The sequence below is a fragment of the Podarcis filfolensis genome (assembly GCF_964270895.1).
Source record: "Podarcis filfolensis genome assembly, chromosome: 3".
NCBI classification, from domain to species: Eukaryota; Metazoa; Chordata; class Lepidosauria; order Squamata; family Lacertidae; genus Podarcis; species Podarcis filfolensis.
Window position 1 is genome coordinate 100,523,465 of NC_139606.1, and position 571,706 is coordinate 101,095,170.

General features: G+C 42.7%; 6 protein-coding genes and 3 long non-coding RNA genes across 16 annotated transcripts; 4 read left to right on the plus strand and 5 right to left on the minus strand.

The window, feature by feature from the left end:
* The first annotated feature begins 3,044 nt into the window (after window positions 1–3,044).
* LOC310758236 lies at window positions 3,045–4,737 on the plus strand. The gene is made up of 3 exons (XR_014545658.1): window positions 3,045–3,188; window positions 3,372–3,503; window positions 4,596–4,737. It is a non-coding gene; the product is annotated as an uncharacterized lncRNA (long non-coding RNA).
* Window positions 4,738–70,240: 65,503 nt separating this feature from the next.
* ZFP36L2 (ZFP36 ring finger protein like 2) lies at window positions 70,241–77,405 on the minus strand. The gene is made up of 2 exons (XM_083605276.1): window positions 74,794–77,405; window positions 70,241–73,914 (listed from the first exon to the last, which is right to left on the minus strand). The coding sequence occupies exons 1-2, from the start codon at window positions 75,196–75,198 to the stop codon at window positions 72,373–72,375; spliced, it is 1,947 nt and encodes a 648-aa protein (XP_083461402.1). The 5' UTR covers window positions 75,199–77,405; the 3' UTR covers window positions 70,241–72,372.
* Window positions 77,406–80,453: 3,048 nt separating this feature from the next.
* THADA (THADA armadillo repeat containing) lies at window positions 80,454–226,702 on the minus strand. 6 transcript variants are annotated; one of them, XM_083604751.1, is made up of 39 exons: window positions 226,463–226,642; window positions 223,504–223,751; window positions 223,318–223,417; window positions 221,339–221,433; window positions 219,758–219,888; window positions 218,093–218,241; window positions 217,954–217,986; window positions 215,833–215,881; window positions 213,924–214,114; window positions 212,765–212,859; window positions 210,508–210,728; window positions 208,168–208,859; window positions 207,296–207,447; window positions 207,043–207,198; window positions 206,724–206,846; window positions 205,794–205,917; window positions 203,669–203,820; window positions 202,815–203,028; window positions 201,498–201,633; window positions 200,159–200,295; window positions 199,743–199,889; window positions 197,235–197,392; window positions 195,467–195,576; window positions 187,996–188,128; window positions 186,741–186,854; window positions 185,141–185,263; window positions 182,983–183,074; window positions 163,967–164,056; window positions 161,639–161,770; window positions 143,260–143,428; window positions 125,436–125,551; window positions 120,953–121,038; window positions 109,725–110,140; window positions 109,335–109,456; window positions 107,138–107,210; window positions 106,415–106,559; window positions 105,413–105,544; window positions 84,218–84,372; window positions 80,454–81,631 (listed from the first exon to the last, which is right to left on the minus strand). In XM_083604751.1, exons 3-39 carry the CDS (start codon window positions 223,391–223,393, stop codon window positions 81,257–81,259), a joined length of 5,814 nt encoding a protein of 1,937 aa, XP_083460877.1. In that variant the 5' UTR covers window positions 223,394–223,417; window positions 223,504–223,751; window positions 226,463–226,642; the 3' UTR covers window positions 80,454–81,256. The 6 variants fall into 6 exon arrangements, 5 of the variants coding, with proteins under 5 accessions (XP_083460877.1, XP_083460874.1, XP_083460875.1 ...); XM_083604748.1 differs by lacking the exon at window positions 223,504–223,751 and having other exon boundaries at window positions 226,463–226,702; XM_083604749.1 differs by lacking the exon at window positions 223,504–223,751 and having other exon boundaries at window positions 223,318–223,414.
* A 4,004-nt stretch (window positions 226,703–230,706) lies between these two features.
* Window positions 230,707–232,359, minus strand: LOC310758879. Its single transcript, XR_014546043.1, has 2 exons — window positions 232,243–232,359; window positions 230,707–230,805 (listed from the first exon to the last, which is right to left on the minus strand). It is a non-coding gene; the product is annotated as an uncharacterized lncRNA (long non-coding RNA).
* A 485-nt stretch (window positions 232,360–232,844) lies between these two features.
* On the plus strand, window positions 232,845–295,076 carry PLEKHH2 (pleckstrin homology, MyTH4 and FERM domain containing H2). 3 transcript variants are annotated; one of them, XR_014545799.1, is made up of 30 exons: window positions 232,845–233,213; window positions 238,714–238,843; window positions 251,483–251,545; window positions 254,991–255,140; window positions 255,931–256,014; window positions 257,026–257,107; window positions 260,012–260,194; window positions 262,238–263,211; window positions 264,932–265,007; window positions 265,487–265,581; window positions 266,227–266,371; window positions 266,742–266,878; window positions 268,764–268,874; window positions 271,540–271,626; window positions 273,019–273,177; window positions 274,353–274,433; window positions 274,794–274,973; window positions 275,567–275,675; window positions 279,328–279,440; window positions 280,758–280,937; window positions 281,274–281,371; window positions 282,045–282,222; window positions 282,528–282,683; window positions 283,368–283,465; window positions 284,704–284,845; window positions 285,903–286,048; window positions 286,644–286,773; window positions 288,105–290,076; window positions 290,306–291,020; window positions 291,916–295,076. XR_014545799.1 is itself a non-coding variant. In XM_083604829.1 (30 exons), exons 2-30 carry the CDS (start codon window positions 238,721–238,723, stop codon window positions 292,099–292,101), a joined length of 4,491 nt encoding a protein of 1,496 aa, XP_083460955.1. In that variant the 5' UTR covers window positions 232,845–233,213; window positions 238,714–238,720; the 3' UTR covers window positions 292,102–295,076. The 3 variants fall into 3 exon arrangements, 2 of the variants coding, with proteins under 2 accessions (XP_083460955.1, XP_083460956.1); XM_083604829.1 differs by having other exon boundaries at window positions 288,105–288,191; window positions 290,883–291,020; XM_083604830.1 differs by having other exon boundaries at window positions 233,050–233,213; window positions 257,030–257,107; window positions 288,105–288,191; window positions 290,883–291,020.
* Window positions 295,077–295,725: 649 nt separating this feature from the next.
* LOC310758766 (ATP-binding cassette sub-family G member 8-like) lies at window positions 295,726–367,596 on the plus strand. Its single transcript, XM_083605699.1, has 24 exons — window positions 295,726–295,924; window positions 298,194–298,311; window positions 299,717–299,751; window positions 313,563–313,632; window positions 315,215–315,303; window positions 317,306–317,492; window positions 319,095–319,163; window positions 321,486–321,563; window positions 322,198–322,274; window positions 323,200–323,270; window positions 324,741–324,838; window positions 325,732–325,824; window positions 352,014–352,124; window positions 354,661–354,817; window positions 355,205–355,443; window positions 356,966–357,098; window positions 358,755–359,024; window positions 360,889–361,051; window positions 361,159–361,254; window positions 361,979–362,175; window positions 362,373–362,449; window positions 363,460–363,727; window positions 364,179–364,306; window positions 367,297–367,596. The coding sequence occupies exons 1-24, from the start codon at window positions 295,911–295,913 to the stop codon at window positions 367,435–367,437; spliced, it is 2,979 nt and encodes a 992-aa protein (XP_083461825.1). The 5' UTR covers window positions 295,726–295,910; the 3' UTR covers window positions 367,438–367,596.
* ABCG5 (ATP binding cassette subfamily G member 5) lies at window positions 330,244–348,513 on the minus strand. The gene is made up of 13 exons (XM_083605172.1): window positions 347,498–348,513; window positions 346,916–347,037; window positions 343,722–343,858; window positions 343,470–343,568; window positions 341,501–341,633; window positions 338,770–338,909; window positions 338,112–338,241; window positions 337,008–337,224; window positions 336,692–336,897; window positions 335,108–335,246; window positions 333,686–333,871; window positions 332,446–332,558; window positions 330,244–331,127 (listed from the first exon to the last, which is right to left on the minus strand). The coding sequence occupies exons 1-13, from the start codon at window positions 347,602–347,604 to the stop codon at window positions 330,931–330,933; spliced, it is 1,926 nt and encodes a 641-aa protein (XP_083461298.1). The 5' UTR covers window positions 347,605–348,513; the 3' UTR covers window positions 330,244–330,930.
* A 19,697-nt stretch (window positions 367,597–387,293) lies between the features above and the next one.
* On the minus strand, window positions 387,294–500,426 carry LRPPRC (leucine rich pentatricopeptide repeat containing). Its single transcript, XM_083604834.1, has 38 exons — window positions 499,751–500,426; window positions 488,033–488,235; window positions 483,732–483,854; window positions 482,741–482,862; window positions 482,582–482,640; window positions 481,371–481,457; window positions 480,309–480,435; window positions 478,364–478,508; window positions 477,391–477,548; window positions 476,287–476,392; window positions 476,082–476,189; window positions 466,908–467,026; window positions 465,693–465,786; window positions 461,891–461,960; window positions 455,927–455,954; window positions 453,783–453,840; window positions 452,515–452,621; window positions 452,226–452,303; window positions 451,843–451,896; window positions 450,962–451,075; window positions 448,947–449,077; window positions 446,325–446,410; window positions 444,590–444,797; window positions 433,332–433,456; window positions 432,658–432,764; window positions 422,424–422,492; window positions 419,547–419,637; window positions 414,697–414,839; window positions 414,437–414,563; window positions 411,381–411,507; window positions 407,164–407,252; window positions 402,795–402,999; window positions 400,511–400,650; window positions 399,814–399,929; window positions 395,731–395,805; window positions 393,054–393,138; window positions 388,795–388,937; window positions 387,294–387,717 (listed from the first exon to the last, which is right to left on the minus strand). The coding sequence occupies exons 1-38, from the start codon at window positions 499,885–499,887 to the stop codon at window positions 387,646–387,648; spliced, it is 4,236 nt and encodes a 1,411-aa protein (XP_083460960.1). The 5' UTR covers window positions 499,888–500,426; the 3' UTR covers window positions 387,294–387,645.
* A 49,996-nt stretch (window positions 500,427–550,422) lies between these two features.
* Window positions 550,423–553,938, plus strand: LOC310759259. The gene is made up of 3 exons (XR_014546290.1): window positions 550,423–550,472; window positions 551,018–551,777; window positions 553,876–553,938. It is a non-coding gene; the product is annotated as an uncharacterized lncRNA (long non-coding RNA).
* Window positions 553,939–571,706: the final 17,768 nt, after the last annotated feature.

A 571,706-nucleotide genomic window follows, 5' to 3' on the forward strand; every position in this document is an offset into this window, starting at 1 on the left:
TGAGTGAAAACTATCTACAGTATCCCCCTGCTGGCCCAGGGTGAGAACTTCAGTACATAACATGGAGGCTCAGTGCAGCACGGCGGAGGCGGGCAAGGGTGGCGAGCTGATGCCAGGAGGCGCCACATCCAGCCTCCACCTCTTCCCTGGCGCCTTCCAGAACTTGGCGCCCCTGCACCCCGTGCCACTAGCCTCTATGGGTAAGACGCCCCTGTGTAGGAACAGGGGTGAAGTTGCTGCTGTAGAGGTTTAGCTGCCTCATGGATATGTACGGTAATTTTATTTTGCTCAACTGCACCATTTCAGATATTGGTCGTCCCCTGGTGACAACCCTTTCCCGGAATCCCATGTGGCCTCTCCAGGCAGCAGCAGTGAATGGTCAGTGGCGGTTGGCGGCAAATGCAAGCCATCCGCCATTTTGAATTTCCCTTGGTGATCCAGTGTGGTGCTTTTCTGGTGCATTGAGGAAACAGGAGAAATGGGCAAGAGGCTGAATCAGGGCCAGGAAAGATGAGGCCACTGCCTCAGATGGCAGAAGCATCTCAAGTAGCACATCCCCGGCTGTCCTGCCCCGCCATCCACGCAAATTTTGGCCCAGATCACCATCTGCACCGATGGCGGTGGCACTTCTCACAGCAGGGCATGTGGCAAAGGCAGAGAAGGAGGTGGTAGGTAGTGGTGGGAGTGGCGGCAGTGGCAGGGCAGAGAGGCACTTCCCATTTGTTCTTCAGTGGCAAGAAAGGATTTGCCACCCCAAATACTCAGCAGGCCTCAGCAGTGTGGCTGACCTGCATTCAGACTTCAATTTAGGAAAAATATAGGAATTTGCCTTGAACCAAGTCAGATTGCTAGTCCATCTAACTCAGTATTGCTGACACTGGCTGGCAGTGGCTCTCCATGGTTTCAGAGGCTACGGTGTTTGGCAGCCCTATCTAGAGATACCAGGGATTGATCCTGCAATCTTTTGCATGCAAAGCAAATGCTGAACCACTGAGCTATCGCTGTTCCCCTTCAGTTTAGGAACTGCATGATTGAAATAATAATAATAATAATAATAATAATAATGGCAGCTGCCCCATATTTAAAGCAAAAAAATCATGTGCACACAGAACTAGGAAGATAGATCTAATGCTTAGTGGTAAGAATAGAATCCCATTTTAACATTCTCCATGAAGGCCTGCTAAATCCTGCTGAGCCTCCAGCTCTACTGAAGTCCTACATCAAGCCCTTGCTAAAGTCAACAAAGACTTGTTTGTTTCAGTTTTATTAGCTGCCTTTATTTCTGTGGTGTAACGTGGTTGGAGGAGAGAAGAAAAATATGTTGGAAATATAGTGCAGCTTGAAGTAGAAGCAACATGCATAAACATGTTTTTAATCAGTTATGCAAATAAGTCCAGAGAAGTTGCTAACCCTCAACAATTTTTGTACAGTCATACCTCGAGTTGTGAACGTGATCCGTGCGGGAGGCACGTTCGCAACCCTCAGCGTTCGCAACCCACAACGCCACGTCTGTGCACACGCATGACACGATTCGGCGCTTCTGCGCATGTGCCGAAACCCGGAAGTAACCCATTCCGGTACTTCCGGGTTTGGTGCGGTCCGTTACCCGAAAATGTGCAACCCGCAGCGTTCGCAATCCGAGGTATGACTGTATTTGTATTTTGCATTTTTTAGCCTTTAAAAAAAAATCCTGCCTGGTTGCCTACAGTAGTTCTTACTCGCCACAGGTGACCAAAGTGGGCGTGCACAAACTTAGCTTCTAAGTCATAGAATTGTAGAGTTGGGACCCTGAGGGTCATCTAGTTCAACTCCCTGCAATGCAGGAATCTCAGCTAAAGCATCAATGACAGATAGTCATCCAACCTCTGCTTGAAAACCTCCACTGAAGACCACCACCTCCTGCGGGAGACCGTTCCACTGTCAAACAGCACTTACTGTCAGAAAGTTCTTCCTGGTATTTAGTTCTGCCCGGATACTGAGGTCCAGTGCCAAGGGCCTTCTGGCAGTTCCCTCACTGTGAGAAGCCAAGTTACACCAGATGTCAAAGAGAACAAGAACTACCAGACTTTTAGAAGACATCTGAAGGCAGCCCTGTTTAGGGAAGCTTTTAATGTTTGACGGACTACTGTATTTTAATATTTTGTTGGAAGCCGCCCACAGTGGCTGGGGAAACCCAGCCAGATGGGCGGGGTATAAATAAATTATTATCATTATTATTATTATTATTATTATTATTATTATTATTATTATTATTATTATAGTTGGAATCTCCTTTCTTGTAAGTTGAAGCCATCAGTTTGCATTGTTGGATAGAGCAAATTGCAGTTGACCAACATAGTAGTACAGTAATAGGATGGGATAGAAATATTGAAAATAACTAAACAAATATTTTGAATGCCTTCTTTATTCATGTCAGTGAATTCACCTCCGTCCCATCTGCCAATTTTTGGAAAGAAATGGTGGTGAATCTTCCCAGAGCTTGTGGTCATCATGATCCATGACGCAAAACACATCCATATATTGTGCAGATATACACATAATCAAAGCGCATAGGGTATCGATTCCTTAAGAACAGCCCTATGCACTACACTGTGAAATGTAATCAGTCAAGTTACATATTTAATTCCTCTTATCCTCATTGCACGTCTTCCATTACCTTCTTCTTTGCATCTTACATTATTCTTTTGTTATTGTCATTGAAGTGTGCTGCTTGGTCATTTAAGGGCTTAAAGCAGGCACCCCCACACTGCTGTCCTCCAGCTGTTTTGGACTGACGTCATAGGCCCAAGATGGGGAAGGCTGATTTAAAATTGTTGCTGTTGTTGTTTAGTTGTGTCCGACTCTTCGTGACCCCATGGACCAGAGCACGCCAGGCACTTCTGTCTTCCACTGCCTCCCGCAATTTGGTCAAACTGATGTTAGTAGCTTCTAGAACACTGTCCAACCATCTCGTCCTCTTCTCCTTGTGCCCTCAGTGATTTAAACTAGCAGCAGCAAAAATGCTCCTAATGCACAAGCTACTGTTTTTTTTAATTCACAGATTACCACTTTCACAATAGATTGCAAGCCTGACCAACAGCATTCCTCAGGGTCGGCTCAAGACATTTTGGCACCTGAGGTGAACCACAAAATGGATTCCACCACCACCAGGGAAGAAGGAATGAGTGAAGATCTACATCAGGAAAAAGGTGGGAATAAAGATCAACATTGGGAACAAGGAGGGAGGGAGGAATCAAATCATCATTACTTGATAACTGAAGTGGGACTTTGGTAATATGGTGCCCTGAGTGAGGACAAAATTTGGTGCCCCCTCCCCAATATTTCTTATTTCCAGTCATTTCTTTTGGTTGTTTTTTAATGGATCTTCTCAGTAGGTACCATGATGATGATGGTGGTGGTGATGATGATGATGATGATGATTTTGCACCCTTCCAGCTCAGTGTCCAATATGGGGGAACCACCTGCACCACCCTAAATCCGGCGCTGGCATGAATCTGGCCTAGGTGAGGTACTCTTGCTTCCTGGCAGAGCACATCCTGAAGTTTCTACAGTCGTACCTTGGTTTTCAAACAGCTTAGTTCTTGAACGTTTTGGCTCCAGAACGCCGCAAACCCGGAAGTGAGTGTTCCGGTTTGTGAACTATTTTTGGAAGCTGAACATCCGACAGGGCTTCCGTGGCTTCTGATTGGCTGCCGGAGCTCCCTGCAGCCAATCAGAAGCCACACATTGGTTTCCGAACATTTTGGAAGTCAAGCAAATTTCTGGAACAGAGTCTGTTTGACTTCCAAGGTACGACTGTACTTTCAGTTACTTACAGTGAAATGGTATTATTAATAATACTTATCATCCCCTTCAGAATGCTATGTCATTGTTCACTTTTCTTCATCGGTAACTGCTCTGGTCTTCAGAAAAGCTGCAATTTGACAGAATCAAATTCACAAAGAAAGCACTGTGAGAAAAAACCCATCCAGAGCAAACCTACCATCAGTGCAGACCCTAAAACAGTCTGGCAACAAAAGCGGAATCCAACATGTAGGCCAAATTGATAGGCAGAAAACACTACCCAGGCCTCTTAACCACAAGCTGCTGATACCAGACTTGATGCCTGGAGTTTACAACGGTCAAGGGAGCCATGTGTTGCGCACCGACACAGTTGCTGCTCTTAATTCTTCTGGCACACAGTCCCCAAAGGACACATATAGCCTGTAACCAAGAAAGTGTTTAGTGTCTAGTTAGGGCTGAAAACTGATAGGCACACACAACGTTGGGTGCCAGCCATTTGCTTCTTGGGAACGAAGGAATGATAAATTTGGGAACTACTAAGAGGAAGATATCTGCTGCGGCTGTGTACACACCATACATTTAAGCATACAGGCACCTTAAAGAATCCTGGGAACTATAGTTCACACACCCCACAGAGCTGCATTTCCCAGCACCCTTAACAAACTACGGTTTACAGGATCCTTTGGGGAAGGGAGATGAGCTTCAGATTTTGGTGTGTACACAGCCTTCATGTCTCAAGTTTGTGCTGGTCGGAGGTATGAAAAGACAAGTCCTTATTTCCAACTCATGGATAATATTTCCCTCATTGACAGGACCTGTCCGTACTGTCGGCTGGCATGAAGTAAAGAGGTGACGCAGCAGGCTTGTTATTTTCCATGACATGAAGGAACAGAAGGGAGACCAGGACTCTGCTGGGTGAGGGGAAACATGGTGGCATGAGAAGAAATGTACAACAAAGCAGAACAAAAACGAACTTGAGTCTGTAGTTTTAAAATGCTTAGTTTAAAATGCCAGCCATTGAGATCTATTAGGTGGCTGGGCATGTGGGAAAGGGCCTCTTCAGCGGTGGCCCCTGTCCTTGTGGAATTCCCTCCTTGGGGTGGTCCATATGGCCAGTACTCTACTGTGGCATTCATTTTATTCTACAGCGGCTATGTTGTGGCTTATGGTTTTGACGTTTATTAACGGGGCTCAGTACAACAAGGTGACAGAAGCCTCTTGTTTAATCAAAATTTGGAGCTAAGCCCTCGTGCTTAGCTAGACTGATGACTGGGAGTGGCTGTAACACTGGTCCTGAAAGACCTACATTGGCTCCGAGTACGTTTCCGAGCACAATTCAAAGTGTTGGTGCTGATCTTTAAAGCCCGAAATGGCCTCAGCCAGTACACCTGAAGGAGCGTTTCCAACCCCATAGTTCAGCCTGGACACTGAGGTCCAGCTCCGAGGGCCTTCTGGCAGTTTCCTCACTGCGAGAAGTGAAGCTACAGGGAACCAGGCAGAGGACCTTCTCAGTAGTGGAGCCCGCCCTGTGGAACGCCCTCCCACCAGATGTCAAAGAGATAAACAACTATCTGACTTTTAGAAACATCTGAAAGCAGCCCTGTTCAGGGAAGTTTTTAATGTTTTATCTTTTATCGTGTTTTTAATGTTCTGTTGGGAGCCGCCGAGAGTAGCTAGGGAAACCCAGTCAGATGGGCAGGGTATAAATAATAAATTTAATATTATTATAAAATTATTGTTGTAATAATCTTCTCCTAGGAGTCTTCTCAGGTGGCATTTTGTTGTGGAATTGGTGCTGCTCCAGCCCTGAAGTTGTTTTGCAGTGTCCACACGATGTTATCACCATCCAAAGCTACCTTGCGGACTCCCGCCCCATCAAGTCTGGTATCCCGCCCTATCGATCGATCAAGTTGATCGATCACCACAGTTTCCATGCATTCAGTTATGTGGACCCAACCCTGATCGGCCCAAGCTTGTGGAACACCCTCCTGAGGAGATTAGACTGATATTAGACACGTATCTTCTTTGCTGAACTTTATGCACATGACTAAGGGCTCACCCATCCTTTGCTTGTCTCATGCCTTGAAAACACAGGACTGAGAGGTTTCCCACTTCAGCATGGGTCCCAATGGTTAAGAACAGTCTGGTTTAAGAACGATTTGGTTTACAAACTCCGCAAAACCAGAAATTGTGTCTTGGTTTGAGAACTTTACCTCGGTCTAAGAATGGAATCTGAATGGTGAAAGGGCACCAGCGGCAGGAGGCCTCATTAGGGAAAGGGCGCCTCGGTTTAAGAACGGTTTTAGTTTAAGAATGGACTTCCAGAACGGATTAAGTTCGTAAACCAAGGTACCACTGTATTGTTTTATTGCCTTGTGGATTGCTTTTATGCACATTGCTTGGAAATGCAAATGATTAAGCAGGATATAGAGACCTTAAATAAGCAAACAAACAAACAGGCACCACTCTCTTTATCTCGAGAGGCAAGCCTATGAAGGCCACGTTTCACCAGAATCCATGCAATATCCTATGCTTCCCAATCGTCGTATTTCTAAAGCAATTGGCATATAGTGAGTGGAGCAGTTTATAAGGTAATGATGGATGGCTGTTTCCTCATGTAAACAAATGGCCCTATCTTCATCTTTGCCTCCCAGTGAATCAATATTCTGTTGTTTCACTGCTGAAAACTTCTGTAGATCAGTCAATGGAAGAACCATAGTTGGAGTGAATGTTTCTGCTTCATTATATCCTAGTCTGTTTCAAGTCTGGCATCCTGTTTGTGTACTTGGTACTGCAATCTTGCTCTGAGCCCTGCGGGTGAGATAGACCAGCACTCTGATCAGGGCAACAATGCATGTCTAAAAAGGTAAAGGTTAAGGTACCCCTGACCATTAGGTCCAGTCGTGGCCGACTCTGGGGTTGCGGCGCTCATCTCGCTTTATTGGCCGAGGGAGCCGGCGTACAGCTTCCAGGTCATGTGGCCAGCATGACTAAACCGCTTCTGGCAAACCAGAGCAGCGCACGGAAACGCCGTTTACCTTCCCGCTGGAGCAGTACCTATTTATCTACTTGCACTTTGACGTGCTTTCGAACTGCTAGGTTGGCAGGAGCAGGGACCGAGCAACGGGAGCTCACCCCATCGCGGGGATTCGAACCGCCGACCTTCTGATCGGCAAGTCCTAGGCTCTGTGGTTTAACCCACAGCGCCACCCGCATCATTCAGCAGTAAACTCCATCCAGTTCAGTGGGGCTTACTCTGAGTTAAGCATGCAGGATGACTACCCAAGCACTGTAAATACAACCCTTGGGGATGTTTCTAATTTCATAAAATAGGGTTAATATGTAGGAACCAAAGATCAGGGGCACATGCAAGTCCTGCAAATTCTTGTTAATTCTGTTTCTCATCAGATGCGAAGCTAACAGATGAAAGGTTTTTTTAAAAAAATGTGTTTACAAACACTTGGTCAGATTTGATTAAACCACAGTGCCGAGACTAAACAAAAAGCAATCTGTAACGCAGACCCATGTCACGGAGATATCCTTGAAGCATTGCCTATTTGGAGTGGACAGCACATGAAGCTTACCATTCACTACCATTGATCACATTAGTTTAATGCCGTATAACAATGTGACCAAGTGTATGCAAAGAATGGCTATAGGGCTGGAGGGCGAGGTTGACTGGGATCCCCATGCGAAATAAGTCCAAGAGCCAAACTGATGTAGTGCATACTGGTTGGACCTGGGTTCAAATTCCTGTTCAGTCCTGGAGCTCATTGGATGACGTCCTTGGGCTACTCCTAACCTGCCTCACCAGATTGTTGTGAAGATAAACCCTGTTGCCACGAGCTTTAGGTGATAGACTGAGGAATACCTATGCCTTGTGAAATAGCTGCATGAAACACAGTCCGGACTAGAATTATGCATGTTCTGTGATACTGTGCATGTAGTTAAATGTTCTCTTTACTTGTGAACATGTAAATAAAATAAAGGCAATTTTAATTCAATAAGTTTTATACATAGGGGTTTCATTGCACTTCACTCTGTTTGATTGTGGCCATTGCATTTACCATTATTACCTATCTGAAAAGTAACTTCTCTTTAAGCTACAATATCATAATTGTTGGGGGAAATAAATAAAAGAAATGTTCACATTACACTATGCATGTGTTTTGGAAAATTTGGCAGAAAAAATGCCAAGGACCATGTGAATTCAAGGAATTGTAGTTTTGGAAGGTACCCAAACCTGAAATGGAATCAGTTCCTTTTTCGGAGGGGGTGAAATGGAACTGGAATGACTTCCTTTTTACAATGAACTTTCCAAGCACTGGGTCCACAAGATGGAGGAAGCCCACCGTTGATAGAGACATTCATTCCTTTCCAGAAGCAAATCTGCATTATTATTATTATTATTATTATTATTATTATTATTATTATTACTACTACTACTACTATACCCCTTTCCCCCCAGATGGGACTCAATGCAGCTTACAGATAAAAATAAGAACTGCCAAAAACATACCAAAAACAATAATTAAAAAGCAATTAAACATTGATAGAATTAAAACTGTAAACATCTATAAAATCTATTAAAACCATACCAGTAATTCCAATAGAAATAGCACACCACCAGCCCTTTCGATTGAAAGCAGTCAGTTCCCCAAAGCCTTTCGGAACACGAAAGTCTTCACCTGCTGGTGGAAGGGCAGCAAACAGCCAGTCTTGTTTCTCCAGGGAGGAAGTTCTAAAGTCTAAGAGAGCAATCACCGAAAGGTCTGCACAGATATGAAAGCAGCACCTTTCCTCATCTTGCCAAAGTGGATATGTGATTTAGCTCAGTGTTATGTACTGAGTTGAATAGGATTCAGAATGCAGCAGTCTCATTGGTCCTAGAACAATAGGATCCACAATGCAGCAGTCTGATTGGTCCGCAGGAGCCACCCAATCCAACTCCAGGTGGAATCCGCAACCTGATTGGCCTACAGGAGAATCCCAGAATTAGCCAATCACATGGGGCCCATTGTGTAAATAATGTATATAAAGCAGACATTCTGGGGGAACTTCCATTCCTCACTACTATGAGCTGAATAAAGAGCATGAAATCCACACTCAACTCCGAGTATATTTCACTCTGCTTCTCAAGGAGGGGATGCTATTTGTCAAAAATCTGTTTCTCTGGGGGGTCAACCCATGAAAGAGCTTCAACAATTCAGGAAACTGATCTTTCACATCCCTCTGTGAGCTTCCTTGGGCATTCTGGCTGTTTAGTTAGCTTGAGTGCTGGCTGGAAAAAATATACACGAGATTCCTTTTATGACATTTGTGGTTGCAAAAGAGTTGCACAGACGTTGGTACATATCAAAGCATTGTTTTATAGCAGCCATTCAGGATCTCACTTTATGTTTGTAGGGGGTGGGTTAGTTATTATTGTCTTGCGGTTAAGCTTATGTGGGTTTAGATTTGACTTGACTTTAGAATTTATGTGTACATATGGGAATGAAAAATGTCAATGTGTAGTGAAAACTGCCCTGTTTACTCATACCTTCCCAACAAGGCTAAGATGCAAACAACGTCATGATGAGCGAAGGGGTCTAAACAGTATTTGGATTTAAATTTCTATGGTTACTCACCTTGGGACCCTTCAAACAAGGTGCAAAAGAATTTCAGTTAATAATATAAAATGAGAACTAATTGGAAGTCCATGCCCTTTCATCTGGAAACCCTTTGTCTTAGAAGACTACATCATCTTTGCTGGTCATGGTTGCTACATGGAAAAGGAGATGCACTCAGTACTTGTTCAATGGCACTCATCTTTATGCAGGCCTGCACAATATTTTACCCGCCTAGCTGAATGCAGACCATCATCCATTGTATAGGATTGCACCCCAGAATGCTAAATCAAGAGGATGTCCGGACCGGTTTGTTGAGCTTTCATGCTGATTTGTTTGCAGGGAGATTATATGACATTGATATTTATTCTGATTTGTCTGTGGGGCAGTTAGATGATGCTGCATCAAGCCGGGTGTTATCCCACATTTTCTAGTCCATTTTCTCATCACTTTCCTTATTGCAAAAGGTCCAGTCTTCTGGGCTTGTGCTAAACTTCCCAGTCAATTATATTTGCATCTCCTGAAATTGCTGGTATGAGATTGAATCCCATGCCACAAAACAGTGACATTCTGAAAGTATCCCCAGACTCAGATGAACAGGTAAGGTAGTGCTGGAAGTTGACTAAATTCCACCGCAGGCAAAATCTAACCCCACCCCCCCGGCTTGCCTGGAAGGAAAAAAACAAAAGTATTTTTGTGGCAATGCGTTTATCGCTGATCTTTCCCCTTTTTCTTCTTCCACTTCCAAGTCTCCCACGTGCAAACACTCGCAGCTGTCTGAGGGAAGGTTTTAGTATGGCCTCATTATTGCAGGCTGGCTGCATCACACATAATACCTTTATGAGGTTTCCAACACACACACACACCCTTTTTATTGCTGCTACAAAGCTATAACCAGATGACGCAGCTTTTTGTCACCTAATGTGCTGTTAAACTACTCTTCAAAGCTTCCAAGCCGCACCAAACTCTCCAATATTGTCCTGGCTCCCGCCCAGACCACGATGACCGAGGCTCTTCCTTGAGAGTAAGGAAGAGATTTTTATTGAGGCAGAGAAGAGCTATAGGCTCAACAGCAGGTAATGTAGTGCAACAGCTGCTACAGTCAGGCTAAATGACAGGAAAGGTGAGTCTAACTGGATTGGGAGCAGCGGTCCAAGTTTAAGGAGTCCCTGATCAGGGCATGGAGTTCAGAACTGCATGGATAGTTCAATTGGTTAGAGGGTGGTGCTGATAATGCCAAGGTTGCAAGTTTGATCAACTGCATATTATTGCAGGAGTTGGACTGGATGATCCTCAGGGTCCCTTCCAACTCTACATTTCTATGTTTCTATGGAAGCAATGGAGTTGTCCCAATGAGTGGTCATGTCCACCCACCAAGCTTTTAAAGCTCATTCATGAGACTCTCATGCCTTGCAAGCCTTTCGCACATGCAGATACTCGCTACAATTGGGACAATGTGTCTGTTCCTGGGTGACCATGGCACCCTTCAGGCTCCTGTCCCTCCACCCTTAGCTGTTGGCTTATGACCCCTTTGGATCCTGTTGCAGCACTCCTTTCCCCTAGGAAGAAGAGGAGAAATGGGAGTACAGTTTTCCCAGCCTAGGCAGCCAAATCCTGGAAGAGGGACATGCCCCCATGCCAATGGCCAAGGGTGATTGGAGTTGTAGTTCAACATCCAGAGGCCCAAAGGTCCCCCAACCTGCCATGCTGGTTGTGGAGGAAAGGACTTTCCTTCCTGTATACTTGAAGGAGTGTCTCCACTCCCATTGTTCTGCCCAGACACTGAGGCCCAGCTCCAAGGGCCTTCTGGTGGAGAGCAGAGGGCCTTCTCAGTAGTGGCTCCCACCCTGTGGAACACCCTCCTCTCAGATGTCAAGGAAATAAACAACTATCTGACTTTTAGAAGACATCTGAAAGAAGCTTTTAATGTTTGATACTTTACTGTGTTTGATGTTTTAATTTGCTGGAAGCCGCCCAGAGTGGCTGGGGCAACCCAGTCAGATGGGCAGCATATAAATAAAAAATAATTATCATTCTCATTATTCCTCTGCGGCAAGCATGGAAATGAAGAGGGCTGATGGATGAGGGATGGAATAATCTGCTGCTGCCCCTCCAACAGCCTGCATAGTAGCTTGCACAGAATTATTCGATGGACTCGCCTGCACGAGACTCCTGGCCACTCACTGCTATCCTGCAAGTTCAGGGGTGTGGAACCATTTTCCAGGCTAAGCGACACATTCTCTTCTGCACAACCTTCCAGGGGTCACAAGCTAGCCTCTCCTTATATAAACCATCCCGGACTCTGTGTTCATCATCTGTTTTTATGTGCCCCCTCTACATGAGGTCAGGAGAGCAGGCCTTCTCTGCAGTGGCTCCCCATTTATGGAATGCTCTCCCCACGGAGGTTCGCCTGGCACCTTCATTATATATTTTTAGGCGCCAGGCGAAAACATTCCTCTTTTACAAGGCCTTTGGCTGATTAATATTCTACAGCATTTTGAATGTCTCTGCGGAAAGGGGAGGGGTGTTATTGTTTTGCCGTTTGATTTTAATGATTTACTTGTTTTTATCCTGTATTTTATTCTGTGAACTGCCCTGAGATCTTATAATGAAGGTAGATATATAAATCTTAAGAAAATAATAATAAATAAATAAGTGGGCAGAGCAGTCAATGCAGATTTTAACCTTTCTACAAAAAGGCTATGTTATGTACTGAGTTGAATAGGATCCAAAAGGCAGCAGTCTGATTGGTCCTAGAACAATAGTATTCAGAATGCAGCAATCTGATTGGTCCTAGTACAATAGGATTCAGAATGCAACAGTCTGATTGGTCCTAGAACAATAGAATTCAGAATGCAGCAGTCTGATTGGTCCTAGAACAATAGGGTCCATAATGCAGCAGTTTTATAGGTCCACAGGAGCCACCTAGTTGGAGCCAATCCAGTTCCAGGTGGAAGTGAATCCGCAAGCTGATTGGCCTACAGGTGAATCCCGGAATTAGCCAATCACGTGGGGCCCATTGTGTAAATAATGTATATAAAGCAGACATTCTGGGGGAACTTCTATTCCTCCTCACCACTATGAGCTGAAGAAAGAGCATGAAATCCACTCTCGACTCCAAATATATTTGAGGCTAGTTTCTTCATACTTAAGCACTCCCTCTCTGTCCTCCATCAGAGTTCGACCCATTCCAGTCAGGCAAAACATCCAAGGAGGCTGCAAAGCCAGGCCAGTAGAAGGGTTGGCTGGGGAGGCGGGTGGAGTGGCCTGCAGAGAGCCCTGGGGGCCAGATAAGAGAGGTCTAGAGGGCCACTTTCAGATCTTAGGCCTAAGGTTCCTCACCCTTCTATTAAAGACAAGCCTGCAACAATGGTCAGATGCGCAAGGTGGAATGGAAGGACCGGGTGTAGGATCTAGGTGGTGACAAGGGATCTCTTGACCTTGCCTAACTTTGCAAATGTGGCTGATTTCCACAGAGCCATTTGCTCACACTAATTCCAGTGTCGCACTGCCAGCGCCTTTTCGCCTTCATGTGCAAGTTTGTACACCCAGACGGGATACAGCAGCAAACTTTCGCTTTGATGTCCAGCCTGCCCAATATGTATTTAAATATTTAGCCAGGCAACAAACTGCCACATAAATGTTGATATTCACGTACATCCACCTCAGAAAAGCGCTTACTTTTGAAGGGGAATATTGCTAAAAAAAAACTCCCCTGCCTGTCAAAAGCTGTTTACTGCCGACTCTTAAGTATGAAGGGAAGCAGCCCAGTTGATAGTAAATTATATTATTTCTTCCTCCTCCTGTTATTTTTCCTCTGATGTCCTTGCTCTGTTTGGCTTTAACCCGTTGCAGAAGATGTTTACATAAAGCAGGAAAAAATAAATGGTCCAAATTAGACAAATATGAGGAGTAACGCCTGTCCGAGGCCAGGCCAGGAGGGAGGCTCAGGCTTCCAAATCAAAGCATATGGCGTCCAAACCTGCATCGTGAAGTTGCTGGAGTTGACTAAACCGCACAAAGTGTTCTGTACACACAGAGACGATTACAAATGACTGCACTGTGCTGGGCGAAGGATGGCTTAGCAGCTGGGTGTGTTTAATGCCTCTCATTTACACATGCCTGACACTGGGCCAAGGATTCCTATATGCACTAAGCTGTCGGTCCCTGGCAGGTCACGTGGCTGCCCGTGGACAGATGTTTACCTCAATTTATTTTTATTTTTTTTAAATAATTTTTATTAACTGGCCAATCACATCAAATTAAATCACATCACATAAATTCCAAATTCCAAAGCCAAATTTTTAAATTTTGTTGGGGGAACCCATACTTGAAGATCCAAAGGGGGATTCAGATCATCTTCTTATTATTGCGTTAATGTCCAAATCAGTCCCAATCAGTCCAAACAAAATTCATAATTCTATCCAGTCTTATCTTGGTGTTTCCACATCATATCTTGTTCATATAATTTCTATTTTTCCTTTACGATCTCTTCTGTTAGTCTCCTTAAGCCGATAAGCAAAATAATAATCCTGTGTGGATTTCCCGTTCCTCCACTAAGTCCAGATGGTTTCTATATATCTCCTTTGTAGATAACGCTCTTTCCATCATAAATTTGGCATTTGTCGCTCTTAAGTCCCACCGAGAAGTTGATCCACGATATGTAAACAACTCTATTTCTCTCTTTCTCCTCCCAGACCCAAGAGCTCCAACAATGCCTCCCAAAATGGCGACGGCATTTTTAACTGCGTCATTCCAAAACTCTTAGCTTTCCAGCTTCGTCTTGAAACATTGCTTTGGTTCGAAAGTTTATCTCCACACAGCCTTAAATCCACAGCTGAAGTCCTTAGTTTCTGACTCATTAGAGGAGGGGATTCTTGTTAAATCACATAAGAAAAAGGAAGGCAGGTTTTTCCCCCCCTCCCCCCTCAGTCATACCGTATCTTGATGTATCTTCTCATATTTTATTCTTGTCTTGTTATCAGACATCTCTTCTGTCAGCAGTCTTTACTCCCCTTTTTCCTTGAAGCATGTGCAATTTATCTCGTCCAAATTGTTTCTTTTGAAGATGCTTGCAACTAGCGGCGCGAATCAGGGACGGCGTCCAGGAGTGCCGGAATCCCACAGGAGGGCTTTGTGCCTAGTGCCCCCACCCCCACAAATTCGGGGGTGGTATAGGGCACAGCAGGCAAGGGCCATCCCCCCCACAATCCTGGGGGGGTTAAGGAGGCTAATTACCCCCATCATAGCCTCCAAATTACCTCGTGTGGGTCGGAGAGATGTTATTGTCAGCCATCTTCCGATGCGCCACCTAGTGCCAGCCGTTCCATGCTGCCTTCTCGGGCCGAAAGAATTGTTCTTCCACAGAATGCTTTGGGGTTTCAAATCGTCTCTTTGAGAACACCACAAAGCTCCCACTGTGGTATTCAGTGACATCATTCGCACACATCCATTCCTTTTTGGGTGTTTTTTTACTAGGCTTTCCAGGTGTTTCTCTACAGGGGTTTGGTTCAGACATTCAGACAAGTCTGCAGGCAAGGACTGTCTTGGTTTAATTGGATGTGGGGGACCGCATTAGGGGCTGGTGAGTCAGTTACAAATGCTGTCGGCATCGTAAGTAAGAAATACAGTACATATTGCTCTTTTCACAACATTTCCTCCTGTCCTGGTTTTAAATTATTTTTGCTGTTGTGCTCATAGAATGCTGGTTTTGGGTTGTTGTTGGGGTTTTTCCTGTTTGCTGTTGTGTAAAACTTGGTTTAGTGCTTTACTGTTTCCGGTTTGGAATGTGTTTGTGTATTTTCATGTCTCCGTAAACCACCCAGAGAACTTATGAGAGAGGGAAAGAACTTCTGTATCCACATTCTCCACACAATGCACGATTCCATCATGACTCCTCTGATTCGCCTTTTCTCTCAGCGGAAAAGCCCCCAATGTAGAAGAAACCTTTCTTCATAGGGAACTCACTGCATCCTTTTGATGCTTCTGCCTGCCCATCCTTCCACCAGCAGGTGGCAGTGTAGGGAATCAGCACCTGGACCCACTGGACTCCTGCCTTGTTGCAATTCCTGCATTGCAGGGGGTTGGACTAGATGACCCTAGGGATCCCTTCTAACGCTACAATTCCACAATTCTATCTAAACTGCAAACAAATACCATATAGAGTAGGGCTGCCATACATCTGGATTTTCCTGGACATTCCTGGGATTTCAAAGGCGGAATTGAATTTCCAAAAGGCGGCACTTTGTCCTGGATCTTAGGCAAGTCAATCGGAAAATCATATTTTTTTGGCATATTTGTAAAAAAAAAGAAGCAGCTCAACAATTTTCGGCATGTCCTGGTTTTTACTTCTTGAAATATGGCATCCCTCATTTAGTGTTGGTCTCTGGCATCATCATTCCCTCTATTTCTGATGCTTAGACATGCTGTTGCTTACATAGCCAAAAGAGCACCAGGCACACCCACCCGCCAGGGAAATATCAGCAGGCTCAGGGGAGCCGTAAGATGCAGAAGTAGGGCTGTAGTTCAGTGGTAGAGCATCTAGGTCCTACGTCAGGCACCCCCAAACTCGGCCCTCCAGATGTTTTGAGACTACAATTCCCATCATCCCTGACCACTGGTCCTGTTAGCTAGGGATGATGGGAGTTGTAGTCCCAAAACATCTGGAGGGCCGAGTTTGGGGGTGCCGGTCCTAGGTTCAATCCCTGGTATCTCCTAGGAGGGCTGGGAGAAACTCCTGCCTGAAAGCCTGGGCTGCTGCTGCCAGTCAGTGTAGACCATACTGAGGAAGATAGACCAATGTTCTGACTCAGTATATGGCAGCTTCCTATATTCTTAATTCTTTCTGATGAACCCGGAATACCGCATTCATCAGCAGTGTCTGGGCGGAAATCAGCCAAATGTCCGGGGGGAAAGCTCAACAACTTTGCCAAAAAAAAGCTCAACATCCTTTTTCTACAGATCTTCACTGTTTGAAATGTGGCAACCTTAGCATTCATTTGCACGCACGTTGTAGTCATGATGCTGAAATGGAAAGTTAATGCAAGCAGCTATGGCTTTAGATGCAAGTTCTCCTCGCATGCATGGGAGTTCTGCTGTAAAACATTCTTTAAGAGGTCTCTAAAGAAAAAATCACCAGGCTCTCTGTCAAATACCCATTTTAGTTTCTGTTTGAGCCCCAGGTTTTTAAATTCCCCTGTCTTTGTCAATGCATAGGTCGGAACAGCTGCCTGGATACTTGGAAAGTGAGCAAATTTTATGGATTAATATTTGCAGGGAGGGATATTTTAGTTTTATATATAAATATTGGCTTATACTGCAAACCGGAAGCTTTAAATATATTAGACGGGCCAATGATTTCAGGACTGAATAGGACCTCAGTAGCAAGCCATAGCTTTCTTTAGCACCTTTGTATGTCCAACCCCCCTCCCAAAATGGTATGCTTCACTCTCAATCATAGATTTCCCAGAGATGTGTCAGTTTGGATTTGTTTCAGCTATTTATTCCAATGCCCAGGTAAACTGGAGAGAAATACACATCGGCCATCTGAATTTCCCTCAATGCGCAGTGGAATTTGCTCAAATGGGTTCCAGACGCTGGGGGGTGGGACGTGCTTCTGATCCATGAATATCAACCTATTGAATGGTCTAACAATCAACCCCTCTTTATGGGGTATTGTTGTAACTCAGATGGGAAATTGTAGCTCTGTTAGAAGAATATGGGGTCTCCTAACAACGGGTGGCGCTGTGGGTAAAACCTCAGCGCCTAGGACTTGCCGATCGCATGGTCGGCGGTTCGAATCCCCGCGGCGGGGTGCGCTCCCGTCGTTCGGTCCCAGCGCCTGCCAACCTAGCAGTTCGAAAGCACCTCCGGGTGCAAGTAGATAAATAGGGACGTATACCAGCGGGAAGGTAAACGGCGTTCCGTGTGCTGCGCTGGCTCGCCATATGCAGCTTGTCACGCTGGCCACGTCACCCGTATGTCTCTGCGGTCAGCGCTGGCTCCTGGCCTATAGAGTGAGATGAGCGCACAACCCTACAGTCTGGCAAGACTGGCCCGAACGGGCAGGGGTACCTTTACCTAACAACTCTCACAATGGGACGCGGGTGGCGCTGTGAGTTAAACCACAGAGCCTAGGACTTGCCGATCAGAAGGTCGGTGGTTCGAATCCCTGCGACGGGGTGAGCTCCCGTTGCTCGGTCCCTGCTCCTGCCACCTAGCAGTTCAAAAGCACGTCAAAGTGCAAGTAGATAAATAGGTACCGCTCTGGCGGGAAGGTAAACAGTGTTTCCGTGCGCTGCTCTGGTTTGCCAGAAGCGGCTTAGTCATGCTGGCCACATGACCCGGAAGCTGTACGCCGGCCAGTAAAGCAAGATGAGCGCCACATCCCCAGAGTCGGTCACAACTGGACCTAATGGTCAGGGGTTCCTTTACCTTTACCTTTAACAACTCTCAACACCCTTAACAAACTACAGTTCCCAGGATTCTTTGAGGGAAGCCATGAATGTTGGTTTGATACTGCTTTGAAAGTATAGTGAAGATGGGACCTCAGTATCTTATGCCAGAAGAAGGCTTTGCTTTTCAAAAATCCAAACAGAACTGAAGCCATCTATCAGTTCATTCGGTAACAGGTAAATATTAAATGCCATTGCATGTCAGCTATTAAGTATAATAATATGGCATTGCAGGTTCTCTGAGAAATAAAGGAGAATACTACTCACTGTTTCATGTCCGCTATTAAATACCACTGAATGCCAGCTCAAATATAAGTAAACATTTAAAAGAATGTTGTGTGGCATCTTTCAGAACCCTGCCACATACCAGCTATCGACTATCAAATGGAAATATCAACTGTGTAACGAATGTTCAAGAAATATTTGAATTGTATCCATCAAAATCTATGGAGAGTACTTCAGAAAATTTATTTCCGCTTTAAAGCAAATGTTTATGGGACTATGGTGCAGGCAGTGATGAACACGTTCTCTGTGATCTCAGGTTATAAGGCAGACTCATTACCTCATTGTGAGCAAAACTTGGAAAAGCTTCATTTTGCTGATTGGGCTTAGACTCCAATTAACCTTGTCTGATTTTGCTGTTACATCGTCTTTGTACTGGGATTTCTCTGGCCTCATTGCTGAATTACTTCATCCTTTGGTGCCTGCTCCTTTCAACCTTGCCTTTAGCACCGAACGCTGCCTTCCTTATTTGTATGAATAACAGGCAGCAGACCCGATACTGATGAGATGAGAACGATAACATAGTGGAACCAGGGAAGCAAGAAGAGCCTTTTTTTCCTGTTGCTCCAGCTGCGTTTTGGATGTGCTTTATTCCTTTTTCATAAGCAACCGTCTTTCTTTTTCCTTCCTTCTCTGCTGAACCCCCCCCCCCCATTTCCCCTTTCAAGTCACCTCTAATTGAGAAAAACAAATGCCAACGTCTTTTGGTGCATTAGTGTGAACAAGCTCCTCCATTGGCTACCTCCCCTTTTCTCTTTGGTTTCATGGAAGACTAAAGATAAGCCCTTTTCTGCCTCAGGAAATAAAACTGCAGAGGATATTCGCACACACCCCAATTAATTTAATCAACCCACACCCACTGGAGGGGCCAAACGATCTGGAGGGAAACTGTAATATGATAAAAGCCTGTAGTTGTGCACAAATACACACACACACAGAGAGAGAGAGAGAGAGAGAGAGAGAGTGTGTGTCAGGCTGTGCTGCCCCAGCTAATTCTTGTGCTAACAGAGATTATCTCCGTGCTAAAAAGACAGCAGAAAAAATGGCATGAATAAGACCTAGGGATGGACGAATCTGCCAATTTCACATTCTCCCTGTTTCCAATTTTCCCATTCTTAAGAAAAAGTTGCCATGTTCAGTATCTCTTTGCAATTTTTTTCAGGCCTCACAAAAATTCACCAGCACTTCTCCCCCTATACATATTTTTGAAAGGCATCTCCTTGGATACATTTATTTATTTCATAAAATATTACTATTAAATTAATTACATCCCCTTCAGTAGCAGGTCCCAGAGCAGGTTAAAGGAAACTAAAAATTAAAAAACAGTTAAAAACAGAATTCTTGTTGGCATCCGTCCATCTCGAGAGACAATGGAATATACCTCCATTGCATTAGCGGCAGAAGGAGGCGTACAAGATGCTATCCAACCATCTTAGGGACTCCACTCTGGATTTGTGTAGAGTTTACTCCTTAGCCTTTTCTTCTCCTGAAGATATCTTGCAAGGCAGTGGAGATTTAGGATCAGAGTTTGCCTTCTCCTAGATGGGTCACCTTCCCAGGTGGACAAGCCCCATCTGCCTCTCAATTCCCTCCACAGCATGTGCAGAAACCATCTTCTTGACCATTGGACCCACTATAGGTCTCTTCCACTCAGTCTGCCAGAGCCTTTCTCTGCATCCAGTGTGTGTGTGTGTGTGTGTCCCTAACTCACCAAAGGTTTGAGACCCATCAGCTACCCTCACCTGGTTTAGCCGGCCAGTCAAAGCCGTTTCCTGGTGTGTGGCTGCTGTTGCATGCTGACAGCTCCTTTGAGTCACAGGTGAGAGTTGAGTGCAGGGTCGGGACCAAAGGTGGACAAACTACCTCCCAAAAAACACAATACAGTCACAGGAATAGGGTGGATCCTGAAAACACACATCTCAGGTGTCAAAAGACCAGGGTAAAGAGATGTGTCATAGAATCATCAAACTGTAGAGTTGGAATGGACCTTGAGGGTCATTTTGTCCAACCTGTACATTTATGCTAAGAGGGAATTCCACAACTTAGGGGCTGCCACAGAGAATGCCCTCTGCTGGGCCGCCACCCAACTTCTGACAGAGATGGAACTACCAAGATTAGGTACCTTTGCTGATCTTAACCCCCAGGAAGATCTTCAGGGAAGGAGATAATCTTTCAGATATTACAGTGCATTTTTACATGTTGTTTTCCCTAGGGTATGTGATTTCACACACACTTCCCTTTAATATAAGCATTTTTCTAACTTCCATGCAACGCTTCTGTTTCCATTACTTAAAACACTGCAATAAAACTGACACACAGAACCAAAGTATCTAAACACTTGCACTCCATCCCAGCTTTTTTTGAAAAGCATTGTCATCAAAAAGAAGAAGGGTTTTTTTGTGTGTATGGAGAGGGAGGCCATCAGGCCTTTCATGCAGGTTGATAAAAGAGCCTACCATTTTTTCTCATTTTCAGGGGCAAACAACCACCACCCACCAATGCAAAGTGAGACTTCCAGATGTTGGTCCAGTTCTGCTGGGAGCAAGAGGCTGTTTGAGAGCCCCTCTTTACATCTTAAGATCAAACATTTGGGAAGAAATTTGGCTGCCCCTAGGGACCCAATTACAACATGGGGGAGTTCGTTCCTCTTAGCAAATTGCCGTTCCCTTCTGTTCTACCTGAGAGCAACAGGGAGGTGCAAAGGAGATGCCAGTGATTTAACAACTGAGAGACGTGTGGTGTTTCGCATGGGTGAGTAAACTGTTACTTCATCTTATTGCTAACACTATATGTACCCTTTTGTGAGTGGCATCTATATAGCATCAGAAGGCAACAGCAATAACCATAAAGTGGGAGAGGTTTGCTTGCTTCTTTTTGAAATTCACCAGGATCTGAATTCACAGCTGTCCCAGTGAGCCAGAGCCAAACAGCATCCTCCCTGATGACACTTTTCTATTGCACGAGTCAAATATCTTACGTCCCATTCAATCATTCATTGGTTTATTCGTGTGCCACTTCCCCACAACATTTTGCAGCTCACAGCAATTGAAATGAACAACAGTAACAATTAGGAAAGTACATATTCGAAAGAATCTGAAGTTAGCACAATGCCAGTAAGGAAATACAAAAAAGTAAAATCAATTCGCACAACATGATATAGAACGAGATAGCTCAGTTGGTTAGAGCATGGTGCTGATAATGCCAAGGTTGCAGGTTCGATCCCCGTAAGGGACAGTTGCATATTCCTGCATTGCAGCGGGTTGGAGTAAACGATCCTCAGGGTTCAGTCCAACTATACAATTCTATGATTCTATGAAATGAACTAACCTAACTAATCTAACAGTTGAAAACTAAACAGGAGAGAGAATAATGTCTAAGGCTTCCTTAGCCAGCTAGCCAGCAGTACCCTAGAGCTGTGCACCTACCCCACCTTAAAAGCACACCTCTCCCAAGAATCCTGGGAACTGTAGTTTATTGCTCACAGAGCTACAGTTTCCAGCACCCTCAACATACTAAAGATCCCCTGCTTTTGGGGGGGGGTGTTTTAATTGCCTGGTTTGTATGCAGCCCACTCGCTAAGTAAGCTCTCCACCCGAAACCCCTCCCTGAAAGCTAGATGGGACAGTGGCCTCACTCTGGTAAGACTGCTTCCTATGTTACTTCCTATGTGTTATACCAGATCCATGCCACTATGAAATCCATGTATTAGCAGCAGCAGCAGCACCAAACATGTCATCATGATTGAGGATGCCCGTATCACCGTGTTCCAGAAGATGCACCTGTATATAGTTAAAGCTATGGTTTTCCCAATAGTGATGTATGGAAGTGAGAGCTGGACCATAAAGAAGGCTGATCGCCGAAGAATGGCGCTGAAGGAGACTCTTGAGAGTCCCATGGACTGCAAGAAGATCAAACCTACCCATTCTTAAGGAAATCAGCCCTGAGTGCTCACTGGAAGGACAGATTGTAAAGCTGAGGCTCCAATACTTTGGCCACCTCATGAGAAGAGAAGACTCCCTGGAAAAGACCCTGATGTTGAGAAAGATTGAGGGCACAAGGAGAAGGGGATGACAGAGGACAAGATGGTTGGACAGTGTTCTCGAAGCTACCAGCATGAGTTTGACCAAACTGCGGGAGGCAGTGGAAGACAGGAGTGCCTGGCGTGCTCTGGTCCATGGGGTCACGAAGAGTCGGAAACAACTAAACGACTAAACAACAACAACACATATTAATTTGGATCAGAGCTTCTTTCCGCCACCATTCAGGGGGTCCACCATAGTTCTCCTCCCACCCTGGCTCTAACCCAAAAGTGACTGAGCCCATCACGAGCTCTCACCCTTTCTACAATCCTCGCCGTCACAGCCAACCAGCATCGATACATCCAGACTGGGGCCATAAACAGAGACCCAGAAACCCTTGTGTTGAAGGTATCCCAGACACAAATTACTAAGGGCTTGAAAATTAATGCAATATTGCAAAGTATTGGAAGACACAAGATCTACCCACTCTGGAAGAATGGCAGATGAAGGTGATGGACTATATGGGATTGGCAGAAATGACTGGCAGAATCTGAGACCAGGGAGAAGAGTCGGTGGAAGAAGATTGGAAGAAATTTAAAGACTATCTACAGAAATATTGTAAAATTATTGAATGTTAGAATGATGTTGGATAGAAATTAAGTGGTTTCCAGCTGTAATGCTTTAAGAGAATATGAAAAAAGGGTTATAAATAGGTAAAAACATAATTAAAATGATGTTGGATTGGAAATAAGTGGTATTAGCAACAAAGTTAATAAGAATATGCAAAAATGAATTGATAATGGATGAAAATACAGAGTTATAAAATGTTAAGATATAGAGTTAAGATAAATGAAAGAGGGTAAGGATTTGCTGACTTGATCATTTAAATGGGAATACAAGAAGGGGAGGTGTGAGGAGGTCAAAGAAACAAGCAAATGAGTTTTAAGTTATGAAAAATGGAATTGTTTTTAATTTTTCTTATTTTTTTCTGTGTTTTTATATGTTGTATTTTTATTTTTATTTTTTCTTTTATTATGTGTTCTTGCATATTTGTTTTTGTAAAACTTCAATAAATATTTCTTTTAAAAAAAAAGAAAATTAATGCAAGAACCTGGAACCTGACCTGGTTTTAAGCACCCGAGTTAATGTGTGGTCAATAGTCTTTCTGCCATCAACAGGCCAGCTGCAGCATTTTGCATTGGCTGGGTGCATCTGCCTCAGATGATCCTTTAGAAACAACAACAGCCCCTTCTGTCTAGTCCCAGTTCTCTGCAATTATTTCCAGTTTCAAAATCCCTAGAAGAAACAGTTATCCCACTGGTCACCCCATTCTGATACCACGTGTTGTCTGTTGCACTTTCACCATGGCTTTCATGTTCCACACTTGTATGAGTAATGTAAGGCATTGTTTGTGTGGGTGCATATATCCTGGTGTGATTCTTGATGCAGGCCTGCAGCAGTGTTCCTCCTAGGTCAACAGAGCGGGGAGCCCAGGAGGGTACTTAGAAGGAAAGTGCACAGTGAATTCATTTCAGCATTTACAAATTGGCTTGAAAGAGTGTGGTCAGATGTCTGGTGAAGACTCAGCAGCAGACGGAACCAGGAAAACTGAGCTAGGACTGGTGTGTGTGTGTATGCTTCAGAAATGTGATGTTTGCAGTTTCCCAATACAGACAGACATCATCCATATCTTCTGGACTGGCATCTGCAGATCAATGCTTAGGCTGTACACAACATGCATTTAAAACAAATTTAAAGCACATAAGTTCCCCCCAAAGAATCATGGGAAGTATAGTTTGTCAAGAGTGCTGGGAATTGTAACTCAGTGAAAGGTAAACTAGAGCGACCATGATTCTCTGGGGAAATTTATGTGCTTTAAATGTATGATTATGTGCATGCCCTTTGTCCTGGATCTTAGGCAAAACTTTCGGGTTTTCCTTTAAAAAAAAAAAGCTCAACAGCTTAGATTCTGGGAGAGATTTTAGAAAAATCTTTCTTTTTTGGGTCTGACAAGGACAATGTCCTTTCGAGCAAAGGTTAAAACGGATGACCTTAACTTGTATACACTGGGTGGTTTTTTTCTGGGTCCCCCCCTTGCTTTCTTGTGCAAGTTTGTCCTAGGGCACATAATATTGCACAGAAAACGACTGCCTTATCCAAGCACAATGGTTCGGGAACACTGTCAAGGTTGGCAGCTCTAAAATTAGACCTGCCCGCTTTGTTTGGGTTGGCAGGCACGTGCGTGTGGCTCTCTCCCTCTCCTCTGGCAGTAAAGCAGAACAGGGCAATTGGCAAGGATTCCTTTCCCCTCGGTGCTGTTGCACCTGATTTCTGAGCACAGGAGCAGGGCAGCAAGCTCACAGTTTCTGTATTGGAAGGTTCAGGACCAATAAAAGATCTTTATGCACAGTTAAACGATGGAACTCACTGCCACAGGAGGAGGAGGCGATGGCCACCGATTTTAGCCTTTAAAAGAGGATTGGACAAAATCACGATGGATAAAGTTATCAATGGCTACCAGACACAGTCGGAGGCAGTGATGCTTCTATGTGCCAGCTGCTGGAAGGCACAGGAGGGGAAAGTGGTCTTGTGTTCGGGTCCTGCTTCCCCGCTTCCCACAGGCATCTGTTTGGCCAGTGTGAGAAGAGGAGGCTGGACTAGATGGGCCATTGGTTGGATCCAGCAGGGTCTTCTTATGTTCTCATGTGTGCTAGCTATTGGCACGTTCAGTGGCCTCTCTGGCATGGGCAGGCCCTGTTGGAAAATGCCCTGGGGTGCCCCTTTCTCAGCCCCCAAACTCTGAGCGTCCTCCAGTATGCGCAGCTCTGGAAAAGGCATTTCCCTTCTTCTCCAGTGCGCTTCAGCGACATATATCAAATGATATACGCACACTAATCTTCTAGCATAACACAGAAAGAAGTGTGAGACATCGTAGACCTAATCTACGTATTTATTTACACACTATGTACAGACAAACTGTTATGTACTGAAGTTCTCACCCTGGGCCAACAGGGGGATACTGTAGTTATGCAAATAAGGGATTGAAAGTGACGTTCAGTGATTGGATAGTTTTAGAAAGTTGTTACAATTATGTGTACTGGAGCTCTATATAAGCAGGCTGACTGAATCCTTCAGTTCAGTTCTGTTCTGGCCTCTGAATAAACAAGAGCTGTTTGAAGAATTGCTGTGCCGTCTGATATGTTCACCCACAACTTAACACAAACGAATCATGGCGTCCTCTCTCTCCAGCTCCGAGAGAAGAACAGGAACAAGTAAAAGCAAAAGTACAGTACAACAGTACATACAGCGGAAGAGATAAGACTGTCTTCCGTTCCCACACTCTTCCCAGACATGTGATTTACACCAATCTCATCTGCAGCATCGGAGGAGTGAAATACTAACAGGCCCACAGCTGCATCCCTGCATGTAGGAAATCAGGAGACATACATGAAGAATAAAGATACAGAAATGGCATTTTCCACAGACCTTTGAAACAGCACAACAACACAGGCAGACTATCCACACCACATGGGTGTCATGGGTTTTGTGGATCTGGCGGTAGCATTCATAGAGTAAATCATTCCTCCAGTGACCATCACAGCATTGCAACTTGGTTTAGGCTGTGTAGACACAACCTGCTCAAAATGTAGGTAGGCGGTTCTTTTCCCCTCAATTCATATCCAAGCTGTTTTGGGGGGAAACGCATCAAAACATAGTATTTCATTCTTCTCATTATTTTTTTACAACTGGTTTATTCATCGCCCATACCATAGTCTCAAGGCAATTTACAGGTGAAATAATTCAAAACAATTCAAAACAAAGGACTGACAAATACGTTTAGGACAAAACCAAAACCCTAATAGTAAAGACCATTTAGCCAGCTGGGAAGGTCTGTTGAAACAAAAAAAAAATGTCTTCAGCTGTTTCCGGAAAGTGCAGCTAGTGGGCGCCTGCCATAAGAATGCTACTCCACAGAACAAGGGCGGCCACACTAAAAGTCTGTTCTGAGTTAGAGCGCTTCTGAGATCTTTGGAACTTGCAGGGCAAATCCTCTCACAGACTGCAGTGGCCTACTGGGGATATAAGGCATCATGTGGTCTCTCCAGTAACATGGTCCTAACCTGTAGAAGGACTGTATAAAGTGGGGTTGCCATGTTTCAAGAGGTAAAAATCTGGACACAAGGAGCCACTCACACCCGTGCCACAGCCAGAGCCTGAACCAGAGTCACCCGCAAACTATCTATCTATCTATCTATCTATCTATCTATCTATCTATCATCTATCCATCTATCTCAAATCCAGGACATCTGCTTTAAAATGTAAAATTCCCCCCAGATGGGCATGTAGGATACCCAAAAGAGGACATGTCCGGGAATTTTCGGATGAATGGCAACCCTAGTATAGAGTATGTTAGTCCCAACACCTTGAACTTGGTTGGCCCAGTAACAAATTGGAAGCCAGCCCAAATCCCGCAACCAAGGTGTTACGTGCCGGAGGTTTTTTGCCCCCCACAAACAGCCTGGCCACTATGTTCTGCACCAGCTGCAACCTCCAGATCAACCCCAAGCATAGCTATGTGTTATTCTTAAATTAATAGTTTGCAGAATGCAGGATGTCCATATGCATACGATAAACTTTATTGACTATTGACAAGAGGAAGAGTCTCTGTTATAGAAAGCCACGGCTTCTGTGTTGCTGAATCGTGTGTTGCTGAATCCAGAAGCCCCTTCCTGTCTCATGCACTTAGGCACAACCCACTTAAAGTCGTAGTGTCTTCACTGTAGCCCTAAACAGGCTGCATTGCAGTTGTCAACATTGCATGGACAACTGTGGTCAAGCACTGGAAAATTCACGGCTGGATTACTGCATAAGAAACGACAGGGTGGATATGGATTGTGTCTGATGTGGTTTGTACACCGCTTCTAAAACCTGTGGTGGATGTGCACTAGACCAAGAATAAAGAGGATTGTGCAGAAAACCCATTTCTTAATAACTGAGAGCAATCCACAAAATTGCAAGAGCAAACAACAACCTGAAAAATAAACAGTGTGGAAGCCCCCTCAGTGACCAATACTAGTCAGTAACAGAGGGTGCTTCTAGACTATTTTCTGGTGGGATTCAGTTGCACAGTGGCAAATTCAGGCTGCACTTGACTAGCACAACAAACCCGCTTCCCCAAAAGATCAGATTTTTGCAAGAAGGAAAGTGATAGGGAAACACTTGCTTTGATGACGCAACATCATCTAACCTCCCTGCAAACCAATCAGAACTCATTAAAAAGCTGACACCATCTAGCCTCCTTGCAAAAGAAAACCCTGGATGAATGCTCAATAAACAGTTTGTCTGGAAGTGCCCTTGGACTCCAGGGAAAATAATGGAATAATTACCCAGAAAAAGCAGCATTCTTCCTTGCACGGGAATTTATGAAGCTAGTGAGGAATTTTAAAGAGCCTGCAGAGCTTATGGCTTACAAGGCTTGTGAAGAATTAGTCTGCATGAAATTTGATACCCAGGCACCTTCAAATGGCTTGCCATGCCGCAAATTAAGTTCATTTGTCCTGGGCTGCTGTGCAACACCATCTGTGCTACAGAAACCATTGATGCAGAGTTCCACCCACACATGGAGGCGGTGATTTCAATAGCAATTGCTGATCCATCATATGCAGCAGCCTTTGGCCATGCCTATGTTGGGCTTTAAAAAGGCCCAATGGTCACAGGATCTGATATGGGAACAATGGGGTTGCGAGAAGCGTTGGGTGTGGGCCTAAGCGCCGCCACTTTTTCGACAGCAGGGTTGATGCCATTGTCTCCCAGAGAGAGCGCTCTGTCAACCTTCTGTATGCCAAATAAATAAGCTTATCTTCCCTGTAGGCAGGTGAGCGACACGAGAAATAGGCAGAAACTGATCATATAAGCTGAGCAGAGGGAGAAAGAGAGAGACTTTGCCAAAACAGGCTTTCAACAGACGCTCTTTTCTTTTGTCAGGTCCGTGGCTCTGGGTGGGTACTGCTTCAAAGACAATGTACCAATAGCCCCACTCCTCACAGGAATCTGATACATGAGAGGCTGTACTATATAGCATCAGATTATTGTCCAATCTAATCCAGTATTGTCTACTACTCTAAGTGGTTGAGGGACATGGAGATGTCAGGAATAGAGCCTGGGATCTTCTGCATGCAAATGATGTGCTCTTCCATTGAGATATGGCCCCTTCCCTTGAAGTCGAGGCTTTCCAGAAAAACAACAAAAACCAGGTGCTATCTCTATCATGGTTGCCTAGACCCATCATCTGCAACATATTTAGGTTTCCAGCTTTTCCACAGTATGACTTCTAAGACTCTAATGGGGCCAAGACATCAAATGAATATCACTACATTTCCATTCTGGAAGTATACCCTCTCCACATGCCTTTCTCCCTCTGCAATGATGTGTTTGTGAAGCAAGGTCACTTAAAAAAGAAAAAAAGATTATTCAATGGTCCTTGAAAGAGCAGAGTAGTGCCAGAGAAGTATGCAGAGGAGAAGAGCCTTGCTGCCTTTTGACCGTTCTGTTTTTGAAACAAAAGCCACACCAAACACTCTGATACCGCTTGAAAAAGTCATGGCTTCCCCCAAAGAATTCTGGGAGCTGCGGTTTGTTAAGGGTGCTGAGAGATGTCAGAAGCCCCAGTTTCCCTTCACAGAGCCACAATTTTCAGAGTGGTTTAACAATCAAGCCTTCTTTCCTGGGAAACAGTAGCTCTGTGGGACGAAGAGGGGATCTCCTAGCAACCTTTGGAGACTCACTGATCTGATTAGCGTTTCTGTGTGTGTTTACATATTACAAAAGAGAAAGCCATTACACAATCATAAGATAACACTGCAAATAAACTATACCCCACTCCCGCCTCCCAAAGATAAAGAAGGTTCAGAGCCCACCTTGCAATTCAAGGTGCAACAATATATGACAATACAATTCATATGAAGCTAATAAGCTGTCAAAAGCATTATTTGAAACTTATAGGGTGTTGTCTTCCCCTTCTGTCACATTTTTACAAAATTTCTGACTGGCAAATACCGGGGGAAATAATGATTTCCCCATAGAACCCAGGATCTCCACACCGATTTATATTTTCTTGGGACCACCCTGTCACGCTCCTGTGCATTTGTATATTCAATAATGGGAAACCAAATGGCTGCAAGGTGGTCTCTTTTCCATTGCCCCTCATCACCTGTGACCACAGATTTGACTAGCCACCTTTTTGGTTGAGCTTGATCTGCCATGACTCGTTTACCCATGAAGCTGCCACTTGGTGTGCAGTTGTCAAGAGGCAGACATGCCTGCGCATGTGTGAACCACCTCCCTGTGTCATCTCAGCCTTTGCAGACGTGGGCTGGAGAACCTGTGGCCTACCAGATGCTGTTGGGACTCCAATTCCCATGAGCCCCATCCAGCATGACTAGCGGTCAACGGTTATGGAAGCAGTAGTCCACCAGCACCTGGAGAATAACATCTTCCCCACCCCTATCAAATCAAATCATCTGTTCAAGGAAACAAACGTTCTAAACCTCTGAAGCATATGGGATGTATATTCTTCTTTTAAGGAAATGCATTTAATGTTTCCTTTGGCCCTTTCCACAGGTATCTGACATCACAGGCAGACCACGCTGTACAACGAAGCAGATTGCTATTGTTATTTTAAACTGCTTTAGCCCAGAGCTTGGTATTGCTTGGGCTTCTATTTATGTATTTAATATATTCATTGTTGGTTTACTCTGGCTCATTTAAGTGAGGGGCCCGTGCAAAGCCACCAGAAAGCCCAGAGCTTATGTGTTGTGAATAGCAGCTCATGACTCTGCTATCTGCGCCTGTATGGTAGATTTAGAGCTTCATTCTTCAAATGAATCGTTTAGTTTCCCGAGGATAGATGAGTTTGGGAATAATCCATAGCTCCATTCCCACGTTTGGGAGCTGTTTGTGTGTTTTTCTGTGTTGCTGTTGCTGCTTTTAAAACCATAATCAAACACTACCCAAAACTTACTTTGGAGTTAACATATTTAGGACCTGCCCGGTGATGTGCAATTTTTGTTTTGTTTTGTATCTGCAAGACTTTAAGTGTACTTATAAGACATTAGATAACAGCCGTCTAGCAGGTTTGGCTTAGCAAGGTGAAACATGACAACTCTAGAAGAAGCACACTTGTGTTTTGGGGCAGGATCTTGGGGCACAGCCCAGCAGAATAAGCAGATGGGCCCCTAGGAAATCTGGCTCCCGTTTTGAAGTAAATGAAAGAATGCATATTGCCAGTCTGAGTCTGGCAGCCTGGAATGGTCTCAGAGACAGGAGTGGTCACTCTCAGTAGGAATGTCCTTACTCTAAACCTCTTGTCAACTAGCTGCATGTGTACATAAAAATAAGTAGATACATTTAGGATCCTTGGGGAAGGGAAGCCTACTGCCCTTCACAAAGCCTTTCCTCACACCACAGTTGCACTAACCCCTGATCATCGTGGTTGCTCTTTTCTGCAACATCTCCAGCTCTGCACCACCCTCTGGAGTTGTGGCAGTCTGAACTGTACACAGTAATCCAGGTGTGGTTACACCACAGGTTTGCATAAAAGTACTATGATAGTGGCAGTTCCCCGCTTCCACTGGACCTGTTTCCTAATGACCTCACAGGAATATAGGAACCTGCATTCTGTTGAGTAAGACTTGTGGTCCATGTAGACCAGCACTGTCAACATGGACTGGGCTTCAGGCAAGGAGTCCTATCTGGAGGTACGGGGGATTGAACCTGAGACCTTCTGCATGCAAGCCAGATGCTCTGCCACTGAGCTGCAACACTTCTTCATCTCTAACCCTTCAAAGCAGCATTATAAGAGAGAGGCAGTGGGCAGGATTCCTGATGTCGAGGTTACAGAACCAGACTCTCTGTGGTTGACTGAAACACTGGTTGTCCTAAACACATTTCATAAACACTGCTAGCTACGTTTCTGAGAGAGAAGACATCGCTCAGCCCTCGTATGAAGCAATGCGTGTGCCAACCTTCGTTTAATGATCTCTGCTAGCATCTCAATTAACTGAAAGCCTCCTAGAGGAGGAGAAAGTGTCAGGTGAAAGGATTTCAACCCACAGTAGACTTTAAACTATGCTGGCTTGAAAACATATTTTGCACCTGAAATGAAAAGTCAAAACGATACCCCTCCCCTTGCTGCGGACTGGAGTTCCTTTTTGTTTTTAATGGCACACACATGGAGAAATGGATCGGAGACAGGAAAAAGGTGTGGCGTCTCCTCTTGGAATCTGCTGCCCCCAAGCCCATCCTTCACATGGCTTCATAGTAAGGCAGGCCCTGACATAAATGAATGAGTGAATCTCTATTTCCCTGACTCCCTCACCTAGTTCAAAGCATCTGTTTGCGGCACAATCCTCCCGCACGTGTTTACTCAGAAGTAAGTCCCACTGCATTCAGTGGGGCTTACTCCCAGGTAAGCAAGTGCAGGATTACTGCCTAAGGTGTACTAAACAAAGCACAGGCCTTCTTCCGGTGCTTAGGGAAGAATTTCAGCCAGAAAATTCAAAAGGCAGCTTGAACTAATAGAACTCTAACTCTCTCTCTCTCTCTCTCTCTCTCTCTCTCTCTGTGTGTGTGTGTGTGTGTGTGTGTGTAATAAAAAGCAGAAGACACACACAAATCAGCCTTAGAGAATATTACATCAGCTTGTCTCTCGGCTTTATTTAAAGCAGATGCCATCACATACAGCTCTGCAGTTAATCACCGTTAGTGGAAAATATGACTATAGCTTCAGCAGAGGGCAAGTGCATTTTTAAACAAAACCCATCCTTTTCCAGGGGAAGGAGGCTTGATCGCCTGTGGGCTGGAAGTGGCAAGTCTGTATGAAGTCGGAATGCTTCAGTTTACAAGATGGTCCATTAAGCCAATATGTGGCAGAGCTATTTTTACACACCGGGCTCAACTGGGTGCTCTTGCCGACTCACCACAGTGCTTCAAGCTGGCAGGGAGAGTCAAGAGCAGCAGCAGTACGTGAAAAGTGGCTCTTTAATTAACAGCATGCCTTTCAAGATTAATTATGGATGGCCATCTGTCATGGACGTTTTGGCTGAGATTCCTGCATTGCAGGAGGTTGGGCTGGATGATCCTTGGAGTTTCTTCCATCTCTATATTTTATGTAGGGAATCTTAGGCCCAGAGGAGCCACACCCTCCAGCTTTCACTGTTTATATTACAGTGGTACCTTGTTAGCTGAATGGCTTGGCTCCCGAACAAATCAGCTCCCGAACGCCGCAAACCCAGAAGTGAGAGTTCCGGTTTGTGAATGTTATCGGAAGCCAAACGTTCACCATGGCTTCCGATTGAGTGCAGGAAGCTCCTGCAGCCAATTGGAAGCCGTGCCTTGGTTTCTGAATGGTTTCAGAAGTTGAATGGACTCCCAGAACGGATTAAGTTCAAGAACCAAGGTACCACTGTATATTATAGCAATCCTTCCTGCATTGTGACTTCCATACATAAAGTAGCATGTGTAAACGTCATGCAAATCTGTGTCCTCTCCTCTTCATTCCCTTTTTGGGTAAGCGATCATACTATTTGTAATGCTGATGGGGAAATGGAGCTTGAGGAGAAGGTATAGATCTCTGCCACAGTTCCTATAGCCACGAATGTAAGCTTTTCTTACATACAGGACAGGCAAGGTATGGCTGATTGCCGAAGTATTGATGCTTTTGAATTCTGGTGCTGGAGGAGACTCTTGAGAGTCCCATGGACTGCAAGAAGATCAAACCGATCCATTCTGAAGGGAATCAGCCCTGAGTGCTCACTGGATCTGAAGCTGAGGCTCCAATACTTTGGCCACCTCATAAGAAGAGAAGACTTCCTGGAAAAGACCCTGATGTTGGGAAAGATGGAGGGCACAAGGAGAAGGGGACGACAGAAGACGAGATGGTTGGACAGTGTTCTCAAAGCTACCAGCATGAGTTTGACCAAACTGCGGGAGGCAGTGGAAGACAGGGGTGCCTGGCGTGCTCTGGTCCATGGGGTCACAAAGAGTCGGACACGACTAAACAACAACAACAAAGGAAGGAAAGTGAACAGCTTCCCGATTGCTGTGTGGACTGTGGAGACTCTGACACAGAAACAGACACAGGGGGAAAACACGAGCCCCATTTCTTGAAGAGTCTGAGGAACGATCGACTCTAAATAGCATGACAAAAACTCCAGTGGCAATTAGGCCATGAATCAAAAGTGCTTGCTGTTTGGTAGGTCAAATGACTTCCACGCTTCTCAGCGCCACGTAAAACACAACAGTGTTCCGTCTGTGCGAGAGGGAGACCTCTGGCTAATTCTGCAGCAGCCCTCTTTCTCCCGTTGCTTCTCAGATTGTGTTTGGAGGGAAAATCCAAAGATATACAACAACAGCCTTTGTATGGCAGATAATTACCCCCCGGGTGCTTATCAAAGGTTGCAGTGTCTAGCGCTGAGCACAATGAATGAAGGAGGGTAGTTGTGTTTTGCTATTTCGCTTTTCCATTAAAAAATGAAAAGCTTATGTCTTGAGGCTTTGTATGTTTCAGATGTTGGATGCTGAAGAGGTCTTTTATGACATGGATAGGACTCCTCAGCCCCTGACCTCTGACCGCCTTCCTCCTATTGCTAATTTTCTTCAAGACCTTTGGGAAGGAACTGTGTTTCTGAGTCTGTTTTGCACAGCAAAATACATATTCATTCATGCTAAATACATATCCATTCATTAGAAAGGCGGTAGAGCTGGAGGAGGAGGAGGAAGTGACTCACTTTGAAATAAATATTTTACCTGCAGTATGGTTTCTTTCAAAATCAAATCATTACTCTTCTTCATTTGCATTGTGTTACATTGGAGACACGTATTTGAAAGGTTAAATCCCACCCTTTGAAAATGCTACTGTTCATAAGAGGTTTGCATCTCTACTGTTAAATCAGTGGGCTGGAAGTCACCCTGGATTCAACTTCTGCGAAGAAGAAGAAGAAGAAGAAGAGGAGGAGGAGGAGGAGGAGGAGGAGTAGGAGGAGGAGGAGTAGTAGTAGTAGTAGTTTGGATTTGATATCCCGCTTTATCACTACCCTAAGGAGTCTCAAAGCGGCTAACATTCTCCTTTCCCTTCCTCCCCCACAACAAACACTCTGTGAGGTGAGTGGGGCTGAGAGACTTCAGAGAAGTGTGACTAGCCCAAGGTCACCCAGCAGCTGCAGGTGGAGGAGCAGGGAAGCGAACCCGGTTCACCAGATTATGAGTCCACCGCTCTTAACCACTACACCACACTGTAGCGAAGAGGTGCTCAAAGATGTAGAGTCACATTTGCCATCATCTCATGTCATACTTGAAGACCATTAGATGTCCATTGCTGGAATCTTATGAAGTCCAAAAAGAATACCAAAGAAAACAGGGTTAGAATAAAAGAATTGTAGAGTTGGAAGGGCCCCTGAGGATTAGCTAGTCCAACCCCCTGCAGTACAGGAATATGCAGCTGTCCCATTTGGGGATCGAACCTGCAACCTTGGCATCATCAGCACCACACTCTTAACCAACTGAGTTATCCTGTGTGTAGACTTAGGAGCTCTATCTGGTTCATACAGAAATTTGGCCTGCATAGCCAGATAATGACTTGAAGCTAAATGTGTAGATTCAGTTCCTTGAAAAGTATTGGGCTTGAAATGATGTAGGTGATATAAAAGTTCTGTCTGTGGCTATGAGACACATTGATATTGGGTGGCTCTGTGGTTTAAACCACTGAGCCTCTTGGGCTTGCCAATCAGAAGGTTGGCAGTTCGAGTCCGCGCAACAGGGTGAGCTCCCGTTGCTCTGTCCAAGCTCTTGCCAACCTAGCAGTTCGAAAGCACGCCAGTGCAAGTAGATAAATAGGTATCGCTGTGGCGGGAAGGTAAACAACATTTTCGTGCGCTCTGGCATTCGTCACGGTGTCCCATTGCATCAGCAGCGGTTTAGTCATGCTGGCCACATGACCTAGAAAACTGTCTGTGGACAAACGCCGGCTTCCTCAGCCTGAAAGCGAGATGAGCGCTGCAACCCCATAGTAGCCTTGGACTGAACTGTCTAGGGGTCCTTTACCTTTTACCTACATGGGGGGTCAGATGTGGCACGTAGAAGCTTAAAAACAGTGTCTCCCCACACTTTTGTTGTTTAGACATTTAGTCGTGTCCGACTCTTCGTGACCCCATGGACCAGAGCACGCCAGGCACTCCTGTCTTCCACTGCCTCCCGCAGTTTGGTCAAACTCATGCTGGTAGCTTCGAATACACTATCCAACCATCTCGTCCTCTGTCGTCTCCTTCTCCTTGTGCCCTCCATCTTTCCCAACATCAGAGTCTTTTCCAGGGAGTCTTCTCTTCTCATGAGGTGGCCAAAGTATTGGACCCTCAGCTTCACGATCTGTCCTTCCAGTGAGCACTCAGGGCTGATTTCCTTAAGAATGGAGAGGTTTGATCTTCTTGCAGTCCATGGGACTCTCAAGAGTCTCCTCCAGCACCATAATTCAAACTCCCCACACTATCTCCATGTAAATTCTTCAGAATGTTAGTGTGAATTTCTCCTCAGAAACACATTTTTAATAATAATAATAATAATAATAATAATAATAATAATAATAATACCCTGCCCCCTGGGTGGCTTCCAACGGAATATAAAAAAACAGAATATAAAAAAACACAGTGAAACATCAAACAGTAAAAAGGTTTGAATAACGTACACATTTTTGCTAGCAATTTCTCATAATATAATACATTTTGTCTGTTCTTTTCACTGATTTTTAATGAACATTTCCCCCTAATATATGCATCTTTGTAAACATTCCTTGTTTGGAGAACTGCATTGCAAAATTCAGACGTGTACAATTTTGATGGAAGAACAAGCTGTGTTTCGGTTCTCATATGATTTTGGAAAGAGCGGATTTTATAGCCAGTGTGGTGTAGTGGTTAAGAGTGGTGGACTCCTAATCTGGGGAACTGGGTTTGTGTCTCCGCTCCTCCACCTGCAGCTGCTGGGTGACCTTGGGCCAGTCACACTTCTCTGAAGTCTCTCAGCCCCACTCACCCCACAGAGTGCTTGTTGTGGGGGAGGAAGAGAAAGGAGAATGTTAGCCGCTTTGAGACTCCTTCGGGAAGTGATAAAGCAGGATATCAAATCCAAACTCCTCTTCTTCTTCTTCTTCTTCTTCTTCTTCTTCTTCTTCTTCTTCTTCTTCTTCTTCTATAGATTCAACTTTACTGTCTTCTACACAGACTGACAGCAGCTCTCTAGCATTCCTGGAAGTCTTTTCCTGCCATGTCTGCAGGAAATCTGGACCCACTTCCCTCTGGTCCAAATCCAGTTTGAAGCTCTACCTGAAGGAAAAGTCTGAATTCTCCTGCAAGAAGAAATGACTAACAACAACCAAACATTCATTGCACTGTAAACTGATCCCCTGGAATAGTCCAAGGCCTTTTGCACAGTCATGATGCAACCCTGTGAGCTGACCGATGACTTGCATAGGCATCATATGACACATGCATATATTAGTCATCTGACATGTGTGTCATGTGGGCAGGCTCTGGAACTAGCCAGGGTGCTGCAGGGCTAGTACAGAAGCTGGGAACACTCTCTGGAAACACCCTTTAAACCTGAGAAAATGTTCTGGACCTGGCACTGCTAGAGTTAGGCTTTCCGTTACACTATACTGAAGATGTCCATGCTATGTAAGGGGACTCCCATTCTGAGGCCCTTTGTGGTGCATTATCTGAGTAAAGTGAGGTAATCCTTCAAGACTGACTCAGAGGACGCCTCCTGTTTATCACTATTTTGTGGGATTCAAGCAAGAACGTTGGGTTTGCACAGGTAAACTGAATTAAAGGGCTCCATCCCCCTAGTGCAGGAAATCCACTTTAAAAAAGAAGAATTGGACTTTTTTCCAGTTTGGAAAGCGATGGGGATCGTCTTGAATGACTAGCTGGAAGGTGCATAACACCCCACAAGCAAATCAGGGATGAATACAGGACGAATCCTCATTCTTTGCCATATAACCCTGCAAACAAATCAGGATGAGTGCTCAATGAAGACTGGATAGTGTTGTGAGTTTGCGTGGGCCTAGGTCTCTCTTAATTCCTGGATCCAGCAAGGGTTCAATTGTTGGACTAGCCAGGCCTAAGTAATGGCCTAAGTATGGGTCCTTAAGGTAACAAAGGAAGTGGCTCCGTGCCAGAAGAAAAATGGGGGGGCTCCCTTCCCTCAATTGGCTATCAGTTAGAAGGACAAAAGCCAGCGCTGCGTTGTGTGTGTGACCTAGGAGCAGGAGGAGGCAGGCAGAAGCCTGTGAAGGGGAGACATGCTTGATTTCTGTTTGAATCCAAGGCTGTGGGGCTATTGGAGAAACAAGACCTTAATGCTATGAGCCCCTCCATCATAGGCTCAGGTGATATATGTGTGTAAACAAACCATATCTCATAAAGACACCACAGTCTCCATTGTCCATCATTCTGAGGAAACCAAACTCTGAGTAAGTGCCTGTAATCTCTGGAATCTTGCAACACTCGGAGATTGGTGTGGCTTGCAAAAATATAATCTAACCTCTGCTCAATTAGTAGGATGCCTGGAAGGCCCCAAGTTAGCCTCCAACTACGGCTATATGTCTTTTAGGGTTGTCATTAGGTAAGTCATACTCAGAATCGACCCAATGAAATCAATGGCCTTAAGTTACTCCTGCTCATTACATTTCAGTGGGTCTACGCTGAGTAATGACTTAGCAACAATCCTCAGGGTTTGAAAAAACAACAACCCACAACCAGCAACGCTGGAGAGAAGTGCAAAAGTGCAGATGCAACCACTGTAAATAGACATAAATCAGGATATGGAAAGTTGTATTTCTCACAAGAGATGTATACATCTGGAGTTATATATTTAATGTAATCATACACTTGCATCATAAACATCATTGCCAGGGTGGTCCAGAAGATAATATGTTGAGCGTTGTACCTAGAAGACTCTGCTGTTTGAATCCCACCCCGTTGCTTTGCTTTTTGGGTGGCCGTCAAAGAGCAAAAATGGTGGTGTGCCTCAGATGATTATGAGGCTAAAGATGCCTCTGAGGTCTTAAAAAAGTGACAGCAATGGAGCAGCCAAACTGGAGTTCCCAAGCAATCTGGGCGCAGCTTGTGTCCAATATAGGAAAGTAAGAAAGAACACCATAGCACTCCCCCCCCCACCTAAATACTGCCAAAGCCTTCCAAAGGATTGTCACTTGCAACCGAGACACTAGATAGATCTTAACATTTCAGTCCTATACACAACCTACTTCCAAGTAAACATACATTGCAAATATTTCAGTGGAGCAGAAGACGAGGAGGATGTTGTTCCTGCTAGAGTGGCCTATTGGAACAGAAGGGCACCTTAAATCATTTTGTACAAGAGGGCATTTCAGCTAGTGTCATGGAATCCACAGTGATTAAGGAAGGGGTCAGGAGAGAGGAGCCAATGTGGCCTTATGCCTTTGCCACACCGGGACATTTGAGCTCTGGTTCAGTGTCCAGTTTCCACAGGGCCTACCGACTAGTTAGGCACACTGAGATCTTGGCCTCAGGTGGACCAGAAAAGGAGGCAGATTTATGCATCTGCTCTGCTGTTTAGCCCTCTAAGATCACGGTTGCTGTTTTGCCGTTCTGGGTCCCAAATCTTCTTGGAAGTGGCCAGTGGGCAGAACCACTTGTATCCGAGGGATGAAGTATGGAGCAGGTCCAAAGCTAAATAACCACGATAGCTGTGGAGAAGATGGTCTCATGGTTTGGGCAACACCTGGCAGGAACGTAATTTGGAAGGCCCAAGGGCAAAGCCTATCCTTTGTAGTCTTCTCTCTTTATTTGTAGACCCAGTGGTGAAACCGGTGGTTTCTGACATATCTGAGGACATAGCTGTCTATTCACCTAATGTGTGCGGCTTGCGGGGGGCGGGGGTCAGGGAAATAGGTAGAGGAAAAAATGACCTTGCCCCTTGCTTTATTTGAGGCAACTTTCCTCAAAGCTGGGAGCGAGAGGAAGTTGCCGTCACCGGGAAGTGTATGTTTCGGATTGGTTGGCAACTTTACTTCAGTGTGTGAATTTTAACCACACTTTATATATTTTACAACAGGAAATCAAGAGGGCCAACCATTAAAAAGCCATCAAAAAGCTTTGGAGAGATGTTGAAGATATATTCAGGGCTTTTTATTTTTCAGCCAGAACCTGCCAAAATTCAGTTAAGGCACCTCTCAGGTGTGCACCGTGAGCACAAGGGAGGTGTTCATGGTGAGTTTTGGCACCCCTTTTTCTTGAAAAACAGAACTGGATATACTACTATTTATAGGGTCCATTGGGACGCGGGTGGTGCTGTGGGTTAAACCACAGAGCCTAGGACTTGCTGATCTGAAGGTCGGCAGTTCGAATTCCCGCGATGGGGTGAGCTCCCGTTGCTCAGTCCCAGCTCCTGCCAACCTAGCAGTTTGAAAGCACGTCGAAGTGCAAGTAGATAAATAGGTACTGCTCCGGCGAGAAGGTAAACGGCATTTCCATGCGCTGCTCTGGTTCGCCAGAAGCAGCTTTGTCATGCTGGCCACATGACCTGGAAGCTGTCTGTGGACAAACACCGGCTCCCTCAGCCAATAAAGCGAGATGAGCGCCACAACCCCAGAGTTGGTCACCACTGGACCTAATGGTCAGGGGTCCCTTTACCTTTATAGTGTCCATTATATTGTTTTTCTGCACATATTTTAAATCTTCTTGTGTCACTACTGAAGGGGGCATATGGAATCCTACAGAAATCCCATATGGGTCCCAACACAGACCTATCTACAGAATTACTGTTTATAAGCAAAGGAATTGCACATTGATTGCCATTCCCTTGCCACTTACAACTTTCTGGATCGGGTCTAACTGCCTTATCCCTTATAAGATTTCTCATGAATATACCTCTGTTGTGGAAGCATTCACCGACCAGACCAGCGTAGTCTTGACACAGGGATCCTTTTTTTAATTGCCTTGGGATTTAGTAAACAAACAGCTGATTAGGAGTCAAGGAGTTAATGCCAAAACAACAGCTGCCTTTCAGAAAGGATTTACTAATATAGCAACTTGTAATCAACACAAGGTCGTCGCTAAAATTACCAGGCTGCTAAATAGCTTCCTCTTGGGGACAGACCCTTGTTAGTGCAGGAGAATTTTTTAATTGTGTTGATGAAGATAGACACTTGGACAATCTCAGCAGGAGTTGAGCTCCCTAAGGGAGGGTGGATAACCAACTTCTAGGCCTCCCTATATCCTCCAAGAGTAGCTGTTAAGTAAGTACCGTATTTTTCGCTCGATAACACGCACCTGACCATAACACGCACATAGTTTTTAGAGGAGGAAAACAAGAAAAAAAAATTCTGAATGAAACAGTGGATGTATCATTTTTGTGCTTCATGCTGCGGCCACAGACATGTGATTTGACGGTGAGTTTGGGGTAGCCCAATGCAAAGATCCTGAGGATCCATGTGGATCCATGCTTTGTAACCACGTTTTTGCACCATTGCAGCCCCAGGCAACAGTGGGTGCATGATTTTTTTGGTGCAGGCTGTAGCCATGGACATGCTGTGTGATCTGATGGTGAATTTGGGGTGACCCAATGCAAAGATCCTGAGGATCCATGTGGATCCGTGCTTTGTAACCACGTTTTTGCACCATTGCAGCCCCAGGCAACAGTGGGTGCGTGATTTTTTTGGTGCAGGCTGTAGCCATGGACATGCTATGTGATCTGATGGTGAATTTGGGGTGACCCAATGCAAAGATCCTGAGGATCCATGTGGATCCATGCTTTGTAACCACGTTTTTGTACCATTGCAGCCCCAGGCAACAGTGGGTGCGTGATTTTTTTGGTGCAGGCTGTAGCCATGGACATGCTATGTGATCTGATGGTGAATTTGGGGTGACCCAATGCAAAGATCCTGAGGATCCATGTGGATCCATGCTTTGTAACCACGTTTTTGTACCATTGCAGCCCCAGGCAACAGTGGGTGCGTGATTTTTTTGGTGCAGGCTGTAGCCATGGACATGCTATGTGATCTGATGGTGAATTTGGGGTGACCCAATGCAAAGATCCTGAGGATCCATGTGGATCCGTGCTTTGTAACCATGTTTTTGCACCATTGCAGCCCTGTTTTTGCATCAGATCATTGCTATGTGATCTGATGGTGAATTTGGGGTGACTCAATGCAAAGATCCTGAGGATCCATGTGGATCCGTGATTGGAACCACGTTTTAAGTAGGGAGGGAAGGAAAAACATAGAAGCGACAAGGAGAGGTGTGTGCAGAGAAGCAGCTGGCTAAGAATGCAGGAGAGGGGTTTTACCGGAGGGAGGAAAGGAAGGCAAAAGTCCCCCCCCCCACAAGCCAGCCAGCTCTCTCTCTCTCCCCCCCCCCCCCCCCAACCTGCATGTTGCCTTCGAGTCCCAGACGCACGGAGAGGACTTAGAAGGACGCTCGGCTTGCCTGGAGGGGAGGGGTTTTCTCTGCTCTTTGTTCCGTTTGAGCAAACACAGTAAGGAAACAGAAGCGGGTGGGCAGTAAAACCCTGAGGCAGAATGCAGGAAAGCAGCAACTTCCTCCTTTCCTCCCTTCTCCGGACGTTTTGATATTTGCCTGATTTTTGCCTTCACTCGCGCTTGTCAGCTCCAGGGACCACACATTCGCTCGATAACACGCACAGACATTTCCCCTTACTTTTTAGGAGAAAAAATCTGCGTGTAATAGAGGGAAAAATACGGTACAGGATCTCTTTTCTCATGATAATCACCATCATGATTTCAAGCATGTTCATTCGCCCAATCCAGACCCCCTATAGTGTGCTTCAATGTGCCACAACATTCCTGCCCATTCACTTCAATAGAGAATGCACATAAAGCAGGGAAATTATTGGGACAGCAGGCAGCATTGCAGCAAGATGCATATAAAGTTCACAATAAAGTAAAGGTAAAGGGACCACTGACCATTTGGTCCAGTCATGGCCGACTCTGGGGTTGCGGCGCACATCTCGCTTTATTGGCTGAGGGAGCCGGCGAACAGCTTCCGGGTCATGTGGCCAGCATGACTAAACTGCTTCTGGCAAACCAGAGCAGCGCACGGAAACGCCGTTTACCTTCCCGCCGGAGTGGTACCTATTTATCTACTTGCACTTTGATGTGCTTTCGAACTGCTAGGTTGGCAGGAGCAGGGACCGAGCAACGGGAACTCACCCCGTTGCGGGGATTCGAACCGCTGACCTTCTGATCAGCAAGTCCTAGGCTCTGTGGTTTAACCCACAGCGCCACCCGCGTCCCATAAAATTCACAATATGGTACCAATAATATAATTGTAAAGTTGGAAGGGACCCTGAGGATCATCTAGTCCAACCCCCTGCAAAGCAGGAACATGCAGCTGCCCCCATACATGGATCAAATCTGCAACATCGGTGTCATCAGCACTACACTCTAACCAACTGAGTTATATTGCTGCAACAGGCAGTGAAGCCACCAAATAAACCTTGCTTTCTGCGTTCTTCCAGAATCCTGACAAAATCTAGCCAATCTCTAGCATAAACAGAAGGCTAGACTTGTCCCTTGCTATTATTTGTGCTGCTGGTGGGTTGTGCACACTGTGATGTGATACCTGTCCAGAACTAAATGACCGCTCAGGAGATGTTTACCAGGATGTGCTAATTTTCATTTCCCTTTGAGTTCCCGAGAGCCAAAGGAGATGCTGGAGGGCAGAATTTACGGTGAAATTTTTCCATTAATGTCCTAAGCTATTTGCTTAGAGATGAGCAGACAGCAATGGACCCCTTCAACTCATCAGGCCAAATGTCTCAGCCTGATCTCACTGAGCAGCCCTCCGCAGATTGGACAAACAAGTTATTATTCTCCATCCCCCCTGTTCAGAATTTCATATCCTCGAAACTCGCACACATCTGGGGAAATGGAATTCACCAGTAAACAAGGCCCTGGGAAGCATATATTGCCACGGCTCTGCAAGGACACAGCTCTGAATGGATTCTTTGAGTTTCAACGTGTTTGGCGACTTAGCTTCAGTAGCACATGCTGATTTATGATAACCTGGTTTTAATAGGCAGAATGTCTCTTGCACGAAGCAACTTGAGTGTCCTCTTTATGCCGATTCCAATAAAATTAGGGAGGTAAAAACACACCAAGTTATCCTAACTGGAGGAATAGTACTGGGTTCACAGAGAGTTCTTGGTCTAATTTGAAACAACCCCAATCAAATGCTCCTTGAAGCAAGCAAAAAGGGTCTTTAAAAAAAAAACAACCTGATGAGTTTGCATAGTTAGTTCGACCATTCCCAGTCTGCAAACCACAGATGGCTAAGAAGGACTGGTGTGGTTATTGTGTTGGATTCTCACGGCTGCCCCTGTACATTTCAGTAGGGTTGGGAACAAAACTAAGGACATAAGAGCTTGCTGGATCAGGCTGACGGATCAGGCCGGACCAGCATCCTGTTCTCTTAGTGGCCACCAAGATGCCTTTGGGAAACCCACAAGCTGGTCTCAAGCACTCTCCCCATAGTCATCATGGCTAGTAGCTGCTGACATCCCTCTCCTCCATGAATCTGTCTCAATCTCTTTTAAAGCCTCCCAAGTTGGACGCGGGTGGCGTTGTGGGTTAAACCACAGAGCCTAGGACTTGTCGATCATGTCAGCGGTTCGAATCCCCACGACGGGGTGAGTTCCCGTTGCTCGGTCCCTTCTCCTGCCAACCTAGCAGTTAGAAAGCACGTCAAAGTGCAAGTAGATAAATAGGTACCGCTCCGGTGAGAAGGTAAACAGTGTTTCCGTGCACTGCTCTGGTTTGCCAGAAGCAGCTTAGTTATGCTGGCCACATGACCCGGAAGCTGTACACGGGCTCCCTCGGCCATTAAAGCGAGATGAGCACCGCAACCCCAGAGTCGGCCACGACTGGACCTTTACCTTTTTTGTTGTTTAGTCATTTAGTCGTGCGCGACTCTTCGTGACCCCATGGACCAGAGCACGCCAAGCACTCCTGAGTTCCACTGCCTCCCGCAATTTGGTCAAACTCATGCTGGTAGCTTCGAGAACACTGTCCAACCATCTCATCCTCTGTCGTCCCCTTCTCCTTGTGCCCTCAATCTTTCCCAACATCAGGATCTTTTCCAGGGAGTCCTCTCATGAGAAGAGGTGGCCAAAGTATTGGAGGCCCCCTTTACCTTTACCTTTAAGTTGGTGGCCATCACGGCCTCTTGTGGCAGAGAGTTCCAGGGTCTATCTACGCACCGCGTGAAAAAGTACTATCTTTGACCTGTCCTGAATCTTCAAACATTTAGCTCTACTGGATGTCCATGAGTTCTAGTATTATGAAAGAGGAAGAAAAAATCTGGTCACCTTCTCCGCACCAGAGGTACACAGTGCCTGTGTACGCACTCTGAATTACACGATGAAGATGATGCAAGGGGTGTTTTCACCTGACAGTTCCACAGTTTGCTATGTGCTGCTTGGAAGAAGTCCTTTCTCTCATCTGCCCTTGGTCTTCTTCCAACATTCAGCTTCACTGGGGGACCACAAGATTATGAGCAGAGAATGGGAGGAAAACTGAAATTAGTTACCAGAGGAGGACTTAGGGGAGCACAACTGGTTCACCACGCTGAAGTAGTGATCTTGGCCCCTCCCTGCCTCTCAGCCTAGCCTACCTCACAGGTTGTTGTGAGTATTAATTGATGGGGAGGAGGAGAATCATGGACACCACCTTTGAGCTCCTTGGAGAAAAAGGTGAGATATAATCTGAATGTAAAATATATATATAGCTAGGCAAGGCAGCAGAGGATGAGAAAGGTCTTTGTCTGAGATCCAGGAAAGACTTCCACTTATCGGCCAGCCCAGGTTTTTGAAGCATTATGACCATCTGCAAAACCTGTAAGTGCTGCGAGACATGCTTGCCTCCCGTATACCACCTTTGATACTCTCTTTAAAAACTCGTGCCTGTCTCCAGCCTGAGTGTATGCAGAGTTTCTGAAAGAGGCTACTAATGTTAGGAAGTTTAAGAAGTTCAGTATAGGCAGGCACTGTTTGGCTGTTTCCTCTGTTGCTTCTTCCCTGACCTGCAAAATCCCAGCTGTTTACCAGTCCTAATCCACTCCTTGGCACTAACTAAAAGTATCAGACCAGGTGAGTTCTGCCAGATCATGTGGCGGCTTTGAGATGTGCAGAAGCATCCACTTGGGACTTCACTCGAGACCACCAGCCGTGTCTCCCTGCTTCCCGGATCTGACCTGAAAGAAGCTTTTAAGCATGTGAGCTGAAAAAAAGGAATAAAATCGCCCCCGTCACTTTTCATAAAAGAGCAAAGAATTATTTATTCAGTTAAATAAATACATTCAAACACCTCAGCGTGGACAGTAACCTAGTGCATAATTCTTCGTAGGTCACATACACAAGTGGGACCCTATTTGGATGCAGCCTGGAGAGCCTTCCCAGCAAGAGAGCTCCACCAATGGGGGGCCACAACAAAGAAGGCCAGTGGTGGCTTCTACCTATTGGAACTAGTGGAGCAGGGTGTCAGGGAGCCAGCCAGCAATAAATCACACGGAGTATGTGAAGTTAACTCTTTATTAGCAAAAACAAGGCCTGCTCAGGGGAACCAGGCCTAACGAGCACAGCATCTCTTCTCAGTAGGTCTGAAGATCTCTGCCTTCCCACAGCTGCCTAAATCTCCTCCTTCCCAAGCAATCTCAGACTCCGTCAACATGCCTGCCTCTGCTCATCCCTCTTCATACCACTTCTGGTTCTGGGAAACCGGGGGGGGGAGGGAGCTTGTTGCAGCAAGAGGAGGAGACACCCTGGCTTCTTGACCAGCAGGACTCATCTCCGATCCTTCCTGTCCTGCTTCCACTTCTCCTTCTCCTTCTAGATTTCTCTGTGCCACAGACTCTTCCTGCTCACTAAGCCATGTTGCCTCTTCAGCTTCCAACACCTCCTCCTCCTCGCAGTCTTCTCGCTTTTCTCCCTCTAACCACGCATCGGTCGTTGTCCCAACACCAATGACCTGGCTCTGAGCCTTCTTCCCTTGTGGGTTCTCTGGCTGGTGTTTCTCACCATTCCTGTGTCCAGCCAGTTCATGACCCAGGGTGACCAACAGGAGCTGGAGCCAACTCATTCTAGATTTGTCCCCTTCCCTGTTGAGTTCTACCAAGGCAACACTGAGACTAAGGAGGAGGAAACTGAACAGCCAGTACCACCTGCCAAGACTGGTTGTAAGAAGGCAGGCAGGTGGGAGCTGGCTGGTCAGCCTGAGGTCAGTGGGGAAGTCCCACATTTGCCCGGAGGGATCAGTCATCACTGGATCTCTCCCTCAGACACCTCACCTCAGGTGGTAGAGGTATTCACAGGGGTGCCTCTGAAGTTAATCACAGTGGGTACGTAGGCATTACTTCATTATAATTTTAAATCTATTCCTCTTTAATGGATGCCTAGCCCTTTTTTAAGGGACGTGGGTGGCACTGTGGGTTAAACCACAGAGCCTAGGGCTTGCCGATCAGAAGGTCGGCGGTTCGAATCCCCACGACGGGGTGAGCTCCCGTTGCTTGGTCCCTGCTCCTGCCAACCTAGCAATTTGAAATCACGTCAAAGTGCAAGTAGAGAAACAGGTACTGCTCTGGTGGGAAGGTAAATGGTGTTTCCGTGCGCTGCTCTGGTTTGCCAGAAGCGCCTTAGTCATGCTGGACACATGACCCAGAAGCTCTACGCGGGCTCCCTCGGCCAGTAAAGCGAGATGAGCACCACAACCCCAGAGTCATTCGCGACTGGACCTAATGGTCAGGGGTCCCTTTACCTTTAGCCCTTAGTTAGGGGTGCAGATGGCATTGTGGTCTAAACCACTGAGCCTCTTGGGCTTGCTGATCAGAAGGTCGGCGGTTCGAATCCCCGCAACAGGGTGAGCTCCCGTTGCTCTGTCCCAGCTCCTGCCAACCTAGCAGTTTGAAAGCATGCCAGAAAGTGGAAGTAGATAAATAGGAACCACTCCGGCAGGAAGTAAACGGCGTTTCCGTGTGCTGCTCTGGATTCGGTGTTCCGTTGCGCCAGAAGCAGCTTAGCCATATTGGCCACATGACCCGGAAAAACTGTCTGCGGACAAATGCCAGCTCCCTTAGCCTGTAAAGCAAGATGAGCGCCGCAACCCCAGAGTCGTCCGCGACTGGACTTAACTGTCAGGGGTCCTTTACCTTTAGCCTTTTGTTGAGAGCCCATAGCCTTACAAGTCAAGCAAAAGCAAACATAATTAAAATTAAATAAATTCCAAGTTTTAACAAATCAATAGGAGATACCATATTAGTTCATTCAACTAAGTCCTTACTCAAAGCAGACCTGTTGGGAATTAATGAATAAAAATTAGTGTTGTGTGTTAATTTGATAGGTCTACTCTGAGTTGGACTGCCTATAAATGGATTGATTGCAGATGGAAACAAAAAAGGATTGAGAGCTAACTAGGGGTATGGGTCCTAGGGCCCTAAGAAGTGCAGGATTTCAAAGGCAAACAAATCTGAATTGCCCTCAGAAATAGAGAAGCCACAGCAGCTCTTTAAGAACCAATGAGATACGGGTGGAAGCTACACACAAATAAAAAAAGTTCTGAAAATGTTTTTTTTTTTAAATAAAAAAAAAGCAACTTTAAACATACATTGAATTTTCCATAAGGCTCACCAACGCCATCTAGGGTCACACTGTATATTGCACTTAAAACACACTTAAAACATTTTATTTGCAGCTGTATAACTGAGTCCATGATTCTCATATTTGGCCTCAGTTCGTATCCTAGCCCAAGTTATTCTGGCACCTGTGCGTAGCAACTCCCCCCTGACTGTACATTTAAAACAGTATTGTACCACTTAAAACAGTCATAGCTCTTCCCCCAAAGAATCATGGGAACTGTAATTTGCTAAGGATGCTGGGGTACCCCATTCCCTTCTCAGAGCTACAATTTTTAGAAGGATTGATGGTTAAAATTAAGACTTTTCTGCTTATGGTGGTAGGGCTTTGGCAAGACATGGTCTTCCTCTCTCTCCCAAGTCGATCTCCTCACTTCTGCTTGTCCAGGAATCTCTTGTACTAGGGTCTTCAATTGTGGTCTCCTGGCAGATGCCTAACCATGCTGAAATGTATTGCCAGCCCTTCTTCGATTGTATTTCTACTGACTTCAGCAAAAAGAAGCCATTGGAAGTGGGCAGATTTTGGGGATAAACTGCATTGACGTCTCCCAACCAAATGAAATCATTTGGTACACATTCAAGTTTGTTTACTGCTTGGGAACTTCTTCTGCAGTTAAAAGTGCTCAAAGATCTGACTCATCAGAGCGAAACAAGAAGTAAAGAATGAGGAAAAGACAAAGCAGGCTTTTATTATTATTATTTTTGAAAGTGGTATCAAGCAAACCGGTTTCCAGAATGTTACCATTGCTGGAGGCATTAACGAATTCAGCACCAATATCCTGTCTGAACCATATAGGGCTGTTCATATAAAACCTCATGGAGGCGGGAAACGACAATAGCCTTTCATCACTTAAGGCTCTTAACAGCAAATGCTGTTTTCGATTTTATTTTTAAAAATCTAGTCAAAATAATTTCCCCTCAGCTTTCTCAGCACAGTTGTAAATCCTGTGCAGCTGGTACCAATTTGGAAAGGGACAAAATTACTTTGTGAATAAGTTTGGCATTCAAAAATTCATTTGTTTCCTTTAAAAAAGCCATTATTATTATTATTATTATTATTATCCGAATTTGTTAGCTGCTATATATTGCCCAGGGCAGCTCAAAGCAACTTACAACCAAACAGCAGAAAGTCCAATTCAGGGACAAGGAACTTGTGGTGATTCACATGTTGCTGGACTCCAACTGCCACCACCAGACCCAGCCAGAATAGCAAACGGCTCAGTATACCCGAAGAAGCATCTCCACCTCCATTGTTCAGCCCAGACACTGAGGTCCAGCCAGTGGTGTAGCGTGGGTTGTCAGCACCCGGGGCAAGGCAAGTAATTTGCGCCCCCTAACCCGTGGATTTGCGCCCCCTAACCCGTGGATTTGCGCCCCCTAACCCATGGATTTGCCCTAACCCCAGATGTTGCGCCCGGTGCGGCCCGCCCCCCCTGCACCCCCCACGCTACGCCACTGGGTCCAGCGCCAAGGATCTTCTGGCGGTTCCCTCACTGCGAGAAGTGAGGTTACAGGGAACCAGGAAGAGGGCCTTCTCGGTAGTAGCGCCTGCCCTGTGGAACGCCCTCCCATCAGGTGTCAAGGAAATAAACAACTATCTGACTTTTAGATGACATTTGAAGGCAGCCCTGTTTAGGGAAGCTTTTAATGTTGGATGTTTTATCGTGTTTTTAATATTCTGTTGGGAGCTGCCCAGAGTGGCTGGGGAAACCCAACCAGTTTTTAATGTGGTGCAACAAGCTCTGGAAGGCTATGGGCATCCATACTCTAACTACTGTACCACACTCCTGTTTGAAGTTAAGGGCGTGCAAGGAAATATTTGGCCAGCTATTTTCAGATCAGCACAAGATACATACAGTGGTACCTCTGGTTACGAACTTAATTTGTTCCGGAGGTCTGTTCTTAAGCTGAAACTGTTCTTATCCTGAGGCGCGCTTCTGCTAATGGGGCCTCCCGGTGTGTGATTTTCGTTCGCATCCTGGGGCAAAGTTCGCAACCAGGAGCAGCTACTTCTAGGTTAGAGGAGCTCATAACCTGAAGCGTTTGTAACCAGAAGCATTCGTAAACAGAGGTACCACAGTACATCATCCTCACTGGCCTTCCCTGTGTTCCTGACGTTCTACTTCACAAATCACTTTTCAATATCCACATCCAGTCCTTTATAGGACAAGGGGTCTCCAAACTAAGGCCCGTGGGCCGGATAAGGCCTGAGGGACTCATTTATCCGGCCCGCGGCAACCCCCGCTGCCCGCTCTTACCGGCACTGCACTGCGCAGCTGCCCACTTCCGGGTTGGAGGAGCACCGGAAATAGCTTGTGCGCATGCACAAGTGTTATTTGAGCATGCACAAGCATTATTTCCAGTGCACATTCGGGTCGGAGGAGGCCCATGCACATGCGCACAAGCTCCTCTGACCCGGAAGTGCGCCGGAAATAGCGTGTGTGCACGCGTATGGGCACGCGCTCCCCCGCCCGCTGCACGATCGGTGCTGGAGACACCGGCCCGAGGCACGGTAAGTTTGCTGACCCCTGTGCTAGGCGCTGGGGTAGATTGCACCCTGCACCTTGCAGAGTCAGGCCCAGGCTGCCACCGGGCCCAGCACTGGCAGCAGCAATAAGCAGCTCTGGCTCTCCGAGCCCTACCCATTGCCACCCCACCACCGTGCTTACCTGAACTGGGGGTTATGGATTGCGGGCTCTGATGGTCAAAACGGGAGCCTCAGTGACCGCCCGCTTCCGCCGGAAACAAACCAGGACTGCTCCAGGAAAACTCAAGTGGCATAAAGGAGTGCTAGGCCCTGGTGGGCCACCCACTCCCTTACCCACTTGTGACTGGCCAAGTGGATAGCCAGCTAATCAAGATTCTTTTAAACAATATATATTATTCCTCCCCCCCTTCACTTCTCACTGCCCTCTGTGACCCCCAGGCCTCATGCTGTGGTCTCTCATTTACATATTTTTCACCTGGGGCCCGCTTGGAATATCTTGGGGTTCCCAATTGGGATCCCCATAAGGGGATCAAACTTGCAACCTTGGCATTTACAGCACTACGCTCTAACCAATTGAGCTATCTGGGCAGACATGCCATATATAAGAATATCCCATCTCATAAACATGCGTCTGTTTGATCTTCAGAAATCCTTCCCAAATCATATACCATAGGTTATATCCAGGGTTTTTTTAAAGAAAAGGTTTTAGTTTCTCTGTTTATGAGTTAGGCATCTTTCACGAGGTGCTGAGAAGAAATGTATTTTTGTTTGAATGCATTTTATTTACAGATAGGCCACGGACGTTGGGTGCAGGACCAGCTGCCAGGCTTCAGACAGGTTTGTTGCCATTGGAACGGAGAGAGCTGGCAATTCCCGTTTGCATCTGTTCGCTTCAGAAAGAGTCACAGCTACATCAAAAGGCATGTCCTGGTTATTTTTCATGATGTCTGCCTTGATCTAACACAGTCTGGGTTCCCAGACCACTTTGGGGGAGGTGGGAGGGAAAGGACGTGTTGGTACAAGGGAAGTGGGAAAGAAAATGGAGGCTAACCTAGTTTACCTTGGAACAATGCCACTCTCGAAACTGGGTGGTGTTTTTTCCCCCTTTTCTTTTTCCTTATGAAATACCTACCCCTTGCAGCGAATGTCAAGCCAGCCTTTCTGTTCCATAACCTTCATATTTCCTCACAAGGCACCGCTGTGGTTGTGATTTATTTCTGTTAAAAACCAGCTCTGCATGCTTCTTTCGGCCTGAAACAAAATGGATACAGAAGGTTTCCCATCCTCCCCCCTGTTGATAGAATGCTAGATGGATACGAATACTCAAATGAGGCTGTGAAGAAAGGCCAATAGGGGTGTGGAGGGGGTGTGGCCTAAGGAGAGTTTTGAGGGCCAGTGAAACAGGCTTGGAGGGCTGCCTTCGGGCTGAGGTTTTACACGCACACCCAGTATGCATGATTATTTAGTATTAATAAAGGTAAAGGGACCCCTGACCATTAAGTCCAGTCGTGGCCGACTCTGGCGTTGCGGTGCTCATCTCGCTTTATTGGCTGAGGGAGCAGGCGTACAGCTTCCGGGTCATGTGGCCAGCATGACTAAGCAGCACACGGAAGCGCTGTTTACCTTCCCGCCGGAGCAGTACCTATTTATCTACTTGCACTTTGACGTGCTTTCGAACTGCTAGGTTGGCAGGAGCTGGGACTGAGCAACGGGAGCTCACCTCGTCGCAGGGATTCGAACCGCCGACCTTCTGATCAGCATGTCCTAGGCTCAGTGGTTTAACCCACAGCGCCATCCGCATCCCTTTTTAGTATTAATAGTACTTGTTAATTTTTTATCCCTTCCTTTCGAAGGGGCTCAGAGTGGCAAACAAGATAGCAAAGCATTAACGGAACTGAGCTGTGTTTCCATGCATGGTTACCATGCAACCTTTCAGAGCTGTGGTTGGCTATGGCAAGAGGTAGGGAGGGGTGTCACCAAATTTTGACGTTGCCCAGGGCGCCACTGAAATTTGAGACCCCAAGGTCCGCCCCTGGCTATGGCTCCGCCAGATTGCACGCTTTGCCATGTGTAAATTGACGCTTAGAAAACTCTTAAAAGCTCGTCTGCAGCCTTAAATAGAGGAACCGCACTTCCACTGAAGGAGATTAGACAGTGCATAAAGGGTTTGCTCAAACGAGAGGTCTTCAGCTGGCAGCAAATCGCTTGGCTGGGTTGTAAGGAACCTTTCGCCTACATAGAGCTGTGTTGGCTCCGGAAGAATTCAGACTTAATGAATTCAACACCAAGGCAGCTCCCCAACGCACACACTTTGCTTGACAAAGCGTTTGCAAAGTTCTGGTGAACTCAAAAGCATGCCCACCATTTTGGTTTGTTCTTGATAATGGTACTGCCTTACTATAGCCAATCTCATGGTGTCCCCCAACAACACAGACATATTTTCCTCCTGGGGTTAAGCCTCTTACAGAACGCAGTAAGGAGCTGGGATAAGGCAGCTGTATAGAAATATATCCCTGCACAATTCCCATTTCCAGGGAACCTTATGATTTCAAGTAACTCCATTCTTCGCACAATGAGCCCATTGAGGGAAGATTGGAACTATTTGGGCAGAACTTCATCTCTAGTATTTCTTCCTTCTTCTCTGCAGTCTCCTGTAGTTAATCGAAATCAATGCCTATTATCTGAGCGGCTCAAATGGAATAATGAAAGAGCCACTGTCCCTACTCCCATCTATTCTGTTGCAAATGGTGCCTTCGCAGAATTCAAAAGCTGTGAGCAGAGTCGGTGAGCAAATCATGCAGTTGGCTCGTCTGTAAAGCCAGGGGACTGTGCAAATGCCAAGATTAACTAAAATAGAGCACACCATCTCAATGAACAAACCAGCAATGAGCGACTACATCAGAGAGGAGACTGGCATTTTCTTCTCCTAAAATAAAAGTGTGTGTGTGTGTGTGTGTGTGTGTGTGTGTGTGTGTGTGTGTTTTTACAGTAAATGTTCACAATCTGGTGAATGTTGACAATGATGTGTGAAGGCTGACAATCCCAGGCACATATCTGCATTTATCCAAAAATAAAATATTTATTTCCCCACTTGCCGGATTTAGTTTCACTAGTGGGTGATGATATTCACACATAGCTGACTGTCACAACATCCACCGCTGTGTTTCTAGTTTTTTGGACATTCACAAATTTCATTGGAGATTGTCAGTGTTCAGATGCGAATGCCATTAATTGCTGAAGTCATGTGTTTTGAGCACATGCTTAATTCCTCCCCATTGAAAGAAAAAATACATAGGTTTGGGTGCATCATTCCAAACCTTATTCATTTATAGGGCATATCCAGGTACAGACTAGAAGAGTATTGTGGGCTCAAGTCCTACCCTTTGAATCAGGCCATCCTTTTTTTGAACAACTGAATGGTGCATGAGGTTGTCTGTGCTGAAAGGCCAGCACATGAGCACTTCCTCACATTTAGGGTTCTGTGGGATTGGGACACCTGGATCTTCTACAGGTGAGGATTGTCAGGGCTGGTTCAGCTGCAGGTCAGCACAGAGACTCAGAGATGAATAGTGAAGTTAATTCTTTATTCAAGGAAACAGAATATACACGGAGAAACCTATGGCACAACTGGCCCCAGTAATGATGTTGACAGAACTGACGATCAGGGTCTCCTACTTTGTTCTAAGCCTCCTCCCTGTCTGGCTGTCTGGCTGGGGAGGGGCCCTCTGAGCTTTCTGCTCTAGCATGCAAAACCTTCCGAGTACTTGGAGACAAGAGGGCAGGTGTGCCAGTCCCGGGGGGGCTAACCAAGAGGCGAGGTCCGAGTCCAGTCCGAGGTCGATGGAGCAGTATGGTAGCTGTCCGTCAAAGCTGTAGCTGGGTCCAAGGCGGGGAGTCGGGTGGGGTCAGGAACTCTGGCAGAAGAGCAGAACAGGGTGCAGGCAGGAACAGGCTAGCAACAACGTTGCTCCCGCAACCTGCGGCTGGGGCTGGCTGGCTTTTGTCTGCCCTGAGGCATAGGGCGGCCCCAGTCCACAGGTGACTCGCCTCTCCTGGCCTGGAGGAGAGCACTCCTCCTGCGGGAACTTAGTTCCCTCCGCCTCTCTGCCCTGAGCCTTTGCAGCTCAGGAGAGGCTGGAGGGTTACCGGACCCAAAGGCAACCTCCTCTTCCCCTGATGGGGCTGAGAGTGGAGCATCTGCAGGCAATGGGTCCTCCATCACCTCAGGGGCCAGAGCAGACTCAGCTGGTGCCTGCACCTGAGGATCCAGCACAGGTGAGGACCCTTCAGGCTCAAGCCCCAGCTCAGCTGGTTCTGGAGGCGGGGAATCCTGTGCAGGCTGGGATTCCTCAGGTTCAACCTCTGAGTCCGACTCCCAGGCCATCACAGCAGGAGAGCTAAACACAGTAGGACCTGCCAGCTCCTGTGAATCTGTCACAGCTTCCGGCCCACCTCCTCCTCAGCTGCCTGTTCTGTGTCTGCAGTGTCTTCCGTCTTTCTCACTCAAGCCTGTTGCTTGTTCACCACCACCCCCTTCCTCCTCTGAACTGTCTTCATTGTCCCACCACCATTATAAGTTCCAGGCTCAGATTCACTACCCAGGGCTCCCTGTTAATCTGAATATATGCCAGCTCAGACTACTGGTCCATCTCAGTAATTTATACACTGATTGGCAGCAGCTCTCTACAGTTTCAGGCAGGGACCCTATCAGAGGTTGAACCTGAGACATTTTGCTCTGCCAGTGAGCTCTGGGGAAGGGTCCATAGGTGTGGAGAACATGATTTGCATATGAAAGGTCCCGGCTTCAAACCCAAGCATGCTGAAGTAGAGCTGGGAGAGACTGGGGCTGATGGGAGTTGCAGTGCAAAACATCTGGAGGGCACTAGCTTGGCGAAGAATGAACTAAGCTCCAGAGGCTGACGGAGTGGCTCAGTGAAGGTGAGCTAGATTGAGGTGGGGTGTGTGTGGCCTATTTCAAAGCACACATAGAAGAACCACTAAAATTAATGGCATATCTATTAAACTTAGGGACGTGGGTGGCGCTGTGGGTTAAACCACAGAGCCTAGGATTTGCCGATCAGAAGGTCGACAGTTCGAATCCCCGCAACGGGGTGAGCTTCCGTTGTTCGGTCCCAGCTCCTGCTAACCTAGCAGTTCAAAAGCACGTCAAAGTGCAAGTAGATAAATAGGTACCACTCTGGCGGGAAGGTAAACAGCGTTTCTGTGCACTGCTCTGGTTCGCCAGAAGCAGCTTAGTCATGCTGGCCACATGACCTGGAAACTGTACGCTGGCTCCCTCGGCCAATAAAGCGAGATGAGCGCCGCAACTCCAGAGTCGGCCACGACTGGACCTAATGGTCAGGGCTCCCTTTACCCTTTACCTTTATTAAACTTAGCCAAAGTGCACACAGGTTCAGCTGCCTTCTCTCTCTCTCTCTCTCTCTCTCTCTCTCTCTCTCTCTCTCTTTTTCAACCAACTGCCAAAATGGAGCATGAAGATCAAAGCAAATTCCTACAGTGAGCATGTCATTTCATAGATCTGGGAATTGCTCATCATAAAGAAATTGCCACAAAAGTTGTGTAAACATGAGTCTTCCATAGTTTTCCATTGTTTCATTTAAAAAAAGGACTTGATGAGAAAACCACAGTTTTAAGCCCAGCTCAGCTGACTGAGATAATAATAAAAAATACCATCCAGAATTGAAATCATACTAAGGAAAAGGATGCCCCATCCATTTGTTGCTATATATCATAGATGGGGAGTTTCCATCTAGCAGGCTGGATTTGACTAGCAAGGCCTCTCCACTGAGTCTTCTCAAAGCCCACCCACGTGCCATGGTGACATTCGCCATTGCGCCATCCATCTCTTTGTTTAGCCTACCCCCATGGAACTGCTGTAGAAGATAAAATGGGGAAGATAAGAACTATGTACGTCTAAACTCCTTGGAGGAAAAGTGGGATGCAATTGTTGTCAACAGGTAGCAGATAAGCCTCCTCAGGGAGACCATTGCGCAAAAGAAATGCCATGACCTTTGGAGCACAGTAGGTTCTACACAACCTCTGCACAACTGAGCTAAACGTAATGTGCTAATTTTGAGAGGACCAACCATTTATTTATTTATTTAATGCATTTATACCCCTCCAAGGAGCTCAAGGTGGCACATAGAGTTCTTCCCCTCCCCCCCCACAACAACCCCGTGAGCAGGTTAGGCTGAGAGGAGGTCACTAGCCCAAGGCAAGCTCCATGGCCGAGTGGGGATTTGAACCCTGGTCTCCCAGGTCCTAGCCCAACACCCTAGCCACTAGAACCACCCTGGCAAGACAGGGGAGAATGGGCTACATGAAATATAATAAAAATAACAGACCATTTGCTGCCCTCTAATGGTACCCCTGAAGCTACCACCTGATAGACGGGATGCAGAAGTGCAACTTGAGAGTGATGACACTGGTGTAAAACTGTGCAGGTGGAGCATCTGTTGCAGGCGTGGGGTTGTATTCAACTATTCACATCAGTGAACCTAAATTAGGAATGTCTACTAACTTCAGCGGATCTACCCTGGGCAGGACTCCCATTGGATGCAACAGGAGGGATATGGTCAGACCAAGGCTGGTTCAAGACATTTTGCTGCCTGAGGCAAAGGGCAAGATGGCATAGCCACTTCTCCATATTCAGAAGACAGTGGACTGGCTGGCATCCACCACCACATGCAAGACTAGCTAATGCAGGACACACCAAGCTCTGTCCTCCAACACCTTGCCACCGCTCCCTGACCCTCCTACTCCCTGCATCTGAAGAGACAACTGCTTCACTCTGTCTAATGGCATGGCTGGCCCTGGGTCAAGCCAGCGGGAAGAAAGCTCTTATTTATGAACATCTGATTCCATGTTCCAATGGCACCAGTTTCCCACAAAAGTGTGAGAAGACCAGACCAGTGGCTCATCCAGTCAAGCATCCTGGGCTGGATCTAGAGGCATCAAAAAAGCATTTCAGGAAAACGCAGCGTGAACTTTATTATGGGAAATCACGTTGGCGAAAGACGGGACTCCACAGCGCCATCTGGTGTCACCGTGTTATAACACATATAAAACACGTTTTCTTGATTAACGTACCTGTGTCCCTGGTCTCACAGCAGATGCTCCTGGAAAGCCTGCAAACAGCACCGTTGTGATCTTCAACAAATTGTATTCAGCCTCTGACAGAAGAAGAAAGACAGGCTTTGCAGTGGTTGGTTTAGCACAAAGCAGAGATATTCCTTAAGACGCTCTTGCAGAGTATTTCGTTGCTTTCTTTGCAGCTGCCAAGAGGACTTCCTCTGAAACAAGGAGAACTTTCAGGAGATTTTTCAGCATGAACTCAGGCCTAAAGAATGCCGGAACGAGGCAGCAGAAACTCTTTTCACAAGAGGAATTCCCCAAGGGCAGAAGATGAATCTAGGAGCCTGACTTGTCACCAAGGGCTGAGAGTCAAATCTCTGCCCTGTCCATTTGCATAAAGAGAAGGGGAAACTGAGCCGCTTATCTGTGTGGTTGCTGAATCATGCACTGGGGCTGCTTGGTCCACACTCCCTGGCCCAGCCCGAGGCATTCTGCAGCCCGAGGCAAAATGCCTCAGGAGTAGGGCACCTGCTTTTCATGCAGAAGGCACTGAGTTCAATCTCTGACATCGCCAGGTAGGGATGCTTGAAATCCCAAAGAGCTGATGCCAATCAGTGAAGAGAAGACTCAGCTAGATGGACCCATAATCTGATTCAATGTAAGAGAGCTTTCAATGTTCCCATTCCATGTGTAGAAGCCAGGAAGGCAGGCAGGTACCAACAGGACAGCAAAAGGCTAGTAGGCTTGCTAGCTTGCGGGCCACAAGGCAAGCCATGTAGCATGCAGAGCTGTCTCCAGCACCTTGCCACCAGTCCCTGCTGCTTCACTCTGCCCAATGGTAGGGCTGGCCCTGCGGGGTTCTCTCTGATGCCCTTGAAACGGGAGAAAATCTTCCCACCAACACAGTACAGCTTGGCCTTTGCAACAGGGATTCTTTCGGAGTACGATAAGTCTTTCCTTCTGCTGCTCCTCCACACTTCACCCCAGACCCTTAATTAGTAGATATAGAACCTACCTACTCTTGCGGATTAAGTCTCACTTTAACACTGGCTGGAACTGGTAGCTGACCAAGAACTTTGCGGGTTTTCCGTGGATGTTGGGGTCCAACAGGGCAGGTACACATGGAGGCGGTCTTTATGCCTGCTCCCTAGCTCTGAGATTCTCTTTCCTGGGAGCTCCTCCAAACCTGGTACATTTTCTCGATCAGACTGATGCAAAATGCTTTTACTCTGTGACCTGGGATAAGTACTGTTTCAGCAGTGTGTGTGTGTGTTTGTCTTTTTGTAAGCCGCTTTTTCTTCTGCAATCAAGCGGTGTATACATTTTATGAAATACCGGTAACTAAATTATGAAATCAATGTGCGTCTGTTTCAGGTGTGACACTACCTTGAAGCTGTCGCCGCAGGAAAAAAACTATGGTCTCCACAAATCAGGACACTGAGGTACTGTAGTATCTAGACGCATCCTTTGCCAGCCTGATGCTCTCCAGATGTTGTTGGACTACAACTCCCAGCAGTCCCGTGGCTGGGCCTGCTGGGAATTGTAGTCCAGCAACATCAGGAGGGCACCAGGTTGGCAAAGACTGAGCTAGAGTGCTTGGCTTTGACTAGGAGAGGCTAGGGGCTCACATTTTCATGTCCCCAGGCAGTCTTGAGCAAGTCACAGGTCTGGTTCGGTGATAAAAACGTATGGCCCCCTCGTAAATTGTTTCCACCTCTTTGGAAAGCAGGCGAGGGCTACAAAGGTAGCTTAATACATCCTGGAGCAGACATTTATCTCTCTCACACACAACTTTAGCACACTTTGTTAACTCTACGCAAATACATGGAATTGCTTGCAACATTGTCACGACTCCAAGCTTGTTGCAATCGCGCCCCAAGTAGATTAATACCAGGAACTAACCAGAAGAACAAGCGGGGCTGGGGAGCGGGGGGGGGGGGGAGAGATCATTTAAAAGCAGGAAACTCCGGCGGAGGAGCAGGCGAGGCAGTATCTTATGATTTATTCTCCGATCAAGCCATGAATTCTTCTCCTTATAAATATTTAAAAATATTTGGGTCAAACGCCACGGTTGGGACGGAGTGTAGCTGCTGACTAATCCTGAGTAGTTATACTGGCCTGTACGAGGTCAAAGCACTGTGCAAATATTTACCAATCGATGAGGTGCTCCAGTGTCATGTCTCAGCTGAAACCGTGGAATAAGAACCAGTGGTTTGAACGAGGGAACTGGAGGGGGTGGGGGTTGGATACACCAGCTCCTTGAAGTCTCTGCATGGAGAGCACTGGTTGAATTTGGCAATTGCATATATATCTATATAGCCCATAGGTTCACCCCTAAGGGAGGAACCGTTACCCTGAGTTTGCCAAACTTTACTGGCAGGGATGGAAGATCAGGGAGACTTTCTAGGTAGATCCTGTCTGGACAAGATTTCCCTGTATCCTCTGGGGCAGATGTCAAAGGTCTGAGGAGAGATCTGGGCGATCCAGTTTCTGCCACGGCCAATCTGATTCAGCAGTTGCGTTTCTTGGCTGCTCCTGTCCCTAAGGCCCTATGTGAGGGGCTTACTGACAATACGCATAGCCCCTCCTATCCCTAGGGCCTGGTGTGAAGGGTTTAGTCAAAACCAGCCGACAATCCCCTTCCCTCACACGTTTATAAATGTTGGGAAATAAAAAATAATTATGTGAGCCCTCAATTGCAGTAGTCCAGATGGAACCAGTTTGACTATCTCATTTGCTCTTCAAGACCACATTAGCGGGGGGCAGGAATGATGGGTGGTGGAGAATGGGAAATGTTCCAGTGCTTTATTTTTCTGCAGAAAATTTCCTGTTTCAGAAGTTTGTTATTAACAATGAACGGATTCCCACTGCAGATATTCTATTAGGCACTTTCAAAGTGTTTTTGCTTTGCTTACTGCAGTGGTTTCTCTGGGCCACACTTTCAGAACGATTATTTGTCCTTCCTTTCCCATGAAAGCCATTCCAAGGCAAAACCCAACTATTCTGTTATTTCTTTGGTCAAGGTCTAATGCTCTTTCGTTATCAATATTTGCAGGGTGGTTCGCCATATTAAGAAAAGCACAGTGGACTAGATGCGGACACATCTTCCCACTGGAGTCCGATCCCAAAGTGCATCTGGTGCCAGGAAAGGAGCTGAGGAAGAGTCACTTTTCTTCCATGTATTGCTGCCCATACAACCTCCCTTGCTGCTCCGGAGGGTCCCTCACCTCCAAGGAAGATTTTCAATGGCAAGAGGAGACTGCAGGAAACTGGTGACAATTGACTTCCTCCTGAAGGAACGTCTCCACCCCCATTGCTCAGCCCAGACACTGAGGTCCAGCTCTGAGGGCCTTCTGGCGGTTCCTTCACTGTGAGAAGTGAGGTTACAGGGAGAAGGCAAAAGGCCTTCTCGGTAGTGGCACCCACCCTGTGGAATGCCCTCCCACCAGATGTCAAGGAAATAAACAACTATCTGACTTTTAGATGACATCTGAAGGCAGCCCAACCAAAAGATACAATTAGTTCCTCCCCTGTTGTGTTTTAGGTGGGGTCTGATGAGCTTTCCCCCCCAATTTTCTTTCAAAATAGATGGCTTTTGTGGCTGAAATGTTGTTTTCACTGGCTGTGAGGATTTAAAACTTTAAGAGGGGTTAGAAGGCAAAGGGCCTTCTCGGTAGCAACGCCTGTCCTGTCGAACGCCCTCTCATCAGATGTCAAGGAAATAAACAACTATCTTACTTTTAGAAGACATCTGAAGGCAGCCCTGTTTGGGGAAGTTTTTAATGTTTGATGTTTTATCGTGTTTTTAATATTCTGTTGGGGGCCGCCCAGAGTAGCTGGGGAAACCCAACCAGATGGGCAGGGTATAAATAATAAATCATCATCATCATCATCATCATCATCATCATCATCATCTAATGGCTATTCTGCTCTTTCTTTTTTTATCTTTAATTGTAAATTTTGATTTTTTAAAAAATCATATTCTGTAAGCTGCCTTAGAAATATGTTCATATTTTGAAAGGTGGCGCTAAAAGTCTAATAAAATCAAGCAAGGAAGCAGAATGACATTTACCCTCAGGCGTTAAAATCAGAGACTTCCAGCTCACACACTTGAGTTTTAATGCACCCAGATCACAGTGCGCACAAGAAGTGGCGTGTCCGCTATTTGAAACAAACCTGTGCAGATGCATTTCTATACAGCATGAGAGGCTGTTAAGAAATCTCAGTTGTCAGTTCCCAAAACACTCAGCTTAATAACTCCAAGACTGGGGCTTGTGTAACATCACATGTGCTAAATGTTTCCCATGAGCGCAAGAATGTTACTGCTGACCATCTGCTGTCTTGCACAACCATTCCTGTTGTACGAGTGGGGGAGGAGGTGCACAAGTGCTCTGTCAAGCCCATGACACGACTGGAACAAGAGGTGAAGAGTCATCAGTCACATCCGCAAAACATTTTTCGAGCAGTCTTGTACCACTTTCACAATAATGGCTCCGCCCACCCCCCAAGAATCCTGGGTACGCAGACCAAGACCCTACCTGCCTGCGCACAATCTCGCCAGAGTGGTGCATGCTCTAGTTATCTCCCACTTGAACTACTGCAATGTGCTCCACGTGGGGCTACCTTTGAAGGTGATCTGGAAACTACAACTAATCCAGAATGCGGCAGCTAGACTAGTACCTGGAAGCGGCAGCCGAGACCACATAGGTCTTGAAAGACCTACAATGGCTCCCAGTACGTTTCCGAGCACAATTCAAAGTGTTTGTGCTGACCTTTAAAACCCTAAACGGCCCTCGGCCCAGTATACCTGAAGGAGCATCTTCACTCCCATCGTTCTGCCCAGACACTGAGGTCCTCCTCTGAGGGTCTTCTGCTGGTTCCCTCACTGTGAGAAGCGAAGTTACAGGGAACCAGACAGAGGGCCTTCTAGGTGGTGGCGCCCACCCTGTGAAATACCCCCAGATGTCAAGGAAATAAACAACTACAGTGGTACCTCTGGTTAAGTAATTAATTCGTTCTGGAGGTCCGTACTTAACCTGAAGCACCACTTTAGCTAATGGGGCCTCCTGCTGCCACTGTGTCGCTGCTGCATGATTTCTGTTCTCATCCTGAAGCAAAGTTCTTAACCCGAGGTAGTATTTCTGGGTTAGCGGAGTCTGTAACCTGAAGCGTATGTAACCTGAAGCGTATGTAACCCGAGGCACCACGGTATCTGACATTTAGAAGACATCTGAAAGCAGCCCTGTTTAGGGAAGTTTTTAAAGTTTGAAGTTTTATTCTGTTTTTAATATTCTGTTGGGAGCCGATCCAGAGTAGCTGGGGAAACCCAACCAGATGGGCGGGGTATAAATAATAAATTTATTATTATTATTATTATTATTACTGCCGCAGCTGCTACTACTTGGAATTGTTGCATTGTGAGGGGTTCCCCAATAACTCACAGCACCCTTAACAAACTAGTTTCCAAGATTATTTGTGGGGAAGCAATGACTGTTAAAGTGGCATAAGAATGCTTTTAATGGATGGTATGGATGTGATTTATCATCTCTTGAAAGTAAAAGCAGGGCTGACACCAGAGTTCAGACCCTCACCTTAAACCAGGTCAGCGCCTAGCCTTTTCTATGCTACCACACGCCTTCTCTGCTGCTGTTGCTACTTCGGCTGGGCAACTGAACATGCCTAATCTGGCTATAAATCAATGGAATAAGTTTAAGAGTTCTATAGGCTGGGAAATTACATTGACTATGTGGTTGGAAACTGAGCTTAGCTCCCATTCAAAAGTAGCACCACCTCCTGCCACTGAAGAACATTCAGGGTCCTCTCCACAGAAATCTTTAGTAAAAGGCAAAAGATTGATACGACCTGAAGAGAAACCAGAGTTTATGTGTTAGGAAAACAATGTTATTTATATACAGTATCTACATAATAATGTATGGAAGTGCAACTGATTGTATTTAGTGTATTTCTTCCTTGTTGTTGTTGTTTAGTCGTGTCCGACTCTTCGTGACCCCATGGACCAGAGCACACCAGGCACTTCTGTCTTCCACTGCCTCCCACAGTTTGGTCAAACTCATGCTGGTAGCTTCGAGAACACTGTCCAACCACCTCGTCCTCTGTCATCCCCTTCTCCTTATGCCCTCCGTCTTTCCCAACATCAGGGTCTTTTCCAGGGAGTCTTCTCTTCCCATGAGGTGGCCAAAGTATTGGAGCCTCAGCTTCAGGATCTGTCCTTCCAGTGAACACTCAGGGCTCATTTCCTTCAGAATGGATAGGTTTGATCTTCCTGCAGTCCATGGGACTCTCAAGAGTCTCCTCCAGCACCATACTGTATTTTTTTGCACTTATTTTCACTCTTTCTTTCATCACTTTATTTTCTACAACTGAATTCTTTTAATAAAATATGAAACTATTAAACGGTAGAAGGCTATACTTGGAAAGGTTGCAAATACCTTAGGAAGGTATCGCGTGCACATTAAAAACAAAATGCAAGGGCAGCATAAAAATGCTAGAGTATAATCATTAAGATAGCGATAGCTGGGTGACTTTGAAAGGTGATGTTTGCAATACTCTGTCCTTGAAAACAGCACAGGGTAGGGGGCTTCAGCTGATACTGAACTGGGTAGAAGATGCATTCCTTCCCCAAACTTGTGAACGTGATCTACAATAAGGTGCTGGCTAAGAGACACAGCTGCAAGGCGATAATTTCCTGGTTGTGATCATCCTTTTGCCATGACTCATTAGGGGGACTTAAGCAACACACTGTCAGTTATAGCCCTCCAGTTCACAACAGAAAAATAATAATTCAGACCCAAGTCACAGGGTTACTGTAAACATTACTGAAACAAAGCACAGCTATAATAAATCCAAGGTGTTAAGTCTTGCTACATCTTTTTACAAAAGATCCACAAAGCATATCACAGTCTCCAGGAGGGCTGCGCCATGGCTCCATGGCAGAGAATATGTTTTGCACGCGAAAGATTCCAGGCCCAATTCATGGCATCTTCTGGTGAAGGGGGGCAAAGTTTGGATGTAGCAATAAACATTTGAATCCCAAACTGTGCATCGAATCAAGCTGGCTGCATAAGTCAGCATCTTTCTGTAAACCGTAGTTAAGAGTAATGGCATTTCATCTGGTTTCAGGCATAATGCTAAACTGGCCTAGTTTAAGCAATGACAAACCTAGACAGCATCTTAAAAAGCAGAGACATCACCTTGCCGACAAAGGTCCGTATAGTTAAAGCTATGGTTTTCCCAGTAGTGATGTATGGAAGTGAGAGCTGGACCATAAAGAAGGCTGATCACCAAAGAATTGATGCTTTTGAATTATGGTGCTGGAGGAGACTCTTGAGAGTCCCATGGACTGCAAGAAGATCAAACCTATCCATTCTGAAGGAAATCAGCCCTGAGTGCTCACTGGAAGGACAGATCCTGAAGCTGAGGCTCCAATACTTTGGCCACCTCATGAGAAGAGAAGACTCCCTGGAAAAGACCCTGATGCTGGGAAAGATTGAGGGTTCAGTGAGAAGGGGACGACAGAGGACGAGATGGTTGGACAGTGTTCTCGAAGCTACCAGCATGAGTTTGACCAAACTGCGGGAGGCAGTGGAAGACAGGAGTGCCTGGTGTGCTCTGGTCCATGGGGTCATGAAGAGTCGGACACAACTAAACGACTAAACAACAACAATATATATATAAAAAAGTGAATGCGCTACACCAGAGGAGAGGGAAAACGTGTGCATGAACTCATGGCTCAGGGTAATTAACAAAGCAGTAAACCATAGTTTATCACTGCATCTGAATGCAGCCGGGTTCGCTAGCCAAGAAGAGCTGCTAGTCATGGCAGATAATCCCAGGCTAGATGGTCCAATAATCTTCTGCAATGTAAAGTAACCTCATGTGTTCTGCAGATGAGGCAATCCTGAGAGATGTTATCATGCTTTTGTGTTATAACATGGGGTTCTAGGGGGAAGTATTCTTCCTCATTACCCTCGGGATAAAACAGGCAGAGTTCTTTCTAAGTTTCAAATGCAAGGCTTTAATTTACAACTCGGAGCCACTACAATGCAACTCGACCATTTTAGGATTTGGGATGGTTTTCTCTTCGGTCCCCAAATTATATTAGAAGCTGAAGGCACCCAGTTATGTCTGAAGGCCAGACCACTGCTCAGGGTCCTGGGCAGTGGCTTCTTCAGTGGGGATTTTCTGGGCCCAGTTCTGCAACTCACAAATAGCTTAAGCAAGACCCAGCACAGCTGCTGCAAATTCCAGGTTTTCAGCACTTAAGATAGAACACACTAATGCAACAACTCCAGCTCAAAGCCTGGCCGACGAATTAAGATCCGCCAAAACAAAAGCAAGAGGCTTTCCGAGAAAGCAAGGGTTTGGCGGTGAATACAAATGGATTTATTATTGTTGTTATTTTAGTCTGAAAGGGGAAAAGCAGCCAGTTTGGTTGCAGCCCTTAGTTCCTTTCCATGCTTGCTTTAGAAAAGGAAGCTGACGGCGCTTTCCCAAGACTTGCAACCTTCAAACGGCCCTTAATTCATGCAAAGGAACTGGAGCACGGTTAAAAACAGCCGCTCCTCGGCTTTGCAGAATTGGGCAAAGAACAGCAGCAATCCCACGGAAAGAGCAAAGGCGGCCTTGCTCAAGAACTTCAGCTCCACGTGGGAAGAAACCCACTGCTTTCAAGGGTAGCGGTACACGTACTTTATTAGTCCTTTCCTCATAGCCCTGATGGGTTAGACCTGCCTACCCAAAACGCCAGGCCTGATGGGCATCTCCATTTAACTCTCCCTTGCTTCCCTAAGGCGGCAGCAGCAGCACGAAACCTGTACCATGCCCATCGCCTTGGATTGCTGGCTGCACAGGCTGGGGCTGACGGACAGCCATGGGCTCCCTTGACCCTGATATAAGGAAGCGTATTGCGCCGAATTAGACCACTGCTCCATAGCATCATATCCTGCTGTGTGTAAAGGAGGCGCTGTACCATAAAGCGATGCTCACCCAGATCTACCATGCATTTGCTTTATATTTTACAGGTACTCGCTTAGGAACTGCGCCCGGCTGGGCACATTTCGGACATTTCACTGCAGCAAAGCAACCACCTGAGACAAAAAAATGTGATTATTACTGACTAGTGAAGTGCTTGTCATCGCGACAGGTAAGGTATGGAGTCTCCATAGAAGCCAACTCCTACCTGTCCAGCCCCCCACCCCCATAATTTTATTCAAGTTGGTACCCCTGTTGGGGACCAGTAAGTACGCTGCCTTGAGATCAACTAATGGGCCTGACTCAGTATAAAGGCAGCATCCTATGTCCCCAAGTTCCTCCTTCCTTTAGGCTCCAAGCGGATCCCTTTGGGCAAACTTCTTGCCTCTTCTGCACAACACTTAATGCCCAGAATCTTTGAAACCTCCCCTACAGCTTATATCTTGGGCTGAGTTCCCACTTCCCAAAGATACAGAAAATCTTTATGATTCTTTCCCAGAAACACATACGACTGCAAGAGTGTTCTGCAGGCAGCTTTCAGCCTTAGGAATCCTTATACCAACAGCCGTGATAATCTCCCTTCACCGTGTTACATAGTGAAAATCCAGAACTGTAGGGCAGCAAGTTGTGGAAGGCTGAGCTGAAATGTTTTCCTTAAAGTGCATGGAACTATTCTTCATTATGGCCTGAGATCTAACTAGGGCAGATCCACATTCCACAGCACACATTTAAGGTGCATTCAATACATGACTTCTCCCAAAGAATCATGAGAACTGTAGTTTCTCCCCAGACCTATGGTTTCCAGTATTTTTAATAAACTAGTTCCCAGTATTCTTTGGAGACATGTGCATTAACTGTATGGTGCTGTTGGACTCGAATTCCAATGGTGCTTCAGAACTTACTCCAATGCAGCTCCCCTTACTGACAACCTAAGGCCGCTTTCCTTAACCTGCCACCCTCCAGATGTTCTGGACTACAACTTCCACCAGCCCCAGCCAGCATGGCCAGTGGAGCTGATGGGGGTTGCAGTCCCAAACATCTGGATGGTGCCAGGCCAGGGAAGACTGCAAAGGTACAAATGGCTGTACCTTAATGGAACTTCACGGCATAGACCACAATTTTGCCATAAGAATGCAGTGTTCCAAGCTTCCTACAAGATGCTAGATGCACTGCACATCACCATAAGGCAGCAGGAAGCTGATACACCTGGGCCTGTTTTACCTGCTTCTCCTAATTCCGATATATCTTAGCAACTCATGCAAGCGTTAGAATGGTTTCAAGAGCAAACAATTGGTTCTAAAATATCTTTGTGGCACAGGCTGCAATTTGACCACCAGTACTGATCTTTTTAGCGCACACCACAAAAATAGCTGAACGCTAGACCAAATGTGTGTAATACGAAACAGCTGCTTTTCTGGCTTCACATCCCAATCAGGAAACACCAAACTGTGCTGCTATGACTCACACCCAGTGCCTGTTAATGAATAAAGGGCTAGAAGATAGAATACAGGCTGCAGGGGGGAGAATAAAACCATCCCAGATAAGGTATTTAGGCAGTTACATTTTGTTTTTTAGGAGGAAAGCTTGATTTTCAATATCTAGTGCTGTATTTAAGTGACCAGGCTAAAATTCTCCCAAGTCCATGGTTTGAATTTGCCTCTGTTATGGACCATACAGCTAAGGCATTGTCGTGCTTCGGTCCATTTACATGATGGGTATAATTCTGGTTTCCCTTACAGGGTTTTTGTAATGACATAATCTACAGCAGGGGTGGCCAACTCCCAACAGACTGCGATCTACTCAGAGTTAAAAGCTGGCAGTGATCTACTGGGTTCAAGTCAAACTTGAGCTTTTTTTTAGGGAGGAAGGCCCGTTTTTTAGGGGTTCAGGTCATATTGGTGTGGGGTTTTTTTTAGGGAGTAAAGCCCTGATGAGCTTCTTTGGGGGGAGCCAGGGGTCTACCACAGGCGTCCAGTGATCTACCGGTAGACCACAATCTACCTGTTGGACATGCCTGATCTACAGTATGTGAAGCTCTTTTATCCATCTAAGGAGCTACACAAATAAATGAGCACTATTATAACACACGCTTGTTTCTAGGATAGAAGGAATGCAATTTATTACATTTACTACTGCAAAAGTCAAATCCAATAGATGGCAAACTTGCCCACAATCAAGGTGAATGCAGGCACAGGTATGCACATTCTGCATTCCCCAGCAGGCAGAAACAGAACAAGCATTGGGGAATTGTCAAGCACAGCAGGCCCCAATACAGAACTGCCTGCATTCCAAATTGGTGCTACAGGTCATGAAAGCCTGAAAGGCAGGGGTAGTCAACATGGTGCCCTCCAGATGTTATGGACTAGAAGTCCCATAAGCCATGACTATTGGTCATCTTGGCCAGAGCAACTGGGAGTTATAGTCCACAACATCTAGAGGGCACCCTAGAGATGCTACTTGCATGGGTATTGGTTCTATTACATACACATGCATGCAAATATTAGAACAGCACCATTGCAAACCAGAATGCCAGCTTCTAAACTTTGTAAAGTTACAAGTTCTGTTTCTTAGCTTTTCCAGGAAGGTGTCTATGCCTGTCACCAAGGCCTCCTATAAAAATGACTGTCTAATTACCCAACCACCAAATACTAATCTATAGAAACCACAACCACGAAACCAAAGGCCAGAGTCTCTCTCTGAAATAATGGGAACTGCCTTTGGTGGCATGCCTACAGACTAGCAATGAGCGAACATTAATTTCAGTACTTAAAAGTCAGTCCCGAGCTTTGTTAAACTACAGAACATGTGGGTAGCAGCACGGCATTCTAGCTAGCATTTATAGATGTCCTGGCAGCACAGCAAGGCCACATTAACCTTAAAGCAGGCAAAAAAACAAAACCTGATTAATCATAGGGAAATAAATTCATTTCAAAGTTTGTGGAACTTATTGATGGAGATGGGGTGAATAGGTTTACTAACAGGCCTCCATGTGTCCAATATCACAACAAAGAACTAATCAAGCTCTGAAAAAGTAAACATTCAATATAGCAAGCATTTGGGGCCAAATTCTCACAATGGCAGATGAGAATACCTGTTTTGTACCTTTAAAAATTGGGATTCCCAGAGTTCCCTGGTAGCCTGCTATCTTCCCCATATGCTAGTTTTCTGTGTGGAGGAAATATTTTGGTATGGATGATTAGCAATGGAAAACTGTTGAGTTTTGCTGGGATTGGTGAGTTGGGAGAGCCTGTGCTAGAATAAAGATGTGGTTTGTTTGTTTCCTTCCATTTGCAAGAACTAGACAAAAATCCTACTTAGGGAAACATGCAGTGCTTTGTTGTTTAAAAAGCATTGAACTTATCCAGCTAAACTTCTGTGTTGTTACAAGGAAACATATTTTGAACACGAATCAAGGATGAGCTGTGTATTATTCCCATTCATCATTTCCTCCTGCTCTCCAGGCAAAGTTGTATTCTATTGTTGACTTCCTTTATATTAATAAGCTGATCACTATTTTAAAAAAAAATATCAGCAGCTCTAAAGATCACCAAGGAAAGCAAACTTCTTCTCCTCCTCCTCCCCCCCCCCTTTCAAAAGTTGGATGTATACGGGACTGTGTGTGGTTTGAAATAGTACCTTGGAACCTTCTGGAACAAAAGTTTATTGGTTTTGGCAGCCTCCCAAGTATTTCTGCAGGAATGGAGCGATTCTGCAGTTCAAAACCAGGTTAATCTGTAGCTAAGACACCATACTGATAGGGCAGAACTAATAAAGAACCACCACCTTGCAGACATTGGCTTTTAATAGCTTGGGATTTTTTTTTCCTCAAGAGTTTTTATTGGGAGAACTACAAAACATTTACAGTACAAAGTTTACAGTCTCGCACTCCAAATTTGTAGTGAACTGACTCTCCAAAATATATTACAACTCAAGTTGACTTATCTTCTAGTTACATTCAAAGCATACTTCTTATGTTAAAGTAGTCCAAAGAGTACATAGTGCTGAATCTGTACCTATGTACGTTTTCTTTTCTTTTTTAATAAAAAAAAAGGTACTGCTCATTCATCCATTTTCACCCTCCCATGAAAGTTTTGTATAACTCCTGACTTTTTTTTCCAAACAAAAAGTTTCATGTTTTGGAACTGTAAAAGATATGATCCTGAACACATTTACAGGTTCAGGTCCCAAATGTGGCCTCCTTACTTACATGAGTGGTACAATTTCATGTAGTTAAAACCCCCAGCCCTACATTCAAATTCTCAAGCATTAAGAAAATACTCATTTGGTTGAGGAAGATTTAAGGCAAGCATGGACCCTTATGAAGGCACTGTGGGACGTAATACTGGGCTCCCCCTCCCCCCCTCTTTATTGCTACATACTTTTTAACTATCACAGTGTGATTGGTGAAGTTAGGCAACACGAATACTTTTTGGTTAATTTTAAAAGTTTGAATTAGGTTTTGCCACTTTAAATTCTGATTGCAAAGTAGGTTTAAACTTGGACGGGTTACAACCATTGTACATTCTAAAAAACAACACAACCCATTGAAATTTCTCAAAACTACTTCCACAGCATTGAGTCAGATTTCTATATAAAAAAAGGCCAATGCAATCTTTCAATTTACGTAAACAAGGAAAGAAATTAATGAAATAAATATTACATACAATCTCTTAAATTAAGAATTTTACTCATTTACAATAAAATAACCAAGTGAAGTTACAAAAAGGCATATATTACTGTGAAAAGAACACACTCCACATTTTGCCGATTAATAATGGCAATCATAATTTAAACATAATAAAAGAATATATATCTATTGCTTTTCATCATACCCGATAAATACAGTATGAACAAATTACCAATGTATACTTTTCACAAGATAATAAATAAGTTAAATAGTTTCATATTGAGTTGTGCAGTGACTTGCGCAATCAACTCAGCTAAAAAAAAATTTAAAAATCAGCAGTTATTCTCCAACAATTACAAACTAAATTCAGTTGAATGCTTCCAAATAAAGCAACAAAAAAATTGTTCTAAGCCAAACATCCACTAAGTGGTGGCAATGGAACCAATATTAAACTTTGGAATGGAAGTTTTAGCATGTTATAATATATATAAGATATATATAAAAAAACTAGAGTGTTATCAAGGCATATTCTTGGCAGGATGTTGGATTTTTCTTTTAAAAGCTTATACATTTAGTATATTTACTTTAAATTTGATTGAAAGGCAAAAAACCCCACACTCCTTACTTTAAATTCTTTTTTGTTGTTGTATAGCGATCTGGAGGGACCTGGAATGCAGAGTTCATGGGCCTCCAGAATGATTGTTGATTCCTGGGGGAGTAGGATTGGGCAGAACTGTTTGCTAATGCTTATTATTACCCTTTGTCTCCTCCCCTCCCCATAAAACACACTTGGAAGATGGAATGGCTGCTGCTGCTGGTGCACATTTATAAGCTAGTCTAAAAAGAGGAGGGGGGGAGGAGAAACCCTCTCCTTCCAGTCTCTTTAGATATATAAAAATAAGATTGTTCTCTTGATGACATCATTTGCCCTTTCACAAACTGGCATTTGTTCAGCTCTTGATAAGGGGGGGGGGCAGGGGGGAGGTTCTTTTTTTCTGTCTCCTCTCTGAATTTGCTCAGCAATCAAAAGGATTTCTCTTGCTTTAAAAGGAACACACAAAAAGAGTGTGGGGGAGAAAACAGAAAAGGGTCTGTGCGAGCTTGGCTAGTATCTGGAGGCTGCTGCAGTCTCTGCTCCTGGTGAGAAGGCAGGGAAATAACAGGGGGCATTGAAGAGGGGAAAGGGGGTAGCTTGCCCAACGAGGGGCCCTCCCTTCAAAAAATAAGAAGCAGGGGTCCCCAAAGATTGACAACCATAGGACACCTGCCCTCTGCGCCCCCAAAGTCCTGGCGCCTCCTTAGTCGTCGGAGATGGAGAGGCGGCTGAAGATGGGCAGGCGCCTGCCCGAGTCCAGGCTGGGCGACTCCGAGCCGCTGAGGCTGCCCGAGCTGAGGGAGCCGCTCAGGTAGCTCTCTCGGTCGGACAGGGAATCCGGAGGGCTCGGCGGGGCGTCGAAAACGGGCGACTCGGAGAGGCGGCGCAAAGGCTGGAAGGTGAAAGGAGGCGAGGCCGGAGGGCCGGGCGGCGGGCAGCAGTTCCCGCCTCCTCCTCCTCCCGCCCCGCCGCTGCCGCCTCCTCCTCCGCCCGGCTGCTGGTGGCAGCGGTAGAAGGTGGCGGCCGCGTTGGCGAAGCAGCCGGCCGGAGGGGGAGGCGGCGGCGGCGGCGCGTGGAGGGCGAGCGGCGCGATGAGGCTGCCCAGCTCCTGGCCCGCCGAGAAGGCGAAGGCGTTGTTTGCGCACGGCGGGGAGGCCACCAGCTCGTCGCAGTACGAGCCGCCCGAGGAGCGCGCAGGCGGCGGCGTGCGAGACCCGCCGGGGCTCTCCAGGAGCAAGGCTGCCGCCGCGGCCGCGGCCGCTTCCAAGCCGCCCGGCGCCCCTCCGTGGTGGTGCTGGTGGTGGTGCGCCGAGAAGCCGGAAAAGCTGAGGCTGTGGTGCAGTTTGGGCCTGTCCCCTCCTCCTCCGCCTCGAGGGTGGGGGATGCCGAAGCCGCCGCCCGCCAGCGGGTGGTCGCGGGCGGAGGGCGCGAAGGCGCGCAGGTCGCCGGTGCTTCCCGCGTGCGGCGGGTGCAGAGGGTGGTGGTGGCCGCCTCCGCCGCTGTGCGTCGGGGGCGGCGCGCTGGTCTGGTGGGGCGGCGGCTGGTGCTGCGGCGCCGCGGGGTTGGCGCCGCTGCCGTTGGCGGGCGCAGGGCGGCGCTCGTCGGCGTTGTGGATGAAGTGGCAGCGCGGCCCGTAGGGGCAGAAGCCGATGGTGTGGAAGGTGCGGCACAGCTCCGTCTTGTACTTGGGGTGGCGCGTCAGGCTGCGCAGCTCGTGGAAGCCGTGCGCGAACTGGCACTTCTCGCCGTACTTGCAGGCGCCGCTCTCCTCGAAGGGCCGGCACAGCTCCGTCTTGTAGCGCGTCGAGTTGATGGGAGCCCCGCCGCCCCCTCCGCCGTTGCCATTGCCATTGCCGCCGCCGCCCTTCCCCGCCGAAGAAGCCGCCACCACCACCACTTGCTGCTGCTGGAGCTGCTGCATGAGGTGTTGGCTGCGCTCGCCATTCTCGCTGAACGAGCGGTCTCGGAACTTGTTCTCCTTGTTCAGCAAGGCGGTGGTGGGGCTGCTGCTCCCTCCGCCGCCGCCTCCTCCTCCTCCGGTGCCAGGCTCCTTGAGGCCGCCGAAGGAAGAGGGCGAAGGCGACGGCGAGCCCGCCGGGAACTTGGCGTTGCCGTTAGCCAGAGCCTGCAGGTTGCTGGTCGAATGCCTCCGCAGGAAGCCCGGCGCGAAGTTGGAGCTGGGCGAAGTGCCCACGGGGCTCCCCACCGCCTTCTTGTCCAGCATGCTGCTCAGGGATTTCTCGGTCTGGGAGCCAGAAGGGAGGGTGGGGGAGAAGGGGAGAACGGGGCAGAGAAGGGAGGGAGAAAGAAAAGAAAAAGGGGAAAAAACGGTGCACCGTGACTGCCGAGAGCCTGGGCAAAGGACAGGGGCTTGCAAGTCTCCAGCACCCCTCTCTCTCTCTCTCTTTTCTGCACCAACCACAAGGGTCTTTCCTCAGCGGAATCGCCCAAGAGGAGCCCCCGCCAGCTCCAGTCGCGTATCCATGCGGTCTTGGTTGTCAAGGCTCCCTCCCCTCCCGCTCCAAGCAGCTATCTGCAATTTAAAACTTTTCGAGGGGTGCTCCGAAACCCCTCCCACCAATCCGGGGGGGCTGCACGAAAGAGTTCCGATTCAACACAGCCGGACCTTGCAGTAGCAAGCTTCAGCTTCCACACATCTGCCATGGCAGTTTTTATTTTAAAACACACCCACCCCACACGTACACTGGAATAATCACAAGGAAGACAAATGCAAACAACAACAACTGAGCACAACAACCGGCACTCCACTGCAAATATGCCCTTCTTCGCTGTCACCTCCCTCCATTACAAAGCGAAAGGCTACAAGAGATGCACGAGCAACAGGGAGCAGCAGGTTCCCTGGGAAGTTACTCAGAGCCGAAAAGTTTTAATCTTCCCCCTCGCAACTTGTTGCAGAACAAAGCCGTTCCTGCAGCTCGTTCCTCTGCATGCTTAGCAGGGAGTCTGTCCCACGGGGTTCAGCCAGACTCGCTCCCAAGTAACCGTGCACAGGATTGCAGCCTTGGACAGGGTCTTCCTGCAAACCAGTTTTGCGCCAAAACTTCTCTGAACTATTTCAGCTCCCTGGTAGAGAAGACAAGAGCGCGAGCTTCCCTGCCCTTACCTTGCACAAGAAGTCGATGTCGTAGAAGGCAGATAAGAGTGTTGTAGACATTTCTAGATCCTGTAATGGTCGGAAATGCAGGAAGGACCGAAAGATCCCACTTTCCTCGGAAGCTTTGGGTGAGCCACGACTGGATAGGAAAGGGCGGATTGCTTGAGAGCTGAAAAAGTCTATATAATCAATTTCCCAACCGAGATGGGGAAGCGGGTGCCCAGCCAAAGCGGCGGCCGCAGCTATCTCGAGTGCTGGAACTCCGCGACTGCCGTACACGCCCCATATATAAACGCCAGGACAGCGGGGAGGGACCCAACACTGACCCGGCCGGGGTCTCCCAGCAACAGCACCCAGAGGTTCCCCTCCCACCCAGCCTAGCCCGGCCTCTTTTGTCTCGGCGCTCCTTCTCATTGGGCGCCGCCAATTTTCTTTCAGCGGCCGGGAGAGGAGGGAGGTGGGGCAAGTTGGAGAAGTGATCCAGAAAGGAGGGGGCGAGGTCTCGGGAAGGGTCCTGTTCGCCAAAGAAAGTCTTAAGGCCGCGCAAAGCGATCGGTTCCCCCCAGTCCTTGCTGTGCTAGGCACGCGCTGGAGGCTCGCTGGCTCGCATAGAGAAGGTACTGTTCCCTCTCTATAAGCGCGGCCAATATACCCAGTCAAGGGTGCAGGTTTACTTTTCTCATCGGAACATGCACCAGGGAAGACATCCTATAAGGCTGGCTTATTTTGCACAATGCATTCTGTATACAAAAGGCTTGCTTAGTTATGGGCGGCGCAGTTTCCGCGAGGCTTGCAATAAACGCCATGTGCACAGGAAACTCCCATGAGGTTAACCGCCGGCAAAGCACGAATGCAGTTTGCTCGAGAATGCAGCGTGGCTCCTACACCTGCTGAGCCTCAGGTTTGTAGTATGAAGAGGAGGGGGTTTCCGCAAGGCTTGTGCGCCGAGACCGCAACCCCTGTGCACGTTGAACTCGGGCGCTTACTTTGAGTAAACACGCATAAGCTCGGGTTGCAGGGTGCTTGCATCACGTGGGTGAATTACGAAACAATCGCTACTTGACAAAAGGTCTTTGAGCAGCAATGCATGTTAGCTCGGTGTCTGCACCCAAAGTGCAATTTTCTGCTGCATCATGCAGCACGGGCGTAGAGACACGATTGCACTCCAGGTCTAGGCAGCGTTGACGTACACAGAGAGCCCCCCTGGCCATGCTCTCTCCAGATTGGGTTTCTCCCCCACCACTCCGCGCGGAGGATCGGCCGCCCTCTTTGCGCGAAGCCCGCCCAGCTCCTTGCACGGCTCGGAAGTTTTCAAGTAAACACACGCTGGCATTGGGCTTTCCTGCCAGTTTCACACCCCCGCCGAGCCGTTCGGGAAGCTCGCAGCGAAGCATCAAAGGGCCTGGGAGTGAAATGGGACGCCCCTACAACTCCTCCTCTTCCTCCCGCCCAATCAAGGGACCTTGTGCCACGCAACAGGTTTTGGGAACAAAGGCTGCCCGCCTGGCCGTGTAACTGGCTGGACGGCACCACCGCTGCCCGCTGGGGTGTGTGATGTTTGCAAGAGAAAGAAGAAAGGGCGCTTTAACTCCTCAGCTGCTGGGTTCCTTGTTGCTCAAGAGAAGCCCCAGCCCGTGCGACCGTCCCGCTGCCGACTAGTTCCCAGACTTGGCAGCCGCTCAAGGTCTTGTGATCCGATTGGCGCAGCCAGCGCCTCGTCCTTTGACACACAGCCTCAAACTCCCCGCTCGCCGCTGCGCCTGGCCAGGGGAGGGCCGGGCTGACGCAGCACAGCTGCGGGACCGCGCGCCGGCGCTCGCCTTGCCCAGCCCCACCCCTTGCCTCTGGACCCCCGCCAAAAAAGAGGGAGAGCTGCGCAGCCTACCCCTTCCACCTCCCCAAGTCCCTCCGCCGCGGCAATGAAGTCTCTCCACACTTTGGTCCCGGTTAATGAATTCAAGCCGGTGGCTTGGAGAGCTTGGAATGCGCGCGCCGATCGGTTCCGCGCGCGTTTGCTGGGGGAAGTACAGGGGGACGCGCAGCGCAGTCGGAAGGAAGCGCAACGGGGCGCGCTCTTCCCAGAGCAAGTGCGTCCGCCCCATCTGGAACTCGCTTTGCCTACCGAGCAGTGCGTAATTCGGCCCCTCTTTGGCGAAGGCCTACTCTCATCGCTCCCTTACTGTAGCAGCGGGGGAAAGCTCCCCCACTCGCAGACCAGCTCAGCATCTTACGCAAGAACGAGCGAGCCTGGCCTGTGCGCATTGACATGCGAGCTCGACCCAGTTCCCAGCGAAGGACAGGCAGGCTTATGGGCGGATGCAGGAAGGACTTGTTGCCGTCGGAGCTGCGCTTACTCGCGCCTAGGCGCACCACAATGCCTGCATCCACTGAGCGCCGGGCTGCATCCATGTGGGGAGCAAAGCGGAAAGTGTCAGGCGCCCCGACCTCCTCCCCCCACCCTTTTCTTGCCCTTGACTGGTTTACAAAGGCGAGGCCGCCGTTTGATCTTCCTTTCAAGCGGCTGCTTCGGAAGATGCGGCTGTGCGGCGAGGCTCTCCAAATCCAGGGGCGCGCTAGCCACCAAGCTGCGCCCACTGGCAGGCGAGTTGACGGCTCTGCCCGCCCGCCGCGTCCATTTGGTGCCCCGCTACCTCCTTACGAGAGGTGGCCGCTCCGCAAGCGCGTGCGTGTGTGCGCGCGCGCGCACCGCCCCAAGGCTACAGCCTTGGCTCCTCCTCCTCCCGTTAGTTCGGCTCATTCCCACCCGGAAGCGCCGCTCCTGCAAAGCGGGGGCGGCCGGGCGGGGGGCGTTTCCAGCAACTCTCGGAGCGGAATCGCCGCGCGCAAAGAAAAGCCTCCTCCACCCGCACAAATAAAGCGAGTGGAAGCTCGTTCTGGGGAGGCCCCGCAGCCCTCCCTCGGCTCTGCGCCGAGAAGGAAGTTTGGAAAACAAAAGCCCCCAGGCGAGGGCGCGCAAGCAGGCGCCCCAAGCGGTCGCTGGTCCTGCGCCACGGCAGAAAAAAGGAAAACAAACCCTCGCCCTCACCTTTCAGACTAATCTCTTTGGCAATTGCAACGCTTTGCGGCTACAGCCGAGGAACTGCATTGCCAATCCAGAAGTGGACGTGACAAGTTGACATGCGGGCCAGAAATAGTTCCTGAAGGAGGCGGCCACCCCCTAGCGCCTGCATCCCGTAAGAGGAACGCAGCCTTCGTTTATTGAGGAAGCGCGTCGAGGGAGGGAGTTGGGTTTAATCTTAGTTTCTCAACTTGCAAAAGAAAAGGCCGTTCCACGAACCCCAACGTCCCAGGATCTTCACAGCTGAACTATTGTTATCTGCCACCCCTTGGGTCTACTCAGAGTGACATAATGGCATCTCCCACTTGCGGGAAGGGGGGACGAAATAAGCGAACAGTTCTGACCTAAGCTCTGGCTTCAGAGTTGAGAATTCCCCTTCACTTAAATAAGTAAGTAAGAAATACTTGCAGCCAGGCAAAGATCAATCTATAATCAACAGTTAGCCAGGCCAATACTTAAGATAACTGACCCCGATTAAGTACTCAACGGACAGCTACTCTGGGATAGACTTTTGTTCTTTTACAGCTGCTGTTTAAGGTTTAAAGGTTTCTGATTGAAAAGTTACACAGTAACTCGTGGTGTGATGAAACGCATACAAGATCATGTACCATTATTTGCTATCTATAAACTAAAGGGATATTACACAGCTTAAAGCCATACAGCGATAAGGCTGTTTCTTTCTTGCAGCTCTTTTGTTTATTAATTAACCGCCTTTCAGGGGTTTCCTAATTCTACTTAAGCTGAAACCACTACGGCCCTTTCCCATTTTGTCAACATCTTCAACAATGCCAAATGTAGGCAAGGTCTGCCGAATATATGAAAGTTTAACGCTCACAGCCTACTATTAAAAGTTATGTGAGTACAAAGTTAAGTGACACTTAAAAAGAGGGAGGTGAAAAAGCAATTCTAAGCAACAGAATTGGTTCAACAATTAATACTTTATGGCTTTTCAAATGAAATGTATTCGCTCAAATAAAGTGGATCAACTTCAGAAGTATGATTAGAATGAATTTCCTTATATTTCTGCATGAATAAGTGGCCAAGTGAGATTTGCTTCACGTTTGATAAGGCAATGACTTCATTCCAACAAAACATGGTTAGGACAGGCTGCCAGATGGTGGTATTTGTACCCTGCCCATCTGATTGGGCTGCCCCAGCCACTCTGGGTGGCTTCCAGAATATACAAAAACAGAACAAAACTTTTCACATTAAAAACTTCCCTAAACAGGGCTGCCTTCAGATGCCTTCCAAAGATTGCACAGTTACTTATCTCATGGACATCTGATGGGAGGGCGTTCCACAGGGAGGGTGCCGCTGATCAGCCAGGTGCCCCCCCCAGGTTGCCCAGTCCCAGGCACGCAGGAGGGTGGAGCCAGCCGGCCACCTCAGCATCTCGCTGGCTCGGTTGCCCCCAAACTTGTGGCGAAGAGCTGCCCGCAGCAGAAGAGCCTGCTGCGGCACTCTGACCAATTGGTGGACTCTTCCCCAGACTCAACTCTCGGGCCCCAGACTCTTGGCCTGGCACCCCTGCTAATAATAATAATAATAATAATAATAATAATAATAATAATAATTTATTATTTGTACCCTGCCCATCTGATTGGGCTGCCCCAGCCACTCTGGGTGGCTTCCAGAATATACAAAAACAGAACAAAACTTTTCACATTAAAAACTTCCCTAAACAGGGCTGCCTTCAGATGCCTTCCAAAGATTGCACAGTTACTTATCTCATGGACATCTGATGGGAGGGCGTTCCACAGGGAGGGTGCCGCTGAACTGTAAACTAGTACCTGTATAGACAATATTGCTACTAATGAGCCAATATTGCTGTTTTCTACAACTGTTCAGGTTCCCCATCACCAAAAGGGATGTTTGTGAAATTTTACTGGGGCGCAGAAGAGGGAACACACAGAAAACTGCATTGTGCTGAGTCGCACCATTGCTCTCTCTAGCTCTGTAATGTCTACTCAGCCTGGCAGCAACAGGCCAGGATTTCTGACAAGGCTCCCACCCAGTTCTATGTGGACATTCATGGATTGAATCTGAGACCTTTTGCATGCAAAGCAGATACTCTACCACTGAGCTACGGTCCTTGCCCAATATATCCTGCTGGAGATACATTCCTCTTAGGGATGAGGACAGTGAGAGGGCTTTGTTTGCCCTCAGCAGCATGGGCATGTGGCAAGGTTACTGTAGTAAGCAAACAAACCTCTCAGCAGCTTGGTCTATTTTATGGTTCAGTAACAAAATACGTATTAGGGCGCCATCTGCTGGGGCATTTAGAACACGGTATGGAGAAAATAAAGATACCGGAAGGTGTTATAAAGAACTAATAATAATAATTTTTTAGGTGCAGGCTTTCCAGCCGAGTTTGTTTTATATGCATGATGTTAGTATTCAGACACTGCCAATCACTTTGCAAAGCATCAAATTGGTATCCTGTATGGATTGCAACATGGTGTATAAATTGTATTCTCATGCTAAAAAGGTTAAAATTGTCTTTTTCATCCTACACTTCCCAGCTATGCAGAGCATTGTGGGGCAGAGGCAATGCTTAACAGATGTGAAAAATAATTTCAGCGAGGCAATATAACCTGGTACAAAACATTTAATGTAAAAATAACGGTGAAGGACATTAAACTTAATGACCATTATTAAGAGGGTGCAGTCAACCTTGGTTGATCTCTCAAGGAAATTTCTGAGATGCAGGCCCTTCGGAAGAATGACTAATCTCTGTGGTTAGGTAGTACTGAACTGTTTCTTTCCTGGCCATTTGCTGACTGATTAGGAGTGTGGAGGCATGTTTCATGCTGGGTACCGTACTTTTCATGTACAGGTGGACAGCTTTTGAGCTGAAAGCACAAATGATAGTATTCCAGTACTGGATCGCTTAAGCTACAAGGGTAATCAAGTAGTTGCATATGTGGAAAAGCTTGTATTTGTGTCTATGTAGGGAAAGAATGCTTTTTGAAAAAGCGTTTTCTGTCATGGTTAAAAATGGAATTAAGTTTTGAATTCTTAAAGTCTAGTCCGGCACTGATGGAAGTCAGTTTTACTTCTTTTAGAACTCTGAGATTTGTCTGTGAGTGGATCCTGAAGCACAATGAGAAAAGGAATATGAACTGCAATGTCAGAGAACAAGAGCAACTCGTGGGGTAAAATCAGCAAATCGCATCAGCAGGTGGCCAGCATGCAGTGCATGGGAAGAAACAGTTTAGCGGCTTTGCTTCCTACAACAGCTGCAATAAAAACTCTGCTTATGAGAGCATTCAGAGAAGCATTTGTCAGCACAAAGTTGGATGGAGATTCAAGGGATTGAAGTACGGAGTATCTAGGCCTTATTCCTACAACACCGTTCACACTTATGACCTGTCTGTGCCTTCACAGTGTGGTTCACAAGTTGTAACTGGCAGTGAGCAAATCATACACATTCGTGTTTTCAAGTTTTCTGCATGTGTCATTTCCAGCTCCGAGCAAGCTTAGCATTTTAAGGCAAGTGGATATTCTTTCCTTCCGAATAGTTAATTGCGTGAGTTCCGAAGATCGGGAAAATTCAGGAGCTGAAGGCATTTCTCCAAGAAGCTGGGTCACGTGTTTGGCTTGATCAGATGCTAATGTTGCCAACTGGTGCAACTTTCCCTGATCACATGGATTGACATGAGTCACTGGTATGAGCAGGAAGAGGTGTTTACGCAGCTGACGCACCTTCGTTAATTTCTCAGCCCAGAAATTTGCTTCTCCTTTGTCAAACAGATAGTCATTTTCCACCTGCACATAAAACCAGCAATAATCAATGTATTGGCAATGGTATATAAACAACCCCTATGCAAAATTGTTCACATGCACCAGAAAAAAAATTGCTCAGTCTTAAGCAAGGCATCTATGCACGTTGACTTGGATGAAAGCCACTCTGTGGACACTGTATGGGTACCCTTTTTGATGTCAATATCACTTCTCCTGCAAAGTGCAGGAGGGAAACTTGTCTGACTGCCTTCCTTCTCCCCCATGGTGCAGTCAGTATTGCAGCTCTTGCTGCCACATGCATGCATAGTTCAATGGTCACACTGAACTATGAACTATGAACACACTGAACTATAATTTAACTCATTAAATTGAGTTAATGAACTATGAACTATGAACACACTGAACTATAATTTAACTCATTAAATTGCTCAGGTAAAAATGAAATGGAACTATATCTAGAATTATTGTGCATGAGATGAATTATTGTATTTATTTAAATAACGGAGATTAATTGAAACATTGAAACATTAAGATATGTCTGCTTGAGATATACAGTGGTACCTCGGTTTTAGAACAGCCCTGTTTACAAACAATTTGGTTTACGAACTCTGCAAAACCGGAAGCAGTGTCCCGGTTTGTGAACTTTACCCCAGTCTAAGAACGGAATCCGAACGGTGGAAGGGCACCGGCGGCGGGAGGCCTCATTAGGGAAAGCGCGCCTCGGTTTAAGAATGGCTTTGGTTTAAGAACTGACTTCCAGAACAGATTAAGTTCGTAAACTGAGGTACCACTGTACAGAGCCAGCTTGCTGTTCAGTGAAATCCTACCATAATTCACAGTTATACATGCCTAGCAGAATACTGTACAGGCAACTCTTCATTTGGAATTTGAGCAAGGAGGTTTGAAGGGAGTCTGGTAAGTGTTGCTGGTTTTTTAAAGGGTTTTCCAAGGATTTCCAGAGGGTGTTTGCATCTTTCTCCAACGGTGCTTCAAATATAAGCAATTTCACTGATTTGCATAGTGCCTCAGAACATAGCCCCTGCATAAATGGGGATTTGCCTGTATCGTATTGTAAAGAGATTTGAGTGGATTTTTTAAAAAATGAAAACTAAACGAGTCTGCAAAGAGCAGAAGAGCATCAAACAGATATGCTAACCTACAGCTTATGAAAAGTTTTATAGCATGTTCATGTATCAGGTGTTGTGCAGCTCTGTGCTATAATACCTGCACACAGTGAAGAGATCGTGCTGGCTGATTTACTAGAAGTGCGATGGGGATGCTTCAGTTTCAGTAACTTTCAACAGGCTCAAACGAAGGGATTTGATATGGTCTTCAAATTCATCCCCGAGTAACATTGCACGAAGGGCAAATTTTGTGTGGATGTTTACTGCACTGCACGTAAAAGGCTGTGGGGTGTAACATCACTGAAGCAGTCAAATACAAGATTTCCTGTTTGGCCAGAGTGGACAGAGTTGCTCCAGCCAGGAGGACTTCCTGTCACACCTGGTCTGGAGCATCCTCCCCGTGTGTGTGACCAAGTAGATGGGCGTGACCCTACAAAAGCTCTAGCCATGCAGCCGTCTTCCTCTTGACTCTCTTGATGCCTTGTCTCCATTTTGCCCTTTTGCTGTCTGCTGGCTCTCAGCCAGCAGCACATGGGCTCGTCCCTCACAGAGGCTGAACCCACACTTTTCTCTGAAACTGTAACTACAAGATAAAGCCTGCCTTCAGGACCATCCTGCGAACTGAATGTAAGTAAACCTCATCATTACTTTTAAAAGAAGACTGTTGTGTCATTATTGTTTTTAAGAGGGAACTAGAGGGGATTTACCAGGAACAATACAATCTGGACAAGCCAGACTGGATTGCTTAATTCAAATGATTCTCTTGAATCTATCAACTAGTTTCCTGCAATGTACAGTGGTACCTCAGGTTACATACGCTTCAAGTTACAGACTCCGCTAACCCAGAAATAGTGCTTCAGGTTAAGAACTTTGCTTCAGGATGAGAACAGAAATTGTGCTCTGGCGACGCAGCGGCAGCGGGAGGCCCCATTAGCTAAAGTGGTACTTCAGGTATAGAACAGTTTCAGGTTAAGAACGGACCTCCGGAATGAATTAAGTACTTAACCCGAGTTACCACTGTACAAGGGAATGTGCTCTGCTACTAGCTCACTAGCGTGAGTGAGGAAGGATAATCTTTAATCAATATATCCTCTCCTACTGTCCTCACCATTCCCACAAAGCCTGGTTCAGATGTAAATATGTGTACAAAAAATCCATGGCATGCCTTGCTTCCTGCTTCCTTGTCCCTTCTCACACACCTAGCTTGGGCGACTCTATCCTAGCATGTTAAAATGTGATGCCCAGAGAAAACGGCTTTATGAACCAAGAGTGGACAGTATTCACATTCATAAGTAAATGGTACAATGACTGAATTGGTATCACATTTTTTAAAAAGCAAAACATGGTTCCGATGTTAACATCTCTTCTGCGTTCCAAAAGCATGCTTCCATGCGACCTTGAAAGAAATCCTGCAAAAAGCCAATTGATTGCACTGAAAAACCCAAGCATTCCCCAGCTGTGGTCAAGCACTGGTTAGCTGACTTACGAAGGTTGTAGTCTCTAAATCTTCTTTTCCTAGCAGCCACTCCAGTAAGATTAAGACCCCAGCGCCGGTCTGCTCCCACTGCTGCAGCAGTTCACACAATATAAAAAATGTTAAATCCATGGCCATTGCTGCATTTACCACTTGGAAGCCAAGCTCTGCAGGGAGAAAAGTAAAGATGGTTCTCTAATCGTATCCATATACACATGTATTATGCCCCAAAAGAAAAACACAGGAATTGTTAAGATTTTGCAAATCAAAACCCTTTATTTACCTTTAAAAAAACAAGGCTGCCATTGTTCAACTTTTAAAATGTGTTAGACTTTAGTGACAAGGAGTAGGCATTTGATGGCTGAAAGATAGTTTCGGGTAACCTTGAAATTATGAGCTGTATGTGATTGTTTTAAATGTTTTTAATGATGAACTGGTTTTAAGTTTTTAAAACTATTTTAATTGTTTCAAACATGTTTTTTGATTATTATTTATAATTGTGTTTTTTATATATATCACCAATGTGTTTGCCACCCCTCACTCTCTTGGGAGGAAGGGTGGGATATAAATTTAATAAATAAATATACCAAGAGTCATAATAATAAGTTGGCCACTGGGATGGAGAAACTCATCGGCTTTTAATGCTCAGTTTAGGTGTCATATGCAAGACTTGAATCTCAGAGCCTAGTCCCTTCAGGACAGTTTCAATTTCTGTCCCAAATCATCTTACTCTAATGGGCAAGCTGTCATGTGTAGCTAGCACAAAACAGATGAATGCTACTTGCGTACGCACCTTTCAGCAAGCGTAGGCAAAATATCCCAAATAGGTGATTTTCCTGTTTTAAATCAAGAAATTGACCATACCAATATACAGTGATACCTTGGGTTACAGATGCTTCAGGTTACAGGTTGAGAACAGAAATTGTGCGGTGGCGGCACGGCAGCAGCGGGAGGCCCCATTAGCTAAAGTGGTACCTCAGGTTAAGAACAGTTTCAGGTTAAGAACGGACCTCCAGAACGAATTAAGTTCTTAACCAGAGGTACCACTGTACATATACTTATACAGTGTGTCCAGTATACCTGAAGGAGCATCTCCACCCCAATCGTTCAGCCCAGACACTGAGGTCCAGCGCCGAGGGCCTTCTGGTGGTTCCCTCACTGCGAGAAATTAGGTTACAGGGAACCAGGCAGAGGGCCTTCTCGGTAGTGGCACCCGCCCTGTGGAATGCCTTCCCACCAGATGTCAAAGAGATAAAAAACTACCAGACTTTTAGAAGACATCTGAAGGCAGCCCTGTTTAGGGAAGCTTTTAATATCTGAAGGACTATTGTATTTTAATATTTTGTTGGAAGCCGTCCAGAGTGGCTGGGGAATCATAATTAATCATAGATTATTATGATTATGATGATTATAAAAGCTGCTCAAGCACAGGCAGCAGTTGGATATTCCATTCATGTATGTGGGGGACTGGCAGAGCGAGGCTAAAGCAATGCCCTCCCCCCCACTCCATGAATTGAGGGAGCAAAGCTATAGTAAAGGAAGACGCAGGAAAAGACGTGGCCAAACAGGACCGTCACTTCTGCAGAACCTATTTCCAAAGTTCAACATTTGAGCTGGCACATTTGCCTGCAACAGAGCAGCAGCTATGGCTTGCAAATTGCACCTCCTTCCGAGTTAATTTAATCTGTTTATTGTAACAACTCCCCCTTTAATTAAGTTCTATTGTGGCCTACAATAAAGTCCAACTGTTCCTTACATCTCATCTCAAATCATTTATGCTGAAACTGTTAAGAATCTGGGCTATTAAGCAAAACATTCTTAAACTAGTCTCCCGAAAGAACCAGCAACCAACCAACAGCCAACACAGAAAAGTTTAAAGGAAGTCCAAAATTTGGTGGTCTGTGAAGGGGAAGTTATAGTGGATTGTTTAATATAAAAATCATAAACTATCAAATGTCTTGTTTATCAGGTTCCAGAGTTGTAGAAGGTGGGATTTCTAAAGTGCAAAAAGCAAGCTATTTAAATGGTTAAAGTACAGACCATCCTTTGTTTCTTCAACCCAGCAATTACATAAAAAGCTTAAGCATGAATACCACACACTTCAAATAAAAACAATGGAAGATTTAAAAACTTTTTTCAAGAAAAAAGACAGGTATTTTAAGCTTCAGGAAGAACTTTTTTTAAAAAAAGAAAAGAAACTACAGTGTTTTGAGTCGTCTTTGTTAATCCATTTAATGTAGAGCAAGACCTCCCACACACATATTCCTATACCAGAAGACTTTTGATCATGCCAGATGTAAACATTTCTCTTGGTAGACTACTATGTGGCTTCAAAAATATACAACCTTTTCTTCTTAATCCCACCCCCCCAAGGAGAATTGTAGGAATGTACCAACAGGCTGTTTTCAACTATATTGAGGAGCCAGATATATTGTGCACGCTGAAGAAAGCATAATATATAACCTGCAGTTTTGAAAATGCTATTTGCGAACAAAGAAATTCTGATGTTCTGTGTTTACTAATCACTTCCCTGTTGGCTTATATGAGGCATTGTAAAATAATTTAATCTCGGCACCAAGAAGTGTTTGCTGCCGAAGAACATCTGCAGTGATGTCCAATGTTAGTCATACTACTGAAATCAATGGGTCTACTCTGAGCATGACTTAGCTGATTATCACCACTTGTATTTAGGACAAATATTGAGCTTGGCCAATTCAGTCTTTACAAAACGATGGGTCAGAAAGCATCACCATAGTATTCTCTGAAAGAAGAACTTCCCCACCCTGCAAAGCTGAAAGATGAAGGGAATGCAATCATTCAGATTAATTATTTTCATTTTATTGGTTTTTCAATGATGCACATATTGCACAACACAGAAATGGAATAGAACAAGAAATAAAAAATTTTTAAAAATCAGTTTTAGGGGAATTTTTCTGTAGTTAGGTACCATATTTTTCGTCCCATAGGACGCACCTAGTTTTTTTGGGGGGAAATAAAGGAATTTTTTTCCCTTTATTTTCCCCCCAAAACCAGGTCGAGGAACAGTGAGATGGCGGCGCTGCGCCTCCCCGCTGTCCCCCGAGCTTGTGGGGCTGGCCGATGTCTGCCCGAAGTGCGGGGCGCGCTGCTTCAGCGCGCCCCGCGCTCCGTGCAGCAGGCTGCTATCCGCAGCCTAGGGAGCCCTGCGGGAACTCCCTCAGGGCTCCTCAGGCTGCGCATATCTGCCCGGCGTGCTCCGCTTCAGGGCGCCCTGCGTGCCGGGCGGCAGGCTGCAGATGTCTGCTCCGCGCTTCAGGGCGCCCTGCGCGCCGGGCGGCAGGCTGCTATCCGCAGCCTGGGGAGCCCTGCGGGAACTCCCGCCAGCTCCCCAGGCTTGCTGATAGCTTCCTGAAGCCTGGAGAGCGAGAGGGGTTGGTGCGCACCGACCCCTCTCGCTCTCCAAGCTTCAGCGAAAGCCTGTATTCGCCCCATAGGACGCACACAGATTTCCCCTTCATTTTTGGAGGGGGAAAAATGCGTCCTATAGGGCGAAAAATACGGTAATTCTATGGGATTCAATAAAAGAAGGCTGGGCACTTTTAAATCTTACTCATCAGATGTGGACGCCTTAGAGGTGAAAAATTACAGGCCGATTTCGTTATTAAATAACGACTATAAATTGTTCGCAGATGTAATGGCAGAAAGATTTTAAAAAGTATTAAATAGAAGAATCCACAAAGATCAAACGGGCTTCCTACTGGGGAGACAATTAAAGGACAATGTAAGAAATGTGATAGATATTATTGAATACCTGGAAAGCAGAACAGATAAGCAAGCGGCCTTGATATTTATCGATGCCGAAAAGGCATTTGATAATGTCTCTTGGCGTTTTTTGAAAGAAAATTTGAAAATGATGGGGTTGGGAGAAAGATTTAGAAAAGGTATTGAAGCTATCTACCATGAGCAAAAAGCGAAACTTGTAATAAATAATACTGCATCAGAATTTTTTGATATATCCAAAGGGACTAGACAAGGTTGTCCCCTGTCTCCTTTATTATTTATAACAGTAGTGGAAGTACTTACTAAGAGATTGAGGGAAACAACAGAGGTTAAAGGAGTCAGGGTAGGGACTAAGGAACACAAAATCAAAGTCTTTGCGGATGATATTGTATTAACATTAGAAGATCCAAAGAATAGTGCGCAAGAAGCCTTACAAAAATTTGAAGAATTTGGCGTAGTGTCAGGTCTTAAAATTAACAAGAATAAGACAAAAATGCTGACCAAAAATGTAACTAAAGAAGATATAGTGGATTTAGAACAAAAAACGGGAATTATGACAGCAAAGAAGGTGAAGTACCTTGGAGTGTGGATCACAGCTAAAAATATCAACTTATATAAGGACAACTACGAGGTCACGTGGAAGAATATTAAGAAAGATTTAGAAATCTGGGAGAGAATGAGATTATCCTTTTTGGGGAGGGTAGCGGTTATTAAAATGAATGTTCTGCCCAGAATGTTATTTTTATTTCAAACTATTCCTGTACTTAAAGGGTTAAAGCAGTGCAAAGAGTGGCAAAGAGCCTTGGTGAGATACATCTGGCAGGGAAAAAGACCGCGAATAAAAATGAAAATACTAGTAGACAAAAAAGAAAGAGGGGGTTTTCCCCTACCGGATTTAAGCTTATACTATGAAGTGTTTAACGTGGCTGAAAGATTGGATATGACTAGAAAATACTGACATTTTGGATTTGGAAGGCTTCGATAACAGGTACGGGTGGCACTCGTACCTGTGGTACGATAAGGTGAAAGTACACAGAGGCTTTCGAAATCATATATTTAGAGGACCAATACTCCAAGTATGGGAAAGAAATAAAAATCTATTGGAAAGGAAGACACCTTGGTGGATTTCACCAATAGAGGTGTTAACTGTTAAAAAAATTAATATGGAAGGGAAAAACGCCACCTATGAAGAACTTACGTGGAAAACTGAACAAGGCATTAAACTTAAACCTTATGAAGAGATAAAGAATGCATTTACAGGGTGGCTGCAATACCACCAGGTAAATGATCTGCTAAAAGACGATAAAAAGAAACTAGGATTTGAAGATAAAAAATCTAAATTCAATGTCGAAGTTATAGAAGGTAAAAATAAAACATTGTCCAAGATGTATGATATTTTACTAGAGTGGTACACAAAAGACGAGGAGGTGAAGGAGGTCATGACTAAATGGGCGATAGATATTGGCTATAACATTGACTTTGAGAGATGGCTGGAATTGTGGAATGTCAATATGAAGTTCACGGCATGTACGGCATTAAGGGAAAACCTGTGGAAGATGATCTACAGGTGGTATCACACACCAGTGAAGCTAGCTAAGATCTATAGATTGAAGAACAAAAGATGCTGGAAATGCGGGGAGGTAGAAGGAGACTTCTACCATATGTGGTGGTCATGCAGCAAAGTGAAAGGATTTTGGGAATCGATCTACAACGAGCTTAAAAAATTTTTAAAATACACTTTTCCCAAAAAGCCTGAAGCTTTTCTGTTAGGAATGATGGGCAAAGAAATTAAAAAAGAAGATAAAACATTATTTTTATATGCCACAACAGCCGCAAGAATTATGTTAGCACAAAACTGGAAAACGGAGGTAATACCCACTATAAATGACTGGCAGGCTAAAGTGAAGCTGAGGCTCCAATACTTTGGCCACCTCATGAGAAGAGAAGACTCCTTGGAAAAGACCCTGATGTTGGGAAAGATGGAGGGCACAAGGAGAAGGGGACGACAGAGGACGAGATGGTTGGATAGTGTTCTTGAAACTACAAACATGAGTCTGACCAAACTGCGGGAGGCAGTGGAAGGCAGGAGTGCCTGGTGTGCTCTGGTCCATGGGGTCACGAAGAGTCGGACACGACTAAACGATTAAACAACAACAACAATGCCGAGCTGGCTAGAATAACAGGAAGATTAAGGGATCAAGACGAACAGAAATTTCATGATAATTGGAATAAATATTTGACGTATATTGGAACTAAATTTCAGATGACACTGGCGGGGTTGGAATAACTCTAACAGTAAATGATTATTATGTAAAAGAGATAAAATACGTGACCATAAAACTTATTTGATACTTACCAAAGGAGTGGAGGGAAGTCTAAGGCTCGGCAGAGCCTATTTCAACTTTGTATACGATGTATGGAACGGATATAATATGTGCAAGCTATGTAATGGATTTTGTATATGCCTATATGTATATATATCTAATATCAATAAAAATTTATCGGCAAAAAAAAAAAAAATCTTACTCATCAGTGGAGTTGACTTTCTCAGGATCCTACCCATGGACATTATTACACCAGTCTAGGCATATAAGCATCTTATAAACACCCACCATGATTCAGTTAAGCTTAGTTCTTGATTTTAAGCCAGTTCAATCTTAGTTAAGTTAAGGTACTAAATCAAATAGGTTAGTATGTGGGCTATATGTTGGGCAGTTGCTTTCAAGCAGACCACTACTGTTCTCCAGGCATGCTAAGCTGGATCACAAAGGAGTGTGTGTCCAACAGAGTAGTATTGGGGACTTCTCTACAGCCTGAGGCCTCCAGGAGACAGACTGGGCCCTCTCTGCCACCCAACTCTGCCACCCAACTATCTCTGTTCATTAGGTCAGGAAAGCGGAATGGACCAGCCTACGACCCTCAAGCCATTTTGACACTGATTCTCTAGGCCCTGGCCAGTGATTTTATTCCCGTGCTATAGCCAAGAGACACTTTTGGGCATGCCTTGGTGCTCTCCATGAATATTTTGCAGATCCATTCTGAAGATGGAATCGGTCCCCAGTCCAATTCAAAAATTAATCTGAGAAACTCAGACCTCTGAATTATTGCTGGCATTTGGCAGCAGCTCACAAACCCAAACAACACTCAAGCCAGCCGTGTGCAGTTGGAAGAGTTTTCGGATCAAAAATTACTGGGATGTGACATTGGCAGCACAAAGGACTACACAAAAATCATTCAGATTTAAACCCCTCTTGCGCATTCCTATGGCACGGTTTAATAAACCCTTTCAACTATAAGAGCAGCTAAGAGAATTCAATAGCATAAAAAATCCCATGCTGTATTTGTATTTTTTTTAAAAAAAAGATATGGTTTTGTTGCAAAATGATTGCCGCCAGTAGGAATACCACAGAGGACGTGTTTAGGACATTTTACCACTTGCCTCTTTTATAACCTTACATAAAACCTGGTTACTCAGCAAGGGGGGAAATTCAATATTTCTTGCATGTTTGACTAGCTGTTAAAAATATTTATTAAGTTTCACTGCTGAGGAATTTTCGTGGATCTCATTTGCCCTCCCCTTTTGAAGACCCAAACTTGTATTAACTGGAGGCTGTCGATGGGGGGAAAGGCACCATTTACTATGGTTTGCTAGCCCAAATAAAGCAGCTTTGGAGAATAACAAGAGTTTAGAAACAGAAAATATCGTTGGGAAATATATGGGCCAAGAATTCAGTTGCCAGTTTGTTTCCTTTCTTTTTTCTTTTTGGTTGGCACCGATTTCTGCAAGCCAGAAACACTACTTGTCGAAACTTAACCATGTGTATTTCAGTGCCAATACCACTTCATTAATATCACCAGGAGCCTAAGTGGAACACACACAGATACTACAAATTCCTTTCTCTCCACTCCTCCTCCCTAAAGCTCAATAAGCCATTGGGTTGGATGGTTATGTAGTCCCAGCCACCAACCCAGAGTGCGGGGGGAAGGCAGAATTTTCTACTTTTAACTGTTGAATTAGAGTGGAAATACTAACAGTTTTCTATCTGGTAAACAGGAGTACTGCTTTCTGCTCTTAAGTCCCACCTTTTCTCAGAACCCTCAAATGTTGAGTAGCCAAGATGCAAAGTACAATTTAATTCATAGGCAAGGGGTAGGCAACCTAAGGCCCGTGGGCCAGATGTGGCCCACTCGCCTTCTCAATCCAGCCCACGGACAATGAGTAGAATGTGTCCTTTTATTTAAAATGCATCTCTGGGTCATTTGTGGGGCCTGCCTGGTGTTTGTACACAAGTAGAATGTGTGCTTTTATTTAAAATGCATCTCTGGGTTATTTGTGGGGCATAGGAATTCATTCATATTTTTTTTTTCAAAATATAGTCCGGCCCTCCACATGGTCTGAGGGACGGTGGACCGGCCCACAGCTGAAAAAGGTTGCTGACCCCTGTTATAGGCTATCCTTGTAGCCAGGGAGCTCAGGCTGGCAAGCACAGAAAAGTTAAAGCAATACAATCAAATAGAGAACAAAAACGTATTTGGAATATTAAAAGCAAACAGAAAACATTTAATCTAAAAAACATACTAAAAATATGAACCTCCAGGGAATTGATACACAGACCAAAGTATGTCAACTTTTTGACCACAATGCAAAAGGGATTTGTATTTGGGCTGCTTGAACCCAAGTAACTAAAGTAATAAACTACACGATGGCTGAAACTAAAATGAAATGTATATGCAGGGGGGAGAAAAGGAAATTCTTATATTGCTTATCTTTGGGGCAATTCCCAAACTGATTAACTATAATTAATGAAGAAAAATGCATTTATTATCTGGTGAAAACATACAGAAGGTCCACCTAGACAGATGTTAGTGGCATAGCCCAATCTAAATAGTGAATGCTGCATTGATGCTTTGTCCGTGAACATTCTCAGGTGAATGATAGAGACACAGGTTGTCTTCCACTTTGGGAGATTGTCTCTTTTGTTTTAAAGCAAGAATAAGGAGGATGATTTTCTTATATAGTTTATTTCTATCGCTTTTGCAAAAAGATAAAAAGAAGCCTCAGTAAGTTCAGAAATGTCTTTTAAAATTAAAGAGTTTGATTTACTGTTATTGGCTATCAGTTTAAGATCTCTTCTCTCAGGATTACATCCAAGGACTGAGTCAGTGTTGCTGCTTTTTCAAATTAGCCCTCCTTCAATCTTAAAAGGCCAAGAGAAACTTCACTATAAGATACCAGAGCACTGCTAATGGGGCTAACTGAAACTCCTTTAGCAAATGGTCAGCATCCCGTGATGGATGATTTTATCTTCATTTGTTTCATTGATGTCTCCCATCACCACCTCTGTCATGAATGCAGCCATATTCTAAATGGCAGTGTTGCTTCACACAGAAGACAGGGCTCAGACATCCTAATGCTAAATTAGTTGTGGCAACATCAGGAACAAAGAAGAGTGTGCACTTGTAGACAATGGGCCTTGGAGACTGCAAAAGGCTATGCCTGGGTGTCATGGACTGCTTGCACACACAGGAATGGTGGGAGGAACCAGATGGAGAACCACCAAGGGGAAAAGGCTCAGATCCCGGGGAGTGTTGTTGGTGGGATGACAATGAGTGGTCAGAGGGAGAAGACTGGAGAGGTCGGAAGCTGAAGGAGTAACAGGGCTTAGTGAGCTGGGAATTGGGCGGAGATAAGTCAAGAATCAGAAGCTGAAGCTAGTAAGTGGGAAAAGGGAGGTCAAGAGTTAAAAACTTGGCCTCTCCATTCAAAAGCATCAGGTAGCAGGTGGTGGGGAAGACCTCCTAGAGTTTGTTAAGGGTGCTGGGAATTGTATCTCTGTGTGAGGGGGAAAACTACGTTTCCCAGGATGTATACTGGACGTACAGTCATACCTCAGGTTACAGACGCTTCAGGTTGTGTGTTTTCGGGTTGCGCACTGCGCCGAACCCGGAAGTACTGGAACGGGTTACTTCTGGGTTTCAGCACTTGCACATGCGCTGAATCGCGACCCGCGCATGCGCAGATGTGGCGCTGCGGGTTGCGAATGTGCCTCCTGCACAGATCACGTTCACAACCCGAGTGTCCACTGTACTTTAAATGTATGGTGTGGACATAGCCAGTCTCCTCTAGTATATGGTAACTTTCTCTTTCTAATCCCTCAGCTTCAGAGCAGATGGTCCATCTCACGTTTTCATGCCCAGTCCATATTTCAGTACAAGAATATGCATGTGATTTCATAAGAGAACACAGAACAGATAAACCATGGGTTTTTAAGATGTGTCAGGCTGGTCACAGGTATCTCCCCTTCCTATTGCGACAAGCTTCCCTACCCCCTTTCTTCCAGAACTAGGAGAGGCATGAAAAGGGCGGAGGAGAGATTAGCTGCATGCAGGCACAGTCTCCAGGTGCTTGGAAAAGCCCTGGAGAGGAGACACAGACAGCTGTGGGGCAGCAGGGACTTTAGTCTCAGCAACGGATTTCATGGGGTAAGACCCAGAGGGAATGAGCTGCTGTGCTCACTTGGCATGACACCCAGCGAAGTTTGTGGAGATCACATTTTTGCTAATAAAGAGAGAACTCCAATTTTGCACTTTGTGATTACTGACTGGCACACACTGTGACTCATAGGAACATCCAATGGGAAAAGCACTTTGTTGCTAATATGAAATATAACAGCGGTGCATCATAGATTGCATCTCCCAGGAGGAGTTTTGTTCCAATGGGCACCCTATTCAGGATAGTGATACATGTCAAGAACGCTACTACTATCATTGCTTTTTAAAACAAGCCCGTTTATGGGTTGAACTATAAAATTATTTACAGATAATATATTAAGGCATCTTGTCAGACAAAGAGACTGTATCAGGTATTGCCTATGGTGCATGTTAAGTTAAACCCTTTCCACAGCTTGTTCACATATACACACTAGACTGTTTATACTCAAAAACACATAGGGCAGCGTTCAGTAATTAAGAACACAAAAGCTCCATTGGATCATCTAGCCATCCTGTTTCCCTAATGTTGGGCAATTAGATGCTTTCAGGAAGTCCACCATCAGACCAACTGTCTTCCACTGCTGTTGCCTCTAATGACTAGTATTCAGTGCCTCAAGTATTTACTGCCTCTAAACCCAAAACCTCCATCGTGGCCAACAGTTCTAAATCAACCATATACCAATTCAATCAATGTTTAAAGCTAGTGATGTATCACCAAAACTTGGGGAAGAAAATTCAATCACTGGGTGAAAAAGCAAGTTCTTTATCTTAGATCCTGCTGCTAATAAATTTCATTGGACGGCCCCAAGTTTTACTGTTAGGAAGTGTGGGGGACAGGACTCTATCTGCTTGTTTCCAAACGATGTGTAATTTCATAACCCCCTGTCATCTCCTCCGCTTAAGTTGTTTTTCTTAATAATTCAAGAGCTCTGAACACTTTGGCCTTTCCTCATGGAGGAGGTGCGGCAACACACTGATCATCTCAATTGCCCTTTTCTGCACCTTTCCCAGCTCTGTGACTGAGCCAATCCAGCAGGCCTAGACTGACAAACACTGACCTGACAGACCACAGATAAGCTGCAGTGATGGCCTTGGGCTTTTAGATTTGTTTACTAAGAGAGGGGCACAAGTGTAGATTACTAAATTTATCTTTTGAACAGCAGTGCACATCAGCCACCATCTTAGGCCATCGTAGTTTTGACACTGGCCCAACCTGGGGCTGTTCACAGTTTATGGCAATATTTATATTTTACTGGCCGTTTTAAAGGACTGCCTCTCAACAGTTGTGTGTTCTGGGAACTCACTCTGTTTTACTGACGGCAAGAAACCTGTACAGGCAGGCAGGCTGGATGGTGTGTGTGTGTGTGTGTGTGTACAAAAGATTTAATGAAAATGTGTGAAATACTCTATGTCAAAATACTATGCAGAAAGTGGCTGAATCCAAATGGGAACACTGTGCCATAATTGCAGCTGCAGGGCGTACTCTATACAGACTTTGCAATAAAATGCATGCAACAAGCTTGGGCTGCAATCGTACACCCACTAACCAGGAACTAAGTCCTAAGGGAAGCAGGAATACTTTGAGTAGGCATGTACAGGATTGTGCTGCTGGACATGCACAGTTTGTATCCCTTCTGAGAAGAAAGTCTTTGTTTACCCTCAATGTAGGTAAACGAAGGATAATTTAAATAGCATTCTAGTGTCATAAAAGTCCTTATGGGCAATATTAGCATATTTTAACTTGGCCCATGGAAAGTATCAAGATATGTCAAAATATGCTTCTTCTAAAAGCGATTTCTCTGTCAGTCCCATTTGTAGTTTATTCTCCTTGGTGAAGTGTCTCCCCCCTTTCTCACACACACTTGGCCCATCAAATGAAAAAAATATTATGTAAATATCTCAACACATCACAAAATAATGCATGAATTGGCCCCAAATCACAATGTAATGAGAGTAAGGATGGGTTAACCGCACAATCCTCTACTCAGCCTACTCAAAAGTAAGTCCCGTTGAGTGTAGTGGGTCCTACTCCCAGAATTGCAACCTATGCCTTCAAAAATGGAAGAAAATCCACAGCTATGTCTTTGAAGGATGCCAATCTGGGATGAAACACACCGCCTTGCTGAAAACTAGATTTGTGACAGCAAAAGGGCTCCAGCCGTCCGACCAGATGCAAAGGAACTGGAAGGAATCAAGGGATTCACCGGCAATTTCAGTGTTAAAACAGGGCTTCCCAGCAGGTGGCACCATAAAGCTAACCGTCCTACATGCCAAATGACGTGCAAAAATTATACCAAAATGTGTATAGAAGGCATCTATTTTCTATATGTGCACTTAAACTGTTGAATAGCGCTAGACAGTCCTAAGTATGTGCTTCAGTACAGTGCAGCAACTGTTGGGTTACAAAGCTACAAAGAGTACTGTATAGTAATGAGCAGCAATCCACTTATTCCAAAACCTATTTATGGGAGATGCGCATAGCCGGATATCAAGAGTTAGAAACCGACAGTGTGTCTGTACAAGAATGTCCTGCATTACTGTCTTAAACTGAAGTTTGTACAACAATATAATGATTTCTCATGGCCTGCAAAGACCCTACATGATTTTTTTTTAAAAAAAGATTATTTCCATACAAATTGCAATAATTATTATTATTTTAAACTGTTCAAAAGAAAAGCAGTGCTGTATATAAGTTTAACTCTTCCTATAAAGTGAAGCCTTTTCAAAAGTGTATGAAATGAGATCAAAAAGAAAAAGAAAGCATTGTCAGGAGAGCAGATAGTTCAATTACTAACAGCACTGTCTTGACCGAATCCGCGTATACTTTCCTCAAACAAGCATTTTAAGGAGATAAATGAGATGCCTTGTGATGCCAATGAAATGTGAGCCTTACATATTGACAGAGCCTGTTCTGGACAAATACAGAGTACGTTCATATGTTGGAAGTTTCAGTCTCAGTATGTTCATTTAGGATTGTAGCCTTATATCAGGCATAGGCAAACTCAGCCCTGAAGATATTTTGGGACTACAACTCCCATCATTCCTGACCACTGGTCCTGTTAGCTAGGGATGATGGGAGTTGTAGTCCCAAAACACCTGGAGGGCCAAGTTTGCCTATGCCTGCCTTATATCCTTGTTTACCAACAGCACCCTCTTTTTCCTTAATAGTTACTATATTATTTCAAATAACTATAAAAACATGCTGTCCATTTTGCTTACTGAGCTGCTTTTCTTTTTCTTTTTTAGGTAAAGGTAAAGGGACCCCTGACCATTAGGTCCAGTCGTGGCCGACTCTGGGGTTGCGGCACTCATCTCGCTTTATTGGCCGAGGGAGCCGGCGTACAACTTCCGGGTCATGTGGCCAGCATGACTAAGCCGCTTCTGGCGAACCAGAGCAGCGCACGGAAACGCCGTTTACCTTCCCGCCAGAGCGGTACCTATTTATCTACTTGCACTTTGATGTGCTTTCGAACTGCTAGGTTGGCAGGAACAGGGACCGAGCAACGGGAGCTCACCCCGTTGCGGGGATTCGAACCGCCAACCTTCTGATCGGCAAGTCCTAGGCTCTGTGGTTTAACCCACAGCGCCACCCGTGACCCGTTTTCTTTTTTAATACTTTATTAAATCCCACAAAATTATATAATTACATAACACACAAAAATGCATTATATTTTTCTATATAGAAAAACTATTCTATTCACCCATGTTTCTGTTATATTTAGACTTCATAAATTCAGTAGTTTCCATCTATCTTTTTCTATTTTCTCTTTCTTGTTTGTCTTCTCTCACTCTAATCAATTCCATACCTTTTACATAATTGCTACCTTCCAAATTTTTTGTTAACCATTCTTTCTTTGTTGGTGGTGATCTATTTCACCTCAACTTTTTGTTCAACCAGCATGAGAGCAGCTACTATTAACTTCCATATTAACTTTATTCTCACTATTCTCACTTAATCAGCTGTCATTTGTCTGAAGGGGTCTCACTTTAAATTGCACTCTTAAGTGTCACTAAAAAAAAATGCCTACAAAGGTCTTCAACCCTTATTTTCATTTGTCCTCAAGATTCCTTATCTGAAATACTCAACAGAACTTTCAGCACTTCAATGTGCCTTTAGTTGGGAAGTTTTGTCTTAATACTAAGACACCTTAGCAAAATAAACGCCATTGCAATTTGGTGAACAGTTTGCATCTCCCACTGTTTTGATAGACTTATCAAAGGTATATTTGCTTAAGGATAAATGAATGGTATGGTTAATTCCTGGTACACACATGCAGTAATAGAATTTGGAGGCACCTTAATTGCTAACACGTTTATTGTGTCATGAGCTTTTGGGGACTATTACACACTTCATTAGATGCATGGAGTGTTATCCACAGTTGGCATAGTGAAAAAAAGGTGTAAACAGAAGCTTATGCAAGGTCATGAAATGCAAGAGCTACATCATGTGACATTTCAATGCAAAGCTCAAATTAATGTTCATGGTCATTGTACTTATCTTGGATATATCTGAGCTTTGCATATAAATGGGTGGCAAACTACCTTTTGCATTTTGTGGCCTTTTGTTCATTTTATTTTTTATAGCTGTGTAAACCAAGGGTGGCGCTGTGGGTTAAACCACAGAGCCCAGGATTTGCTGATCAGAAGGTTGGCGGTTCGAATCCCCGTGACGGGGTGAGCTCCCGTTGCTCGGTCCCTCTTCCTGCCAACCTAGCAGTTCGAAAGCACGTCAAAGTGCAAGTAGATAAATAGGTACCGCTCCGGCGGCAAGGTAAACAGCGTTTCCATGCGCTGCTCTGGTTCGCCAGAAGCGGCTTAGTCATGCTGGCCACATGACCTGGAAGCTGTATGCCGGCTCCCTCGGCCAATAAAGCGAGATGAGCGCTGCAACCCCAGAGTCAGCCACGACTGGACCTAATGGTCAGGGGTCCCTTTACCTTTACTAAACCAAGGATAAAATCATGCAGCTGCCGAAATGGGCTTATGCCATAAAGACCTAGTTTTTAAAGGTACTAAATGACTGTCAGTTGCAGAATTCATCTGCAAAAGTCTCAGAATTTGGAAAAAAAATAACATTTATGTTTTTATAAAGGCAGACACTGTTTTCCAAAATGGGGGGGGGGGGGGAGAGAGAAAATCAGGGAGGGCTTCCAGTAAAAAGAACAATGCACAATTCCTGTCCTTCAAACCTTACTGTTTTGCTGAACCACCCTTCCATTGCACAGCAGTGCTTGGGACAAAACATCCCAAGTGATACAGCATGTACACACATGCACATCCCTGCGCAAAAACACTCAGGAATCTACAGTCAAGATTTTCTAATGGTGGTAAAAAAGTAAACTAAGAAAGCAACCTTATTTGCCTTTTTCATAATTCTGCTTACAGTGCATTTATTTAATGGCAAGAATGTGCAGCATCTTCTTCATTCAGCATCATAAATTTGTCCCAATACAATCTGGCCAACAAGACAGGTGGGGTCGAAGCATACCAGTTTCTATAGTCCAAAGAAGGGATGAAACCTGGCTGCCTTTTAACTTCCACAACCCCAGTTTACAAAGCCTTCTCACTCTCCTCTCCTAAACCCTCCTCTAGTATCAATGCCCATCTGAGCAGAGGCTTTTCACACTTACACACCCTTGGGAGATCTAGTAAATCACTTAAAAGGAAGACAGGAGATAGGAGAGTCTTTGCAATGTTAGACATTAGCCCTGGAACTCATCACTGCCACCACAGAAGATGTCATCAAGTCATGACGAGCAAGTGTGATTTCCAAACTTCCAGCTGTCTTATATCACCAATTTATTTTTAAGGTTCAGAAGACACAACCGGACTCTAATCTCTCTACATTTTAGTCTAGATAAAATAGTCCTCCTACACCCACAGTCTATTAACTATATTGTTTCATCTTGTAGTTCATGCTGTGGTTTTAATGCACTCTCATTCTGGGTTACAAAAACAGGGTATTACATGCCAGAGATTAGCAAAGCAACTGTGGGGCCTAAGCGTCTGCTGTAATAGCAAGGCAAGTCATGCACTCAGATTTCTTCTATCTTTTTGCCTTGAGTATAAAACTGTTTTGCAGAGTTAGGCCATGGTTGGCTTCTCCAGCACCCAGTCTCTTTACCAAACTGGGAAATTCTTTATTTGGATGGTAGACAATTACAGTCTTCTTGCCATCTTAAATCCGACTGTTTGATATCAGAAACGAACACAGCTTACATATAGCTTCCTCTCTTTTAAAAACACACAGTTCGAATGATGTCAGATTACAGAATATTTTGGCCCTGCGTTTTTGAAATCTTTTCTACAAAGAGAACTCCCTCCTACTATGATTTGTTCACAGACAGCCCCAGCCCAGACAGCCATCAAACACACCACACCGTGCGGGTGGATCTCCCCTACGGATGGTCAACAATATTATTGTAGATTCATTGTAGCACAAGCTCTGAAGCATGAGGGCCCACTTCACTAGATAGCAGCCATGAAATTAAAAGACGCCTGCTTCTTGGGAGAAAAGCAATGACAAACCTAGAACAGCATCTTAAAAAACAGAGACATCTTGCCAACAAAGGTCCATATAGTTAAAGCTATGGTTTTCCCAGTAGTGATGTATGGAAGTGAGAGCTGGACCATAAAGAAGGCTGATTGCCAAAGAATTGATGCTTTTGAATTATGGTGCTAGAGGAGACTCTTGAGAGTCCCATGGACTGCAAGAAGATCAAACCAATCCATTCTTAAGGAAATCAGCCCTGAGTGCTCACTGGAAGGACAGATCCTGAAGCTGAGGCTCCAAGACTTTGGCCACCTCATGAGAAGAGAAGACTCCCTGGAAAAGACCCTGAGGTTGGGAAAGATGGAGGGCACAAGGAGAAGGGGACGACAGAGGACAAGATGGTTGGACAGTGTTCTCGAAGCTACCAACATGAGTTGGACCAAGCTGCGGGAGGCAGTGGAAGACAGGAGTGCCTGGCGTGCTCTGGCCCAGGGGGTCACGAAGAGTCGGACACGACAAAACGACTAAACAACAAGAACAACAACAATGCTCAAAGTGTACAGAGGAACTCTTTGACTTCTTGCATGCTAGAGACCACTGTGCGGCTCATAAACTCTTCAGCAAATTGAAATGTATGTTAATATAAGCCTGTGTCCTCCTCATGCATAGCTGATGAAAACCTGAGTCTGTTCGATTTGAGTAAACACACAGCTCTGCACCTGTGATATGAAAGTGAATGCAACTAGCACTCTGGTAATTCTGAGAGAATTTAAGAGTTGCCATCAGGATACATCGATGTTCTGCAGAAGATCTGCGGCTGCTAACAAAGTTACAGTCCCAGCACCTCTTTTCTTTGTCAGGACTACGCACAGCGGAACCCCGAGCATCTTATGTGGGTTGGAAGATGATTTCCAATGTGTTAGCAAGTATCAGAAACATTGCAGGCCTCGGCAGTTTTCTAGCAAAACATATTCAAGGCTAGTTCCACTTTTCTACTTTCTTAGGAAAGACCCAGATAGAAATATGTGGGAAGCAACAAACAACAATGGGCTTGGAGATATAGCTTCGTAATCAATTGAGACACATGATGGTAGGTGTACAAAGCAGGGAGACGTGTAGTCATTTCAGCTCAGTTTCAGTTTACTGTCTGGGGCTTCAGACATGACACTATATCCTTACCAGGTGAGGAGTGGCACAGCCCATTCAGGTTTTGTGATACAGAAAAGAAGCCACATTCTTCAGGAGCTAGGACACAACTTAAATATTTAGATAAGCACAATGGTTTCTATATAGTTGCTTACCATTGTGTGCAGAGAACAAAGCCTTGTTTACAGTTACTTCTTTGTCTGAACCAACATCACCATGTGCTAAGGATTCAGGTTTGTATGAGTATTTTTCTGAACTCACACCCTGTAAGGAGAAGCATGCCTGACTTCATGAGTGGAAAAGGGGTCAACACTCGGAGCCTTCTCACTTTTTACTTCATCTAAGCAAATGCTCTCACCAGATTTCAAACCAAAACCAGACCTCTGTTGCTGCACCCAAACATTAGCCTCCCCCTATCCTTACTGGTCTTCCGTTACAGGATTAATACCTTCCTATTTAAGGAAATAGGGACGTGGGTGGCACTGTGGGTTAAACCACAGAGCCTAGGACTTGCCAATCAGAAGGTCGGCGGTTTGAATCCCCGCGACAGGGTGAGCTCCCGTTGCTCGGTCCCTGCTCCTGCCAACCTAGCAGTTCGAAAGCACGTCCAATTGCAAGTAGATAAATAGGTACCGCTCCGGCGGGAAGGTAAACGGCGTTTCCGTGTGCTGCTCTGGTTCACCAGAAGCGGCTTAGTCATGCTGGCCACAGGACCCGGAAGCTGTACGCCGGCTCCCTCGGCCAATAAAGTGAGATGAGCACCGCAACCCCAGAGTTGGTCATGACTGGACCTAATGGTCAGGGGTCCCTTTACCCTTTACCTATTTAAGGAAATAATTTGGTCTTTTCTGGTAGGATCCTATTATTATTTAGTTATTGAAACACTTGCCATAGAGCTTTTCTTGTAAACAACACAAGGCAGTGTAAACAAACAAATGAACCTTAAAGTTATGTCAAAACTTACTTGCAGAATAAATAAAACAGCAGCCAACATTAGGACAAAACAGGTATATTAAGTGATTATGCCTAATTGGTATGAATGTTCAGCAAAGGCCAGAGAGAATAAGTTTCTAGTAGATCTGAAATGACATCAGTCTCAGCGCCTGCCTCGGTTCAGAAGCAAAGCAATTCTAAAGAAAAGGCGCTACTACCGAAATGTATGCTATCCTTACAATGTTTTTACTACGTGCCTCTTTTTTGCTGTTTGTATATTGCTACTTTATTGTACTTTATTATTTCTTGTAAGAGGCCTTGTGCTATATGAGAAAAGTGGGGCACAAATATTTTCAATTAAACGGAAGATTTTCTGAATCAATCAAGCTAATGAGAGTGGATGAATTTAGATGCAGCATTCAGCAGCAATATATATATATATATATATATATATATATATATATATATATATATATATAATAATATGCGCTTTTCCAACATGAGGAGTGCAAAATAAACACAGGGAAACAAGGGGTGATGTGACTCTTGCCAACAGTCAATGGGTGGGAGACCTGTGGACCTCCAGATATTGTTGGATTTCAACTCCCATCAAAAACATCTCGCCCCCTCCCCCAACTTGTAAGCCACACCCTTCATCATCCTAAAACTGAGCGGCAGACCCAGTACTACCGGAGAGATTCCTGGATGATGACTCCCACTGCATGCCAGCTGGGATGAGGTCCTCTGGCACACAATGGGAGGCTGCAGCTGTGGCCAAACCAGCCTCACAACGTCCTGATTGTGCCAGCAGCTGAGCCACAGACAAGCCTAGAGGGAGATGATAGAAAGGCATGCTCCACTGCCATCTATTCCTCCTCTGCCAGGATAGCCAGGTGGTGCTGGAGACACCTGCTGGTCAGGAAGATAAGCCAGCCAGGAGTTTCCTAGGGAGGATCTAGCCCAGAGCCATCCAGCAGCCCAGGGACAGAGAAAACAAAGGGGAAAGCATTGGGGAGAGATGACAACAACTCAGGGTGATTTAACCCCTTCCTATCTTGTAATTGAGGCCAGGAGGGGAGATGGAGCCACAGGGAACAGGAGGGTAGCTCCTCCCCACTCAACACACCCTGGAAACGTATCAGCAGATGTAGGAGAAAAGGAAGCTCTTGGGAAGAAATGGCAAGTGCCCCACATTAGCCTCCTGCTGGAAAGAGAGGGGACTAAACTACCAGGAGGCAACAAATCGGAAGGATCAGAATTTCTCCTTAAAAAAAAAAAAGTTTCTCAAAAAATTGTCTTTTTCCGCTTGCATTGTTTGGAGTATACTCAGTAAAAAGCAATTTTGCTTTGAAATAAGCTACATTTTACAGAGCCTATCCTTGATTAGATTTTGAAGGAACTGTTTAGCATTCACTTTAAATTCAATATTTCAAGTGCAGTCCCTTACATCAAAAGGATTAAAGGAGAGAGAGGGGGGGGTGTATGTATGTATATGTGTGTGTGTGTGTGTGTGTGTGTGTGTGTGTGTATGTGTGTGTACAATATATATATATATATACAGAGAGAGAGAGAGTGCAAAAGCAATAAACCTGTCATGGGCTTGCACTGCACAGATCATGAGCAAGACCATAACTACCTGACAAGTTATTGTTTGTAAGCAAACAAAACAATAATTAATCCTGTTCCTAACCAGATAGTTTGGTTTCTGTGTAGATTGTAACCCTAGCATGACTAGGTTAGAAAAGCGGCAGTGGCTAACCACATCTGAATCCATTAAGTCTGCTGCAAAAATAAACTTTTATTTTCAACACAGCTGAAGATGTCCTATATAAATAAAAATATTCTAACACTTGAATTCACATGAAATGCAGAGTTCTATATATTTATGAATCTGAAAAGGCAACACCTTCATAGCACTGAAGAGATTTTTAAAAGTACAGTGGTACCTCGGGTTACAGGCACTTCAGGTTACAGACGCTTCAGGTTACAGACTCCGCTAACCCAGAAATAGTACCTTGGGTTAAGAACTTTGCTTCAGGATGAGAAGAGAAATTGTGCAGCGGCAGTGCAAGGCCCCATTAGCTAAAGTGGTACCTCAGGTTAAGAACAGTTTCAGGTTAAGAACACAGCTCCAGAACGAATTAAGTTCTTAACCCGAGGTACCACTGTACCCCTATATACCCTTCCTGCTGCAGAGGAATAATTCTCACACACAGTTAAGAAGAGGGGGGAAATGATATTGAGATACTGTACTATAAACACAAAGCTTTCTTCTGCAGCTTGTGTCATACCTGCTAACAATATCAACCTAGACACATTGGCATGTGCAATGAATCTCTTTCACAAGTACTGATGGTTGATGGTGAAGAATAATAATTTCATACCTGTTTTCCTAGAGATATTTTCTTGAGACTGAGCTTGTCTTATAACTCCAGCGACGGTATTCCTTACTATCTGCTCTTCACTCTGCAACAGCTGAACAACACATCTCCAAAGGTGTAATGTATCAGACAGACCTAAGTATTTACAAAAAGAAATGTTAGGAATTTTTTTTTAAAAAAAACAACACCACCAGAATCATAGAATCTTAAGAGTTGGAAGGGACCCAAGGGTCATCTAGTCCAACCCCCTGCAATGCAGGAATCTCAGCTAAAGCATCCATGGCAGATGGACACACAACCTCTGCTTAAAAACCTCCAAGGAAGGTTTTTGTATTTGTAAAATGTGCATAGCTGACAAATTTGGGGGGGGGATCAAAATTTTAAAATAAAAAAGCTGAAGAGAAGACGTTTTACAACTGGCGCCCTGTTCTGCTGCCACAAAGTCTGCTGACACTGACTTTGTCAAGTTTCTAGTGCTAGCTGAAGACACATCTATTCGCTCAGTATTTTGATGTTTAGGTTGGTTATTTTGTTTTACTTGCTCTTCCGCCCAGCTGAGGTTGTTTAATTGTATATTTCATTAGTTTTAATGTGCCTTGCCCTGGGGCCATTCATTTCATTAAAAGTGAGTTAGAAATTGTTTGAATAAATTAAAAATATTAAGCATAGTCGAATGCTATAAAGCACTGTTACAGCAAATCATACCATGCAGATAGGCCCATTTTCTACTGAGAGGACAGATCTTCCTGTGCAGAGGATCAGGTGCTCTACCACAAAGTCACAGTTGTTCCCTATATAACATATGCACATCCTTAAGATTTATCAAGCCTCTTCCTGCTTCCAAACATAAACATAGGCGGCAAGCCAACTGAAAATTAAGCATATATTCTGCTGATTTTGGTGTGTGAGTTTATCATGTGATTTGTTCTCTCACTGAAATGAGTGAAATTTATAAGCTTAATTTTGGCTTGTTTGTGGTCATAGTGCTTAATTCTATTTACTTACCCAACAGAAGCTTTTGACTGGTCAGAAAAAATGGCGTAATGCTCACAAGAATCTCTGCAGCAGCTAATCGGAGATCTGTTTGCTGTTCATCTCCGCAGAAGGAAGTGACTATGCCAATCCATTGCTTCATCTCTGATTTCACCTCCTATAAGAAAATTAATACTGGCTTTAAAAGCCTGAAGTATCCTTGTAAACTGGAAATTAGAGTAAACAAGAAGGGTCAAGCGCTATACTAAAACTGGCACTAAGACAGGAACTAAAAAGTAATAATAAACACAAAATGTGACATTCAGTTTCCATAGAACCAGCAATTCATTTGACACAGAAAAGGAAACCAAAACCATTGCTTTGCTTTTGACAAAAGAAAGAAAGAAAGAAAGAAAGAAAGAAAGAAAGAAAGAAAGAAAGAAAGAAAATCAAATTTGGCACAACAGATGGGAGTTCACCACCACTGCTTTAAAAGAATAAAAACTAAAACAGCACTGCATAAATCAGCAGTGGACTCCTTTGTTAATTGTTCTGAGACAATTAACATCAAATCAATTCTGCCATTGGTCTTCAATGTAGTACTTGTTCGTGCACTGAAGTCATAATCTCAGGTTTTGTATATATGAAGCAATTAACTTTATGGGTTCATCAAAATGAACCTGCAGAACGGAAACTCTTAATGTATAGTCATAGTAAATCTGATGCAGACATGATTGTTAAATGAGATTTCCTTACCTCCTGCTGATCTTGGACAAGATGGAGGACCAACTCTGAGGCAAATTTGAGGGATATACTTTGAATTTCAATGCTGCAAAATAAAAGATTAACACAGATCCACAAACGTAAGTGTGAAATAAATGTCAAAGCTACAGCAAAATGCAAGTCAACTGGCAAGCAGTTTAGCAGCATATGGTGTGTAACAAGTGAAAATGAGATTCTCATTTTCACTTGTGTCAGGGCTGCCCAAGGTCCCAGCTCACAAAGGACCAACGCTGCTTCTTTGTTAAGTACAAAAGTCTTTATTGAAGTTCAGTTTCACTTCCAGAGCAGCAGCGCGCAGCTCTACGTCTCAACTGTTAGACCGCTGATGCTCCGTCTGAGTCTCCTCCCCCCTGACACCAATTTAAGATTCTAGCTTTACTCCACCTCTTCCTTAGTTCCTTCCGTCTCTGATTCTGCCTGGCCGTTGGGGTCTCGCCCTTTCTAGCCTCTTCTGACGCTGAGTCCCCTGAGCCTTCCCCCTCCCTCCGGCGGGCTTTAGGAGCTGGTTCCCCATCCGGGTCTCCTGCTGTTCCCCACGCCTGTACATTTGAACTTGGCGCGCGCGCCCAGCCGGTAACTTTCCTCCTGACCGTTTCACTGCTGCTGCTGTCACTGCTTCCCCCTCTGGGGGGGCTAGCTGCAACTGACCTCCCCTCCGTTGGAGGCGTGGTCAGCCCTGACTCACTCTCTCTCCCCGCTGGAGGAGACGCTGGCCCTGACACATGTGACTCTTCCCCCCCACTACGCTCTGGTGGGGAAACTGGTCCCAATCCCCCACTGCTCCTTTGGGGTTCCCCTCTGTCTCCTTGTTTCTGGTGCGTCCCCCCTGGGACCCCCCTTGCCCTGACCATAGGCGCCCCCTTCTGGGAATCTTCTGATTCGCTGGAGAAGCTCATGGAGTCTCTCGGGCCACTGTCATACTCCCCTACGCTGCCCTCGGATTCTTCCCCTTCGCTCTCCATTTCCTCTCTCCCCAGTGCTCCTGCTCCTGAGTCCCTGACAACTTGTTACACACAATATGCTTTATTAGCATAAATCAGGATGAAATCTAACAGTCCAATTAGTTACAACTGCTCTGCATGTCAATATACAACCAGAAGAAAAACTTTTGCTTAGGCATGAGGTGGTTGCGCCTTGTGGATATAGAATTGCATTAAAGTATGACAAACCCTCCTCCTCTTAGAAACCAAACTATCTAAGATGATGGAAAGTTCTATAGAGCCCCACCCTGTGAATCGCCCTCCCATCAGATGCCAATCAGATAAACAACTATACAACTTTCCAAAAACATCTGAAGGCAGCCCAGTATTTGGGAGTTTTTCATGTCTGGCGATGGCTGGGGCAACCCAGTCAAATGGGCAGGGTATAAATAATAAAATTGTTGTTGTTGTTAACAACCAGTGCAAACGTGTGTAGTAAGATGCATGCCCCGATAACCTGTTTTCTATAAAAAGGGCTGGAGGAAGAATGTTGTCATAAAAGCAGATCTAGCGGTCAAATGGAAGATCTGCAGAAAAGTATTAGCAGTTTTAAAGTTCTGCGGTAGAAAAGTTGATACACCTGCCAAATCTAACCTGAAAGATATGAATGGCCCCTGACAGACAGTGGCAAGTGATGGATTCCTCCACCAAATAGCAAGTTCAATACCAGATTTGTTGGTAGCACTCATAACTATGTTTCGTAAAACCCTTTGAGGGCTGCTTTGCAATCAAGTTATATATAAATTTTATGAAATAGAATAAAAATATGGCCAAGGTAATTTATTAGTTAATTTTACAATATAGATTCAAAATTCAGATCTCAAAAAAGAAAAGATAAACACGCCTCGTGCGACCCCAGCTTTATGATACAGCAATAACCATTGCCCTGAAACACTGATTTAGCATTTTAAACACGAAGATGCTGGTGAAAAAGAGAACCAAAAGAGCCACTCAGCTTTCTGCTCAGTCTGTAATTCATTTAGACGACTCATCACTTCTTAGCCTTAGCTATGGGCTTCTGAGTATGTATTAAAAATACCATAGAGGCAAATTATTAAAAATATGACAATGTTTGGGGCTTAACAAGACAGTGAGAGCACAAATATTTTTCCTCTCCCACCCTCTGACATCAGTTTATTTTCACTTGGCAACCTGCAATCAGTAAATATAAAAAAGACAAAAGAATTTACCTGTCAGAAGCATCTGCAATATTCAAAACCCAATGCAAGAATTCTCTTGCATTCATTTTTAGAGCATGTTCTGTCTCTGAAAGCACCTTTTGTGGGTCCGTATGGTATAGAGCCTCTAATACCTATATATATAATAGCAACAAGGGGGGGAAGGGTAAAGAAAAAAATAAATTTGGCACGAATTGGATCCATTTGCTCCGAAATCATTATATGTTTTTTACAGATTACCAACATTAGTCATGCTGAAAGACCCACTGAAAATGATGGACTTAAGTTACTTGCTTATTTGATTTCAATGGATCTACTCTGAGAATTGCCCACATTGGATAGCACCGTGAATTTTACAGTATTTGCATCCAGAACGGGAGAGGGGGACCACTATGTTTTTACCTTGCAAAAACATTCCGGATGCTTTTCCTTTACAGCCATCCGAAGGAGGATCTCCTCCAAACCAGACAGTAGACACAATGGAACTTTCCCCCGTTCTTCCGTCACAGATTTGGAATGTCCTTGCTTCAGCCACAGAACAGTCGCTTCTAAGACCAACAAGCGCACTTCGCAGAACTCAGAGCGTAGCAGATGTGCAACTGACAAACAAGGTTTTACTGTTTTCGGTTTGGCGGGTGAACTGTAGTTTGCAAATCCAGGATCTGAAGTCACCGTGAGCATCGACAGGAAGAGTTTGGTGATGCTCTGGAGATACTGAGGAAGTCCTGGCACTGCAGAAGAGTAGCTGATACCCATTGCCAGTTCCGAATCTGAGATAATTGTGCCTATTTTATCCCAAAAACTGAGCAGCTCTGTTCCTGGAATTAAATATGATAGGGTGGTGGGATGAGGAATGAAAAAGGAAAGGTTGTCTTTGGTTATTACTCATAAAATTTGGAACACAATCCAATCAAACTTGAGCACATTTAAGCAGTGAAATATTTTACCTGCTTCCTATGACATAAGAAGCCCACATGATTTAACAACAGAACGTATGTTCAAATTTTGAGGGGCATTTCCCCAAGCTTCATATATTACTAATGTTTCCAAAATGAGAACTATTTCTTCAGAATTACTCAAGTTTTAAGTTCAACAATTATTTTGCATATTTAAGTAACATATTAAAATTTTTGACATAGCTAAAATACTAACAAGTGGAATCTGAAGGTCTCCCCCACAACTTTGCAAACATGCTAGTGTTACATAGTTTCTTCAGGGTAATGAATACAGGGAAAAGTAAAACCCCAAACTGTATTGCATGCCATAGGAGAAGCATTTCACATCTGTGCACAAATGGGGAACTGGAAGCCTCAACAATTAAACTTAGCCACTTTATTTTATTTATTGTAGGGGGTTGGATTAGATGGCCATGAGGGGCCCTTCCAATTCTACAATTCTATGATTAATTATTATGACATTATTCACACACAGGTATTTATTTCAGTCTAAAGGCCCACAAAAACATTTTCAAAAGCAAAATAAAACAGAAATACAAGGTTCCAAGGAGGTCGCTATGTTTTATCCAAAGCATGTAGGTTTCTGTTTCTTAGTACTTCCAAGAGGAACTTAGCCATGATAGTATCATTTGACCTATCTCCAAGGAAGTACTTAAGGTGGAATTTATAACATTACCATCATCATCATTTATTTATTTATAACCCGCCCATCTGGTTGGGTCTCCCCAGTCACTCTGGGCAGCTCCCAATAGAATATTAAAAACACGATAAAACATCAAACATTAAAAACTTCCTTAAACAGGGCTGCCTTCAGATGTCTTCTAAAAGACAGATAGTTGTTTATTTCCTTGACACCTGATGGGAGGGCGTTCCACAGGGCGGGCACCACTATCGAGAAGGCCCTCTGCCTGGTTCCCTGTAACCTCACTTCTCGCAGGGAGGGAATCATCAGAAGGCCCTCAGTGCTGGACCTCAGTGTCCGGGCTGAACAATGGGGGTGGAGACACTCCTTCAGGTATACTGGGCCAAGGCCGTTTAGGGCTTTTAAGGTTAGCACCAACACTTTGAATTGTGCTCGGAAACGTACTAGGAGCCAATGTAGGTCTTTCAGGACCAGCATTATATGGTCTCGGCGGCCGTTCCCAGTCACCAGTCTAGCTGCTGCATTCTGGATTAGTTGTAGCTTCTGGATCACCTTTAAAGGTAGCCCCACGTAGAGTGCATTGCAGTAGTCCAAGTGGGAGATAACTAGAGCATGCACCACTCTGGCGAGACAGTCCGCGGGCAAGTAGGGGCCCAGCCTGTGTACCAGATGGAGCTAGTAGACAGCTGCCCTGGACACAGAACTGACCTGTGCCTCCATGGACAGCTGTGATCCATTCATACCACACCTTTTCTCCAAGGTCAAAGTGGAACATAAAGGTTTCCCCCTTTCCATTTTATCTTCACAACCACCCTGTAAGTTAAGTTAGGCAGAGATGGTGGCTGGTGGCAGGTGGCAGGTCCAAGGTCACCCAGGAAGCTTTAGGGCTGAGTGACGATTTGAACCTTCCTAGTGCAACACTCTAACCCATGGATAGGCAAACTAAGGCCCAGGGGCTGGATCCAGCCCAATCGCCTTCTAAATCCGGCCCACGGGCAGTCCAAGGATCAGCGTGTTTTTACATGAGCAGAATGTGTCCTTTTATTTAAAATGCATCTCTGAGTGGCATAGGAATTCATTCATTTCCCCCCAAAAAATATAGTCCAGCCCCCCACAAGGTCTGAGGGACAGTGGCCCCCTGCTGAAAAAGTTTGCTGACCCCTACTCTAACCACTCTACAACACTGCCTCTACACTAGGGATGGGAGGATCTGTCCATTTTTGTTCTTTCAGCTCCTGATGTTTCTTAAAGTGTGAAATTGGTAGACTTGTGTTCCAGAATCAGATTTCTCCCCCGTCCATACTCTACATCAGTTGATACAATCATTGTTCTAATATGACAATGGACAATCACTGCAAAATGTCTTGTATAAGATGTCTTATAGCCTTCGTGTGGCTGCTGTGAAAGAACAGGAGACTGGAAACTCCTAAACCAGGCAATTCAGATGTGGATTGTCCAAAACACATGTTCAGAAGGCTGCTGGGGGCAGCAAATGAGGAATACCAGCATCCAGCAGCTCATATGTGTTTTTTAGGCTCTGATTTAGACAACTACTTCACCATTTGAGGGGCTTAGACCCTTTTTGGCTCCCAGTGGTCATCTATTTAGTTGGGGAAGGGGAGACTAAGCAAACACAAATGTTTTCACAGACCTCTGGGGTGCTGTTTCCATATGTTTGTAGCATCTCAAGCCACAGCCAAACATTTCTGACTTTCCCTTATACTCAACATTTTCTCAAAAATGTCTTTCCCAGAAAAACAAAAATCTCATTACAAATGAGTAAATAATCCCTGCGCTTCTACCCCTGACGAAAAAACCCTTCCCTACTTCTATTTACTTCTGCCTAACTTAAAACAAACTCTTTTCCTTAGCCAATGCTATAACTTTTATTAAACCAACACATGTATTAATTTCTAAAGTAAATGTCTGGCTCCATAACTTAAGGTGAATTAAAGAGGCACTTCTGTTCAGACAAAACTATGCTGCTGGAAGCACGGCTGTTAACATTTTCTCTATACCAGGATGAAGAAAGATGGAAAAGGAATAGGAAGGAAGATAAAAAATATTAAAGGTAGGATGGGAATTATACACATTGATACTTTGGGCATGACCAGAAGGTATATTCTGCCCAGAAAAAAAAAGTGTTGCTTCAAAACATAGCTATGCTTTTTCCAACTTGAGGTTGATCACTGGCTAGCATCTTAACAAAAATGATGCAGAGCCATTAAACTTAAAATCAAGAACTGAGGATTAAATCATAAGGGTGACTCTTGTTGAAGACAGGATGGTGAACCAGACGGTCCTTTGTTTCTGGCATTCCAGTGTTGTTGTTTAGTCATTTCTGACTCTTCGTGACCCCATGGACCAGAGGATGCCAGGCACTCCTGTCTTCCACTGCCTCCCGCAGTTTGGTCAAACTCATGTTAGTAGCTTCCAGAACACTGTCCAACCATCTCGTCCTCTGTCGTCCCCTTCTCCTTGTGCCCTCCATCTTTCCCAGCATCAAGGTCTTTTCCAGGGAGTCTTCTCTTCCCATGAGGTGGCCAAAGTATTGGAGCCTCAGCTTCACGATCTGTCCTTCCAGTGAGCACTCAGGGCTGATTTCCTTAAGAATGGAGAGGTTTGATCTTCCTGCAGTCCATGGGACTCTCAAGAGTCTCCTCCAGCACCATAATTCAAAAGCATCAATACTTCAGTGATCAGCCTTCTTTATGGTCCAGCTCTCACTTCCATACATCACTACTGGGGAAACCATAGCTTTAACTATATGGACCGTTGTCAGCAAGGTGATGTCTCTGCTTTTTAAGATGCTGTTGAGGTTTGTCATCACTTTTCTCCCAAGAATCAGGCGTCTTTTAATTTCGTGACTGCTGTCGCCATCGGCAGTGATCATGGAGCCCAAGAAAATAAAATCTCTCATTGCCTCCATTTCTTCCCCTTCTATTTGCCAGGAAGTGATGGGACCAGTGGCCATGATCTTAGTTTTTTTGATGTTGAACTTCAGACCATATTTTGCTCTCTCCTCTTTCACCTCATTAAGAGGCTGGATCCTTCATGGATCACTGCCTTGTCATAGCAAAGGGGCTTGAATAACTCAGAGAAGCTATGAGCTATGCCATGCAGGGCCACCCAAGATGGACAGGACATAGTGGAGTGTTTTGACTAAACGTGATCCACCTGGAGCAGGAACCAGCAAGCCACTCCAGTATCCCTGCCAAGAAAACTCCATGGACAAAAACATCAGGCATTCCAATAGGTTTCTTGTATCTGTTCTGTTTTTTGGGAATCCTGCAATGTGTTTTTACTCTGCTAACTATACGTTGGAGTTCTGCTTTCCATCAATATTGAGTAGAATTTCACTGAAATAAGTGGCTACTGAAGACATTTTTATTTAAGAAGAACTTTCCTGAAATGTGACCCAGTCATTTTATGGAATAATAACCACAACTCCCATTATCCCCAAATAATGGTCATGTTGACTGGGGCTGATGGGAGTTGGAATCCAACAACACCTCGAAGACACCAGGTCAGGGAAATCTGTTATAAGCTGTAGGGCACTTCGATAGGACATTGCATCTTCATCCTAGTTTCAACTGATGGTCAACATTCAGCAGCTACCAAGCATGCTCAGTTCTCAGTAAGCTGTATTTTATATTTCTGTTGCACACAACAGTCAGAGTTTTTCCTCAGTAGGTATTTACTTCTGCAAACCCCCAGGTTTCCAAAGCATCCCAATATCTCCCCAGCTGTGGTGCAAGTCCACAGGCATTCAGACTTAATAGCTTATTAACTTCACTGTCCTTGACCTGAGCCATAAGAGCAGATTTTCGTTTTACTTCTATCATTCTTATTAAAATAAAGCTCAGAATCAATAAAAAGATGTTGATAAACAGTGCATGAAAAAAATGCAATAGCCTATTTTAGTACAGTACAGTTATTTAAAGTGTGACATTTACATGCACTTAAAATGACATGCTTTTTTCAAGCAAAAATTCACTGGGACTGCACAGGAATGCAAGCCATCTTTGTTATCAAGAGCTGAGAAATACTATTCTCAACTTAGATCCAAAGTACTTACATGAGCTTTGATATCAAACTAAGATATTTGTGCCTAGTTATTTTTAATATATGGCAATTAAACGTTTTCTACAAAAAAGAAATAAATGCTTTGATGTTAGAACTTGGTTTGTTTTTATCTACCATCTCTCCTCCTTCAACAAAACACAGAGACATTTTTAAATTAAAAAGTCTTTAGCCATTTAGGAAATACAGATGACCCTGAAGTAGGTGAACCATATTTCATCTGCACAGCAACAGCTGCTTAATGTTTCACATTTTTGGCTGAATTTAAGCCGTGCACATTCAAATGCAGTGGTGGAATTAAAATGGTAAGCAAGTGACAAAATGAAGCTCATAAGATGAGGAAGTGCCCATCTCATGTGTTCTACAGCGGAGTGAAGAAATGCCATGGTGCATCTGCAACAGCAAAACCAGCCTTCATCTGCCCCATCTGCAACAAAACATATTTCTCCCGTATTGATCTCTGCAGCTACAACAAGTCCTGTAACTCTCCAACAGTTTGACTTTACCCCCGATGGCACTCTTCCACTGTCTCTCAAGACAGACAGATGCAGATGGATGCAGGAAGGGCAGAAGGCAGATTGGAATCCACTCACTGAGTGATTTCCAATATACCAGCAAGGCTTCCCAACTCCTTGTTGCCTACCAGTAGCAACCACAAAATGACCTTTCCCACCTAAAAGAGGCTGCTGAATTTTTTTAAAAAGCTTGGGGTAACCCGAAGTAGACTTGTGTTCAAAAGGACAGTGAGCAGCTCAGTTCATTCTAGTACTGGAAACAAATTGCTTTGCTCAGAATGTACTGTTTAATGTCTTTTGCACCTAGGCCCTAACTGGTGGATCTTGAGGTTCCAGTAAAATATAAAGCTTGAAGTCTGCCCACCTCTGCTGTACAGAAGCCCCCATGGGCAAGAGGACTGATAGGAAAGGCAGGGAAGAATGTTTGCTCAACTCTATGGCTGTGTGCACATTATTGTTTATTCCAGCTCCAGTGTACTCTCACAGCCAAACACCTATTGAGAACCAGCGTGTGTGGTGTAGTGTTGGACTAGGAACTGAGTTCAAATGCCCAGTTGGCCATGAAGGTCACTGAGTGGGTGATCTTGGGCCAATCACTGCCCCTCAGCCTAACCTGTCTCACAAAGTTGTTTGGGGATTAAACAGGGTGGGGGAGAGTACCATGCACGCCAACTCGAGCTCCTTGTAGGAAAAGGTGGTATAAAGATGCATTAAATCAATCAATCATGAAACAAACATGGTGTTAGCCACAATCCATGTGTTTCCTGCTGCTTAACGAAAAATACTTCTGTTTGACCAGCTTTTCCTCAAACCGGCTTCCATCCAATTTGAAAACACAAATCATGGTTAAGCTGAGGTGTGTACATTTGAGACAGGAATCTGGTTGCAGGTGTGGGGAAGCAAATTGGGCAATGGGCACTGGGTGCAGACACACACACACCCCGCCCACATTGTGTACAGCAATGTAAAAATGTGACTTGAAATGCACTAATGGAAATAACCTAGCATTTTAAGCTGCTGATGCGTACATATGCTCTATGCCACGATTTGGTCTTCCTGCTGCTGTGCAGGAAGCCACAAGCTTTAACTGCCTGTGGCACTTAGAAGATGGCCACTCATGTTCTAAAAACATGTGCTTCGCAGGATAGGAAAAGCAGCAATGTCATAACCCGCTAGTCATGCTCAACCTCTGTAAAAACAAGCAGTGCCTGGCATGAGGAATGAAATGCTCAAACTAATGTTAAAATGGTCACTGTCCACAAACCTAGTCAACTTCGTACTGCCAAGTTAACAGGAGTTAGCTCAAATTGCGCCACAAACTTCCAAAGGCCCAACCAACTTAAAGAAGCACACATGATTCCGTGTAAAAATACACCGATGTGTTATGTTCAATATCAACTGACAGAGAACTTCGACCAGCTGGATTCACTGGCTACCGGGGCCGATTCTTTGTTTTTAAATAATCTGCCCGCTGTCATCTACTCCCAAGGGAGTTCAACCTAGAAGGCTCAGCAGTTATATATCACTATATATAAATATAAGTTATATCACTATATAAAAATGGGTACGGTTATAAAAAGAGATGAAATATATACTCCGGCTGTCCTTTTTTTTTTTGGGTAGCCAAGAGTGTGTGGGTGCTTGGGATAGAACATTCTCCACTTTGTGTTCCAAATCTGTTCTTTGGAGCCAAAAGGCTAGAGGGGCTTAAACATGAGACTGGAGAGAGGAAACTCCCATTAAGGAAGAAGCTGCTAGATGTTCAGTTTTCTTTAAAGAGGATCCAAGTGGAGGAAACTCCACATTGAAAGAAAAGATGGCAAAGTAGATTAAAGTTGTGGTTCCGCAAGTATGGGGCACAGGAAATTTAGAAAGTAGGTGTGAAGTTATAGGTGGGGGAAGAAGATCCTTGAGCAAAGATTGACAGATGCACCCCCTCACCCTAAGCAACAGAGGGTTAGTGCCACAGCCCTCAAAATTGCTGTGCTAGCCGTAAGGAAGGGACTATATGGAGGTTTATGGCAATAGGTTATTTTTGAAGGTTTGAAGGTTTTCAGTGGTGCACCTAGGCAGGTGCCCCAGACTCTGAGCTTCCATTAAATAAAAAAAGGGAAGCCTCTAGCCTTCCTATAAATAAAATTGTGGGGCAAAATGTGCAGATGATTTTAAGTGATTTCGATGAAATGAGAGTGACATGGCTTCCTTGTATATTTTTTCCTGGTATTGAGGAATGCTTTCTGTTGCTGCTTAGACAGGAACAGCATCTCTCTCTCTCTCTCTCTCTCTCTCTCTCTCTCTCTCTCTCTCTCTCTCTCTCTGAATGTGTGTGTGTGTGTGTGTGTGTGTGTGTGTGAGAGAGAGAGAGAGAGAGAGAGAGAGAGAGAGATCTCCATAACCAGGACCAGCAAGACCTAGCTGACTTCCCATGGCAAGCATAAGATTGTCAGCGGTGGTTGTCTCTTCAGTTGTGTGTTACACCACACCCAGTTCATTTTGTGATGAGCTCTCAGCACTTTCTCAAAATTCAGAGTATGCCCACTAGTAAAAAAATGTTGGCAACCCCTGGGCTACAGCATTTTCTCCACCTCGTCTTCTTCCCTTGCTGACTGCTTTTACAAAGGTGTCTGAAACCAAACTAAATAAGATGTGAGCGTTCCACAACTGGCTTTCTTGATGTCTATTTCAAAATCGAAGGGGAACCAATAAGGGTCCAAATTGGTTTGGGGCCATGGCACTGATTTAACCTTAGCCTCCCTGCGTTATTTTTCAAATCAAAATTGTCCCCTCATTTGTTGCTTATCTTGTATTTTGTATGTTGCATACAAAAGTGTATAGGCACCAAAAAAAAAAAAAAAAACACCAGGTAAGTAACTGGGCATGGGGGTGGGGGTGGTGAAATAATACAGACCTGCAGAATCAAATAACAACAGCCAACCAGTATACCAAATTACAATCATACTTCTTTGTGTATCAGATGGTATTTAAATACTCCAACCATAACAAACAATGAGAAGCTGGAAGGAAAACTATCTGCATTCAAACCGACAGATTTAGCCTCTCCCCAGACCACCTGTCTGTGTCTAGTCAGTATTTTATCTTAACAACGAAACATCCCTCCCCCCCAAAAAATATATTGCCCCCTCAAAGCTGTTATTAACTTCCAGGAAGTGGATATAGGTACCCATCTTTTCCCTTGAAGATTCTGGTGAAGGAAAGTTTTGATTAGGAAAATGGGGAAGGGGGGCAACACCTCGCCCCAACACTGTTTCCTCAATCTAATTTAATTCTCCTTCCTGCAACTGCTTTTAAGGGTTAAAAAAAAAAAGATGTCAGGAGATCTTGCATGCAGTGTCTAGTTTGGCCATGAAATGCCTCATTCTGGTTCTCTTCTAAAGCTAGTTTGATCAGCGCCACAATCCACTGACCCTCCCAATCCACGCATACTGCAGTACACTGTATATAAGCACCTCATGTGCAAGGATTCTCTTCGCTGACCAGGGAACTGGTGGAAGGCATGGAATATTCAGCTAAGAAAGAGGGCACAGTTTTCTACAACATGGTGGCCGCTTCATCTTTGTTCAAAACCTCATAAAAGGGGGGGCGGGGGAGAGACTATGTCGTACATAGGATAAAATGCGAAGTTGAGAGCTTATTTCATACTTCCCTCACGTTTGAAAGGAAATGGTGAAAAGGGAAAAAATCATGACAATGGAGTGAGTGAGAGTGGAAAGAGGAAGCTGTTTAAATTGACTTAAGATGTACATTTTGTCCTCAGACATGACAGCAACAGTCACCACTTTAAAGAAATGGTTAAAAAAGAAAACCTGTCACCCTTCTCTTCCCACAAAGGTAAAAGTATTTGGAGAGCTGGCCTCCTGCACTAAAAACTGACCGTACCCATCTGCACAGAAAATGTATGATGTAATAAAAATAATATTCAGGTGAATTTTGTTAAATGTAGCCTGATTACATCATATAATCATAGAGTTGGAAGGGATCACGGCGATCATCTAGTCCAGGCTTCCTCAATCTCGGCCCTCCAGATGTTTTTGGCCTACAACTCCCATGATCCCTAGCTAGCAGGACCAGTGGTCAGGGATGATGGGAATTGTAGTCTCTAAACATCTGGAGGGCTGAGGTTGAGGAAGCCTGATCTAGTCCAACCCTTTGCAATCCAGGAATCTTTTACCCAACATAGACCTCGAAACCCACAACCCTGGCAAGTGTATATTTTCTGCCAATGTTTCTATACTCTTATTTTGATCATACTTCTCAGAGATTTAAGTAAAGAAAATTAACATTACATCAGCACCAGCTCTGATATTTGTTTCTGCCCCTTAGTTTTAATTAGTGTGCACATATACCAGCATTTTAAGCTATTTTTCATGGCTAGTCTCAGTATTTATGACTGTGAGAATGCTTCTTTAAGGAATATTCAACTTTTTTAAAGAGCAAGTATGACACAAATACATTATTAAAATGATGTACAACGTACGACCGGCTTATCATTTAAATAAACAGTTCACTACCATTTTCAGCAAAAGGTCACAAAAAAACATATTTGGGGTTAAAGCAAAACAGAAATACAGCTGAAACATATTTATTGCATTTGGCAGAAAATGAGTTATAAGAACCATGCATTCTAATTAACAATGAAAACTGGAAAATATATTTGTCTTAGATAAGAAAAAGACTGAACGCCACTTTTAATGATAGCATGCCTGTGTAGTGAAGAACTTGTTAAGGTATTTATGAATTACTGATGAAAAAAATGCATGCAGTCTCATTCTTCTGTTTTAGACTCTTTTCGACTCTCACATCACTAGACTTTGTGGCGAGTGAGGAGAGAGCATAAGCACAAGCCCAGGATCATATGACATGCTAAGCCAGAGCTTTCCAAACATTTCGTGTTGATGACACTCTTTTTAGACACACATCATTTCGTGACACGTTAATTCAGTTTTACTAGCAAACTGGAGGTTAAACTAGCCCCTTTCCAGCCCAGGGAGGATGGTGGGAAGTGTTCACACAACACGCCGACACACTAATGTGTCGTGACACACAGTTTGGAGAGCTCTGTGCTAGGCCAAACTTTGTCTCAGCTCAGCCCAGGAGTAAAAGGGAAGAGCGAAGCAACTGGAAGCATCTCCCTGGAAGCTTGCAAGTTTGCACTGTATCAGTAAGTCATAGTTTAAAACTTGCCATGTCACATTAACCAGTACATTGGCTGAAAATAGTTTTAAGAATATGATAACCAAAGAACATAAGAACCACTTGCTGGATCAGGTCCATGATTGCAATGCATCTTAAGTAAATTAAGTCAATTTATTTCAATAGGTCTACACAGAATATGGCTTAGCTTGATATCATCTGGAGTACAGCTCTCTTTCTTTCTCTTACTGGCAAGAAAGCGATACATTAGCTCAAACTCACCTTTTATTTTGGATTTCCCTAGGTAATTATTCAGCAGAATAAGTATATCGAGATATGTCGATCTAGTCACCAAGCAAGGATTTTGCCTAGAAACAAAGTCATTGGCATAAGTTAAATGGCTTTAAAATACTTTAAAATTGCCCCTTAAACCAACAACCCATTAGCAGGATCTTAAATTCCTGTCAGGTCCTGCTCACATAAAATGTATGTAACCAGCCAATGCCTACATTTCTAAATAATCCGAGGATAATCTACCAAATTTTACAATGAAAAATGCCACACAACCTATAGCAAAACTACTTCCTACAGTTAAGACATGCTCTATTCAAAATAAAACTTTTTTTCTTCTTCTTACTTGTCCCACTTTTACACTGTCCAACAATCAAAGTTCTCTGGGTGGTTTATAACAAAGAATTAAATTATAAAACAGAGTAATACCTAAAATCTAAAATAGTATTTAAACCTTACAATACAAAGCCAGAATAAAAACAGCAGAGGATAACAGTTTAAGAGATCTCGGAATACTAAACAATTTCTTAAAAGTGTGAAAGACTAAAAAGGTCTTCACCTGGTGCTAAAAAGACCAGAGTGTGTGAAGTGCAGGTGGGTTCCCACGAAGCACGACACAGTGATAACAGCAAGAACCTTTATTGAACTAACAGAACTGGACAACAGGGGCAAAGCAACTGCTTATATACATTTCTGAAGGCCTGGGCCACTCCCACTCCCAACGTGATTGTCTGTCTAAAATTCCAAGCTGCAAATCATGACTCAGAGTTTAAGGGCCAATGGCAGAGGCCCAAATCCTGAAACGTTCTGTGATTGGATATCATGTATCAAATCAGGACACGGGCTCAGAATCCTTAGTCCAAACTCAGGCAAACACAGACCACTGAATACATAACAGTGTGGGCGCCAGGAGAGCCTCTCTGTGGAGGGCATCCAATGACTAGGGTGCTACCACTAAAAATATCCTATCTTTAGTAGCTACTCATTCCTCATCATTGGGAGAAGGCGTCAGGAGATGACCTTAAGAGTTAGGCTAGGTATTTATGCCCTTGTACAAAAATGTGACAAAAATTCTGTTTCCAAATATTGTCCTTTTGCTCACAAAATACCCTATATATTTAGGAACCTCCCTCATACTAGGCATATTCATAGAAACAGATGGCTCAAATCTGTGCATGAAATAGAATGTATATGCAGGGCCTGGAAGGCTTGCACATGCACAAGGAAGAATTTATCAAGACTCCTAAATGTCTGAACTGTTATACAATACACAGCTTTCCCCAATTTCCATGGAATCAATTATTATTAGGATTTCTACCTCCCTACCGTTTCCCTAGAACTCAAGAGACCATGAAGAACCACTAACTATTCCTTAATCAGGCAACTTTCCATGGACTGATGAACTAATCTTAGGAACACAGAAACTCAAAGAGGAAACCCTTAACTCCAAGACACCTGGAGGCAATTTAAGGGTAAGTACTTGGGTGGGGGTGGAAGGGAACTTAAGCAAGAAATTAAACACATGTTTGTACATTAATCATAAATCCACCTAGGACAGTATTCAATAGAAACCCTGAAATTAAGTTTAAATAAACCTAGGACATTAATTGCTTGATGTACAAGCACTAAGTGATAACTCATCGATGAATAAATAAATATATACATAGTGACTTTTGTCATTTTGATGACCTTGTGTTTATGTTTTAGTTGTCTGGTGCATTTTATCTGTGGTAAGTTTGTAAAATGCATCAGAATACATATTATAATAGCTCCTGGTGTTCTTTCTTTCTACTCCCTAGTAAATAGACAAATATTTTTAAAGGAAAGCGGAAACATCCCTGGAAATTATAAAATCAACAACTGACATGACCTAATTGTTTGACATCACTTTCACACATCATTAGTCATGCAACACACTTAAGAGAATGTAGGGACCAATATAATGATTACCACATAAACTACACCTTTGGTGTTTTGGCAGGAGTGGTAGATCTTAATGAAACACAGATCTACTTCTAAGCAAGTCACTGAGATACTTTTCCGAGTAACTAAACTAAAGGTAACTCCTGTTCTATTGAGCAAGACTGGTGTGTTTCTAATTCCTAACAAGAGTGAGAGACAACTGGTTTACGTTCACAGTTAAATTATATCTCTGTAGAATGAAGTATTGATAACTTGAATATCGGTCTATTTTAATCAATAACTAGCTGTTCGGCTAGTTATACTTCCGTAGTCTGCAATTCCACACACACTTAGGTCTTATCCATACTTCACCCATGTCTTCTAGGAACGAGTCCAAGAAGTTTTTATTTGTTGCCCCACTGCTTTCCTCAGGAAAACTCTGTTTACTACTCAATAGAAACAAACTTCAATCGAGTTTTCTGAGGGCAAACGGAATAAATTCTGCGACAAAGAGAAGGGTGGATGAACCCTTACTAAGAAGTAAGTGCCACACAACACAGTAAGACCTACTTCTGAGCAGACATGCACAGGAATGTGCAGTCAATTTGGTAACAGGAAGAACACTGTGAGTTGTTTTAAATAACAGAATCAAAAGCCAGGGCATGGACCACCTACTTTTGAAAAATTTGATCTCTGTATTGTAGTTTTTGTTATGTGAATTATATATATATATATATATATATATATATATATATATATATATATACACACACACACACACACACACACACACACACACCACCCTCCCCAGTCAAACCAACCGGGGGGTTAAGGGTGGTTAACATCGAAGTATATAATACATTAAAACATAAAATCCAGCAATTGACTGAAATACAGATTAAAATCAGAATAAATCAGATGGCAACCCACAATTTATAACTGTAACTATAAGGGTTGGGAACATTAAGTGCTCACAAGGCTCAGCTATTTGTATGAGCTGGTGAGAAGAGTTAGAGAGGCCACTTATATGCAAGGTCTTGTAAAAAGAGGGGGCTCAGACTGGACCCTGACCAAAGGCCTGGCGGAACAGCTCCGTCTTGCAGGCTCCTGCAGAAACATGTCAAGTCCTACAGAGCCCTGGTCTCTTGCGACAGAACATTCCACCAGACTGGGGCCAGGGCCAAAAAGGCCCTGGCTCTGGTTGAGGCCAGTCTAACTTCCTTGAGGCCCGGGACCTCCAAAACGTTATTGTTTGCGGACTGTAAGGTCCTCCGCGGGGCATACCAGGAGAGGGTCCCAGGCCATATAGGGATTTAAAGGTTAAAACCAGCACCTTAAACCTGACCCTGTACTCCACTGGGAGCCAGTGCAGCTGGTAAAGCACTGGATGAATGTGATCCTGTGGCAAAGACCCCATAAGTAGCCTCGCCGTGGCATTCTGCACCCACTGGAGTTTCTGGGTCAGCTTCATGGGCAGCCCCGCGTAGAGCGAATTACAATAACCGAGCCTGGAGGTGACCATCGCATGGATCACAGTGGCTAGATCAGGGCGGGAAAGGTAAGGGACCAACAGCTTAGCATGGCGGAGATGGAAAAATGCTACCTTTGCTGTAGCTGCAACCTGCGCCTCCATAGAGAGGGAGGCGTCGAAGGTTACATCCAGACTCTTGACAGAAGGTGCTAGCATTAATTGCGCCCCTGCAAGGGATGGGAGTTTGCCCCCCAACCCCATGTCGTGTCAACCTAACTAGAGGACTCACTGGGTGGGTTATGTGGACCCCCTCAGGTCCGCAGACCAGCAATTGGGAACCACTGGATAGATGATTAGTATGGACAACTCTTGCAGTCTTCTTGCTCTAGTGGTTTCAGAGAATGAGGTGGATGAAGAGCCGTATGAAAATTTAACAAACAAAACCTGTGGAGCAGAATATACATAGGCTACTACTACACATTTCTTTATTCATTAACATTTAGCTGAGTTTAGGTTAACATTTTGCAGTGCAATGTGTCCAGCAGCTATTGTCAGCATAGTTAATTCATGGTGTTCCAATAATACGCTCCATAATTGGCAGCGTCAGCTTCGCTAATTAATATTTCAATCTATTTGCTACTTTAAAGTATTGATACTTCCAGTGCTTTTTTCCTTAGAGTTTAGAGGTTCTCTCATTTTGACTCAACCCCCCCCTCACCATTTTATAGTTCAAATCGGGAAAAATAAATACAGCAAATGGATAAAAGTACATAGATTCACAAAATGTTTAGGGGTATGCGTCCCTCTGCGTCCCCCCAGGAAAAAAGCACTAGATATATCATTACTCCCCCAACTTCTAAAATAGACATTTGTACATGTATTTGAATGTTGTTGTTGTTTTAAGTTGATTCACAAAAATGAGATTCAGCTTTTTTGACATGACAATAGAAAATAAATGCTTCAAAATAGTGACATTAGACTATAATACTTATCTCCATATTTTCTGAGGGAAAGGGGGGGGGATACAAAAAATTATTTCAACCCTACAACCTATTATTAATCTGTGATAAATTCATTTATAGGTAAAGAGTTTTAACCTACCACTTAGCCAACCACAGTTTGGCTTCAATACAAGTTATGATGCTTCTCAGGCCTTGCAGAAAGTCTGAATTAGCCCTGTGTTTAGACTCCAAATAGGACTGCAGCAAGTGAAAGACCTACATCAAAATAAAATAAAGAAGTTGCAGACTGCTGTGAAAATATTTTCCAAATATCCAGTTCCTTAGCTTTTGGCAGTGATCAAAAATAAGTCCACAGGGAATCGAACCCAGCCACCTGCAGAATGACCCTCTACAATTTGTACAGAAAGAGCTTGTTGGCTCTGGATTAACTGTGAAGATACATCCCTTAGTCACAGCCTTCGGCCTTCCAATCAGCCTTCATTTCACTGAGCAAACTCCCTACTTTTACCCAGCTTTTATTTTCCATAACATAAAAAAATATGAAGACTGACTAATACAATATGCAGATCAACAGCAAGATAATCTGCACCAAAAATGCACTATGTTTATTTACCATGAAAGGCATCCTTGCACATATGTAAAACAAGTAATCTCAGGAGTTAATAACATGAATACATTTATTTGGTATTAAAATTTCTAATTTCAACTCTGGTCTTGGACACTTGAGATATTTAAGGACCCATATACTTGCAACTGCAATTTGTTTTACAATGTTTTTAATGTTGCATTTTGAATGGATGGGACCTGGGACCTTATTATTAATCATTAGGATACCTTCTCTCTAAGCAAAACCATCCAGTTATTATACAATGTTACATATAAACCAAGAAAATGAAATGTCACTAGAGATGTGAAGGCCTGGGGGGAAATACATTTTCTTAAATAAAAAAAAATATGGACTATGACACATGAAAGGGCAAAGATGCTTCTTTAAATCCTGGCAAACCTTAGAATTTTGGGATTCCATGATAAATTCCATGACAAATATCAAGAAGCAAAAGCAGAAACTGATAGTAATAGCTCAGAAAATAAGACTGATTAAATTTCATGCAATAGCCACAGAGTCTTATCCCACCCCAACAATGGAGGACTGAAGGATACATAATAATTTTTGGAATACAAAATAATTTTCAGTTGGCCTATAAACTATCTGGCAACTACTGTAACTGTTGTAAAACAGGGGTTATATAAATTCCAAATGGCCCCAAGTCACTAATCTGGCAGCTGTGTTTTTGGACCAGCTTAAGTTTCCAAATCAGATTACAAATATTTGCTCCCCGCAATTCCAGGTTCTTGGGGAATTTAGAGTTTTATCTGGTTCTGGAAAACCTCTTATTTAATATCAAACCGGAATAGAAGGGGTTGTCAAGAACATACAGGGAATAGGGGAGATCCCAAAAGTTCACAAGGCCCAGTTTCTAAAGCCCAGTCACATACCGGGCATGCACTAGCCCAAAGTCATGCAGTGCAATGGCTTTCAAAACAGAAATATATTCTAAGCACCATTTTTTATTAAAAAATTAACATAACTAAAATGACAACTTGTTGACGAATGTGTAAATAAAAACCCTATTTGCTCAGCTTACTTGGAAAAGGAACAAATGTGTTTTTGTGAATCGTCATAAGCTCCAGCTTGGCTTTTTGAAAAATAACAGTGCCGTCTTTCAGCTGTGCTATCCAGGCTGCATCAGCACCGTTTTCTAAAAACACTAACAAGACCATCCCTGAAACTGAGATTTGTAGTTTCCTCATCAAAAGTTGGAAACAGAAAATGGTGAACATACATGGATAGACTACCAGGAACAAACAGTTTTAAACAACAAAAAACCCACAAACCAGTTTCCTAGTTCACTGAACATTAAATAGGAAAAGGAAACATAAACCAAGACGCATGTTTGTTCTGAAGATTTATTTCTGTTACGAAATTATGACCATGGCATAACAGTGCAGGGATCTAAAACAAACTGTCAGATCCTGTGTTTCTGCCATGCTGCCTTGTGAGTCTTCTGTAGCAAACAGTAATTCAAAAATCAGCTCCCTCAAGCCCATTCTCAATATCTGCTTCTTCAGTAATGCCTTTTAGGAAGAGTTACAGGGCGCTCTTTATCATCTGCTACCATTGGCCTTCTGGCTGCTGTTTTACAACCGAGGCAAAATATATACTGGTATGATGCTTGCCATTACTTGGCTACACTGGGAATTTACACAATGCGCAAGGATGTACATATCTGCACATTCACCAACAACTGCGCTTCCAGAGAAGGTGACACGAGGGCAGTTATAACGCAAAAAGCAAACAATGCACTGGAACTGAAAACCCTTATGGACTTTTCAAATTGTATCATGAGCTGCAAAATAAATACGGCCCAATGTACAAGGACCAGTTCTCAGATCTCTACTTCCCCAACTTTTTCCTCTGTTCCAGGGATAAAAACTGAGGCACATGTTTTTGCAACATCTGTTTTCACACCAGGGGGTACCTCCTTCGTCCCATTTAGAAAACCAGCACACACTAGCAGGAGAACAGCCTTCAGCAACATATAAAGTACGAAGGGGCCACTCATGCAGTGATACTTGGCATGGAAAGAGAATGTGCCACAAAAAACAGAGGAGTGCATCCATTTTTATTTCTGAATTCCAGAGGCAAGTTTCCACAGAGGACCTTAAGGCACATGAAACAGCTGCTAGGCAGACGAACATCCTTTTACACCATCCTGGTTCAAGGATTCATACTGCTCAATACCTATTTAAATGTAAAATACCAAGGACACATAGAAAATTGCTTCATAAAAAGTTGAACATTGCTATTCTTCAAGGTTTAATCCACTCCAGGTCTAATAAACTGAAATGTAGCTACTAAGGAAATGTTTTAAATCAGGCATAGGCAAACTCGGGCCCCCAGATGTTTTGCGACTACAACTCCCATCATCCCTAGCTAGCAGGACCAGTGGTCAGGGATGATGGGAGTTGTAGTCCCAAAACATCTGGGGGGACCCGAGTTTGCCTATGTCTGTTTTAAATGGAAGTTTTGTCATGAATATTTGCTTAATTTAATCAACCCAAACTATTCATGAGCATGCACTTCTTTTTCTTCATTTAAACTACTTGATTTAAACCACTAATACTAAATTCCAATCCTACACCTAGTGACTTGCACATCTGCAACACAGGACATAGGAGGTCAGTGATAGCAACCCATCACATGCAATCAAATGCCCGAGGGCAAGGTAAGTTTTAGCCTGGTGCCAAAAAGATATTCATTTTGGTGCCAGGCAGGCCTTTGGCACTGCTGAGGGTCGGTGTCTGGAGATGCCTTTAAATAAGGAAGGTTAAGCTGCCATCTAAATGGCAACACTTTGGGAATATTTTGAAGTGGTCAAACAACAGGCAGTTGTCAGCTGATGCTACTTGAACAGCATGGCAAACCTAATTAAATGCCAAAAAAATGTGGTATTGTGTGTCAACACAGATAACACACCACCACATTTTATAGTCAAAACGCAGCAAAATCACATCTGGATTTATTAAATCCACATTTTCTAACAAAAGATCTGATTTCACGAAAGCAGCCAGTGGCATGCGGTCATTGGACTAGGGGGACTAGGCTAGTCTCCTAAATGTCCCTTTCCAAGCCCCGGGAAGCTTCTGCCCAGCTTTAGGAAGAGAGGCACGATGCTCTAATGCAGGCATTGCCAAACTTGGCCCTGCAGCTGTTTTGGGACTACAATTCCCATCATCCCTGACCACTGGTCCTGTTAGCTAGGGATGATGGGAGTTGTAGTCCCAAAACAGCTGGAGGGCCAAGTTTGGCCATGCCTGCTCTAACGGGTTCAAGAGCCCTCCCCACCACCTTCCCAAAGCCCACCTAGCTTTAAGAAGGAGGCAGCAGAGCTCCAGCATCTTGTCAGAGGCCTGGTATCTCTTTCCCAAAGCCCAGGAAGCTTCTGCCCTGGTTAGGGAAGGAGGTGATGCTCATGGGTACAACATCACCCACCCGCCCCAAATCGCCCTTGCAAACTGGTGCCTCTGGCTCTAACTGTTCCCCTACGAAAAATTTCACCACACGCCACTGAAAGCAGCAATAAACTGTTTCAGAGTATCCACGCATGAGACCTTTTAATTTTAATATAAGCACCACAGAGCCGAAGACATTTTAAAAAGGAAGCCTGCAATCTTTCCCCCCTGCTAAGAAACCTTCATACAGAAATGGCCTTTCAAAATACAGATAATTTTTAAGTTTCCTGGTTTGTGTATTTGTCTCTCCATGAACTCCAAAGGTTAAACCTTCCTTCCCTCGAGCTAACCTGGAGTCATAAAATGTCTGCTTATATGCCCTCAGCCTGCTTTGGAGAATCAAGTATACAATAAAAATACTCACATTCCTAGCTGGGAGAACGAAACAATACTCTGATTGTTCAGCTAAACGGTTCTTGAAAGTAAAGTAAACTGACATCACTCTATAGTGCACATTTTCAGCACTCCCTGAAAAAATACAGATGTTTCAGCAGCTGAAATAAAACACTGTGCAAATAGTAAGCTGGAAAAAATGCAGCACTGGTGAAGGTGGAAACCTGATGCAGGAACCCAGGAGCAGGGCAGTTTGCAAAACAGCAGCAATAATTAGTGTGCACTTACTAAAAAATATGGCAACCAACTTGGTTCCATAATAGAACGAAATTCATGAAGGCATTCTGATGACTCAGTTGTGTTTATTTAAAGTATTATGATACGCTGAATTCTTATGTCCTTAGGCATAAGGAAGTCTCCTTCCTCTTTGGATACTAGGGCCTGGAACAACTAGAGATGGGATGTTGGCAAACATGGGCCTCTAGCCAATAACATTTCCCTTAAGAAATCTCAATGGTTGCTTTTGGCTCGTGTTCAATACCTGACCAGTTACTGTGCTTCATGCCAGAAAGGCACATTTAAACAAATAAGATTGACAAATAAGGGGGAGAGATGAGATGCACCCTGTTTATGGAGTATGGCAGGCTATAGTCTGGGTTGCATTTGGAGTGGATGTTGGTTCTGCAGCCAGAAGCTGACGCCCTTTTCAATCCAGCCTACCTCTGTGAACAGACTGAATAATCTTATCGGATTGTTTTTGCTGGTGCTTGCTGGGGAAATGTTTGGAAAACTACGGAGCCAGATACAGACAGTGTGAGCAAATAAATATTAGACAATGCAAGGTTTCATCTGCTTGCACGATTGCGACGTGTCTTCAAAAACTATCAACGCACATTTACAGAAAGGAAGAAAACCCGTAAGGAAACTTAAGCCCCAACAAATGAATGATCCATGTAGTGATAGTAGTTGCTAGAACTAAGCAGATTTTCACCCTATGCATACAAACGAGGCTATTTATACATTTTACTTCCCATCAGGCTCAGCATGTCAGCTTACAATAACATGTTAATGTTAATGTTTTCCAGTAATTTTCACAGTGGCATTTAACTGCAAACGCCTCAGCCAAGGTAAACGTAAGGGCAAACCGAGGGCTAACTGCATAATCAAAAGAACAACCTTAATGAGCACTGCACTTAGGCTTTGAAGTAAACATTAAGACTGGTTGTAATACATTACGCTGTTTCGCTTTGCTTTATAACACTGAACCATGGTTTTTAGTGAAATCGTTTGGATGTGCCTTTCCAGAAGTAGCTTTAAAAAAAAATCAATTTATCTAATCACGGCTAATTACAAAACTTCATTTGTGGTTTTAAAAATGGGAAGTGGATTCTGTGCATATCGTTCTTATTATGCAAAACACGGAGAACAAAAATAGTTCCAATGTTTGAAATCCTCTTGAGATAGGTCTGGGCCAGTGTAGCTAAACAGATTTACTGATAAACAGCTTCCTAACACAAGTCTAGACTAAAGTCACTTGGTATATATTCTACCTACTTTCTAGAGATATTGCAAAGATGGAGGGAATCAACAGAAAAAGTAAAAAAAGATATTATTTCTATGGTGTTTTCCCCCCTACATGCTAATGATTCTTAACAGACATAATCTTGATAATCCAAATCAACTAAAACTGGTATTCTTGGCAATGAAAAGAGGAGCTAATAGTCTGGCCTTCGCATGCAGAATGCTTAGTCAGAACAGGGCATTCCCACCATAAATGCATGTACACTCACAATTCCTTCAGCAATTTTGGGATGCCCCCAGAGTCAGGTGAGAATTCTGGGATTCTTAACCTCCTGTGTATGGTTTTAAGTGTGTTGCCTTGAAGGTTTACAGAAGCCAACTTCACCGGTACCATCTCCCAGATTTTGCCTCATCTGTGTTCATCTGATGTTTGACCTAAATCCAGCTCCGATTCCATGTGTAAGACATCCAGCTTCACTAACATGTTATAAATGCTAGCTACTGAACCCCTACAGTAGTGTTTAAAGGCTGTCACAGGGTGAGTGCCCTGAGTTTGAAGGAAGGGAGACAGCAAGATATGGAGCAACTCCTGCAGCCAACCCCAGGGATTGCTCACTCAACCCTGCTCACTTACTATCAGGGAACTGGAAGCAGGGAAATCATCTTAACATTAATTTTTTTCTTGGAGAGAAAAATACTCCAACACCTTGGTTATTGGGTTGCCCTTTTCTGCATCTCTTTTAAAAATATATTTATGAAAACATTTCTCCCGCAACACTCAGTCAAACTCCCAAGGCAGCAGGTAACGTATCTTAAAAGAACCCCCGTATTGTAGTTTTAAGGATGCACATAATAGTTTAAATGTGGCCACACCAGAGACCTTTTTTGAAAAGGACATTATGAGCCCTGCCAAAAGCAGGGTTTGCTGTAAGTGTTGATCAACTTGTTTGGTTCATACAGAAAGCCCCTTTGAAGTTAGGTCAAATGATGTCATGGTGGTGTCTGGTGACGGACAGGTTGGTGGTCGCATCTACTGGTCAAAATACCCCATGGGAATGGGCAAGGTCAGGATGTGGCCCACCAGTCAAATCCTGCTCTCCACCCCTGCTTAAACGATCGTGAAGCCTAACTATCTTTAAAAGGCAGATACATAGCATACTCTGGCACAATGGAATTTCAGCTGCTTCGCTTCTCCTCCATTCCTGCTGCTGCATTTACCAGTTGTTATTTCTTGGGCTCTTGGTTTGTCTCTCTCCAAACAAACCATGAGCTGTACCCAAGGTTTGTTACTGTCTTCCCACAAGGGGTTTGTTTGGAGAAACAGATCAAGAGCCCTGGTTTGCACTTAATCCTGCTTAGGTGCTGGCAGGAACAGGGAAAAAGCAAAGCTGCCCCAATTTTCGCTCTGTGCACTAGCACACTGCACACTTGTCTTTAAACTATAGTTAAGTTACGGTTTAAAGTGGCATGCAAACCAGGCTATGGTTTGTATACACTATTTTATTTTTATAAACAAAAATACGTATAAAAATAGTCATGAGAACAGACACACAGCCGTTATTATTTATATTTAGGTGCATGTTTTCAACTTGACGCAAATACTCCTCTTTTTCCAACTTCAAAGAAAAGCTTATCTTGGACAATAAAAACGGAGCTAAGAAAAGGAGCAGCTGCAAGGAAGTTGCAATAAAAAACATTTAATTATAATGATCTGACTGCTTTGATCTCCAGGTACTATAACATTCATTCACAATATCAGCCTTTATAAATCAGCTATGAAATAGTACACTTCACATTCTGCTGCCAAATCAAATAAGAAAAGTAATACATAATCAGCAACATTTCTATTCCAAAGGGACAAGGCAGTTAACAGAGAAGTCTGCTGAACAAGTTATGAGCTGGAATGTGTATTGTATGGAGGATGTCCACAGAAGATGCAGGCTGTAGCTGCAAGATGTTGAGCAGTCTAACAAATCAGTGTTTGCCTCTGTCTCCCAAACAGGCAATTTTTCATACTATAAAACTACTCAAGAAATCATACATCCCTGCGAGTTTTATACTGTGTGCACTGCTGCCATACTCCTGCACAGCTCAGCAGAAGGTTCCCAGTGGATTGTGCCCATAGTGACTTTATATCTGTTTTTAAAGAATTAATGTGACTTCTGGAACAGTTATAGTTAACCATAGAACTTGCATACTGTTACCTAAACCAGACGATTTTTTTCAAAGCACTTTTTAACATTGGTGTGTTAAGAGAAAATGGTATTTTGGGTTGACGTAGGCCGCTAAACTCTTAATTTCAACGAAGCCGATCAAAAATACAGTGGTACCTCGGGTTAAGCATTTAATTCGTTCCAGAGGTCCATTCTTAACCTGAAACTGTTCTTAACCTGAGACACTACTTTAGCTAATGGGGTCTCCCGCTGCTGCTGCGCCGCCAGAGCACGATTTCTGTTCTCATCCTGAAGCAAAGTTCTTAACCCGAGGTACTATTTCTGGGTTAGCGGAGTCTGTAACCTGAAGCATCTGTAACCCGAGGTACCATTGTAATAAGAAAACGTATTATGACAATATATTTATGTTTTGTATAAAGGGTTGTATCTAATGCTGCATGTGCCTGGTTCCGTTCATGCAATGGGACTTTCTCTCCCTGTGCACCTGCAAAATCTCCTCTGGAGGGTCTCTCACCCCTTTGGAAGAGATGTTGAGGGTGAGCAAGGGGCTACAGGGGTGAAGAGGAAAAGCAGGAAATCCATGCAACAAGCTGAAGTCTGTTGTGAAAATGGCACAGTGCTGGATACAACTCAGAATCTTTTTGTCTCAAAATATGTTATGTTTTACGGTGTGCTGCAAACCTCCCTGAGGTCTGCGTGTATATGGCAGTATACAAATTTAATAAACAACAACATAGCCCGTCAACTTGCTTTGGAATTCACCATGAACATGAAAACAGGATCAAAATTACTGCCTTCCAATGAGCTCCCGTTGCTCGGTCCCTGCTCCTGCCAATCTAGCAGTTCAAAAGCACGTCAAAGTGCAAGTAGATAAATAGGTACTGCTCCAGTGGGAAGGTAAATGGCGTTTCCGTGCGCTGCTCTGGTTCACATGCTGGCCACATGACCCGGAAGCTGTACGCCGGCTCCTTCGGCCAGTAAAGCGAGATGAGCGCCGCAACCCCAGAGTCCGTGACAACTGGACCTAACGGTCAGGGGTCCCTTTACCCTTTATGTTCTTGCTAATGCATCATCATCATCATCATCATCATCATCATCATCATCATCAAATTATTTATTTATTACTTATACCCTGCCCATCTGGCTGGGCCTCCCCAGCCATTCTGGGCAGCTCCAACAGAATATAAAAAATGCAATAAAATAGGCTTCCTCAAACTCGGCCCTCCAAATGTTTTGAGACTGCAATTCCCATCATCCCTGACCACTGGGTCCTGCTATCTAGGGATGATGGGAGTTGTAGGCCAAAAACATCTGCAGAGCCGAGTTTGAGGAAGCCTGCAATAAAACATCAAACATTAAAACTTTCCTAAACAGGGCTGCCTTCAGATGTCTTCTAAAAGTCAGATAGTTGTTTATTTCCTTGACATCTGATGGGAGGGCATTCCACAGGGGGGGCGCCACCACTGAGAAGGCCGTCTGCCTGGTTCCCTGTAACCTCACTTCTCACAGTGAGGGAACCGCCAAAAGGCCCTCAGAGCTGGACCTCAGTGTCCGGGTTGAATGATGGGGGTGGAGATGCTCCTTCAGGTATGCTGGGCCAAGACATACAATGTCACCAAGATAACTGACAAATTTCATTAACATTTAAAGCAATTTAATAAGCTAAGTATACGGGGACACCCATATTTATGTTCTGGTTGTTCTGCGATGATTCCCTGAGGCCCTCTTTCTAACAAAGTTTCTTGCTCTGAGTCTAATTATATGCACCTCAAATACGCGAATTTTATGAAGAAAGCACCAACGTGGCAGCTTCCGGATGCTGTGGATTACAACTCCCATTAGTGCAAGCAAGTAGGGCCAAAGGTCAGGGATGATGGGTCTTGCAGTCCACAACATCCAGTCCTGTTCTAGTTCATGGTGCATATATGATCACTGCAGTTTTAGTCTAGTTTTGAATTGGATTGATTTGTTTTAATTTTAGTACATACGTTTGCAACCTTGAATTTTTCACAGAGAAGCAGGATAAAAAAAATGCCCATAGGCCTGAAGGAGATATTCTTGTTCATAATACTAATGAACAAAATTGATGACAATTTTTCTAGCTGATTCTCACTCCCTGTTACTCCCCTGCAGCTATATGTCAGTATTCAAGCTCTGAAAATCCCACACCCCTTTCAAAAGAAAAGCAACATCCACATTACTGAGACAGATTTAATTAATATCAAAAGAAACTCATGTACCTTCCTCAGCAAAACAGTGAAGCTGGTGATTTCAAAAGCTTCTGCTCTTCACAAAAAGTCAGTATCACATAAATGTCATTTTAATTATTCCTCTATATCCGTCCTAAATTTCCCTGTAAGTAAGCATTCTTACTTACTCTGCAGGGACTGCCATTCAATCCATACTGCTGGCTGGAGACAGGATCTGTACTGTCGCACACCACCCCAATCTACAACCGGTGTGAGATTCCACCACTTACCCAGGGTCCATGTTTCCTTTTGGAAATGAGGCACAGTGGAGACTGTGGTGTCTTTATGATATATGGTTTATTTACACATATATACAACCTGAGCCTACAATGGAGCGGTCGATAGCATTAACACCCCAAGAGGGTCTTGTTTCTCCCATAGCCACAGCCTTGGATAGAAACAGAAACCAGACATGGCTTTTTCTCTGCCTTCCCAGCCTGCAGCTTCTCCCTCTAGGTCACATTACAGCAAACTCTGCCCTCAAAATTCCTGCTAAGAGATGGAGGAGGGGCCGATCCATTTGGCATCTGGCACAGAGCCCCCTTTACTTGGTTCTCTTAATGGCCCATCAACCGTTCCTTTTGTTCTCCTAATGGCCCATCACCCAGACTGGCCTGGCTATTTCGGAAATTGAATCCTTGCTGGATCCAGGAATTAGAAGGGGGCCCAAGCATTCAGCCTATCCCCCCCAAAAAAAAAACCTCATAAGAGTACATTTATCCAACAGTTGCAGGAGGTCCACAAACCCTGAAAGTCAGCAGGGCTTTGCAAGGCAAAGGACCAAAAGTAGTAATGACACTTTTGAATTTAATTATCCGGACGAGCAACTGGAAGAAATGCTCACTGAAATATGACCAGGGCACAAATAGTGAGTCAATAATGAGCAGGGTTTGAGAAAGGAAGAAATGTCTGCAGATTTCACAAAGACCTAGACACTCCCTCTTGCACTGCTGCAAGCATAGGGATTCTTCGGGAATGGATTTTTCTTTCTCTATTTTATTCACTTTGCCTAGCAATAATGACTTATTACCATTTATAAAAAGCTGTTTTAGCACTGTGCATCACTGAATGTCAGCTGTACAGCATGTAAAGGTCCCTGAGACCTGTCCAAAGACTAGTAAATATCTTTTTAAAAAGCAAACTGGCCAAAGGCCACAGCATGTGTATTTTAGCTTAAGCCAAGGTAATGGAAAAACTAGTTACTAGACCGATTGGATCTAGCAACATGAAATGTATATAGGGCAGCTTGTCAAGACTGGAGATTATAATCATACTGAGTGAACTTTTAAATTGCCCATGAAAAACATCTACAAAATATTTCTAAAGAATCCAATACTTGAACTGTCAGAGACAGGGCAGTGGACTGATTAAGTAGTTCTTCCACTTATTTTACAAACTGTTACATTTTTTTTCTTGTTATTAGTGAGAATCCCCTTCCCCTTTAGAGGAATTATTAAACCACAACAGCAGTGAAGATGAAAACAGTATTTATTTTATTCAATTACTACCAATGGATTTATTCAGTGTAATGAGCTCATTAAAATAAGAACTACTATCAACTAGGTTCTCATCAGTAATTATTCTACTATAAAAGGATTACATAAATCATGTGAAAAAATTGTTTTGTTCTTTTTTAAAAATAGAGACACACAAAAACCAAGCATTGCTAAAGAGGCTTAGCCAGATATTTACATCTTTTGAAATTGGTTTTGAAGTGGAAGAAACTTTTGTAAGTCAAACTGTTTCACAAAACCACTGAGAAACGGAGACTCACCCCTTTGATGCTATCTGAATATTGTTAAAATGGTTGATACTGGCAATTCCTATTATCCACTGTCCATAAACTTAACCATCTCTTCTGCCTACTTCCCCATTTCCTTCCTTCTCTAACTTCTTCTCCTTCCTTCTCCTCAACCCACTAAGAATCCCCCTGACTCACCCTGCCTTGATATAGTATTGAATTCTCCTCAACATTTCTCCTACAGTCCATTTCCATTCTATCCTAACCGATAATCTATTACAAACTGGCGTCTGGACTTCTGCGATCCACTAAAATTTCCCTCACTGAATCTTTCCATTGATCCAATCTGAAAGGTCTCTTCTCCTCCTGGACATTTTTGCTGCCTCAGATAAAACTGATCATCCTCTGTTCCTCAGTCCCTCCATACTTAAGCCTCCTTCTTACTTTTCAACTCACTCATTAGAAAATACTCCCTCTCCTCTACCTTCCTGCTATCCATTGAGTTCCTCAAGAGTTCTGTTCCTGGCCCCCCGCTGCTTTCTTTCTCCATTTTTCTAACCTTCTCAAACGCCACCATTTTCAGTGTTACCTGAATGACGCTACTTCACACCAGCATGAGGACTTGGCATCCTACAGCAGCTACTTAGAAGGCCATACCAGCGCTAACACCTGCCCTGGGTCTTCCTGCAATGGCTGACTGCTGGGTTCAGTAGTCACTAGTTAAATGTCCCACAATGCACTGGTGTGGCACAAAGTCAATGATTCTTATGGCATAAGCAGGAAATGTACATGGTGGCTCTCCATCAGCCTTGGAATGCTGTCACCAGCACTGCTGCTGGGTAACCTCAAGGGAGACTCTCCAGCCTCTCACTGTGGGCCCTCTAAAACCTAGAATTGACCCTGCCTCCAAAACATACTTCTCTCCATCTCCACTGCCCACCTGATATTTGTGTTTGGGCATATTCAAACACGAAATTCTTGGGAGAAAAGCAATGACAAACCTAAACAGCATCTTAAAAAGCAGAGACCTTGCCGACAAAGGTCTGTATAGTTAAAGCTATGGTTTTTCCAGTAGTGATGTATGGAAGTGAGAGCTGGACCATAAAGAAGGCTGATCTCCAAAGAATTGATGCTTTTGAATTATGGTGCTGGAAAAGACTCTTGAGAGTCCCATGGACTGCAAGAAGATCAAACCTATCCATTCTTAAGGAAATCAGCCCTGAGTGCTCACTGGAAGGACAGATCCTGAAGCTGAGGCTCCAATACTCTGGCCACCTCATGAGAAGAGAAGACTCCCTAGAAAAGACCCTGATGTTGGGAAAGATGGAGGGCACATGGAGAAGGGAACGACAGAGGATGAGATGGTTGGACAGTGTTCTCGAAGCTACTAACATGGGTTTGACCAAACTGCGGGAGGCAGTGGAAGACAGGAGTGCCTGGCATGCTCTGGTCCATGGGGTCACGAAGAGTCGGACACTAATAACAATAATAATAATAATAATAATAATAATAATAATAATAATAATAAATTTTATTTATATCCCGCCCTCACCAGCTGAAGCCGGGCTCAGGGCGGCTAACAACACTAAAACAGTGCAACATTATAAAAACATTATAAAAATTAATTAAAATCAAAATTGATGGCAACCATAAACTAAAGTTTTGTAAAGATTGCCAAAGGAGGGAGTCAGGCTGCACCCTGACCAAAGGCCCGGTGGAACAGCTCTGTCTTGCAGGCCCTGCGGAAAGATGTCAAGTCCTGCAGGGTCCTTGTCTCTTGTGACAGAGCGTTCCACCAGGTTGGAGCCGCAGCCGAAAAAGCCCTGGCTCTAGTTGAGGCCAGCCTAACCTTTCTGTGGCCTGGGACCTTCAAGATGTTTTTATTTGAAGACCGTAAGTTCCTCTGTGGGGCATACCAGGAGAGGCGGTCCTGTAGGTACGAGGGTCCTAGGCCGTATAGGGCTTTGAAGGTTAAAACCAGCACCTTAAACCTGATCCTGTACTCCACCGGGAGCCAGTGCAGCTGGTATAGCACCGGATGAATGTGCTATAAACGACTAAAAAACAAAATTCAAACAAACACTCAAATTCAGTATATGCCAGAACACTGAACTTGTTGTCTTCTTGCCTTAGTCTTCTTCCTCCTAATCCCTACCCATATTCATTGACAATGTCGCTATCCAGGGAAGAAGCCTTAACATTTACCTCCCTGGTCTCCATATTCAAGTGTTCTATGGTCATCCCCTGTGGGTAATTGGCTCCCTTATCTCAGTGCTATTTTCTGAAAAAAGAGGAGCCAGAACTCACCATGAACACCTCCCTCATTATCTTAGAATGGCAATGGTGGCCAATTGAGAGGTGCCAGAACCCAGCTGAGAGGTGCTGGAACTCACCTGAGAACTGAGTTTTGGTGAGTTCCATCTGGGGGGAAAAAGCCCTGTCTATATTTTACTAATAAGTTATATTTCTGTAGTTTACACTAAGCTGCCTGCAAGGTAGTTTGGAAACTATAGTTGGTTTAAGACATGGCTTTCAGGCTGCTGAGAAGGGAGAGGGAATCAGTACCTACTGCATTGTTTACTGAAAGGCATACTAGACGTAAGTAAATGGGGAGAAGATCAATAAGAAGGCTGGGGTCAGAAAAATCAGAACTGAACACAGTTGTCGAAACCTCAACATGGAGACTTTTAAAACGTCTCATCACAACAACGGTTTTGTTGTTTGGTGTAAACGTTCATGCACAGACTATCTGACAAGACCCACTAGGTTTATAAAATCATCATCAATGACAGACATGAAACCTGATTTGCCTTTTTTTTAGGTCAGGGCAACTTTTACAACTACATTCCTTTTAACCTAAAAGAAATCAAGGCAGAAGGAAGAACTATTTGCCAGCAATGGGAGAAGGAATTATTGGTGATCTGCAAGCAATTATATACATTACTGACAGGAGAAATATTGCTTCTCATATATCATATAGAAAAGGAATAGCTGAAGTCCACTGTCTTGGGATTTTCTTCCATTCCCCCTCAGAACCTAAACTTGCTGACTTTAAAGGAAATTTCAAGAAAAACAGGGCTATGGGAAAGAAATTCTAATACATTCACAGCAGAAAAATGGGCCAAAGTATGTGGAAAGCTATAGACAGTTTCAAGGTAATAAACATGGATAATAACGGATGATATCCTGCTAAGCCGTACTCAAGACTAGATCCACTAAAAATCAATGGACTGAAGTCTACTTGCTTCAATGGCCTTAAGTCTACTCTGAGTATGGGTAATGCTAGATATCACCCACTGGTTTTTCAGTTCTTCCATAAGAAGCAGAACTGAAAAAGCGCCAGAATAATTTAAAAATAAGAAGAAAAATTACAGTTAATTCAAATTTAAGGAACATAAAATGGGGAAATTTCTGCCTCCAAACTGCGAGAAATGGTTTCCTAGAATTCTGAAGCCTTGTATAAGACCATGAAGATGATCACAACTGGTTTCAAGACGAATACTTCAAAAACCTTTTATTGTGATGTGAAGTGCTGTTATTGGTGCTTGAACATGTTTTGCATTCATGATCTGTTGATGGGAAGAAAGATCAGTAGAAAGGTCGCATCCACACCATATAGTTGAAGCACTTATGCCACTTTCAGAGTCATGGCTTCCCTCAAAGGATCCTGGGAACTGTAGTTTGTTAAGACTACTGAGAGTTGTTAAGAGACCCGTAACAAACTACAACCCCCAGGAGGATTCTTTGGAAGAAGCCACTTAAAAGTGGCAGAGAGTGCTTTAAATGTATGGTGTGGGTGAGCACTACATTTTAAACCTCTAAAATCCAACTTGCATCAGTAGTTTTGTTTTCCTCGGCTGATAACTTACTTCAACAGCGTCCGTTTTTCAACTAAACAAGGGTTATGTGGCCATCAACACCAGAATGTAGTGCAGGGGAAAAGGCTCTTCACCCTCTTTTTTCCAACGTGAACAACAGAGGCTTCGGCAACCCTTTATGGTCTTCACTTGTGTGCATAAAGAGAGAACCCTTACAAAAACTCTGTTGTTACAGTGGCATTTGCTGGTGGTATCTCCTTAATTGGGAGTAAGCACCTGAAATTCATAAGGAGGACATGGTTTTTGAGATCAAAGGCTATGGACAAGGCTCAGGCAGGAAGTTCCTGGGCTGTCTTGTCACCTCTACCTATCCCAAGGGACAAGCTGGATCGGAATACAGAACTTTCACATGTTCCTCTGAGAATCAGGACACACTATTGGTTTAAAAAAACACACAAAGCAAGAAAACTAAATTGTAGGTTCTGTTAACAGAGCTCCTTTGTTAAGATGAAGAAGAAAAAGGAGTGGTGTGGGGAGGTATTCATAACCTCATGCAAGTCAGTACTAAAAGCAAGTGAGAGGTAAGGCTTAAGTGCCTCATTAAGAAAAGATAAATTGGAGACAATCAACATATCATAAGCTAATTTCATCACTCAAGTAACTGCAAATGTTTAACTAAAGTATTTGCTTTATGGGAGTGAGAGAAATGCTATTATTTACCATCAAATTTTCTACAGTGTATATGTGTATATATATATATATATATATATATATATATATATATATATATATATAAATTAATTCACAGCTCTTTGTGTAATACAATTGACAGTAATTGTCACAGGTGCCCTTCTGTTTGGAATGTGGAATTTTCAGTCTGAATGACATTTATGCAGACAGGCATTAAAACACACACACTCCCAAAACTTATTAATGAATTTTGCAGTGGCGGCAACAGATTGTGTCCTGTTCCATTTGAGGAGTTTATAATCTTTCCTGAACTTTGTTACTTTGTGCTCTGGGGATTTATTTTTCATGATACATGCTTTTATTTTCCTCCCCCCACGTTGGTTTCCATGAGAATAAGACCAAATAATCCAATCTGGTAGTGACAAAAACACTCAGACACAAAGTCATTCAGAAAACTCCCCAGGTACTTTCCTAAGCAGCTGCTGGATAAGAGCTGTAGCAAGTAGAAAAAGGGTAAAAAGTAAGAAAAAGAAAACTGAATGAGAGCAGTTATGCAAGGCCAAAGTAGGAATCAAAGTAATTGTTGAGGTATAGAAATCCCATTAAACTTTGTCTTAGCTCCACTACAATTCTGTTCATGCAAACCTGATATTAATTGTGGAGCATTTTCCAGTTCAAAACTGTTGATGCATCTTCAGATTTTATAATATTGTTCCAGAGCTCTGTGAATTATGTCTCTCCTCCTAAGTCAACAGGCAGGGTGATAAGAAAACTTGAAAGAATACAGTGCAATACCTCTCTCGCTCTTCAGAGCCATTCCCATCTTTATGCCTTCCCGTTGCCAACTCATGCTGAAGGGTCACCACTCTTTCCATCTGCTTTAGGCAATATGATATGAGCAATATTTAACCCCCCCCCATTCCTCCTCTCAGACCTATGTCTACCTGCACTTCAATCAGCCAATACACCTTAGAATAATAAAAAAAAATCAATGCAGATTCAGGTAATAATACTACAGTTTTTTATAGCTAATTTAAATCAGAATACACCTCTCTCCAGAGATTTCAGAAAGGAATCTTTCCCAACTCTCCCTGAAGATGCCAGAGACTGAACCCAGGACTTTTTGCATGCTAAGTACATGCTCCACCACGGAGCTGTATCTTTTCCTCTCATTCAGGTACTCCACAAGAATTCCCACCATTTGGATCATCCTGAGACCTGAAAGGCACGGCTGTAAAATCAAAACATTCAACATAAATGTAATTCTGATCTCCTCCATCCATCACCTTGGAAAGAACTGCTATGTAAACTGTTTGGCAAGCTCTGCCTTAGTTTCAAAGTTTTGCAAAGAAGCAAAGCTTACTTGCAGTAGTGTTCCATGAACAGCATTCTGTCGTATGCAAGAATCTGTGCAGTCCGGAAGCCCAGCCAACAAAGACGATACAGTCTGTGGGACCTGGTTTACCATAATAAAGGGGACCAGGGCGCGACCAGCCAACTCACGGGAACGATACACAGGAGAGTGACCACATCTGGTAGGTGGGGAGAGGAGAGGCAGAATTTGTTAGAGCTCACCCATATACACAGCATATTAACACAAACAGGTAATTCAAAATTAGGGGGGGGGGAGCGACTTTTCTAGAATTTATAAAATGCCTATTGCACAAAAGGATGGTTGAAGAATTCAAGTTTTGTGAGTTCAAACGCAACATGGTGCACTCCCCACCATGTACATTTGAGAACATGATTCTCCTTGAGATTTTGCACTTTATGAGAATTTAGGCAACATAGCTTAAACAACATATTCAAAAGGGTTAAACACAAAGGGTCAGCGCATGTTTTACAGTGTGTCCATGAGACAAAACACATGTGCAAATATATATATATTTACTACTGTACTTTTCTGTTGTGAACTGCCCTGAGATCTATGGATTAAGGGCAGTACACAAATTTAATAAATAAAATGACTATTGTTTTCGTTCATTTTTTTCTTTCAAAAATCACAGATGTTTTCTAAAAAAACAAAAAACAACCAATAGATTAATGCAGAAAATGGACAGAATGGGTTTATGAATGAATGTATGTGAAATTACCCTAAACTGGAAATAGACTTATACATACATCTAACTGCACACTAGAGACGAACATCCAGCACCTTTCCCTATAAGGAGATTATAACAGCAGCTTTGCATGGAACAAAGAAAGTAACTTTTTTTTAAAAAAAAAAATGCTTCTTATTTTCATTCTTTTGGCCCATCAAATGATGAGGCTACTTGAGGAGATGCAGGGGCTCTATTTGACAACAACAATAAATACAGCCTTTCGTGTCATCAGCCCAGCGCTGTGGAATACTCTGCCAATAGAGATTCAGCAGACGCCTTCTGTGCCAACTTTTAAATGCCTGCTGAAAACTCTTCTATTCCACCAGGCCAAGGCAGCCAATTAAGTACACATCTTTCCACAGCAGCTAACCGATGTCCAGCTTTTAAATTTTTTAATATGGTTTTATATTCTATTGTGAACTACTTTGATTTCCTCCCCCTAAATGAACGACAGCACATACCTCTCACCATGTAAACGAACAAGCTGTTTATCTGCATGGCACTACTCCCTGTAATGTGAAAAGTGCCCCCCCCCCCCCGCAGGCCGAGTTGTCCATAGGACTCACATGAAGGGTGCCGGCAGACCAGGAGTCATTTGGCAAAAGTTTACTCTACAAAATCTTGGGTGCACTCCTAGGAAAAGCAGACAATGATCTGACAACTCTCAGTTCCCATCCATGCTCCTAAATAGTGAATGATTTCAGTGTACAAGATCTTTCCCCTATTATTATTATTATTATTATTATTATTATTATTAATGGCCCGCCCATCTGGCTGAGTTTCCCCAGCCACTCTGGGCGGCTCCCAATCGAGTATTAAAAACAATACAGCATTAAATATTAAAAACTTCCCTAAACAAGGCTGCCTTCAGATGTCTTTCAAACATAGGATAGTTGCTTATTTCCTTGACATCTGATGGGAGGGCATTCCACAGGGCGGGCGCCACTACCGAAAAGGCCTTCTGTCTCGCAATGAGGGGTTAACCGCCAGAAGGCCGTCGGCGCTGGATCTCAGTGTCCAGGCTGAACGATGGGGGTGGAGACACTCCTTCAGGTATACAGGACCGAGGCCGTTTAGGGCTTTAAAGCAGGGAGTTATCATCAGTTTGAAGGGACAGAGTCCTGGCAAGGAGTTGTGCATGATGGTGTCATGGACTGGCTTTCAGCTGCACCCTCCTGCATTCTCAGCCAGGAGTTCCCAGAGGAAAAACTGTTGCTGGGTGGTTAAGTGAGGAAGTAAAAGATTTCAGTTTCCTTGCTTCAGGTCCTCTTCCACAGGGATAACTCTCCCTTGAACTAGGCAAGAGGGTGATTCCTGCTGTCCCACATCTGCAATTGTCCTAGGTTTCAAATGAAGGGGAAACGACACGAAGCAACTCTTTTTGTAATCATTCTGCATAAATCATACCCCCTTTCTGCTGAAAGCCAACCTTTTCTGTCTGTACGTCTACATAGTAAATACTGAGTGATCCTCTCATCATTTGAATTCTGGGGGCACATTTTGCTTCCAAAGTTTCTGCTAATGGTTCTACAGGTTCAGAATTCCAGAAACGCAGTCTTCCCAACGGTGAAGTCTACACTCCCAATGCAGCATGAGTAGAAAACCAAAGTATGGATGATACCCAAGTAAGTCATACTGAGGGTAGAGCTACTGAAATGAATGAACTTAAATTAGTAGGTCTTCTCCAGGTTTGACTCAGTAAGTATCACCCTAACATAGCTTGCATTGGAAACAAACTGGAATTAAGATGCTGAACTAAAGAATCAGATCTGTGTTGCAAAATATACCGTATTTTTCGCACGATAGGACGCACCGGTCCATAGGACGCACGTAGATTTGGGGGGGAAATAAAGGGGAAAAATTTATTTTCCCCCCCCCGCCAGGCGCGGGGCTGGGGCGGGGGAAGCCCGAGCTTCCCCCTCCCCCAGAACGGGACCCAGAGCCATGCCGAAGCTGCGCGCAGCTTTGGCATCGCTCTGGGAGCTTGCGGGGCTGGGGGAGGAGGAAGCCCTCCGCCAGTCTCCAAACCATGTCGGGAGACAGTGGGATGGCGCGCTGCGCCTCTCCCGCTATCCCCCGAGTTTGCGGGGCTGGCGACGGGCAGGAGCAGGCTTCTCCCCCCCGCCAGCCTTCTAGCCAAGTCGGGAGACAGCGGGATGGTGCGCTGCGCCTCTCCCGCTGTCTCCCGAGTTTGCGGGGCTGGCGAGGAGAGGAGCAGGCTTCTCCCCCCCTGCCAGCCTTCTAGCCAAGTCGGGGGACAGCGGGAAGGGCGCGCTGCGCCTCTCCCGCTGTCTCCCGAGTCTGCGGGGCTGGCGAGGGGAGGAGCAGGCTTCTCCCCCCCCCCCGCCAGCCTTCTAGCCAAGTCGGGGGACAGCGGGATGGTGCGCTGCGCCTCTCCCACTGTCTCCCGAGTTTGAGGGCTGGCGAGGGGAGGAGCAGGCTTCTCCCCCCCCCCCGCCAGCCTTCTAGCCAAGTCGGGGGACAGCGGGATGGTGCGCTGCGCCTCTCCCGCTGTCTCCCGAGTTTGCGGGGCTGGCGAGGGGAGGAGCAGGCTTCTCCCCCCCTGCCAGCCTTCTAGCCAAGTCGGGGGACAGCGGGAAGGGCGCGCTGCGCCTCTCCCGCTGTCTCCCGAGTCTGCGGGGCTGGCGAGGGGAGGAGCAGGCTTCTCCCCCCCCGCCAGCCTTCTAGCCAAGTCGGGGGACAGGGGGATGGCGCGCTGCGCCTCTCCCGCTGTCTCCCGAGTTTGCAGGGCTGGCGACGGGGAGGAGCAGGCTTCTCCCCCCGCCAGCCTTCTAACCAAGTCGGGGGACAGCGGGATGGCGGCGTTCCGCCTCCCCGCTGTCCCCCGAGCTTGTGGGGCTGGCGGTGGGGCTCTCCTGAAGCCTGGAGAGCGAGAGGGGTCGGTGCGCACCGACCCCTCTCGCTCTCCAGGCTTCAGCGAAAGCCTGCATTCGCACCATAGGACGCACACACATTCCCCCTTCATTTTTGGAGGGGGAAAAGTGCGTCCTATAGTGCGAAAAATACGGTACTTTCCCCAACTTATTTAGTGGCTTATGCATAGAGGCAAAATCTTTAAAATTGCATTTCTAGAGGAAGCAAGCAAGCAGTTTAGTAGTAGGAAGGATTCAAATAAATGAGAATGCTTTACTGCAATGCAATGCAAAATAATTTGTCTGCAAATGCTCCCATGTTTGTGCTACACCATGCCTTATTTATATTGAACAAACTCTTGTGTATAAGTGTTTCTTTTCAAATACAATTAACCCTGACACAGTTGCAGATGTTTAGCTTCTAATTAGCAGTAACGGCACACTCAAGAATGCCCCTCTTTTTCCTCGCAATCTTTTACAAATGATGATTTCCCAAAGGAATCTGGCATCAATTCAAGAGAAAGAATGGAAAATGGGAACGCTGCCAGTGTTGTGACTGCCAGATATTTTGTGAAAAGGTACTTTCCAAAAACATGATTCAGAGGCCTTTTTTTCTCATCCAACTCTAGAACTGCATTCCATTTTGATTTAATTGCATTAGTTCTAGTAACATAATCAAATGCAGATTACAGTCAAACACTTAAGGAGCTTGCTTTATTCTGTGGTCATTTTAAACAGAAGCCTAAGCATTTAGAAACTCGCAATTGTTTATTATATCATGGCAAATAATATAGGTGTATGTGTACATAATGCACATAATATATTAGGCTAAAATAAAATCCCCAAACCATACTTGTTGTGGCAAACACAAGGATATGTAGAACAGTGCTTTACCTTTCACACATACTGCCTCTTCCAAACATCAGATTAACATTCATATCTGTGACTGCAAAATATGTATATCTTCATTCTCCCCCCACCCCCATGTATTTTTTGTTCACCGTGAATTGGATTAAAGGACTAGCTTTTGCCAGCAATTGCAATTATTGAAGCAACACTGCATATCTAAATTCCCATTCATTCAGAAAGATGCTGGAAAGGCAAGGGGATTCTCCTACAAACAGAGGTCAAATTGGACTGGTTCCTTCTTCCCAGCCTAGGAAGAGCTGCTATCCCAGATATACAGGCTAGCCTCTATATTTCTGGGAGAGAGCTCCCCCCCCCCCAGTAAAAAACCAATCCATTTCCATTTGAATATAGTTGCTTCCTAAATCCACAACTTTAAAACCTATGAAAAATAGTGTTAGTGGGCAGACAAGTGACTGAAGAAGGAACAGGAAGAAGAAACCTTTCCCTGCCCCAAATTAGCCAATATATTTCCCCTCTCTCCATAGGACTTCTGATTTAGATTTACATTTCATAGATGAGAGAAGGGTCACTGACAAGGGCAGGAACAAAGAACCAGGACCAAGAAAGCAAGCTTGATGGGAGTTAGCCAGGATGCAACTAAATTGTAAGGAACTCTGGGCTGATTTGAGCAGAGGATCTAACTACCTGGCCAACAGAAAGGTCGGAAAGCCAGCTACAAGCTTGAAGACTCAGCAACACACCACCAAGAAGGTTTGTTTCAACAGCTTATTTGTGAACCTCCTGCCTGGATGCTTCATACACCTCCGAGTTATGGATTCGAGCCCCAAATTGGCAAGGGGTTGGACCAGATGATCCCCGCGGTCCCTCCCAACTCTACAATTCTATGATTTATCAAATGTGGTTCATCAAAATGTAAAAATGCTTGATGCTGCTTATTTCAACACAAAAAGGATACAGATCTTAAGATTCAGATTGTGGCTCCTGCCGTAAAATTTTGGCTTCACTTAACAGGGGTGGGGAATCCCATTTCCTTCCCTTCAAAGAATCCCACCCTTTAATTGCTACTGTATGTCACTCAACCATTACCTGTTGTCAGGGCATTTACCGAGCACAAATTTATGGAAGAAAACTGGAAAGAGAAAGGAGCCGAAACACAATGGTCCAGCAGATGTAAACAAGTCATAAAACCCCAGGTTGGAGTGCCAGTTCTTGCTTCCTTGTTATTGAAATCACAAGGAAGCCCTTGAACAATACTGTATCTGATCCTGGACTTCCTGTCTATAAGAAAAATACTGTTTCCTCCTGGCAGTTCACAATAAACATGGGAAATCGTTTGACTTGTCAAATAAAGTCTCCCAAGATTAAAAAGTGCTGGTGGCAATCAAGCTAACTTAACTATGTTTGCATATATATTATAAAATGAAACATACTTCCTTCAAGTTAAAAAATAAACAGTCCTCCAGCAATAAGTCTGGATTTAACAAGCAGGATTACAATGAAAGCGGTCTGTGATCTCTCTTCTCACTTGAGTCTGAGTGGTGCTGGGGTCGCTTCAGATTAATCTGAAGGGATTTGCTTTTTGATAGCGAATAAACAAAGCAAAATATACAAGCTGTATCATGCAACAGCTGGAAAATCTTGGAGCGAAACCATAAATTTTATTATTCAAATAAGCACTCTCAGTGTTTGAGCTTTAAGTATTTAACCTTTGCCTAGTCAGAATGAACTTTAAAACTATGACACGCCTGACCGTTACAAAAAACAAAGTATATTGAAGTGAAGGCTTTCCTGAAACTCTGGCAACCCTGAATAATGTTTTTGCTGGCGGGGGGGAAAAGTGTTTGCTGTTTTCCTTTTATACTTCCCTGCTTGGGAAATCTAATTTAGAGAAAGATAATTGTGTCATAAGTGATTCAAGGCAACTGAAATGCACTCTGTAAAGTTTTCTATAACACACTTATATTTATGGTAGATTTGTGCATGGCATGTTAGGGGACAGGTAACACCTCTAGTGTGGGACATGTTTGTTTTAGAGTAGTTTGTCCAACTTTTGTCTTCAGCCTACACTCAGCTCTCACCTGTGGCTCCTAGAAGCTGTCAGCAACAGCAGCCACACCCTGGGAATGGCTTTGACTGGCCAGCTAAACCAGGTGAGGGTTGCCGATAGGTCTCAAACCCCCCAGTAGTTAGGGAATTCCCCTGCAGGTGAAGATAGGCTCCGGTGGATTGAGGGTCCAACAGTCCAGAAGGTGGTTTCTGCACATGTTGCAGAGGGAAGTGAGGGTCAAAAGGGGCTTGTCAACCTGAGAAGGTAATCCATCTAGGAAAACACTGATCCTAAACCTTCGCTTCCTTGCAGCTATACTCATTCATGAGAAAGGCTTCAGGAGCAAACCCTGAGGAAGATCTGTATCCACTTCCTTGCGAGACACCTTTGGGAGAAAGAAAGGCTAAGGAGTGAAGCCTACACAATCCAGAGTGGAGTCCCTTAGACAGTTGGATGGCACCTTGTATGCCTCCTTCCGTCAACTCTTGCAGCCAAGCTGGTGCCAAATAATCCTCTACTTGGACCACATCAGTGAGGCCAAGAGGCGGGGGTCTTGCCGTCTGGCCAGCCCAGGACCTCCATATACACTGTCCAGGCTTGCACCCCAGAGAGGTCACTTCGCTGCTGCTGCTGCTGCTATCACAGCAAAAACAACACAGAGGCAGTAGTTATGAGTTACTGGTCTCTGCAGCCACAGCAGGCGCTGTGATTCCCCAGCCATTTGACTTCACCCCCAGAGGTGCACTCCATTGTCTCCCGAGACAAAGCCAACAACAGCTGTGCAATAATAATAATAATAATAATAATAATAATAATAATAACAACAACAATAATCAAAAACATAATAATCCATTATCCACACTACAAAATAGTAACTGGCATGCGGATCAAACAGCACAGTGCTGTCCCAGCACTTCTGCTGCTGCCCTTCCTCCTCCTCGTGGCAATGACGGCAGGGACATCCCTGCTCCTCAGGACCCACTTACTTGCTGCTGGTGGTGATATTGTGTCACCTGTGCTTAACATTTATTTTCTTTTGCCGTCTTTTGAACAGTGGCGGTGCGGCCCTCCGCCCTCCCCACCACCACCTTACTCTAGGACAGGGGTCGGCAAACTTTTTGCGGCTTGGGCCAGTTCACGGTCCCACAGACGCCATGGTGGGCCGGAGTGCATGCACATGCGTGCACATGCGCAAATGCTCCTTCTGGCACGGAGGTGTGTGCAGCTTCCCATTGGCTGCAGGAGCTTTCTGCAGTCAATGGGAAGCTGCCCAGCACCGTGGAAGGCGGTCCCCACTCTGCTCCGGCTTAGCGCAGCGCACGGGAGCGGTCACCGGGGGTTCCCAAGCGGGTGGCAGGGGTCCATGGGCCGGTTAAACGGCCCCCATGGGCCTCTTGTGGCCCATGGGCCTTAGGTTGCCAACCCCTGCTCTAGGAAAGAGGCAAAGAGCCTTGTTGAGTGGAGAGCTGGCAGCAGTGCTATCCGGGCAGCAGGGCTGCTGGTTGCAGCTGCCAGTGCCAGGTGTGAAGGCCCCCAAAACACAGGGGATGAGGCAGTTACCCAGCCAGTGGTTGCCCTGGTCATATTTTTCACTTTCTGCTCCATCTTCTCCATGCAGAATGCACCATTAGCAGAATTAAAACAAAGAAACAAGAAAGGTAAGCTAATTTGTCTTACACAGGGGGAAACAAAGCAGGTTCTAAGTAACTCATACTATTGTGTATTCATATCCAGGTAATACGATTCCATGGGGAGGCTGATGTTGTAATCAACACTCCCAATAACTATGCAACTAGTTTCACACTGCAAGGGCTCCTGAGAACACACTGTGCCACACCGCATTGTGAACAGCTTTTGAATTTGAGTGTGTAAATGTGGCATAAGGGGCCTGTTTCTGAAAATGGCAGAGGGGGAGATCAAAATTCTCACTGATTTTACATGTCAAGCGCCAGAACCTGGCAAGGCCGGATAGCTGCTGGGGCACATCAACAGCCTCAGGGCAAAGCCAGACTCAGTCCAATCCCCAATCCATCATTGTGCTCATGCTCCTCTATTCTCTGTAAGAATATTTTTAACCAACCTTTACCCTTTTTTGTATTTCTTGTACATTGCTTAAACACTTGGCAGTTAAGCGGCAGATACACACACACACACACACACACACACACACACACACACACACAAAGGTGATTTATAAATGCAATTAATTAATTTATTAAAAATAAATAAAAGACCAGCAGAAACACTGGATAAAGGATCAGGAATCAATAATTAGTAGCTAGGGAATGGGGAGGGCTTCTTGCCTGGGATTGAGTGTTATAAGACACTTGTCTTGGAAAGGCCAGCTAAAATACGCCTCTCCCCCCAATAGCTAGAAGTGGCCTTGTTGCATGTACTTGATGCCTAGAAGTTATGACTTAATACTTTCATCTACAGATGTAGCAGAAATTAAATGTTCTCAGTGACATTTTGTGCTATTTATCTTCCAACACGAACTACTAAATAAAACATTTGCTTTCAGCAGCACGTGACCAAAGAACAAAACTCAATAAATTTAGATCCACAACTTATTATTTCCAGTGCATTTCTGCTGCCTCAGCTACCCTTTGCAAATATTCGGTCTTGTGCAAACCAGCAATTGAGTTGGCAGCATGCAGTGCATAACAATTAGCAACTTCTATAAGAAAGCCCCATAATAATTCGGACGCCCTTCAAAACATTCACTTAAAGCACTAACGAATAGCACAAGTAAAAGACCAATCATTGGAAAAGTAGGTAACATATGTTTAAAACACAAAAAGAAATCCATGAAGGCTGTGTGGACATCTTCCTTATCAGACTTCTGATCTAGGCAAAATATTCTCTACCATGGAGGACAGCAACTCTGTCAATGATCCTTTTGACTGGGATTGCTAGGCAGATAGGGATGAAACCTGATTACTTAAGAACATGTGCTCTGCCACCAAACTATATGTTCTCCCCCATGTGCATTATCATATGCAAATATTTTAACATAGACTTCAAACTTTTGTAATTAAGCTTCAGGTTGCTTAAGCCAAATGCAAACAAGAGACCATAAGCATTTACCGTATACAAAGATTATGATCTTTTAAATCACCACAGGACATTTAACTACAAAGGACTTCCAGTCCTATGGTTCTATCTCCTTTAGAAATCTGACATAGGTAAGAAAATATGTCGAATTGTAAAGTTGGAAGGGACCCCAAGGGTCATCTAGTCCAACCCCCTGAAATGTAGGAATCTCAACTAGCGTATCCATGACAGATGGCCACCCAACCTCTGCTTAAAAACATCCAAGGAAAAAGAGTCCACAACCTCCCCAGGGAGTCTGCTCCATGGTCAAAAAGCCCTTACTACCAAAAAGTTCTTCCTGACTTTTAGCTAGAATCTCCTTTCTTGTAACTTGAAGCCATTAATCTGGGTCCTAGCCTCCGAAGCAGGAGAAAACAAGCTTGCTTCCATGTGGCAGCCCTTTAGATATTGAAGATGGCTATTGTATCTCCTCTCAGGCTCCTTTTTCCAGGCTAAACATACCCAATTCCCTCAACCATTCCTCATAAGTCTTGGTTTCCAGACCACTGATCCTCCTGGTCACCCTCCTCTGCACACAATCAAGTTTGCCATGTCCATTAATTTCAGTATGTCAAGAATGACTCAGCTCAAGGATTGCTAGCCTAATTTGAACTGGTGGACACCTTTTGAATTTTGAGAGAGAGCTGTGGGCGCTAGTCACAACATGGCTACCATGGGGAAGATCGCAGCAAAACACAACATGGCTGCTGTGAGGGGCCATGGCATAACAGTTTTGTTTAGATAATCAGCTGATCTGAGAGGACACGTTCATCACAGTCTAATCTTGCACCCTCAGAACTACTATATTTTAATTAATACATTTGTGAGCATTTTGAACTTCTTAATATGACAAAATCTCTATCAGTTAACAGACAAAAGTTCGTCATCAGTTCACATCTTTTATTTGCTTAAAATAGCTGTTCGTGACAGAACGTGGCAGTCTTTGGTCCAGTAAGTATAAAATAAAAGTGTCTAAACCTTATGCTCTCTTTCAGTCTAAGGCCCCACCCTCCAGTCGGGGCTGAGTATGATTTCTTTCTTTCTTTCTTTCTTTCTTTCTTTCTTTCTTTCTTTCTTTCTTCCTTCCTTCCTTCTCTCTCTCTCTCTCTCTCACACACACTCTCACACACTCCATATCCATACATTCAACACATCCAGAACACAGCAGATTTATAATACTGATACGAAGTTCAGTTCTGACCATAAAGTAATTTTAGACGCCCGCTCCCCTCATTAACAAAATGCGGTGTCTCTCCTCCCCAGAAAAACACTGTCTTAAGTGTAAGGCAGTGTCCCTAGTCTCAAAAAAGAAAAGAAAAAGTCTATTTGCAAAGTTTATCATATTGAAAAGCCCTATTTTCCTTTCCACTCCAGATCAGCTTTTCAACAACTGTAGGTTTCGCTTCTGAGACTGATAGGAATTTGGCTGTTATTTGAAGTGGTCATTTAACAAGCGAGCTGAAACGGAGCCACTCCTAAGCCCACTTGTGTATAACATTTCTAAGAAAAGTTATCTCAGCGAGATGAAAAGCTGCACTCCCCACCCCCCTCGCATGTGTGTGTATATAGATTTTTACACCCTAGAGAAATATTTTCCCATCATATTTCAGAGCCATCATCAAGCCTGCTGGGATTTTCTATTTCAACTAGATGTTTATTGTATTTTACAGATGCAGTTTTTCCAACCCACAATGACTTCAGCTAGCTTTGCATAGCAATTTGTTGAAGCCACATGGGGTTCATTACAAATTCTTCTTTTCTAACCATTTAGCAAATATTCCTCCAAACAGAGAATGATTCTGCCAACTTGAAGCCATTTAGAAAATAACACGAAACCAGAAAGACTGCTTGCTAGTCATAGCAATATTTTATCTTGGTGTCACCAAATGGAGATGGGTGAGAAACAGCGTGAGAAACTGATTAACTGGTTAAAAAACAATGGTTACAGAGAAAACACTTTTTCTTCCAGAGATCCCTTGCCTATTTCTGACTTTGGTTGCAATCATGCACCACACTTACCAATGCCTAACTCCATAGACACCGGAGAATTGGGCAAAACAGGGGGAAGGCGCTGAAAATGCCACCCCCAACCCCCGCTTGAACAGGCTGGTCCAATGTCCAGTTGAGTCCAGACCCAATTGTTGGTGGCTTTTCTAAACACATTCCTTTCCCTTCATTTCCATTTATGCACCTTCCTTTACTAGTTTGAAGACCTAATGGCTTGGTTTGCATGTTGCACTATCAATCAATCGATTTATTTATTGTGTATAGCCACACTTAGTATGGCTATACACAATAAAAACTATGGCTTAGCATACGTGCAAGCGTGTGAGCTCTCAAAAAAGAGGTTGTAGGGGCTTTGGTCCTCTATGGTTGTTCTATTGCTGTGCTGAGCTAAACCATAGTTTGGCTTGTAGTTTGGCTCCCCCCAGACAAACCACAAGCTTTAAACTATAGTATTAAACGATAAGACAAACTGAAAGATGTGAAGCTTAAGGCGACGCTTCCTCCCTCGGTGCCATCAACCCTAAATCATACCTCATACCTTAGGAATTTGTCTCTACCTACCTATCGGCATTTATTTACCAAAGCCAGACTAAATGCATTTCCCTCAGAAGTTAGGCTTTGTTTATGTTCCCAGGACATTGATTGTATGAAGCATATCCTACTGCATTGTGGGCAATATGAGCAAGCAAGGGATCAACTATTCAAACGCTTACTGGCAAATTTGCCGGGAAAATCCGAAAATCCTAAATATCTTTTGGAAGACAAGTCAAATGATATTACACTGGCCATGGCAACGTTTTTTTCTGGAGGTTATAAGAAACAAAGATAATTTTGCCCTAAATAAAACAAAATGACTGCCTTGGTTTCTTCCATCTGTCTGTCTGGTCGTTTTAACTGTATCTAGTTTTGAAATTGTTGGTCTTTGGACCGCAATAAAGTTTTGATTTGATAAACTATAGGACAAATGTTGGTTAAAGCTTGTGTTTTGCCTAGAGCAGCCTTTCTCAACCTGTGGGTCCCCAGATGTTGTTGAACTACAACTCCCATCACCCCTAGCTAGCAAGGCCAGAGCTCAGGAATGGTGGGAGTTGTAGTCCAACAACATCTGGGGACCCACAGGTTGAGAACCACTGAGAGAGAGAGCTAAACCAGAAGCCCAGGTTGGGATGATGCAACATCCCATGAGAAGGAGCAAAGAAGCAACAATTTTTCCTGGAGCGCACATAGTCATGAAAGACATGGTTTAGCTTAGCATGATGTAATACCCAGAACAAAGTTGAATAGCTCAGTTCTCCAGCACAGATTAAAAGTACACCATAAACCTTTTAACTCTATACAGAGGCAGTAATCTGTAACCTCTGAGTGTATTATTTATTTTTATTTTATTTATTTAGATTAAATTTGTATACTGCCCTTGATCCACAGATCTCAGGGCAGTTCATAACATAAATATACAAGATATAAAACAAACCTAGCATTATTACCTCTCAGGGACAGGAAATGGACTTTCTTTCTCTTCCCACCCACTGTTCCAGAAAGATTGCTTTGAAATTCACCCAGATTTGAAAAACAGCTTGCCATCTAGCACATGTCACGATGCCCAAGGTTAAAGTTAAAACGCTAGGATTAACTCAGAACTCATTAAAAGTGCATTCTTCATTATTAGAGTGTTGTAAGTTCATAGCCTTGAATTTATGTACTCATCGTTGCAAAAACAACAAAGTGGGGATAATTGTGGGTGAATAATTAAGATTTTTTAAAAATAAGTATGCAGCATCGTAATAAATCTAGCATTTAGGAGGGAAAGCACAATTATAAAATTAACCATTCTAAAGCATTTCAGAGCTGCAATCCTGTACCCACTTCTTGGGGAATAAGCCCCGTTAAACTTGCTTCTGAATAAGAACATACAGGATCTGCCTGCATATCATTAGTACTGTGGTCTCACTATTCTGGAATATTAGCTTCCATAATCCAATATTAGGGAAGAGAGATACCGCTGAAATTTGTCCCTTAAAAAAAAAAAAAAGTGCCAATACTTCCTTTATTGTCCTTTCCAACACAGACTATCTCCTTAGCCTAGAAGTTGCATGGAGCCTTTCCCAGAAGTCAGAACCTCTTACAGTTACATAGGCAAGAGCACCTGCAAGAGCAGTTCCGCAGTATGAAATGAACCCACCTCCATCTCTAAGTACCGCAGGCGCAACTTGTAATGCAAAACCAGTAACTGATTTTGTAACTATAATATGCTTAGCTGGTGCTGCGATTCCATTTTCCCATAAGCACTACAGATGAAAGCAGAGAGGAGGAAGTGCACAGAAAGGGCATCACAGAGCGAAATCAATTAGCTAGTTTTCTAGCTGAAGCAAATCAAAAGAGCTATGGGGAGGGGGGGAAATCAGTTAATGACAAGGAGGCACATTAAATACAGGCATGCGTAATATCTATACACGTATAACCATCGGAAACAACTCTTCTGTATACATAATACCAAGCACATTAGAAATGCATTGTGTCTTCTACCTATCAAAAACAAACATTTAAAAGGTGATTCTATTTTTAGTCAGCTCAAGGGCAATGCTGTTTGAACATCTCTCAAGGTAAGATATGGCTTGCTTTAGCGAGCAAATAAGCAGGTGACTTGCAACGCCCAAACCCACAGACATTACTATTCGTATTTGTATTTCCACCAATATTGACAAGAGTTATTAATTTCAAGATTAAAAAAAATGTTTCAGGCATAACGTCATGTTATTTAAAACTGTTCATTAAATATTGGTCCAGTCACACCTCAAAGTCTATTTTGATATGAGACTCTCAACACTCTTAACAGCTATAGCTTTTTAAAGAAGGAAGGAAGGAATTCCTTTTAATTTACTAAGCTACAAAATATTTATAGAAATCATTCCGTTGTCTTTCTTACGTCTTATACAGCCTCAAAAGCCTGACAATAATTAGCAGGGTTCTGGTTTTTACAATTTTATCTTTATATTGTACTTAATAAAAAGTGGCATATTTGACTTCAAACCCAAAACTGCACATGCTAAATTTGGCCCAGTAAAAAGGGGTTGTGTTGGGGGGTGGGACAATGAATATCATAAATATTTACAATCTACTGCTACAGAGGCAACACTTGGGCATTGCACTCTCTGCTTACAGAATCACAGAATTGTAGAGCTTGAAGGAACCCAAAGGATCATCTAAGTCAAACACTTTGCAGTGCAGGAATCACAGCTAAATGATCCCTGCCTTGTTAGAATGTCCTGCCCAGTAAGTAGCAGCAAAAGTATTAGGCCTTGTCCACCACAGAGTAGAATTCTCTCAGCTTTGCTTGAAACGTTTTGGCAAAAATCTTAGTGCTTCCTACTAATCTGCCAAGTTTCCCAATTAAACACAGAGAGAATGATTAAGATGCAGTCTTATCAATGCCTTTTTCAATCAAAAGTTATTTATGTTCTGAACTCGAATTCCTACTGACATCTGAGAGAAGGAAAAACCCTACTTAAGAGGTATTTGCTGTGTTTCAGTTCCATTGCATCCAAATCCTACTCAAAACATTCCGGTATTCATTCTGTAATTGTGCCACGTTTTAAATCAATCACTCGTATGAACTATTATCAAGTACTCTGCATGTTCCTGGTATTTTCTCTAGGGTTGAGTAGCAGGAAAACAACGATCAGAATTGGTATTACTGTGTTATATCCAGAGTATCCCTTTCACAAATGGATGAGCTCCATCCTTTTGCAATCTTGATTTATATGTATGTAATGTATTTTTAATTTTTAAAGTAATTTTTAATCTTTTGTTGGAAGCCGCCCAGAGTGGCTGGGGAAACCCAGCCAGATGGGCGGGGTAGAAATAATAAATTATAATTATTATTATTGGCATTCCCACCCCTTTTCCCTTCTTGATTTACATTCCAAGATTCCACTCCCTTCCGGCACCAGAGGCTGAGATTGAATGCTTTCATTTTTGGAAAAACAACAACACCCAAACTATAGTATACAGTGGTACCTCGGGTTACATACGCTTCAGGTTACAGACTCCGCTAACCCAGAAATATTGCTTCAGGTTAAGAACTTTGCTTCAGGATAAGAACAGAAATCGGGCTCCAGCGGCGCAGCAGCAGCAGGAGGAGGCCCTATTAGCTAAAGTGGTGCTTCAGGTTAAGAACAGTTTCAGGTTAAGAACGGACCTCCGGAACGAATTAAGTACTTAACCTGAGGTACCACTGTACTCTAATCAGGGAAACTGTTGTTTATTCTGAGGCCCAGTTTGGACAAAACATTAAACCATGATTTAGCCTTAGAGAAACAGATCCTACTTGAGTGCTTCCTATCCTCTCTCCTCCGGCACAGCCATGAGAAGATTGGAATCACCCCCACCTCCCTTCCTAGTTTAAGTTAGTTTGTAACAATGTCCAAACTGGGAAATGCCATTTGTTTTAAACTATGGTTTATAGAAACAAGCCAAGGACAAGATCAGAGACCACAATTCACTCTTGGCCTGTTTCAATAAACCACAGCTTAAACTAACCACAGTTTTGTCCTGTTGTGCATAATCACAAACCGTGGTTCGTCAAAGCTGGGAAGCAGATCCTTTCAATCTCCTCCTTGCGGCTTCACTGGAGAATAAGGGAGGAGAGAGTACTTAAGCAGCTTGTTCCTTTCACTAAACTATGGCCTGAATTAACTGTGGTTTATTCAAACGAAACAGGATCTAAAGCCATGGTGGAAGGTGTCAGGCTCCTCTCAATGCACACAGAAGATGAGGAAAGGGGAGTACATGACCTTAAACCAAAGCCTCCATAGATAATATGTTTTTTCGGAATAATGCCTTTTTGAGATAACAAAGGCTATCCTCAATATTTTCTATTTCATTCCCAATTACAGTAATTACAAAGGAACAAAAACAGACTAAAAAATATAGCGAGGGGATCCTGAGCTCTCAGTTCCACTGATTAATCAGTTGGGTCCCATTTTAATCAGCCGCAACTTTTGTTTATTTTAAAACCTACTGATTAAAGCTGGCAGCCCTAAGTAAAGCCGAGTCCCACCATCTACCCTGTGGCCAAGATGGAAATATATTTTCATGATGTGAGAATATCCTAGGGCTTTGCTTAAAGCAAAGAACAGATTACTCTGTATGAATTCACAATCAATCAGAACTTGCCAAAATTGGCAGGCAGAATTTCCACAGAAAGCCATTTCTGATGATCAGGAAACAGCAACAAAATGGAATCCCTCTAGTGGATTGCTCATATTCTTACTTTCACAGTTAATATATTTCTCTCAGTTACTTCTTTTCATCAAAAGCATGCCTATTTCGCTAAAAATTACTAGCAAAGGACACCCTAACCCTCCATTCAAAGATTTTTAAAGGTTATAAGGATTAATCTACAATGTATTTTACAATTAAACTACCAGGATAAAATGTGCTTTTAATAACACGGTGAATGACTGATAAAAAGTCTTCTAATTTAACTTTGGAGTATTCTGACCGCACAGAAGATTGAGATTTGTTCTTCTAAACATTTAATCTGACTCACGTTGTGTAAATTACTTCAGCATAGCCAAGCCAAGTGTAACTCAACTCCCACTAAATGGAAAATTCCACTTAGGCTTTGAATGCTTTCAATTCAGCTTAATTAGATTTTTTACAAGCCAATGCTGTATTGTTTGAGGTGCAAGGCTGAACATATTCTCAGTGCTTGAATATATATATATATATCAGTCTCAACACCCATGGATCAATAAATACTTGGTTCTGTTTGTACAGGTCTACCATAGCTTTACAATTTAACTATAACCAGAAGCAAGTAATTGCTGGCCAGCATAAAAGGAAAGGCTCCCTTGCCTTTGCATGTGATCAAGAAGCTTGTACAGAATCCACACAACAGAACATAATTGTTTTAATTTTGTTTTTAAGGCAATTAAACCAAACGTTTTGGTTCAATGCAGAAATACACAGCTTTTACAAGATGTAAATGGGCCACAGGTGTATTTGCTATTGTGCACACCAAACCATTCTCTTTCTCTCTCTTAAAAAAAATTACATTTATGTTCTGCTCATACATATGAGTGGCAGCAGTCTTACATCCACAAGATCAACTGGGTTCACACCTGCTTTTCTTTAGCAGTGCTGCAGCTTCAGGTGTTTGCAGACTGGACCCCAACCACTTCCCTTCCACAGAAGAAAATGGCTGCAGCCTCAGAAAGACACAGGAGAAAAATAAAATCCACGTATCTCCTTCCTCCAATATTTAATATGTAAGGTGTTCTACACAAGTTATCTCTACTTTTCTCATACAAATAGAACACTAATTACTAGATCACGTAAAAATGTGAAGACACTAGCGGGATTGAAATAAATCCTGCAACTAAATGTAAGACATTTTATAACTTTCTAGACCAAAGAGACAGAGTTGACTATAAGGACATAAAGGTCAGAAGTGGAGGTTTTAAAGTGCGATATAAAGACTTGAAAACAAAAAACCAGTTGAAGGGATAGAAGGAAGTCACGAGCTTGGCACAGCAAAGAGTATTTTTATTTGCTATTGTAATGTTGGAAATATTGTGTTAAAAAATTAATTAATAAAAATTATATGTTAAAAAAACAACACTGTACTAGATCCCATGTGGAATAACAAATGTGGTAGGTGAACTAAGGAAGACACTTTTTTGAATTAACAATTGAAATAGCATTACCAGGTACCTTGAAGTTATTTGTGAAGTGAAATGTACAACTTACCTCAAAATAAACGGAGCGAAGGGTGCCATATTAAGGGCAGAATATGTGCCATCCATCGGTGATGGATACAGCTTCCCCAAAATCAAAAGCAAAAGAAATAAGCTCGGGTGCAGCTTAAACTCACCCGTCCCACTACAATTAAAAAAAAAAAAAAATGTTGTTAAGATCATTAAACATATCCATGAAAATATTTGCCTAAGTCTACAACTATTTGACAATATGCTAGATGTTGCTATAGATTAGGGGTTGGCAAAGTTTTTGTGGCTTGGGCCGGTTCACGGTCCCACAGACGCCGCAGTGGGCCGGAGTGCAGGAGCTTCCTGTAGCCAATGGGAAGCCGGCCAGCGTGAAGGAAGGCGGTCCCTGCTCTGCTCCACACCGGTTTAGCGCGGCGCACGGGAGCCGACTGAGCGGGTGGCGGGGGTCCCCAGGTGGGCAGCGGAGGTCCATGGGCTGGTTAAAAGACCCCCTTGGGCTGCTTGTGGCCCATGGGCCTTAGGTTGCTGACCCCTGCTATAGGATGTTGAAGGACTCTGGGTTATAGCTAGCTAAGTCATCTTCCAAACAGAAACACTTGAGACTAACAAACATAAGTTAGTAATGCCCATTGATTTTAATGGGTCTAACTGGGAGTATGACTTAGGAGGCAGTTTCAAATCATAGCAGGCAATGGCAGAGCTTAATGAAATGGCAGAGCTACTGCCACATCCACAGGCCTGCTACTTGAGCCAGCCATGAGATATGGCAGGGGCAGGTCCAGCCTCAGTGCCAGATTTACATATAAGCTTAACAAGCTATAGCTTAGGGCCCCATTCTCTTGGGGGCCCCAAAAAAATTTAAAGAGAAAAAAAACCACTGGGTGTACATTTCCAAAATATAAGATTAAAAACAAATAAAATAAAACCTACATACAGCAACAGTATTTTGCGTTGTATATGGACCTATTAGGTTCATAAATTACCATATAGCACATGGATAGGCAAACTAAGGCCCGGGGGCTGGATCCGGCCCAATCGCCTTCTAAATCCGGCCAGCGGACGGTCCAGGAATCAGCATGTTTTTACATGAGTAGAATGTGTGCTTTTATTTAAAATGCATCTCTGGATTATTTGTGGGGTGTAGGAATTTGTTCACTCCCCCCCCCCCAAAAAAAATATAGTCTGCCCCCCCACAAGGTCTGAGGGACAGTGGGCCGGCCCCCTGCTGAAAAAGTTTGCTGACCCCTGATATAGCATATATTCAACACAAAAAACAGTGACGATTTGTTGTTAACAAAGGACAGCTGGGCATATAAAGGGCCCCATTACCTTCAGTAGCTTAGGGTCTCATCAAACCTAAATCCGGCCCTGTCCAGACCCATCCCTGAAACACCGCAGGGGTATCAACTGCAGTAGCTTCCACCTGCCTGCCATTTGGATGGGCATATTGGGTCAGTCCTGACTGGCATGTCCTCCCTGTTGCCAGTGGAGATCCCCTGATGGCAGAGGCCAATGGATCTTGGAAGGGCTTGGGGAAGTGGCCTCTCCACATCACCCAAACTCCCTTCAGCATGGCTGATTGGTGGTTTCGATTGCTCCACTAGGTAGACGCAACTCTTAAATGATTAAAAACATTGCAGACATTTCCTCTTTCATGCAAGTGTTATTAGTTGACTACAACTCTTTAACCATTTAATTTTGTTCACTTAAGTTATGAGAAACAGCTAATGCTTAATGCTCCATTTTTTTAGACAACCAATGCAGACCATAATGCTTTACTTCTGTATGCTTCCCCCACAATACATCTTTTCCTTTTTTGCTGCGTATAAACCCCAACCATAAGCATAAAAAAAAATTCTCAAATTACCTGGAGAAAAAATTAATGAATACAAAGCTGGCCTGCAAAATAATTTGTATGAAATGGAGTGGCTTGTATGTACATAAATATCACTCAGATTAATGTGTAACCAGTTTGGTTTTGGCTGTAGTAAAACAAAAACAAAAACTGCAAAAAAAATAAATTAAAAAATGCTGATGGGTAATTCCGAAGAGACTTTGAATTGAGAGTGCAATTTTTTTTATTATTTTTCTCAGTATACGGACAGCTAGAACAGAATGTTTTTAACTTTGACTATTTCAGCTGTGTATTGTATTAATTATGATGTTGTGACCTGCCCTGGGGTCCCTGATGAAGGCTGGGCTATAAATAAACTAATAGCAACAACAGCCTACTTAAAAACACATAGACAGCACTTCTCCAAATCTGTTTTCTGCTCCAACACTGAAAGCCTAAACATTTGACAATGGGTTCAATGGACAATTGACAATGATAACAATGGATTCTTCTTACCTGTCCACTGTGCTAGCTACAGCTTCCAACTGGCTGAGCAAGAACGGATAAAGGTTTGGAAACCGAGTGAAGAACTCCCTCCCTGTCATTCTGTAGAAGAAGAAAAAGATTTTCCAACACACAGTTGCATGGAAGTTTCAAGACTATTTACATAAGACTTACGTGTAATTATGTACAACCCAAATAATTTCATTTTCTGTGCCATTTATGTACCACAAGATGGGCAAGCATCTTTTTTTTTTAATCAGCCAATGCAAAATAGGCAGGTCACAAAACCAGACTTCCTAAAAGCAGCTTTTAAACAACATGTTATACTTAAAGCTTCATAAGCATGTCCTTTTTCAAAAATACAAACAGATCTCATATCCCACTGATTTATTTATTTCTAATGTCATAGTAGCCATTATTTTGATAAGGTAAATCCAAGAGTTAAGGAGGGAAATGCGATAGCAAAACCATCAGAAAAAAACACAACGTTTTCCATTTAAAATGGTTTTTCAAATAAACACTGAATGCCTATCCTATGCACATTGATGTTTTTATTGTATGACACCTTATTATATTTTATATGAGTGTGCTGTTTATAAATATTTAAATAAAATAAATAATAAAAAAGCTTCCATATTTCAGGTCAAGGAACTAATCTAAAAACAGTCTTATACCTACAGTTCCTTTAATATTTATTAATGAAAATAAGTAAGGTTTTAACGTATGAGTAAATCACCACATGGCAAATACCAGCCAAGATTCTTCCAGTGCTCAGCTAAGACAACATGCCTTAACCACAAAGCGCTGGCCAAATATTGCAAAACGGATCAAAACAAATATTTTAAATGAAGCAAGCACAGAAAGCTTCCACAAGGGCACAAAAAGGTAGGAACCGTAACCTGTTCAATACTACAAGCATACTGGCAGAGGCCTGGCTCAGAGTTCCGTTTACTATATTTTTCACCTATTTTAATGTCCGAGGAGAACTGGTTAAAGCCAATTTTGTTATTCATAGCTGAAGATCTCCACGATATAACATTTAAGAAAACCAAAGCCCTACATTACAGACTCCCATGAGAGGTGGTGGACTCTCCTTCCTTGGAGGTTTTTAAGCAGAGGTTGGATGGCCGTCTGTCATGGATGCTTTAGCTGAAATTCCTCCATTGCAGGGGGTTGGACTAGATCAGGGGTCAGCAAACTTTTTCATCAGAGGGCCAGTCCACTGTCCCTCAGACCTTGTGGGGGGCTGGACTATATGGGGGGGGGAATAATGAATTCCTATGCCCCACAAATAACCCAGAGATGCATTTTAAATAAAAGCACACATTCTACTCATGTAAAAACACCAGGCAGGCCCCACAAATAACCCAGAGATGCATTTTAAATAAAAGGACACATTCTACTCATGTAAAAACATGCTGATTCCTGGACGGTCCTGAGTCCGTGGGCTGGATTTAGAAGGCAATTGGGCCGGATCTGGCGCCCGGGCCTTAGTTTGCCTACCCATAGACTAGATGACTCTTGGGTCCCTTCCAACTCTATGATTCTATAAAACAGATAAAATGCAGACTGTTCTAGAAGTAGAAAGTGGAAGCAGCGGACAGTATCTACTAGCAAACAAAAATTGCAGGAAATCTCGTCTGATTATTCCCACATTTAAGGAGGACAGTAAAATCGACCCAAGGAATGACAAGGCCAGAACCAAGAAGTTATGGTTCTGTTTAAAGCAGCCCTTGATGGCACACCACCAAAATGACAGATTGGAACATCTTCCTGGGGTAGTGAAGGCCCTGAACTGACCTTGCCCATAGTTTGCCTACCCATGGACTACCCATGCATAACAGGCTCTTCCAGGGACTAGGAAGCGCTTTGCTTGGGCTGAGGCTTTGCCTGAGCAACAGTTGTCTTCCTAGCTCTTTGTCTTGGCAAAAATGGTCTTTGTAGTGTTTTACAGTGAATGTTGGTTGCAACTCCCTGACACCCTTCCTACTGCTGCCTTTGATATTTGAGATATTATAATGTAAAGTGATGAATACTAAATTGCACGGAGCAGTACTTGGAAGAGTTAATCATTGTAGGAGAGACCATCGGTCTTACAGAGGGAGCATGTGAAGAAGAACCCCTTGTTGCAAGCTTGTGTTATTAACAAGATGGCCGACTGCTTTCGGCCTAAATTGTGTTTCTAACTGGAAACCTGAGGACGTGTCTGAATTTCCAGCAAAGCCTTTTCCAACCTAGTGCACTCCTCATGTTTTGGACCACAACTCCCATCAGCCAACACATGGCAAAGGCTGCTCTAGCGCAAGGGAACTATTATTAAAGATCAAGGCTTCAAACCTGCAGCATTTGAGCAAGAACAGCCAAACACTGACTCGACAGTGTTGCACAATCCCAGCCTCACACCTGTGACAAACATGGCAGGTTAGGTCATGCCGACCTCTGACAAACACGCCAAGTTTGATCATGTCTTCAATAAGTTGCTGAGTATTTTAAATTGGATATTGCAGACAGCACTCTCAACTTCTGCCTGCAAAGTACAAGATGATCGGAGATAAAATATTAATCTTAAATATAGTGCATTTCAAACATTCTTCTAATCAAGTCCTCATCTTTCAAACATATGATAGCCATGGAAGTTTTGGTTAAGGCAGGTGTGCAAAATATTATAAATTTATATAGTGCTGTACTGTGTTTTTAATATTCGGTTGGGAGCCGCCCAGAGTGGCTGGGGAAACCCAGCCAAATGGGCGGCGTATAAATAAATAAATTATTATCATTATTATTATTACTATTATTATTATTATCCGAATTATTATTTCACATCCCATAATTTCACGGCTGATTTTAAACAGGGGTTGGTTCCATAAGTCATTTTCTATAGTGCTATAGTAACAAGAGGTGGTTTAAATTCAGAGAGGCCTCCAGGTTTCAGGCACTGAATAACATTTCTCTGGGAGAACAACAGAATAATGCTTTTGAATTGGTACCTGTCACTGAAAGAGGAGTTTTTCTGTTAGCGTAATTTCCTAATCTAATTAGGAAATTATTCTGGGAGGTAACTGAAGGACCACCAACTCCAATTTACCAATCTTACAACTTGGCAGCGCCCACCAAAAAGGGACATAACATTCTCCAGCTAGGCCGATCAAGTTTACAACTAGGATCAAGAATAGGCTTGAAGTTTAGTCATAATGACATTGGGATTTGTAATTTGGTATCCTGTATCAGCCATGACTCTATGCTTGCAGACTGACTGGAGAAGGCATGTCCCAGCAAAATGCACAATTCTTTCAACCTCACTACTAAGTGACCGCAGCCAGTTGCCAAGCATTCAAGATTAGACAGGAGGGCTTCTGACTAACAGGTGGCTACTTCTAGTACTAGACAGATGTTCACCCAATAAGTAAAAAGAACCGAAAGAGAAATGTGACTATACTATTACTGGTACTGCTCCCCTAAAATCTAAAGCAATACTCTGTGTGAAAAGATACAACATCAATTCTGCGGTAATTGCACACCACTTAGAAAGAGATCTACTCTACCACACTTAAAATGAACATAGAATCTCTATGCATACAAATGAAGTTGTGACAAACACAATAGTCTTCAGCACTGTATATCTTTCGCACTCCCAGTGCAAGCACAAATCTGTTGTTTTATATGCAATACACTCTGGATACGTAACTTTCAGGTTGCGAACGCGGCAAACCCGGAAGTGTATACTTCCAGGTTTTGCCACACGCGCATGCTCAGAAACGCCATGTGCGCCAAGCGCCATATCTGTCAACTTTCAGATTTGAAAATAAGGGATCAGCAGCCTCACCTGTCCCGGGGATAGTCTACGGGCTATCTAACAATCCGGGATAGCAGCGGGAAGCAACGGGAAATGGCACTGGAATAAGGAAATTTCCCGCAAAAAAAGGAAAGGTTGACAGCTATGCCACACGCATGCGCAGAAGTGCTCTATTGCGCCGTGCGTGTGCACAGGAGCGGCACCTCCAGTTATGGACTTTTCAGGTTAAGTATGGACCCCCAGAACGAATTTAATACGTATCCAGAGGGTCCACTGTATTTATATCCTAGACTCCCCCCCCAAAAAAAATCAAGATGGCAGGCGAGGGGTTATTTCATTCTACGCTCACAACAACCTTGCAAGAGGCAGAGTGACTCTCCCAAGGCTAATTATGAGCTTCAAAGCGAAGCAAATGTGAAGCCAGGGCTCCCCAGTCTAACACTCTATCCCCTAGGGCAGTTAGCCAGCAGGGTGCCCTCCCAATGTTTTGAACTAAAGCTTCCGTCTTATCCCTGACCATTGGCCATGCTGGTGGGGCTGAAGACAGCTATAGTTCAAAACATCTGGGCAGCACCAAGTTGGCTAATCCTGCTCTACAGTATCCACCGATTTCCAGTCCTCTGAACGCTTAGCTTTTCAAACAGGAAACAGGAAAATATACTGCTACTTAAAGAATACTTTCCACGTACTAAACAAGCAATCTGGACTGAAACAATCCAGAATGCTTGCAAATAACTCATTTAATTTTCGTATACCGAGATTGTCAGATAGAGAGACTACATGAAGATGACAAATTGATGGAACAAACAGTTACTGATAATATTCAGATGCGGATTTTGGCACGAGAACTACATTGAATTAAAGCCTAGAAAACCTTTAATGTTAACTGACTTTGATAGGTCACAAGATAAACATCACTCCAAAACTTGTTTACAAGAAGTGCCTAAAGATTACTTTTAACATTTCCATCTCAAGTTTTGTTAGTCCTCCTTCATATTTTCCTTTCTTGTACAACTATTCTTTTCAAAAAAAATTCCTGCACAGGCATGATGCCAGTTAAAGTTGAACAATTTAATATTTCAGAACTTAGCATTAGCAAAATCATCCACATTGGACACCTCAGTTACTAAGATTTTAATTTGGCAAAGACAAGAAAATGCATAGAGGTAATACACAGTTCCCATCCAAATATGCCACATTTATATTATATTCCCCCCACCCCCCCAAAAAAATTAAACAGGCAGAAAATGCATCAAATGGGCTAAGGGTGTCAACATCCATTTTGACAGGAGAAAGTCACTCTTATCAAGCTTTCAAAAGGTTTCTGGCAATGTTCCCCACTGAAGCCTCCTAAGGAAATTCAGGAGTCATGGAATAAGAGAAAATATTAAGCGACGGTAAACAGTGGAAAACTGAATGAAGTCGTTTTCGTAGTGGGAAGAAGAAAACAGTAAACCCCATACCATAACCAGTGCTTTTAACCAATATGTTGCTCTGAGAAAACTCCCCTCAGGAGGAAATTTTCAAGAACAAATGGTGTTTATGAACATGGGATGAACCACTAGCAGCTAGGAATGTACCGTATTTTTCGCTCTATAAGACACACCAGACCATAAGACGCCCCTAGTTTTTGGAGGAGGAAAACGAGAAAAAAAATATTCTGAATCTCAGAAGCCAGAACAACAAGAGGGATCACTGCACAGCGAAAGCAGCGACCCCTCTTGCTGTTCTGGCTCCTGGGATAGCTGCGCAGCCTGCATTCACTCCATAAGACGCACACACATTTCCCCTTATTTTTTAGGATGGAAAAAGTGAGTCTTATAGAGCAAAAAATACGGTATATATGCATGCAGAATCATTTCACTTTGGCCACCCCTGAGTGTGACAAAGTAAAGAAGAGGCTGGGGAGAGGGTTCAGAAGAAGGGGGAAACGCCATGTTATGCTCTTCCTGTCCTCAACTCACTTTCCTCAGAGAAGGAGCACCTAGACTAACCAGGAATCTCTGGGTGCAGCTCAAGACTTTTTAGACTCGGGTGTGGGAGAGGGTGCAACAGTTCCTTGCACCAACAAGCCTAACAAGAAGATCACAGCCTGTGACAGAAATGTAAAGAGTGGAGCGAGACCAGGGCCAGATTTAGGTTTGATGAGGCCCTCAGCTACTGAAGGTAATGGGGCCCTTTATAGGTCCAGCTGTCCTTTGTCAGCAACAAATTTTTGCTGTTTTTTGTGTTGAATATATGCTACATGGTAATTTATGGACCTAATAGGTGTCTAAAGCCATTTGCACATAACAAAATATGTATTTTATCAAAGTAATTGTTGAACTGAAATACAATTAAGAGGGCTAAACGCACCTCTAGCTGTCCTTGCTAAATTGTTCTCTGTTACATGACCATAGCTTCCCATAAGAAATCATCAATTGTCACGCTGTTTTGTATGCGCATATCAGTTCACCAAGGCCATGCATCGCAGGTCATCCGATTAAGCTGTTTATCGTATTTTATATTTTTCAGAAGAAAGGATACTTTCATGACCTTGATCCCTGGGGCATATTAGGTGTAACGCTGTATGCATAATTCGTGAATCAGCTGTTCCATTTCTCAGTGACAAAAGCGTTAGTCAGGAAAAAAGGGCAGCCAATTTGAAAGGGGCGGGTTGTTGTTGTCTTTTAAGAGGCAGCTGTCCTTGCAGAGCCCTAAAGGTGCATTTTCCCGCCAAATATCCACAGAGATGCCAAATGGCAATCTCACAGAGACATAAATTAGCTAATAAAATAATAGGATACAATACTAATCCAATACCAGGACTGAATTAAGGATGTCCACAACCACATTGTCTTTTTGCCTGCCCACAACTGTCAGCTTAGATCATACAGCTCTTTTTAAAAAATATACAGTGGTACCTTGGTTCTCAAACTTAATCCGTTCCAGAAGCCCGTTCCAAAACCAAAGCGTTCCAAAACCAAGGTGCGCTTTCCCAGAGAAAGTAATGCAAAATGGACTAATCCGTTCCAGACTTTTAAAAACAACCCCTAAAACATGAATCTTACTATCTAACGAGACCATTGATCCATAAAATGAAAGCAATAATCAATGTACTGCAGTCACACAATCAATCAGTAGCTGAACTGGTTTCCACACAGTCACAAAAACAAAATGAAAAGAGCCACAAAAACAAAAAAGCAAAATAAATAGCGAAAACAGACAGACCTCAGTGTAACACTCAAGACAGAAGTGCGGCACTCAAAACGGAAATGTAACATTCAAAACGGAAGCGTGGCACTCAAAATGGAGCATGTTCAGCTTCCGAAAAAAGTTTGCAAACCGGAACACTTACTTCCAGGTTTGCAGTGTTTGGGTTCCAAGTTGTTTGAGTACCAAGGCATTTGAGAACCAAGGTACCACTGTGTGTGTGTGTGTGTGTGTGTGTGTGTGTGTGTACTTTATCAACGCATTCTGTGTTACAGTCATACATAGGATAATAAGAAAGAAAGGCATACAGCTCATTCAATTCATCTTCCGAAGGCCTGCAATGACAAGGAAAACGCAATCTGATCTAAGGGTAGAAGTCTCATACTACCCACCATAGGCAGAATATAATATCAGCCTACAAACCATTTACTCCAGGCAAGGTTGATGGCCCTCAGCAACAGGTGAGGAGGAGTTGTTGTTTATGAGTATCTTGAACAAAAAAGTAAAGGAAACTACATTGACCCAAAAGAAAACCCAAAACCTAGCCAGGCAATATCTTTATTAGATCTCTTTATGAAACCAGATGTTAAACAAAACAGAGGAGAGGGGAAGCTGGCTTGACGCTGAATCTATGGAGTCTGCATTTAGTCACAGTCTTAAAATGGAGTGTAGGGGGAGCCAGCAGGATTAATTTGAATTGCCTCCAGTCTACTAGGTGCTATACCATGAAGGGGAAGATGCGGGAGGCTAACTGTGTTAAATAATACTCATCAGGTCAGTTGGATAATGGGTTAAAACTAACCAGTATGAAAGAAGAGATGAAGTTAGGAAGGATCGGTAAAGCTTTTTACATAAACCGGCAATTTATTGTTTAATCAGTTCCCGGTTATCTGAAAAGTACAGTAAACCTCCAACCTATGCACATTTAATTTTGTGCATTAAGCTTTAAATGCATGGCAAAAACATTAATATAAAGGGGGTGCAAAGAGGGCAGGACTCTGGGAAAAATGACTTTGGCAATCCCACCCGCAATTCAACCCCAATGGATTTGGAAGACATGTGATTTTGGCTTAAGGCGCAACCCCCTACATAAATTGTGGGTTTACTGTACCTTAAAGCCACATAGTATCTCAGTATTTCGATTAGGCCACAGCTAATCCTTACCTGGAGCAAAAAGAGCTTTTAAACTCTCAGCCTTGCTTCTCAATAGGGATGTTCTCGTGGGAGAATCTGACTTCTCACAAGAGCATCCCCACCTTAACTGTGTATAGTTGGAATTTCAGAAGTTAAATGCAAGAAAATGTGGATGTACTGTAATAGTATTAATTAGATTTATATACAGTGGAACCTCGGTTTTCAAACGTAATCTGTTCTGGAAGTCCATTCAACTTCTGAAACGTTCGAAAACCAAGGATCAAAGGGCTGTCAACAAATTTGATGGGGAAAATTGAGAAACATGCCTCGGAAGCCATTCGACTTCCGAAGCACGTTCAAAAACCGAAGCATTCAGTTACGGTTTTTTGGTGTTCGGCTTCCGAAACGTTTGGCAACTGAAATGTTCAAAAGGCGAGGTTTGGCTGTACTGCCCTTCGTCACAACATAAAACACAAATGACAACCCATAACGTAGTTTAACGATCAAACGAGTCATATAGATGCTGTAATAAGTAATCTTTAATAAAATGCAACAACAACAGCACAAAACAGTCCATAATTACAGAACCTTGACTCTATCTAAAAGTATTTCTTAATCCTGTCTCCCATGGAAAATCACAGACCCTTCCAGCTCTCACTTATAAATTTTCTCTTCATCTTATCCGTCCCTCACGGTGCTTGCGGTAGGAGGAATCTTCAGTATTTAAATTCATTAGCAAGCTGTTTGCCTGTCCTTTATTTTGCTCACCTTTCTTCCCTATAATGGATGTGAACATACTCAATCAACTTTGATGGGTTGTTTAATTTTAAGCAGAACTCTAAAGAATTTTTTTAAAAGTATAGTCTACTCCTCTGACCATTATCTTGTGCCAGCACTAACAAGGTTGATACTGCTTTCATCTTTTTTTCAGCCAAAGTTGAAAAACCTGGCAAAACCTTCATTACCTGTTAAGGATGCACCAACACCAGGAGTTAAGAAAGCAGAGTTCTGTCGAAACAAATATTCCAGCCTGAAATCAGAGTGCTAAAGAGACATGTTTGAAAAAGGAACCAGGGAGTGTTTGTTGCAAAGAGTGCTCTCTGCTTTCTTAAAGGAGAATTCATTATTCCTTACAGCATCTGCAGGCCATTAGCCACTGATGTTTCTGTAAAAGAATACCCTACACTAAAGAGAATGAACTTCTTGGGGCTTTTAATGCACAGCTGAAATATGTGTTTAATCCAAAAATGGAGGGAGGGGAGGAGGTGACCCCATGTCAATAATTTAATGGCAAAACTTTTGGGGGGAGGAAGGGGGTCAATGCCACTTAGATGCATGATTCACTAAATATGAGACTCCACACTGTTTCATCACATACATTACTTGATTAAGATGACTTTCAAGCAAAGTATACACTGCTTTCACTGAAAAACAGTGTGTCTGAGTTGACTAGAAGTGACCACAAAATTCTGTATTTACTAAACCGTGAGGAGTTCATTAATACCTTTGAGTAATTACTTGATACTGCAGTTAACAAGTGATGAAAAATATGTTTGAACTTGCCCTCAAAGTGAATAATATTCTCATAAATCATATGAAAGGCCAAAACAAAGTAATCAGAATACTACAATATTCACATGACCCAATTCACAGCATTCTCAAGTTCAATAGGTTTTACCCTTCTTTTAAAATAAGATTTACCAGGGTGGCTTACATAGAATAAAATATAGTTGAAAGGGCATAACAAATGTACAGGAAGATTTGTTGAAGAGCAAGAAGGGACAAACTGAACTGAAATACAAGAGAGTTGTGACAAACCAACTAGATTTCACAATTAGATATTGTGAAACATTTCAAAGGCACCAAAGGGGCACTTCATTAGTTTAGGACTGTGCTGAGAGATTCTAGTCCTTATTAATCAGGTATAAAAGATAACAAACACAGCCACTTCCAAGTTTCCTGGAGGGGGATTCACAGCAATTTCATACCCACCACCTGAGGGATCTAAATTGGGACGTTCATTCTTTGCTCAGCTGCTGTGGCGTGAGTCAGCTGACTCCCACCAGAGCAACCAACCAAAAGGTGAGACATTCCAGGAGCCAATCAGAAGCTGGAATGCCCTCTGTAATTCCAGGATATACTGCTTAAATTAAGGCGGTTGACTAGTAGGCAATTTTAAATCCAATGATACTTACACTGCTAAAATCCAGTTAGGATTCCGCTGAACATAACTGTGAAATATATCTTCATTTCAGGAGTTAATACCTCTATTTTCTCTTTTTATGCAAGTTCACAAGAGCAACTTAATATTTATTTAATTTTTTAAAAAAATGGCAAGGCAATGAGAGAAAGGGAGCTAAAAGGCTAATTAAGCATTACTGAATGCAAAAAGATTGATAAATGTACCATTTGTTTTGCAAGGAACAACATACTTAAATATCAGAAAGCAAGCAACATTGCTTAAGTTCACCGACTTGGGAAAACATTCTTTTATGCTGCATAGTTCAAAAATAAATACTTTAGGGAAACAGAGAGCAAGCCATTATACCTTGGTTTTCATTTTCTTTCAGATAGAAACTGCTAGAGCAAACATTCCTACTAGTTTACGTTGCCTGTGTTTTTACGAAGTTAATAACCGAACTGTCAGTCAAGGCCTATATAAATACAGTAGTTGAATGCTTTCTGCTTTAGAAGCACTCTTATTTACAAGAGCAGCCCGCCAAGATTTTGAAATGACTGCATGGTCTGTTTGCTTTGATCTCTTTTATGCCTCAGTCTCTCAGTACCTGTTAGTTTGCTATTTATGATACCTTTGTGTATTTAGGCATGAGAAGAGCAACTGTGGGAAGCCAGCACTTCTTAAGAAATCAGTGATGTGAGGGGGTGCATCAGATGATAAGCAGGAATTTTATTTTACTTTTTTAAAAAAAACAAAAAACCTCAAGGTAGTCATTTGTGAATGCAAAGAGACTGACAGGTGTTACATTACCAAGGTGGGGGAGCACAAAGGCGTTATTTAAGCATACATCAGCTTTGTGACTGTACACTCACACTGTATTTACCTATTGTTCAAGAAGTTTTCAGGATATCCCAAACTAATCTCAGCTCATTTACTGCCTTTGATTACTGCCTTGGAGGATTACCAGAGCCCTACCACAAAATGATTCACTCGTTAGCCTTTTGAAAGAACCTTCTCCCACGACTGAAGGAGGAATGAAGAACAATTGCAGCATGCCTGTTTTGTGTACGTAATGCAGTGAGTCTACCTTGCATTCCTCTCCCAAGCAGATCAAACAGCAGTCGTGCCCAGACCTAGGAAGCTTCCCCCTGCACAAACAGGAGACCCAAGGTACCACTGACATGTGGGCAGCAAAGAAGGAAAAATGTAACTGGAAAACACAGTAAAGAGCAATGTGGCGGTGGGGGAGGGGGAAGGGGATGGAGGTGTTTTTCCTGCTGAACAGCTGACAGAAGATGACTGAAAACTATATACAGTGGTACCACAGGTTAAGTACTTAATTCATTCCGGAGGTCCGTTCTTAACCTGAAACTGTTCTTATCCTGAAGCACCACTTTAGCTAATGGGGCCTCCTGCTGCCATGCCGCCGGAGCACGATTTCTGTTCTCATCCTGAAGCAAAGTTCTTAACCTGAAGCACTATTTCTGGGTTAGCGGAGTCTATAATCTGAAGCGTATGTAACCTGAAGCATATGTAACCCGAGGTACCACTGTAATGTCCCTCCATTGCTGCTAATAGGGCAGCTGGAAGAAAGCACAGGAGACATACCTGAGGGAGCGTCTCTACTCCCATCGTCCAGCCCAGACACTGAGGTCCAGCTCTGAGGGCCTTCTGCCAGTTCCCTCACTGCGAGAAGCTAGGTTACAGGGAACCAGAAAGAGAGCCTTCTTGGTAGTGGCGCCCACCCTGTGGAACGCCCTCCCATCAACTTTTAGAAGACATCTGAAGGCAACCCTGTTTAGGGAAGCATTTAATGCCTGATGTTTTATCGTGTTTTTAATATTCTGTTGGGAGCCACCCAGAGTGGCTGGGGAAACCCAGCCAGATGGGCAGAGTATAAGTAACACCCATCATCCTTGACCACTGGCCACGCTAGCTAGGAAAGATGGGAACTGTAGTCCAACAACACCTGGGAACCCAAGGTGGAGAAAGTCTGTTCTTGAGGAACAAGTTCTGTGTGTCACAGGTGCATTTAGCTCACTGGTACAGCACATGGTTTCATAAGCAAAAAGTTCTCAGGTTCAATTCCAGAATAGGATGGGAAAGATAGAACCACGGCTACAGTCAGTGCAAATAATTCTGAGCTAGACAGACCAATCATCGGACTCCTTGCAAGGCATTTCCCTGTTGTTTGTTGTTGTTTAGTCGTTTAGTCGTGTCCGACTCTTCGTGACCCCATGGACCAGAGCACGCCAGGCACTCCTGTCTTCCACTGCCTCCCACAGTTTGGTCAAACTCATGCTGGTAGCTTCGAGAACACTGTCCAACCATCTCGTCCTCTGACCTCCCCTTCTCCTTGTGCCCTCAATCTTTCCCAGCATCAGGGTCTTTTCCAGGGAGTCTTCTCTTCTCATGAGGTGGCCAAAGTATTGGAGCCTCAGCTTCAGGATCTGTCCTTCCAGTGAGCACTCAGGGCTGATTTCCTTCAGAATGGAGAGGTTTGATCTTCTTGCAGTCCATGGGACTCTTAAGAGTCTCCTCCAACACCATAATTCACTGCCTTGCCGTGGCGAAGGGGCTTGAATAACTCAGAGAAGCTATGAGCTATGCCGTGCAGGGCACCCAAGATGGACAGGTCATAGTGGAGAGTTTTGAGCAAACGTGATGCACCTGGAGCAGGAACCGGCAAACCACTCCAGTATCCCTGCCAAGAAAACTCCATGGACAAAGACAACTGGCATTTCCCTACGTTTCCACATTTCTTGCGAAGAGGGCAGAGAACCATACTGAATAAAGTGTGTTACGCTACTGAACCATTACCGTCCCTTTGGTAAATTAGGTGTCTAACAGTCACCATAAAAAGCTCTACCTCTTAAAGTAGTCCCTGAGAATGTGCTGTCTCCAACATGCATCAAAATTGGTGCTTGAACTTGAAATAGCCTGCCTTCCTTGGCTGTACTGCCTGCTATTCAGAATTTTTATCTGATCTCTGTGGTAGCACCTAACATTATGAGAACTTGAAAGCTTTCATTTGTTAATATTTTGCATCTCATCTACGAATCTACTGCCTTTTCCAGTAAACTATTTTTAAAAGTGAGAAATCCACCACTCACTTGAAGTTCTTATTCAGCACTACAGTGGTACCTCGGGATGCGAACGGAATCCGTTCTGGAGCCCCATTCACATCCTGAAGCGAACGTAAGATGCGACTGCGCATCTGTGGGCCGCACTTCGCCGCTTCCGCACATGACGTCATTTTTTGCGGAGCACAACCCAAAAATATTCAAGCTGAAGCGTATTCATCCCGAGGTATGACTGTACTGAGGGTTTGGTCCCAGGCTATGATGCAGAAGAAGGTTAGCACTCAGGGGCAATTTTAGCATGATCTTAGGCAAGCAAGAAGAATTTACCTGTGCAATGTTGTATGCATCTCTTTCTTTAAACCCTGGTTGGTTCACCGGGGATAGAGGTTGCACTGGTGTGCTAACACGATATGCACAACATGCTACATAGAATTGCAGATTTGGAATGGTCACAAGAGTCATCTAGTCCTATCCCATGCAATGCAGGAATCTTTTTGCTCAATGTTGGGCTTGAACCCATGAACCTGAGACATTACACAAGAATGAACCACTGTGAGCCTTGGACCTGTGTGCTCTCCCCTTTTTGCTTCTGCTTTGCTTAAACACAGCTTTATATGTAATTTGAACTGAAAACCATGATTAATGCCAACTAGCTATTGCTTGGAACAAACCGGTTTTAAATAGAAAAGCAAAAACGGAAGCTCAACACAAGGCTCAGCATGGCTTCTTCTCATCACACTAAAACAGGGGAAGAAATGGAGGCAGTGAGAGATTTGACTTTCTTGGGTTCCATGATCACTGCAGATGGTGACAGCAGCCACGAAATTAAAAGACGCCTGCTTCTTGGGAGAAAAGCAATGACAAACCTAGACAGCATCTTAAAAAGCAGAGACATTACCTTGCCAACAAAGGTCCATATAGTTTAAGCTATGGTTTTCCCAGTAGTGATGTATGGAAGTGAGAGCTGGACCATAAAGAAGGCTGATCGCCGAAGAATTGATGCTTTTGAATTATGGTGCTGGAGAAGACTCTTGAGAGTCCCATGGACTGCAAGAAGATCAAACCTATCCATTCTGAAGGAAATCAGCCCTGAGCACCCCCCCAGGTGGTTTACTTCTACCAACCTTGACCATTATTCATGTTGGCTGGGGCTGATGGGAGCTGGAAGTCCAACATCATTTGGAGGGGCACGTGTTCCTTACTCATAAGTTTAACTCTGATTGAACACTTGCAAATGTGTCCCAAGTCTCATAGTGGGTACTAGTTTTTTTAAAAGTTAAAAAAACCCTGCCTATCAAACTTTTCCAACCATAGTTGAATGCATCTGATTTACACAAAGTCAGCCTTTGCAACACTGACACTTCTTTCCTTAAAATTCCACGGAGAACCTGCTCTCCCACGGATGCCTTCCATCAGCAAGCTACACTATTCAATAATTAGCAGCGCAGGAATGATTTTATCCCCTAAATTCACTTACACACACAAAGTGCTTTCTTTCTCATCAATATCATCCAAGAGACATGCAGTCACATGAATTTCTCTACAGCCTGTTTCAGAATTCTGTAGCTCATGGGAGATTGCCTTTGCGTTGTTAACTACATCATGAAAAAGGGAGAAAATCTTGGACTATCGTTAATATTCATGTTTGTGGAGGGGAGGTACCACTTTATTCAGCGATTCTGAATAAAGGAATCCTACTACAGAATAAATGATGGCAATCCGGAGAAGCTGCTTTGGCAAGAAGGGAAGAAAAAAACAAAATCAATTCCTGAATAGTCTTTCTGATCAGTACTCAAGCACTAATTGGAATTCAGAGAAATCTGCACTCAACATGCCAGTAAAAGGAAGAATCATTACTCATTCTTCAAAGCTGTAAACAGAAGATAAGTGTGTTTCAGGAAATTATAGGTACTGAAGTTCAATAGTTCAGACATTTTTTCCATCCTCATTCTGTAATGGCAACAGCAGCAGTGATCTTTATACAGGTGTCCAAAAGCATAGCTTGTTACCTGCACTTTACAAAAGTCATTCCACTAAATTTTTACACTGATAAATCAGTGGCTGACACTGAGTGTATACAGCAAATCTGTTCTCTGTACCTGTAAGGAGTAAGTTTCCAAGCAGCTATTAGTCACATCCAACACCTAAAAGTATAATGTGTGGAGTGGCCCTATGATAAATACACGGGAAGTAGGAAACCCCACTGTTGCTTGGAGTCCATATATAACAACAAGATATGGACAGGAAAATCTGCTACTCACAGCAGAGGCTGAACTTTTCTAAGTGTTATGGGTTTAACAGCAAATCCTACACTAAGTAATGAGGAACAAGGATGCTATTGAAGAAATAATCGCATTTCTTGCTGATTTGAACTGCATCTATATAAGTAGGGTTGCCATACTTCAAAAAGTGAAAATCAGGGCACAAAAGTTGTTGAGCACTTTTTTTTCAAAATCTAAAAGGAAAGAAAAGACAATTTTGGAGCTATTATTTGGCATTTCGTCAAAAAAATCAACATTTCTGACATGGGTTGCCATACTCCCGGGTTTCCCCGGACATTTTTGCCGACTTTCGGAAATTCCACCCGGACGCTAATTCCGATGTCATTTGAGAAATTTTTTTAAAAAGTAGTTAAAGTACTGTATAACAGTTCTGCTGGGAATTGGCTGGCTTGGCAAAGCTTGAAAAGCCGGACTGAGTCACCTGATGTGCAGGGAGTTTGATCCTGATAGGGCAGTGTTTTCCTGTCACCCCCTGGGCCAACTTTGACCTGTCAGTAGGACAACCCACCTGTCAAACACCTGACATCATCAGATGATTGGCAGGTGGGTGGTTCTGCCCACCTCTCAAAATTGACCTGCAGGGGTGGAGGAGAGATAATGTTCAAAAAGATTGAGAGGTTTGAGAAAGCCAAAAAGAGGACAGATGTAATGAGCCAGAGAAGAATATTATTTCTTTCTTTAGGGCAGACGGGAATGGAAGGCATTTGGGTGTAAATATGTTTTCCATCCCTTGTTTTAAATATATCTACAAGAGAAAGCGGGGGTGGGGGGGGTGTTAAAGTGGTGCAAGCTTACTGCACCTTTGGCAAGGGTTTACACTTTAAACATTTACACTTTAAACAAACCCATGAGTAAACTGAAGATTTTCAACTGGCTGGGAAGATGGGAAACTCTTTTCTTCAATGTAAAATGCAGTACCACTGCAATGGATTCTTGCAGAAGTAAGGAAAGAAAAATAATTTTCTTAAAATTGCCTGGCCTCTCATTTCTGTCAAACCATGCTGCAACATCCTCTTCTAAATGTTCAGCCTTGGATATAGAAATTAGAAGCTTAGGTCCTCAATAACCTGTGGCACAAGCTGCATCTAATTTAACAAGGCTTCCTCTATCATCGCACAATCTGGGAGATCAGACTTTCCACTCATGTCAGTGACACCTGCCCATGTAACCTAATTTTAAAACGTATCTGTGGTTGCCTATTAAGTGAAAAGGTACAGGAGGTGGATCAACACAACATCTGTGGAAATAAGATCCACTTTTATGGAAAAGTTCCTACCTTCAGGCTTCCCAGTTTGAAAATGTTGGCTCATTTAAAACGACCCAGAAAGTTACATAAAATGTACTTGACTGTAATCCAAACACAAGTACATATTGGAAACAAAGGATGCCTGAAGGAAAGCGAACTACATATCGTTGCTCTAGGTACACAGTGATTATTCTGCAGTAAAAAAAAACATGAATCAAGAGAGACATCTAGCGGTTTTTTTATTATTACAAAAGTGTCTCAGCTGCTGAACCAGAACAAATAAATATAAAATGCAGGTTTCCTCAAACCGAGATTATTGTTATAATTTCATTGTAAAGGATTAGTTCCCAAAAGTCATTCTTAAAATTAAATTAGTGTAGGCATGCAGCCTGAAGGGCTCGCACATACCCAAATAACAAAATCACCAGATTAGATTCTATTCGTGCTTATATATTATTCAGAAAATGAATTTCAGTCAGTCATGTGTTGGTTTAAATTGTACACAGTTTACCCTTGCAGCTGGCACCATTTCAGAGTTGTACATCCCTCAATCAAGAATATTATTAATTGAAAACAGGTGACAGCAGAACCTCCAGCCCATCCCTGCAGTACAGACTATTGGCTAAAGCCCATTTGGACCAAACAAGTGTGTAACTGTAAAGTTACATTGCAGCCCTTGGATGTGCTGCTCTCAGGCCCTGTGCTTCCCTTTGCTTCTCTCTGCTTCTGCCTCACTCTGGCTTTGCTACAACTCCTTGTTGACACTTCTGCCCTGTTACCCACTCCTGTCCAGAATCCATTTAAGAATTCAACCTACCACCCAGGCTACAAACCAGAATCACCACAGTTCTCTCACTTTCAGAATCAGCTCACATATTCCTGGCCCATTCTGCAAAGGCTCACGAGAAAAGACCCAGGCCCTTCGCCTTTTCTGAAGCGAGACTCCAGATACATGAAATTTGAATTATGAAAGGGTTCAAGGCATTTAAAGGCGTCAGGAAATACATGTAGAACAATCACAAGACAATGAATTGCGGGGGTAAAACCCCTCAATGTGTACTCTTCCATTTATGAAACAAAATTAAATAAAAAAAATCCTTCCAGTAGCACCTTAGAGACGGAATTTGTTATTGATATGAGCTTTCGTGCGCACGCACACTTCTTCAGATACTTCATCAGATTCTTCAGTGTGCATGCATACGAAAGCTCATACCAATAACAAACTTAGTTGGTCTCTAAGGTGCTACTGGAAGGATTTTTTAAATTTTGTTTCAACTACGGCAGACCAACACGGCTACCTACCTATATCTTCCATTTATAAACATATCCAAATCCTGCTTCTTATGCTTAGAGCTTTGTACATCCTTTTAAGATAATGGAACGGTAGCATTTGTGAAATGAGGGCTGCAATCCTATGCATACTTTGTTGCTGTTTAGTCATTTAGTCGTGTCCGACTCTTCGTGACCCCATGGACCAGAGCACGCCAGGCACTTCTGTCTTCCACTAAGCTAAACCAAATAAACCTGGGGTGGTTTCTGTGCAAGCAGGTTTAGGACCGTGTTTTAAAAGTTATACAGCTAAATCTAAATTAGCCCCATGTTGCACAAATGTCTGAAGTATACTTTGTGAGGGAAATGAAGAAAAGAAAAAGCAACAGCTTAGCAGGCCGGGAATAGTAAAATAACTGCAAACATTAGCCGAGAGCACCATTTTACACCCAAATTAAGAATCATAGACTTTAGTCCAACCCCCTGAAATGCAGGAATCTTTTGCCCAATGTGGGGCTCAAATCCATGACCCTGAGATTAAGATCATCATGTTCTCGCTGTCATAATATTATTATTTTTTAACACAGTTTAATTATTGGTATCAGATGATAACAATAAATTTCATATAAATTCATCAAAAATAAGGGACCTTTCTCAAGTTTCTTTTTGGTCATAGAATATTTTATAGCAGTGGTGGGGTACATATGACCCTCCAAATAATATTGGACTACAACTCCCATTATCTCTGAACCACACTGACTAGGGAGTATACGAGTTGGATTCCAACAACATCTGGACGGCTGCAGGTTCCCCAACCCTGTTTTACAAGGAGAGCATCCATGTACCATACCTGTTTTTCTTTGAGTTCTCATCCTTTCCTCTTTTAACCCCAAATATTCTTGTGATCAATGTACTAAAGAGAAGAGTAGATGAATTTCTTACCTATCAAGCAACATAAAGGCAAGTGTTAAATGACATCCCAATTTTTCCTATATCTTTTCATTATGCCTAAGTAGATGGAAAAAAGCACAAATAAGGGAAAAGAGCTTCATTTTTAAAACATAAGGTCAATTTCAACTTATACTTATATTTACACTGGAATTAGACCTGTGGTTCCCAACATTGGGCACAAGCCCCACAGAATGAGTTATTAACCGTAATTTTATTTGCATTTCTTATGGTTCTAGGGGTCTCATATACAGTATATTGCGACATACACATTTTTTTTATCTCGAGGTGAGCTCAAATTGTATTTTGAATTTGTTAGGTACCTTTATTTTATTATATAGTAATTAAAATTATCAAAGTATTACATAAAAAGCTTCCATTAAAATTATTTTATATTTATGCATTTCAGTTCTCTATTATATGTTTTGGAACTTTATTTGCTATTTTTCCATATCACTTCATATTATCATTACTACTATTAACAATTAGAGATTTCTTCCTCAGTACTTCCAACTGTCCTTTTCTTTTATTTTTCTCTTTCATGGGTGCCATGTTCTTTGGAAGCTTGTTTAGACCAAGCTAATGGCCTTTTAGGCTTCCTCCATGTGAATAAGAGTTCACTTTTTGAATAATAAGAATTATATGTCATGGGGGGGAGGGGGAATGGCATCAGGATTTTAGAGATGCTTAGGTGGGGCATGGCCCAAAAAAGGTTAGGAACCACTGAGTTAGACAAACCACAAGCCCAGATTCAGAAGACATGATAAGCCAAAACATGGCTCAAAGGCCAGCAGAAACTCCAGCCGGACCAGAGGAGGAAGAGCGGTCAAGATCTCCTCTGAGAGAACCTGCATGCTCACATGTTCTCCCTAAATCATGGTTTGGCACAGCATTACCCAAAAACTAAGTCATAATGTTATTTAGGGACCGGTTACTAAGGTGTTTGGGGACACGGGTGGCACTGTGGGTTAAACCACAGAGCCTACGACTTGCCGATCAGAAGGTCGGCGGTTGGAATCCCCGCGATGGGGTGAGCTCCCGTTGCTCAGTCCCTGCTCCTGCCAACCTAGCAGTTCGAAAGCACCTCAAAGTGCAAGTAGATAAATAGGTACTGCTCCAGCGGGAAGGTAAACGGCATTTCTGTGCGCTGCTCTGGTTCGCCAGAAGCGGCTTAGTCATGCTGGCCACATGACTCGGAAGCTGTATGCCGGCTCCCTCAGCCAATAAAGCGAGATGAGCGCTGCAACCCCAGAGTCGGCCACGACTGGACCTAACGGTCAGGGGTCCCTTTACATTTACCTTTACCTTTTACTAAAGTGTTTAAACTGTATTACTTGGGGGGGGGGGACTGAACTTGCGGCATTACATTTTAACTGACCACACCCACAGAAACATTGTTCTACTTTTAGACCCACTGAAATTAATGAACAATAACAGAGTAGAAGTTAGATCAGGGTTCCCAAACGTGGGTCTCCAGATGTTGTTGGACTACAACTCCCATTACCCCTGGCTAGCAGGACAGGGATTATGGGAATTACAGTCCAAAAACAGCTGGAGACCCAAGTTTGGGAAACTCTGAGTTAGGTGGATGCAGCCCATGTTAATAACTTAAAGCATTCATTCTAGACCAAGCATGCCACCAGAGACTTCATTATCACCTTAAACTGGCACTCTCTCTATATATATAAATGTGTGTGTGTGTGTGTGTGTGTGTGTGTGTGTGTTAATAAGTTACTGAGTTTTTAATATTAATCAACCAAGTAGAAGCAGCTTTCCATGTCAGAAGGTGAATGCGGTGCTCTGCCTTCATTGCAGGAAACTAAATAAAAACCAAATAAAAAGAATACCAAGAGCCAAAATTCAGTGTTTCTGTAGGCTGTTTAATAGCCTTTCCCGCACGCTGTCCACTTGGCATACATTCCATATAACTCTATAAAAAGAATTCATAAAAATCTAATCAGGCATTGTAGTGTTATTGAGAAACACAATCAATGCCCCGGTTACCACCATTAACATGTGGCTTTCAAACTTAATATACTAAACGTAAAGGATCAACTTACTGCCCAGACAGAGGACGTAAAACCTAATATTGCCGCTCGCATTCCATCTGCCACGTAAGGAATGATGTTTTCTCCTAAACGGGTGTCCTTGAATAAAGCCCTCAAGATATTTAAAGCATGGACCTGGTAGGGAGGGAAGTCAATACAGGCTACTTAGTTATCGGAATAACCTCAAAATTATGTACTTTAACTTCAAAACTGTAACTCTGAAAAGCGAGCAAGCCCTGAATAGTAGCCTGCTTTGACTTAAGAGACAGGGGCCATGTTGATAACTGCGTGCCTGGGAAATTTCAGGAACAAACAGCTTGATAAAAGATAAAGGCACATCATGAAAACAATACAGGAAACAAATCTCACCAGGCCTGTTCCCAGTAAACTGTGGCTGCACCACACACATCACCGCAATAAAATACTAATTTAATCTACATTAAAGTTATATTTAGTATGTGTGCTCCTGTTGAAGGATATACAAATCCAATTCCTGGACCCACATTTGAAGCAAGAAGCCCGCTGAGAGTGAATTATCACAGAAAGGTTATTTTGTTTTGGCATTTATCCCCCCACAAGACACTGGGAAGGCCATTGAAATTGGGTCAGTGGTCTATTCTGTACACTCTGGGAAATTATTCTAGAATTCTACACCTCAATACTTGAAATCTTTTCTTACTTTTCAGCATAAATTAATAAATTAAGGATTAGTTCTCGTATCCATAATGGTCTTTAAGCAGCTCTTCCTTTTTCACATTATTGTATGCTTAAGAGATTTTTGAAACATTAAGTGGTTTACAAAATACTTTAAAATAAATATCAGCTTAGTCATAAGCTGAAGCTTTTTTTCTTCTTCTCAAGCCTTTGAAGGGCCATGTACCAATTCTGTTACTGAGTGTACCGGTTTCAATATCTTTCTGTCCTTGTAAAGTTTTTACCTCCTTTTGTTTTATGATATTTTTGGTGGCACTTTGGTTTTAGATTATTTTACTGTACCCTGTCCTAGGATTGCTTTGGGATGAAAGGCAGGTTAAAAACATTTCAAGAGATATAAATAAAACTTATTGTGGCAATGAATTACTGGAGTTAATACAGTCAAACCTCGGCTCCCGAACGCCTTGGGAGTCGGACGTTTCGGCTCCCGAACGACTGAAAACCAGGAGTGAGTGTTCCAGTTTTTGAACATTCTTTCGGAAGCCGAATGTCCAATGGGGCTTCTGCGGCTTCCGATTGGCTGCAGGAGCTTCCTGCAGCCAATCAGAAGCCGCGCTTTGGAAGTCGAACGGACTTCCAGAACGGGTTCTGTTCAACTTTCGAGGTACAACTGTTCTTCCTTTGGCATGAATCCAAAGGAGGGTCATAGGGGCTAGACGACAGTGTGCCTTTATTCTATGGTAACCGTTTCCTAAACCACTGATAGGGAACCTGTGGTCCTCTGGGTACTGTTGCGCTCCCAACTCCCATCACTGCCACCCAGTATAGCCAATGGTTAAGGAAGATGGGAGTTGAAGTGCAACAGTATCTGGAGGGCCCCAGATTGCCCCCATCTCTGTCCTAAACAAACAACAGATAAATTTACTGACTTTGCATTGTGATGCAAGGTAGATATTACCTGAGGGATTGTGCTTGGTGGAGTACTTGAAGGTGAAACTAAAGATATCAACTCTTTCATTGTCATTTTTAACAAGCCTGTTTTACCCTTCTTCGGTTCTGAAGCTAGCAGAGCCTAGAATGAAAAGAAGAAGAAATAAAGACAAAGAACAACTCACTCACTAAACTCTTTCGCAAATAGATCTGACCCAGTTGCCTCAAGATTCCATACACACACACACACACACACACACACACACTACACACACCTATCTAGCACAAATGATGAGGAGCATCAAACCTCAGCCTCAAGTCCCAGGAAGTGGCAAAGGGACTTTCAACGTTTAAATCAAAACAAAATTGTGACGCATTAAAGAGGCAATTTTTCTAGGTGAACGATAGCCAGAGTTGGTGCGACCAGTAGAGTAATATGACATCGAGAAATGAAACTGGCAGCTCTAGGAACAAGCTAGAGAAGCAAAAACCTCAGGGATTTTTTTTAAAAACTGTTACTGCAGTTTACTGCACCTCTCACTTGTCTTAATTCTGTTAGTTTCATTCATAACACATCCTCTGTTTTGGATTATGCAACTGGAGAGAGCCAATAAGTATTTGATTAATTTTAACAAGCACTGGTTTTGAAGCTATACAAGGAATGAGGAAGGTTTGTACTTCTGTACACATATACTCTTGTCATTTTCATCTTAGGTATTTATAAGGTCTATATTTATAGCCTGACTTTCAAGGTTGCTGCTCGCTTCCCAAAAAGTAGCACGCATATTTGGTGCATCATATTTCTTCAAGCTGAAGCACATTCCAGATCTTTAGTCATAGTAAAAAAAATAATAATAAATGCTATCCCTGAAGCAAAAAAGTAACCTATTTTCAGGAAATGACAGCCCACTGTCCTGCGCTACATTCCAGATTCTGCTCATTGTTTTGTTCTGTACAATCCCAAATGGAGCCCATGAGATTCCATATTGTAGATGAGCTCAGAATTTCTTCCTCTGCTTATATCTGGGCTGACATAGGTTCAATGAAAGTAAGACAGGTGTGTAGAGACTACTGTACTGTTTAGACACAACTGTAATTAAGTTGTGTGTGTGTGTGTGTGTGTGTGTGTGTGTACACACAAACAAGCAAACAAACAAACAAACAAACAAACAAACCAAAAACAACCCATGCATATTTAATAGTCAAGACCATCCTCCAGTTCTTACAGTAGATCCAATGAAGAAACTGCAATTGTTTTAAGATTAGAAGGGCATCTTAGGTACCTGTATATAGAATGGAATCCCAGCACTGCGTCTAGTAGCACATAGTTTAGAAGAAGGATCGCTAGATTTGATTTCTTCCAGTACATTGCACAGCCACTGCTCTGGCAGCCTGTGTAGGCTTTCATCGTCACACCTGCAAGGCAAACAGGAGCATGAAAACAAATGAAAGGCTACAACTGAAAACACGGAAATCAGGATACATAACACTTAATGATCTTAAGGTATCAGTGAAATCTCCTTTCTTGGAAAAGCTCTGGCTCATGTTGAAGAATGGATGCTTTTGAATTATGGTGCTGGAGGAGACTCTTGAGAGTCCCATGGACTGCAAGAAGATCAAACGCATCCATTCTTAAGGAAATTAGCCCTGAGTGCTCACTGGAAGGACAGATCCTGAAGCTGAGGCTCCAATACTTTGGCCACCTCATGAGAAGAGAAGACTCCCTGGAAAAGACCCTGATGTTGGGAAAGATGGAGGGCACAAGGAGAAGGGGACGACAGAGGACGAGATGGTTGGACAGTGTTCTCAAAGCTACTAATATGGGTTTGACCAAACTGCGAGAGACAGTGGAAGACAGGAGTGCCTGGCATGCTCTGGTCCATAGGGTCATGAAGGGTCGGACACGACTAAACAACTAAACAACAACAACTGGCTCCTGTCAATTTCTCCCAAGAGGACTTTAGGATGCAAACCAAACTGCCTAATCATTAGTCTGGTCCAGGCATCCCCAACCTGCAGCCCTCCAGATGTTTTGGCCTACAACTCCCATGATCCCTAGCTAACAGGACCAGTGGTCAGGGATGATGGGAATTGTAGTCCAAAACATCTGGAGGGCTGAAGGTTGGGGATGCCTGGTCTGGTCTATACCAGCTGGCAGAGCCTCTACAGGGTTTCAGACACCAGCTTTTCCCAGCCTTGTCTGGAGACACCCAGGATTTAACCTGGGACTTTCTGCATGCGAGGCTGAGCTATAATGGTGCTTTGTTGTGGTGTCAGAAGTGTCCTCTTACCATGAAGTATTTTTCCTCTGCTGTTACACCGTTTGGCATAGCCTTTCTGCACCGCAGTCTTAAAAATAAATATTTCTGCCAAAACTAGAGGAATAGCCTCCAGCAAAGGAGCAAAACCTCAAATTCTACCTGGATGCCATGCGCAGCCCAAAATATAGTTCAGCCAGCTGGTCAAACTGAAGTATTTACCCATTTCACATACTTTCCAAAATGCAGTGCAGATGACATTAAGGAAACAGCTCAATAAATTAAGGCTAGTTGCAGAAGATGCAAAAGGTTCAAAAACAGGCTAAGCAGATACGCTGCTTAGCTCCGCAAGAGATTAAAGTATGTGGCTTCAGATGTTATATGAATGTTAATAAGAGGAGCACATAAAAGGGTCTCATTCTTCCTATCCCACAGTCTTCTCATCCCCTAAGAAACACAGGTCATCTTCCAAGAGGATGAGTTATTCCATATAACACCTGTTTACATTATTATATACTGATTGTTCTATATTTATACACTAAGGATTGTATCTGGCCAAACTGTGAGCAAAAGAGACCTACTGAAATTAATGGACTTAAGTATTTAATCAATCAATCTTTATTGCGGTCTAAGACCAGACAGCAAAGTTAACAACAACTTAAGTATTCTGATTTCAATGAGTCTGCTCCGAGTTTGACAGAGTTGAATGCAACCCTAATTTTCTTCCAAGCTTGTAATCTCAACTCATTTTACCAACTGTTAATTATGTAAAACATACAACTAAAAAATTGCCTCATCTAGTCCTTTCGTCTTCTTCCACCTAAGAATGCATGGGGGAAGCCTTAGTACTTGAAAAGAAGAAAGGAGTAGAGGAATCTGCTTATATCCTGAAAGTCTTACTGAAATTCATGCACCAGCATATCTGTAATTAAAGGTGCATAAAGCACAATCAATCATGTCCAATTTCAGCTCATGCAGGCAAACCTTTCCAGCAGTGCCAGTTCTCACACCTCATTGACACATGTTTAAAACGACAAGATTTTCTAATTTTTAAAAGCCTGCATGCCCTCTCCCAGGTTCTCCCTGGCAAACGGAACTGCAATCTGAGCCAAAATAATGTCCACTCACCAATTGATTGCAAGACATGATTATTACACATGTGTATATTCCAAGTTGTAAGAGACCTTGTAAAGCCATATTAGCTTATTTTTCAGAATTGTGAAAAAAAATATGTTCCTGTGTCTATGGTATATATTGGGACTGGGGTGGGATGGGGGTTTCCTTAATATTATGAAGAGCAGTAAACTGTGAGTGATATAGAACTACCTTGCTTTGGAACTACAATACTGATATACCTGTTAAGAGATTTTAAGCAACTGAGTAAGACAAAATTGCAACGCATCTGGCTTTAGTATGGAGTTTGGGATAAGTATTTAAACTTTTAAAGACACGTTCATGATGCAACAACTTAGAAGACGTCAACATCTAAAGTTTTTTAAATTAAATTTGTGGATACTAAAAGTGCTATATTAGCGAATTTCATATTCAGATGGTGCAATGAAATTGATTTGTATAACCATAGGCAAAATTTCTGTACAGAGATCTATCCTAGAACTGCATCTCACCCTGTTCTTCTCCCTCCCCTCCATGACAGGGCCTTTTTGGTGGTGGCACAGAGATGGTGGAAATATCCTCTCCACTGAGATCTGTTGCTCCCTTTCTCCTTAACCATTCAGATGCTTACTGAAGACTTCTTTCTTGCAGAGCCCTTTGGGTTTGTGACTTTTGTTTTTAATCTACTTTTCTGGATTTGTTTTTATCTGCTGCCATTTAGACTAGCTTTGCTTCATGTGTTCTTTATATTTTAACTATTTTATTATTCTTTTGTAAGCTGCCGTGCATGCATCCTGGGTCAATTAATTAAGCAGCCTACTGCATGTGCGCTGTAAGCATAACAGAAAATATACAAAAACATTACAAACCAGCATGATGTTCAAACACAGCCAAACACGGTTTAGCCCAGTGTGCTGTGTGCTGGTGCCTTGAATGATAGCCATTTCTTTTTCATAATATTTCCTCGGTCTAGCACCAAGGGCCTTCTGGCAGTTCCCTCACTGTGAGAAGCCAAGTTATGGAGAACCAGGCAGAGGGCCTTCTCAGTAGTGGCACCCGCCCTGTGGAATGCCCTCCCACCAGATGTCAAAGAGAACAACTACCAGACTTTTAGAAGGCAGTCCTGTTCAGGGACGCTTTTAATGTTTGATGCATTACTGTATTTTATTATTTTGTTGAAAGCCGCCCAGAGTGGCTGGGGAAGCCCAGCCAGATGGGCGAGGTATAAATAATAAATTATTATTATTATTATTATTATTATTATTATTATTATTATTATTCCTCTCTCTCTTCACCAAGACACACACGCGCACAGAGATATGAACTCAAAAATCTTGTAACATACATCAATTGATTGTTCACTCATCTTGGTTTATTACTGGCTTACCACTCATTTGAAACAAACCATGATTCTGGTTCACACAGCAAGCCATTCTAGGACTTGCTCATGCCACAAATGGCATCTGCAGGCGAGGGAGGAAGCTGTATAAAAGCAGTGGGGGGGAGGTATGTTCACGATTATCCCATGGCTGGTTAGCATGGCATGCAAACCAGCTCTAGGCCTTGCCTGGAATTCACCAAGAAAGTAATACAAAAATATAGCCAAGCTACCACGTAGCTGAAAGCAAAAGTTGTTGGGCTTATCTTTGAACAAACATGAAGCTCCCTCCCGCTGGGACTAGCAGAAAGAGGAAAAATATACAGAAATGCAATCTGACAAATCCTTAGCACCACGACGTTGTGCTGCTTTGATGATGCCAGAAGTAATACAAGCCTTTCAGGTCACCCGCTACAGCTCCCACATTTTTGTGCAAGCAAAACTCTGGTAGTCCCGAAGTAGTAAAAACAAGTAAGAACTGTTGACTTTGAAAATGGAAGAGGCTACTCCCTTTGACTTGGCAATAGCACAACCCTCTGGGAAGGCTGAAAAGTTGTTTCCATGAGAAGCAAGTGGCAAGTGAGGGGAAAGAGCTTTTCAACATTGCAATGGCAGTCACTAACTCAAGCATGTCTTTGCCCATGCTGACTCCTGATCTCTATCAGATGGAACAAGCGACTAATTTTATCATACTTAATCTCCAAAACCTCTAATTAAAACATCACACAGCTCGCCAATGTGTAAGTTGCTCTGGTTCTAATTCAGCAAATGGCTTTTGTGGTTTTCTCTGATTTACTTTTCCTCTTGCCAGTTTAAACAATCTCCTGTGCAGGCGGAGAAGCGACTCCAGGCATTTTCAGAGAATACAATAAATGTCCCACATAATCTGTACCTTTTGCCACACAGCTGTACACTCCCCCCCCCCCAAATAAACCAACAATGTGCTAAAGGTAACCTAATTTTGCAATGTAATTAAAATGGCACTTTATCTGTGGGCATACAGTATAAAACAGAATGTACAATGTTATTCATCAATGAGCAAAACTGGTAGGCTTCTCAATAGTATATTATTTCAGACATAAATTCAGTCGCGGGCAACAAGTTTCCTCATGTGTTATCTTTACAAATAATACAATAATAATTGAAGAAAATAAAGGATTGCATCCAACTTAAGTCATAACCCACTGAAATCAATGGTTAGGATCAATCCTATTTATTTCAGTGGGTCTATGAACATGGCTCAGTCGGATACAACCCAAACAGTATATTCTTCTAGAAGGCCTCTATGGTAGGTCGCCTCAATTTTTGCTAGTAACAGTAGTTAAGTGTTCAGCACTCAGCCATTTTTGCATCTTCTCTCTTGCCACAACCACATAAGATACCAGTATTATCTATAGCATTATTCCAATATTGCTTTGGGGGGGGTGCGCATGTGAAACTGATGGACAGATGTTCACCACTCACAGAGGGGATGAAACCTGAAACACCAGCTCATAAAATCTTAGTTGCTGCAAGAGACCAGCATTGTATATAGAAATCCCACAACGCCTTTTAATGCCCAAGGAAGCATTTGTTCACAGTATGACTGGTGGTTTAAAAACTAGTGAATCATGTTTCCTATCTCAAGATTTCCTACCTCAAGATTTAAAGCCAGGCATAGGCAAACTCCGGCCCTCCAGATGTTTGGGACTACAATTCACATCATCCCTAGCTAACAGGACCAGTGGTCAGGGATGATGGGAATTGTAGTCCCAAAACATCTGGAGGGCCGGAGTTTGCCTATGCCTGTTTAAAGCCCTAAACGGCCTCAGCCCAGTATACCTGAAAGAGCATCTCCACACCCATCATTCTCCCCAGACACTGAGGTCCAGCACCAAGGACCTTCTGCTGGCTTCCTCACTGCGAGTAATGAGGTTACAGGGAACCAGGCAGAGGGCCTTCTCGGTAGTGGCACCCGCCCTGTGGAACGCCCTCCCATCAGATGTCAAGAAAATAAAAAACTATCTGACTTTTAGAAGACATTCTTCCCCTGTTTAGGGAAGTTTTTAATGTTTTATCGTGTTTTTAATATTCTGTTGGGAGCCGCCCAGAGTGGCTGGGGAAACCCAGCTAGATGGGTGGGGTATAAATAATAAATCATTATTATGAAGATAAAAGCAACCCAGGAAATTATTCCCCTAATGTACCGTATTTTTCGCTCTGTAAGACGCACCAGACCACAAGACGCACCTAGTTTTTGGAGGAGGAAAACAATAAAAAAATATTCTGAATCTCAGAAGCCAGAACAGCAAGAGGGATCGCTGCGCAGTGAAAGCAGCAATCCCTCTTGCTGTTCTGGCTTCTGTGATAGCTGCACAGCCTGCATTTGCTCCATTAGACGCACACACATTTCCCCTTACTATTTAGGAGGGAAAAAGTGAGTCTTATAGAGCAAAAAATACGGTAGTCATTATAATGTCAACATGAGGCATACAAGAGTTAATACATGCTATGGCTAACAGGCAAAAAACCCTAGGCTATGAGTGCAACTGCCTCAGGTGATCACTGGAGAAATGGACACACAGCTCTGAAGAGTTCTCAGACTCTGGGCTGACCATACCCATCCAAGTTCTCCACTAGGTCCCACAAGACAGGAAGCGCTATAGAAGGCTTCCTGTTTGAGATGGGACTTTGCCCGAGCAACAACAGTTTTCCTGGCTCTGGTGTGCTTCTATGTTCTTTGGCTCCGATTCCTGGCTAGCTCCTTCCCTCTGATTCCCCAGCCCAACTCCTCACTCCCTTCCGACAGTGGCCAATGGCTCAGCCCTGACAGCGTGGACTGCACCCAAATGAAGTTGACTTTGCTTAGTTCTTATGTGGGAGAACTAATTAAAATGAAATGGAAAAATACGATTCATCATAGCGGGTGTAAGTCGGCCTTTGTACACCTTTATAAATTATCAGATTTATACATCAGCCAATGAAAAGCAGCGAGAATTTCCAAGCAAAACTTTTTTCTTTTTTCTGAAAGCTGTAAATGTATTACTCATTTTCAAAAGGAGAGGGGGGGTGGGGAAGAGAATTTATTCCACGTTTCCTCAAAATCTCAGCATTTAATAGGCTGGACAGCAGTTTTGTTTTTTCTGAAGTTACTTGAACATAAACATTTGTCAGGCTTAGGAAAATGGCACAGACAAAGGATGATGAACTCTGCTCAGCGCCATTGCTTTACTCCCTGTAGTCCATCTCCTGACATCAGGTATCATTTTTCTTCCATTTATGCTCCAATACCAGAAGTGAAGGAAAAACAGCTTTGGGGTGTGGGGAAGGAGCTGAAGAGAGAAACTGCTTGAGGGATGGGTTCGCCACTCACCAGAACATCCTTCTGCATTTAAATCACGCAACTGCCCGCATAACCAATAGTCAAGGACAATAAAAGATGTAGTTCAAAAACATCTGGAAAGCTAAAAGTTAGTGGCTCTTGTATTATACGGCCTGCACATTTTTTGGTAAGCTGTCTTTTGAGTATTTTTGTGGAAAGGTTTAATAAGTAAGATACGCTGTAGGCAGAGTGAGGGAGATGTTCAAGCAGGGACAGCTGCTTCACATTTATGAAATTACCTCGAGCATGGAATGGGGAACCAGTGGTCCTCTGAAATTGTTGAATCCCAACTTCCATAAGCCTCAGACAACATGGCAAATGATTAGGAGTCTAACATCTGGAGGGCCACAGGTTTCCCAACATGAATTAAGAGAAACACATTCTTCCTTTCAGAATATTTTGGAAGTACTGCAAGACTACCTGCTTTGGATTGGTTTTAGTTACCAGAAAGCAGGTATATCAAGGAACAGAGAGCCAAGGAAATGTTGAGGTCTTGGTTAGGTAATATGATATTTGGGTGTGCAGGGAGGAGCTAAAACTATGGTATACTCCATGAAAAAGCAAGTTCATATCCACGTAAGTGCCTTCCTGCCTGCACAAAAGCTTGAATGCTACAGAAGAAAGTGACTTTTGGTGCAGTTTACCTAGAGAGTACTTCAGTGAGCTTTACAAAACCGGCGTACGCCAACTCAAACGCGCCTCTGTGCCTTGACTTCAGAAGGTGATGCTTGAAATACTCCCCAATCTCTTTCACCTAGAAAAACGGTTTGGATTTTCTTAAGCAAACTGCAAAGATTTTACACACAAGTACTTTTGACAAGCTAAGAAGAATGGTATCGCAGACAGAGCCAATGCAATTGTTTACATAGCCCTATTGAAACCTATGGTCTGCTCCCGAGTTTACTTAGGTAAATCAACTGCACTGTTTCTCCTGACAGCAACTCTTAGCATTGCTTGCATGCATTAGTTGTTAAAAGCTGCTTTTTAAACTTTAGAGGGCTGGTTAGCCAGTAGCTCACGCCCGTGCCATCTTTCCTCAATGTGTAAACACAAGGAGGGCAGGCGGGATCCCGATCATGCCATAAGTCAGGGGTGGGGAACCATTCCGATGGTGTAGGTACATTGTTGATGACTCCACACTCCCTGGGCCTTGTAAGAGGTCCAAGCACCGCTCTCAGCCAGATGAAAACATCGGCTGGAGACAACGTGCAAATAAAAATATTAGCACTACTTCCCTGCGCATAGGATAGCCAAAAAGCAAGGGATACACTAAGCAGTTGGTCACCAGTACCCTTTCAAGTAGCTGGTTGAAGTTTAAAACAATGGCAATGCCTTTGCAGGAGCAGGATTTGACCTCCCAGTTCCCCCCACCTCCAGCCTCCTGAGAAAGGCTGACAGAAGGGGAGGAAAGCATGTTGTGTATATCAGACTGCCAAGATGGAAACTGGTCTGGTTGAAACCATATGGGAAAGGGAAAAGGTCATCAATTAAACCCAGAAATCTAATAAATCCAAAATATTTCCAAATGAAATACTTGTGGTAAGCTAATTTCTTGTAAACACTGTAGTCCGTTCTCTTGAACAGTCCCAGATGGTGTGCTAGCCTCCGTGAGGTTTTAAAAAAAGGGAGGGGGGCGTTAGAAAAGCAGCCCTGAATGGGCATAATTCTGTCATCCAGCCTGTGGGGAACACGATACCCTCAATCCATCAATGTGTTTGCTGTCGAAAATTACAGACCATAAAAGCTATACTAAAATGGCAATTTCATCGGCTCTCACCTTGCCGTTTGCCAAATGAGAAACATATAAGTGGAAGTGAAGCTGAAGCCAGTTAAACAAATTCTCAATCTTTAATGGATAGATATATGACTGCCCCCCTCCATTAAATAAATGGAAGACTCCCCAAGTATGGATGGCCTGAATAGCAACTTCAGATTACACTTGAAAGTGCCCTTTCTAAAATGCTCACCTATGAGAATACTGTATCGTAACTGGTAATCAGTGTAAACAGTAATTAAATGTACCTAAATGGAAAATCAGTAAACAATTTGCAGTGCTAAAGCACTGTTTTATTCAAAATTCCTCCCTGGTATAAGCAGTCACGAATCTTCCCTGAATATTTTTGTCTCTTAAAACAATCCTTTGAGCTACTTCTCGATGCCAAATTATAGAGAAGTGAACCAATTAAAAGAATCTGAAATTTAAAGTAAGCACAGCTGCTGTTAACATCTAGCCAACACCTCCCCCCCCCCCCAAGTGTCTGTCCATAAAACGTCAGCATTATTTGGAAAACAGCAAGACAGGATAAAAAGAAAGATGTGATAGACAAAAGGCCAACAGTAATTCATTCCAATACTTCATATACAGTTCCAAGGACAGAAGATTTCAAACCATAGAATATTAAATAGTCTTACCTGCTGTACTGTTATCAGTGCATCCGGACAATTGGGAAGTGCCTGTAAAGGCAGCAGCTGACACAACTTGCCTAAAAGTAATGATATTTCCTTCATACTTCGCCAGCAACAAACCAGCACCATCTGAGCTGTTACGTCACATGTCTGCTGTTCTTCATCTTAAACAAATAAGTATAATGGATATATGTAGAGACAGCTAAAGACTTCTGTTCCAGCAAGGCAACCCAGGCATTCAATTTTAGCCGGTAAATTTTGACACACAATTTCAGTATACCACTGTTTTAAAATGACGGATTACATTTAAAAAAATATTTCAACGTTATTTATTTTTTAAAGGAATGTTTTTACAATGCCTACTGTAAACTGCTTAAGAGACCTTTTGTTCTAGTAAGCAGTGTATATATTTTGTTAAATAAAGTAAATAGGCAAGGATGGAAACAATTCCTGCCTGAAACCCTGGACGGCCACCGCTGTCCACTTAAGCCAAGGCAATACTGAGCTTGATGGACCAATGGTCTGAGTCAGTCTGAGACAGCTTCCTATGTTACAAGATTCCCCAAGGCCAGATTTTGAAACCATCTTGATAGGAGCATGTGTTGCTGGCATTTTATGTCTAGGTTATGAAGGCTGAGACCCTACCTGCCCGCAGACTGTCTTGCCAGAGTGGTGCATGCTCTAGTTATCTCCTGCTTGGACTACTGCAATGCGCTCTATGTGGGGCTACCTTTGAAGGTGACCTAGAAACTGCAATTAATCCAGAATGCGGCAGCTAGACTGGTGACTGGGAGTGGCCACCGGGACCACATAGCACCGGTCCTGAGAGATCTGCATTGGCTCCCAGTACGTTTCCAAGCACAATTCAAAGTGTTGGTGCTGACCTTTAAAGCCCTAAACAGCCTCGGTCCTTTATACTTGAAGAAGCGTCTCCACCCCATTGTTCAGCCCAGACACTGAGATCCAGCGCTGAGGGCCTTCTGGCAGTTCCCTCAATGCGAGAAGTGAGGTTACAGGGAACCAGACAGAGGACCTTCTCGGTAGTGGCGCCCGCCCTGTGGAATGCCCTCCCATCAGATGTCAAGAAAATAAGCAGCTATCCTATTTTTAAAAGACATCTGAAGGCAGCCCTGTTTAGGGAAGTTTTTAATATTTAATGCTGTATTGTTTTTAATACTCAATTGGGAGCCGCCCAGAGTGGCTGGGGAAACTCAGCCGGATGGGCAGGGTATAAATAATAAATTATTATTATTATTATTATTATTATTATTATTATTATTATTATTATAGGTTCTAAGTCAGTACAGCGAGAGAAGTCATGAATGATAACGCCAAGGTCGCAGGTTCAATCCCCCTACGGAGCAGCTGCATATTCTTGCACTGCAGGGCATTGGAATAGATGATCCTCAGGGTCCTTTCTAACTCTACAATTCTATGACTCTGTGGCATAGGATCTTAGACAATGAAAGCAGGCAACGTGTCATTGCTCCGAAGGCCTTCAGCTTCTCTTGCCAAACAGTTGATTAGGCTCCCAGGCCTCACATTAGAGATCTCCTTGGCTTCCTGAAGCCAATCCCCTCTCTTAACAGGTGATCAGCATCGTCCCAGTTTTACAGTCTGTTTAGCATCACACACACAAAAACCCTGGCACTAGATACAGAGATTTATCTGTTTCCTGCAACATCCTTTTCCATGTGCAGAGCAAGATCTAAAAAACCATATACACACCTGTTTTCACCCGTTTCATTTCCTCTCAGTGGACCAGGGCAATGAAACAATGTGGGAATAAGTTTAACATAGACAGGACACCACTGTGTGTTGTTTTGGGGCAGCTGAAGAGATCACTGCTACATCAGCAAAAATATGTCATAATCACTTTGAGGTTTTCTATAATGGAGCAGTATATAATTTTTAATAAATTTTTTATATATATATAAAATATGATGTAAAGTCAGACCTCACCAATGGGACGCGCAAATAAGATTGGCTACAGGAGATGTGTTGGCCCAAAGTATTAAAAATGCAGATATTCAGTTAAAGGACTTTTAAAAAGGAGAAACAATCTGTTTTTCAACCAATCCATCTATTGCTATTAAAAATTACATGCATGAATATGAAACTGGAGGAATTAAAGGGAGGGGAAATAATTTTAAAAAATTAACTTCATATGGCATAGATGGATTTTTACCTCAGCATTCCCAGCATTTTACTTGTTTTGAAATTAAAGTCCCAACGGAGGCCATTTATAAGTGTGTGAAATTCAACTACCCCACCCAGTGGTTTTGATGTGAAAAGCAACTTTTAAAAGGATTTCCCAAAACAGACGAAAATGGTAGGCAGCAGAGTTAATCCAATGGGCAGGGGTTTTTCTAACAGAGACCATTTATAAGCCATTTTGTTTCATAAAGAGAGAAAGGTAGGAACACGAAAAAGATGCTTAACTTCAACCACCACCATTCTCCCTTGCATGTGTATACACACACACACACACACACACAGTTCACCTGAAATTACCTCTAATTTCAGTGCAAATGTTTTCCGCTCCCTCACTGGTACAGTCTAGCCTGCAGCGCTCTTGGAACAATTTTGTTTCGTTGAAATAATCATTTGTATCATGTGGCTGTATTTCACGCAGAATCAACTGCAAGCGCTCTGAACTGTCTATGGAGAACAGAGAAAGTTGGCTTAAAAACGAACACTTTCCAAACAACAGTTGATTCATCAATATTTCCAAAACACAGAGTGGACCTCTCTTCAGGAGATATTTTCAGTTCTATGTCCTGAACAACCAAATGGCACAGTGAACCCCACTATTGAGAGATAATAACAGGAACTAGCAAGAAGACTGAAGACAGCTTTGGTAAAGAACAAACTACATAAAACTACTGCTCCAAGAGATGCCAGGATTTTTAGAAATATTCATGGGTTACCCAAGTCAGTATCCATTGGAATAAGACCTTCTGGTGATGAACTCTGAACTACTGGAGACACTACAGCAGAAAGCTCATAAGACATCAGAATAAGCTTTGCCACCACCTCTTTCCATTCAGGAATCAGGGTCAAATTACTGTAAGAAGAGAAAATCATGGAATTCAAAGTAAACATTTCATTGTGACAAAGTAACAACATTAACTTTATGATAATTTTTAATGCTTCCTATTTCTTTACTATAATCATACAATGCATACTGCAGCTTAGAAGAGCCTTCCGAAAATTTCTGATTGTGGGGAGGCTTCTAAGCACGCTCTGCTGAATGCAGTTAGAAACCCCCTTCAGACTATGGGATACCCAGTCTCCTATAACCAACATGCAAAAGACTAACTGATGCATGAAGGGGTTAATACCATAAAGCAAGCTGTTCTGACAGGCTTAGCTATGTCCACTTCCCTTACCTTGGGAGGAAATGGGTGATCAAGCCTACTGTTGCTTTCCAGTCTACTAGAGCAGCTCAACACATAAGGAGGTCTGAGCTAGTTGCTGCAGCTCAGACTGCATGGCTCATACAAGCCACTTTTGAGCTCCTATACCAATAATTTAGGAACTTTTGCCACTGTAACTAAACCAAGTATTACTGCCCGTGCAACTTTTTCTGAAAGCTGTATGGAAAAGCACATAAATCAGACCTTTGGAGTGTTTGTTAGTAAGCATGGTTACTTGTAGTCTTTTTCTATGCTAGCAGAATAGGGAAGCTTTGGAATCCACAAGGGCATATTTTAAAGGTCTAATGGCCTATATTTCTATACTTTTGTGCATATTTTGTGATTTTATATCTCTGCAGAGGTTCTCTCACCAAAGAGAACTTGCCCTAAACTTTGATCTTGGCATCCAGGAATTCTCCTTTTTAAAACTATTTTTTCCTCTTCCCACAGACTTCCACACTAAACACACAAAGATCAGAGGTTCTGCCGATAGGGGGATGCAGGGGGTAGGATCCTGCCATGTTCCTGATTGCAGAGAGATATCTAAGTGCCTTTAGAACATGGTTAGAACCCCCATTCAGCCCCAGAGTCCCAGAAAGTGGATGTTTGAAAATAAGGTTCTGAATGTATCTTCATAATTTCTTTTCTTCTCTTTCTGTATTTTGGAAACTTCAATAAATATTATTTAAAAAAAAAAAAAAAAAAAAAAAAAGAACCCCCATTCAGCCCCAAGCTGGAGCTGGCGGGTACATGGACAATAGAGGTTGGGGCTGGTACACCCCACCTTATACTTCCTACACAAGCTATTTAATCCCTAACCTAATAACCACACAGGGGCAATATTACTCACTTTAATGGTAACTGATGCAGAGCTGCTGTTATACAATGTACACGGCCATACATTGGAAATGAAGTAGCCGCTTGAAGTAAAGACTTGTCTGCTTGCCGTATTTCTCCTTCAAGGTTCACCATCAAGCTTTTGACAACTATATATTAGTACAAACACAGGGCGGAAATCAAAGTGATAGTCATAGTATTCTGTACAAAATCAAATTCTTTAATAATAAACCGACAGTTGAAGACTAGATGCCATGAGAGAGCCACCTTTGAATTTAAAAGTTGGTCATGAAAACAGAAGAACAGGAAGAGGGACTGAACACAATGCACATTTTGGGGGGCCACAATGCAACCTTTCCCACTGGCTTCCACAAGATTTGTTCTGGAATACATAATTTTGAAGGTTTTTCCTATAGCCAACACTAAAGAGCAAAATTTTGTCTGTTAGGACATAAGAGCAGGGCAGATATAATTTGAGGCAAGGAGCATGCAACTTCTTAATCACTGTGGGAATGGAATTGATTCATTAAAGATATTTTCAAAAAGGCAGTGAATGTGATCAATAAGATAACAGGATAAAATGTAAAGGACCCCTGGACGGTTAAGTCCAGTCAAACGCGACCATGGGGTGTGGCGCTCATCTCGCTTTCAGGCCGAGAGAGCTGGCATTTGTCCATAGACAGCTTTCCGGGTCATGCGGCCAGCATGACTAAACCACTTCTGGCACAACAAGACACCGTGACAGAAACCAGAGTGCACGGAAATGCCGTTTACCTTCCCGCCATAGCAGTACCTATTTATCTACTTGCACTTGTGTGCTTTCGAACTGCTAGGTTGGCAGAAGCTGGGACAGAGCAATGGGATTCAAACCACTGATCTTCCAATCGGCAAGCCCAAGAGCCTCAGCGGTTTAGACCACAGCGCCACCCACGTCCCTTTAAAAGGGTATGACATACCATTGATACCAATAGTAGTTCTACTACGTGCCTTGAAAGACTATGTTAATATTAGACACTGAAACTAGCCAAAAATTGGTCATGATTTACCTTGCATGAGCATAACTGCTTTCTGCTAGTGCAAAGCTAACACTGAACGCAGCCCCTGTGCATGTGAACAAACTGATCCCACCTAGTGACAAGCTTTCAATTATGGTGGGAACCATTTATCAGGTTTTGAAAACAGCCATATTAGGGCACTTCCAGTTCAAAATATATTACTTTTTTCTTTCTTTGTCTTTCTCTGTCTTCTATGGTCACAACAAAAGCATTCAAAGATGTACAGGAGATTTCTTTTGGAGAGAACAAAACTTCCTCTTCTGCTCAATACTGACCAGCCAAAGTGTTCTCCTCCACTGGATCACTAGACTTATCCTCATCTGGCTGGAATGTGTTCAGAGGTAGATGATTGTTTAAGCAGGTCTTCAGCAGGCCTTTCTGGTGTATTAAGAAGTTCAGCAAATAGGAAGCTGTTACACAGTCGTAAGGCTTGGTACTTGTGCTGAGCTGCATCGCTACTTGAAACAACAACTGCAGTTGCTGAGGATCCTAAAGTAAAAAGTTCAACACTTTAAAATACAAGTTCGTTGAATACTGTACTGATTTATGTTCTAATCCAGACCCCTTGTTAAAATATACTTGGGGGGGGCGGGAATTGCTGCTATTATGCAGGAGGAGAAACAAATCTCCTGTAAAAAGGACTTTTCAGACTGGCCACCAGGAACCACTAAAACAGATATCAGTACCAAAATCTTCAGACATGTGGAAGGGTCTCAAGACCAAATCCAAACGGCTGATTTGTACGAATGGTCCCAACACCTAACTCAATTGCCAACCCAGAGGCAAAAAAAATAAAATATGGCATACAGAAGGAAGAGCAACCCCACTTTGGGGGTCCTGACCCATCCTGTTTTAATTCTGCTTCCAATTGGTCCACCAGGAAAACTAGTTGACAAACAATGCATTAGTATCGACCTATGAAAAGCTTGTCCCCTCCCTCATTTTCCTATATCAGCTCCAGTGCAACAGGAATGTTTCTTTCTTCTTTTTTTTAAGGGTTGGACACTGGTAAACAAACCCATTTCTCGCTGTAAGCTCTGAAGTAGCCTTCAACCCAACATTTAAGCATTCAACAAGCAAAACAATTACAGAATTGGGAATGTGGTGTTTTTATAAACTTTATCCATACCCGAAAATAAGGCAAGACAGGATGAAGCTTCATCAGAAGATCAAATGCCAAGATCTTTATTTCCTCAAAAGTGCTGGCAAAGCAGTGGAGTAGAGTCTGAAGACGAGGAAGGCTGACCTCTTGCGCTACCTGAAACAGTTCTTGGCTCTGGCCTGCTCCAAAGGATACCCAACGAACACATGCAAAAGAGGGTGTTTTTGTTATAAGTCACAGAGGAAAAATGTTGTATTCTGTTTTGTTACATTTAGATATTTAGCACTTGATTGCATTATTAAACGAAGTAATCATACAGTTCAACGTTAACTTATTGGAAATAGTTTAGGAGAGTTTGCGGTTCAATTTACAGGACAGGTTGCATTCTTACAAAAAGACGAGACCTGGTATGGCTGAAGAAAAGGGAAGACAGGGTAGCGTAACATGAAGAGCCTGTGCAACAGAAGGATTTAAAAATGAACTATGTGGCATTTCCCTCCCCATCTGGTGAGCTCTTCCTTTGGAGCTACTTGCTGCATTGAGAAGCCTAAAGTGATCATTGTCATCACGGTGGAAGGAGTGCCGTGCCAGAAAGTTTCCTCAGGAAACAGGCCATGCAAGATGAATAAACCAGTCAAAAGAGGCAGGCTGGCATCCCACGTTACAACTTGCAGCAAACATCACCATGCAGCAACTTTCCCAGTATTGTCAATTCTCACCTGACTTTTTGTATTCAGGTTCACAGATATAAATACATAACGTGTAGGCGCCCCAGGCAGAGAAATGCATGGTTGTTGCCTTTTTACAACATTCCAACCAAACATTCAGGGAAGGGCCCTGGGCTCAATGGTAGGGCACCTGCTTGGCCTGCAGAAGGGCCCAGGTTCAATCCCTGGAGTCTCCAGGTAGGTCTGGAAATGTTCCCTGCTTTAAACCCTGGAGAGCTCTTGCCAATCAGTGTAGACAATACTGAATGAGATGGACCAATGGCCTGACTCCATGTAAGGCAGCTTTTTGTGAACGTGCATGCAGAAACCAGGCCCAGATTAAGCTACTTATCAAGTGGAATTTAAATGGGAACACAGTGAAAACACACACATATACATGCAATGTCGTACTTGATGCTTGTAATTTTTAAAAAATTTATGAAGAGCTGATAATTTCATTGGGGTATGGATATTCAAAATGCGGCAGGGATGCCATATTGCTGGATTCTGTACATGCTTTGCTAGTGTGTATGTTATATGTTTGAGTTATTATTCAGAGAGGGAAGGAGAAACAGATTTGCTAAGCATGGAAGAGGTAACCATTCATGTAGACCAAGGGATGTCGGGAAGATAACTGTATTTCGAGGAGATTGTTGTCTGACATGGGTATTCTTCCTGCCTCTGTTTACTTCCCCCTCTCTTGTTCAGCTCTTTGACGGCTGAGAACAGCCTTTGAAGCCCTAATCTGCAGAAGGAAGGAACAGTGCTGGGTACCTTTACCTTTTCTGATGTTAGACATTGTTTGGAGAACGTACGGCATGGGAAGAGGTGGCTAGCTAATGAATAATCTGCACATAGCTAGTTGGGCAAGGCACGTAGGCTAACAGGCTAGCTAGCTATAAATCAGATGGTTTTTGGGCAGAGTTCTTTGAAGCTCGTGGACAGACAGATGGCCGCAGGGCCGTGCAAACGAAGGCCGCTTGGGGGATCGCTTCCCCGCTTCTTGAGGGTTTGCAAGTGGCAGATTGAGGTGCTTGCTTGGTATGTATATATTGCTTGCTGTTTAGAATGAAATCTTCAATCTTCTCACTCATTTGTGTCTTGTATTGGCTCTGAATCTAGTTTAAAAAGAACCACCTTGCATTTGGCAAGACAAGGTCCAGGAAAAAAGATACTCCAATACACCAAGCTTTACCCATTCACATCAAGACAAATAGCAGGGAGCGAATGAGCCATATGGCACTTGAACTGCGGCACTCTCCAAGTACTGGAGTACTTCTCTTCTGAAACAAAATGTTATTACTCCTTCTACTACTGTTCCATTTTTTTGTTAGAAAAAGCAGGTGGCAACCGAGGGGAGGAAAGCCACTGTATTCAGTTATAATATAACCTGACCGTAGACATTTAACAAAATCTTTCCCCACCGCATTTTCAAGACAGCTTACCTTCTAATACGGGAAACGTTTCAGCTATTAATCCCAAAACAGTCAGTGCAGTAAATCTGGTTGGATGGGACGAACCAGGAAACAGGGCTCCAAAAAGAATATCACAGACAGAGGACATGAAATCCTAAGGATGGGAAATAGAAGCCACAGACAGATCAAACAGAAGACTGTCTTCGAAAGGGGTTGGGGATATTTTTGACCCACCCAATCCCAGAGCTGTAATTCAAATATATGCTTGACAAATTCTCATTGACTAAACAAATTTCATCAATCCTTTTACACAACCTATGAGATAGCCCCAGTTTCTAGTTACCCCTTTCTGGCAGGGTTTTGCCAAGCCCCAAAGGGATATCCTCCTGGACAAAACAACAACAAAACAAAAAACCAACCTCCATGAGCCAATATATTTTTACAAGTTCTCAATCTTTTGTCCACACTTCCATCCTTCCCACATTCCACATCTCTTCCTCTCCCAGTTTTCCTTACCTATTTCTTATGATCACCTCAACATTCAAGTAGATTCTCCAAGTGGCCTGCACCACGCTTCACTAGGGGTCCAAAGTCTAGCTGAATGGTAGTTGGCTGCAATGCCTAGTGGCACTTCAGGGCCAGTGAGAATCTGAAAATTCCCGGCAGTAGCTGATTGCCTTGCTGCCTGGATATTAGGGCATGAAAGCAGGATATTTCAGGGCAGGCCACAGATAGTGGTAGAACTGCATCAAGCAAGGCCCTAGGCTCAATGATTGGAATCTACTTGGAGATCTACTGCCAGTCACTGTGGTCTGAGCCAGTAAAAGGGAGTTTCATATGTCTTCTTTCCCATCATGTCTCAGACTGTCCTTTGCCACAGATGGATCGCACTCTCCGCTTTTGTGGCTACTGCAATGTTTGGAAATTGCCACATGGTTCTTAAACTCTTTGCACACATACCTTGTACTGATGCAAAGTCTTTAATGGATCCCATGGAACGGAATGTTTGCCCAGGCCTTGCTTGGACTTGGTTTGCTGCATTTTATGAACTGTCTGGGAGCTCTCGTGTACCCGGCAGAACAACTTTAGAAAAAGAAAAAAGAAATACGGTACAATGATGCCACCCAACGAGAAACATCGAAGCGGACATCGCAACTTATTTCATGTTTAAAAAAAGCAAGGGCAAAACGTAATGGAGCTTGAGAACCATTTGTCACAAAGGTGGACAGAACTTCTAAAGAGGCGTATGTGGAATTTCAAGTTCATGCTTAAAGGTTACCTTTTTCAGCAGGGAACAGATCTGTTGCCTCACAGCTGGAGACTGGCTGTTCAAGTTGTAGCTAATAAAAAACTCAATCAGTTGCATCTCTTCGGCGGAAATAATTTCTGTGCTCCAGTGACTTTCACAAAGCAAACCTAAAGCATCTATTTGCACCTTTTAAAAGAATAAGGAAGTTTTTAACGAAGTTTTTCTCTGTAATATATATATAAAACTTAAAAAGCACACATGCACAAAACACTTAGATTTGTACCTGATCGTGTTGATGAACTAAACCTTGTTTGATACAGGTAATGGATACAAGACCACTGTGCATCATATCTATAAACTTTAAGTGTCCATGGGCTCTTGCTGTTCTCAGGCATGCCATCAAAGCTCCGAGTGCTCCTCTGGTATTGCAAGATCCTGCACAGAGAAGTTTTTAATGTTCATTGTTTAACTGTGTTTGATGTTTTAACTTGCTGGAAGCCACCCAGAGTGGCTGGGGCAACCCAGTCAGATGGACGGCATATAAATTAACAACAACAACAACAACAACAAATCCTTTGTTTTTATACTGCTACAAAAACAGCAATTTCTCACCACTTTCAGCTCCGCTGCTTAAGAACAACACTCTAAAAATCAAAATATGTTAGGTATAAGAATATATTGCTAAAGGTATCCTAAACACCACCAGCTTTAAATTACTTCTCTAAATTCTCAGGATACACATTTTACCTAGCAATCAACCAGTCAGTACAACAATAATAATAAAAAAATATTATTGCCCTTCTATAGGAAACCAAAAATTGGGAGAAAAACTAGTTTGCGTATTGTTATTAAAGCTCCCTGATAAGAAGCAAGGAAAGCTTTATGCAAATACATAGGACAATATAAGGCGAAATTTATTTTGCTCTATTGAAAAATTATGTGAAGGCATAAAAAGGGGGTTTCTAAACTATGTTCTTGGCCATCAAGATGGATTCTTGTCACCTGTGCTCTGAGCATTTGGGATCCTAGAATCTCTCCCACCTCTGCTCTGCAGAGAAATACCTGTCAAAACAAGCCAAAGAGGAGAGCAGGATTCCCCACCCACCTGCCCAGTTTAAACACACCTGGAGTACAAGGTATGAAGTCTGATCTTACCAACGTTAGATTCAGCTAATGTATGAAGGATTTTAATCATGTAGTTCAAGCTTTCGGGGCTACACTTCAGCAGCTTGGGTAAGTAATAATCTGTTACGTAGGTGGCTTGCTCTGGATTCCCATCACACAAAATTGACAGCAGGGGAGACACCCACGCCTCGTGCCATTTGTCGATCCAGGTGTTCCCTTCCAGTGCGGACTCAAGGTGTCTCTTGTGGTTCACAAACATGGTTTCCAACAAATCACTTGCGTAAGGTGCAAAAGACTGATCACTCATGACGCCCAAAATCTGCGCAGGAATTGTCCTGTCCATTGCCAGAATATTTTCAATGCCCACACATTCAACAAGACAGCCAAGTGATGAGTATTTGCCTTTAACATGCCATTCTAAACTTAGCAAGTTGTCAATCAATCCCGAGAAGAAAGGGTCCACTTTTACAATGGGTCCTTTTGCTGAGGCCTGGTGAATTCGGAGGATGTTCCTAAATATCAGTTTGGTTTGGTGTCTAACAGCATCGAGAGGATGCTCCCAATGAGCGTAGACATAATCCAGCATTTTTCCAATAGTGCCCGAGTTTCCACTGAGGCTGCACTTCAGGTTTTCAGAACTTGACTGAAGAGCATCCAAGGCCGAAGCCGTCCAGATAGCTAAAATTCTGGACAAGGATGCCGCCATAACAGATTCTTTAAGCCTTCAAGAGAGAAGCGGAGTATCAGGATGGAGAAAAATTACCGTATTTTAAAAGTGGATTGGTTTTGATCCTCAAATCTTTGCCAATTTTCACAACGTTACAAAGCCCTATGTCAGGGGTGGCCAACTCTCAAGAGACTGCAATCTACTTTTAGAATTAGAACTGGCAGTGATCTACCCCTGCTTTTGGGGGGTTCAGCTCAAAGTTGTTGAGCTTTTTTGGGGGGGAGAAAAACCCTTTTTTAGGGGTTAAAAAACTTAGGGGGGACTTCCATTTTGGAGGGAGTTAAAGGCAAGGGACAAAGGGGTAAAGTCACTCACAAAAAGATCACTATGGATGGAAACAGTAACACAGAGAAAGCTCCGTCTTACCTTCCAGAGATCAAACAACAATAGAGGGCAGAGCGAGGAAGGAGTCAGTTTTAGCAACGCTAAGGAAAGGGAGCCAGAGATCGACCGATCTACCAAAACCTCGCAAGGATCTACCAGTAGATCGCAACTGACCTGTTGGACATCCCTGCTCTATGTGTACCACTAACATGCTATCTTAGGCCCTATACAGAGTGCATTTCTCATTTAAACAGTTTATTCTCCCGAAAATGGAAATAGTATGAAATCCAAGGAGCAGATTAGGGACAAATCTCTGGTATCTCCTTCAAACTTCCCACCCACTCTCTGTACTTGCTGGAGGGGAAAGCAGTACCAATATATCCAACAAACAGCATGAACATATCTCGGCCGTGCTCTCGTCTCACATTCCAGGGGACAAACCCCTGCGGCTGCTTGTCTTGGCTACAGGCAGTCAGCAGCCTCCTGGTGGACAAGGTAAACATCAGCTAGAGATCTGTCCCGAACCCTTGCCTCTTTCCTCTGCCTGAGGCAGACCATAGTCTTGCATGGTGTGAAGCATCAGAGGGGTTCCTTTGCTTACACAGGCTGCTCCCCTTCTGCCCTTTCTGAGAGGCAATCTCCTCTACTCTCTACTTGTGGGAAGGAAGGAAGGGATGTGGGTTAAGATCCTTGGCAGCTACTTCTCCTGCATTCAAGGCAGCTGAGATACTGTACTTTTCCATGTGTAAGACAAGGGTTTTTTTTTTACTCAAAAATAATGTGAAAAAACGGGGCTCATCTTATACACGGGCAGCGCATTGGGGGACCGGGTGATTGGTTGCAGCTGCAAGCTGCAGCTTGTAAGCAGTAATTTGGTGGGTGATTATTGGCTGCGGCAAGGGCTGCTTTGGATTAGCTGCTCCTGCGTTAATTGAGCAGGTGATTGAAGATTCAGCTGCAGCTGTACTACAACAGTGGACCTCTTTTCCTATACAGACTTGCCAAAGCCCAGGTCCTCTTCCAAAACACTGCAAGGCCCTTCAATTTGGGCTGGCTTGTAGTGATGATATTTAAGATTCTGCTAGGATAGCTCAGTATGAGACTCTTAATCTCAGGGTCGTGGGGCAAAAGATTCCTGCATTGCAAGGGATTGGACCAGGTGATGGTCCCTCCCATCTCTACAATTCTCTGATATATTTTTATCACAATTTATATTATAATGCAACCTGAGCTCTAGCAATGGGCAAACCCAAGTTGCAGCTAAACAAAACACAATGGTAAAAATGTAGTTTTTACACACGGTGAAAATGTGGTTTTACCGTGTACTCAAGGTCAGCAAAGTCAAGGCAATATCCAAGAGCAGCTTCTCCATACTCGGGTCCATGCTGCCATTCTTCCACTCTAGCATAGCGAGTGCTCCGTGGCAGAGGAAAAGGAGGACCGAGTCAGAAAGCTCCGCAGTGCAAAGACTCCCACAGCTGTCCACAAACCAGTCTGGTAACTCAGAATGCTTCAGTGAGCCACAAAGCAAGTCGCTGATCTGCAGAAGGCAATACAGTGTTAATTAAACCACAGGGGAGGAGAAAAAAATAAGACTGTGCTTTGCCAGACTCTTAGAAAACTGCAAGGAAGCACAATACTAGCTGCTAACATGTAAATGGGCTTCCGCCTGGATAGCTCAGTTGGTTAGAGCCTGGTGCTGATGATGCCAAGGTTCCAAGTTCGATCCCAAGATGGGACAACTGCATATTCCTGCAATGCAGGGGGTTGGACTAGATGATCCTCAGGGTCCCTTCCAACTTTATGATTCTATGATTCTTTGCATGTTTTCCATCATGGCACTATTAAGCACAAGTAGTTATGCCTATCCACTATAAATTATAAATTTAAACTCCTTGCTCTCTGCTCCCTTGATCAGTGCTAAGCTTGTAAAATACGCTTATCCCAAGCTTTCCATTTAGAAAAGAAAAATCAAATCACTCTAAAAGGGAAACGAGGCAAAAACTCAGCAGCATTTTCTAATACCTTTCTCAAGTTATTTTTTCCTTGGGATTCCCACCGCTGAACAATTCAGCAATTCAGTATACAGTCGTACCTCAGCTCCCAAACGCCTTGGGAGTCAAACGTTTTGGCTCCCAAATGATCGAAAACCGGAAGTAAGTGTTCCAGTTTTTGAACGTTCTTTGGGAAGCTGAACATCCAATGGGGCTTCCATGGCTTCCGATTGGCTGCAGGAGCTTCCTGCAGCCAATGAGAAGCCACGCTTTGGAAGCTGAATGTTTCTGAAGTTGAACGGACTTCCGGAATGGGTACTGTTCGACTTCCGAGGTACGACTGTACTAGTACCACCACAAATTATCTGGGATTCAGAAAGCACCAGACTCAATAAATGTTCAAAAAATTGGCAGCCTATACAAGTTTAACAAGGGTAAAATAAATAGTGCAATCCTATGCACACTTGATCGGGACGTGGGTGGCGCTGTGGTCTAAACCACAGAGCCTAGGGCTTGCCGATCAGAAGGCTGGCAGTTCAAATCCCCACAATGGGGTGAGCTCCTGTTGCTTGGTCCCTGCTCCTGCCAACCTAGAAGTTCGAAAGCACGTCAAAGTGCAAGTAGATAAATAGGTACCACTCAGGTGGGAAGGTAAACGGCATTTCCGTGCGCTGCTCTGGTCTTGCCAGAAGTGGCTTAGTCATGCTGGCCACATGACCCAGAAGCTGTCTGAGGACAAACGCCGGCTCCCTCGGCCATTAAAGCGAGATGAGTGCTGCAACCTCAGAGTCGTCTGCGACTGGACTTGATGGTCAGGGATCCCTTTACCTTTACCTTTCTGCACACTTGAGGAAAAAGTCCAACTGACGCCAAGTGGGTTTTTACTTCTGAGTACACATGCATAGATTTCATATCCCACCAAATTCAACATGACTGATAGCTCTTACTTCTGAGCAGACACGGTTATGATTGTGCTGTAAGGCTGCAACCCTATACACACTTAACTGGGAGTCTGCCCCACTGAACTCTACGAGAGCAACTTCTAACTAGGAATGTGTAGGACTGCGCTCTAAGGCACTCTGCAAGGAATTTCCATTGAAAAAGGGGTTTTATTTCTGAGTAGACACATATAGGATTGTACTATGAAATGACTAACAATTCTTCTAATAGGGGCTAGATCAAGCACAAAAGATGACATATTGTGAACAACACTGAGACGGCCACTATATTTTTCATAACAGCTCTCCCTTCCAACTGTTGACTTAACACATTTTGGGTGCCATTCAATGCTGTCTGCTCACTGACTCATCAGAAATTCGCCTGCATGATGAATCTTCTGGTTTCTTCCCTCCCCTCCCTGCGGAACCCCACACATCCCCAGAATCTGCTCCAGTGCTCCAAAATAATTGGGGGAGCTGCGGGGGGGGGGGGAGAGAAAGGACAAATCCTGTTGCATGAGAACACACATATGCCACTCATGCTACATTGGATCTCACCTTATGATTAATTACACTTTGAAAATTAAGTAAATTGTGGGACATTGTTGTTGTTTTTTTTACTTTTCCAAAGGAAACGCACTTACCAAACAAGGTAGCTTTTCACCTGGTTCAAACATGGTCTTAATAAAGAGAACAACAGCCAACCCTGCTGTAGTCTGGACAGTCTGTAAGAGGTCTTCTGCAGAAAAAGAAATTGAAATATATTAGTATTACAAAGAAGAAGAAGAGTTTGGATTTGATATCCCGCTTTATCACTACCCGAAGGAGTCTCAAAGCAGCTAACATTCTCCTTTCCCTTCCTCCCCCACAACAAACACTCTGTGAGGTGAGTGGGGCTGAGAGACTTCAAAGAAGTGTGACTAGCGCAAGGTCACCCAGCAGCTGCATGTGGAGGAGCGGAGACGCCAACCCGGTTCACCAGATTACGAGACTACCGCTCTTAACCACTACACCACACTGGCTCTAGTGTGGACATTTAAATTCTCTTTCAGATTTATTGTTTTCTAGAACTGCTAATTATTCTTAATATATTCCATTTTTATTGTTGCCGGCATCCAACACAGTAACCGTAGCATGTATAGTGCAAAAAAAAAAAAAAAACACCAGGGGAGAACTCTCACAGCAATAAGTGCAGTGGAGAACTCTGGAAACTTACACAAGATATAATGGAAATCTAGAATCTGCATCTTCTTTAACATTTTAACGTCCACATTACAAGCCTAAACAGCAGGTACTCACAACTAAGCAGGCATCTAGTTTGCTGCTGATGTATTCGCAAGACAACAGCACAACACCTTTTATAGAAATATTTTCTATCAACAAATGATAGTGGCAATTCTTACTAGGGATGCTGGCTTTGATACAAGGCAGCCCTTCCGTAAACAGAAGGGTTCCTTGTATTTACATAAGGGGTTGCAATCCAGCGCATGCTCCCACCATTTAGGGCTGGGGGCAAAGGACTTCTGCTGATTACGCCTCCTGATTACAGCTTCAGAAAATTGGTCTGCATCCTATAGCTGAGCTGTATTTCTCCATTAGGGACACAATGCAGATAGCAAAACAAGGCAACTCTCTTTCCAAACCCTGCACTGTTAGAATGTAAAAAAATAATACATCAAACCACCAAGAGGTTCCCTCATATTGCTCTTCCTTCAGAACGACTCTCATCTTCTTACTAAAAGGCAATGCCCAATATAGTAAGAAGCGTTTAAAAAAACACCCTTAAATATCGGAACTACTTACCATTAATTAAGAAGTGTGAAAAATGGTTCAGCAGTCCACACATACTTTGCCAAATAGGAGAATCTAACATCTTCCAGAAATCTCCTTGAACGTTTTCCTGAATTTTTTGTATCAACATCATTGAAACTTTAACACCCATCAACAAATCGTGCATCAGCCGAGTTTGAGCAATGCGATTTCCACTGAGCTTTCTTTAAATGTATAAGAAAATTGAAAATGAATAGCGGTATTAGTCATTTGAACGTGTATTATGGCAGCATCAAATTAATCCATTAACTGTGACATGAGTTTCCATCACAGGCAATGACCAACTTCAACCTTGTTGAAATAACCATGTCTTAATGTGCCATGCAAACCCCACAATCAATGAGTTGACCTTGGAAGGGATTTCCACAATGTAGGCACCACCAGGGAGAAGGAACTATGTTGTGGTCTCATGCACTGCACTATCAACAGGGTGGGGGCAAGACACATAACAGGGTCTCAGAAAAAGATCAACGAAGAAAAATCAACAATATGTGTGGATGCTTCTAATAAGAATTGGTGTGTGAAACCTGCTCTGCCGCATCCACAGCTGTCAGAGATGCCACACCAATCAGTGCCAATTCTGGGCAAGATCCAAGATCCCAAAATTGGTGCTGATAGCAGCAGCACTTCGTCGCCGCCGCTGCTTGAGGTGGCAGGGCACCAGGAAGGCTTCCGCCGTCTGAAGCAGTGGCCTCATCCTGCCTAATGGGATAGGCAAGTTCTGCTTTCTGCACAAGCTCAGTAAGTCAGGGGGTTGTTTTCTCTCTCTTTCATATTCTTCATGACTGCTACATTTCTTAGAACAGCAATCTTTTGAAAATTCAAAAGGACTTCCATGTTGATGTGGTATCTGTTTAAAGAACAAGTTGCTGACTGGTTTTGCTGACCAAAGGCTTAGCAGATAAGTGAGACCAAGTTATTTGTGTGGGAATAATAATAATAATAGTAATAATAATAATAATAATGTATTGTTTATACCCCGCCCATCTGGCTGGGTTTCCCCAGCCACTCTGGGCGGCTTCCAACAGAATATTAAAATACAATAACCCGTTTGCCGTTAAAAGGGTACACCTCTCTGCAGCTTAAAAACATTCTGAGCTCTTTTTCACCAAGGAGTTGGTTCTTACATTTTTATTATCATCTAGGAAAGGGACCATACTATTAGGCTGTAGAAAACCAAGCTTAAAACTAAACTCAGTTCCAAATGGCTTCACTCGTGTTGCTTTCTGAACAGAGTCTAAAACATCATACTGAATCTCAGGAATTCTCCATTCCAGGAAAACAAAACTGTTAGGTTGGCAGGAGCAGGGACCGAGCAACGGGAGCTCACCCCGTCACGGGGATTCGAACTGCCGACCTTCTGATTGGCAAGTCCTAGGCTCTGTGGTTTAACCCACAGTGCCACCTGCGTCCCTATAGTTGTAGGAAACCTGTTGGCAAATACAGCCAAAGCCTACAACCAACCCTCTGAATCTTCAGGATTAGATTGGCCAGCCCATCAAAAAAGGACATCCTCTCACCGCTCTTAATTTCTGCCCCTGGAATTAAAAAAGCAAGTCCTCACTTCCTGGGGAAAATTTGCTAAACAGAACTCTAAACAGCACCATTCAACAACTGTTTTTATATTCTTCTGCATTCCTCTCAGATTTCAGAATTGTTTGGATAAACTCTTAAAGAAAACCAAACAGCAATGTTTCCTCTCTACAGAGCGTGACTGAACTCCAGGAACTTATCTATGAATCACAGATTGCTGCAGCTCATCCATCTCAGGGAATTCAAAAGAAGCACAAGGGCAATATTGTTCCAAACAGACCTTGTTGTGTCCCTACACAGTGTGTCTCACATTCCAACCAGCACACATTTTACACGAAGCAGTTCTCACCTGTTTTCTTCCTCTGTTTCAAGCAGAGATTTCTGCAGAAATTGAAGAGCTGTGAAAATATAGTTGGAAAGCATACATAAGCCAGTATTTGATATAAATAGGTCTCCCATAAAAAGATAATGCAGCAATAGATAAATGAAATGCCAGACTACAGATGTAATATTTTTCAAAATGACAAAACTGCATCTCAGTGGATACTCCAGGTTCTCTTTTTTCCATCTTTAAATCCTGGTAGAAACTTGAGACATCTACAGAGAATAAACAGCTATATAATAGCTGGGCATCTGAATGACTACCATCTTCCATACAAGCCTGCCCCATTCTTAAAGTCATTAGAGACACCGATTACAATGTCTCCACCTTCTGAATTTGTTAGTGGCTTTCAGCGACAAGCCCTCATTTATGGAAATCCTTTTCTGTCTGGGACCTACTCTTGGTTTTTTTGTGCACCAGATATTTTTTTTTATTAAAAAATATAAATCTAGGCATTTAGGGGCACATTTGAACTCCTTGCTGCCATTATCATTGCTGATCTGTTTTATTGGTTTTCATGTACGTTTTATGGCTGTGCTTTGCCGGGTTCCACACATTTGCTTCATGGCTATAGTTGCCGCTTTAAATTTTGCGAGCCAGCTTCTGAACTAAGGTCAGAAGGCATTAATAAAAATGCTTCGAAAATAAATATTGCCTGAAACAATGGTACTAACTACCTTAACTATTATTATTATTATTATCCTGACACTGCTATTCTTTCCCAAGACTTTTACCATACAGAAAGAGAAAGACAAGTGCCACAGTCTATGATACAAATGACATACTCCTTATATTGTATGTTGCCTAGAGGCTGGGGCGTTAAGCAATTAAGAAGTTTAATTACAGGCCTGGTTCACATCACATGCTTTCTCTCCATTTGATGACTGTCAGTTGAATGCGGGAACTGAAAGCATTCTTTAAAAAAAATGCATTTTGGGTGCTATAAAGAGTCCTGAGTGTTTCATTCGCCACCATCTCCACTCCACTGTTGAAACATGGATTCCAACCTCCTTGGGAGCAAGGACATGTTGCCCAGTAAAGAACCACATGCTGGTCGTGCTACGTAACTTACAATGACCACTTGATAATGCTGTAATTAAATGAAGAACAGGCACGTGTGAACCAGTCCCAGTGGTCTGCTTCAAGGCAGCGGGGAGATAAAACGGAAAAGCACATCTCACTGGCAGGAACTCTTCCTTGTGGTCCATGAAGGCTAAAACAGGGCTATAATCTGTGTACTCAATAACCCATGCACAATTTTGCCTCCGTAGATTAAAGTATTTACCACCATATCAATCCCACGAAATACCAACAAGCGAAATAGGTAAAGATAAAGGGACCCCTGACCATTAAGTCCAGTTGTGACCGACTCTGGGGTTGCGGCACTCATCTCGCTTTATTGGCCGAAGGAGCCGGCATACAGCTTCCGGGACATGTGGCCAGCATGACTATGCCACTTCTGGCAAACCAGAGCAGCGCACGGAAACGCCGTTTACCTTCCCGCCGGAGCGGTACCTATTTATCTACTTGCACTTTGACGTGCTTTCGAACTGCTAGGTTGGCAGGAGCTGGGACCGAGAAACGGGAGCTCACCCCGTAATGGGGATTTGAACCGCCGACCTTCTGATCAGCAAGTCCTAGGCTCTGTGGTTTAACCCACAGCGCCACCCACGTCCTAGCGAAATAGTTTATTTCAATTAATGTTTAAGATAAAGTTTCCAATAGCTGCTCCAAATTCCTTCTGCCACCTTGTGGGGCAGAGAGGGTGCTAAGAAATGTGCTAGCTATGCAAAGCGACATCCTTTGGTACAGAAACAAATTCCCCAGGTTGCCAGCACTCTCCCAGGGAATAATCACATGTGGGAAGAAAGCCTGCAACCTGGATTTTAAGCACTTGTTTACAGATATAAAGTGATTGCATCATTTTCAGTGTAGTCGGTAATACCTAAAGTCACTTTTTCAGATCCCCCTCTCTAATTCTTTCTACCGCCCAAAGAGCTACCAAAAGGGTAGAAAAGTGTTTTCATAATTCCCATGGAGCGGCACTATTAGAACATTTTAACCTAAGCAGAAATGTCAAGAATTTACCTTCTTTGAACAGGATATTCACACTTGATTTACCTGAAAGATGAAAGTATGTATTTAAGCAGCTTTTACTTATCATAACAATATAAATTCTTTCTGTAATAATTGCAAGTTCCAAACTGTTTTAAACTTATCATCATACCTATAGTGTTGTTTTCCATACAGGAAGCAAGGTTGTCCATAGTCTTTCTGTACTGAGACAGGTCTGTCGTTTTTAGTTCTTCTCTGAGGCAGAACACAAAACTCTGTGTAGCTTCTGCCATAAGAGGTTCAGGAATTCCGTTTAGGGAGCTGCATGAGAAGAGACCATGGCCAGGTTATCAGAGATGTAGATACTAAAAGCATGGAATGTAAAAGGACATGTAATTCGATCTTTCTGGGCGCCATAACACTTCAGCATGAATTTTAGTGAATCTGATTACAGGATAAGAAACTGTGGCACTCACTGTTCTAGTAAAATTTAACGTGAGTCTGATTCTTTACAGTTTCTAGAGCATCAAAAGGAATAGAGACATCATCCATGAACCTGAGGTAGAGAGCATTCAGTCAAAAATGGTCAGAGCAATTCAGTAGAAAACTCATCCCATCTCTGGTAGAAGAGGATAGAATTGAATAAGGCAGAGGCAGCCAACACTTCAAACCCAAGGTTCACAACAGAACATTCACCATTTCACAAACTGCAACCATATTGTCCATGCCTTCTTTTCAAACGGCACATTCTAATTCAATATTAAAAGCAACAGGGATCAAATCATCCCTATTGTCTACAGCAGAGCCCTCCAAACTTTTCATGTCGGTGACACACTTTTTAAACATGCATCATTGTGCAACACAGTCGTTCAGTTTTACAGTGGTAACTTGGGTCACATATGCTTCAGGTTACATACGCTTCAGGTTACATATGCTTCAGGTTACACACTCCGCTAACCCAGAAATAGTGCTTCAGGTTAAGAACAGAAATTGGGCTCCAGCGGCGCGGCAGCAGTGGGAGGCCCCATTAGCTAAAGTGGTGCTTCAGGTTAAGCACAATTTCAGGTTAAGAACGGACTTCCAGAATGAATTAAGTACTTAACCCAAGGTACCACTATACTAGCAAACCCGAAGTTAAACTAACCCCTTTCCAGCCCTGGAAGGAGCACAGGGAGCGTTCACACAATACGCTACAGCCAACACACTAAACGTGTCACAACACACAGTTTCAAAAGCTCTGGTCTACAGTGCAGCATAGCCAAAACTATAAATCCTATTCAGTCTTAAAATCAGACACAAAAGTTGCTCTGGCCAGGAAGAAAACAAAAGTCAAGCAAACAGTGCCCAGAAATATGGGCGGGCTTGTTGAGGAACTGATCACAAAGTGCTAAACAGAAAGGGTCAGATCCGGAAACCTGGTGACTGGACCTCCATTCATGTCTAAGCTCCTGCTCGTGGAAGGGGGCAAGGGAAAGGTTTCTGCCAATCCTCCCTTTCCTCTTTGAATTCCTTCCTCCCCCCAAAATCTGCTCTGGAGAGCTGGGAGACCCTTACAGATACAGGAATCTCCCTTATACCAAGTCAGACCATTTGTCTCAAGCACACTGAGCCCAAGCAGGACAAACGGCCAGTAGTTAATTCTTTATTTGCAAAGCACAAACTTACAGTAGCTCCCCAGATGCATTCACACACACACACACACACACACACACACACACACTTCTGGTGGCTAGGTAGTTGACGACCATCCTTATTTTTGCCCTCCGAGCCGGACGGTTGGAGCAACGGGTGGCCCCGCCCACACCCCAAACTTGATAGGCAAAAACTACACATTTACCTTGCCAACACTTTTTTCAAAGGGTTCTTCACATCCAGAGATAAGAACACCGCTCCCAAAACATCTAAGCAGTTTTTAACCATGGGATCACACAAAGAGCTTTTATCCATCTTCTCTAGTAAAGGCACAATCTATGCACAACAAAGATTAATATGTTTTTTTTAGAATTCAGCATTCGCTATTGCATCGTCCTATACATACAGATACGTCTACTACCAAAACATTAGATAACACGATCTATCTTCTGGCTATACGATCGAAGTCAGCAAGGACCATAGCTGTCAACTTTTCCCTTTTCTTGCGAGGAATCCTATTTGGAATAAGGGAATTTCCCTTAAAAACGGGAACAGTTGACAGCTATGGCAAGGACAATGTGTGTAATGCAAATGAGATATACAACTAAAGGCTGCATTATAAAGTTCTCCAGCGCAGTGTTCCAGTTCTCTGGATACTCTTACTTCTTTTAAACCAGGAGGGGCTAGCCTTCTTTTAGCCCTAGGACCTTGACAAATCCTGTAGGAGACATTTACCAGTAATGGTGTGGCCACCCACTTCCTGCACATCAAATAAAACATCTGAGGGCTGGAGAGAAGCCAACTGACATCTCCATTAAAGAACTGTGTCTACTTAAACTATATATACAGGCAACGACCGATTTCTGTGGGTTAATAATAATAATAATAATAATAATTTATTATTATGGTCAAAGACCAGTTCAAGATCTGTGGGTTTACATTCCTGACCCCCATGTGCATCGGGGGAGCCTGTCTCACCCTGTTACACCCCACTCCACTCCACGCCGCCCTCCCCGCCCATCCCCTTTTCAAGCTGCTTTCAGGTTGCTGCGATGCACACATGCATGGTTTTGCATCAATTGGACGCGCATAAATTGGTCACTGCCTGTACAGAGAGAGAAAGAGAAAGAGCTGAGCCTTCGGGCCAGAAAAAGGTTACCCAGAGCGCCTAATCCAGTCCCTGAAATGGGGTTTGTAAAGGTAAAGGGACCCCTGACCATTAGGTCCAGTTGTGGCCGACTCTGGGGTTGCGGCGCTCATCTCACTTTATTGGCCGAGGGAGCCGGCGTACAGCTTCCGGGTCATGTGGCCAGCATGACTAAGCCACTTCTGGCAAACCACAGCAGCACACGGAAACGCCGTTTACCTTCCCGCTAGTAAGCGGTCCCTATTTATCTACTTGCACTTGACGTGCTTTCGAACTGCTAGGTCGGTAGGAGCAGGAACTGAGCAACGGGAGCTCACCCCATCATGGGGATTCAATCCGCCGACCTTCTGATCAGCAAGTCCTAGGCTCTGTGGTTTAACCCACAGTGCCACCGCGTCCCAATATTTATATTTTAAAACGTATTTGTTTTGCTTCAATCAAGTTATATTTTCAAATAAAGTAGAATTTAACTGCAGAAAACACAGCACTACAAAAGGTTAGTTTTTGGATCACATTTGTTTGTTTGGTTTACTTGGGCTTCGACCACTCCTAACTAGTAGGAAAATCATTAGTAGAAAAATCTGTAGCTCTTCTTTACACATTTCCATGTTACTATTTTTAACGCTACTAAAATCAAACCTGCTTGACACAATGGATTTGCTGGATGCCATCAGGTAACAGTGCACAACGCAGCAGCAGAGAGGCTAGGTTTTGTCCTTCAGCATCTGCAAAAGCTATGCAGAAAGAAAGAAAGAAAGAAAGAAAGAAAGAAAGAAAGAAAACAAAACCTTTAATATTCCATCATGTGCGTATTATAAATGCCAATTCCTAAATCTTTTCTGTTATGGAGGGGTGAATGTTTCACTGACCCAAACACCTGAAACACCCATCAACACATATACTTCTGTTTACTATTGCAAGTTGACAGATCAAACTAGAACGGTTCTTGTGCCTTTACAAGGAACAATAATTTCAAAAGTTGCTTTCTTCCACCACTATGATTAGCGAGAACACACCTGCTGAAGTTCTTATTTCCGGACAATTATTAGAGACATAGAAAGCATCTTCTGTATTGAATCCAGCAACTGTGATTAAGAATGTAGAAGTTCCAGTAAAAATCATCCCAACTTGAAAACGTATCATTTGGATTCACAGCAAAGAAACTTCAGGCAGAGAACAAACCAAGAGTAATTTGGAAAATGCAGTAACGAAGCCCAATCGTGTCTTAAGCTGTAACCAGAACACACGACAGCTACCACTGTAGCCTGCTTTCAGCTAAAAGGAAGAGGATGAATGAATTCCCAGCAGTTACAAGCTAAGATGGCGGATCACACTTCAGGCCAGGGATGGGAAGCCTATAGACCACCAACTGCTGCTAAACAATAACTTTTGGGGCTGATGGGAGTGGCATTCCAACAACAACCTTCACTGAGGCGACTTCCCCCTTGTCAATTGCTCATACACTGCATAGGTTTTATTTTTCTCTGATCTGAAACTAATGCTCTGAATCCAGTACAGTTCTTCTGTTTCCAGCAGGGTCCTATCCATTCACAGAAGAAGCTAAGATCCAACAGAGGCTTCCACAACTGGAAAGAGAGGGTGAGGGAAAACAGTGTTCACCAATTCCTGCATTTTCCCTCCTCCAGTCTCCTTTGCCACCTCTCATTTATTCCAGAGAGTTCCTCAACCCACACATAATTGCTTTTCAGGGAGTGTCAGGGGCTGCTGGGAGAATCAGTGAAAACCATTTCTGCTTCTTTCTTTAACTGGAACATTCCACAAGTGAAACTCCACTCACAGATGTCTAGATCCGATTCTTGGATGAGTGCTGCATTAAAGACGAAAATATAGTTTTCTGGAGAAGATATAGGAGTGGGGTCTACATTGCCCAAGTGCTACCTAAAGCTCTACTACTGCACAGAATGAGTTCAGCCCTGTGGAACACCCTCCCATCAGATGTCAAGGAAATGAGTAACTATATAACTATATAACCTAAAGGAAAGCTGTTTGTTTTATTATGTTTTTATATATGTTGGAAGCCGCTCAGAGTGGCTAGGGCAGTGGTGGCCAAACTTGGCCCTCCAGCTGTTTTTGGACTACAACTCCCATCATCCCTAGCTAACAGGACCAGTGGTCAGGAATGATGGGAATTGTAGTTCCAAAACAGCTGGAAGGCCAAGTTTGGCCACCACTGGACTAGGGCAACCCAGTCAGATGAGCAGGGTATTCTTCTTCTTCTTATTCTTCTTCAGAATATTTAGCAAACTTTACAAGAATTACGGCTTCCACAGGACCTACTTTTTACCAACTTTCTAATAACTCCCCCCCCCCCCGAAAATTAGGAAAGTGTCTCAAGGGCATCCTCAATACATTCTTTAAGGAGAATTATAAAATAATAAAATCAAGCATTCTGGAACGCTTCCCTTTAATTTTGATCTTCAGTGCAGAAACTCTTTCAAAATGGGGTGGGAAGAGCATATAAACTACAGTACATGAAAAGGGCTGATTTTTCTTTTTAAGTTAAAAAGGTATCATCAAGAGGACTGGATTTAAAAAGTCATTATAGTACCACTGAAATACGTCTAGAGAGACAAACTAAACAACTTAATTATACTTACAGTGAAGTCTTTCAAGCTGTTGGTGATCAAGAACAAAGGCATCAACCTGAATCTCTTTCTTCTTCTTTAAAACCATTTTGGTAGATTAAAGAATTGCCTACTGAAAAAGATTATAAGTTGACACTTGGTACCAACACTGTTTTAAATGCACAATTTAAAAGTAAAGACTGTTTAATTCCTGTTCACCTTTGTGCTTTGCAAAAAGTTTGTGGCAGTTGGTTTTTTTATACGTAAGCTGCACAAGAAGTTCAGAAAATATTCATAGACCCTATGAGCTAGTCTAAGATTTTTCATCCATAATTTACCAATGGGTAATGCTTTGTCCATAATGTAAAAACTTGATTGCAAACTCCAGCAAAACACAGGTTGCTGTTGGGTTTCATCCAAAGACTTTACAGACTTTACAGCACAAACTGGGCTCATGGTTTGTCTACCTAAGACAAAACACAAGCCTGGGTTCAATGTAACACAAAGCAAACCATAGTTTAGCCTCTGTTAGCACAAAAATAGCAGAAACAAGGCAGCAGCACTATGGCAGTGACCTTCACCCTGGAGACCTGCAAGTTTGCTCTAAGTTGCACTAGTTTGCACTAAACTAGGTGATAGTTATGTTCACGACCATATCAGCCTGAATGATAGGCTTGCAAATCATAAAACTGTAAGCTACTGGTTCTGTGGTTATGCTCTCCAATTCAATACTGGAAATGCTTCCATAAATCAATTAGAACAAATCTCTGTTATGACTCAAGCATTCAATGCATTAAAAAATAATAAATAAAATCTACCAGGCCATGGTTCAGTACAGAACCAGCATCAATAAACAATCTTAGCAGGGAAGCACTCAGAGGGTCTACATGTTACCACTGCTGCATGGAAGTATAAACACATGTGTCAGGGGACTGCCATTGGAACAGGGAAGGGAGGCAGAGGGGCAGTTGGGTTACAGGGAACCTTCGAAAATCTTCACACCTCGCCAGTCTGAGGGTGGGGAAAGCCACACCTCTGGGATAAAGGAGGGGAAAGGGCCAGAGGATGCTGCTGGGAGCCAAGTCGGCCAGGAAGGAACCACACGTCTTCCGTTGCCCACCTTGCGCAGAGGTGTAAAACGCAAAGAAGGAAGGAAAAGGCTGGGTGTGATGGCCTGGGAATCGGATTCAGAGGCTGAACCTGAGGAACCCAGCCTGCACAAGAGTCCCTGCCTCCAGGACCAGCTGAGCCGGGACTGGGGCTTGAACCTCAAGGGCCCTCACTTGTGCCGGATCTTCACTAGCAGACACCAGCTGAATCTGCTCTGGCTCCCTTGACCTTGGACTGGACTTGGACCACGCTGCACGGTAACCCCCCCAGAACCAGCACACTGGGGGTGACTAAGCTCTTATGTTGAGGGAGGACCCGGAAACGACCACTCCCAAATTCTGCTAGCGATTGAGGCAGACATGAACTTGTGGTTCCGCACTGTAAATAGTTTTGCACCTAAATAAAACCTGTAAAAGACAAGTCAGAGTCCTGACTGGTTTCTCACGAGTAACCACCATTGCCATCTGGCAACATGGATAATGTTTGCAGTGTGTAATCTCTATCTGGGGGCAACACAGACCTGCCCTTAAATCAATTCTGTGACATTCCCTACAACAGCTACTTCTTGGAATGAACAGATCTGTTTCTTCGCTTAGATGAATATGGTAGGTCTGTTTCCCTGAAATACCATCCATCTGATTCCAACCACTAACCATCTAAACTCCATCTAGATTCCAACAGCTACCCAACAGATAACCTGTGGAGTTGGCCCACATAAATTGGATGGGGGAACAGTCTAAACTGCAGCCTAGAAGAGAAAATTCCTTTATCACAGGGGTGGCTAATTTGTGGCTCTCCAGATGTTGCGGGACAACTCTGATCATCCCTGACCAGTGCCCATGCTAACTGGTGTTGGTGGGAGTTTGAATCCAACAACAACGAGAAGGATAATGGTTAACCACCCCAGATTCTGCAAAATGTTTCAATTGGTCTCCCTCTTTTCAGCACCGGGGATCAGTCAGGTTTGAACATCAGAAGAACCTCACCAGATCAGATAAAAATCTAGTCTGGTCCCCTGCTCCCCAATCAACCCAGGCAAGACATTACAACAATCCTTTTTATTGAATGCAATGCAATTGTTTTATTTGCTCTTATTATTGTTTTGTTTTTTTCACGAATTACTCTGTTTCATTATACCAAGAACAAACTTAGCTGGTCTCTTAAGGTGCTACTGAACAATTTTATATATATATATTTCGTCTGCTTCATTAGGCACTCCATAGGCAAAGTATGCTTGGGTATATGATCTACAAAGATACCTACATAGCCATAAATGACTGACGGCCTTCACACTCATGGCAGCAAGTTGCACAAATCTCCACACGTTGCAATGGAGTGCAGGAAGAGCACTCAGTGCCTCTTCTTCACTACAAAGGCAGCAGCACACAGAAACGCCGTTTACCTTCCCGTCAGAGCGGTACCTATTTATCTACTTGCCTTTCGCGCTTTCGAACTGTAAGCCACACTTAATTCAATGGAAACAATTTCTAAGTATGGTGAGGATTGCAGCCTAATTATATAACCACCTGCACTGCACTTTCGAGGTTGGATCAATGAGAACGGCTATATACCACACTATGCCATTAAGGCACATCCAAAGCACTCCCTCAGAGAATCCTTGGCACTGTAGTTTACCCCTCGCCAAGCTCCAATTCCCAGCAACCCTTAATAAACTACAGGGCCCAGAATTCTTTGAGGGGGGGGAGTGTAACTGTGCTTCCGATGTCCCTTAAAGGTGCAGCATGCACGCTTGATCAGATTGGGCTTTATGAGCAGTGCGTTACACCGCGTGGCCCCGAATCCCAGGAGCAGTTTACTTCGGTGCAAAGCAGAGGAGGAGAAGGAAGACCCTGCTGTTTGGGAGCTAGATTCTGGGAACAGCTTAGAGTCTCCAATTACCCTTTACTGGGGGTGTTTTTTGGAGGGGGGGTAGTTTTAAAAAATGCACGAGACGCCCCACCTGCAACACAAGCAAACGAAAAGGCGGCGGCGAGCGCATCCAGGGAAGCGCCCCCCTCGCCGAGAGAGCTCGCCCTCCGCGCGCTTTTACGCGCCTCCCGCTGCTTACCGCCCCGATCGGCCCGGCCAGTCTCTCCTCCTCCGCCGGCTGCTGGTGGTGCCGCCTCCTCGCCGCGAGGGGCCGGACGGAGGAGCAGACAGGCAACGCTCCGCCCGCCGAGCCACGTCTTTCCTCCGAGCCCGGAGGTGGGGGCGGGGAGGCCGCGGCCGAGCGCGCTGGATGCGCCGCGGACCGACTCAGGCAGCCGGGGAAACGGGGAGGCCGAGGCGCGGGCCTGGAGGAGCAGCCGAGGGGCAATCTAAGGGAGGAATGGAGGGCCGTAAAACGGGGGTGGGGAACCGAAGGCTCGCCAGGTGCCTTTGGACTACAATTCCCATCATGCCTGGTCCTTGGCCATTGCTGAGTGGGGCTGATGGGAGTTGCAGTCCAGGGAAGCATCTGGGCGAAGCATCTGGGACACAGCTACCTCCTCAATAATATCCCACCCTGCCCTGCAGGGCAGCGGAGGTAAAGGTGACCAATCCTGCTTGGGAGAGTTAAAGTCCCACGGAGTTCAATAAGACTGACAGTCCGGCCCCGAAGCGTCCCCCCCCCCGGAGTTAAACCCCCCTGTGTCCAATGCAGCAGGCGAGTTTGGTCATTTTACCATCCACGGGAGGACGAGGGGACTCGGGCTGAATTCCGCGGGAGTTACTTCTGAGTTTTGAGGTTAAGAAATAAAGAGTTCTTCTCGGTAACATAGAAAAAAAGTAGTTTTTAAGCTTGCAAACTGTGACATTTTGCGCTACTGCCCAGAACAACGCTTTATTCCGTAACTTCCGTATTCAGGCAATCAAACTGAGTTTTCAAAGTAGAACACCGTGCCAGCCAAAGATGTCTGGCACATAGCTGTCAACTTTTCCCGTTTTGTAAGGGAAATTCCCTTATTCCGAATAGGATTCCTCGCAAGAAAAGGGGAAAGTTGACAGCTATTGTCTGGCAGGTTCATTTTTATTATGGGAAACAAATTCGGAGTACCTCAGCAGTTGGGAGACTTGTGGCCCAAACTTGGCAAGGTTACTGAGGGGTCAGTCTGTGGGGCCTAGATTGTAATTCTGTACATGAGAAATTGTCGATTGACAAGGATTGTGCTCTTACAGCTCAGTCCTCCTATTCATGTTTAGTTGGACATAAATCCCACTGTGTCCTATGGGCTTACACTCAAGTAAGTGTGCGTAGAAATTACATTGTCCTACCAAATAATGGGCATAAGATTGCAGCCTAAGTAAAGTATAGGTGGTGTACCTGCTTGGATCTGTCACATAGTTTTCCATTTAATATGTGCACTCCTTATTCCATTGGACAAATTCGGGCTTTAATTTTCCAGTGCTTTCAAGCAAAGTTACAATCCTTACTCAGTTTGAAAGGCACCCAAACACTGGCATCATAATCATCAAAACAAGCTTCCTCACTCACTCGTGAATTATTTACAATCCGCTCTTCATTGTTCACACAATCCCAGAGCAAGGAACAACATTAAAATACAATAAAGCAATTTTTAAATGCAACAATATGAAGTCAACCTATATAGCAACATAACTACATCAGCCACATGAGGGGCACCACTTTAAATAAGTGCATGGGTGATTAACCACAGTTTTTACCTAGCTTCAGAGGTCCATTAGCACTGGCATGTGTGTGCCTTATTTAATATACTTTCATTCAAATGTTGCATTTGTTCAGATTCCAGTCATAATCTAGAGGCCATTTAAACATTGATCATTTTCACAGACTTTTTGCTCAGATTGTTAAAAGCACCTTATAGTGTGCCTTGATTTCTTGGAGTATAACATTTTAATGTAGCTCAGACCAAATATTGGTTGAGTATTAATATTTTTTAGAGTTACTAAATGAATTAAATGTTTGGTAGAGTATATTTTAATTTACATGTTTCTAAAGTTGTTAATATAGTCACTTTTGCATGGTAAAAATAGACAAGTACTTTTCCTAAAAGATATTTTTTTTCATTGTCCTGCAGAGTTTTACCACTGTGTGGCACCAAAGTGCTAAGAAATGTACTCTTAAATTTCTCACCTACCAACAATGCCATTTTTAAAATTTAAAATAGTTTGCAAAAGATGTCATTTATACATTGCCTGTCTGCCAGAGATCCAAAATACCACAAAGACCAAATCCTCTTAAAGTTAGTAGTGACAAATCCAAAAGTGATTTGTTTTTCCCCATCATCCACTCCGCCCCTTGGCATCTCTGGTAATCATCATCATCATTTTATAATTTGTATCCCACCCATCTGACTGGGTTGCCCCAGCTACACTGGGCAGCTTAGACTGGGCAAACCACTTCCCATGGGAGTGGATGTAAGAAGTCCCAGTTTGGACTGAAGGGCCTTTTAAAAAAAGTCATGCCTAGGATGTATGATATACTGAATGAATAGCTGCTTATGCACAAATTTAAAGGTTTAACAGAGAGATAAAATACCCACGGGTTCTCGGTTTCAGGAAGTATACACAGAACTACATCAGTGGTGACCCAAGCAGATTCTAATGCACAATAAACTGTAGTATGCACAAGTTTAGGGAGAGATAGTGGTAGTTTGTGTGGTCAGATTTCCATTTATTTACAAATATTAATCATAGAGTCGGAAGGGACTCGTGAGAGTGTAAGAGTTTTGTTTTTTTTAAAATCCACATGGCTGCTCTTGCTAAAAATATACACAACCACCACAAAATGAATGATAGAGAAAACAGTAGGAAGAGTTTGGTTTCCTTAAAATCTGTTGGTGAGCAACAGTATTCTGAAATGTGGGAAAGGCATTTTCCTTTCACAACAACAAATTCTGAGTTCAGAATTTACTACTACCTCTAACTTCAGCCATACCACTGGAATGCTTGATGCATGAGCAACAATGGAAGGCTGCTTTGACTTCTGTACAGTTCAGTTCCTTAGATCTAAAATTGCATTTAGTACAACAAAAATGATACTCGGAGCACATTGGATCTCTTACTGCCTTTTTGAAAGGCACATTTGAGGTGTGTTGGTGCTGTACACAGCACAGGTTTGGTGGATTCATATGGTCTGGTCTTGCTTGGTGGTGGCCCAATTCTGATCAGTAGAATTCTGATCCAGTACGTTTACTTAGTACTGGAGAGAACTCTGGTGGTTTTGTATGTAAATATCTTGTTAAATTATATCCCCGTACTATAGGATTTGACAGAAAGGCAGTGTAAGTACATTAATAGCAGCAAAAAGGCTGCTCCAATACTGGAAGGAGCATTCTCCATATCCAGTGTGAAGATTCATCTATGCTGGCAGTGTACCCAAAAAGCAACCTTTCATAGACAGCAGAAGGGCAAATTCTCTTATATGTGGGCTCCATACACAGACTTTTGTGTAGAGAGATGTTGTTGTTGTTGTTTAGTCGTGTCCGACTCTTTGTGACCCCATGGACCAGAACACGCCAGGCACTCCTGTCTTCCACTGCCTCCCGCAGTTTGGTCAAACTCATGCTGGTAGCTTCGAGAACACTGTCCAACCATCTCGTCCTCTGTCGTCCCCTTCTCCTTGTGCCCTCCATCTTTCCCAACATCAGGGTCTTTTCCAGGGAGTCTTCTCTTCTCATGAGGTGGCCAAAGTATTGGCGCCTCAGCTTCAGGATCTGTATTAGGATACAGGATAAGTGATCCTAGTGGTGCTGGTGGGATCAATGAATATTCTGTTTTGTATTTATTAAAACTATTAATGATAACCAGGGGGTTTTCTATCTATCTTATCTTTGTGGTTACATAAAGCAATGGAAAGTAGAAACAGCATGGGTAAAGAAACATACTGCCCATAAAAAGTCTTAAAAGGCTATTGTACAGCCAAATGCTGGAGGTAAATGTCTTTAAGCTTGAGGCAGAGAAGCGGGAGCATTGTTTTCTACTGCAGAACATCTCACTACCTACTTGAGTGTTTGAAGGACAAATGAATCCCCTATTTTGTTTGTTTGTGTGTGTGTTATCAGGTGTACAACATATCTTCAAGTCCTGGCTATTTGACCCTTAGTCAGATCTGTGGCAGGCACGATATTGTGCCAGCAAACCACAACTGCAACAGCAGTGCCTAAAAAGCTGACCCTCAAGCACATCATCATTATTATTATTCCTATTGTAGCTGTGACTTGGCACAGAGAGTAGCACAATGCTTGCATTGCGAGAATATTGTGCTAGGCACAGACCAGAGTGAAACCAGAAAGGGTCCTAGGAAAAAAGAACAGGGAAATGCACTCAGAAACACATCACATAAAAATGTCCTTAAATGAGAAACAACTTTATTGAGAAGTTCCTTTCTCAACTGTTTGATTGATAAATCTCTTTATGCTCTTGGCCTCAAGTCTTCAACGCTCTCGGGAACTGGCAAGCTAAAAAGAAAGCAGCACACTTCAGTCTGTAGAATTTATTATGAGCAAGATAAAAATGGCAGTGTTGCATGAAAAGGAAAGAATGCCTGCACACAAATGGGGAAAAATTTGGCTGTAGTTACACCACCCATGACTCTTTATTTCCATTTCCATTATCGGGGAGTTTCACACGGTAGTTTAGAGTGAACTGAGTGCTGCTGCTCTTGTGTGAAAAGTTTTGTGCAGTGTCCACACAATTTCGACCTCATCAAAATGCTGTTGCATATCTGGATTTACTGTTTCAACCAAAAAAATAAAAATAAACCAGTAAGCAACCCCCCACTGCAGAAATGATAAATTGTGATTTAATGGGGGGGTGCAAACTATGGAATGGCATTTGTTGAAGACAATGTCATGTGGACAACAAACTACCATTCATTATTTGTAGTTTCTGTAATTCTGTACGGAGTGTTACATGGCACCCAATCTCCGAGTGGTGTGAGATCCCAGGGGTTTCAGACACTTACCCAGGATTTGTGTTTCCTTTGGGAATGAGGCACAATGGAGACTGTGGTGCTTTTGTGATACATGGTTTATAACCTGAGCTTGCAATGGAGGGGTTCATAGCAAAAAGGTCTCGTTTCTCCCATAACCACAGCCTTGGGTTCAAACAGAAGACAAACGTTGCTCTGCCTATTTCCCTGGCCTGCTGCTTTTTGCTTCACTGCCACTCAACTCTGCCTTTTCCTTCTAATTAACCGTGGCAGGGTGAGTGGGTGGTACCCATTTCTATCTTGCACAGAACCCCTTTTCTTAGTTCTCTTAATAATGGCCCATCACCCAGGCAATTGCCTCATCAAGAAGATTTTTTTTTTTTTTTTTTTTTACCCCTGCCCGTACGGGCCAGTCTTGACAGACTCTAGGCTGGCTTTTATTTTAACACTTGGTAGATTCAGGGGCTAGAAGGGTCTCGGCGTACAGCCTACTTCCCCAAACTCGTAACACTAGGAAGAGTCTTATATATCAGGCATGTCCAACCAGTTGATTGTGATCTACTGGTCGCTCACGGTCCACCCCTGGTTGATCCTGGTGGTTTGTGTGATCCTGATTGATGTCCCCCCCCCCACAAAAAAGAATGGGTAGATCCAATGGGTAGATCACTGCCAGGTTTTTTCTATAGTGGGAGTGGACATGCCTGTTATATATATATATAAAACCTTATGATTTTCATTGAGTCCCTCCTTTGAATCATATAACTCAGTTGGTAGAGCATGACTCTTAATCTCAGGGTCATGGGTTTGAGGTCCATGTTGGACTTAGATGACCCTCATGGTCGCTTCCAAATCTACAATTCTATGATACTACCATCTGCGAGGAAGCAGGTGCTGACCAGAGAAGGGGCTTTTTTGGTGGTGCAACCGCTCCTACATATTGGGAATGCTTAGATCACCTTCAACAACTTTCCAGTTATAGAGAAAGACTCTGTTGTTGTTTCAAAATGCCCTTTCCTCACCCGCTGGAGCTGGTTTTAATTAGCTCTTATTGATTTGATGTCGCCAGTTCCCTGTTGCACTATCAGCGACAACCAAAAACTTCACAGCCTTTTTATTTGCCCCCGATTTATCCTTTCAGCTTATGCTGAAAGCGGGCAACAAAATTTGCTGGGCAACCTACCCCTCCCAACTGACGTGGGAGCTTGGTGTGGGCTTGAGACTCTGAAAACCTCAGGGTCGTGAGTTTGAGCCCCATGTGGGGCAAAAGATAGCCGCATTTGCAGCGGGTTGGACTTGATGACCCTCCGGGTCCCTTCTCGAGATTATTTTTTTCTGGTAAAGAAATGATACACGACGATAGCCAGGTTCGGCAGCCTAAATTCATTTTTACGCGGGGGGGGGGGAGGGCTATATAAGGAAGGGCCTAATTTCTCCTCAGGCTCGGGCTGCGCGCGTGGCGCAGAGCTGCGCGTCGGAAAGCCCTTTCGCGTAAGTAAAGCGGGGGAGGCAGGCAGGCAGGCAGGCCCACTGAGGTGTCCCGCCCTCGGCCTCTCGTGGGCGAGTCCCGCAGATACACGGCGTTCTTCCCTCAGCCCCGCTCCGCTCGCTCCCCCCCCCCCCACGTCGTGGTAGTTCCTGCCCAACTCCTTGCCCCCTCGGCCCCAAGAAACCGCCACCCCGGGCCGCTGCGGAGAGGCTGCCGAGCACTCCCAAGCCCCGCCTTCCACGCCCCCTGAATGGCCGGCGCGGCTGCCGCTCAGCCCAGGCCCCTTGCCGCCTGCCGGCCCCCCACGGACCGCGGGGATGGTGCTGGTGGGACAGGCGCGGAGGGAGCCTTGGGAAGCGAGGCGACGGCGGCGGCGGCGCTGCTTGTGAGGGGCGCCTGAGAGACTTCGTTGAGGAGGCGGAGGCCGCCCGTCCTCCTCAGGTTTGGCTTAAGTTGTGGTTTTTTTTTTGCAGGGGGGAGCCTCCCTTTCCCCCTCTTCGGGGGAAGTCGAGAGACTTTTAGACGGAGAGGGGGAAGTCATGCCTCTTCCCTCCCTCTTCCCTCAAACTTTCGCCTTCTCTCTGCTCTTCCTTTGGCCCAGCAGGGAAGCTGCGGGAACTCCCAAGCTTTATATATATATATATAAATTCCCTCGCTGCTGCTGCTGGATGAACTTTCCTCTCTTTCTCTCTGCCTCTGAATCACTGTCTGGTCTATCCGTGGTGGGGCATCAGATGGGCGCCTCAGAAGTTAATGGCTGGGCGCCCACAGCAGCGCCTCTGAGCGCGCGAAGAGTGCCTGCGCCTCTCGTCGTCAGAACAAGCAGCTCTGCCCCACATCTGGGGGCGGAGGAGTGGGGAAACCTGGGGCAGTCAAGTTCTAGCCTCCCTTTTCAGACAGCTGATAGGGAGCTGGATGCCAGGGATAAATCGGGCAGCCTGCATGCCCAGCTGCTTAAAATGTGCATTAAAGGATGCTGGAGGTAAAGGTGGGAAACACAGTCAGAGGTTCAGGGGCTCAGGTCTGCCCCAAAGGGCACACAGTCTGCCTCCTGTGATGCCCCCCACATTATGGTAGCGTGAGGACTACTTGTGGTTAGGGGCATAGGAGCCATCTCCTAGGGGCCAAGGTCTTTTTGGCGCCCACCTAACATATTTTAAGCCCCCCCCCCCCCCGTGGATGGGCATTGCCTTTCAAATGGTGTGTGTGTTTACATTATGTGATTGAATATGCAGGGTGGGTCTTACCTGGCCCCTCAATATTTTATTCAAGTTGGCATCCCTGGCCAGGGGAAAGGCACTCTGTACGTGCTCGGGGGTCTGTTTATTTAATTGTTTGTATATCCCAGAACCAAGTCCTGGGATGGATAAAACAGGTTGTTTCCTGGCCCTGATTTGTGCCTGTTAAGCATACTGTTTTGTGGGCTTCATAGCTTTGAACCTTGTTTTTTCCACAATCTTCTGATTTTAACTTTTTTTAATATGGTTTTATATACAATTGTTGCGAATGGCTCTGATTTTCTCTTTAATGAATGGCAGTATGTAAATATTTTTAGGACTAAATCTCCTGTGCGGGAAGAGAGCAGAGACTAAAGTAGCACAGAAAGCCCTTAACATCACCATCTGCAGTTTACAGAGTCTTCACCCTGAAAACCCACCCCCGAGATTCTTCTGCTCCTCATGCTGGCCAAAATCCCAGAACTCTGAACTGTACTTCAGCTGGGAACATGGTCAATGATCTCTTGCTTTATGATAAGGGGAAAGCTCCACTTGCAGGGGAATTTAAAGGAGCCCAGTGCAAGGAATGATATGGCACACCCTTTTCATTGAGTCGCTATTGGGTAGTATATAAAAGTTTATAAAACATCACAGACTGCTTTACCAAAATCCAGCTTTTTTGGGGGGGGGGGATCTCTCAGGATCACACGATCAACCAGGATCGATCAGGGACGCCCCACGATCGACCGATAGATTGCGATCAATTCTAGTATATGAAAACAAAACAGTGCATTTAAGTGCCTGCAGTAGAAGTAGGTAATCGCCACTTCTTTATCTTTCTATTATACATTTCCATGTATATGACAGAGTACTCAAGAGTCAGCAATAAGAAAAGTGTTAGCTAGTGGTATCTTAAGTTTCTGCATGGACAAATCCTTGCCATGAACTTCAGTGCCACAGTGTTAGACCACTGAGCAATCATCTACATTTCATATCACTACCTTATGGTTTCAGCTAGCTTGCAGGTAGCAAATTAAAACTTCTACTTCCAGTTTTCTGTGTGGAATGCTAGAAATGCAACACTTCATTTTAAAGAGGTGTGTTTTAAATCACATTTTAATATCCCCTCATGTTAAAAGGATGTGTCTCTTGCTAAATGGGGGGAAATGACCTACTATAATGAAAAGTTCTTCTATTTTCTGTTTGTTTACATTGTGTGTTGGGAGAGTATTTTGGGAAAAACCCTGACCTCACTGAAGTAATTGGATGCTTTTCCTGCAATTTAAATAGGAACAAATTGTCACTCCCTTCTGGCTATAAACTTTCATTTATAGAGTTACTGACAGTTCCATTCCTGTTTCAGGTTGGTGGATCTTCAAGTCTGGATCTGCTTCCTTTGCATTCTGATGCCTTATATGATCAGTTAATGCATGTTTTTGCAAAATATTAGCCCACTGCATAATGCCACATGGTTTAATGTAAAATATGAAAATGAATTCCCGTATCAGTATCATGACAGCTAAACCATCCCAATGTATTCAAGCAGAAATAAAATATTTAATTCTTATAAATATATCCTTGCAGTAAATATAAAAAACTTAGCTGAAACAGATTTGTCAGAATTATTGTATCATGCTGTAACTTGTAACCTAATGTTTAAGGAACTTAAACTTAGAATCCTGTACAAGGGAGTAAGCCCTACATAATGTAATAAGACTTACCTCTGAGTAAGCATGCATAGGACTGCACTGTTGGTTTATAAAAAACTATTTAAAAAAGAAAAGGAGGGAAAATGTGTGTAGGTTCACAATGCTGAATCAGAACACTTAGCCCAGCCAAAGTGATGAACTCATTTATTTTCCCTTGAGGAATTGAACAAGAGACGGGAAGTCATTGACTCATAAATAAGATCATTCAGTGCAATTGTAAACAGCATATATTGTGCCAGCAAATATTTCCATAATCCTTTGCTTTTTGGAAAACGCAAAGCAAATAATTTGCTGGAATTATAACTAACAAAACCCTCACAATAATCGGGTCAATTTCAAGCTTTATATGAGTGATATCATATTTGTATCTCAGTTAAATGCTTGAACACTGAAAAATTCTACCCTGTTTGTCATGTTCATATATTCACTGGGACATCTGCAGAAAGTTTATTCCAGGCATAGGCAAACTCGACCATCTAGATGTTTTTGGGACTACAACTCCCATCATCCCTAGCTAACAGAACCAGTGGTCAGGGAAGATGGGAGTTGTAGTCCAAAACATCTGGGGGGCCAAGTTTGCTTATGCCTGCTTTATTCCCACAAACTTCAACTTCCACCTATGTAGAAGCTCTGAAAAGCCAAAAACATTCTTGATACTATTTGTTGGTAAGTGGTACCAATTGTTTTTGGTAATTATCCTTGAGATCTTTAGAACTCAATTTTAAAAAGAAAACAATACAAATGAAATTAACACAAACAAAAACTCAGAAGGGAAAGAGGAGATGATCCATCCAAATTGTATTGGCAAAAGTTGAACTGAAGTACTCTTACAGCAGAAGTGCTGTTAGGAGGGGACCCAAATCCCAGGTCCTTTGTACTGGGCCTCAAACCTCCTGCATCCCCATTTATTTTTAAAAAATAATTAATATTTTACTTTGCTTGCAAGCAGGGGTGCCAACTTGAATAAAATATGGGGGGGGTCAGGTAAGCAGCCCTGCCCCACAGGATCGATCACATGATGCAGCACGCACACCATTTGAATGCCAAGGCCCATCAATTTTGTGGGGTCCTGCCCCCCCTCAAATATTTTATGGGGGGCTGAAGGGACCTCAGCCCCTAGGAGTTGGCATCTATGCTTGCAAGATTTCTGGGTGTGCTGTAAAGTGCAATTCAAGTAAGACCCACAACCATCTTAATTTGATTGAAGACTTAAACTTTCATCTGTACATATGAATTACTGTAGAGTCCTGTTTCAGAAGCTTTTTAAATGTTTGATGTTTTATTATGTTTTTATATGTGCTGGAAGCCACCCAGAGTGGCTGGGGCAACCCAGCCAGATGAGCGGGATATAAATAATAAAATTATTGTTATTATGACTAGCATATGCAAATATGTGTTAAGGGTCTGTTGTGTTATTTAGTTCCTAGCAGTGCCCCTGCTTACAGCCACATGAAAGGTGGAAAATAGAGCTTATTTTCCAAACTTTTGCTAGGCCTGATGCAGTACAGTGGTACTTCTACTTATGTTCACCTCCCGTTACGTATCCTTCGGGATATGTGCACGGCAAACCCGGAAGTATTTTTCTGGGTTTCGCCACGCGCGCATGTGCAGGATGCACTCTATGCACCGTGCGCAGAAGCGGCATCTCGAGATACGCACAGCTCAGGATCCGACTGGAGCTCCGGAACGGATCCTGTGCACAACTGGAGGTACCACTGTAATGGAATTTTATTTTTATCTACCTGAACAGAAAAGAGCACTGGCTAGTTGTTTTACAGTGCAAAGCGTGTTTCTGTCCTTAGAAGTAAGACTAGCTAACTAACTTTTTTTTTTTTTACTGAAGAGCCAAAATGCTTTAAATAGATAAATAACTGACAAGTTCTAAATAATCTAGGAGTTAACCCTATAACAGCTTTTGTTGGAAAATATTGAAAACTGTTGTACATGTAAATAATGTGGTAGATAATTACCGGTAAACATTCTTTCAGCCAATAGTTGTTTATCTTGATTGTCTTTTTCTCGTTGGTTTCATGATAGAAACAAGTGATACCTGGCAAGCGTGATCCCTCAATACCTTTAAAAGAGCCATAAAGATCTATTTTTCACCTTCGCTTTCAGTGGCTCACCAAGAAAATTGTTGTTCTATATTTGCTTGAGTGTGTTAATGCAGTTTGTAAACTGTTTCATGAGATTTTTTTTTTTTTTTTTTTGCTAAAAGTGGTAAACATCCATTAAATAGGAGTGTGTTTGTAGTTTGGGGGGTTTATTTGCTTTCAGAGGAGACACAGGTACCTCAGCACAGAGTGCCTTCCGTCAGCATAGGCTGTTGGCTCAGCTACAACTCTATTTGGATTGTGATAACTTGTCAAAGCTTTTCTATGGCTGTTATGGAGGTTTGTTTTGTGAATTTTGTAATTTCATGCGTTTTGTGTGAATGTATTGATACTATAATGTATTTGTGCTCATGTTTTTAAATATGCTATAAGTTGCTTGGAGACCTTTGTGTAACTAGTCTAATAAGTAATAATAGAAACATTAATTAGTTAAACTGGATCTTTTAAAGTTGCAGTTTGGATATGAAATGTCCAGAGTAATAAATGGGTGATATTTCCTAATCCATCTCTTGTCAGTGGAGCTTATCAGTTTGCAAAATGATTTTACGGGAAAGATTTGTACCTAGCCCCAACTCAATAAGTTGAGATCAAACACTGGAACATTATATGTGTATGATCTCTCTTTGGATATTACTGAAGTTGTTAAATTAAAATTGTAGTCCTAAACACACTGTATTTTTATGTTGTGAACCACCCTAAGATCTACAGATGAAGCGGAGTATACAAAATTAATAATAATAATAATACTGGAGGGCAAACATTGAACTTGGTAGAACTTACCACAGAGTAAAAATATTTACGATGCTGCTATTTATGATATATAGGAACACCTTCTGTATGTATATCAGAATGAAGAAACAATTATATGGAATATTAAATAGCTTGTTTCCCCCCTTCACAGCATAAATATGGCAGAGTTGCTAGAGTTTGAGGGAACTATAAACTGGAAAGAAAGATGCATAGCTCTAGAATCCCAGCTGATGAAATTTCGCCTCCAAGCAAGCAAAATTAGAGAGTTGTTAGCAGACAAGGTAGGTCTTAAGCCATCTTAATATAATAAAAGTTATTGTTTTTAAAGAACCTATAATTAAATCATGATCCAAATAACTTAATAGATGTTTATTGTGTGATCAGGTTTATCTGGCTGTGGTAATCATTAGATTTTTATTCAAGTGTCCTCATATTTATATATTTATTCCTAAAGAAAATATATGTGTTTTTTAAAGAAGAAATACTGTTCTATATAGGAAGCAGGATTATGGTGGTGTACAGTCTCAATCAAACTAAGAAGATTCAGGTGCGAAATTAGAATCCTACATGCATTTCAGTTGCTGAATGAGGAACTGGTACACTTTCCAATGATCATTAGCATGTGCATGTATCTGAATGTGAATGCTGTCTTTCCAGAATACATTTCTTTTAAGATTATGTTCATTTGAACACACAATCATATTCAGACACGACTCATCGTGCTTACATTTTTCGTACAAGTAGAGCTGTATCTGATAGTAGACAGTAGAGCATTTTTTCTTGTCATGGACAATAACATTTCATTGTAAATGTGTGTGTGTGTGTGTGTTTTGAAGCTAAAATAAGTTTGCAAACCTTTAGCTATTAAGGATATTTGATTTGTATAGTATTTCCTGTTTCACAGATAGGTTTTTATATAGCCATTTGGACTGCAAGGGTGGTCTGCTGCTGTTCCAGTTGGCAGGGAATATAGGGGAGAACAGTGAGGAATGCAAAATCAGCAAAGTGCTGAAAATGTAATTAATTTCACATAAAGAACTGAAATAATATTTGAAATAAGAAAGGCCTCTTTATACCAGGGGTGCAGAGAAAGCTCATGAGTGCCTTCCATTTCTCATACAGACTAAACATGTTTGTTTAAGAAAGCTATAGGGAGAATATTTCCCATCCTTTTTTGCTGGCAGACCACAACATGATGCAAACAGACATAGACTTGTGTCTCCAAGGTGTAAAGGATATGCCTGAACGAATCTACTCCCCTGACCTATCAAGCAAAACAAACAAGATAAACTGCAGTATCTATTTTAGAATAATGTCTGAAGGCAAAACTATCACTGAGAGAAATGTAATACAGGGATGCATAACCTGTGGCCCCCTCCCAGCTACAACCTGCATGGTCAGTGGTTAGGGATGTTGGGAGTTGTAGTCCAGCAATATCTAGAAGGTTGCAGGTTAGCCACCCCTGATTTAATGTCTTATCAGCACAAGCACAGATGAGAAATAGTTGGTAAGAATTTCCTCAAAAACCACAAGTATTAAACATGAGACAAATGTGGTATCTATACAATGTTGCCTTTTAAAGTTATCCTTAAAGAAATTCTCACTCGGCAGGTTCAGTCTTTTGTTTCTTTCTGAAGTTAGCACACATTGGATGATTAACAGCATGACCTTGCAGCATTTATGGGAGAGAATGTGGGAGTAGGAAGCAGACAAGGGAATACAGACCTTCAGTAGTGGAAACTGAACCCCCCCCCCCTTATGCCTAGTCAGGGTGTGCTTTATAAAAAGTTATATGCAAAGAAAGAGAATTTGTTGAAGATCTAAGCAGAAGTTGCTGCTGCTGCAAGTGGGAGAGGTCTTCATAGGAATTCAAAGAATGGTGTAGAAAGTACCTCTACTGTAACATACTTATGCTGTCTGTAGAGCTCAAGTGGAATTTATTTTATTACTGTTGAGTTTTCTGAATCTGCAAAGTATTGCAAAATAAATAAAGGGAAAACACCCTTCTCAGGGAAATGTCAGGAGTGTTTTTCTGTAAGCTGAGTGCAGTTGGCATTTTACAATGGAAAATACATTTCCTTTCCCTTTTCTACAACACATGTTTTTGTCACAGTTCACCTAATACACAAAGTACCAAAGTGACAGTGTTGTCACTTATTTCCTCTATCAGGAGCTAGGGCATATATGACCTTGGTGAAATCTGACCCAGCTCATTCACTATAGACTAAGGGATCAAGGAAAACGAAGGGTTGGGGCATGATGAGGTTAAATACTACTATAGGATTAGGCCAGACTGTAGTCCAGTGGAACAGGCAATGTGCCAAATTCCTTTTTGGAGTTCAACTCCAGAGAGGCCACCCAAGAGAGAACACAGAAAAGAAATGAAGGAGGTGGGTGCAATGTGTGAAACTAAGAACAGGTAACAGAGCATTTTTAAATCTGTCTCTGGAACTTCAGTGTATATGCATTTCACACAAAACCCTTAAACACACTCATGAAAGAATGGGAAGCTATTCTATGGGTTGCCAACATGCAGCCTTGGGAATGTGTCTAAGGGTGGATCTAGGAATTTACACCCACTCCACGTTCTCAATTTGAATGTCAAAACACAAGATTAATTAAAGTGGGGTGCAGAAGGGAAGTTCAGTTGTGCACGAAACAATTTGGTACAGTATGTAAAACATAAATCCTGATCCTAACCTTGGCTGTGTTACTTTCCTAGCATGAAGTTTGCCTAATTTGTTGATACTGCACACTGCCATTTTCACTGAACTCTCCATCATGACCCCAATATGTTTCCTGAATAGGAATATGAATTTTATATATGTCACTGCCAATTCAGTCTTTTTGAGAAATCAGGATTATTATTATTTTTAAAAAATCTGTTTTCACCAGGTTAAACTCACTTACATTTGCCCCAGGGGAAAGATCCTTTCTGCCTCTTAGTCTTACACACATACAGTTTTCTTGCATACATCCATATCTGCTGAACCACCATTCCCCTTATCCCCTTTTTGGAGTTCAAAGAAGAATGGTAAGGCAGTTTCTATTAAACAACTCAAAGTTAACATTTCATTGCATAAACAGGGTCATGCCATTGTTGCTGACACTTCTGAGTCCATAGTTCTTGGATGTTGAAGTACTGACCCAAAAGTCCTGAGGAAACTGGACCATTCTATGGGATCAGTTCCCCTAGTAAGCAATGGATTGAACAATGGATTGAGCTTCACCACATGCTGGTTTAAATCTGTTCTTTCAGGTTTACTCTTAAAAGCTTATTTTGGACTTTCCAAAGTGGGATAAAAATACTGTTATATAAAATCAGTCAAATTTTCTTTCCTTGAGTTCAAGTACTCAACTTTTGAGATTATCAGCAATATATTTAAATATACCCAAAAAAGAAAAACAGTTAATTAAATTATTTGATGGTGGTTCTTGGGAGAATCTGGGGGAAGGGGTACATTTTGTTTGAAATAATAAGTAAAAAAATCTGCAATATCTTCCTGATTCCCCCAGACCAAGAGCTGAAGACTCCTCTTTCCATTTCCTACCAATCGGAAAAGAAAAAGTATCTTCATAGCACAATAGTACAGAGGAAAGCAGAGAATGTCCTCATAGAACATTTATGTGGTCTCTTTTCCTACTAGAAATGAGAATTGGGGACAAAAGTTTGCACCTGCTGTCCTTCCCCATGCACCCCTCTGCAGTTTAATACTGCAAAGGTATACTGGGAAGATGGTAACTGTAGCAATGTTTTCAATTTTAAGCAGGAAACATCAGCAGAAAGGGTTAAATCTGTTTGAACCCCTCTGCAGCCTGCCCCATGTGTGGCGCTAGTACACGCTAAAATCGTGTGACAACAGACCTGTTCTAAGCAGGAGCAATGGTTTCTGTTTGTATAATCTCAGAACAAGGTGATTTTGTAATCTGGTTGTATCAGCAATGAATTGTGTAGATAGACTTTTTCCTTCTGGGGTTCTTGTATGTGCCAGGATGGTTAAAAGAGAAGACAGCTAGGAAGAAGTACATATGTACTCTAAAGCTGTTCTGGGAATGGCCTTTAGAAAAAATTATTTCTAGGACTATAGTCAGAGATGAAGATAATTTTCACACGTGATATTTAAATCGGCTTTGTTTTAAATCCGCTTATAATGTGAACGTACATTGGTTGGGCAGTGTATTTTCTGTTTTTTTCTGAATTCCTTTCTGTATTAACAGTATTTGTTATCTAACTGTTTAATTGTTTTAGATCTTTGTAAGACAATATTTGTAAGCCATCTCCAGCTCACTGGAAGCAGCATGCATTATCAACATACAGCTTGTGGACATGTATATGTAAAAAAAAAAAGCAAGGGAAAACATATTTAAATAAATAAGCAGAACAGGCAAGCCCCTGCCTTCAAGAAACCTATGGTCTAAATAATGGACATGAGTACTATTATAAAGACTGTCTCAACTTTCCTCCCACCTTTAAAAGAATTCTTCATAATTTCTTTTCCAACTTCTCTTACCTAGCATTTCTATGACCTTTGCCCCCTGGGGACAGCATGGCATTTGGGAAGAGTGTCTTTGGTATGAAGTATGACAGAAGCGCCATTTATGCATGTTTAAAACGATATATTTAGCTCCTTTTGTGGTTTTAGTATGTGTTCAATAACAGTTGTTTACTGAAGGATGGTTGTAAAAACAGGAAATGGTGAGGGGGTAATTTGGCATTTCTATCCTTATACCTTATGAAAACAAAACAAAACCCAGAACTGGTAAAGGAAAAGTGTTTGGTAAGTGGAGAAGAGAGGGAAGGAGGCTGGAAATATTTGTAATATATTATTGCTAGCTATAGGAGAGTCTTATGACTAAATTTGGAGAAAAAATGTTTGCTTAATAATTAGCTTGAAGAGTTGAACTTTGGCATGTTTGCCTCTGCTTTTTGGCAATCCGTTTTGCATCTTTAATGCACATTGTTCAGAAACTTAAATAACTTTGAGACTTATGTTGTGTTAGCCATTTCAGTATAAAACCTCTGCTTGCACAACAATAGCTGAAGCAGCATCCTGTGCCTGGCAACTGTAGCAAAGCAGCTGAATAATTCTACCTCATTTGTCTATTTAAAGACTTGAGATAGCCTGATAACTTTTATAACTTGATACAAGAGGCCATGGGGCCTTCATTCACCTTAGATTCCCTGCAAAGTCCCTTGCATGGTTTAGCATGGGCTTCTATACATAGCCATTAATCTGGTTGCCTGTAAAGAGAATTTCCTTTGAGTAACCAGGTAGAGAAGTTTTATAAAAATGGAGTTTTGTAAAATCCTAATAATAAAAAATCATAAAATCGTAGAGTTGAAAGGGACCCAAGGGTCATCTAGTCCAACCCACTGCTCGAACCAGCAACCATCTAGTTAACATCCATGGACACTGACCCATTTGGGAATGATAGGAACACTGAAGAAGTTATTTACATATTAATGAAAAGATGCTAATTAATAAAAATGACTAAAGGCCAAAATGATTAATGTCATTATAGCTTATTGCTATATTTGTATAATGCAGTAAATGTTAAATATTTGTTTAATTTAATAATATTGGGGTAAGGAGGAGGCTATTGTGTGATAAGGCTCCTACCTTTATCACTCACTAGAATGCATGACAGGAACAAATAATATCACATTTTCATTAATGCAGATGAAGTGTTTAAAAATATTACCATTTGGTAAATTGGTTGTCTCTTCATTTACTGGCATAGACTATATTAAGGAATAATTCAAATACACAGTAGAGTGGGGCATATTTGTTGTTTTTGGAACTAGATGGCCCGTAGAATTTTTGTTGATGCAGCTAATGACAGAAGGAGAAATAGCATCTCTTGACTTTCAGGACTGCAGAGTTTTAAGCCCAGCTGTTAGAAAGCACAAATTCTTTTAAAGTAAACTTGATCTGAAAATTATTGTTACAGAATAAACATGGAACCCTGTAGTGACGTGTTTGTAGAATCAATTTTGGAGTGCAATGTTATTTTAAAGGATATTGGCAAAGAGAAGTAACACTGTATTGTGACATTAACTGGAGTGTCTGGTGTTTTCTGCTGGATCAAAACGGCTGGAATTTGATATATGATGGTAATTAATATGGCTCATTCTGAGAAATAGAATCATTCCAGTGAATTTTCAGTGCTTTTGCTGGGTTAATTGGCAAAAAAGAAAGGAATACATAAATATGTACAGTAGGTACTGGCACAGATCTGAGACTAAGATCCTGATAGAGCAGCTGCATATTGTAGAATGACAGCATTGGCTGTTGGAGGAAATTTGTGCCAATTTCACTCTTAAGCAAAAAGTAAATATTATATTGAACAGCCCCACACAGGACGTTTTCTGGAGATCATGTAATTTAAATACTCTGTTGGAATCTGAGTGGATGAAAAAAGATATCAGCCTTTGGGGAGTAAGGGAATAATGCACAATGGAAAATGGCAGTGCTGTCGGAGAGCACAGTGTAGTATAAAGCAGAAGTTTTCTCAGTAAGAAAGCTTTTATCTTTTCTCTCTTTTTTGGTTTTTCCGTTTCACTGGTCTATGTATCAAAACTGAAGAACTGTAAAACTGCAGGTCTTCTAATTGCCTAAGCTTTTGTATTAATTTGTGATAACCCAATCTATCAGCAAACTTGGTTGACCTTATGAAGACACTGTTTAGGTATGAGTGTGTTCATGCTTGGCAGGAGAGAATAACTACTAATGCTGGTAAAAACACCTGATGTATCCCAATGTTCACTTTCTCAATGGCAGAGGTAGTGTCGTACCTTGGAAGTTGAACGGAATCTGTTTCGGAAGTTTGTTCGACTTCCAAAATGTTTGGAAACCAAAGCGCGGCTTCTGGAAGCTCCTGCAGCCAATCGAAAGCCACGCCAGACATTCAGCTTCCAAAAATCCTTTGAAAACCAGAACACTCGCTTCTGGGTTTTGATCGTTCGGTAGCCGATTTGTTCAGGAGCCAAGGCATTTGAGATCCAAGGTACGACTGTACTTTATACAAACTGGCAAGAAGAAGCTAAGGGTAGAGTACCTAGTAAATGTCAGGCGCTGTTGGAACTTCCTCTGGAGAACCTGGGAAGAATGCTAAAACCTTGAAGCTTCAGCACAAACCCTGACACCTGTCCTTAATTGAACCTTCCCTGCCAAATTCCTGTGTGCACAATAACTTGTCAAGGAAGCTGTGGAGAAGGGCAAAGGGGGAATGAGGCTTTTCATTCCTTCACTCCCTATCTCAAGGGGACACACTCATGTGGTCAAGCAAAGAGATGGATATAGAGTCTGCTTTGCTTTGCTTTGCTTTTTGCTTTGATTAATATGAAAGGAATTTGCTTCAGACTTTGTAGAAGCTGTGGTACATCCCAGTGCAGCAGAGGAGATATGTAACTATACCGACAACTGTCCTGACATTATATGTTGGCCATTGTGTTTGTCTAGTGGCCAGATTAAGGCCCATACATCTTTACTTATCAATTCAGAGCCACATCAGCTATGAACTGCAGCTCCCTTAGAATCCCAGTGTACATTTGGAGTTTTGTGTCTTCCTGTGAAATCCATGTTTATAAGCTTTCTTGACTGCCTTCCATGAAAATGCATAATAATGATAAATATGTGATTTGTACTCTAGCTGAAGTAATGTACAGTGGTACCTTGGTTTTCGAACGTCTCTGTTAAACGTTTCGGAACTCGAACACTGTAAGCCTGGAAGTAAATGCTTCGGTTTTCGAGCGCACCTCGGAAGTCGAACTGGAAACACGGCTTCCATATTGAGTTTTCCGTATTGAGATTTCTGTTTTGAGGCTTCTATTTTGAGTTTTCAGTTTTCAAACGTTTCAGAACTCGAACGGTCTTTCGTTTGAAAACCGAGGTACCACTATATTTGTAGGGACTAGCTACAGTTGCCTTATCTCTTAATTCTTCCCAGTCTTGGCATTTCTTAACCAGCTCAATTCAACAATTCAACCCTTAGTAATTTGGCAGGAGCCAATTCTGACAACATTTCCCATTATTTAATGTATATCGAAATAGAAATTTGCCATGTAAATATTGAAAAAGAGAAAGTTGATCTCAAGACCCTAGACTGACCATTGCCTATTAAAGTATTGCAATCTTGCTTACCTAGTTGAGTCACCCAACTGTACTTACTGATATTACCAGGCTTATATATATATATATCTACCTTTTCTAATTTAATGAAAACTGTTCTTTATTTGGAGAAAATTGATAGCAAATATTTGAAGATCTGATTGAATGTAAGTCATAAACATAGACTAAAATACGATACAGTTTGTGGGATAAGTAGAAACAAAAATGCTTCTAAATAAAGTCTAAAGACTTTCAGCTGAACTCTGTGAAATAGTATAGAGTGTTCTACGGAAGAGACTGCAGGGAAGCAGATCGCCTTTGCTTTTGAACTATTTTTCCTTAAGGCATTAGATATTTATTCACATGTGGCTTTTCTCTGTTCATTGTTGGAACAAAAATAACTCACAGAGAATTGTTTGATTAGTGTCAGATGTAGAGTAGTAATTTCCTGAGTTTAGTTGTATGTTAAAAAATCTGACTAATTTTTGTGTCTTTAATGATGGTTTTACTAAGTATGATATATATGTAACCATAGTTCCGAGTTTGGGCATTGGATATCAATCAGCCAAAGGCCTGGTTGAAGAGGAACATTTTTGCCTGGTGCCTAAAGGTGTATGGTGAAGGCACCAGCCGAACCTCCCCACAAATGGGGACTGCAGAAAAGGCCCGTTCTTGTGTTGCCATGTTCCAGACCTCTTGTGGAGGAGGCACAGAGCCTCAGAGGATGATCTCAGGATCTGGGTAGGTTCCTATTGAGAGAGGCGGTCCTTGATGTATTGTGGTCCTGAGCCGTTTAAGGCTTTGTAGGTCAAAAGCGACACTTTAAATTGGCCCCAGATACTGATTGGCAGCCAGTGCAGTTGAGCCAGGATCTGTGTAATATGCTCAAACCATCTTGCCCCGGTGAGCAACCTGGCTGCCGAATTCTGCACTAGCTGAAGTTTCCAAACTATCTTCAGAGACAGCCCTATGTATGACGCATCGCAGTAATCGAACCTAGAGGTTACCAGAGCATAGACAACAGTAGTTAGGCTGTGCCTATCCAGACAGGGGCACAATTGGGCCACCAACAGGAACTGGTGGAGGGCGCTCCGCACTGTGGAGGCCACCTGAACCTCAAGTGGCAGCAAAAGATCCAGAAGTAAGTCCAAGCTGTGTACCCACTCCTAAATCTCCCAGCCATCAAGTTTATGGAACCGCCCACTAACAGTGCCTCCATTTTATATGGATTGAGCTTCAGTTTGCATCCAATCGATTACCAAGGTAAGACAATAATCTAGCATATCCACTGCCTCACCTGCAGCTGTAAAAAAGAAACAGAGCTGTGTGTCATCAGCATATCATAGACAATGTACTCCAAAACTCCAGATAACCCCACACAGAGGTTTAATGTAGATGTTAAACAGCATTGAACCTTGAAGAACCCCACATTGAAGGTTCCGCAGGGCTGAAGAACACTCCCCAAGCTACACTCTCTGGAAACCAGAACTACCACAAAGCAGTGCCACCAACTCTTCTCTGACAGCCACTCCATATGGACACCATGATTGTTGGTATTGAAAGCCACTGAGAGGTTGAGGAGAATTAACAGGGACACATTTCTCTCATTTCTCTCCTGACACAGGTCATCATATAGGGTGACCAAAGCAGTTTCTGTGCCAGTTTCACCGGCCTAAAACGTGATTGAAATGGCTCTAGAAAATCAGTTTCCTCCAAAAGTACCTGAATCTGGTCTGAGATCACCTGCTCAAGAACCTTGCCCAAGAAAGGGAGATCAGAAACTGGCTGGTAGTTACTTAGATTTTCTGAATCCAGGGAGCATTTCTTGAGGAGTGATTTTACCACTACCTCCTTAAAGCAAGCAAGGACCACCCTGTCTTCCAAGGAAGCATTAATCACTTACGTCCCCTCTCTACTGGTTTTTATCAGCCAAGAGTCCAGAGCGCAAGTATTTGCCCTTGGCCACATCCTTGAGCATTACTAACTGAAACTCATTCAACACAACAAGACTAGACTGTGCTCTGGACACCCATGAGATCCATCTGCTATAACTGTGGAGTTAAGATCTCGGTGGAGGCAAGCAATTTTATCCTCAAAATGTTTTGCAAACAAGTGACAAAGGGCAGAATTCAAAGTAGACCTAAGGAGATTGCTGCATCAGCACAAGTGTTTCTGCTTGTCTGGTGAAATTAGCTCCCTCTCCCTCTGTACAGTACTCTAAGAGTTCTCCTGACCCCCCAGGCTGATTTGAGGAGGGTGTGGGGGAAGGAAGGAGGGAGCCCCATTGTGCTATTGGGACTTGTTCTGGCTCCTGCTAGCACAGCTATTAAGTTGAATCCTGCCCAAATGGTAGATCTCCAAACTGAATTAGAGAGGTAAAAATTTACAATAGAGAAGGAAGATTAGAAGGAGTAAGAGTTGCTTTTTAAAGATTGAGAGAGGGTTAAGAAAAAAGTAGATAGTTTAGAAGCAGAGAAACATCAGGACAAGATCATTGCAAGAGACTTGTGTAAGTGAAGAATAGGATGAAGAGGAAAAGTGCACTTAGAAATAAAACAAGAAAGCAAAATGAGAAACTTAAATAAATAAAAATGCACAAATAATCAACCAGGAATAATAGCCAGTAGAAGATTTTTCTGTGGCCACCAGCCCAAGAAAAAGTGAGCTGAGCAAGCCATGTGGATTTAAGTTTTAAAGCAGATAGGAAACCTTTCTTAATGTAAAGGATGTTCCCTCAGGGTAATCTCCCAAGGGCAACATACTGGCATTGGCTGGGGCTGAAGCAAAAATGGGAGGACCATGCATTTCACTCTCTTTGCCACCCCTTTCTCTCTCTCTCTTTTCAGCTTCCTTTCTAGGCAGAGAAAGAGAGCCTTATCTTCCTCCCTGCTCACACCACTCCAGGGGTACTAGAGGAGGGACAGATATTTCTGTACCTATTCCAGCAGCTCATTTGGCTCCTGTGCGAGGTGGGGAGAAAGAGGCTTCCGTGTTCCCAGCATGGAAATAGTGAGGAATGAGGCCGAGAAGCAGAAGTCATGAGGCCAGACAGGAATGGGCTATGAGCCAGAATCAACCTGTGGACTGGTGGTTCTCCCAATTTTAAAATGTTGTTATTACATTGGGTGGCAGTAGTTAAGGACAGTCTGTAGTAAAACACCTGAACATCCTTCTTAGAGCTTTCAACCATTCCTCTTCCTGGTAGTTTTGTCAGCAAAAAAAATACCCAACTTGAAACATTAGCCAGTTTCTATGCTGACAGCTAAAATATCTGTTTTTGAGCATACAGTTAGAGCACCTTGTGCACTGCATGAATCTGAGAGTGTTCAAGTAAATGTCCAAGTTACAAGATCAGAGCTTAGATGCTGCCAGAAAGCTGTCCGATTTATCCATACTGTGAACTCATGCAAAACTACTTAACATACTTTCTTGACACAGTCAACTTTACAAGGAGCTACAATTTGGTATTGGCATTAATTTATTAACTAGCTGAGAGCTATTTTCTAAGTGCATGCTCCATTAACAATTCAACTTGGGGCTGATTTCAGTTTTATTCTTTTCTCCATCTTAAGCCCCAGACATGAATTTAGCTGGGTATATTTTTGCTGATCATAGTCACAAACATGCACTGGACTAGATGGCTAAATTTTTGCTGGTTTCTGAACTGGGATTTAGAACCACATGTTTAGGAATGATCAGGTGACCCATGGTAAAAGTGCTGGTGGAAATTCTAAAATGAGGGGAACGGGGACACAAGATCCTGTGGCCCAGTTTGGCTCATTAAACTGTGGCGAGCATTTGCAGAATATAATGTCTGAATGCTGTTGGATAAACTGGAATAGCTACTGTCCAAATACTTCCCCTAAGACAGGTTCAAATACAAAAGATCAACACTGAGTTTCATGCATGCCATTTGCTTATCAGCTGATATGCTGGCTTTAATGTTATTAACAGCCCAATCATATTTATGTCTATTAAGAAGTAAGCCTCATTGAATTCATTATGACTCCCATGTAGATATGTATAAAAATTACCCTGTTCAGTATAACATACAACACTTGCTTTTTACTTCAGTTCTTTTTGGAGTTACCTTTAGTCTCATTTATAGTGGGTTATGAGATACAAACTATGAACCAAGAAATACCTCATTCAAATCTTAGCTTAGGTCAAGGCTAAACTACAGGTGATACTAAAGATGCAATTCAGAAGCACATTGGTTTTTTTTTAAAAAAAAAAGTAGGTGCAGAGCCCTCTGATTTTTATCAATATCACAGTGCATAGGGATGGGACGTTTTGTCCATCAATCCTGTCATGACATTGCAATGCTCCCATTAGCTGGGGGAGGGGGAGCTTTTACTGACCCTAATCGGAGTTCTTCTCACCCCCAAGGCTAAGAGTCATAGTGCTGTGTTTGGAGGGTGATTTTCTTCAGGATCCCAGCTAGGGAGGGTTAAACCTGCCCTCCCCATGTGCTAGGCTTTATGAGAATCACCTTCTCTGGAGTTGCTATTAATTTTTTTAAACCTTGCTAACCTTCCAAGTGATAGATTTGATCCTCAGTCATGAACTCTCTGGGTGGTCTAAGGTAGGCTGTTAACAATTAGGTCCACCCACCTTCGACTGCAATATGGCAATAATATTCGTCTACTTTTATAAGACTGTTGTATGGACCCTCAAGTTAATGTATATGAATCTCTTTGATTCCTTAGAAAAAGTGCTATATATTATGACAAAGAAGAATACTTCCATTGATAGCAACCAAGGGAGCATGCATCTCATTTTTATTACTACTAAAATGTCTCTTTCCAGATGCAGCAACTTGAAAAGCAAGTGATTGATGCAGATCGACAAGCAGAAAAAGCTTTTCAGCAGGTATGTTCATAATGCAGAATTATGTACAGTAGCAACAATGTTCTGAATTTAACCTAATGTAAATTTATTTTACAGGCAACCCAACCCCCGTTCTGTCCCCTTCCGGGGCTGAAAACGACTCATGCATTGGTGGTGACACATCAATTGGATGAGTGCAAAATGGTCACCACCTGCATTTATATTTTAAAATCATATTTTAACCCATTATTCAGTCAAGTTTTAATGGGCAATCGAAATCCTTGGCTGGCAGCAGCGGGGCTTAATAGATCAGTATAAGTACCTCCACAGGCCCACCACTCGTTCCTGCCAGGGTGGAAAACTAGGGGCAGGGGAAAAAGCATTTTTTGCTATGCCAGCTCCCAGGTTGTCACAACAGGGCCAGTTGAGAATCCAACGAATCCTGTGCCAGCCCTATTTCAAGAGTTCCTGCAGGCTAACACTGACTGGCAGCAGCTCTCCAGGGTTTCAGTTTCCCAGTGCCGTTGGCCTTGGGCATACATTTGTATTTTACCATAGGAATACATCAGAAAGCTCTGATTTAAAATACAGTCCTTTATGTGTACAAATTGCAAAACAACAGATTTGTGATCATCATAAGTGATGGTGTTCACAGTTTCCTACATGAACATGATATTTACATAGAAAATGCATCTAGTGTGAAGAAATCCTAGGTAGGAGTGGAGACAGTTCCATAAACTTGAGAGATTGCAAATTTGCTATGGACAGAAGCTTTGGTTCTTCGGATTTAATTAGAAACTGCTAGGATCGTTCCAGATTTATTTCCCTGACGAGGCTGAATTTAAATAGGAAGATAATATCAACTGAGCAGCATGAATCCCTCTTGGTATGCCTGCCTTGTAATGCTTTCATGGCCTAGCCTGAGTGCCTCTGCAAATATGCTAGCAATTTATAGATAACTGAGCCTTGACTTTTATCTTTAGCAGAGTTGTTAGGCATATTCAGCTTTTCCAACACTTGACCACATGCTCTATTATAAGCTATGTTTATACAAAAGGAGAAAAGGGTGTTTTAGGGCTTAAATTTATTTATTGTTCTTGTTTAAAATAGACATGCTCTGTGCCTGTAAATGTCTTTGTTGACAAATTATTACAAGGTTGGCCCTAAAACTTTTTAACTCAATAAAGTGAGTTTGCATTTAGCTTCTCTTCTGCATTCTGTCTTTTATAAACATTCATGCCCACACATGGTATAAAGTAGTCAGGGAAAAGTTCAAAATAGTCTTGAGCAGAACTGGTTAGAGGGGCATGCAAATGCTTTTGCCCAGCGAAACTCTCACCCCTTCCTTTTCTGCAATTTCCCCCATCTCTTTGCAAGAAAGTAAAAAAATGCGGGACTGCTTTCATTTGTTTCATGGAATTTACTTTTAAGTAATTCCCCCACCCCACCTATTATTTGAGAAGATCTCACAAATAATGCTTTGATTGAATTATCCATGCAACGGTTACCAGGGCACTGTTAAATATTTAGCCAAAAACATAATATAATAGTTTATGCAATTAATATTACACATGTTACAGAAGCAGGACCTTCATAAACTACCCATGTGTATCTATGCTGGGGATCTTGTCTGTTGTATCAGTTTGGTCACTCCATCTCAGATGTTGCAAAGATACAAAATATTTTCAAAAAGTCAAAATGATCCATGGATTATAGCACATTCTGTGCAATATTTGGGACTGTTTCAATTTTTAGTTTTAGGACAATTAAGGGGACACTTGATAGAAGTTTGTGGAATTATTTAAAGGTTTTGGAGAAAGTAGACAGAAATAATTTTCTTCCTCTCTCACAGTACCAGAACTTGTGGTCATCCAGTGAATCCATTCGCAGTAGATTCATGGCAGACAAAAGAAATTCGTTTTTCACACAATGCATCATTAACTTATGGAATTTGCTGCCGCAGCATGTAGTAATGGCTACTGGATTAGATGACTTTAAAGGGGGATTAGACAGATTCACTGAGAATAGATCTCTCAATGGCTATTAACTAAACTTTTGAAGATGTTTAGCTTTTGAAGATGTTTTGAATATTGCTGTAATCTGTTCTGTTACTCTCTTCTGTTACTTTTTAATGTAGTTTTATATTGCCTTTTGAATGTATGGTAACTTTTTATTTTGTTAGCTGCATTGATGGGTTTGATGTTAGCTGCATTGATGAAAAGTAGCATAGCAATAAACAAACAAACTAGGGTAACTAAGTGGAATGCCCCTGTTCAGAGGCAGAATGCATGCAATACTAGCAGAAGACTTCAACCTTTATGCCCTGCCTGCAGCGTTCTGTGAACAGCAGTGTCATGTTTGTGAAAAGCAGGGGATGGTCATTGTGAGAACAGAATGCTAGAACAAATTGGCCTGATCCAGCAGACTCATAACGTTCTTATAATCCAGCTGTTCTGATTATTCATGGGAGTTCCTCCACTTTTTGCACTGGTTCTTACAGGACCCTGATTCAAAATTTTGGAATTTATGTTTGAGGAAATGGGCCAAGAAGAACCGTGGTTCCCTTACTAGGCTGAGTATATTAAACAGAACAAAATAAAATAAAATAGCAGAAGGTGGCTGTACAATTTTATTGTAAGGAATCTCTATGAAAACCACTGTGGAAATGCAATTTACAGTAAATAGTAGAGAAGCAAAGTAGATCTAATCCCGTTTCGCAAAGTAAACAAATTTTGGAAACGAAGGTTAACTCATGTAGTAACAGAGAGTGTTGAGATTGTCCGCACGTGTCATGGTTCACTGTTCCCCAACCAGGGAATCTTAGCAAGGGGCCATCACTGTCTGTGTATACATGCTGGTGTTTTGCAGGGGGAATGTGCATGCAGCTAAAGCAGCTCTGTTGAATTTTGTAGTTGGTTAAGCACAGTGCAATGGCAGATGCTGGTCTCAGCTCACAAATGGCTTGAGCAAGCAGGCAACAATATTGGTGGACTAGACAATTTGACTCAGAAAACAATTTAACAAATTTCTGTCTTAAAAGTAATCTGCTTTCTATTTTTTCAGGAATAGTTAAAACATTTTCTCTATGAGTTCAAAATAAATTGCATGCCTTAAATAATCCCTGCTAAACTTTTTAATAGTAATTATAAACACTGGTGTTCATTCATCGTTGTATATACTGGTGATCCAGACTATTCTTGGGAGGCACTCTACTCAAAGAACTGTCCTGCTGATGGAAGTAGTGAGAGGTGATTTCTGCTTATTCCTCCTGCAATCCATGGTGTCCATCCAAAAAGTTGTCCCAGAAGGAAAGAGTATCCTCCAGAACTGTGTGGGAAATAGACCTGGGGGCTGCAAAGGAAAGGGGGAATTACCAAAATTACCCTCCTTCCTCCAGCAGCTCAAGGTGGCATACATGGTTCTCTTCTTATTTTTATTTCTGTGGTGTAAACAGTTTTCATATATAGTGCTATGTTCTAACTTTTAGGTGCAAATTATGGAGGAGAAACTAAAAGCTGCTAATGTCCAAACCAGTGAGTCAGAGACAAGACTATATAAGAGATGTCAAGATCTGGAGACACTGGTGCAGGAGAAAGATGACATTATACATAATTTGGAAGAACAGCTTGCAGAACAGGTTGGAAATGATATGGCTGTCCCTCAGTTACCTACATTTATAATTTGTTGTATAACAGATAAGAACCAAAGTAGGGAAAAGAATCCATACCTTCTAGATTTTCTTCCACTCAAAGCCTTGTTGGAAAAAGTAATCAGATTCTGTAAAGATATCTATTCATATCTCAAATTTTGATCAGAAATGTAAATGTGGATGACTATATTGCATGGCATGTGTCTGAGAAGGAGATTTTCAGTGGGACCTTTTCTAGTTGTTTGGGCCCTTAAAGTTGTGTTTTTAAAAATTGTGTTGGGGACAAACTTTCTGCTTTCTTGAAACACTGTATTATTTTGATTCCTGGAGCAACTGTTCATTTTTGAGGGGTGGGGTGGAATTCTTAAAACTTCATAAAGCAGCTTCGCAGAAGATCAGCCAACATATATTTATGTGTTGCCATAATAGCACTGAAATCCAATCTAGTCCCAGCACAGCAGCAGCAGCCATAGTGTTGATGTACTGATGTCTTGTTCCTTCCCTATAAAACTTGTACGAGGGCAATTGATGCTTTCTCATTAGCTGGAGGAGAGACTGGGGTCACTTTTGTGGTTGAGGATCTGGATTTTTAGTGGAGGTATTGGTTTTTGTTGTTTCTGCAAGAGTGGCTTTTTGTAAGGGGATGAGAGTTGTCGGCTGTTTTCGTAAGCATCAGATACTGCTTTAATTGCATAATGCCAATTGTTGGGTGGACAAAAAAAGTTTCTTGGGGTCAAGAATGCAAGTTTCAAAAGAGCTGGGTCTGTCATTTTTTCAGAAGCAAATAAGAATACAAGAGGCAAAAATTATAGAAGAAAAAGCTGCCAAGATAAAAGAATGGGTGACTGTCAAGCTCCATGAGGTGAGTGCTGTGAGAAAAATGTATCAAAGATGAGCTGCAAACACTTGAAATCAATAGAAATGTATCAGTACAAGTAGGAAAAAATTAAATGCTTGAAAATGTAGCAGGCATTATATGGTTAAAGTTTTTTTCATTGTGAGGTTCACTGATACTCTACCAACAAAATGGCAACTCAAAACTGCACAGATGAAAATCTTAGTGGACTAATTCATGTTCCATTAGCACACAACTGCCATTTCCCAACTTATCTACTCACTAATAAAAATGAAAAAGTGAGTTATTAGCAGCTTTCCAGATAAGTCCACCAGTTTTACATATCAATGTAAAAATATTTACTAGTCCTTCTGGTCATTCACACATATGTTAATCATCTGTGGGACATAGGCAGCTTGAAAAAAGGATGTGCTATCCCAGATGCAGTACCATAACTGCTTTTCTCCAAAGCATCAGAGAGGGGGCATTTAAAGATAATTAGGATTCCCCCTTTCCGTGCATTAGAAATAAGAAAATACTTTTGATTTAAGGTGGTTGATGATGAAGAGAATGGGTTGGTTTTAGTGCCTTTTTCTGTCTTAAGGTTTTGTGGCAACCATAACATGTAGAATTTTTCAAAATGAAGAAATAGGAACCTAGAAACTATAGAATTGTAGAGTTGGAAGGGTTCACAAGGGCCATCTAGTCTAACCTTCAATTCAAGAGTCTTTTGCCCAGTGTGGGGTTCCAACCTACAACCCTGAGATTAAGAGTCTCATGTTCTACCAACTGAGCTATTCCTTCACTAAATAAGCATTGAGATCAACAACTGCGATTCTAATAAACATTTAAATTACCAGTATATTGTTTTCAGATGTGGCAAAGATACACAAGTATGGTTTGAATATTACCAACCTACCTGAAGCAGTATTTTGAACTATTCATGCATATAAGATAGGGGGAAATGGCTTTTCTCTGGATGCAATGTTTTTCAGTGTTTCTACTCATGAAAAGGAGCTTATGTCTATATGCTTTCAGCTAGAAGTGGAAAATCAGAACCTTCGCATGTTAAATCAAAACCAAACTGAAGAGATGAGGATATTGCAGACTAAACTGCAAGGTAGATGTGGAAGATTATCTGAAAACAGCTTTAAGTGTTATGTACTGTGTTTCATTATTAGAACATTAGCCAGCATGCCTTTACATTGAGTATGTAAGTATTTATAACAGGTTGTATTCTGTGCTAATGTTTGTGCCCTGGGCACAGAATTTTTATGGGTGGAAGTTGGATGAGGAATCCTTCCCCAACTCTGAGCCTTGGCTACTGTTGTGGGCCCCTTTCTTGAAATATTCTTTCCGGCTCACGAAATCAGTCCTTCCGCACGCACAGAGAGAGGGGAAGAAACGTGTCCATGCGCAACTCACACACTGGATCCTTGGAACTCTTGCTCACTTTTTTCTCCCATTTGAGCCCAGGTCTGCTGCACTGGTAAGAGTGCTAGGCTGGCTGCAAGCACCCTGTCCATGGCAGGGGAGACGGGTGGATGGCCAGACGCATGGTGGTGGTGGCAGCGCCCCAGCCTGAGGAGGTGCGCATGCATGTCCCACCACTTCTCTGTGGCTCCATTTGGCAACAGCAGCAGTGCTGCATGGAGGTGCCTTGATGGCTGGGCGACGGCAAGCACCTCCATCCTGCCCACAGCCAGCTTCCTCTGCCCGTTGCCCTGAGCTTCAGTAGAGACGCTCCCACTCACTTCAGCACACTAGGGGGCGCAATACCTGCTCTGCCCTGGGTGTTGGCAACCCATGCAACACTACTGGTGAGAATCAGCTGGTACATATATTTCCCATGCCCACAATAGGAAAATATGAAGTTGGGACCTCTAGCTTCCTTTGCATTATTTATCCATTTAGATTTCATTTTTAGGTACATCCCACAGTGGAATTAGATCACTTGTTTGTGCCATTTTCTAAAACCTAGACTTAAGATTTGTTCAGATGTTGTTTCTTTGCTTATATTCTAACCCTCTGCATAGGAAGTATCTAGAAAATTGTTATATGTACATTTTGTAATGTTGGAATTTTCAGATATGGATGAGTTGCTTGGATGATCATGAGACACAGCCACAATTTTTTATGTGGCTTGGGAAACCCAGCCAGATGGGCTGGGTATAAATAAATGATGATGATGATGATGATGATGATGATGATGATGATGATGATGTGGTGGTGGCAATGATTCCTAAATCAGCCTTGAGACACTTCTATGAAAGGAAGTTTCAAATGGCTTAGATATATATTATATATAATAGCTGTATCAGTCCTTCCACTTGCATATACTCTTCTACTGATAACTGTGAAGACTCAGTAGAAAGGACAAATATGTTGCTGATGCTTAAAAGCAAGCTTGTAAATCAGAATTATGTAGTCTTTGTCTCTTCTGATCTGTAGCAATGCTTACAGTCATCAGATTGAGGGTTTTGCTGATTTAAAACCAAATGAAAAGATGTTGTAACATACATTTTCAAAACCAGTATAGGAATAAAAAGCTGCCTTATAGCAAGTTAGAAAGCGATAACAATGAGGATCCCTAGAAGTCAAAGCATAAACAATTACAAGACCTAGAATAATCTATATATCTTTATATATACATCAATGAAGATACAGAAACACAAAACCAAATAATATAAATCGGAAGATAGGACATCAGCAGACAAAAATCTGTTTCAACTGTTTAGTCTTTTTTTAATTCAGTCTGTTTTCTCAGTTTTTCATGAAGAGTGTGATAACATTCAACTAATGAAGAGATATCCTGGTTCTTTTTGTGCCTTTCTGGCCAATAAAGGTTATTTTTTCTGTGCAGTTGTTTTTGTCTTGATGAATTGCTTTTTTGCCTTGATGAAAAACAGTTTTTTCCCTACAAGTGCATGTACAGTCTTTGAGTGAAATATTTTATGGTTCATCTTGGCTAAAGAATTCATCAGTGCAAACACAGCTGCTTAGAAAAATGAACCCTTATGGGCCAGAAAAGTACAAGAAGAACCAGGGTATCTTTTCAGGAGTTGAATGTTATCACTCTCTCCAAGGACAATTGAAAAAAACAGACTTTTATTTTTATTTTTTAAGGAAGACTGAGTATACTGATGTGCCATCTTTAGATTTATATTATTTTTTTTTGTGTTTCTGTATCTACACTGATGCAGTTTATTTTATTTGGAGAGAGAGAGAGAAATACAACCCCCTTTTTTATACTGTACTGGGTCTTGTAGTTTTTATACCAGATTTGTCCCGTTAGTCTAGTCTTTCTACTCTCATTGGTAGCAGATCTCTGATCACATACTACCTTTTTCTTTCAATTAGAGATACCAGGGATTGAATCTGGACCTTTTGCATTCAAAGCTCTACCACTTTGGTCCCTCCTCAGAAGGGGTCAATGTTATTTACTGCTAAATTGGAGAAGGCCTTTTGACAGAAGGGGGGCTAATCCGAGCCAAGAACTAATTTCATTGTATGTGTGGAGAATCAGGTTCCTGTTCTTGGTTAGCAAGAACAAAAAATATTCCTCGTAAATGATAGCTGTTCACCACTTCCCACTTCTGCCATAAATTTTGCTCATACAGTGGTACCTCGAGTTACAAACGCTTCAGGTTACAAACTCTGCTAACCTGGAAGAGTTACCTCGAGTTGAGAACTTTGCCCCAGGATGAGAACGGAAATCATGTGCCAGCGGCGCAGCAGCAGCAAGAGGCCCCATTAGCAAAAGCACGCCTCTAGTTAAGAACAGTTTCAGGTTAAGAACAGACCTCCGGAACTAATTAAGTTTGTAACTAGAGGTACCACTGTATTATGGATTTCTTTCTTTCCACACTTTAGTCGATAGAAATATCAAAGAAAGAATTTCAGGTAAACATGGGTGCTAATATAAAAATTCTTGGATCTTACAGCATTCAAGATAAATAAGAAATCTTTTAGTATATAACAGCAGAATATATTGAATCTTGATATTTGAATTATTGCTGCACAGAACTTCAGGGGAAGAAATCTGTTCCTTCAGCACAAAAGCCTGGAGAAGGCCAACGACTGAGCAGTTTGACTTTTGGATGCTTCTTGAACCGAGCAAGAAGTCCTCAGCCAGTTCCGAAGCCTGATGATACAAGCAGCTCCTCATCAAAGCAAGCTGAACTAAATGAAGGCAATAGCAGTCTAGGTATTTTGGGGCATAATTTTCAAAGTGACCAGTAATTCAATCAGATTCAAACAGATTTACTTGGAAATAATTTACATTGATAACAGTGGGATTTTATTTCTAACTTTATTTCTAGGAGGGCTAGAGACTTACTTCTTTTTAAACAAAGCTCAGAGTCTGGGGCCTCCTGGGGGCATGGGTTGGCGATCCTGGTTATCAAACTGCATCATAACAAGCAAGTCTGTTGACCAACTTTGGCCAGAAATACCACCCTTTTAAAAACTACTTGCATGTTACAGAACTCATGAGTGAAAACACAGTCTAGATGTTTCCCATCAATTGAACAGGGATTGGGAAACTCAGGCCTGGAGCCAAATGCAGCCCTCCATGCCTCTCTATGTGGCCCTTAGAACTCTTCCCAGGCCACACATACAACTGGCCCTGCTTTGTGACTCGAGAATGTTTTGCCTGGCTGGAATGCTAACTGGTCTTGAGAGCGTTAAACTTTTGAAAATATAATTTAAGTTGAGGAAGAAACTGACACAGAAATTTATTTTTAATAAACTTCATAATTTTAAGCTTAGTCACCGTGTTCTGTTCATTGTAATATGTCATATAATCTTTTACAAGGGCTGCATATTTTAATTTTCTGTCTTGACCAACAGTGTTCGTTTTATCAAAAATTTAAATGTGAACATTAGAACAGTTTCAGTCTTATCTACAAACTAGTTAACTTGGGTTCCTTGCATTTGAATAGGAATAACCTTCTTGTGTTTCAAATGTGCTAACACACTGATCACAAAACTTTATAATACCAGCAACTGAAAGCTTAGGATAGGATGAACTCATCTGGCACTTACATTGCAGGAGTGCTACTCTGGATTTGTCAAGTGCAATGATGTTGCTGCAAATGTTTTAGGTTTGAAATGTCACTTAGCTTATGCAGAAGTAGTGTGACCCGTTTGTAGCTTAGGTTGTAGGTTAAGAATAGTTTCTATTACACTTTCCTTCTGATCCTGTATACTTGGAAGTGAAAGCTGTTTATTTTAGTTGGTTCTTACTTGAGGAAAGTGTTCTTAGGCTGACGTACACAACAGCAGTTCAAGGACTGGATAGTAGGGCTGCAGTACAGAAGAGTCACAGCAGACAACTGGAGAAACTAGTAGAATGGTCAGAGGAGGTATATTTCTCCACCTTTTCATTGTTATCATCCCTTCCTTCAGATTCTATAAAGAAACTCTGTATGACCAAAAAAAGTACTTAGGCTAGTTGCAAAACCCCAGACAGACCTTTCTTTGGGCTCACTTTTGAATTACTCACTGTGCTCTACATTTTCAACCTGCAGGTGAGAGCCATTTTTGAATGCTTCTCCACGTACAAAATTAACTCCATGTACAAAATTAAACCCATTTCCTCTGGGAATAAGAGTCTAGCCTTGCCCTTCTCCATTTTTTCTATACTAGTTTTCTATGTGCAGGAAGTTTTGACAAAGCTAGTGGAGTATTAAAACCAGCATCTCAGTCTACAGCAGCCTTTCTCCATCTCCCCAGATATTGTTGAACTACAACTCCCATCACCCCTAGCTAGAAAGGCCAGAGCTCAGGGATGATGGGATTTGTAGTCCAACAACATTTGGGGACCCACAGGTTGAGAACCGCTGCTCTACAGGGATTTGGTCCACTTATTTGTAGATCTGACCATATCTTCTTAGAATGAAGCTGCCAATGTTTCACATAATATTGTATACTATTTGTATACTGTATTTTCCCATGTATAAGACTAGGGGTTTTTTTACCAAAAAAATTAGGTTTGAAATTGGGGCTCGTCTTATACATGGGTAGTGCTGAGGGGTGTTTTCTTAATTTGGAGTCCCCCAAAATAGGGGGCGTCTTATACATGGGGGCGTCTTATACATGGAACTATACGGTAAGCTGTATATCACAATTATCTTGATTGAAAACAAAGGTGCATTTCAACTGATGAACACATTGGTTATAAATTACAACCTGCTGCCTTCATTAAAAGTAGTTTTTTCCAAACATGTCGTTGTTACTGTTTTTCCAGAGAAGGAAGTCCAGGAAACATCTCTTCTTGGCCAAATGTATGGGAGTAATAGAGTTCTGAAACCTCTACAACATAGCTCTTGCATGCCAGAACAAAGGCAAGCAGTAAAGTCAAAAGACCTAGATAGTAATGTATCAAAGAACTCCTGCATTACAGTAAGTGACTGGAGCTCTGATGAGGAAGAAGGAGGCAAAGGAAGATCAAAATCTAGGTGCGTATCCACTGTTTCAAGTCACACATCTGAAGAAGGCACAGGCTATAGCAGAATTGGAAGTGAAATGTATTTGACAGCATCAGATGACAGCAGTTCTTTTTTGGAAGAAGAGAGCTTCCAAGCTCAGGGAAACATATGCAAAAAACTATATTCTTGGCAACAAGGGTCTCCATGGAAAAACCAGAACCATCTAGTTGGAAAGAGCAACTTGGAATCCTTCAGCGAAAAGAAGGATCATGATAGCTTTTCAGATGAACTGAATAAGAGGTTTCAGTCCCACAGGCTAGATTATTCATCCTCTTCCAGTGAGGCAAATACTCCAAGTCCAATTCTAACGCCAGCTCTAGCTCCTAAGCATCCAGCACTGATGCTGGCAGCAGGCTCTGTGTCTGGCAGACAACTTGATTCTCCATCTAATCTGCCGCCTCCAAAACTGAGGACTCCTAGCATCTTTACTTTAAGTGCAGCATTGGCAAAAAAACATTTCAGCCAGCCTCCTCTATGTTCGGACAAAATGTTTGGCAGAAACAGAAATGCTATAAGCATGATACGTCCTTTTAAGCCTCAGGAAACAGACATAGATCAAGTGGATGGGGAAAGTACAGAAGTTCCGGAGAAGATGGAGATTAGTTGTAATGAGGAATTGTTTACCTATGACTCCTGTGAGACTCAGTGTGCAGAAACCTTGGACTCTAATGATGCAAGGAAAACTACAAGCAGCAAGCCACCTACTCCTCCTCTGCATCGATTCCCCTCTTGGGTAAATGAAATCATAATATTCCAGCATGTTAATTTAACCAGATATGGTTCACATTCCCACTTTTTTGGGGGGGGGATTATCCTCTAAATGTTGCTATCAACATTAAACGTGGGCATATGTTGCTTCGTTGAAAGCACATGTCATCTCTCTAGTCAGAATTGACCACATATGAAATAGTTACAAGTGTTAATTTTTCAGTGCAATAAATAAATAAATCTTGGTTTATACTTCAGAATATGTGAGAACAGATTAGAAGCTCGACTAGGATCAATACAAGTTCATGAAATTTGTCATCGACTTCAGTGGAACTAACAATAAAGTAGTTTAAAACCCTTTATAATTTCCCTTCCTTTTCGTAACAGGTTATATAATTTAACCAGGACAAGAGAGAGGGCGGATGGAGTAGAACAGGAAGACATTAAGTTAAATATGACAGCACTATTAGATGAGTTGATTGAAGAGCCTTTACTAGATTTTCCACTTTAACTTCTTATTATTTAATCAAGGGCTGGGGGTGGAAAGTTTGAATCCAGGCAGTTGTGCTGGGAGTGGGAAGTTAGTGTTTTCCATCTCATCTAGTATGGCAAGAGTGCGTGTGTAGGAAATGCAAAGATATATATTTACTGCCACTGACATGCACACTTTATAATTTCCTGTGTTTACCTTTCAGTTACTTTTTAATACTTAGAATATTGCTGTTTGCTGTGACTTACATAGGGGAAGTGATAGGGAGAGTTGAGGGAAAGAGTAGTACAGGTAGTTGTTACTAATGTATGCAGTTTGGTGGAAGGTGATCTTAAAAGTATGCATTTCTCTGAAAAAAAATCTCAACTGTTCTAAACACATTTAGCTTCTGTCCTAAGCACATTTACTTAAACAAACAAGCATCCTGTTGACTTCAGGAACTATAATAGGTGCTTAGCAAATTATAGGTTAATTGAATTTTGATAGCAATATATAGTGGAAAACACATAAATGACTACTAAAGAGGCCTTATGGGCAGTATCCAACTTATTCTATCTGTGCAAGGATTTCTGCTTGCTCAGTGGACCTTTCTCCCCCATGTGCCATTCTGGGGGTTTCTCCAGCCCTCCAGACCAAGATGGGGACAGCATGGGACACATATGGAGAGAGGAGAGGTGGGAAAGCTCCCTTAGGTAAATGGAAATCTTTACATAGATTGAACAAATCAGTTTGATACCATCCTGAAGCTTAACCGTAATTATTAAACAACATTAAAATATTACCATATGAAGAAATTGGTATCAAACGACAAATATTTCAGTAAAGAACAAATCATGTTGCTGATAATCAATATAAGCTTTGTTGTACTAGCCAAAGGCCATGACAAAACCATACAAACACTATCAGGAAAAGAAATATCTATATAACTATGTAACTGTATGTAAAAAGCCGAGCCACTGCCTGAACCATCAAAATCATAAAATCCTGCTAATAAGAAAAATGCAGCAATGTCTGAAAGAAATACATTTTATAAGGAATAGCTGCAAAAAATAGAGAACTAGAGCAGAAATAAGCAAATAACAGATTATCAATTTTTGGCATCAGCTGTTAAAATGCTTCCTAATGTTGAAAAGAAACTTAATTCTGCTCCCATCTGAATTTAGTTGCGGTGGGTCATAGATTTAATGTGAACACAGCATAAAGTTATGGAAAGGCTTAATAAAATGTATTCTAAAAACCTCTGTTTGTATATCAGGAAAGCAGAATTTATGCTGTAGCCAAGTCAGGCTTACGCTTTTCTGAGGCCTTCAACATGGACTCTTTCAATAAAAGTAAGTGTGACAAAGCTGTTTGAGGATTGAAATCTTAAATTTATTTAACAGGTACATATTTTTCAACTCAGTGAGACTTACCTCAGAGTAAACAGGATAAAAATCCTTTGCTTGCCTATTTGTGGAAATAAAAGGTCTCAAAAGTGTACAAATCAGTCTTTGGAAAATGTTTTGCTTCTTTAATTATATATATTAAGTTAGATCAAGCATGCGTCTTATATTCATGAGCATTTACATTACTTTTTACTAGCTTTTAAAATTTGCTATAATTATCTCCTTTTCTTTGTTCTATTTAAAAATATTAACATATCAAAAATGTATACATTTCATAGAATGCATTTTGTCCACATGTTGTTTTACCTTCTTAGAACTTGTACATCTGTATCTGACAGTCTGATTATTCGGCTATTACTTTATTCACTGAAAAAAATTCCCTAAGCAATCCAGCATTTTCAGAATATATATATATATTATTTCAGGTTCCACCTCTTCAGCTTCATATTCCTCATCAGGACTTTACACATCGCTAATATACAAGAATGTGACTACACCAGTCTATACCACTCTTAAAGGGGTAAGATTTTGATTTAAAAGTTGTATTTAGGGGATGAACTCTTGCGGTCTATTTCAAAAACATGACATTTCATACATTTCAGAGCAAAAAAAAAAGTGCTTGAAAAGTTATTGGTACTGCTTTGGAATTGTTGTGGTGGGGATCCTATAGTTAGTATCCCAGGGTACGATGATTGGCTAGTAATTTTCCAGTAATCTTTTAGAATTTGATGAGTGTTAAATTGTTCAATGAAAATGGCAAAATATTTAAGAGGTGGAGCCTTCTGGTGGCATATTATTATTTCATGCACCAGATGTGAAACCTGAACATAACAGTAACATTTAAAATACAGTAGAGCCAGAAATGCCGATGGAAAGAAAGTGAATGTGAAGTTCCAAATGTTGGATAACAATCTCCAATATTCCACTTAGCTGTGGCAGGACTTTTATCTTCTGGTATATGAAGGTAGAAGCATAAGAGGAGAGACAAAGAGCCAGCCACCAAACATTCCCATACCACAAAAATGTATTGGGTTGCTTCTATGGCATACCTTAATAATTTGGAATTGTGGCCCCATTTCTCTTTTGTACTTATTCCGTAACCTTCTGAATTTCCTTTGTAAATTGAATTTTATTTTATTTTCATTAATCTTATATTCATTATTAGAAAGCAACACAAATCAGCAACAACCCTTTCTTAGATGACTCTTCTGGGTCTGAAGAAGAAGACAGTTCCCGATCCAGTTCTCGGACATCTGAATCGGACTCTCGAAGCAGAAGTGGCCCAGGGAGTCCACGGGCTATGAAACGAGGTGGGCATAAGGCATACGAATGCAGTACTTTTGAATCTAGGGGTTCTCCCGATAACTCCCAAGTCAGTGCATTTATGGAAAGGACAAACAAGAGCTTGGATGTGGTAAACCAGAGAAGCATTATAGAACATGACTATTGCAGTTCCTGTTTTTTTTAGAGAACTGGGAACTAAAGAAGTTTTCCTGTTTCTGGAACATCTCCAACCTTTCTAAAGGCAAAACTGTTACAGTAACAGTAATGTTCGTACAACTCACATTTGACACTGATTAAGCTCTAATAGTTTGCATCTTCCAGGCTAACAAGGATTGTTTGGTTGTTGGTTCAACCCTTGACAAGCAGGAAATATATTATTATCTGCTTTGCATCTAGGGGTCTCTCTGTCTTCAATGACCTCAGAAGGTGACTATGCTATTCCTCCTGATGCCTACTCAACAGACACAGATTATTCAGAACCTGAACAGAAATTGCCTAAAACCTGCTCATCATCTAGTGATAATGGGAAAAATGTGAGTAATGTACAGCCTCTTTTATTCCAGGGCCCTTGGTTCCTTAGGCTATATCTGCACAAGTGATATCCACACTTCTTAATACTTTCTTTTTTTTATATAAATTTTTTATTGATTTTCCAACACATATTAAAAAAAACAATACAAGACAATACATAGACAAACAAACATATAAACACGTATAATTTCTTGACCTCTTTTTCTTAAACCTTGTTTCAACGACTTCCCCATACCTCCCTTTTCTGCATCCCTGTTTTAAATTTTCCCAGCAACCCCTAATTTCAATACTTATAATACAATTTCTGATCTTTTTCCTCTTATCCAATTACTTGTCACCTTACTTACTTATAATTCACTTTCTTTAATCCTTTTTCTCTTACCCAATTATTTAATCATTTTTCTGTTACCCAATTATTTGTCACTGCAATTCTGTTTTGCCTTACCCATGACATTTTAGCACTCATTAATTTTACAACAGTTCTTAAGATACACTTTAAATTTCTTCCAATCTTCTTCCACCGTCTCTTTCCCTTGGTCACGGATTCTGCCAGTCATCTCAGCCAGTCCCATATAGTCAATCACCTTTGTCTGCCATTCTTCCAGCGTGGGTAGCTCTTGTGTCTTCCAATACTTTGCTAAAAGAACTCTTGCTGCTGTTGTCGCATACATAAAAAACATCCTATCTTTCCTTGACACCAATTGGCCTACCATGCCCAGGAGAAAGGCCTCTGGTTTCTTCACGAAAGTGCATTTAAGCACCTTTTTCATTTCATTGTAAATCATTTCCCAGAAAACCTTGATCCTTGGGCACGTCCACCAAAGGTGGTAGAAAGTACCTTCCGTTTCCTTACATTTCCAACATTTATTATTGGGCATATGGTAGATTTTTGCAAGCTTGACTGGGGTCATGTACCACCTGTAGATCATTTTCATAATGTTCTCTCTTAAGGCATTACATGCCGTAAACTTTATACCGGTGGTCCATAACTGTTCCCAGTCAGCAAACATAATGTTATGACCAATGTCTTGTGCCCATTTAATCATAGCTGATTTGACCGTCTCATCCTGTGTATTCCATTTCAACAGCAAGTTATACATTCTTGACAGATTCTTAGTATTGGGTTCCCACACTTCTTAATACTTTCTTCCTACGTTTTTCTCTGAGGTTAAACCTGCGTAATCTCTCATTATATGTGTACATAATAGGCTACTTAGAGAAAGAGAGTGGACAGAGGAGCAATCAAAATACAATTGAAAACGGCAGTACACTGACAATTTATGCCCATTTTAAAATTCCTGGACTTTCGAGATTTCACCCACCCACCCACAGATGTTTGTGAGACAAAAGAATACATCTGTAGGATTGCAAAATGCCTCGGAGTCTGATGTAAGATGTGGGAGGAATGGAAACAAAACACAAATTAGAGATTTGGTAGAGAAGTGTGCACAATGAGGAACTGGAAATATATGAATTGTTCCAGTTAAAGCATATGTATGTGGGTTATATGTGTTTAATTCAAATTTAACTTTCTGAAGCAAAAGATAAGCACTTACAATTTAGTTTATATAAGTTATAAAGAGTCATCAAGAGGAGAAGCGGGAGGAGGATGAAACTGATAGATTAGGAGATGAGTGGCAAAGAATAGAGAGAAGATGTGGCAGTGCTTATGCTAGCAAGCTATATTACCAAGGTGTTGTTGGGTTCTTTCTTATGGACAATGAAGCTTTTACATTCATTTGGCTTATTAACTCACACCAGTAAGACTTGCAGATCAATCAAGTTTTACACGTCTACATTACAGCTGTATACAGTTGTATAGCTAAGGGAAATAAAATAAATCATAATTACCCTTCAACACATTAAAAAATACCTTTTAAATTATAGGAGCCATTGGAAAAATCAGGATATTTGTTAAAAATGGGTGGTAAAGTAAAGACTTGGAAACGACGGTGGTTTGTACTCAAAGGAGGTGAATTGCTGTACTACAAATCTCCGGTAAGCAAGTGCTTTATTGTATTGTGCTTATAGTATTATGAGTTTGAATGCATCAGTTGCTGCAAATCAGCCTACCATTGGGCATCTGTTGGTTGGTTGCGGACCTTCTGACAGAATAGCAATGTCAGTTGATCACTGGAGATCTCTCTTCAAAAGAGAGAGAAAGAGGACCATGTTGTAGCAAGTTTGAATTTGGAGACTTCCCCTTGTGTTACCCATCTGATCTAAGTAAGCCAGCTTTAGCCGTATTGGGAAGGACACAGACGTCCACCACATCCTCAGTTTTAGTGTGTGCTTCCAAAATCCCCAGAGCGCATTAGGAGCCTGGCCATAGCCACAGCCTGCCTGGGGACAGCTCATATGCCACTGTTGTAATTGCTCGCGTTGGGCCTTCCTGTGTTGACAGTGGCAGAGGTTTTCAACCTTTATGAGTCCATGGCTCCCTTGACCAACTACATTCTTTCTGCAGCACCCCTGTGGGGTTGAGGAGCCCAGTTATGTCACCCCTTGCCTGCAGAGCTGGTAGCGTCTCACCCTTTTTCGAACATCTTCCCTTGTGGAGTGTTTCCTCAGCCTCCTCTCCTCGAGAGTCCTCTGGGCAGCTGCTGCTGCCGCCCCTGGTCTCTGAGCTGCCCCCCGCCCCAAAGAGAGGTGTCACCTTACGCTGCCCTACAGGGACCTGAGACCTGTCTGTCCTTTCCCAACAGCAAGGGCTGGCAGAGTAGTTGGCAACCAGCACCCCCTGACCAGCCCCAGAGTATCATTCACCTGCTGAGCTTCTAGCCAGGGTTGCTGCAACAAACAGCTGTGCAAGCCTTTGGGAGGCAGATACGCAAGAAGGCATCAGAGGAGGGAGGAGAGGAAAGAGGGACAGAAGCCATGGCACACTGGTTGAAAACCACTAGACTATGGTTATCTTTATGGGAACGAACCTAGGTGATTCTTTCATTCATGTGCTTCCTATTCCCTCTACTTTCTTGTTACTTCCAAACCCTAAACTGTGGTTAACCTATGTTCTCTTGAAACAAGCCAGCTTCATAAGTCAATATTTGAATTTGGTTTCAGTAAACCACAGTTTGTTCAAAGTTGCAAAGAACAGGGAAAAAGCTTCCAGTCTCCTCTTTGCACAAGATCTGGTGTCTCCAAGGTTTTGCCCTACCCAGTGACACCAGAGAACAAAGATGGGACCGTTTTGCCCAAAGCTATGCATGCCCCTTCCCCTACTGACCAGATGTTTCTGAGCTATGGCTTTTCCCTGATGACCTGAAAGTTTCTGTTCTCCTCAAAAAGAGAATTTCAAAAGGAGATTCCAGTGTACAACTGATGCATTAGAACTTGTCAAGAAATTTGATTCTGTCTGTTTGGGTCTTCATTACATATCTTTAGGCACCAGGCAAAAATGTTTCTCTATAACTAGATCTTTGGCTGATTAAACAATTTATGGCCTTTTAAATGTGTGGCATTATTGCATTGTTCTGGTTTGTGTTTTATTATGCATTTTGTGTTCTCATTTTGAATTTTTGTTATGAAATGCCCGGTGCTCTTCAGATGAAGGGTGGTATACAGATTTAATAACCTTGCCTAGGGCACGTCTGTTAGGCACATCTTCTGGGGAGGAATTCTGTCCCCCAAAAATCCATAGATGACCAGATAAATGGCCCACGACACATTCATTTTGAATGCAAACATTCTTTAACAAATCAAATATGCCCTCCTATCAAAAATGTCCAGAAAGATGGGCACAGTCTATTCAGAATTAGACTGCTCCAATAATAATAATAATAATATGACCCAAGTTCCAATAGCTACTGCTACTTCCTGTTCTCTTCAGCAGTCAAGGGCTAGACATAGTTTCTCTCTGGATTTAAGGAGGAATATGTCATCAGACTCACACACACATTTAGAGGTGTGTCTGTTCTTCCTGACCCTACAGCTAAATCCAGAGCAGATTCTGTACCTTCTTCATTGCAGCATGTGGTCAAATCAAGGTGGAGCATTCCACTGAACAACATGCATTTGGTGGCATATGCTAATAAATGTTATGTTTTTAGACAACTCGTCATGGAACAGCTGAAAGTTCCCAGACATAAATTGTCCTGTGGCTAGATTAGTATCCCACCCTCTGCATGCAAAGGACGGGGATGCTCAATTTGAGACCCCACAGACCACAAGTTGGATCTGGAGCTAAAGCATATTCATAAGTCAAATGCATTATCTATTAGAGTTTCATGTGTGGTTTCTAGATTCAGGTAGATTCTGTTTTCAGTAGAATATCTTGATGTAGCTGGAGGATCTTCTAGATGAGCCACAACAAGAATTAAGATAACATAAGATGCTGACATTCTTGCAGAACATTTCTGAAAATTTCCAGGGCAACAGCATTTGTAGCTGATGCCACAATGAGTTCTCAGCCAGGCTCTGGCTGTGCCATTGGGAGATATACAGTACGTGGCTTCACAGCTTGTCTTCTTAGCCCTTTGTTGGAAGAAAACCTTTTGGTGAGGAGGCATTGAAGTAGACAAGAAGGCCATGCTTTCAGTGAAGAAAGAGGGAAGCTGGTCCTTTTGATGTTTCTTCTATCCCTAGCAGTCATTTCATCCCATCAGATCAATTGAAAGAGGAGGAAATCATCAGTCTCATTTTTCTCATTTTTTTTCTCCTACAGAGTGATGTAATACGTAAACCCCAAGGTCAGATTGAACTAAATGCATCCAGCCGTATTGTAAGAGGTGATGGAAAGCAAACAGTTCAGGTACCTCATTAACTTTCTATAATGAAAGAATTTGGCCTTCTCTGACCACACAGGCAGAGGGACAAACCCCTTCTTAGTGACATTTTACTGGTCTTGCACAATGAATTTTCAGTGGCACTCAGAGCACTTCCACTCAGCCGTTTATTGACTAGGTGCTGCTCATGCATAGAAGTTTTTTTGCAGCTTCTACATAATGTCATCCTCATCAGAATACCACCCCATTCACTCTTCCTCATGACGCGGCAGCTAAAAAAGCCAATGCAATTCTGGGCTGCATCAATAGGAGTATAGCATCTAGATCAAGGGAAGTAATAGTGCCACTGTATTCTGCTCTGGTCAGACCTCACCTGGAGTACTGTGTCCAGTTCTGGGCACCACAGTTCAAGAAGGACACTGACAAACTGGAACGTGTCCAGAGGAGGGCAACCAAAATGGTCAAAGGCCTGGAAACGATGCCTTATGAGGAACGGCTAAGGGAGCTGGGCATGTTTAGCCTGGAGAAGAGGAGGTTAAGGGGTGATATGATAGCCATGTTCAAATATATAAAAGGATGTCACATAGAGGAGGGAGAAAGGTTGTTTTCTGCTGCTCCAGAGAAGCGGACACGGAGCAATGGATCCAAACTACAAGAAAGAAGATTCCACCTAAACATTAGGAAGAACTTCCTGACAGTAAGAGCTGTTCGACAGTGGAATTTGCTGCCAAGGAGTGTGGTGGAATCTCCTTCTTTGGAGGTCTTTAAGCAGAGGCTTGACAACCATATGTCAGGAGTGCTCTGATGGTGTTTCCTGCTTGGCAGGGGGTTGGACTCGATGGCCCTTGTGGTCTCTTCCAACTCTATGATTCTATGAAATCCAGATTTACTGTTTCTGCAGGGGTTTTTTAATTACTGGATTTTCCATGAAAATAGTAAATCCAGATTAAAAAGGAAAATAATATTGGATAGCATTTTAATGAAGACAAAGTTGTGTAGCCATTGAGGAAACTCGCAGGCATGTGAAGCACTGAGTCCACAGTTAACTGTTCCAGGTGTCTCCAGAAGTGAATTAGGAAGCTCCTGTTGGAGTAAAGCATCAAGTAGAAATTTTGAAGGAACTTAAAAAAACTTCTGATAAGATTTACAACATTTTTCAGGAGGCTTTGATATGCCTGGAATGGAAACTAAATGATCCTTTAAGAATTTACTCTGAGAATTTTTAAATATCTGTTGATGACTTGTAAAGAAATATTTGTTCAATTAAAATACTTAATAGCCTCTCCCCCCAGTATAACTAGGTTAACTTCAAACTCTGTTTATTACATACTTGATGTTTAAATGTAGGTATGAGTAGAATATGGTTATGATGATTTGTATTACCACAGTTCAAGGTTATTTCTTCCATCACTTTGCAGCTGACTACTGAAAAACGAACCTATTACTTGACTGCAGATTCCCCAAACATATTAGAAGAATGGATCAAAGTTCTGCAGAATGTTCTTAAAGTACAGGCTGCGAGTCCACTTTTCATTCAACCAGATGTCAAACCTGCCATGAAAGGCTTGCTTACCAAGGTAGAAATCCTTATTCTCCAGTACTATCAGCTTTGTTTTTGTAAATTAGCAAATTCTTTGCAGATAGAATTAAGAGATGAAGGTGAATTTCAGAAATAGGAGTTTGGGAATATAGCAACTCCCCAATTCACAGCCCAAACCTTTTCTAAATTTGAGTACAATGGGTTAGCCATTGCTGGTCAGTACCCTCCAAACAACCTTACTTTTGCAAGGGGTGGAGGTCTGATGGTGGGAAGGGCTTGTTGGGGACAGTAAAGGCTTTGTCGATTTATTCTTATACTTGGAAACTCCTGAGCATGTTCAGAAGCGTTATTTCCTGCAAAGGTACATGGGGCTTCCAATTTCCTGTCTCCTGGCCCAGTTCATTGAATTGGAAGCCAAAGGAAATTAAAATATTTTTGCACAACCTGTTAACTTGAGGTTAAAGTTTGCTTGGGCAAGGGAGCTGGGAGCATTCTTCTCAAGGCTGGGTTTTTGTTCTTCCCTAGAAAAGCTCACCATGTTCCTGGGCTTTTTCTGAGAATTCCCAGGGGCAAACTAGATGTAACATGAAACACCTCTTTTGTATTTAAAAAATACAAATAATATAAGCTTGAGGAACTGGCAGTTGTGATCAGAGCAGGCATAAAGGGGAAATTTAATCATTTTCTCTCCACTGCAATCGTCTGAATCTGGTATTTGCTTGTGGAGAAACCATTCCAACATTTCTATCATTGAAAATGGTCCCTTGTGTATTTAAAATAAAGTAAAGGAATGTAAGGGACAGGTGGCGCTGTGGTTAAACCATAGAGCCTAGGACTTGCTGATCAGAAGGTCGGCGGTTTGAATCCCCATGATGGGGTGAGCTCCCAATGCTCGGTCCCTGCTCCTGCCAACCTAGCAGTTCAAAAGCATGTCAAAGTGCAAGTAGATAAATAGGTACCGCTCTGGCGGGAAGGTAAACAACGTTTCCGTGTGCTGCTGTGGTTCGCCAGAAGCGGCTTAGTCATGCTGGCCACATGACCCGGAAGCTGTACGCCGGCTCCCTCAGCCAATAAAGCGAGATAAGCGCCACAACCCCAGAGTCAGCCACGACGGGATCTAATGGTCAGGGGTCCCTTTACCTTTACCTTTAAAGGAATGTATAGGTTCAAACTCAGTACATACTAGGCATTCTTCAATTTATTCACTTGCAGGTGAAACATGGATATTCCAAGAGAGTGTGGTGTATGCTGGTTGGGAAAACTTTGTATTATTTCCGCAGCCAAGAAGACAAGGTATGTCTTTTTAACCTATTAAGGTATTAGAATTCATTTCTACTTACTTGTGACTTCAAGGTCGGAAGTCCTAGGTCATTTCTTAGTTCTCTTGAGACTGTGTGAGTAGGTACAAAGGGGTAATTTCACAAATTCAGCATTTGTTATTGGAAAACAAAACTTGAACCTGTAATTCTGGATGAAGGAAACATTCGTCGGTAGGAAATGTGTGTATATTATTGCTAGGACAGTGGCAACAAGAATGCTAAACTGGGTCTATCCCCTACATGCACATATACACACACAACTTAGTATGATGTTTGTCAGTTTTTCTACCAGTATGCTTTTCTCATTTACCTTACCTGATGTCTTTGCTTCTAGTTTCCTTTAGGCCAGATAAAACTCTGGGAGGCTAAAGTTGAAGAAGTTGACCGGTCCTGTGATTCAGATGAAGATTATGAGGCCAGTGGCCGTAGCCTGTTATCAACACACTATACAATCGTCATCCACCCTAAAGAACAAGGTCCCACTTACCTTCTTATAGGATCCAAGCATGAGAAGGTAGCAAATGGTTTATAATGTCTAGTCAATTTTTAATAGTGAACATAGAATAATGTTTATCAAAGGGAAAAGTAAGTGGCACTGTGCAGATTCAGACATAATGCTAAAACTTAATTGAGTGTTACAAGGAGGCGCTGAAGTGAGCCTCAGGCTTCTTTAGTTCCCCTTTACTCTCAGAAGCTGAGGGTGTGTGTGGAATATTGACATCTTTCAGTTTAAGTATTTATTGTATGGTCTGTAGATTGCTATACAGCTATATGGTATTCATCATGTGGGTGTGTATGCTGGAAGCAAAGCAAATTGGAGAATTTTAGTAATATTTTGATTATGCTGGGATGTAGAATGGGTTTTTATACTTAACAAAAACGGTTTTTTAAATTCAAAATGTGGTATTCTACTAAATTATACTCAGAGTAAACCTACTGCATTAATTTCAGTGGGCCTCTTCTCAGTAAAACTTTGTTGAATACCACCCAAACTTATGTTTGGGAGTAGATTGATCTACAAGGGTGTGGTTTTTACTTATACCAGACTGTTCTAGGTAATTAATAAATAAAAGCTAAAACTAATTTATGAAATGTTTTATTTTCTAGGACACTTGGCTCTATCACTTGACAGTTGCTGCTGGAAGCACAAATATAAATGTTGGGACAGAGTTTGAACAACTTGTCTGCAAGTTGTTAAATATCGAAGGTGAACCCAGTAAGTCAATTTCTTTTATTGCAAATTAGTTCGTATATTATATGACTATATAGTTGTTCCAAACTTGGCAAAGAAGAAAATAAGCTATTATTCCAGACATTTTTAAAAATTGGAAATACAATGCCATCTTGTAGTTTTCAAAAAGCTCACATAGGACTTTTTCTTCCAGGTAGAAGAGGCTGCCCCAGCAGTCCTTTCTCTATTGCATGAGGTTGCATGTTCGAATCCTGTATGGGGCAGCTGCATATTCCTGCATTGCAGGGAGTGGACTAGACAATCCTCAGGATCCCTTCCAACTCTACAATTCTATAATTCTACGAGTTGGGCAACCTGTGGCTCTCAGTCTAATTTCACACAGATGGGCGAGCCCAGAGGGAGAGAAGAGCAGGAGGGGAGGAACGCTGAAAATGGAGGAGATGGGGTAACAAACCCTCTCCAAGCAACCTGTCTTTTCCCTAGCAACCTGCTGGACAAAGAAGGGTTCGGGGAGAAAATGGGTTGCAGACAGAGAGAAAAGGGGTGGCCTCAGCCACCTCCAGCATGGATCCCCCCTAAAATAAGTTCCCTAGTCCTGGTTAAGGGGAAATCAGGTGCAATGGACCAGTTCTTCAAACTGAAAACTTGGTATATGTAGAATGTTTTCAACTTGTTTCATTTGATTTGCACATATACCTATTTGATTTTATTAAAAATATCTCTTCAACGTACCTGTCATAGTTAGACTTGATAGAAAATCTTTGTCTCAATTAAGCCATCAAAGCTTTAAACTCTTGACACTGTCACTAGCACTGTGATTTTACTAGACAGGAGTGGTGTAGCAGGGGCCTATTAACATTTTACAAAAATACAGTGATATTTCTGCCCCCTAGAAGTTTGAAACAGTACACACTGAAGCCTCCTACGTAGGATTTCAAATCATCAAGTACATCATTTGGGGGTTTGCCCATTCAAAAATAAAATAACATTTAGGAAGCATTGTTGCTACTTTTTTCAAATAGTGTTTTTAAAATGGTTGCATAATGCTTTGAGGAAAGAGCACAGGGGGAAATGTAGATTTAGTAAAAGCATATGTGGTATTATGCCGGAGTATTTGTACAAATATTTGTACACACACATCTTGCCTTATGTGAAATTGTTCCTTTTTCCAAGTTGATGATGATGATGATGATGATGATGATGATGATGATGATGAATAGTTTTGTTTATATAACTCCCTTCCTCTCAGTGGAGCCCAGGGTGGTGAACAAAACAATAAAAAGTATGTCACTTGTACATTATAATTTTAATATATTTTCAAACAGCATAGCTATAATAACAATATACAGCTGGACAATAATACTGTTAAGACCCAGGACATGTTTCAAAAGCATAGGCAGACAAATATGTTTGTAGCAGAGAACTGAAACTTAACTGCACAGGGGGACAATTGCATTTTCCCAGCAAAGGAATTCCATAGTTGGGTGCTGCCACAAAGAAGGCCCTGTCTCAAGTAACCATACCATGGGCCATGCCCTTGGATGAGCTCATGAGCCAGGCATCTCCATCTCTTCTCAAAGATGGGTTAGTCAGGCACTCCTTTAAATTTGTATGTCTGTCTTAACTTTCTTGTAGAGCAGATTTTCTGAGGAAAATACAATCTTTAAATAATCTTCCCAACAACACTATACTAGCTACTATGGATGTGGAATCTCTGTATACCAACATCCCACACAACGATGGTTTACAAGCTATAAGGAACACTATTTCAGATAAAACCACAGCGGACTTTGCCACCAAACTCTGCCAATTTGTCCTTACCCACAACAACTTCAAATTCGGTGATGACCTGTTCCTTCAGATCAGCGGCACAGCAATGGGCACCCGCATGGCCCCACAGTATGCCAACATTTTCATGGCAGATTTAGAACAACGTTTCCTAAACTCCTACCCACTCAAACCTCTCTTGTACCTGCGATACATTGACGATATTTTTATCATCTGGACACATGGTCAACAGACCCTGGACACCTTCCACCAGAAATTCAATGATTTTCACCCCACAATCAACCTAACAATGAATCAATCTATGCAAGAAATACATTTTTTTGGACACTGCCATAAAAATACAGGATGGACGCATAGACACCACCTTATACCGTAAACCAACTGACCGACAAACATATCTACATGCCTCTAGCTACCATCCCAAACATACCAAACAGTCCATTGTATATAGCCAGGCACTACGTTACAGCCGTATCTGTTCCAATTCTACAGACAGAGACTCTCACCTAAGAGATCTACAGCAAACCTTTTTAGAACTAAAATACCCAGCAGATGAAGTTAGACAACAGATCAACAGAGCCAGACAGATACCCAGAGAGAACTTGCTGCAAGACAGACCCAAAAAAGAAAATAACAGAACACCTCTAGTCATCACATACAGTTCCCAAGTTAAAACAGTACAACGCATCATCAGAGATCTACAACCTCTCCTGGACAATGACAGTTCTCTTTTTCAAGCTCTGGGAGGAAGACCTTTCATTGCCTACAGACAGCCACCCAATCTTAAACAACTCCTAACCCACAATAATACTACTACCAGACGTAACACGGACACTGGCACCAGAGCCTGCAATAAACCCAGATGCCAACTTTGCTGCCACATACACCCGGATAACACCATTACTGGCCCCAACAACATCACACATACCATCTCGGGACTATTTAATTGCTCATCGTCTAACATTGTATATGCCATCAAATGCCAACAGTGTCCTTCAGCTCTCTATATTGGACAAACAGGCCAAACCTTACGCCAAAGAATAAACGGACATAAATCGGACATCAAGAATCACAAGACAGAGAAACCAGTAGGAGAACACTTCAATCTCCCAGGACATTCTATACAAGATCTCAAAGTAGCTGTATTACTACAAAGGAATTTCAGAAATAGACTGGAAAGAGAAGCTGCTGAATTGCAACTCATTACCAAACTTAAAACCATGGAGAGACCTGGTCTGAACAAAGACATTGGATTCTTATCTCATTATACATGACAAAGCCATTTTTCACCTTCTCACCCCTTGCTTTTTCCTGTAAGACCTATTGCAGTCGTTAAGAGTTGTCAACAGGCTCATCACAGCTATCTGCCAATCACCCATTCCCACCACCCTTCTGAGTAATACCCCTCCCCACCTTCTCACTATATAGAAGGATCTGGCAACTTCTGTTTCAGTGTATCTGAAGAAGTGTGCATGCACACGAAAGCTCATACCAAGAACTAACTTAGTTGGTCTTTAAGGTGCTACTGGAAGGAAAAAAATTTTTTTGTTTTGACTATGGCAGACCAACACGGCTACCTATCTGTAACTTGTAGAGCAGAGTTGGGGAACCTCAGTCCTGGAGGTTGAATGTGGTCCAGCAGGCCTCGTAGTATATCTTGATTTCAGTAAAGCTTTTGACAAAGTCCCCCATGATATTCTTGCGAGGAACCTAGTAAAATGTGGGGTGAATGGCGTAACTGTTAGGTGGATTTGTAGCTGGTTGACTGACTGAACCCATCAGCTTGTCAACTTCATGTTAGGTCTCTCTTAAGAAACTGCAAAAGACTAGTTCTAAATAATAATGTTATTACTTTAAATAGATGACTGTGTCTCTTTTTGTGTCCCAGCTTCCCAGATCTGGAGGCACCCTGCACTTTGTCACAGCAAAGATGGGATTACATCTCCTCTTACAACCCTCCCATCTGAAGCATTGCAAACAGAAGCTTTAAAATTATTTAAGGTAAAAAAAAAGTAACTTTTTATGTGGTTGGGAATGATTTTTTTTTTTAGTATATTTTATTTGAAATGGTATAGAATGCATATTATAGTGCAGCCTTTTTCATGACTGCTCAGACAGTAACTCCCATGAGTTCAATGGGACTTCTAGGTAAACACCTAAAAACATTTAATAGGAAGTAAGCCTGATTAGAAGCAACATCACTTCTGAGTAAACTTACTTCTGAGTAAACACACATAGGATTGTGAATTTGAATATTGACTTTCAAAAACCAGCCTTGCAGAAATGCCTAAATGTGCCCAGACATTGGCTTTGATAGTTTTCTATAGGATTGCTGATCAGATCGTCGGCGGTTCGAATCCCCGCAACGGGGTGAGCTGCCGTTGCTCTGTCCCAGCTCCTGCCAACCTAGCAGTTCGAAAGCACGTCAAAGTGCAAGTAGATAAATAGGTACCGCTCCGGTGGGAAGGTAAACGGCATTTCTGTGCGCTGCTCTGGTTCGCCAGAAGCGGCTTAGTCATGCTGGCCACGACCCGGAAGCTGTATGCCGGCTCCCTCGGCCAATAAAGCGAGATGAGCGCCGCAACCCCAGAGTCGGTCACGACTGGACCTAATGGTCAGAGGTCCCTTTACCTTTACCTTTACTCTCTCGTAGCAGTGTATGTGTGTTTCTTTGACTAACTTCCTACACTTATGAACCACCTTGCTTCCAAAGTGCCAAAGGCAGTCTACAATTTCAAATAATGGCTGAGAGTGAGGAAGAGGGAAATATTCAAATTCATAATACAGCTCTTTCATGATGTTATATAAATAAATTACACAATAGAACTGGGGAGGTGGTTTGTGAAGGAAACATGGGAGAGAGCATGGCTCAGTGGTAAAGCAGAGCATGTGCTTTGCATGCAGAAGGTCCTAAATTCAGTCCCTAGCATTGCCTCTTAAAAGATCAGACAGCAGGTCATGTGAAAGACCTTTGCCTAAGACCATAGAAGGCCATAGCCACTCAGAGTAGACAGCACTGGGCTAAGTGAACAAATAGTCTAATCTGGTACAAGGTGGCTTCATACATTCTGATAATTCTGGGAAGGGAGGAGCCAGCTAGCAGTTGGTTCCATAGAACTGATTGCCCTCCTCCAGATTACTATATCTGTACATCAGCCACCCATTGTCAATGAAGACAAAGCTCTTTCAAGTTTAAATTGGTTTTTTTAAAACCCTTGTAATTCAGTTTAAGTTGATATGCAACCCCCCCAAAAAATTTAGATTTAATTAAATTTAAAATGCAAAATGGAAATTATTTTTTCCTGTTCTCTGTTACAGACTTGCCAGTTGTTTATAAATGCTGCTGTGGACTCTCCTGCCATTGACTACCATGTATCTTTGGCCCAAAGTGCTTTACAAGTCTGTCTCACACATCCAGAGCTTCAAAATGAAATCTGTTGCCAGTTGGTTAAGCAGACAAGAAGGCGGCAGCCCCCAAATCAGATGGGACCAGTGCAGGTACTGAACACTTTTACACCTGTCCTGAGGGATTGACTTTGATGAGTTTGTACCAAAACTTCTTGGTTACAGTGAACAGGTGGAGGGCGATCCAGAAGATTACAACATGGGTGGTCTCTGTACAAGGCGGGTGGCAGAAAAGGAAGGGGAAGGGCATGGAATGCAAAATGGGCAGCAGAATAAGAGAGACGAGTGGGTTCAGAAATGGGGCATCTTCTTTGCCCTACGTTCCTGGTTGTTCAATGTCCACTATGTTCATAAGCCTCCTTGTGCTTGGAGGCTGTTTGATTCTGAAAGAAACTTCAGATTATGATGCTGATCTTTCTCCTTGCCCAGGCCTGGCAGCTTTTAGCACTCTGCATTGGACTCTTCCTTCCACAGCACCCATTCCTTTGGCTCATCAAACTTCACTTGAAGAAGAATGCAGATTCCAGGTATACCTTCCAGGAAAATCAGACCATCAAAGGCTAAATGATTGCCTTCTGTTATGAACGAGTATAATTTAATGGCTGTAGAAATGCAGCACTGTTGCTTCTACAGATGTTAATTCTTTTTCATGTTAATTATTGACCTTGCTCCATTGGTATTGCTGTTAATTTACATATTTCATGTTAGTTCCCTGCCCAAGTAATATAAAGCCTTTGGTTTGGCCATTTATAAAGTTGTAACTCCACTGAATATTGAAATGGGGTCATTGGCATTACACTATCATTCTGTTTTTCAAGTTTTTCAACTTTGGAAACTGTGATATTGGAATAAAAGTTAGTAGACACACATGCATTTTACCTGATCCCTCACACCTGGTTAAAGAAGACCAGGTTAAAGAAGACCAGGAAATTATGAAAAAGACATTATAATATGATCTCAATCAAAAACTCAGTTGTTGGTGTGCATATTCACAACATCATCCTACGTTTCACGTTTGGATCCCTGTCCGACTCATATAACCATTCTTAGTAGGGGATCGGAAGAAAGAAGCAGAATAGACTGCCATGTGACTTGTCAAAAACATTCTTGAACATATTGTTTAACCATTATATGTTAAAATAATCTGTTGAAATCCCTGCTGTTTTCAGTTTGTTTTGAAGCCTTGTTTTGTGTTCACAGAACTGAATTTGGAAAATACGCAATTTACTGTCAACGATGTGTAGAAAGGACACAACAGAATGGTGACAGGGAAGCCAGACCATCAAGAATGGAAATTCTTTCTACACTTCTAAGAAATCCCTACCATCATTCCTTACCTTTTAGTATTCCAGTGCATTTCATGAATGGCATATACCAGGTAGGCGTGAACCGTAAAATGATGGAGTATTGGTTGTGCTGTCAGAAATATTTAAAGATACTGTGGCTCTATTTTCTTCCTCGTCAACAAACAGATTGATATTTTTTATCCATTGGATAAATCGTTTGTGCTTTTCTTTAAAAAATGTATGGTTTAGATCTGAAACTTCCCTTCCACGGGATACATTCTGTAAATGGAAGAGCATCTTTGGATACAACCTTCTGTATGTACCAAGATTTTCACCACGGCACTTGCTTCTTCAATATCTAAGCTTTGTGAGAACTTGTTTCACTTGTTTTGTCTAGGTTGTTGGCTTTGATGCTTCTACCACAGTGGAAGAATTTTTAAACACACTCAATCAAGACACAGGAATGAGAAAACCAGCCCAGTCGGGTTTTGCTTTGTTTACTGATGATCCTTCTGGCAAAGATGTAGAACACTGTCTTCAAGGAAGCATCAAGGTAAACAATCCCTTTAATGAGCTCACAGTCAAAATTACCTTTGACTTGCAAAAGAAAACATTTTCCTTATTTAAGTGTGTTTCATTTTTCTTGGCGCACATTGACCGGGGCGGGGAAGCAAACAAATGCTTGATTGTTTTAAGCACAAATGGTAGTTTTAGAAAGCTCATTAAAGATAGCTGTGGGAAGACAGGGGGGACTTGAAAAGGATTTATGGGAATATTTTTGGTGACTTTGTGATACATGGGAATGGTGTTATAACAGTTTCCCATATGGGTTTGTGGTGTATTGCTAAACAGGAAGTGGGGAAAGTTCTACACCACTATCCACACAGAGGACACTCTGTTGATGTCAATATTTTCCACAAATATTTAACACAAATTTATGGGATAAGCCCTACAGCAGACAAGTATGGCATACTTGTCATGCACAATGTTTTCCATTATCATGGTAGCAAAATGGTCATGTCACATTGATTTCAGTGATAGCTCCAGGTCAGATGTCCCTAGGCTTTCTCATATCCCACTAAGTTAAATGGGGTTCACCCCCAGAAAAGTTTGCATGGAATTACAACTTAGGTCTTTTAGTGATTATTGCTGTAAAATCAATACTAACTAAAGTGTACAAATTCTGTTTGGGCGTATTTTGCCATAACTGTGTTCTGCCTTGTGGTTTTCCTTGTAGATCTGTGACATTATTTCTCGATGGGAGCAGGCATCTAAAGAGCAGCAGCCTGGGAAATGTGAAGGCACAAGAACAGTGAGACTGACTTACAAAAACAGGTATGTAATACAAACGTGTCTCTCGGAGTCATTGCTCTTAGATATTTTTATAGTCTATTTGCAGCCAGAGATGAGCTCCCATAACTGAATTCAGTGCCAGGGCTCAAGAAGTCATCATGTGAATTAATAGTTTAATAAGAAGTTAAGCCCATGAGCCAGGAATGGGGAACCTGTGGCCATCCAGATGATAATGGACCAATTCCTATCAAGGTACAGATGTTTCAGCAGGGTTATTGTCAGTTTAGCGTTAAAGAGGATGTTAATTTCATTGGCCTACATAAATGAATAATCTGTTTAAAGCTGGTAATTATTCCTCCAGGTATTTATACAGAGCATCATTAGCTTTCACATTATCTGACCATTCAATAGCACAATTTCAAGTCCTTACTAGAACTGATTGTGAATTTTATTTCATAAAAATTATACACTGCTTAATTGTAAAAAGAAAAAACCTTAAAGCAGTTTACAAAAAGATAAAATAATAAAATTGAAGAAAAAATCTCCATACTTTAAAACATACAAAAATTAAAATACTAAAACATATTAAAATTACCTCCACTCTCTAAGCATCTGGGTAAAAGGTAAAGGGACCCCTGACAGTTAAGTCCAGTCACAGATGTCTCTGGGGTTGCGGCTCTCATCTCGCTTTACAGGCCAAGGGAGCCGGTGTTTGTCCACAGACAGTTTTTCCGGGTCATGTGGCCAGCATGACTAAGCCGCTTCTAGCGCAACGGAACACTGACACCAGAGCAGAGCACGAAAACGCCGTTTACCTTCCCGCCAGAGCGGTACCTATTAATCTACTTGCACTTTTGGGGCGTGCTTTCGAACTGCTAGGTTGGCAGGAGCTGGGACTAAGCAACAGGAGCTCACCATGTCGCAGAGATTCAAACCACCGACCTTTTGATCGGCAAGCCCAAGCCTCAGTGGTTTAGACCACAGTGCCACCCATGTCCCACGCATCTGGGTAGGCTTGTCTAAACAAGAATGTTTTTAAGCAGGTGTGAAAAAGAGTACAGTGAAGGTGCCTGCTTGGTATCAGTAGGCAGGGAGTTCCAAAGTACAGGTGCTGCTACACTAAATGATTGAGTTCTTACACATGCGGAATGAGTATTATGTGGCATCTGTAATACTAGTACCTTTTCACTTAGTTACTTGGGTAGACTCGTGAAATTTTCAATTGTAGTTTGTAGTTTCAATTTGTTCAATTTGTAGTTTGTCACTCTCTCTTTTTGTAGGCTGTATTTTTCAGTTCAAATACGTGGGGAGACAGAAAGGGAAAAGCTGCTGTTGATGTATCAGACAAACGATCAGATTGTAAATGGGCTTTTCCCTGTAAACAAAGAGCTGGCACTAGAACTGGCAGCACTTATGGCACAGGTAAGGATCATTTGTGGTTGACCAGATTTGTAATTTAAAAGTACCCTCCACACATTTCTTTTGGGATATGAAATAGCAGATAAATCTAACAATAACATTTTGTATCTTGGGACTTCAGCATACATGGAATTATTCTGTTTTTTTTATTTACAACAACCCTGTGAGGTAGGCCAAAATTGTGTGACTGGCCTAAGGTCACCCAGTGAATTTCCTGACTGAATTGTATTAGAACCCAAGTCTGCCCAGTCAAAGTCCAACAAAGCTGACTTGCCTTATATAACCAAGACTGGGAGTGGGGGGAGCGTGAATTGGGAGAAGTAGATTTGACTGACCTCTGCCCACCTTCAGGTACTCGGTGCAGCATCAACCAAGGTTGGCTGTCCCTGTGGTCCATATGACATGCAATCAGTTTGCCAGAAAACCCTTTGTGTCTTGGAGTGGGCCTTTTAACTGTTGTTGGGCCAGCAGGACAGATGGTGGGTGCTGTTGGTTTACCCTGTTGCCTAATGGTCTCCCTGACCTAGATGTTGGAGGTAATATTGAACATAGTGTTGGAGAACACCAGGGTGGTGTTTCTGAGTGGCTTCAGACCAAGGTTGCTTTGACTGGTCTAGCTTTGGATTTCATGCCCTCCATGGCAACCATGGGGCTGTCACAAGTTGTCTATCAACCAACTCATACGGCAGGGCACAAACTGGATTTAATCTTCAATTCAGGATGAAGGGGGGGGGGGTTTGAAGGAATACCTGGATCCTTTGCTGGCAAGGGATGGTGGGACTTGTAGTCCAAAAAATTTGGAGGGTACTAGCTGGGTGAAGACTATGTTAGACTCTTCCGTGCAATTTTTTTCTCTGTGTGTGTCCCATTAATACTCACAGTTCAGCTATTAAATATGAGATAGCTCATAGATTCTTGTATTTATTATTTATTCAATAAATTTAATATAATTGGCAGGTACTTGAGAATTACATATTAGACTGTAGATACTGAAATAACATTGAAGTGCGGAAATATGTATGTAAAAACAATCTTACCTATTTCTTTGCATATCTACTAGGTGGAGATTGGGGACTTTGAACGACCTTTCTCAACTCCAACAGGGCAAATCACTTCTCAGTCAAAATCTAATCAAACTTTAAAGCAAGTTGTGGAAAAGTTTTACCCCAAAAGATATAGGGATGGATGTTTAGAAGAACAATTGAGGTATGCTGCTAAAGGCTTTACTCCCCTCCCCCCCAATTTAAAAAAACTGAATAGGGAAAGTGCAGTTTTTAGTCTTTATCATTTTTTGTGTTATTATTTAATTAAATTTATTGTCTTACTTATTGCAAAACAACCACAGATCTCTGAATGATGGGCAGTATAAACACCTTCAAAAGAAATGATGCTATTGTCTGCCAAAGCATGTTCTCGGATTAACTGCCCTAGCCTTGTGACCTGTAATCATTTTCCTGGCCCCATATCCCTATTCTCCAGTTATTTAGAAATGGTCTCCTGCCATTACACCATTCCTTGCCCAAACAAAAGTGCAAATTTTACTGAAATTTAAAACTCCACCAGCAGACTTAGAGTAGGCCTGTGCTTTGGGAAGAGAGAGAAAGGAATGGAGCACTATTTTCAGGTGGCCCATTTTATTATCCCATTTCTTAAGAGGCCAATTTTAATTTGTAGACTGAGATAGCAAAGAGAGATCAGAATACTTAATTATCACATGTTGGATTTTGATTTGAAATGCTGTTTTGCTTCTTCCTCTCCCTGCTACTTATGACTTAAACATCCTTATGCTTAATGTCAATAGACAGCTTTGTCAGCGACTGTCAACAAAATGGATGGCTCTCCGTGGTCACAGTGCTGCAGACTGTGTGCGCATTTACCTTGCTGTTGCTCGAAAGTGGCCTTTCTTTGGTGCCAAATTATTTGCAGCAAAAGTAAGACTTTCTTTCTTTCTTTCTTTCTTTCTTTCTTTCTTTCTTTCTATCAATTATGCAGGCAGGGCCACACAGATAAGTGTGTATACCTGGGTCCTCCTGATGTCTTTGGACTCCAATTCCCATCAGTCCCAGTCAGTATTGCCAGTGGCTAGGGATGATGGGAGTCGTAGTCCATCGGGGGGGGGCACTAGTTCCCCACCCTAGTGGGCAGGATTGCAGCATGACTGCAATCCTGTATGCATAAGGAGACCCATGCACCTAATTGACCCACATCCCTTAATTTTAATGAGTCTACCCTGAGTTAAACTTGTAAGTAGCAGAGAAGTTGGTGCATGAGGCCTTCTAGATTTGTCCCACTCCCACTTAAGACAAACCTGCTGGATCAGTGGCCAACCAGATTAGCACAACAGAAATCCATCCACCTGCAATTCCCAGCAACCAGTATTCAGAGCTATGCTGCCTCTGACAGTGGAGGTAAAACAAAAACGAATTCATGGAGGACAAGGCTATGTGGTTTCTGGGGGGTGGGGGTTGTTCCTGGAAATTATAGGCCAATTAACTTAAAGTTTATCCTGGGAAGATTAGTGGAAAGTATTGTTAAAGCTAAAATAACCAAGCATATAGAATAACAAGCCTTGCTGAAATAGAGACAGTTCAGCTTCTGCAAGTGCAAGTACTGTCAATAAGTAGATATAAAGAAGCAATCCTTGTACTTGGACTTTCAAAAAGCTTTTGACAAAGTACCTCAGCAAACAGTGGCGTAGCGTGGGTTGTCAGCACCCGGGGCAAGGCAAGTAATTTGCGCCCCCTAACCCGTGGATTTGCGCCCCCTAACCCGTGGATTTGCGCCCCCTAACCCATGGATTTGCCCTAACCCCAGATGTTGCACCCGGTGCGGCCTGCCCCCCCTGCACCCCCCACGCTACGCCACTGTCAGCAAAGGCTCCTGCATGAACTTAGCAGTCATGGAATAAGAGGAGAGGTCCTCTTATGGATCAGGAATTCATTAGGAAGCATAGAGTATGAATAAATGTATAGTTCTTCAAATGGAGAGATGTGGAAAGCATTGGTTATTGGGACCTATGCTTTTAAATGCAATTCAGTGTTAGCAAGTGTAATGTTCACACAGAAATAGAACTATATAATAATGATATCATTTTTCTCTGTCACCTCAGAAATGCAAAAATACTTCTATTGCTTGCCTTCAGTCGCTTCTCTTTTTCTCGTATCTGACTATCCTCTACCTCAGTAATTTAAAGCAGTGCATCAAATAGTTCACTTTTATTCAGTTCGTAGTTGTAGCTAATTTCAGTATATCTTCTTTCTAGCCTCTGATAATATCAACATTGGAGAGTTCTTTGGTATGGCTTGCTGTTTATGAAGATGGCATAAACATTCTTGAATACAGCTCTATGGTAAGGGAAGATAGTTGAAAGAAAGGGGTAATACAAAATCTGTGAGCCATGTTAACCAATACAGTCTCTCTCCATTAATCTTTAACAAACTTGTGCAATGGGTTAATATGTCCCGTGCACTTAGAATCTGAACTAACAGACTAAGCAGCTAACTATTAAAGGAATTGCTTAAAGGTTTGCATTTTAATAAGTACTAATGTGAAATTATGCTCATAAGTGCCATGTGCGGTGTTTATGTGTGGGAACTTTTGTGTCCATACCTTACAGTGGCATTTACCCAAAAAAGTATTCTGAAAGGAAGGGTTCCTTTGAAGCTGCTCCCTATGAGAGGGGCTGCCATTGGAAGAAAATATGTGCTAATTTTAGTCCGTCTCTGCGTTTGTTTTTATTTTCCCAGTATTACTACATGCACACGAACACACACAATCATGCATTAATATATACATGTCAAAAAAAAGATAAAGGACCCCTGACAGTTAAGTCCAGTTGCGAACGACTCTGGGGTTTCAGCACTCATTTTGCTTTACTGGCCAAGGGAGCCGACATTAGTCTGCAGACAGTTTTTCCAGGTTATGTGGCCAGCATGACTAAGCCGCTTCTGGCAAAACCAGAGCAGTTCACGGAAACGCCGTTTACCTTCCCGCGAGAGCAGTACCTATTTATCTACTTGCTCTTTGACATGCTTTTGAACTGCGAAGTTGGCAGGAGCTGGGACCGAGCAACGGGAGTTCACCCCGTCATGGGAATTCAAACCGCCAACCTTCTGATCGGCAAGCCCTAGGCTCAGTGGTTTAGACCACAGCGGCACCCGCGTCCCCATATACATGTCTATATGAAGATAAATATTCTGGATAGAAATAGTTGGGCTAATGAGCCATGTGCTGGTAACCTTCAGGTGGTGTTCTACATAGAGCTGCCTTTGAAAGCTGCACAGAAGTTACAACTGGTGCACAGTTCAGTGAGCAGGGTGCTAAACAGCAGTATTAGCAGAACATCTATTACACCTGCCCTCCAAGGCATGCACTGGTTATCAGTTTGTTTCCAAGCTCAGTTTAAGGTGTATGTTACTGTGCAAAGCCCGTATCATTTCAATATCTGATGGAGCATTTTCTCCCATGTACACTTGCCTAAAATTTAAGATCATCAGGGGAGGCCCTGCTTGCAGTACTGCCACCCTTTGATGCGCAAGGGATAGTGGCAGATGGGAATGCTTTCTCTACAGTGCCTCCCAGATATGGAACTGACTATCTTAGGTGCGCCTGGTGCCTTGATGGTATTTTATTTGCTGCTTAGTAAAGATCTACTTCTTCACCCAGGCTTTTGGGAGCACATGAATTATTTTAGATTAGATTGTTTCTCCCCCCCCACCACCACCGCTCTAGCTTCTTCACTGTAGTCATCTTTTGTGTTTTAATTCTGCTTTAAAGTGATATTTTAATATTGTTTTGTATGTTTTATTGACTATATGCACCCTACCTGGGATTCTGCAGTGAAGGGTAGGTACCAGATTTAAATAAATAAATATGATGTAGGGCATGGGTTGCCAACCTATTGAGACTCAGTTGGAGACTATGGAAACCATTGTGGGTACCACACACACTCATTGCAACCACCACTACACAGGCTAGGCTTTAAGAACAAAATAGTTGTGGGGGTTTACCCACCTGCAACAATTAGGATTGAAAGAAGGCAAATTGTTGGAACCAATTTTCTGAGGCATTCATTGCAGTGGGGCAGGGGGGGAATTTGGGCCAACAGCTGGGAAGAGGGCGGGGTTAGCTCTCCCCTCATCAACTGTGACCACCACCACCCCGCAAAAAAAAGCATCCCCTGTTGCAATTAGGTTTGGAAACAAAATACAAAACATTCTATTGCCTCCAGTGCAGTGGTACCTCGGGTTAAGAACCTAATTTGTTCTGGAGGTGCGTTCTTAACCTGAAACTGTTCTTAACCTGAAGCACCACTTTAGCTAATGGGGCCTCCCGCCACCCAATTTCTGTTCTCATCCTGAAGCAAACTTCTTAACCCGAGGTACTATTTCTGGGTTAGCGGAGTCTGTAACCTGAAGCATCTGTAACCTGAAGCATCTGTAATCCGAGGTACCACTGTACAAGGCTTCTTTCAAGCCTGATTGCAGCAGAAAGTCTTTTTCAGCAGGGCGTGTGTTGCAGTTGAAGAGAGGGCAGTTGAGCCTTCCCTTTGCAGTTGTGACGCCCACCCCACCCCACCCCCCAAAAACCTCCCTCCACTAGAGTTAGGCTTGAAAGAAGCCTCTTGTTGGCTATTGCTTCTTTCGGGCTTAAAATGGCAATGCAGAAGGAGTACCAAGGAATGGTGAGGACCAAGAAAGGTCATGGTGGGCATGTGTAGCCACAGTATGCAGTGAGCCTGCCACAAAATAGCTTATTGGGGCATATATGGTGTTGGTCATGTAATGGAAAGATGTCGGCTGCAATTCTTGCAAACTTAGCTAACCGTAAGCACACTGAACACAACCAGACTTTCTTCTGAGTAGATATGCCTACATATGGTGCCATCCACTAGAATCTTTTAAAAAGACATTTATAATTATTAATTAGCATATTTTCATCAGATTTTGTAATGAAGGAATTATATTCAAACTGTAAAAATCTATTTTTGCTCTTTTTCCTGCTTGCATGAAACTTTTGTTTTTTTCTTCTGTTTTTCAAGAGGTTAATAGTGACATATTTATATAAGAACCTAATGACATTTGGAGGATATCAAGATGACTTCATGCTGGTGGTCAACAATGTGCACACACAAGAAAAGCAAACTGAAAAGTTCTTGTTTGCTATGGCCAAACCAAAGGTTGGTATGTTAATTGGTCCTTTGTTATCTTGCATATAGAATCAGAGAATTGCAGAGTTGGAAGCTACCCCAAGTGTCATTTAGTCCAGCCTTCTGCAATGCAGGAGTCTCAACTAAAGCACCTGTGACAGATGGATTTTTAACCTTTGCTTAAAAACCTCCAATGAAGGAGAGTCTGCAACCTCCTGAGTAGGTCCATTTCACTGTTGAACAGCTCTTACTGTCAGAAAATTCTTCCTGATATTTAGTCAGAATCTTCTTTCTTGTAACTTGAAGCCGTTGGTTCGAGTCCTAACCTCCAGAGTAGGAGGAAACAAGCTTGAAGATGGCTATCTATCTTCTCTCAGTATCCTCTTTTTCAGGCTAAACATACTCAGCTCCTTCAATAGTTTCTCATAAGGCTTAGTTTCCAGACCCTTGATCATCTTGGTTGCCCTCCTGCGCGCACATTCCTGCTTGTCAATATCCTTCTTAAATTGTGGCGCTAGAACTAGACACAGTATTCCAGATGTGGTCTGACCAAGGCAGAAAGGAGTGGTACCATTAGTTCCCTTGATCTATACTTCTGTTGATGCAGCCTAGAATAGCATTAGCTTTTTTTTTTGGTGTTGCTGCATCACGCTGTTGACTTATGTTAAACTTGTGGTCCACTAAGACCCCTAGATCCTTTTCACGTGTACTACTAATAAGCCAGGTGTTCCCCATCTTATATTTGTACAGCTTCCTACCTAACATTTCTCACTGTTGACATTTATATCGTTAGTTTGGAAATACCACTTAAGTTCAGCCTCTCAATATGCTGTAGGTTATAGCCCTGTTTGCTTAGAGTTGCAAACATTTTAGATGTGCAGATGGTCTTCTACATCTCTAATTTTTGCTATTTCAATTTTTTTAGATTCTTGAGATTACGCTACTCATCGCTAGTTATATTAACGATTTCCATCAGCAAAAGGGAGCTGCTCACCACCTTTCTGCTCCAGCGACGGTGTCTCCACAGGCAGAAAGACAGAAAACTAAAGACATAGGGTGTCATCCATTTATGTTGAAGAACAGACCAACCAAAGGACCTACCTTGTTATGAAAAGATCATGTGCCTGTGAAAATGCATACTGGCTGAATGTTTATGTATTTTGGGTACTACATTGGAAAAGGAATGTCTGATTGAAGTTGGATGAAATACTAGTGATGCTTACCATGAGCCAATTCTGCTCCCATGTGTGACCTCCTTTTTCTCAATTACTCCAGAGGCACCCAAAGTATTACGAAAACCAAACATATGGACACATGCATGTTCTTTATATTCGTCTGCCTGGATAGGCAGAAGAAACACTGTGAACCTGGTTAATAATTAGTAGTTAGAAGTGCAATGCTTTGAATACCAATAGTTTCATACACGCCCTGCCCTTTCTCCACTTCTTTGTGGTCCTTTTTGGTTTTCCTAACTTGTTCCTGGAATTAAAACATCTAAAGCAAACTTCTAATTAAGCTGTGTGTCAATTTTGGAAGGATAATGTATCAGATGACAACAGCTACTGTTTGGGGCTAATATTGTTCCAATCAAAGCATTCCAAAAAAACATTCCATAGGCATTAGATTTGTGAAAGGTATTTCTTTTTTTAATGACATTTGCTCTTAAAACTGCAATTGTAGGAGTTCTGCTAACAAATACCAGTTTCAAGGAGGAGAGTGGTAGCATGTTGAATCTGAATGATGTGCTTTGGGGCCAGAATGTACCAAGAGAACAAAGGATAATTCAGACTGCCTAGTGTGAGGGCAATTCTTTGACATTAAAAAAAGTATTTTTTAACTTTCATCTCTATTATATGTAAGGAACAGTAGATTTCACACTCCAGCTGAAAGTCATTGAATGATAAGTAATTAAATGCTGAGGTATGTAGTAATGTGCTTTTACATGTGAATTGGGTCTAAGTGACACTGCTCAACTTGAAAATTTGCTTAGTGTTTAAAAAGCCTGATATCTAGTCTCTATTTTCAGGTAGATCTCCCTTCTTTACCTTTTCCATCAGCTCTCCTTATCTTGTACAGTCGTACCTTGGAAGTCGAACGGAATCCATTCTGGAAGTCCGTTTGACTTCCAAAACGTTCAGAAACCAGAGTGCGGCTTCTGATTGGCTACAGGAGCTTCATTCGGAAGCCATGGAAGCCCCATCAGTCATTCGGGTTCCAAAGAACGTTCACAAACCAGAATACTCACTTCTGGGTTTGCAGCATTTGGGAGCCAAAACATCCGAGTAACAAGGCGTTCGGGATCCAAGGTACGACTGTACTGTAAATCTAGTCTCTTAAATTGGAAGTTTAAATTGGAATCAAAGCAACCTTTGATTTATTTATGTACAATACTTGTAATCACTGTAGAATATGAGTTGTGTTTGAGCTGATGCAGAGTATTAGCATTATTGTACACATGCAGATTATCATTTGATGCTGCACTCAAGTGATGGGTATATGTGCGTGAACTCAACCTTACTTTTATTTAGCTGTGTATGAGCAATACTGTTGTTTAAACAAAAGACACATCTGTCTGGTCAGTTTGTAGTATTTGGCAAAGAAAAGCATAATCATTGGTGCTTTAAATCACTGATTTATATGGTCAGAGTAATCTATCATTCAGGCAATATTTATAATTTCCTTTGATAACTAGAATTAGTGAATATGAACTTTTTATTAAATGTTTATATGAAGTCTCTGCCTTTAAATGAGCTGAAGGACATCTTTTTAAAGGGTCGTGGATGAGGTATTTTCTTCTTAAAAGAATGTCTTATACATCCTTTACAATATGGACAGGATCAGGCAATGTAATAGGTACTAACAACAATAAAAAAGCTTCAGCCAACTTAAAGAGAGCCAGGCCTAACTAATGTACCTCTGTGGGTAGTCTACAACTCCCCTGTAATTGCAGATCCAGCCTGCCATCTAATACACACAACTTGGGAATAGTTACGCACAAGTCTGTACCGTTAACCTCCCTGTTCACGTTCTCACTTGTTCGTTACAAGCAATGTAAGCTAAAGGGGGTGGGGGCAGAGAAGGCACTCATATTTCTTAGCCCCACCCCCGTTAAAAAATACCCAGTTACTATACTTGTACGAAGTAAATAATTTTACAGCTAACCGTTCTATATTTTTATGGAAGGGTTGAGGTTAAAATAGGTATGCGCCCGCATCTGCAGGCTCTTCAATCTGTGAAATAAACTGAAAGTTTTATTTAGTAACTGCAAACTACGAGATGCTAGTTAAGTTGCTAAAAGTGGTAGAAAGGTTAGAGCATTTTCAGATGTAGCCTGCCACCACTGTGTCATTTTTTTAAATCTGGAAAATGAAAATGACACGTCAGAAACCATGTTATATTTAATTTTAAAATACCTATGTATATTCATGGTTTTTATCATACATATAAAATTCTACATTAGTCATCATGTTTGTTGCTTCTCTCAGTGTATGTTAGTAGCAACCCCCTTATGGTTCAGTTTTAAATTATTGGAGGAAATTGTTGTATCATACATGACCTCAATCACTCTGATCCAGCGAAGGAGATCTGCACACATAAGCTGGCTTCTGTGTGCATACCATGTACTGGATATCAGTAGCGTCAACTGGATGCACATTGGCGTGATCAATCTGCTTGTGCCCGTCTACTGCATTGATTTCAGTAGGATACACATGCATCTCTGTCTACATTCTTGTACAGCTAGTCTCACATACATTTTTTTCTTATGTAGCTAGAGCTAGATCGAGAGATCTTTATCAGTGATGGGTACAGGAGAACCATTTATGTAGAGATGTTTAAATTGTATGGGTTCCGATTTATGTGATGCACAAATAATGAATTGCTGAAAAATATCTGCGGTTTGTTGAATTACGTGTAGTAAAGAAATATTGGAACAGAACAGGTACTGAAAGCGAAAAAATAATTATAAAACATTAATTTATGTGTAAGAGTATTTGTATTTATTTTGTGGATATTTAGCTTTTATTGCATAAGGTATTTTTTATATGAATGTAAACCACCTAGCAAATAAAGGCATTGTCAAGGAAATCTGTAGTATTTTATGATTGCAGAATTCAATTAATCTGAAAAGGTCTCGTACTTTACAGTCCGAAACCCCGCCCTCCCTGCTGTTGCAGTCCACACGTTTGTGTGTGTGTGTGAGAGAGAGAGAGAGAAAGAGAGAAATATTCCAACAACAGTCACATGAAAAGAGCCCCATGGAAGCAGCAGCAAGCAACTGAGTCAATTCTAACTGCATAAACCTATACGTGTCTATTCACGTACACACACACACGTGTACACTGCCGTGAGCGACTCGCTTAAAAAATGACGGCGGCAGCCAATGCATAAAATCATACAAAAGCCACCAGAAACAACGAACTAAAGGCTAGAGATCTGACAAGTCTCCGGGGGTGACTGCCACCTCTCCGATGACCACTTACCCCAATTAAACATTTTAACTCGGGTAGCAAAAAGCCACACAAAAGCAGAGGGGAAACTATCCGCAGAGTGCGGCAAGTGGGCGAAATTTAAAGAGCAACTTTCCCGTAAAATAAACTGCAATTCTAATCTGCAGCTAAAAAAGAAAAATCGTTTTCACACTACCTAGTTTCTACACACATATTACTTTTTGGCACACGCACAACGCCCTATCGACCTTGCAAGAAGCCGTTTCGCAGAGTGCGGGGAAAGAAAGAAAGAAACCCTCGGAAGCGGACCAAGCGGAAAGCAAGGAGCGCCGCGCGTTCCTGCTCCCGAAGAACTACAACTCCCATGATGCTCCTTCCCGCTAGGCCGCCGGGCAAGGCGCTGTTTCTATGGCGACCGGAGTCCACCGAGGCCTAAGGACAGCCGCGTCGTTCCGGGGACAGCGGGGCAGCGATGCCCGGGGCCAGGTAAAGAGCGGGGCGGTGTGGGGAGGGCTTGTCTCCGCCTCTGCGGCTCCGGCGGGCCTGCAGGCCGCTTTCCCTCAGGAGGGCAGGGCAGGGCTCGCTGTCTCCCAGAGTCCCGGCCCCCAACTTCCACAGGCCGCCTGCAGCTTTCCCGGAGGACGGGGCCATTATCTCTCGACATCCGCACCATGTCTTTCAAAGCGCTGTTATTCCGCTTTAAACGGGCGCCCCAAAAGAGACCTGGGAAGTGTGGTTCGGCTGGGAGACCTACCAGAGCGCCGGGGGTGGGGGCAACTTGGTTAAAATATTGGGAGGGCCCAGGTGAGCCCTGCCCCACATATGTTATTATGAATTATAATACTGAATTATTGTATTTTGCTGGAGGCTGCCCAGAGTGGCTGAGGAAACCCAGCCAGATGGGCGGGGTATAAATAATAATAATAATAATAATAATAATAATAATAATATACAGTATTATTATTATTATTATTATTATCAATCACAGTACACAGTGCACAATCCCCATTTGAACGTCCATGGACGTGGGGTGGGGGTGCTTAAATATTTTATTGGGGCAGGGAGCCAAAGGGTTGCCGGCATCTAGGAGCTGGCTCCTGTGGACCAGAGCTACAGTTCCCATTGAACAATCACTCCTTCTTCCCCGGGAACTCCCAAGAATTGTAGCTCTGTGTGTGTGTGGGGGGGGAATTAGGGGTCTCCTAACACCCTGAACGGGATGCAGGTGGCGCTGTGGGTTAAACCCCAGAGCCTAGAACTTGCCAATCAGAAGGTCGGCGGTTCGAATCCCCGCGATGGGGTGAGCTCCCGTTGTTCGGTCCCTGCTCCTGCCAACCTAGCAGTTTGAAAGCACCTCAAAGTGCAAGTAGATAAATAGGTACCGCTCCGGCAGGAAGGTAAACGACATTTCCGTGCGCTGCTCTGGTTTGCCTGAAGCGGTTTAGTCATGGTGGCTACATGACCCGGAAGCTGTACGCCGGCTCCCTCGGCCAATAAAGCGAGATGAGCGCCGCAACCCCAGAGTCAGTCATGACTGGACCTAATGGTCAGGGGTCCCTTTACCTTTACCTTTACCTTTAACACCCTGAACAAGCTACAGTTCCCTGTCCCTCTCCCCATCTCTACAAAACTCTCAATGGTGGGTGCAGCTCAGCAGTGATTTAATTGTATGCTTGTTTCTTATGGGGGAAAAAATTATTGTCCACTCCACTGATAAGGGGCGGGGGGGCATTATAAAACTGGTATAGGGGGTGCTTTCCAGCACAAGCGCTGCATTCTTTGTAAGGAACCGTCCTGGGGCTGTGCGTAAAAGACATAGGGAAGTGGGTTAACGAACGCGCTTCGTTTCTTTGTACTGTGGGCTCCCGTTCCAGCTGCACAAAATCCAGAGGTTTATATATCCCTCCCTCCCAGTCGCTCAGTCCAGTTAAACAAGAAGCACCATCACAGTTCAAGGAAACTTCCGAGTTAGGCAAAAAGTACTCAAGAGCACAGAGGGAAGCTAATAAGGGACATGGCACAAGGAGCATCCTGAGGACCAGACAGAATGGCCTGGGGCGGGGGGTACAGGTTGGCTCACAGGGTAGAGCAGGCATAGGTAAACTCGGCCCTCCAGATGTTTTGGGACTACAATTCCCATCATCCCTGACCACTGGCCCTGTTAGCTAGGGATCATGGGAGTGTATTCCCAAAACATCTGGAGGGCCGAGTTTGCCTATACCTGGGGTAGAGGTTCCCTGCCCCGTCATAAAATAAATAACTGTAGCTTGTTCAGGGTGCTGTGATTTGTTGAGAGTGCTACAAAATTTCCTGGGAAGAGGGATTGATTGTTAAACCACTCTGAGAATTGTAGCTCAGTGAGGAGAATGAGGGTCTCCTAACAACTCTCAGCACGGCTAATAAACTTCAGTCCCCAGGATTCTTAGGCATAAGTCATAACTGTTTAAAATGATATGATACTGCATTAAATGTAGGGTGCAATTAGGCAGGAATAAAGCATCCAGACAAATATGTATGGTTATAGCAGATGGGGGTGGGGGGATGGGAATCTTGGTACTAAGAAGCTCATGTAAGTACAGAATCTGGAAATTACTAGCTTGCCCACTATACCTGATAGGCTTCCCGTGACTTAAAATCACAAGGCACAATTAGTTTCAGTGAGCGAGAAATGGAGTAAAGTGTGTGGTGTGGGAGCAGAGCATCTTCACTGGAAGGTTGTTTTACATGAGGACTTTTTTTATTTTTCCTTTGCTAGTGACACCTTGTGGGATATTGCTAAAGCGGAAGTTGAAAAAAGAGAAAACCATGAAGACAACACAGATGGTCTGGAATGTTGGGAAAGATCACTATTCTTTATAGGAAATAAAAACGGGGTAACAATCAGTGTTTCATTTCACATTGTTATTATAGATATAAATTAAATAAATTTTGTTTGCATACTAACTGAAATTCTGTTATAGCAACAAGAAATATTTCCTACCTTTCAAAGCTGTACGTACCTAAGTATGAGTAGACGGTGTCCACTTGCAATTTGTTTAATTTACAGTGCTGTTCTAGATTTTACTTTCTTGGGCTCTGTGATCACTGGAGATGGTGACAGCAGTCACAAAATTAAGAGACTCCTGCTTCTTGGGAGAAAAGCAATGACAAACCTAGACAGCATCTTAAAAAGCAGAGACATCACTTTGCCGACAAAGGTCCGTATAGTTAAAGCTATGGTTTTCCCAGTAGTGTATGGAAGGGAGAGCTGAACCATAAAGAAGGCTGATCGCCGAAGAATTGATGCTTTTGAATTATGGTGCTGGAGGAGACTCTGGAGAGTCCCATGGACTGCAAGAAGATCAAACCTTTCCATTCTTAAGGAAATCAGCCCTGAGTGCTCACTGGAAGGACATATCCTGAAGCTGAGGCTCCAATACTTTGGCCACCTCATGAGAAGAGAAGACTCCCTGGAAAAGACCCTGGTGTTGGGAAAGATGGAGGGCACAAGGAGAAGGGGACGACAGAGGACGAGATGGTTGGACAGTGTTCTCGAAGCTACCAACATGAGTTTGACCAAGCTGCAGGAGGCAGTGGAAGACAGGAGTGCCTGGCATGCTCTGGTCCATGGGGTCACAAAGAATTGGACACGACTAAACAACAACAATACTTTTAAGTGCCACTGATTCTAAAGAAAATAGTAGTTAAGTATGTTTAGCCAGGATGGTAATGGTAAAAATATTTGTAACCAACATTATAAAATTAAATAGTGAAACACTGCTTAATTTATTTGTAGAAACTGTAAACATTAATTTTAAAGATAATTTTCAAAGTAAGCTACTTTACCCAGCACCTGCTTTCTTAAAGCATCAATAAATTATATATTGTTGTTACGTGCATTTCATGCATTCATTTTATTTCCATTCCATTACTTAAGCAATTCCAGTAGCAGGCGATCATTTGATCAACCTGTTATTTACAATTACCAATGGCGGATACAAATGGCTAAACTGATTGCTACTGTGATGCCTGTATTTTTAAGTTTCTTGTTGCCATTACTAAATTTGTCACTTCCAATCATTTCTGATAATGGTAATAATAATAGCAGTGTAGATACACTCTGATAGAAAGTTGGCAGCTAACTTTCCTGTAATAAGATGACATATAATTGCCTACATTTGTAATCTTCAGATATTTTATTAGAAATGATTAGAAGAATGCATTACAGCATGTAGAATGATATAATATTTATGCTTTAATGACATTACAATAGTATTCTTTGTTGTTTTTAATTTCTAGGGAAAGACTACTATTATACTGAGGTGCCTTGACAGGTATGTGTTTAAGTTTTGAGAAGTATCTCATATTTTCTGGGTACTCAAAATTCTAAATAACATCAACAGTTTCATTGTTGGAACATACCTTAACAGTGTGCCTTCAAACAGTGGAAATATGTTCCTCAGAACACTTGTCTGAAAACACTTATGATTTATTCTTACCAACACTGTAACATTGCTCTCAGGGGCAGTCCTATCATTAGGTAAAGTGAGGTGGCTGCCTCAGGCAGGTGATGGAATGTATTGGACCTGCTGTTCTACATGGCCCCTTTTGGATGACTCTGGGAGGGTAGCAGTCCATTTGGTAAGACAGAGTCACCCTCCTGACCTTGTTGCTGCAGCTTGCTTGGACAGCGCATAGTGGTGGCGCAGTCAGGCCCATGTAGTTGCCCAGCAGAAGAGACCCACTACTTCTACTGTTGTGCCCAACCTCAGCCTCATTGCTGCCATGCCCAGTCTCATACAGGCAGGTTGCAGTGACAACCATGTTGAGAGGGTGGCTCCATGGCTCTGCCCCACCGCATAGGCCTCTGCTGTGGCCTCCACTACATACTGACTAGAGTGGCGCATCACATCCGTGATCCAGTGTCATTTCAGAGCACAACTCATCATGCTGGTTTGGGCCTATAGTCCTAAACACTTTAAAGAGTGATTATACTCAGAGCTGACCCATGGAAATGAATGCATTTAAGTCCATTGATCTCAGTGGGCCTACTCTGAGTATGGCTTAGTTGGATATTGCTCAAAATTTTCTCCTCCTTTCCCACCTGCTCTGCACCTCATATTTTCTAATGACACAGAATGGGAGACAGGAAAATGGTAAGCCCTCCGGAATCCACCATGCATAGCAGTTTCTTCACCGCTTCATAAGGCTGGCTATGATCTTTCATGCTTCACAGAATTCCTTTTCTCAATATTTGTAATAATTTGTATAGGTAATCAAAAAACACTTTCCACCCAGAGAGGCATTTATGGTGTGGAATTCCTCTCTCTAAAATCTTGTGATATCTTCTTCTCCCTAAAATCTTGTGATGTTTAATAATGCACAGTTTCAGTCACTGGAGGTGAACTAATAGGCGTAGCATAGCATGACACGTATGCTAGGAAGTTGGTGTGCTTTTTAAAATATAAAGTATTATGAAGATGATGGATTTTTCGGAGCTAGCTGACCTAACCGGAAGAGTCCGCGACCAGAAGGAGGAGGAGTATCAGGAAGAGTGGATCAAATTTAATGATTATTTAGTTAAATATGTTAAGTTAAATTAACTGAAAACAGTTTGCAGATACTTAATTGGCTTAGGATTTTATTTATGTTAAGTTGTAATGGTTCTAGGGGTTGCTCGTGCGTAAGTTGCCACCACTCCTGGCTAGGTTACCTGGTTGAACCCTTTCTGTCTGGACAGCCTTTCACTTCGTGGCTGTCTCAGTCGCTGGCAGAATCCGTCAGTGGGCGTTTCTTGAACTTCTTCCAGCAAAGAAGTTCTTTGACGCCAAGTCTCCTCCTACCCTCCCTGCGCGGAAGTCTTCTGCGCAGGGAGGGTGTGGGCAGCGGAGTACCCGTGCTCTCCCCGCTGGTCTCTGGTGAAAAGTCCTGGAGCCTCCTCTCCGATTCCCCCATCTACCCCCCTTCTCCACTGGTGTTACGCTGATTTCCTTCCCCAGCAGATGGGCTGCCTCTCTCCCTACTGGGACCCTCTCCGGCATCCCTCTGGAGCCTTCCCTCCGCCTCTAGCTCCGATGGCAGTTCCCTGACATCCACCTCCCCCCCAGGACCCCCTCCACTCCCGGCCTGACCTTCTGATCCAACCTCATCCCTTTCCTCGGCCGACGATGCGGGGAATCCCCTGAAGGAGCTGTCGCCCTCCTCTGAGGATTCAAAACCCGCTTCCCACCCGCTCCGATCTCTTCCCGCGGGGTGGGCCTCCCAGTCTGATTCTTCTCCCTCTGACACCTCCCCTCCCTCCTCTTCGGAGGCAGGAAAACCCACAAAGTCCTCTTTGTCGTCTGTGGTTCCAAATTCTTCCTCCCAGAATCTCGCTAGTGGTTTTGGTTTATCTGGGAACAGACTGTGGAACTCTTCCACCAGATACCCGTCATTGATCGCCTCAGCGGGGACCCACGTGTTTTCTGACCTGGGTTCTCCCTCCCAAGCTACCAAGTACTCCACCTGGCGCCCTCGCCACCTTGAATCGAGTATTTCTGTGGCTTGGTTGTGGTGTTCCCTCCCTCCCGCCCCGGAAATTCCCGCCCCTCCCTGTACGGTGAGAGTAGGGACCTATGGAACACCGGATGTATCTTCATGCTGTCAGGCAACATGAGCTTGAATGACACAGGGTTCACCTGTGTTACCTCAAAAGGTCCCAGCCGCCTTGGCTGCAACTTCTTGCACCCTCCCTTTAGGGGTAACCCTTGGGTTGACAACCACACTCGGTCTCCCACCCGTATGGCCTCCCCCTCCCGACGGTGCTTGTCTGCCTGCCTCTTGTAAACTTCCTTGGCCCGCTCCAAGTTCATCTTGAGTTGCTGGTGCAAGGCCTCCATTTCTTCCACAAACTGCTCTGCCGCAGGTACACTCCATCCTTCCTCCCCCCTCCCCGGGAAGGCCCTGGGGTGACACCCATAATTGGCCATGAACGGGCTCATTCCCGTGGACACATGTTCAGCGTTATTGTACACAAATTCAGCCAGCGCTAGTTTCTCTACCCTATCGTTCTGTCTCTCGCTGACGTAGCAGCGTAGGTATTGCTGGAGTATACTGTTCGCTCTTTCTGCTTGCCCGTTGGTTTCCGGGTGTCTCGCAGTCGAGAAGCCCACATCGACCTGCAGCAAGCTCATGAGCTTCCTCCAGAACCGGGAAGTAAATTGTTTCCCACGGTCTGAGATGACCCTCGAGGGAGCCCCATGCAGCCTGAAGATGTGATCCACAAACAACCTGGCTGTCTCCTCTGCCGTCACCGCATGCGAGCAAGCTATGAAATGGCACATCTTCGTCAGATCGACTGCTACCATGACTGCTGTCTTCCCCCTTGACTTGGGCAAATCTGTCATAAAATCAATGGACACCACCTCCCAGGGTCTTCCCGGCGTGGGTAAGGGTTCCAGTAACCCTGCGGGGGCAGCCCTCTCCCCCTTTGCCCTCTGGCAGCGGTTGCACCCCCGTACATATTCCCATACATCTTCCCTCACCCTGGGCCACCAGAACTGCCTGGTGACCAGCAGCATGGTTTTGTGCTGTCCAAAGTGCCCAGCTGTTGGGTTGTCGTGGCGTTGTTTGAGTACCTTCCCCCTCAAGGTCTCCCCCAGTACATACAGCGCCCCCTTATAGTACAGTAGCCCTTCCTTTTCCTCAAACCCTCCATGGTTTTCCCTTCTGTCCCGGAGCTCCCTGATTTTAGTTTGAGCGAACACGTCGTTTCTAGTAAGCCCGGCCAGTTCTCGTTTCCCACCCAACGCTCCCCCACACACCCATCGGTTCTCGGGGAACACGTGTCGGATCTCCGGCGGTCCCTCTCCTTCCATGTACTCCGGCTTCCGGGAGAGAGCATCTGCTCTTACGTTTTCCTCTCCCGGCACGTATCGGATCTCGAAGGAAAACTTGGAGAACTCCTGTGCCCATCGAATCTGTCTCTGGTTGAGTACTCACGCGGTCCTCCAGTATTCCAAGTTCTTGTGATCCGTACAAGCCTGGATCTTGTGCTGCGCCCCTATTAACAGATGTCTCCATCAGCGAAACGCCACATAGATCGCAAGCAGTTCGCGGTCATACACCGTATAGTTTTGCTCCGACTTGCTCAGCTTCCTCGAGAAAAAGGCACACGGCGACTTCCGGTTAGCGCCAGCGCTTAATGGCGGATTTCTCCCGGAGCTCCGGGAGAGATCTGCTTCGTAGGTTCGGGTCCTGACAGCTATGGCGGAGCGGGGACCCTCAAAAATCACAGGCGCGTAGCCTGTGAACTGGAGACTCGGCGGGCACCTTTGCGCCCCCCCGACGCTGTGAAATAGCCTTTTTAAAGGCTGCGGATCAGCGGAGGGGTTTTGGAGCGGTGCTGAGAGTCGCTTTCACCCAGCCTGCGAAGCGAAGCCGCGTCGCCATTAGCGGAGAGCGCTGACTTCTTCCGGTAAATTTGGACTAAAAAGAACAACTATCCGTGAGTAGGATTGACTTCTAAACCTAAATTGGACACTAAATTTTAAGAAATTGGGTACCGAGATGGACAAGCACCAAAAAGGAAGTCTGCTTTCCGTTCTGCAGCAAGATCAAAGCGAAAGGCATTTAAGCTGTAACCGCTGGAAAGGAGAGTGCGGGAACTAAGAAATTCAACACCAAGCAAAGAACTCCCTCCCCGAAGGCAGGAGGGGGGGGAAGAAGACTTGAAAGTATTTTCCTGCCAATTTAAAAGAAATTGAGTTATTTACCGCTGCTCTTCTACCTGGGGATCGGACTGCCGGAGAAAAAGCACCGGCTAAGGACTGTTGCTACAAGAAGGTAAAAAAGTATCTTTGACTGACTTTGGCTACTCTCAACTTGAAATATGTATTTTGTTGCAAAGTAAAGATACTTGCAGGACATTATTGATTTGAAACCTCCAGAAAGAGAAAAGAATAATTGAAACGGACTAGAAAGACCTTTGTTTAATTTTCTGGAGAATGTGGGACTAATTAGAAAGTAAAAAACTGATTTTACGCCCTCTAGAGGATTTATAAATTGTTTCAGCAACAAGTGGAGTTTAAAATCTGAGAACTTTGTCTGACAGCATAAGAGTGTGGGAATGACCTTGACTAAAAGACTTTGTTATGGCAGATGGTAAAGAGAAAGAGGATTCACAAGAAGCAACCTTGAGATCTGGCAGACAATACAAAGTGGATCTTTCCAAGCAAAGAAGGGCTTCTGTAACAGGGGCCTCTGGAATCACAGCTGTCTCAAAGGCAAAAGTGAAGACAATGTCTTCAGAAGAATCATTTGCTAAGGTTTTGGAGAAGATAAACGATTCATTGGAGGAACTAAAAAAGCAAGGTGTAGAAACTAAAGTTCAAATTGCTGAAACAAAAAAATTGAAGAAATCTCTGGGAAAATTGATTTAAATACAAAAAGCATAACCGACCTTGGGAACAAAGTGAACTCAAATGCAGAAGCAATTGGGAAACTATTGGAAGATTCATCTACAACACGAAAGATAGCTGAGGAAGCTAAAGAAATTGCAACTGCTGCTGAGGAAAAATTTCCACCAGTGTACAAGAAACTAGATGAGTATGAGCTGGCACTCTCTATGCAGGATATGCAACGTAAGGAGAGGAACCTAAGGATTAGACTTGTGCCGGAAAAGGAAGGAGATAACCTGGTGGACTATTTGACAAAAGAATTTTCTGACTTTTGGAAGCAGGAGCTGGACAAAGAAGAATTTAAGATAGAAAGCGCATTTAGATTGGGAGCAAAGCAGAGGAAGAACAGACCCAGAGACTGCTTAATAACTCTAAGATCAAAGGAGGAGCGAGACAAAATATTGAACCTGCATTTCCAAACAACCCTTCGAATTGAAGATTTTCATATTGAGATTTTTAAAGACATTCCCAAAAGTATTTTGGACGCAAGAGGACTCTACAAAGACTTGGTGACACTGCTGAAAAGGAACTACATACCATTCAGGTGGGAATTTCCCCAAGGCTTGTCTTTTAAATACAAGGGGAAGAAAAGAAGAATAAAGACAGTGAGTGATAAAGACAAGTTCTTGGGAGAACACGAAGAAGACCTACAGAAAGAGACATTTCCAGGACAAGGGCATCCGTCATTGGATACGGACACGGAACCACCGACAGACGAGGAACAAAAACAGGGAGCTGTAGGAGGAAGGGTTAAATAATCCCATCATGGCTTTGCAACTTCTAACCTGGAATTGTAACGGTTTGAACATTCCCAGAAAGAGGAAAAATATATTCCACGCTTTAAAGAAAGACCAATTGGACTTGATTTGTTTACAAGAGACTCATGTGACAAGAGCACATAGAAAATTATTAATAAATAAAAGATTGGGACAAGAATTTATATCTTCAGACAGAGTAAAAAAGAGAGGAGTGGTGATCTATGCAAAAGAAAAGTTGCAACCGAAACAAATCTTTAAAGATGACCAAGGAAGATATCTGGCAATTGAAATTCAATCTCAAGGAGAAAAGTACCTGATAGTGGGAATTTATGCACCAAATGAAGGGAAAGCTGAATTTTTTAAGAAGTTGCATGAAATTCTGATGGACCATATGGATTACAACTTAATTTTGATGGGAGATATGAATGGAGTAGTTTCAACAAATATGGACAAAGCACAAAGACAGGTAATAACAAAAGATGGAAGACTACCAAAGACTTTTTTTGAAATGACTGACAATATGGACTTGATTGACATTTGGAGAACAAAACACCCATTAGAAAGAGAGGGAACCTTCTTTTCTGAAGCCAAAATGACATGGACAAGGATTGACCAAATCTGGGTGACTAGCAGTATGGCGCCGAATATAAAGAAAGTGGAAATCTGCCCAAAAACCTTCTCCGACCATAATGCAGTAAAGATGGTGATGAAGCAAACAACAACTGGCTCTTTCAGATGGAGAATGAATGACAACTTATTCAGAGATGAGGAGATTTGCAAGAAGGCCCAAAAAACTTTGAAAGACTATTTCGAAATTAACTTGAGGTCTAAAGTAGAAAAAAGAATAGTATGGGACGCAAGTAAAGCCGTGATGAGGGGGGTTTTGATACAACAAAATACATTAAAGAAGAGAAAGCAAAATGAGAGGAAGGAAAAAATCTTGGAAAAGATAAAAGAAGGGGAAAAGAAATTAAGATCGAAGCCGAAATTGCAAGAGATTTTAAGAGAGATTAAATTCCATCAAACACAATATATGGAGCTGATGAATCAAGAATTAGAGTGGAAAATCAAGCAAATGAGACAAAAGACCTTTGAATCTGCTGATAAATGTGGCAAGCTGTTGGCCTGGCAAATAAAGAAGAGACAAAAACTCAACACGGTAACAAATATAGAAGTGGAAGGAAAGAACATAAGTAACCCAGTGGAAATTAGGAATTGCTTTCAGAACTACTTTAGACAACTTTATACACAAGGGCCGCAGAAAGAAATGGACATACAACAATTCCTCGAGAAAAATGGGCTGAAAAAGGTTTCACAAGAAAGTAAGTTAATTTTGAACCAGGAGATATCAGCACAAGAAATAGAAGATGCCATTCAAGGCATGGCGTTGGGCAAGTCCCCTGGGCCGGACGGACTGACTTCCAAATACTACAAAGTTTTGAAGGAAGGACTGATACAACCTTTGAAGGAAGTCTGTAACGAGATTATGGAGGGGAGAAGGGCACCCGATACGTGGAGAGAGGCCTACATTACACTTATACCAAAGACAGAGACTGAAAAGACTCAACTTAAAAACTACCGACCCATCTCGTTACTAAATGTGGATTACAAAATTTTTGCTGATATTTTAGCAAAAAGATTGAAAAGAGTTTTGATGGAGGAGATTCATGGGGACCAAGCGGGCTTTCTCCCGAAAAGGCATTTGTCGGACAATGTAAGGAATATAATTGACATTTTGGAAAAGTTGGAAGTGAATATAAACACTAAGGCTGTTTTGATATTTGTGGATGCCGAGAAAGCCTTTGACAACATTTCTTGGAATTTTATGTTGAAGAACCTCCGGGGGATGGGGGTAGGCCAAGGGTTCGAGAATGGTATAGGCGCAATATATTCTGAACAGAAAGCAAAATTAATTGTAAATAACGTGGTAACAGAAGAGTTCAAGATTGAAAAAGGGACACGTCAGGGGTGCCCTATCTCCCCACTACTTTTTATATCGGTCCTGGAGGTTTTGCTTAATATGATTAGGAGGGACCAGTTGGTTAAAGGGATTCAGGTCGGAGCTAAACAATACAAATTGAGAGCATTTGCAGATGACTTAGTACTTACATTGCAAGAGCCAGAAGCTAGCATGAAAAGAGTTTTGGAAATAATCCAAGAGTTTGGTCAATTGGCAGGATTCAAATTGAATAAGTTAAAGACAAAGGTATTAGAGAAAAATTTAACACAGACTGAAAAAGAAAGGTTTCAGAATGAGACAGGGTTGACCGTGGTTAAAAAAGTGAAATATTTGGGTATAAACATGACAGCTAAGAATGTGAACCTATTTAAAGACAATTATGAAAAAACTTGGACAGAAGTGAAAAAAGATTTGGAGATTTGGTCAAACTTAAAGCTTTCCTTGTTAGGTCGAATCGCAGTTATAAAAATGAATGTATTGCCAAGAATGTTGTTTTTGTTTCAAGCATTGCAAATAATGGAAAAAATGGACTGTTTCAAGAAGTGGCAAAAAGATATATCTAAATTTGTCTGGCAGGGCAAGAGGCCCAGAATTAAATTTAAGATATTAACGGACTCAAAGGAAAGAGGGGGGTTTGCCCTGCCAGACTTTAAACTCTACTATGAAGCGGCAGCTTTCTGCTGGCTGAAAGAATGGCTACTTCTTGAAAACACAGACATTTTGGATTTGGAAGGTTTTAATAACATTTTTGGGTGGCATGCATATTTGTGGTATGACAAGGTTAAAGCACACAAAAGTTTTAAAAACCATATTGTCAGAAAAGCACTATTAAATGTTTGGATTAGATATAAAGATCTGCTGGAAAATAAAACTCCAAGGTGGTTGTCGCCAATGGAAGCTAAGGCAGTTAAAAAGTTAAACATGGAGTCGAAGTGGCCAAGATACTGGGAAATTTTGGAAAAGGAAGGGGGCAAATTGAGATTGCAGAGTTTTGAGAAATTAAAAGGGAAGGTGAGAGATTGGCTGCATTATCATCAAATAAATGAAGCGTTTAAATTGGACAGTAAAATTGGCTTCCAGGTGGAAAAATCAAAATTGGAGACAGAATTGTTAGAACCCAGTACTAAGAATTTGTCAAAAATGTACAACTTGCTGCTGAAATGGAATACACAAGACGAAACGGTTAAATCAGCTATGATTAAATGGGCTCAGGACATTGGTCATAATATCTTGTTTGCTGATTGGGAAAAGTTGTGGACCACCGGGATGAAATTTACGGCATGTAATGCTCTAAGAGAAAACATTATGAAAATGATATATAGGTGGTACACAACCCCAGTCAAGCTTGCAAAGATTTACCACTTGCCTGATAATAAATGTTGGAAATGTAAAGAAAAGGAGGGTACATTCTTTCACCTTTGGTGGACGTGCCCGAAGATTAAGGCATTCTGGGAAATGATCTATAATGAACTTAAAAAGGTATTTAAATATACTTTCCCTAAGAAACCAGAGGCCTTTCTCTTGGGCATTGTCGGACAGGGGGTGTTAAAGATGGATATAACCTTCTTTTTGTACGCTACAACAGCAGCTAGAATACTTATTGCGAAGTACTGGAAGACACAAGAACTACCCACACTGGAAGAATGGCAGATGAAGGTGATAGACTACATGGGCCTGGCAGAAATGACGAGCAGAATCCGAAACCAGGGAAGAGAAGCAGCGCAAGAAGAATGGAAAAAGTTTAAGGACTATTTAAAGAAATATTATAAAATTAACGAAAGTTAGAATGATGTTGGACTGGAAAGTAAACGGTTACTATTAGCAAGGGTTAAGACAAGGAGAATAAGGAAGATTAGATTAAATTTAAATTAAAATAAGGGAAGATTTGCTGAGTAATTGATAAGAATTTGGAATACAGAAAAGGGAGGCATGAGGAAGTCGGGGAAGAAAGGTATAAGAAATTAAGATATGAAATGGTACATGTTTTTTTTTTTGTTTGTTTTCGTTTTTGTCTGTTTATGTATTTGTTATATGTCTGTTATTGTTATAAAAACCTTGAATAAAAAATTATTTAAAAAAAAAAAAAAGAGAAAAAGGCACACGGCCTCCAGCCCTGCTTGGCCCCTGGCTGCAAAAGTACCGCTCCAATGGCTTGGTCGGACACGTCGGTCTCCAGCCTCATGGGCTTCTTCAGATCAACGTGCAGGAGCTGCTCTTCCGAAGCAAACGCCTTCTTCAGTCTTTCAAAGGATTGCTGGGCACTTTCTGTCCAGGCGAACTTCTTTTTGCTACTGAGACAATCTGTGATGGGCGCTGTCAAGTGGGCGAAGTTCTTGATGAACTTCCTGTAGAAGTTGCTGAACCCTAGGAACCTCTGCACATCCTTCCGGGTTTTGGGGGCCTTCCATTCCACCACTGCCTGCACCTTGCTTGGGTCCATAGCTAGGCCCTTGTCTGACAACTTGTACCCCAGAAACTCAACCTCTCTTGCGTGAAATTGGCATTTTTCCAGCTTGACCCACAACTGGTGCTTCTGCAGTCTCTTTAGCACTTCCCTGACGTCTCTGACATGTTGCTCCTCATTGTCCGAATAGATTAAGACATCGTCCAAAAAAGCTACGCAGTTCTTGTACAGCAGGGGCCCCAACATGTGGTGCATGAATGCTTGAAAACAGGCGGAGCCCGATTGTAATCCAAATGGCATGACTAAGTACTCAAAAGCCCCCAAGGGGGTGAACATGGTGGTTTTCCATTCGTCCCCCTCCCTTATCCTAATCAAATTGTACGCTCCCCTGAGGTCCAGCTTGGTAAAAATTTTCCCCTGCCTCACCCGTGTTAAAATGTCGTCAATCCTGGGCATTTGGAAGGTCACGTGTTCTGACACCATGTTGACGGCCCGGTAATCCACGACTAGCCTGGGCTGATTAGTCTCTTTTTTGTCCACAAAGAACACTGGACTGCCCCCCACCGCCTTTGATTCTCTTATGAACCCCCTCTTCAGGTTCTTGTCAATAAATTGCCGCAACTCCTGCATCTCCTGGTCAGACATGGCATACAGCTTACCCACCGGCAACTGAGCCCCTGGGAGTAAGTTGATTTGGCAGCCAAAGGGCCTATGGGGGGGGTAGTCTATCCGCCTCCTTCTTGCTGAAGACTTCCTTCAGGTCAGCATATTGTGGTGGCACCTCCTCTTTTGGTTCCACAGCCAGCCCAGCCACCCTGGCCACTGTCATCCTTGGGTTCTCCCCCCCCCCCGACAGTGTTCCAAGCAGTAAGCTGACCCAAAGGTGACTGATCGCTGATGCCATGACACTACTGGATCATGCAGTGCCAGCCAGCTCATCCCCAGTATTATTGGGGGTCCTGCCAGTGTGGCCACGTGAAAGGCGATGGTCTCCGTGTGCCTGGAAACCCTCATTCGCATTGGCAGGGTCTGGTGTGTCACTTCCCCCCCCCCCCAGAAGTTCCCTGCCATCGATGGTGGTCACTTGCAAGGGAAAATCCAGAGGCAGCAGGTGGAGTTGGTGCTCCAGAGCGAAGTCCCTGCTGAAGAAATTGCAGGAGCTGCCTGAATCCAGCAGCCCCTCCACTTTGACTGGGTGCCCATTCGGGAGTTCTAGCACCACTTCTATGGCTATAGCTGCCCTGGGAGGTTCAGGCGGGGGCACTTCTATTAGTTGCTGGCCTGGCTGCTGCCCCCGCTGGTTGGCAGCCAGGCGTTGTCATTTCCCTGCGCCTGCCCTTCCTCCCCCTTCTCCTCACAGCCAGCAGCTCCCACCATCCCTTGCCAGGCCTTTCTTTGAGGGCAGACCCTGGCAAAATGTCCTGGCCTTTGGCAGAGGAAACACTTCTTGGTGGTTTTCCAATCCTTCCCCTCCCTCTTGCGACCTTCACTGGAGTTTGAAACCTCTCTCTCGCGCGCGCCATCTATTTCCATTGGCTCAGCCGCCTGGGAAAGCTGTCTCGGTATTTCAGGAATGCGGTAGTCATGGCATCGTTCCCCTCTCACTTCGCGTTTCTCCTGAGCCCGCGCTTCCTGCCACACTCCAATCGCAAGCACAGCCTTGGTCAGCTGATCCATCGACTGTGGGCGGGTCGCGCGGGACAGCTCGTCCTTCACAGTTGGGGACAACCCCTCCTCAAACAACATTTGAATAGGTTCAGAGTCCAGATCCCACCCGAGCCGGTGGATCAACCTTGCAAAGCGCGACCAGTAGTCTCTAACTGACTGGCTCCCCTGCTTGCACCCCATCAGTTCCCGCCGAGTCACACTTTGCTCCACTTCACTGGAATACATCGCATTCATCGCCTGGAAAAATTTCCTAAGGTCCTTCAAGGCAGCATTTTGCGTCGCCATTAGGGGCCTGATCCATTCGCGTGCCCCATCCTCCAGATGCCCCACAATGTAGGCTACCCTCTCCCCGTCATCAGCAAAGTCATTATGCTGCAGTTCCAAAGCATACTCTATTTCCGTTTGGAACGCATTGTAGTCCTGGGGTTTCCCCCCAAACTTGTGTACCAGCCCCGGTACCTTCCTTGCGATGGGGGTGGGTCTGACCTGTGCATCCTGAGTCCGTCTCTCGTCCAGCCGCGCCGTCAGGAGAGCCACGTGCTGTTCCAAATCTCGGTTCCTCTCTACCAGATTTTGCACTCCAGCTGCTTGCTCCGTCTCTCCGGCTTCCCTGGTTTGACTCATCGTGCTGCCTCTCTGGAGCTGCGCACAAGCAACGTCTGTGACTGACGGATTGCTGTAATGGTTCTAGGGGTTGCTCGTGTGTAAGTTGCCGCCACTCCTGGCTAGGTTACCTGGTTGAACCCTTTCTGTCTGGACAGCCTTTCACTTCGTGGCTGTCTCAGTCGCTGGCAGAATCCGTCAGTGGGCGTTTCTTGAACTTCTTCCAGCAAAGAAGTTCTTTGACGCCAAGTCTCCTCCTACTCTCCCTGCGCGGAAGTCTTCTGAGCAGGGAGGGTGTGGGCAGCGGAGGACCCGTGCTCTCCCCGCTGGTCTCCGGTGAAGAGTCCTGGAGCCTCCTCTCCGATTCTCCCATCTGCCCCCCTTCTCCAGTGGTGTTACGCTGATTTCCTTCCCCAGCAGATGGGCTGCCTCTCTCCCTACTGGGACCCTCTCCGGCATCCCTCTGGAGCCTTCCCTCCGCCTCTAGCTCCAATGGCAGTTCCCTGACATAAGTGATGAATTAATATGTTTAATTCCATAATGTGAAGATTTAAGGATGTTAATATTTAAGTTAAATTTCATAAGAATTTGTCACCAGCCTTGCTTTGCCCCACAACACCCCACTTTGGGGCCTTGTAATGCCTACAGCCAGCAGGAACGCTTCCAACAGAAATGTACACTGCCCCACATTTCAGCTGGTTCAGCGGAGACCCCCCATGGCAGCATAGCCTCCCATTGATGGAGAGCAGCAGAAAAAACCCCACCACATTCTAATTCCTTCCAGCATTGCAGATTTGAGGGGGTGGGGACGGGGAAGAAATATTGCTCTGTTCTTCTCAGCCAGGTAAGTATAGGATTGCAGCCTTTAATTTCCAGCATCTCTCTTATTTGCAAGCAAATAAATTTCTGCTCAGCTTTGTATTTAATACTCTAATCTTATTTTACAAAATTTCCCAATCTTGGAGTACTGTACCCAGATAAAACAGTTATGCAAAAATATAGACAATTAACCCTTTTTTCTTGGGTCATATCTTTATTGTATATTGCCGTGTTCTAGTTTTTACATCTCAGTTCTCAGAAATGATTCACTGAGTTTTGCCATCCCATGCAAACTCACTCCAAGAAACTTGGGAAGCATTTTCACTGTTTTGTTTTCCCCTGTTGTTTGTGAAAATACTGTTTTGATAATAGGGCAAATTTAATTTTATTAAGAAGAAGGTTAATTTCTCCCCCCCCCTCTCTCTCTCTCTCTCTCTCTGTGTGTGTGTGTGTGTGTGTGTGTGTGTGTGTGTGTGTGTGATCTTAATTTTTCCAGGGATGAAATTCCAAAACCAACTTTAGCTTTGGAGTATACATTTGGAAGAAGAGCAAAAGGGCACAATACAGTAAGTATGCTGACAAACTAGATTATATAATCTCCTTTTGGTTCATCAGTAGTGTTATGTACCTCATCAAGCCTGCCCCTGACATTTATGCAACCACATTCCAGACAGAACTCTAATTTGCAGTGACCTTGATAGCTGGAGAAATATGTTCATTTTTCAAACTTATTTATTTATAAAAATATCTATATACTGCTATTCATAAAAACAGAGCATTTTACAATAATTATACATAAAACCATGCAATAAATGCAATAAAAATATAAAAATCAGCTAAATATTATGGAAATATGTATTCTTAATTGCCTGCATAAACCTAGTGAAATAGGAAAGTTTTCTGCAGTCATTAGAAGTTGAAACAAAAGGTGCCTACTGAATCTCTGTTAGCAGACTATTCCACAGGGCTGGGCCAATACTAAAATAAAATAAAGGCTTGATTTCTTTTTGCTGTCAAATGAGCCTCATCAGCTCAGGGAAAAACCAATGACTTTTCTGCAGATTGTCTCTCTCCTCCTTTTCTGTTCCTGGCACTGACTTCAAGCGCATAAGCAGAGCTCTTTATGTGGGCTGCAGCAAGGGGAGATGCAAGATACACCAGAGCGTTGTGGCTAGTTTTGGCTTTCTTATCTCTCTCTACAACCCATGTAAAGGATGTTTGGGGATTAGTGGGGATTACATGTATTTTCTTTTGTTGTTGTTGTTCCATGAACACTATTGTATAAAGACTATCACATAAATCAGGGTGTGGAGCCTCCCAGGGCCAAATGTAGCCCTCCTGGCTTCTCTGTCTGGCCTGTGGGATTCTCCCCACCCCACACCCTCTTTCCTCAAGCCTTTCCCTGAACTTGCTTCACACCCATCTACAGTGGTACCTTGGTTTACGAACTTAATCTGTTCCGGAAGTCCGTTCTTTAACCAAAACCGTTCTTAAACCGAGGCACGCTTTTCCTAATGAGGCCTCCCGCTGCTGGTGCCCTTCCACCATTCAGATTCCATTCTTAGACCGAGGTAAAGTTCTCAAACTGGGACACTATTTCCAGTTTTGCAGAGTTCATAAACTGAATTGTTCTTAATCCGGACTGTTCTTAAATTGAGGTACCACTGTATAGTGTTTTTGCCGGACTGGAATGTATCCTTGAACTCTCATAATGATCCCTGCTTGCCCAAACAGAGCATGGGGGCAGGTGAATGCATTCAGAAACAAGTCTGCTGTACAAAGATAAACTTTATATTCATTGCTCTGCCTACTTTTGCCTCTGTTCCTGTCCACAACTAGCCTGTGGTCCCCAGAAGATTTCTCAGAAGGTAATGTAGCTCCTAGGCAGAAAAAGGTTCCCTATCTGTGACTAAGTGTGAAGTGTCTCTTAGAAGATCTTCTCAAGTTTCATGTGTAAATCTTATATTCCAACACCTTGTCAGCAAAATCCACTGCTGGCATTCTTCTAAACTCCTGATAAGACAACCCAACCTTCTCTGCTGGGTTTCTGTCTGATGTCAGATCAATCATACAAGATGTGCATTGCAATGTATGCTATCTATCAAAATCTTGTGCAAATGATTAATGCAAATAAACTTTTTTTCCCAGCCCAAAGACATTGCTAATTTTTGGGAACTAGGTGGTGGAACTTCATTGTTGGACTTGATTCCCATACCAATAACTACAGCTAACATAAGGTAATGAATTTGGTACTTTCATAATTAATCTCCGCTATCTTTCTATAACAGCTCAGTTCTTCCATTGAACTTCAAACTTCAACTTTATTCATTTATAAATGTTTATTACTCTTCCTCATAGTCATTTGTGGCCTCTAGATTTTTGTCCTGCACGTGTGGGACCTGGAATTGTATACATGGCGTATAGTCAATACAGGTTCCACTGGCGAACAATAGTCAGTCGTACCTTCATCTGAGTCAGTTTTTCAGTTTCACTACTTTGTCATTCATTGTGGCTGGAGATCTGTGCCCACTTACTGGAAGTGAACTGAATGGAACTTACTTCTGAGTTGACGTGTATAGGATTTTGAAATTGCTTTTTGAAATTTATACCCTCTACTATCTATAGAACTACATTCTATAGTGTGGTGTGATGGTTAGAACGCTGAGCTGGGACCTGGAAAACCAGTCTTTAAATTCCCACTCAACTACGAAGCTCACCAGGGGACCTGGAGCCAGTTTCTATCTCTCTGCCTTACCTACCTTACATGATGGTTCTGAGGATAGCTAAGATGGGGGAACCATATTTGCCGCCTTAAGCTCTTTGGAGGAAAGGTGGGGTATAAATGTAGCAATAACATTTTGAAAAAAATAAAGATGGTTTATTAAAAGAAAGATACCTGCCTCAGAAAGTAGCTCCATTTAAGGAAAAAGAGAAAGACATTTTTCAAAACACCAGCTACGAGAAAATACAGGAAATATTACTGTTGTAGGAGACTAGCTTCTATTCTTGCATCTATTCTTGCAAATATCCCAGAGCAACATTTTAGGTTTCCAACAACGCTTGAGATACAAAGGAGAGATAGGGACTGGCCGAAGACCAGCATTCATTGCACATAATTGCTTAATGTAGATTTAAAACTAACTTTCCTTTCAACCCAAACAAACCACCTAACCAATAAATTTTGTATTGCCTCTCAACAGAAGTCAATGTGCTGGTTGGCTTTCTTCTGCTCTCAACGGAGCATTTAGTGGGAAAAGGCTATATACTATTGTGGAAAAGGCCCTGGTCCTCTCTTCTCAGTGTAGTTACACTTGAGGGAAGATATTAAATTGATTTCTGTGTGCATAACTGTGAAAAATCAAAGTGATTTTCATGTGGATGGGTAAGATAGTTACCTTTTTTTTTACAGCTGCTGCAGATGAATTACAATTAAAATCAACATTAGGATGTTGGTGTGGGGAGAAGCGGACCACTTTTTGGTCTAAAGAATTTGAAATTATGAACTTAGGCTAGCCAGATGCTTTGGTCTGCAGTTCAAAGTGCAGGCTAGCGCTCCTGTTTTCCCTGTTTCTTTCAATTTTTAAGAGGCTGGTTGAGACAGCTTTGTTCATCTCTTAACTAAAAGTGTCACCTTGGATTTTTTGCCTTTTTTAGATGTGCCACTAACCCATGGTGTAGCACTACATCAACAATCGGAAGCAAGTGTCAGGTGTGCATGCTTCTCCACCCCAACACAGTTTCATTTTTGAACTAACCACACTTTGTTGTTGTATATTTATTAATTTGTCCATTCAGTTTATATCCTACTCTTACTCCTCAAGGAGCCCAGGGCTTAACTGTGTGAACTGCAAATAACTGGTTAGTTTAAACTATGATTTGTTGAAACAAACAAGCATCAGTGCTTGTTTCCTTGTTACTTGTCAAGTTCCTAACTCCTTAGCTCCAGCGATGCTGCTCCATCTAATTCTCCCAAACAGTTCACTCAGCCCGTAGTAACCATGTTTATAAATTCAGCTAATAAAATATCATGACAAAGAATTTATAGTAGAGTACAAATCATTTTCCGGGCAAACATTGTTTCCATATTTAATGTTATTTGCTTTGGTTGTGTGGGTTGGGATGTTTGTTTTTTGCTCCTCTAAACTGCTGTTTAGATGCCATTGTATGAGATACTTCTTGTGTAAAGAGTATTTTAGGTGCCTTTAAAAATGTTAGGCTGTCTTTCTGTTCTTTTTGTAGGACATTTGCTATCGTTCTTGTCCTGGATCTTTCAAAGCCAAATGAACTGTGGCCAACCATGGAGAGCCTTTTACAAGCCACTAGGAAGCATGTAGACAAAGTTATAACAAAACTGGGACAAACAAATCCTAAAGCAGCTACTGAAATTAAACAGAGAATATGGAACAATTTGCCAAAGGATCATCCAGTAAGAACTAGTATTTTCTCCAGATGTCACAGGCTCATACACAGTTAAAGATAATCGCTTTGAGAATCATAAACAATTCCTTTAGATTTTTATGCATGACTGAAAATCCATTTGATGTAGAAGAACTTGTTCAGTGGAAAATTATAGCAATTTAATGAAAATTCAGTAGGGGCAGAAACAAGGAAAGAAGGTTTCTTATATATTCTTGTTAGACATCTAATGTGATTGTTATGGCATGTTACAACAATCAAAAGAAACAGTTTTACAGACGCAGTTTGATATTGATTTTATAATCTCCTTTTGAAATGAAGGTGAAAACTAGAATGTACAGAAGTTATCTGGCAAAGCAACTCACTGAAGCTACAGATTTGAGGAAAGGGTGTAGTTATAACAGCCTTCAGCACGACTCTATACTTTGCATTTATTCAAGTGTCTATCACAGACTCAGTGCCTTTTGATAATGTGACAACTAATTAAATTATAAAATTTCAGGGATGTTAACATAAGCCCTTGAAATTCAATTGCTAATGTGCTCTCTTGAAGAAAGTAAAATAGATTGCCGAAGATGCAATTGAAAAGGTGCCTGGCATCATGCATTCATCTTGTACAAATGTTGTGTGTATGCGGTGTCTAAACAACGTATATATATATATTCTATAGTGCGCAATTCGAGGATGTAAAAATAATACTATAAAGTAGCTATTAATGTGAGCAATAAATGAACATGAATAAAAGACCCAATAGACTTAAATTTGCTTCCTTTATGGCTTTCAGTAGCCCAGTTCATCTTTTAAAAAACGGGCGTATTTTTCTCCCTTGCTTCACCTATCGCACTGATGCCAACTCACACTCCTGAATGGAAGGAGTCACAGCCCACCTGCCACCTTTGTCTTTTCTGAAGCTGCTATGTGCATGTGAGAATTATAGAATCGTAGAATTGTAGAGTTGGAAGGGACCCTGAAAGTCATCTAGTCCAGCCCCTTGCAATGCAGGAATTTCAACTAGATCATACATGACGGACGACCACCCAACAAGAAGAAACCCATTCCAAGACCCCTGCTCAAGTTTCATCCATTGCAGCTTCTGTAGATGCAGAATTTTCATGTGCATCTTAGTTGAGCTTATATTGGAGGAGAACAAGAGAGAAGATTTCTTCCTGCCTCTGGTGAAGCAAATACTAGCTGCTCTGCTTGTCTTGAGCTTAAGCATATGTAAGGAGCGGAAACTTCAGGGATTCGTTCCCTAGGCATGCCTCTTTCCGTAAGAAAGTGCTAGCATGGAAAGCCATTTGTAAAGTCAATGTGCTCTTGTCACACTGGGGTTTGGTGTACCCATCTAAGTAGGGGGTGAGGCACCTTCACAGGTTGGACTGAGTTAGATGGAAAGGAATTTGAATTCTTCCTACTTAAGACATTGGTGAGTTACTTGCAGTTACTTCCATTATAAATTATTGGCTGTGCAGTCTTAAATTCTCCTTATTCCAAAAGATTATGCAACAATGAAGCCCATGTGTGAACTATTTTGAAGCCATCTCAGCATGTTCTAATCTGAAAAAAGGGATTGTAAAAAAATGTTATATAAGTATTGCCACTTTCTTAACAGGACCGTGAACTGATTGATCCGTTTCCAATTCCACTAGTTATAATCGGGAGCAAATATGATATGTTTCATGTAAGTAATAACTGTGTTACAATTCTCCCCCTCTGTTGTATTGTGGTACCCTAGGACACTTTTTTATTGATTCTCTCTCTCTCCAAAATCAGAAAAGTAATATGAACAAAATGACAATTACAGCCATATGTAATTGCCATCTGTGTTATTCATCCCCCAGAAACAATAATAAAATATTTATAATAATGAAGAAAATAAGACAAAATATGAATGACATATACTAGCAATACACAGTGGTACCTCTGGTTACGTACTTAATTCATTCTGGAGGTCCGTTCTTAACCTGAAACTTCTTAACCTGAAGCACCACTTTAGCTAATGAGGCCTCCCACTGCTGCCACTCCGCCGCTGCGCGATTTCTCTTCTCATCCTGAAGCAAAGTTCTTAACCCAAGGTACTATTTCTGGGTTAGCGGAGTCTGTAACCTGAAGCGTCTGTAACCTGAAGCATATGTAATCCGAGGTACCACTGTACCAACTGTGAAATATACCAACAGCTCCAATTCCTAGCATCCCTTGGTAGGGCTGAGAAACACTCATGTGACTCTGCCGGTTGGAATAGAGTTAGACAATGGGTCTGACTCTGTATAAAGCAACTTCCTGTGTTCCTGTATATTTCCCCTTTTTTATGTTGACCTTCAGGCCTTATTCTCTCCTTTAGCACGTGCCCTTTAGGTTATTTTGTAGAGTTATCTTTGAAGATGAACAGCCTCTTCATATACAGCAGTGGCGTTTCTGACAGACACTATTCATTTTTAGCTGAATCTTAAGATTGCCTTCCCAGCAAATGTAATAATAATAATAATAATAATAATAATAATAATAATAATAAATAATGATAATAATTTTATTTATACCCCGCCCTCCCCAGCCAAGACTGGGCTCAGGGCGGCTAACACCAGGTAAAAACAATTGATTAAAATACAACTTAAAAACAAGATTTAGTACAACATTTAAAATGCAGCCTCATTTCAGTAGGAACTCAAATCAAAAACATTTTGGGGATGAAAACTTTGAATCTTCACCAAGGCCAACTATCCAGACTGGTCCAGAAAAAAGCCAGGGAAGTCCCCAAATAGGAGTTCCATCACTTACCCATTAACTGGAAGTATAAATGTGTCTGAGATGACCTCCTCTCCCCAGAACAGAACTGACCATTAAAGACAGCTGTCAATGGATATCAGCCACAATGGCTATACTCTACCTCCATTGCCAGAGGCAGGATGCCGTTGAATACCAGTTCCTGGGAATCACTGGTGGGGAGAGTGCTTTCAGGCTTTCCAAAGGCATCTGATTGGCCGCACTGAGAACTGGATGCTAGAATAGATGGGCCATTTCCCTGATGCAGCAGGGACTTCCCAAGAAGATGTGATGTGTGGTGCCCTTTAATCTGGTCCCTACATTGCTTGATCTTAACTTAGTAATATCCTCGTGTCCTTTCTCTCTCATACTCCTCCCTCAACTGGATCAACGTGTGCACGCTTGATCAGTAGAAAACACTTCGCTGTGCCCGTCTCTTCACAAGTGCTGATGATTTGTCATCAGATGCGGCAATGCTGGTTCTTTCAGAGTCTGCTTTCAATTCATTTCTCATCCTTTTTGTTTTTATAACCACAACACCAAACTGCAGTCTTATCTTTTGTGCACTGTGCACATGCAGGCAGGACATGTGTTTGGGGAAACGTTCATCCTTGGTCCCCTAGGTGGCAGCATAGTGCATTCTAGGCAAGTCACCTGTCATTGATGCATAATTCCTTATAGCGCAAGCCTAGTTTCTTTGTTTGCTTCCTTTATTAAGCAGCCAATGTTATTGGTTGCTTTTGAATGGAGTGTAAATGACATTTTCCCAAGATTGTTAAGCTGCATTCCTCTAAAGTAGAATAAATAAGCCCTTGTGAGGCAAAGCAAAAATGTGTGTCTTTGGGAAATATATGCAGATACCATTGAAGTGCTTTGATCTTCCCATGTCATCCTCTTGCTGTGCTCATCTAAGCTATTGTTTAGATTAGCAGGTCATCCAAACTGAGCTTGTGCTTTAGCTCTCTTCAGACAAGCCTCAAGCTGTAAGTGAGCTGAGCCACAGGCCTGGGTTTAAACAATACTGTCAAACAAACCATGGTTTAGCTTAGCATAGCACAATAACAAAATGACCTGCGAGGAGCAAAGTGGTCAAAGTTTACTCTCTGGAAGCCCACACATTTACTTGTTGGCAAATGTTGACTTAGTGTTACACACAAAGGAGGGCAATGTTATGTCGCATTGTGAAAAACTGTAAAATTATTCATTAGATTTTTTCCACCCCAACCCCCCTCTTTTTTTAAAGGAATTTGATTCGGAGATGAAAAAAATAATATACAAGACGCTTCGCTTTGTTTCTCATTATTATGGAGCATCTTTAGTGGTATGTATATTATTGTGTTTCATGGGCACAACCCTGCCAAAGTCAAGCCCTTTCAACTCGTATTCATTTCCCAAACAAACAAAGAAATTAAAATAAAATAACCCAATGTGTGGGTTAGTCTTACCATGACCTGATGATTGTTAGCTTGTGATGGCACAGAGGTGATATTTTTCACTAGTAGCACTGGCATTGTGGAATGCACTCCCTACCGAGATATGAGAAGCCTCATCTGTATTGGCATTCTGCTGGCTTTTGAAGACACACAGCCATTCCTTTAATCTCTTGACCTGAGTCTCCTGTTTTAATTGCTGTTGTTTAATTTTGTTTTACTGCATATTTTATTTATGGACATTTATATGTTAATGTTGGGATTGTTATATTGTGTGTTTTAATTGTGTGTTTTCAGTAGCCATGTATTATAACAGCGTTGTGCAATAGTTTTATTATTATTATTATTATTATTATTATTATTATTATTATTATTTGGGGGCATTAAGTGGTAGCTGTTTCAGGACACTGAAACAGCTAAATCTTAAACATAACAGTCCTATGATGAATTTTGAGTGACTTGGGAGTAGTATTTTCCTATGTTTACTAGGAGGAGCATAGCACAAGTTTTATGCTTTGTTCACAGTTCACCAGCAAATCTGAAGCTCTGCTCCTGAAAACTCGTACTCTCATTAACCATTTAGCATTTGGCTTTGATAGGAGGTAAGCTAAACGATTTCCTACTATTGGCAAGCTCTCCCAAAACCTTCTATTGGCTGGATACTGGCAATTTGTAAAAAAAAGGGGGGGAATCTGTCAGCTTTTCTGTTTCATACACGATTCTTGCTCATAGATCTATATAAAGGCTGATGAAACAGTTTCAGGAAAAGAGGCTAACTTATGTGAAGGACACACCAATAGCTCAGTGATAGAACTTGCATATCCAAGTCTCTCAGTTTAGTTCATAGCATCTCCAGGTAAAGGATCTCAGATGACTGGGCTTGAAAAGGCCCTGCTGAAATGTTGGAGATCTGCTAATAGACTCGACTCAGGCCCAGACTACACAGAATGTTGATTACGTCGTTTGTCCTCGAGTACACAGTATTTCTTTAAAAAACATCAGGTGAGCGGTGGGTCCAGGCTGGGCCTTTGGCACTGGCGAATTTAGCACATTTCCCCCTCCCTCCTCCAGTCCTGATCTGAATTTGGACCTCCATGCCTGTAAGGGTGGGTGAGAGGAGCTCCCATTCAATCCCAGTTGTCAGAAGGACTGCTGCTGAGAGAAAAATAAAAATTGGAGCTTTATAGAAAAAGCTAGGAGGGGAAAATGGATCTGTCAAAGCTTCCATCAGCAGAAATTAAACTTTTGCTGTCCATCAATTCTATTGATTTGAATGGGACACAGTTGTAACTGTAACAGTCAATACAAAATAAATCATAAATTAAAACAGTATGTTCTTTGCATACATTTAAGGAGCAAGGAAGGGGAGACAGCTGGTGGTCTGGACCAACTCAGTTCTCATTCAAGCAAATACATGTGTTTAAGGACATAGTTGTAACTTGCCTTTCTTGGAGTGTGCTTTTTGTCAGTTTTGGTAAATCCTGATAACTGATCTATATTCATTTTGTTCCGGTCATGTTTTTTAAGCAAATCCATGTCAGTGGATCAGAACAAGCCACTCTTTATCCCAGCAGGAATGGACTCTCTTAGTCAAATAGGTGGGTGGTTTTCTTATCTATTTATTGTGCATGTAGCTTTTACAGTTAAGAGAATACAAGGCTGAAGTGGACAAAAATGAACAATGGATTCTGAAATGTCTACAAAATGTATTTGTGTATGATGATTACTAAAGAAAAATGATCAGAAAGTTTTAAGAAGGTACAGCAATGTTTAACAACAATGCTATACATATTTATTGAAAAGTAAGCCCTGCTAAATTTGGTGGGACTTACTCCCAGGAAAGTGTGTAAAGTACACAAAGGATTGCAGCCCTAGTATAACAGCTTCGATGTTGAAAGCTAGTGCTTATCTTCAGGAACCTGTTTCTTACATATTTGTATAACAACCTTCATGTAGGACAATTTTGTTAAATTATTGAGGGGAATACATTCAGACAAGTACCGTATTTTTCGCACCATAGGACGCACTTTTCCCCTCCTAAAAAGCAAGGGAAAATGTGTGTGCGTCCTATGGAGCGAATGCAGGGGGGAGGCAGGCGGGAAAAGCCCCCAAGAGCTGCACACAAGCTCCGTGCGCTCTTGCGGGCTTTTCCACAGGAGGGAGAAGGGACTGACTGGCCGCATCAGTCCCTTCTCCCACCTCCCAGAAAAGCCAGGAGAAGCCGCGATCTCTTTAAAGGAGTTGCGCGGCTTCTGCCGGTTTTGCGGGAGGTGGGTGAATCCCCCCACCTCCCAGTAAAGCCAGGAAAGCCCTGCGCAGCGTCTCCTGGGGCTAAAGGGGAAGCCAAAACAGCGAGCGGGATCCATCCCGCTTGCTGCTTTGGCTTGCTCCATAGCTGCGTGCAACCCCTCCGGCAAGGAGAGGCTGCATGGGGCTATGGAGTCTTTAGCCCCACACAGCCTCTCCCGGGAGGGAGAGGCTGCACGGGGCTAAAGGGGAAGCCAAAACAGCGAGCAGGATCCATCCCGCTTGCTGCTTTGGCTTGCTCCATAGCTGCGCGCAACCTCTCCGGCAAGGAGAGGCTGCACGGGGCTATGGAGTCTTTAGCCCCGTGCAACCTCTCCCTCCCGGGAGAGGCTGCACGGGGCTAAAGGGGAAGCCAAAACAGCGAGCGGGATCCATCCCGCTTGCTGCTTTGGCTTGCTCCATAGCTGCGCGCAACCCCTCCGGCAAGGAGAGGCTGCACGGGGCTATGGAGTCTTTAGCCCCACGCAGCCTCTCCTGGGAGGGAGAGGCTGCACGGGGCTAAAGGGGAAGCCAAAACAGTGAGCGGGATCCATCCTGCTCGCTGCCTTGGCTTGTGCCATAGCCGCGTGAAGCCCCTCCAGCACGGAGAGGTTGTGCGCAGCCTGTACTTTGGGGCTGGGGGGGATTTATTTTCTTGATTTCCCCCCCTAAAAACTGGGTGCGCCCTATGGTCCGGTGCGCCCTATGATGCGAAAAATACGGTAGCTTGTTTGCCATTTGAATGATGGAGTGACCATTGTTACAATTCTTACAATAACTAGGTCCTCCTCCTGCTTCCAATAGTGATATTGGAAAGCTGCATGCACAGACACCTATGGATCTATGGAAAAAGGTGTTTGAGAAGGCATTTCCACCAAAGGTGTGTATACCTTTTTTGTTCTTTGATGTTCTTATTAACCTTATTTCTTTTCACAATATTTGTTAATTCTTGTGGCTGCACTGTTGTGCCCAAGCCAGATTATTCAGAAGTAAAGTAATTTCATTGGGACTTCTAGTTATGGAAGAATTGAAACTTTAAGCTTGGTACTGGCTTTGCTTTTTGTGCACAGCTGTTTTCATTTCCTAATTCATTGATCAAGATTTAAACCTTGAGCCAGGGGTTCCTAGTTTAGATGTAACAGGAACCTGTGGCTTAACCCCCACACCCAAGTGTTCAGCTGTGGCATATAAGAGGACTGAGTGTCTGGGCGCAATGCTCGTTCTCACTGTAATAAATCATGGTTTGTTAGACCTGAACTGTTACATCTGAATTGGGACACTATGTCACAGAAACATAGACACAAAGTCACTTCACGTGATCTTTGTAGGTTCTTGTCGTGGCGAAATAAATGCAAGCTGATACAACCTTTGTGAACTGATGGGAACTAGGCTGTTTCATACAGTTGTCTTTGAAACTTGTGGACCTGCTGGAGGGGTTCACAGTGTAGCCAGGATCACTCAGAGGTGCCTGTTACATGAACTAGCTTCTTCGCACAGAGGGTTGAGTATTTTGCAAGGCGTGTTTACCCCCCATAAGGAAAAACAGTGTATATATGTAGCACATCCATGCCACCCCAGCTTGGTTGCAGTCATGCAACTGGTCCTTCATTACACATATCGAAGAGGGAGCTATACGAACCAGCTTCTGCGGTTCATACAGGTTGATGCCTTAAACGTATTTATGGCAGAGATGCAAGCGCTAGGGATATTTCAAGACACACCTGGGGGAAAGAACGAGGCTACATTTTACTCTTTCACCTGCCCTTATTTCAGAATGTTGGAGTTTTCAAAGAAGTAAAGGACCCAGCTCAAGATCCACAGTATGGTGAATATGAAGTCGATGCTATGCGCGCTCAGAAGAACCAGGTATGCTACAGCAGTCGTTCATGTTGCTCAATAAAGAAAATCTCACGGGTATTTCTCAGGCATTGTACGTATGCCCAGACGTATTTACCTTTGAACATTCATTTATAGCTGCAAGTCTCATTTTAACCATAAAGTTTGCTCCGGTGGCCTTGGACACATCATCATCTCTCGGCCTTAGCTGATATTATTGAAGGTTATTCTATAAACAATTCAGATAATTTTTTTAAAGCAATCTGCTTCTATAGCAAAGTAAGCCACACTGGCGGCAGTTGCAGACGTGGAAGAACTTTGAGTGTTACCTGCAGGGTTTACCTCCAGGGCAGTTTTCCAAGTTGCATTTTCTAAAGGTGAAAGGTAGCTTTGCAAAATGCCACAGCATAGTTCTTAAACTAAAGTAACCCCATATTTTCTCTGGAAGTTTCATAACACTGCAGCTAAGGTTACTCAAGTTTAGTTGAACACATCAGTGACCATGCCTACAAACCTGAGCCAGTAATTATCTAGTTGATTTCACAGTTTTATAGTATAGTATAATCTACAGTAAAATAGACAAACTCTAAACTACTTCCAGTATTGGAAAATTTGTTTAGGCTGACAGGTTTATTCCAGGTCATTAATTTAGAGTTACCTCAGCAAGTATTTCCATTTTAAGTCATGGTGCAAAATTAATCTCAGTTGAAATTATTTCTTGCAGATTACAAGTAGTATATAATTAATGACTAATGTAGTCCTCAGACATTCCATTGAATTGATTTTAATGTGTCACCCAAAATAGAATGTTCAGTTTAATTGCTTGCTACATACATTTTTTGCTTTACATTCATACTAAGGCTATGATTATGGATGGTATTTTTATTAAGTAAAATAGGCTACTAGTAAAAATTGATTAAATCATATTGAAAATTAATATTTTCCCAGGTGTTTCCTAGTTTCAGTGCTCTTTTATTTTATAAAGATTTTAATCTGTATTGATGCCATTGGAAGTTGCTGTAGCTTTTGTTGTTGGTACTATTATGGAGAAAAAATGGTAATAGACAAGTTTCTGTAAAAAGAAAATTATCTGCAGTTATTTCCCTAAAATTTCCATCTTGGAGTTCAGTTATTATAAGATTATTATAACGTTTGAACTGCCCTTTATGCAAACATTTTGGGATTTTTGTATTTCATTTGATCTTAAAAGCTGCGAGATAACCCTGTATATATCTGTAAGAAAACAATTCCCTGGCTACATTCAGTTTTTAAATGCATTAGGATTTCCCATAATTATATGAAAATTGAGAGTGAAATGGCCCTTATCTCAAGAAGTAAGTATTAAATGCTTCAGAAAGCTAATCTTTTTTTCCTTCCTTTTTGTACTCCTTTGTTCCATACATAAAGCATTTATATAGAGAGGAGCATTTATGTTAAAGTTATAGCGTCAAACATAATGCTTTGTATTTCTGTTTCTTGAAGGTATTCATGCATGGTAGCTTTTTATTCCAATTGAAAAGTAGACTTTTGTGCATTTCTTCCTGATCATTTTATGTTGCTCTTTGGACTCAGAATGACTATCTGTAGAGTTTAATATACTTCTCATAGTGCTACTGACATTAGGGACCACACACCTGCAAACAGTAACCAGACTCTCATTTCTTAGCAAGCTTTCTTAACAGCAGCACATAAAAGAAACGGCCCCGTTCCCCCTACCGCACCTCCTGCCGGGCATCCATTGATCCATTAGTGCTTATTTGGACCTCTCTCTTTTTTTGGCAGTGATCTGCATCAGCCATATAGCCTATTTCATCCAGACGTTAGAAATACATCATTGCTATAATATACCAAAGGCACCGATCAGGATGCTTCTCTGTCTTTCTCGTGATTTTCTCTGGCCTAACAGTTTGCTCACTGTACAGTGATAGTTGTTCAGATGCTTAAAGGCCATTTAATGGTGCTTTTGAAATTTTAAAAACCTGAGCAACCTAAGCAGCAATTAACCTAGCCCCCTTCCAGCACCCCCAGCACAACCGAATACTGTAAAGAAGCATTAACCTGTCCTTCCCCGCAGTACTCCTGATACGGGTAAAATTGTGATGTTGGATGCATCAGGATCATTGAGGAGGGCAGGCTTTAACAGTTTCCCCCCATCACTCCAGATACAACTAAAATCTCTGTCTCTATGCAGCTGATAGCAGTGTGGGAAATCGCATACAAGGGCCCAGTCCTATGTAACAGCCACAGAAAAGTGATGAAAGCACACGACTGTAACAACGATGTATTGATAAGTTAACAATTAAGTAGGACGAAACATAATTACAATTGCAAGGTGTGAATGAACCAATGAATATATAGATTGAATGACTGGAACTACTAGTCAGATGCACAAGAAGAATTAGAAATGAGCACAATGCAGTTCAGAAATTATGTTTATTTAATAAATCCATATGGCACTTCTTTTAAAATATACTATGCCACGGCAGCTTACAACTTATAAGAACAATTCAGAACCATATAAAATATCAAGCATTCACTACTTCTAAAGACACTTCCGTCAGCTAGCAATCCCAATAAAAAATGAGGCCTCTACCAAGTTGTGCAAAATTACAAAAAGAATACGGATGCTGATGTAAGCTAACTAAAAATGGAAGTTAGGTGCAATGAAAAGGCCATGATTGTGACAACAATTTTCACTTTTTATTCTGATGCCATACAACACGGCCCACACTGATCAAAATGTTTTCCAAAATTATAAAAGAAATAGAAGTCTGATCTGCCAGAAACATAAAGTATGTGGTTTTTGTAAGTGTTGGTGGTAAGTACCTTTCTGCTATCCATTCACACGAAGAAAATGCTGTGTCCTAATTCAGCAAGGGCAAACCAACCGTGAAAGAAGACTTGTGGATATTTCTGGATACGTGATCAAATGGTGTTGTGCAGAAGAAAAACCCACCTCGACATCTGTGCTAGTGCTCCTGTTAGCACTGCAGAGTGCTCAGCACCAACAGCTCTGCCAAATCCACTTTGGACAGGAAAAACTGAGTCCCGACACTTCCCCAACCCTTAAAGAGTGATGCATACTGCTATGCCTGTAGGAAAGATACTTGCGGCAGCATGCAAAGCATCCCTGCGGCACGGGGTACTCTAGACTGCGCTCATAATCTAGCGGGTCACATCAAGGGGTCCAGTTTTTAACAGGTTTCAGTCAGATGCCTTTGGAAGATCCCAAGCAACATATGGAAGCAAAGACTGGTTGGTTTGTCCCTGGAATATATGGTGTTCATAGCTACATGCATTTGAAGATAGAGCTACCATTTAGCAAACACTTGTGTTGCTGGTCACTTGGGAGATCTGCATCCCTGCACTTGAGGGAGCAAGTGAACAACATTTCTTAGTTTAGTAGCAGCTGGATAATTGCTCTTTGAAACCACAAGTAGTAGATAATGAAAAGTGAAATGATATGGGTGCAATTAGAATAATTTTGCGGTGGATCTCAGTATTAGAATGGCATATACAGCATGACATAAAAAGATAAACTGCCATTTGTTTAGTGTTCTGAAAGGCATACATGAGAGCTGCTTTAATCATGGCTAATTCGCTGTGTGCCGCAATCTGGATTTCTTTTACAACTCATTCATAATTAAGATATATAGATACCGCTGATACATTCCATGCAGTTTAGACCCCCCTGGGTGTTTGGGCTTATCTCGCATACACTGTTTCTAAAATGCCATCTTTTATGTCTTTCATTTTATTTTTATGCATACTGATTTATATGCAATGATGATAGTAATGATAGCAGAGACTGGATGAGATCCAAAATTTGCAATATATTGCGGAATAATACTTAATGTTCTCACATTAAAATTGAACATGCAGTTGCTTATATCATGGGGGATATTATTATTTATTAGAAGCTTTTTTTCAAAAATGAAACTCAGAACTAACTTACAAAAAAACTAAACATTAAAAACTGTTTCAATATATCTTTCCATTTTAGGAACTAGAACAGTACAAAAGAAATGCCTCTAAAACCTGGAAAGAAATGGAGTTTGATTCTTGACTGAGAAGTATGTCTCAACCAGATTTGAAGCTGCATTTCATACATTTGAGTCATTATGTTTTGTACACTTGAAAAATGCGTAAAAACCCCCATCATAAATACTTAATAATAATTATGGTCATTGTTGTTTATGATCAGTATAGTAGATTGTGCCAGAATCACTTCTCTTAGTTAAACTCAGTAAGAGATGACTCAGATGTTGCAAAACGTTTGAAGAAGAAAAGCAGACACATTCTGTGTCATTTAACATCAGATAACTGGTTTGTGAAAAGTTCAAAGGACGTTCTGAACATTAATCTTAACAGCAGGTCGATGCCCTGATCCTCAGTTTCACCTTTGCTGCAGCGTATTAGTATCTCAGTGTGAGATTGTGAGATTTCCCCCCCCCTCCAGTTAAGACACAATTTTCTGTATTTTGCCAGCATAATATGATAAAAGTTGCATTTCTACTTAGACTATTGGAAGGTTTGGGCTGTTGGACTATAGTTTTTAACCATCACAAATTCTTTATGATTTTTTTGTTTGCTTGTTTGAATTGAAGTATTCAGCAAAACTATATGATCTTAAACAGGAAAATGCAAAGGAAATTTCTATTTTTGTATGACACTTGTAAATTGCTATTTTGAACCTTTTAAACATTACCACAAACGAATGCAGTTGGTCATTTTTAAAATAAAGATGTTATACAAAAGAATCCCCCCCCCCTGAAATAATTTGCTCAAACACAATGTGGAGAGGAAAAGAATCAGTCTGGCGTGGGGGGTGGGGACAGAAATAACTGCACCAGTCAGCTGTTCGGACAGAACTGGGTTTGGGGTGGAAAAACTTAACTCCTCCTGAATACCTAAGAGGCAATATAGGACTGTTGCTTTTCTTTAAGAGGGTGCGGTTCATGCAGCACTGGTGGTTGAATTTGCAAGAGATACAGCTGGATTAGCTGCTTTTGTTTATCATAATATTAGCACCGAAGAACTAAAAGTAAATAACGGGGAATGGTTTAGATTTCATAGTTCACGCTGTACTTTCACACCCCAAGAGTGAAATAGCATGTAGACCATTTAGTGTCACGTCTATTTCCTGGCAATAATTTGATCTCTTATTTTAAAACTGATAATTGCTAGAATTATGGCTGCTGGGACAAAGGCATATAATATTAAAAAGTCCGATGTGAATCGGGATGCTGCACCGGGAAACATCATTTCAATGACCTGAGCCCCTTGGGAGAATGGACAGGGAGCCCCAGCCGCAGTGGAATCATTGAAGTGACCTACCAAAAGAAAGGTTTTCAGATTACAGTGTTGGTTTGAAGATTCTAAAAGGAGACGTTTACATTCTCAGAAAGCTTGACCACTTGGTTAGGGGCCAATGGCTACAGCTATGGCAAGATTTAAATCCATCCCACCCCTTCTCAAGGTGATTTGTCCCATTGGCCCAAGTAGCTGAAAGCGCTTCTTCAGGGTCTCTGCTGAGATGTCCATATGGAAAGCTCTAGACTTCCAGGAAGCACACCTGTCCTTTCAGGATCAGCTGGTTCTCAATAGTAACTTGGCTATAGCTCATGGTTAGTGTGGAGAAAGTTTAACCAGGAATCCGTGTTGGAGCAGCATGCTAGGCCAAACTTTGGCCTGGCTCAGGGCAGTGCAGCAGTACTCACAATGGCTGTGAGTGAGCTCCTCTCCAGGAGGTTAGACATTCACACAGGCTTACTAAACCATAGTTTGGCTTACCGTGCTGCCAAACCAGGCCATCGTCTTAGTTTCTCCCATGTTTGCTTTTCCTACATATTATATATCACATGTTCTGAATGGAGTTACTTTCTTTAGCCCAAGAAACAAAAATAAAGCACAGTTGCAGTAGCCAGCAGGTTTCTGCCCCCTGTTTCTGACTTCTGCCAGAGAAGAAATTAGATTTTCGGTAGCTGATGTGTCCAAGCCTTTTACAGCACCTGTGCCTGGTGTTGACTAGTTGAAAACGTGGTGTGTTTGCAGATGTGCACCTGGCTTCTTCACTACAGTACTGTATACAGTTTTCTGCAAATGCAACACACCTCTTTCCCCTAGCCTTTGACACCTGATATATGTGTTTTTGGGACTCACACTATTCCTGTGACTCTGATCTGTTTTAATTCTGAATTTTAAATAGTTGTTTCCTGCTGGAAATAGCTGTTCCCTGGCTGGTAACAAATTTAATCTTCATCTTCATCTCCCTTGTTGGATCAGGGTAAATAGATTTTCTGGTTTCTCCTCTGTTACTGGAAGCCCAGATGACCTCAGTGGCAAAAATTGGCTTTCCCCACCTCTGGCTTGTTCACTAGCTATGGCTGTTCGTCGTCAGCCACTGTGAAAACAGTATCCTGGACTAATTGAGCATTTGGACAGATCCAGCTCAGCTTGTTTTATGGGATAGATGTATTGATTACTTTGGATAACTCCCACTGCATGTTATTTGTCTATTGTGGGTTGCTGGATTTTTTTAATAGTTGCAATTCAGCCTGAGATAATTTCTGATGAAGGGCAGGATATAAATCTTATGAATAAAACATATAAATAAAATTGGAGGTGTTGTGTTTTCTTTTTAGTACTTACCACATGTAAATTTTAATTCAGAAAACTCATTCACAACAAGAATCTCACTGGTGTACTTGTGGAACGTAAAGTAGCTTAGAATGTTAATCGGAGTTGGCATTTCCTCCAGATTCCTTCAGAAACGAAACAAAAGTCATGCCCAAATTATGTAATCTTGTTTCCCATCTCGTGGCACAGCATATATTAAACATTTATAAGCCTCACGTATATCAACAACGGGGGTGGAAACCATGGTAGATTACATGGACTTTTGTTACATTTTTATGAAGCTTTTTGGACAGTGTTGTCGAAGCTACCAGCATGAGTTTGACCAAACTGCGGGAGGCAGTGGAAGACAGGAGTGCCTGGCGTGCTCTGGTCTATGGGATCATGAAGAGTCGGACACGACTAAACAACTAAACAACAACATACATAAAAGGGTTGTGGGGGGTGTTAGGGGAGGGGCAGTACTTCTGGTGGGTGACATCATCATGTTCCTTCTGGGGTAGTCTGTTTGCCTCACTCAGCTCTTGCCTGTAGTTTCTAGAAGCTGTCAGCATGCAACAACCTTGGGAACAGCTTCAACTGGCCAGCTAAACTAGGTGAGAGTAGCCATTGGGTCTCAAACCCTTGGTGAGTTAGGGACTTGCCCTGCCTGTGAAGACAGGCTCTGGCAGATTGAGCGGACAAGACCAATAGTGGGTCCAATGGTCAAGAAGGCAGTTTCTGCATGTGGTGTAGAGGGAAGTGAAAGGCAGATGGGGCTCATCAACCTGGGAAAGTAGCCCATCTAGGAGAAGGAAAATTCTGACCCAAAACCTCTGCTGCCTTGCAGGACATCTTTAGGAGAAGAAACGGCTAAGGAGTAAACCCTACACAAATCTGGAGTAGAGTCCTAAGACAGTTGGATGGCATCCTGTCCGCTTCCTTCTAGCAACTCATATAGCCAAGCTGGTGCCAAATGGATTGCTCTGATTTCCTTTGGACCACATCAGTGAGGACAAGAGGGGGCAGCCCAGGACTTCCATATACACTGTACAGGCCTGTGCCCCGGAGAGATCACAGCAGTTTGACTGCACCCCTGGAGGCTAACTCCATTGTCTCTCAAGACAGGAGGATGCTAACTATACGGGTTATCTTGTTGAGCCAAATGCTCTCATTTCCCATCATTTCCCAGTAACAATTTTAATCATTATAAATCACTGTTTCAACAATATAGTGTAACTGTATCTTTATATTTGCAAATAACTCTTTCCCTTACCTTACAAGTCCAGTTCCAGCTAGGGCACCTCCCATGTTAAGTAGTATCGCTACTCCACTGACCACATTGGGATTTTGAATGATGCCAAGAAGAATAAGTGTAATCAGTTCACCTACTATATAAGGTACTACGAGGGCAGCAAAGAAATAGCCAAAGCTAGAAGCTGCTGGGTAAAATCCCATAGACCTGCAAAGAAAAATGGGTGTTTTGAAAAAGAAGCAGCAATATGTTTAATATTCCATCTTTCCGCTCAGAAATAAATAAATGGGCCGTGACTGAGCAGAAGAGAAATGGTGGCTCTGGGAAGGTCAGGTTTGACATGAGGCTCTTAATCTCAGGGTTGTGGGTTAAAGTCCCACACTGGGCAAAAGATTCATGCATTGCAGGGGGTTGGACTAGATGACCCTCATGGTCCCTTCCAACTCTATGATTCTATCATTCTTCACAAGCCACAGCTGTGGGGAAAAGAACATCAAGAGGCAGCTTGGGTAGAAGCCTCCTTGACGTGCCACATTTTCACATGGTGGAGGGACCCTTTCCATATGGCTATATATTTAAAATAGTGATCCCTCCACCTGTCCATCCAAATTTGTACCCTCCAAAAAGGAGTGCCATTATGCTGAATATGTACAGATTGGCTCATTTTTCCCAGCAATGGGCTGAGAGTTGAGCAGCTAAGAGCCATATATTCTCCCGACTGACCCTAAGTGACGTAGAATCAAACCCAGCGAGCCCTAGGGGGAGAGGATGAAATGTTTGTCTGACTCAAAGTAGCTCCATTTAAATTAACGGCCATGTCTAACTTAGGGCCATTTGTTTCAGTGGGTCTACTCTGTACAGGACTTAGTTGTTTTAAGCCTTGGGAAAGTTTAGCCTGGGAAAACAGCAATTTAGAGGTGATACAATCTCCATCTTCAAATATCTGAAGGTCTGCTATAGACCAATGGGTGCAAAGCAAAAGGATTTAGACTAAACACTTGGCAGATGGTAGAGTAAAAAAGGTAAAGGACCCCTGGACAGTTAAGTCCAGTCAAAGGCGACTATGGGGTTGTGGTGCTCATCCCGCTTTCAGTCCAAGGGCGTTTGTCCACAGTCAGTTTTCCAGGTCATGTGACCAGCATGATTAAACTGCTACTGGCACACGGAGAACCGGGATGAGTGCCAGAGCACACGGAATGCCATTTACCTTTCTGCCATAGTGGTACCTATTTATCTACTTGCACTGGCATGCTTTCGAACTGCTAGGTTGGCAGGAGCTAGAGGCCAGATGGGCATCTATCAGGGATGCTGAAGTAATGTGTTTCCTGCAGGAGTTGAGGTCCTTTCCATCTCCATTATCTTTACTCTTGTCTTCTAGATATCCGAGAAACCAGAGCCATACAGAATGAATTCACCCGGCGTACCAATTGCCATTGCACTTACCAGTAGATAACAGTACTAAATAGTGCCATGCTGATGATGCTAAAAGGCAGGAAATGCAGTATGTAGGCAAGCAACATTTGCCACTTCTGATATAAACCATCTTGGCTTTCTTGGTCTCCGACAGCCCGCAGTGCAGGAACTGAAAGGGAAACAAACAACTCTATACCGGAGAATCAAAGTGGTTGTCTTGCAGCGACGTCTGCCATCTATACAGTGGTACCTCGGGTTACGAATTTAATCCGTTTGTAATCCGAAACTGTTCTTAACATGAGGCGCGCTTTCGCTAGCGGTGCCTCCCGCTGCTGCTGCACCGTCGGCGCGCGACTTCCGGTCGCATCCTGGGGCAAAGTTCGCAACAAGGGGCATCTACTTCCGGGTTAGCGGAGCTCGTAACCCGAAGCATTTGTAAGGAGGACGGTATGTAACCCGAGGTTCCACTGTATTGCATTGGGTCAGCTCCCATTCATTTCGAAAGAGAACTTCCTAGGGTGGATCGTGTTCTTTGTCACAAGGTATATTAAGCAGTGCTTTTAAATAAATATAAATACAGTATGTAGGCAAACAACATTTGCCATTTCCGATATAAACCATCTTGACTTTCTTGGTCTCCAACAGCCCTCAGTGCAGGAAATGAAAGGGAAACAAACAACTATACCAGAGAATAATAAATACATAAGGTATTTCTACACATTTTAGGAGAATTTACATTCGGACTAGACTATGTGTAAAATGTGTGGCTGCATTTAACATGTGAGTCCCTCCCCCTTTAAAAATAACAGCCTTGTTGCAGAGGGGGGAGGAATTTAGACTGGGATGGAGTTAACTATTTCCCCACCATACCCAGCAGTTTAGGGGCAAAAAGCAGCTCTCGCCCCTCCCCCAAGCTATCTTTGGTGCCAAGAAATAGTAGCTTTATATAGGGTGCAATTTTCTTGGGGACCATAGTCAAGGGAAAAGGTTCATACCTGCCCCATGTGATACTAATACAGTGGTACCTCAGGTTACATACGCTTCAGGTTACATACGCTTCAGGTTACAGACTCCGCTAACCCAGAAATATTACCTCAGGTTAAGAACTTTGCTTCAGGATGAGAACAGAAATTGTGCTCCCGCGGCGCGGCAGCAGCAGGAGGCCCCATTAGCTAAAGTGGTGCTTCAGGTTAAGAACAGTTTCAGGTTAAGAACGGACCTCTGGAATGAATTAAGTTCTTAACCCGAGGTACCACTGTAATCTCTCCCATAACCTTGCAGCATTAAATACATCCATTCATGTACCATGTCATCTAGTTGATTCACATCAGATTGGCCCTAATACTGATTTATCTCAGAGAGCTATTCTGCAGATTGCTGAGATAATGTGTGTGAATTTGACAATTCTAAAGCACGGCATAGGTGTGATGATGATTAATACTATTTATTTCCAAAGGGTTATTGATGCAGTCCAGCCTCATGTTGCAGTGGCATATTGTCTGTGCTCCAACATGCATAAAAAGGTTTCCAAACTAAACCCATAATGTAGTCAATGTATTGTTTCAGAACACCCTTTCTCCCTGCAACCATTACTGATGCTGTAGAGAAACTTACATAATGACAGAGCATTGAGTATTCCTGAGTGTGGTGGAGCGCTTACACACTGGTAAATGACTCCTACGCGATCCTGAACTGCTCCTTTAAGAGCATCACTGGACAGTCTCAGAAGAAAGAATATAAGAAAGAGGCTGAAGAACATGTTTTGGAAGAGCCGCATCAGCATTCCAATCTTATCTCTGGATAAATTCCTTGTTGTCCTCCTGAAAGTGAAGAATAATTACTGCAATTGCAGGCCAAGATCATTCTTGCCGTGAAGGACACCAGAAATAGCAGGCCTTGCATTCATTGCTCCTGAGCTGTGCTCTCTCACCTGAGCAGAATCCATAGTTTGAAGAACACATTGGGGGGCTTTTTGCATTTAAAGGGTATTGGTGGCAGCTCTTTCACCTTGCATTTTGCTTCTTCAATTGCCTCCAGAGTTCTGCGAAAGATTTCTGAATTTTTATAGGCGGAACAGATGGTTTGAACTCTGCTGTAAGTCTCCAGTTCCCGCTCTTTGCTTTGACAGTCTACTGATGTGAGATCCACTGCAAAATTTACCCGACAAAATTGAATTAGTCCCTAGCCTCCAAGTGTCCCAATTTTCCAGGGAGAGTCCCAGAATTATGAAAGCGATCCCAGAATGTCCCTATTTTCCCCACCAGCCCTGAGCTCGGGGAGGAAGATGAGCTGGTGCTTGTGTTCTGTGGCGGCGGCAGCAGTGATGGCTATTATTATAATTATTGCAGTAGTAGTTCCTGTTATTAAATATTCATTCAGTAACAATAATATCAGAAACACATCAGAAGACAAACAACAGGCAAATTTAAAAGGCGCCTTGCTTTCACACCTCTAAGCCAGATTTAATATACACCTTATATTCATCCATATGATAGGGCTGTCTTACATCTGGAATTTTCTGGACATAGCCGGTATTTAGCCCTTGTAAACAATTCTGTGCAGGACATATGGCAGCCCATGTCAGGGTTTTTTGTTTGTTTGTTTTTTAGATTTTGCAAACACTCTCCCCCCGCCCCAAGAAAATGCTCAACAACTTTTGTGCCCAGATTTTCACTTTTTTAAATATGGCAACCCTATCATATGAGGTTGATTTGCTTCGTGCTTTTGGACATAATCCTATGCAAAGAAAACATTCTAGTAACACAGCAGAATAAAAACAAATTGCATGCTTTTTCCCAACCCCCAATTTATCTTTTTCACTATAGATCTTTGAATTGAAAACAGTAACTAATAGCACTCTGCTCTTTGAATGCCTATGATCTTGCATAAAGTTAGTTTCCAACTAATGGGACTTCAAGGAGGTAAGTTGCATTGAACTCCATGAGACTGAACAAAAATATACTTGCATAGATTTTTTTTTTTGCCAGGGAACTGGAAGGTTCTGTGTTTGTGAACCTAGTTGAGAAGCTCTTACCATAAAAATCAAAAGGGCTGGAATGTTCAGGGCATGTGTAGCCACAGTTGGTAAAAAATGTGATCATGTCTGATGAATCTCCACAGAAAATCAGTTCTCCAGAACTCATGATGCAGATTTTATCAAATACCTTGGGGGGAACAAACAAGCATTAATGTGCAAATGTTGCTAAGAAAAGAATATAAAAAATAGAGAATACCTAATGACAAAGGAAGTGTGCAGTTTTAATATTTGTGTGATGAGGAAAAACTCTACACATCTGTGTGGTGCATTCCTTGAGTCAATGAAGTCCCTCTATAGCCTCATATTGTTGGCATCTGTCTGTCTCAGGACATTGGGAGAGTGCGCATTCTGGGGTGAAGTCAAAATGTTGGAGAGTTGCAGAACCTTATAGCAGAACTACCGTTCTGATAACAAAAATGTAAGATACAATTTTTGAATAAGCTTTAAGGATGCCTCCTTAATCTGGATTGATACTGATTTGAAAGGTTTCTCCCAAAGTGAAATCCACTGTTTACCATCTGTTTTTCCCAACCTATGTGATTGCAATCTGTTGAAGGTTCAGCAATAACATTTAATGCTTGAGACCAAACCTGTTGCTGTTCCTTTACAAAGGACATCCATGATTAAAATGTGGTTTAACACAAGTATTCTTTACCTGGAAAAGTTCTGATCGTGGCTGGTGTATTGTAATAATCACTATCCTGCCTTTATGAGCAAGCTTTGATAGTAGCAACACAATCTGATTGGCCGTCATGCAGTCCAGACCTGTGGTGGGTTCATCCAGCAAGATGACCTCTGAAAACAACAGGAACAGCTCTTGAAACCTCACGTAATGGCATGTTACTGCAGCAACAGGCAGCAGTGTGGTTACCAGTTCTGTGTTAGCCTGATAATGCTCCTGGCTAGACTACCACAATACTTTGTTATGTGCAGCTGCCTTTGCCAAGAGCCCCAGACACTTAAGTTGGTTAAAAAACAACAACAAAGGCTGCTAGAGATCTAACTGGGACTGGCTATTATGGACAGCCTATTATTCCAACACTTTTTCATCTGAATCCATTTCTGGGCCCACTTACACTTTGCTTTTTGGAAAAAAAGGAAACGCATCATCAGAAAGAGGACACATATAAACATAACATTTAATAGAATCATAGAGTTGGAAGGGACCCCAGATGTTGTTGGACTACAACCCCCATCATCCCTGAGCTCTGGCCTTGCTAGCTAGGGATGATGGGAGTTGTAGTCCAACAACATCTGGGAACCCACAGGTTGAGAACCGCTGAGTCCAATGCGGGAATATGCTGCTGTCCCATACAGGGATTGAACCTGCAACTTTGGCGTCATCAGCACCATGCTCTAACCCAGTGGGGCCCATATGGCCCCAAGATATCCCAAGGGGGCCACAGGTGAAAATTGCATAAATGGGAGGCACAGCATGAGGCTAGGTGGCCACAAAGGAAAGTGAGAAGTGAAGGGTGAAATATCTTTTTTTTTTTAGTCCTGACTGGCTGGATATCCACTTGGCCAACCACAAGTGAGTAAGGGGTTGGCCCACCAGAGCCTAGCACTCCTGTTTTGCCACTTGCATTTTCCTGGAACAGTCCTGGTTTGTTTCCAGCAGAAGATGGCGATCGCTGAGGCTCCCGTTTTGACCAGTAGAGCCCGCAATTCGTAACCCCCAGGTCAAGTAAGTGCGGTGGTGGGGTGGCAATGGGTAGAGCTGGGAGAGCCAGAGCTGCTTCTTGCTGCCACAAGTGCTGGGCCCTGTGGCAGCCTGGGCCTGACTCTGCAAGGCAATCCTCCCGAGCGCCCAGCGGATCAGAGCCTTCGGATGTTACTGAGGGGCGCAGGGCCCGTCGGTAGTGTCAGGCCGGCTCTGCGAGGCATGGGGTGAAATCCACCCCAGCGCCTAGCCGAGCAGGGTTGTCTGGTGCTGCTGACTTGCATCTAGTAAATAACTAAGTCTCTACTCAGAGGAAAGCCGCACTGAGTTCAGTGGGCCTTACTCCCAGGTAAGGGTGTGTGAGACTATAGTCTTTTATCTAGGCAGCCAGGGCTCCTTCAGCCCTGGGTGGGGGGCATGGGCATAGCCAGGATTTTTGTTGGGGGGGGGGCGCAGAACCTCAGATTTGTATTGATTTATATTGATTTTTCACTTATGGGGGGGCAGCTGCCCCCCTTGGCTACGCCGATGGGGGGCACAGGAAGGAAACAAGATTGGAAGAGGGCCATGGTCAGAAAAAGGTCAGGAAACACTACTCTAACCGGCTGAGCTATCCATCTCCATTTGTATAGATATAAAACTTAAAAACAAATGCTATAAGAATTATAGTGGAGCCATAATAACGATAACACCAAGATTACAGTTTCAATCCCCAGCTGCACATTCCTGCATTGCAGGGGGTTGGACTAGATGATCCACAGGATCCCTTCCATCTCTATGAATCTATGATTCTATCTCACCATAGTGATCAAGCGACCTGTCCCTGTTCAGTTTGCTTTCCAAGTGCTAGATGTTGATGGGCGACTTCAAGGCCGCTCCTGCTCTTTCCCCCTTTCCATTCTTTGACTTTAAACCAGGAATGGCTACAACACCTCCTCTCCGGATAGAGGACAGACTGCCCTTCCTATAGAGGACAGTCCTTTGTAAATCAGAACACCCCCCACCCTATCCTGATCTCAGTTGCTTCACCTCGAGGGCTGTAACACACAAGTATATCCATTAGCATCCCTGCTTTGGGAAGGGGATCCAGAATATCCATATGACCCATCCAGAATATCCATATGATCATTAATTAGCAGTACAATTTGGGAATTAGCCATGTTAGAGCATGGGGAGCTTGTACTAAACACTGTGCAAAGGTAATATTTGGTTAAAAGATCTCTGGTAGCTGATCTAAGACCCAACCTGAGACTCTGAAGGGCTATCGACAGGATCACCGACAGTGGCGGACTTTGGGCTTTAAAATTTCAGGGGTACCCCTTGTGATGCCTAAATTTGATGCCCCCCACCTCTTGTTTGTAATTTGTGGCACCCTGTCAGCTCACTGCCCAGCACCGGTCAGGCTCCCCTAAATTCAACTCTGTCACTGAGCCATAAAACAATTTCTTATATCCACTAGGGCAGGCTTCCCAAGCTATTTAGAGGGATTGGGTTGTTGTAACAAATTCGCCTAACCTGGGGATTTCTAAATCACAAATCCCATCAGCCAAGTAGGGGAGGACACATTGCGCTCTTTGTTAACTACCCTTGTTAGATTGCGCCCCTGTGACAGATGAAAAGTTCTATTGGGGAGACATGGGAGGTAGATGGATGTACCAAGTGACAGTTAATCGAAAAGGACAGAGTGTTTGTTTTGTTCTCAAACACTAGGCCCCATACTCACTGGGATCTTGTAATAGCTGTGCTGCGATTGAAACGCGGCGCCGTTCACCATCAGAAATTCCCCGAAGTGTGCGGTTTCCAATTACGCTGCATGCAACATGACTGAGACTCAGCTCAGCCATAACAGCATCAACCTGCAAAATACAGAGACAATTCAGGAAGAACCTGGGGTCTCAGATTGTCTACCCAGCAGCTCAAGCATCCTTTGAGCACTCTATATATATGGTGGGGCTAAAGGAGAGAAAGCATGACCTACCTGGGCCACCTAGTGAATTGCTGGAGAGATTCAAATTGGGCCATCTTGGCTCATAACTTGCTTTAAAATTATGTCCCTGAAATCAGGACCATCTGAATGTGAATTCAAATAATAGCTTAGTGAATTAGCTACATGGAGTGTATATATATATGCTGTACAAAATGCAAGTCATAATTCAGAATGATCACAAAATAAGCTTCCCGGATAGTCTTCGAAATAGAAATATACCATCGTACAACTCCATGTAGCTAATTCACTAAGCTATTATTTGAATTCACATTCAGATGGTCCTGATTTCAGGGACATAATTTTAAAGCAAGTTATGAGCCAAGATGGCCCAATTTGAATCTCTCCAGCAATTCACTAGGTGGCCCAGGTAGGTCATGTTTTCTCTCCTTTAGCCCCACCATTGTAAACAGGCGGCTATAGCAATACTGACTTACCTTTCAGAGGTACTAAAAAGATTACCAAGAGAATGTCTGTTAAGTGCTTTAAATGTCTGCAGCTAAGCCATTCTGCTTTATACAATCTCAAGCACCGTACAAATGCTAAGCATTATTATAATCATTCTTCACAACCAGAATATGCAGAATCCTTTCACCCAGACTGGGACCAGCATGGATATTTTCTTGGCAGGGTTGCTTTTGGGGGGATCATTCCCAGGAAGTCTTCCAATGTCCCTGAGTCAATGCTTTTCATTGTGCTACTCGACTTGATTTAGTCAGGATCTATAGTTAACTGACAGGGTGCATTCTCTGCAGGTAGAATAAAGGTAAAGGTACCCCTGACTGTTAGGTCCAGTCGCGGACGACTCTGGGGTTGCGGCACTCATCTCACTCTATAGGCCGAGGGAGCCGGTGTTTGTCTGCAGACAGCTTCCGGGTCATGTAGCCAGCATGACTAAGCCGCTTCTGGCGAACCAGAGCAGCACACGGAAACGCCGTTTACCTTCCCGCCGGAGCAGTACCTATTTATCTACTTGCACTTTGATGTGCTTTTGAACTGCTAGGTGGGCAGGAGCTGAAACCCAGCAACAGGAGCTCACCCCGTCATGGGGATTCGAACCGCCAACCTCGAAACCTCTGGTCCTTCAGATGTTGTTGGATAAGCCTTATTGCTTTCTCTTACAGTTTCTTACTTTCTGCTTGTACCCTTACAGCCAGAAAACCTCTGCCAGTTCATGCAGCATACTCCTCATTCTCCACTTCTGACACCATGTAACGTTTCTGGGTCCAACAGCAGGCCCTCCTTCACTGGGGGCTGGATGGCCTTTTGGGAGCGTTATGGTTGCAGATCTAGAATCACAGATCCTGCACTGATCTGGAAGTTGAATTAGTTTACCTCCAAGGACCTCTATCTCTCTAAAACTCTATGATATCTTGTGAACTGTAGTTTTTTTGGGGGGGTTTAGTGGGGAAGCAATTCCACTATGCCTTTTGATGGAAAGGATTGAAACAGCCTAACCAGAGGAGCCAACTCCTAGGGGCCGAGGTCACTTCGGCCCCCCAAATAAAATATTTGAGGGAGCAGGCCCCCCCCCAAGTTGATGGGTATTGCCACTCAAATGGTTTGTGTGTGCTGTGTCATGTGATCAGTTAAGTGGGGAATTATCATTTATTTTGTTCAAGTTGGCACCCTTGAGCTTAACTGTGAGAGGATCACAGTCTTGTCTTCAGTCTGCTAACTTTTCATAACATTATACTGCAGTACAGACCTTCTTTTTTATAAAGTTGCTGGAGTGCTCCTGGAGTGCTAGCAAGGCAGTATAAGTCAAAGACTCTTCTATGGTGAGGTAGCTTAACAAGGTATCATTCTGAAAGAGAAGGGAAAATGCAGTCACTTTAGCCATGTGGAGATGACAACTGAAAGGCATTGGAGTAAAGTTCCTGTGTTGCAGGCAGAACAATCCCACGTAAGGCTGGGAAAGACCAAGACTCCTATAGAAATGCAATTAAAACAAACCAACCTGGAGAACATAGGAAAAGCAGTCCTGAAATTGCTTTGGCTTCAGCTCCTGTCCATTGACATAAACTTGCCCAGAAAAGTTTGTCTTATGGCTCAGCCTTCCAGCAATGGCATCCAACAGAGTTGTTTTCCCCGATCCTAATGCAAATTGGAAAATTCAGCATAAGTATTGTTATGGGGGGGGGACTAGCCCAGAATTCCTGGATCTAGTAAAAGTTTGAATTAATCAAGGTTTGATTAAACTTTGCCAAACATGGAATGTCCCTGGATTTAGTTATGCTAACAAGACAAAGCCAGCAGATCTAGCTGGATAGACCATTAGCAGGAGACAAAGGCCTGTGATGGCCCATCAAGGAAACCATCAGAGGGCGAGGCTGTCAGGCAAGGGGGAGTGGGCCTGGGTACTAGTGGGCAGAGGCTAAAGGCCAAATTTAGGGTTGTGGGTTGGTCCTTGGGTTTGGTAAGCAGCAAGAAGGAACAGGAAGGGCAGGACCCCATGTGAGCTGGGGATGACAGGCTGGAACTAAGAGACACAGAAGATGACTTTCAGCCCCTGGGCATGAAGTTCCCCACAAGCATGGGCAGAAGGTAGATCTGGGTCCAGTGGTAGATCTCAGGGTGATTTCCCATTGATGGACAAGGCTTTATGGCTTCCAATTATTTAGCAGCAGCAGCAACAAAACGACATCTCCTGCCCTAGGTTATATGCCTGAAGCACAGAAACCAGATTTTTGCCCAGAAGGACTATGAGCTCTGTTCAGTTCCAGTACAATGGTACCTTGGGTTACAAATGCTTTGGCTTACAAACTCTGCTAACCTGGAAGTAGTACCTCTGGTTGAGAACTTTGCCCCAGAATTAGAACGTAAATTGTACAGCGGTGGCAGCAGGAGGCCCCATTAGCGAAAGCGCACTTCAGGTTAAGAATGGTTTTGGGTTAAGAATGGACCTCCGGAATGAATTAAGTTCATAACCCAAGGTACCACTGTACTTAAAACAAATAACTGTGCTCATAATTCTTTAATTCTATATATTATGTCTTTAGCACTAGTTTCTGGTTGTGGGTTCTAGTAAGGAGCAGAGGAGCGCCTGTAAGCCTGAAGTCTTTCCACCCCCATTGTATAAAAATAGCCAGGCACTTGCATTGCTACAGCTAAATTTGTATTAACCTGACTTCTATTAAATGTGGCAGTAAGTGAAGTTGGCGCAGGAGTATACCAGATATCCTGAAACAACTTGTGCCATTGGATATGGGCTAAACACTCATCAAGACTGATTTATGCAGATCTTAAAGAAAAATTTCTCAAAATATAGTACCAATGGTACTTAACGAGATTTCATAAACGTATTTTAGGAATGCCTGATCATTCAGGTTTTCTAGAGCAAAATCTCGTTCTCTACCTTCTTGGTAGTGGCGCCCTCCCTGTGGAACACCCTCCCATCAGATGTCAAGGAAATACACAACTATCTGACTTTTAGAAGACATCTGAAGGCAGCCCTGTTTAGGAAAGTTTTTAATGTTTGGTGCTTCATTGTGTTTTTAATATCCTGTTGGGAGCTGCCCTGAGTGGCTGGGGAAACGCAGCCAGATGGGCAGGGTATAAATGATAGCTAGATGCTAGATGCTAGATAGATAGATGATAGACAGATAGATAGATAGATGATAGATAGATATAGATAGATAGATAGATAGATAGATAGATGATAGATAGATAGATGATAGATAGATGATAGATAGATAGATGATAGATAGATGATAGATAGATAGATGATAGATAGATAGATAGATAGATAGATAGATGATAGATAGATGATAGATGATAGATAGATAGATGATAGATAGATAGATAGATAGATAGATAGATAGATAGATGATAGATAGATGATATAGATAGATGATAGATGATAGATAGATAGATAGATAGATAGATGATAGATAGATGATAGATGATAGATAATAGATAGATGATAGATAATAGATAGATAGATGATAGATAGATGATAGATGATAGATAGATAGATGATAGATGATAGATGATAGATGATAGATGATAGATAGATAGATAGATAGATGATAGATAGATGATAGATGATAGATGATAGATGATAGATAGATGATAGATAGATGATAGATAGATAGATAGATAGATAGATAGATAGATATAGATAGATATAGATAGATAATAGATAGATGATAATAGATAGATGATAGATGATAGATAATAGATAATAGATAATAGATAATAGATAATAGATAATAATAGATAATAGATAATAGATAGATAGATAGATAGATAGATGATAGATAGATAGATAGATAGATAGATGATAGATTGATAGATGATAGATAGATGATAGATAGATAGATATAGATAGATATAGATAGATAGATAGATAGATAGATAGATAGATAGATAATAGATAGATGATAGATAATAGATAGATAGATAGATAGATAATAGATAGATAGATAGATAGATAGATAGATAGATAGATAGATGATAGATATAGATAGATGTTGTTGTTGTTGTTGTTACAGATGAGTGAGTGGCTGAAGAAGCCAGAGGGAGGGGAAGACAGCTGTGCAAGTCAGTGGAAAGTTTCAAGAGATTATCAAGGGAAATCTCTGAAAACAATAGCAAATTATATATCCTAAAATATATTACATGATCTAACTAAATTTATGGATTTGGGTAGGTTCTCCCTCCATTAACACAGATAATTTGCAAACTTACAAGATGAGTGATCCCAACCCCAAAAGTGCAACTGTGCCACTGGTATGTGATACCCTGTTTGTATTTGAAATTGACCAGACCAGACTGAGGATTAGCGACCTTAAAGGTAGCATTCAAGGAGCTGGACACTGAGTTCAGTCCCTTACATAAGTTGTCGTCATATGAATGTGCCTAGTGCATTTTTATCGTGCCCCTCCTCCAAGGAGCTCAGGACAGTATGCACTATACATTTAAAGCAGCATCATGCCGCTTTAAACAGACACGGCTTCTCCCAAAGAATCCTGGGAACTGTAGTTTTTTAAAGGTGCTGAGAGTTGTTAGGAGACCCCAATTCCCTTCACAGTGCTGCAGTTCCCAGAGCTTCTTGGGAGGAGGGATGGTTAAGTAAATTTTAAAGTGTTTGCTGTAGTTAATGTAGAAATATTTGTGTTTAGTTAAAATGCAGGTGTATATACTACTCACCAGAATTTCCCAAGATGCCCATGATCTGACCAATTTCCGTATGAAATGACACATCTTTAAGAATCTGCCTGTTCCACTTCTTACGGTATGATCGAATATCCCACCAGGGTCCCACGTGTTCCCTTTGAGGGAAAGGGAGAGAAACTCATGTGAAATGACTTTGGAAAGAATTAAAATACAGTAGTGTTTTGAAAACAATCAAAGGATATCGTTTTCATTCTAAAAATGAAATGTTATGTGGACAGAAACTTCCATAACCCTTTATGCTTTGTTTTGCAACTTGCATGAAAAATGCTCTTCCAAGATTTAATAGGTGGAGTTGGAAGAGGTGAAAAAGAAATGCATTTAAATTTCCCTGTATATCACTTTGGGAGCTTTCGGCCAACAAGCAATATTATCATTATTCATTCAATTGCATGCTTTCAAGAGAGACATCTGTCGAAAAGGTTTCTGCAATGTTGAGCCAAGAACTGTGCTGGAACATTCTGATCTACATGTTATACTGGGAGGTATAGTTCAGGTAAAGTTCATACTGGAATACACAAAAAACAAATTTCTTAATCGGTCTTGCCATTTACTTACCTGACTGCATAAGAAACATTCAGGATACTGAGACTGTTGTGTGATATCGAAGTCATCTGCCTGCCTTCATCCTGTGAGCCTGGGTTATTCTTTGCCATCTCCATCATGCAGACCCTAATAACCGGGAGGATTTTCCTAATGATCTCTCCGTCACTGGTAAGCCAGTTAAAACAAATTAAAAAGCAACTTCCCTGTAAACGTTTATAACAAGCAGCTTCTAACTTTCTGTGACCCTGCTCTGTTGCTTCTCATTGTATAATAAACATGTATGTTTCTGTAGCAGATGATAGGTCAACCATAATTATTATCTGATGAACCTTTACCCTTACTATAGCACAGTATTTCAGAAACAAGTGCGTTTTAGGCTATTCTGTGTTGCCTGTAAGGTGTGTTCCTGTGGTTCAGCACCTGGTTTACTTGGAGCCAGTAATTTGGCAGTCATAAAGGCACCCTGAACTACACCCCCACCTTGCTTTTGAGAAACCGATGCCAGGTCTTATTAAGCACAGCATCCTTTTCTATGTGCTTCTTTCCAGTCTGCAGGGACCTCACCTGTTCTCCAGGAATTCTCAAGGATTAGAGGCTCTGGGATTGCACCCGTGAGATCTTTTAGTACCCTTGGGTACATCAGGCCCTGGAGATTTGAAGTCATTTAAAGGAGCTAGGTGTTCCCTTACCACCTCTTTTCCTATCTTGAGCTGCAGCTCCCTCCTTGCATCATTTACAGTGGCACCTCAGGTGACAGACGCTTCAGGTTACAGAAGGTTACAGACTCCACTAACCCAGAAATAGTACCTCGGGTTAAGAACTTTGCTTCAGGATAAGAACAGAAATCGCGCGGCAGGAGGCCCCATTAGCTAAAGTGGTACCTCAGGTTAAGAACAGTTTCAGGGTAAGAACGGACCTCCAGAACGAATTAAGTTCTTAACCAGAGGTACCACTGTATTCTGTTATCACCAGGTTGGGCACTGCTTTCCTTTTGGGTAAAGACAGAGGCAAAGTTGGTGTTGAGCAGTTCCGCCCAGTGGCGTAGCGTGGGTTGTCAGCACCCGGGGCAAGGCAAGTAATTTACGCCCCCTAACCCGTGGATTTGCGCCCCCTAACCCGTGGATTTGTGCCCCCTAACCCATTGATTTGCCCTAACCCCAGATGTTGCGCCCGGTGCGGTCCGCCCCCCCTGCACCCCCCACGCTACGCCACTGGTTCCGCCTTTTTCTGTCACCCAAGAGCATTTCTCCATCTTCTCCACTCAAGGAACCTCATACTTGCTTGTTTTTTACCTCATGCTTCATACATAGCCAAACAAACAAACAAAAATTAACTACTCTTGCAAGCCTGAGCTCATTCTCAGCTTCAGCCTGCCTAACCTTCTCCTTGAAACTGTTGGCTATGTGTCTATACTTTTCCTTTGTGATTTCTCCTTCTTATACATGCCACTCTTACATCTCATATCATCTGTAATATTATGCAACCATACCAGTTTCTTTTGGTGCCTCCTATTTTGTTTCTTGTTGGAATTGTCTGCATTTGTGCCTTCAATATTTCACATTTAAGAAACTCCCACCCATTTCTGACTGCCTTTGAGTATTTCTGACCATGGCGTCTCAACCAGTAGTTCCTTTAGCTTTTTGCAATCAGCCTTCTTAAAGTCCAGAATGCATGCCTGACTACGCTCAATTTTCCTTTGCCTTTGTATAATGAAACCCAAGAGAATATGATCATCTCCTCCCAAGGTTCTCTGTGCTTTCACTATGTTGATCAGTTCCTCCCTTTTGGTGAGGACCAGGTCCAAGAGTAATGAGCCACTTGTTGCTTCTTCTACCTCCTGGGAAATGAATTTGTCAGCAAGGCAATGGAGGAATTTGTTGGACCTTACGTTCTTGGCAGAGTTCAAGTCCAAGAAATCTCCCATTACTACTATCTCTCTCCTTCTTGAATGTTTGGTAATCTGCTGTATGAGGGCATCGTCCAAGTTCTCAGTCTGGCTTGGAAGTCTATAGCAAGAAGGTCATTTCCCCTCTCCTACAATGTTTACCCATATACTCTCAATCTGCCTTCTATGCTCCAAGTCATGGATCGCTTCACAAATGTACACATCCTTTACATATAATGCTCCTCCTCCTTCCTTTCTGTTTGGTCTGTTTCTTTTGAACAGATTATACCCCTCAATTTCTACATTACATTCATGAGTCTCATCCCACCAGGTTTTAGTAATGCCTGTTAGGCCATATTTATCATCCTTTATTAAGCACCCAAATTGTTCTTTCTTTTTCCATACTCTGTGCATTAGTATAGAGACAACCGAAAGCATGAGACATTCCTTCATACACTGCTGTCTCTGCCCCCCTCTGAAGTGAGACACCTGCCACCACTAGACATCTCTTCCTTCCCTGGGGAGTGGCAGGAATTGTTCTGTGCACTGTGCCTTCCACTGCCATCTTGGTGTGTCTGAGGTCTGCAGCTGCTGTTCTTGTTCTTCTGACCAAGGATCGGTGTCCGAGGTGAGGGCGTGGAATTGATTTTGCAGCTCCAGAGACACAGCATGGCTCCTGACAGTCCTGCTTTTTTGTGTAACATTCCTCAGGGGTTCATCTCCTGCATTGGGTGATCTTCCTCCCTCCCTAGGGGCACCCTAGCTGCATCTCTGTTCCAGGACAATCCACTCTGGTTTAGTGAGAATTTCCTCTTGTTGCCACAAAGTGGCAGAGGGGCCTCACATTGCCGTACCTTCTCTTCTAGCAAGGCAAGCAGTTTGCATTTGTTGTAGGTAAAGTTTTGCACGTTCTCAGACAGGAGGACAAACATGGCACAGTTGTTGCAGGTCACTGCAGCTGCTCCCTCACCATCCATCATGCAAGAAGAAGAGAAGAAGAGTTTGGATTTGATATCCTGCTTTATCAGTACCCTAAGGAGTCTCAAAGCGGCCAACAATCTCCTTTCCCTTCCTCCCCCACAACAAACACTCTGTGAGGTGAGTGGGGCTGAGAGACTTCAGAGAAGTGTGACTAGCCCAAGGTCACCCAGCAGCTGCATGTGGAGGAGCGGGGAAGCGGACCCGGTTCACCAGATTACCAGTCCACCGCTCTTAACCACTACACCACACTGGCTCACAAAACCTGAGTGTCCTGGCATTTTCCAACTGGTGCCATATAATTCAACAACAATTACACAGGTGCAGTCTCTCCCCCACCATCTCCTGGGAGCTTTGCCAAGGAGGTAAAGTAACACTTTTATTGGGAACATAATGTACCTTGCAAGCTGCCAAATTTATGAATTTCAGGATTGCTACAATAGATGCCTCCAGTCATGTTTTAAATCACAAATTAGGAAAATAAAGGGTGGGGCCTTCCTTTGCAGGTCGTCAGATCCCTGGCTCCCAGCAAACCAGGTGCTTAACCGAAAGGAGAAACCTCTGTAGTTTTTCAATGTGTAATAAAAAAATATGTTTCTGTAGCAGGTGATAGGCAAACCATAATTATTATCTGATGAACCTTTACCCTTACTATAGCACAGTAGTAAGCACAGTATTTCAGAAGTGGGTGTGGTCCAGGTGTTTTAGGTTACTCTGGGTTACCTTCTTAGAGTGAGCAGGAGATGTTGGAGTGAGAGGAGAAAACACACAATCGGTTGAAAAGGAGGTGAGCAAAAGTTACTGCTGTGGAGAACGAAAGGATGGAAAACGTTCAACGGGAACCTGCCCTGGGGGAAGAGGAGACCGACAAAGTGAGTGAAATTTAAGGCTGACACTTGGAGGGGAAGAACTGTGCATGCACACAAAAGCTTATACCCAGAACAAACTTAGTTGGTCTCTAATGTGCTACTGAACAATTTGTTAATTTTTTTATTTATTTTGACTGCGTCAGACCAACATGGCTACCTACCTGAACTTGGAGGGGTGGCAGAGTGGAAGTGGTTTTACCTTTTAAAACAAAATATGACTCATAAATGGAATAAAATTGAGAAATACAATGTAGTAAAAAGTCATACTTGAATTGAAAGATTAAAAATTGAATTAGTGAATAGAACAGTGGTGAATGACCTGTAGGATATGTTATTGTTTTAATTTGTTTATTATATTTCTATCCTACAGTTCCTTCCAAAAGAGCCAAACACAGCAAACAACCAACAATATAACAGTAAAGAACAATTCCAATACACAAGCAGACTGGAAAATATCTCAACTGGGATTGCCAGTTTCATGATTTAAATGGTAAAACCATAGCTGTGCAGCTTCTTTAGGCACATTGGGAATTCATTGTAAAGAGTGGAAAGCAAATGTATCCCTGAACACACCATGGGTACATATTAAAGAGCCAGAGACAACCATGAATTTGTGGATCATATCCCCAAATGGATCAAAATTCCCAAACACTGATGTAGCTGCTATAACATCTTGGTTTGTTACACGAGACACGGCTTTAGCTGACGAATGTACACTTACTGTCCTTCCCTTCTTTGTTTTTAAAATAATTGGAAGCTTTATGCAAATAACATCTTGGTTATGATTTCTATACAGGTAAATAAGAGATTTCAAGACAGAATTTTTTGCTCGGAAGATGATAACAGCCTCTATTTCACATACAGTGGCAAATCAAATGTTCTAGAGGTCAGAGACCTCAACTACCAGGTAAAGTGGGGAATTTATTTAAATCCATAGAGTGAGGTAGAATGCGTGGTAATTATCTGCTTAAAATATTCGAGCCGAAATTTTAAAAAAGCAATTTACGATTTTTTAAAATCCTAATGAAAGTTCATTAGCATTTTGGTTTGAATTCCCACTATAAACACATTTTTTTGTACACAGTTTTGACAAATGCACACATTTTTGCAAGCAATTTCCCTAATATAATGAATTTGTTAATGTAATCCTCATTAATATATTTCATTTTTATGCACACTTTCCCCCTAATTTATGCATTTTGTAAATACTGTTGGAGAACTAAAACACAAAATTCAGTTAAGTGTGAATTTTGAAGGATGGCTGTTCTTCAGTTCTCATATTGTTTCAAAAAGTGTGAATTTGATGGCTTCACCTTTAAATGTGGACTGAAATGATTTTCTCCCCCATCCCTATTTCAGGGTATAAATGGTTCTGCTTCGATAGGAAGGGAATGCTGGGTTAATGGTTGGAGATTAAAATGTCAAGGGTAGGGTTTTAATTTTAATGCAAAATTACCAAGCCTGCATGGGACGCATGTGGCACTGTGGGTTAAACCACAGACCCGAGGACTTGCCGATCAGAAGGTCGGTGGTTCGAATCCCCACAGGGGGTGAGCTCCTGTTGCTCAGCCCCTGCTGCTGCCAGCCTAGCAGTTCGAAAGCACATCAAAGTGCAAGTAGATAAATAGGTACTGCTCCGGCGGGAAGGTAAATGACATTTCCGTGCGCTGCTCTGGTTCGCCAGAAGCAGCTGTACGCCGGCTCCCTCGGCCAATAAAGCGAGATGAGCGCCACAACCCCAGAGTCAGTCACGACTGGACTTAATGGTCAGGGGTCCCTTTACTTTTACCTTTACCAAGCCTTCACTTCCCAAAGAAATATGCAGACCAAAGTATGGATCTCCTTCGAAATACACATTTCTCTGAATTTTGTAATGCAGTTCTCCAGCCAAAGAATATGTTACAAAATAATAATGCATATTTTAGTAGAAGCGATCACATTCAAAATTGAATGCATCCAGGAATATATTTATTACAGGGAAACTGCTTACAAAAATTCCTATACTAGGCAAAATTGCATAACAATATGTGTGTGTGGAGAAATGTTCATGAAAATTCATACAAATTTTCATGAAGACTTTTATAATTTACATTTTTAAAATCTATGCAGGAATAGGGCAAACCAAATTTAAGACTGGAAAAATAAGAAATGGAAAGAAACTGAAATTGCCAGATTTCTTCATAACCAAGCGTGGTCCGTGATATGAACTCAGTGTATTTCTCTTAGACCTCTTAACAAAGTTGTCAAAGAGAACAACAACTACCAGACTTTCAGAAGACATCTGAAGGCAGCCTTGTTTAGGGAAGCTTTTAATATTTGATGTATTATAGTATTATAATATTTTTTTGGAAGCCGCCCAGAGTGGCTGGGGAAGCCCAGCCAGATGGGCGGGGTATAAATAAAAAATTATTATTATTATTATTATTATTATTATTATTATTATTATTAACAGTCAATATGTGTCTACTCAAAAGTAATCTCCATTGAATTAAATTAAATTAAACAGAACTTGTTCCTCAGTAAATTTGCAGTCAAAGATATTCAGGCTTACAGTAGCTCTAGTAATGTTAAAACATAGGCCCATTAACTTCAATGGATCTGCTAAGAGTAGAATTTAGTTCAACACAACCTAAAGACTTTTAAATGTGCTTGAATGCATTTCTCCTATGTCTTTTAACAAATTGGTATTGATTATATATCTTTTAACATATTGGTATTGGTTATGTTCATTACTCATTACTCTACATTGCAAAGCAGATACTTAACAGATCTGTCTAGGCAGCTTACTGGAGAAAGAAACTGCCCTGATGATTTTAGCAGTCTGTTTCTGCAGAATCCAATCTTGAGACCATAAAACTACAGGACTGGAAAGGACCTTAAAAAACCCTTTTAGCCTAAGCTGAAACACATTACACTACTAAATGAATGGATTGTGTTTTTCAAAAGGCAGGGATTAATATCTGCCAGTGCTCTTGCAAACATGCTGGAAGATAGAAGCAGGCTTATTTCTTAGTAACAATTGTATTATATCTCCGCAAAGAGTTAGGGACTTACACTGCAATCTTGAGCATCGGAAGTAAGTCTTATTGCATTCAATAGAACTTACAGCTAGATAAGAGTCCATCCTTGCTTTTTAATAAAATTAAGGTTAAGCATTTAGCATGATGGATATTTCTGTGGCTGCAGTCCTGACCATCACACCTGGAATTTCACTTGGAAAAGCACTGAGTTGGGATTTGAATTTAGATATTGGTGGGTTAAAATACTGTCCAATAGACCTCCACAGCTCTAGACTTGTTAGAAATTACAGTGAATTCCCCCTTATTTTATTTGAAGCATTCTTACTCTACTTTAAAGCCTTCTAGAGCAATTGACAAATCATCATCATCATCATCAAACGTCAGGCATTTCTACTTAACGAAAACACCATTCATCTTTCATAGGTTAATATGGCCTCACAGATTCCCTGGTATGAGAAACTAGCGGAGCTGAAAATTCCTTGGAAGTGCGGCCTAGACTCCGATTCCCATGTGGCAGCTATACAAAATATGAGTTTTAAAGTCAAAAGTGGGCGGATGCTGGCTCTCATAGAGAGCTCTGGTAAGAATTAAATCCCTTTTTAAACTGCTCAGTCTCAGCATTTGTTTGCTATATTTTCAAAGACAATAAAAGAAGGGTGGCCCTACTATTGAGCAGAGTGAGGCAGCTACCTCAGATGGAGGACAGACAGCCCGTAAGGCAGCCTGGGGTCTTCAAGTTCAGTGGAGAACACTTCCCATTACCACTGTCAAAGTAAGATTCAGCTGCCGCCAGTCTAACTACCTTCTGTACAAATAATTTAGATTTGAACAGATCAGAAAATGTGATGAAATTCACATGGCTGTCGTAACCAGACAGGCCCCCAGATTGATATATGCTTTGGGGTGAAGAACCTGAAGCAACTGTTCTCCCGTAGCTACTTAACATCTGGACCTGTTATATTTGCAGCTTGCGGAAAGACGTCTTTGTTTGACGTGATTACCTGCAGGGACCACGGAGGCAAAATTACGTCAGGTGAAATCTTGATAAATGGAAAACCCTGCACTCGCCAGCTGGCAAAGAAATGCATTGCCCACGTACGGCAAGACGACAGACTGCTACCCAACCTGACAGTCAGAGAAACACTATTGTTCATTGCAAAATTGCGTCTCCCCAAGATGTTTTCAGATTCACAAAGAGAAAAAAGGGTAATTAGAATGAAAATTAAGTTGTCAAGAATGTATTTAATAACATTAGCTAAGTGGCTGTATGAGTTGTTTGGATAAAGAAAAGCTAATCTGAATGTGATTATTCATCTTCTTTTCTTCAATCAATGATAGAGCATGTTTTACCTAATATCTCCTCTTTGTGGATGGCTTGCAATTTTACTTTGTTTTGTGCTCTTTGATGGAAAAGTATGAATTGGCACATTGTCATGCCAAGTGCTTGTCTAACTCTAGAGAGGCATAGATGGGAAAAGAAATGCCTTGATAGAAAAGTCGATTCTTTAAAATGCAAATGGCTACTGACTGTGTGGGGTAGAGGGCAGGATCGGCCCTAGCAATGTTGGTGCCTGAGGCAAAAATTCCAAGCTTGCTTCCACACTACAGTCCTTCAGTGCTGCAGAGTCATTGCTTCTCAATTACCTGGAAACAAAGGGCAACATACAACGTAGTGCCAAGATGAACACTCCGTTAGTGCAAGGATTTATCCTTGTGCAACGTAGCATTCTCTCCTGTGCCTCCCAATCTGTTCTGTAGTTCCCTCCAACCTTCTCCAGAAGATTTGGGGACTCTGCAGGAGAGCAGGGAGGAAATCCCATTGCACCCTTGTGCTAGTGCAACTAATCAGTCCAATACAGCCCCAAATTACAAGCAGAAGGAAAGCAATGCTGAACTAAAGGCCCGTCTAGTTCAGCTTCCTGTTTCCCAGAGTGGTCAAGCAGATCCTTCTGAGAACTCTGTAAGCAGGACATGATGGAGATAATATTCAGGAGGCATCTTTCCAAAATTAAAGCGGTGTTTCTGCACAGAACTTTATATAAGCCAGAAGCAAGCAGCTCACTAGGTGGTAGCTAGCTACTACGCTAGCTTCCCAGGAGGTGGGTCGTTCTTGCTTACTGGGAGGGAGAGGCAAGGCAGTGGAAAGGTCAGCGCAGTGCAAACACACTGGTAGGAATGCTGGATTTAGTTATCACGGTGCATTTGCACTGTGTCAACCACCGTACCCTTTCTCGGCAAGCCACTGCTGAGTATAGCATTGTATTCTACAGCTAGGGCTTTTTTTCAGCTAGGTACTTCTTTTCTTTACTGAGGTTCCTGCTTGCACCTTAAAAGGTAACACATAGGGCTTTTTTCAGACAGAACTTGCCAGAACACAGTTCCGGCACCTCTCAGGTGGGCACTGTAACCATTATAAAAGAACAATGGAGGCGTTCATAGTGAGTTCCAGCACCACTTTTTCTAGAAAAACAGCCGTCTATGTACAGCAATGCCCGTTCCATGGACAAGATCCTTCTATAACAGGCACCCCCAAACTTGGCCCTCCAGATGTTTGGGGACTACAATTCCCATCATCCCTGACCACTGGTGCTGTTAGCTAGGGATGATGGGAGTTGTAGTCCCAAAACATCTGGAGGGCCGAGTTTGGGGGTGTCTGTTCTATGATGTTTATTTGCAAATGGCATTCCACAGTACTGCTATGAACACTGTCCTCTCATTAATTCTTCAGGTAGAAGACGTTATAGCAGAACTGAGATTGCGGCAATGTGCGAACACAATTGTAGGGAACGAATACATCCGTGGTGTTTCTGGCGGGGAGAGAAGACGAGTGAGCATTGGGGTCCAACTGTTGTGGAATCCTGGTAAGAACATCCAAAAGCATCTCTGCTGTGCTTCTTTCCCAGGGCTGTGCTTTGGGTGTTGAATAAAGGAGGGTGCTGACATAGCTGTGGGTGAATATGGGTGGCTACCTGCCCCACAATGTTCTCTCTTAGCTTTCAAGTGTATGACTCACATAAGGAACTGTAGCATCTGGCCGCAAAGACATTTTACTGTGTCTTTGTTACTCTGAATTTTCAGATACCTGCAGGGGCAAGGGAAATGAGTAGCTCTACAAATGGTCCTTGATTTTCAGGTGGGCACATCATAAAGTTGTTGGTGGCCAGAAATACCTGTTCACCAGTGTTTTATCCAGGCAACTGGAATGAGTGCATGTGTTTAATTTCCAGTGGGGTGAGGGCCTTGGCAGTGGTGGAGCTTCATGCTCCAGCACCGGGGGGGGGGGCTGGTGCGCATTCCAGGGGCAGGGCGTGCCACCTGCAGGGGTGTGGTGTCCAGCGCGGGAGGGGGGTATCAGTGATGGCCCCCCACCGGGATCACCCTGCTGGGGTGGTGCGCTCCCCCCGCACTCCTCTTCCTCTGCCAGTTGGCCTAGGAGGCTTGCGCCCATGCCCTGGCTGAATGTGGGATCAGGGTGCATAGCACCACAAGAAAAAGATGCTTCACAGCTATGACCATTTTCTTAGGTTTAGATTATGTTTGCACAGAAGAGAGCAAGCTTCCCTCTTCAAACCTTTGTCCCAACACAAGAGGGGTGGGGCAACTGAGGATGTGATGACAGCAAGCAGGGCCCCCATTCTGCCCCCTCTCTGGACTGTAATCTCATGTTGGTAGAGCATGAGACTCTTGATCTCAGGGTTGTGGGTTTGAGACCCACGTTGGGCCAAAGATTCTTGCATTGCATTGCAGGGCGTTGGACTAGATAGGATCCCTTCTAACTCTACTATTCTATGGTTCTAAAGGGTAAAGGGACCCCTGACCATTAGGTCCAGTCGTGGCCGACTCTGGGGTTGCAGCGCTCATCTCGCTTTATTGGCCAAGGGAGCAGGCGTACAGCTTCCAGGTCATGTGGCCATCATGACTAAGCCGCTTCTGGCGAACCAGAGCAGTGCACAGAAATGCCGTTTACCTTCCCGCCGGAGCGGTACCTATTTATCTACTTGCACTTTGACGTGCTTTTGAACTGCTAGGTTGGCAGGAGCTGGGACCGAACAATGGGAGCTCACCCAGTCACGGGGATTCGAACCGCTGACCTTCTGATTGGCAAGCCCTAGGCTCTGTGGTTTAGACCACAGCGCCACCCACGTCCCTATGAATGCCTAAATATTGTGTGTGTCGTATGCATTTCAGGCATAATCTTTTGCTTTCCAGACGTTGTTGGATTACAACTCCCATTGCTTCCTCTCAGCTCCCGCCAGGATGGCCAATGATTAGGGATGATGGGAATTGTTGTCCAGCAACCTCAGGAGGGCAAGCAGTTGACAAAACTTCTGTTTTTCCTCATTAATACATTAACTCATTCATCATTAATTTGTCTCTGAAAAATAATCTGCCTGGATAAATTGCTGGAATAGGCCACCAAGCTATGTAAAAACATATTTAGGATGAAGGTGAAAGCTACCAACCTAATCAGATACATACAGAACCCACTGCAATTAACTTTCCTTCCTCTTTGGCAGGAATCTTGATTCTCAATGATCCCACAGCTGGGCTGGACAGCTTTACTGCCCACAACCTAGTAATACTGCTGTCTAGGCTAGCAAGAGGAAATAGATTAGTTCTTCTGTCAGTTCACCAGCCAAGATCGGATATCTTCCAGCTTTTTGATTTGGTTCTCTTGATGACATCCGGACTCACAGTCTACTCTGGTGCCGCCCAAGACATGGTCCAATACTTCACACAAATGGGATATCCTTGTCCAACATACAGCAATCCTGCAGATTTCTATGGTTGGTACAATAAGTGCTTCTGGGAAAGTTATGATTTGTTTAAACTGAGGGTTTGCAGGTAGCCAGTGATGATCAGATTATGTTGTCTGATTAGGAGCTAATGACTAGAAAACTCTCCCCTCTACCTTTGGAAGTGGCAATGGGAAAGGCAGAAAAACAATACCAAAGTTTGATTTGGGGGCAGCCCTAGTGCCAGCAATAGGCCAGATCGGGTACTGGCCAAGGAGCCCAGAAGTTTAGAAAGGCCCATCACTGTCCCAAAGCAAGATGCTTTTCAGTGGCAGCCGGCTGTACCATTTGAATGGGAGCCAAGGTCAGTTCTCATCTACTATGTTCATCTGCCATTTTAAGTTACCCTCCCCCAACAAAAAAACCCACCTCTACAACCTGTTTTCCAATATCTATAATCCAGGTAGACCTATAGACTTATAGTTCCCCTGTGCCACCACAAGCAGAATTTGGCCTGCCCTGGTTGGGGGGGTGGGGCTGGGAAGGTGGAGGCTCATAGCTGGCATCATACAAAGGACCCCCTGAAGTTTGACACCAGACCAGTTTGGAAGACAGAGACAGATAGAGACAGAAGGACAAGTTGTTTAAAAGGGATGCAGTTATGCAATGCAACAACCACTCTCTTAGAGCAGGCCTAGGCAAACTCCAGCCCTCCAGATGTTTGGGACTACAATTCCCATCATTCCTAGCTAACAGGACCAGTTGTCAGGGATGGTGGGAATTGTAGTCCCAAACATCTGGAGGGCCGGAGTTTGCTTATGCCTGTTTTAGAGAAGGGTTAACAGTGGTGCTCTAGCCCCAATAATCTGCTTGTTTAGTTATAGAGAAAACAAACACCACATTTTAAAGAAGGTTACAGATAGGTAGCCGTGTTGGTCTGCCATAATCAAAACAAAAAAAATTTTTTCCTTCCAGTAGCACCTTAAAGACCAACTAAGTTAGTTCTTGGTATGAGCTATCGTGTGCATGCACACTTCTTCAGATGGTCAGATGGTCTGAAGAAGTGTGCATGCACACGATAGCTCATACCAAGAACTAACTTAGTTGGTCTTTAAGGTGCTACTGGAAGGAAATTTTTTTTTTTTGTTAAAGAAGGATTAGAGTAAACTACTAGTAGACCACTAGTAGATTACAATCCCCATCATCCCTACTTGTCATATATTGGCTGAGGCTGATGGGAGCTGTAGTCTATAGCATCTGCCAAAGAACTACATTGGCTACCACTGGGTTAAACATTACAAAAAAATTCATGATGGCCTCTTCAAGGGTGGAACAGACTGCAAGAGAAGCTGGCAGCCTCTCCTTTGTCAGAGTTTACTAAAAGACAAACAATAAGTTCTTTAAATACTTTATTAGTAGCAGGAGAGCAGCTGGGGAGGCTGTTAGACCCTTGGATGACAAGGCAGTCTAATGTATGCTAAAGGAGGACAAGGAGATTGTAGAGAAGCTGGATGAATTATTTGCATCAGTCTCCACAGCAGAAGGGAGTAAGCGTCCAAATACCAGGTGTTGGAAATCACAGGAGCAGAGAAAGCTCTTGAGCTCAGGTCCCATTTGCAGGCTTCCCATATACATCTGGGTGGCAACTGTGAGAACAGGATTTGATGGACCACTGGCTTGATCCAGCAGGATCTTAGTGTTTCTGGATGGTCACCTATCAGGGATGCCGTTATCTGTGGGCACTTCATTAGACGCATGAAGTGCAATCCTAAATTGACAGGCAGGGAATTTAAACAGAATTGGAAGATAGGATTCAATTACCTCTGAAAAGATAAACATAAATTCAGATACGAAGCTGAAAACACCGAACAGCATGTGTGGGTTATATGATCTTACTCAGGATCCTGTCTTACAGTTGATTTGATCAGCATCGAGAGGCAGAGTGAAGAAAAGGAGATGGAAAGCAAGCAAAGGGCTCGCTCACTTGCTGCCATGTTTCATGAAAACATTAAAAACGTGGATGACCGCTTATGGAAAAGCAAACCAAGAGACAACATGGTCACTGTTTCTGCACAGAGGTAAAAACAAGAGCCGTTAAGAGCTTTGATGGCAGTATAACAAGGCAGTATATAAAGAAATTGGTTTCAGAATAAACCCATCTCCCGTTTCTGTCCATTTTTGACAGCTCTACTACGTTCATTTTGGAGGAGAAAATTACTGTGAACTCTCATTCGGCCGATCAGTTGCCTGGGTGGTTACAGCAGTTCACTGTTTTGCTAAGGTAATGTTGTTTCAAGCCTGGTAAGATTGCAAATATCAGACTGGATTATTATTATTATTATTATTATTATTATTATTATTATTAATTCAATTTATACACTGCCCTATACCCGGAGGTCTCAGGGCAGTTCACAACAAGACCACAACATATAAAATCAAACCAAAAGCAATAACCCAATAACCTCCAAAAAAAGCCACATTCTAAAAGGGTGTTGGATGTCAATAAGATCAACCAAAGGCCTGGTTAAAAAGGAACACTTTTGCCTGGCCCCTAAAGGTGTATAATGAAGGTGCCAGGTGAACTTCCCTGGGAAGAGCATTCCATAGACAGGGAGCCACTGCAGAGAAGGCCCTTTCTAGTTGGTATACCTATTTAATTCCTGCACTGTATCAGTATCAGACATGAACATCTAACATGGTTAATGTACACTTCCTCCAAGATTGATGGCATTGTTAGTTATGGATATGGATGAATCGTCCTCACCTTGTGTCCTAGGGCCAAGATCATAGGGATCTGGTTGGTTGCAGCAGCTAGAAATACAGGTGGAGTCTATTTAGGTCCAAAAGCACAAACTTAACCTATTAATCATGCTGTCAGACAGCAGAGGCCTCCCCAAGGCATCTAAGGTGGGCATCATTCATTGTGGTAGCCGTAGATATGTTCTCCATCCTGAAGTGAGGAGATAATTTAGGCTCAGAGTTGATAATGTTATTTCTTTTTGTAGCCGCCAGATCTCCAATGATTTCCGAGATCTCTCAGCATTGCTGATCCGTGGATTTGAGACTCTTCTAATGTCGTTGTTAATGGGATTCCTATATTATGGTCATGAGAAAAATCTGTCTATTCCGGATGTATCGGCACTTCTGTTTATGCTAGGAGCTCTGATTCCTTACCTTGTGGTTGTTGAAACTGTAACAAAATGTAAGTTTTACAGCGTTAAGAGTTTTAGAAGGTTTTTTTTTTAAGGTTTTAATTTTTTTAAAAAAGACATTTGAAAAAGAAGTTTTTAAGAGGTTTTAAAAATTCAGAAAGCAATAGCAATGTTAATAAATAAATAAAAATGGCAGCCTGCCATTCTAACAAGAAACACAATGGTTTATTTCTGCTTTCTGCTATAGGCCATTCTGAAAAAGCTGTACTGTATCAGGATTTTGAGGATGGGCTGTATCCTGTTAGCCCATATTTCTCCGCCAAGGTAATTGGCTTCCATTGTAGCAAGATGGCTTCCAATCCCCTCTGATCTCTTGGAAATGCTTCTGGGACATAGGGAGCCATGGACCACCATTTGAGAAGCACTGAACTATTAACTCTAGGAAAGATGATGATTAATTGTAGAATGAAAGCCAGTAATGGGTTGATGTTGTGCTGTAAGGACAGTGTTTTGTTTTGTTTTGTTAATGTTTTGTTAGTGTCCCAAAGAAGAGTCCCAAAATGCAAGCAGCTGTGCTGATCCATATAACTAAATATATAAATGCAGCCCCCTCCTGCCCCCACCGCTTGAAAGAGCAGCATTATGTAGGATAATACCCAGTTAATTAAGATCAGGGGACAGTCACAGAAAAAGGTGCATATAGAATCAATTCACATTGTAAAACACCTTGAGCTTTAACAAATGATCTTTAGCCAGCTGAAATGCAGCTTTTAAACAGTATTGCAATATATGTCTTACCAGTACTATTTTTCTAGAAAAAGAGGTGCCGGAACTCACCATGAACACCTCCCTTGTTCTCTTATAATGGCAATGGCAGACACCTGAGAGGTGCCGGAACTGCGTTCTGGCAAGTTCTGTCTGAAAAAAGCCCTGTGTGTTACCTTTTAAGGTGCAAGCAGGAACCTCAGCAAAGAAAAGAAGTACCTAGCCCTCGCTTAATTTTCCCCCTCTGTCTCTGATTTCTCCTTTGCTGATCTGTTCCAAACAAAAAGAAACAACAGAAGTCTCTTGACCAGCTCATACACTTGCCACATGGAAAATCTACCCATTATCCTGGCACCACCCTGGCAGATGATGGCAATGCTCCTGATCTGAAAAAAGTAAAATGCCAGGACCTCTCTTCCATGTGTTCCCCCTCCATTGTCCCATCAAAATCCAGCATTAGAAAGTTAGAGAAGCAATATTTATGTCACAATATTTTTTTTTGGCCTCATATATGGAATAAATTGGTGGGTGTTCCCCTCAAGGTCAATGGTGTTTCCTTTCTCAAACAGGTTTTAGGAGAACTTCCAGAACAGTTCTTCCTAATGATAGTTTATGGGGTTCCTACCTACTGGCTAGCAAACCTCCGTCCCGAACTGGAATGTTTCTTCCTTATGCTGCTGCTGCTTATGCTAGTCACTTTCTGCGCTCGGACCATGACAATGTGGATGTCTGCAATGCTGCCAACATTTCATATCTCGGCCTTCATTGCCAATATTCTGTACACAATGTTTATGATGAGCGGAGGCTTCTTCATAAGCTTGGAAAACCTGTGGACAGGTAAGCTGGAAACACCAGGCAGCTGACAAGCAGAAAGCTACATGCACAGGAGCAGAGGAAGCAATGGAATGCCATATTTCACGGGTGGAAAACCATTTAAGCATTTATACGACTTTCCGTAGATATCTGAAGGCAGGCCTGTATCAGGAAGCTTTCTGGTGTTCCATTATCTTTTATATTCTGTTGGCAGCCACCCAGAGTGACCGGGACAAAAGATGGATGGGGTATAAGTAATAAATTAATATTTATCTCTTCTGGACAACTTTCTGGGGGTCACATGCTATCATACCCATCAACTGCACCGTAAAAAACGGGACATCCTGTTTTTCCTGCGAGAGCATGGCAGCCATTTTGGGCACCACGCTCTTGTGCAATTTCGGGCAAAGATCTTGCTTCTTTGGGTCCACGATCTGTGTTGAATTAGGCTCCCTTTGCTTCCCTCTTTTTCCAGTTCCAACTTGGATTTCCAAAGTATCTTTTGTCAGGTGGAGTTTTGAAGGAGTAATGCAAGTTCAATTTAGAGGACGCACTTACCCAATGACTTTTGGCAATATCACCTATCCAGTTCCTGGAAAACTAGTAAGTCACTTCTTTCTAGGTAACATTTCTCATGAATATAGCTATTCAAATATTATGCGCACGAGTTAATCACAATTTTGGGTTAGTGTTGCACACACCCACAACTTACATGCATTTAACTTGTGCACATTCAGCTTCATGCATGTTGCAAAAAAAGAAATTTAAAAGGGTGGAAAGGGGACACAGTTCCAGGAGAAATGACTTTGGCAATTCCCACCTGCCATTGAACTCAATGGGTTCTGGGGTTCTGACTATACGGTAAGTCTGCTACTTGCACAAGGGTTCGGTTCTGGGAACTGTGCCCCAAAGCAAAAACACATAAAGACAGGAGGGCCCCCTAAAAAAACCAAACTGCTCCTCTCATTCTCAAACCACCTCCATTTGCTCAGATCACCTTCCCCTTGCTCTCAGACCACTTTGCTTGCTCTCCGTGCTCTTGTCAGTCCCTATCTCACTCTCCAACTCTCTGACAACGCCCAAATGCTCTCCCAGGGTGAGTGCAATGGCTGATGGGATTGCCAACTCTTGTTTCCCACCCTTCTGCCGCTGTCTGACATTTTTCCCCCATTGCGTATTTTGATTTCCCCCACATTTCTCCAGATTATTTATTTATTTATTGACCACGTAAGGTTGCAATCACATAAGAAAAAATGAGCATAAGTTGCAGGCTTACTGTACACAATTTTGGCTTTAGGTCTGACCCCTGGAACGTAACCCCTGTGCAGGTTGTAGACTTGCTGTACACAGACACACACACAGAGGACTCTGGATTTGTACCTTTTATATTTATTTATTTCATTTTATTATATTTTTATTGATTTTCCAATATCGATCCAATAGCAGCCTCATTATAGCAATACCAATTTTATCCAATTAATACAATTATTAATGCCGATTGTTTTATTGATTTTAAACTATGAAACACCAAGAGGCCTCTGTTGATAAGCCAGTATGGAATTGCCTAATGAAAGGCAATTAGTCTTACTGAGCACTAGGGGACGTTCATCTTTCTACAACACCCTACAATTCTAAACAGATGCATCTGGGCACAAGTCCCCCTGACTATAGGTTGGTGGCAAGAATGCAGCTTCAGAGGAGCTCCACTCCGTGGCCATTCAAGAGGACTGCAAAGGAACTGCCTCTCAGCACCCATCAGCTGCTAGGCACTGACAGTGTTTCCCCAAAGAAGCTGGCTCTGGTTGCTGAGAAGAAGCCCCTTTGAGGTCCGTTTCTGCTCCCTCTCAGCATCGAACCCGTAGCGCTTTTGAAAAAGTGCTGCCAGCACCCACCAGCTGATTGGCTCTGGTCGTGCCCCTTTGAAGTTGCACACTCTCACTGACCATCATCTGATCGGTGCTGAGAACAGTCAATTCAGCTGCACAGGAGTTTTGCAGGAGGGGATATTTTTTGGAGGGGGGGGGTGCAAGGTCATGGCACCTTCCCTCAATTCACAATATGTACAGTGGTACCAAACTGCGGGAGGCAGCGGAAGACAGGAGTGCCTGGCGTTCTCTGGTCGATGGGGTCACGAAGAGTTGGACACGACTAAACGACTAAACAGCAACAACAGTGGTACCTCGGTTTTCAAATGCCTCCGTTGACAAACATTTTGGTTTTCAAACGTCATAAACCTGGAAGTAAATGCTTCGGTTTTTGAACATGCCTCGGAAGTTGAACATGTTTCACGGCTTCCGCTGAGTGTAAGATCCTGAGGCCTAGCTTTCGGCTGTTGAGTTTTCGGTTTTCAAATGTTTCAGAACTCAAACGGTCTTCCAGAATGAATTATATTCGGAAACCAAGGTACCACTGTATATGTATATATGTTTGTGTGTAAGCTATAGTATTTCTTTAAATTATCTGATAAAGGCTTCCATTCTTCAACAAAACAATCATCACCAAGTTCTCTTATTTTAGCTGTTAACGTTGCTGATTCAACATAGTCCATCAGTTTGGTTATCCATTCTTCTTTGGTGGGAACTTCTTCATCTTTCCATTTCTGAGTGTAAAGAATACAATATATATTCCTAGCAAGCCCCATTCACACAACCGAGACTCTTCAGTCATGGCTGGCAGCTGGGGTGTGGGTAACTTTCAACTTGGAGCCTCTAGCTATTTTTCTTTAATCTCCTGTGCCTGCTCGTGTTTTGTTGTGGCTGCGATTGTCAAACGAGGGATGATGGGGAAAATTTGGAGGGATGGTTGTTTTGTTAAAGAAGGAATAATTCCCTTCTACACACCTCAGCTGTGAATTTGCTGGAAAACAATGTTTAGAAATTGCACTGCACCACCTCTCAAATGATGCTCATGCACTCATCAAGAGAGTTGTCACAGTTCTTGCAATGACAGACAGTCGTAACTGAAGAGCCTCTTATCTGAACTTTATAGATAGCTTCCGCAAACCGTGGACACAAAGAGAAACAAGAGCAATGTCAAAAGGAGAATGGGTTTGCTTCTTTCCTGGAATGTATATGGAAGAAATTTTAAAACAGGATGGGGCAGCATTTAATTCAGTAGTTACTGGGGCCTATTGAGACTGGTAGGGCGTAAGGCAGGAGGCCAACAGTGGATGGCGCCAGAGCAAAGACAACTAATTCTCCTTTTCTCCACATCCTCCTCCCTGCTGAGTTCTACAAGTACCAAAGAGCAAAGGTGTTTATACCAGCTTATACCAACTCAGACCATTGATCCATCTAGCTCAGTGTTGTCTATGCTGCCTTATAGAAGCTCTCCAAAATTTTCGACCGGGGACAAATCTGGAGACTGGACCTGAGATCTTCTATATGCAAAGCAGATGCTCCACCACTGAGCTGTAATACAGACATACTCCTCTCAGAACAAATAATGGTTTCATCTTCAGATCTACTGTTTCGCTCGCATGCACATTTAGACATTTAATTAATTGATTGAAACTCACTTATGAGTAAACAATTACAATTTATTTAACTGGAATTCAAACTGGTTGATTTAATTGGAATTTGATTGACTTACAGGTACTCCAGTCACTGGATTTAGACCTCCAGCCCCACTACGCAATTTACCTCATCTTGGTCAGTATTTCCACCACCTTCTTGGTTTTATACTACTTATCTCTCCGGTTCATCAAGCAGAAATCAAACCAGGACTGGCAATAATAACATGACATCATTGATCACGGTGGCAGGAGTCAAAGCAGGAGAGAGAGCGTTCGCACGGGTCCATATTAAAAGCCAGATCTAACTCTTGCAATAAAGGCAACACTTAAAATGGTCCACAAACTCTTGTTTGTGTTTATTAAAACGCTGCAAATATTATTATTTTTGCCTTAATTGGTCTCAGCAGTGCAGTGATTTGGATAAGCCACCAGATGGCAGCAAAATACAGCGGGTTAAAATGCTGAATTTATGTCCCTGCCACATTCTTCTTGTAGCAGGGAATGAAGGAAGCCAGTTGTTGAGTCAAGTCTTCAGGACTAGATGACATAGATAGTTGTGTCACTGGTAAGATCTGTGTGGTTTACATATAGAAGCATTTTTTTCAGAGAATGGGGTGCTATTCTAAATGCTTCTCAATAAGTCACAAAGAAATACATCTCTTATCTTTAAACTCTGACACCTCCAGATATTAGACAACAGCTCCCATCCTTCTATGATGCCTTTGGGCTGATGTGCGTTGGAATCAAGCTCTGGAGGCTTAGAGGCCTAGTCACATCTGCCCTATATAAATCAACTGTGTCAAAGGATGCCAATATAAGATCTAATCAATAATCCTTATTTGTATTTCTTTTGGATAACATGGAGAATTGAGCAGACCCTTTCTAGGAAGAGTTACAGTGCAACCAAAAATGCTTTGTTCGTAGCAGATTATTTTTTATTTGAAGAGAACCTCAGGGTGTAAACTGAATTTCTGTTGCCTTTTGGAACCCAACTTTTGTTGTTGTTTTTAATGCAGGCTTTGCCAATCTATCGTTTTAATATAGCTTTCAGCAACCTGGTGCCCTCGAGGTGTTTTGTGCTGGCTGGAGCTGACGGGCAGCCCAAAATGTCTCAGAGCACCATATGCAAAGCCTGGTTTAATGTCTTTATGATATAATTATTTTGAGCAATTCACAGCACAGTCGGAGACATGTCTACTCAGAAGTAAGTCCCACTGAGTTCAGTGGGGCTTACTCCTAGGTAAGTGGGTACAGGATTGTATCCTTAGTAAGGGATGGGATATCATGCAATAAAAAAGGATTCTCCTCAACCCCCTCTCCGCCCACCATCAAGAAGTACTTTACCACAGTGTTTTTCTATTAGACCATCACTCAAATTCTGCTGGAAAACTGGGAGCAGACTGGATAAGCCCTGACCTTACATTAAAGTCATGCTTTAACCCAAAACTTTTCAAAAGTACATCACCAGGTGCTATAGAAGAAACTGGGAAGTGCCCCATATATTAACTTTTTTTAAAAAGCAACTCAGCCCTTACAATTGATATGTCTTTTTAGAAAGCATTGATATATTATGTTGTTTGCTTATTGTTAACGCACACAAATATCACATTGTTGACAACACAGAAAGCCCATTGTTAAAAATAATTGTAGTCTATCACGTTTTTGAAAAGATCCATGAAATGAGATTCCGAAAGAAACAAGCAATATTCTCTGTTGTAAGTTTTTTTTAAAAAAATAAAAATAAAAACATTACATTTCGGTTCTGCGGTCGTGGTGCTAAGGACAATCCACAATACCAGAAAATCACCTGGGTCCCTATGCAGCAAGATGGATGTGCTCAGGGAGAAAGGATCTCAGCCACAGGGCAGATGCAGGTGCACATCTGGACCGGGGTGCTGATCCGAGTGCCGTCTTGATGGCTGGATGCACCACTTGATTCAGATAAGAGATTGGGGGTAGTGGAAGGGACTGTCCATTTGGTTTCCTAATAATAGAATTCATAGCACAAAATAATAGTTAAATAAGGGTTGGTTTAAACAAATTCCTGACATTTATATTTGCTAAGGTCCAATCCCAAATCTTGCATGTTTAGAACAAAGTCTTACTATTATTCTCAATTATTTATCTTTATATTTATTTGTCCTTTCCCCCCACACACTTCAAAAATGAACTCCAAGTGATTTACAAACACAAGGATTGAAAACAGACATAAAAGCACGAAAGAGGAAATCCGACACAACTTCACTGAAAGATAAGCAGAAAATTAAGATCCAAAGGCCTGAGTGAATAAAAATGTTTTCACTTAATGCCCAAAGATACATAGTGATGGAGCTAGGGTGCCTCTCTGGGGAGAGCATTCCACAACTAGGGAGCCACCACTGAGAAGGCCTGTCCTCATGTCACCACTACATGCAGCAGTGGGCCTCAGAGGACAGAACCAGATGAGGAATGCTTGCTGCCCCAACATGCTGAAAATCATATTATAGTAGTGTCGACAGACATTATGCTAATGGCTGCAGTATGTGTGTGTGTGTGTTTATTTAAAAAAATAAATCCATCTTTCAACCTTAAAAATTTACAAGTAGTAAACAGTATTTATCATCATCATCAAACCTTTATTGGCATCACATACAAACATTCAGAATAAATAGGCCAGAGCGATCTCGTTGCCATTTCAACAGTACAGTCATTTGCCAAAGGGAAGAAGAGGCGAGCAATCTATTTCATCTCTGTGGGTCTCCAGCAAGGGCAAGACCCTGTAGCATACTTCGGCGACAAAAAATCAAATAGAGGAACTTAGCTACTGTCTTGGTGAGCTCCTGGTCTCTCCCCTGTAATTAGAAGCGTATAACCTCTGTCTCTGGTTTCCATGTTGGAATACGTAGATGGTCTAGAAATTGTTGGCGGAGATCATTAAACAGTATTCCTAGCACCTACAGGTTAGAAGAAAATGAGCCAATTGAGTTTCCCTGGGGAGGATGCTCAACAGAGAGGACCTTATCACCAGTCATTGGCCACCTCACCTCAGACAACAAGGGTACCAAGAGCAGGTTAAATATTCGCAACCACGTGGCAAGGAGCGGTATTATATTTCATTTTCTAAAGTAGCCCTAGCATTTTAAATGGCAAAGTGACCTGCTATCAGGCATGGGATTTTCATAGTGTACATGGAGGTTGTCCACAGAGTTTGCCCTCTTCGTTTCAGTGAAGGAAGCAAATGATCCTGACATTTGTTTCATTTGATGCTTCGGACATTTAGCGCCTTTGGGGGAAAAAATGGAGAAAAGTTTATACCTCAGTTAAAACCATTCAGATAAGCAGAGGTGGAAATGTTTTGGTTTGTTTGTTTGAAAAATTTATGAACTAACCAGATTTTTTTTAGGCGTAAGCATAGAAGGACAGAGAGATGAAATCCTTTTATTGTGTGTGTGTGTTTTGGTGAGGGTACCCACATTTCTTCTAGGCAATGTTTCATTGAGAACCACCAGGTCTCAAGCCAAATTGGAAATCAGCTTAGGAATCATCCCTCCAGTGAATGGGCAACGGCTGAGGTAAGGGACTGAAGAGGAGGTTGAGATTCCTGCATTGCAGGGGGTTAGACTAAATGGCCCTTGGTGTCCCTTCCAACTCTACAATTCTTGGTGGCACATGCATACACAGCAGCGCATACTGAAGGGTGATGACCTTGTTCCTGCCTTCTGTAGCAGCCAAGCACAAGTGTGTGTGTATATGTGTGTGTGTATGAAAAGTGTGAACGGAAGTAAACTTCAATGATTTTGAGATTGTCTAAGTTTGATTTTTTCTTTTTAAAGAGAAAGTAGTAAAACCAGATTTTCTCAGTCTTTCATGGCGTCATTAAACTGTCAAGATAGTGGGCCATTTGATTCTTAATTATTCTTTTTATTTTATTTAAGACACTTTTAAAAAATGATTTATGCTTCTGCATAATGTTCTGTTGTGATTAGGATCTCTTTTCTAGTTCACTGTAGTATCCAGACTGTACATTGGCAACTTGGTTCTTTCTCTCGCATTCTTTCTTTCTTAAAACACACACACACACACACACACACACACACTTCAAGGACTAAATTCTAGGCTGACTCACTGTTGTGAATGCAGTGTGAGGCTCAACCCCCTTTTTTAAAAGGGGGGCACGTGTGGCGGGAGAGAAACAAAAGGGGGAAATGCAAAAGCCATATGGGACCACTCAGAATTCAAGGGGCAAAATATATCAGGATATGACATTATCATTTACTTCCTCCTTGAGAGCTTCCTTCCTTTTGTGAAACGAGTCAGGCAGCTGACATTGCTTAAACAGTCTTTTTAACGTTTCAAAATTCCACCCTCTAAATGTTCTGCAAAAGGGACTAAGCTGTGTGAATGTTTCAGAGGTGGTGTTATGACAAGAGGAGAGACGTACATACAATAGGACTCGGGGAGAGCAGAGCTACAACAGCTTTCTGGTACTTTAGAGCTGAGAACTCCTCACAGGAGGCGACCATGCACGCGCCGTTCCATTAAAAACATGTGTCAGGTCTCGTATTATCTCCCACTCTGTCCTTATGTGCACAGAAAGACCGAAGGATTGCTAGCGTACAGATGAGGAATCGGATGCATGCAAAAGCATCCCAATCTGTGTGCAGACTGTAAAAAGTAATATACCACAAACATGGAACGAACAGCACAATCCTGTACATGATGACTCAGAAGAAACTGCACTGTTTGCAGTGGGGTTTCATGTCCCTGGAAAAGATGAAATGGATGGAAATTCTCCCCATAGATGTGGTACCCCAGGCTAAAATGGCATATTACATCTTGGGGGAAACTGGAGGCAAAATGTTCTACTGAAGATGTGAGGGTTAACTGGTGCTGAAATAATGTTGAGGCTAACTAGGCATGCACCTGGTGAGTGCTTGGTTGGGAGAAGAGTGGGAGACTCATTTAAGCTGAACTTTTTAAGAAAAGGAAAATAATGATGTATATAATTTCTAGGTTACATTTATTTGTTTTAGCTTAAGGTGCTTACAAATTCATTTCTCTGCCCCAAAGCATGGAAATTGTAAGCTAATGCTCCAGCCTTAACTTTTGCATCACTGAAGCAATAAATACTTTCTACCATCTCAATGTTAAAGCTATGGTTTTCCCAGTAGTGATGTATGGAAGTGAGAGCTGGACCATAAAGAAGGCTGATCGCCGAAGAATTGATGCTTTTGAATTATGGTGCTGGAGAAGACTCTTGAGAGTCCCATGGACTGCAGGAAGAGCAAACCTATCCATTCTGAAGGAAATCAGCCCTGAGTGTTCACTGGGAGGACAAATCCTGAAGCTGAGGCTCCAATACTTTGGCCACCTCATGAGAAGAGAAGACTCCCTGGAAAAGACCCTGATGTTGGGAAAGATGGAGGGCACAAGGAGAAGGGGACGACAGAGGACGAGATGGTTGGACAGTGTTCTTGAAGCTACCAGCATGAGTTTGACCAAACTGCAGGAGGCAGTGGAAGTGCCTGGCCTGCTCTGGTCCATGAGGTCACAAAGAGTCAGACACGACTGAACAACTAAACAGCAACCATCTCAATTGTTGTGGTCACTCACACTTATATTTTCACCTGGTCCTTCAGCTGAATTTCTCTCTCTCCCCCCCCCCCATTACTACAAACAAATACATTTATGCCATGCTATTTAACAGCATAAAAGCTCCATCAACTTCAGCATTCTACTTCCAACAATAACCAGTCAAGATGGAGGGTTACATACGCTTCAGGTTACAGATTCCTCTAACCCAGAAATAGTACCTCGGGTTAAGAACTTTGCTTCAGAATGAGAACAGAAATCATGCTCCGGTGGCGCAGCGGCAGCAGGAGACCCGATTAGCTAAAGTGGTGCTTCAGGTTAAGTACAGTTTCAGGTTAAGAACGGACCTCCGGAATGAATTAAGTACTTAACCCGAGGTACCACTGTACACAAAATAAATATTGTATTTCCAAAGCAAGACAACAAGCAGCAACTGCTAAATATTCCAGTTTTAATTACATGTGAGTAAAATGGGGGCACATACAATAACTCTTCATACCAGGATAGTGAGCTGCAAAATGTGGGGGGAAGTATTTGGACAGAATGCTTATGCGTTCCATTTTCTGCATTTCTTTGTATAGAATATTCAGGCAAGAATATACAGCCGAACAAGAGAGAGCGCTTTGTGTTTGCTTCCACTTAATGGTTTCTTTGGCCTGTGTTCCGAAAGTCAGCTCGTGTTTCTATTTCAAGATGCATGAACTTCACTATATATTTATCTGAGCAAGTAAAAACACAATCTCCTCCAAGGGCAAGATTACTTGTGGATTATAGAACATTGACAGTTTCTTCATTCTGTGTGTCTAGAATACTTTCCATTCTCTCTTTTTTCCCCTCTCTCTGGGCCGTCATTCTCCATAAACATCAGAACAACTTGAACTTAATCATTAAAAAAAAACATTCACACAAACTCTTGTTTGGAGGTTTTGATCCTGTTGACTTTATGGTCCCATCAACAGGCATGAAGATGTGTGCGGGGAAAATAAATAAATTTATGTATGTAAAGCCCTCCCTATTTGTAGCTTGTGGTATTACACAAAGCACTAAAACACAGTTTTTAGTACCTGTACAATAAATTCTAGCTTTTGATGTCTGGAAATAAAGATGGTAATATCTATTTCCCATGTTTTGCTGGCACAGGGAGATGATATTTTCTATTATATTTGGTGGAGTACAGCCAGACACAGCCTTACATTCAAATTCATTAGGGCTTTCCAAAATAACCCTAATGATTTGGCTTTTGGAATCCCAAAGCTGAGCATGGTGGCTGTTTCCTAAGAGATGTATGCAGTATGATTGGCACCAAAAAGTCATGTCCATGTGGAAGCCAGATCATTTGTAAGGACCTGGTTAGATGAATCAGTGGTATCTCATAAAACATCTCCATGCCCTAAGCGAGCTGAGACATCAACACTGCCAGATTTAGTGGGGTTGGGCGGTTCTCCCTGAGGGGAGCGCAAAATATTAGTAATACTGAGATGAACCATGGAAAAAGTAACTGTGGAAATAGTGTGAAAATAAGAAATATGCTCCCTGCTCCCTGTTTCCATATATAGAAGCTGAATCTTCAAAACAGGTGACAGAACACTCAAGGCCCACCCCTGTACCTGAGAGAACGAGGCTAGCTTAGGGTGTAAAGGACAGGCCATGTGGAACCATCAGCTCTGTCTTCCAACAGAGAGAAACGAGTGGGGGGCTTTAGAGTAAGGTTACCAGACGTCCCTGTTTCCCAGGGACAGTCCCCGGATTTACAAATCAGTCGCCACACAAAATCCATTGAAGTTGAAAAGTGTCCCCGGATTCATTGAAAAAAATCTGGTAACCTTACTTTAGAGGAGACCCTGCTACCGCTGCTTCCCTGCCAATAGGGATGGGGGACAAATGCAATTCAATTCACATTCAAATGATCTAATCTGCACTTGCTGAAACCAATTGTGAACCAACTCATAGCCAGCCTTCTAAAGCTGCTCTTCTCTGAATTTTGCAATGCAGTTCTTCAGCCAAAGAATGTGTGCAAGAATCCATATACTCTGCTAAAGTGTGCAAAAAACCCCACACAGTTTGGTGAAAATAACAAATGTGCATTATATTGTGGAGGATTGCTTTGCAAAACTCTGTATATTGGGCAAAACTGTGCACACAAATGTGTATATCAGGATAGTTTGACACCAAGACACCGAAAAAATTTCAGGAGGACTTTAAGAAAAGAATTCTCAAACTGATGTAGAAATGTGGAAAACTGAATCGATGATTGGGGGAAAAAAAGGAAACAGAGGAAAATCAGAATTGGGTCCATTCCTATCTGGCACTTGAGATGGCCACCTCACTCCTGCCAGCCCTGAAAATCACACATAAGTACCATACAGTGACAGAAAAGGTAACAGAGCACATATTGTGAAGCAGAAGGTCTCTGCTAGTTGTGGTGGCTGGTGTCCATTGGAACTGGTAGGGCAGAGGGCAACGAATTCTAGTTTTGTCCCCATCATTCTGGCTGCTGAGTTCTACAAAGGCAACACTGAGATGGAGGAGGAGGAAGCTAATAAGCAGGACCAGCCTTGGGGCTCATTTTAAGTTGGAAGGCAGGCAGGTAGGCAGGTAGGTGGGGAGTAGCTCAGGTCAGACTGAGGTTGTTGGCACAGCGCTCCCTTTGCTCCCCTCCACTGGCAAGGGGACTTTGTGGCCTGGTGTCTAAAAAGAACTCCCTCCTGCATAAAGACAGCTTTTTGTTGTTGCTTTTAAGCAAGCTCATGGAGTTCCCCAGACCACCCACTGCTTGGGATGGCACGTCAAAGCGACTAAAAGTTGCCTCTCATTGTCTTTGTCCTGGATGTGAGGTTCCTGCTACAGTTTCATCCATACTGACTCTTATGGTTGCATGGTGGGCGAGAAGCAATAATGTGCGTGCATTTCTCTGACATGTGGCTTAAAAAAAAAAACAAAAAACCTGTGAGCCAAAGATGAACAACAACAGTTCATACCGAGTTAGCAACCATTAATTAAGGAGACAACGTTTAAAGCAGTGGGTTGAGATGTATTCCACTCCACCCCCCAGAAAAATGCTCCTTAACCCTTTCAGTGGTTTACAGCTGACTGCAAGGCAGCCGACGAAAATATATATCCCTTGCTTACAATGCAGCATAACTTTTGGAGCATTGGGGTGTCTGTGTTTTGAAATGGCAGCTGAGCTTGGTATTTTAATGTCGAGTGCTCTTGGCAATACTGAAAAGCTATTTATCCTTTGTTGATTCCCCACTAAATTCAGATCTTACATATTTACTACAAACTGCGGCTCAGCTTGAAGTGATTTGACTTGCACTTCTTTAGAGTACATGTCGAATTTCTTGTTCCTACTCTTGACAGGAAAGTGAGCTTTAATAGGTTTCAGGAGGAAAGGGGTCTGTATGGATGTGTGCGCCTGGAAGATTGACTCAACGTTACAAAAACACATTCGTTATATTGGTTTTTGCCTCATCTAACTTGGAAACCATTTCCTTCCTTCCTTAATTAATACTGGATGACTACCTTAAACATTTTTTTACGTAAGTATTTTGCTTGAATGAAAGTCGATTTCCTCTCATTCCTTCTCTTCTGTTTGCTTTTCCATAAATATTCTAGCAAATGAGTTTGTTGGCAGCTGAGTGCAGAGAATCGGCATAAATATTCAATCGGAGGAAAGCAATTCCAAGCATTATAGTCAACCAATAAGAAAAGGTGATCTATGGAAACGCCTTCAAATGTACAGCATGCATATTCAGATTTCATTGCTTAAGCAGGCTAAGGATTATTTGCAGAAAATATTTAATGAATTTTAAGTAAGATAGAATTGCCAAGAATGGCTATATTCACCTTCATGTTCAGAACTTTAATACTTGCGGTGCACTTAGCATTTCTCAGCCAAGAACAATTTCACAAGCGTTAAAATCAGTAAAAAGTCTCGCTTCAGCCATAAGGCAAAACCCATCCCCACATTAGCCAACCAGAGGTTCAACCATGCAAGTCAACCCACAAGAAGAGAAGAGATGTATAAAATCTTCTGTGATTCGATACAATAAGCACACAATAAAGGATGTGAAAGAGAAGGAGGAGAATTCAAGGAGCACTGATCCTAAAAACATTAAGACCAACGACAACAAAATATTTAAATATGTTGGTATTAGGAGCCGACCTAGGAAGGGAGATGGACCTTTGTGTGACAAAGGTGTGCTAAAGGAGGACAAGAAGATTGCAGAGAAGCCAAATTAATTATTTTCATATCTTTTCACAGTGGAAGATGTAACTCAGGGAGAAGCTGAAGTTGGGGCTGGGAAATTGGGGATTTGGAGATACTCATGGGACATCGAAGGACATCAAAGGGGTAGCAGACTGTACACAGGAACCAGAAGATGGAGACATCTCCAGAACCAGCGGAGCCCCTGGTTCCATGGATATTGCAGGCTCTGAGGCATCAGGAACAGTGGGAAGTGCCCTTCAGGAGAATGAGGCAGGCAAGGGAACACAGCCCAACTCACTAGTGGACCAGGTGAAGATGATGAGACTTGTTAGGTCTGGGAGGAGGTTGTGGTCACTCAGCTGGATTAGGCTCAGGGCAGGTGAGGATCATATGCTTTGTCAAGTGGAGAGGCACAGCTGCTCAGCTGGAGCAAACTCAAGTGCATCAAGCAAGATCGAGAAGGATACAAGGGAAACAGAATCTGCTCAACTTTCTCCATTGATGGATCACAGCTTGACTGCTTTGGGGATGCCGCTGGACCAGCGTGACTTCAGGACTTACCCCAGGTATTCCAAGCCTGGATCTTCTGCAGAAGTGGGAACCTGACCTTACAGATTGATTTTGAACCTTGCATGTTGTCTTGGACCTGAACTGGTATTTGACCATTTGGACTGTCTGTGTGTCCTATCAGGAATTATTTTGGGGTATGCTGAGATTGGAAGGGGCCACAACGGTCCTCTAGGCCTACTCCCTGTAAGGTAGGAGTCTTCTATACAACAACAAGAAGTATTATTATTATTATTATTATTATTATTATTATTATTATTATTTGTTGTTGTTGTTGTTGTTGTTGTTATTTTATATTTATACCCTGCCCATCTGGCTGGGTTTCCCCAGCCACTCTGGACGGCTTACAGTACATATAAAAACATAGTAAAACATCAGATTTAAAAAACTTCCCAATACATGGCCGTCTTTGGGTGTCTTCTAAAAGTTGTGTAGTTCTTTATCTTCTTGACATGTGATAGGAGGGCATTCCACAGAGATGGCGCCACTGCTGAGAAGGCCCTCTGCCTGGTTCCCTGTAACTTCACTTCTCGCTGTGAGGGAACCACTAGAAGGTCCTCAGAGGAGGACCTCAGTGTCCGGGCTGAGTGTGGAGATTGCTCCTTCAGGTACACCTGGCTGAGGCCGTTTAGGGCAACAATATTGATTGGGTACCTTTGATATTTTATAAGGAAAGGTAGGGTATGAAAGTAACAAATAAAACAAACAAATCAATAAAGGGGCTAGCACAAATGAGTGGGGTGGATTATTTCTGGCCACGTTATAGTTTCAGCATTGCAAGGAAAATCATACTTACTGGCCTTTGATCAGAAGAGCCCTGCTGGATTAGACCAAAGGTCCATCAAGTCTTACATCCTGTGCCCATAAGTGGCCAACCAGATGCCAATGGGAAGCTTGAAAGCAAGACATGAGCACAATAGCTCTCTATAGCTATTGTTCATGAGTAGCCAGTACTGAATCCCATCATTTATCTATACATTCTGTGAAGAAGTACTTCCGGAATCTTCCATAATACAGCTGCAGTGTATGACCCTGGGCTCCAATTTTAGGAAAGTGGAAGGAAAGACCTTGTCTTATTGACCTTCTACAAAACAGATGTAATTTTATCACTCCCCTTTCACATCTCCTCCTTATAGACCTTTTTTTTTGTAATTAAATAGAGCCAAAGTTTTGAAACCTTCCCTTGCAGAGGCACACAGTTCTCTCTATGGAATACCACAATGTTAATGAAAGTGAAAAATGAGTTAATTTTCCATGAGTCAGCATGTAACCCATTCTCCACAATGTTGCTGCAGGCACCTTATGGCTGTCTTATTGGTGCTGCTGGGCAGAACTGGCATGTAATGCTGGGTAGATTAGGGGCTCAGGTTACAGCATTCAGGGTGGGATAGAGAAGAGAATGTGGAGCACTTTGTGGAGAGGAATTGGAAATCTATGGAAGACTGAGGACTTTGTGAAGAGTTGCAGGACTTTTCAAGCCACTGAACTCAATACTTGAATTGTGCACTTTGGCACAGCAAGGATGTTGTAAGCAAAGAACCCTCTCTGGGCTCAGAGAGTGGAGGCTACTTGTAACATCTGTGAATAGTTTGTGTATAAAGAGTGTGTTTGGTAGGGTTGCCATATCTCCAAAAGTGAAAATCAGGACAGAGTTGTTGAGCATTTTTGAGTTTGGGAGCTTTTCTAAGGCATTTTCGGCATGATTTAACCCCTGATGCCAGTTTTCAAGGACGTCTGCACAATTTCTGAAAAAATAATCCAGGACGCCATTTTCAGAGGCGAATTCCAGGACATGTCCTGGAAAAACAGGACATATGGCAGCCCTAGTTTGGGTGTTGGGCTAGTAAAGATAGCTCTGCTAAACTGCTGTTTTCTGTGATGGTCTAAACCACTTGACTGAGCTTCCACGGTTTGCACACATAACATGCAACACACCTTATGTGAAATGGGGCATATGAAGAAAACAGTTGTCACCTAGTTAATTCTCTCCACTGACAATATCTCAGGGTTTCTTCAAAAAGGAATGTTCTATATTTTGTCAATAATATTAATTTATTTTTATTTATATACCGCTTAACTACCATGGTTTCTAAGCAGTGTACAAGAAATACAACACAGAAAGGTAAAAAGTTTAATTGAAGAGCGAGCACGCATGTCAAAACCTCAGTACAACTGAGAGCCAAGTAAGATGTTCCATGCAACTAGTAACCTTAGAGCCCAGAAAATGCAGAGAAAACATATCCAAATTTTCAGTCAACTTCCCAAATTACCACCACTAACCATCTGTCGTCTTTTTCTTTTCCTGCTTCTTCTTTTGTCAACAAAACAATAATCAGATCCCAGATATTATGAGCTTCAAAAGGCAAAGGCAAGCTAGCTGCTTAGGGAATAATTTACCACAAAAATAAGCAAAAAAAAGGGAAAGACTAATTTTCTTTGCTGACAAGTAGAATACAAAATTAAGGTAACTGGTCTTTAGATTCCTTAAAAAAAAAAAAACCCACATGCCGGTGTTTTGCCGAACTTAGTCTGTAATGGCGTTTGAAACCATTTTGGTGTGATAAGAAGCCAACTCAACGCTGGCACAACATTCATTTTGTTCTTACTTCAATGGTCGTGGCTTTCTCAGTCTAACAGTCTAACAGTTTCACTCCTTTCTGAATGAACAAAGCTTTCACTGCTAGTAATCATTTACAGCGATAGTTGGGCTAAGTATTATCTTTATTCAAAAAAGCAATTCATTTCTCTCTTCCCCACCCCCCCTCTCCTTCCACCAGTTACAATCAACTGTTTGGGGTGTGCATTATCTCTGATGTGGTCTTTTTTTAAAGAAAGAATAAAGAAGAGGGTATGAATATTTAGCTTTGTGCATTTCGTGGAGAACTCATCAGCACTTCCATATAATAAAAAGTACATTATAGCTGCTTTGTAATATGTTCAATGCCAGGAGCCTGATAAATTTCCACTGAACACACTCATGTGCACGAGTAACAATAGCAAAGCTATAAATTACCATAATTTTTCTGCCCCCTGCAGTTAGTGGTACAACAGACACTTTCCTGAAGGTGCTGCTTAGAAAAGATATTCTTACGAGGACAAAAAAAAAAAAAAAACCAAACAAGCCCTACATTCCTGGGCACGCTCAGTACTGTCTTCTTGGTGCTTTTCATACCACAAACACCTTAGACAGGTAGATGGGGAAAAGAAAAGGCAGGATTTGTGTGCCTTAATAGTTGTTTACATCTTTAAAATATTGTATTGTTTAAAAGGCCATCTAAATGTAAACACTGAGCATTTTCCAATTAGATGAGGACTTTTGGGGGGGTGGGGTGGGGGTTACCTTGTGTATGCCCACAAATACTTACCTTCATCTCTTCATTTATTTGTGAACTACAGTCCATTTCAGATGCATGGAGTTTTGTCTTGAGTCACAGGTAGATACAGAGGTTTTTTTGGGAGGGATGGGTGATAAACAGTGAGGTCAGAGGGTGATGCAATGCAGAAAAGTACAGGGAGTGTGAATTATTTAATTAACAGTGGTAGTTCACACACACACAAATGCTGATTACAGCTATCCTGGCATTGGTAAGCTACTGATTGGATCGAACCTTTGGGTATATTGCAATTCAGAGATTTCACATTTCAGTCTCCCTTTGAAGTTCCATTGCTTTGGGACAACCACTGCAAGGTCACTACAGAGTGTCCTGGAAGGTTTAAATGTCCCCCCACTGACATTTAGATCTGATATTCCTGTTGTCAGATTTGTTTCCATTTATTCTTTTGCATAGAGGCTGCCCCCCCTTTCTTGCGCTGTGCTAACGCAGTAGGGGATTGTTGGCGGATGAATGCATACAGTGGCACCTCAGGTTAAGAACTTAATTTGTTCTGGAGGTCCGCTCTTAACCTGAAACTGTTCTTAACCTGAAGCACCACTTTAGCTAATGGGGCCTCCTGCTGCCGCTGCGCTGCTGCTGCATGATTTCTGTTCTCATCCTGAATCAAAGTTCTTAACTTGAGGTAATATTTCTGGGTTAGCCGAGTCTGTAACCTGAGGCGTCTGTAACCTGAAGCCTATGTAACCTGAGGTACCACTGTATATCACATTGGAAGACGGTCAAGTGAATGAAGCCTTGATGCTGTGAATTGTGAGCACCGATCACAAAATGGCTGCTTCAGGGCATGGAAAAGGAAGAAAGTAAAGGTCAGATAGAAATATATGGCTGCTCTAGGGTTGGCATTATTTTTGCGCAGGATTTTCCCCAAGCCACCCAACCGCAGATCAGGAATAGGCTGACCTGTGAAATCACAGATCCTGCACATGTCAGTGCCACTGTGGATCTTTGGTGCCATAGTGGCTCCTGCAATCAGTGCAGTTCACAGAAACTAATTTTATGGCAGTTTGGGGAGTGAGACAGGACCATGTAAAAATCCCTGTTTTTTTGCCATAGTGGCACTTGCTCTGGGTCACATGACACCCCCCAAAAGGCTTCCCTGCCCTCCACTACCTCTCTTGAAAACACCTACATTTCATCTTTCCCCAGCCACACCAATCCTCTTCTCTGGATTGCACTGAGAAAGGAGACAAAGGTGTCCAATTAAAGAGGAAGCTGGCTTGCTTTGAATTAGCGCAGAGGTCTGCAGAGAACTGCTGAGCTTGAACAGTAGGTGGGGAAAGCGGGAGGCTCTGAACACCCACTTCTTGTTGCAATAATTTCTTGTCTTCTCATGGGCAAGCTTTGATAGGCGCTTCTGTTCCAGCAGCTGCCATGTTGAAAATCCCACATTTACAGAGTGTAGCACACATGTGGTTTTGTTGTTGTTTTTAAGGAAAGGAGTTATAATGGAAGCACCCCTTGGACTATTTTTGCTCTGCAAAACGTGCATTTCTTCCAGATTGCTGGTCTGTTTTGGAGCCTTATTCAAAGGTACTTACTAGTGCTTACATATAAAATCCTTGAAACCTAAGTGCCTAAAGAAGTGCCTTCTCTTTTACAAAACTGCATGAGTCCTGAGATCATCTCCCAATTCCCTTCTTGGGGTGCCCCCATAATCAGTGAGGTAATTGGTGAACAGGAAGGGTTGATGTTCCATACTACTTCTCCAGGGAGGTCCAGCTGGTGCCTTCTTTGATGTCCTTTAAACTTCTGTTTCCACCTTGCTTTGTGCTGTTCTGCTATACGATTAGTGGCTGTGTTTTATTGGTTTTCATAGAATCATAGAATGTGAAGGGACCCTGAGGATCATCTAGTCCAGGGGTCAGCAAACTTTTTCAGCAGGGGGCCGGTCCACTGTCCCTCAGACCTTGTGGGGGGCCAGACTATATTTTTTTGGGGGAAATGAATTCCTATGCCTCACACATAACCCAGATGCATTTTAAATAAAAGAACACATTCTACTCATGTAAAAACACGCTGATTCCCGGACTGTCAGCGGGCCGGATTTAGAAGGCAGTTGGGCTGGATCCGGCCCCCGGACCTTAGATTGCTTACCCATGATCTAGTCCAACCCAAATATGCAACTGAAGGGATTGAACCTGCAACCTTGCCGTTATCAGCACCACGCTCTAGCCAACTGCACTATGCAGGTATTGTGCTTTATGTGATTCTAACCTAAACCAACATAAATCCAACAGATAAGTGGTGGCATACAATATATATTAAATTAAGTAAACGTAACTGGTTTCCCTGAAATGCTGACCTTCCACGGAGCATTTTGCAAGTTTGCTGTCAATCATCCATCTTTTTAGGAAGGCATATATATCAGTCAAACCGGCTGCCGATTAGGCAAGGAACTTTTAACCTCTTTAAATGTTTGTGGCGCTGTCTACTCTTTGTGCTTAAAAAGCTCTATTGTGTTTTCCAAGGCAGACACCATTGCAAAGCTGTCATGTACAATGTGCGAAAGGAGAACTGGCACAAATGCTGATGGTAGGAAAACCTTCCCTCCTGCAATGTTGATTTGGAGTGAGCAGATCACATTTCTTAACAGTAGAGAATTGCCCGCAGTGACACATTTCAAATGAAAGGAGGAAGCCATTAGCTCCATTTGAGAGCGCTCATAGTTGAACCCAAAGGGGATGAAGGTGCAAATTCACAACCACCTTAGCATCTTTTGAAGTGATAGGATATTGTAACAAGGGTTAGTTTTCTTGAAAGGCTGCAGCTTTTAAATGGCCATTCCTAGGATGCTCAATCTACGGTCAATTAATTTCATTAGATGACCCTGAGTGTAATAGAAGACTTTTTGCATGCATTTTACCAATGGTGGTTTTTTATATTAAATATATATATTGAAAGGACTGAAGAGGGGGGTTGCTTGCCCTTCTCTGAATAAGCAGGTCGGGACTTTGCATTCTATTTTTTTGTCTCCTAGAGGTGGTGTGCAGATTCTTGAGTGCTTAAAGTACTGCCTTTTGGCTTCCCAGCATACAAGACTTCTCTTGTGAATTTGCAGTTTAAATGCACTTCAGTTTCTGCAAGACAGTTCCCTGAATGGAATAGAGCTCCCAGATGACCTTTAAAAATAAGAGCTGTGGCCTTACAGAACGGATTTCCAACGTGACATAGTTCAATTATGGTGCTATTATACTGAAATGTATTTCCCAAGTCGTAGTTTAGGAAATGAGAAATGCCTGTGGTTTCAAAGTGAGATAAAGACTTCATTGGAGATAGGGTACTCAAGCACAGAGCCAGATTGTGTTGTTGTTTTTCCTTCAGCCACAAATATATTTGTCTTAAGTCTACACAAGCACTGAGGGCAAATGGTAAACAGAGCATTACAAAGCAGTTCTTTTCACTCGGTGCAAGCATATCTCACCACAGAAATAGGGATACCTTGACTACACCAATTCAACAGGCTGACTTGTGTTCTAGGATTGGTGCACCTTGCTTTGAACATCCTATGAAGGGTGGGGAAAGAGCGTAAGAATAGGATACTATTGAGCCTCCTGTGGCAGAGACAGCCAATGTGGTCCAACTCCAGATGCTGTTGAACTCCCATCTTCCATCAATCCTATCAAGCATAGCCTACGGCCATGGATGGTAGACAACTTTGGGAGGGTACCACATTGGCTGCCCCTGGTGTTATGAGAAGGAATTACTTAGCAAGCGGACATTCCAGAGATGGTTTAATCTGATCCTCCCATGGCCAAAAGCCTCCCTTGACTTGAAGGCACCTCCTTCTCTTTCACCCGTGTTGTTAGGGCTGGTCTTTTCCTCAAGCACAGAACTCAGCTTTCTTAGTTCAAGGAATATATATGTCCTGGCATCTGCTCTGAGAATGCAGAGGTAGCGAGAGCAGCTAGACTGGTGACTGGCTGCTGGGATCATATAACCATATAACACTGGTTCTAAATGAATTACATTGGCTCCCAGTATGTATCAAAGTACAATTCAAAGTGTTGGTGCTGACCTTTAAAGTCCTAAATGACTTTGGCCGTGTAAACCTGAAGGAGCGTCTCCACCTCCATTGTCCAGCCTGAATACTGAGATCCAGCTCTGAGGGCCTTCTGGTGGTTCCCTCATTGCGAGAAGTGGGGTTACAGGGAACCAGGCAGAGGGGCCTTTTTGGAAGTCACACCTGCCCTGTGGAACGCCCTCTCAGCAGATCTCGAACAGATATGACAACCATGTGATTTTTAAAAGACATCTGGCGACAGCCCTGTTCAGGGAAGTTTTCAGTGTGTGATTTGTGTTGCTTTTACTATTTTTTGTTGGAAGCCGCCAAGAGTGGCTGGGGCAACCCCAGATGGATGGCGTATTTTTTATTTTTATTATTGCAAGCAAGAACGACTTACTTTCTTGGATATGGTAATGTGCTTAGGGAGGGTAGCTGAAGGTGGACTGGGCAGTAGAATTGGCTGGCATGTGAACTGTGTATCTCACAACTCTGAAATGAAGCTCAATAGGGGAGAACCAACAAAAGGAACAAATACACAGCATGGAAATGTGCCTAAAAGATGCACCTTGCTATGGGGATAGCCAACTTAGTGCCCTTTAGATGTTTCTGGACTTCAGTGTCCCTCAACCCCAGCCAGCAGGGCCTGATGGAAGGGATAGGGCCCACAGATTGGTTACTGCTAGTTTATTACAGCAGAGTCTTCTCAGTAGGTTATGTAATGTGTCTTTATACTTTAGCCCTATACTGAGTCACACCACTGGGTCTGTCTAGCAGAGTACTATCTACATCAAGGGTAGGAAATTACAGGTCTGGGAGCCAAATGCATCCCCCTTGCCCTGGCCACATCCTGTACTAAGCCTTGCTTCATGGGCTTGAGTGCTTTTGCCTGGATGGAAAAGGGAGGTGTGCGCGTTTGTGTAGAAACTAGGCCACTGTACAAAAGTAACATTCATATTCATTGCTCTGCCCACGTCTGCCCATCACTTGCATATGGCCCCAGGGAGGTTGCCAAAAACAGAATGTGGCCCTCAAGCTGGAAAACGTTTGCCACTCCTTCTCTATGCCGCCAGTGATTGTAGTTAAAGCAGCTTCATAAACTCTTCCAAGTCTAGCTTTGTATTCCACAGCTCTAAACCACACTTTAAAGAGGAGAATGGCTACATTTGGTCACAGAATCATAGTTAGAAAGGACCACAAGGATCAAGGTTTCCCAAACTTGGGTCTCCAGCTGTTTTTGGACTACAACTCCCACCATCCCTAGCTAGCAGGACCACTGAATGATGGGAATTGTAGTCCAAAAACAGCTGGAGACCCAAGTTTGGGAAACCTTGATCTGGTTCAACCCCCTGAAATGCAGGAATCTTTTGCCCAACGTGGGGCTCCAACCTATGACCCTGAGATTGATATATTTAGCTTACAAAATCAGCCTGCACCTCTCCGCAGTGTATCCTACCCACAGTGGCTACTGAACACCAAAAGTGCTGGAGAAAGTCTAGAAAGAGGCAGCCAAGTGAAGAAACCTTTAGTATGTTTGCTCCTGAAAGTGTCTTTTTCCTTACTTCTCCATTGTGAAAGGGGAAAAACACGTAGGAAAAAATGCAGTATGTTTTATACACAAAGAAAACTGGAACATTTGCAAGTTTATTTGTTTGCATAAGATGGGTATAATTAACCGCAAACAAACTTAATATCGATCGCTCAAAGATATGGTCTATTGTCCAAAAATCTGACAAAGAGAAGAGCAAATATCAATTGGCTGAAACCAAATTATCCATTATCTCCTGCTATTCCCCCAATTTCTATGCAGTATTTACAAGTAAAATAAAACCTACGCAGAGCTTCGATGTACAGTGGTGCAGTGGCTATGAAGATTATGGGCTTTCTGAAAAGCAATCATATGCTAAGAGACTGATGTTTTCACAGAAAAATATACATCTCAATTAAGGCTTTCTGCAAAGCCTGAAGGCTTTGACTGTCAACACACCCACGTGGTCTGGGGCTATGCGAATTCTGCACCTCCGTAGGAGCCAAGAGAAGCATGAAATCTGATTGCTGATGCTGAACTTGGCAGGATATCAGTGTTCATTTCATCCCTAATGGCTGCTGTGAAAAGCTTAGAAAACCTGAACTCCAGAAAACATCCTGGATTTTCAAGGATCAGAACGTTTCTGGGGATATACACACCCTGACCCATGTCTACTGCCGTTTGCTGCTTTGAGGCCTGTGGCTATCACTCAAACCAAATCTCTGTGCTCTTCATTCCCCTTTTAATCAATTCCCTGCTTTTGTTCAATAATTTCATAATTTTCGAAGCAAACAGTGCATACAAATACACTTCACATGAATTTATTCTGCAAAATTCAGGTCACCATACCACATACCTAGAACTGTTTCGGGGGCTGTATGTGTCGGTATGCAGGGCGTGATGGCAAATGGGTACATTGATCACACATGGCCCTGCATGAAGCAACAATCTTTTACAGTCACTTTAGCAGGTCCAGCAAACTATATAAAATTGCTTCAGGGGGGGGGAAAATGAAACTGCTTTGTGTCAGATGATTTTATACAATTATAAAGTGAAGAATCCGACTTTCAATTTTATTTCCCCCCCTGACAATAATACATTTAAAAACAGTATTTCACAGTCACAATATTACTAGCAGAAACGGAAGCATTAAAAGGTTAATCTTCATCTGATGAAGAATGTCCCTGTCGTTCTGTCCTAAGTTTTTCTGCGTAGAACTGGAAGCTCTCCTACAGCAGATCAGAGGAAGAAAAGAAAGTTAGGAGACAAACTAGTATTTTAGTGTATATGCTAAGCAATTTGTGCATCAACCCAACCCACAAATACCTAACTGTTCTACACCTGTTTTCCTAACGCTGATCAAGAAAAAGAAAAAAAGGAGAAGACCAATGGCTTAAGAAGAACTTGAGTCCACACAACTTGAGGAAGACTAACTTAAACTTCAACAACAGTGATACATACCTTCCATATAAATTCCCTTGTAAATATGAGCAGCCTTTGCCAACCAAGTGCCCTCTATAAATATTTTGAACTGTAACTTGCATCAGTCCTAGTGAGCACTGTCATAGACCATAAATGAGCCCCCTTAGGCATGAAAAGTTTAGATTTTTTTTCTGCCGCAGAATATTATGAACCTCCCGAACATGTCTTGTAGATAACCTAGCTCTAACCACAAACCACTACTAATTGCAACTTACATGAACTCATTGCTACTTGGCTTTTGTAGATTCTCCTTCTAAAGTAACATACTGAAGAAGTTATTTCCACAGTTTTAATGCATTTGTTCCCCTCAATTAAGCAGATTTACAGAGGGGCCAAGGTTTGTGTTTTTTGTTGGCAAAATTACGAAAGATAAAGTCAACCTGCCTGAGAAAATTAGTTCCTATGTTTTACATTTTCATCCTTACAAATGCTGTTTGGAGGGAGGGGGGAATGTTCATGTTTAAAAACTAGTAATTAGCTAACACCTAAACCTGTTCTGAACTAAAGCATGCGGAAATCATTTAAAGTTTAAATGCCAGAGATAAAGCACTCCAAGGATGCTTGATAAACTCACACCTCAACATGAATGCCCAGTAATGATCTTATACTTTAAACACAATAGCCCCAGAAGGCTTCCTTCTCCCACCAGTCAAGTCTAACGCCAGATTAACACAATGCCACAATATACACAGCACTTCATTTGTAGACTCCTCTGAGGGTTTTCTGTGAAGCCTTAATCCCAGAGTAATTAAGCATGCCACTTGTTTTATTAGCAACACACACACTTCCAGAGGTATTTCTTTGAAAAATCAGTAAACACTCACAGGAGGTTCAGTGAAAGGAACAGGCTCTCCTGCATTCTTAAGGAGAACTGCCAAACGTTTCAGAAATAGCTCATCTGGGTGCAATTTCTCAGCTTTCATTTCATCATACAGAGCTTTTGCTGAAGCCACATCCTCATCTAATGCTAAGGAGGGGAGAGGAAAAAAAAGATATATACAGAAGAAACCATTACAGGAGATGAAACAGTTTACCAATCAACCAGAATGCATTATGCCAGAAATTTCTAGTTCCACTCAATTCATAAAGACTCAAATGTGTTGCTCTGCAATAATTTCCAACCAAGTAGACCTGAAGTAGAGAGAGATGCTGGCTTTAATCCATGAATTACTGCGATAAAATGAATAAAAGCTTCACAACTGCAGAGTAAATTTGCCCCTTGATGAATTTCTGGGGATGACAAGCAGCGATGGCAAGTCTGAGGACTCTTGCGGCTCCCGCTGCAAAGAATAAGCCAACAGGCAGAGATAAGCCAACTCCTTGTACCCAGTTTGAGGGGGGAAAGTGGTAGCTTCCTCTTCCAATTAACATTCTAAGGTAACAGTTTACTTTTCTGCATGCAGCTTTCTTAGTGTTCATTTGAATAGTAAGAGACTGGCGCAAATGAAACAGACAAAGCTCATTTGAGATCAGTATCAATATACCCTTTAAACCTGCATTGCCCACAGTCCTGAGGGGTCCTGAATTTATTCCTTCATGAAGCCAATCCTAGGTCTGTGGCATTAGTCAACGAGTGAGAGCTCCACATTCCCTAATTCTGCGAGGGAAAAATGCTAAAGACTGAGTGTCCCTTTGGGTCGTGAGCAGCAGCTTTTGATCATTAAATTTAAATTCTTGCACTTTATTAACTACCTCTGTCTTTGAGGATACCCTCATCACTTGCAGTTATGCTTTGAAGTATGCTCACTACCTTAATTTGTTTAGATCACTAACTGATTACATTAGAAATAGTAATAACATCCTACTGACAGCCTTGAGCTGAAGGCCACAGACTTGCAAGCTACTTAAACAAGGAAAAAGGAAATAATCCCGAAGGTGACACATATGCTCTGGGAAGATCTCTGACGCAAATTCTTTTGATTGGCTGTTAAATTGTCATATGTGGACAAGCTTGACATAGGGGTCAGCAAACTTTTTCAGCAGGGGGCCGGTCCACTGCCCCTCAGACCTTGTGGGGGGCCGGACTATATTTTGGGGAAAAAAATATGAACGAATTTCTATGCCCCACAAATAACCCAGAGATGCATTTTAAATAAAAGCGCACATTCTACTCATGTAAAAACACGCTGATTCCCGGACCGTCCGTGGGTTGGACTGAGAAGGCGATTGGACCGCATCCGGCCCCCGAGCCTTAGTTTGCCTACCCATGAGCTTGAGTGAAGCATGTGGGTTTCACCTTCCCCAATGCTACTCCGCCCCCCACAGCTGGTAGGACTTTGGCAGAACCTTGTTCACTTTTACAGAATACGAGCATTATACCAATACAGTGTAACCCAACTTCCTTTGTTAACAGAACTGTGTTCACATTTAACACAAATTATAGCTTAGGAATAACCCATGGACTAGCCTTAGTGAATTGTCCATTTTGCATGCATCTCTTTCCTCCTGCACAGTTGGGAAGAGGGCTTTGGCAGAGTTTAGTTTCTTTTTTTGTAGAATCCAGATGTGCTATTACATTCAAACCAAAGGTTGATCTCACAAGGCAGCTTTGTAACCCAGGGTGTGATGCTGGTTTGTTACAAAACTTACTTGTTTTAAACTGCAACTCCTGGTTTTGAATGTAATGGTCAGGATTCTGCAAAAAGGAAGCCAAACTCTGCCAATGTCCTTTTCCTAACCACCCAGGAGAGGGGAGCACACAAGATGGCCACTTCGCTAAAGCTAGTCTATGAATCACTGAGCCAGGATTTGCTTTACATGTGAACCAGGCAGAGGGCCTTCTCGGTGGTGGCACCTTCCCTGTGGAACGCCCTCCCATCAGATGTCAAGGAAATAAACAACTATTTGATTTTTAGAAGACATGTGAAGGCAACCCTGTTTGGGGAAGCTTTTAATGTTTGACCTTTGACTGTGCTTTTAATATTCTGTTGGGAGTTTCCTAGCCAGATGGTCGAGGTGTAAATAAATCATCATCATCATCATCATCATCATCTGTTAACATGGGAAGTGGAATTACACTGACTCTTGTCCATCTAGCTCAATATTCCCCACTCTCACTGCCAGTGGCCCTCGAGGGGCTCAGACAGGAATCTTCCTCAGCCCTACCTGGACATGGAAGGGGACTGAACCTGAGATTTATTTGTAAGCGGAGCGTGCAAATTGGGGTGGCCAATTGCTACTCCCCCCCCCACAGTATAGACCCGTGACAGCAAAAAACCCCTGCTCTCCTGCTTGCTTGAGTGACAGAGCCACTAAGCAGGTCTTTTTGCTGTACTGATTTTCATTTCATTTACCTTTCTGGTACCTGCCTTCCTAATAAGAGTTACTTAATGCTATACATGGGGAAAAATAAAAAGCTTATAATCTGTAGAGATGCATGTTTCAGACCCCTCCATTTGTCAAGGAAAAGCTTCCCACTCACAGCTGCAAGTGGATGAGTCGCTTTCCAACTGTGGGAGGCTTCAGAACCTGCGCAAAGTGATGGTTTAATGAAGGTATAATAGAAATTGTTAACTTCCCATTTCTTTAAAATAGAAGTATCTATTGTATGAAAAAACAATAAAAGGAAGATGTAACAGTGAGATTATGTTTAATGGACCGCACAACTGAGACGTTTTCATAGTATTTCTTTATTCTTGGAAGACTAACAATTCGGGTTTTTCTTTCTTTTTTCCCTTACCAGCCTTGGACACAGTCTCAGGGTTTTATATACCTGATGAGAAGGCAGAACAAAACCCCACAAATTCAACTAGCTTTGAAAAATAAGGTATGCATCCTTTTGGTTCTAGAGTCTAATATCTCCATCTTTCATATACCTTAGTAAAATTGCAACAGAAGTATCACCTCAAGCACCCCCTCCCTTTAATAATGCTACTGTTTGGCATACACCTCATGGGCTGGATCCAGACTAAATTATTTCCCATGAAAACCAATGAGAAGTTGCAAATTTGTCTGATTGATTTCAATGGGACCCAAGTTCAAGAAACTCAGCCTGGATCCAATCCAATGACCCCCCCATCCCCCCCGTCTCCTGTACAGAAATCTGAATTAGGGAGAAAAAGAAATGAAATTGTTAAAATGATATAAAGATTTCAACAAGGTTTGCTCTTTGCCTCCTTACTAAGGCGAAATGTCAACTGGGCTCCCATGTGGCTTTCCCCAGAAGGAAACCATGTTGTACTGGGTGAATTTGAGCATGTTAGCTTTTTTTTTACCAACTGATAAAAAAGAAGCATTTAAGTATCCCCACCGCCCAGGACCAATTGGGTTGCCAAGGAGACACGGCATTTATATATACACAGTGCTGACCTATGAGCTACCATTGAGCTGTGCCTTCCTTACAGGTTTGTTAAAATGTTGTTTTCTTTGTTTGCTCCACATCATCAGCTACTAGGTAAACTTCACCAATATCACTTTTATGTAGTTTGTCATTGGCTAGGAGTCCTAGCTCTCATAGAAAAATTTGTGCCCTGAACAATCCTTAAAACATCTACTTTCTAAAGACCTCCAGCTTTGACTATTAAGTTCCAAATGCTCAAATTTTAATTCCTCATACCTACAGGACCGCCTCTCCTGGTATGCTCCGTGGAGGACCTTAAGGTCCACAAATAACAATACTTTGGAGGTCCCAAGTCGCAAGGTGGTTAGACTGGTCTCAACTAGGGCCAGGGCCTTTTCAGTACTGGCCCCGACTTGGTGGAACACTCTGTTACAAGAGACTAGGGCCCTGCGGGACTTGACATCTTTCCGCAGGGCCTCCAAGACAGAGCTGCTCCGTCTGGCCTGTGGTTTGGACTCAGTCTGACCCTTATGTTTCCCTTCCCTTATGATTTTGATTTATGGGCTACTATCAAAATGAGGCTGCATTTTAAAATGTATTGTAAGCCGTATTTTAATAAACTGGGGTTGCTGTCCCCCCCCCCATTATGTTTTATTGTAATTTTATTGGTGTTAGCTGCCCTGAGCCCGGCTGTGGCCGGGGAGGGCGGGGTATAAATTATTATTATTATTATTATTATTATTAATAATAATAATATTTATACGTGTTGGCAAACGGTCTGAAATAAAATACGTGGCATCTTACCATGGCATTTCATAAGGTAAGAGCAAACCATCTTCCTATCTGTGAAGTCAGGAACTAGATCCAACAATGTCTTGATTTTCTGAACCTAGAAAAAATGAGAGGCACAGAAGCAGACTTTTGTTATATAATATCAAAGGAGAAAGCGCTTGTTCATAAGAATCAAGGACTAAGGGAAAAGAATATGCTATGGTCACGACCTAGAGGGATATGTCTGGCAGGATTTTCAGGAGATAAAAGGTTGACTGCTCTCAAGAAGGCAGGAAAGAAAAACTTCCCAGAATCCTTTGCTCCTGCCTTGTCATGGGACAAGGGATGTTACCTAATCCAGTGCCATCATGACGGCAGAAATAAATCAACAAGAAAATTATTTAAATACTGGCTAGAGAGATGGTTAGACCCTTGGAGGATAAGTAGATTGCAGGGAAGCTGAGCAAATCCGTTGCACATGTCTTCACAGTGGAGAATGCAGGGCAAATCCCAGCAACTAAACCAACGTTTTCAGGAGGGGAGTCAGGAATTGAGGAATCAAGAGATAAAACCAACAAATTGCTGGTCCCAAATTGTATCCACCTAAGAGTTCTCAAAGACCTGAAATGCGAAATTTCTTACCTTCTAACAAAAAAAATTGTAACTTTCCCCTAAAACTGGTCTCTGTACCCAAGGGCTGGAAAGTGGCACCAATTTTTAAAAAGGGATCCTGGAAATTACAGGAAAGCTGGTGGAAAGCATTGTTTGAGATATAATAACCAAGCATACAAGCCTTGCTGAAGCAGAATCAGCATGGCTTTTGCAAGGTGAAGTTCTGTCTCACTAAGAGTTCATTTGGGGACTGTCAACAAACACCTAGAGCTGATCTGGTTGACAAAGTGCACTTGGACTTGGTACTTCACCAAAGACTCCTGAGTAAGCTTAGCAGTCCTGAGATAAGAAGGGAGAGCCTCTTGTGGATCAGGAACTGGTTATGTAACAGGAAGCAGGGAGCAGGAGCAAATGGGAAGTATTCCTGATGGAGGGACATAGCAGGTGGAGTGCCCCAAGACAAGGAATGCGCTTTTTAATTTGTTCATAAATGATCTAGAGTTAGGGTGAACAGGGATGTAGGCAAGTTTGTTGATGATAATTCAGGGTTGTTAAAACAAAGAGACTGTGAAGAGGCCCAAAAGGACTTCTCCAAACTGAGTGAATGGGCAGTAAAATGACAACTGCAATTCCAAACCTGTGTAAAGTGATGTACATTGTTGTTGTGGGTGTGGGTTTTTTTGGGGGGGGGGGTCTTAATTAAAAAGTATACACTCATGGGATCTGAACTGGTGGTGATGGACCAAAATGATCAAGGGAGTGGAGCAACTCCTGTTATGAAGAAAGGTACAGCATTTGGGGCACTTTAGAGAAACAGTGAGTAAGAGGTGACATGAGAGAAGAGTTATAAATTCTGTTTAGTACGGAGAAATTGGATTGAGAAAAGTCTCCCCACCATAACCTCAGAACTCATGGAAATCCAATGAAGCAGAATGTTGAGTTCAGGACAGACAAAAAAACCCTACTTCTTCATGCAATGTATAATTGAACTATGAAACTCTTTCGCACAGGAGGCAGTGATGGCCAGCAACTTGGATGGCTCTGAAAGAGGATTAGACAAATTCATGGAAGAAAAAGCCATTAACTAACCACGATGACTATGCTCTGCCTTCATGGTCAGAGGCATGGTCAGGGTCCTGATTGCAGGCTTCTCGTAGGCATCTGGTTGGCTGATGTGAGAACAAGATGCTGGAGCCGATTGGCTATTAGCCCAAACCAGCAGGCTCTTCTCATGTCTGTTTTGTGACTGCTATCCTATGACGTGCCACGCGATATTAATGCAGTGGAAGAAAGATATGAAGTTGTCTCACAATGACCTGTTTTTTGTACTCTTCTGTTTTACTGATCTCCTATTCTGTTGTTTGCTCTATACAACAGAACCCACTAGAGAGAAGTACTGTGGTTAGTGTAGCTTCTACTCTTTTAATGGAGCTTACGGAAAGTAAGTTCTCAGTGGATTGTGTCCTTAGAAGCTTGGCATGCGAATTCTGCTACAGAAGAAGCAAATATGTAGTTTTCAAGTTTCATGCACATTTTTGGAACAGGACAATTACTAGCACTTAAGCAGAATACCACTTACCAAATAAATATTTCATGCACCGTTTTCCAAAATGCGGGTCTTATAAATAACAAAAATGCACTGTTGAAAAGAACTCCCCTCCCTTTCTCATATTAAAGAATTCATTAAAAAAATAAAAAAAGCTTTTCCTCTTTTCACTCCCTGTGAGAACAGTATGTTGGACCAGGTGGGCCTGATCCAGCTGACTCTTCATAGGTTCTGATGAACCCATCATGATAGCCATTATTTGCCCAATGGGAATATGTGGTTTAATTATGTCCTCTTGTTGGAATTTAGAGACCCTCGGCTTTCATTTAAAGATTAAGTGGCAAGGCTGTAGACCTCGCAATTAATTGAACAATTTGGGAGTGTCACCATCAACCAATTTCCCTAGATACACAAGAGGAGATCTTGTCCCCCTTTTCAGAGTTGATGACTGTGAAAGCACAGAGTCAGGTTCTATGGCAACATCCTTGACAGAGAGCTTTGACTAGTGAAGATGCTAGAAAAATATGGGGGGGGGGGGGAGAGCTGACATACCTGTCCTGCTTGCTGGGTTGTCTTTGCAAGGAAAGCCACCAGAATCTTTTTTTGTTCACCTATTGCACTGCATCTCTTGAAAGGAAGAAATAGGGGAGGGGGAAAGAGAGACACAGAGAGAATTAAATGAGCAAAAGCAACTGTAGGCTCTTGATAAATAAAACTACTGAAGGTGAAAACTTCCAATTAGAAAGGTTCACAATAACCAGCACTATATTATTATTACCAAAGGCCTTAATAGTCGACCACTTATTAAAAACCTGCAGAAAGGAAAACAAATGGGGTGCCAAGGCAATTCCTCCCTTTCTTTTTCTGTCCTTGGCACAATAAGCATTAGGCTTGCTCAAAAAGGAGGGAGAAAATGAACAAATGCTTTAACATCCCACAGAAAAGAGATTTAGGACTGTGAAAGAAAGAAAGAAAGGGGAAAAAAGGGGGGGACACACTATTCCTCTCCAATTATTCTGCCAAGCATTCACAAGTGAGCTAGGGATCATAAGGTTAATTATACATTTAATAAGGTGTCAGGGAGATAACTGCTCGTTTCTTTATAAAAATTAAAATGTACAAAGCAAGTTCTCTTTAAAGTATAATTACCTACACTTATGCATACAAAAGGACTGATTTCAATCTCTCTATTTTATAAAAGGCTTTCTCTGCAACAGACAGCCAGTGCTCAAGAGACAAAAGTTAAACTCAAAAAAAGTTTCTGTGACAGACCTGACAAGTCAAGTGTCTATCCCATGTTGGAAACTACAGAGTTTCTTTAAAAAAATAAAATAAAACCTTGATTAAAAAAAATCAAGTATGTCAGACAATATTTTAGTTTATGCTCACAGATGTCATCCTTGCATGTGTAAAAAATGCATACTGTTTCCCACCCCTAAGAAAGAGCTTAAGACACTCTGTCAATGCGAAAACCTCCAAGTATCAGCCTACTCCGCTTTGCAGAGAATGTATACACAGGAACACACTGAATTACTTTATAAGCAGATACCGGAGACATCCGTGAAGAAGAACTAATTCAAAACCCCACTAAGAACACACAAAGCATTTAATGCTTCCTTGTCAAATTCTCATAGATCCAAATAAAGTTTATCACTCTTCCGATGAATGGCAAAAGGAAACCAAGCAGAAATCCCAGCACATCCTTTATTCTATCCTGCTTTTCAAAGAATTGCCAAAACTCAAAATAAACAACTGTTCTATGAGGGACAACTACAACTACACACACACACACACACACACACAGAGAGAGAGAGAGAGAGAGAGAGAGAGAGAGAGAGAGAGAGAGAGAGGGAGAGAGAGACTGACTGAAGAAATATGCAGTGTGGTAGCAAAATGTATGTTTTCAAAGGAACAGTTTGTCATACATGGGGCATATGGCAGAGCAAATAGCAATCTATAAAAAGAAGGCAAGAAACACTGACCTCTTTTTTTTGCACTCAAAAGAGTATAAGCCATAACTGTAGATATTATCTGATTTTGGACACAAACAACAGAAATGTGGAACTGGGGATTTGAGTGGTATGTAGTGCAGCCTCTCAGACTTCACTTGTAGCACTCAGGAGAGGTTTTTAAGTGGACTGAGAACCTTTCTGGCCCAGTGTGGCAGATCTTTATCTCCTCCACCCCCACAGGTCAATGTTGACAGGTGCTGGTGGGACCACCCACCTATCAATCACTTGATGCCATAATGGGTATCTGGGTTGTCCCCGTGCATCAGCTGATGTGCAAAGTGTTCCATCGCAGCAATGCACTCTATGCGGAGGTTCGCTTGTATTTCATCCGGTAATTGCAGTCTAACCCTCTTCAGACATTCAATGCAGGGAGCAAAGATGCACTATACCCATATCCTCATTTCAGACACTGAAACACCCACAAACCCACCCAGCTAAAAGCAAGTACTTTGTCACAGTTTACTTCTGCAGGAACAAATTCACTACTACAAGATGTCGTGGTGGCGAACTGATGGCTATAAAGGGGTGTTAGATAATTCATGGATGGTGCTATTAAATGATGTTGGCAGTCTGCTTCTGAATACCAGTTGCTGGGGAACATGAACAGGTGGATGCTTTGGGGTTAATGTCTTGCTTGCAGGCTTCCCAACAGTGGCCACCCTTGAAGACCTCCCAGTGTTAGACCACGAATGTCACTTAGGCAGATTCCATGGAAGTGAAGCCTTTTGGTACAGTTCCTATTCACTCAACATTTCTCTTTCCCCCAATCAATGTAAGGTGGTCACTTCAAAACTAATGGAAATCATGTACATCTAAGCTTATGGAGGTTCATTGCACCAACAGAGTACCATATTTAAACACATTAAGAAATAACTTTTCCTTTACATCTGAAATCTAACAAGATCACCTTTACCTCAAATGCAAAAACCAACCAACCACCCCATGTTGTTTTCTAACAAACGTGTATTGCAACTTCTGTCTTCTAACCTACAGATAACAGGAATGGATCCTGTGACATTTTATATACACGTGACGAACTGATGCGCAATCATCAACACATGGGTACTTTTGGGCCCAGAAGAAGGCAGGACAGGGGCAAAACGAGCTGGGGAACACTTCTATGTGCTCTGCTGATGTGCCCAGGGTCCGGGAGTGGAATACCCACACAAAATGGTCACCGCCTGCATTCCTTTAAAAGGAAATCTTATATTTAGAGACACTTCAAAGCTGCTGAAACCCAACAAGATTCTTCACAGGAACAGAAATAAAGTAAAACAGTTATTATAAGCATCACTAGTAAGCTAAGTAAACTGGGGTTTACCATGAGATTACAGTGCACGTTTAAAACGGATGCATCTCTTCGATCGCAAAAAAAGACACCCCAAGCATTGCATTTATGGTTTGCTTAATTATATAAGCAGTAGGCAAGGATCAAATTTCACCACTACCAATTTCACACACACCCCGCCCCGGATGCTACAAAACCTCCTGATGACTAAAGAGAGGGTTTTTCTTTCCGTTTACCCTTTAAAGTACTTAGCAGCTATGCAAGAACGTAAGTGAATGTAGCAGTATTTACTATCAGAAATTGGTAACAAGCCTCAATTTGACACAGGGAGTCTACACAAAAGCAGCAATCTGCAGGATCATTGTGACTGTTTGACTGCCACCTGCTGGGAAAGACTCCCGGCTGGAGCCTGTTTGTGTACACTGCCAATGGCAGCTCTTATCACCCATGGTTCATTCTGCATATTTCTCTGCTTCCTATTTAGCACTGCTAAAGTGGTACGAACGCTGTCGTCTCGCTCCCCGAAGATTGCCAATTTTTAAAAGAATGAGGCAGACAGACCACGGACCACTAGAGACGTGCATTTGTCAGTTAACATGCCAGTGACACATAACCAAACGGAAAGCAAACACAGCTTCTAAAACATTTAGAGGCTCCCAGAGAGAGATTTGACTGCTTAAAAGAAGATGCTACTATTGGATATGTGCGTGTAAATAAAAATAAATGCCCACTATCAGTTTGAAAATAGTTGTCAGTGGAGATAATGAGTGTTTACCTTTCTTATTATTTGTGACCTGCTTTTCAGCCAAGCCTTAGCCCCCAAAGTGGTTTATTGCAATTAAAATTTATCACTAAAAATGCAGCTTTGGTTTCTTCGACTGTCTTGGCATTTAAGCTATCCCCCCCCCCAAAAAAAAGCAAAATGGGGAGCTGCTTCCTTCAGCAGGCAGAAGAGGAAGGGTACACACCAGGGCAGCTGCAACATTACAGAGGCATGTTTATGAAAGAGGAAAGAGAATGTTGCCCTGCAAGGACAGACTGCTAATAAAACCGACACACTGTTCAGTACAAAACATGGATACAGATTACCATTCGCTTAAATCCTCATTCCCTTGTTTCAAGGCATTTCAGATTAGACAAGAATAAAATTATTGCTTCCAATCCACAGCAAAACAAAACAATAAAACAAAACTCTTAATACATGAAATCAGCAATTATGTGACAAATTAAGAAGTATCTTTGCCACATCCTGTGCATGACACCTTTGTTTTTATTTCTTGCTTTTCTTCTGATGCGGTCACAGCACTACTATCCCTTCTCCTGATATGTTATTACCTCTAGAAGATGCCTGGCATCGTCTGCTCTTCCCGCATTTATATACTGAAGGAAAAGGTCTGTCGCAGGCCGATATATTCCAAACTGATGGGCCAACCGTTCAGCCATGGCACTAACTGCAAAAATCAAAAGAAACATGTTAAGTGATTAATTCCGGCTTTAACAAAATATATCGCTACAGCCTGTTTTAAGTAAAACTGAAAGCTATTTAGCGATGTTTCTGCAAGAGCAAGGCAGAAACACACAATGCCATTGACTCAGAGGCTTGGAAACAGCCATTTGTTTGTGCCTAACCATCCAAGTAGGGAAGTTCTGGCTCTCTCTAACTTTTAAAAGTTACATCCGTCAGTATCTCTGCACTGATAGAAGGCTATTTGACCCAATGGAAACAGGAGAATGGGGAGGGAGACTATTTTCAGAAATCCCTCCTCTTCCCACAATCTACCTCAGAGGTTTGGTGATTTTTTTAAGCAGTGGGAGGCTGCAGGAAAGAAGAAAGAGACTTCTCCTTTTCGACTGATGGATGCCTCCAATGGATCAAAGAGATTAGTGTCAGCAGAGGAACACCAGATGGAAGCAAACATTAAGGTGAGATCTCCTCTGAGTAACATAGGAATGTGCAGGCAGACAGGCTAGTCTAGTAAAAAAAAAATTGGCCTAGTGATTCCTATGGACTCCTTTTGCCAGGCTAACTTACGTTTTTCCAAAGCTGGCTCCAGTTTGTCTTCCAACAACTTTCTATATACAAATGAGATGCTTGTACTTGGGGAGTCAGCAAGCAGTGCTCCAGAGGTAAACATGGTCTCAATATATTCCACAGCAACATCAGGGTTATTGCTGGAAGAGAAGGGGGTAAAAAAAAAAGTTGCACTGGTTTAGTTTCTAATGTAAGAGCTCCTAAACCAATAAAGCAGGTGCATGAATGTTTTATTTTATTACTACATTAATATTACACAGAGTAGCGATGTTAAAAGTACCCATGACTCCATTCATGCAGATATTGTCACAACACAAAGTGAAACAAATTTATGGCTGAATGCGTAAAGTCGGCACTAACTCTGTTTCTTTCGAGAATGAACTCTGACCTGTTCTATGGCTGAATAACTCTGCCATAAATGCTGCTTTTTTTAACGGAGCAAAGATGACTGCTGGTTAGTTACTTCTGAAATAATAAAAGGGCAAAAATAAAACATCCAGGGACAACCTCTTAATTATTAATGCCAAAGCAACCAAAGAGTATTTTCAAAAAAAATATTAAATTAAATATTTTCCTGAATTTTTCATAGCTGTCTTTTTGGATTCAAACACGAAATTAAATGTGATACATTTAACAGCTTTGTCTACACACTTTTCTCTTTGAAGGATAATGCAGCATGAGATAGCGATGTGTAAGAAATAAATAGAACAGTTTATTGTGCTTTTGGGGAAAAAGTTCTAAACACTCTGGAGCCTGGTTGCAAGACAATTTTCATGGAGAGATACATTTGATCAAGGATCTGTGCTTCAGGTACTGGCAGCTGCTACAGGTTTGTAATGAGTTCAGAGCCAATTTCCAGTCTGAAGAAGTACCTGAATGCCTAATAGGGCAGGATTTTCTCCCTAGGAGTTAGCAAAAACATGGCCGAACTTGTTGATAAAAATGGAATCTGAACAAGCAGTTAAGTATGCTGGCAACATTGTGCTTGCTATGCAAAAGAGTAGAGTTCTACAGACATTATTTTGTTCTTCCAAATGGCAGTTCCCTTGTACTTCATTTCTCATGGAAGACTGATGAGATAAACCTGTGTTTAAGCTCTTGTAAAAGTCTCCCTAATAAGATATGGTCTGAATAACTCATAATGAAGTTTGAGCACAGTATGTAGCTTTGGGCAGTCTAAGGGCTCGCAGAACTGAATTCTCTCTGGCTGATCAATGTCTGAAAACAGTCTGCCTGGATTTGGAAATTGGTCTGTGCAGGTGGCTTGCAATTCTATCTGCTTTTATCACACTATTTAAAATTATCCTGTGGCTCTTTGGCATGGGTATTTTCACCGGACCTACCTGCCTCAGACATGGATACCTGTGACATAATATAACTCTACAGAGCTGCAAAATTGGAGAAAAAACAACCGAGTCTACTGTGTAAGACTGGTATGAAAGGAAAAACCAGAAAACAGGGCAGAATCTCTACAGAGAATATCGGTAAAAGATATATTTTGAAAGGCATGTTAAAATGTGCTCAGTGAATGTTATGGAAATGCCCTTCCATACATACCAAAACGAAAAATAAACAAAATGCCATCTCACTACTTTAAGCAAAAAGCACACAGAAAAACTGTACTGCTGACGTTTTCGGGCAGTTAAAGGGCAGGGAGAGCTCATAACTGGAATGCACCTTTTAATGTTTCAAAACCTTGCGCATATTCTTTTAAAAGGAGGTTTGAAAAGGTTGTCTAAAACGTTTCTAAAGCCTTCATTAGAAAATTAAGCACCTGAATTTCTTTCAAAGCCAGTAAGAATCTGCATGTACAGCACATACCTTTATAACTCTGAAACATCACACATGCATTCTGCTCAATTTTAGGAGTGCAAAGCAAATTTAAAAGCACATTTAAAGTTTATTGATGCAAAGTGAAAACCTTCTATTGGCTTTGTGGAAGTGTGCATCGTGCTGCGAATGAGAACAGTAAGAAGAGACTTCAGACACCAGCCTAAGTCGAGGCTCCGTTTAGGGAGGCAGAATTTGATAAGCGCATATGTTTGACATCATTAGCCTACTCAAAGTTCACTTATCCAGTAATAACCTGCCAGCTTCTGCAATTCATTAAATGGACTCCAGCCTCCATTGTTTCCAGGATAAGAAATCTCAATGGCAGCCAATTCTAGCATCCATTTAACTGTTACGAAGGGAAAGATTATTGATATGCAAGGCAACCAAGGTCACCATATTGCCTTTTCTTGGCTTGTAAAACAGAAACAATAATCACTGCAGAGTTACTTACTTCTTGATGTGAGCCAACACTGTGTTATTGATGTAAAGCATACGCGACAATTTAAGAGAGCCACTGAGGTCTGCCATCATCTTCTCAACAGTGGCTATACTCTCCACATCTCCCTTCTTAGCCAAAGCCTGAACAAGTCGAGTAATTGCCATCGGAATGGGCACCTTGCCACTTTCAATGAGTGCCTTGAGAGTAGATATTGCATCTATTCAGAATATGAAAAAGTAAAAAAGAAAAGTCATCATTCAGAATGGAAACTTGGGCCTTGGCCTATTATATTCCAAATTTATATATTTAATCAACAATAGGGAAAAGAGCATAAAATCTCCCCAATCCTATCCTTTGAATTCAGTTGGGTTCTTTTGTGTGACACCAATCACCTTTGCTGTTGTGCATTTGCCATGGAAGCCTCATACTGGTGATGTTCTACTAAGCAAGATGGAGGCACTGCGGGCGAGTAGTTCCCATATCAGAAAAATTGGTCAACTGCCTACAAGTGAGGGTTACACTCAATTTGGAGGGGCACAACTCTGTCAGTACAACTGGCTAGGATGCATTGGTAAAGGCATGTATCTTCTGCAGCAATGCTGTAGACCTCTTCCTGTTCATTTTCAGCTTTTAAACCCAGCATATAGCCATGGTATAAATCAGGGGTGGAATACCTCTGGGCCCCTGAGCCATATTTCATCTGACTTTCTGGGTCCCCTCCCAACCACCAGCTGTTCAGTGGGAACAGCTGAGAGGGGAAAGGGCTTTGATATTTTGCAAACAATACAATTGTAGATACTTCATCTGCAATATCTGCTGGAAGTAGATCAAAGAAGAGGGGAGAAAAATTTCAGCAGATGTAAGACTTGTATACCTTGCAAACATACCAAAAGTGTTGACACATTTTGAAACTGCACACATGCAATTTTTGGAATGAACCTGCGTTTTGAAATTTGAGGCTTTGAATAACTGTAAGGCAGGGCTTGGAGTTCAGCTGTGCATTGGCATTGTTTGCTTTTTTTAAAGATACAAACAAGTGGGGGGGGGGGTCTACAGAAAAAATGGGAAGTGAAACTTTATTCCTAATTAAATACATGCCAGTTTCTATGAAAAACAGGTTAGAGTGTGCATGTTTGAATTTGTGTGTGTGGTTAAGGGAGTGCAATTATGTTTGGTCTTGCTGACTATTAGAACGTGGAGTCTGACCTTTGTCTCACGGAAGTATCCTTTCCTGCCCAGAATGCTTTTGTAGGAGACACCTGGGACAATCTCCACCTGAATATTACCCTGTGTCTTTTTAACAGTTGGTGTAGATACCATGAGAATGGTTTGGTTTCCTGCTCTTCGCTTTACTTTTAATACTCTCACAGAAGAGTTCTATATTTGCAGGTAATAATCAACCTAACCTTTGCACATTTTTTTACATTGCTTGTCATTTGTTGGGGCACACATTTCAGTTTTGGGGGCTAGAGATGATATGGTTGTGGCTGTGCAACATCACAAGCGGCTATCAAAATGCCCAATGAATAGGAATCCCAATTCATGTGTTTTTGCAGCTTAGTAACTTTAAATGGCAGACGTCTTCCTGCTCCTACTGTCTGCTCTTTTGCCTACTATATCTTGATGAACAAGTCCTTAATCAAAATCTATTCCCTGAAAATCTTGGCTTGTGCACTGATGGTTTTAAAGTCATGAGCATCCTTGGTCAGATTCCTCAAATCTGGGTTTACAAGCTGCTTGTAAATAATTGAAAATGAAAACCAAGCTTCTAGCATCCAGCCAGCCAGCCAGCCCCCTCCAACTTAACTAAGACCTGGCTAAAAGCCAGCATGCATAAGAGTGTATAATTTGTAAAGCAGTGGAAGTGTCCAACATGAAACACCATGCAACTGAAGTTGACAAATGTATTTTAAAAGGTAGTAATGAAATACAAATTGGCAAGGATGAACAGGAGGATTTCTTTTAAGAATACATACATAGGACTGCTTTAAGATATTCATATATGAATAAACTTGCTTGTTGAAAATGAGCAGCTATATTTACAATCACTAGTTTGTGCATATAGATTATTCTAAAGGATTTCAAACAGGTAGGTGTTTCAGTTTTCCACTTCAGGATGAAAGTGGGTCGTCTATGTTCAAGTAAACTTATTTTACTTGTATTTTATTTTATTTTAGTGTATTTTTGGTTTCTATGGAAGCCGCCCAGAGTGGCTGGGGAGGCCCAGCCAGATGGGCGGGGTATAAATAATAAATTATAATTATTATATTATTCAAGAGCATGCTCTTTCTTTAGCATTTTGTTTCAAGCAACAGGCTAGTGTACCCATCTGAAAGTATATTTTTTCACAAACGGGGGCGCTTGTAATTTCAAGTGACAAGCTTGAACTGAGGCCTACCAAGACACAGTAAGGTGCATTTTGGGAGATATTTCCTATATGGATGTATACAAGAGATTCAACCAGCTGCTTCACTATTCAGGATTCTAGGTCAATAAAAGAAAGGGAATTTTGCATGACCAGTATAGGGGAGGCCTAGAAGATGAACTCAAAGACATGTGGTTATGGCAGGAGCTTCTCATGTTCCACATGTCAGAGGATACTGCCAGGAGCAAACCAGGACATGTGTTTGTGTGTTGCTGGAGCAGTGGGAAAGCCAAGTGCTAATGTACACGTAGTAGTCAGGATTCAGGAGAGAATCGGGACAAATAAAGGCAAAGGAACACAAGATGACTCAGCCAGCAAGTTCAAAGCTTGGTGCAGGAGCTGAAGTCTCTGTGGCACGTCCTTTATAGTGGCTGCTGTTAGGGATGGAGCAAAAATGAAGCAGAAATGCCCTGTTTAAAACAAGGAGCTTCTAGCTTTCAAATACATTTTTAAAAAGCAATATATACACATATACAGCAAAAAAAGATGATGATGTTCCTAGTTTCTGCTGACTCGTGGGCAAAAAGGAAAGAAGTCAAATACAATGTAAGGCTACAACGCCTGGGCAAGTGAAAAATGAAGGATGCTGTCAGCAATAAGAGAATGAGGAAGGGGAAGGCATTGAAGTCAGATGGTGTGATGATCAATTCAAAATGAGCTGTCGGGCAGAGAGAGAGGCAGGAAACGAAAGGGAATTTGTAAACAAATATGACTGTTCAGTGGCATCTGAAAATGCTGAAATCTCCAGCACAGTTGTTCGGTTTCTTTTAATTACTGGAATTAAGTCATAAAAGGACATATTTAAATTTACGTAAGAATTTTAGCAGAACCTCCCAATATGAGTTTGATTTACTACTCAAGGCCCTCAAAACGAATCTATATCTGGAAGGCAAAACAGGAAGAACAGGAAGCAAAGCAAGCAGCTTTAAGACAGAGTCTTGGTACAATTTTGACTCTGTGTGTTTTATATAGAGAACATATTACTACGTACAGTGTAATGCACTCACTAACAAGAGAGGTAATGATGCTGAACTTTTGGTGAATAGTCCTCATGTTAAAATTACATGTTATACTTTTAATAAATATCCACATAAGCAATGAAACACTTAGCAATCAGCTGTTATTCCAAACAGTTCCAAATCTTGCTATGTAAAATTGAATGTTAACTGCCTAATTCTGCATAAGCTTCAGTCTTCTAAACCTGAACTTCAGTGGCTTTGTCCTGGTAAAAACATCACTTTCACTTCTTTGTAGCACCTTCAAGTTGAAGACAAACAACATGTGTGGAAGAGAGGGTTGCAACAATAAAATGGTCCATCATTGCATTTTCAGGCATTTATTTTCCACAACCAACACTGGTGTTTCCGTACAATCTAAGCTTAAAAGGAGCACAGAAGCACAATGTAGGTTTCTTTACTGTTGGTATTGCAAACTATTAAAAAGTATTAGATTAAGGTTTTTAAAAAATCAATATTATAATCATTTAGTGCACAACCATGCACATTTAACACTCAATTTAACTCACTTGATATCTTGCACTACCAACACAATGTGCGGGAAGAAACTGCTGGGAATTGTTTCAGATGCTCTAAAGTATGTTAATTTCCAAGCAAAATGACTTGTGCTGTGAATTTTAACGCACTTGAAAGCCTGTACTTTCTCTCGTTCTGGAGCACAAATTTTGCATGTCTGAAGAGCTGTGATTCATCTTAAGAAAACCCATCTTGTGTTAAATGGAACGGAAACTGGACTAAGTGGTCAAATGACAAGTACATTCATATTCAAGCTGTATTATAAATGCATGTACAGTAATTTACGTCTCTCAGCTACCACAAAAGGCGCTTGATAAGCAGGTAATTTGCTAAATGGACTCCTTTATCCAAGTATTCGAAGGGCGTTACAAGAAAAATCTGCAGAGGCATTAATGTGACGTAAAGGTCAAGCATTGTGACATACCTTTCAAATAATCCCGCCTAACTTGCGTTATGATGAGGAGACTGCTGGCAGCATCGTTCAGCACGAAGCCCTTGATGTGGGTCTCAGCGCTAAAAGAAGCAGACATTTAGAAAGGAATTACTGACATGCTTCTGATACGATAATAAATGGTTGAGCACCAAGGTGAAATTATAAAAACTACTGTTCGTATGTTAAAAATATTGCCGCAAAATATCGACCTGGAGACAGCTTTTGTGTTATCCTGTCAATGGTTATAAGAAGGATAATTTTTTTGTGCATTCTGACAGATGACAAAGTTGGAAATGAGCAACAAAAGAAACAAAGTACAAGATTTTTTTTAAACAATCGGTTCAGATTCTTGAATGCTGACATATTAGATGACGAAAATAACTGCATGCCCAGCATTGTTCTGCTGTATCCTAAGCGGGATACTTCCCCCCCCTCTTCTTTTTAAAACAGTCACCATAATTATAAAATGTAAAACTATTCTTTCTGCAATAAAAAAACGAAACATTTATTTTCAGCACTGTATATTTTAAATATAAACTAAAGGGATATTATGAACCAACACCGTATCATTTGGTTGATTTAATTTTCAAATTTCTGTCATCTAGATGCATACAGGTTTTTTATAATAAAAAAAAACCCCTCAACGTATTGCTTTTGCTGCCTTAAAACTAAATTTCATAATTCATCAGTTCTGCATCCTTTAGAAAGCAAGAAGAGGGGAAAGGCGGAGGGAAAGCATCCCTGGGTCTGAAGCATCAACAAGAACTTGGCTTTAATAATATTGGTTAAAGCCTTTCGAGAAACATACACTGAGTGACTAACCAGAAAATCCTTTTCTATTTTTCCAGTGCGTGCCTTGAAATGCCCTCAGCATCACTAATGAAATTCAGACTTTCCTTAATATCTCAGGATAACTTTACACGGTTCATTTTCTAGGTTAGAACATCTCCGCTGGCCAGAGTGTATGTAGGGCTGCCATTTGCCATATCAACAATCAGGCTAAACCACCATGATCATCTTGTGGCAAACAACTGAGCAGCCTACCTACTTGAACTTACGAGTTGAGCGGATTGGGAGGTAAGCAGGGTCATTGCTAAATTATTCTCATCAATCCCAAGAAAATCCTGCATTGAGTTCACAATATAACTATCCTCTCAGTCACTTTCAGCCTCTGGGGCCTTCAGATGCAGTCACTGGGCTCAGGATTTTCTTACTCTCCCAACCAATCCCCTTAATCTCTGGCTAAGCACCTATTGCTCAGTTCCGCTTCTCCCCCCCCTCCCCACCCCCTCTTTGTCCCATCTGTCAAAGCCCTTAAGTCAACAATTCATGCATGAGACTGTAAATTACATATAACAAAGGATTTACTTTCTCCAATCTTCCAATCTTTAGTGTGATTAAATAGATGTTAGCCACTATTACAGAACTAATCCCTCATTCCAATACTACTAGATTTCTATTTTAGACCCATACCTAAAATTCATCAGAATTTCTAAAAGTAGGCCTGGGGACTGACCAAAAGCATCTGAAAACTAAAATTTTCTTAAAGCACTTTCATTTAGTTCTTTCCCATTCTGCTGTTAGATATTATGGATTTTTTATGACAAACCTGCCCCTTTACTTAAAATGCGTACACAAAAATGAGTTCTGACTTCTTATTCCAGCTCTACTGGAAACAAGGCAAAGCAACTCCAAAATGACCTCAACTTGGATTTCTCCTTTCAATATAAAATATTTTAGCTTCTCTTCTAGACTACCTGTTGCCACAGAATTTATTTAACAACAGCAGTGCTTTATGTATAGCAGGCTTAAGAAAACAGCACCTGGAAGAAGCATTTTGTTTTGATTTATTTGACCACTTTAATTCCCAGGGAAAGCTCCAACCTCTACTGATGTGTTGGGAAGGTGTGAATTTTTATAATGTTTCTATGGGAGAGAGAAATATGCCAATCAATAAATGCTTATTGTATTATCTATTGATATTCAACAACCCTAAAGAATAATCCTTATTAACTAATTAGGTATGTGATCCTGAATATCCTTTGTTCTGACACACACTATGTACTTGGGTCTTAAATGACGCCATGGCAAAGAAAGCTCAGTGTTCCTTTAAGTCTGCCTTTTTAATGCTTCTTCAAGCATTTATTTCTCAGTTAGTGTCCCTATACTATCCTGGTTCAGTTGTAATGCTATTATGGGTTTGAATTACATGCATGAGCCTTTGGTTTGTGCTCTGCCCCCACTCCATTCTCCAGCACACCTGCAATGAGAGCTTCCATTTTGCTTCATTATGCTTTTTACATACTTGCTTTTCTGTTAATGTATACTTTTGCATGTGATAGGTTGCTGCTGCTGTTGTTTTTGGCCAGCTAGTGCTAATCAATTTGGGTGATATTATTATTATTATTTTTGCTTTTTTATATTTAACTTATTTAAGATAAAGCTGTTCTATATTTTGTGGCACACCTTAGTCTTTTGCGGTTATTTGAAATTAGCCAATCTAATTATCAATAAACTCTTTGAACTCAGTTTTGACTTTTTAAAAATATAAAAATATTTTTGAACGTATCTTGTTTCCAAAGTTGGCTTACGCTGTTGCTAGGAAAAAAGTCGAGCTCAACTATCTCAACATGCTCAAAATCTACAACCCATATGTCCTCCAGCAGTATGCAAATAAGATGGCAGCAACCCCAACAAATGGATTCAGATCACCTGCCTGCTTCTGTCCTTTTTCATTTAGTTGCATGCACCAGCATTGTATCAGGCAGTGATCCTGACAGCCTCTTTCAAGTGCTTAAAATGGTCTTGTATAAAATGGCCACTTTTGCATCTCATGTTGCACAATTTTTGGCATTCGTGGCCCTATCTGCACATGCAGAAAGAAAAGGCCTTCTTTGATTTCACAGCCCTGTTGGATTATGACCAAAGTTTTTTTGTTTGGCTGCTTTTGACATCTTCCTTTTTGCCCCTAAGATAATACCTAAAGTCAGGGATTTTTTCTTCTATAGCCTGCATATAGTAGGGGTATTTAAAATGAGAGTTGTCATGGTGTCCTCTTTTTTTTGCTCTTCAAAATATGGCAACCCTAGATGATACAGATCTTGGTGGACCAATAATCTGACTTGGTATAAGGCAGCTACATATTTTCTTATGCAGGGCTTTTTTTTTCAGCCGGAACTCAGCGGAACTCAGTTTCAGCACCTCTCAGGTAAGCGCCATTGCCATTCTAAGAGAAAGAGGGAGGTGAGTTCCGGCACCTCTTTTTCTACAAAAATAGCACTGCCTAAAGTTACACTTTTATAAGCCTGTTGTTTTTGTCCATGGAGTTTTGTCCCATGGACTGCAAGAAGATCAAACCTATCCATTCTTAAGGAAATCAGCCCTGAGTGCTCACTGGAAGGACAGATCCTGAAGCTGAGGCGCCAATACTTCGACTAAACAACAACAACAAAGTTACACTACAACTTTGAGAAACTTAAATATATAGTGATGCTAGGCAGAAGAATGACTGCTATGTTTATTTTTTAAAACTATCTTAAGATAAGATTTCTGTGGTGAAATGTTGGCTTATCCCAGAATGCATCACAAACAGCTTTTAAATCAAACATTTACATACGTTAAAAGTTCACACATAAATATAATTACAAAGCAAGGCCTTTAGGTATGGCCCGTTTTGTCACACATTTCCACTGTGAAAGAACTGTATTCCTAGAAGGTGTAATTCAGTAGAATAGTGACTGACTGGCACATACGACATGGGAGCGAAATTTCATGCACAAAGCTGAACTGCCCAATTCACTAAATGGCACTTCCTACTTGTGTGATTCTGTCAGTGCATTCGATAAAAAGCAATGCCTGTAGCCTTCCGTGTCTGGTCTTGGGACTTCACCAGGCCATTAAAAGTGAGTGGTGCTTGGATAATGTGTGCATTTGTTAAATTGTTAAGTGTACAAAGTGTGTGACTGGGCTGTGATGCATCATTAGCTACAAAATGACCCGATGCCAGAATGCCAAGCTTTCTCCCCCCCTTTTTTTATAACTTATGACATGCAACATATTGGAAAGACCAATGCATTTTGCTACTTTCAAGTAAGGCCATTTTTCTATTAGGAAAACAGAAATTTCACCTGAAAGCAAAGACTGGACTGGTTTTTATGCAAGGTTACAAGTGCACAGATATACAAGAATATAGAAAAAAAATTCCTTACATGTTTTTTACATTGATGGCTTCTTCAAGATAACCCTTGCTCAGCAATGCTCTTATAAGTAAGGCGTATGCAAAGGCTGGAAGCACACTACCCTGCTCTTGTGCTTCTTGTAAAATTTTGTATGCCACTGCAAAGAAAATTAAAACAAAACAACTGATGTGTCAACTTATACTGAAGCGCCACAGAACAGCAATTATATATCTCTTTTTGGAAAAGAAAGAAAAATACAGCATCTGAAACAAATCTATTCCTTTTTTCTTCATATATATCTTAAGAGTCCGAAGCTTTATTTAAGAAACCGTCTGGTTTCTGGGTTGAAATCCTCTCTGTGTAACTGTTTCTTTAAAATACAAAATCCTTTCTGAACTTTTAGCAACCTAAATTCAAGTAAAAGAAGAAGAAGACAAACTACTGCCACCAGTTGCAAACAAGTTATCCTCAGCAACCTTCAGAATTGCCATTTTCAAGTTCATTGATGAGCTGCTACTAGGCTACCTTGGTTCAAAGGCGTAATTCATATTATTTTAACGCATCCCCCAACTCTGTGGAAAGGAGTTGCAATGTTTGATACTGTATCATAGCAGCATTCAGCAAATATTGGCAGTGTTTTCAGTACTGGGAGATCAAATTATTTGGCTACGACAAGATTTACATAAAAACATACAATTTACAAATATACTGATATTTAACAAGTAAACTAAAACTGCATTTATTTGACTGATTAACAGTTTTATTTCACACATTCACAATAACTGTCAAGTTAGTGAAAAGACGTTACCAAAAAAAGGGGAAAAAAGGTAACCACACTTTTCAGTCATTTACTTTTCTGAACAAGATTATGGAGCTGTAAACATCCTGTTGAAACAGTAATTTGTTGCTTAATATACTCTTTAAAAATTAATGTCATACATGGGGGGGAGGGGAGGGACACAGTGCTTATTTATTTCCCTTAAAAGCAGTGTTGGTTTTTAATATTTTAAATACACTACGGTATGTAAAATCAAATAAACTTTAGTTTTTATATCGGGCGGAGTTCAGCTGGTATTTGCAAATTTATGTACCAAACCAAGCAAAGAATAAATCAGAATCAACTTAAGACAACAATGCATATACTGACTGTATATTAGATGTGATGCAAGTTCTACTGTATATCTCTAGTACCTGAATAATAGCACACTTAAAGATTAAATAATACTAGCATTCATGAAATCATGCACCTTATTTCAATAATGCAAGATGCATCCCCAACATTTTGTGCTGAGAAAAGATATCCAAACATTTAAAAAAAAAAAAAGGGTAAATTTTTAACACTTTCTGTTCAGTTTGCTATTTATACAATTTCTGGTGTGTTGACCACCACAATTATGGTGCTGAAACTAAAGGCTGTGCTCTTAGGTGCTGATAGTGTATTGCATGACGCCAATGTCATCAGGGCAAGACTTTGGGACACAAGTCCAGGCACCACTGATCAGAAAGGGCAGGAGGGCTCCCAGAACAGCAGCATTGGCTCACCTCCTTATGAAATAAGATAAGCAATCCACATCGCTCTCCAAAGGGAGCCCTCCTCCCCAGAGATGAGTGAAGAGGCAAAAATTATGTAACTGCACAACTGGGTGTGCTGATACAACCACAGCTTGTGATCTAAACTGAGGATACACAGTCGTACCTTGGAAGTCAAACAGAATCCATTCCAGAAGTCCGTTCGACTTCCGAAACGTTCAGAAACCAAAGTACGGCTTCTGATTGGCTACAGGAAGCTCCTGACAGCCAATCAGAAGCCCCGGAAGCCCTGTCGAATGTTCAGCTTCCAAAAGAACATTTGAAAACTGGAACATTCGACTCCCAAGGCGTTCAGGAGCCAAGGAATGACTGTATTAGATTGGTTAGCATTATGTCTTCCAAACCTTCATGTCCTCCATAGGAAAACTATTCAATTCTACCCAGCAACAGCATAGTTAAAACCAGGGCTTTGGTGTAATTTATTGTCCACTCCACCAAAGCTGGAATATCATTTTGTGCTGATTTCAACTAATTCATTGTTCTGAGTGGCTTCCTAAGGAAGAACATGAAAACCATTGGATTCCATCTTGGCTTAAGGGAAGACAAGATGCATGAACGTGGGTTAAGAATATCTGGCAGCTCTAGGCCAATGTTTGATAGTATATATCTATAGTGGTGGTGGGTATTTCTTGGCTGCTGCAAGTCACTTTGAAGCCATCACTTCAGGGGTAAAATGAGGATGACAGTGCCATGCCCTCGTACCTTTTTATTGGTGGGTCTCTGCTGAGGAAAGAGGGAGTTGGAAATCAGAGATTTCCATGTAGAGCTAAACATTCACATGCACTGGCTCTGCCTAAATCATGGGCCAAATCGAGCTGACCCAAGATTCAGTCTAAGAGGGTTGAAGCAGTCTCAGATCCACCTGGGGCTGTCAAAAGAGATGGTGGCAGCCATAAAGCTGCCCTCGGCTGTGTATTTAATCAGGGTTTCAAATTATAGGCAATGCATGGCCTTCAATTAAAGTTGGGGCCTGGATCTGGGTCAGCCTTGGATGGCATCAGGGTCCGAATTGGATCGGGTGTGGGAGAGGCAAGCACAGCCTTATTTACAACAGCTGTTACAACACTACTTTTCTTTTCAGGCTAATTTAACACAAAAGGGAGATAGTTACTTTCTGTAGTGGGAAAGATGCCTTCTAATCTTGATGAAGTCCAAATTTAATATAACGGAATATGATGATAAATTCTAAATCAGGGATATCCTTCCTACTACAGAGTGTAATAACCTCTCATTCAGATGTTAAATTATTCCTTACAACAGTACGAAAGATAGTATCATAAGCAGTTACATACTGGGAGCCTATATATTCAGCACGGAAAGAAATACAAGACTGCTAATATTTTGGCACCAAGATTCTACAGTACAATTTCATGAAGCAGAATGTTAGCTATAGAGCACCGTGATTTTGGGAATACAGGCGTGCTTTGTGCCTTGTATTGAACGAGTTAGCACATTCTTTTCAACAATAGTTTAAGAAAGAGTCCAAGTTAATTTACCTTCAGGTTTGCCCTTTTTGCAGAGTATGAATATTTCTTTTTCATTGTCTGTCGCCTGTTCAGCAGTCGTCAAAGAGGGAGAACTGACAGAATCAACAGCCTCATCTGCAGCCCCATCAAACCAAGTCTTTAAAAGAAAACCATTTTTAAAAGTTACTTATCTTCATACATACAATCTCTCTCTGCCATATCATTCACTAACCAACATGAAAGATTTTAAAGCCAGTATTTCACCACATAAAACAATTAACCTAATTTACCTCAGGTACATCAAACGGAACTTCCTGATTATTAGCCTTAAGAATATCTGCTAGCAGCCTCAAAGTTCTTTCACGGGGAATACTGTTTTCTTCTTGCATTTTAGTCCAAACAGCGTCAGCCCTTTGCCAATCGTTGTTTACCTCTGAAGGGGAAAAAGTGAAAGAACAGAGGAAACCTAAATGTGGCACTGTCATTTTCTACTGCAAGCTGTTTCATGCATGTCTTCACATGAAGTTTATTTTCCCATATATAACCAACTTCCTTTGTTACTTAATCTGGAGTGGGTGTTTGAACATTCTTTTTTCCAAGTTATTTATAATTAGAGCCAAACAGAATATTACACGTCATAGGAATAATTCTCCTGCCAGTGTAGTCCTAATTTCCTTTTAGTTAGAAATCTTCATCGTGGGGAGGAATTGCGGTGGACCACGTGGCCACCTACTCTTCCCCAAGGGAGGGGGACGAAGTCCCGCGTTGCCCTGGGGGATCCCGGTCGCGTCAGCACTCAGCCAGCCAATCAGCTGGCTGGTGGGGGTGTGGCTGGGACCATTTAAGTGGAGGCGCGAGCCGGAGGGCTTCTTCTTGGCTCACCTCTTCAAGCTCCTGCCCTCCCTCCCTTTTTTGCAGGTTTTCATCGGCCTTGCTATGGACCTCGGTTGGTCACCGTTGAGGGGCCTAGCAGGAATTTTTCCACTTGGCAAAATTGGCACAGGCCATTTGGTTTTCGCCTACCTTGTAGCAATCGTCACAACTTCGTAAGGTTTTGCGGTTAGGCATTGTTTGACCTTTTGATAGGAGAGGGGAGGTGTGGCCATTACCTGCCCCTCCAAGCGTAAGGGTATTCCGTTAAAGGAATCCGGGGGTGTGCATCTTGTCCGAAGCCCAGGGCAGGGCTAGGGCCATGACACGACCCCGTCGGGAACACCTGGGGGAGCTCAAGTCGGTCTGATGGACGGGGCTCCCCCTTCTGGTGGTTTACCCTTACCGGACTCCCTGCCCAATGGGCAGGGGTCAAATATAGTCGGGTTCATTCAATGCCTAAGCCAATTACTGCTCACATTCTGTAATCAATAAGCTTCAAACTTGATCCCTTAAGGGGAGTGCAACCCCACTCACAGCAGGCTGCACATGTACTCCCACACCATCAAAATCCTCAACCAGCAATATTTCTGTCTTGTATGGATTACTGTATTTTCCTGTGTATATGATGCCCCCATGTATAAGACGCCCCCTATTTTTCGGGACTCCAAATTAAGAAAACAGCCTTCAGCAGTACATGTGTATAAGTTGAGCCCCTTTAAACCTAATTTGGAGTATAAGACCTAGTCTTATACACAGAAAAATACGGTATGTTTCCACTCCCCCTTTCCTATCTACTACAATAAGGATGCCAAGCAGTTCAGGACTTTCACAACCTCTCCAGAATTACAAGTTGGAAGAGAGACAGCAATGGGGGTCATCAGGATAGAGGCAACATCCTGATCCAAATCCCTGGCTCATCACCATTTCCCATATTCCAAGGTGCCTGAATATGGGAGCACACAGTGAACACAGTACATCTCCCAACTCCTTGCAAAAAACTCCATATATTAGAGAGTTAAAATAACCTCTGTTCATCACTCGCCTTGCAATCAATGACGGATTACAGGTTTATAATAATTCCCGTTTTTGTGCTGAACTACGTGCCTACATTTGTAAACTGATGGAAAACTGAATTTAGCTACCGTTGTAATAATATACAGAAATAGCAATGGAACCTCAGGAGCTGTATTGCATGCAACAGTTTTGAAAGATGGTTAGACGTGGGTTAAGACTATGGTTCTGTTTTTGCTCTTACAGCGGACAAAGCTGTTTTCTCTTTATTTAAGTAGATTGAATTGGTTGTGTCTTTTCTTGCTGTCTACAGATTTTGCACAACAGTGTTTGATAAAATTTGTATCTTAGATTTCTCCTCTCCCCATTGAAGAGAGACAGGCTGCTTGCTGGGAAAGGAGGAGGACTCCCTCCTACTAAAGGAAGATTATGTTTGGAAACCCAGTTGCTTTATTATGGTGAACCAGTATTTGTAAAACAGTAAGGAAGATTAAAAAAAATAGCTGCTGAGGAAATGAAATGCAAGAATGAAATAAAGCATACAGCAAATATCTTGGCCACTTCTCTTCTGGATGTTCTTTTTGCAAGCAAAAGAGGTGAATACTCTGCCAAGGTAGATGGAAAAAACCATGTTTCCTTATCTTATAAAGAGACAAGAAGGTGTTGTAACATCACACTGCTGAGCTGCAGTAAAGCAAAAATCCATCTGTTTCCAAAAAACACAGTTCCATAGAGGTGGTTATATTGGGCTGCTGCAGCAAAAATAATGGAGAATCTTGTGGCACTTTACAGAGTTACAGTTACTGAATTTCATAGCCTGTTTTCCTCTTTCATGGAGCCCCTCCTTCACCTTCCTAACTTTGGCTAACCACAGTTTGCCATTCCTGAACTGGAAAACTATGGTTAGTGCTAACCTTCAAACGACAGCTTGCAAACTCACCTCATATTGAGGTTTGAAAGTCTTTTTTTAAAAAAACGCAAACGATTAAGCAAGCAAGCCATCAACAGATGCCATAGAAAATTACAGTTATGGTTAAACTAGCCCAACTGACCTGTATTGGTTGCTACTAACATGAAACAAATTCCTAGGCAAATATTACAGATGTCTGAATAGAGGAGAATTGCAGGAACATGTAGTGTATCCAATTCTACTCATACCAGGGCTTGATTGCACAAATTGATGAGTAAAGGATCCTGCAACATGATGTTTAGCTATTTTCTTTGAAAAGCAGACAACCACTCCAAAATGTCCTATCAAACTGCTTTTAAATGACTTCTCAGTTTCAAAAACTGTGCGCCATATGGTATGTGAGGTTCCAATTCAAGATATATAAAGTCCAAAGCCTTTACCAAAGCATTACCAGGCCATATAAAACCTGACCCTATTAAAAGAGGATGAGACAAAATGTTTCAGAGGTATGGCATGCCTGCAAAATTCCCTTTCTGTCAATCGGATCTGCAGTCACCCATTGCTATGTGGCTCTCAATTTTCAATTGTCCTCGAATGCTTAACAAGTTGCCCACGTACTGGTAAGATTTTGAAAGGCTTTCAAGATATTCCTTGGGAGGCTACGAGTGTATTTGGCTATCTTCTATTGAAAGCAATTATGTATGTAGCAAAGAGGAACATCTTTTCAAATTCTTTTGTAGACAGCAAAACAAGACAGCTCTTCAAAGCAAGGGGAGAAATTACACAGAGGATTCTTGAATTTCTGAGACATGGTTTAGTACTACACAATGATGGGAAATGGCAACTTTCTTTAAAGAACTCCTCAAGAGATAAATACCACCTATGCAGAAGCAAATAGGTGGTTTACAAAAACCTTCAATTATCGTTCAACCAAAGTAAGCCAACTGCAGAATGTTTCCCTATTCGAGTTAACACTCTAAAACTGGAAGAAAGAAACTTAACTGGTAAATTGGAATGCAGCTGAAGTACAATGAACAACATTTCACCCATGGGCAGGGCACTGAACTAAATGGACAAATGCCATACCAAATGTTTCACCCAACGAAAATGGCTGAAGCTGGGAGAAGAAATATTTAACAAGCTGCAATAAAGCCCAGACAGCTTGGCAGCTAAAAGATAGTACACTTGAAAATGGCAGTGACCAGCCCTCCTACTAGGTAAAAAGGAGAACAAGGATGGAATGTGAGACAGGCCATGATTGCACCCTGACCAAATGGTTGCGTCCAAAGGTCTTGTTTCCTCCTAAGCAAGCTCTAATTCTACTTATCTCCACTGGGCATGCTTGCTGCTGCTGAAAGTTGCAATCCAAAACATCTGGAGTGCACCATACTGGCTACCCTGCAGTAAACCCAATAAGCAACCTAGGCTGGTAGCAAATCTGTCATCTGTGATCTAGTTTAGATTCCTGCATTGCAGCCGTTTAGACTAGATGACCCTTAGCTATGTTACTTCCCCACACCTTTGGAGGAAGGGAATCAAGCCTATTGTTTTACTTAGTCTACCTAAGGAACACAATGTGTGAGGTCTGAACTGGTTGCCCCAAGCTCAGACAGCATGGCTCTTACAAGCCATTCTCATGTTTCTATACCAATTATTCAGGAACTTTCACTACTGTAACTAAGGCAAGTTACAGTTATCTTAGAAAGCCATATTTTAAAGGTGTAACAGCTTATATTTCCATGCTTTACTTTGCTGCATGTTTCGTGCAGCTGGTTCTTCCTGCCAAAGTACAGAACCATACATATGTCCCTACTGAAATTCCTTTTGTTAGTTTGGGCCCAGTTTTCCAATCTGTTAAGGACTTCTTGAATCCCAATTCTGTCTTCTGAGCTGCCCCTCCCAGTTTGGTGTCATTTGCCAATTGGTTGACCATCCCCTCAATTCCTTCGTCCAAATCATTTATAAAGATGTTGAACCACAACAGACCCAGGACAGAACCCTGCGGCACCCCACTTGCCACATTTTTCCAGAATGATGAGGAACCATTAACGAGCACACTTTGTGCCTCACGATTCCAATTCTTTGCTCCTCACACTAAAACTACAGTTGCTGCCCTTTGTAACCCCTCCCACCAATACCACCACATCCTTAGCCATACAAGTAAAGTGCATAGTATCAGTTGCTTACAAAACTATTAATTTCTCAATAACGTTAATATCTCAATTGTTTTTTTGTGGCTGCAGAAACAATTCTATTCTGAACATTGGTAAGTCTAACGTGAAACATACGAGAGTTTTCCTCTCTTATAAGAACCAAAATAAAGAAGAGACTGTCCATTTTACTTACTGCATAATTTTAACAGGTAGTAATACATCTCGTCTCTATCACATTCAAAAAGCTTTTGAGTCAGTTCTACCAGGCTTTCCAGGGCTTCAACCTTAAACGAGAAAATATTCCAAACACACACCACATTTATAACATCTATACATGACATAAAGAACTGCTTGGTTTATTAGACATTTATTGCATATGTATCAAGTTGTAAAAAAGTTATGATGGGGTAATGAATAGGTAGGGGATGTAGAATGAGCAAATAGGAAAAAGGGGAGTAGAAGAATGTGACTATATGATGTGTGATGGAATTTTCTGTGCATGAACTAACATTTTAGCAATGATTTTCGCAACGTATAAATTGCGACGACAATGCACACCAACAAAAAGAGAATAAGGCTATCAGTGACTACTAGCCACAATGGCTAAGTTTTACCTCCATTGCAAGAAGCAGCATAGCCCTGAATACCAGTTGTTGAGAGCCACAAGTTGGGAGAACACTGTCACACTTAAATCCTGCTTGTGGGCTTCGGATAACCATCCAGTTGGCCTCTGTGAGAACAGGAGGCTGGACTAGAAGGGTCTTATGCAGCAGGGCTCTTCTTATTTAAGATCTTATATGTATATATTGCATGTGTTAATCAGTTCCTGACACTTCCCTATAATAGCAGTGTATCTCATATAGTAATCACTCTGCCAATATTAGTTAGCCCCTCTGAGTCAGGATCCGGCCGGGGTACAAATAAATAATAATAATAATAATAATAATAATAATAATAATAATAATAATAATTACCAAAAGTATGCCCAGTGAAATTAATGAACGTTATTGTCAGGACTGGTCGTTGTCCTCTTCAGATCACCACACAAACGCTTCTTGTGAAAATTCTAACTCTTAACTCTTCCCTGACAATTACTGACATTATGTATGATTTAGTTACGTCCCTGCATCGCAGGGGATTGGACTCAATGACCCTCAGGTTCCCTTCCAACTCTGCAATTCTATGATTCAATGAGTAACTTAAGTTCATTAATGTCAATGGGTGAGTATAATTAACACTGTATACAACCTTCTATATTCTCGACCAGTGTATTTGCCAATACACCAGTGTATTTGCCTCTGGATGAGAACGGGATCCGTTTAGGAGCTCCGTTCGCATCCCAAAGCAAACGCAACCTGCGTCTGTGGGTCACGATTCGCCGCTTCCGAGCATGTGTGTGACGTCATTTTGACCGTCTGCGCATGCACAAGCGGCAAAACCCGGAAGTAATGCGCTCCATTACTTCTGGGTCGCCGCTGCACGCAACCCGAAAATACTCATCCCAGAGCTACTTCAACCCAAGGTAAGACTGTAAAAGGGTATCTCACTTTCAAAATGAACTGAAGTTAGCTGGGCATCAGCTTTGCGTCTGTAATAGTACACAACTGATCTAAGTAATTTCCAAACGGTTTTGCATACAGTCATACCTCTTGTTACGTCCACTTCATGTTATGTTCTTTCAGGATATGCCCTGCGGCGACCCGGAAGTACCGGAAAGGGTTACTTCCAGGTTTTGCGGCTCGCGCATGTGCAGACGTGCAAAATGACGTCACGTGCATGTGCAGAAGCGGCAAATTGCGACCTGCAGACGCGGGTTGTGCTCTGCTTATGCTGCGAACGGGGCTCCGGAACGGATCCTGTTCGCAACCAGAAGTACCACTGTACTTGTTTAGGCTGCCAATACCTTGTAGGAAGAAACAGGTTCATACTGTTTTTCTTCACTGTGTCAACATTCGCTCACTAACCAAGCTATTGTTTGTGATCACCACTAATCCTTTCCTTCTCCAAGTCTTGTGCCTCATGGAGAAACTGAGGAAAGGAAAAGACACCTGCCCTTTTGTGGGGCTTTGCAGAAAAGGTAAAACAGCAGAAGCCCAGCGGGATGGGGAAGCTGTCTTTCCTCTCTCCTACAAAGATCTTGGAGGAGGAATGGAGGAGTGTTTTCTCTTCTTGCAAAAGCTCATTCTCCCAACTTCTCTGTAGGGAAAAGGAGAATGTTTCTTTCTTTTTCTCAATAGACTTTTACAGGACAAGGTAGCAGCAGCTGGGCCTGTGCTTGAAGTTCTATAGCAAAGGCCTGAGAGGGAGGAGGAGCTCTACTGCTAACAAGTTGGCAAGTAAAATGATAGAACCCTGAATATAATATCAGGAATGGGAAAGACAAGACGGGTGACTATCCTACCCTATAGCTGTAGACGGTTGTCAACTGGAGGCCCTACAAAAAGGTAGCTAGTACATGCAGGTCCTGCTTTGCAAACACAATGAGCTCCCAGTAAATCGCTTGATGGTGAGTGTTTGCAGAACAAGCCAATGATTTCCATTATTTCCTATGGGAAATTTCTAATCCATGATTTGTCCATTCTCTTTCCCTTTGCCTGATCTCTCCTGCTCCCTGATTTGTCGGATTTGTCTCCCTTCCTCTATGCCATGATGGGCAAACCTGGCCCTCTGGCTGTTTTGGGACTACAACTCCCATCATCCCTAGCTAACAGGACCAGTGGTGAGGGATGATGGGAACTGTAGTCCCAAAAGAGCTGGAGGGCCAAGTTTGTCCATCAATGCTCTGTGCCTTCTGCCCCAAATGGCTGCTGCTGACCAGCAAAACACAAATATGTAAGGAGGTGGGCTGTTTGGATATCTGAATCAGCCATTTGTGTAGCAAGGTTTGGGTATAACGATATGTGTTTGGATAACTGAAATTTTCAATAAAGAGCATTCTGATAGTGGGAGGTGCATGTACACACAAACTAATTAAGTCTTTTTCTCTTGGATTTGGATGGTTACAATAGAAATGATGCAAAATTATTGCCTTAAATTAGTAATAAAAATAAAATTTTCACAATACACAAACCTGATTATTTCCAATACACTTCTCTGCAAACCACTGCAGTCTGGTTGGTCGAGCTCTTAAACCAGGTGTCTGCAAAACAAGATTTCAGAGTAACTAAGCACTTGCTGACTTGGAATAATTCCTTAAATGCGGAGGATTAATATGCAGTTATAACACAAGATTACTCAAGTGGTGAACTTGCCCACTAGATACATTTTCATGCTACAACAGTTGAATATGAGGTTTAACACTTTCAAAAACAGTAGTGGTACTAAATACAGCCATGCTGTTTTAACTAAAATATTATAAGAAAAGTTCCGAATTTTTCAATGTGTTTAAAAGCAACATGACTTCTGGGATATAAATATAAATAAAGTTGAATTGTTTGAGTCTGAATCTTTTTGAGTACTATGTCTTAGTGACTAAGTTGATTTGTTATATTTGCTTTGCGTGGGACAAGTTGTGTCTTGGGTTGGTCTGTCAGCTGCTAACTGCAACTTAAGTTAATATTTATGTATAATCACGTGCTCTTTGGTTTTATATGCAGTTTTTTTTATTACACTGATGTTTCTATGATACTTTAGTTTGGCTGCCTGAAATGTCAATTACAGCATAAGGGAGGGACGCTATTTTTTTTAAAAAAATAAACATAATTCTTTTGCCATTCTATTTACTTATTTCTGAAAAAAATCAGGCTCCCCAATAGTAATTACAGCAATTCAAAGAACTGTGTTATTACCTGTGTTGCTTAACTTAACTCTACAGAGACCAACCTAGACTGTGGCAATTCTATGTATTCTAAGGTGGTCTGTTGCTTTTCTACAGCAGATAAACTCTCTATGTTCTGACAACAGCAGTTCAATAGCCAGGGTTATTTCTTTTGCTATCTTGGTAAAATGGTATTTATTCCCAACCTAACTAGAAGGAATGTTTCCTCATCCTGGTCTGTTTAATGCTTCCATCTGCCCCTCCACTAATTCCTACTTCTGGCCTGCAAATGTGGTTGTTAAGAACACTTCAACAATGCAAGTTAGGCAGCAAAAATTTCCAAAGAAAACACTAAACTTTTGTCTCTGTGGAACAGCCTTCACAATTGTCCACAACCAAATGGTTTTCACAGTTTACAAGCAACCTGTTCTCAGCTACAGGGCACTTCAACAAGAACATTTATTGGCTACTCCATTGGCTAATAGCTCCTCTCGTGTACTCTGGACTTTTCTTCTGTATATCAAACCCTTTATTGATTCTATCAGCAACGCTAAAGTTGTCTGCATTTTAAAAAAAAAAGATTATAGAAAAAGCAAAATTCCTGCCTGCCCCCCTCCTGTCTCCAAGCATAGTCCCACATTCTGGCCTTTTCCAATAAATAGTGGGAACATTCTGCAGCCAACTGTAGCTGTTCTCTAACTTCATCTATATTGCAACATTGCAGAATGGTACATACTACCAATCTAATCCAATATTGATTCTTGGAAGGTCCAAAGCAAGCTCCAACGTCATGACTGGGATAGAAATTATCAGAAACTTGCTGAAAGCAATCTGGCAAAGTTTGTGGCAGTAGCAGAACCGCCAGTGGCATTTTAGAAACTTAGTGGTTCATTTTTTCTTTCTTTCTTTCTTTCTTTCTCTCTCTCTCTCTCTCTCTCTCTCTCTCTCTCTCTCTCTCTCCTTCTCCCAGTACCCAATGCCGTAGCACTATTGATGCTGTGAATCTGATAAATTACTGCACAAAGGGAGCCCAATGGCACAGCACTGAACTTTTTAAAGAAAGTTAACAGGGTGACAATGCTGGGTGCTACCTCTGATGTCCTCCCCACAACCGCCAAGACTGAATGTGATCTGGCAACCATAATGTCCGCCTGGAAAAACCCTGTTCTAAGATGCCAGGGTCTCCCCCCGCCCCGCTATCTTTTTAACATAGGACTATCAAATCATTATTTTATGTCATATGGATAAGTGACCATCAAGCAAATTCAAGCAAACGATAAACAGAAACCACTTGTGTATAATTTCATAGCACACATGATATTGGCAAGTGAACACATACAGAAGAAGTGCTTGCTGGTTTTAAATGCACCTCTTATGCCTCCCCTCCCATCTGATGATCTCTTAAACAATTTCACAAGACTGGGGGTGGGGGGGTGGGGGAATCAGTGAGAACTAAAGAATTAAGATCTTATACAACATGCCCATGGAAATTAAAAGAGAAGAAGTATGTTACTTGAATCTCTAGATAATCCTCTTTGTGACATAGCAAAACTCAAATGCGGCATTCACTTCCAACTTTCAATATCATTGCTGCTCCAAATGCCAATGATCTAAATGGCTTTAAAAGCTGAAAACTTTATATAGCAAATCCTCCTCTGTTAAGAAATGATTGCTGTGCCCATCACTACAAGGACAGCTGAGTTATACAGTGGATATTCTTGTGTTTCATTTTGAAATTGAGAAGTGTTTTCACATATAGTAGGTTCTCAATCATCAAAAGAACATCTAGGTCAGATTAACTAAATCTCTAGGGCTTGCACGATAGTCCATATTTGTGGCTTATCTCTAACCATCTTACTGAATTTTCAGCATTGTGCCTGGTCTGAAATTGAGACATCTGTAATGCAGTACATTGTAAAAAGAAAAGAAAAAGGGAGAACCTATGCTGTAACCTACAAAAAAATCTTCAATAACTTGTGGCTTTTATTTTCTTTTACTTACAGATCACTCAAAGTGAAAACATTAAGTTTGCCAGCAACAACACACCACTGATTGTTACTTGCTTTCCTTCTAGAAAAGACAGCTTTTTATCCATTCTCCATTCAGTTTTCTAAAATGTTTTCTTTTCAATACCATATGAGGCTTAAAACAGTATTCTGCTTTACAATGTAATCTTTACTGCTCTATTGTTTTGACTTCTCCCTATGGATAATTATGTATTTGGACAGCAGCCCAAATTGCTTTTCTACTGTTGTTTGTTTGCGGCTGTTGGTGCGTGCGCAAAATAACTATTTTAATGTCTTCACATGAAGCTTAACTAAATATTCTTTCACCGCCCAAAGGCCTGGAATCAGAGAATGGTGTGGGCACCATAGATTTCCTGTGCCCTCTGAAAAACCGCTCCGGAAGCCACCCAGTGGGTGTGCAATGTTGTGCAGTATTGGTGCAACTAGGGGGTGGGAGCTGGGAGGGCAGGTGAGATGCTGACTGAAATTGGCAAAAAAATCCAACCACTGATACCCCCCCCCAATGAAAGCAAGAACAAAAAGCAAGTTTGTTTAAATCATGTACAGTGGTACCTCAGGTTAAGTACTTAATTCGTTCCAGAGGTCCGTTCTTAACCTGAAACTGTTCTTAACCTGAAGCACCACTTTAGCTAATGGAGCCTCCTGCTGCTGCTGCGCTGCCCGAGTACGATTTCTGTTCTCATTCTGAAGCAAAGTTCTTAACCTGAAGCACTATTTCTGGGTTAGTGGAGTCTTTAACCTGAAGTGTATGTAACCTGAGGTACCACTGTACATGATTTAAACAAAGGTAGCATTCTGCCATAAAAGCATTACAGCAAAAAAGCCTTCTGAGAGCCTATTCTGTGGAACCAGCATTCCTGCCGAGATACGGCAGACACCTACTATCAGTATTTTCTGAGAACAATTGAGGTCACTTTTGCTTCAACAAGCCTTGCCAGCTGGAAAAAAAAGGTCTCTGCCTTAGGTGTTCATTTTGTATTGTTTTTAAACCTATTTTCAGCCTTGTTGTTTTTTTAAAACTATTTTATCTGTTTTTATGACATGGCTGTAAACTTCCTTAAGACATTTAAGTAAAAGGAGATTTGTAAATTAATAAATGGTTGTGGTGGTAGTAGCAGCAGCAGCAGTATTAATAAAACACAGCTATGGGAGCTCCAGCTCTGGCTCCAATGGGCAGTTGTCTTACACATAAGGAAAAAACAGCCTTGAATATCCTTTTAAAAATAGTAATAATCATTTTTGCATTTTACAATGTTTTAACAACAAAAATTAAATCTAAACAAATTCAACCTACATTTTCTTCGACTTCCCTCCCCCTCTTGCAGTTCCTTAGTCTATATCATATTCTTACTGCATAACCAATTCAAACCTATTTACAAATTTATCCTTTATGTTCCGTTAATTATTTCTTACTGCTCACGTTTAGGTCAATCCTGCTAACATTTTTAATTGTTTACAATTTGTCTTCATATATTCAACAAATTTTCACCATTCTGTTAAAAAAGAAGAAGTCTCTCATCCTGATCTCTTATTCTTATATATTCCATGCCGTTATGTCTAATTTCTTCCTCTGCTATAACTTTAAAGTAAACAAGGACTTGTTTATGAAAGGTGATGATAGCCAGTTACCAACACACTCTGAACTTTTCTAAGATGAAGATATTGCGTGCCATTAATCTATTCACATACACCTTGCACTTTTAATGTCTTATTCTTCATATTCCGATGGGGTGTCTCAAATTAGAACTCTCTGTCCTACTCATTTCTCTGATACAGCCTTCTTTCTCCTCCTACACCACTCTGTGGAATTATTCAGATAGTGCAGAAAATGGGCTGGATCAGAGGTCGCATCATACTGGCCATATTCGGACTGCATGGCAAACAGGAACTCCAAGCGAGTGAGTGTATCAGTGTCCCTCCAGGTGAGCCTGAGGGCTGCCACAGGAGGGATAGAGTGATTTGGCACCCTTGCTTCTGGTTCCCAGGTGTCACCTTAAGACCTTTCGATGTAGCCAGACCGATGGAACTTTTCCCATTTTTAAATCGGCCCGTCATTTTATTGGCGTGTTATATTTTATTGCACACACTGTGTACACCAGCGTTTCTCAACCGGGGGCCAGATGCCCCCCTGAGGACCCCCAGGATATTCCAAGGGGGCCACAGGTGAAAATTGTGTAAATGGGGGGGGGGGCATGGCACGAGACTAGGGGGCCACAGAGGGAAGGGAGAAGTGAACAGAACAGATAACAGAGAAAGTAAGTCTGCTTCCCGCTGGATGGGATTCCTACTTCGTATTTGGTAGAATCAGGTTTCAGTCGTGTGAATTATTTACTCAGCCTAATGTGGAACTGCCTTAACATAACGGACAGTGTATCTGAAGAAGTGTGCATGCACACGAAAGCTCATACCAAGAACTAACTTAGTTGGTCTTTAAGGTGCTACCGGAAGAAAAATTTTTTGTTTGTTTGTTTGTTTTGATAACGGACAGAGGTGATCTTTGGTTATCGCTCACAGCAACAGAACTGTGTATATATATATATATATATATATATATATATATATATATATATATGGGGGTTGGGGAATCTGCTGGTGGTGCTGCTTGCTTGGTTTTTGTGCTGGCCTCAGAAGAAAGCCACTTCTTCCACAGCCAGCACAGAAGGATGAGACCCTTCTTGCATGTCCATCATAGAAATCAAGGGCATGTCAGAAGAAGCAGACAGAACTCTATTTCCCCATCACCAGCTTGCCTTTTTACAACCACCACCACTATAACAACAAGCCCCTGTTAAGAGTAAAATGCAAGGGAGTTTTTGCAGACCTTAAGCTTTTTGGGGCTCGCTAACAAGGTTGTCCTAAAGCATAGTTCAATGCAATGTGAACAATCAGGAATAAGTTGCAGTGAGCCTTGGGCTCGTGCACCGTCCCTTATCCCTCTTCTTCCCAAGCAGCCTGGAGGAAGAGTTCAGAAAGTTTTGCTTACCTGCACCTTGTAGTGCCATCTGGATCAACAAACTGAAGTTAACATTAACTAGTGGTCTGTGACAAAACAAGCCAACTTCAAATCATAGTTACTGAAGTTGGCATTTTAACTACAGTTAAGATTGACCATCGTTCCAGATCCAAACTGGTATGATAAACTGTGGTTTATCAAAAGCGGAACAGAAATTCCTCCTCCCAGCTATGTAGAGGAAGGGAGGGTGAGAGGTTTTACAAAAGAACATAAGAAGAGCCTTAATACTAATCTATTCTTATTTACACTACGTACTGTTTTACGAGCATATGCACTGTGTATCATTAATCTATTTATTAGTCACTTTTTAAACAAAAGTGTCTTACAGAAACAAACATTAAAAACAAAGGAAAAGAAACCTAAAATTCTCACAGATAACATGTATAAAAGGGGAGATTGAACTCCGTCTACCACACTAAAAAGATGAGCAGAAAAGTAAGGTCCAAGAGCCTGGACAAATATAAATGGCATTGCCTGGTTCAAACAGTGGCATTAGGTGTGCCTCCTTGGGGAGAGCACCCCACAAACAGGGAGCCACCACTGAGAAGGCCTGCTGTCATGGTGTCACCATCTGCACTTCCTTCAGAGGGAGCACAAAGAGAAGTGTCTTAAATGCCAAACACAGGGCCTGGATTGATTTACGTGGTGTCCTTGAGGTATCGGAGTCCTGGGTGCATAAGGCTTTATAGGTCAAAACCAGCACTTTGAATCGATAGCCAACTGGCGCCAGGATTGGTGTTGTATCTGGCCTCTGAACTACCAGCTGTAGCTTCCGAACTATATTCAAAGGCAGCACATACCAACATCTCTCTCGCACACACCATGCAAAATAATTTGTTCCAGCCATCTCTCATGCTCAATAGGTCACATCAATAATCTAGGAAGCTAAATTTCTTTGGAACATCTATATTAAAATGAAATCATACTTTACAAATAAAGGAACATCTTGCTACAATAGTTTTATCTCCACTACAAAATTGAGTTTCATGTTGATTTTATACAGATACGCAGAAAAAGCAATTTGGATGAAAGGGAGCTGTAATCTCTCAATCTCAGGACCCAGAAATATTTTTACAGTAGATTAAAAACATACAAAACCAATGGTATCTTGAAATCGGTTGGTATTGTAATGCATGTCCAATGTTGTGCTGAAATCACTGTACTGCTTTAATTTCACTAAACATTATATGTATATAATCAACCCTAAGTAGCTCCCTTGTCAGGTCTGAGTGCCATCATCTGCTTTTACTCTCAAGTATCTCAAGAATCACTTGAACATTTGAGTCCTGTCAATATTCTTACACTGAATGGATTCTTTGGGGAGCATAATATTGTACCAAAAGTTGGTGCTACAACAGCAGTAGGAAAAATAGCACAAAGGATGTGGAAACATTAAAATAGGAGTGAAATATCATATTGAACTTTTTAACACAAAGCACACTAGTAACAGCTTTCATGTGCAGCTGGGTTATTCACAAGAATGAGTTGCTGTCAGCAGCACTAAAGATTTTTCCCCCACAAACAGGTATCATCTTCACATTGTCAGATTAAACAGTCTAACAGAGACACAGTTTGAAACAGGGATATTCACTGCATTATATCAGGCTGTGATATTCTGGAATACCCAGTTTCACAAATTAGGAAGCAAATGTAACTCATATGATAACGTCTGTGCTGCTAGACCCAATGCAAGGTGCTTGTTGACTTTCAAAGCCCTGATCAACTTAAGTCCCAAATATTTGAAGGGATGCTTCTCTCCATATGTGCCAGCCTAGACCTTGTGATGTGAAGGGGAGGAGATTCTTGTGGTTTCACCGATAGGCATGGCTTACAACATAGCTCTTCAGGAAGGTTTTTTGCAGAAGGGCAGGCTCGATAAGGGAACTTTAAAAACACCTGCCACTGATTTGTACTGTTTGGGGGTTTTATGCTGTGGTTTTAATTTACCTTTAAGCTATTTCTGATGCACTTTTAGTGGAGTAGGAGAGCTGGAAAAAAGTTCACATCTAGCAACCAATGTGCCCCTTTGGTTTCAGATATTATATGGGGAGACGAGTCTAAAAAGCCCGGGACACAATTTTTACGGCCCTCTAGTGGCAATGGTGACTCGAAGTAATGTATTTAGTGGTAACTCTGAAAGTGTATACTCGATTCTGACCAAACTATGCCTCCTAGAGTACAATATGCATAAGGATTGTTTTTAATTTGCATTTATTTACAAATGCATTTGTATACTGCTCTCTCAAACTATCAAGGTGGTGCACAGAAGTAATAAAATAAAATAAAATAAAATACACCAACAAAAAATTAAAGCATTCAGATCATTAAAATGACAGTCTACGCAAGAAAAGTGTGTTTATTAAATTATTTTAATTAATTTATTAAATAACTAAAAATAAGATTCAGAACTTTGTTCTGTGAACTGCCCTAAGAACTCCATTTATAGGGTGGTATATAAATTCAATATATAATAATAATAACTACTTAATAAACCTATTTAAAGGTGCACTTCCCCCCTCCAAACATAACAATATCTCTGTACTTCATATATTTCAAACCACTTCAAGTAGCAGAACATGTACTTTATTCATATACAGACAACTTCACTCCAAGTAATAGGAAGTCTATGAGTCTAGCATTAACCCAAGTTTCATATTAAGTACTCAGGTGCAAACCATGTTAACACAAACTAACTATGGTTGCATATCCACTGGCAAACGCTGGGAACAGGTTCAAAAGCCTGGCTCCCAATCTGTGCCGGCTATTGTTTGCAAGGAACTACTACATCTACACCAGGTCTTTGGACCAGGGAATACTATTCCTCTTGGGTGAAACTTGTAAATAAACACTCATACCAAGAGGTAACCTGTGTTTTAAAACACAAATTGTCACTACGCATATACGCAAACCTCTAACTTGCTGCCTATCTATCCCTTCTAAACAAATTATAGCCCAAGATTCTGTAATTGCTACAGATTGGTCTTTGGCACAGGAGAACAAGCAAAATTAAAGAGCTGAAAAGTGAATGAAGCATATTAAAAAAGCTTAGATGAGGCTCCATCAAGATTATGCAAAACTAAGAAATCTTAATCCAACATAAAAAGGACAAGCAAGAATGCCAGATGTCTACTTTCTCTTCTGATAAACTAGCAAGAGGGAAAGTTTCTGAAATTAATGTTTTAGGCTGTTGTCGTCTGTTGACATTATATTTGCTAATCCCTAAGTGAAACACAAAGTTAAGTGAGTGGTTATATAGGAAAAACAGAAATGAAAGGAACTGACAATTTGTTTAAAGTTTTTTTTGGGGGGGGGTTTAAGACAAAAAGTGCAAATAGACTGCAGGGCAAGAGTCTACTTGTTTAGACACCAACAGGGCAAGCAGCATAGGGGTGATGGTAGATTAAATATTTAGGGGAGGTTGAAGAAAAGTTCGATGTATAAGGACATTTTCTCTTGCCCTGTACACATGTTTGTTTTTCTAGGCCTTCACATCTATAATTCCCTCCCTTTATTTTATTGTTTTAATCTTTTTGATAAAGCTGTTGGTATTTCAGAACCAAAATTCACCCAATCAGGTAGTTTACTCAAAATTATCACTGAAACAATAATTCAGGCAAAGCTGTGACTAGCATTCAGTATTTTCTTTCACTTTTTTAATTTAAGCAATTATTAATAAGTCACCTTGTGATTTACTAAAAGGACCTTTGGGTTCTTTCCCTTTACATTTGAAAAGCTTAGCCTCATCTTTGCAAAAAGATTAACTTCTCTCTTTTCCTCTCACTAATGTAAACTGGTCAACTAATATGGAGTTTGGGAGGGGCGGGGGGAGAAATGCAACTGTGTTAGAGGAAAATAATCACAATCTGGGAAGGCTCTGAGGCTGCCCTTTTGACTTATCAATTTCAGTAAGCAAAATTTCAATCAAGCCTAGATAAAATATACTAATCCTAAATAGACCAAGTTTGTCACCTACCACTTTCTATAAGCTGCTTACCATAGTGGGAGTGGGGAAAAAAGCTAAATTAAATGCCAAACAGTAGCAGACAGCACTTGTTTGGCTGATTAACTGGTAGACAAGCATTACAAATAAATCTGAGCATGGTCTGCAGCAAATTAAATTCCAGTGCTTTAAAGAACAAAGAATTTGTTGGGAAAGAGGATTAGCAACTTTACACCCAGGAATGCAGGTTTAATTTAATTGTTCCACAATCCGAGATTTAATATGCAAATATCATTTGGATATTTAATAGTGAATTTGACAAAGTAAGGAAACAATTCCAATATACAGCCAGGCCGCCTCGCTTCTAACTGTAATTATACACAATGGGGGGAAAAAGAAGCCTAGTCTTCCCCCGACTCCTCCACCCCCCCATCTTTCATTACTAGGATTGGATTCTATTAACATTAATCAGAACAAGACTAATTAAAGGTTAAAAACTTTAAATATATAATTCTAATTAAAACTCTAAATAGTTGTATGATTAGAGTACTGTAGTTATAGTCTCACCTCAATGATCTTCTTGGCTTCTTTATACTTGCCGGTATTCAGAAAGGCAAAGAAGAGATCATAGAGCATCATCATTTCACCTCTCTCTTGGCTTATGAAATCCATTGCTATAGGAACATTCATAAAAAAAGCAATTAGGTTACCTGTTTAGAGTCAAAAGGAACATGTCACAAGGCAAATGGCTGAGTCACTGGACACCCTTGCCATAGCATCATGTGATCACTTATAGCTAGATGATCTAATGACATGTTCACCTCTCCATCCATGCATCTGAATACCACTTTCTAGATGAGTTTGATTTTTACCATATCAGAAAGACTGGTCTTTTTCTGATGAAGATTTATAGGGGGAATTTCATGAATTGTGGAGCTAAATATTCTTCAAGCACAGAACTGCACAGAGATTGGCCATCATACTGAGTAGACCTATTGGAATCAATGGATTTAAGTTTGTTTTGTGAAGTCCTTGGGATATTATTGGTATCCCTCGTGCCCCCGAAAACTTTTAAATAATTCTTCTTGATCACAGGACATGGTTTGAACATGTGATTCCAAACATTACTGCTGTGACCCTCAGTAATAAATGGCTAAAACTTTGTTGGGTTAAGGTGTCCCCCTACCATAATGCAGGGCAAGAACAGAAGACAATCCCAATCTGTAATAGCAGCAACCAACCTTTCTGCAACAGTTCGGTGTTTCCCTTCTGTATTAATCTGCTCAAGACATCATGAAGTCTAGGAAAGCTGCCATACTTCCTATAGCAGTCAAACACAGCTTCCATGGCTGCTTCTATGTCATCCCTTAAAAGAAAATCCACAACATGTTAATAATAATAATAATAATAATAATAATAATAATAGTAATAATAATAATAATAGTAATTATAATAATATTTATATCCCGCCCTCCCCAGCCAAAGCTGGTCTCAGAGCGGCTAACAACAGTAAAAATAGCACAGTTTACATAAAATCACAATTAACGGAAATACATTCTAAAATCAATTCAGAATCAAATTAATGGCAGCCATTGGGCTAGAGTTCTATGAGGATTACAGAAGGAGGGGGTCAGACTGTGCCTTGGCCAAAGGCCTGGTGGAACAGCTCTGTCTTGCAGGCCCTGCGGAAAGATGTCAAATCCCGCAGGGATTTTAGATGGAAGAAAAACAACAACGCATACACCAAACCTCAGAAACAGTCACCTATCGTCCAAAAAAGGATCGAGGAGATAAAATGCATCCAATTCATTTCCTAACACTTCACCAGGAACCTCAAAAAGAGACTTATTTTGACTTTTGTACAATACACAAATTATTATAATCTAATTTTCATTAACTGACGGATCAAAAGAATGGTCACATATGAGTTCTCATATCTAGATGGCCCTACTTTATTATACAGGAAGGTCTTTGAAGCAAATATGAAGAAAGATCTAATCTGAATGATATGGGTCCACAGAAGCTGGGTGCATTTTTTTAATGAACTCTGCTAACATTGAGTGTGAGCCCCTCTCAATCAACAACAACAACATTGGTCTAACCTATGTGTTTAAGAAAGCTGTTTATAAAACATTTTGATTATATACTATGCGCAGTTAGTTTTGATGATACTGAAAATTAAAAAGAATATTAGAAGCACAATTCAGTTTCTTCAGAAAAAGCTTATTTTAGCATTTTGAACTGACATTATATTGTGTTATGCCATCACATAACCAATACAGCAAATTATGCGATTTTTTTAAAAAGAGAAGTCCATTCCATAACTATTTTTAGAAGGTATTCTAATTCTGAAAAATATTATGAAATTAAATACAAAATTTAGAAGCGATTTTACTGCATTCCATACGGAACTGTAAAAAAATGAGCCGAGCTTGATGGATCACTACCTTAACCCCTTTACGGAGCCCTGTTTACAGAGCATCTTCTGGCACCCCACAGAGTCATTTGAATTATTGTCATTTGGGGTGAAGACTAAATTACAGGTTAATTTCAAAACTGCAAGTGGATGATGCCGGCTAGATTACTGTCATACAAAAGAAATACTATGGTAGCTACCACAGATGGGTATAAAGCTTTATATAATCAGTGTTTTCTTCTGCTCTGGTTGCAAGTTCAGTTAACACCCATAGAAACAGCTTGAGAACTCCCAATAATTCCACCTAGGGTGCAATCAAATTTATACATTCAAGTTCTCAATGTTTATGCTCAGCTTCTGACAGTGACTCTGAAAAGAGCAATGGTACTGTTTCAGCTGCATTCCCACAGCCCTAAATTGACTGTTTAGGTCAAAGCTATCAATAAATGAATGAATAAATTAGAATGCCAATCAAACAGACACATTAATAGTGTTCATGCTCCAGATATATATTTCTGAAGGTATTTAGCCTGTTTGCGTAAAATAATGAGTCCTGGAAATGAACAGGGGTTAACGTACAAGTAGCCATGAATGTATGTCTAAGCATTTGTAAATGTTTTGCCAATCATAAACTCAATGTTTCACCTAGCGTTATGCGAACGCTACAATACAGTGGTACCTCGGGTTAAGTACTTAATTCGTTCTGGAAGTCTGTTCTTAACCTGAAGCTGTTCTTAACCTGAAGCACTACTTTAGCTAATGGGGCCTCCTGCTGCCACCACGCCACTGAAGCACGATTTCTGTTCTCATCCTGAAGCAAAGTTCTTAACCCAAGGTACTATTTCTGGGTTAGCGGAGTCTGTAACCTGAAGCGTATGTAACCTGAACCGTCTGTAACCCGAGGTACCATTGTACTACCACAGCTTCTGATGTCTGGTTTCAAGAGACTGCAAAAAGCTAGTTCCATATCATCCAAGTTTAAGAAGCCAATTATTTTTACATAATGCAAAGAAATTCAAGGGTGTGGATCAAAACTACCATGTGTGCTTGTGAGGCGTTGCTGCCACCCTTCTGACTACAACTGAGGGGACCCACCAAAAGGACCTCATGCAACACCAGAGGCTTCAACCAGGGCTGTGGGAAAACTGACAGAATTGGCGGTGTCCCTGTGGACAAGCAAAACTGCATGGGCCAATCATATTCGTTTGCAGCATACCTATAGAATGCAGCTATTATACATAAATTAGTAGACAGAATCTTATAGGTCAGGCAATCTACCAAGAAGTTCCCTTGTTCAAAGCTCCACCCAAATGTGTGATATACAGGAGATCCCTTCCAGCAGGGCTTGCAAAGGAACACTTCCCACTGGACTACCTTTGGCTTATCAAATAAAGGTAGCTAAGCTAACCTTCGAAGCACAGAAACAGTGGTACCTCGGTTTTTGAACGTCTCTGTTGATGAACGTTTTGGTTTTTGAACGTGTAAACTTGGAAGTAAATGCTTCGGTTTCCAAACAAGCCTTGGAAGTCAAACATGCCACACAGCTTCCGTACTGAGGCTTCTGTATTGAGTTTTCGAACGTTTCGGAACTCAAATGGTCTTCCGGAATGGATTATGTTCAAAAACCGAGGTACCACTGTATATCTGATCTAAAAAGCTATCTTTAAGGTTCTATTTGATGGGAACTACTATCAGTTTACATTTACTTTAAAGACACAGAATTAGAGCAAGCAGCTAATAAAATCAAAACACAAAACTGAGCAGTTCACTAGACAATTGAGCTATTTCATCTATACTCATCTTGCTGCTCAATGTGGGCTTTAGAACACATGGCACTTTGCTGTTCTAGGTAAATGGAAAAGTGAAATCATATTAAAAAGGAATTAATATCCCATTCCATTCTAACTTGCATGTCAGCTGCAATCATGTTTATTAGTCTCAACGCTCACATGATGTCATGACAGTCTTGACACAGCACAGCAAAACACAACTTAATTTGGATTTCTGTGACGTAGAAGAAATTTTATCCAGGAGTGCCTGTGGAGACAGTGGTCTTTCCCAACATGCACTGCCTTTAACATAGAGTTGAAGGAGGAAGTTGGAACAGTGACTGTCTTTCCCATTTCCTCTTTCCCTTTATGAACTTTTCAAGGATCAGGTTAATTCTACTGGATCCTAATTTTACCCAGATCCCTTGACAAAGCGAAGTATGTAACATGTGCTTATTTCCTTCCATCTCAGGGTGGGGTGGGGGAAGAGTGTGAGAAGTAACAGAGTGGTAGTACCTAAGGCACTCACTCAAAAATCAAAATGTGCCCACAGGCTTAAAAAGGTTGATAAGCCCTGGTCCAATCCTATGCAGGCATACACAGGAATAAATCTCATACGGCTAAATGGGTCTTATGCCCAGGTATGTGTGCTTAGGATAGAAGACAAAAACATTTTGCTTCAGGTAAGAGTAAGGCGCAAGGTAACTATTCCAATCTTGCAAGGAGACAATATGTGACTGCTCACAAAACTAGCTGAGATCTCAAACTGATTGAACAATAAATTATGTGTGGCCCTGAGTGGCAAGAAAAAGTAAAAAAATACAATAAATCTTCTTGCTTAATGGGTGCCACTTTCTCAACCTTACCTTCTTTACTTGCTATAAACAACTTTTCCAAACCTAGAAGCCTGCTTGATAAAAAAAATAATACTCTAAATATTGATTTTAATTGGAATGAAGTGCTTCAGTGTTCTGCATAAAGTGTTAGTGAAGTGGCAATTTACCTAAGGGGTTTACTGATTGAAAAGCTCTCAAACCTGAAATCGCTAGAGAGGAAGAAATAAAAAAGGGGAGGGAGAAAGAGAAAAAAAAGGGACTCTGGGAAAGAAAACCACAGAGAATGCCTCAAAAACAAATCCCTCTGCAAATCTGAAGCATATGTTAGTGTGGAGGGAAATCAATTCAGTAAGGTACAATCAGCTTTAAAAAAATATTCTGTTAAGAGAACGGGGCTCTTGAAAGAGCTAAATGCCCCCCCTTCCGTTCATCAGCTATAACGAGGAATTTTCAAGGAGACTGGTGTTGCAATTACAACTAATCCTCCCAAAAAAATTAACTGTGTTGAAGGCTTTGTAATTTCCCTAGGTACAATTTAGCTGTCACTTACTTTAAAATTTACTCAAACATGCGTTCCGAACAGCACTAACTTCACATGTCAAGTGCTTTCCAGCCAATTGAGTCTAAACTGGAAGTCGGTGTTAAACAACTGAATGATTAGACAAGATAGCTCATTTCCCTGCTCTTTTGTTCAGAATAAAATGCCACATTTACATTATCAGGCTCAACAGGATTTTCTGACAGAGGGAGAGAGAGAGGGGAAAAAAACTCTGGTGAACACTGTCCGTACTAAACACATGAAGCCTGTCATTTACCAATCATCCTTCAAAAAGCAATAGCAATGAGTGTAACTTAATTACGACCCAATGATCCTTGACAAAAAAAATCATCTTATCACTGTCCTGTTCTCCTAGGGCAAATGAACCATTTCTGTCCTTTGGCACTGATGATGCAAAATTTCTAATTGCAATAATGGAGTAAGAGAGACAAACCTTTGCTTCACTCAAAAATAAATAAATAATAAGTGTGTTTTAAAGAGGAAGAAAACAATCTAGAAATAATGTGGACGTTTGAAATAAAGATGCAAAAAAGCTGCTGGGGGAGGGGCGTTCAGAAAAAGCAGCGATTTTTAACAGACTGATGGGAGAAATCAACAAATTGATAAAACAACTTGCCATAATTTTTAATGAATAGCTATATTTAAACTTAGACAAGGGCTACAGAGACACAACACATCTTAGAAAGGGGACTGCTAAAATTTTGCATCCAGGGATTGCAGTGTATATGAATCCATAAGTCTCTTCAATGGACAGCAGGAGTTGTGATTTAATCAGTAACCCATTGAGAACTTACACTCCATTTCTAAGTCAAGCTTCATCCAGTTAAATCAGTTGTTTTCACTTGTCTGAACTATAAGCAAGTTTAACATTTTGGCAGTGAGGAGGCTTTTCTCATTTTGTGCCTCAGAAAAAGATTTCTTAAATGGTTGAACTCAAATTATTCACTGTGCTTCAGGCCATGTCTTCCAATGACGTTTTTGGCAATGACTGTAAAAAAATTCACCTTATGCATTCACGTTGCTATCTTCTGTTATCTTTCTCAGTTGGTTTCATTTGCCCTCTGAAACATTATCATGTAGCCAAACCCGATGTGCTTTTTAGCATAATCTCATTTTTATATCCAGTGCTCTTTTTCTATAAAAATAGGCATCGATACTCACCATGAAGTTCTTACAGTAAGTGCCACACTTTATAACAACAAAAAGAGGTGCCAGTACTGTGTACCCATCAGTACCCCCTGGAAAAAAACAACACAGTTTGTATCAGTGTTTCCCAAACTTGGGTCTCCAGCTGTTTTTGGACTACAACTCCCATCATCCCTAGGTCAGGGATGATGGGAATCATAGTCCAAAAGCAGCTGGAGACCCAAGTTTGGGAAACTCTGCTTTATATGATCACCGACTGACTGGGATCACTCAAGTGACTGATCCAGGAAGCACTGTCCTTGCTCTCAGTGTGGCTTGAGTTTGCCCTCAGTGACACCATCTTGTAGCTAAATCTGATTCTGTTATCTCTCAGCGACATTATCATGTAGTCAAATCTGATTTGCTATTTAGCTACTACTTACTACAAGATCCTCAATTAGTTAGGATTTAGGAGGGGCGGGAATTTAGACTAGAAACAAAACAAGCAAACCTATAAACTGTGGCCCTCCAGATGTTGTTGAACTCCCATCAGCCAAAGCCAGTAGGGGCAATGGTTGAGGAATGATGGGAGATTTAGTCCAACAGCATATTGAGGGCCAAAGGTTCTTTCTTCTGTATCAGAAAAAGAATTACACATTAGAAAGGGGGGAAAGTGGGTATTCTTATACAAGGTTTTCATGAAATGTTTCTAATGGAATAATTTTCTGAAAACACCATATTTGGCACTTTAAATTAGAAATGGGAATGTTTGACAGTGCCCTGTTTATCTACCAAATAATGATTTTGTTTCAGTAGGTTTGATCCAATGACGAGAGCTTAAATGCAAGGAAAATGTGCCCATAATAACTCTTTCCACCTTTTATTGTATTCAGCCGCGTAACACCTTATTGTAAATAATAACTGGGTGGTTTTTTTTAAGTCTGTAACAATTAAAACTCCCATGTACAACACTTTTTGAAGTCCAGATATCGAAGGAGAAGTTGTTGCACAAATATTTAGATTCCTAATGCTGAGATAAAATGGCCTCAAGCCCCACAATGAAAGGCATGCTGTTAGCAGTATGCTGAAAGAATAATACTTTAAATGTCTAAAAAGTTAATGTGGAGTAAATAGTACTACTTCCAATCTGAAGAACAACAGCAATTCTATAAAGAGCCATTATGAAAAGACAAGCAAAATGCTTTTCATTATGACAAATGTGATATTATATTGTGGAGATCCTGGAGGATCCAAAATCTCCAGTTGCCCTCCCTGGTCCTGGGTAACTGGGGATAAGCTACCTGCAGTTTCCAAAACCCTCAGGGCAACTTACAAAAATATAAAAAGAAAGAAAGAATATAATCAAGCAAGCCTGTGTTCTGCGGACACCCAGATTCTATCTCTCTCTTCATCCCTGACTCTCAGCCTATGGGGTTTTGCAGGGTTCCATATTGTCACCCATGCTGTTTTGCATCTATATGAAGCCCCTGAGGAAAGTCATCTATGGATTAGTGACATCAATATGCAGATGATATTTCTCTCTCTCTATGTATATACCCGTAATATGGGTGGTCAAGAGTTCTGCAGAGTTTCTAACATTTTCTGCCGTGTATAATGTTTTAGAAAGTTATAAATGTCATTGTTGCGTTTTATGGGCTTGACAGACAAAGCGCATGCAAAAATAAAAACAATAGACATTTTCCTACTTGTAATAAAGTAAAGGTTTAGCTGCAAGTGAACCATGATAGTGTGTTTTGTTTGTCCCACAGAAATCTGTGGGAGCCACTGAGTCTCCCCCTATCTCCACAGCTCTACCCCATTTTGAGAACCAAAAATTGGCACGTGTAATATACATGACTATCAAAATGCCATGTTAAAGAGGAAAAAATTGGGAGAGAATGTATACCACAGGAAGCAGGGGTGTGTGAGAGAGACCTTATTTTCCCATATGGTTCTTGCTGGTGGGGGTGAGGCCTGCACGTAACATGACTGCGAGACAGGCTTACTCCCCACTGCAACTTCATCCTAGTACGGTTTTCATTTTTTCCCCTGGGAGTAAATGACTGCCATCCATTTCCACCCCCTTGTGGCAAGATCTAAGACTGCAGGCAAGAATGTGACAAATCTGATGCTCTAACCACATTTGGCCATACATTCACCACACAAAGATCAGGAGTAGAATATTTGTGACAACTTTCTAATATAAAAAAATGACCAACATAACTGGGAATTGTTAGCTTGTAAAGCAATCTATGGCACCCTGAGAGTATTTAAAAACGAAATCCTATTTCAATAGGTTAACAGATTGCCATTTATATTTTCCAGTCATAGACTTGCCAGAAGAGCTCTTCAAAATTGTTGTCAATATTATTGCTGAGGAAACTAGTGCCAGCAGAGGACTATCATCCAACCAATTCTCCAAGCAACCCACATAATACCTGGAGTATTTAATTCTATTGCCTTCAAGGGATCAAATCTCCAAACTCCATCTAAATTGCGTTTGCTCTTAGATTCTGTTGGACTACTTTAGGCATCCCATTCAAATTACATTCCACTAAAGGGTCCCACTGACTGACATTGCATTAACTTCCAAGCTAGCATTGTTAGGATCATAGTCTGAGGCAGACAAAAAGTGTACGCAGGAGTTTTAAAAAACAGTGGCACAATCACATAAAAAATACAGCAAAATTGAAACATTCTGTTTTGACAAGGGGAGATCACTACTTCTTGCAGAACACTGTACAGTGGTACCTCGGGTTAAGTACTTAATTCGTTCCGGTGGTCCGTTCTTAACCTGAAACTGTTCTTAACCTGAAGCACCACTTTAGCTAATGGGGTCTCCTGCTGCCGCCGGAGCATGATTTCGGTTCTCATCCTGAAGCAAAGTTCTTAACCTGAAGTACTACTTCTGGGTTAGCGGAGTCTGTAACCTGAAGCGTCTGTAACCTGAGGTACCACTGTACTAATTTGACACCTCCACAGAATTTTTTTGGGTGGCGATACCAGGGCCCAAGAGTAATTTTATGCTGGGGATGTGCTACTGTCCACTTGATCAAAATTCTCAAGAGATCTTAAGGAGAAGAATAAAATCAAGGAAGCCTCTACAATAGGAAATGTTGTAATGTGTAACTTAAAGTACCTTCACACAAACCAGCTACATATGTGCTGGTCTGGACAAAGACGTAAAAGGTCAATATACCATTTAGGACTATGTCCTAGAACAGTTGGTCATCGAACCGACCAGAGATCCAGCAAACCTGGATCTAATCTTGAGGAGCACAAAGAACCTGAGTTGAGATGTAAGTGCTATCAAGCCTACTGGGATAAGTGACCATAGTGCTTATAAACGAAACATACATTTAAATGGACAATTGCCAAGAAAACTGCTCTGACTCTCACTGGATGAAGAACTCAAACTTGGACTTTGGTTTATGTCCAAATCTTTAATGCTGAAATTAGTACTGTTGTGTTTTTGTTTTTATTATGTATTCTGTGCTTTTATCTTGCATTTTTATGCTGTGAACTGCCTTGAGATCTTCGGATAAAGGGTGATATACAAATTTTAATAATCACAATCATAGGCAAGGAAAGGGGTAAATGCCACAGAAGGTGAATGGTAGTGCTAAATGCAAGCTAAGACATTGATCCAACAAGTTACATGCCCCAACTTTCTTTTGATGAGCACGGTGAGCACAACCTTCAGCACAGCAAATGGCAAGATTTCCAAGACTGGGCAAGCAATCAGGTTGTTGCTGCTGTTGGTTAAAATAATGGAATTGTGAAGATGGAAGGAACCCTGAGGGTCATCAACTAAAGCATCCATGACAGATGGCCATCCAACCTCTGCTTAAAAACCTCCAATGAAGGAGAGTCCACAATGGCCCGACAGAGTCTGCTCCACAGGGTCAGCAAACTTTTTCAGCAGGGTCCCTCAGGCCTTGTGGGGGGCCAGACTATGTTTTGAAAAAAAAGAAAAAGAACGAATTCCTATGCCTCACACAAATAACCCAGAGATGCATTTTAAATAAAAGAACACATTCTACTCACATAAAAACACCAGGCAGGCCCCACAAATAACCCAGGGATGCATTTTAAATAAAAGGGCACATTCTACTCATGTGAAAACACGCCAATTCCCAGACCGTCCGAACTCTCTCCCATGCTGCATAAAATATCACATACAAAGCAGGGCCCTCTGATACCTCGGTTTTTACTGTTAATATGTTATTTGATTCCCTTTTGATCCTTACAGTACATTGGAGAGAAATACCTAGCATGAGAGCAAGTGAAACCAACACACCACATTCAGGATTCAATTTACACCATTTAACTACTGAATTAAATTTTAACAGGGACTACCCATTTCTTGAAATCTGCAAGAATCATATTTGTACTCCTAGTTAAGAATGCTACCAAGTTTAAGCCAAAAGTTCTTGGTGTTGGGTTTCGGTTTTTTGGGAGTGACTTAGGAACATTTGTTTTGTGGTCCACCTGATTCTAGACATCACTGGGATCCTAAGGATGCAATTCTACACAAGTTTACTGGGAATAAGTCCAACTCAAGAGCTTGTTGCTGAGTAGACAAGGCGCAGGACTGCACCATAAAGGGCAGGGATACTATAGTGCCCACAAACCTGAAAATAATGTGCATTCAGCAGCTACGTACAGGCTGAGGCTATACCAGCACAGGCTCTCTGCATTGCACTGCCACTAGCTCCTGGATTATTCCATGAGAAGATCTGTTATGGGCTTGAATGGCTTCATTCCTAGATGCAGTCTAGATTGCAGCCTGAGTAGTGGCTCTAACACCTGGGAATCACTGCTGATACGCAACAGATTCTTGAGCAGCTTTCTGCTCTTTGACTCCCAACTCCCATGAGCACCAACCAGCATAGCCGACTGTCAGGGATGAGGGAGCCGTAATTAGCAACATCTGGAAAGCAGCAAAATGGGGAAGGCTGATTTAGGAAGGTAACTGATTTAAGTCTGCCTGCTTCTGCTCAATTCTGGAAATGTGTTCCAATTTTGCCGGACTTGTCCCAGAAGAGAACAAATTGCATTTGCCCATTAAGCTTTTGCCCTACTCTTGAAATACACACACGCCAAAGTATAAATACATTTGTTTCTGACAATAAAATAATCAGGTTCAGAATTAAGGAAGGACAGGAAAAGGTGTTACAGAGTACGATAGATTCCGGCGTATTCGGCGACTGGGCGTGTAATTAGATCCCCAACTTTCGCTGTTCAATTTTAGAGTTTTAGAGTTATGGAGTTTGAGCGCCGCCAGGGGCAGAGAGCACACCCCTCCGCTGCCTCTGCCACTGCAGCAGCCCGAGGCGAGGCGTTTGGCGGGTGGGCGGGCGAGCGCTGCGCTCGGAAGGACTTTCTGCGTCCCCTTCTGTGGGGAGGGAGGAGGAGCGACGGCAGAAGGGGCGCCTCTGCTCACCAGCTCCCTCTCCTCCTTCCCAACGTGTATACCTGGCGTATAAGACGACCCCCGATTTTTGGGGAGATTTTCCAGGGATAAAAAGTCGTCTTGTATGCCGGAACATACGGTACTAGGAACTGTGCTCCAAATACAGCATATTAGGAGTGTAGGACAGGAACCATGGTCCATGATACCATGAAGCAGACAGGTTGCTCGATGACCAACTACACCCCCCCCAAAAAAAACAGCTCCATCCAGAGTACAAGAGTGGACCACTTCCAGTGGATCAGAGCAACTTTTAATTGTGAGCATAAAAGCCAAAGTACCATTGTTTCTTTAGTTCGATCCAGACTGCAACCAACTTACTTTTCAAGGTGGACACCAACGAGGGGAGAACACAGGTTTCCAGTTGGCTTTGCTAGACCCAGGGACACAATGGTCTCGAGCAGCCGATTCACCACTTCAACGTCGTGACGCATGGCAGCACCATTAATAATGTGGAAAAAGGATGTGGCTGATATAGATTGAATAGGGACATCCTTCTCTTTCATCTCCTTTAAAATGTTAATAGCATCTACAATGAACCACCACAAAAGACCCTTAGGTAATTTCATGTACAGAGAAAACAAACTGCTATTAAAACAGCATTTCAAAAAACCAGCAGGAATGTAAATTCTGGTGTATAATGCCAATTTCAAGTTAATTACTACTTGCATTTCTAAACGAGACTACAATTATGAATCCACAATAGCATGGTTTTATCATTTTGCTGCAACTTTGACTACAAATTACAGATAGGAACTGTGTGCCCACTCTGCACTACGTAACCCTGCAGAGTCTGCCCTATAGCAACAAGATCCTACTAAATGGATGCTTTTATCGTTCAGTGCTAACATCTGCTAAATCACACCATTGTTTCTTCAGCAGATGGCTTGTCACGAGGCCAGATAATAAAGATGTGTTTACACTGTATATACAGCCAGACTAATGGTCTGATACCGATAGGGCCTGTTTGCTGTGTCGATACTAATTAGCCAAGGAGAGCCAATGAAAGCTTTCTAAGAGAGTGCATGTTAAAACATTAGGTTCATTAAGCTTCATTAAGAAGGCAGAAACAAACATTTTGGTATATGGAATAAGTGCATTTTTTTTTGTAATGTTCTTAATTATTGCACAGGCAAAATGTTTTGACCACTTTACATAAAAGCAGGGCTCATCTTTTGAAACTGCCTGCTGCATGCAGCACGCTGTGTGCTTCAGAAAATCAACACAATGCCACCTTTTAATTGCACAGGTAGCCACAATCTAGTTTTATCATGTTTGGGGGTGAAATCTCACTCTAACAAACAATCCAAATCTATTATGACACCCTTTCAATTAAAGGAATTGGAAATAAATTTTCTGTTTAATAGAACAAATGCCAATTATAGTTGGTTAGTCAGAAACAGACTGTTTTTTCCAACCTCTAATTAATGGTGGTGATAGCCTAGTTTATAAACTTCATCGATTACTAAACACATACCGTTTACACCCAAATGCATTAAATACATTTACAATTAAAGATCTGATTAATTTAACAATATTCTTCAGTTGTTGGTTATAAAATGTTACATTAATAATATATAAAAGGCAAATTTAAGATCTTAATATTATAATACATTTATTAAAAAGTTAGAGGGTGGCTTTTTTTTCCTGAAGTGCTTAGACCCTTTACAAGGAGGTTATGTTTATAGGCTTTATGCTAAGACTTCAGACCTTCTTAAGCAAAAACAAAGCCATTAGTCTAGGCACATACGCAATTTGTGCCATAAGTCATGATCTTCAAACTCAATCCAAACAGCAATGCTAATAAAAACTAGCTGCAGAAATGCAAAAAGCACTGAGCTGTGCAAATGTAAATGACAAGCTTGCCAATCCATTAAAACTAATGGCCTGCACTGTCCAAGTATCTCTGGTTGAATTCACATGCAAATTTGTATGCAAAATGTTCAAGCACTTTGCAGGACATGATATACCATTAATATCAACTCATATTTTTATTCCGGTGGCAAGATACCTTCATTATATAGCAAAAATATACACTGAAAGAAAGAGCACTTACCTTCTACTCTGCCATATTTGCTCAAAACTTTCACCAAGGCTAAGCACTTGCCCGCATCAAGAGCAATAGATGAATCTTTACGAGAACTGGGGTATATAAAAAAAAAACTGCATCAACTCCATTTGTGCCAGAATATAATAATCTCACAGCGCAATCATGTAGATGTTTACTTAGAAATCAACCGCACTGTGTGCAATGGGGCTTACTCCTGAGTAATTCAGTGTGCGATTTGGAAGTAAATTTATTTCTGATATATCATGGAGGCATTGGCGCTATGAAAGGATGTGCTGCTTTTTGAAGACGTTGGGTTGGAACCACGGTTACATGAGTGGAAGGCCTGGAATGTGGTGTGGGAGCCTGCAATGGGAAGAGGGTATCTGCGAAAATCAGGAGTTCCCCTTTCATGAGTAGAGCTTCAAAAACATCCAAAGACTTATTTATTCTCTCATTTATTCATTTAAAACGTTTTGCAGGATTTCTGGGTCTCAATCAAATAGATAAACAAAAATATGAAGAAAGTAAATCTAGGGTGTGTTACCATCAACAAAAAGTAATACGTTCGATTCAGATTAAGCAACTCTTTATTTTATTATATATATAAATTTTCATAAACTTCCATCTCATAAGAAAAAATCATGGTGGTGTTCAAAATATAATAACAAAATCGTACTTGCATGTTGGTCCCACATGCATGGGATAAGTCAGTCATGAGTGAAGGTAAATCCTATTGATGAAAATGGAAATTAAGGGTACACCATTTAGGCTATAATCCTATGGCCATTTACCCAGAAGTAAGCCTGAAAGGACTGAGCTGATTGGCCAAATCCAAACCAATGTCAAACAGTCCTGAAATTTATTCCAAGGCTACCATTTAATACTGATATCATCATCATCATCATCATCAAACAGACCACAACTTCCTCAGTTCCCAAGGAATTATGGAAAGGGACCATTGCTCTTATCTGAAAGATATTTCTACGTGGTGTTACAATGGATTCAACTGGGTTTGGCTTCCTCTACTGCTCAATCAGTAGGAGCAGCCGAACCCAACTGAGTCCATTATACCACCAAGGAAGAAACTATGTTTCTCCAAAGAAAATTACTTATTGGAATCAACTTGCTTTTGGCATAATGCAACATACCTATTAAACTACTCTGTGCATCTTATAACTCATTACCTTAGTCATAATTATGGTAACAAAAGAGCTGTTTCAGTAGCAGCAGATGTGTTTTTATAATAAACAGAATGCTAAACTACATATGATAGCACATTTTCAAGGGCTGCCAAATAGATCATCTTAAATAAATTGAAGGGCCAGTTCCTTCTTGGTAGGAGATCTGGACTGGTTTTTGAATGTGAATCCATATGAGAACACTGGACCTGTATGGACTGCCTAAGGCATTCATTTGTAGATAATCCAGTGAGCTGAACGCAGCCTGAACAAATGCACTCCACAGGATCATCTATGAGCATATTGAATGAACAGAAGATCCCTTATTTTGAAACATGGCCCAGAATTTGTTCAAGAACACAGAGCTATCGAGGAAACACCTGACTTATGCAACTTGGTAATATAAGGAAGTTGTTTCACAGAAGCTAAAAAGTCTTATTTGCATCTGAGGCCTTCAGATGAGATAAATAAGTAGAGTTAACAAATATAGAGTTACAGAATTACACACGCGCACACAAAATATATCTATATATGTCACCTCTACTCATGTGCAACGTAAGCAGGGTTTTGGAACCTGTTTAAAACCGGGTTTTGAAATAAAGTTTAGGAATGTAAGTTCATTTTAGCAACAGGAGAACCCACTGAACCTGCAGAACCTGCACGTATATGTGTGAAATAGAAATATAGAAGTTGAGAGAGAGAGAAAAAATTCACACATGACTGGCAATTGGGAAAATGACTGACTTTCCTGCAGCTCACTGTCAGTTGCTAAACTCTCATCAACTGTATATCTACACTGGTCCAACATCATGCCAAAAGAGCAGAAAGAAGCTCCTAAATATGTGATTGATTGTGTGTGTGTGTGTGTGTGTGTGTGTGTTGTTTTGTTTTCAAATTTACCTTAACAATAAAATTAAAGAAATAAAACTAAAAGACAAGAGGAGGGGGGGAAAATGGGGATCTGCAAAGTACTTTGCTGACAAACCAGGCATTACAGGTCTTAGCTGGGAGCTAATTTTCACAACCAAGATATTATCTCTAGAAACAGAGACTTTAAAAGGAAATGTTTGCAGACAGGTATTAGAAGCATAATGTCACTTACAAGCGCTGTAACCCGCTATACTGCAGCTACATTACCCAGCTCAGAAACCAAATCTGAATGCCAAGGTAGCTGCTAAGACCTTATCATAAACTGATTTATTAAAATACAACATAGAGCACCACTAATAAACATGTGTGTTCAGAGTGATTATATAATCGTGACAACTTGTTACAACCAATCTCGAATTTCAGCAAAATATTTTTATCAGGGGAAAAGCTAATTAAAAATGTATGAGGGTTGGGCTGGTTTTTTTTTGTTTGTTTTTTTAAATATTCAACCTACTTAATTCAATAAGGTCTGTGTATCAGCATAAATCTCTTTGACATCTTTCAGGGCCGGTGTACTTACAGTTCTTCTTTAAGGTTCATTGCCTCCTCTGCATTATCATGTCGACAGCACAAATGTATTAAGGCTGCATAGGCACCAACAGACATGTCCGCTTCGTATTTGGCTTTCACTTCAAGGGCTTTCTGCATATTCTAGGAGGAGCATTAAGGAAAAGATATGAACTAAAAGAGAAAAGTCCGCATGACATTTTGCATTCCAGGGCTTTGCTGCGAAACTACATTTATCTATGTATGCATAGCCTGCGTGCTGCTTGTTAAAAGCTCACATGCTTTACATTTGCAAAAATTACAGTTATTTTAGCAAGTGACCTGAACTTGTCCAATCGAAACCTTTTGTTAGAGGAGCGGTTTATATGCTTTAGTGGACATCTTAGGTAGGCACATAATTACTATTATGATTTCTTCCTTGAATATATGTTAGCATTCGTGTTTGGTTGGAAGTTTTATTTTAACCGTGGGCAAAAGCAGGAACGAAGTGTCCAACTTTTAAAACCAAATAAGCATGCCCATATCCTTTTTAAGGCTATTCCTTAATACATCTTGTATTCCTATTAATACATCTTGAACATATGCTTATGAACAGAGGTCATGTCAAAAGCTTCCCCTGTCACTCTTCTTATATAGAGTAACAAAATGAAGCAAAACCTCTTCACGGCCTAAATTTCTGCCATTATAGAATACAAGCTATAAGGTTAACCATATTCCAGTTTGCTGTACAATAATGGGCATTATGGCACAGGCACATAAACAAGAAATTGGACCAGAGTCTTGGAATACACAGCAAATTGCAGACCTACACAAAATATGAACTACAGCTGGATGCCTGCTGATGAAGGCAAGAGCCTCTTTATCTCAGAAAGCTTTTCTCCAGCAGGAAAATGGAATTTCAATCCCCGCATTAACCACCTTGTAATATTTGACTTGCAAATGACTATTGCATGTATCAGTTGCTTGACAATCTAGATGTAAGAGACCAGAGCCATGGCTTGAAAGGACATTTGGCATGTATGATAAACCTATCACAGCTGTTACTATCATTCACTTTGCAGATTACCATTAACAGACCAGAGTAATCCCAAAACATGCCATTCAAGAGGTAACTGAAATGAGTTGACTTTTTTTTTTTGCTTTAATTGCTTTTTTGTACTTTGATATGATTTACAAGGGCCAAAACCAGAACCCTTGAAACATTATTCTCCCTTCCTTACCAGCACTAAACCCCCACCTGAAATGAAGCCTAAGTACATGCAATTACATTTGCAACCATTCATCTCTGGTTATCTTTACTTGCCTCTCTCTGTCTCCCTCCCACTTTACATCCCACTGCCTTCACTTAAGATTTCAAACTCCTTGGAGCTGGGATAGTAACCAATTCCAGAGGGGTGGTCATCTTAGCAGGAAAGGGTCTTACAACACCTTAAGGACAAACCAATGCCAGAAATTGAGGAGGTGGTAGTGAGAGGGCAATCTCTGTGGCAGCTCCTAGGTTGTGACATTTTCTGATGTTAAGGCACCTAAGATATGTGTTTTCAGGACCACTGCCCCTATTTTTGTGACTGCAAATTGTATCAACCGTTCTTAATGTTAAATTTAAAATTGCTGTATCCCCACCCTGGGGAATACTGGTGAAAGGCGGGTAATAAGTTTAATAAATAACATCATCATCTTCAATAACAACTTGTCTTAAGCTTTTGTGGGCTAGATCTACCTTCATCAAATGCATGTCATGAAGTGGGCTCTTGTCTATGAAAGCATATGTCTTAAAAGTTAAGATGCCACAAGGCTCCTCCTTGTTCTTTCACTAGGATTACTCTGTATACTACTACTACTACTACTACTACTACTACTACTACTACTTTATTACTTGTACCCCATACATCTGACCAGGTTGCCCCAGCCATTCTGGTTCACTGCCACATACATTGATGGCTGTTCTATAGATAAGAGTCACTGTTGTTTATTAAAACGTAACACTGAATGCTGCAAAATTCAACACACAACTCTTTCAAAAGTTACCTCTTCCACACACAAAGCAAATATAAGCTGCTTCAAAACATCTCCAATAGGCTGGTTCTCAGCTTTCAGTTGTTCCAGTTTCTCCTCCAGTTCAGGCACCTGAAGTGCAGGGAACTATGGCAAGAGAAGAAGATGTTTACTAAATAAAACATTCCTGAAAACCGCTTGAATTAAGAGAGAAAACATGAAGACATGTGCAAGCAAGAACGTAAATTCTCTGCAACTGTTCGAGTCATAGCAAAAATGCATGACAGTTCCTTTATATTTTTAGTCTGCATACACTAGATAGAGAAGGACAACTTAACACCAAATTTGCTGTGGTGCGTCTTCCCTCACTCAGCATGAACACGTGCAATTGCTTTGAGCTTTAAGTGCTTTTACCACAGAACCGTTAAGGCAAATGTTTGTGATTATTCCTAGGACATGTATTGCCCAGAACCTAAAAAAAAAAAGGTTTCACCATCCAGTGCAGATGCCCCATCCATGTGCCCCACCCTAGTGTACAGGACTTCACACGCACTTTCGATGCAAGTGAGGCCAGGAAAAAAATTTTGCAACTTGCCCTTCCCTGCCCAAAGTGGCAAAAACATAGGCTCATAACCGTCCCTGTGAGCTGCTCTCTTTTCTAAATGGGGAAACTGAGTCACAGCAGCTGCCTCAGGTGTTCAAGGTGGTTTCTGGGAAGGCCAAATACGCAGACGACATATTCGAACTAACAGACATATTATGCTTCTGCTGTTATTAACACTGAAGCTAATTCCAGGAAAAGACTGGAACGTCAGCTGCGCAAGAGAATAGATACCTTGGAAGCAAAGTATCCTTTTTGTATACAAAAATTATTTGATTACTAACAAATAAACCTAGATAGCCAGTCTACTTACTTTTGATAATTCTCCAGGCAACAATGCGTCTTTATCAGTCAAGAGAATTACATCCTAAAAGATAATATATATAGTGTAAGAAAATGTATGAAATATATGATGAATAGAATTGAACAAGATCCCATTTCAGAAATATCGCGAAGCATGCCGTTAAGCCATAGAAAAGTGTATCTCTGTCCCCATTTATCCTCGTAGTTAGAGCTTTAAAATTCTCTGCCCAAAACAAAAATGCTTCCAAATTAAATAAAAAGGAGAAGATCAATATGCTGTTTTAAAAACCAGAAACAGTTCCTTTTAAATGTTGTTTCTCTCTAAACAGATCCATGGGGAGTACAGACACATGTTTTATATTGAAAGACAACATTTAATTTACCACTACAGACCTTAATTAATTCAGGAACGTGGCAGCTGTCCAGTAGGTTGCGAATACCTCTAAAGATGTTGGGAGGGATCACTATATTCTGTACCGAGAGGTGGAGAAAATTACATGAGTTTTAAAAACACAACCAAACTGAGATAATTTCTGTTAGACAAATTTCAGACATAATTTAAGTCTCCAGCACTCGCATGTCATTGAGAAGTGGTCTGGTTGTACTTAAAAGCTGCAATTTCAAATCTAATAGATACATGTCAGGCAGGACAGGCATTATGTAGCAAAAAATGAAATGGTACCATCTTCTTCAGCTGATGGAAGTATTGTCTCAACCGCTCCTCCTTGGCCTGTACCTCTGAGTCACTCATGCTGTCAATCAAGCTATAAAGAAAATAGCCAACAGCTTCTGCAGGGGGGAGGAACACAAGAGAAAGCATTCCACTAAAATTACTGACACTGTCATGTTATCAAGATTAATTTATAAGAAATCATTTTGGTGTGAGATGTCACCCTGATGAGAGGCTCTGAAATGGCAACAATGATCACTGAGGCATAGAGATTATGTGGTTTGGGAGCACATATCTAACTGGTGAGTGAAAGGAATATTAATTATTTTCAAACCCGGTGACAGCTTTTCAGTACAGAATCTATCTTCAATCTATTTTTTCTCACTGCTGTGTGACAGAAGCAGTACTGCCCAGGGCCTCTCCCCCACTCTCCTGCCCACTACCCCAAAATAGTTGCCATAAATATTTTGTCATTTATTCAAAAGGAAATAAAGAGCTTCCTAAAGCATCGCGTACACAGCACTGTATATTTCACATTATTTACCATGCTTTCTGCAGCCTAGCAAGCGAACACGAATACAATAAGGAGTATTAAATGATTTTTAACAACCAGATCCAATAATCCTGTGGAGAGCTACTTATTAGCCAATGAAAATCAAGATTAACAAAAGATGCTACATGGTGAACAGCACTAATTTTCTTTGGCACTCAAGCATAAAATGTATAGGAGCATCAGGAAGAACTAATGAGCTTTTGATAAGACATCTACTAGTGACATGTACTGCATTCTTTTTATTATTTATTGAGAGTGTTCAGCAGGTCTTAAATCACTTTATTCAAGATACTAAGTGGCATTTTGCTCTTTGATATGACAGAAAGCAATTAAAATGTTATTTTAATAGTTTTATGTTTTGTTTTGTTTTAATAGCTTTCTGAAATACAGAAAAACTTGGTTGTAGTTGTAAAGTGTTTATTTAAGGGATCTGATTATGTTATCAGTGTTGCAAACCTTTCTGTTTTATTTAACACATGTGCATTCTATGAATGGAGAACATTTAATTAAAGGAAGAAAAGGGGGAAACAGCCCCCTCCCCAAAAAATCCCACGGATTCCATAAAATATACTGTGATCATCTGGATAAAGATTTTACCCAACATGTTTTCCAAATTTCACTTTCAAAAAGAAGTAATCAGTGTTTATGGTTGTAATCCCTCAAGCCCATCATTACACAGAAGAACGGATTTGTGGATAAGTTACAATCATAGAAATTGAAACTCTACCAGTTGGTCCCGGAGGCGTCTGGCAATAACGTCCATCCTTGTACAAGAGTTCTGTTATCTGGTAAGACAGAATAATCGTACATTGCAGCCGAGAAGAAGAAGCAAGGGCAAATAGTATCTGAAATTGAATTCTACAAATAATAAAGCATCTCTCCACTAAGCTATTATTCTATGCCACATCATAGCAATTCACTCTTTAAAAAGGAAGGCTTTTTGTGTGTGTAAATATGGTATTTAAAATCAACACCAACAGCATGTATGCTGCACACCAAAATGTATATTGGAAGTAGGGGAAAAAAGAAAGTCTTTCAGTGATTCTGTTCCTAGTGTCTTAACCCACAATAGAAAGTATTGCTTAAAGCAATCATTAAGCACTGTCACTTTCAGGTGTTAAAATTACGAGTCTTTATAGTTTCTCAGCAGTGTAGCATTACTTTATTTTTACATATTTGTAAATAATAATAAAAATCTGCATTTTTCGATAGTACTAATGCAAACGACACACCAGCACTTCTTTAAACAAAGCAAAAAATATATATTAAGGGTTATAGCCAGCTAAGCTTTACTCAAGAGTAAACCCACTGAAATTAAGGGATCTAAGTCGGCCGTGGCCATTCATTCAGCTGGGTCTACTCTGAGTAGGACCAACACTCGATACAACCCTAAGTCTGCAATCTTAAACACATTTACAGGGAAGTAAGCCCAGTTGAAAACAGTAAAGCTGACCTCCAAGTAAACAGGAATAGGGCTGCATGTCACACTTGGAACGCAAAACCGAAGGTGGTCACTACATTCAGACTTTGATTTGATTTTCCTACGGCTAACTTATTTGACAGTTTGGCATGTGAAGCAACAGAATGAATTGTGTTTCTTCCCCAATATTAATTAGCTCCCTATAAACACCTCCCACGTTCTCCTCAAGGGTGTCCCTTCCCCCAGGAGATTTTGGAGGCACATGGGGGACAGAGGTTAAATTAGTAAAAGCCCACCCCCAATGGAAATCTCCTAGATAAAAGCCTTCTGTCAGCACAAAGGGCATCAGAGAACACAACATTCTTTCTGTAGCTCTGACCCACTTCCGAGCTTAGTATAAACTTTGCCTCAGCAAACACCACATCTGGAGCTGTACTAGCAGCCTGATTTGCAAAACTTCATACGGGCAAGAAAACTCAGGTGGTATTTCCAATTTAAACAGAAAGATGTAGATTGTCAAGATGCAGAAGACTGAAAGAAAAGGCTCTTTTGGAAAATAAGCCCCTACTTCTACATCCAAGAGGAATAAATAGAAGAAAAACAACTAAGCTATGCTGTGCCCCATGTAGTGTTTCGCTGATACATGGTAGTTAAGCATCGATCCAAAAACTCATTTTAGTGCAATCTTCCTATCACTTCATTATCTTTCAGGGAACTTGCGGCCTTCTAGAAGCTGCCAGACCACAATTCCTGCTGGCTAGGCTTGATGGCAACTGTAGTCCAGGAACATCAAGGAGCCACAGGTTCCCCACCAACTTTAGACAGGGTGTAGGGAAATGTTATGCAAGAAGGAGCCTTTGTTATTTTGTAAATGACTTCCTCAGTTCTTTGGTTCACTTCCATACCGCTTATTCTCTGAATTTTAAACTGGTGACATACAGAGATATAAGGCGCTTTGGGTTTTCCCCTCGAGCCTAACAAATGGGTTCAGTCTTCTTCCCCACCCCAATCCTCATCTTTTTCGCACATAATTATTAAATTCGCAAAAAGTAACTTAGGCAGAGAGCCCAACTGGGGATCTTCGCATGCAGCCCTCTTTGAGCAGAAGGTCCCTGCCAAGTTACCACTGTCCAAGTTTCTGTCCACCAAGTTTTTTTTAATCAACAAACTTCATCCAAAGCCAAGCATGTCTTAAATCCAATTAGATATGGGGACGTGAAGGTGGTTTGGAGTTAAGCACGTGCTTAAATCTCCCCACTGAGTTCAAACAGAATTAGCTTAGGTTGAATCATGCCCTAAATTTAAAATGCACCGGACAAGATACAAGACTCTCCAAATAAGTTACTGTCAAGACTGTAAGCATGCAACTTCCTGTTACTTATACTTCCTTAATATTCTGTACCCAAAGCATTTTAAAGCAGCTCTACTTTATTTCAGTTTCACGGTCTTACCTTGCTCCAGACATTTACATCAAAGGACCTGTAGAGGGCAGCAGAGGATAATTAATCGAAGGTCAGAAATATTTGTTTAATTTAGCCCTTTCTTTAGGGAAAAATTGTATAGCTAAGCACATGCAGATTTGTTTTGGGTGAAGGGTATTAAAAATAAATTAATGATTTACACATTTTGTCAGGTTTATTTTTGAAAAATGATTTCACGCGGTATATAAATTGCCACAGAAAAGAAGGGCTATGTTAGAATCCTTTGCTTCAATGTGTTTCAACCAGTTTCTTGTTCGTATTTACATAGGAGAGCCTGGAAACAAAAACATCAATGCGAGTGCAAATGTCCATTCAGCAGAAAAATAAGGTTCCTCAGACCTTCTGGTATCTACTTCAGATGATTTTTGAGAGGGTTAACCACAACAGTAATTTGGAGCTTGTACATGAATAGTTTGCTGGTGACATGAAAAACGTACTTTCCAACACGCTTAGTCCATTTCCTTAAAAGTAATGCTGAAAGCACTTATTAATCTGCATGATTAATCTGTTAATGTGTTATTAACCATTCAACTCATTATCACACATTAAATGTAAATGCATTAATCAGTTTTCAACTGTCCCCACTGTTAAAGGTTCAGGGTTGTAACCTATCTGCATATCTAAATTCAGGCAGCATTTTCAAATTAAATAAGTCATACACATGTATTATTTAATATCAACAATTACCTTCACTTCATACTCTCCAAAATACAGTAGTGAGATACTGTAACATATATCTCCTCTTCAGACTGCCAGGTTGAAAGAGGATTGCATAATTTCATTTTTATCTGCTTTTTTTAAAAAAAAATTCTTGGCAGTTTTGTGAAATACTACCTGTCACAGTATCTCATGAAACACAGTCCTTGAGAAGAAAAGAGACAAGACTTCACCAGGTATGAGATGCTCCCTCACAAGCAGAAAAGAGGTATGCAAGGATACATATCTGATTTGCTCAAGACTGCTGATTTTAAAACATTAATTGTTTGGCATCCTAAACTTTCTGAACAAGAAATTCCGGCAGGACATACATGTCCAGAGAAACTGAATCTGAAAAATGGAGGAAGATGTTCCCAGTTTAAATAACCAGAATGACACTGTAATATTCACAGCATAGTGTGAAATTGCTGGTCCACAGCTACAGATTAAACACACTGCCCTGGATTAGGGACAGTGCACTGGAAGCAAATGCAGACGGATTCTAGCTGTTCTTGGAAATGGGTATGTTAAAATTATGAATTGCATCCACCCATTGGAATGCACACGCTTTATCAGTCTTGTTGACCGAACAAAATCTGTGTAGTTGAATGTTCGGTTTCCAACACTGATCAGCCAGACACCTGAAGTTCTCAAACAATGCATAACAGGAAGAGTTCTGCCTCCACACCTCATTCTGCTGACAATATCCAGCCATCAATATCAAGAGATATGCTCAAAACATAAAAATGTTGTATTGGTGTCAGATGGGCTTCCCAAAAGGCATTTGGTTGGCCACTGTGTGAACATAATGCTTGACTAGGTGGATCTTTGGTCTGGTTCAGTAGGGCTATCCTTTTTTCCTTTATTTAATATTTTAATTTATTGTTAATTTCAGTTAACAAACCTATCAAACAACAGCAGGATTATTCTTATGTTCAGATGCTACTAGACCTGTTCTCCATGAATCTGCCCGACCCTTTAGCACCATCCAACCTAGTGGCCATCAATGAGACTCAGCTATGACCAGGAACTTCCCTGTTCAACTCTGGTCTCTGCCATGTGGCCTTAGGCAAACGCCTCTCTTGCAACTTGAGTTCCCCCATCTGCAATATGGGAATAATAATACTGACAGGGCTGTTGAAGGAATTACAACTATAGAGCACGTGTGACACTCTTCTGGTAATGAACTCTACAAATTAACTGTGCTTTGTGCAGAGAAGAGCTTTGTTTTTTGTCTATTAATGGGACATACATCCATATCTCACTCTAATTCCTAACTAATAACTGATACTGAATTGGGTGCTGATTTGGCTGTGGGTAAAACTAATTAACTGATTGGTTCAAAATTGGGAAAGGACTATGGCAAGGCTGTATATTGTCTCCCGGCTGATTTAATTTATATGCAGAAGTCATCATGCAAAAGGCTGGACTGGATGAATCCCAAGCCGGAATTAAGATTGCTGGAAGAAATATCAACAACCTCAGATATGCAGATGACACAACTTTGATGACAGAAAGTGAGGAGGAATTAAAGAACCTTTTAATGAGGGTGAAAGAGGAGAGTGCAAAATATGGTCTGAAGCTCAACATCAAAAAAACGAAGATCATGGCCACTGGTCCCATCACCTCCTGGCAAATAGAAGGGGAAGAAATGGAGGCAGTGAGAGATTTTACTTTCTTGGGTTCCATGATCACTGCAGATGGTGACAGCAGTCACGAAATTAAAAGACGCCTGCTTCTTGGGAGAAAAGCAATGACAAACCTAGACAGCATCTTAAAAAGCAGAGACATCACCTTGCCAACAAAGGTCCGTATAGTTAAAGCTATGGTTTTCCCAGTAGTGATGTATGGAAGTGAAAGCTGGACCATAAAGAAGGCTGATCGCCGAAGAATTGATGCTTTTGAATTATGGTGCTGGAGGAGACTCTTGAGAGTCCCATGGACTGCAAGAAGATCAAACCTAGCCATTCTTAAGGAAATCAGCCCTGAGTGCTCACTGGAAGGACAGATCCTGAAGCTGAGGTTCCAATACTTTGGCCACCTCATGAGAAGAGAAGACTCCCTGGAAAAGACCCTGATGCTGGGAAAGATAGAGGGCACAAGGAGAAGGGGACGACAGAGGACGAGATGGTTGGACAGTGTTCTCGAAGCTACCAGCATGAGTTTGACCAAACTGTGGGAGGCAGTGGAAGACAGGAGAGCCTGGCGTGCTCTGGTCCATGGGGTCACGAAGAGTCGGACACGACTAAACAACAACAAAACTAATTCAGCTTTTCCTTGATTATAAAGAAACGGGCAGATTCACTGACATGTGTACCCATCCTGGCTTAATCTGCCAGACCTTTCACCTTGCATTATTTATTGGTAATGGAGTAGAGTAAAGAAGTCTCTATTGTAGGGCGGCATTCCTGTCCATATGACAGGCACCCACAGTCTGCACAGCTGAAGACATTTTTGTTCCGGCAAGTTTTCCCAGCTGGATAAGTGGGTTTTTAGCATGTGTGTGAATGCAGCAGACTCAGGGGTAAGAGAGTCCCATGAATGAGCTCACCTTACCTTGTCTTTAAATGCTTGGCTGGGGGGGTGGGGCATGTTAGCTGTAGAGAGACATATTCAAAGCTTCTGTTGAGTTATAAGCCTCTGATTTTGCTCACAGGCCTTGGGCTCTTTACTTTTGGACCTTGTGCTTGTGCTGCTAAGCCTGTACTGCTATTAGCCTGAATAAATATATTTTCCTTACTTTCAAGAGGGCTCTTGCCCTCTGCTGTACATTGTACAAGCCTTTGGCTATACACAATAAATTGATTGATACTCAATAATGATAGAAGCTCCAAAAACCACCACATACTTTCAAGTAAGAGTTGCTGCCAGTGTGTTTTGAGGTGGGAGCTTGACAACCATGAACTGTCACCAACGTTCGCCTTTCAAAGGGCGAGTACGCTCACCAAACCATAATTAACTACACTTGACTATAGCTAGACCTAATTCCTGAATGAATAGCAGACTGGTTAGCAAACCACAATGGCAAATCATGGCTTATGCTAACAGAGGTTTTACTAATATTTTACTTTGAAAGTTACAGCCATCCTACCCAAAGTTCCCTTTCCTTGAGGGTTATGCTGAATTACTTCATGAGCAACTGACCAGAAGACTAGTACTTGCACTGTTTGCCTCTTCACCTCCCACCTCCTTGAAGGGTGAACAAAACAGGATTTCAGTAGCAGAAATGCCCTGTTGTTCTCCGGGAACACATAAAGAGGCTAGGATGGAGCTTCTCTTTCAAGAAAAACAAACATATGGCTTGGGTACCGCACTCTGATGGTGGCCAATGAGCACTGGAATACACTCTGAACTGCCAGAGGTAAAGAGTTATGCAAGCACCCAAGGAAGCAGACACTTTCATATGTGCATGGCTAGCTGTACTTGTCACTTCTCCAATGTTTATCCCTCTGAGTTGTGACGTTCTGAATTTACGAAACATCTCTCAAAACTCTTCCAAGATTATTCTTGGAATGGGGAGGTGTCTCGAAAAAGCCCTATGTCACAGTAACACGTACACAAGGTCTGAAATTTTAATGGACCTATTTTAAAAACCTAAAGCAGTCTATGGTTGCTGTGCTTATTTAACATTCCAAGGCATTGTTCAACAAAACAGCTGATTTCTCTCCAACAGAAAGGGGGTTTCAGGAAATAGTGTGCTATGGTGGCACACTTTCCCCCCCCTATTTTCCCCTTCAGAATTTTCCCCTTTTTCTTCCTGTCCCACCCTAACTCCTTTATTCAATACAGATTCCAAACAGGATTGTTTATGCATGATGATCTGAAAACATAATAGGTATAGATATGACGGGGGGGGCTGGTATAACCTACAGCATTTTGATCTCAAGGAGTGGTAGGGCATTTCAGATGTTGCTGAACTCCAACTTCCATCAGCTACAGCCTGTCCAGCAGTCTGGGATGATTCAAACTATAGTTCAACAATACCTCAAGGACCACAGAAAGACACAACTGGTCTGATAAGCATTTCAAGTATTGGCCAAATACTTCACCAATCATAGTGAACACATTTTTAGGCCCTGAAAACAGATGGAGTTACCCTACAAAAGGTACCATAATATCTAAATCTGCTAACTTTGGCCAGAGAAAGAAATTTCAGAAATGAACAAACCAAATAGCACAAAATGCATTTCTAATGCTATAGTCAATAATTGCTTCCCATTATTTTCAAAAATCTCCTTTTACATACTGAACTAGCATGATGAGAAGACAATTTAGGGTGTTGTTGTTTAGCATGTGGAATAACTTGCGCTCTGATATAGCAACAGTCCAACAACACAGCCTGACAACACATGACTGTGAATCATGAAGCTGGGCTTTGTCAAAATAACATAACACCTACTTGGAGGATGGATTAAGTAAAAACTGAGCAACAACAATTTATTTATACCCTGCCTTGTTGTCAACAACAGCAGCAGCAGCAACATCAACAATTTATTTATACCCCGCCTTTTCCCTGATGGGATTCAAGGCAGCTTATATATTAAAATGAGAGCCACTAAAAACACAGAACAACATATTAAAAAAACAACTGCAATAAGCACAGAAATGACCCCCACTAGGGCAATGGGGCTGCCCCTCCTTTACTCCCTTAAATCCTCCCTGGAGGACTGGGAGAAACCCCTGAACAGCACGGAGGGGGAGAAAAGAGATTATTAGCACTATACTGAATTCCGCCATTTCACTGGGTACCCTTAGGCAAGCACAGCCTCGGTGCTTCATCTGAGATTATCATACCCATCTACTTTCAGGGTTGATGCCATTATTATGGCAACAACTTGCACCAAACACTCTGAAAACTGAATGCACTATATAAATGATAATTATTACAATTACATAATCACTAATTAAGCTTTCGATTCACAGAACCAAAAATAATTATGCTACAGCCAGTGATTGCAGAGGTTGAAAGTTTCCCACCCATGTCACTCATAAGAGTGGCAAGTAGGGTTCATTCTGGCTCTTTAAACCTTAAGAGAGATGATAGGCCTGCACTGATTCTTACAGCCACATATATACTCCTATCCAGCTCCTAACTGGCTTTTTAGCTTATGGGCAAAAATATGCTTTCATTCCCCACCCCCTTTTTCTTAAAGCAACTGCCCCAAATACCATCCTGGGATTAAGGACCAAGAGCATCCAAGGTACAAAGGGGGCAGTGAAAGCTTCATAAACGCTTACCTTCTGAATCCAAAGACTAGACTGCCTCTGAATTGCACTTGATCTATGGGTGGCATATTTGGAGAAGACACTGCAGAATAAATGAAAATCCTTAGAATGCGTTGACCCTTGCTTCTCCAAAAAGCATTGATTAAGCCATCGGTATCAAAAGACATTTATTTAAAGAGAATCTGTTTAGTAAGATCATCTTGGCACATGAATGCATGATCTTCCAATAATTTCAAGTTTTAAACACAGAGAGATCTTTCTTTACTGGCTAGAAAGAGAAAGATATACAATACCCTGGAATTACAGTGCTTTTTGGAGTTTTGGTCACTTATTAGGGATGCAGTTACTGCATATTCATCTCTGTGCATACTAACTTAGAGCAGCAGTCCCTGCTGAATCATTCCCCACCAAGTGATATACATTTATTTATCTCATACAATTTACACGTATTTTAAAAAAACCAAAACGGTTTACAAAAGATAAAACAGTAATATCAAGAATAATCCATAACACTCATTAGCTCTCAGTAATGTATCTGGGAAGCTAAATTTCATAAGCCTCGGCTATGTGTGACAACAGAGACTGCTATGCAGCACTAGGGATAGGAGGAGTTGGCTTAATTCAAGCCAGGAATGAAACACCCAAGCTGGTATGTGTGGAGGGGAGCTGGGACAGCAGACAGCTGATGGAGGAAGAACATGGACATCGAACAGCTCTAAAAATCAACGGCTATGCAGAATTTCTAGTAGTTGAAACATGAGTGCCCATCTGTCTTTCAAATGCATGCACTCCAGCAGAACGCATTACTTCTTCCATGCCAGCTTCCAGACAAGCAGCACAGGAGAATCCAAATTCAGTCCCTAGACCAGAGCTTTCCAAACTGTGCGTCGCGACACGTTAAGTGTGTCGGCTGCAGTGTGTATGTGTGTCGTGCAAACGCTCGCCGCACTTCTCCCAGAGCTGGAGAGGGGTTGCTTTAACCTCTGGTTTGCTCGTAAAACTGAATCACCGTGTTGTGAAATGATGCATGTCTAAAAAGTGTGTCACCAACATGAAAGTTTGGAAAGCTCTGCCCTATACCAACTGGGCCTTACACTGAAGAACTTCCCTGCTTCTTTGTTGTGATTGCTCATGTTGTTTGTTATTTAAATATAGAAATAAATAAATGAGAAAGCAATCTTGTGTTTAAAAAGTTTTTGTTCGTTTCAAAAAACAACAACACGGTGCAGCTCTGTATGCTCAACTGCTGCTGCCGCTGCTGACAGCCGGCAAGCTGGTTTCCTTAGCAACAAACAAGTCTGAGGGAAAAAAATGAAAAATAGATGACAATGAAGTGGAATGGGGCAGTTGAGAAAGGGAGAACAGGCACCCTTGTGCACATTGTCTAATGCGCCCAGATTCCTTAACTGATGCTTCATCGTTTTCATCTTGCCAGTTTTGGGAATCTGTGCATTATAGAACTTTGACTCCAATGAAAATCCTGTTTATTTGTATATTTTTTTTGTGTGCGTGTGTGTTCTATGATGGCCTATACAGTGGTGCCCCGCAAGACGAACGCCTCGCAAGACGAAAAACCCGCTAGACGAAAGGGTTTTCCGTTTTGGAGGCGCTTCGCAAAACGAATTTCCCTATGGGCTTCCTTCGCAAGACGAAAGCCCATAGGGAAATCTCCAGGACAGCGGGGAAGCGCAGCGCGTCTTCCCCACTGTCCTCGGACCTCCTCCGAAGGCTGGCGGTGGGGCGGAGAGACCTCCTCCCGCCGCCAGCCTTCGGAAGGCTGCTCCGAAGGCTGGCGGTGGGGCAGAGAGACCTTCTCCCCGCGCCAGCCTTCGGATGGCTGTCCTGAAGACTTGCGGTGGGAGGAGGGTTTTCCTTCCCACCGCCAACATTCAGAATGCTGTTCTGAATGTTGGCGGTGGGGAGGAAAAACCCTCCTCCCACCGCAAGCCCTGGGAACAGAGGAGAAGCGCTGCGCGCCTTCCCCTCTGTTCCCGTACCTGTCCTGAAGGCTTGCGGTGGGGAGAAAAGCCCTTCTCCGCACCGCCAGCCTGGCAAGCGGTCTCCATAGGAACGCATTAATTGATTTTCAATGCATTCCTATGGGAAACCGTGCTTCGCAAGATGAAAAACTCGCAAGAAGAAAAAACTTGCGGAACGAATTAATTTCGTCTTGCGAGGCACCACTGTATTTGTAATGCCTAATAAAGGTTTGGTGAAGTAGGAAGCATTATAGAAACCTGGAAGCTGCAACAAATAGCCCTTGGTAGCAGTCTGCTTTAACAGGTTGCCTTCCCCTTAACCAGCTGCACCACTAAAGGAAGCTTTAATTTGATCTATTAACATTAAACCCTTTCTAGTAAGACTATCAGTATACAGCATAGGTAAGCAAACTAAGGCCCGGGGGGCGGAACCAGCCCAATCTTCTAAATCTGGCCCACGGATGGTCCAGGAATCAGCGTGTTTTTACATGAGTAGAATGTGTCCTTTTATTTAAAATGCATCTCTGGGTTCTTTGTGAGGCCTGCCTGGTGTTTTTACATGAGTAGAATGTGTGCTTTTATTTAAAATGCATTTCTGGTTTATTTGTGGGGCATAGGAATTTGTTCATTTCCTCCCCTCCAAAATATAGTCTGCCCCCCCCCAAGGTCTGAGGGACAGTGGACCACCCCCGATAAAAAGTTAGCTGACCCCGGTATACAGATTCAATGGTTTAATGTACAAAGCAGTAGTTCAGGACCATTATGAATCTTGAAGCTACTAAAGACAAGTATGCACTGATGACTCTTTGGATGTTATAGCAGTTTAAATTGGAGTGAGGTGGAGGAAGAAAAACATAGATAAACACACATAGGGAAAGCAAAGGAGATGGACAGTGATCCCAAGATCATCATGCTCCACTCTTGGAAGTTGTGCAGCATATCAGAATCTCAACTTATGAGCACTATTGTGAGCTTTGACGTCTCTGGTTACCTAGGAAAAGTACCTAAAACCATCATTCTTTGTTTCCTCATCCCATCAATAGATAGCCACATGAGGGAAAAGGTGAGATCACTGATCATTTGTTGGTGAGCATTGGTAGAGAAATTTGAACCACCTCACCTAGTCTGGCACCTGGCAATGCAAATTGTCTGCTCCAATGCTAATCAGAGCGACTAATGGGAGGGGAAAATAGCACACACACACACAGCTGATCACTGAGGAGGGCTGTGTGTCCAGTCTGTCAGCAGTGAACTGTGGGATCAGACTGGTTGTCCAGTCACATCTGCAAAGCAAGATGGAAGGGGGAGGGGGGCTGCAGGGGCACTGGTAGAGCAAATCCAGCACTCCTGCTGGCACCAAACACACTGCAGCCTTGCTCTTCTACTGCTCTGTTCCAATACTCAGCAACAATGAGAATGCCACTGCAACCCCAGCCTGTCATCCACTGCTACTGCATCCTATAGATGGGAGAGTGTGGGGTGGCTACACTACTGCTTGCATGCAACCCCCAGGAGGTTGGCCAAGACTGAACACAACCCTCAGGCTAAAGAAGTTTGGAAACCAATGCCCTACTGATTGAGATTGTGGACTTCATAAAATAAGGTTAAATGCGACTTTATGGATTTATTTTGTGCTTGTTTTAATCATTAATTCTGTATTTATAAAGAGGCAAGCTACACTAGAACTCCAAGTCTAGGGAACTGGTGAAGTAAATTTTATTTATACTATCAAGGGGACTTTTTTAAAAAATAAAAAAGCAAGTTTTTCATTCTTATGTCTAGCTTCAACAGACAACGGCTGTACAAATAATAATTACAACATCAAGGATACTTACATAAAGCTAAAACATCCTCCAGTCTCCCAGTGGCTGCTGTGTATCTGATTTCTGCTGCAGAGAGTGATTTACTATCAATAGGACAGTTCGCTTCCTATGGAAAGAATATGATAGAGAGACTAAATGCAGTAACAATTGGTAGAGCACAGTGGTTAAGACCCCCAGCATAAAATTTGAACTTTGGTATGAATTCAGCAATCAGCCTTAGACAAGCCCCGTCCTCTTCTGAATGGAAGGTTGGCACCGGCCTTCCTAATAAAAAGGGAGAGGGAAAGGGAAAGGACCCCTGACAGTTAAGTCAGGTCACAAACGACTCTGGGGTTGCGGTGCTCATCTCACTTTACAGGCTGAGGGAGCCGGCATTTGTCCGCAGACAGTTTTTCCAGGTCATGTGGCCGCATGACTAAGCCGCTTCTGGCACAAGGGAACACCAAAACCAGAGCAGCACACGGAAACGCCATTACCCTTCCCGCCGGAGCGGTACCTATTAATCTATTTGTACTTTTTTTAGCATGCTTTTGAACTGCTAGGTTGGAAGGAGCTGGGACAGAGCAACGGAAGCTCACCCCATCGCGGGGATTAGAACCGTCGACCTTCCAAGAGTCCAGGAGTCCAAGAGGCTCAGGGATTTAGACCACAGCACCACCCGCGTCCCTGGCCTTCCTAATAGAAGGTTGCAAATATTTCTGAGATATCTATGTATTACGCCTGCACAACAGAATCTCCTCACTCTGTGTACCCTTAAATCTGTTCTAGGTTCTAGGTTTTCCCTCAACCAGCAGATCTGGAGAGGGCATGGGGTGCGTACGGGCAGAGGAGAGGGAGTTCCACTGTACAAGCATAAATCCTGGTGCTGACAGAGTTAGTTGGATATTGTCTAAGACAATAAAATGTGTATTTAGTTGCAAGCCAATAGCTTTTAGTTCTTACAGCAACCGTTTGAGATGCATAAAGATTTAAAAATTAGAAATGTGATTTAAATGAAAGGCTTAAAATTATACTGGTGTAAAAACAAGCCCTCCCCTCCCCCCCTTAATGCCTCAAAGCAGCTTTCTGGAAAAATACGGAAAATGCATTAAAGATAAGGTTTAAAAGGTTTATTTAGGAAGCATGCTTCTAGGGCTATTACAGCATCAGATCACCACAAAAGTAAAATGAAACCTGGTAAGTTAACATCACTGGGATATAAAGTAATAAGCCAACTACTTAACTCACCTGCAGCAGATGGCGCACAGAGCTGATATCATCAAAATTTGTCAAAACGTAGTTGGAATATGTTTCTATATCAGGCTCTACCTGCATTTCATGCATTGCTTTGAGGACTTCAATTGTACCTAAAGGGCGGGAGGGAAAACAGATGCTGAACCAGATGCTGAATTTCAGCTACCTAGAAACTTTGGGCCGTATTCAATGTGTCCATGTGTGAACAGATCAGAGTTCCGCTTCTCCAGTGGAACCTCTCCACCTACAGCCCCTCACATGCCCCAACATCTGCCCTGGAGGATTATAGGACTCTCCAGAGCAGATCTGGGGATAGATAGAGGGAGAGGATATCCATTTATGCAAGCAGAAGTGCTAACGCTGCATTGGATTCAACCCTAAAACTATAAATCTCCATGCATTCTCAGAAAAAAATTAAAGGACTGGAAATGGCTTTACAGAAACGAGACTTTGTGTTTTGTTTTGTTCCAGTTGCTGCTCTGTCTTGTCCTCGGGAATCAGGTTCTGTTGTGAAATCAGCTACATTCATGTGCATCTTTACCATAAGCACATAAGCCTACAGCCAACTCCCAATCTGCTAATCAAGGTTCGGAAACCAAAAGCTATTAGGGCTAGAGCTGGGAGATATTTCAATTCATCATCTGAAACTAGTATGAAGTTCAGATCAAAATACAGGTTTCAGACCTTCTGAGTGGGCAAGTACATCTTGGAAGGGTGTTTCAGGGAGAAAAGCAGTAGGAATGGCTTCCCCCCTCACCTTTGCTCATTTGATGCTGCTGCTGGTGGCAGGCACTAACACTGCCCCAATTCAAGGGGCTCTGCTAGGGGTGGGAAGAAGCAGCATCACCCCATTTGCTCAGCTGCTTGACGTCCACTGGTCACAAAGGGGCTGATAGTGGGCACTTGCTTCACCCCACTGAATGGGTTTTTATCACTCTGTTTACTCAACCATTTGTGGCCCACCTGCTGGTTGTGGCGGCCTGCTTTGACCCATTGAAGGGGTGTTTCTGAATGTCCGCGGGGGTGTGATGGAGCAATGAGCATTGCCCTGTTAGAATCACAGAACTGTTGGGTTGGAAGAGACCATGGGAATCATCTAATCCAGGCACATCCAACAGGTACCAGTAGATCACTGGACGTCTGTGGTAGATCACTGGCTCTACCACAACTTTGGCTCCCCTAAGAAACTTTGACCTGAACCCAAAAAAGCAGGAAAGCAGGGCTTTCCTCCTCCCTAAAAAAAGCTCAACAACCCTGACCTGAACCCCCCAAAATGGGGTAGATCACTGCCAGCTTTTAACTCTGTGAGTAGATCGCAGTCTCTTGGGAGTTGGCCACCCCTGACTCCAACCCCTGCAGTACAAGAATCTTTTCCCCAATATGAGGCTCAAACCCACAACCCTGAGATTAAAAGTCTCATGCTCTACTGACTGAGCTATACAAGTGTTCACAGGGTTTTTTTTCTTGTCCACTAGCTATAAGGAGCTGTTGGCCTTCCTCAATACGTATGTTTGTGATGAGAGAAGGTTTGGGTGGGAGTTGTCTGTGAGAGTGATAGAGGAATGCACTTAGGTAGAGAAAGGGAGTGGGTGTGGGTGTGGGTGTGATGCTCCTGTGATTAGACACTTTTGCTGGAGGAAAGGAGATCAATATTGTGTGATTACCACGATTAGCTACAAATATAAATGCAGTGCATGTACATTTGCTTGTGGATTAAGGAATCGGCTAGCTAACCCTGATTGGTCCAGGATCAAGTCAGAAGATGGGAAACCATTGAAGGTAAGAAGGATCACATGCAGCCTGCCTGCCTGAAGTGGAGATTTAAAATCCCAAAACTGCCTTGAACTTTGTTGATTTCAGGGCGTGTGAGTCACACAGCTCCAGACTGTTATCTGCCAGAGTCTTGGAGATTCAGAGTGGATTGCTGTATACAAGCACACACTAGGGCAGTTTTCAGTTTTAAAATCTGGGAATTGTCTAGAGGAGAGATTGCTTTATTGCAGGGGCATCCAACTTCCAAGAGTCTGCGATCTACTCTACTCACAGTATTAAAAAACTGACAGTGATCTACCCATTGTCAAAGTTGTTGAGCTTTCTTTTAGGAAGCCAATCTTTTTAGGGAGCCAAAGTTTATGAGCTTTTTTTTGGGGGGGGGTGCATTTTGCTGGGGGTTCGGAGATCAGCCAGGAACGACCAGGGACATCCCGCTGTCGACCAGTAGGTCACAATTGACCTGTTGGGCAGCCCTGCTTTATTGTATTTGTAAACCTACTTATTTTTCGCTGCATTTTTGCTCCACTAGTAGCATAGGGAAAATAACACAAAACCAGCTTAGGTAAAGTCATTTTCCAAAGAACTAACTCTTTTGACTTTTTAGTAAACTTCTATCTTTGCTTCATTTAAAAAACCTGTGAACTCCATTTATACATCACCTAAGCAGGACATTTGAAGTTGTTTTTGGGGAGACGTGAGGGGGGCATGTTAAGGCTGTTTGATGGAAGGCAGATGGGGAAAATAACTCTTCTACTTGATGGCAGCAGAATGGCCTAAAAGGGAAGGGTGGGCAAACAGAAGGGGACAGGACACTGTTCTGGCCAGATCTCCCCTCCCAACACACTGTAGCAAGGAAGAGAAAGTTAGCAAATTTAAACTTGGTTACAGTGGGGAACAAGGATTTAGGTGTTAAGACAGGGGTAGGCAACCTAAGGCCCAGGGGCCGGATGCAGCCCAATCGCCTTCTCAATCTGGCCCGTGGATGGTCCATGAATCAGTGTGTTTTTACATGAGTAGACTGTGTCCTTTTATTTAAAATGCATCTCTGGGCTATTTGTGGGGCCTGCCTGGTGTTTTTACATGAGTAGACTGTGTCCTTTTATTTAAAATGCATCTCTGGGCTATTTGTGGGGCATAGGAATTTGTTCCTTTTCCCCCTTCAAAACATAGTCCGGCCCCCCACAAGGTGTGAGGGACAGTGGACCAGCCCACGACTGACCCCTGTGTTAAGACAACAACCTTATGGAAAAGTTGGGTTTTCACAATGGATCTGAAGAAAGAGAAGTGGTAACAGGGACACATTCAGCAAAAGTTTCACATTTATTGGCATGCATAATAGAATGCATGGTGGGGTTTTTTGTGTCGTAAAACCAACCCCTGGTTAATCTGTTTAACTAATTTAACTATTAAAAAGGAAATGTAAAAGTCTTGCATCTGGCATTTAAAGGTTACCACAAAGACACTATGCCTAAGTTCTTGCCTTTTAAAACATAATGCTGCATTTTATTACATCATGTCTAGCTAACCAACTCCGGAATTCATGTCAAAACCTATACAGGTACTGCAATTTTTGTAAGCATAAAAATGATTTGTCAGATGCTGCAGGATACCAGATTCAAGTAGCATATGCTTTTTTCTCCTTTTTCCAAGTTGCCTCACATATTTGTTACTATAAAAAATTCTAAAGTTTCCTGAAGTCCCTGTCTTTGCCCTGGAGTGCCACCTATGGAAAAGTGACACTTCCATGAATATTTTATGCAGTGCACTACGGTGCAAATAATCAAATGTGAATTCCCTTTGAGCACTTAAAAATACATGCCAACAAGTCACACTAAATTAAAGTCGCATCATTTGCTCAAGTTTGCCTTAAAACAGAAGACGGACTGATTTTGGCCAAGAACCGGCAAATGTATCCAGAAAGAATTAATTACAATATAATTTTGCTCAATACATTTCAAAATCTGACAGCAAGCTTATGCTTTATATTTATAAGATGTCAAAAAACGGTAACGAAAACTCGGCTGAAACTGCATTTCATCAGCACTTCTATACTTTGAGAAAAGTGTTTGGATGCACGTTATCAGTAACATCTGTTTGCTTTTAAAATAACTGCTACAATAAATTAGGCCCATAATAGCCAGGAGATGTGGGTTCAGATCTCTACGCAATCAAGCAAAAAATGCTTATGGCCTTTCAAACCCCAAATTCACATCTGTTACAACCCTATTCTTGCTGGCTTTATTTTGGAGCAGATGCAAGTGTTGTAATGAGGATTAGAATTTAGGATACTATTAATGTTTTATATGGGGAGAGGCATTTTAAGGGGATATTGGATAAAGTATCCAAGGAAGATGACAGTGCCTATCAAAATGTGCACACATAGTGGAATTACTTGTTCTAAATATATGCTTGCAGGGACAGTTTTCTCTTTTAACACTTTGGCCATCCATTTGCACTTGCAACAGATTCCTATTTTTAAGGCTCAGGGCTTTAAACCAGTGCACACTACTGAACTATCTGATTAACTGACGGGACTGGTTTAAATCAGGAGTCTGAGAGTAAAGGGCATACTACATTTTGCTACCTTATCATTCAATGAGTAGCTGCATTCACATGTAACACTAAACCATAGTTTAGTGTTGTAAGCTCAAGCAGAAAAGAGCTGCTATGGGCTCTTGGGGCTTTTGCTCTCTTCCAGCTGTATAGCAGGGAGGAGAACTTTGGCAGCATTCTGTATGAATCACAGGTTGTGGCTTAAAACAAACCCTAGTTACTTTCCCGACAAACAAACTTATTTATTATTTATTTATTATTTCATAAACTTTATATACCACTTGCTTGTAGAAAGACCACAAAGCGGTTCAAACTATGGGTTATAAATCTGGCTTGTTTAAACTACAATCTCTGGTTTGTATGCAAAGACAGCCCAGATTTCATGAAGAGTGAAAACGAATTCTGCCAAAGTCCTCCTTCTAACGCAAGCCTTATGGTAGCTTGTTACTGTTTGCTGCCGTAAATCATGGCTTACCGGCATGCGCAAACTGAGTTAATGTCACAAAACACACCCATATTGAGGCTTTGCTAAATGAAAATTTAATAAATGCATTAATCAATTAAAAGGCAGATGGCCAGTGCAAATTTGAATCAGTAAACATACTTGCTGTTTATTGGTCATATCTAGGTTAGTTTATCCAATATAGATAGTACTGCCTCTTTAGCAGCATACTGCAGGTAAAGAAGTCAGGTGACAGTTTTGAATGTTTCCCCAGACAGAAGATGCCTGAATATAATAAACTAGTATATCAGGGGAAAGACTACACAAAATTCTTCCTCTCTGATGAGCTCATCTTCTTTGTAGGGGGTAGAGACATTCAAAACACAGTACAATCTGATATTCTATCACTTCATTCCACATAATCTGAGTTTTGTCAACCTAAGCAGCAGAATAAGGTAGCAGAGTGGTCTGTACCCTACAAAGACACTGGAAAACTATTTCATATTTTTTTATTGCTCTCCCATTTACCAAGAGTAACCAACTAGCATATAAAGAGGAAGGTTTTGTCTTAGCCCAAACCCTGCTTTCCTAGCTTTCCATGTGCAGAACACAGGCTAAATGTGTAGAACAGGCAATCCACTTCAGTGACTGCAATGAACTGTAAATATCTTAAGATTAAAAAGCGTGCGCGCACACACACAAACATTCTTAGCATCATGCATAAGCCAGGATAGCTCTAGCACTGCCTTAGTCAAATCTGTGTCAACACTGATCAGAAAACAGAGACACAGAATGCATCAGAATGCAAACAGAGACACATATGCTCACATGTGTTTGAACATGTGTTGATATATAATGAAGGAATGCTGCTGACGGGGGGAGAATATTTTAGCAGTGGATCTGGAATTTTGCTTTAACCAGTGAATGAGGATGTAGCAGTATCTGTCAGTGGGTCCAACAAGTTCAGGAATATCCTTTATGCCATTAGTGCCACTAGAGAAAGGGGTGTCACACCTTCAGAGATGTCTGGAATTTATACCACTGGTAGAGGTGATTACTTGGGAACTTCACATCCCTCATGTCTTTACTAAATTTGCAAATGTTTACAAATGATGTCCATATCTGGTTTCTTGATTTTCTTGACTGACTGGAAAGAAAGAAGCTTCTTACCTTGTGGGATGTAGCAATCTACTATAGAAAGCAAGTCCATTACAAACACACCAACCATTCTGCATAACCAGTATGTGCATACAGACTTTGCACGGATTCTTCCCAAGTAATGCAGTGCACAAATGTAACAGACCAAAGAAGCATGCCCGCCAGAAATTTATTCTGCATAAGCTTCCCTGAAATGTGGGAAACTCATGGCACAACATGTGACTGATTTTTCTGGGCAATTCTCTTTGAGGAGATGCGATTAACAATAATGTAAACGGTTTAATCACTACCTTAATTTGCATATGCGTTCTCATCTTTAACCTTTCTGTTCTCACAACAGCTTCATAGCACACTGTCATTATTTATATCAGGTTGACAGCTCAAAATCTAGGAATGAGGTCTAGTAACAGGGCCAAGGAGATGCCATGCACATGGTTTCTGAGCTTCCCCTCCTCTTTCCAATTATGATTCTTCACTTTCCCTGCAAACTGGAATAGGCAACTCACATCAAACTGTGGTTTCCAATTCTAGTACAGAGAAGAAGTTCAAACCACAGCTTGCCAATTCAGATGTAATGACTAACTATAGTTGTCCAGAGAAGGAAGTCAGGGAGGAAGGCAATGTGCATAAGGACAGCTGAACTATGGATTTGTTATGGTTACTGAGGACCTGAATGGGTTGGGTTATGACCCTCGTCACGTGATGGAGGCAGGAGAGCAAATAACTTTGGGAGGCAGGTGCCGTCCCCTTCAGTTTTTTCCCCTCCTGCCTGACGGATCAGGTCATTTTCTCCCAGCTCTCTCTGTCACCTAAGTGTTTTTTCCTTCAACAGTACTTCATTTCTACTTCTTTACAGAGAAGATCATAGAGCTAGTCCCCAGAACCTATCAAATCTACACTTCAGGTAAGACCAATCATCCTTTTGCAGTTAATGCAAACTGGTTCAGTGAGTTTATGGCTGAGTAGGTATTTCAGCACAAAGCCTCAAAAGGTGTAAGTCTCTCAATTCATCTGAATCCATTGGTACAAAAGAAACATTCATGTGCAAGAAATTGATTACCTTGGTAATAAAAGTTCAGGATCTTGCTGAAATTGAAGATGTCTTAGAAGCTGAAAACAAACAGCTAAGAATGGAGAACTTTCCAAACTATTAGCAACTAGTTTTTATCTGTGATAGGGTACAAAGCTATGTGGAGCGTTCTTTTGGCAAGCTCTCTTAACACCATGCTTCTAAGGTATTAATGTAAAAACAAAAAAGGCAGAAAATTCTAGGGAAGTCTGTAGATTAAACCCATGTCACTGCTGTTAAGAGTTTTAAAGGAAGTTCACCACAATAAATAATATCTGCTTCATCCTTGAAATCCAAAATAGAACTGCATACTGAACTACCAAAAACTAGCCTCTCAAATAACATTTTGTTTACATAATACACTGAAAGTCTGCCCACTTACTAGACACCATCAAGTGAAATCTTAATGCAGCATTACTTTCTTCCTCTATCTTTATGAAATAACATTTATTTATATTGTGCTCTTCTCCCCAGATGCATCAGTTTTCCATTGTACTAGTGGAATTTGATTCTTCCAATTCCTGTGATCTCTTGCAGTTAAAACTGCATCATGAACATAGCAATATGCAAGAAAGAATATGCATTAAACCTGGCTGAAGAAAAGAGCATTCACACTGATAACTTCATGTTGAAGATGGCACAATGTAAAGGGAGACTGGATGGCTATAAGAACAGAGAATGCTCTTGGTACATGCAGCCAGAGCTTCTTGAAGTGCTGAAGTACAAACTTAGAAAAGATTTTCCTTTATGTGGCCAAAGACACCTACACATTTCTCCTTGCTGCTGTTTTTAAACTGATGCTTCTTAGGTGTTTGTGGCATTGCTAGACTTCTGAAGTGAAGATTCAGTATCATTTGATGTCACAAACCTCATTTGCTGTAACCATCAACTGTTACACCCTCTGACCACTGCATAAAAGCAGAGCAAATTGTTCAGGTATGCAATAAAATATTTTACTGGATGAATATGACCACATGTATGCATACCTATTCACCCATTTATTTGTGGATGGAAGAGAACTTAAGCCTATGCTGAAACCCTGAGTTTTTACAATGTATTTGCAACATGATGGGATTCAAATGCTATGTTGGGGAGCAATTTGCCCAGTACTTTTAAGTGCCTTCAGGGACCTAAAGAGTTAACAAGAACAGAATATTGTTTTATAAAGGTTTTTCTAAAAGGCTTGACACACTTTTATAGCCAGAAACAATTAGGGAATACTTGTTACAGCATTTCTTCTAAACTGGGATGCGACTGTATATTTAAAATAAAATTGCAATACAAACTGCCTGCTAAAAGCACTTTTTTTTTGTTTGTGCATTTTGTTTGTCACCCAATGTCACACTAACAACTCTGCATCTCATTCTAAAGCACATTATACTGTGAGATAAGATGAAAAAGACAGTTTTTAATTTCCCCAAGGGGAAAGTACTTCTGTTAAAAGCATCTTTTTATCAGACCACTCTTTCTGAATTACCAATAATGCAAACCAAAGAATTAGATATTGTACTTTAAAATTTAATATTTGTTCAATTCTTATTCATATCCTATAGACATCCCCATGTGTAACAGGGGAAAGTGTGTGCTAAATGCTTAAACCTACTTAAGAATCCCAAAGATTGAACATTTCAGTCCTTCAATCAGTGTGCTGTCAGGTCATGATCATTCAACAATGGAGGTTTTTGTGCTTTCATTATTGTAACTAAGCTCACATTTAACTTATCACTGCATAGGAATGAGCAAAGCTTGTCCAAAAAAAATATAAATAATTTTTCTATCTTTAAAACAAGGGTTCCACAATGTGGCCCGACCTTTAAAAGCTTCCTTAGATTTTGGTGAGCAGAAGATATATTAAGAGAGAAACAGCTAAGGAAATGGTAACAAACCAAATACTTTTGCTACAATCAAGCTAAAATAATCACAACTCCTTCAAGAGTTCTAAATTTAAGATGGTTACCAGTGGCATAACGAAAAAAGCAAGGCTGGAAAAAGTAATGACAAAGAAACTGTTGCAATGTACATCACCGCACCAATAGGACAATATTGCCTTAGCAGGGCTGCCTGTACTGCAACATTATTCTGTTTCTCGTGCACAAACCCATTTGGGCTACAGGGCTGCGTGTTACAAGTTCACATGCACAGTAAGCTAAGGTTTGATTTTTAAAATGCTAACCTTGAACATTTTTCTCTTTCTGGTGGTTAACCAGCAATGGCCAAAAGTAGTGAGGTCTGACAGGTTCGCCTTCTTCTTTGATGGCCTTCATTAGATCAATAGCCAAAGCTGAAAAGATCAAGAAAGTCAAAGAGTCAATAAGTGGGGTTGTAACAGGGTTAAGCAGTAAAAAAAATTAACTGAGGCAAACAATAAGAAAAAGTACCGGTTTTCTTTAACTCCAACGCACACAACAGAGTCATCTGCAGGGGAGCAGAGTGAATGCCGTTTTCTTTCATGTCACTGCAGAACTGTTTCAGTTTAGCCACTGGCTGTAAGGAAATGGAAGGTTTAAGAATTTCACTGTTCAACTGGCAATATTCAGCACAATTGAGTGAATGACTACAGTGGACCCTCCAGATACGAATTAAATTCGTTCCAGGGGTCCGTCCGCAACCCGAAAAGTCTGTAGGCAGAGGTGCTGCTTCAGCACACGTGGCGAAAACCGGAAGTATACACTTCCAGGTTTGCCGCGTTCGTAACCCGAAACTTACGTATCCAAAGCAGTATGTAACTAAAGGGTCCACTATACTTCAAATATTCTTGAGAAACAAGAGAGTGCTGGCTTTGACTGGGAAGGCCAACATGCTACTGCATTCACATACTGCTTGTGGGCTTCCCTTGGGCTCCTTGTTGGCCACCGTAGGAGACAAGATGCTGGACTAGATAGGCCTTTACTCTGATCTTCTTAAGTTCTTATGTTTATGAATTAATCCATGCATCCAACACATACTAACCCAGCAGCGATCAGAGTAGCAGAGTCGCTCATGTAACCGCATGCCAGCAGTGAGGAAGCAAGGCATAATAAGGGTGGCAAAGGCAACACAAGGAAGCCAGTGATCAACAGGGAGGGGTGGGCTTACTTGCAAGGAGGAACTGACCAATTCCAGCTGGGGAACTTGACCAGGAATACAAAGTGGAACAAAGGCCATGTATGAAGACAAGGGAAAGCATTTCTTGCTTCTGGGTAAAGATGTGGATATCAGAGTAGGATTCGTAGGGTGGAATGGGGAGAGACATATGAGGAAAAGAATACAGCTTTGAAAAAGGGAGAGGAGCAGACTTTGTGAGTGATCAGTTTGCTTAAGAATAAAGTATTGATTTAAAGCAGGGGTGGTGAAAATGTGAACCCCAGAAGCTGCTGGACTCCAACTCCCATCAGTCCCGAACAGCATGGCCAAAGGTCAGGTGTTACAAGAGCTGGAGTCCAGCAATATGTCAAAGGGTCTCCCTCTCCTGCTTTAAGGGTCCTTTGTAGGACTTCACTTACCATGTTCAAATTTGCACAATGCCGTAAGAAGAAGTTGCCACGGTCTATGCTGCCTTCGTTCTGGGAATCTGACAACCCTGAAGGGAATGTCTTCAGTACTTGAAAAGCTGTATCTTCTAAGCCGTGTGTTAGTAAACTCAGACATAGATTCATTGCATCTAGGTAGTTAAGTACAGCACGGGGGGGGGGGGCGGGGGGAGAGAAACCAAATACAATTAGGAAGAGTCAGGCGGGGACCAATACATTAATGTGCAGAACTAGTACGCCATTTATTTTTAAGCACTCCATTTACACATTATATGGAAAATGATAGCATAATAAGCAAAGCAAACATTATAGTCCAGTTATAAAGGCATTATGGCCAATAGCTGTGCTTAACAATGTATTGACAAATTATCAGTTTACAATGTGCTACTTACCAAGCATTGTGGATATATTTCAATGCAACTCTAGAAGAAGCCATGTATAAACGCCACTGAAATTAACTAAAGTTCCAAAGAATAACTACTCTACAGATCTACAAGTTTATCACTCAGTGCTGCTTCTGGCTTTCACTGCTCAATGAGTAAGGATGCTGGTAGCCATTTTTTAAGTCAGTAGCTATACCCATGTAATCTTTAACTATTTCTGCTCATGTGCCATAGTGAGAACTACCAATTTGTAAAGAAGTACTGTGCTCTAATCAACTGAGCTAAGTCTAGATTAATATCACCAAGACTGTGTAAAGTCAAGTCAGAATAACCACCAATTAGACATGATTATAAAAATACTATGTATCATTTTACAATTCTATTTGAGAGAAGCATTTTATGTACATCTCTCTTCCACAGCTACTACCCTGAGCTACCCAAATGGATGCACTGGTTAACTAAATAAGAAATAACCATGCATTTTCATTAATCTCCTTTTTTGAAGAGTAAAGGCTAGTGCCAATAAGCAAATCAGATTTGTTGGCATCTTTCAAAAGTATTACCTGGAATGTATCCCCTATCATGTCTCATCTTCTCCAAAATGTTTTGTACATGCTGAGGATGTCCAGCCTTGGCAAGAGTAAAAATGATGTCCATTAAGTCCTTGTCCAAAAGGTAGGCATCACTTTTTTCAATGCTGCCCAGGATCTGCAAGAGCAAGGAGAAACAATGTAATAGGAAACTAAATATAGATATAAATATTGATCTGTATTAATCTTTTTTATTACCATCAGTTTTATTACCACAATGTAACACTTTGCATCTACATGGAAAGAACGCAGGAAGCTGTCTTGTACTTAGCTCAGTACTGTCTACAATGCCTAGCAGGGGCTCAGTGGAGATGGCGGGCATTGAGTCTGGGACTTTCTGCATGTGAAGCAAATGTTCTGCCACTGACCTATGGCGCTTCCACAAAGAGGGCATCTGGAATGGCTTCTGTGGATGTGTTGTACGTTAAGGTGTTCAGTCATAACACAATGCCCAAAAGATCAAGGATGGATCTACTTCATGGGATAGTTGAGAATATACTATGCCAATATCTGCAAAATGATTCCAAAAACCATTCAGTGGAAGCAAAATATTGTGCTGGAACTGCCTTTTCAATGTGCAAGTATGCTCCAGTAGCATTGCATTCATTCAAAACACAAGACTGCTTTTCCAAATTCAGGAGGTTCCAGGCATTAATCAGACAAATGAAACTGGGTGCCGTGTTATGCATGACACAATTGTGTCTCTGAATGTTAAGGGACCACTCTAGAGAAAAAGCCATTTCAGAAGTATCAGCGTTAGTTCTGAAATATACGACCTTGTAGACTGCAGAGTATTGATTTTTGTGGTTTAAGAAAAACAGCAGAAAGCACAGTTCTGCTAAACTTAAGACCTTTTAGATTGAAAGCATTGTAGTCATCATTAAATCCATTGCAGGTGGAGAGAAAGAGGTTTAAACTGTCAAGGTGTTCAGTTTAACTGCATTGAAGCCCTGGCTAATAAACAACACTTTTTATCCCATGATGAGTATAATCCAACTCACATCTTCAGCACAACTGTCTTTTTCCAACACTGATCTCAATCAATGTTTGGATATCTTAGATGATCCACAGGTGTCAAATGACAGACACACCAAAGTATTATGTATAGGTAGATCTCCACAGTTTTTGGGATTCCACTGCCGGTAGGGTGTGGTTACTAAAAAGTGGTGTAATGAAATGCCCAAGTGTGTCAGTTGTGGAACTCTTTCGATTTTCTTTTAAAAAAATATTTTGTAAAAATATATACCACTAACTCATATAGAAAACAGATGTGGGCAGCAAATGTAAAATCACAAGCACCAGAAAAATATAAAAGCAGAAAAAGTAACAACAAACTGGTCAATCACATAAAATTTGTTCAACTGAAAACGCCTGTTGTCTTCAAAAGATGTGCTTCACCAAACATGCTATATTCTTGATTTCTTGTAGATACTAAGCAGGGCTCATTTACATAGGGGACAATTAACAGCATTACTCAGTGTATGCAAACACACAAACTGACTAGGCAGCTTTGAGTAAGCCACTACCTTCTCTGCTTACCAAAGAATACCAGTTGCTGCACAATTTCAACATAAAGTGGTACCTTGGGTTAAGTACTTAATTCGTTCTGGAGGTCCGTTCTTAACCTGAAACTGTTCTTAACCTGAAGAACCACTTTAGCTAATGGGGCCTCCTGCTGCCGCCGCGCCACCGGAGCAAGATTTCTGTTCTCATCCTGAAGCAAAGTTCTTAACCCGAGGTACTATTTCTGGGTGAGCAGAGTCTGTAACCTGAAGCATATGTAACCTGAGGTACCACTGTATTACACTTCCTATAGAATTAGCTACTAGCCATTTGGGAAAAGGCATGAATGAAAAGTGATGGCTATTATAAAATCTTTTCTGGACAGAGCTGCACCTTTGCAGACGGTGTGTATTACCTCTTCAATTTTGCTCATGTCACCTTTCTCAGCGTATGCATTCAATAGTGCAACGTATGTGTCTGGACCAGGTTCAATGCCAGCATCTCTCATCACAGAAAGGATATTTTCAGCATTCTCCATATCCCTGTGAAGTGTTTTTTAAAAAATATTTTTTTAATATAGTGGCAAATACAATGTTATAAACTGGTTGTGGTTGGTATTAAGACTTGAGCCTATTGGGGGGAGGTCACAATTTATCAACAATGAGTTCTTTATTCAATTAAACAGCTGTGGGAAAAGTAATGAATGAAATATAGGACGGGAACAGACAGAACATCTGCCATCTCTGGCAAGTCCCAATAAGGATCATCAGTGGAAGGGGAAAATTCATCAAGGCTGGCTCACCTGCGTGGCTACATTAGCACAATCAAATCTTGGCTTAATAATACAACCCCATTGATCCATTGTTCTCTACTCCCCTTCTTCAAGTGGCAAAACTGGTAATCTGCAGTTAACCAGAGCTTCCTGGGAACTGGGAAGCTATGGCTATTGGTTTCTAAAAAAGGCAAAATATGAAGCCATAGATCATATGGCTTCCAAATCCTGCACAATTGCCCAGTCTGTACAAAACAGGAAACTACAGTTAGTTGTGGCTTCCTGCCTTGTTTCGTTGCTTGTATGAAGGAAGGGGGCAAGTAGGACCAAAGGGGCTGTACCTGCCACCTCCACCCCCTTTCAGCTGCTATGTGAAAGTCTAAAAACTTTCATGCAATTTAATGAGATACACTTAAGTTCATTTTTTACATGTAGTTTGGCCCTTAAGCATATGCATCAGAAAACCAGTCAAGGTTACAAATTTTGAAACTGTCCCATGCAAACAGTCACCTGGTTGGGGGGGGGCAGCTTTTTATATTCAAGAGATCCCTGAACACATTATGCACACATAAGATCTCTGTCAGGTAACTGGGGCTGATATGAAGGGTGTAACTATTTGTAACAATTCAAAAATTAGAAAATGCATTCACTTAACTCAGAGAAAGTAGCAATTTAAGCAGGAGAAGAGTAAGAACTATAAATTACCCGGATCTCGCATGGCCAGTCACAAGTGCGCTGAATACAGACTCTGTGATTGGGAGCTCCTTGCTTTTCATAAAACCAAGAATCTTGCTGCAAGATGAAGAACTAAGTCAGCTATGTTTTTCTTTGGAAAATGCAAGTAAAACAAATGTACTTTATACTGAAGACTTTATGCTGAAGTAAAACAAAATAAGGTATCATTTAAGTCTTGTAATACTGAGTTAGCTAAGACCGTGAGATTACCATTTTAAATACAAAGAGACAATTAATCCAATATTTTAAAACATATTCTGGAAAAACAGTGTATGTTCATTGATCCTAACCCTATTTTATGTTATATATTCCTCTTTTAACCTAAAAAGGAAATTCCTGATTAAATTAGTACTGTGCAGCATAAAAACACATCCATGCTTTCTCCACTGGCTAGGTATTTTTTCTTGTACCTTGTTCCTTTCAGGTTATACAAATTCCAATTCTTCATTTGCATAAAATGGCTGCATTCACATGAATAATGTTGCATACTAGCCATTGTTCAGAACCAAAACTGTGGTGATCATTAACTATGCTTAGTTTCAACAAGCCAGTCACAATATTCAGCTGGCTTGTTTGAAAATAACAATAGCCAAGTGTCATTTCTTTGGATAAAGTTATCCCTTTTATATTTTTCAATGGACGTTCATTATTCAATCAGTGAAATTTGTTTCTTTGTTAAATTTTATTTCATGTTTAAAAATATCAACACTGAAATCATGGTGGAGAACTGGATCTAGCCAAATCTTTGCCTTCCTTACTCCCCGTGGCCCAAATCTTACAGGCAAGCAGGACTGCTCACTTCTCAATCACCTAATGTCACTATGACATCAGGTGATATGGGGCTTTGAAGTCCCAAGAATGAGCTGATCGGCAGCCCTTCAAAAGCCTCTCTAGCCCAGTTGCCTTTTTACTTGTCCACACTGACATCATATCAGGTATCAGATGATTGGCAGGTGGGCAGAGCTTGGACAAAATGGCCAGGCAGATCAAATGGGGAGACCCTGGGCCCCTCCCCGGCTAATAATGCCTAAAAGCCAGTGATTCCCCACCCCTGCTATACATACTTATCCAGGAGTAAATGCACTGAACTCAATGAGACTTCTGGGTAAACATGTAAAGGATTATGCTGTAAGATGTATTTTAGCTGTGAAATATTTAGGCCCATTTATGCAAACCCTTACCTAGCACCATCAATATCACCCTTGCTGCAATAGGCAGCAATCAGCCGCTGGTAAGTGACCTACAAAAAAAGATGACGAAAATAAGACTTGCTATTTAATGAGTGGTGGTGAGTTAAAAGTTGGCCAAAAAAAAAAAGCCTTTATGAAAGAAGTACATACTCGATTGGGCTGAACATTAGCTTCTTCCATTTTTGTTAAGAATTCAGTTGGAGAGAATGTGTGCCCATTCTGAAGGTAGACCTTTAGCAAAGCATTGTAATGGCTTACATCATACACAACACCTTGACAAGAGATTATAAAGAAAAATTAAGATTCAGTACATTAAGAAGTTCAATACGATAAAATAATTCAATGCAACTACTATCATAGCAACAAATTTAGGCATAGATAAGAACACACAATTTCTGAAAGCGCGTGAAGCTATATTTCAAAGTCCACTAAACAGAGTGTACCTTTGTAATTCAACGCCTGAAACAAACATTTAACACATGTTTTGCAACACAGCGCATCTTAAGTCTACAACCTGTTCATTACACTGAGGAAGTATGGATATTATTAAGGCCAGTTCAGACATAATATTCTCAACCCTCCTTCTGTACTCCCATTTGTGACTATGGTTTGCAGCTACGTGTATTAAGAAAGGAAATCCAACCCATGGTGGGGAAAGGTCTATGTAAGCCTAAATATTGTTCAGGTAGCATCCAACTACTGTTTGACATTATATTTAAGCCAGGTCTGGTATTTAACACAACCACTATTTAATATCTACTCGCAAACCAAAGCTCTAAGAGCTATTACCCGTGGGAGCAATTGGGATATTGAACAGAATTCTGGATAATTGTTTAGCAATGCAAAAAGTAGCAATATTAAACTAAAGTCTCTCTCTCTCTCTCAAAAATGTTAAGCGACAAATTAACTGACTTCATTGCACAAAAACAAAGCTTGGTTTTAATATTAACACCTCTAGATGTCAGTATAGCTCTTGGAATCTAAAAACAGATTTCCAAGAGTTGTATGTGCAAGTATTTAAAGAATGTCAGCTACACATTTAGTATCTAACAGTATTTTAATTCCATTAATTTTTACACCAGAAAAAAATAAAGCACATGCTAAAATAACATTCATACGACTTATTTAAGAAAAAGAATACCTAGTCCTTTCAACTGGGTCCATATGGTATGGGCAAGTTCTGTTCTTTCAGCTGGATGATGCTCAGGCAATAATGAACCACAGGTTCTCAACAACAGTAGGGCCTGGTTACTACTTGGGTATCCTAAATCAGAACAAGATACATGAAACTGCAACATGAACAATCACTACGTAACCTAGAAGGCATAAAGGCAATAAAATCTATTAAGCGGGGGGGGGGGGCCTACGGATAGCTTTGAAAAGTTTAGAAAAGCATATCCACACTGTTCTGTGACATCTGACAACAGGAAAGGAGATGCAGGTCAAACTTTGCAAGATGGGGGAATTAAGAACTCAATCCTATGGTGTATCTAGTCAGACATAAGCCCCAGGGTTCAATGGGGCTCGCTACCCAGTTCAATTTAATTTAGAACATACCACCTGGGAAAGTATTTGAACATGCATGCATTTAGTAACATTTTCTAGGATACAGGTAGGTAGCCATGTTGGTCTGATGCAGCCAAAATACATACACACACACACACGTATATATATATATATATGTATGTATATATGTCCAGTAGCACCTTAGAGCCCAACTAAGTTTGTTCTTGGTATAAGCTTTCATGTGCATGCACACTTCTTCAGATACCAGCACATGAAAGCTTATGCCAAGAACAAACTTAGTTGGTCTCTAAGGTGCTACTGGACAATTGTTTTATTTTATTTTTTGATATATTTCCAAGGATAGTAAAACTAGAGGCATTGGGTTGTATCCAAGTTTTACTCAGAATAGACCCTCCAAAATTAATGTACCTAAGTTAGCCACGTCCATTAATTTCAAAGGGTTATGACTAATGTAGGGTGTTAGCCACCATGTTTTCCTGATGTGTCTCAAACTATTGTTGAAGAGTTTGACTCACAGTAAACGTCCCAGATGGTATACTTTAAATGGAGCAACTAGTCCTGCAGTGCAAATATGTGCAGGCAAAAGGTCAGCTTAAAACCAAAATTCTGATAGTATGGCCACTGCATATGTACATAAAGTGTGCTCTAGTGCCATATATATGCAGCTGAGCCTGTTTTGCCTATAGTTTGTAGTATGCAAGTGCCAATGTGTATATGCACACACTCGTTTCTGGAACAACTCAATACGTTTGTAGCATATTTATGAAGGATTTAGTAACACATGAGTGCACAGTGTCACATTTCTCAGGAATTATTTTTTGAAACAGTTCTTCTAAAAATGCTCACAGATAGCACCCCAAAGAAAGCCAAATTATGCGTCAGATTTGAGAACAGAAGAGAAGGTGACCCAAAAAATGTGTTTTAAGCAACCTAACTGCCAGAATGAAGTGATGCAATAAGCAGGGCAGAAATGACAATAATCACATAAATTAATGATTTAAGTTGATCTCTGTTTATGCAGAATATATATACTGAGCTTCTGCTCTTCACTGGGAGCACAGCGGGGGGCGGGGGAAATCAGTGCTCCTTTCATGTAAGCTAAACAACTGAAATAACACCCATGTTCTTTATTTCAATTTAGAAAGAAACAAGCTACTGATCCCACTTTTACAGGGAACTGCTCAGGAACTTCTAAAAAGTTTTCCCCAATGAAAGCTTTACGTTAGGAAATAATACACTTTCTATACATACTGCCTAATCAGACTGTAACCTCAAAAGAGTAGCTCACTATTATCTGCTGACTGAATACATGTGCAAGAAGAATAAAACTGGGCTCCATAACATCTGATGCAAAGCAGTATATAACTTTTTGCTTCGCTTAGCTATTAGCCATCATTTCTAGTTGCCACTGGCCACCCAATCCTTGCAAAGAAATTCCTCTCTTATCTCACACTAGGAGCTGGGGAAAGGAGAAGGATCAATGAGGACTCTCTTGTTTTCCAAAGCATGAGATAAGAGAAGAGATTTGCCAAACCAAGGAATAAGGTGTGAGAGAAGACTCTTACCCAGGCTTCCTCAAACTCAGCCCTCCAGATGTTTTTTTGGCCTACAACTCCCATGATCCCTAGCTAGCAGGGCCAGTGGTCAGGGATGATGGGAATTGTAGTCCCAAAACATCTAGAGGGCTGAGATTGAGGAAGCTTGCTCTTACCCAATGCTCTTGCCAATTCTGCTGTTAGGAAAAGCCTAGGAAGAGCTTATGCCCCCCCCCCTTCTGAGTTCTCTGCAATTCATAGAGAATTTGGGGCAAAAACCAGTCACCAAATGGTCCATCAAGAACTGGAGATGTGGCAACCAAATAAGTGGAAGATTACAGTTAGGGTTAGCACTACAGGAAAAACGTCTCCCAAATGAAATGGTGGTTTTCTTAAGCTCTGTAACATGCAGATGAAATCTCAACCAAAATAAGGTTTGCCAGATTAAGAAACAGACTTCTGTGTCACACCTGAACATCTTTAAGCAGCAGTGGCTAGGGCAACAGATACCTGCACAAGCTGCTCAGTCAGTGGAAACTTAAGCTGCACTTCAAATACTGTATATGTCTTTTCCTATGTAGGAATTATTCCCATGTTAAAAAAGTAAAATACAGAGTGATCCTAGAGACAAGGAAAAAGGAAAGGGATATCCCCCTTTTAAAAGGACACTGATATTGCTGCTTCTTAGCAAGATGTGACACTGGAAAACCGCAAGCCAGCCCAGCTTTTATGTCCATTATTTCAATTCACACTGTAGAAAAGTAATCCCATACAGTTGGCTTTTCAACCTCCAGGAATGGTGAACTGCAGATGCCCTGATGAACAAGCCACAGCTATGTACACTTTGGGTACAGAAACAGAAATTCTGCTATGGTTTAGAAACTTGGTTGGATCCATGCAGCTAATATCCACTTATATTGACCCTGTTAATTTTTCTTTTTCCACTCTGTTCATGTCTTAAAAGAGCTAAGAAAATGAGCAATGTACACTCCAAGAGTTGCTTGACCTGATCAAGGAAGGGAGATCTATGCACTGAAATGGCCATCCATTCGTGTAGCTGTCACACGTGTATCTGTACCACCACCACAGGCCACACCGTGACTGGATACACCTTTTGTTATGCACAGCCTGCACAGCCCCACTTAGGTCTGCCGGTCTTTACGTGCAAATTGTTGCCTGTGTTTTAGGAGCAGAAAATCTGTTGGGGTGGTGCTACTCTGCCACCCTCCAGCAACTTCATTGCAACTTATCGGACAGTGAAGTGGCAAGATTGGGGCTGGGCATGTGGATGGGCAGAGCCAATCTGGGGCTCCCACCAGAGCAGCTGTGCAGCCTCAACCCCACTGCTGCCCTGCCCCCTCCCTCTCGTTAAGTGACAGCAATGGGAGTGTGGTGGCACAGCAAACTTCAACCACACCTGCTACGGAGTTGGTCTGAGGCCAGGATAAGCAAAGTGAGTGATAAGCAATGGTGCAACCCTATATTCATGGGGGAGCAGGATATCTCCGTACATCATGTGCTACTGCCATTCAGAGGGAACTGCATCTTGGAGGGCAATTCCATTACAGCTGAGGCTATTCAACTGTAGGCATCTTACTGGCCTGTTGCTGGCTCTTTGTTCCTGCTACTGCAGGGAATATGCTGATCCACTGGGTGCTAATGCTTAAAATGCAGGATGAGCTTGTCGTTAAATTGACCCTGCCAAGGCACAAGAGAAGGATTATAATAGGGCTTCATAAGGGCAGGGACCGAGCTTGATTTATACCAAACCAGACCCGTGGGTACACCTGCCTCATGATTGTCAGTAACAACCAGCAGCAGCTCTCCAAAATTTTAGGGAGGAATCTTTGCTTGCAAGGCATGTGCTCTGCCACTGAGCAATGGAGCCTTTCTCCACGTTTATACAAATGTGCATAAGCCACCTGCTTTTATTTTGGAGAAGAGCAAGCAGAAAGCCAGCATGGGCCCCCCAATCCAGATCAGGAGCACATTTCAGACTGGATACCTGTGGCTGCTTTTTTCCAAAATAAAAGCATCCAGGTTAAGCACTCTTATATAAACATGTCACATGAAATTTAGTCCTCGCTGTCAATGCTAGTTAAAAAAGGAATACTGTTAAAATGTTTGTGCCCTGCAACTAATCAATTTTCACAAATTACATCTGTAACCCGAGTAAATGGAGCTCAATTTATTATTGCAGCCACCCAACTGCTAGAAATAATGTAAATAAAAAATGCTACAACTATTTTTGAAGCATTTTAAAGACAGTATATATTAATAATTGCCAAGGGTTTTAACAAAACGTAAGGCAAAACCACGCTGTTAAGCAAAAATTTCATGTTAGGTAAATATAATGTTAAGCAAAATAGTAACACTTTACCTGTTCTGCACACATCATGAAATATTCTTAATAGAAGGTTTTTAGTAATGCGCCCAGTTCTTCTGATAGATTCATCCAGTTTATTCAAGGCCCAATCAAAATGTTGTGTCTGCTTGCTTTGAATAGCTGAAGGTGGTTGCTCTTGAACTTCTCCCTTCTCTTTAGTTGCAACTGTAAAGAGCCTTGCTTGGTAGATCAGATGCCTACAAAACAAAACAAATCCCGCTTTGAGGGCAGATAACAGCTATACTTTGTGTCTTACATTTGCTGAGCATTCAGAGCTGAAGCAAACCTCCAGAGTTTTAGGGGTAGGAAACAACAAGAGCTAATAGTTCTGTTTGGAAAGCACTGAAAGAAGGAAGCTGGCCAGAGAATAATAGAATCTTAGAGTTGGAAGGGACCCAAGGGTCAACTAGTTCAACCCTTACCACATGGAATTTAAACCTGCAAAGCAGCACTCAACTGCAAAAAACGCTATTGTACTCTGCCTGTACATACATATATATACACACAGAAAAGAGCTGCAAAATAATAAGTGGAAGCTATGACAGCTGGTGCTAAAGAGATTGTGGTAAGGAGGACAGAAGAAACATGGGGGCCTGAAATATAATATGCTGTCACCTTTTCACCAGGACCTGAAGTTCCAAGATGGCGGCGCGTTCATACGCTGCGGCTCTGAGCTCCCAATACTTCACCTACTCACGCACAAAACTGGTGACAATAAAGTACAGTGGTACCTCGGGTTACATATGCTTCAGGTCACAGACGCTTCAGGTTACAGACTCCGCTAACCCAGAAATGGTGCTTCAGGTTAAGAACTTTGCTTCAGGATGAGAACAGAAATCGGGCTCTGGCGGCACAGCAGCAGGAGGCCCCATTAGTTAAAGTGGTGCTTCAGGTTAAGAACAGTTTCAGGTTAAGTACGGAACCCTGGAACGAATTAAGTACTTAACCCGAGGTACCAATGTATAAAGGACCAACCAACTTGTTTTAAACCATCTTAAAGCAGAAATGGGCAACATTTTTGAGTCTGAGGGCCACAGTCCCTTCTTGGCAATCCTCCACATGTTAGGGGTGGATGGGGCCAGAGGTAAACGTGAATAGAGCAATGAATGTCACTTTTACCCTTGTAGAGTAGGGCTACACACAGACCCTCTGTCTTCCATTCAGGCAAGCAAGCCATTATCAGAGATCAAGCAAGCATTTCAGCCAGGCACAAAACACTCAAAGAAGGTATTAAAAAAGGCCGGTGAGGGATGTGGTCTGGAGAGAGTCCCAAGGACCAGACGGAAAGATTTGGGGGGGGGGGTATTTAGCCTCCAGGCCTGAGGCTTTCCACCCCGATCTAAAATCTACCCTAGCCGCAGACGACAGCTATGGTGAAATGTAAACTGGGGGCTCCATGTCACTGGTTGCATTTATATGTAATGCTAAAGCATGGTTCAGTGCTACATAAGACATGCTTGAGCAAAGTGCTGCAGGCTCCCCACTAATCCATCCTTCTTCATACCTAGGAGCACAGCTTTAGCAGGTTTTTATTTTTAAGAGTCTGACTAATTTTACAAAACAAGATCCTAACCAACGGTTCAAAGTTGGCTTATTAAACTCAGCAGAGATTGTGTAAATTTAAAACTAACTCTGCTAAAGACCTCCTCGCAACTGTGCGTGAAGAGTGTGGAGCATGCAACTCAGGCTCATTAAGACATTCCTATGTTGTACTCATCCATGGTTTAGCATTACGTGAAAATGCATCCATTCTATGCTAGAAAATTCTCCAGAGAATATTCTCGAAACTGTAAATTCTAATGTAAGAACCAGTTTTACAACCCACATTTAAAAAATCTAGTAAATAATAAGTCAAGCTGTGATATTGCCAGTGTAAGTAATGAATAATGATTTTTTGGATCCAGTTACATTACTGGGCATTGTGTCATTCACCAGTGGCAGTTCTGAAATATGAGCTACAGAAAATGTTTAGTTTTTTTTTTTTTAGTCTTAAAAATGTGGTTCATTTAATTTGATGAAGATTTGAATTCGTATGTATTTCAACTATATGTAATAGCCTTTTCCCCTATTTTGGTGTGAACTTATTCTTAGCAATTCTACACCCTTGGCCATACAGTGTGATTTTTTTTTTAACAGAAAGTAGCTTTAATGCTTTACACACTTAAAGTACCTAGGCCTATACAATTATGTGTAACAGCAAAAAGGAATAGGCTTACTGTGGACAGAGCAGGAAAGCTGACATATGTAGCATTTATTTTAAACTTTATATTGATTTTATTAGTGTTGCATTGAAAATACTGTACCATGTAGATATGCTTATTAAAGAACGTACTCATGTAGTGGACCTGAGGTTTTTTTCATTTTCCTTTTACTTTAAAAGCTACATTTCATACATACACAACATAATTAGAATTCAAAGTTGATGGTAAATATACGGTTAGTGGTAGGCTTAGGGATTAACGTGAGTCATTCACGTTGAATTTTCAATTTCAAGTTTGGTGCAAAAAAATCAAAGAATGTGAATTCACGGCATTGCCCCATTGAATAAAAGTACCTATACAGTTTTTGGTTGCCATCTGAACAAGTTTACCCATGAATAAACACGTATATTAACTACTTATATAATTTTCAATGCATTAAAATAAATATTCTCCTATTTTAAATGAAAATTCTCGAGAATATTCTCCAAAAGATTATTCTCGAGATTTTAACATCACTAGGTAGGAGTACCTGAAGTATCATCATTTCCTACATAATAGTGCCACTGTATTCTGCTCTGGTCAGACCTCACCTGGAGTACTGTGTCCAGTTCTGGGCACCACAGTTCAAGGACACTGACAAACTGGAACGTGTCCAGAGGAGGGCAACCAAAATGGTCAAAGGCCTGGAAACGATGCCTTATGAGGAACGGCTAAGGGAGCTGGGCATGTTTAGCCTGGAGAAGAGGAGGTTAAGGGGTGATATGATAGCCATGTTCAAATATATAAAAGGATGTCACATAGAGGAGGGAGAAAGGTTGTTTTCTGCTGCTCCAGAGAAGCGGACACGGAGCAATGGATCCAAACTACAAGAAAGAAGATTCCACCTAAACATTAGGAAGAACTTCCTGGCAGTAAGAGCTGTTCGACAGTGGAATTTGCTGCCAAGGAATGTGGTGGAGTCTCCTTCTTTGGAGGTCTTTAAGCAGAGGCTTGACAACCATATGTCAGGAGTGCTCTGATGGTGTTTCCTGCTTGTCAGGGGGTTGGACTCGATGGCCCTTGTGGTCTCTTACAACTCTATGATTCTATGATTCTACATGATGCTATCTGGACCTTGAGATCTTATTCAGAATGGCTTCTCTAGGTAAGATGGAGAGGGTGGCTGCTGGGAACAGAGCGTTTTCGGTAGTGATACATCAACTTTGTAACGCTCTCCTAAGAGAGGCTCAACAGGCAACTTTGTTGTCTTTTCAGCGCTGGGTGGCCTTATTTCACAGGCTTTTTAAACTTTTAAAATTTTAAAGTCTTAGGGTTGAATCCAATTGTGTCCTTCCATTCACAAAAGAGTCTCTGATCTAATAGAAATCAACACCAGTGGAAGAGAGGAGAAGAGGCAATTTTTGCCAATTCCCCTTTTTGCAATATCTCAGACCACCTTCCCTTCTGCTCTGGAGGGACCTCCAATGCTGTTGAACAGATTTTGGAAGGTGGGGGACCCAGAGGAAAGGGGCTGCCCCTTCTATTCTGTTTTGGGCAGGGTACAAATTTTATTTTTATTTTTATTCCCTCAGATTTTTCATTTTAAAATTTAGTTACTGGACAGTATTGCTAGTGTAGCTTAACTTTTGTTACTGATTTTATTCTCTGCTTTTTGGAGTTACACATTGTTTTATGGCTCATAGGGGTATTTTAATATATTGATTGCCATTTTAAGTGTATTTTGTGTAAACCACTTAGTTATTCGGCAGCATATAAACACAGTTAATTAATTAATACAACTTCCAGTGAGATAATGCAAGGAGGTCCTGCTCAGAGTACTTATAAAGACATGAGAATTTAGATGAGAAGGGACTTCAAAGAAGTCAATCCAATGCTATGAAAAATGCTTCCCAAATAAATATGCAAGAGCCCTTTGCAAGAAAAATTCTGGAAAAGATGGTAGTTCAGATACTATCTACGTACCCCACAGATTTTGGGCCCCATGTACCACACAGACAATGCTCCCTTGTACATATATCTTGGAAATGCCTCACTAACAGGCAAATAATACCATCCGTGATAGATGGCCATCAGAACTTGTTTTGTGCCAGCTCTGTGGGAAGTGAAAACTGCTAAGGCAGTTATATGAAGGCTGCCATCTGTACCAAGGTGCATAGCTTCTCTGCTTTCTGGGCTTTCCCCAAAGGCAGGAAGGTAAAGGAACTGATAGGGAGGGGCAGCTCTGCCACTCAGCTGGTCACATTCAAATCTGATTGGTCCTGCCCAGTGGAGCAAGTGCGAGGACCAACCATAGAATTGTAGAGTTGGAAGGGACCAGAAGGGTCAGCTAGTCCAACCCCCTGCAGTGCAGGAATTATTCATCCATGGATCCCATCCTTCACTATACGAAAAATGCATCTCTTCTATCTAGGCCAGGGGTTGTCAACCTGGTCCCTAACACCCACTAGTGGGAGTTTCAGGATTCTAGGTGGGCGGTAGGCGGTTCTATGGCACAAGCTGAATCCTCCTTCCATTGAGCACTGGTGGGTGGTAAAGAAATTTTACCATCAAGAAAGATGAATTAGTGGGCGGTAGGCATAATCTAGGCAGAACGGACAGCTCTATTTTTGTTTGTTGTTTGTTTAGTGCTGTGCTCCTGAGGTTTTGCATTTTTAGGTTGCTTTTTTAAAAAAGGAACTGTTAGTGTAAGCTGCTTTTATCCCTGGAATACCTACTAATAAATAATAACATATTTAATAATAGAACTCTTCAAATTGACAAGTATCACTGGTCAAACTGATTAGAAAGGGGGAAAGGAGATAATTATTCAGAATTTACTACTAGGACCGCTCAGGATAAAAATTGATAATTTACAGGATGTAAGTTAACTTACATCACTTGCTTGGACATTCATTTCGTTTTATACGTTTATCCAGCTCTTCCTCCAGTCACTTCAGGGTAGCAGTCTTCCATACCTATCACTGTATTTCAAAATGATTTTAATAAATATTATTTACTCAGGAACAGAGATCCGGAACAGAGATCTCTGTTACGTTCAGTGAATATTACGACTATGCATTGGATTCAGCTGAGAGTCAAATAAGGCACATTCAGAGGGACTAGAATGAAGAAGAAGAGTTTGGATTTGATATCCCGCCTTTCACTCCCCTTCAGGAGTCTCAAAGCGGCTAACATTCTCCTTTCCCTTCCTCCCCCACAACAAACACTCTGTGAGGTGAGTGGGGCTGAGAGACTTCAAAGAAGTGTGACTGGCCCAAGGTCACCCAGCAGCTGCATGTGGAGGAGCGGAGACGCGAACCCGGTTCCCCAGATTACGAGACTACCGCTCTTAACCACTACACCACACTGGGTTGGGTATGCACAGCTACAGACAGATGTGAGTTGAGTTGCAACGGCCTAGAACGATCCATGACAGGAAGGGGGAAGGCATGAGGCCGGAAGGGTGGAAAAAATATATGAAAAGGCTGGGACCTACTTGACCGGTGGCTGCATCTTCCGGGGCAAAATAAGGCCCAATACTGCACCCCTCCTTCCTGATGCATGCTCTGCCTCAAAGGAAAACCACTTGTGAAGCACCACCACACAGGATTGGATTCTCCCATTTACCAGCTGTTAAGCGGAAAGATCCAATCTTGTGTAGTGCTAGTGCACTCTCCTGAACTTCTTTAACCCGTTTTAACTGTATGTTAAAATAAACTTTTAAAACCCATGTTTGGGGGACAGATCTGGAGTGGGGTGGGTGGACCCCAGGGTGCCAAAGAGTAGATTTTGGGGTCCTTGTACAGTCATAATTCAAAGTCCCATCTTTTGTACTTTGTGTCCTTGCTGCTCCCAGGACAGATTTTCTACAGCTTATGCCAGGTGTGAATAACCCAAGCTCTACAGATGTTGCTGAACTACAACTCCCATCATTCCTGGTCACTAGCCATGCTTGTTGGGACTTAAGGGGATTGTGGCTCAGCATCACCTGGAAATCCAACATCCGTCACCCCCACCTGACTTAGCCCAACCTTCCCCAACTGGGTGTCCTGCAGATGTTTCGGATTATATCCCTCATTAGACCAAGCCAACATGGCTGTGCTGATGGAAGCTGTAGTGCAGAACATATAGAGAGGACTAAGCTGAAGAAGACTGGTTTAGCTGAACAGAGAAATGTGGTGGTAAAAAGTTTGCAGCATGTTGCTTTACACAACAAAAACAAACAAGTTTATATTTAAAGAGAACACTGTTTATATACATCAAAATGTGACATGTTCCTTTTAAGCTTATTCATATGCCTACAGCAGCATCAAGGTTGGAACTTAAAACTCATAATGTTAAAAAAAGTGTGATAACTAAACTAAAGTGTACGCTAAAGACAGAAATCCAAATTCCTCTGTGCCTCCACAGCAAAAGTTCAAGCAAAAGGCATCCAGCCAGGATAATTCCTGCTAACTGAAAATAGGTTGAAGCAGTATTAGCTCTAGAGACAACTTGCTTTAGTACAAGCTCTTGAGTTTCAAGCTCTTGAGTTTCAAGTCTTCAACTGGTGGGTCGGGATTCACTACTGGGTTACAACCTGAGCTAAGGAGGGTCTCAACAGCAGCACTACCATCAGACAAAGTTGTCAGCACGTTGGGGCAAAGAATCCTACAAACATTGGTATCAAAAAGGTACATTATAACCAGAGCTATCTGAAAATGAATTTAAGAAAAAACTTAAAGCACTACACAGTTGTATTTTAAATCCTTTGATATGCGACGTCTAACAGCAAGAATTGAAAACACAAGTTAATCTAGCATCTTGATCAAAGTTCTGAAAAGGTCAATTCAGAATGATTTCAAACCTAACTCAGCCTACAGAGCCTGCTACATTACCAGCAGTACAGCATAAGGCCTCTGGAAATGTGACTTTGGTTCAGTTGTAATAATGGAACCTCCAATTTCCAAAGAACAAGTTCCAGCTTTCTTGCCATCAACAAATTATGCGAAAATTTGATGGCAGTGGTATATCCTAAAGGGGTCTTAATCCAAGCAACAAGAAAGCAGGTGAAAAACCATTCCTCCCAAAAAACCCTGTAATTAGTTCTAAACCCATTCATTGAATTGAGAGACCGACGTGGCTGTTGGAGGCTCCAGAGAGCCACATACTTGTAATCTCATTTGTATTTGATCAACTACAATAACTAAATTCAAACTTTTACAAACAGGAGTTTAAAAAGAACATCACTCAAAACTGAGTGTTCTGGGTCCTAGGTGTCTATTGAACTTGAGAGTCACTGCACCATAGTAACCTTAAAAGGTAGCAGTTTGAGACAACTGTGTAGTGCAATGGAGACACAGCTTGCTGATAAAAATGAGCATGGAGACTTCTGCCAGCAAAATCTTTGCTTTTCAGACAGAAATTATGTAAACACTGCATGCTGCAATTTTTTTAACAGCAGGCAAGTCTAAAAGCCCAAAGTAAATGGAATGCCAGTAGCAAATGCCCATGACCTCATGTCTGTAAACTCCAATCTGAATTGCAAATAGTTTGTGCACCTCCATAGTTGTGGTAGGGAAAATCTTAACACTACTGAACCACGACCCTTGTATGCTGCATGCTTGTTTTGTGCAACCGACAAAAATAACTTTTCTTAAAGGCATTTTCCTGGGTTCCTCTTGAGTCAGCTTTAATGCTTGTTGTGAACCTGCTCATTTCTTTCACTCCATCTGTTCACAATCTACTACTAGCAAGGCAGAGAATATTGCCAGCTGCCACCAATCTTTACCTTTATTTAGGGAAGCCCAACTGTTCCTTGCTTATTAATGCAATGTTTTGAGTGCCTTTGCGTAGACAGAATAGTCTAGCTATAGTCTAACTATTCTGATGCTTAGATCTGCACAGGTGCTTTTTGTTTTCATGACATTTCATTATCATCCATTATCTGAACCATAGCACATTTTTTTCCAAGTACTATTACTGAACTTTAATTAAACAGCCATTCTCCCTGGCACCTATCTCAAGAACGTTAAATTTCAGGCAACCAAGTAGTGATTTTTTTTAAATAGAAAAGTTGGCTCTCTTCTTCTTTTGGACCATCAATGTACCCCAAGCAGCTGGGGTCAGTAAAATTGTTAGCAGGTTCATGAGTTCTGGGGACTTATTTGGAAGGATGCTATTTATTCTTTTATTATTTATACTGCTGCTTTGAGCTGTTTTAGAAGGCAAAGCAGGACCTCTTTTAAAATAATGAATACTTTTTTGGGGTAGGGGAAATTATATAAAGGAGCTTTAAGCAACTCTTTTAAAAAGTCATTGCTGCATAAGAGTAGCATGTAATTGCCAGCTGTCACCAGGGCCCCACTTTTACTTATTTGCAGCCAGGGTGGAAGGGGAGAGCTGGCACAGCGATTGACCCAATGTGCCAGCAGTAGGGTCAGCTCAGGACCCAATAGATCTTGGACTGGCTAATTTCCACCCTTATCCATTTAGCAGGTAGAATGGGGAGCTCCATGCGAGCTGAGTGATGCTCATGTCACTCCACAGGCAGTGATGCTCATGTCACTCCACAGGCAGGAGGCTGAGAGGGCTGCAGCCTTCCACCTTCTTTCTTCTTCTCTGGCCTAGTAAGATTGTCTTCCATGAAAATGGTCTTAACAGTGAGTCCGTAAGTGACTGTGGAGGCCAATTCTGGATCCACACGTCCTTCCACAGTGGGGAAGTAGGTTTCCAGGTGGGTTTGCATTGCTCTGAGAGTCCTTCTTTTTTATCAGACCAGTATTACAGGTTCCTCACTCAGAAGTTGCAGTACCCCAGTTTAATATACATAAAAATATATCCAAAAGACATGTCAACTGTGATGGCACATACTTATTGAAATGGCTGTTTGCAGGTGCGCAGGATCACTTCATATTGTGGAAAGGTTTAGTAACGTTCAAATCAACTCTATAGCATTTGAAGAGCAAATTAGTATAGGCAGTGTTTAGTATCACCACCTCACAAGCTACTTTTGTAATGTTTGTAATGGTGTGTTCTCTCAGTAGGATTCACACTTTTGTTATCCTGAAGCAAGCCTGCCACTGTTTTCTCAACCTGTGTCAGACATGCAGATCACAGGCCAATCTGTTTAAAAAACCCACCTGTCGCAACTTAAACCGTAAGCCAAATTGTATGTAAGATTATTTACCATAACTATTCCATGTTGATCTCAAGAACAAAACTTAAAGCAAAATGCTGCAGTGCAATCTTAAGTATGTTTCCACAAAGAGGAAGCCTAACTAAGGGCTTACTCTCTAGGAGGTATGCTCAAGATTGCAGCCATTGTTCACAATTCCAGATTAGTGAGGAGTGGGGAACCTGTTATCTTCCACATGTTGTTGGACTCCATCAGCCCCAGCCAGCATGGCCAATGGTCAGGGATGATGGAAACTGGCCTTGCAGATGTTGCTGGGCTACACAGATGCCCCATCCCAGGTCTGTATCAAATTTCAGATTATATTGCCTGAAAACAGTGTAGAAAACCCCAAAAGTTATACCAAGGAAGGAAATTGTTAACAAGAAAAAGGGGAGAAACACCACAAGCCACTCAAGAAATTCAGTGGCAGCTTACTGATTTATTACAGCTTTAACTTATACTAGATTTCAACAACTTTTCTGTGCTTCTGGTGATAGCTTGCATGTGGGACTGAACCAGGATAGATGTAACATCACACAAAGAATTTACACATCACTTGTAAATACAGTAGGTTTCAAAAGAGTCAGGTCACACACAGCACATCAAGTGCTCAAGAACAGCAAGTGTTCACAAACCAGCCTCTGAACTCTTTGGGATCAAAGTCATGAAGCTATGTGTGCTTCCATACATATTTACTGTGGACTTGTTCCCATGCCTCCCAGCAAATATAGGGCAGTATTCAACTAAATAATTTCCCTGTATCTGCTCCAAAGGCTTGGGGGATTCCATAGAACATTGGGGATGGGGGCTATGCCAGCCCCAAGATTTGAATCTCTTCAGGGCTTGCTTATAGATGCAAGCCCTGGAGAGTTAGACAGACTGATTTTATATGCTACCCTTCATCCAAGGATCACAGGGCTGTTTACAGATCCAGACCTAAGAGCTGGCTTAAACATTAAGCAGAATCAAAGTTAGGGCTTTTCAGACATAGACTACATCTGCTTCAGGCTACAGCTACAGGGCTGTATGTTTGAATGCTTCCATACAACGCACCTCCCTAAACCAATTCAAGCAGGGACTGTACTGGTTACATGTGTTCCCAGGCCCAACCAAAATATAAATAATAATTCTCTCACTATACCAGCTCAGATCAGGAAACCAGTCCCTCTGCAAGCCTTTGCTTCGGCAGTTTAAAACACTGAATACTAGGAACAAGGCCTTTAGATTTGAGGATGCTCTACCCATCAAAGCGAGTGAACTTTTTCGCATTTTTGCAAGGCTTGCAATCTCAACTTACATTCAGGTAAGTGATTTTCTGTGTACTTGCTGGTATGTTTTGCCAATAATTAAAAAATGTACCACCACATTACTTTAATGCTTTAAGCCATTTTAAGAAAGAGTTCATGTGTTGTCTTAAAACAACACGCCAGGAAGGAAAAAAAAACCTTGTCTGAACCTTCCTCCCCAACATGCTAATTTCCCACATGCAAGGAGATGTTAATAGAGGCAAGCTTTCAAACCTGTAATCTCTGCACTTGTAGCCTGAAGGCAAACATCCCAGGTGGATGATTCTGCCACAGTCTTATACACACTTACCTGGGAATGAGACTGTGTACAAACTATACCTTTAAAGTACATTTGAAGCACATTCTTTTCCTCAAAGAATTCTGGGTGCTACAGTTTACCCCTCACAATTCCCAACAACTCACAACCGACTACAGCGAGGGAACAGGGTCAGGCCAATGGCCAACCACGTGCCTCTGGCAAGACCCCAGCACAAGAACCCTCTCCCATCTTGCGCTCTGCAGCAACCTGGCATCCGGAAGGATTACTGCCTCTGACCTTTAGAGGCACAGCATAGCCACTGTGGCTAGTAACGCTATACACGTGCTTTGAGGGGAGGGCATACAAGCCTAGGCCTCGCCGGCCTCAACAGCACTTTGCTTTTCTGAGCAGCCGTGCAAAGGGGTTTGCAGCAAAAGCCCTTAAAAAAACACAACTTGACACCTTGTGCCCGGAAGTAAACCCCGCCGAGTGCAACTGCGTTCACACGTGCACTCCCGAGGAAAGCTCAATGCGATGGTCACGGAATTCGGGCCCCACTCCCCCACCCCTATTTTGTTCTCGTGAAAGAGGTCAGGCAGACAGCACTTCGGACGCCCAGTTCTGCGAGGATTTGAACGCCGGCCCCGAAAGCAGCGTAGGAGCCCCCCATTCCCGGCCCTGCCAGCACCAGGCCGGCTCGCCGCGGGATTACTCCCGAGTAAACGTGCCCACAAGGGGCCTCCCCCGGCGACTGAGAAGCCCAGAGGGACCCCCGTGACCTTCCCCGCCGCCCCGACTGACTCTCGCCCGCCAGGCCGGAACCACCCTCACCTGCTGCCGCGGGAGGCTGCGGCCTGTGCGGAGGGCAGCGGCGCCCGGGAGCAGAGCGTGGCCTCCACGGCGCGGCCCCCTCTCAGGGGCAGGAGGAGCGAGCGGAGCCGCGAGGCCGACCTGAGGAGCCCAGCCATGATCTTCCTCCTCACGCACGCACCGGTCAAGGGGGAGCACGTGACAGAGGCCGGGCGGAACCACAGCGCGAGGAGGCGGCGCCGCCGCTTCCGGCTCTCCTGAAAGGAGGAATAATCTGGCTCGACGTGACTCAAAAGGCGGGATTCTGTTTCCCCGCCGCTCTTTAAAAGGGTCTCCCTCTGCTTTGGGGCGTTGTGAGAGATAAAAAGGTCTTCTCTCCCCCCCCCTTTAAAAAAATGGTACCGTCCGAAACTGTCGGATTTGTTTCAACGGGAGCTGGAAGGTGAGCCCGAGAGGCATCCTCGGGCCAGTCAGAAGTGTAACCCGGAGTTTCGATATATCGAAATCACTTGTTATCGACTTTGATTTCTAAGAATGAAGGCCCTGGCTTCTCACACGGGACGGCGGGGCTGCCAGGAGCGGTTTGTCGGTATAGGCGACAAAAGGAGAATTGAAAGGCGACTCGCAAAACTGAGCGGCCGTTTTCTTAACTTCGGGGAAACCATTGGTTGGCCTCGCTCTTCGCTCTCCCCTCCCCTTTGCGTTAAAGTCACGTGAGAGAATCCCTCGACTTCTGCTTGAGCATGCGCCCTTCCCGACTGCGCCTGCGCGGAACGGAGAAAAGTTTTGCTCGTAGCAGAAGGTTGTTTGATTCGCCCGCGGGCCGGTCGTAGGAGATCCCTGGGACGTTCTTTGGTGGGCAGTGACCGTAGTCCTTTTCCAGCTTTGTGTACCGCTGACAGTGCAGTCCTTTGCTACTCAGAAGCTAGCGCCCCTTAGTTCTATGGGACTTACTCCCAGGTAAGGGTGCATTGGATTGCAGCTGAATGCTGCTGTCCTAGGTACTCTTACTTTTATTTTATTTTATTAAATTCCTATACCGCCCTTCATCTGAGGATCACAGGGCGGCTTACAGTAGGAAAACACAAAAAAGCATAGTAACAAACACACACGCACCAGTTTAAAAGGCCATATATTGTTTAATCAGCCAAAGGCCTGGGAGAAGAGAAATGTTTTTGTCCTGCACCTTAAAGTTATGTAACAAAGGTGCCAGAAGAGCAACGCTGGGGAGAGCATTCCGCAAATGGGGAGCCACCACACATTCCAGTGCTTCCCCCTCGGGAGCCGGTGCCAGGCTGGGGGATCCTTTAACTGCTTGGCTGAGGGGAGCGGCAACCGCAAACTCCTCAGCCAAGCAGTTTAAAGATTCAGAAGGAGAAACAAGCTATATCGGCACCTCACTTATGCAGCTTTTCTCTCCCTCTGCACAGTCTTGGTGAAACTGCCACTGCTCCTGAGTCCCTCTGCTAGCAACGCTTGCTGGAGGAAGTCGCTAGCAGAGAGACTCAGGAGCGGTGGCGGTTTCACCAGTGATATACCGCTGAGTGAAGCTGATATCGCGGTCTGCTCTTCATACCGGTCCTGGATGATATATTGATGTATCGCCCAGGTCTACCAATCACTCACTAAAAAGGTAAAGGTAAAGGACGCCTGACAGTTAAGTCCAGTCACAGATGACGGATTGCGGCGCTCATCTCACTTTACAGGCCAAGGGAGCTGGCGTTTGTCCGCAGGCAGTTTTTCCAGGTCATGTGGCCAGCATGACTAAGCTGCTTCTGGCGCAACAGAGCACCAAAACCAGAGCAGCGCACAGAAACGCCATTTACCTTCCCATCGGAGCCTTACCTATTTATCTACTTGCACTGTTGTGCTTTCGAACTGCTAGCTTGGCAGGAGCTGGGACAGAGCAACGGGAGTTCACTCTGTCGCGGGGATTCAAACCGCCGACCTGATCGGCAAGCCCAAGAGGCTCAGTGGTTTAGACCACAGTGCCACCCGCGTCCCTTACTCACTACCAGAAATGCCAAGGATTGAACCTGGGATCTTCTGTATGCAAAGCATGACACCAGCCCCTAATCCAGCAGTTCTCAACCTGTGGGTCCCCAGATGTTGTTGGACTACAACTCCCATCATCCCTGAGCTCTGGCCTTGCTAGCTAGGGGTGATGGGAGTTGTAGTTCAACAACATCTGGGGACCCACCCACAGGTTGAGAATGGCTGCCTGTGGTGCCTCCCCAACAACACTCGAAGAAAGGTAACAAGTCACCATGTATATTTCATACACGTGTTGCATTGCTCTGTGTGTTTTGTAAAGGAAGAGGCTTACTTTCAAAATCTGCTTCTTGAGAGGATTCTTCAGGAAGCATATTCAGTCTTCAGATACTATATAAGAAGAACCTTCTTATTCATGCTAGTGACCCATCTAGTCCAGCATCCTGCTCTCACAGTGGCCAAAGCCCACAAACAGGGCATGAGCACAACAGTGCTACCCCCACTTTTGATTCCCAGCATCAGTGGAAGCAGAACATAGCAACTGTAGCATGCAGCCATTGATAGCCTTATCATCCATGAATTTCTCCCATCTTCTTTTAAAACCATCCTAATTGGTTCAAGAAAATTGGAGATATGAAAGGAACATTTCGTACAAAGATTACCATAATAAAGGACAAAAGTGGTAAGGACCTAACAGAAGCAGAAGACATCATGAAGAGGTGGCAAGAATACACAGAGGAATTATACCAGAAAGATATGGATGGCTCGTACACCCCAGGTAGTGTGGTGGCTGTCGAAGCTACCAGTATGAGTTTGACCAAACTGCGGGAGGCAGTGGAAGACAGGAGTGCCTGGCGTGCTCTGGTCCATGGGGTCACGAACAGTCGGACACGACTAAATGACTAAACAACAACAACAACAAATTGGTGGCCATACATGGAATTATTACTGCAAGGGAATGGCAACTCAAATCCCAACCATCCATGATGACTGATAACGTCTGGTCCTTCAGTTGGTATCTGGGGATCAGAGTGGGCCTGAAAGATACATAAACTGGCAGCCCAGAAGAAAAGTTTTCATTTTTGTCCTCCTGTTCATTGATGGGACAGACTTGCAGCTCTGCACAGTCTTCACTGTATCAAACTTCAATGGAAAAGATTTATTTTCAACCAGGAAACAGCTTTCTTCAAATGGCTTTTCCTTCCTGTTTTCATAAAAAGGTGGCATACAGTTTGCCTTTTGGGATGAAACTCTCATTCAGGGGCAGTGGGCCTGCTGAACTCAACATTAAATATACTTGATTAAACCTGAATCTTTCACAATTCTGTGTGGTCTTGAATTTGTGTGTGTTTGTTACTGCAGTAGGGAATACTGCATTTGATAATTTTCAACTAAAGAAAATAATGGAGATGGCATTTAAGGGATGGTTTCTGTTTATGAAACTAAGTTATTTCACCCTTGGTGGATGGGCACCTGACTTTCATATGGCTACTTCCTTTTTTATTTAGCCCCATAAGTGCACAATGCTTTACAGACTACAAAAGGACAGATCTCTGGCTCCAGGGAGCCTACAATCTAAAATCCATCACAAGAAAATTGTACTAGTCCTTTCCTCTACTGTGCCTCTTTCTCCACCTACTTATTATTTATACCCTGCCCATCTGGCTGGGTTTCCCCAGCCACACTGGTGGCTTACAGCATATCTAAAAACATAATAAAAACATCAAGCATTTATTTGTTTGTTGCATATATTTATCTCACCTTTCCTCCAAACTTGATGTGGGATGCATGGTTTTAGTCTAACAACCCTTCAAAGTTGGTTACGATAGGGTTGCCACATTTCGAAAAGTGAAAATCCAGACACAAAAGTTGTTGAGCTATTTTTTGAAAGTTGTTTGCGAAGGGCAGGCAAATGTCCGATTTTTAAAATTTCCGACCAGACGCTATTTCCGACAGGCAAATCCCATATGCGTCCGGGAAGTTCCAGACGTATGGCAGCCCTAGTTAAGATAAAAGATAGTGACTAGCTCAAGAACACCCCAGTGAGCATGGCAGAATGGGGCTTGAACCCGGGTCTCCCCAGTCCTAATGTGATACTTTAAGCCAGAGTCAACATGGTGCCCTTCAGATGTTATTGGATTATAGCTCACGTCATCCTTAACCAAGGTAGACTGCAGCTTAAGGACGATGGAATTTGTGGTCTATGGGGCACCTCGTTGCCAGTCCCTGCTCTGAGCACTGCACTGTGCCACATTGGCTGTTTACATCATGTTTGCTTAGCTTTGCAGTTAAGTGCATAAGCACTGTGCTGTCTTGTGCTGGGGCACAGAAGCTTAGTTGCAATCCTGTCCTGTTCGTGCGGAGCAGCAAAAGAGAGCACAGATGTGTAAATGGTTTGCCTTAAGTGCGGTGAGAAATAGGTGAATTTGTTGTAGCTGAAACAAAATGCAATATATGCAAGGGATCACTGAAGTCATAGAAAGAAATGAGATCCTCCAGAGGCTGGGGTGGGGAGATGTAAATACTCTATTATAGGCTGAACATTGATATGCTTTGGAAAATATTAGATTAGTTGTTTTATTATTGAAGACATGAGAATGACTTGTATTGGAAGTAACAATAATTACCACCAGTTTCTTGATTGAAAAAAACATATTACCAGATAGTTCCACTGCTGTATGATAACCCTACAAACCTCATTATCTACTTACTCTGTTTATATAGTTTAAGCTTTTCTACTCTGCTTCTTAGTCAATAAGGCACCCAAGGTAAGGTAAAGGTAAAGGTAAAGGGACCCCTGACCATTAGGTCCAGTCGTGGCCGACTCTGGGGTTGCGGCGCTCATCTCGCTTCATTGGCCAAGGGAGCCGGTGTACAGCTTCCGGGTCATGTGGCCAGCATGACTAAGCCGCTTCTGGCGAACCAGAGCAGTGCACGGAAACGCCGTTTACCTTCCCACCGGAGTGGTACCTATTTATCTACTTGACGTGCTTTCGAACTGCTGGGTTGGCAGGAGCAGGGACTGAGCAACGGGAGCTCACCCCGTCATGGGATTCAAACCGCCGACCTTCTGATCGGGAAGTCCTAGGCTCTGTGGTTTAACCCACAGCGCCACCCTCGTCCCTAAGGCACCCAAGAGTGGCTTACAAATATCAGTAGTACAACAGTCCTTGTGCTTAAGCTTACAATCTAAAAAACAAACAAACCAAAAACCCTGGAATACAAGGAAAGAGGGATGGGGAGGGAGGAGGGAAAAAGCATGTTCAGGCCTCAGTGTTTAAAAGTTACAGTTCCTACAATGAACAGCTGGGATAGAAACTGTTCAGGAAGCTTGAGGGAAATGGTTGCTGCTAGGTGACTGCTGAGTGTGAGTCAAAAGGCAGCAGATCTCGGCAAAGTCTAATAATTTTTTTTATCTCCTTATCTTTATAAACTGTCCAGAGAACTTGATTGATGAGTTGTCTAGAAACGGAGTGAGTGAACAAACAAATAAATAAATATATAAAAACAAATAAATTGAGTGTAATAGAGTTCCATTAAAATTAATGGGAGATTTGCTACTGATTTCAGTGGGATATTGATTGCACTCTTTGAATGCTCTGAAGCATTAGACTGGAGTGCCACTTAAGATCTGATTAAAAATGAACATGATACGTAAGACTAGCACCGTATCTATTAAAATGTGTTAGTCATCATGTCTCAAAATAAAACGCAATTATTCGTAATCAGTGATTTATTTATTTTTTAACTTGAGTTTCCACTGGGATCTAATATTATCTCAAGGGTATTTCAGTGTTGACACTGACAATTAAGAGGAAATATTGTTGTCTAATGCCTGATCATTTCCCCAGAGTACCACGTGGTGGTGGTGTTTTTTTATACCCAATTAAATTATCTCCACGGCTAAGTATTCAGCAGCAATGTAGCAGACATTTTAAATATGAATGTTGTAAATATAAATCCAAATATGATTTATATTTCTCTAAATTCATGCCATTACCTTGCAGCTGCACCCGCATCTTCACAAGGAGCAATATCTGTGATGTGTGATAATGCAAAGTACAATAAAACAAGGTATGCCTGTTCATAAAATGCTTATCCTGCAACATATTAATAAGACGAGTGCCACCATTAAGAGGCAACTTATTTACCAAAGCACAGGGTTCAATAAAAGGTCTTGCCCTGGCGCATAAGACTGAGAAAGATGGTGCCCGGAACATCTCCCTGAATAAAACAGAGGGCAAGAATTAAAAGGCCCAGCTGCCAAATGGCTGGCAAAGTAAGACAAATCATATACATAAGAGGCGCAATTAGGAGGACCAAATTGGGTTGCCTGTTACATGCATGGTTAAAATGGATATGAATTGGTTTGAATGCAGCCAGCCACGGTGATGGCGAAGGATCAGGACTGATGGCAGCAGCAGCTTTCTGTGCCTGTTACTCTCACTGTCTATTGGGTCCTATAAACTCAAACTTGCCCAATCATTTCCCTTCAACAGTCTTGGCTACCGTTAACAAATAAACCAGCAAGCTTTCTTGGGCAAAGCACTGCAGGCATCCCTGGGATAGGCTCTCCACATGGTCCTCTGGGATGGGTGTCGCCATCCTTTTTATGTCTTCTGGCTGCTCCATCCTCCTTGCTCTTCATGTTTGTCTGGCATGGATGCACAGGCTGAAATCATTTGTGATACCCTTCCCCGCCCCCCAGCTCTCTTTTCTGAATAATTTAGATGGCACCATACTTAAGAATCTGGGGATTTTTTTATTTAATTTTCAGGATGACAAATCAAAAGGTTGGGCAAGCGTGCCAAGACGTAGATGCTTTTCCCCCTACCCCTTTCTCCTTTTTTCTGTTTAGGTTTGCTTGATTTAACATCCATGACTCCTCTCTCCCCCCCCCCCAACCTTCCTGATTAGATTACATTACACTCGGTCATGGGAATGCGCTTTGAGTCTGAGCTGGAAACTGCAGGGAATAGCCTGCATGGAGGCTGACAGGGGACGGGGGACTCTTCGTGACATGCTTTCCGGTTAAAGCAGTTGACCAAACATGCCGAACATCCTATGCTCAGCTGTTGCACGAGGGGCGAAAGACCAAGCCTTTGATTCTGCCCTCTCCTCCCTTTTTCCGACATCCTTGCCTTACTGCATTTCCCGCAGGGCATTTCCTTTCCTTGACAGGCACCATCCCTTGCATCAATTAGGAGGGCTGTCCTCTGGTCCCTGAGGCTGCGATCTGGACTCCTTCCATTCCATTCCCTGCTTGCTCCCTTCCCCCAGCTCCGACTTCCGTCTCTCTTGCTGAGCTTATTTACCTTGTCTGCATCATTACAGTGGTACCTCGGGTTACAGACGCTTCAGGTTACAGACTCTGCTAACCCAAAAATAGTACATCGGGTTAAGAACTTTGCTTCAGGATGAGAACAGAAATCGTGCGGTGGCAGCACAGCAGCAACAGCGGGAGGCCCCATTAGCTAAAGTGATGATTCAGGTTAAGGACAGTTTCAGGTGAAGAACGGACCTCCGGAACGAATTAAGTTCTTAACCCGAGGTACCACTGTACTTTTATAAAGAGGGAGGAAGCAGCAATTAAAAGGTCAAACGTTAGAAGTTCTGCAAGATTGCAAATTACGCCATAAACCAGGTGTTTTCAAAAGCGTCGTCGTTGCTTTTTATTGCAATAAAATCATTTCAAAAGAAATAAAATATGTCCTCTATCTATCTAGGCATGGAAGATAATTTCATAATACCCTATATCCATATGCAAGAAGTGAGTTATGGATTACATAGTGTTGCTCATATTAAGAGTCCTTGGTTACTATTAAATCTGAAGCAGAATGTCAAATTGGGCGACTGAAAATAATAGAATTGGACATTGTCTTGGAATTTACATTCTGATAATTAACAGACTCCATTTTTCAGTCAATTTTGTTTGATGCACATCCTTCAGTGTCTCTTCTGTAACAAATAAGCTTTCTCAACAATTTATTTATCTCTTACACTCCTATGATGTAAGTAATGGGCCCCGCCTGCTAGCCTGCTCCCTAAAATATCACATCACTATTAATATACTTCTTCTTAATTGTATTTCGTTATTGATATACTTCTTAATTGTATTTCAGTTCAACAATTACTTTGATAAAATACATATTTCGTTACGTGCGAATGGCTTTAGATACCTATTAGGTCCATAAATTACCATATAGCATAGATTCAACACAAAAAACAGCGACAATTTGTTGTTGACAGTGGACAGCTGGACATATAAAGGGCCCCATTACCTTCAGTAGCTTAGGGTCTCATCAAACCTAAATCCAGCCCTGTGCGTTGCTGTGGAGAATAAGCCCCCCTTGAGATGGCGGATGCTGTAAACTCCACCCTCCCTCCACTGAAAGCTTCTGGTGTAAATATGTGTGGAATAAACCATATTTCTTAAAATGGCAGTCTCCACCGTGTCTTGACTCCCAATGGAAACACGACTGGGCACCTGGCTGAGCACCTGGGACCACCTAAAATCTTGCTACCACTCAACAGAGATTGAGGGTGGCGTGCAACCTTTATAACAGTATGTAGGTAGTTTCAGCGGTAAGCAGTGTGGAAGCGAATTCAGTGCATTTCTGGCACACATTCCATCATCTCAACTTGCTCCCCAGCACCCAAGCTTTCAATGATTTCATGCCTGAAATGCCCCTCTCTTCACGGTGTTTGCTGCCTGTGAATGGGTGTTTGTGTGTGTGGCCTTGTCACTCAGCCCTAGCGCCGTAGAAACCCTTACTCAGCACGACGCTACATTTTCTCCAAATTCGCCCCCATCTTTCCCTTTCCGTCTACTACAGTGAGACAATGATTCATTATTAAACACTGAACCTCTCCCACCCAGCTGCCCTTCTTCCTCTAGCCCCGAATGACAATGCTTTTCAGCACTTGGTGCCAACCGCTGCGAAGAGCGAATCTGATAGCAACCGGTCTCGAGCTGAAGTCTACCTTGATTCCTGCTGGCATGGCAAAGCTTCCTTCAATTCACAGGGGGCTCGAGAAGCACTGAGATGGCAGAGATTGTTGTGGCAGAAGCAACTGGAAAATGTCCTGAGATTGAAACACAGACATATTAACATCACCCTTGTGGACGCTAATGACTTGCACTTTAGAATGCCAGAGGCTCATCCTGTCAGCTAAAACAAAGAAAAAACACATTTTTAGTCTCCAAAGACCTTAGATCTTTCCAAACTCTCCAGGCAAATCCAGCCATAATGTATCTTTGCAGCAGAAGGGGGCAGCTCATGCATGCCACTGGGGGAATCATTGCCCATAGTTGCTGTAGGCAGTGTAGTTGGTATAGCTAAATAAAACAGCAGCGGAAAGCCTGAGAGAGGTTCGGCTAGTAATGGCGCGTCACATAATGCATTGCAATCAAATCTAAACAATTGCCAATCAAGAGGGCATAAGCTTACCCAGCCACACTAGGCCGCCCCTCTCATTTTGTTTTTATTCATAATATATTTCCGCGGCCAAACATATAACACAATGGGCAATATCTCATAATAAGCTTTGCCCTTTAACATATGCTGGCAGATAATTAGTAAGGTTGCCATCGGGTTAAAGTATTTTGATGACATAAATATTTTACCTAAGAACCAGTTAGGGTAGACGTGGACAGCCAGACCTTTGCTAGGGGAATACATGTAATTGGAGCAGGTTTTTGCATGGGAATTGCCTGTGTGCTGGGAATTGCATGAGAATGCTTGCTAGTACAGACCCTCCCAAGTATCCCTGTTTTCCAGGGACAGACCCAGATTTACAGAAGCCATCCCGGTTTCTTATTTGGAATGGAATAGGGATGTCCCGCTTTTCCCTGGGACACCCCTCTTTTCATCAGAGAAGTGTTGGAGAGTATGGAGTTATCTCCTTGGCTTGGGGGTTGCATAAGTAACAACCTTTTAGAAAACATCTGAAGGCAGCCCTTTATAGTTTTTAAAATGTTTAGTGTTTTATTATGTTTTTAGATATGTTGGAAGCCGCCCAAAGTGGTTGAGGCAACCCTGTCAGATGGTGGGGTGTAAATAATGTTGTTGTTGTAGTAGTAGTAGTAGTAGTAGTAGTAGTAGTTGTTGTTGAATAGGACACTCCTATTTTCATTGGAGAAATGTTGGAGGATATGTTGCTATGCATTCAGTTCTCTGTTGCATCCAGCTTCTTATCTAGAGCACTGACTGTGGTGTTCATTCAGGGCTGGCGCAAGACATTGTGGCACCCACAAAATGGCACCGCCCCCTGCCAGGGAGAAAGGGGTGATCTACATGAGAAACTAAAATTATGCATTTGCTGAAGATCTAGGAAGTGGGTATCTCAAAGTTCACAGCACGACAATAAAAGGTTTATAAAAGCTGGAGTTTCCATATTTTCTCACCAAGCATCTTATGGAGGCATGAATCTTGCAGTCAGAAGTTACTGGGCCATTGCTGCTGTCTGTTGTGTGGGTTTTAATAGAGCTCAGTCTGTACACACACACACACACACTGGTTCATTCAGACCCTTCATCTAAGCAGGCTTGCAAAATAATATTGAGTTTCCTGTGTGATGGTTCCCAAGTCTTGCTTTATTTTTATTTTCAAGGCTCATTTGCAAGCGTAATGGTCCTTTCCACACACACACACACACACACACACACACACACACACACACCCCAGCGGAGAGCAAGCCTAGGGGGCAAATTGCAACCAAGCTTGTGAGGTTTCTATGAGTGGCATCTTTGCCAAAAGGGCAAGCAGCTCAGTGCAGCTGCAGGGAGAGTGCCAGCTTTTTATACTTGCAAATCACATGCATTTACAATTAGTGTGGAAGAGTGCTTTTTTCAATATTATACTCTGTGTGAGTATGTTTCGCTTGAATAAAAGAAATGAATCACTTAGAGGCTATTCTCTTCCGGAGGATTTTTAACAACACTTTAGCCATGCTAAAATGTTTTATTTTCACACAAATCAGTGGCTAGAAAAATAAAAAAGGTGAGATCATTTTGAATGCCCCCATTTTTTATGCCTTGATTTTTGTATTGGTTTTTTTAAAAAATCATCCCGATTTGCACCTCTTGAAGTATAAAATACATGTGCTTGCAATCATATGGGCACATTCATTCAGCCATATATTGTGGGGGGGGAGGTATATTATTATTTTATTTACAGCAACCCCCCCCCCAAAAAATATACATGCGCCAGCCAAAATGGCTCCAAGACAGCTTACAAATCAATAATAATAATAAAGCAACCAAGATGGTCCTTGCCACTCAGGCTTACCATCTAAAAGTATACGATCTACAAGTGGGGAAAGTGCTACTGCAGTCCTGTCCTGTTTGTGGGCTTCACAGAGCATATAAGGCAGGTCTCATTTTTGGTTGCCATATGTCCTCCTTTTCCAGGACATGTCCTCTTTTTCATGGGTATGTAAAATGAGAGTCTTCAAAATATGGCAAACCTAATATGCCTGAACCGAGATTTGTAGGAAGAGAGTGTGAGGAGCTGCGGCAGATAGTGGGGATGAGAGATGAAGTTTTAGGCCTAATAGACAAAATAAAAGCTGACAAATCACCGGGTCCACTTGGTAATCACCTGAGAGTTCTCAAAGTACTCTAACAAGAAATTGTTGACCTTCAAACCAGAATATATAACTTATCCCTCAGATCAGCCTGTATACCAAAGGAATGGAAAGTAACCAATGTAACATAAGTTTTTAAAAGGGGATCTAGGAAATTACTGGCTGGTTAAGTTAATAACTGTGCTGGGAAAACTGCTGGGAAGTATTGCTAAAGTTAAATAACTGAGCATATAGAAGAATAAGCCTTGTTGAAGCAGAGCCAGTATGGCTTCGGCAGAGGCAATCCTGTCTCACAAACCTATGAGAATTCTTTTAAGAGTTCTTTGACAGTATAAACAAGCATATAGTGTTGAGGATTTCCATTCCACCTTAAGGAGCAGACGTGTGGAACTGTTGCGTGTCACATGTCTGTTTACATTCCAGCACAGCTTGCTGGGAACTTCCGTTGTGTGTATTGCTTTTGCTTTTCCCTGTCTCTCTGAGAAGACGAAGAGAGAGACAACATGTTTCTTTGTCCTGATTTATGATTAATAAATCTGTAGTTGTAGTATGCTTTCACAAGCCTCACGCCTATTCTGTGTGCACAGTTCAATCTGCTGATAGTGTGCCCTGGCTTTGAAGCCCGGGTTGCTGATTTACATCAGAGCAGAGGCCAATGGGTCTTCGCAGCGGGACAGCTGGAAGGAGATGGCCCAGCTGGGGCTTGCCCTCTGCATGTTGACATATAGATAGAAGTGATCCAGTAGACATAAAGTCCTTGGACTTTCATAAAGCTTTTGACAATGTGCCTCACCAAAGATGCCTGGCAACTCTCCTATGAGGAACAGTTACAGCATTTGAGGCTTTTTAGTTTAGAAATAAGGTGAGTAAAAGTCATAGAATCATAGAATTGTAGAGTTGGAAGGGACCCTGAGGATTCCTTCATCTAGTTCAGCCCCTGGCAATGCATAGATCTTTGTTTTGTTCCTTAATGGCTTCCACTCAGCTAGCCCTCCCAGGCTCGTCTGGCTTGTCAACATAAACTAAACCCAGGAATTTCCTTGTTTGGCAAAGTTTAATCCTAACTTTGACCAATTCTAAGAATCATGGGTGCATTGCAACCAGAAAACACTGGAACCCCAACACATAACAATGCTTTCCTCTATAATATTTGGTTTGAGATGATTTGGTTCGCATGATTTGGTTTGAGAATTGCATTGCAAAATTCAGTTACAGATAGGTAGCCGTGTTGGTCTGCCACAGTCAAAACAAAAAAAATTTTTTTCTTTCCAGTAGCACCTTAAAGACCAACTAAGTTAGTTCTTGGTATGAGCTTTCGTATTTTGAAGGACAGCTGCACTTCGGTTTTCAGATTGTTTTGGGAAGTGTGTGTTCGATAGGTTTGCATTAAAATGTGGCCTGAACCAAACTGCATCTATTCATAAATACAAATGGCATTGCAGATTTATTTTGAAGGAAAAAGCTGCAGCTAGTGCCAATTTCAATTATTTATTTGCCACCTTTCAAAGAACAATATTTTCCAACTTACAGTAGTAAACTTTTTTTAAAAAAAATAACACCAGTATCTAAAAATCATAAAGTAAAATAGCAGCATCAAACATGCCATAGTGGCAATGCAAAGGAGTCAACAGCATCACAATTTTAAATATACTAAAAAACCGAGAAAGCTGTTGCAGTGGTGCAGTTTCCAAAAAAAAAGAAAGAAAGAAAAAAGAGCAATGCAAATATGTTGCCACCGTATAGTAAACGGATATACAGATGCAAATTTGGATGTGTTGTGCAATTTTTTTCCAGGGGAACCAAGGTGAGCACAGAAAAATGGAGGCACTTCAAAATAATGGGGGTTTATATACAACAACAAACATTCTCCTTGCCCCAGTTTTTCTGCATAGAAACTATGGATAATGCCTACTTCACCAGTGCTTTGTGAAGCTAAACATGTTATTGTTTGTAAAGTGCCTGCAGTGTCTCAAATGAGGAGAGCTATAGAAATGTAAAGTAGGTGCCTTCATCTCCCTATTATCTTCAGACAGTTGTTTAGGAGAGAAACTTGGTGTGTGGCTCTTGGATATTTCTGTAAAATGGAACGGGGATTTCTTGATTGTAAGAACATTGCAAAGAAAACCATCTGCAGCCATTAATCTCTAAATAATATGATACCCTCACAGAGTTCTCAGTATCTGCAAAGCAAAACAGTAAGGCCTGGATCTAAAGATCCACATAACTAGTTCTGCACACCTAGGTTAAAGGAAAAGGGTAAAGGACCACTGGACGGTTAAGTCCAGTCAAAGGTGACTATGAGGTTACAGCGCTCATCTTGCTTTCAGGCTGAGGAAGCCAGCGTTTGTCCATAGACAGCTTTCCGGCAGGGGTGGAGGAAGAGGGGGTGCAGTGGGGGCGGATTGCCCCAGGTGTCACCACTGGGGGGGGGTGACAAAATGCCGAGCGGCACTCACCGCGGGGCCTGCAGCGCGCCCGAGCCACGCGTCTCTCCTGGGAGTGACGTGGTAGTTTGGGCCCCCACAGGCTCCACGCTGCCCCAAACAGTCTGTCTGTAGGGCGGCTGAGTGAAAGGAGGCAGGCAGACTCCTCGGAGGCCCCACAGAGTGTCCTGCCCTGGCTCACCCCGCCTCATGGGCAACTAGCCCTGCCCCTGTGTGCAGGGCACCCCAGGCACCCGATCGGCTTGCCCTGCCACTGCTTTCCGGGTCATGTGGCCAGCATGACTAAACCACTTCTGGCGCAATGGGACACCATTGCGGAAACCACACCTCACGGAAACACCTTTGAGGCGCGGGTTTCTCAAACAGCTACATCCCCATGACACCTCTTTCAAAACTAAGGTAACTTTCAAAAGCAGTTGGTTTTATTTCCCTAGACCAGCATCTTGTTCTCACAATGACCAACCAGATGCCCATTTAATAAATGTGATAATAATAACAACTTGTCCCCACAAGCAGAGCCTGACGGCAACAAGGACTTTCTCCTCCAGCAATGGGTACCGAGAAGCATACTGAATCCAACACTCTGGGAATCAAGCCTGCGAGGGGGGTACCCAATGATACCTTTATCCTCCATGAATCTGTCTAATCCACAAGTCAGCAGAGGTTGGGTTTGACAGTCACATAAGTAGCTGAGACAAGAGCTGCCTCAGGCATTCAGAACTTCTAATGTTTGCCAAACTCAACAGGAGCCTCACCTGAGCGCTCTCTGCAAAGTTGTGTTTACATACAGTTGTTGAGGAACACAGAAGAATGCGACTGCAAAGAGCTGCTAGCAATCAAACAGAGGAAACTACTTCCGTAGGTCTTACTACTTGAAATGTTTCTCCTGCTCTCTGTACTGAATTCAGTATATCCTGAACAATGAAAATGAAAAACGTTTTAAACTAGCAGCCTCATGCCTGGTGTTGCTTGGCAATTCTAAAAAAAACCCCATAAAGATCAGTGCAGTTTTGAAAGGTCCAGTCTACCATCTTGATTCAAAATTATGCAGAGTTTTATCCAAACATAGACAAAACCTTTATCTCAGCAACCATCATGCAAAAGGTTACAATTTCTTGAAAGGAGTCCAAATGTACAGTGAGCAGACAAACAACGTCCCAAAATGTATAGTAGTTGAATGCACTGGTGGGGGAAGAAGGGTGCGGGGGGAGAACACTGCCCCCGGCACCGCGATCCCGGTGGGGTGCCATTGCGGCTGCCCCCCCCGCCCGCGCTGGGTGCCACGCCCTTGCAGGCAACGTGCCACACCCCCAAGATGCATGCCACGCCCCCAGGGTGTGCACTAGCCCCGCCTGCTCTCTGCCCCCCATGCTGGAGCATTAAGCTCCGCCACTCGATGAATGGTCTGCAATTGCACTTGCTTATAGATTTAACCCACATTATTTTATTGTCTACAGGGTCACTGTTTCCTAAATAGACACATTTTTGAAGCCTGTTCGCACCACAATCTGTTTCACAAGGAACGGTGACACTGGAATAACAAGTAAAATACCAGTGATATCACTGTCCTGTTACAAAATTGTGAGTTTCCACACATCTCCATGCCTATTGAAAGCTCTGAGAAAAAGTAATGGGATGTTTTGTATCACCTTTAGTAGCTTCCTGGAAGCGTGGTGCCTTGTTTTTCATGAGAGCTGTGAATCTGAGTTACCTGCTTTAAATGTCATGTTTACCTTGAGATTTTTTACGCTAGCATTGACCTTCGTATACATCGGCACCCAGTTGCACATTACTCAAAAGCAATTAACTTCAAGAGGAACAATGAACAGATACCTGCTTACAACTAGGCATAAGTTAGAGCCATGCTTTCCTTCTTATACAAAAGATTCTATAGAATTATGGATTCTAACATATTTCTGCTTCATGTGTGATTGAAAATAAGGTAAATGCCCAAAGCATCTCTTTGGTTTTTCTCAATTGGCCACTTATCGATTGAAGTATTGGGCTACAGCAGTAAAAATCAGATGATTGTCATTTTTAAAAAGGTGTGGGTAAGTCTCAGGCCTTGGGGTCAAATGCAGCCCTCCAGGCATCTATGTCTGGCCCTTGGAAGGCTCCCCAGGCCACTTTCCTACCGGCCCGACTCACACCCCAACCCTGGCTGGACTGTGTCTATGAACTCTAATCATGCCTCTTGATTGCATAGATAGAGTGAGCATGTGCAGAATCTAGCCAACTTTGCAAAGGTATAATTGACTTTTCTGGCCCTCAGAAAATTGCTTAGAAAGGAATGTGGCCCCCGGGTGGAAAAGGTTTTTCCCTTCTGATCAACACCAAAGAGTTCAAGAAGGCAAATGAAACAAAGAGAAGATTATTTTTAAGATATCATAGAAAATGCTAAGATAGCATTGTACCACTGCAAAAGGTCTTCGGTATATGCTCATACCACAAACGTGCTTAGCCATGGTAACCTTGTCTTATAAATGGCACAGCGTAACTTGAAGTAGCACATAGAGACTAGATAAATGGTCACTGTAATGCAATTATGTCCAAAGGAATGGTAGAACTCAGGGACATCCAGTGAAGTTGCATAGTTGATGACAGCAGCGAGCAGCAGTAAATCACACTGAGCAAGCTGGAGTTAACTCTTTATTAGCAATAACAGGATCTGCACAGGAGTGCCAGACCTAGTGAGCACAGCAACTCATCTTCAGCCTATCTGTGTGGTGTAGTAGTTAAGAGCGGTGGACTCATAATCTGGTGAACCGGGTTCGTGTCTCCGCTCCTCCACATGCAGCTGCTTGGGCCAGTCACATTTCTTTGAAGTCTCTCAGCCCCACTCACCTCACAGAGTGTTTGTTGTGGGGGAGGAAGGGAAAGGAGAATGTTAGCCGCTTTGAGACTCCTGAAGGGGAGTGAAAGGTGGGATATCAAATCCAAACTCCTCTTCTTCTTCTTCTTGCCTCCATGAAGCAGTTGCCACAACTGAAGACCCCTGCCTCCCCACAGCTGCCTAAGCCCCCTCCTCTCCAGGATTTTCCCCAAGCACTGTGCCTGCATGAAGCTAACTTCTCCTCTGCCCCTTTCAATGACTCTCCTGGTTCTGGGAGACCACAGGAGAGGGGAGCTTGTCACAGCAGGAGGGGGAGACACCCATGCCTCTTCACCAGCCTGGACTCATCTCTGCCTCACTCCTCTCCAGCCTCTGCTTCTGTCTCTGCTTCTGAACTGCTCTCTGCCACAGCCTCTTCCTGCTCACTAAGCCCTGTTACCTCTTCAGCTTCCAACACCTCCCCACCCCCAGTCTTCTCCCTCTACTCCCTCTGACCACTCATCATTCTCCCGCCACCGATCCCAGTCCCTGAGTCTTCTTTCTTTGCGGGTTCCTCACCTGGTTCCTCCCACCATTCCTCTGCGTCCAACCTGTCCATGACAGTTGAAGCATGGAACTTACTCTGGAAGGCGGTGATAGCAACCAACACGGATGGCTGTAAAAGACAATTGGACAAATTCATGGAGGCTAAGGCTCTCAATGGCTTCTAGCCCTGGCAGCTATGCCCTGCCTCCACAGACAGAAGCATGAATGCTTCTGAATACCCATTGCTGGAAGACACAGGAGGGGGAATATTATTGTGTTCAAGCCCTGCTTGCAGGTTTTCCATGTATCCCTTTCTTAAGACCCTGTAAGAACATAAGAAGAATTTGTTGAATCAGGCCTATGACTCATCTAGTCTAACATCCTGCTCTTACAGTGGCCCACCAGATGTCTATGGGAAGCGGGACGTGAATGCAGCAGCACTCTGTTCATCTGTGATTCCCAGAAACTGGTGTTCAGAGGCTTAATGCCATCATGGCTGAGAACCATGGATAACCCTCTCCCCCATGAATTTGTCTAATCCCTTTTTTTTAAGGCCATCCATTTTGGAGGCCATCACTGCATTCTGTGGGAGCGAGTTCCATAGTTGGACGACTCACTCCATGAAGAAGTATTTCCTTTACACTGGTACCTCGGGTTAAGAACGTAATTCGTTCTGGAGGTCCGTTCTTAACCTGAAACTGTTCTTAACCTGAGGTACCACTTTAGCTAATGGGGCCTCCTGCTGCCACCGCTGCGCAATTTCTGTTCTCATCCTGAAGCAAAGTTCTTAACCTGAGGTACTATTTATGGGTTAGCGGAGTCTGTAACCCGAAGCGTCTGTAACCTGAAGCATCACTGTATCTGTTATGATTCTTCCAATACTCAGCCTTGTTGGCTGGCCATGAATTCTAGCGCTATGGCTAGTAGCCGTTTATAGCTTTCTTTTTCATTTTCTTCTTTTTCTTTTTCTTTCTTTTTTTGACAATCGCTAGTCTTAATTTTATTATTTTTACAATTCAAAATAAACATTTTACAAACTTATTGATATCCAATGACTTCCCTTCTTCTCTTTCCATGGTTCATTTTAAATATCTTCCATTCCTGCATATTTTACTATAACCATTCAAGGCAGTTTTCCATCCCCCCCCAGTTGATATTTTTATTAAAGTTTTCTTGGTTTACAAAGGTATGCGCAATATATCTTTTTTTCAAGTTGCATTTTCCATAGGGTCAGTTTCATTTGTTGAGACTTTAGGGTTACATTAGGAAGAAAAGGGGGGAAGAGGTGGAGGGGGCCATGGTGGGTGGGGTGGGGTCGGGAGGTTATGTTTCTATTTTACTTAATGTATGTGTAGGGTTTTGTGTCAGCGTCGCTTGTGCAGGTTCCATTTATAGCTTTCTAATGTTCTCTTTCTCCCAAGAGTGCAAACACGTTCTATCTGGGATAAGGCGCATTTAACTTCAGGTACGGGGGCAGGTGAATAATTTTTTGATCCGTGCTGGCTCATTTTGGCACCCGAGTCAAAGAATAAAAGCACAAAGAAGACAAGTCCCCCCCCCCCTTGCTGGCTGTGAAATATGTACAGTGGTACCTTGGGTTAAGTACTTACCGTAATTCATTCTGGAGGTCCGTTCTTAACCTGAAACTGTTCTTAACCTGAAGCACCATTTTAGCTAATGGGGCCTCCCGCTGCTGCCGCGCTGCCGGAGCACAATTTCTGTTCTCATCCTGAAGCAAAGTTCTTAACCCGAGGTACTATTTCTGGGTTAGTGGAGTCTGTAACCTGAAGCGTATGTAACCTGAAGCGTATGTAACCCGAGGTACCACTGTACTAATAAATTAAACAACTTGTGTCCCTGAAAAGCTCCCAAAAGCTAATACTGGAAGCATAACTGCCGGCTTAGCCCTGGCTGAGATTGTGACATGAGAGTGCGTCAATTTTAAAATAAGGACGTGTATTTCTTGCCCAAGCCTTGTATGTGTATGTTCTTGAGATAACACTCTTCCAAAGGCTTCACAAGGGCACACAAATGGCAGTCACATCCCTATAGGTTTTATCACATATCCCAACAGAGTGACATTTTTAGCATGCTTTTCCAAGTTGTTACATTAACAAATTTGCACTGATTTCCTTATCCTGTCGTCTAAAGACCACCTTGTAGTAAGACAGTGAACTTTTACAGCATTTCCGAGCTGATGTACTGTCTAATGTCACAAGTGTCTGCTCGCATTACCTCATGAAGGCTTGAGAAGATTCTACATTGTGCTTTCCATTTGAGCTTGATTTGACAGAATCAGTCCCCACGCTAGCTCATGGCACTTATCAGTTAGTCAGCGTTCCTCGGGGAAGAGAATTTAGAGTGCACCATATTCTGTTTTCAAATCAAGCCCTGTCCCCTTAGGAACTTGACTGCTGCATTATTAAACAGGGTGCCATCAGCCATACCACCATGCATAAACATTCACTCAGATAAAAGACTACATCATTATGTTAACTCTTTTTTCATCAGGTTCATTCATCTTTCAGTGATCTGAAATGGAACTCTGGGGGACAAAAGGAGAAGTTTCCCCTTCAAACATCCGTGCATGTGAGCTTTTGGGAGGAAGAGAAGGAGACGGATGGGGCAAACGACCCTTTTTAAAACGTTCACATTACAGGAACGATCAGCGTGTGGAAGAGACGGTTGGAACAAAACTGCAGCTCCAGTCCCTGATCGCACCAACCCACTGTATGGAAACAGCAAGAGAAGCAAGCAAATAAATATTTATTTAGTTGGGCTAAATAATTTGGGAGAACTGTTTTATGGCATACATGCACATTTGGTCCCAACACAGCCCAATCAAAGCAAACTCTGTTGGGGGAGGGAAGCTTTCGGCATCCACTTCTGCAACCCTACCAGCCTGAGGATGTGGCGCTCCCATCCCCCTTTGACTCCAGGGATAACTCTGGGGGAAAGTAGAACCCTCCTACTTCACAGCCATGCAGATGCATGCAAGCCAAAAAGATTTGGCTATAGACCCTTTAAGTATTGGAGATGGCTCTTCCAGGGGCTGGGGCAACTTGAAAGGGAACCTCTGCTGGTCTTCTTGACCTTTCAGATGATTCTGGTCCTTTGCTGACATAACATCTACCATAGCTCAGCCGGAAGGGTCCATGGGGCGCTGTCCAGGGTTCTGCCTTGACCTGACGGGAAGAAGTACTGTATCGTTTACTGCTTCCCCAAACTTCAGCGGAACATGATTTTTCATTAGCTCTCCCCTCTCTTCAACAAGAGAGACACTTGTATTTATTTTATTTTCCTAGTGTTTTGGAGAAGCTGAGAATAACAGGATAAGCTATTACAGTTTGCAAAATGCTGATGTAATACATGAATGCAGTTGCTTATTCACATCATTTAGATTGTTGTATTTTTTTCTCCTAAGGATCAAATTATTCCATGAGATGGTTGTGGAATTGTCAAGCAAATCATTCCCAAACTCATTATGTTTCAGTTCACACATTACTATGCCTAGTGAAGTCAGAAGTGGATTCACATGTTAGGAAGATCTCTGGGGGGCTCAATAGCCATGGCAAGCGAATTCCTGCATTCAAATCACTGTGAAATGAGACCCCCCGATTTGGGTGTTACCCTCTACATGAAAGTGGGGGAACAGGAGAGCGAACTGTCAGGGGTGAGGCACAGGATGCAACCCAAGATGAGCCAGGGAGCCAGGGAGCAAACCAGCAGGCAGATCCAAGGGTAAAGTCAGTGCCAAAGAATAAACACGATTCAGACCCAATAGAAGATGCAGAAGTGCACCAGAATCAGGAAGACCATGGCTGGATCTAGACCCATCAAAGAAGCGTGCATTCAAACACGTTGTAAACTTTATAAAGGGAAATTACGTTGACAAAAGACGGGACTCCACAGTGTCATCTGGTGTCACAGTGTTATAACGCATATAAAACCCCTTTTCTTTAATAAATAATAATAATAATAATTTATTTATATCCTGCCTCCCCAGCTGAAGCTGGGCTCAGAGTGGCTAACAACAATAAAAGTAACACAACATTCTAAAATCAATTCATTTTAAAATCAATTCAAAATCAAATTCATGGCAACCATTGGACTAGAGTTCTATGAGGATTACCGAAGGAGGGAGTCAGACTGTGCCTTGGCCAAAGGCTTGGTGGAACAGCTCTGTCTTGCAGGCCCTGCGGAAAGATGTCAAGTCCTACAGGGCCCTAGTCTCTTGTGACAGAGCGTTCCACCAGATCGGGGCCACAGCCGAAAAAGCCCTTGCTCTGGTTGAGGCCAGCCTAACCTCCCTGTGGCCCGGGACCCCCAAGATGTTTTTGTTTGGAGGAGAGGCGGTCCTGTAGGTACTAATGTAGCTGAGTCCCATGCAGCTCAGAAAGACCCCAACCTGTAAAGAAGGAGCAGGGAACCTCCAGCCCTCTGGATGCTATTGAACTGCATCTCCCATCATTCCTGGCCATTAACCATGCTTGCTAGGGCTGATGGGAGCTGTAGTTCAGCAACATCTGGAGGGCCAAAGGTTCCCTGCTGTGGCTGTAAAGGAAGCCTTTTATAGTCCTTCCCGTCTAGGCGGGTCCAAAGATCAGGTGTGAGATGGGGCAGGGCCTGTCTGGGTGTAGTCTTCTGTGTTTACTGTTCTGGCCTGATGCTACAGCCTTATGTTATGAGGCTCACTAAACGGGGCAGTTCCAAGGATCCCTCATTCTAGGACTGGAGCTCCTGACAGAACCACATGAATCCAATTGACAGTAGAATTTTGTCAAAACCTTAATATGCATGTGCACATTCCTGGATATTTTGCTTGGCTAATTATTCTTAGCAGACCTTGTGTCATGGTCCGGTTCACAGGCGATCGAAGTCCCAGCAGTGATCGTCAGGACTGGGGCCAGATGGCAGGGTGGAAGCAGGAATGGGGGTCCAGAAGCAAGGAGTCAGGAAACCAAGAGTCAAAGTTCAAGGATCAGGAAGCAAGAAGCCAAACACAGCAAGGCAGGGAACGTGTTGCTGTGGCAAAGAGCCAGAGGGAAATGCTGACCTTATATCCCTTCCCAGCTCTTGCCACCAGGTGCTGTGAGTTACCAATCTGCCTCACCTGTGCGGCCGCGCCTTGCCTCTTCAGAACAAACTTAGGAAGGCCCCAGTCCCGCAAAGTCCTATTGGTCACAGGGCCTGGCTCTTGCACACACACCTGACACCTTGTGAGCAGGAGAAGGCATTGCAATGCAGTGGTCACAGCGAGACCCTTCCAGTGACCACCCAGAGAATCATAGATGTTTAGGGTGGTAGCACACAGGCTCAACATCAGCATAAGTGTTAGCATGGGTGCGCCAGAGTCACACAGCCGCGAGGGGCAGCCCCTTCCCATTTCCCAGGCGGTGTGAAACGGGACGCCTCTGCCACTAGGACTAATACTCATTAGGCCTACAGGAAAGAAGAGGTATTTGTTTTTTCAGAAGCCCACGAGAAACAATTATCGAGGTGTACCTTTTATTTCAAACGTATGGAAACAGCCAGTGTTTTTTTTCTGAGGGGACGCAGGAGTACGCATACCCCTAAACATCTTGTGAATCTTTGTACTTTTCTCCATTTACTGTATTTATTTTTCCTGATTTGAACTATAAAATGGTGATTTTCTTGAGTCAAAATGAGAGTACCCCAAACGTTTTTTTTATATATGGGGGGGGGAGCGCACTGGAAACGTCATTTAAAATGTCTGCTTCCCACCTAAAACCATTTCTAGCAAGACACGGTTTCTTGGTAGGACTCTTGGGCAGATGTACCACTCTGAGGAATGAGTACCTCCAAATTCTGCAGAGCTGTTTTGCCACATTTTGAAGCAACTGAAAGAATGTGCATTAGCATGTATGGGGCCACCCTGATAAGACCATTAAATACAGAGTCTACCTAACTGCCTTGCAGATTCCCAGTAAAATCACCACCAGATTGCCCTGAGTCTACCTGGGTCAGCCTTCACTGCGCTTTGCTAAGATACCATCTCAGCTGGACTGGAACTTGCCACAGCTCCCTTCTGAAAACTCTGTCGGTATAAGTATGGAAATGGACTAAATTCTGCTTCCAATTTCCAAACATATGTACTTCGATGAATATTAAATGGTAGACCCGTATCATCATCATGAATTATTTACCTTGTCGAAATAGGTTTTTTTAAAAAATAAAAATAAAAATAAATAAATAACAAGAAGAAGAAGAGAAGGACCAGAGTTTGCTTTGGAGCATGAAACTCCAGTGTAATTGAGTTTAGAGTGGGAAAACCTCTAAAGAGGCCAGGGCCCTGGAGAGTTCCCTGAAACCCACCTGTCATCTGATATTACATCACGGCTCAAACAAGCCATGCCTTCCTGTTCCCGCAAAAGCCTTCTGTGACCAGAGGGGAGGGGGGAGGCTGGAAAAAAAAAAAGAATTGAATCTGCTGCGAAGGAGGGGGGAGAAGAGGAAAACGAACTCGGCAACAGCTGTACCATGTCAGCAGAAATAATTATCGGAAACTCAGCCTCTAAGGGATGCTCGGCTGAGTCTTCATTCAGCAAGGTGTCATTTGTTAGGGCTGGGGGTAAACTCCCTGCCTGCGACCCCAGAGAGCCGGTGCCAGTCAGTGTAGACATTACTACTGCCTAGATCATAGAATCATAGAATTGTAGAGTTGGAAGGGACCCCGAGGGTCATCTAGTCCAACCCCCTGCAATGCAGGAATCTCAGCTGAAGCATCCATGACAGATGGCCATCCAAATGAAGGAGAGTCCACAGCTTCCTGAGGGAGACCATTCCACTGTCAGACAGCTCTCACCATCAGAGAGGTAGACCAATGATCTAACTCAGCACAAGGCAGTTCCTATGTTCGTCCTATGTTCCTATTGTTTGTTTATCTTGCTTTGTGGTGCCATTCAGCAAGAGGGTGATGGAGGGCTTGGGCTGTGCTCTTTAATCAAAGCAGGTTGAGTAGTGAATGAAATTAACACCTTGGAGGATTTGATTAGGAAAAGGTGAACTGCTCCTAAAGAAACTAGTGTTACCTCAGGTTACAGACGCTTCAGGTTACAGACGCTTCAGGTTACAGACTCCACTAACCCAGAAATAGTACCTCGGGTTAAGAACTTTGCTTCAGGATGAGAACAGAAATCACACGGCGGCGGCAGTGGGAGGCCCCATTAGCTAAAGTGGTACCTCAGGTTAAGAACAGTTTTAGGTTAAGAACGGACCTCCAGAACGAATTAAGTTCTTAACCTGAGGTACCACTGTACTGTGCACAAATCCAGTTTTTTTAAAGCTGGTTTTTGTAAAAGAAAAGATTTCACAGCCAGAAGAAAGCTACTCTTATTGCCAGCACAAGTTGTGTTAAGATTAAGGTTACCAGATTTTTTCAATGAATCTGGGGACACTTTTCAACTTCCATGGATTTTGTATGGGGACTGATTTGTAAATCCGGGGACTGTCCCCAGGAAATGGGGATGTCTGGTAACCTTACTTAAATGAAAAACAAGCTACAATTTAAGAACTTGGACCCCGTTGAACTAAATGATTGTTCTAGGAAGATATGAACAGCTCAGGGAATTGGTGGTAAAAATCTACAGAGCCTTTTACGTTTGGATTGCTGATGTGAAGCAGATTCTCTGTTGTTTTAACCCCATCAGCTTCCATCCATTGACTTCTGTTGATGTGATCAGGCTTGTTGGTCTAGCCTTATTCAGAAATTAGTGTACCTATGTGGCAGTACCTTTGTACTTACTGGCCTGATCCCAGTATAAAATCCACGTATTTAAGTTGGACACTGGCCCCCTTTTTGAGAGAGCCAGTAGGTTGCTAAACAGTAGCAAGTTCCACACCTGTTCTTGTGAAACCTCAGGGTCTGAGACTAGGGTTTCACCTGCGACCATGCATGATCAGAGCCCTTTGAAGCCACCCAAGCAACAGGGTCATGTTGTGACATCAGGACAATCTGAAGTCTCTGGTTGGCTAGGCATGATATAAATACTAGGAGCCTGGTGTTTTGCCCATGTCTGCTCAACCGTTAGGTCCAGTCGCGGATGACTCTGGGGTTGCGGCGCTCATCTCACTTTACTGGCTGAGGGAGTAGGGCTTCCGGGTCATGTGGCCAGCATGACTAAGCCGCTTCTGGCAAACCAGAGCAGCGCATGGAAACGCCGTTTACCTTCCCGCCGGAGTGGTACCTATTTATCTACTTGAACTTTGACGTGCTTTTGAACTGCTAGGTTGGCAGGAGCTGGGACTGAACAACGGGAGCTCACCCTGTTGCAGGGATTCGAACCGCTGACCTTCTGATCAGCAAGCCCTAGGCTCAGTGGTTTACACCACAGCGTCACCAGTGTCCCTACTATTGTACTGTACTTGTTATGTATTGAAGTTCTCACCCTGGCCACCAGGAGTATTGTGTATGTAGTTTTCACTCAGGTCCACGTCAGTTATTTTAGGCAGGAAACCCTGGGTTGTTGTTGCTACAATGTTGGCAGCCGGCTGCCTATAAAAGCAGGCCGGCTGAGCTGTTTGCAGTTCAGTTCTGTTCCAGCTTTCAAATAAAGAGCTGCTTTGGAGAAATCGCTGTGTCGTCTACTATGTCTACCCACTATTTAACACTGGCGACGAAGGTGGGATCGATGGACAACAGAGCACAGCCGGATGCGGCCACCCTCTGAGATGAGCTGAAGCACGGAGCTGAAACACTGAGCGAAATCACGGAGCAGAACCAATTCAGAGCTGACCGTTCTGGCTAGAGCACGGTGTTCCATCCATCGCCTCCACGTTGGCATCGGAACCATGTCTTCACTCGTGCCTCTACCACCGTTTGCCCCAGCCTCTGAATCATGGGACTCCTACCTCACTCAGTATGACTGCTACCTCCAAGCAAATGAGCTGACAAGAGGGTCTGTAGAGCAGAAGCGGGGCCTCTTCCTCAGCCTTTTTGTGGTCCCGAAGTGTTCGCGATGGCCCGAGCATCGGTTGCGCCTCTAGCAGTCCAGGCAGCACCTTGGGACATGATTCAAGAGAAGCTCCGCAACCACTACGCCCCAAAGCCATCCAAGATTGCTGCCCGCCACGTGTTCTACCACCGGAACCAGGCAGAGGGGGAGTCAATCAACAACTACACCACAGCCCTCCAACAGGCTGCAATGCACTGCGAGTTCCGAGACTTAGACGATGCCCTGATGGATCAAATCGTCTGCGGCGTCTGGGACATCCGTCTGCAACGGCATCTCCTCGCCAAGCCAGACCTCACGCTGCAGAAAGCCACTGAGGAGGCCGTGGCATCAGAAGCTGTTGAACTCTCCGCCCAGGAAATCCACAAGCCCAGTAGACCATATTTAAAGGACTATGTTGTTGAACATGTAACACTGTTGGTCTAATGGAAGTATGTGAAATGTAACCGATATGCTTTGTGCCTAATTGAACCATTACGTGTTGTGCTGTATATAAGGAAAACATTACGATTGTAACTAACGGCTTATCTCGGTGGGGAGGGGTGTTATGTATTGAAGTTCTCACCCTGGCCACCAGGAGTATTGTGTATGTAGTTTTCACTCAGGTCCACGTCAGTTATTTTAGGCGGGAAACCCTGGGTTGTTGTTGCTACAATGTTGGCAGCCGGCTGCCTATAAAAGCAGGCCGGCTGAGCTGTTTGCAGTTCAGTTCTGTTCCAGCTTACAAATAAAGAGCTGCTTTGGAGAAATCGCTGTGTCGTCTACTATGTCTACCCACTATTTAACAGTACTGTACTTTTGCTTTTACTTGTTCCTGTTCTTCTCTCGGAGCTGGAGACAGAAGATGCTATGATTCCTTTGTCTGTACATAGTGTGTAAATAAATACATAGATTAGCTCTACAATGTCTCACGCTTCTTGCTGTGTTATGCTAAAAGATTAGTGTACATATATCATTTGATATATGTCACTGAAGCACGCTGGAGAAGAAGGGAAATGCCTTTTCCAGAACTGCACATACCAGAGGACTCTCAGAGTTTGGGGGCTGCAGAAGGGGCACCCCAGGGCATTTTCCAACATAAATGTGGCCCTCCGATCATCTCTATCTGGCCCCAAGCCAGCGGCTCTCAACCTGTGGGTCCCCAGATGTTGTTGGACTACAATTCCCATCATCCCTGAGCTCTGGCCTTGCTAGCTAGGGGTGATGGGAGTTGTAGTTCAACAACATCTGGGGACCCACAGGTTGAGAAAGACTGCCCCAGGCTATATGCCTCCTTCCCCAGCCATCCTACCCATCTTGAGTATTTTTACCTGGCTGAAATGTGTCCTTTGACTCTTGCTTACTGCGCAAAGGTGAACTTTACATTTATCGTTTGGTCCCCTTTTGCTTCTGGCCCTGGCTGCCATTGGCATGTGGCCATAGGCGTCAACTTGAACAAAATATTGGGCCAGCCCCCTTTCTGCCCACTGGTTTGCCTCCTGCCCCCACCTACTGCCCACTCACCTGCTCACCTCTCCGACCAGCCTTTCTGCCTGCCTCTCCCCAGCTGCCCCAGCTCAAATGCATTCAGAAATAGTGCCACAAGCCAGGAGGCAAGCTGCGGAAAGGGTCTGGCTGGGGGTGGGGTGGGAGTGGCTGCCCGAGGGAGGGAGGCAGACACCAGCTTGCAGAAAATATTATCAGTGTGTGTGTGAAGGGACCAGAGAATTAGAGTTGGTGTCTGTGCATGTGGCTCCCACAAGGTTACTGTTATGTACTGAATTGAATAGGATCCAAAATGGAGCAGTCTGATTGGTCCTAGAATAATAGGATTCAGAATGCAGCATTCTGATTGGTCCTAGAACAATGCAGCAGTATGATTGGTCCGCAGGAGCCACCCAATCCAGCTGCAGGTGGAAGTGAATCCACAACCTGATTGGCCTACAGGAGAATCCCGGAATTAGCCAATCACGTGCAGCCCATTGTGTAAATAATGTATATAAAGCAGATATTTGGGGGAAACTTCCATTCCTCCTCCTCACCACTATGAGCTGAATAAAGAGCATGAAATCCACTCTCGACTCCGAGTATATTTCAGTTACCCAAAAGAAAATGGCAGCCCTTGGACTGAAAAAGGTTCCTCAACTTTGCTCTGGGCCTGAGCAATGAGACCAGACAAAGGGAAGGTTTTTGTTCCCATTTGGCCAAGGCTAGACTAGGTGGGGGTGGGAAGAAAAGGACGCCAGGTCCAATTTAAAGGGGCCCATTGGCAAACAGCCCTCTGGCAGGCTCTGCTCCGTATAGTCCTAGCAGCTCCTGACAAGCTGTTCATCCACGCAAACTGCGAGATTGTGTTGAGACTTTTTAAAGAAACCAAGCATATTGTTCTTGAAAGATGCAACTGATAGGCATCAGTTCACCTGCTTAGCAAGCTGAGTGAAGCCCTCTGATTAGATTTGGTTATTGGTTTGTTTCAGAAATATTTCCCTAGGGGCCAGATTGCTTAGAAAATTGCTCTTGGCAGGCCGTATCTGTTACATCTCTGCTATTATCTCATACAAACGAATCTTCTCCTCTCTTCTTCTTTTTTTAAAGTGTCCTTTCAATTGCTCTAGTAATTAACAGCCACAAGAGGACAAGCGGTGAATAACGTATTTACAGGTTCCCCCAGTCCTGTACACTACAGCCTGCAAACCGACTGCCTACAGGAGATCTCCTCTTCAAAGAGCCATCCCGCTGTAGCTGTCTTTGGAATTATGTTTGCTGCAAGTAGTTTTGCCAATTGCTCTGAAACTCTAGCATGGCCACGGAATTCAGGCTCATTGAAAAGACCAAACTCAGAAGGAGGCAACTGCTGAGAGACGTATACACAAAACCTCAATCCACTTGGAGTTTGAGCTCCTCTGCCAAGAATGGCAGCTAGTATTTCATTTACTGCAGTTGTCCTTGTAGCTTATTATTCCAGGAAGGGGGTGGGGGTTGGTAAAGAAAGTTGTGTTGCATACAACCTGAAGCCTCGAATTATGTTCCACTCCAAGGAGTGGTTTAGGAACCATCACAAACAAAAAGCTGAAGTCCTGGTTGCTGGGTTTTTTGGGGGGGGGAGGGGTGCCCACTTTCTGTGGAGAATCTTCTCACATACCAAAATCAAGACAGCTTTGTTTTATTGCCACAGAGGTGGTAAAAACAGAGGTATATCTATTTTACAGGCTTTGAAAGACAAATTGCTCCTGCATTGAAACGATCACCAACACTGCCCTTTGCCTTCTGCAGTCAAAATGAGGTGAACTTAAAAGGCTTAGACAAGTCATTCTTTTATTTTACCATTCATGTCAGTTTGGGATGTGTTTATTACCGGTTTATTACCAGCCTGAATCTATCGCATGCACCACTGTTTCCATTCATCTGCAATTCGTCTTCCACTAAAAACTATATTCTTCCTCTCAGCCACAAAGCTTATGTGGTGGTCTTGGGCCCGTCATAGAATTATAGAATTATAGAGTTGGAAGGGACCACAAGGCTCATGTAGTCCAACCCGCTGCAATGTAGGTTTTTTTTGCCCAACATGGGACTCAGACCCACAGCCCTGAGATTACAAGTCTCATGCTCTGCCTACTGAGCTATCTTATTCATAGGGCCTCCCAGCCAACCCTATCTCACAGGGACTAAATGAGGAGGAAGAGAACCATGTACAGTACACCACTTTGAGCTCCTTACAGAAAAGATGGGATCAAAACAGCAACAACAATACTGATTTTCAGCATTGAGTGAATGTTTATTTACTGCTTATACTTACAGATACTTCAAGGAAGGGCCATTGCTCACTAGCATTGCATCGGCCTTGCATGCCTGAGGTCCCAGGTTCAATCCCTGTCATCTCTACGTAGGGCTGAGAGCGTCCCCTGCCTGAAACCCTTGAGTGCTGCTGCCAGTCAGTGTTAGGCAATACTGATATGGGGCAATGGTCTCACTCAGCATAAGGCAGCTTCCTATGTTCTTGTTGTTGTTTAGTTGTTTAGTCGTGTCCGACTCTTCGTGACCCCATGGACCAGAGCACGCCAGGCACTCCTGTCTTCCACTACCTCCCGCAGTTTGGTCAGACTCATGTTTGTAGCTTTGTGAACACTGTCCAACCATCTCATCCTCTGTCGTCCCCTTCTCCTTGTGCCCTCCATCTTTCCCAACATCAGGGTCTTTTCCAGGGAGTCTTCTCTTCTCATGAGGTGGCCAAAATATTGGAGCCTCAGCTTCACAATCTGTCTTTCCAGTGAGCACTCAGGGCTAATTTCCTTAAGAATGGATGCGTTTGATCTTCTTGCATTCCATGGGACTCTCAAGAGTCTCCTCCAGCACCACCTATGTTCTTAGCCAGTACTATGTTGTTGTTAGCAATGCAACAGGATAAGAAACAAGAACAGGTGACAAGTGCAAGTATTTCAAATACACAATCTAATAATGCAGAAGATGGGATATGAAAATTCAAGGGCACATTCATAGGGGCAATGCCGCTGTCAAATAACAAGGAAAGATTAGACAGCCAAGTCTCCCCATTGCCCTTGCTAGGTTTTTTCCGCCACTGGATGGCAGACTTGCCCTCCAAATTACAGAAGTCAGCACATTTCTGATTAATGTGCCATCATTTTCTTATCCTTCGATACAGTTTTAGGGTCGGCTCTAAATGTGGTGTTCCAGCTCAGATTTGGGATCAAGGTTGCACTGGTTACAAGCGTTCAAGTTTGCATCATTCAGAGAGGCCTGTGAGTTGCCAAGTAACATCGCCGTATGCAGAACCCAAGGCGGATTTCACAAGTGCCACTTCAAGGCACTTTTGAGTCTCTCACCACTCTTGGTTTGAGCATATGTGAAAGACAGAAATGCAGTTTTAAATGCACTTGTATCAGGTTTTCAGTCCCCCTGCTGACCAGGTAGGAAGCGAGATTTATAACTGTATGCCAGTGCTCTTTATATTTTTCAATTTTACCCGCTGCAGGTATGCTTATTTTTAGTTTTCCAGCCACCAGTTTGTTATACAGAGAAACAGAGGTGTGTTTGTGTAGACAGAGAGGCAGCTGCTAGTCACGCAAAGGTGTAGCAGCTAGTCAGGGGTCAGCACAAGTGCACCCTCTCAAGATGTGGCGTCTTGGCAGCTGCCTAACCATGCAGATTTGTGACACTACCCTAGAGCATGTGCAGAAGCATCTCCACCCTCATCATCCAGCCCGGACACTGGCAGTTCCCTCGCTGCAATAAGTGAGGTTACAGGGAACCAGGCAGAGGGCCTTTTCGGTAGTGGCACCCGCCCTGTGGAAGGCCCTCCCACCAGATGTCAAAGAGAACAACAACTACCAGACTTTTAGAAGACATCTGAAGGCAGCCCTGTTTAGGGAAGCTTTTAATGTTTGATGGACTACTCTATTTTAATATTTTGTTGGAAGCCGCCCAGAGTGGCCCTTCCTACGTTTGGCTCTGGCCACATCCACTGTTGGCTTTGGCCTGGCCACCAGCAGCATGTACCCCACAATAGAATGTAGCCACCAGACAAATAGGTTTCCCACCTGTGCCCTAACAACCTGGGTTCAGATGTATCTGAAAGTGCTTTCTCTCATGCATTCACCAGCAGCTCTTACGCAGTCTGTGCTCTGCATGTCTCCACTGTCAGAGGCAACCCCAGTGGGAATCAGATCAAGGACCTTCCCACTTCTGGCAGTGTCTCTTTCAAGGAAGACTTATGTAGCCGACTGAGATCTGGCATTCAGCAGACTTGTGATGATCTTCCTGTTCAGGAATGCCTTTGAATTCTGGAGGTGAGATAAACCCGGCTTTTATTTAATTGAGTGAGACTGATTTTAGTTTGTATGTTTAAGTGACCTTGTAAAAATGGTTTTATAAGGCTATTAATGTATTACAGCACAGTTCTAACCCTATTTATTCAGAAATGAACCCTACTGAATTCAGTGGGGCTTACTCCCAGGTAGGGATGGAAGAATCTACCAATTTGAGTTCCCTCATTTTCTCATTTTTCCAATCTTAAATTTGGTTCGTCACATGTATATTTTTTTTGCAGTGATTTGCATTAAAAAAAAGTCACATTAAAATTCTTCATTTTAGTTTAGTTTAATTCCTCCTAATAAGCATATTTTTATATACAGTTTTTTAAACCAGGCACAGGGCCTTCTCGGCAATGGCACCCTCCCTGTGGAACACCCTCCCTTCCGATGTCAAGGAAATAAGCAACTATCTGACTTTTAGAAGATATCTGAAGGCAGCCCTGTTTAGGGAAGTTTTAAATGTTTTATTGTGTTTTTACTATTCTGCTGGGAGCTGAAACCCAGCCACATGGCTGCGGTATTATTACTATTAATAATAATAATAATACACATTTTTGCAAGCAGTTTCTCTTCATATAATGAATTTTTGTATTTTCTTTTCCTTAATATATTCATTTTTAGGCACACTTTCCCAATATTTACAAACAGGCACTATGATTCATTGGGAGCAATATAGTCTACAGAGCTATATATAACATCATGCAGAAAAATTATGGCTGTGTTCAAATGATGACTTAATTATACTCAGTGATTTAATGTGAAATGCCATGCATTTTTTAATTGGCAATCAGACCTGAGCATTAATTATTTTGGGCTGTGCATGTATTAAGTCTTTACTATTCAATTTCTTTCTGTAAAAAAGTAACTGATTCATGCTGTCAGTGTTAAAGGGGTTCATTGCTCCTGCTCTGATAGGATTGCGAATTCTAGATGGGATTTCTCCCTCAAGATCCCTACCTGCCTCCTTTATTTGGTGGCTATTTTCCCAAAGCTTGAAGAGGGTAGAAATGTTCAAATGTTGAACTTCATGATTTGGATTTCTTAACCAATGGGAAGCCATTCACTACAAGACCAAATGTCTCTACAGAAAGACCTAGAAATAAACCATACTCTCTAAAAGGATCTATTTACAACATAACTTCATGGACCTTTGGTAGACGTGAAGTCTCTCCAGCAGCAGAATTAGTTTCAAAGCTTTACTGCAAAACAGTCTTAAAACACTGGGTAAAAGGTAAAGGTAAAGGGACCCCTGACCATTAGGTCCAGTCATGACCGACTCTGGGGTTGTGGTGCTCATCTCGCTTTATTGGCCGAGGGAGCCGGAGTACGGCTTCCGGGTCATGTGGCCAGCATGACTAAGCTGTTTCTGGCGAACCAGAGCAGCGCACGGAAACGCTGTTTACCTTCCCGCCAGAGTGGTACCTATTTATCTACTTGCACTTTGACATGCTTTCGAACTGCTAGGTTGGCAGGAGCAGGGATCGAGCAACAGGAGCTCACCCCGTAGCGGGGTTTCGAACCACCGACCTTCTGATCGGCAAGTCCTAGGCTCTGTGGTTTAACCCACAGCGCCACCCACATCCCTAAAACACTGGGTACAATAAGATAAATGTTACCAATCACCAAAGTAACACATTGCAAAAAAGAAAATAAAAAGCAATGAACTTTATTTAGTCCTTTATGGAGTTCAGTAAACTTTCCCCTTGCCGGTCCCAGAGGGAGATTCTAAGCTTGTTCATCATTGCCAGAGCTCCTATGCAATGCTGCTGTTACTAGCCATCCCCAACAAAACACACACACTGCCTTCTCGTGTTTCAGTTTCCTTCTGTGAGAGCCCTGCAGCTCCTTGGTGATGAGCTTGTCAGGTTTTTGCTGCATTTGCAGCACCGCAGTGAACTGTCCAGAATGCAAGTCTGGGCTGCCCAGATGGCAATCCTTGGCTTCGCTGATGTGGTCCAGAGGAAAGCAGAGCAATACATTTGGTTGCCTGGCGAGTCGTCCCCCCCAGTGGAAATAAAGACACATGACACAATTATTAAGGTTAATGGGCTAACTAAGGCCACAACTTTATTGGTTACAGGTAATGAGCGGTATTGGCTTAGGCATTGGTCCTAACCGACTATATCTTGCTTCAGCCTGTCCGCTTGAAGTCCGGGAAAGGTTAACCACCAGTAGGGGGAGTCCTGCTGATGCACATCAACTAGGAACTCCCCCGGGGTCACCGCTGGGGGGCGTGCCTTAGGCCCTCACCTCCATAGGCTTCGGACAGGGCCACGCCCCCTGGAATGCTTTATCGGACTACCCTTCAATATGCGGGACAAGTGATGGTGCTTCCAACAGTTGGTAGGAGGGAAAAGAGGGAGATCCCCGGCCGTGCCTGCATTAAATAGGGCAGGCCACACCCCCAGAGCCTGGCCAGGGGGTGATGCGGCCGAAGATTCCCCCAATTGCACGGGGGCTGGGCTCCAGCCCACAACCTCACCTCCTCTGCAGGGCGGAAGTGGCTTTCCAGCTTGGCTGCAGGAGTTGCTAGAAGGAAGCGTACAAGGTGCTATCCAACTGTCTTAGGGACTCTGCTCTGGATTTGCGTAGTGTTTACTCCTCAGCCTTACTTCTCCCAAAGATATCCTGCAAGACAGGGGATACGGATTATTCATCGGGGTTTACTCCCAAAGCCTTTCTCACGAATGAGTATGGGCGCAAAGCAGTGGAGGTTGAAGATCAGAGTTTCGCTTCTCCTGGATGGGCCACTTTCCCAGGTTGATGAGCCCCATCCACCTCTCATTTCCCTCTACAGCATGTGCAGAAACCACCTTCTTGGCCATTGGCCCCTCTATTGGTCTTGTCTCCTCAATCCACTGGAGCCTGTCTTTGCATGCGGGGGAAGTCCTTAACTCACTGAGGGTTTAAGACCCATTGGCTACCCACACCTGGTTTAGCCAGCTGGTCAAAGCCATTTCCCAGGTGTGGCCTCTGTTGCATGCTGGCAGCCTCTTGGAGTCACAGGTGAGGGCTAAGTGTAGGGTGGGGACCAAAGATAGATGAACTACCCCAGAAGGGGCATGATGTGTCCCCACCAGGGGTACTCTCCATCCCCTAATAGCCCCTAACACCCCAGTTCATCAGGGCCATCCATGAAGCAAGATGAGGTCAACACCTCAGGAAGCAAGATCCACAGACACAGCTGATCCCAATGATGATGTTCCTCACCCCACCTTATCCCTGTTGTAGATCTTCCTGCACCCTTACTTCTCTGGCAATGAATGAGGCACCATTTTGGGGTCCACCAATCCTTGGGTTGGCCCTGCTGATGCTTTTGCCAGCATGGAATCTCTTGCCTAAGGTAAACTTCCTCTTTGCAGCATTTTAAAGGCAGTGTTTTAGGTGTATTGAAGCTTAGAACTTGAACCCACAGGACGGTGCAATAGGCAGTCCCTGGGAATTTTTCAGAGTTCATTCAAATAGTTGTGCTATGGGGAAACACCTGCAAAAACTTGTTTCTCCACCTGTGGGACCAGATCCAGTTTATAAAGTCACTGAACATACGGAAAAACTGCATTGCAGGGGGTTGAGCTACATGGCCCCAAGGTTCCCTTCTAACTTTCAAGGAGAAGTATATGTTAGGATTCGAGGCACAGAGGTGTTAGCAATGTGCTCAGGCTCCCATGTGTTTTGTGATGCCAAGCTCTTTTGTGCAGAGGGTTCTTTCCCACTGCCAGTGTATGACCTTGTGAGATTTAAGTGTGCATGGCATGGGGCCAGAGAGATATAGCTTGTGCCTTATGCTCTGTTATCTGAGTGACAGTCTCCCTTTGTGGTGGTGGTGTGATTTATTTGAGTGTTGAGTTACACCAGGGTCACTAACCTCTTTTAAGCCCGTGCATTTAGATTGTTGATTGAATGCCGTGGGAGCTGCTAGCTTTGGTCACTTCTGTCCTCCCTTTCTCAGTTTAGTTCACTACCACAGAGAGCAAGCATGTGTGCACACAGTTTACTTTTTCAAGGGTTCTGGGTAAAGGTCAAGTTCCAGTAGAATTAATCTGAGCCTTAAAAAGCACATAAAATTTAAAGAGGAAGTGGGAATGAGCATTCTCTTTTGACCTCCTCCTTTATCTCAGTATATGTTTCAAGGGTGAAAACGCAGTCAAGGTTTACTTGGAAGTAAGTTCCACCCTGTTCAGTGGGACTGGCTCCAAGGAAACTGTGCAGAGGATTTCAGCCCCAATGAACCAACCACCAGTTTCCTCCATGTAGAATATTATCGTTTCACCCATTTTATGGGTGCTTTAGGCAACCTGACATTTAGAACTCTCACCTCAGTTTTATTCTGCATTCAAATTGCTCCCTGTCATATGCCATGCATTCAAGCTCATGTCCCCAACCGTCTTTTCACCCCAACTCCTTTTAAACACAGATTGTGGGACGTGGACATCGTGCTGAAGAAGACAGCACATCAGCAGTAACACCCAACATCAGTTTTTGGCAGGGACTATGAGCAGTTGACAGCAGCTTTGCTTCCTCTCTCTGCATGTAAATGATACATGCTGATGCTTGCTAGAGCTATCTTTTACTTGGAGACGAGGAGAAGGCAATGTCACTTTCAACTGAAAACATTGATTGTCAAGAAGTAAAAAAGGACAGCCCAGATAAAGCCAGTTGAAAATTTGCAGTTGACCATGGTGGGAACAAGAATGGGCCTGCTGGAAGGAAATTCTAGTTTTTGTAGATCTTCAAAATCTCAATGCACAGAAGGCCTGGTTGGATGAAATAGGCTGGAGTTTATCTTGTCACAGTCTTGTCCACTGGGTTTTCTGGTAAACAAGGCCTAGTGTAGGCAGGGAGGCCAAATGCTTCCATCCTTCTGTAAGAAGTGGACTGGTAGAAGTTTATAAAATTACACAAGGCACAGAGAAAGTGGACAAAGAAAAGTGCCTCTCTTTCTCTCATAAGACTAGAACTCGTGGAAATCCAATGAAGCTGAAGGCTGGAAAATTGGAGACAGATAAAGGAAAACACTTCTTCATGCAACGCATAGTTGAACTATGAAACTGACTCCCAGAGCGGGAATGCATTTCCAAGGAGGCTCTAGTTTTGCAGCTCTCAGTGCTGTAGAGAGAAGTAAGGGACAGATGAGGCTCGTCAACCTGGGAAGGTAGCCTGTCTAAGAGAAAGAATACTCTGATCCTAAACCTCTTCTGCCTCCAGGAGATGAAAATGCTAAGTAGTAAATGCTACACAAATTTGGAGTGGAGTCTCCAAGGTGGTTGGATGGCGCCTTGTACGCCTCCTGCTAGCAACTCCTGCAACCAAGCTTTCCTTTGAACCACACCAGCAAGGCCAAGAGGGGAGTCTTGTCATCTGGGTAGCCCAGGACCTCCAGACAGCAAAGAGAGAGAACAAAGGAACAAACGTCCTACATCACGGAACACAGTAATACAAAACATCCTGTCTCCATCACTTCCCACTACGTGGAATGAAAACACACACCGTCGTGTGCTAAAACAATCCCATGACGGCAAGCACGGGGCAAGAATCCTAACACTTACACATTGCCCAGGCTTGCTCCCAGGGGAGGTCACTTTGGTGCTGCTAACGCAGCAGTCTGACTTCACCCCTGGAGGTGCACTCCATTGTTTCCTGAGACAGACGGGTGTCAACAAGATGGAGCCAAGGTGAGCAGTTCATGGGAGGCTGCAATTATATTGCTTACCACAGGTGGCAGTAGTTCCTGAGAAGATGCTATGTATATGCATTACTTTGGGAGCAGGCGTTGTTTTTGGATCCCCAGGTATTGTTGGACCACAGCTCCCACCATCCCCAGATAGCTTAGCCAATAGTTTGGGATGATGGAAGTTGTAGCCCAACAACATCTGGATGCCCAAGGTTAAAAAAACTAGGGTTCTAGAGCAGGGTTCCCCAAACTTGGGTGTTTGGCTGTTTTTGGACTACAATTCCCATCATCCCTGACCATTGGTTCTGCTAGCTAGGGATAATGGGAGTTGTAGTCCAAAAACAGCCGAACGCTCAAGTTTGGGGAAACCATGTTCTAGAGCCTAGACAGCTGAAATAAAAGACTTTGCTGGTTTGAATACCAAATCAAAACAGCACAACCTTAAGAATAAATATTTTGAATCTGGTTTTAGCATTCTCATTTGGTGTTCAGTTTTGCCCTTTTAATGAGCACTATGAAGTGTGTTTGTTTGCTTATTATTGTGAGGGAGGGATATTTAAACCTCATTAAGAGCTATATGCTGCAAGGTGCTAAGTACCCTCCTATTCAGTTGGCTTCACTTTCAGAGAAAGGTGCTCAGGCTCGGGCCCTAACCTTGTTTGTAGCAATTAGTTCATTTCTTTGATTGAAGTGCTGCCAATGCCTCACTCTCTTTCTCTCCCCCCTTCTTTTACTTGCTGCACAGGAGGCGCAAGTGCCGCAGCTGTGTGTGCACCCGGGTTATGCTAACCGATTCGGGTGCAGCTATTTCCAACTGTTTACCTTGCCGTTCTCCTCTTAACGCCACTCTAAACTATGCTGAACAATGGCGGGAACATGCTGCGCACGCTGTTGCGAGGAGGGAGGGAAGAATGGGCAGGGAGACAGTAGGATGCTGAACGATATGTGAAAATGAGAATATGGCTAAGTGACTTACCATTCAAATAGACTTTCTCCAAATGCGAGTAATCAATTCTGGCACAGTGGGGAGAGTTAACATGACAAAGGGTCTAATCAGGGATTTGTCCAATATCAACTTTCCTGCTCAGTAGCCTCCCAAGTCTGAAAAGCATATGCACGAATTTAGTAACAAAGAGTTGAGGTTGGACCATTTTGCTTTTATAGAATGATGTGTATTCCAGATTTTAGGTGTCCCTGCCGTGGTGATTGGCTGCATGGGGAGCAAGTCACTTCTCGGTACTTACAAAGGTATGCCTGGGAATCTGACCGAATACGATATTTTACCACAACTGAGATAACGATACTAAATGAATTTCATATTTTTCATCCCGTCCCAGTTTCGTAGGGAATGTAAAACAACGGTATACTGTGTTGCTTGCTGCAGGAAAACTGAGGCATTCAGAAAAGCCGCTTAATTGCTTTCCAAATGACTTCATCTCCCTCAGCAAAGGAAAAAGAAGCCAATTGGTTAAATTACTACCAAGGGAGCAAAATTCAGAAGGCTTCAGACAGGTGTTCCTGGAATGTTCAATTGCGATGGACACCCTATTTTCTAATAGCTGAATATTCATTCTCAAAGTGCCTATCCTTATGTAGCTACAATATCACCACCCTTGGACAGAAGGGAGGCAGGTGTGTAGAATTACACACACACACACACACACACACACTTAGAAAAACCCCAGTTGTTAAGGAGGGCTGAACATGCTCAGTGGCTATAGTTTTTGGGCAGCAGGGACAGAAAACCAGGACAGTTGAGAATGGCTTTAACAGATGACTGGACAAATTCATGGAGGCTATAGGTGTTACTTGCCACGATGGCTATGCTCTGCCTCCACAACTGAAAGCAATAACACTTCTGAATACCAGTTGCTGGAAAAACACAGGAGTAGGTCCTGCTTGTGGGTTTCCCACAATGCACCTGGTTGGCCACTGTGAGAACAGGATGCTGGGATGGATGAACTATTGGCCTGACCCAGCAGGCTCTCCCTTTCCCCTTGTGTGTCATGTTTTTTAGGTTGTAAGCCTGTGGTCAGGAACTGTATCACTTTAACTGATTGTATATAAGCCACTCTGGAAGCCATTTTGGCTGCGGTGGGTGGGTGTTAAAAAAAAAAGACATAAACAAGCAAACAAATAGGAAGATTCTTTATAACTAGTCAGACCAAAGGTCTACCTAGCTCTGGCAGATGCCCTCCAATGAGTACAGTCTGTTCCCTTTAGTTGTTTAGGGTTTTATAAGTCAGCAATGTATGGAAGTGAGAGTTGGACGATAAAGAAAGCCGATCGCCGAAGAATTGATGCTTTTGAATTCTGGTGCTGGAGGAGACTCTTGAGAGTCCCATGGACTGCAAGAAGATCAAACCTCTCCATTCTTAAGGAAATCAGCCCTGAGTGCTCACTGGAAGGACAGATCGTGAAGCTGAGGCTCCAATACTTTGGCCACCTCATGAGAAGAGAAGACTCCCTGGAAAGACCCTGATGTTGGGAAAGATGGAGGGCACAAGAAGAAGGGGACGACAGAGGATGAGATGGTTGGATAGTTTTCTCGAAGCTACCAGCATGAGCCTGACCAAACTGCAGGAGACAGTGGAAGACAGGAGTGCCTGGCATGCTCTGGTCCATGGGGTCACGAAGAGTCGGACACGACTAAACGACTAAAGAACAACAAGTCAGCAACTAAACCTGAAACTTGACTTACCAGCAAATTGGCAGCCAGTGCAGTTCTTTCAGCCTTGGTGTTCACATGCTCACAGTAGGAAGCTCCACTTAACAACTGAACCTCTGCATTCTACGCAAGCTGCAGAACCTTCATGGCAGCCCCACACAAAGTGCATTGCAGTAATATGGGATGCCCAGGCCAGGGACCCTATAACCATCATCTCCCATAGGGACCATCAGTGGCCTGAAATAACTATTGGGGCAACCCCATCCCCATCTTCCCTGGGGCTACTTAAGACCTGTGTTTCCAGAGGAAAGGCAGAAGAGGAGAAGGCCAGGCCAGGGAGCTAGCACCATCAAGTCTTGAAGTCAGCCTGGGGACAGCTATTTCCTTTATATTCTGTTGCTCTCCCATAATGCAACTCAAGGCAATTTGCACAGAGTTGCAAGATGGTCTCCCTGTTTAGGTGTTCATCGGATCCAGAACTGCTTCGCTTCAGCAAGCTTACTGTACCAAATGCCTTGAGGTCATGCCTTGGGGACAGAAGGATCCTGGATCATCATTTGGAGACCGCAGCTTTAATTGTAGTGTAGCTTTCTAAAAGGAATGTCCCTTGCTCCTAGGTAATCCATCATATGAATACAGTGGTACCTCGGGTTAAGTACTAAATTCGTTCCGGAGGTCCGTTCTTAACCTGAAACTGTTCTTAACCTGAAGCACCACTTTAGCTAATGGGGCCTCCTGGTGCTGCTGCGCCGCCAGAGCACAATTTCTGTTCTCATCCTGAAGCAAAGTTCTTAACCTGAAGCACTATTTATGGGTTAGCGGAGTCTGTAACCTGAAGCATATGTAACCTGAAGCATATGTAATCCGAGGTACCACTGTAACAGCAAGCTAAAGCAAATTAAAGGGCTTTTTTTCCTCTTCAGCTAATTAACTGTGTAAAGCAGCTCTTCGAATCAGATCTAAATTTGGCTTTCCGTATAAATATGCCTCTGCATCATGCTCTGTTATCACCATAAAATCAAGGATCAACGTTCTCTTGCACCAGCTTAAGATCATTGCATTCCGTTCCGTCTCCGGTGGGGGGATCTCAACCCCCACTTATATAATCCTGAGCTCACACCCCCCCTTCCAATTTCCGTGAAATCTCCACTTTCCACTGACTACTTCCAAAAGCAAATATCCAAGAGTGTACTCACAGCTGACTACTTCTTTTATCTGAAGATGCACTCAATGACTTGCTCATTTCTTTCTCTTTTTTTGCCAAGCAAAATACTTGTCTCAGTTGAACCCAACAGTGAGGACCAGAAAACAGGGCTGTATGGGGTCAGACGAGAGCTTAGCAAGAAGCACCAAGCCTCTGAAGGAGACGAAAGATAACTGCCGGCAGCAGTAGCAGCGAGATCCAGGATGGTTTGTGCTTCAGCCTTGCCTGGAGGGAAGATCTTACAAGCATCCAAATCCTTTCTATTGCAGTAATTTGCCTTTGTATAATATACTTTTTGATTATGGTCATCAAGTAGTGCGTACACACAGCCCTCATCCTATTCCTGCCTTGGCCTCGGGACTAAGCTTATTTTTCTTATCTCCAGATAGGATAATAGGAAATAGAATGCATACACAGAGCTCTCCACAAGTTTATTGTACTCGCCTCACTGATACGTCAATCATGCCGGTTGGGTTTTGTTATCGTTTTTTCATTTGCTTAGCTTCATCACCTGCGGCTGAGATCTCATCGGTCTCTCACTCGCTGAAGAGGGTTAGGCTAGGTCAAGTGTTTGGATGAGGAATTTGCAAGGCAAAGTCGAGCAGGGCAGGACGTGGAAGTACTTTCAACAGCAGGTGTCTCTGTACCAGAGGTTGCTAAGCTGGTGGGACACGTTTATGGATGGAGCTAGCTGGGAATGCAAGGGGGACAATCATGCCTTTGGGGAGAAGCCAATGCAGTGGTGGGGGTGGGAATGAAGAACAGGTAAAAGGGAGATACTCTCTCTCTCTCTCTCTCTCTCTCTCTCACACACACACACACACACACACACACACACGTGGTATGCAGAGAATGTATAGGTTACTTGAGCTAAGTCTAGAACAGTGATGCAAAGCCGATGGTGGTCTGCCAGTGGACTCCAGCTCCATCTCCCACTGCCAGTCCACTCAGTGTGGTCGATGATCAACAATGATGGGAGTGGAATCCTGCTTACTTTTGCCATGATCTGATGATTATCATCTTGTGGTGACAAGCGAATTGGCTTTTTTACTAGTGGCACCAGAGTTGTGAAATGCTCTCCCTGCTAAAATACAAGAGTCCCATCAGTATTGGCATTCCGTTGGCTGCTGAAGACACACTGATTTCTCTGATCACCTTCCTGGAACCCCCTGCTCTGACTGATGTTTTAACTGCATTAACTGTTGCACTGTTTTCATGGGCTTATTTATTACATACTTTAATTACTGATGTTTCAATGTAGTTGTTTCCCCATGTATTTTAATTACAGGTCTCTGTATTTTCATTATGGGTCTTAAACTTGTCATTTTGCTGTTGGCTTTCATTCGTTTCTGAGTTGCCTTGGTTCCCCCCCCCCCTCCGAAATTAAAGGGGATATCTTAATAATAATGATAATTATAACATTAGCAACACCTTAGAAACCAACTAAGTTTGTTCTGGGTTAGAGACTTAGTTGGTCTCTAAGGTGCTACTGGACAATTTTTAATTTTTATTTATTTATTTCGACTGCGTCAGACCAACACTGCTACCTAACTGCATCTAGTAGTCTAGCAATACCTGGAAAGCCACAGGTTCCCACCCTGAGGGAGGAATTCAATGTAGCACTATGCAGTTGTTCCATCAGCGGATGCATTTCCGCTTGCCAGGTGCAGAATCCCCTTCTCTCCATTTATTGTTACTTCAACAATGTATGATCTGTAAACCATCAATTGTAAAAGTTAGGAGTTGCGGTTGATTGGTACAGCTGGAGGTGCCTAGTCAATGTGAAGTCTGGGGGTGGGTGGGTGGCTACGGACAAAATGAAATACGAGTTATCTAATAATATGTCTAAAATTCAATTTTAATTTAATTTAAAAAGTGCCAAACTCATGTCAATCATCCCAGGCAGTTGTCAATCACCCTAGTCGTTTCATAGCTTGTCAGCCGTTCCTTGTAACTTCATACTAATTGGCCAGAAGGTGGGAGCAGATTTACTGCTTTCTGAGAAATTGCCCCAAAGTTTTCCCCTTTATATACCCCCTTAAGTTAAAGAAAACTGAGACCAGAACATTGAGGGAAGAGGTTTAGGGTGTCCTGTAGCAAGTGAGTGCTCAGCAGAGCCCCCCATGCCTGTAAAGTGCCCCAGGAGGGGAAAGCATCTGGGAAAGGACCTATCCCCCCCCCCAAGGTAATATTCATTTCAGAAATAGTTAGGCTATAAGGGCTAAGTGAAAGGTGTAAACTTAGGAGAAAGCACACAAGCTTTGCTAGCCAGTAGTCTTTGAATTACTTCTGATCCATCTGACATTACTGAGACCCCTTTAGAGATGTTTTGATCTGTGTGTTTAGTGCTTATTGTGTGGCTGCTCCAACGTTGCTGGCTTTCCCCCCTATGCAATCACTAGCCACATGAGAGGTGGGGAATCTTTTCCAAGCTGAGGGCCACATTCCCTGGTAAGCATCATTCTAGGGGACACACAGCAGTGATGGGTAGTGTCATAACCCAAAGTGGACAGAGTGACAAATGCCACTCTTACCTTTGCACAGTCGGCTACATTCTAGCCATGGGAAAGGTTTCTACACGCCATTGCACAGATCTCTCCATCCAAGACTGGATCTAGACACATCAAAAAAGCATCAGAGAAACCTACATCATGTCATGGGCTAGCTGGAAGCAGAGGAGTGCTGGGAGACACCAGCTGGGGAATTCCCAAGGGAACCCCAAAGGGAAGAAGGCTCAGAGCCAGGGGGGTTGGTGGTGGGATGACAGTGAGTGGCCAGAGGGAGAAGAGGAAGCAGGCTGGGATGAGGTGGTGTCATGAGCTGAAGAGGCAACAGGGTTTAGTGAGCAGGAAGAGTCTGTGGCAGAGAGCAGTCCAGAAGCAGAGAAGCAGAGGCTGGAAAGGAGGGGGGCAAGAAACTGGGATGAATCCAGCTGCTGAAGAAGCTAGGGAGTCTCCCCCTCCTGCACATAGCTGTCAACGTTTCCCTTTTTTTAAGGGAAATTCCCTCATTCCGAATAGGATTCCTCGCAAGAAAAGGGAAACGTTGACAGCTATGCTCCTGCTGCAACCAGCTCCTCTCCCCACTTGTCTCCCACAACCAGAAGAGGGGGAAGCAAAAACAGACAAGTCCGAGAAGTCTCAGATTGCTTGGGAAGGGCCCAGAGGAAGAGGAGACTTAGAGAGCCATGGGAAAATGGGGACCTTCAGTCCTCACAACTGCCTCATTGAGGTAAGATCTACTGGGAAGAGTTGCTGTGCTCACTAGGCCTGGCCTCCTGAGCTGTTTGTTCCTTTGAATAAAGAGTGTGAACTTCCCTGACACCCTGTGAGTTATTGCTGACCTCCTGACATCCCCCTGACCCATCAGTAGAAAACATTTGATGTTCTCTCTGACCAGCATTTGAGCAACTGCGAGAACAGCTATACCAGCGAAGACACATCAGAATGAGTTCTAAGAACATTGTTGGCCACTTTCTGGATGCTTCAGTAAAGTATAAAAATGCAAATGGAGAAATCATAGAATCGTAGGCGTGGAAGGAACCCAAAGGCTTATCTAGTCCAACCCCCTGCCAATGTAGTATTGGAAGTACTATCAAGCTTTCAGAAACATATTTTCAATCAGGCAGGTGAAGCCTCAAGCACATTGGGAACTGACAACACACCTTTTGAGTGACAAAGAAGAAAATCAAGACACCTGCTCCTTGGGAGAAAAGCAATGACAAACCTAGACAGCATCTTAAAAAGCAGAGACATCACCTTGCCAACAAAGGTCCGTATAGTTAAAGCTATGGTTTTCCCAGTAGTAATGTACGGAAGTGAGAGCTGGACCATAAAGAAGGCTGATCACCGAAGAATTGATGCTTTTGAATTATGGTGCTGGAGGAGACTCTTGAGAGTCCCATGGACTGCAAGAAGATCAAACCTCTCCATTCTTAAAGAAATCAGCCCTGGAAGGACAGATCGTGAAGCTGAGGCTCCAATACTTTGGCCACCTCATGAAAAGAGAAGACTCCCTGGAAAAGACCCTGATGTTGGGAAAGATGGAGGGCACAAGGAGAAGGGGATGACAGAGGATGAGATGGTTGGATAGTGTTCTCGAAGCTACCAGCATGAGTTTGACTAAACTGCGGGAGGCAGTGGAAGACAGAAGTGCTTGGCGTGCTCTGGTCCATGGGGTCACGAAGACTCAGACACAACTAAACAACAAACACAACACAGCTACCTCTGGGTTGGAAGTGCCAGGGAAGTCAACATTTTTGAGGGGTCAAAACCAGCCATCAGTGTGAAGTTTCGTCCACCTTTCCCAAGACTGCAGTCCTTGGCCAAGCATCGAGACGGACCACTGCAGGGTCTTCAGTTCCAGCAGGCATTCCACTTCCCACCCCACTTCTGTCTGCCAGGATTGTGATCTGTTCTGTAGTGAAATGTTTTGCCATTCTATTACCCGGTCAGCCCCAATCTTCAAGCAGATCCTGCTCTAAAGTGTTTCCGTCTTCCATGTTACGACGGGGAGATGTTCAAAGATGAAGAAAATGATGTCTTTCTTGTTGTGGTCAATGACTGCTCTTAGTTGTACAACCTATTTCAACGTCAAAATGTTGTTTATCTAGAAACGGTTGACAAATCCTAAGACATGGTTGATAGTTCATGTTGGAAAGATGACATAGCTGCTATTTAGCTTGCCTCTTACAGGAAAAGCAGAGGAGTAACGTTCTGCTGCAGAAATCCTTGCACTAACAGGACAAATTCCCTGGCCACAACCCACTTTAAGCAAGCAAACAAGACAAAGGAACAGGGTGGGGAACTAACAACACTCTTGTTTTATTTTCACAACAGAGTTCTTGTGAAATTTTAATCCAGATGTGATGGACGTTAATAAGACTCGGGTGTACTGTGGTTATTTTTCTAGTTCAGAGTTTCAGCTTTTATTTGACTTTTTTTTTTTTTTTGAGGAAAACTGCTAGCCCCACTCATACTATTGCTGTCTACCAAGCATAATTCCCCATTACAGGTAACCTTTATATTGATCTGAAAGCAGCCCTGTTTAGAGGAGTTTTTAATGTTTGATGTTTTAGCGTGTTTTTAATATTCTGTTGGGAGCCGCCCAGAGTGGCTGGGGAAAACCAGCCAGATGGGTGCGTTATAAATAATAATAATAATAATAATAATAATAATAATAATAATAATAATAGATTTGAAATCGATTGACACAAAGAGACATTTTTTTTCTTTTCTAAAGAGAGATTTTTAGAAATTATAACCACACAGAATTATCTCAGTTACAGGCTTGTGCAAAGGAAAATGCAGCCCAGAAGCAAGGAGAGGATCCACCAATATAATATTATGAGCACTCTACTCTCATGCATTTGGAGATTCATTTTAACGCAAGGACACTATGCCTCCTACAGTACCCCACAGACTTTTCTGTTTAATTGGGATTAACTTAGTCTATGCTGGTCTAAAAAAACCAAACAAACAAACAAAAAAACCCCTTTCCAGTGCTGAATTTCCTTATATTGTGTTTCTACCTCCATGCCAGCTGAACAGCACAGTTCTTCTGCGTCTTTCTTGTCCTCCTGTCCTCCTGAAATCAATGGATCATTCATTCGCCATAGATTATCAATGATCTGCTGTTCTGGCAGTTGGTATTGCTGTTCCTTCCTTGCCCAGCCATCACCTAAGCAGCTAGGCCTGATCCTACATTGGAACTCCCAGGCTTGCAAATTACCTGTAAATTAAAATGATAACAGAATCATAGAACTGTAGAGTTGGAAGGGATCCTGAGGATCATCGAACCCAGCCCCCTGCAATGCAGGAATATGCAGCTGTCCCATAGGGGGATCAAACCAGCAACCTTGGCAGAGGCTTGACAACCATATGTCAGGAGTGCTCTAATGGTGTTTCCTGCTTTGCAGGGGGTTGGACTCGATGGCCCTTGTGGTCTCTTCCAACTCTATGATTCTATGATTCTATGATCAGCACCACGCTCTAACCAACTGAGCTAACTGATATTGTCCAGTGGTGGCTAGTACCTATTTGGGGTTGGGTGGAAAGCAGGAGACCAACAGAAGGTGGAGGTGGGGCTGATCCTCTGACTGGTTATAAGCAAGAAGGAAATCATGTGGGGGCTGGCTGAGGCCCATTCACCCTAATGGATCATACTGATGGATTATACCGACTCAGGTCCCATCTGCATTATACATTCAAAGTGCTATCGTACTGTTTTGCCAATAAATTTTTATTGTTTCTCCTTACACACGTTTTCTTTTTTTCTTTTTTTAAATAATTTTTATTAACTGGCCAATCACATCAAATTAAATCACATCACATAAATTCCAAATTACAAAGCCAAATTTTTAAATTTTGTTGGGGGAACCCATACTTCAAGATCCAAAGGGGGATTCAGATCATCTTCTTATTACTGCGTTAATGTCCAAATCAGTCCCAATCAGTCCAAACAAAATTCATAATTCTATCCAGTCTTATCTTGGTGTTTCCACATCATATCTTGTTCATATAATTTCTATTTTTCCTTTGCGATCTCTTCTGTTAGTCTCCTTAAGCCGATAAGCAAAATAATAATCCTGTGTGGATTTCCCGTTCCTCCACTAAGTACAGATGGTTTCCATATATCTCCTTCGTAGATAACATCGCTCTTTCCATCATAAATTTGGCATTTGTCGCTCTTAAGTCCCACCGAGAAGTTGATCGACGATATGTAAACAACTCTATTTCTCTCTTTCTCCTCCCAGACCCAAGAGCTCCAACAATGCCTCCCAAAATGGCGACGGCATTTTTAACTGCGTCATTCCAAAACTCTTAGCTTTCCAGCTTCATCTTGAAACATTGCTTTGGTTCGAAAGTTTATCTCCACACAGCCTTAAATCCACAGCTTAAGTCCTTAGTTTCTGACTCATTAGGGGAGGGGATTCTTGTTAAATCACATAAGAAAAAGGAAGGCAGGTTTTTTCCCCCCTCCCCCCTCAGTCATACCGTATCTTGACGTATCTTCTCATATTTTATTCTTGTCTTGTTATCAGAGATCTCTTCTGTCAGCAGTCTTTACTCCCCTTTTTCCTTGAAGCATGTGCAATTTATCTCGTCCAAATTGTTTCTTTTGAAGATGCTTGCAACTAGCGGCGCGAATCAGGGACGGCGTCCAGGAGTGCCGGAATCCCACAGGAGGGCTTTGTGCCTAGTGCCCCCACCCCCACAAATTCGGGGGTGGTATAGGGCACAGCAGGCAAGGGCCGTCCCCCCCCCCACAATCCTGGGGGGGTTAAGGAGGCTAATTACCCCCATCATAGCCTCCAAATTACCTCGTGTGGGTCGGAGAGATGTTATTGTCAGCCATCTTCCGATGCGCCACCTAGTGGCCCCCTCCTTACACACGTTTTCAAACAACACACTGATCAACATATAAACCTTTTTTGCTCCGCCGAGCTTACGACTTCCCTCCTTCCCTTCAGCTGGTACCCCCTATCAAATCCGCTTGCACATTCTGACTCTTTACAATTTATCTACATTGTACAATTTACTTCAATCCTGCTAGTGTCTTCAAATTTTTACAACTATCATTTAAGTATACAATAAATTTACTCCAATTTTTCTGAAATTTCTGATTGTCCTGGTCTCGGATCCTGCAGGTCAGTCTGGCCAACTCAGAGAAATCCATCATCTTCACCTGCCATTCTGCAATAGTAGGAGTTTATTGTAATTTCCACTATCGTACTGTTTTGAGCAGTCCTTGTGTCGTCATCCCCCAAAGAACCCTGGGAAACCGTAGTTTGTTAAGGGTGCAGAGAGTTGTGGGGAGATCCTTATTCCCCTTCCAGAGCTGCAGTTCCCAGGGAGGTTTAACAACCGGTCACTCTTCCCAAGGAACTCTGGGAAGCCTCATCCCATGAGGAGAGCAGCGCTTTAATGGTATGGCGCAGATGGTGCCTCGGGTTGGAAGCCTTTCAGGGAGAGAAATGTTTTAAGTAGGAAATGCTTCTTTTGCTTTCCAGCGACAGGCTCCAAGGCCGCTCCAGCAACCTGTAACCACAAGGTGCCCATTCGAAGCTCATACTGTTCCATCCGCAGCGAGGACACTTAGTTTTACACAGAAAAGGAAGAAGCTTACAGTTTCAGATCCTAAGGCAGGAATGCAAAAAACCTGTGACCCTCCAGTTTCCATCAGCCCTAGCCAGCATGCCCAATGGCCAGGAACGATGGGAGTTGGGGAGTCCAACAACATCTGGAGGGCCACAGGGATCCCCACCCAGTGTGGTGTAGTGGTTAAGAGCGGTAGTCTTGTAATCTGGGGAAGCGGGTTCGCGTCTCCGCTCCTCCACATGCAGCTGCTGGGTGACCTTGGGCTAGTCACACTTCTTTGAAGTCTCTCAGCCCCACTCACCTCACAGAGTGTTTGTTGTGGGGGAGGAAGGGAAAGGAGAATGTTAGCCGCTTTGAGACTCCTTAAAGGGAGTGAAAGGCGGGATATCAAATCCAAACTCCTCCTCTTCTTCTTCTTCTTCTTCTTCTTCTTCTTCTTGGCTTTAAATCTTTTTGTAGCACTACATATTTATAGAAAGGATGCTCATGTTGATTGTAGCTTGCAACGTAGCTTCCTTAAAATGAAAAAAAAAAAGAGGCGGCAACCCAAATGCCTCTATAGATTTCATTCCTCAGAGTGTGAGTGCCAGAAGTCAGAAGCACTTCTTAGCATCTTCTGTATAGGAAGAGAGGCTGATCTGACAAGTAGCAGCCATCAAATTGCACCTGCGGTCAGATTTATTATATACTGGGACACATTTCTGGATAAATCCTATGTTTCTGTTTGACCCTCTCTTTAAACCTCACTTTGAATCTGACTCTCCCATAATTGCAGCTCATCGCTTTATCACCGTAATTGAACTGTCCTCTGTCACCTTTCCCTCTCCTCTACATCACCTACTGTGATGTAACCACTTATCTGTCTGGTGTTTGAAGGCAAAGTGAAGGAGGTTTTTCTTAGCCTGAAGGGTCTTGATACAGGTGAATGATTAGTTGCTAGGTGAGCAACTTGGTTCCAAACACAGAGCTGCCAGTTATCAAAAGTATCACATCCTTTATCTCCCTGGGCTTAATCCAATTGGCAGCGAAGATGTCCGAGACCAAAGGATGACACACTTTCTCAATTGGTTTTTATCGCCCGGGCCCACGTTGGGACGCTCTCGCTCTGTACCACTTCAAAGAACGGAAGGAAATCCTCTCAAAAGGATTGAGCTACATTGGTAGCCATATGCTGCTCTGTTCTGGTTAGGTTGAAAGGCTTTGAGGTGCTGGACTAGGTCCAAGCTAGGGCTGGAAGACATGTAGTCCTCCATATACTGTTGGACTCCAGATCTTCTCAGACCTAGCCAGTGGTCATGGATAATGGGAACTGTAGTCCAACAACATCTGGAGGGCCACGGGTTCTTCAACCCATCTTCTCAGGCTGGACCATGATCATATTTAAGGCCAGACAGAACTGAGAGCCTGGATTGTTTTGAATAATCACCAGGCTGAAGGATGGAGCATTTGACAGACAACCTTCTCTTTCTCCTTTCCTCCCAACAGGTGAGAAGGGTCAGGGACCAGCAATCAGATTCCTCTTCAGCAGCTGGAGACAAGAACTTCAAACCCAAAGTAGAAGGCACGCAAGGGGAGCTCCAGGAGCGCTGCTTTGAGTGGTTCTTGGATTTAGGTGATAGACCATTGCCTGCCCTGGGTGGAGTTGTACTCCGTTTGAAGGAGCAGGCACATAGTTTGGAGCAGTGTTTCCCAAACTTGGATGTTCAGCTGTTTTGGGGCTACAACTCCCATCATCCTTAGCTAGCAGGACCCATAGTCCAAACACCGGTTTGGAGGTACTCCTTGAACTACCATTGTCACTTGAGCTACAGGTAGCATCTGATTAGGAGGGCCTTTGGCTGTGGCTTTTTTCTGGATAGGGATAACCTGACCAAAGTGGCTCACATGTTGGTAACTTCAAGACTAGATTACTGCTGCATGTGGGGCTGCCCTTGGAAGCTGCAGCTATTGCAGAATGCTGCAGCTGGACTCATGTAAGGAATTGATTACCACCAACACATGGCACCAGTGTTAGAAGAACTGCACTGGGTTCCCATCTGCTGCTGGACCCAGGTTCAAGGCCCAGTGTACAAAGCCCTGAATAACTGAGGCCCAGCATAACTTAACCGTACCCTGTATGTTCCAAGTCAATCACCAAGATCAATTGGGAGAGCGCTATCAGTGGTCCCCTATGGACCAGAAGCATGACTCATGTCTTCAGTGTTGTGGGCCCAATTCTGTGGAACTTCCTCCCACTAGAAGTCAGGTAGGCACCATCCCTGCTGAGTTCTAGGTGCCTGGTTAAAGCCATGTTATTTCAGGAGGCCTTTGCGTCATAAATGCTTCTCTGGTGTTCTTTGCTTAAACTTATGAGATTTCAAATGTCTAGTTTAAACTTTGCACAATGTATTTTTTTATATATATAATTGTAAGGTACTTTGAAACCTAGATGGTGAAAAGAGGGGTAGTGGGTCAGTCGCCCTCCAATCATACGATGTGGCACTTCTGTCCTTGGGCTCAGCAGACTCCACTGAAGACCCAATGAGACGAGATGCTCTCCCGTTCCACCACAGCATGAGACTAGTGGAGAGAGATGGGCCCCTTTATTCAAAGCAGCACATTCCAATGTGGCAATTAGAATGTAGTCATTGCTGCTACTTCTTCTTCTTTGGCAATCACTCGTAGCAAAGTAAGACTGTCTTCCATAAACACGGTTTTAACAATGAGTCCATAAGTGACTGTGGAAGCCAATTCTGGATCCACACGTCCTTCCACAGTGGGGACATAGATTTCCAGGTGGGAGTTGATCATGGTGAGGGTTTGCCAAGCGTGCCTTCCTCTCAGTGCATTTCTCCCTTGCGTTCCGAGTTTGAATGTCATAGAATCATAGAATCATAGAGTTGGAAGAGACCACAAGGGCCATCGAGTCCAACCCCCTGCCATGTCTTCAAAGCGCATGACACCTTTGGCAAAGACTGTTCTCCAACTGCAGCACTCGCAGGCCAGTGTTTCCCAGTTGTCAGTGTTTATTCTACATTTTTAAAGATTTGCCTTGAGAAAGTCTTTGAACCTCTTTTGTTGACCACCAACATTACACTTACCATTTTTAAGTTCAGAATAGAGTAGTTGCTTTGGAAGATGATAATTAGGCATCCGCATAACATGATCAATCCAACGAAGTTGATGTTGAAGAATCATTGCTTTGACACTAGTGATCTTTGCTTCTACTGTTGCTGCTACTATATAAGGCTAAGACTCTGGTCCCTGCTTAAGCAACATTGGTGCTCTGTAGTCACAGCGTACAGCATGACCCCTTATTTTGCCTCAGACGACCCTGTGTCTGGCCTGAATCCAGACTGAGTTCTGCCTCACTACAAAACAGAAGAAGAAGAAGAAGAAGAAGAAGAAGAAGAAAAAGAAGAAGAAGAAGAAGAGGAAGAAGAAGAAGAAGAAGAATACAGTATTCTGAGATTGCTGTGGGATGGGCAGTTCTGCAGCTCAGGGATAAATTGGTTGAGTAAGCTTGTGATTGTTGTAGTCAGTAGCTAACACGTTTCTGATGCTGGTGGTGAGACCATTCTGAAGGACTGTTGGTATTACAACCCATCCCATGTTCTTAGAATGGAGGGAGGGGCATAGCAGGCTAGAGCTTAATATTTCTACTGCTGGGATTTTTTTTTAAAAAAACTAGTTTCCTGACAGAAACGACATAAGCTCACAGAACATTACAATTTGGCACAGGGGAGAGTCTGTGATCATCAGAAGTTGTGACAACACAGGCACTGTCCAATAGGGACCTACAGTGCTCACACAACCAAGTTCCATAGAGAACTCTCAATCGTGAATAGCTTTGCTTGCTGGGAGAAGAGAAAAAATGTTTGTCCTGTGACAAAGTACAGAATTTCGAATCTCAAGGAAATGTAACACATCAAAGGGAAGCATCTGAACCCCTTTGCAGTGTATGAGCCAGAGCTGACCATTGATTGAACTATAAAACAGTTGTGTGGAAAGGCTCTGAAAATCTGATCAGGGTTTACATGGGAGCGTGTAATGACTTCAGAGGAAACATGCACAGGACTGGGCTGCATCTCTTAAAAATTCTGCTTAGATGGCTGATTTCTAAAGAGCATGAGAATGTGCTCTGTTGTGAATTCTTCTGCAAAGCTCTTATTACCGACCTCAAGATGGCACTGCTGCCGAACTGCTGCACATTCCACCAGAACAGTTACATAATCTTGTTTATACAGCGAAGGGGTCATTTGAAAGCTAAGATCACACAATGTTAATTTGGCCAGTGACTTTCAACTTCTTCTTCTTCCTCCCCCACACCTCCCTTTTTGGCAAAATGCCTCTTTTATGTCTAGATGGAGACTTCTAAAGGAAATGTTTGCGTGTGGATGTGCTGCCAGGGAAGCCTTACAGTCAGGGAGCGCTAGCTGAAAAATAGCTGGGATTAAAAGTTTGGACCAGTCTCAAATTATGCCTCTCTTGGAATTTGTTGTTTTTACTTTCCTGTTCTAGAAGACAATGATACAGGAACAGTTGGCCTCGGCTATGGTGTTTTGTCAGTCGGGGATTCTTGGCCCAGAACTAACCCGTGGATTTTTCCATTCCACTCTCTCCCTGCACCGCTGCACTCATCTCATGGGAGTGCAAATTAGGAGCACACTCCTCTCTGCTGGGAAGAAGTTGCAAGGGAGCAAGGATCACACCCAAGTGCCCTGGTGTGCGGCACAACAGCACAACATGTGCAAAAGTTACGGGTGGCGGAGGATTTGCCACATTATCAGCCCTGTTCTATTTATAAGCTCCGAATGTTTGTAAAGTTTATTTCTAGGAGAGGAACACTGGTCAGTTCAATAATGGATACATGGGCATTATACAGAAATGTGCTTCTTCAGGATATTATTGGGGCCTGGTGGGGGTTTCAGAGGGAAAGAGTATAATCCAGGACAGTGACAGATCAAGTCTAAAAGCAGCAGCCAAGAGTCTGGAGGGCCAGAGGTAAGCAATGCGATCCAAGACAGGCTGACATTCAGATTCCAGGCCAGGTAGGCAAAGATCGGAAGGTCTGAAAGCAGGCAACATGGCCCGGGGGCCGGATGCAGCCCAATTGCCTTCTCAATCCGGCCCACGGACAGTCCGGGAATCATCATGTTTTTACATGAGTAGAATGTGTGTTTTTATTTAAAATGCATCTCTGGGTTATTTGTGGGGCATAGGAATTTGTTCACTTTCCCCCCAAAATATAGTCTGGCCCACCACATGGTCTGAGGGACGGTGGACTGGCCCCCTGCTGAAAAAGGTTGCTGACCCCTAGGTGGTGCCATATGGCAGGCAGGCTAAAGGTTGACTGGGATCTGTTGGTGACTTGGGATTTCTGACTCTCAACCGTCTAACAAGAGCAACAGCAAATTCCCCTCATCACCCCCAGTTATGATAATGAAATGAAGACAGTTTGGAGGAGGAATCAGGAGCATATTTTCATGTGGAAGAAGTATGAGCTCCATTCAGTTCTGGTACTCCAAAATGACAACATGGTCACCTCCACACCATACATTTAATAGATACATACATGGCTTCCCCTAAAGGATCTGTCATTTGTTAAGGGTACTGGCAACTGTGGAGAGTAAACTTCGGTTTCCAAAAATCTTTGGGGGAAGCCATGTGCTTTAAGCGTATGGTGTGGGTCTGACCTAAATTCCAGGCCTTATTGATTCTAAGCGTACATCTTTTGCACCTGACTGTGATTGGTGGATCTGGGGGTTCCAGAGGCAGGGATAACCAATGAAGATCCCGCAAGCACAAAGTCTGCCCTCCCCAGCCACTTTCTCCACCTAGTGCTGCTCTTTTGGTGGTGCAGATATTAAGATCTCTGGGCTGGCTGCTATATTCAGTCTTGCTGGTGCTCTGCACATACAGCACATGTAGCGGGGTACTGTATTTCCTTTGTGTTATCAGATAAAGTATGTGCCTTTCCAACTCTCCTTTTGTATACCTCTCATTTGCTATATAATCTTTCCTTTTAAATGCATGGCATCTTTAAAAAAACATTTTTGCTCACTTCCAAGGCACCCTTGGGGATGTGGGTGGCGCTGTGGGTTAAACCACAGAGCCTAGGACATGCCGATCAGAAGGTCGGCGGTTCGAATCCCTGCAACGGGGTGAGCTCCTGTTGCTCGGTCCCTGCTCCTGCCAACCTAGCAGTTTGAAAGCACGTCAAAGTGCAAGTAGATAAATAGATACCGCTCCAGCAGGAAGGTAAACAGCGTTTCCGTGCGCTGCTCTGGTTCGCCAGAAGCGGCTTAGTCATGCTGGCCACATGACCCGGAAGCTGTCTGCGGACAAATGCCGGCTCCCTCGGCCAATAAAGCAAGATGAACGCCACAACCCCAGAGTCGGTCACAACTGGACCTGATGGTCAGGGGTCCCTTTACCTTTACCTTTAAGGCACCCTTGTTGCGCACCTATTTCCCCCTCTCCCTCTGTTTACTGGCAGAATGCTTTCCTTTCCTTTGTTTTAATAATCTCCATTTGATATTGAAAGAAGATGAGAAAAAAACAACCCAACAGGGTGTACAGTGTCAGAGACCTAAACAGAATATGCCTAGTTTGCACTGCTTTGTAATGGGTGCCAGAAGATACATGATGGCACAGAGGCATTCTCTCGTGTTCACATGTGCAATGTGATTATAAAGAATTCAGCATGGCAGGGAGGAGAAAGGCACAAATGTGTGAACTTGGGACTGATATACAGGGATATAATGCAGGAATGCCATTCTGAATCGAAATGACAGCATTTCTCTTTCTGAGTTCATGGGAGAGAATGAAGAGTGGGAGTAACGCTTTAACCTTCTGCAGAATGCATTCAGCTGCAGCATTAGAAGGAATCTGATTGATGCAAGTCTACTTAGAAGAAGGCTTGGCAGCAGCTCACAACAGCTGAAGTGTAGCAGATGGCTAGATCAGAAGATGTAAACAAAGGTTGATTAACCAAGCAATGTTCTCTGGTAGACGTCAAAAGTTGGGAGGATGGAAAATGTTTCTCCTGGAAACTATGCTGGACCTGTCTCCTGGTATTATTCCCACCCCCAGTCTAAGGATAAGGTCATAAGAACATAGGAAGCTGCCTCACACCAAGCAAGACCATTGGTCCATCTAACTCAGTATTGGTTGCACTAACTAGCCGTGACCCTTCAGGGTTTCATGCAGGGTTCTCTCTCAGCCCTATCTGGAGATGCCAGGGACTGAAAATGCACACAGAGAAGGTTTCCTACCATAGAGCTGTAGCCCCTATACCCATTCAACTCTGAAAGTTAAACTGCACCCCCATAAAACAACAATATTATCAACAGAAGTCTAGTGTCCAGGTCAAGGGAAGTAATAGTACCAATCTATTCTGCCTTGGTCAGACCATACCTGGAGTACTGTGTCCAATTCTGGGCACCACAGTATAAGAAGGATGTTGGCAAGCTGGAACGTGTGCAGAGGAGGGCAATCAAGATGACCAAGGGTCTGGAAACCAAGCTTTATGAGGAACAGTTGAGGGAGTTGGGTATGTTTAACCTGGAAAAGAGGAGACTGTGAGGAGATATGATAGTCCTCTAAAGGGTTGTCACTTGGTAGTTGGAGAAAGCTTGTTTTCTCCTGCTCCGGAGGGTAGGACTCGAACCAATGGCTTCAAGTTACAAGAAAGGAGATTTTGCTTAAACATCAGGAAGAACTTTCTGACAGTAAGAGCTGTTTGGCGGTGGAATGGTCTCCCTCAGGAGGTTGTGGACTCTCCTTCCTTGGAGGTTTCTAAGCAGAGGTTGGATGGCCATCTGTCATGGATGCTTTAGCTGAGATTCCTCCATTGCAGGGGGTTGGGCCAGATGACCTCTGGGATTCCTTCCTACTGTACAATTCAATATGTTCAAAACTTTCGTATTAGAAACACAAAGCAAGAACCTTCACCCTGGCATACTCTACCTCAGTATGCACAGGAAGCCTTTCGTGCAGGAAGAATTCAAACATTTATTCCCCAGCTGAGAGGTAGAAACGTTATAGTTCACCAGCAGCTCTAAAGCCCTAAATCAGGAGTGGGGAACCTTTCTCGGTCCAAAAGTAACATTCCTTCATGGGTAACTACAGTGGTACCTCTGGTTAAGAACTTAATTCGTTCTGGAGGTCCGTTCTTAACCTGAAACTGTTCTTAACCTGAAGCACCACTTTAGCTAATAGGGCCTCCCGCTGCTGCTGCGTTGCCAGAGCATGATTTCTGTTCTCATCCTGAAGCAAAGTTCTTAACCCGAGGTACTATTTCTGTGTTAGCAGAGTCTGTAACCTGAAGTGTCTGTAACCAGAGGTACCACTGTACTGGCTGCATGCCAATAGGTGGGTTGGGCCAAAGTCATATGTGGGTGGGAACAGAGCCATTCATGCACGCATATTTATCTGCACAGCCATCCCTCACCCACAAACTCTGATCAATCCACACCTACATGCCCGAATCACAAATGTTCGTCCCCATATTGGGGAAACCCTCTCTGCTCAGTGCTTACATTTAAAGATAATGATGGCGACCTGTCCTTCACCAGCAGGTCACATGACAGGTTACGCAACCATCTAAAATTCAACATTAGAAACAGCAAGAACAAACCACAGAAAGAGAGGAAGTCCTGAGAACATATCTCAGGTATCAAGGACCAGGACAAAGAGGTGCATCTTCAGCATATGCTGAAAGCTGTATAATGAAGGTATCAGACGCACCGCTCTGGGGAAGGAATTCCACAACCTAGGGGCTGCCGCAAAGAATGCCCTCCCTTGCCTGCTTCTTGGACTTTTGAGGGCAGTGGAACTACCAAGAGGGGTCCCTATGCTGATTTTAACACCCAAGAGGGTCTGTAGGAAAAGACGCAGTCTTTCAGATATTTGGGGCTTAAATCCTCTCCAAAAGAATCTTGGAAACTGTAGTGTATGTCCCCTTCTGGGCACATTCTTGTTCTGACAGGTCCTTTAGTTGGAAGTGTGATTTTAGGTTTGTTCTACTGCTGCTCGGTCTGTTCTATTACGGTTCCATTGATTTTAAAATGGTTCTAAAATTGCGCTTTAATAGCACAACACTCTGTGTTGTTGACGCTCAAGCTTTGGTATTCTTGAAATGTATGCAACAAAAGAATGAATCAATTTGAGTTGTGCAACTCAAATTGGGGGCACTAGACCCAAAATTTTGAAGCAATGTGGGCTAAATTCACTTGGGGGGCCCCTTAAGCTTCAGCAGTTTCATAGTCGATCCATCCCTGATTATTCCTTTGAGAAAGACAGATCGGAATTTGCAAAATAATCTGCCAGGGTTAAAAGTCACGTGTGTCATTTACCTGGGGCTTTCCAGTGGGGTGTTTGTTTTCCTTTCTTCTAAACACGTAGACTGTTCTGCTTCTCTTGAAATCAGTGGCGTAAAACTAAATGAAAAAGCTCACTAGACAAGCCGATATATGTGAACAAAGAGGGAGGAATGTTACCTAACATGACAGAATTATACAGATTGTCTAATCTCAGCAGGACAATGCAGTTAAAAGGCCTTCTTAGTTTGGACATGTGCTATCAACTCTGTTGGCTCCAGATTGCTCGGAAAGAAACAAACAGTTTATTTTGGAGCTAGGAAGCAAGCAAGTTAAGATCCGCACAGGGGCGTCTTACCCATAGAGGCTAGTGGCGCAGGGTGCTAAGGCACCAAGTTCTGGAGGGCACCAGGGAAGAGGCGGAGGCTGGATGCGGCACCTCCTGGCATCAGCTCGCCACCCTCGCCCGCCTCCGCCATGCTGTGCTGAAGCAGCGCCGCTCCTGGAGCCTCCATCTGCCATGGCCACCATGGCCCGAGGTGGCCAGCTGAGCCAGGAGGCACCGTGTCCTCCTCCACCTCTTTCCCGCCGGAGGAGCCACCCTCCAGCTGCTGCCCGCCTCCTCCAGCCCCACCATCCTCCCTAAAAAACTCTGGGAAAGGGGTGTGTGTGCCGGAGGGAGCTTTGCACCACGGCGCCAGATATGCTTAAGACGGCCCTGGATCTGCACAAGGGATGTCAGTTCAGCTGCTACTGCCATTAAAGGTAAGTTCAACCCCTGTGGTAAATAGAACTTTATGGTGATGGATTTTGGACTCTCAATGGTCTAACAAGAACATTCCCTTCCCCCACCTTATGCAACAGTGATGCAGAAAGTTTGAGGGAGGAACCAGGAGTGGGTTTTTGCATGGAAGGAGTGTGCACTTGGTTAAGTTCTGGTACTATTTAAATAAAACAAAAAACCAAGATCACCTCCATCCCATACACTTATAGTCCATGGCTTCCCCTAAAGAATCATGGGAGCTGTAGCTTGTTGATGGTGCTGGCAACTGTAGCTTTGTGAGGAGTAAACTTTGTTGTTTCCAGATTGCTTTGAAAAACAAACAGCTTACTTTGGAGTTGAGAACACAGATTCTGTTAAGTTGTGGGTGAACATATCAGATGACACAGCGATTCTTCAGACAGCTCTGGTTTATTCACAGGCCCAGAACAGAACTGAACTGAAGGGTTCAGCCAGCCTGCTTATATAGAGCTCAACTACAAAGCAACAGTAACAACTTTCTGTAACTATCCAATCAATGAACGTCACTTTCAATTCCTTATTTGCATATGCGGACCTGAGTGAAAACTATCTACAGTATCCCCCTGCTAGCCCAGGGTGAGAACTTCAGTACATAACAGATTCCTTATATGGAACTAAGGATGTTGTTTCCGTGTTTTCTTTTGAAAAGAATATTTTAAATGACCTTTTTTTAATCAACCGAAGTTCATGTTTATTATTTATAAATCATCACATTATAAAATTGCACCGGAGAACAGAGGAAATGGAAGTCCTGCATTTTACTGAGTGCAAGTAAAATATTCAAATAAAATGCAGAATCATTTGAACATATGAATATGTTTGTTTATTTACTGCATTTATGTACCATCTTTATCTTCCAAGGTTCTCAAGGTGGTTTACATGGTTCTCCTCTTCCCCATTTCATCCTCACAACACCCCTGTAAGGTAGATCAGACTAAGAGATGGTGACAAGGTCACCCAGTGAGCTTCATGGCTGAGTGGAAATTCGAATCCTGCTCTCCCAGGCCCAGCACTCTGACTGAAGTGTAGGTGGGTTCCCATGAAGCAAGAAACAGTGATAACAGCAATAACCTTTATTGAACTAATAGAACTCAACAACGGGGGCAAAGCAACTGCTCATTTACATTTCTGAAGGCCTGGGCCACTCTCACTCTCAACGTGATTGGCTGTCTAAACTCCCAAGCTGCGAATCCTAACTCAGAGTTTAAGGGCCAATGGCACAGGCCCAAATCCTGAAATGTTCTGTGACTGGAGATCATGTATTGAATCAGAATCCTTAGTCCAGACTCAAGCTCAGGCAAACACAGACCACTGAATACATAACATGAACCATTGTGCTACACTGGTGTAATGAATGGAGTGACCAGAAAGCATCTACCATTAAGCTTAAAGCAAAGCACTTATAGTAGATGGTTCGCCAGTACAGTCAGTGGCAACTGACCGGACACATTTATGTTGAATGTTGTAAGATGCAATAGCAAGCTATTAAGTTCTATAGGCAACATATTCATCTCAGTGGGATAGCAGGATATAAATCTTAACAAAACCTTATATCAGTGACTACCAATACTAGTCAATACAGTGGTACCTCGGGTTACATACACTTCAGGTTACATACTCCGCTAACCCAGAAATAGTGCTTCAGGTTAAGAAATTTGCTTTCAGTTGAGAACAGAAATCGTGCTCTGGCGGCGCAGCAGCAGCAGGAGGCCCCATTAGCTAAAGTGGTGCTTCAGATTAAGAACAGTTTCAGGTTAAGTACGGACCTCCGGAATGAATTAAGTACTTAACCCGAGAGCTATTCTCTCCCCCAACTGCCTCAGTACACTAGTTGCTGGAAAGCACAGCAGTGGAGAGTGGTCTTGTAATTGGGTTCAGATTGTGGATTTCCCACAAGCATCTGGTTGGCCACTGTGAGGACAGGATGCTGAACTAGATGGACCATTGGCCTGATCCAGAAGGCTCGTATTAGGTTCTTAAACTTAGAAACAGCTCTAACACTATACATAGAAATCTCGTTCTACGCGTATCATATAATGTGTAGTACAGGGGTCAGCAAACTTTTTCAGCAGGGAGCCGGTCCACTGTCCCTCAGACCTTGTGGGGGGGCTGGACTATTTTTTTGGGGGGGGGAATGAACAAATTCCTATGCCCCACAAATAACCCAGAGATGCATTTTAAATAAAAGCACACATTCTACTCATGTAAAAACACACTGATTCCCAGACCGTCCATGGGCCGGATTTATAAGGCGATTGGGCCAGATCTGGCCCCCGGGCCTTAGTTTGCCTACCCATAGTGTACTATATCACCTGACCTTTTGAATTCAACTCCCCCACCCCCATTAAACATTAGACAGGCATTATATCCGTTGTCGTTTTAGCACCTACCTTCCTCCAGGGGCAAAACTAGGCTTTATTTTCCCCAGGTCAAAGACCCAGTTTGGCACACACACACCCCAAAGCGCATTTGTGTATACACACACTCAGTGGCACCCCTCTAGAGGCATCACCCAGGACAAAAAGCCCCCACATTCCTCATTCAACAAGACTTTTAAGCTGAGATATATCCTAGTCTACATCTGTGTTAGAATTGCTTTTCGATGTCCTGGGCACATCTGGGAAGAGGGGCGGGATATAATTTTAATAATAAATACCAAAAAATAAGAAATCCTTCTATGATACTTCATAAAATATGTATTAAGATTAACTGCAGTTCTCACTCAGGGCCACCAGTATGCAAATGAAGGATTGAGAACTGCCGCTCACTGATTGGTTAGTTAGTTGGAAGTTGTTACTGTTACAAGTTACTTAGTACTATATAAAGCAACTAGCTAGGCTGCAGTCAGTCTGACTCCAGGAGCAGTTCTAACTGCTGTAATAAAGAGCTGTGAATCTAACAGAGCTGTGTTCTTTGTCCATCTTTCCCACTATTTAACAAAATACTATTATGATGATCTTCCCATAAGCAACTTTAAGGGCTTTCCAGGTCAAAAAGCATCAGCAAATATATACATAAACGGTGGAATTGTTGGAAATTTAAAATGTAGGATGTGGCAGGGCTGTTCTCCCTTCTCCACCCCATATTTAAACTGTTACTTGCTTGCATGAGCTCAGAGCGACGGCAAGAATGCCGGTAGTTCTTTCGATACATTCTCTGGGCTGTGTTGTAGCATGTCGATATCAGCGAATGCGTCACTTGCTCACGCTGGATAATTATGAGAGCAATCCTATTCTCCAATTACACTGAAGAGAGAGATTCTGCCACGACATCAGAAGAATGGCCCCTCAGTCCAGGAGGAAAAAAACACCAAATATGCTGAATCTAAAGAAAGAGTAAAGGAATGAAGAGCAACTGGGATTCAGAAGATTATAGGCTCCAACCTATATTACCGGATGGGAGAATGTTTTAAACCATTTTAGATGTTAAATAAATAAATAAGATTGTCCAATAGCACCTTATAGACCAACCAAGTTTGTTCTGGTATAAGCTTTCGTGTGCATGTGCTTCAGATACCATGAAAGCTTATACCAGAACAAACTTAGTTGGTCCATAAGGTGCTACCGGACAATTTTTTATTTTTATTTCAACTGCGTCAGACCAACACTGCTGCCTACCTGAATTTATATGCTTTAAACTGTTTTAGATGTTTTAAACTGTTTTAAAAATGCTTTTGCATAAAGTTATTTTGCTGTGGGTATTTTCACTGCCTTGGGCCTCTTCGGGAGGAAAGGTGGGATACAAATTCAATAAATAAATCTCCCAATCAATTCTCTTGTACTGCCCAAGACCCTGAGCTCTATAACTGTGAAGACTTTTAACAGCTCACTTTCACAGGCTTTCCCCCTCATCGGTCCCTTCCATCTGATTTCCACATTAATCTGAGTATTAATAATCAAATTCCTGAAACATTCCTCCTCATCTCTCAATATCAACAGCCTGGGGACTCGTGCAGGAGAGACCAGATCACTTGCTATTTTAGAATCTTTAGAATCTGGTGCATTTGTAAGACACTCTCTTCTCCAGACAATGGTCCAGTACAATCTGACAGTATACTTTATGCAATCCCTTATGGTGTGGTCACGCTCTTTATTCAAAGAGTCAGAAAGTTAGCATGGGAGTACTCTGAGCTTCAGCCAACTGTTAACAACCCAACCCTATTAGCACTTACTGAGAAATAGGTACTACTGCATTCAGTGGGGTTGACCTTAGTGGAGCTTTCTTTCAAGTTAGACATGGGTCAGATTATGCTGTGTGAATTTCCATTCCATTTTGCACCAGCTTCAGCTTCCACACAACCTCAAGGGCAGCACCATGTAGATTGCATTGGGGTAATCCAACCAGGTTACCATCTTGTGGCCAGCGGTTGTCAGTCACACCTCTATTATATTCCAAATGGTAAGAACTAATTGAGGAGAAAACTAAAGGCTACCCTCAATCTTTTGTCATGTGCTAATATTTATCTGAAATGGGTTTTATTTTTTGGTTCACCGCTCAGTATATTTCCACAATCTGCACGCTGTACTTCAAAAAGTAATTTGAATTATGACTTCCTGTTGGACCCAAAATAGACTGGACCACCAAGGGGAGGTGTTATGAAATGACATAGTAAAAGCTATTCTCTGTTCCATTGCACTGTGCCCTGTTGTGTCCTTCATGCCAGTTATTGATCAGAAGTTCATTCAATGCAAAAAGCCTCTCTGTCAGCCTGAGCTTGGGATGTAATAATAAAGTAGGTCATTGATTAGCTGGAAGGTTAACATAGAACTCCTTCAATCAGATCCTGATGTACTGGTACATCTTGGGAGTGGGGAGAAGGAACAGATTTTAAAAAACACCAGTGATGTGGGGAAAGGAATCTACCCCCCCCCAAAAAAAAATGCTTTTTAAAAACAAGGCTCAGCAAAATAACTAGATAGCACAGGGTGAGTTTTCAAAGAAGAGCTGCTGGGTTGTTGTTGTTGTTGTTTGTTTTAAAGAGAGGCAGGAAAGCAATTTAAATAATTATTGCTGAATTGCACACTTGAGAATACTCTTCTCTCAGAACCAAGAACTCTGCAACCTTTCCATATGTATTGTTGCAAGACACCCCAATCTCCAGTATTCCAATAGGCACTGACCCAGAGTTCACTTCCTTTGGAATGAGGGATGGTGGAGACTGTGGTGCCTTTGTGATATATGATGGTTTATTTACACATATATACAACCTGAGACTGGGACGCGGGTGGCAATGTGGGTTAAACCACAGAGCCTAGGGCTTGCCGACCAGAAGGTCAGCGGTTCGGATCCCACAATGGAGTGAGCTCCCGTTGCTCGGTCCCTGCTCCTGCCAACCTTGCAGTTCGAAAGCATGTAAAAGTGCAAGTAGATAAATAGGTACCACTCCAGCGGGAAGGTAAACGCCATTTCCATGCGCTGCTCTGCTTCACCAGAAGCGGTTTAAGTCATGCTGGTCACATGACCCGGAAGCTGTACACTGGCTCCCTCGGCCAATAAAGCGAGATGAGCGCTGCAACCCAGAGTCGGTCACAACTGGACCTAATGGTCAGGGGTCCCTTTACCTTTTTACAACCTGAGACTATGATGGAGGGCTTCACAGCATTAACATCCCAATGGGGTCTTGCTTCTCCCATAGGCACAGCCTTGGATTCCAGCAGAAATCAGACGTCCTTCTGTCTCCCAGCTGCCCAGCCTGCAGCCTTGCTCCTAGTGTCTAGCGGTTCTCAACCTGTGGGTCCCCAGATGTTGTTGGAGTACAGCTCCCATCACCCCTGAGCCCTGGCCTTGCTAGCTAGGTGTGATGGGAGTTGTAGTTCAACATCTGGAGACCCACAGGTTGAGAAAGGCTAGCTCATATAATTCAACTCTCCACTCTGATCTTTGTCTTTCTAACTACCAGCGAGTGGAGGAAGGGGGGCCCATCCATTTGCTGTCTGGCACAAGAGCTGCTTCCCTTGTTACCTTCACGGCCCATATTTAGAGGGCCATTACTTCACCAGGAAGGTAGCCTAGCTATTCCAGGAATTGAATCAGTGCTGGATCCAGGAATTTGAAAGGGACTCAAGCATGTAGCCTACTGCATCCCAAACTCATAAAATTATGTTGGCTTGGTTGCCCACTGAATCCAATGAAGAAAGAGCTGTAGCCACCATTGTAGAGAGTACTGAAAGAACCAGGTTCAATCCTTGGCTGGGGAAGACACGTGTTTGAAATCTTGTAAACCAGGGGTTGGCAAGGTTTACCTCGCCTGGGCTGGTTCACTCTAGTGGAGATTCCTCTGTGGGCCAAACCGTGTGCGTGCGTGAGTGCCCGCAATTTCCGGCGTCTGCACAGACGCAATTTTCGGCATCTGCACATGCGCAGATGCAATTTCTGGTGCTGCGGAAGTGAGTCCCCGTGCCGCCCTGTGCCACTTCAGCGCAGTGCGTGGGGGACTCGTCGAGCAGGCAGCTCGGTTTGGGGGCAGCTCGTGAGCCAGTTAAACGACCCCTGTGGGCTGCTTATGGCCCATGGGCCTTAGGTTGCTGACCCCTGTTGTAAACCAACAGCCAGGCATTGTAGACAATATCAAACCAGATGGACCAGTGGTCCGACTTTGTATAATGCTGCTTCCTATGTTCCTACAATAGCATTGCAACTCTCTATGGATTAATGAAATGCCCAGACCATTTTGAAAATCTCCTACAAATAGTTCTACTGCATTAGTGTGATTGTTTATTGCATTTATATACCACCTTTCTGACAAGGTGCCCAATGCGGTTTACAGTTTTAAAATATTCCCCTCTCTCTGTGTGTGTTCTATGGCAGGAGGGGAGAGGAGCAGACCCTGATGCTGACTTTAAGAGGCATTCTGAATAACGGTGCGGCTACTAATATCCAGTGTTACTATGAGCACTACTCATTACAGCAATAGCCTTTTCCCTTGACAAAACAGCACTCCCTGGCCTTCTCTGTTCATTTGGCTGGTCCTTCTCCAAGGTACACTCACTGCACTAGTATTTTTTTGTATATTTATTATAAATATTTTTGCATCACCTTTCAACTGAATTTCCAGGACAGCAGGCATAAAGAGAAATACAACAAGCAGTTAAACAACAAAGGAAATAAAATTAATGCAACATATTTGAATCTGTTACATATAGATATTCCAACTTTCTTCCAAGGAACACAGTCCAATGAAAACAGAAACCGGTTAAAACTATAAAATCAGAATTCAGTTTAAATGTCTATTGGAATTTTTAAAAAAGTATTCAGTAGGTGCCAAAAGTTTGCCGGCAGACTTGCATGATCTCAACCAGAAGGGAGTTCCACAACACTGAGCCCCCAAGGTAGAATCTGTACTGGTGAATACAAGCAAAAATGATACCACACATTGAAATAATTTTAGACTAAGGCTGTGTACACACCATACATTTAAAGGACTGCTGTCTAGTTCTAAAAGCAACAGAAACCCCTGCCACCTCCAACCGTTTACACATATTGCATTTTATACTCTGAAAGGCAGTATATACACAGATGGTGCAGCATGCATACATAAACCATTCCATGTGGCTAATTAACACAGTCATATTTGACAATGGACGGTATATATTGAACTCTGGCTACTGAACACAGAGGAAAGTTTGGATAGGAGGCTGTTTTGCCTCTACTCGGAAAGATGCTTTTCTGGAATTTGGATTAAGAGAATCTGTGTGTTTCAAATTATATGCACATTCACCTGCAATTCGTACAATGTTCAAGCTGGCCAATTATTGCAGTTAGAATACCTTAAAAAAATTGCTACATAAAGCTTACATCGTGTATTTGAATTTCAGTAAAAAATAACAATATGTTCAATGATTTGCTTACAAACATTATTAGATGTTTTCCAACCAGCTTTTCCTCAGTCCCCATTCTTTCTGTTTTGTTGTTGTTCTTTTGTTACTGTGAGTGGGGGGGGGGGGAGATTTATCTTTGCAGTGTTAGTAGCTGATAGATCTCCTCCTGGATTACAGATTACGTCTGCTTTGTGCTCAAGTCAATGATCTGTGAAATACATCTTGACAAAATAACATCAGTAACTGCAGAAAGATACTGGAGCTGACAACACTTTCACATTATTATCTCACCTTTTACCTTTGGTTTTTGAGCTCTGGAAATGTTCAGTTGATGCACACGTGTCTTTCTTGCATGTGTCAAGTGGATTCCATGCTCGCTTCACTAATAGCAGCAGTAAATGCAGTAGTTTTACAGCACAATGTTCTCGGCTGGGCTCTTCCTCTTGTTTTTGCCCACTCAAAGACTATTTTCCAGGATTTTTTTTGTCCTCTGATAGTAAAATGTGTTGCCTCTGTATTTTTTCAATTGTTTATTTATCACCACTATGAAACCAATGTATAGAGCGGTGCCAAAACTTTAGCCTTGTACCATTTTGTTGCATTTATATCCCAACTTTTCTCCAAGGTGGTGTAAATGGTTATTCTCCTCTACCAGTGCTCAGCATCAACTTCAAGACTCTATGGTTGTTTTTAAAAAAAGGTTATTTATTTATTTGGTATATTTATATCCTGCCTTGCATTACCAAAGCCAAATTGGATTCCCAGGTGTCTCCAGTTTAGGCACTGGCTAGACCCAAACCTGCTTTTTTTCACGAGGAGTCTATATTGTGTACCATCAGACTATGCCATGGGGCTATTTATTTTATCTCCTTTCTTTCCCTAGACAACTTGGTAAAGGAAAGCTACATAAATACAATTTGGGAATGCAGCAAGGCAAAGTTTAAGACCAGGGCTGGCTCCAGGTTTGAGGAGAGCCTCTACAAATTGCCATCTAGTGGGGATCCCTTTTGTTGATGCCCCACTGACATAAGAAGACCCCCATTGCTGGTGAGATTATCTAGTTGTGGTGGGCAGAAGGACAGCAAACACATGGCAACTGGGCTGGGGGAACAACTATATATATTTCCCACAGTGCCCCTGATGTTATGTCACTACAGCAGCAGTGGGGAACGTGCAGCTGTCCATGTTGTTAGTTTCCCATCAACCCCTGACCAAAGGTCAGGAATGATGGGAGTTGCCCTGCAGTAATGTGTGAAATTAAAAAGGGTGGCATCCCCAGACCTGCTGCTTGCCACTCTGTGGGTCTAGAATTATAGAGTGGGAATCAATGCCACACTCTTCCAATTATTCTGTCTGTGCAAGCATGCACCTTGCCAGATAGGACTAACATACATCTCCTTCCCCCAGTGCTGTTTTGTGGGTTCTCCTGACCCACCACCCCAAGCCAGTTTCAGGGGGTGCAGGGGCATGTGGGGAAGAAGGGAGAAAACCCTGAGCAATGACTTCCACTGATGGCGCTGGTTAGGTGAATCCTGCCTGTTATGTACTGAAGTTCTCACCCTGGGCCAGCAGGGGGAATACTGTAGATAGTTTTCACTCAGGTCCACATATGCAAATAAGGAATTGAAAGTGACGTTCAGTGATTGGATAGTTACAGAAAGTTGTTACTGTTGCTTTGTAGTTGAGCTCTATATAAGCAGGTTGGCTGAACCCTTCAGTTCTGTTCTGTTCTGGCCTGTGAATAAACAAGAGCTGTTTGAAGAATCGCTGTGTCGTCTGATATGTTCACCCACAACTTAACACTGCCCATAACTTTTAATAATCACATCAAATTTAGTAAAAAATAATAGCAAGATTAAAAACATTTTAAAAATAGGTATCGTTAGTGGGACCTGGCAGAGTTCTAAGTCCCTGACAGTAGCCTAAAGACACTGTGTTGTGATGCTGGGGATAGTTCTGAACACTTTTATTCCTTTTTTTAACTCAGTGGGATTTACATATTTCAGGGGAGGGTGAGATCCATGCATAGGGTTTGGGGCTTGCCATAATAATGTCACAGATTATACCTCCTCTACTATTGGGACCTTTCTCCTTCCACCCTTCTTCCTTTGTACCAGATGTGTTATTTGCCAACTAAGGCCAAATTCATGTCATGAATCTGACAAAAGTGGGCTCCAGCACACTGATAACAAAGTGTTTTGGTCGCTAGTATATGGAGGTCTGAAAGCTGGTGACCAATCAAATGTCCCATCAATTGCAGAATCTAAATAGTCTCAGTATTTCATTTCTATATTTAACGATCTACATAGTAAATTGAATAGAAAGGAGACCAACAATAACAAACTAGATAAACTAAAGGAGTGGCCAGGGGTGAAAGAGGAGGAAATTAGAGAGATAATTAATAGTTTAAAACTAAAACTGGGCAAGTTGCCAGGGCCGGATGGTTTACCAATATATTTTTATTTAAGACATTCATAGATTCGTGGGCAGAACCCCTAGCTCAACTATTTACTCTTATCGGTAAATATGGAATCATCCCTGAAATATGACTTAGATCAGTAAGTATTCCAATCTTTGAAAAAGGTGATCCGGGTGAACCAAAGAACAAGAGACCGATAAGTCTACTGTCTGTGATAGGGGAATTCTATGCTAAGCACCTTTTACTTAAATTACTTACCTGGATGAAAAAATCTAAACTTACCAGGAAAAGAACAAATAGGTTTTTCCAAAGGCTGCCCTATCTTAGACCATTGTCTCATACTTACACATTTGGTTGAAAAATATAGACTTCAAAACCAATCCAATATTTTTGAAGCTTTCGTAGATTTTTGTGGTGCCTTTGATTCAGTTGATCTTGTGATATTGTGGAAGAAGCTTGTAGAGTTAGGAATCAATCCACGCTTGCTAATCTTAATACAGAAATTATATTCCTTTAACATCTGCCCAATCAAACCCAGTGCCAAAGTTCACTTCTCTTCCGACATCCCTAATATGAAAGGTGTATAACAAGGGTGCATTATTGCCCCTTTTCTTTTTAATTTATTTTTATCAGATCTTCCAGAGCATATTCAAAAAATAGAATCACATGCCCCCAAAATCAATCAAAACCCGGTCCCACTGTTACTGTATGTGGATGATGTAGTCTTATTATCACTGACGAGGATAGGACTGAAACGTCTTTTACTCTCCCTGGTTTCCTATTGTGAAACCAATAAACTCTCAATGAATTATGAGAAGATAAAAAACCTGGTCTTCTCTAATTCCTGGAAATTAGAGAAATGGAAAACAAGAGGACAAGAAATCCAGCAAGTAAAGATCCAGATATCTTGGAATTTTATTCCAGAGCAACTCAAGTTGGTCAAACCATCGCACAAGTGCTATAAAACAGGCAAAGTGTACCTCCTCAGCAGTAGCTTGTTTTATTTTTAGGAAGGTAACCAATTTATAGCAGCTGCTATTCAAATTTTTCAAGCTAAAGTGTCGTCCCAGTTACCTTTTAGGATCCCAATATGGATACAAGCATATAATAGTGATTTAGATAAGATACTCAAGTTTCTTGAGACATATCCTGGGGCTCCCAAGTTCAATCAAGTATCAGATGATGTGTGTAGAACTAGGTATACACATGATGGAATATTGGGTGTGGGCAAGCACTAAAAAATACCTGTTGCGTTGCCATTTCCGTTGCCAACCTTCAAATCTGCTTTCTGACTTAAGGACTCTTATAAATCCAGATGGTTCCAACTCTTATATATCAAATTTAGATCTATTGGTATTGACTTGGAATTCTTGCATAATTCAAGTGAGCAATATATTTATCATAATATTCAAATCATATTAAGGGACACCGAAAAACAAAACATCGAATCAGCTGTAAATAAAATTTGCTCCCCCAAGCTTTATGGTTTAAATCCAACAGGGTCATTATATTTCAAAATTAATAATTCCAGTCTAATGCAGGGCCTTTACGTTAGCCCGACTGAACGTTTCCCCCTCAGCTTTGGTCAAGGGCAGATATTTAAACATCCCCAGAAACGATAGACATTGTGGATGTTTTCTGAACGTGCTGGATACAGTAGAACATATTCTTTTCTACTGTCCATTATACAACCAGCTATGCAAAACATGTGCTATCCCCTTTTCTGGGTAGTCTAACATCATGGCACAATGAAAATATCACGATTCCTATTTGTCTGACATGAACCTGGAAGTAACTGCAAGGGTGGCTGAGTTTTTATCAATAGAATCTCTTA

What these genes read in the sequence shown, in the direction of transcription:
- ZFP36L2 (XM_083605276.1), bottom strand. Translation starts at nt 75,198, where the DNA reads ATGAGAAGGAGCGCCGAGACAAAAGAGGCCGGGCTAGGCTGGGTGGGA. An exon ending in ACATCGACTTCTTGTGCAAG is followed by an intron (nt 73,915 to 74,793) that starts GTAAGGGCAGGG and finishes TCTGGCTCCCAG; the next exon opens with ACCGAGAAATCCCTGAGCAG.
- ABCG5 (XM_083605172.1), bottom strand. Translation starts at nt 347,604, where the DNA reads ATGATGGAGATGGCAAAGAATAACCCAGGCTCACAGGATGAAGGCAGG. An exon ending in ACAGCTATTACAAGATCCCA is followed by an intron (nt 338,910 to 341,500) that starts GTGAGTATGGGG and finishes TGTTGTTTTCAG; the next exon opens with AGGTCATCTTGCTGGATGAA. An exon ending in CACGATCAGAACTTTTCCAG is followed by an intron (nt 338,242 to 338,769) that starts GTAAAGAATACT and finishes GTTCCCCCCAAG; the next exon opens with GTATTTGATAAAATCTGCAT.
- PLEKHH2 (XM_083604829.1), top strand. Translation starts at nt 238,721, where the DNA reads ATGGCAGAGTTGCTAGAGTTTGAGGGAACTATAAACTGGAAAGAAAGA. An exon ending in CAGAAAAAGCTTTTCAGCAG is followed by an intron (nt 251,546 to 254,990) that starts GTATGTTCATAA and finishes TCTAACTTTTAG; the next exon opens with GTGCAAATTATGGAGGAGAA. An exon ending in TGACTGTCAAGCTCCATGAG is followed by an intron (nt 256,015 to 257,025) that starts GTGAGTGCTGTG and finishes ATATGCTTTCAG; the next exon opens with CTAGAAGTGGAAAATCAGAA.
- LOC310758766 (XM_083605699.1), top strand. An exon ending in CCAACTGTTGTGGAATCCTG is followed by an intron (nt 357,099 to 358,754) that starts GTAAGAACATCC and finishes CCTCTTTGGCAG; the next exon opens with GAATCTTGATTCTCAATGAT. An exon ending in CAGTTCACTGTTTTGCTAAG is followed by an intron (nt 361,255 to 361,978) that starts GTAATGTTGTTT and finishes TTCTTTTTGTAG; the next exon opens with CCGCCAGATCTCCAATGATT.
- THADA (XM_083604748.1), bottom strand. Translation starts at nt 223,393, where the DNA reads ATGGTTTTAAAGAAGAAGAAAGAGATTCAGGTTGATGCCTTTGTTCTT. An exon ending in TTGCTGACCTTGAGTACACG is followed by an intron (nt 208,860 to 210,507) that starts GTAAAACCACAT and finishes TCTCTCTTGAAG; the next exon opens with GCTTAAAGAATCTGTTATGG. An exon ending in AGGGAAATCCAAAATAAAAG is followed by an intron (nt 110,141 to 120,952) that starts GTGAGTTTGAGC and finishes ATTTAATTCCAG; the next exon opens with GAACAGAGCTGCTCAGTTTT.
- LRPPRC (XM_083604834.1), bottom strand. Translation starts at nt 499,887, where the DNA reads ATGGCTGGGCTCCTCAGGTCGGCCTCGCGGCTCCGCTCGCTCCTCCTG. An exon ending in GCAGCCTCCCGCGGCAGCAG is followed by an intron (nt 488,236 to 499,750) that starts GTGAGGGTGGTT and finishes TTTGTTTTGTAG; the next exon opens with GCATCTGATCTACCAAGCAA. An exon ending in GGTGATATTGATGGTGCTAG is followed by an intron (nt 481,458 to 482,581) that starts GTAAGGGTTTGC and finishes TTCATCTTGCAG; the next exon opens with CAAGATTCTTGGTTTTATGA.